At 44.3% G+C, this 444,218-nt stretch overlaps 4 protein-coding genes and 1 long non-coding RNA gene across 13 annotated transcripts; 2 read left to right on the forward strand and 3 right to left on the reverse strand.

The window, feature by feature from the left end:
• Positions 1-3,234: 3,234 nt before the first annotated feature.
• LOC142021380 (cyclin-dependent kinase-like 3) lies at positions 3,235-78,519 on the reverse strand. Its single transcript, XM_075010098.1, has 18 exons — positions 78,473-78,519; positions 76,285-76,470; positions 71,988-72,182; positions 71,132-71,310; positions 70,018-70,130; positions 67,618-67,757; positions 62,981-63,069; positions 57,243-57,396; positions 54,089-54,423; positions 52,887-52,980; positions 51,801-51,963; positions 50,744-50,841; positions 9,408-9,617; positions 8,370-8,543; positions 8,108-8,197; positions 7,507-7,668; positions 5,411-5,529; positions 3,235-3,839 (listed from the first exon to the last, which is right to left on the reverse strand). Exons 2-18 carry the CDS (start codon positions 76,447-76,449, stop codon positions 3,767-3,769), a joined length of 2,553 nt encoding a protein of 850 aa, XP_074866199.1. The 5' UTR covers positions 76,450-76,470; positions 78,473-78,519; the 3' UTR covers positions 3,235-3,766.
• A 142-nt stretch (positions 78,520-78,661) lies between these two features.
• On the forward strand, positions 78,662-97,714 carry UBE2B (ubiquitin conjugating enzyme E2 B). 3 transcript variants are annotated; one of them, XM_075009308.1, is made up of 7 exons: positions 78,662-78,973; positions 83,675-83,941; positions 88,397-88,477; positions 90,139-90,164; positions 93,411-93,500; positions 95,274-95,362; positions 97,274-97,714. In XM_075009308.1, the coding sequence occupies exons 2-7, from the start codon at positions 83,898-83,900 to the stop codon at positions 97,400-97,402; spliced, it is 459 nt and encodes a 152-aa protein (XP_074865409.1). In that variant the 5' UTR covers positions 78,662-78,973; positions 83,675-83,897; the 3' UTR covers positions 97,403-97,714. The 3 variants fall into 3 exon arrangements, with proteins under 3 accessions (XP_074865409.1, XP_074865410.1, XP_074865411.1); XM_075009309.1 differs by having other exon boundaries at positions 78,663-78,973; positions 83,675-83,843; XM_075009310.1 differs by lacking the exon at positions 83,675-83,941 and having other exon boundaries at positions 78,663-78,973.
• Positions 97,715-103,838: 6,124 nt separating this feature from the next.
• Positions 103,839-109,498, reverse strand: CDKN2AIPNL (CDKN2A interacting protein N-terminal like). The gene is made up of 3 exons (XM_075009311.1): positions 109,258-109,498; positions 107,422-107,521; positions 103,839-104,762 (listed from the first exon to the last, which is right to left on the reverse strand). The coding sequence occupies exons 1-3, from the start codon at positions 109,461-109,463 to the stop codon at positions 104,751-104,753; spliced, it is 318 nt and encodes a 105-aa protein (XP_074865412.1). The 5' UTR covers positions 109,464-109,498; the 3' UTR covers positions 103,839-104,750.
• A 23,186-nt stretch (positions 109,499-132,684) lies between these two features.
• Positions 132,685-201,807, reverse strand: LOC142020964 (uncharacterized). 4 transcript variants are annotated; one of them, XR_012647578.1, is made up of 6 exons: positions 201,669-201,807; positions 191,695-191,876; positions 148,524-148,602; positions 141,455-142,152; positions 139,279-139,356; positions 132,685-134,041 (listed from the first exon to the last, which is right to left on the reverse strand). It is a non-coding gene; the product is annotated as an uncharacterized LOC142020964 (long non-coding RNA). The 4 variants fall into 4 exon arrangements; XR_012647577.1 differs by lacking the exon at positions 132,685-134,041 and adding an exon at positions 198,583-198,632 and having other exon boundaries at positions 138,069-139,356; positions 201,669-201,751; XR_012647575.1 differs by lacking the exon at positions 132,685-134,041 and having other exon boundaries at positions 138,071-139,356.
• JADE2 (jade family PHD finger 2) lies at positions 200,361-377,532 on the forward strand. Of its 4 annotated transcripts, XM_075009276.1 has the most exons (12): positions 200,361-200,900; positions 218,226-218,283; positions 222,751-222,836; positions 250,000-250,157; positions 301,722-301,891; positions 325,749-325,960; positions 331,257-331,424; positions 332,938-333,054; positions 343,070-343,531; positions 362,211-362,328; positions 366,943-367,071; positions 371,956-377,532. In XM_075009276.1, the coding sequence occupies exons 2-12, from the start codon at positions 218,226-218,228 to the stop codon at positions 372,843-372,845; spliced, it is 2,568 nt and encodes an 855-aa protein (XP_074865377.1). In that variant the 5' UTR covers positions 200,361-200,900; the 3' UTR covers positions 372,846-377,532. The 4 variants fall into 4 exon arrangements, with proteins under 4 accessions (XP_074865377.1, XP_074865379.1, XP_074865380.1 ...); XM_075009278.1 differs by lacking the exons at positions 200,361-200,900; positions 218,226-218,283; positions 222,751-222,836 and adding an exon at positions 276,656-276,718 and having other exon boundaries at positions 250,028-250,157; XM_075009279.1 differs by lacking the exons at positions 200,361-200,900; positions 218,226-218,283; positions 222,751-222,836; positions 250,000-250,157 and adding exons at positions 299,202-299,640; positions 299,732-299,888.
• Positions 377,533-444,218: the final 66,686 nt, after the last annotated feature.

Below are 444,218 nucleotides of genomic sequence, written 5' to 3' on the forward strand. Positions count from 1 at the left end.
CAATGACTCTCCATACTGTCATTAAATGAATGAGTGGTCATCTGATGCTTCGTTTCTGATGTCAGACAAGTCTCCACTTTTCATTTGACATTAGGATGCTGATCAGAATTTCAGAGTATATTTTATTTGTACGTGGTCTGAGAATGCAACTTTGTACCATCAGCATGCAATTACTTGTGATATTGCTTTTTTATTGATTTTATTTACTTGTCTCTCTCAAGATTTGCTATTTGATTAAACTTCTGAAGCACTACACTATGAGGTAAACAACCATTTGTGTCTTAACAAAATTAACATAAGACCTGATGAGTTTGCTCAAGTTTGACTGTACATGACAAACATCACACTCACTATAACAAAGCTCTGGAGATCCAAACCATTTGTTCACTATACCAGGTTTGTTATGGCAAAAAAGGAGAGTTCAGAGCTCTGAGCTCCTGACTGCATTTGAGCTCTAATGTTGAACTGAAGTCAGTCTGCCAAATTTTTCCCTTCAATATTAGTGGTCTTTTTCACTGTTCGGGCTGGGACGGCCCGATCTTTCTTCTTGACTATGAACAGTACAAAAAAAAAAAAAAAAAAAAACACACTTAGAGGATTTTCACAAGAAGTCCTCAGGCTTGCTTAATTCCTCATCTAAGATGTTGTCTTCCACCATGATGCACTGAATTCCCGCTGGAGTTGAATTTTCAGCTCCTTAAGTCCTTGATACAAATCTTCTGTTAGAAAATTCCAAGTTTGCAAAAGATTGCTTGGTCTCTACTATTTTATGGAAAGTCTATGGAAATCAGAGTGCAGGTCACTTCCATCTGTTTTACTATTCCAGCCAATTTGCCTTGCAGCTGCATGTCCTAATCTGCCCTGTCACGTTGTAGTTGCTATTTCTACAGAAATCTCATCTCAGCCCTCAAGTCATCTGACCTTTTTTTCAGGGAAATTTCCAGGCTTGTTTTAGTTCATCCTCATTCTTCTTGAAAAGTCCCCAGCTCCCATTTTAAAACTCTGCTGAATGTTTATTTTTGAAAGCACTTCTAATTAGTTTGTTTCATCTTGATTCAATGACAATACTGTAACTCAACTTCTCTCCGTGGAAAAATCAAGCTCACTTTTCACAGTGTTGTCCCTTTTTGACTGAATGGCTACCCAAAAATGTGAGGATTGGGGCTGTTCTCCGTAAGAGCAGAGCCTGCTATCTTCTCTGATGTGATATTGTTCATATAAAAAGGAATGTATAAAACTCAAGTTCTCCAAGTGTTCTTAGTGCCTTCTGCCAAAGGAACAGTTAGCCCCAAGCTTCTTTAGCCAGATTCAAAAGATTTCTAGCTCTCCCCTGCACCCCGAAGGTCATTCTGTGTTCACAGGCTCTCCTGCCTTTCTGGCTTTAGTTCTCTGCTCTTGTAGCCTCATACTCATCTCCTCCCCACCAACCCCCTTCACACACAAACACAGAGATAAGCAGAACCCCTCTGCCCACTCAGTCCAAACTGACAGTTCACATTGCCACTTTTTCCCTAGGTAGGGCATATGATTAACATAACTATCAGAAAACATTAATTGAAGGCTGAGTTCACAGCATCAGTCTCGGTAAGGCTTTCACTCTATCCATAACATCATTTCATCCAGCTTGTAACAGCATGTTGAGCTCTAGACTATCTTCTCTTCACACAATTAGTAGCAGGAGAAAAAAGGAATGAGGTGCTAGAACAAGTCTGTGTGTGAAGCACTGTTAAAAGCTCCTGGAATGTTTAAAATGAAATCGTGACAGGTACAGCATTGTGTGTGTGCATTACTGCAGTGAACAAGTTTATTTCAGTGACAGAAGAGATTCTCCATTGCTCCACTAAGAAGGAAGTAGCTAGGCTGTGGGAAGAATTCTGTTGACCTACTGATCTCTGTTATCAGGCTTATGTTGGCTTTACAATATCTTAGTGGTGTGAATTTTTCACAGCTTAAATGGAATAGCTAGTTTGAACTAAATTCTGGTTGTAGGTCAGGGTTAAGACTTTTGTGCTCCTAGTGTCTTAAGTTACTAAAATGGAAAGTTAATGCATTAGAACACTTTACTCATGGGTGCGTTACAGAAGTCAAATCTTTAAGATTTCATGAAAGGAGAAACAAATATTAAGTTTGCTTGGCTCTGAAGGTTACTGCAACATGAGATATAATTCCTTACACTTTAAAAGTGGTGTGCAGTCCATTCTTCACCTTATTCTGATAGAATAAGTGACAGCTCGGCTTCTAAATTAGTCTTAAGTGTTTATGGGAACTGTAGATTGAAAAAACCAACTGGCCAATTGCTGCTGTTTGTCATCCTTGGAGGAAAGTAACTTAATAGCAACTTTTAAATTTTTAAAGAGAAAAAGCATTTTTTAATCCTTTGGGATCTTTCAAACACTTTTTAAAAATGATCAATGCTGTATGTAGCTCACCAATTTTCAATTAAGTTAACCTGCTCACAGAATCTTGAAGCATGCATTGAACCTTGGTTTTCAAAGTAATTAAAACCAGGACCGAGTAGGAAAACAAAGCCGATAAAGGTCTCCGAGCACTGCTTTTGTGTCCTGGCTGACAGAGCAGGTACTTTCAGGGACATTCTGCACAGGTTGCCTTGCCTCTTTGTAACAGAAAATCTAACATGCCAATTTACGTAATTAGAAAGGACTGGTGAGACAGCCAAGAATGAGGATGCCAGTTAAGATCAAGTAGCAAATTTACTTCACAGACCAGTGTTTCCAAAGGTGGGAAAAGAGCAGAAGCAATTCGGAGTACAAGATATTTCTAAAAATTACTGTTAAACTGCCAAGCAATAAATAAGAATACTGACACCGAATAGACATTGAACTAAAAACACAACACAAACCTCTTCTATGTATAGATTAAAAAGAACTGCAGAACAAGCTGCTATTTCGATGATGCTTCAAATTTTGAGGACTTAAGTAACTAGCAAATAGGGAAATCAGAACCTATTAGCACTATCACCTCGTGTTTAGATATTTATGCTGAATATTTCTATACAGGTTTATAAAATCCATTATGGTAATCAAACTTTTACTAAAACCAGCACAAAGTTGACCTGAGATACTTAGTTCACAAGTTTATTATGAAAAAAACTGCAGTACTTTCCTGCAGTAGCATCATTTTACAGGAAAAAAACAATTCTGTTCAAAATGACTCACTATGCTTGGACAATTACAAGGAAAATGAAGGAGGAAGAATGGGGAGGAAAAATGTGAGTGAGACGAAAATCAATGCAATTAAATTAAACAATATTCCCTGAAAAAAAAAAAAAAAAAAAAAAACCACACAGAACAGATTCAGAACACAAATAGGAGGTGGACTTGGTACTCATTTTAAAAATGTTCATTAAGCTTCATTGATTGTTTGCTGCTATCCTTATCTACAGTCATGCTGAATAAAGCTACAGCTAAATGGAAAGTTAAATGTATTCACGAGGTGTTAATGTCTACATCTTAATATTTGCAGTCTCTCAGAGAAAGCAAAAGTAACTACAAACAGTGCTATGCCAGAAACTGGTTTCTTGACCAACAAGGTTGCTTCAGCATGCAATGAACTGGTTCATTCTAAAGTGGTCACAGTTGTTGACAAGAGGCTGTGTATTTTAATATGGCACATCTTTTGGTCCATGTGAAAAAACAAAGTTTGAATGTTAAATATTTTCTGACACTTTGGAGTTACTGTTGCTCTTCCCATTTCCTTTAGGTCAACATATGGTTCATGGCAATACTGTACAAGTGTAAAATTTTTTTTACAGGAAGTAGTCTGGGGTGCGACGAGTAACATGTGGTTCACCTCTACGCGGTGCTGGATCAAACTGCAAGCTGAAAAAGAATATGTTTTTAATTCAAATTGCTATAGACTTTGTTCACTTGAATGCATACAATTACCAGAAATATCTGGATATAGGGGTATATCAGAGTGGGAAGGGACCTTGAGAAGTTGAATCCAGTCCCCTGCACTCACAATCACGCTAACAGATTTTTTTTAAACCCTTTTTGGCCCAGATCCCTAAATGTTCCCCTCAACGACTGAACTCACAACCCTGAGTTTAGCAGGCCAATGTTCAAACTAGTGAGCTATCCCTCCTGCCATGCATGCCGCTGATTAACTGCTCTCCTCATAAGAATTCTGGACTGGTAGAGTCTCAAAAAAATTGCTTATTTAACTTGTGAAGGTCTTTTGAAGTGCTTTTAAAGGAAAATTACATGCACTTTTCACTATTAAACTAGAGTTGGCACCCATAGCTCAAATCCCCACCCCAGATGTCAATATGACTTAAGACAAGTGAGGAGGGTGGGGGGAAATCAAGATCATCACTAAAATGTGTTCTCTGAAATACTCACAAGCCCAGGTGTGTTTAGGAAGTCAAGGAGGTATCCAGTACGAATGCTACAGAGGTAATTAAGTATGCCACATTTCTAGATTTCTTCCTCATCTTTCATATTCCAAGCATTCTTATAACTATACTTTTAAACCTTCTTTGACTTCTGGACCCTTTCATTTAGGTTCAAAATTCAAAAAATGGCCTACAGATCTCTACTATATACCTCTTAGTTGCCTGAACAGAATTCAACTGTAAATACAGCATAGGAAATGGTGATAACCTGTGGGCTTCTTTGATAAACAACCACTTCTGGATTTTGCCCCATCAATATATACTTTTGCTTGAGCAGGAAACACAAAAAACGCCTTTTCTGGGACCTGAATCTTATTTTTAGAGTCGCCTCTGGCAGAGCCTTTAAATATCCAGTCCATGGGCCCTGGTTCTAAAATCACTGTTGTAACTAAATGCTTCAAATGTGTGAGCCCAGTCAACAGAAATCAAGTGCATGAAAAAGCCTTGAAACCGCTGGTGTGGGCTAAACCTCAAAAGAAATATTTTCTGATTTCTGAACTCAGATCTGAGCTGAGCTTCAAATGACAGTTTTATTGGGAGAAGAGGGGAGAGAAATCACTAAAATTCTAAAAGCCAAGTAAGTTATGCAGTCATGTTATATATTTAGTTAGCTACTGCAATTTAGAATGTTAAATGCAGATTCCAGAAATTACATTTCAGACACGACCGAATTAAACACACTCTGCCACCTTCAAATTAATGTGTGACACTCACATAGCGCTCTCCATTTACACAGCTCTGTAGAACTACTCAAGTTTATTTTTAAGAGAGAGTTTAACTGCAGTTCTGAATTAATTCTACTCAATGTCCAGACCATTCACTATGCCCTTTTTAGATGCATCTGGCATTTAATATTAGCCTTAACAGTTACCACACTCCTTTCACCCAGAGCTGTATAAACTGATCTGTTTTTACAACTGTTTTCTTACCTGTATTGCTTAATGAGACTCTGATCTTTTAATAAATAAATAAATAAATAAATAAATAAATACTTACAAGGAATATTTTAGAGTATCATCAAGTTCCATGATTGCAGCCTGGTTGCCACAACGGTAACAATAGTTTGGAGCACTGAAAATTGTTACTACATTCCGATCATGGCACCAGTTGTAGCCCTAAAGAGGGAAAAAATACAAAATCAAGTGGTAGCATTCAAACATCCAACCCTTTCTCTTGTTGCATGCAGCTGTAAGAAAGTTTGTCAGTCACTCTCAAAGTATGGTTCATCAAACCCTTCTAGATAGTAAATCGAAGGATATTAATACTCCTGGGGGAATTCTGCACCAAAAGAGCAACATGCTGCAAATCTGTTTATTTTGTCTAAATAATGCAATATCATCATATGAGTATCACTTATTCTGTTAAAACAAAAAGCAGTCAAGTAGCACTTTAAAGACTAGAAAAAAAGTTTATTAGGTGAGCTTTCGTGGGACAGACCCACTTCTTCAGACAAGCAAATGATTTTTATTATTAAAATTATTATTTTGTTAATTCACTTAGATTACCATGCAGAAAAAAGTCTAACTTCAACATCTCCTAAATGTATGGAAGTCACAAGTACTTTGGAACCAAGACCCCAAATTCCACTCAATTCTGGATTTTTATATATATTACATTACTTTTTGGGCACATGTAGTGCTTGCATAAGGTTGTCATACACTTATCAATCACCATCCTGCATTTCTTTAAATGGATCAGTAGAATAGATCCTGATCTGTAATATAACCCTACCATGCATTTGTGGCACTGGAAAAAAAAAATGCAAGAAGGCACCTTTCTAGCGGAAGACAATGTCATTTACAGTAAATTCTTTTCATTACTCTGAAAACCTTAACTGAGTGAAATGGGAACAATTAATGAACATTAGTAGTTGTTGTGTTTCTACTCTGCCTCAAGGACAGAGAGCTCTTCACACAGCCCTACACCTTCAAGCCCAGTATGCCAGGTCTACATTATGGGGCAACAGTGATATACTTCAGCTATGCTATTTGCATCTTGCATGCAAGTAAGGTCAGCAGCAGCTGCTCTCCCATCACCACTGGCTACCCTTCTCCTTTTGGGAGCAAGCCTGGAGATCGACTTATGGAGTGTACATCAGACATAAGTTAACAGCTGGTGGGTTGATCACCATAACATCAATCCCCAGATAAGAATAGACACATAGTATCTCTCACTCATTCCCATGCCAGCAGGTGCCAAGTTCCCCCCCAACACCTCTTCCTTCTCCTGACAGCTGCTCCCAGCAGATGCACGAGGCTACTATGGCAGCTGGGTACATATTCCCCACAGATTTTTGTTCCCCATTTTTCCGGATGAGAGTCAAGAAATCTGCTCAAGGTTTGAATTGGGCATCCCACACTGGGTGCAGAATTAGAATGGGATATTGCCCACATTAGCTATCTTGATATTTCTCAGAACAGAGGAGAAATCTCTTCTTCACTATATAACCAGATATTTGTGATTTGAAGAATACAAGAGTTTCACCGATTAAGATCGGAGACTGTTAGCATTAAGTGTGATTATAACCTCAATGAATTTAATCTCAATTAAATAACTCCACTGAAATGAACAGTTATACTGGGTTTATATTGGTATAGCCAAGATCAGAGCCTTGATATAAAGAAGATTTACTGAAACCACTGAACGTTAAGTTTTTTTTGCTTTTGCATATCTCGTGTAACATATGAAACCTACACATATCAGTCTTAGAGTTGTATGGCAAATATTCAAGCACATTTACTAAATCAGTAACGATCGATAATCAGCAATAATATAATTGATATTGTGTGACATTACCCAAACCAGCTAAAAAAAAAAAAAAAATTTTGAAAACTACATCGAATTCTCTTAAGCAAGGCAGATAATTCATATCAGCGAAACATTTGACTTTAGGCAGGTTAACTATTGCACAAAGGCTTACTCATCTTCAGTTTCAGGATGGGGCTTCTAGGTGTCTTTACCTTCTCTTATCAGGTAAGGCAAAAATATTGCCATAGAAGCTTATTATGAAATAGAAGCACTAGGATAAGAAGGTATCTAGGTATGAAATGCTCAAATTAAAATAGCCGCAAAGCAAGCTGCACAAGATTTACCTCCATTACCAGCTGATGTGCTCTTGAAACCAATGTAAGACCATTGGCATGATTAAAAGTTTCTGAAATATCTTGCCCAAATGTATAACCAGCACCACGAGGAGAAATGCCCCAGCCACCACGATCATCTGGATCTGACCATAGCAAATCACACATTGGACCCTGTAACAAATTTTTAAAGCAATGAGTTTTCAACCATATACACCTGTGTGTGTGTGTGTGTCATATCTGACAACTTCAGATTTCATTTAAACTGCATAGCTAACACTTGGGAAATCCTGGCAACTGATGACACCAAATGAAGAGTCCTAATCAGAAATGGAATTGTTCTCAAACGGGACTGGAGAACACAGATTAAAACATTTTTAATCTCCTGCTCTTCAATTTGTTCTTCAAACACTGGGCAAGAGTAAAGTACGTGTACCACAACTTTCCTTTAGACAGTTTCTGGGAAAACTGAGATTGTCACAACACGAATATACACACATTTATAATTAATTTTGTTCTTGATCTATGTTTATATAGACAAGAATATAAAAATATGGTGAAATGGAAAGAGATGTCTCTAGATGCCCCAGTTTGATATTAGATTTATCAATACCTCATGGGGAACTTCTTGCAAGCGATCAAGTGCTCTGATGTGGTCGAGTGTATCTATGGATGGTGAGAGGCCACCATGTAGACAGAAAATCTGGAAGAAGTGTACATTTATTAGAATCAACTTAATTTGCAGGTATTTTCTATTAACAAGTATGCTAGTAAACTGCATAATAGGCAGCAAAACTGCAACAGAGAAATGAGCAATAAGAATAGTCATTCCACGTTTTAAAAGATTTTTAAATACCTGACTAATTTCAACATACCTGGCCATCCACCAGGGCAGTCAGAGGAAGATAGTCAAAAAGGTCTGTGAAGTATTTCCAAACATTTGCATTTCCATATTTCCTTAAACATTCATCATAGAAACCATATACTTGTGTGATCTGTCTGCTTTCGTGGTTCCCCCGAAGAATTGTGATGCGTTCACGGTAACGGACCTACAACATAAAGCATTTATCATCACTAACAAGCGTTAATTCTTCCCTTAAAAAGAATGATTTCAGTCTTCCCACAAGGAGAAGTCAGAACAAAATGGTCAACAGGGCTAGGTTATATTATTCATAAAATGCCCAATGGAAGAAAGTTATGTATACAAGTTCTATTTCTTAATATAAAAATAATCTTCAGAAAGTTAATAGTAAAACTATTTGAACAGAAGATGCATTTATACATACAAGAAAGGCTAGATCTGCCATAGCCTACTATTGACCGAAATTGTGAGCCGAGATAAACTTTGTGGCCCCTACTATTCATGGATTTCACCTAAGCTGTCTCCTATGAGCTGCCTTCTCTTAGTAGCATTCTGTAGTACACTATTATCAAAAGATTTATAACCGACCCTGACTCATTAAGCTTCAGAATATCTTTCAGGCACAACAAAAGGGAGAGAGTCTCAAGTTCTCCCTTCTACCTGTGGACGGACAGTCTCTCCAGCCCTCTTAATTCATCCCTTGGCCTTTTTGCCCAGCAATGCAAGACCCACAATCTTCAGAAAATTGACATTTATAAAACCAACTCTTTCAAAACAAATTACAAGTTGGTCTAGTTAATTAATACAGCATTGATTTGCAAGAAAATATTCTTAGAAATCATAACGTTTGCTGAGGCAGAATAGTCTAGCATGAGCAAAGAACTGGGAGTCAGGAGCTCTGCCCGGGACAAACTGTGGTTTTAAGAAAGTCATTCAGTCACATTATCAGTTGACAGACCTATAAAATAGAGGTAATTGAAGTATTAGCTGTAGATGGTACAAAAAAACTATTATAAAAGATATAGCAAAAAGTTGAGGGGTGGGGAATTACCTTAAGAGCTACAAGCAGTGTAACTGTTTCAACTGAGTAATATCCTCTGTCAACATAGTCCCCCATAAACAAGTAATTTGTATCTGGTGATTTGCCTCCAATTCTGAAGAGTTCCATGAGGTCATGAAATTGTCCGTGGACATCTCCACAGACTGTGACTGGACATCGCACTTCTTGTACATTGGATTCTTTTGTCAAGATTTCTTTAGCCTGGGAAAGAAAAGAAATGGTCTACAAACAGTCATGATATTAAAGCTCTGCTCTACTATTCCCAGTTCTTTTACTGTACGGAAAATCCTGACTTACGTGCAGGCTGCATGCCTGGACAACCATGCGTAAGTCAAATTTCACACAAGTTGGGGGGTTAGAATCCCCACGAGCTCCACCCCCCGCGACACCACCTAGCCAGGGAAAAAGCCTTGCAGCAAAACAGTTGTAAGCTAGCTAGTGGCTGCAGTGCTCTTGCTGGTCAGCTCCAGCCATGCAGTCCCCCAGCGCAGCGCAGCTGCTCCCTAAACTCCCCCAGCTGGGGGTGCCGGACTGGTGGAAGAGCACTGCACCATCTGACAGCCTTACAGCTACTTTGCTGCTGGAGATTCCTACCAGCCACAGTGGCTCCTTTGGTGCTGGAGCGGAGTGCTGCGCTCTGACCAGCTCCAAGCCCCCCCGTTGCTGCCGGGAATTCTCTCGGCCAGGTAGCTCCCTGGAGGGGGGTGGAGCTGCGCTCTGCCTAGCCCCCAATTCCTGTTGCTGCTGGGAACCCCAAAAGTGCATATTCGTGTATATATACAAAATGACGGACATCTAGGGTTTCCCTTTAACAGTCACTTGTTCATTTCAACTCATGTTAATCCAATAAACAGTTAAGTCAAAAAAAATCACAAATCGGAGTTTTACTGTATGCTACCTTCAATTACTCTTGCGCAGTCTTTTCAAGGCTGATCTGACTTACTTCCAGTATTTTGTTAAGTATGTTCTTGCCTTACTCTTTAGTTTAAAAAAAAAAAAAAAAGTCACTGAATTTTTTTTTTTGGGGGCGGGGCAGGAGAAAGGGTTTGAAAACAGACATTAAGCCTGTTACAGTGGACATCTAAAATGATTTGCCAGACTATACTACTGCACCATTTAAAAGCACCACAGTATTACTGCTGCTATTACTGGTCTAGTATCATTGAGTCTGTATTCTATACAACATGCAGTATCATTTAAAATAGGAGATGGCATTCTACCCTTGTTACTTTCAAGTTACTCAATACTGATGAGCTATTTTACAGTGCTAATGTCACTGGTGAATTAACTGATTCGTGTTCGTAACATACCTTAGCCTTCTTGGAATGCTTCAGCAATTTTCAAAATTAGGTTCATTTTAGTACTAACCTAAAAAAAGTGAGAAGGCTGATAGCCTCAAACATTCTTGCAGATTAGACACAACTTGCAAATTTTAAGGGGTTCTATCTTGGTAGCTTTCATTTGAGAAATTGATATGATACGCTTTTGAATCTACCATTTTACTTCTTGAGAAAGCTATCACAGAACTTAGAATAAATTCACTTAACACAAACTAATCATTTTAAAAATATTTAGTCAAAATGGTTCTGCTGTAGCCAAGATTTTCCACAGATCTTCCAATGAAATTAGAAATAATCTAGTTTAATTCCCTCCTATACACTTATGTTGAAGACAAAAATCAAATATTTGAAAAAAATGTGATTCAATTTTACAAATCAGAAAAATGGTTAGACAGACACCTTTCTAAACAAAACCAGGTAACAGTAAAACATTTTCTACTGATCAGCCATGAAATACCTTGTATTAAAATTTCTGATAGTCAGAAGTATCACATCTACATACCACCTATTTGTTTCAGAACTCCTGCATATTCAAGAACAGGTTTTTTTTTTGCACTTAGAAAGATTTCTAAAAAGTCACATAGTAGTCGTGTTAGTCTGTACCCTCACAAACCAAGAAAGGTTAAAAAAAAGCAGTCCTTTAGCATTTTAAAGACTAACAGTGTAATTTATTTAGGTGAAGAGCTTTCCGATTTCAGATTTTTCCAGCTCTGAAGTGGTCTGTCCCACAAAACCTCATCACTTAATAAATAATATTGTTAGTCTTTAAAGTGGTACAGGACTGCTTTTTTTTGTGCGTGCGCTTTGTTTTCTGACTACAAAATGCATTTTGAAGAACAATAGTTTTAAGAAAAAACTTGTGGAAAAAACTAGGATTTATGATAAGGGATTGATGAGGGAAGTTTGTATTTCTATCTGAATTTCCAACTTAAGTCTTGACCTCAAAAGATGATGAAAAGAGATTCCTTGTTATGCGATATCATTGGCTTCATCCCACTCAATCCAGCAAGTATATCACCACAACAATCAAAGAATAAGTTTTCAATTGTATACGTCAGCCTTAATATTTCACAGTAGTCAAGTGTGCCACTGATGGGCAACAGTGTCCATGGGCAGCCTAGAACATCCCACAGAAATGCTACTTATCTCAGTGGATTAGTGCTGATAAATATTGGAGATATACCTATGGCACAGAACTCGGAAGGGACCTTCTGAGGTCATCAGGTCCAGTCCTCTGCACTCACAGCAGGACCAATCACCACTCCTGATCTACCCCCCACCACCAAACTGAGCTATCCTTCCTCCCCCAAATTGTAAATATGTATTTGCCCCAGATCCCTTAACGGCCCCCTCAAGGATTGAGCTCACAACCCTGTGTTTAAGCTGATGAAGTGGGTCTGTCCCACAAAAGCTCATCACCGAATAAATCAGTCCTTAAAGTGCTGCATTTCTACTGCTTTGGTTTGTTGGAGTACAGGGTAAAACAGCGACCTCTCTGTTACTATTCAACCCTTGGTTTAGTAGGCCAATGCTCAAACCACTGAGTTATCTCCCCCCTCTCTAACTTATTAATGCAGTACTGTAGCTGTTGATAAATAATCATCAATGAAGTAACTGACAACAAACAATCTTATTAATCGCTGTTGGATGCTCTGGAAGACACTGAGGCAGCTACTTGGTGTTAATTGCAGTGTTTAGCAGACAAGCAATTTAAGTAAGAAGAGAAAATGCAATCCTTTGCCAATACCAAAACCAAAAATCACTGCCCAACTTTTCTGAGTACCAAAGAAAATAAATATCCTACTCCCTCCATTCAGTATTGTTTTAAATTTTGCAGAAATCCAAATAAATGAACACCCAGTGTTCTGAAACTTTTCAGCTCCCATTGCCAAAGCCTCCAGATTCAAGTGGCCATAAAGAGTCTAGTTATAGACTCTCTGCTTTATCATTTAGATCTAATGATGTGCTCCACAGGACAAAGATTCTTGGCTACAGATCTAACTTTTTTTTTTTTTTTATTAAAGATATGACCCAGAATTCTATTTCCTTCCTGGTTGCACGGGGGGGGGGGGGGGGGGGCAAACCATGTCTTTCCACTGTGGAGATTGCTTAAAAAGAAGTGCATTATTCTGATCTGTGAAGGGAAAAGGATGTTAAATAAAACAAATAAAGGCTTCCTTCCCGCCATCTTCTGTCTTCCCCCCATATTCGCCTTCCCACCACCAAAAATATTACTTGCACAGGAAATAGGAGGAACAGAATGCCATGTCAGTATCACAAGTATTAGGGCTAGCAGTTGTATATTTCATGGAAAATATCAATTCATATGAAAACAAGTAAAATAATCGCACAAAAAAATTAAAGCACTCTACTTGCAATTTTAATCAGATGATCTTGCTGCCAACTGTGATAGTTGTCCCCTTTATCAGTGTAGTATGCACTCCCCCTCCAAATTTAAACTTCTCAAAACCAAGGGGATGTGAACAATATAGAAAGGGGCACTGTTTACAAGCTTAATTAAAAAAATAAAAAAACCTCCCCGATATTTCATCTTAACTTCTGTAGTTCCTATATCTTTGTAATATTTTTTATTTAAGAAGTCAGCCGTCTAGATGCACCCCCTCCAACTAATCAGAAATGCAGTGCTATAATGAACAAAACTATATCTTGCTCTCTAGTTCTAAATATCCAGAAATAAATAGGCACCCAAGAAAAAAAGTCTAACCAGCCGTGCTAATCTACACATAAGCTCTGTTTCAACTCTGTTCATGGACTATTTAATACATAAAATGATCACATTAGTTTGTGCTTTAGTCTATAAACACAGAGCCAAAACCGACTGAGCCTGAAGTGGAGGTGAGCTATAATTTTCTTTTTAGGACCTAACAAAGCTGACAATCTGGACCCTCAGTGTCCAATACATTGGTCACTCGCCACATGTGAGGAATGGGACACCGCGGTGCAGAAAATAAGGTGAGCCACGCTCATGGCATGCCTACAACCTGCTCCACGTACACACACCTCAGCAATTGATGGGACAAATGCATGGCGGCAGCCCCAGCCATACGGATCCTGCAAGGCCAGTTAGTTGCCAGCACAGTGAGAGCATGGAGCGGGTGCCCAGCTCTGAGGGAGGAGGGCGGCCTGTAGTAAATATGCAAGGATGACAACCACAAGTGTGGCTATCCTTGAACTGGTATTGGACTCCACTGATCTAGACCCATGCACGAGCTTAGTTCTCTTTTTAGCATTTCAAAAACCTAACAAAGCTGACATTCTAGACCCACGCACCAACTTTGTCTTATAACAAAGAAGGCCTCTGAAAGCATAGTTAACACATACATTTAAAATTAAAGGAGTACTAGCATTTAAAGTTTAGGGCACCAGAAATATTTACTCGACAATCTTCACTTAATTTACTGTTTATATTAAAAAACAAACACTGATACAAAACATAGCCTCATACACAAAAGTATGTCTACTCTGGACATAGCTATTCGTGGCTCATGTGATTTTAGCTACGCCAACTGCATGGCTAAAATTGACTTTTCAGTCATGACTACATAGCTGTCTTCACAGAAGGTGGTCAATGGGAGCACTCTTCCTGTCCAGCTTCCTTAATCTTCATGGCTCATGAGGTTGATGTTTACCCCACAAAGCACCTTTTTGCACATGTGTGAAATGGTGCCCTGAAAGATCAACTCTGAACAGGTCAATCTTCTGAGGTAATGTAGACGTGGCCCAAGTTTCTGCATCATTTCATAAGTAAATAGCTGGATGGCGACAGATCTGAAGTGCTTCTGGATATTATCCACTCTAGGGGCCGTAGTAACAGAGGTTTAAACAAAGTGGACAAGAGAGGATTAAACTTTAACTAAACTATTAAAGAAACATTTAACTGATCAGACCTCACCTAAACCTGGAAAATAGTTTAATAAAAATGCAGGGTGACATTCCCCAGAATACATAATGCTCATTGAGGGACAGAATTCTCCTTGTCCTTAGAATATGACAAAGTGACATTACAGACTGGATTAATGTCGACATGCTAACATAAAGGAAACCTGGATCAGATGGTGGCATCTACCCATGCTCTGTCCAAGCCATATGGCTGGTGGTGACTACTTACCAGTAGGGTAACTGTAGGATGGAATTCTGGCTTAATTTGGTCATTATTTCAACACAGGACATGGGGGGCGGGGGGGAGAAGAGATGTTATTCAATATTTCAAAGATGCCAGGTGCTAAACATTGTTTTGGATAATATTTAACTCAGTTCTTTACTAGCAAATGTTTAATATTATAAGAAAAGCAGAAGAGGCTCACCTGACTTTTCCAAAGTGACTATACTCACCACACACACAAAAGTTAGGATTAGACTCAGAGAAATTGTCACAATTATAAATTTGAGTACTGAGAATAGAACTTGTTTATGAACAAGTAATATGTTACAATGAAAGAATCAGGTTAAAATGAGCATACTTCCATCAAATCTTGCTAATCTCAGTATCAAAAACATTATCACCATTACATTAAATATCCATTTTCCTGACTAAAGTTAACATAGTAAGGATAAAAAAGCATGAAGGGGTACAAATTTGTCACTAAGTATCTTTACAAATGACTTCAAGTGTAATAAAACATGAGCAATTCTATGCAAAAATAGCACAAATACTATATAAAGAACTTTTCATCCAAGATTAACACTTCAAAGTCACACACCCCTCTTTGTTTGTCCCCTATCTTAGGAGAGAAAAATCACTTTCAAATATTAAAAAAAATCATCCTTAGCCAGCTTTTAAATGACTCATTTGTTGACTCTGAAGAGCATGTATCCATCTTTAATTTCTGTTTTCCAGTTTCAAAGCCAGAGCACAGAGGCACAGATTTCAAGAACCTGAAAAGCATTAAAGATTAAGAGGAACACAGATTTTATGAAAATGTTATGCTGAAGAAAGTCATGTACAGAAGTACACTGCTATAGAAAATATTTGCAGCTTCACTTCTAAACAATTAAGGCAGAGGAATGCAAAATGCAATAGGTAATGCTGTTATTGGAGAACTCCACCCATTTTAATTGGCAGGGCAAGTCAAAAGCTCAAGACATAAGAAGCACTTATCAAATACACTTCAGATTAGTCACACTGACTAAGTTCACCTAAAATGGGCTTCTGTGTTGCCTGCTTGCCCAGCCAGTTTTCGCAAAAGCAATTTTTGACAATAAGCGTAAGAACCCTCAATGTACAAAGGAAAAGACTCATTAGTGGTTTAGTTAAAAATACCAATTTGGCTTCCAGTGTGCTTTAGTATTACAGGAAAATTTAAACATGCTATTTTTAAGGATTAATGCCATCTATGCAGTTTAATGTATTCTCAATAGCTAAGAAGTACTATTCTGTAGCTTTTATTTTGAATGCAGAACACTTTTGCAAAAACAATTTTAAATGACAGTTCAAATATCCTGTTAGACACCTTTTTAAAGGCATACAGCAAATTATGGGTCTACTAACCTTTAGTAATCATTATCAATGGTCTTTCTGGTTTTGAATATGGAACATGGGTCAACTGCACCTGTCACTGCTATTAAAAAGCAGGTATTTTCCACTTAGCTGAGTCACATTTATGCCCAACATTCTTTGGTGCATAAAATTTCCATTTGATGCAACAGAGATGGGTGGGGAAGGATCGTGTATATGAATACATACTGGTACACATTTCTTACAGCTCTCAGATTCTCAGATACAGCCTGGCCAAAGTCCAAAACATCCAGGAACCTCTCTAAAATACATAAGCTGGGGGCACAATGCATTCCAGCTTTGTTCCATTTCCCACCTTCCTATTTTGGGAACACGTGAGTTTAACATAGGTGTACACCAGCCTTACACCAATAAAGCTCCTCCCTATTTGCTGAAAATTTAATCTAGAATCTACTGCTCGAACCTTTTTGCACTTCTAGAACACTTCCATTACACTATTTTTAAAATCATTCCTGCACTTCCTTCTTTGGGTCCTTCCAGGGTTCTCCAGTCAGAAGTGTCAAGACAATGCATTTGATCATTCAGTGTGTGTATATTACTTCACATCAGCAGAAATGTTGCAGAAAAATCAGAATCCCTTCTCTGAGAAGCATAAGAACTAAATGCACAATGTTAATATGAAACAGAATAATGCAGGTACTCTCTTGAACGTTGTAGCATACCCAAACCTAACAATGCAATATAGCACAGTGTACATGACTAAGAACCCAGAGTTAACAAACACCAACTAGAAGCTTGTATGAAGTTTTTTAAATGAAATTTTACTTTCTAATACCTTATTCTGAATAGATCACACCTCTTTTATCAATACCAGACCTGATTTCAAATCAGCATGCATACCCAAACTTTACGCAGGCCTCAGATATTTATGCATACACAAATGCCAAATTGTATATATTAAGCTATCCCCTCTGTAGGCCTGTCTCACATGTAGCAGCATTGTAGCATGTGTGTCTTCTTTCTCCTTTCGGAGACTAAATCTTTGGACTGCTTTTCCTCCTATGGATGTCCCCAGCATGTTAAACTGGTATGCACTGCAAGATGGAGATAGACTTCAGAAGTGATACCCACCCCATAGTCTCTGTTTTCAGCCACTGGCAAAGAGGATGCTCTGACCAGCCTTAAAACACCAACTATTCCCTCAACTCCCTCACCTAGGTCAGGTACACAGGATGTGACTAAAGCTACAATGATCAGCTGAATGGAATGAAGCCTGGTCATGGCTCACCAGATCAGGTCCTAGTACAAGGCCACTCACATTTCTTTTTGCGCAAAGGTTCAGTGTTTTTATGTTTCAGTACCTTAGGAGGAGGAAGAAGGGTCAACAGTGATTTTAAAAGCTGATCTTTTGACTGATATTTAAGTTAGTAAAAAGAACTGCACTTCTATGAAATAATTCATGCCTGGCCCTTCAATACAAGTGCTATGGACACACACAGGTGTGGTCTACACTTCAAGTTTAGGTCAAGCTTAGCTGTATTTTCTTAACAATGAGTCCATACCAATCTGCCAATTCTGCTGACTATAAGGGCTGTTAAGGTCAATTCCGCAATTCCCGAGGTGTAATGCTAAATTGTACTTCACATGATTGACTTTATGGTAGTGGAGACACAGTGCTGTGAAAGTCTGCTTGTTCTTTGCCTCCTGGAGGTGTCCAAATGTGACCACTCTGACCAGTGCTTTCAACTTTGCCCTCAAGGTGCACAGTAAAAGGTCAATGAAAATTTCAATTTCATTTCCTGTTTGTTCAAGCATGGGGAGCAGAGCAGGCATCACACCTCAGCAGCATGTCCGACCATGAATGTCCAGTCACAGAGGAGCTCCAGCATGGAGTGTGCAGAAGATCATGGACCTAACTGAAGGAGATGTTGAGGCTCATGGGGCACCAAACACAGCTATATGATACGCATAGACACAGGAAAGGCCAAAGGAGCACAAAGTCCACCCCCTCCAGGCCACGCTGAACTACACGCCCTCCTCCACATGCAGGGGACGGAGCGGAGGTTATGGAGTCAAGGGCAGCCTTCCACTCAACTCCTAAGGGTGTTACCAGGAACAGGAGGCTGATACTCCCACTTCTAATTGCCGGTTGCCATTACTCATCCCAGAGCTCCTTCTGTCTCTGCTTCCTTGTGTTCCCCAAATAAAAACGCATGATTTCTCAACATGATCTTTATTGCTTTTGTAGCATCGGGTGTAGTGGTGGGGAGTTAGTTTATCTGCCAACTCATGACACAGAGGGCACCTCATTAGGAGAAGCATACAGAATGCATTTCACTGTCTGGTCATTCATAGAAGTTGTTTTCAAAGCCTTTCTGATTAACAGTATCCCTTAATGTGCTCTCCTTACTACCCTGTCTGATTGCTCATAATTAGTAACAATGGTAATGTTCCTTTCAGTGAGGTGTAACCGAGTCAATAACTCTGAAACCTTGCTTTAAAACAGTGGTTCTTAACATTTACTGCAGCCTTCACTCCTCTGGTTCTCAACATATGTTCTCGCATATCAAAAATTAAGTATGTTCTCACACCCCTTATCAAAAAACAAAAACGGAGACAGAAGGCCCTATGCAATTTTAAATCATTAAATATATGTAAAATAGTTTTATGTTATTACTCAACACAAATAGTACAGTAGGCATACAAACATATGCAAGTACTACCCAGAGATGTTGGGGAGTTTTCCTGTGGAAGTAAGCTGTAACTATAACAGACGCGCTAATAGTTAGAGACTAACTGACTTTAAACAAAGCCACTGCGCTGTCACATCATCTGTGCATGCGTCAAGAAATACCCCAAGAAATACACTGTATTTTGTAGCGAGATAATTTCACTACAATTAGCTTAAATACTGTAATATACAAACAAATTTATTTTCAAGTAACTTAAAAATATGTAACGTTAATACATCAGGTTAATAAAACAAAGTAGCTGTACTTATGTGCCTGTGTTTAATTTGTGTTTTCAACAAATTTACCTTCTAAAATAATCTAGTATGTCTCACCCCCAGAAAGGGCATCAGGCACCCCAGGTTAAGAACCATTGCCTTAAAATGTGCTTTTGGCCATTTAATCACTATTCTGCACTCACTAAATCAATATTTGAACTGCAGCTTACTGCAGTCCTGGCTACCTGTGTATTGTCATAAGCCGCAGACCAAGGATAACTATTGGCAGCTCCACATCTCCAATGGTCTGGTCTGGGACAAAAATTCTGCCCTGCAGCAGAGTTCCAAAAGATGTGCACCCTCAGTCTCTTTCCAAACCATTCCACATTGATGTTGGTGAAACAGTCCTTGTGATCTACTAGCAGGGAGCCATGCACTGACACATACACCTAGGGTCACAGGGACATGTCTGTTCCCTCTTCCAGGAGTGGCACAGAGCCAGGGCAGGTAGAAGTCTGTTGCAGTCCTGTTGCACCAGTAGACTTTTAGCTTGCAGAATGTGCTTGGGAGGGAAGAGGATGAGTTGTGGGTGACTCTCCAAGGGGTCCACAGACCTCAGTTTGAGAAATGCTGTCATGAGATAGTAGTCATTGAAAAGTATCAGAGTGTTAATCTGTGTTCGCAAAAACAACAAGAAGCCCTGAGGCACCATACAGACTAACATTTTTTGGAGCATAAGCTTTTGTGAGCAATGAACCAACTTGTAAGATGCATGCAAAAAAATGTGTTACTCTACAAGGTGCCACAGGACTTCATTGTCTTTTCAGTGACTATCAAGATTACAAAGAGCCCTCTAGCACAGTGGTTCTCAACGTGTAGTCTGCAGACCACTAGTGGTCTGCAACCATCCTGAAGATGGGTTGAAGGCTCTGGTCTTCCCCTCCTTCCCCCACAGAAGAAAGCCCACCCTGGCTCTCCCTCTCTGCACCCCGCACCCTTATGATACAGCTGTGTTTGTGTTTTTGTGCTCCACTAGACTAGTATGAATAAGTTAGTATTTCAGTTTAGAGATAAGCAAATTAATTTTGTCATCATGAGTGGTTGGCATGTGGCCAGTAGGCCAAAGTTTGAGAACCACTGCTCTAGACAGAAGCAGGTTCAAACTACAGTGACCCCAGACAATGCCAGATCAGCCTCTTCAATACTGATTAAAAAGTAAGAGTATTTACAGCTGGTGTACAACAGTGATGTCTCAAAGTCTACAACCTGAACTTTCTCAAGAACTCCACAAGTATTTTTGCCCACACTAAAATGATATGCACACCCCATCCCAAGCCATAAAAACTTTTGTTTTAAGTCAACATAATTTGATCCTTATTCAAAAGGAAAGATATATATGAAACATATTGGTATGGAAAGAGAAACTACTTTGCCTTTCACAAAAACAGTTTCTAATGTTTAGTTTCTGTTTCTAATGAGAATGCTTCATCATTCATTACTCCAAGTGATCTTAGGGTAATGCATGTTTCAGCTTCCCTAAAGAGTTACCAACCTGCACATGTATGAGATTTTAATGACAAATGTCAGAAAACCATTCGCATGCTGCACTGCAGTAGACTAGCTTCTGCTAGAGCAAATTATTTTGCTTTTTCTTAATTTTTTCACCTTCAGACATTAATGCACAACTTCAAAGGGAAATAAAATGCAAGAGATAATAAATAAGCTACAACAGCTTCAAAAACTGTCATGAAAATTACTTGTCTAACTACAGAATCTACTTAGCCACTCTTATTTTACTAGAATATCAAATAATTACTTATTCAGGCTAAATACTACATGGCTTTTCTAGACTCATGAAAACCACAAGCCTAGGAATGGACCCCTCTCCCCCCCAAAAAAAAACCAGATTGTAACATCCAAACCTCAAAAAACACATAACTCTACATGAAAAGTAACTTAATGTTATGTAACTGTATAAGTTAATTTGAAGTAAAATTTGGACATTCCACAAAGAGAAACCAATACCCCAAATTAACCCAATTCCCAGCTACACTCCCAATCACACCATAGAGTTAAAAATAAAAAATGAATTCAATGGTAGTCATAAAATCCCAAGTCTAAATTACTTTTATGGGGGAGTGGAAACAGTTACATTACCACCTCAAAATAAAATTTCCATTTCCCCTAATCCTTTCCATTTTGGTGGGCTGTTACAAGAAAAACAAACGTGCATTAACTGTGCCAAAGAGACTTGCATGTTGTTCCCAGGTCCTCCAAACACGGCAGCTATTACAGAATGGGTTTGAAACTAGTAGTGGCATTGTAAGGCAGCAGATACAAATTTGTGACCACAACACTCCCATAGAGGTAGGGTTCAAAGAACCGAACTATGCCAAAGCTCTTTCAAATCCTCTTTTCAGTGGGAAAGCCGAGCAGAGGCATTGAGAGGATAAGCGTGCGGACGACTTAGAAACCCGGTTTCGCCTCCGTCCCCCTACCACAGAGCCAGGGAAAGGACCGAGGCGTTGACACGGCGAGGACGGCTGATGCACACAAGGGTCTCTTCGGCCCGCACAGACCCTGAGAGAGGCGCCATTTTAGGAGGCAGCGAAAACCAGACGAAGGAGTTAGTCACCACGCGAAGCGACAGGGGGCGCGAAGCTGCCCGGGAGGAGGAGACCCCCGGCACGCCGCTGTAGGAGCCGCTATCCCCGAGGGGGCCGACAGCCGCAGTGGCGTTGGAGACAGTCAGGCCCGCCCGGAGAGATGCGGCCGCAGCCATCGCCGCTTCCCTGTCTCTGCCCTGCGCTGCTCTTTGGAAACCAGCATCGCCCCCCACCCCCAGGCGCTTCCCCGGCCGCCTCCTTCTCTTCACCACGGCAGAGGTGCCTCCACCCCCGTCTCTCATCCCCAGCCCGTACTCCCTCCCCCGCGTCCCAGCTCCCCGTACCTTCTCGCAGAGGCTCTTCACCTGCCCCTCGGACAGCTGCTTGCACTCGTTAAGCTGCTCTACCCACTGGTCGAGCTCCTTGGTGAAGACCTTCTCTTCCATGCCGGCCACCCGCCCGCTCACTCCTCCCCGGCTGCTGGTGCTACTGCCGCCGCCGCTGCTACCGCTCGGCTCTGTCGCACCACGCCACCCCCAGAACCCCTACGATCCACTCCAAGCAGCGACCGCGGCCCACTGCACACCCAGGGAAGCGCGGCGGCGGCGGCGGCGGCGGCGGCAGAAGCTCGCAGCTCCTCCGACGAGATTTCAGCTCTCGGCAGTGGCTCCAGCGCGCATTCGTTCTCCGCTCCCGTCCGTGTAATGGCCGCCGCGCCCCGACGTCACTGCCTCCGCTTCCCCTCAGAAGGGGGAAGGGTAATACAGCGCATGCACAGAAGCGGACGAGAGGGCAGCGTACACGTGACGCCTATGACGAGCAGAGAGGCAGCGCATGCGTAATGCTCGTCGGCAGAAGGAACTCGTTTACTTCGCGAACACCGTAGCGGTAAGGTTTCGCGCATGCGTAGTGATCACAGCGGACGAGGAAAGGGCGTATCAGCAGCGGACGGAGCGCAAGGAGGAGAAGACGGCCATCGACGCATGCGCAGCACAAATCACTAAGTAACGGGGGAAGGTGTCGCAAATGAGTGCCTGGAGCCGATCAGAGCATGCGCAATATGCGAGCGCGGGAGGGAGGGTCATATGTGTTCATCCTGGGACTCCAGACTACAGCAGCACTCGATGGAGGTGATTCCTGCTCTGTGTGTTAGTCCCGAGAGACGCCGTGTAGGCTGGGTCAGCCAGTCTCCTACAGCCACTGTAGAGAGCCTCTCCCTGAGCTCCGGACTGGGGCTGCCCCTCAGCCACACCCCTTAGTTCGGTATTCCCCCCTCAACCCCCAGGGATCCTGCCCCCCAGCGCCATTATCCCCCAGAGAACCCTGCCCCCAGGGTCGTCCTCTCCCCTCCCCACCCCACCCCACCCCGAGAGCCCTGCCCCCTATCGCCATCTTCCCTCCACGCCCCCAGAGAGCCCTACCACCAGCGCCATCCTCCCAACACCCTCCGTCCAGAGAGGCTTACCGCCACACATCTCTGTACAGCCTAGTCTCCCCGACACCATCCTCCCGCCCCCGGGCCCCCTCCCTAGAGCATTGGTGCGTAACACCATCTCCCCCCATGCCTCCTCCAGAGAGCCCAGATATGCACATCCAGCTCGCTGGATACTCTTTCCATGTCCGCTCTTGGGAGCCAGCTCTCCACAGGGAGGTGGGTTGATGTCTGCTCCTCATCTCATGGCAGTGAAGCCCTTGTAGGATGGCATTAGTAAGGAGGTTTTCCTGAGCATTATATATTTTATATCTGCTTTTGTAAGCAAGTAGGTCAGGGGTCAGCAACCTTTCCAAGGCAGAGTGCCAAAATTTGACCTTTTGACCTCTGTGTACAGTAACTCCTTACAACATCTTCATTAATAAATTAAGATGCAGAGCTTTACCATTTAGGTGATGGGGTTGGTAGCATTAGCTGGTCTTTTGTTAATCCACACTTGTCGTATGGCTTTGAACAAGCACTTGGCTTCATGGGGGAGGAAGGGTGAGGATGAGCTCCCATCTCATATGCCAATGAAAATCAATTCAAGTGCCACTCTTGGCACCCGTTCCAGGGATTGCCAACCCCTTAAGTAGCTTTTAAGTGAGGTGTAACTTGGGGTAAGTAAGCCAAATCAGACTCCTGAAAGGGGCAGAGTAGTCTTGAACAGCTGAGAGCCACTGAATTAGATTATTAGAACAACCTTTGTAGCTGAGGATGTATGAAATGTCCACAAAGGCTATGGCTGCCGTTTTAGACCTCTTAGGGGGTTGCAAGGTTATTGAGTGAGGGGTTCCAAGCTGTCAGCCTCCACCCCAAGCCCCATCTCACCTCCAGCATTTATAATAATACATGTGTGTCTGTATATATAAATGTTTTACATTTATCAGGTGGGCGTCATTCTCAGAGGCTTGCTGAGTGAAAGGGGTCCCCAGTACAAAAGTTTGAAAATGACTTCTTTAGAGTGATTTAAATGACTTCACAAGTTTCAGTACAAAAGATTGACTACTTCAGTATAGTATTTGAGTCAAACTGAGCCAACTGATTGCTGGACATAGCTTTGCTCAAACTCAGATCACCATTGCCATTAAGTATCAGAAACAGTCTTGTCTTGAAAGTCAAACTCACACTGTAAATATTGGTTGCTCTTCCATTCATATTGCCTAAGAAGAAAATTCAGGTTTTCTATGAAGCAGGCTGTTAGAGGGGTTTGTTTTCTTCATACTTGAACAAAATCAATAACGGGAAAATAAAATAAATGTAGCATTTAAAAGTTACCTGCTTCTCTACTGGGTGATGGCACCCATATTTCAACTTAATTAAACATGACCTATAGTAACACATCCAGGGCTTTAATATTAGAGTTAAGAAAGGCTGTTTCCATTAGTGGTATCAGAGGAATGCCCAAATGCATAACAATTAGTGTTACAAAAGGTATTGTGGTCACGAGTAACCAGCAAGGGTCTGCAAAATGTGAACCAATTGAGCCCATGAGGATAGCATCTTTGAAATCAACAGAAAAATGGATGAAAAAGGCAGCAAATTCTCACTAATGAGCATATTAAAAGGGACAGTATCGGTATGGTTCCCCTCATTATACATTCAAGGCTAAATTATTCCCTGGTAAAATGCCATCATAATCCTAGTTACAATTAAATTATTTTAGGCCTTAGGCCAACAGCTGTTGATAAAAGTAATTAATCTGCTACCACCAGATCCTTCCACAGAACAGTAAGTAGAAATAAGGTCCTACAAAGTATGAAGATTGCATGCAGGAAATGGGGAGCATTAAAGGAGATATTTGCCTTACTCTGAAGTATCAGGCATGGATTGTTATAAGAGGCAAGATTTGATCTGGCTGTTACATTCCTGTGTAAATCCTTTTGTGAGGAATTGAAACGCTTTATAAAGTCAGGCATCTGATGAAGTGGGTCTTGCCCATGAAAGCTTATGCTCCAAAATATCTGTTAGTCTATAGGTGCCACAGGTTATCTTGTTGCTTTTGAAAATACAGATTAACTCGGCTACCTCTCTGATATAAAAAGGAATTACTCTGAAAATAATATGTTTAGGAAACTTTAAAGATGAGCATTGCGATTAATCTGGCCAGAAGCCAAGGAGAAGGTGGCCCCATTCCTGGGTTTTTCAAAAATGTAACAAATGTTGTGCTTGTTTACATTTTTAAACATAAAGCTGAATAGAACAAAATCTAAACAACCCCTGAAACAGACCTCAACACACCCAGGCTGTAGGGTATTTTCTTTATTTTCACAGTTATCTCTATGTTGGCATTTTAGATTTCCTGTAGTTATTGTGTGGAATCCATGTTTGGAACCCTTCATCCTTTTTATGTTTGGTGCTTTTTTGTGTTAAAAGGTGGGAGAAGGCAGGTTATGTGGCTGGTAATCTGCCCAGTTAACAGGAAAGTATATAAACTTGGTTCTCCAGTCACACAAGGCCAAAGCCATTGACTGGATATGGCAAATAAGGGTGACCCCTCCGGGCATTGGCAAGCATGGTCAGTCCTGAAATATGTACCTGTCATTTCTGGCCCAGCTGCCTGTGCAGAGCAGGGTCACCATGGCTACGTCTACACGTGCCCCAAACTTCGAAATGGCCATGCAAATGGCCATTTCGAAGTTTACTAATGAAGCGCTGAAATGCATATTCAGCGCTTCATTAGCATGCGGGCGGCAGCGGCGCTTCGAAATTGATGCGCCTTGCCGCCGCGTGGCGAGTCCAGACGGGGCTCCTTTTCGAAAGGGCCCCGGCTACTTCGAAGTCCCCTTATTCCCATGAGCTCACGGGAATAAGGGGACTTCGAAGTAGGTGGCGTCCTTTCGAAAAGGAGCCCCATCTGGACGCGCCGCGCGGCGGCAAGGCACGTCAATTTCGAAGCGCCGCTGCTGCCCGCATGCTAATGAAGCGCTGAATATGCATTTCAGCACTTCATTAGTAAACTTCGAAATGGCCATTTGCATGGCCATTTCGAAGTTTGGGGCACGTGTAGACACAGCCCATGATGGCAGGGGCTCATTTATCTCAGGTTCTCCACCCCTCCAGGAAAGTCCTGCTTTCTGAGAAGCAGACAGGTACCAGAGTAGGGTTGCTGGGTTAGGATATATACCTGCATGCAAAGACACTCGTCTGTCTCCTGTTCTTTCATCTTCAGCATGCACACTTGGGAAGAATGGAATTGTAAGCCTTACTTGTCCTGAAATGTATCCCATTCTTCTGGCAGAAGCACAGAACCAACATTTTAAAATATAATTTTTGTGTCCTCAATATGAGAAACTGGGGGTCTGAGTTTCAGAAGCATGTAGAACCTACATGTCCAAACATAGTTAGTGCTTTCAACAAGAACTCTTTCAAATTACACACTTCTGTTATTCAGTGCTGCACTCCCTCATCCCCAGGTGTTTTTAGTTCCTCACAAGAAAACAAGGCATAATATGTTCAGTGTTTTCCGCTAATTATTTGCAGAACACTTTGCTGGGTCTGCATATAATAATCATAACATTTATTTTACACATTCAGTCTTCAAAACACTTTGCAAACATTCTCTCATTAATCTTGGAGCAACTCTGAAATGCTTACTTCCCTATGTTACAGGGGAGGAAATGCGTCACACCACTAATTCTCTCAACAAGTGCTTTCCTGGTGCCTGGTCATTTCCAGAAGCTTCTTTTAGACTCTTGGAACATGGGGATTATGGAGATAAACAGGCAGTTGTCATGGAAGTAATATATTACAGGTGTTTATTGCTAAGAACATACATTTGGCACTTCCCACATGCATTGTGCAGACATAAATCCCACAATCTTCCTTGTGCTTTAGGTGGAATCTCTCTCTGTTGTTCTTGCCCACACAACTGTTTCTGGTGCTGAAACAGCCAACTTCAGAAACACAAATGATGTAGGATTTAAATGTATCTAACATTGAGCTAAGTGGCTATGGTCTTCACTTTCTTTAAAGTCACCCTCAAACAAATGTAAAATCTAAATTCTGGCTAGCCCCACATGGGAGGAGAAAATGTCCCAGGAAATGTCCCTGACTAGGATTCCCCCCAGCCAAGATACCAGCCCCAGCACTGGGTGGCCAAAATCGTCCTAATGCCAGGAGGATAGGCAGTGTGGCAAAGCTCCCAGCCTGTCTCTGAGACCACAACAGCGGGCTGGGGGAGGGTGACAGGGGGACTCCAGTGGAGCATAGATGGGGCCAGTTGAGGCAGTTTGGGAAGGCAATGCCTTTCCCTACCTCTGATACCTGCTGCCTGAATCTATAACTGACTTCTTTTCTGTTTCTTGAACCCAAGCAAGGAATGGTAGTTTCCAATCTGAGAATGGTAAACTTTGCTGACTAGCTGAGTTGGTTATATATGACCAGCGGTTCTTTTCAGCCACCCCTTCTTCAGTTATCACCTCGCGTCACAAAACCCCTGTAATAAGGACCACCCCTCTTTGGCCAGATGAAGAATCCCAGCCCACCAAGTTACTCCTAGCTTAGCTAGGGAGCTCAAACCATATCAGGACACATGCATACTGCCTCCCCAGTGTACTCAGTACCCTGCAGCTTCAGAAGCAGGAGTACAGAGGATGGGAATCACACCCGTGTTATTCAGATAATAATGAAATAACCACACAGTCATTAAGCCAGTGTAACTGTTATGCTTTGATTACTCCCGATAATCCCAGGCTGGGGTAATGTTGATTTTGATTTGGAGATATTACAGCTAGGGAAAGAGAAGACCTGGAATTTTGCCCCTAGGCAGGTTCTCCCTTATTTATGTTCACATCCAAAATATAACTCCATTTATGTGCCATTTATCCAGTTCATTTTCTGCTCAGGGGTCTATTCTGCACTTGCAACTTCTATTGAGTAGATGGCAACTCTACACTTATAAAGAGGAAAATATCACTTTATTTTAACTCTAACCTATCTGTAGGGCAATGTAGTCAATTGCAGTTGTATTCATCCTCAAACGAAATAAATCTGATAAAATGAGAAAAGGCCTGTGAATATAACAGGCACAGCACAGAAAAACTATTCTTATATCAGTACTTTAACTTTGGTTTAATGTGGCTGATAAATGCATTAGACTATTACTTATCACCAGTTAGCACTAATAAGAAATCTCTTTTTTAAACAAATACTGAAAGCTGATTTCAGCACAATGAACAGATCCATTGTGTTACATTTTGTTTGTTAGGCATGACGATACTGAATTTCTGTGCTTCACATCTTAGCTGTTATAAATAGATGATGATGCAGTTAGGATAATTATTATGGTTCTGAATGTAGTTTAAATCCTTATATAACAGATTGTGCTAACCAAAATCCTTATTATGAGGGTGGAGTAAAAAAACATGCTGCAGCAACCTGAAATTATTGATGTATCACAGTTCACTTTATACCAGTACCTACAGTAAATATACCTTTTAGTTTTGAGGAAAGTTCAGAAATAAGTGTAATGCTTACGCAAGTGGGCTAACAGGACTGACTCAAGTCTGGCATCATGCCATCAGGTGCTGCACCTTAATCCTCACTTGCAACCACACCTGCTTAGGCACCATGGAAGCAGAGACTGCTTGTCATGCTGAGTTGCTGCCAGGCATAGCTTAAATAACTGTAATAATAAATCATCGAAAAATCAATTCTAAATGATGAGGCAGAAGAACATTCCCCTGGAGTGGAGCTAATTAAGGAGCTCACCAGCCAGAAGCAGGGCAAAAGCTGCAGCTCTGCTAGTTTCTGTTGTCCGCACATGTCTTAGATCTGAGGTAGCTAGGACATCCTTCCCCAGTTCATGTGGCTGTCCCATGGCCGGGGTCTCCACAGCTCAGGCTGCTGGTGGGGCTCTGTTCTCCAGTCGGATCCCCACCACAGAGCTGCCGGGGACCTCCTGCTCCCTGGCTGGGGTCACTGGGGATGCCGGCAGGGTCCCTCTCTTTCCCTGGCTGGGGGTCTGCGGCTGGGGCTGCCAAAGTGCCCGTACGCTATACTGGTACAAAAAGCACTGCATATTCTATAGTATATGCAGAAAGGGCTGTAACCTAAGCAATTTCAGTGGAATTGAAAGAGGAAATATTTCACTATCATCCTGTGGTCAGGACATGAGTCTGAAATTTCCATTCATTCTGTGTTCAAGTCCCTGCTCCACCACTGATTTCCTCTGTATACTCACATGAGCCATTCACACTGTGCCTTACTGTCTGATTTGTAAAATGGGTACAGTACCACTTCTGCACCACACAGATGTGGTGTAAGAATAAATAATACCAGTGCCTTTTTCTCAGCCATTTCCATGCCCCCCACCTGTAGCCAGTCCCATACCTGGGGCTGCTGAGGTGGTGGTAATCAGTACCAGCAAGTATCAACACAAAAAAAGCACTGAATAATACTGTGATACCTCACTCATGGGGGCCACATGAATACCTCAGAGAGCTCAATTCTGCATTGACTGAGATATATCTGCAAAATATAAAACTTCTTTAAAAAGAAAAATGTTTCTCTAATTATTAGGTGAACAAAGTTCTTTCCCTGCTTCAGGTTTGACAGAGAGTGACAGGATGACAATGACATTTTGGCCAAGTTTTCATTCCTCTGCTTGCTAATTTAAATGCTCTTTCCATGTCACCCCAGCCTTTGCCTAACTCATCACTCCTCACACCATTTGGTGTCCTTCACATCCAATAAATGGCCATAATGATGCCCAGTGGATAGGTATCTGGCATTGGAAAGAAGAGGAAGAGTCTGGACAGATGTTAGAGATGAGCCAGGAGTCCCCTCCAGTGTTTCCTGCGAAGTGAGTGCTTGGGCAGCTGCCCAAGTAAAAATTCATGCGCTGCCCAGTGGATTAGCAGAGTGCCCATAGCACCCAGAGCTTGCAGCATGTATTTCTACTGCTGGTGCACATCTGCACATGGCTCAGTGTACATAACAAAATTTATTCAGCATATGGATAGAAAAAAATGAAGGTGATGTTGCTGTGCTCCCACACGAATTTTAGTCAATTCTAAGGCTACATTTTAGGAACCAAATTACAGTTTCAGTTTGGTTGACCAATATTCAGACAAACCTGAATTTTCTGTTCAAGGTTCCTTTCTACGCATTCTTGCATTTTTAAGGAAAATACTGATGGTAGTTGGTTCACTGCTATGAACAAAATAAAAAGGTCATTATTTTTTGTAATTAAAGATGTGGTGTCCCATAAGGTCAGAGTCAACTAAAATTAAAAGTCAAACCAAACAAAACAAAATCATACTGCTAATTAAATCTAGGGAAAAGCAGGATCATTATTACTGGAGGAGGGTAGTTTGGAATGGAAAATACATACCAGATATGTTTGTGGCCTTTACTTATCACATTTGTGCATCATCTTTTGTCCAGACTGTTCCAAAGGCCCACTAAGGACTGCATTGCTAACCCTAAAAAGTAGCTGTCACACACACTCAGCACTGGAGAACACACTTTCTAGGTGAAGGAGTGACTACCTATTGTGGTGGAGTCAGGCTAGAGGACTCTGGCACAGTGGAATACTTGCAGCCCAAAAGGGAAAAAGGCCTGCTAAACACAAGCAGAGGGCAGCAGGGCCATGACAAGCAGTCGGGAGGAAACTGGCTCAGGCTGATTGGGGCCAGCTGACTTCAGTGCTGGCTTGATGAGGGCTTTTTAAAACCCTCTGCAGTCAGAAGATGGGGGAGAGAATGGGTGGATAGAAGGAGAAGTGTAGGAGAGACACAGAGAGCAAGTAGAGCAAAAGAGCAGAAGCCTGAAAGGGCATTGAGTCAACTCTAGCTCAGAAATGGCAAGGGAGGAAGTCCTAGGAGGAGTGGCTGGACTCTCTACCACATAGATGCTTTGCAAAACCACAGTTCCTTGGGTGAGGGGCAAGAGACTGATGGAGCAGTGGCTTGGCTAAGAGGGGCCCTTGCCACTTTATATAACAATTTGAAACTCCCAAGAAATATTCTTTTCAGTAGGGTGATAGATATAATTATGGCTTCTCATGCATTAGAACCATTTATTTAACAGATGTTTGCAGTCTGGAACATAAAACATACCTGTGTATCTAAATCACTTCTAGATTTTACGACACAATGGTGAATTGAGTATTTGTAATTGCAGTGAAACACATAGTGAAGACTTAATTTAAAGCATTGTGTCCATTCAATTAACCTGTGTTATGTTTCCAAATGAGTATAAGGGAGCTTTTACTGTAGTGAAACAGTACTGGAAAGAAATTAGACTTTGGGAGATGTTTACTTTATGAAGAACTTTGCAGTTAAAGTTACCATATTTCAGTATATCAGGCTCTGTATCACTGCTAAATACCAATCATCTGACCAATTTAGTATAAACATGGTGTTTCATGCCAATATATTTCATGTGTACATTTGCGCTAGCCTATATGTATCCAACTTCCTCTCTATATCTGTAGTTATCATGTAGAACAAAGCAATGTATTCTGAATGCATTTTAAAATAAATCAGGCAGATATTAACAAAACTGTTCTCATGTCTATTAATGAAGATAACTTTAAAAGACTCAGCCATAGTTGAGAATGTTCACATTTTAGTTAGACATACAAGAATTTGCCTTGATCAAAAGGATTTAGAAAGATGAAATCTCTTCCCAGGAGCAGAGTGGCCCATAGCTGAAACCATGAAATCACAGCACCCTGAAAAGATGGTATAGGGAAGATTGTTCACCAATAAGAAACAAAGAGGGCTTCTCTGTGTTCCCAGATGCTATCTTATGTTTAACTTATGTGTGTCTGAAATGCAAATAAGGTGGAGTTTTCTAGTTCCATTGCTAACAGAGGAGGACACATCTGAAAATAAAGCCATGAACTTCACAAGTAGCAGAGGAAATATGCTAGGTTCTTCTGGATGCCAGGTATTGTTTTTGATTACATGAGGAACTCGTCTGTGATATGTGTTTTGGGTTCGAGATGTGCGTCTTGAAAAATTCTTGAGGTAAAGTGATATTTCAGTAGATGTTTCACAGTATATTTCACCTATCTGTAGCTGGGGATGCCATGATGCTCATCTTCCAAGGAACTCACTTATAAGTAGTATAGTATTGGTCAGTAAAGTGTTCTACATTCAAAGAAAACTCCAATATACAGGCATTGAAGCAAGGGTGAAATCCTTATGAAAAATGGTATGACGTTGAACACAAGAGACCTACGGTGGGCCAAATTAATCCTTGCCACAACTATTATTCCAATGGAAGTTACACAACAAATTAATCTGGTCCAATGATTCAAGATAAAAAAAACTAAAGGGAATTCCACTATTAACTTAGTCTATAAAATTACTAATCCACAACCTCCCTAGGGAGTTTTGTCCAGTGCTTAACTCTCCTGAGAGGAAGTCTCTCCTACTATCCAGCCTAAACCTCCCTTACAGCAATTTAAGCCCGTTGCTTTGTCCCTCAGATTTTAAAAAGAACATATTTTAGTTTTCTTTCTCGTATCAAACTTTCATGAACTTGATCATTTTATCTCCCTTCACCTTCCCCTCCCCAGTCTGTTCAAGACTGAATGAATCCATTATTTTTCAATCTTTCCTATAGGTCATGGTTTTTATACCTTTAATCATTTTTGTTGCTCTCTTCTGTGCTTCCGCCAATTTATCTGCATATTTTCTTAAATGTGATGCTCAGAACTGGAAAATAATACTCTAGCCGAGTCCTTATGAGTGTGAAGCAGGACAGAAGAATTACTTCTCATGTTTAAATTTGGCCTTATATATTATGTATCCAAGGCTCTCAAAGCACTTTACAAACACAAATGAAAGATGCTTCCAAATACTCCTATAGTGAAAGGAAACTGAAACACAGGAAGGTTTTACAACTGTCAAAGTTCACACTGTACATCTGTGGCAGAGAAAGATATCACCAGTGTTAGAATACTGTTTAGTGCATTTGGACTTAAGGCTGGTGTTGGAAATAATTTATAAAGCAATCGGTTTAGTTCTGCTCTCTGCAATAATATACATTTAGAGATATTAACAATCAAGTGCATTTGTTCTTCCTTCCTGCTGAAAAACTCATGGAACTGCATCACGAGGAACAAAATCTCACACCTTTCAGAATCAGAACCCTAACTTTTTTCTTCGTCTTCCTCTGACAAATCATGATCTGTAACCCAGTGAGATGGAACATAAGTGTAGCTACAACAGTGAACACAACAAATACTCATAAATACTGTGGTTGCCTTCATATTACTCACATAAGCAGTTCTATTTCAGCTGTACATTTTTGCCTTGAGGGAAGTTCCTGTCTACAGCCATGACATTTGATAGCATTGTTGTTACGTTGGTTAATAGTCATCTGTTAGATGTTCTTCCTGGGGGAAGAATTTCTTAAGGCAAAGACTGGCAAATTGTTTGTTCCTTTTCAGGAGTTTATTTTACCACCCTGTCAAATTCTCTGTATAACAAGGATGGGCAAACACAAATATCAGCTCTCTTTGAGGAAACTGTTTTCAGTTTATCATAACTAGCTGTTATAACCTCTTTTAATCAGAGAGACTCATGGCAATTTACAAAGGGTGTCTGTGTCATTATCTCCTATTTACAAATGGGGAAACTGCAGCATAGCACAGCAAAGTGACTTGTCCCAGATTAGCTGACAGGCCTTTGATACAAATAGGAATAGAACCTATGTATCCTGAGTCCCAGTCCAGTCCTCTGTGCAGAGGCCACAATAACTGGAAAATCTTCAGTGGTTCTTGAAGCCTCCCATTTGCGCTGTCTTTGAGTCTCATATAGTAAACTCTTTCATGTCCAGCATTCTATCATCTGGAACTCTCAAAAATAATCTCTCTAATTCTGTCATCTGGAACTCTCTAAAATAATCGGCATTTTAACCATAAGTAAATTTCAGTTATGTTTTCCATCCGGAGATGGAGCCCCTAAGGCAGTTTGAGGTTGTGCTCAATCTCACTCTGGCATCTCCTGTGACGACATTGGTGCCAAGCTGTACTGGCTTTCGCCTTTCCCTTGGATTACATCAGTGGCGTGGAGAGGGGGAACCTGCTGCTGGGCATCAGCTGGTTCTTCAAACTTACTTGCCCAGGCCTGCGCCCTGGAGAGGACACTCCGGCATCGCTTTCTGAGCGGTGACACAACATGGGAAGCAGCAGATACCGGTATAAAGCTACTGCGCTCGATTGGCGTAGAGTGAGGCGCCAGGGGTTGCTTGCGATGGTGGAAGAGGTCTTTGGATCTCATTGGGCAGCTACTGCCCTCCTCAAGCTGGGCAGCCCCCAGCCAAGTAGGTGCTGCCTCGCCACGGTCCACTTGCTCCACTGGGTGTGTGGGGCTTAGGGAATCACCAACAGGTGGATCGCTAACCTTACACCAGGCAAAACAAACAAGCAATAAAATAATCCAGCCTTCAGGCTGGGCACATGGAATGTAAGGACCATGACTCCGGGCCTTACAGAAGACCTACAGAGCATTAGTAACCCCCGGAAGACAGCAATCATTAACAACGAGCTGAGAAGATTGCAGGTGGACATCGTGGCCCTCCAGGAAACAAAGCTATCATCCTCTGGCTGTCTCAGGGAGAAGAACTTTTCCTTTTTCTGGCATAGGAAGCCTCCAGAAGAGACCAGGGAACACGGTGTTGGCTTCGCAACCAGAAACAGCCTAGTTGGCTCAGTCATACCACCAAATGTGGGAACTGAGAGAATGCTGAAAATCCAGCTTCAGACACCAGTGGGCATGGTCAACATCTTCAGCGTCTATGCACCTACTTTAACGTCTGCCCAGGAAGTTAAGGACAAGTTCTGTGATGAACTTAGCATTGCCATCAGTGAGCTACCTTCTGTGGAAGTATAACATTGTATAAGTATAACGTTGTATAAGGGGACATGCTGGATACATTGTATATGAGAGGGCATGCCAAAACATGTTACAAAGTATCTGAGGGAGCACAGGTAGGGACAGTTAGCTTTTGAATGGAGAAGCAATTAAGATGGAGCCAGCACGTCTAAGAAGCAGGCATCAGAATGGAAGGTGTGAAGGGCAATCAGTTAAGTTAACTGGAAGCTGTTAAAGGAGATTGTTAAGGGTGGCAGGTAATTGAAGATACGTGACTGGTCTCAGGGATCTCGAAGGGTGGTGACTAAAATCTTTTTCTTCTTTTGTCTGTAACTTCTCTGTAACTTGTTCTCCAAAAAACTGTATAAATTAAGAGACACAAGCCCCACTCGGGGGGCTCACTTCTAAATGTATTAGCAGAGCGGCTTTGCTAATAAAACAGAGTGGTCTGATAAATTGTGAGTCTGAGTCAAACTTTGACACTTCCCATGAGCTGCTATTCATCCTTGGCGACTTCAACGCCAGAGTTGGCAACGACCACCACGGCTGGCCATCCTGTCTGGGACAGTTTGGAACAGGAAAGATGAATGAAAACGGACAGCGCCTCCTTGAACTCTGCTCCCAACGTGACCTCTGCATAACCAATACCTTCTTCAACGTCAAACCCCAGCACAAAGTTTCGTGGCGACACCCGAGATCGAAACATTGGCAACAGCTTGACCTCGTCCTCACCAAACGCAGCTGTTTAGGTAATGTCAAGGTGACACGTAGCTACCACAGTGCAGACTGTGACACTGACCATTTGCTCTTGTGTAGTAAGGTGCACATCCAGCCGCGAAGATTCTTTTGCTCCAAAAAGGAAGGGAGGCTGCACATTGACACTGGCAAGACTCGTGACCCTTCAAAAGTATGCGAGTTTGTCCAAGCACTTGAAGAGGCCTTGCCCCACCTGGACGACACTGATATCAGCAAGAGATGGGAACAACTACGGGATGTTATCTATAATACTGCGATATCTACCTTTGGGAAGAAGACAGTCAAGTCTGCTGATTGGTTTGAAGCCCACACTGAAGTGCTGACGCCCCTGATTGAGAAGAAGAGACAGGCACTGGCTGCATATAGGTCCTCTCTCAGTGAGGTGAACCTGCAGGTGCTCCGGTCTGCTCGGAGTCAAGTGCAGCAGGTTGCTCGGCGGTGTGCCAACAATTACTGGCTCCAACTCTGCTCCAAGATTCAGCAGGCCGCAGACACTGGTAACATGCGAGGAATGTACGATGGGATCAAGCAGGCCATCGGTCCATCACAAAGAAAGACTGCCCCACTGAAGTCGGCCACAGGTGAGGTCTTGAAGGACAGAACGAAGCAGATGGAACGCTAGGTGGAACACTACTCACAGTTGTACGCCAGAGAGACCGTAGTTACAGAGAGAGCCCTGAATGCCATCGAGCCTCTGCTCACCACGACTGAACTCGCTGCTGAGCCCACCTTGGAGGAACTCAGTGACGCACTAAAAGCACTCTCTTCTGGAAAAGCCCCAGGGAAAGACAGTATTCCTTCAGAAATCCTCAAATGCGCCAACGGTACCCTAGTTTCAGAGCTGCATGGAATACTTTGCCAATGCTGGAGAGAAGACAGTGTACCGCAAGATATGAGGGATGCTAACATCGTTACTGTCTACAAGAACAAGGGTGACAAAAGCGATTGTAACAACTATTGCAGCATCTCCCGTCTCAGTACCGTGGGGAAGCTATTTGCACGTGTTGTTCTGAAGAGGCTCAATGTTCTTGCGGAGAGAGTCTACCCTGAGTCTCAGTGTGGGTTCAGAGCTGAACGGTCCACCATAGACATGGTTTTCTCTGTTAGGCAACTACAAGAAAAGTGCAGGAAGCAGAACAAACCTCTGTATATTGCCTTCATCGACCTGACCAAGACATTTGACCTCGTCAGCAGAAAAGGTCTGTTCGCGATTCTGGCTAAGATTGGCTGTCCCCCAACTCTGCTCAGCATTATTAGGGCCTTCCATGAAGGCATGAAGGGGACCATCGTGTACGACGGATCCACATCCAAACCCTTTGAGATTCCCAGCGGAGTGAAGCACGGGTGTGTGCTGGCTCCAACGCTGTTCGGCATCTTCTTTGCAGTTTTACTCAAATATGCCTTCGGAACTGCTACAGAGGGCATCTCTCTCTCCGCATGAGAATGGACAGCAACCTCTTCAAACTGTTGAGGCTTAGAGCGAAGACCAGGGTGCTTACGAAGCATCTAAGGGAGTTCCTTTTTGCTGATGATGCAGCTATTGCTGCTCACACTCAGCAGGAACTGCAGCCACTCATAACTCGCTTTGCGGATGCATGTATGGAATTTGGCCTCACAGTCAGCTTAAAGAAGACCCAGGTGATGGGCCAAAATGTGGGTAACAAGCCATCTATCAACATGCTAGACTACGAACTGGAGTCGTCCATGAGTTCGTGTACCTATGCTCGATGATCTCGGACAGCTTGTCACTTGATAGCGAGATCAACAAGCACATTGGAAAAGCCACCACAACATTCTCCAGGCTGCCGAAGAGAGTATGGACTAACAATAAGCTCACTGTGCACACCAAAGTGCAGGTCTACACACCCTGTGTTCTGAGCACACTGCTGTACGCCAGTGAAACATGGACTTAGTGCTCAAAACAAGAGCAGTGGCTCAACACATTCCACATGCGCTGCCTTAGGCGCATACTCGGTATCTCATGGCGGGACAAGGTCCCCCAATAGCACAGTGCTTGAGAGGGCAGGCACTGCCTCCATGTTCACCCTTCTCAAACAGAGGCGTATGCGCTGGCTGGGCCATGTCTCACGCATGACGGATGGCCGAATACCGAAGGACCTCCTCTTCGGCGAACTAGCGTCTGGAAAGAGGCCAAAAGGGCGACCTAAATTGCGCTACAAGGACACGTGCAAGCATGACCTCAGCGCTCTCTCTATCAGTGTGAACACCTGGCATTCGCTCGCCTCAGACAGGCATGCCTGGAAACAGGGAGTGAAGGAAGCTCTTGTTATGTATGAAACTACCTTGGTGAAGGAAGTGGAAGACAGGAGAGCCCTCAGGAAGATCCGTGCCCGTGATACCAGAGCAACATCTGCCTACTGCTGCTCACCGTGTGGAAAAGACTGCCACTCCTGGATTGGATTGCACAGCCACAGAAGACGCTACTCGAATCAGTACAACTGGGGCGCAAACCCATGATCCCTCGGGATCGAAGGATGCCTACTACTACTTTCTATAAGTACAGTTTAGTGAAAGTAGATGCAAATACAGTATAAATTGTTGTTGGTAAATATAGTACTCTGTGTATATTTTTCTTTGTTTCTTCATATCTAATCTTTTTTCTTTCAGTAGTATTGTATACTAACTTATGCTGTATTTGATGTTTTTATTTGTATTTACTTTTACTATACTGTACTTATGGAAAACATAATTAAATTTTACGTATGATTAAAATGCTGGTTATCTGAGAGTTCCAGATGATAGAATGCCAGAGTTGAAAGATGTACTTGCCATTTAAACCTGTCAACACTTCAGAAAAGCAAGGGTGTCACTGCTGTATAACTGACTTAGTTAACTGCAAGACAAAACTGTATGGACATGATATATTTGCATATCTTTTTAATCTTGTGTGCCGAAGTCATTAAATAAAAAGAAATTTAACTATTCTCAAGTAAACTAATGTTGATTTTGTTTGATTGCTTTGCTACTATAAAATCTGCTTTTTAAAATCTTAGTATTTCAGGACTAGATTTTAATTGCTAGATTTAAACAGTCATGATGTTAAATAGCCATAAAGATTTCTTTAGATTTCTCTTAGCCCCAAATACCTAGCCTTGGGTTATGTTTAATTCTCCCTGTTTGGTTTCTTTTACTATAAAATTTTACATACTTTACTGCCAAGTATTTTTATTCCTTGTCTCTAAGGTTACATCTGCGTGAGAGGCTTTTCCTGGCAAAACTGGGCTTTTGTCAAGAAAAGCCACGGATTGTCCACACACAAAATGTGCTTTGTTGACAATTTGTTGACACAACCTGGCAAATCCATCGACAATGTAATAGCTGTAACATATAGTGCCTCTCTTGACAGTGTTCTGTCAACAAAACAGCGTGTAGACACTCCAGGGCCTTTTTGTCAACTGACAGAGCTTCTGGTTCACCAGGCAGCCCTGTTTCCAGACCTTCCAGTCAGCCGTTCTATTGAGAGAGGACTGCACAGTCTGTCGACAGAGCACATTATTCTTTCAATCTGCTTTTGTGTGTAGATGCAATCTGCCAACAAAAGTTTTAACAGGAACCCCCTTCCAACAGTGACTTCAGTCGGCAGAGGCTTCTTGTGTAGATGTAGCCTAAGGATAAAGACAAGAAGGAAGATGAGTCCTCATTATAAGGCTCTCCCGGCATCTTCTCCCTCTTTGCAGGGTGGAAGATACACTATAAACCGTTAGTGCAGTTAGCTAAATTATTGTTACAGTACTTAGAAACTTCAAACTTTGATGCAGTACCTCAGTATGGATAATATGAGGAAGCCGCAGCTCCTCTTGTTTATTTTGCTGTAACAGTTTGGGAAAAAGACAAAGCTGGGGGGTTGGGGGAAAGTCCTGCTTCATCCATTCAGTGATGACTTAACTTTTCTAGCTGCTCCAGTGACCTTCTGGAAAATAAAATAAATATAGTTAATAGAAAAGTTCAAATATGTTACAGTAAACATGAAAAATTACTGCAGGAAGAGCTGGACTGTGCTTCCTAATTCCTGACATGCCACCTATCCTTCCATCCTCTCTTCCTACAATCTACATTTATTTCATACAACTAGGCTGCGTCTACACTATAGCGATTTGTTGACAGCAGTCACTGGTGGGAGAAATCTTTCAACAGAACCCATCGACAGAATGTGTTTACAGCTAATAGAGGCCTGTTCTGTTGACACATTCTATCGACAGAGAGCATAACAGAGTAGGCCCCAGTGACGTGGAAGACAGGCTTGCATGGGTGCTACGCCCCACCAGGGGCAACAGCCCCGCACACCCTTAAAGGTCCTCCCCCAAGCCATGTACCCTACCCATGCTGAGGCTTGCATACTTCCTGGAGGGCCAGCAAAGCTAGTGCAGGGCTCCCAGGCTTTCTGTGAGAGAGTTTGTCCTTTCCAGTGAGCTATGCTGCTAGAGTAGCCCCCAGGCTTGCACTGGCTGCATGCATAGCTGCTGCAGCTTCTGCTGCATCTCATCCTGGCTGTCCTCCTCCTCCAGAGGGGCAAGCCATATACCTCCCATTAGGAGGATGCCTTCCTTGCTACCACACTGCTTCACCGGCACCCACACCTTCGGGTCACCGGGCATGTCTGGCGATACACCACCAGCTCAGACTGGTGGGACCTGTGGGATGGTGATGGGCAAGTGGGGTGACTAGAAGTAGCTCCAGAATTTTCACATGCAGAAGGACCCATTTCTGGAGCGCTCTGCCTGGCTTGCCCCTGCCCTCCAATGATGGGACACCTCCCTGCGGCCTGCCATCCCCCTGGAGAAGAGGGTCACCATCACCCTCTGGAAGCTGGCCACCCCTGACAGCTACCACTTCATGGGTAACCTGTTCAGCATGGGAAAGTCCGCTGCCAGCGCTGTCTTCATGCAGGTAAGGCACTCCCAGATCTCAGGCCCTGAACATGTGGGGCAGTAGGGTCCTGTCCAAGAGGGATCCTTGGGGAGCAGTGGTGGGGTTGTGAGTAGTGGGGATAGGGAGGAAGGGAAGCCCCATCCACAGGGGATTATGCCACCCCATCCACACACAGTCCTGCTGCAGGGGGGATGGCCTCCCAGGGGGGGGTCCTGAAGAGCTCAGGAAGGGGATGGCAGGGGACAGGGAACACTCCAGGGTCAACGGCTCAAAACCCCCAGTCCCTCACTTTTGTCCCGCCTCCTTCCCCCCATAGGTCATGAGGGCCATCAGCTCCCTCCTGCTCCAGAGGCTTGCCCGCCTGGCCAGTGCTGATGTGGTTGTGGTCAGATTCAACACCCTGGGGGTTCCCCAATTTCTTTGGTGCCATCAACAGGACCCATATCCCCCTCCAGGTCCTGGACCACAGTTCAGCACAGTTCATCAACAGCAAGGGGTACCACTCCATCGTGATGCAGGCCCTGGTCAACCACTGTGGACACTTTGTAGATGTGTATGTCGTGTGGGCAGGCCGAGCACAAGATGCAAAGGTGTTGTGCAACTCTGCCCTGTTCCAGAGGATGGAGGTAGGCATCTTCATCCTCTGCTGGGAGCTGGCCATCAGGAACACACACATGCCTTTGTGCATGGTGGGAGACGCCGTCTACCCCCTCATGAATTGGCCCATGAGACCCGATACTGGACACCTGGACCTTACCCAGGAACTCTTTAATGCCCACCTCAACCAGGCTCGCATGCAAGTGGAGTATGCCTTTGGACATCCTAAGGCTTGGTTTCACTGTCAACTGATGTGCCTGCATGTTGGGGAGGACAATGTACCCAAGTTATGAGGGCATGCTGCTCCCTTCACAATGGGAGGTCTTGCTCCGGCCAGGGAGGCCACCTGCCAGTGACACAAATGAAGGCCCATCAAGACAGGCTGTGGATCCAGGAAGCCCTGAGGGAGAGATTCTCCCATCGACCCCCTCAGGGCACCACTAGAGGGGTCTCAGGCCCGCTGCCCCACCCCATCCCCCCCAGGGCCCCTACCTTTGCCCACTCACCCCTCCACGGACCCTCCCCAATAAGAAGGGACACGGGGACAAATAAACTTTTACTTTTTAACAGGTGAACATGTGTGAGGGAAAAAAAATGTGTGAACAAAAACTATTTTCAAAGTGCAGTGGTGCTGAACTTTTTACATTACGGTTGGGGCTTGGAACAGAGGGTGGGGGGCATCCATAGTTGGCTGAGGGGGCATGGGACAGGGGGTGGCATGCTTCAGTCCAGGGAGGGCGTGGTGCAGGTTTGGGGGTCCCCAACGGGGCTGGGTTGGGCTTGGTGGCATGGGGAGGTATGGACAGGGAGGAACCACAGTGGAGTCAGGCTCTGCAGTGGGTCCTGGGGTAGGAGGGTTGGGCTCTGTGGAGGGAGCGGGGAACATGGATCCTGTCCTTGGCCACCTGCTCTGTCCCCCATCAGGCAAGGTCCAGGACAGCCAGTGAGACGTCTGGTGGGGGAAAGGCAGCGGGGGGCAGGGGGAAGCAGGGGCAGCAGGGGAAGGGGCAGTGGGGGGCCTGGGTGGCTGGGCCAGCTGGTCCCGCCAGACACCAGTGTCTAAGCAGGACATCAGCTGGTCCTGTGCCCATCTCTGCCACTCCCAGTTCCTTGGCAACTGCGCCTCATCAGCCTGCAGCTGTCCTGGTCCTCCTCACCCCGGCAACAGGCCCTCAGTCCACAGGCCTGCCCATGCCACAATGGGGCTCTGCTGCATCCTGTCACCAGTGGTCCTGCTGGCACACCTGACTCCGGCTCCAACTCCAGCTGTGTGTCTGGTTCCTCCTGGGGTGGGCTGGCCCTGGTGAAGAGGTGGGGCTGGCCTGGCCCTCTGATGGTCCAGAAGAAAGCGAGGCGAGGAGGAGAGATGGTGAGTCCTTCCTGCCACACAGCCTCCAGGGCCCTCCCACTCCCCACCTCCATATGCATGCAGCTTGAGGTGCTATCCACAGGTCTGGGTGCTGTTTGTGTCCTGCAGGCATGCCTGCAAGCAGAGGGCTGCAGTCCCCACTGGTGTGTCTGACATTGGGCCCTTGCCTGTGCAGCTGTCCTGCTCCCAGCTGTGTCAGGACAGGCAGGACCCCCTCCCTTCAGGCCTTGGAGCTCTTGCAGCCTCCCATGGGGCTGGCAGTGGGCCAGTGCCCATGCCCTGGGGCTGTGTGGTCAGACTGGGTGGAACATGGCGTCTTGCACACAAGTGCAAGTGCTGGGCTCGCAAGGTGGGATCCTGCCCAAGATTGCCCAGTGGGGATCATGGCATGCCCCACTTTCACCCGCCCCCTGCGCGCCGGGGTGTGTGCCCTGTAGGCTACTCACCAGCAGGTATCTCGAACAAGTCCAGCAAGGCCCTTAAGGTGCCATGGCTGGAGGAGGGGCCTCACTCCAGGCTGATCACCAGGGTCCCCTCATTGGTCTGGGATGCGGTGTTGCTTTCATCTTCCTCCTCACCCTGGGTCCTGGGCTGCTGCTGCTCTGGGTGTGACTCTGGCTCCTTGGGGGGCGGGAGACCTCCTCAGATGTGTCCAGGGTGCTCATGGTGCGGGGAGGTGTCCTCTGCCCAGAGGAGCTCACAGAGCTCTCGGTAATACAAGTAGCTTGGCTGTTGTGCCCCTGACTGGCAGGCAGCATCTCAAACCCAGGTATACCCCTCCTGCAGCTCTTTTATCTTCTCCTAGACCTGTTCCATTATCCTGGCAGAGTGTCCTCAGGGCCTCCAGAGCAGTGTTGACCCAGCTGTAGCCCAGGGTGTTCCAACAGTTGGCAGCCAGGTTCAGGAGCACCATCTCCTCTGTCCAGAAGCCAAGCAGGTCCCAGATTTCAGAATGGGGTCTGTCTCCTCTTGGCTAGGGATCAATCCTGGGGCTCCTCTCTCTGCTCCCTGGAGGAGGTGGGGATGTTGCTGGGTGGCTGGGAAGCCGCCATTTGCCTGGAGTGTCTGCAAGGGGTGGCTGGGCTGCTCAAACGCTGCCTACTTCCTGGTACAGGGTTTCCAGGGCTCCTGTACCTTTAAGGCTGGCTGGAGGAGCAGAGCATAGAGGTCTCATTGTGGTGGACAGGGTGTTTCCTGGCTCCAGCTGGCTGGCACCACAGAGGACTCCTCCGTTGACAGAAGCCCTCCCCACCCCGAGCATCTACACTATTTTTTGTTGACAGAATCTGTCGTCAGAGGAACTGTGCTGAGAAAACTGCTGCATTCTGTCAACTAATCTTGACAGAACCCATTTTAGGTGTGGACGCTCTATGACTTTTGTCAACAAAACCCAGTTCTTTCAACAAAACTCTAAAGTGTAGACGCAGCTCTAGTGAATAGCAAATCACTTAAATCTCACATTCACACATGACATGTAACTGTTTACACTGTTGTTGACTATGGCCTATGGTCAATAATAACAGGAGTAACATCATACAAAATAGCAATAAGAAATACAAAATCTCTGTTAATGAATTATCATCTTTCTCTGTTCTTTCAATATGCATCTTTTTTCCTGAAGTATATTTTCCTTTCCACGTATGCATGCTATTGTTTATTAAATGTATATTGACATGTAGGTTCCTCTTATGCATACTGATCCCTGTAATGTGTCATTAATTCATAAATGTGTTAATTAATTCAGACATGCAGACTAGAAAAACATGGTGGAAATATTACTTTAGTATCAGAAGCCTGATATATGCACACATCCTGCACACATAACTAGATCCATTGTTTCCAGTCAAGCCCTTAGGTACAATCGCATTTGCTCTGATCCAATTGACAAAGACCACAAACTACAAAATCTTTACCAAATATTCAACAGGCAAAGCCTGATATATGTTTGTTATCTTAATACCCCAAAAAGGCCAATTCATATTATGGATGGTCAGCTTGCAAAACATATTTAGCTCAATTAAAGATTCTGAAATGTATTTCAAAACACAAGAAGTTTATAAACTGAGCAAGCCTTTTTATTTCTAGGAATAACATACACGCTTAAACTATTTATTTTAAAATATTCCTTGCCTGAGCCAAGTTTCAGCAGAGTGAATTCTTATGGTTCACTTGAATAAAAAAATTAACAACAGATAACAGACAATTAACTTTCCCTGCAGATGCTGTAATACCACAGCTGAAACAAAAATTTGTTTCAGTCTGCATACATACCGGAAATATATTCCGTCTCACTTTTAACATTAACTTTACTGTTGTTATATGTTTCCCAGACCTTTTTATAAACAAACAACTGAGGGTGATATGAAACAGTGTGCTGTAGAAACCTATTGTTTAAAGTTTTCTTACCTATTCCAATGTTTTTATTTTGAGTGTATATAAGGAAAATGTTTTCCATACAGGAATTGGTTTAGTTTAAAATGATAAAATATTAAAAACTGAACTAAAAGGACCATCTTCACTGTTCCATTTCAGGAATTTTCCATGAGCCAAATAATTTTGATTAAGTGTTACATGAAGAGTAAGCTATCCTAACCACTGCATACTCCAAGAGCATGAATAATAAAATACAATAAAATAAAATAATAAACCAGAAAACACAAGGGACCAGGTTTCTAACCCTGACCACTGATTTTGTGTACCTAGTTTTGTACATACTGAAATGCACATATCTCAGCCTTGCATACACAAACAGGCTACAAACTGGGTAGCTTGCCATTAACATGCCCAATTTACATGTGCAAAATGTGTACACAATTACATATGTAGTCACCATATATTTGTTTATGAAAAAAAAGTGCTAAAATTAACACCAGAAAATTTTGCCCACGTTATTCTAAAACATCAGAACCCATTGAATGAGCCATTGCTATCTGGTACGCTATTAGAGAAGTCTTAGGTCATCATCTATCAGAGAAAAGAGTAACAGGCTCTTCCAGAAATGCCAAGCTAATCAATGACCTTCAGCTAATTTTAGATCAGCCAAACATCCTGTAGTGATAGGTATACAGATTTTATACATAAGTACTGGAAGAAACCTACTGTTGGTACTTAGCTGTCAAAAATAAGTTTTATGTGTTTCAGGTTTCATAAAAATGTAATGTAAGCTTCATATATATATATAAGCAATTTTAGGACTAATGCATTCTAAAGTAATGCCTCTAAGAAAAATCACATATTACATTGTCTATAACATTTTCCGAAGAATTATCCAAATATCTTCATTTATGAAAGCTAATAGAAAAGCACAGATTTTACTGTATTGGGATTATGTAGTCCCACAACTTTCATGCTGCTACACTTCTTATTCTACCTCGGGCAGATTAGTTGTATTTTCACTTTGTGTATTCCAGAATTCTAAAAAATAAATTGATCAGGAAGGCTAGTTCATTGACTATTTATTCTTACACATATTTACTTTTAAATAAACATTATTTCTCCATGTAATGCTTTAACATTTTTGTATCACAGCTCCAATGGCTAAAACTCTTCAGATTTGTGAATTGGTGGAAAATGATCCAGCCATTCCCCAGACTCCTCTTCACTAGTGAATAGCTAATAGAGACCTAAGACTGATGAAATAAAGCAGTATACTTTCTTAATTTCTCATTTCTTCCATCAGATCTCATCTGATGATGAAGATTACACCCTTTGACAAGATAATGGTGCCTTTTGTTTTCCACCCATCCAATCAGATTAGTTACTTGACAAATACTGGTGTCATGGGTAGTTACTGCCTCTGAAGTATTCAGCTGTCATCCTCATACATTTCACTCAGTTTCACTTTTTTTTTTTCAAATACAGTATGAGCTTTGTTTTCTGGCATACAGGAGGAATGGGGGTTGCTGGTTAATCAAATGTACTGGTTACTTGAACTTTTTCATCAAACACAAAAATGTTTAGAAATGAAATGACCTTATTTAACACTACAACTTTGAACACTATGACCGTATTCAATACTTTAATTGACTGCTCCTCTACTGCCTCAGGGGCATAAAACACGACTTCCCCAAGGGACAGAAAATGATGCTAGATAGCTATGCGAATATTTCCAGTTAACTGATGGAGGAACTGTATGGCTGTCTGTGGCAGATGCTGCTTAACCAAGTTTTCCAGATATTAAAATGCTGAATAACAAGGCTTGTACTGCATATGACATTATCCCATGACACACTATAATGTAAAAGCATATTGTTATGTTCAGCTGCCTGCTATTCTTGATTCTTGAAACCAGTGCTTTTTTTGTAAAAGAAAGTGGAGACGGTACTTAGCTGGCTCCTGGCCATGGGGCTGCCATGGTCCCCCCGGCCCTCAGATGGGGATCCCACAGCTGGAGCTGCCAAGGTGCCAGTATGCCATACCAGCACAAAAAAAGCACTGTTTGTAATAATGGTGCACAAAGCTGTTAGCACTCAGTTGTGCAATAGTTTCTTCACAGTGTACATCCACAGAAACCTAGATAATACTGAAGCTTTTTATATCATAGAAGTTGGATGGATTTTCCTTTCTAGCACAGGTCAGCTCTCACCATGTAAATATAATCTGAAAATTACAGAAAATACAATCAAAATAACAATGAGAGAAATCCTTACTCAATTCTTCTGTGAGCCCTTATGCAGGTGAATAGTCACTGGCTTCAGTGGGAGCTGAACTAAATAATGGAGTAAGAATCTCAGGATATGACTTACTTATAGACTCTCAGAACAGTAGAACTGGAAGAAACCTCGAGAGTTCCTCAAGTCCAGCCCCCTTCATTCCTGGCAGGACTATGCACCGTCTAGACCATCCCTGACAGGTGTTTGCCTAACCTGCTCCTAAAAATTGCCATTGAGGTAGATTCCACAACCTCCCTTGGCAATTTATTCCAGTTTTTCCACCACCATGATAGGTAGACAGTTTTTCCTTAATATGTAATATCTGTACAGCACTTTTCCTCAATAGAGTTCAAAACGTTTTATAAAGTTTATCCAGGGATGACCACCTCATTTTAAATATGAAGGAACTGTAGTACAGAGCATTTTTAGTTGTACCACAAAATATGCAGTACATTTAAGTATCATTTCTGCATAAACATATGCACTTTACAATGGACTACAAGTCTATTTTTTCAGTCTTTCTTATAGTAAAAATATTTCATATAATTTCATAGAGATGTAATCTAGCATGGTAAAGCTGGATAGGAGGAGTTTGGGATGCTATTATATTCACTGACATGCCCAGTGTTGAAACCCTTGTGCTTTCCCCTATTACTTTAAAGCCCAGGCTGTTGGTGAGAGTACACAGGAATTAATTGTCTAGCACAAGGGATGAACATAGTTCCTGGAGCTAAGGGTGCTGGGGGTGCAGGAGCAACCCCAGGCTTGAAGTGATCTCTAGCATATACTGGACTTCCAATTTGGTTCAATGTCTCTCAACACCTCTACTATAAAAAACTGTTCCAGCATGCTTGGAGATGCATAACAGCTGTTCTTTTTACAGGTGTAAGTTTGCATGATCTTGCTCTTCTATTCAATATTGTTATGCTATAGATTATTCATCATGGAACAAGGCATTATTCATCCCAAGCATTGTTACAGGCTGGGGACCAACTGGCTCAGCAGCAGTATGATGGAAAGGGACCTAGGGGTTATGGTGGATGAAAGGCTGGATATGAGTAAACAGTGTGCCCTTGTAGCCAAGAAGGCTAATGGCATACTGGGGTGCATTAGGAGGAGCATTTCAAGCAGATCTAGAGAAGTAGTTATTCCTCTTTATTCGGCACTGGTGAGGCCACATCTAGAATATTGTGTCCAGTTTTGGGCCCCCCAGTATAAAAAGGATGTGGATTTACTGGAGCAGGTTCAGTGAAGGGCAACAAAAATGATTAAGGGTCTGGAGCACAAGACCTATAAGGATAGGCTGAGGGATTTGGGCTTGTTTAGTTTACAGAAGAGAAGACTTAGAGGTAATTTAATAGCAGCCTTCAACTTCCTGAAGGGGAGCTCTAAAAAGGAGGGTGAAAAACTGTTCTCAGTGATGTCAGATGGCAGAACAAGGAGTAGTGGTATGAAGTTGAAGAGGCAAAGGTGTAGGTCAGATATTAGGAAAAACTACTTCACCAGGCGGGTGGTGAAGCATTGGAATGCGTTGCCTAGAGAGGTGGTGGATTCTCCATCCATCGAGGTTTTTAAGTCATGGCTGGACAAGGTCCTGGCTGGGATGACTTATTGGGGATTGATCCTGCTTGAAGCAGGGGCTGGACTAGATGACCTCCTGAGGTCCCTTCCAGCCCTGTTATTCTGTGATTCTGTGAGCTAGGAACTTCTGAACTGTAACCCCAGGCTCTAACACGGATTCAAAGTGATTCTTTGGGCAAGCTACCTGTTTTTATCTTCTCTTGATCTCAGTTTCCCCTTTGGAAAACAGAGAAAATTATATACTAGAAGCTTTATTATCGGGCATCAGTAGGGAATTGAGGGTTCTGGATAATGAAACATGTCAGATATTGGAGTGGGGCTACTGGTCCTGCTGTTGTCGGCCCCGGCCAGGCAGCCAGCTCCTGACCCCGTTGCCACTGGCACAGGCAGGGAAACTGCCCTCCCCGACCCCCAGCCATGCTGCAGCCAGTGCTGTCTGGGAAGCTGGGCCCATGGATGCTGGCCCCAGCCAGAAAGCCGGTCCCTGGCCAAGCTGCAGCTGGTGCTAGCTGGGAAGCCGTCTGTAGCTGGGAAGCTGGCCCCAGACCGCACTGGTCCTGCAGCAGACACTGGCTCCCACAGCCATGAAGCTGGTGGCCTGGCTTCTATGGCCCTAACCAGGACAGCCAGCTGCCCTGGCCCCCACAGCAGCTGGCCCCACTCTACCAGTCTCAGCTGTGAAGGAGCAGATGCCAGTTAACTGAATGCACTGGTTATCTGAATTTCAGACAACCCAGCTTTTACTGTACTTTGCTGTATCACAGAGGTACTCTGAAGTTTAATTAGTTAATATTTGTACAAAAATGAGAAGTCCTGTAGCACCTTATAAACTAACAGATATTTTGGAGCATAACCTTTCGTGGGCAAAGACCCACTTCATGTGATGCAATGTAGTGGAGTTTCCAGAGATCACAATTTCTCCAGTGTTTCAAAACTATAAACTGCTACAGATATGTTAAATATTACAATTGTGTGTAAATTCAGGCTGGGAAATAACTAAGGGACTTATTCTCTTTTTGGTAACTAGAATGCCATATTATGATGCATGTCTACATCCACCCATTTGTATAACTTTGGAGTGAATAATTACTATGTATTTGGGTGCAATGCAAATTTGGGGAAATCCCTTCCCTTTGCAGGCAGAAAAGATCTGGACTGATTTTTTTGTGCCCTACTTGAGTGCAGAAAAATCCTCAGACAATTGGCAGATCTGCTTCTAGGCCTTTCAAATAGCATTTAACTCTTACAGTTTTTGATTGCATTGTCAGAAAAAGGAAAGCAAGAAGTTTCAAGGGGATATAGTGAGCAAAATCATGCCCAGCTCAGTAAAGTCAATAAGTATCAAAGTCTATAAAGTGGCATCTAGTTACACTGAGTCTGACCTGGTTTATTGTGTATTAAATGCAACATATTCCCTACATTTGGGAATTCTGACAATATATCAATTATTTGCCAGTTGTAGTAATTTATTTTCATCTTAAGTACAGTTTCTATTCTTAATCAGATATTACACTCTGAAGCAGCAGAGTTATGTTTTCAGATACTTTGTTATAAATGTGGCTAATAACTGCTATTATTTAAAAATCTAATTATGCAATTTACTCCTTGTAAAATACTGAACAAGGAAAACTTAATTAGATACTGTATCTAGTTTTTAATTAAATCTTTATTTTAAGTTTTTATCCAATTTTGAACAAAGCTGACTAGGACACAAGCCTCAATGATTTTCTCTCATGTTCATATAGTCAGTCAACAGGCCAACTTGCAAGTTCCCTAATAAACAAATATACAATACACTATTAATTTACCTCTTGTTTTTCTTGATTCTGATTCACATTTAGTAAAGATGGTATTTTAGATACTTCTGATTTCTTCAACTCCCTTTTCAGTACTTTTACCTGTTTAACTTTTACAAATAGAGACTTCATTATTTCCACATATTAAATTTTTTTTCTTTCTACATGCTCTTTCAGTTTCATTGTCTATGTTTAAATGATTTTGGAAGTGTAGAACAAGAAAGCCAGGGTCATAATGAAATTTGGCTATGGAGATCACAGAAGACATCCAGTTATTGTATGCTGAAAAACTGAATATGAGATATAGGTCAATTTTAAATTCAGATTCTGATAATTTTATTTACAAATGCCAATTACAAGACAGACTGCTAAGTGTGTCCATTTGGCTACATATTTGCTGTTACGTGAACTGTGCTCTAGATGTCATTGTTTTCCATAAACAGACAACATAGGTGAGGTAATATCTTTTCTTGAACCAGCTTCTGTTGGTGAGAAAGACAAGTTTTGTAGCTTACACAGAGCTGTTGTCCTAAAGTAGAACTCTGTGTAAGCTTGAAAGCTTGTCTGTCTCACCAACAGAAGCTGGTCTAATAAAAGATATTACTCACCAGGCTTGTTTCTCAAATAACCTGGGACAAGCACAGCTACACTATAACTGGACATATTGATAAGTGTTAATACAACCCAACCAAATACAATAATGGAAGATATTGCTGTTTCCCTAGAAATCCACATTGAAGCTCATTTGTCTGGCATTTCACATACATGGAAATACAAATAAAATAAGCTGACAAAGAAATCCAAACTATATTTAAAGATTGTTTAATATGTTAAAAACAAATGCCCTCTTTAAAAGATGGTACTAACCTTGATTTGCAAATCAGGACGCTTGCCCAGTTCAAAGACTCAGACGAATGCATGGCAAAGATTTTGTCTGATTTGACACCTTTTTTTAACATCTTCCATCAAAACACATACTGGTATGTACGTCTTGGTTAGATTAACCCTTCTCTTCAACTGGCACATGATGCAGATTTGCAAACAGCAAAAGTTAATTATAATTTCATACCTTCCATTCCCTTCAGCTCCTTTTGTTGTGCTGTTACTGACAGTTCTGGGAAGTGGATGTCTTTCTTCTCGGATTTTGAAATACTGCGTTTCTTTCGGTTCATGTTAGTCATTTGATCAATCTGACCAGCTTGTTCATACAGTGTGACTTTTTCTGTTTGAGTCTAAATGGAAAATCCCAATATATTTAAAATTGTATCTTATATGGGTACGGCTGTGGCACATTTCAAGAGATTGCCACCAACTAAACAGAGTAAAATATATTAGTATATGTAAGTTCAAACATTACAGCATTTCAAAAGCCAAGGTCTTCAAATGATAGAGGAACTAACTGTGTATCTCCAGTTTTGAATCACCATTATGGGATAGGAGAACATTTAGAATTTTTATCTTTCCAAAAAAGGTCTATCATACTGTAATTCTTGCTCCTCTGCAGGTGATGTATTCACGGACATGGACACGTCCATCACCTTGTACAGTTAGCCACAATACCAATTTAAAAATAAAGAACAGAAGCACACAATTAATTTCCCATGCCGCCTTGCATGCGGCAATGGTCAGTTAACCTGAGACACACCAGAAAAAAAATGTATATGCTATTCTTTGGCCCCACCAGAGTTTTCACCAAAGAAAGATAGTAAGTGAGCTCTGAAGGAATATGATTGTATTTGTTAATACCAAAAAGTGGGACTGTGAAGAGGAAGACATGATTATGGTAGTTGGTCAAGAATTATCCTGCAGAAAACCCAACAACAGTGAAAAAAATGAAAGTGAAAGTGTGTAACTCGGATATACTGTAGAGGCAAAATCCTGGATCTACTGAAGTCAATGATGAAACACCCATTAACAGATCCATGATTTCATTCAGAGTCTGAATTTCTTTTACTCTAGTTTCTGGAACTTTTCCCTCATCAGCTGGAAGTTTCCAAGAACCCTAGCCCTGTCCTTATTTAAGAGTTTCACAAAGTGGAAGTCTTATTATGTGTCAACAAGAAAAGTATAAGCAGATGAGACAATAGGATGAAATACAGAATATGGAAGAGAGAAAAAAGGATTTATTTTTAAATTACTAGTTTTGTAAACATACTTGAGTCAGGGCCCCATCATCATGTCTGTTGTTTGGACCTATTTGTCCCACTGACTGCCAAGGGCTTCTCCTTTTCTTTGCTTTCTCAGGTAGCCTATTACAAATAAATATAACTATAATATGCCATATTGTCAGTTGTGATATATGCTCTCATCTGTAAATAAACATTCACATTCACAAATGTATTCTAAATTAGCTTTGATGGTGGTGGTGGTGGTGGTGTCTGGCATCTTGGAAGAGACATATCTCAACACAGCTTTGGAAGCTTCTATTTAATAGTAATACTAAGCAATTAAACATTATATTTCATGTTCAAGTTATTTTAACAATATCAACTAATTTATCTTACCACACTCTTCTAAGAGTGATAGGAAATACTATCCTCTGTAGGATGGGAAAGAGATTAAAAAAAAAAGCTAAAGTCTCTGATCTAAAATCATAGATTCACTATCAGGGCAAGGATTGATATGCAGGAGTTTCTGCCTTGAAACCTTTCCTCTGACCATGCTTCTGTCTCCATCAACTATAACATTCACAGATACCCATCACCATGCTGCAGCCATGTTTACAGTGCTCTCCCTCCTGCCAGAGGACCACTTTGCCAACCTGTCGAATGCTGAAAATCTATATCTTATTTGGAAAAAAGAAAAGCAGCAGATTACAGAGACCTTCTTCTTCAGACAGAGCAGCTGCTGTCATTTTATAGAGGTATGGCTTGTAGAAATGACTGATCTCAGTCTGTCCCATTTTTGACCTAAGAGACCTGGCTTAGTTCAAACCCTGACATGACGAGTAATCTCCAGGCTCCGTCTCTGTACTAAAGACAAAGCAGCCATGTGGACTGCACTGTGAAGTGTCACAGAAGTATCAGAGGGGTAGCTATATTTTCAAAAACAACAAGAGGTCCTGTGGCACCTTATAGACTAACAGATATTTTGGAGCATAAGCTTTCATGGGCAAAGACCTGCTTCATCAGATCTGACAAAATATGTTAGTCTATAAGGTGTCACTGGACTTCTTGTTGTCATAGAAGGTGGCTTTTAAATAGCCCTAAATTAACCAAATGAAAGAATCACTCATCTAACCGAACCATCATTCAATACATAAATGTGGTAAAACTGAATTAATTTAAAAAGATACTTTTATTAAAGAGCGTCTGTTAATTCAAACACTATCTTGCTATGTAAGCAATAGGCTCTAACCTTGTAGTGGATTGTGGGAAAGGTGAATTGAAATTTGCAGCAGTTATTTTCCCACAGTTTGGATTGATGGGTGGCATTGTTGTACAAGCTGCTATTAGTGAAGCATCTTCCTTCACGCGGTTTGGATCGTTGCTTGATGCTATGGTAGTGGTTGTATCAGTGACTGCAGGCTTACTCTCTTGAGGAAAACTGGCAGGATTCTGTGAGAAGGAAGCCCACTGACTAATTGCATCTTCTTGTTCACTCTTTTTTATCTCTGGAATCTCTGGTTTCCCTCCTTTCACTTTTGTACCTTTTACTTTTAAGTCCTTTATTTTTTTGTCCTTTTCAATATCCTGGAACAGACACTACATCAAAATATAGATACACTTTGAAACATAAAATGTCACTTAATTTAATCTGCTAAATGCTGGTCATATGAGGTGTTGAGTGTCTTTCAATTCCCTTTGAGTTTAGTGACAATGGAGAGTCCCTATTGCCTCATAGGACTGTACCTTACTATTGTTTATGCTTTGGAAGTCCTAATAATTTTTTCAGACCAGTAAAGGTCAATTTTTAATTCATTTTTTTCAAATTCAAGCATCATATGATGTCAAATGTACCAAGGCGGCAATATCATTTTAAAATAAATAAAAATAAATTATATTGCTCTCCCAGTAGAGGAAAACAAACTATTTCTATCAACAAGTTCGTTTCAAGGAGACTTTTTTCCATTTAATAACTTGAAAACTTCTAAAAACAAAGTGTTAATGAAAGGACTATTTGGCCTGACAGCTATATGTCAGAATAAAACGCCAGCTGTAGCTAAAAATAAATAACAAAAACAACAAAGTTTCGAGTCAGTAGTTTAATGTGAGATCTTATTTTCATTTTCCCAGCCCTGTTTCCTCAGGGGCTGAGGTTAGTCTGTTGATGGTGACTGGCCAGAGCAATTAGAAAACCTACAACTTTACTGGGACATTGCAACAACAGGTAAGTGACATTTCCCCCATCTCTTAAATGAAGGTCTAGCAAGTTAGTAGACTATGTTTTTCCCCATATTTCCCTTGGTTTGTCTCTTGCTCTGTGTCCTATAGGAGGACTACAGTCCTAGGATTATTTGGAGGGTAGCAGAACAAATGAATCAAGCATATTTAGGAAAAGTAGCTGATGACAGGCCAAATAACCATACCTATACATAGTGATGGAGAAGTGCCTTTATCTCTTGAAATGTTCTGGGTCTACTGCCAGAAGTCAGAGTCTTCTTGCACCTTCCTTCTCTGGATCAGCAATAGCCTGCTCCACTCACCAGCTAATCTCCTGTTCCCCAAATCTGTCTCTTACAGGTGGCATGTCAGCTGGTGAGGGAAGCATGCTGCCAACAGAAGAAAGAGCAGAACTGGAGCTACTCAAGATTAAAGAGAGAATCAGTGAGTGTGAATGTGTAGGCAGAAGTAGCTCCCTGCCCTGTCAGATGCTTCCTTCTTGTTGAGGACTCACTTGTGTTTTTGCCTTCTCACCCAAAAACTGATCCCTAGCACTGTGAGCTTCCTGTCTACTCTCGCTAGACCTAGAGAAGGGAAGGAGAGGGGAAAATATCACTTACCTAACATAGTAGTCAACTAGCTTCTGGTCAGGATGTCATCAGCAAAATAACCTTAATGCATGCCTTCATCCAGGAAACTGGATGTGGCCTGAGAAAAACAAAATGTGAACTAAATTTAGACTGCTGATTTGAATGTATTTTTCTAACACTCCAAGGGCTTCTCTACACTTGCCCTCAACTTTGAAAGGGTGATGGGAGATTACTAATGAAGTACTGCGGTGAATATGCAGCACTTCATTAGGCTACTTCTCCGCCGTGTCAAACTTTGGAGTGCCAGCAAAGTTTTGGGGAGTAAAGGCACTTCGAAGTGCCCACGGCTACATGCATGCCAACACTTCCAAGTTTGATGCTTTGAAGTTGCCACAGGGGAAAATTAGCCTGATGAAGTTCTGCATATTCACTGTAACACTTCATTAGTAATCTCCCATCACTCTGATTAACATGCCCCCTTTGAAGTTGGGGGCAAGTGTAGACAAGCCTCAAATAAAGTCTAGAATTTAAAGGACCCATCTTTCCTGTAAAGTGTAGCTAGGGGAAGAAAAGACTTTAGTAGGACACGCATTCGACAACAAAAATAATAATCACACTTTTGTCAGAGTATTGTTACAAGTAACAACCAGGATTACCTACTGTAACTGTACTGTAATCCTCTATTTTATTTTTATCATTTGACAGTACTTGGTGTACAGTCAATTCCTCTTTTTATAACCAACCAACCCCTTGTTTAGTTTGTGTGGGTCATTTGCACAAAAACAGAGAATAGGAAAAAAATTACAAATAGAGAAGTGTGATTATAAAACCACAACATTTGCCAAGTACTTTTGTGTTTTGAAATTGACCGGATTTTAGATTGATGGGGTCCCTTTAAGACAGTCTATTTGTTTCTTGAATATTGTGGTTCTCGTGCCTTTTCATCCTAGAGATCACTTCATAACAAAAAATAGCCTCTTATGGATCACCACACCTTTCAGCCCCTCACTGCTTGGTTCTCAAATTGTTCCAGACCCTAGCATCTCTATGCAGAACCAATATTGCTACTTTTATCTGATGGGTCTTTCTGAGCAACACTGAAATAATGGATTAATAGTTTTTTAACAGGCCAAATTTGTGCCTACTGTAACTACACTGATTTCAGAGCCACAATCCAGTCTATTACAGTAGAACCTCAGAATTATGAACATTAGTATTATGAACTGACCTATCAATTGCATTCTCATTTGGAACCAAAAATAGGCAAACCGGCAGCAGCAAAGACAAAAAGAAAAATGGGGAAAAAGCAAATATGGTACAGTATTCTGTTAAATGTAAACTACTAAATAAAAAAAAGGAAAAACAGCATTTTGCTTCTGAATCATAACGTTTCAAAACTTTATTAAGTCAATGTTCAGGCACGGATAGAACAACCATAGCATTTTGTTCAGAGTTATAAACCTTTCAAAGTTATGAACAGCCTCCATTCCCAAAGTTTTTGTAACTCTGAGGTTCTATTGAAACTCTGTGTTGTAATGACACAGTTTAAAGATGACAATTTAATTAAATAATAAATATTTTAAGAAAATTGTTTCTCACCTTCTCAACCACTGGACCATTCTGAGAGATATTAACATGAACAGTTCTCTTTTCATCTTTTATTTGTTTAATCTCTTTATTATTCTCTCTGAGTTTTGAAAGAGAATTTAACCTTGCTTCCTGTAATAATTTAGCCTTCAATTCTGGTAAAAATCTGATAAAGTGAAATGTTCTTTTTACTTTCATACATACATTTTTTTCTCTTAACGTTTTATGGCCAATACTTTACTTAACCCATTACTTGGCAAATTTCCCTACTCAGTATCTCATGAGCAGATCTATATATGATGCAATTATATTTACTATAAACTATATAATAAATAAAGGAAAATAAAGGACATCATATATTTTACAAATTTGATTTTGGCTCTTTAGAGAAAGGTTTTAAAAAGTGTTTGCTAATAAATACGTTATGATTCATATAAAGTCTTTTCCAAAAGGCAAAATTTATTCAAGTTTAGAGAGTTCAATTTTAGTGTTGACAAATTATGTACCAGTCTATTTATTGTTCTAATGTTTTAGAAAACTTCTTGGCCTTACACATTAACAAAATCCTTTGAGGTCTGACTGATTCAACAAATGTCTAGAAAGTTTTGCAATTTTTTTGATAAACGCTTTAGTACTTTTTTTGCTAAATACTTGGCATCAACATAATTAATCCCACAAAAGAAAATGTAACATGAATCTAGTTCACACACTATTGTTTTATATCAGGTCTGATTTAAATTCACTGTGGTAATTAGCAAATTAATTATACCTTTATATTAAAAAGTACAGTGTTATTCAAAATCATTAATTCAATTTAATGTTTTGTTTTGTTTTTTTCTGACTACTAGAAATCATTTTAGAGAAATATAGCCAATACTAGTTCTGGTCAAAACTACAACAGAGAAACTAAAACATTTAAATTATTTTACACAATTGGTACAATAGAGAGCTGGTCTACCAAACATTTAGGGCTGGTCTACACTATACATACATCTCTCAGGCTGTGGCTACACTAACCCGCCCTCCTTCGAAAGGGGGATGCTAATGAGCTACTTCGGCAGATGCTAATGAGGCGCTGCCATGCATACGCGGAGCCTCGTTAGCATAATGGCAGCCGTGCGCATTTCGAAAGTGCCACTTTTGAAACATACGCTGCTGGTGTAGACAGGGGCCTTTCGAAAGGACTCCCTGGATTTCGAAAGCCCCCTCTTCCTAAAACCAAATGGGAAGAGGGGGCTTTCGAAGTCTGGGGGTCCTTTCAAAAGGTCCCTGTCTACACCAGCAGCGTGCGTTTCAAAAGCGGCACTTTCTAAATGCGCATCGCTGCCATTATGCTAACGAGGTGCTGCATATGCATGGCAGTGCCTCATTAGCATCTGCCAAAGCAGCTCATTAGCATCCCCTTCTCAAAAGGGGGGGCTAGTGTAGCCACAGCCTCAAAGATGTGAAAAACACACATCACCGAGAGACACAGGTTTACCAGCCTAACCTGTAGTGTAGGCAGTGCTAGATTGATGAAAGAATTCTTCCATCAATCTAGCTGCTATTTTTCCAGAAGATGATTAATCTATAATGATGAGAAAAGCTCTCCCTTCAGCATAGCGAGTTTCTAATCTGGCCTAGTCTATGCTAAAAAATTAAGTCAGCATCACTATTTCACTCAAGGGTGTGAAAATTATGCCCTGGGTGTCATAATTAAGGTGACTTTAACACCGGAGTAGACAGCTGCAGTGTTTTAAGTGCAGACATACCCAGTAAAGCACTACAACAGTATAGCTGCAATGGCACAGTTGTGTTGCAATAGCTTCTTACGTGTAGACATTCTGCCTGTTTCTCTGAGGGTGTATGCACCAGGAAAAATCTGTATATTTTTTGCATGCAAATGGGATGCAAGCCCTCACTCATTACACATACTCACACTGGGTCTCACTGAGATAAACAGAAGCGTAGTTTCAGTAGCACAAGCCGTGGCAAGCAGCAGCACTGGCTAGCCACGATGAGTACAAGCCACTCCCTGAATATGTAGCAGCTCATTAGCATAATGGTGGCCATACACGCTTCAAAAGTGCTGTTTTCTAAATGCACGCAGCCCAGGTAGCCGGAGGCCTTTTGAAACGACCCCCTGATTTCAAAAGCCCCTTCTTCCCATTTGGTTTTCACAGGGGAAACCAATGTTTCTCATATTGGCCCTGACCCAAAGGGGAGTTATGGTGGGCAGGGGGGAGGGGCGTGTTACAAGGTTATTTTAGGGGGGTCATGGTATTGCCAGCCATACTTCTGCACTGCCTTAAGAGCTGAGCAGCCAGAAAGTGAGGGCTGTTGATTGGGTGCCTAGCTCTGAAGACAATACCCCACCAGCAGCAGTACAGAAGAAAGCGTGACAATATGATAGCTTGCCAGCTTTACTTCTGCACTGCTGCCTTTAGAACTGAGTAGCCGGAGAATGGCCCCTGCTGACTGAGGGCAAAGCTCTGAGGGCAGCAGCGCAGAAGTAAGGTTGGCCATACCATCCCACACCATCCTTACTTCTGTGCTGCTGTTGGCAGCAGTTTTGGCTTTATAACTAGGCTTCTGGCCAGCAACTGCTGTTCTCCAGCTGTCCAGCTCTGAAGATAGCACCACTGCCAGGACCAGCACAAAAGGATAGCTTTACTACAAACCTCTACAATAACCTTGTGACAACCCCCACTCCAACTTTTTTTTGAGTCAGGATGGCTATAATTAAAATACCATGAAATTTCAGATGTAAATAGCTGAAATCATGAAATTCATTATTTTTAAAATCCTATGACTGTGAAATTGACCAAAATGGATCACAAATTTGATAGGGCTCTACCCATGACCTTAGAAACCCAAGTCTGTGCCCAGAAGCTCAGATCTACTGTGTAGTCATAGCCTTATTGAAGTCAGTGGAAGATATCCAATCAACTTCAATGGGCATCAGGAGAGGTCCTGCAGGTAAAGCCAGCTAACACTCTAAGTATGGGATGGGATGATGTAATATAAAGTGGAATGTGGTACATCATAAATGTTCTGGAATTACTGATGAGTGATATTCTGGCTGAATTACTGATGAGTGATGAAACTAAGAGTGAATTATAAAGCTAGATTAAAAGACTGTTGATAAAACCATTATTTTACCCACACCATCCTATCTTCTGCACTTGTCAGAGGAAATCTATTTTTCAAAATGTGTCAGTAAGTTTTTAAAATGCTACTGGAATATATTTTGTCTTCATCCACCTGTAAATCCAGATGTCTTAGTTACTATGAGTTCAGCATGCAAAAGTTAGAGAGACCCCAAAAAGTATAAATGTGGCCTAAAACCACTTTTCTGTATGTGAAAGTGTCATGTTTTGAGGTCTTGCTATCAGCTAGGGTTACAAATAAAAGTCTCATCAGAAAGATGGTAATTTCCCCTTCCTAAGGTATAATGATTTTGTTTTAGCCCTAACACATGACAAGATATCTAACTGTGACCATTTGAATGCTAGCATGAAGCACAATCAGGTTTTTCATTCCTGTTTAATTAAAAAAAATCAAAAATCAAATGCAGCACCTCTTAAAGTAATTTTAGCCTAATTAAATTCAATAAACACAAGGAAATGTGAAATTTAAGATTTCAACAGCAATATTAAGTCAGCTGTGCGACACATATATTATGTTATGCACAAAAACTTCATGAATATAAAATTTTTAAAGTTGCAAAGTCAACTTCTAATAGGTTAGGAAATGCCAGAATTAAGGCAACCTTAATTTGGATACCTTGTGCATAAGTTTTATGATACAGTCTATAATAACATGATTACATTATCTTTTTTCCACAAGTTTCTCTCATCCCAGTCCTATTTTCTGCTTCTGGGCTTGCTTAGTACCAAACTCCCCTCGCCACTCCTAGTTTACTTCATTGCTTATACAGTCTTAATCTCCTTATCCAGTGTCCCTACACAACCTGCTCCAGTTTCCAGGCCCAGCCTTTTCTCCCTTCCCCTCCACTACTCCAGACTTTCCTCTCTCCCAGTATTCCCTTTCCCTAAATAACCAGTCCAATTTGCTTGCCCAGCCAGTCCCAGTTTCTCTCCCTCCTCTTCTAGCCTCACCAGACTTCTTGCCCTTTATTTTTTTCGCACCCCATAGTCCCGCTTCTGTCCCCACTGCATTTGAGGATGGCTTCCTCCTCCATGCTGCCTGGCTGCCAGGAACAAGAACATGGATCACTGAAGGCAATGAAGAGACAGGCTCTCTGCTCTTAGCACCAGTGCCTGGCCCATCTCAGACAAGAGCAAATGGGAGCCCTTACAGGGAAGGCCCCATTTTACCCTGAGCTTTGAGCAAGAGTAAACGTGCTCAGGCAGTCTGGAGCAGTGGAGCATGCAGAGTCTGGTCAGTGCTAGAAGCTCTGAATGGATGAGGTAGGCTTCATGAGGATGGAATTTTTGGAGATTTTAGCTACTAAAGTCAAAGAAGTTCTCAAGCACACATAAACTGCAATTTTGCAAAGGCTTGTAACCTGCTCAGACTTGGGTGAATGTTTACTGAGATAGGAAAAAATATATCCCTGAGATAAATTTCAAGTTCCTGTTCTCAAAGCATGGGTGTGACTGTGCTGTTCAAAGCAAAAGTTGTCTGAATTTTTTGACACAGGCAAAACAACATATTTTTCTTTGTTTTAGTCTCAAACAACTGAATCATTTTTGCTGAAATTTTTCAGAAAAAATCAGCCAGTAGTAGATGCATAGCATGTAAAATTTCAGCCCAGGCAGTTAACATTTAGCAACGTCATAAGCAACTGAAAACCGGCTCTTATCAGGACAAGTGTTGGGCAACCTTAATAGCAGACAGCACTGCCACCCCCATGTTTAATTATACAGTACTGTTTTTCTGGTTAGCTGTGTAGCTTCTTACATTACTATTCATGTTCTTGACAGTATTTTCTGTAATTATATCACTGCTTTGCATAGCAGGATTTCTTCCATTCAATTTGCTATTTTTACTCTTATAAAATATACCAACAGTGCAAATAAGCAAACAAAAATTACAGAGAAGTAACATGTCTCTTGTTTTTGTGTTATATAAAAAGGGCTCAAGAATATTCAATTATACCTCATACAGGGATTAAAATTCACTTTCTGTGACTTACCTAAAATTAGCAAAGATTTCTTTATGACAAACAAAGGACTGAATCCTCCAGTTGGTGTGAAGTCATGACAACACTATTAAAATCAACAAAGTCATGACTGACTTAACACATCTGAGGAGCCAGACCAGTGTGACAGGGATATGATCAGAATTCATGAAATCACCCCAGTATGAAAGCCTTCTGGGAGGACATAACAGTTAAGATGTGTCGATTTATCTTTCAGAGTTCTTTTCCTAAAACATCATGTTCAGTTTTGGGGACATAGCCATATTCTTACTCCCATCTCCAGTTTACCATTGGCAGGTAGAACAGATGTAATGGTACCCTCTCCTACTCTAGACCCAGAGTGGCTGCAAGTACTTAGTGAAGCACAACTTTCATCATGATCTACTCCCTATAAGGATGTTGAATTCTTTTAGTTCCTAGGGATAAAACAGTCATTGAATGGTCCTATAGCATCATAAAAATACATTTGCTCTAAATGATTACCTTTGTATGTTTGTATATCATGTATTTCCTTGTTTGCTGTAGCTGCTCCAAAAATCATACACATTATAAAAGAATCTGAAACAAGGGTGTTTGATGTTGTAGTGGCCAACAAAATACTTACTTCTCAATAAATCCATCTCTAGTAAAATAGTCATGCTGCAGCAGATTGGTAGATGAGATCCTATCAATGGGATCCATTTGTAAACAAGCCTGCAAAATGTTAGTGGGGTTATTTTAGAAGGATTTTTTAATCACATACATGAAGTGTAATGAAAGCAATGTTGTGTAACACTATGGCTACGTCTACACTAGCCCCAAACTTCGAAATGGCCATGCAAATGGCCATTTCGAAGTTTACTAATGAAGCGCTGAAATGCATATTCAGTGCTTCATTAGCATGCGGGCGGCCACGGCACTTCGAAATTGACACTCCTCGCCGCCACGTGGCTTGTCCCGACGGGGCTCCTTTTCGAAAGGACCCCGCCTACTTCGAAGTCGCCTTATTCCCATGAGCAGATGGGAATAAGGCGACTTCGAAGTAGGTGGGGTCCTTTCAAAAAGGAGCCCCGTCGGGACGAGCTGTGCGGCGGCGAGGCGTGTCAATTTCGAAGTGCCGCGGCCACCCGCATGCTAATGAAGCGCTGAATATGTATTTCAGCGCTTCATTAGTAAACTTCGAAATGGCCATTTGCATGGCCATTTCGAAGTTTGGGGCTAGTGTAGACACGGCCTATCTGTGATAATAGTATAATACCAGCTTGCAATTAACTGACTTTCTGAGGCTATTTGTACTCCCGCAATCTGAGATTTGTATCCATACAGATTCTATAGCATAGTCCTCTCCAGTTGGACATGACAGTTCAATAGTCTAAAGTTATCTGACTGACTTATCTTACTGCACTCTAATCTGTTCTTGCTCTACAGCTGAAAGTCATTTATAACATTATTCCATTGATTTTGTTTGTTTTTTGTCACTGCACCATGTTTCAGTATTGCCTGTTATGTCTAGGTTCCCTTCTACTGCTACACAATCTAATTCAATTATTTTTACTAAAGCTTTTAATGTTAGTACAGATATTTTAGGAACAGCAGTCCCACTGATGTGGGGGGGGCAAAGGGGGCAGTTGCTCCCAGACCCGATGTTATAAAGGGGCCGAGAGTTCTGGCTGCCACTGCTGCTACTTTGGCAGCAGCAGTGGCCAGAGCTCTAGGCCCCTTTGAAGTGGCAGCACTGCTATGGCTTTGCATGGCTTTGAAAGCATGAGGGTGGCAGTGGGGGAAATGCCACAGTCTTGGCAAAACTGACAGCTTTGGTCCTACCCCTTCTGCTCTTGGCCCTGCCCCTTCCGGGGCATGGAGCGTGGCCCTTCTCCCACCTTGCTCTACGGCCCATGGTGGCTGTCAGCACCACTAAGGAACAAATCTATAGCTGTAGCCAAATTGTGCTCACAGCTGGCAGGGTGGAAGATGGCTATAAGCCATCATTATGCCTTCCTGATCCAAGGGTTAGTCAAGGGCTACTCCAAGTTATACTTACTGCAATGGTACCCAATGGACTGTACTGCTGCCTAGGATTTGCACAGCATATCCCTCCTTTCCCCAACCAGGAAGGCTGGAGCAAAGAGTGACATAGAGCAGGCTTTGGCAACTTTACACCAACCAGGGATTCTTTCCCACCTGAAACAGCAACGAAGGGTCCTGTGGCACCTTATAGACTAACAGAAAAGTTCTGAGCATGAGCTTTCGTGAGCACAGACTCACTTCATCAGATGCTGGTCTTGGAAATCTGCAGGGACAGGTATAAATAAGCCAGAGCAAGGGTGGGGATAACAAGGTTAGCTCAGTCACCAAGGGTGAGGCTTACTACCAGCAGTTGATCTGGAGGTGTGAACACCAAGGGAGGAGAAGCTGCTTCTGTATTTAGCCAGCCATTCGCAGTCTTTGTTTAAGCCAGAGCTGAGGGCATTGAATTTGCAGATGAATTGTAGCTCAGAAATTTCTCTTTGGAGTCTGGTCCTGAAATTTCTTTGCTGTAGGATAGCTACTTTTAAGTCTGCTACTGTGTGGCCTGGGAGATTGACGTGCTCTCCTACAGGTTTTTGTATATTGCCATTTCTGATGTCTGATTTGTGTGCGTTTATTCTTTTACGTAGAGACTGTCCAGTTTGTCCGATGTATATAGCAGAGGGGCATTGCTGGCACATGATGGCATAAATTATATTGGTAGATGTGCAGCTGAATGAACCCACGATGGTGTGGCTGATCTGGTTAGGTCCTGTAATGGTGTTGCTGGTGTAGATATGTGGGCAGAGCTGGCAACGAGGTTTGTTGCATGGATGGGTCCCTGAGTTAGAGTGACTGTGCTGCGGTGTATAGTTGCTGGTTAGGATTTGCTTCAGGTTGGCAGGTTGTCTGTGGGCAAGGACTGGTCTGAAATGGCAATATACAAAAACCCGTAGGAGAGCACTTCAATCTCCCAGGCCACACAGTAGCAGACTTAAAAAGTAGCTATCCTACAGCAAAGAAATTTCAGGACCAGACTCCAAAGAGAAATTTCTGAGCTACAATTCATCTGCAAATTCAATGCCCTCAGCTCTGGCTTAAACAAAGACTGCGAATGGCTGGCTAAATACAGAAGCAGCTTCCCCTCCCTTGGTGTTCACACCTCCAGATCAACTGCTGGTAGTAAGCCTCACCCTTGGTGACTGAGCTAACCTTGTTATCCCCACCCTTGCTCTGGCTTATTTATACCTGTCCCTGCAGATTTCCAAGACGAGCATCTGATGAAGTGAGTCTGTGCTCACGAAAGCTCATGCTCAAAACTTTTCTGTTAGTCTGTAAGGTGCCACAGGACCCTTTGTCGCTGTTACAGATCCAGACTAACACAGCTACCCCTCCAATACTTTCCCACCTGAGTGGCACCTCTGCATTCTCTTTTGGGCAGTTTTCCTGTTATCAAGGAAGCCAAATTGGCCAAGCATCTGGCCCTTCCATTTCATTTTGGTTGTGTGCCTTTGTTCATAACTCCTTACTCTGACACCTTGTTGCTATTCTAGAAATGCCTAAGTAGTCTCATCATGAATGTATGTTCTATCTCAGTGGGATGCAGTTACCTTTTTATTACTGGCATCCTTTGATGTTTTCCAGATGTCTTTGTACAACCAGGTGCTCCTTGGCACCTATTAGTTTTCTCCCAGATCCTCATTTTAATAATATACCAAAAGAGTGGTAGCTTCCTTTGCCAGCTTTTAGGTCATAGTGAAGCCCATCATTTCTATATGGGTCTATCTTCCTCAGCAGTTCTAGTTGCCCAGTAAATGTAAATCCCTCTCCTTTACAGCTTATTTTCATATATGCACTGAGAGACTGAAGCTTCTTCTATCTTGCTGCCCAAGCATGGAGTGGGAAGCATTTCAGAACAAGGTTATCAATCTAAACATTTTTCATAGCTTTACCATGACCACAACCTCTGCTTCACCACTTACTTGACATTGTCTCTAGATGTCTTGGCAGATATAATACCTTTGAACCCCATAGAGATATTCTGAAATGGGTCCATTTGACAATATTCCTATATACTGCCTTTGTAAGAACACACTGGCCTTGTCTACACTAGCCCCCTCCTTCAAAGGTGGCATGCTAATCAGCCTGATCGGAGGAAGTTAATGAGGTGCCACGATGCATATGCAACACTTCATTAGCATCATGGCCACTGCGGGAACTTTGAAGTTGCTAACTTCAAAATGCTGACAGGCAGTGTAGCTGCAGGTGCTTCGAAGTACGCGCCAAACTTCAAAGTTTCCTTACTCCAAAATAAAATGAGTTTGGTGGTCACTACCTACTATATCAGTATCACAAATCCACCAAAATTGGCAATTTTTTCTCAAAATAGACTTTGTATTGGAATTCTTTAGGGTGTGGACAAGAGAAGAATTGAATAATCCTGCCACACAGTACTCAGTTAAGTTTGTGTAATCATTCCTTTTGTGAGTGCTATAATTCATCCACTTCTATAAAAACTGACTTATCATCCTTTCACTGAATAAATGAGATTCTTAATTTTCCTGAAAACAGCAGCATTTTCCAATGGCAAAGAAAGAACTGCTATTTTCCAACTAAATGTATTCATTTTTTCACTATTGCTCTCTGCAGTTGTATAATAGTGAACATAATGTAACCGAGAGGCAGTGAGACCATGTACCACAATGAGTGAAGTCTCTGCTTTACAGCCCTTGCTAAAAGCCAGCTGGCCTATAGCTCGTGTGGTAGAGCACAGGGCTTCAGTCCCTCTGGTCACAGGTTTAATCCCTTGGGCCAGCAATCTGGGTCTGCTGGTGTCACAATAGTCATCAACAATGAGCAGTCCTGTGGTACCTTATAGACTAACAGCTTTTTTGGAGCTTAAGCTTCATGGTCAAAGACCCACTTCATCAGATGTCACGACATGCATCTGACAAAGTGGGTCTTTGCCCACGAAAGCATATGCTCCAAAAACTTCTCATTGCTTTTGCAGATACAGACTAACATGGCTACCCTTCTGATATAGTAATTAAAATGACGTACATTTATAGCACTGGTTTGAGTCTTCTAGATCAACTAGTGACTTCAGAGCATAAATCCCACTGATTTTCAACACCTGCTCTAAAAAGGCCAACATGGATGAAGGCTTTTCTGGAAGAAACTTTGGCCTGTACATGATATTACAGCTACAAATAATAATCATCAGCAAATATGATACTCAGACCTCTTCTAACATACATGAACTATATCTGCCAGTAATGCACAAAGCCTGGGATACTTTTTCCTTGCATTTTTAGGATGCTGAACTTCTGGAAGGACCACACCTGAAAAAATTGGGCTCCTTACAAAAATACTCTGAAGATGAGGTGTCAAATTTCCTGAAAGAAAATATAGTTTTCAAAATTCATTGTGAGCAGCCAGTAAATCACTTTGTTTAAAATACACATAATTGAGTATATATGGATGGCTAAAATTAATTTAAAATCTCTCAACAAAAACACCATTAGTCTCCATAGTAAATCTGAAACCATTCACCAGCAATGCTAGCATGCTATATTTCCCTCCATACTTTCCTTCCAAAGAGGAAAGCTACATAAAAAGTAGATCCCTCCAGTAGAGAAAGGTTCAGCACTACAGATTATATTTCAATTTGATGCACAAAGTAGTTTACACATGCATAACTCTGCAGATTATGTCTTTACTCCCATCCTGGCAATCTGTATAATCAGAACAAATTACTATAGCAGCATGAATAAGGATATTGACTATAAAATTATCTTTATTCATCTTTACAATTAGAATTCTCCTTCCTATATTTTCAGAGTGTTCAGAGGATAAAATAAATAGGACTTCTGTTGCTAAAAGTCTGAGGCCATTTTGAAGATTACTCATGAAGTGCTGAAATACATATTCAGCGCCTCATTAGCATGTGGGCAGCCGCAGCACTTTGAAATTGACGCATGGCTCATCCAGACGGGGCTGCTTTTCAAAAGGACCTTGCTAACTTCGAAATCTCCTTATTCCTAACTGCTGATAGGAATAAGGGGATTTCAAAGTTACCGGGGTCCTTTCAAAAAGGAGTCCTGTCTGGACGAGCTACGCAGCAGCGAGCCATGGCAATTTAGAAGTGCCGTGGCCACCCACATGCTAATGAGGCGCTGAATATGTATTTCAGTGTTTAATTAGTAATCTTCAAAATGGCCATTTGCATGGCCATTTCAAAGTTTTGGGCTAGTGTAGACATAGCCTGAAACTCAGTGCAAATGAGAAAAAGACTAAACTCAAAGAGTAGTTATGAATGCTTTTCTTTCCAAATAAGAGGATGTATCTAGCAAGGTCATGCAGACAATTATATTCAGTATTTTTATAATTACTTGGATGTTATCATGAAGAGTATGCTTATAAATGAGTAAATTATACCAAGTTGGGAGGGGTTGCAATCATTTTGGAGGTCAGGATTAGAATTCAAAACAACCTTGAAGAAATAGAGAACTGGTCTGAATTCAACAAGATGAAAGGTGATAAAGATAAGTGTGAAGTAGTTTACTTAGAAAGGAAAAATCAGATCTACGACTACAAAATGGTGACTAACTGCTTAGGTAGTAAAACTGCCAAAAAGAAAGTGGATTTTACAGTGGAGCACAATTTGAATATAAATTACCAATGTGATGGAGTTGCTAAAAAGACTAAAATATTCCATAGTGTATTATCAAAAGTGTTGTATGTAAGACATGGGAGGTAATTGTCCTGCTCTACTTGGCACTGGTGAGGCCTAAAGTGGAATACAGAGTCCATTTCCAGGAGCCATGCTTTAACAAAGATCTGAACAAACTAGAAATAGTCCAGAGAAGAGCAGAAAAATTATAAAATCTTCAGAAAACCTCACTTGTGAGGATGGGTTTTTAAAAAGTGGGCTTGTTTAATTTTGAGAAAAGAAGACTGGGGGGGGACCTGATAACAGTCCTCAAATACATTAAGGCCTGTTATACAGAAGCCAGCAATCAATTGCTCTTCATGTCCACTGAAAGTAAAACAAAATTTAATGTGCTTAATCTGCAGCAAGGTAAAACCTTCTAAGTATAAGAGTAGTTAAGGTTGTGGAATCCCCCTCACTGGAGGTTTTTAAGAACAGGCTGTAAAAAATACCTGTCAGGAGTGGTCTACAACAGGGGTCAGCAACCCCTGGCACAGGTGCCAAGAGTGCCATTTGCACCGATTTTCATCAGCAGATGAGGCAGGAGTTCAGTTCCACCTCTCCTTCCCCATGCAGCTGGGAGCTTGCTCAAAGCCATGCTGCCTGTGAATTAAGACAAGACCACCTAATACTACCAACCACCACCTAACAGTAAAGCTCTGCATCCTAATTCATTTATTAATTAAACTGTTGTAAATAGGACTACTAGTGACTTTAAAAAGTATCATCAGCACTCGACCTGTACATAGAAGTCAAAAGGTCAAATTTCAGCTCTCCGCCTCAGAAAGGTTGCTGACCCCTTGTCTAGAAGGTTTACTTGTTGATGACTTCTCAAGATCCCTTCCACCCAACATTTTATGATTTATAGAATCATAAATCAAATGGATATAACATCTCAATGTTTTTCCTAAATATTGTCTGAATTAGACATCAGCAATACTCACCTACTTTTGTGACAATTTTATGGAGTAGGTCTAGGTCAGAGCTGCTGGGTAGAAAAGGATTTCCAGTGGCCATCTCAATGATCATGCAACCTAAAGCCCAGATGTCCACAGGTCTAAGATCAGGAAATGAATAAATTGCTCAACAAAACAGAAAACGATGCTAATATAAGGCATATTTAAAGAGAGTATATAATGAAAAAGAAGATTTCTAAAAGAATTAAAATATCTCTAAAATAACAGAATATTTGAAAATACAGCAGGATAAAATATAATTATCAACACTTTAAAATAGCTTCATAATTAATTTCAAAATAATATTGCATCATTTAGCTGCAAAATTCCTTTAGTTTGTGTAACTGTATATGAAGACCTATAATAAATATAGCTACAAAACTATAAGACATCTTTAAACTTGTGTAGTAGCATTAGGATATATTATGAGTAAATTTGGCATATAATTCTCCAAAACCATAATCAGCAGAACTTCAATTACCATATTCATATTAAATTTCCAAATATTTCTGTATCTTGTTTCATTTCATTTCTCTTAATCCTCTTTTTGAGACTCAGACAATACCCATAATCTGATTAATGATGTTCTTGGTGTAGTAACTCTCACAAAGATTACCATCTGTCTAGGAACTATATAACAATTTTTGAAAATCTGCATGTTTTACAAGATTAGAGTTTTCTATTTAATAGTAGACTGTGCACCATTGAAGAGAGTAAAAGCTTTGATATTAACTTCAGTCAGTACAAGATCAAGCCCGAAATGCAAATAAGTGAGTCCATACACGTGGATGTTTTGTTGGGTATTGGGAACGGATTTTGGTATTATTTTACAGTCCACTAACAAAGCAAGAGCCTTTAAAACATGTGAAAAAGCTCATCTAAGGTTTCTCTCCTATTTCCAGGCACTAGAGATTTGATTTGTCAAAGTGATTTTTAATCATTTTGTCAGTTTAACATGATTTTATAAGAATATTGTTTTACTCAGAAGTAAATTAATTTCTGGCTTTTGGTCAACACTACTATATCGCACCAAAAAGTATAAGTTCTTACAATGCTGCTCCATGCCAATGTAATAATAAGGTATGTAAATAAAAGTACATACTTCCCATATGTGGTGTCTTTTAATACCAGTTCTGGAGCTCTGTACCATCGTGTGGCCACGTAATCTGTATAAACATCACCAGGGGCAGCTAATGTCCGAGCAAAACCAAAATCACATAGTTTAGTAATTCCCATCTGTGATACTAAGATATTCTCAGGTTTGATATCACGATGTATGACCTGGATAAAAGGAGAGCATGTACTGAAAAAATACACAAATTTTGCCACTCACAATAAGTACAATGCCCTAAATTCTCAAATTTGTCAGCAGAGGGTGTAGATTGTTGGCTTTTACTGCTAAAAATGGCAACAGCCTGAAGCATGGAGGCTAGGAAAAAAGAGAACTGACAATGTACTCTAACCCATGCCTCAAAATAAAGAAAAAAACAAAACAAGCATTCTGAAGGCCAGGGAAGAAACCACAAAAAAGACAAATAGAGCTGGAGGTAGAAACCAATATGAGGTAAGTAAACTGCCCTGAAAATCTGAAACAGCAAGATACAATGGTGCAGTAGGTTAGTAAGAAAGCAATAATAGTCAGAAATGGACAAGAACCATAACCAAACCCCAAACATTTCAAAACCAAAGATCAGATCGGGACCCAAACAATGTGGACAAATGCCACCCTTTCAAATTACAGTACCTAATTATTTTATGTATTTCATCTTTTACTGCACAAGTATTTCAATTCTAAAAATTAAAGTTCAGTTGGTGGCATTTAAGTTATAATGAAACTGGAATTTCTTTTAATAAGGAGTTAACATTTTCAAACTCTGGAAGACAAAGTACTATATAAAATCAGGAAAAATAACACCACTTCTTTTTAGCCTTATTTGTAGCCTCTACAAAACACTTACATTGTTGCTGTGGAGATACTCAATTGCTCGAAGGATCTGGAAAAGGTATCTTCTAAGTCTTTTACTATCTAGTCCGTGAGAGTAAAGATGTAGCTCATCTAAAACTGTATGATCAATAAATTCAAACACCAAATGAATTTTCTTTTTCTGTCTAAATACTTCAATCAAGTTGACGAGATTTTCATGACGAAATTGCTGTTGGTGAGAGAAAATAAAAACATTCTACTGTAGCTTTTTGGGAGGTATTTCAATTAAGATAGTTTTTCTCCTTGACTAAGATTTTTTTGCAAAGGTAGACATGAAAGATTCTCATCCTTTTGCAAATATTCAACATTTCTTATTCCGCCTACTCCAGCCCACCCCCAATATTTAAAACAGTGCTCTTCAGCTATTTTGCCAAAACTAATCTGAATCTGAAATAATATATTTTAGTGAGTTATTAAAACTTTGTTGACAAACCTAATTAAGAAAAATATCTATGCTGCAAAGGCCCCAGAAAATCAGTTTCTTCTGTGCTACAAAAGCTAAAACTCCCGCCCCGTGCAATGTCTGAGCTCAAAACTGTTGTCAGTTACAGGGGTGTAAGCGAGGAATAACATAACTTATTTGACTGAGTAGAAGGTAAGAAAAATGATCTTGAATAATTTTGGGCTACCTTCTCAGATATAGAGGCATTGAGTCTGATTAATATTACTAAGGCATGTGGTAATTAGTTTAGATTTAAAGCTAGAGCCTTTATACCAATTGATTTCTGTGCAAGTTGAAGGATCAGGCCCTTAGCATAGACTCTAGTATATTATATTTTGCCAAATCTTAACTAAAATTTGATAAGAATCAAATGAAAAAGGTAAATGTCCTGTGAGGGCAATGAGTGGGATTAGTGTTGGGAGTCAGACTTCACGATCCAGTCATTCAACTGTGAACAATGAATTTAAATCTAAGGTTTTGAACTTGCTGAGTTGGCTGAGAGAAGAGGGCAAGCCAGTTGAAACAGGAATCTGCCCCAAATCATCTCTAATACAAAAACACACTGTATCAGTGTTAACTTTTTTCACAGGATTCTCCACATGCACTGCTTTGGCCTCTCATGAGGGTTCAGGCTAGGTAGGGGAGTAGGAAACCCCTTAACTGACCCCAGAAAAAAAAGATGCTGGGAAATCTCTGGGAGGGAAGTCAGAGATTCCTCCTTTGTTCCTAGGTGGCACAGAACCAGGATAATGACTACATCACATCCCTTGTGATGGTAAAGGAAATGTACTGGAGAAAGGACCTGGGGAAAGTGGTATCATCTGGGTACAGCTGTATCCTGGTCAGAAGCTTCCCAGAATGGGCCTCCTAGGGGCCTCCAGGCACAACTCAGATCTGCAAACCTGGAGTTGGACTGAAAGGTCACAAAAAAAAACAAAACACCACCTTGACATTACAGCCACTTTTGCTACCCAGTTGCCTGATGCAGCTGTTGCACTAGTCCCAAAGACAATCCACATGAATTTCCTGAAGACAAATGGTAAATCCATGACAGACTCAAGCATGGGAATCCATGGGCTTGTCTACACTACTTCCCTACTTCGAAGGGAGGATGGTAAGTAGGGTGATGGGAGTTTATTAATGAAGTGCTGAGGTGCATATGCAGCACTTCATTAAGCAATTCCCACCCTCCCACAGCAACTTCGAGACTCCCAAACCTGCACCATTTTTTGTGGAAAATGAAACTGGGGAACTGACCCAGATTGAAGTGTCATTAGAGTTGTTTTGGAACAAATAAATAAACTTAATGTTAACAAGTTACTGGGACCGGATGGCACTCATCCAAGGGTTCTGAAAGAACTCAAATGGGAAATTGCAGAACTATTAACACTAGTTTGTAACATTTCCTTTGGATCAGCTTCCGCACCGAATGATGGAAGATCGCTAATGTGACACCAATATTTAAAAAGGGCTCTAGAAGTGACCCTGGAAATTACAGACTGGTAAGTCTAACCTCAGTTCTGGGCAAATTAGTTGAAACAATAGTAAAGAATAAAATTGTCAGGCACATAGAAGAATGTAATTTGATAGGCAAAAATCAACATGGTTTCTGCAGAGGGAAATCATGTCTTACAAATCTGTTAGAGTTATTTGAAGGGGTTAACAAACATGCAGACAGGGAGATCCAGTGAATATAGTATACTTAGATTTCCAGAAAGCCTGTTACAACATACCTCATCAAAGGCTCTTATGTAAATTAAGTTGTCATGGGATAAGAGGGAAGGTCCTTTCATGGATTGAGAACTGGTTAAAAGACAGGAAACAAAGGGTACGCATAAATGGTAAATATTCTGAATGGAGAGGGGTAACTAGTGGTGTCCCCCAAGGATCAGTCCTAGGACCAATCCTGTTCAATTTATTTATAAATGATCTTGAGAAGTGGGTGAGCAGTGAGCAGTGAGCTGGCAAAGTTTGCAGACGACACTAAACTGTTCAAGATAGTCAAGACAAAGGCAGACTGTGAAAAATTTCAAAAAGATCTCACCAAACTGAGTGACTGGGCAACAAAATGGCAAATGAAATTTAATGTGGACAGTGTAAAGTAATGCACATTGGAAAAAATAACCCCAACTATATTTACAATATGATGCGGGCTAATTTAGCTATAATTAATCAGGAAAGAGATCTTGGAGTTATTGTGGATAGTTCCTTGAAAACATCCATGCAGTGTGCAGAGACAGTCAAAAAGACAAATAGGATGTTACATATTATTAAAAAAGGGATAGAAAATAAGACAAGGAGTGTCTTACTGCCCCTGTTTAAATCTATGGTATGCCCACATCTTGAAAACTGTGTACAGATGTGGTCTCCTCACCTAAAAAAAGACATCCTGGCACTGGAAAAGGTTTAGAAAAGGGCAACTAAAATTATTAGGGGCTTGGAACAGGTCCCATATGAGGAGAGGCTAAAAAGATTAGGACTTTTCAGTTTAGAAAAGACGGGACTGAGGAGGGACATGATAGAGGTATATAAAATTATGACAGGTGTGGAGGGTGAATAAGGAGAAGTTATTTATTTGTGCCCTTAATACAAGAACTAGAGGACACCAAATGAAATTAATGGGTAGCAGGTTTAAAACTAATAACAGAAAGGTCTTTTTCACTCAGTGCACAGTTAACCTGTAGAACTCCTTGCCAGAGGAGACTGTGAAGGCTAGGACTAGAACAGAATTTAAGAAAGAGCTAGATAAATTCATGAAGGTTAGGTCCATAAAAGGCTATTAGCCAAGGGTAGGAATGGTGTCCCTGGCCTCTGATTGTCAGAGGCTAGAGATGGCTGGCAGGAGACAAATCGCTTGATCATTGTCTTCAGTCCACCCCCTCTGGGGCACCTGGTACTGGCCACTGTCGGCAGACAGGCTACTGGGCTGGATGGACCTTTGGTCTGACCCAGTATGGCCATTCTTATGTTAAAATTCTAAGTGCTGGCTCGCATCTAGCCACGTCTAACCTGTGGGTACTTCGAAGTGCCTGGGGGTTATTCCTCAAAATTTTGCCCAAGCACTTCGAAGTACCACCGGGTTAACTGCAGCTAGACACGAGCTGGCACTTCAAAGTTTAACACTTCAAAGTTGCCACGGGGGTGGAATTTGCTTAATGAAGTGGTGCATATGCACCACAGCACTTCATTAATAAACTCCCAACACCCTACTTATCATCCTCCCTTCCAAGAAGGGAGGTAGTGTAGACACAGCCCATGACTTCTAATGCAATATTAAAAATGAGGAAGGTTTTGATTTTGTAACTCAACTATATATGCAAATTGGTAGTAACAGGTTAATGTAATCTTTCTCATACAGTTCAGACTTTTCAGCAAAGCTGCCATGTATTGTACCTTACTAAGACATAATTTGGGTGGGGGTGACAAAAAGTAAAGAAATTACACATATATCAATGCATCAAAAACTGACATCAGCAGAACTTCGGCAAGCGCAGACGTCTATTGGACTACGTATTGGATTAATGGTTTGCATAACTGCCAAGTTAAAACCCCATCAAAATTCAGATTCAGGTGAATGAGGTTAATATGTTAAATAACCATTGTTCTATTTATCAAGTTTCTTGTAAAACCTAAGCAACAAGTTTTATCATTATTTGAATTCACTTTATTTTTCAAAAAGTTTGGCAATAAAACAAATCAGGCAAACATGCACTTTCTTGATATATTTTGTGTGTTTAATAATAGCCCCTGAATGATAGGTATTTGCAAATTTGATTTCCAAACACTTTCCCTCTTGATTTAAAAAATGATTAAGGCAAAAGAGGCAAACCTTTAGAAACTTTATTTCTCTCATAGCAATTTTGTTGACAGATTTTTCTGGTTTCTCATAAAATATCTTAATGGCTACTATGTGTCCTGTTTCCTTGTGTTTGCACTTCATTACTGTTCCATAACTCCCCTCTCCCACTTTGCCAAGGGTCTCGTACATCTCCATCTTCCAATCTGATTTTTATTTCTTCATAGAAAGAGAAAATGTTAAAAATTATCTTGAGGCAAACACTGTTTAGTTTTCTTAAACATGTATTTGAAGAAAACACTAGCAAGGTACATTCATCCTACAGACAGCAATAACTCAATTGTACATATTAAATATTTGGTTCTAGAAACGTGTGAAATTTATGCCATTAACAACCGTAATAGTCTCATAGGGCCTTATTTTCTTGTCCTTTCTCAAAAGAACATTAGCACTTTAACCATGGATGAACTGCAGGATTGGACTCATACACAATATGTAGAAATTTCTTAAATAACATTTTATTTGAAACAATTTCTGTATTTAAATAATTAAAATTAAAGAAACAAACGATGAAACAGTATTGTTTCTGCAAAAGCTAGTGTGATAATATTCATATCATGACATAATTCTAAATAAGGTAAAGATAAGCCAAAAAATGACAAGAAGACTTTTGAACAACCTAAATAAAGTCCGATTTAATTTATTTTAGAAGGTTCACTACAACATTTGGAAAACGGTCCAAAATCAGTTCAGTGGAAACTCTTTAGTTTAGAAAGCAGGCTGTCCTTTATCGTCTTTGTTTGGAATTCCTGAATATCTCTACAAAATTTTAAATTAGCAATACTTCATGCTAAATTTATGTACCAGATTTAGTTATAAAAAAGTTTATCTTTCTTCATATTATAGGTGCATAAGATAGGGTTAACTTTTTGAACAACTATTACAAGAAATAGAGAGTTTAACCAGGGCAAGCAAAACTTGACCTCTACATAGTTTGCACCACTGATTACATGAACAGACAAAATTTGCTGTTACCTACATGAGAAAGGGGCATAAGAATAAGAAAAAATCACAGCCCCCTCACTGACCAAATTCACTTTGTTTATTGGGGTGTGGTCAAAGCAAGCCAGAATAACACTATGATTCACTCTCAAACTCTGTGATCTGGGGATGTTTAAGAAATAACCTACATCATGTTATGGCTGGCAGGTGCTTCTTGAGAATTCACACAGACCTTAGCTACCCTATGGGTCTCTGCCCAGAGTCCGTCACATGGGTGTCTCACCTGAAACTCTTCCCAGGAACCACCCACCCCAAGAATGCCTGAAAAAGAAAATGAATTCCTCCCTGAAACCCTGATCTAAGTGTTTAGGAATTTATATTGAGCTTCAACCACAGGAGAGTCCTGTGGCACCTTATAGACTAACAGAAAAGTTTAGCGCATGAGCTTTCGTGAGTTAACTCACTTCTTCAGATGCTAACTTCAGTTAACTCACGAAAGCTCATGCGCTAAACTTTTCTGTTAGTCTATAAGGTGCCACAGGACCCTTCGTTGCTGCTACAGATCCAGACTAACACGGCTACCCCTCTGATACCACAGGAGAGTGTGCAGGAGGAGGAGTGGCATGATTTCTCAGGAGTCCAAACCCTCCCTTTTTCCCAATCAATACCACTATAAATGCAGAGAGAATATTAACATTCTACATATTGCCAAGTTTATTACATGCCTGGGTAGGGTCCTGACTGAATGACGGATACCTCCAGAATCCCAGAGAGAGCATGGAAAAAATCATCACTTGAATCCTTACTCCTGATTCTCAAAAGCAACAACCCCCCGGTCTCCTCCCACCCTCCCTGACAACATCACCTAATGCCTGGACCAGCCCAAGCCCCCACCCAGAACATTCTTCCCCCAGGCTCACCTACCAGTCCAGGGAAGTCACATTCTGCCGCCCTGCCTCCCGCCCCCGGCCTCGCACAGCTTCTAGTCCCACTACCGGTTACCCATCCAATTCAACCTCCGGTCTACCACCAGCCCCTTCCCCCAGCCCTAGTTACCCACCCAGTTCAATGCCCTGGCTACCAGAGCCTTCCTTCCTTCCTTCCATCCATCCATCCATCCATCCATGGCAACCTCCCCCCCACCTGCCGCCACCACCTGAGGCGTCCGGCTCCCCTGCTAGCCCAGCGGCTTTCCACAGCCCAACTCCTCTGAGCTAACCTGACCGGCTCGTGCCCGCTTCCCATGCTGGGCCCGTCTGTTCCCGCGGGCCACCACTCTCACCTTACGTCCTATTGCCATAGCAACCAGCTACAGCAACGGCGCTCCCAGGCTCCGCCCACGGGTCGCGGGACTTCCGTGACCTCACCGCGTTTCACCCGGAAATGACGGCAGGGCGTGGAGCCCGAGGAGGTTGAGGCGGAGAAGGGGGAGTTGCTGGGGTGCTGATGTGGATGGAGGGGAGCCGGGGATGGGCTGAGCTTCAAGCGGGGAGGTAGGGTGCGAGTGCACAGCTGCCTGCTCCATCGCTGACGAGCCTTACCGAGTGTGGGCCGGCGCAGAATCCTGCCGGCCGCTTTCCTGCCCACGCGATGGACACGGACGCTCTATGCTGCCCCTGGCTTGGCTAAAGGACTCGTGTCAGGTCATCGTAGCCCTGTACGCGCAGCGTTGGGTGTCATCACACACACAGGGGTGAAAGTAACTTACAGCTTCTTACAGGTACTGTCCTATTGCAACCCAGCCCCCGCCAGCTCTTTAGAAGCTCCCTGCTGGCGTGATAATTGAGTGCTGAGTTTTAGCTTTGTAAAATGAGCTCTTCTCACAGGCATGGAAATATGGAGGAGGAAGTAGGAACTGGAGGGAACAGCGATCATGGTAACTCTTCACACCTGATGGCTGGTTGGACTTTTCTCAAGGTTTAATAAATACAAAAAATAAGACCTAACCCCAAATTAAAAACACTCTATAAAATCGAAATAAAAAATCCCTACAGTTCTTAGAGCAAACACGAAGTATGGAAAACTTCTTCAACCTAGAAGAAGAATGTTTGAGAATTATGATCACATTTTGAACTTGTAATAGAAACATGAAAGCTAGAGGCATGCATTAGAACAAGAGCTGGTTAGATAGATACTTATGGGGGATGGTGTAGACGGTGCTTGGTACTGCAGAGAGGGCAGGGAAGTGGACTCGATGACCTTTCAAGGTCCCTTCCAGTTCTAATGTTCTATGATTCTGTGATTTGTGGAGCTGTGCACCAGGGTGCACCCACTTAATTTCCCCTCTGCTCACACGGTAGGTAGGTTCAGAGCCCGAGGCAGTCAGGTGAATTACAGGCACTGTTTCTGCTAAGCTAGGTATGCAGCAAACAAACTAATGCTGAGCACCTGATCAGCTCCTGCAGTGACTATACATATGTGAACCAACCATAAGTTAGAGCTGAGTTCTTTCAGCTTGTTAAGAATTCCAGTTCTACAGTTATGCGATATATTGAGAGGCAGTATTTTGTATTTCTTTTTCTCAGCCTTTACTTGTTCCATATAAGTTATAGTGCATGATGAAGTGAAAGTAGTGTACTATAAAATGCCCTTCACAAAATACAATGGGGTAACTGCAATAACAGATTAAAGTCTATAAACAAATGTACTGCAGGAAAATGGTATCAGCAAGCATGTCTAAAATGAATGCTTCTTGCAGTGAATATTTTGTAAATACCAAAGATTTATTTGCTGAAGATCTGATAACTAAGATTTGGTAAATCTTCATAGCTAGGCAAAATTGTACGCATGTTAACAACTATTGCACTTGTGATTGAACTTAAAATACAACCCAGAACAAGTTTAATTAAAAAACACCTCCACATAATTCAGCTAAATAATAATGTTATTTATAACCTCCTGAAATAGAAGCTTTGTTTTTATTTTTCTGAGACAATAGATTAAAATGTTTTTAATCTCGAAATAAGATTAAATATCTCCTTAACTAGTTAAAATCAATACATATGATATGGTCACATCTGATTTTGGACAATGCATGTATAATATTGTCATGACCTAGCTCATGTGGATGAATGCTACTGTCCTCTACTAAATGAAATCACAACTGCTCAACTATTTATCATAAGCTGTACACTGCCAGTGTCTAATGTAGTGAAGGTCTCCTTCAAGAATGGTACTATGTTTGTTTTTGGCACAGGAGATCTGAATTGTATCACCACTGCCACCACAGAGTTCTCAGTAGCCACAGTATGCAGCATACAAATAACAGTGAATCCATAAGAACAGTCATATTAGGTCAGACCAAAGATTCATCTAGTGCAGTATCCTGTCTGCTTACAGTAGCCAATACCAGGTGCCCCCAAGGGAGTAAACCAAACAGGTAACTATCTCTCTCGTGCCATCCATTTCCTGCTTCTGACAGAGGCTAGGGACACCATTCCTTACCCATCCTGGCTAATAGATAAATTCATGGAGGTTAGGTCCATTAATGGCTATCTCTTTTTAAAACCCTGTTATAGTCCAAGCCTTTGCAGCCTCCTCTGGCAAGGAATTCCACATTTTGACTGTGCACTGTGTGAAGAAGAATTTCCTTTTATTTGTTTTAAACCTGCTGCCCACTAATTTAATTTGGTGTCCCCTAGCTTTTATATTATGGGAACAAGTAAATACATTTTCCTTGTTCACTCTCTCCACACCACTCATAATTTTATGTATATCTGTCTTATCCATTTATTTTGTTAAACTAACGTTGTTTGTTTATTATTTACTTGAAGATGTATGTGGTATTTCTTATGTCCTTAACTGGCTGCTGGGAGGAATGCAGAGCTAGGTAAGCCCCCACCCCATCTTGCTTTCGACCGAATTTCCACCCAGCTCTTGCGCTCGACCTCCCTGCCATAACCCTAGCCCATTCCTACATTCTACCTCCCACCCAGATGCTCCCACTCTCAGGAACTTCCTGCACCCTACCTCCTGCCCAGACACCCCATATCCAGCCTGCTCTTGTACCCAACCTCCCTGGCCTGGCTCCTACTCCCTGCCCAGAACTTGCACCCCTACCTGCATCCCACCACCACCCAGCCAGCACAGGTGAAAGCTTGAAATGTGATTCAAACGCACCTCAAGGCTCAAACAGTAGAAAACAAATAAAAATAACCTAACATTAGAAATGGTCATAACACTGAGATTTTTTTTCTGTTAAATATTTTGATTTTGTATCAAAAACGTCAACACTGAAACATTCTCACTGAAAACTATAAACTTTCCCTAGGAAACAGACACTGTAGATTGTTTGTTTGTTTTTTTTGGTGTTTGTTTTTTTTTGTCAAAAAACGAAGTTCCATCAAAACAGGCTTACCCAAAATGTCTGCTTTTTAAATGTGATGATTTATAAGCCTATTGTGAGTTTTTGGAGTCTTGATTCATAATATTTGAATGCTTAGGATTGGCACTATTGTAAAACAAGGGGGAAGGAACAGCTAAGTTACACATCCCATTGCTCCACATCCTTTGGGTGCCACAGAAATCCCTTCATAACATGTGGGAAGCTAGGGGCAGGCTTCCTTCATTTCAGTGGGCTGCAAGATTGTCATGGCCAAAACAGTCTCCTGACATAGGGTGGTTTGGCTAACTGTGCTTGCATATGTAAAATTTGCAGGGAGTACCAATTGAACTGTGGCAGCACTTTGATTGGTTGCACAGGAGCACAAGGCTCTTACAATGTCGTGTGCTATCACTATGCACTTCACTTCCTGTGCCCTTGTGTTTCGTGCATGTCACTTTTCTAATACTGGTAGGAAAAAAAAAGCTGTGGATGACAGCCAGCAGAATCTGGCAACCCTGGGTGTGGGCAGCAGCAAACAGTATCTTGTGGGCCATGCATTGAACTGTGATGGGCCACAGGTGGCCTAGGTCTGAGCTGCCCTGAAGCATGTTCTAAATTTAAAATTTAGGTTGACATAGCCACATCACTTAGTGTCTTGAAAAATCCATACTCCTGAGATGTAGCTATGCCAATCTAACCCTTAGTGTGAACACATCTGTGCCATTGGAAGAATGCTTTCTCTGACCTAATGCCTATCAGTCATGGAAATAATGTTTCTATACATCTGGAAAAATCCCTTCTGTCAACATAGGCTGCATAGGGTGACCATATCTCCCTGTCCCAAACAACAGAGAGCTGGGAAAGAGGCAGCAGCTACCGGCGCTCTCCAGGAGCCCAGGCAAGCAGCAGCTGTCATTCATTCCCCCAGAGTCCCAGGGAAGCGGCAGCCCCTGGTGATGCCTGAGAGCCTGGGGAAGCAGCAGCCACTGGCCCTTCCCTAGAACCCTGGGGAAGTGGCAGCTGCCTATGGTCCCCTGAGGCTCAAGGAAGTGACTCCAGCCATCAGCTGTGCCTGCGCAGCTGCTGGCAGAAAAGGTCGGGGGCAGGGGGCGACCCGAATATGGGACAATTTGTCCCTTTAAAAAAATAAGTCGGGACCACCTTTTTGGCATCCCAAATACAGGACTGTCCTGCCCAATACAGGACAGGTCGTCACCTTAAGGATGCATGTTCACTGGGGGTTATGTGAGGGCAATATAGCTAAACTGGAATATTCCCAGTAGCAGAGGCATGGCTTCAATAATATGTGCATTTTGGGGACTGTGCTGGAAGCAGCATTATCTGTCCTTAGCTGCTACTCCTAGGTCTGGTTTACACATGAATGTCATTTTGCAATGGGATGGGGTGTGAATTTGAAGTAGAATAGTTATTCTGGAATGGCTCCATGTTTGAATGGTCTTATTTTGGAACAAAGTTGTCTTTCTCTGGTTTAACTCAATCCACTCCCAAAGCATGAAAGGCAGGGTGGGTGGGCGAGAAGCTGCAGCCCTCTTTATCTTCTGCTCATCCTTTTCATGTCCCATCCCACACCTGCAAGGTGAGGACAGGCTAGGTGGGAATTTGCCAAGATGGCTGATGTGTTAGTTCTCTCCGTGCAGGGGTGCTGCAGTTAAGTCTCAGTGTGCAGTGAGGCTGGAACAATTCATATTGAGGGTGGCCCTGAGAGTCACGGAACTGAATTATAAACCTCGTATATGATGAAAGCCTCTTAAAGCAGGTGGTGTGGCGGCACCCCTAGTTCCAGCAGCACCTGCGTCTGGGTGTGTTGTACATTCATGTGCCACACAGGTGGGAACCAGTCAGGCGGGGTCTTAGTGGCGCCTTCAGAGCGTTCTCCTGCCGCAGGGCAGCTTCCCTACAAGCCGGGCTGGGGAAGGATTTGCTGACTGGGTAGCTCTGCTCTCCCCGCTTGACGCCTCCTACCTCAGGCGCAGTGGTACATTCTAAGGGCGGATTCTCGCTATCTCGCCCTTCTAGGCCGGCGCAATGGTACGTTCTAAGGGTGAAACTCTCACTGCATCTCTCTCCCCCCTCTAGGCAGGCGCAGTGGTACGTTCTGAAGGCGGACGCCCACTCTCCTCCTTCGGCAGAGACAGTGGTACGGTCGCCGAGGGGCCTGAGACTTTCCCTCCACCAGGCGGAGGGAGACGCCATTGCAGGGTTGTTTGTGCAGCCGCTGCAGGCTGGGGAGGGAGACCACCGCCCGGTAAGCGGTGCTGAGGCTCCAGGGGGAAGGGATTCTTTTTTCCCAGGGAGGATCATGTCCACTCCGGCCAGGCGGAGGCTCATGAGAGACTTTAAGAGGTGAGCGTCTCCCTTGGACCGAGGGCGCGTGCCGGATAGGGCCCCCTGGGGTGGGGGGGGGGAGCACAGGAGCTTCCCTTGTACCTCGTTGGTGTGTCTTACTGTCGCCTCGCGGGAGGAGGCGCAGGCAGGAGCCTCCCACGGGTACTACTCCAAGTTCCTGGGGCTGCCTTGCGTGCGGTGGGGAGAGGGGTAGGCGCCCCCTCAGATCCCCGCCCCAGGGCTGTGCCCTAGGGGCCTGCGGGAGGAGGGATGCAGGGCGGCTGTGGGGCACTCCATTTAGTAATTAAAATGTTGGCAGGGGCATAAGGGGTCAGTGCACCTCCGAGTGCTGCCAGGAGTCACCTCTGTCTTCCTGGACGGCTCGGGGTAGCCCCAGGGCGAGGGTGGGAGCAGCTGTGGGCGCTCTTCTCCCTGGCGTGGGGGCGGGGGCGGAGGCGGAGGCGGAGGCGAAGCGCAGGGGGTTCCCCGTTTCTCTTCCACCTAGATGCTGGGCTGGGGTCAGGGTTGTGCGCTGGGGGAGTGAAGCCCCGGCCGCTGCCCGGAGCCCGTCTAAGCCTATCACCGCTGCGGTGCCACATCAGAGCCATTGAGGTACCACATCGGAGCCACGAGGCCTCGTGTGGCCTGGCAGTCCGTGCGGGCGTTATCAAGGTGTAAAGTAGGGGGCTGGCAGACCCAGCAGGTGCTTGGGGTTTCTGCCTCAGGATCCACCTAGCCTGGTCTGATCTGTAGTTTAGTTGCTGGGCTTGGCTCTTGTACAGCAATATTTAGCTCCTGAGCTCTATATTGCTGTCTGTTTCACATGGGGGAAACAGAGGCCTGGAGAGGTGACTTGACTTGCCCAAAGTCAGTAACAAAGCTAGAAATAGAATCCACTCTGCTGACTTCCAGTCCAGAGCTATATTCACTGAACTACACTGAATCCCTTAATTCTCCAGTGCATCAAGTATGTACCCCAGTATAGGGGTTCTCCATGTTCAGGATGTAGTCTGTTTTATTTATCTTTATCCTGCTTCTCCTCCCCTGTGCAGGACTGTTCTTTGAAAGAGAGATTTAGTAACACAGAACTTTTTCACTTTCTGGATTGTGTCTACCCTCAAGAAAAGCAAAAAACCCTCAATGCTAGGAGAGGGCAAAATGCTGGTGTATCAAAGCTTGGTTACTGGTTACAGGACTAAAGCGCCAGGAGCCTTTTTATCCTGTATTCCTTGGAATAAGAGATGCTGAACAAACTTGCATTTGTATGATAAATACTGTTCCTACACCCCCCCCCCCCAAATGCACATATAGATAAGAAAGTTAAAATCTCCTGCCCCACTAAAGCAATTGTTGAAGCTGCTTATGTAGAAAAAGGGCTGCTTTTGTTTTTGTTTAGCGTTACTTCCTCCAAAGTTTTTTGCTACTTGCTATATACTGACACCTGGAGGTATCTTGAGATAACAGTTGGTGCTGATCTCTTAAAACAATGACCACACTCCTTTCTCTGGCAACAGCTTTCATGAGAAATGTTCAAAGAGCCTTTTCATTGTATTGGTTGTGGTTCAATTAGGAAGCCTCTATTGTTTCGAAAAGCCACTGTTTATAGACTAAACATGTACATATAACATTTAAAGTAGTACATTCTAATTCTATGAGAGAGTCCCTGGTGCAATACCTTTTTAATATAGGCGAATTAACTGTATGATATCAAACTTTGCTTCAGGCTGAAACTTGAGAGAGGAGGGAATTTTTAGCATGCAAATATTTATGTAGCTTTCCAATGCTTGTATATACTCATTATTCAAAGGCTTAATTTTTTTTTTAAAATATGTCTGGACATCAGGCATCAACATTCTCTTGTTGGTTTTAGTAACTTTTTTGTGGGGGAGGGGCTGGAAGTGAAATGCTTAGTGACTAACGCTAAAATTTTCAGACATCCCTCATTTTTGAGATGGCATCAGTTTTTGGTAACCTACCTTGAGGTACTTCGTTTGGTGGTCTTCTACCCTCTCTGCCCCATCCCCCCAATGTTTAAGATTCACAACTGCAGCTGAAGTAAATAGAAATGTCAGGTTCTTGGCACCTCTGAATGTAATCCTGTCTCAATTTGGGCACCTAGTTATGCACACTGAACTAGTGAACACTTTTGAATTCAGGTATATGCTAGTCTGGTTGATAATTTGTCACATATTGTCTAAAAATGTTTGTAAATGAGGACCTTTTTCTTTGAATTAGCATAAAACATAGTTACATTCTGTTTAAAAATGGGAGGTGCAGAACTAGAAAAGCCCTGGAACATCTGTTCCAGTTTGTCATTTAATTACATATGTTATATACCACATCTATTATGCATGTAGGAAAACTTTTTAAAGGATAATTTTTATGGGCTTTAAATTGTATGTTTTGTTTCAACATGGTACGGATTTACATGGCTGATGACTCATTTCCAATAATTTAACTTTGATAGTGTTCCTTTTTAGGTATATAGGGACTGCAATATTACATCTGTAAGCAATTGCCTATGATACTCATGTGACATTTGTTGCTTTACAGCCAACTGTCTAAAACAATATTAATAGCCTGATTTGAACATGCAAAGCTAGGAACCACTGAATTGAGGTTTAGATGCTACTTACCTCTCGCATTGCATTATTTGAGCATATTTCCTAGTTCCCGTTAAAATAGGATATTAAATCTTTTTTTGCTTGTAGAGGTTCATATAAATTATACAAATTAACATAATGGCGATACCAATGAAAAAGAACAGCTGTTGGAAGCAATGATTTTCTTGTTAAAATTGGAGGTGCAGGAGAGACTTTAAATTTGAAGAGAAAGCACATCTAAATAAATACATAAACAGGGAATGGACTCCATCAGACATGTAATCTGTCCATTGTATACTTGCAAACTAAGATCACACACCTTTAAAATATCAGTCTTAGCTTAAGCAAGGAGGAGGAGGGGTGTGTTGTTTTCTGTTTCTTTTAGGCTGAACTAGCTGGCAGTGAGGACCATCAGCTTATATATGTGGCTATGAATTCTGATTACTGTGTGAATGTAAACTTTGTATGGTGACCAACAAGGTGATGAGAGAGGAGTTTGACAAGATTGCATACCTGAATGCTGATTTTTTTTTTTTCCCTCCTTTGGTTCATTTAAATAAAATTACTGAGAAATATTAATTTAATTACAGCTTTTAGTTTGCTTGTAGAAAAGGAATGTGAATGCTATAAATACCATATTATTCCTAGCTCTTAAATATTTTTGGACTCTGTTCAAGCTAGTTAAGCTTCCAGTTCAGACCACAAATTCTCTGTAGTTGAAAAACTTCTCAGAGTGCCATGTGTGAAACTTTGTCCTGGTTTTAAATGCCAAAGCTACCTCTGAAGTACACTTACGCAGCTTAATGCTTAGGGCTTGGCATGCTGTATGGCTATAAGTTAGGAAGAAGTCACATTCCTCTTTTTCCTGGCCAAAATGGTAGATAGCTCATGTTGTTTATGTTTAGGTTGTCTGAACTGAGAACTCAAACAAGTTACTATACAAAATAGGCCTATGTGGCCTGACTAAATTGGTCAATGGTAGTGCTTTCTTTGTGCTGGTACTTTTGAGAGTCAGCTTATCTAGGCACTACAGGAAAAACCTAGGATCCAAAAAGAACGTACCATGTTCACAGTTGGTGATTTTTATGTAACAGCTTTAGTTGACTCTGCCAGTCAGGGCTTGGTTGAGTTGCTCAGCAGTGGCATCATAGAAGATATCATCCATCACTTGACAGCTCAGTCCAAGACAACTTGCCTCTACTAAGTACCAGCAACTTGGCAGCCCCAGCCATGGGATTGGCTGGGGGTAGGGGATGGGGAGCTGTCTGACTGGCACCTCCTTTTTTAAAACAAAGCATAAAAACAAGCTGATTTGTCTCCCCTTCTGCTAGGTACCAATGTGTGCTTCACACTAATGTAGTTGGTTGATTTCTACAATAGTTCCAGTTTAGAAGTGTCAGTTTGTGGTTATATGTCATTTTCTCTTCACTGGTGTAGCCAGAAGATATTGTTCTGAATGCTCATTTCATCATTTGTGATGTGGTGCTGCAAACCCAGATGTACAAGATGTTTCGTAACTACTACTCTTGTAGTCTTGATGTGCTCTATGTATGAGGAAACACATGCTTTGCTTATTTATGTAGTACCGATCTGTCTCATTATCTTAACATATTTGAAGAGAAAATCCTGATCTGCAGCCTTTGGTAGGCTTCTGTCCCTGGTATATTTATTGTACAGATAACACTGAAATATGTGGTCTGTGTCCCAAACTACATGATGAAGTCTCTAGGGCTGAAGGAAACAATGGTTGTGAACTCTGGATATGCTAACACCTTTCTGTCTAATTATTTTCTTGTTTTGCATGTGTGCGTGTGTATGTATAATGTTGAAACATACATCATTTTACAGTCATCATTTTTTAATTTGTCAGATTGCAAGAAGACCCTCCTGTGGGTGTCAGTGGTGCACCATCTGAGAATAACATTATGCAATGGAATGCAGTTATATTTGGGTAAGAGAAGATTTTTGCTCACTGTATAGAAGATAATACTAAAGGACAAAATATAAATTAGATTGGGGTGAGGAATGTATGGCCTGTGGCTTGACTGGATCCAGCCAACAAGACTCTGGGACTCAGCTTTCCCCTGCAGCAGGAAAGGGGCTGGCTTGGGCTGGCTCTCCCATGGGCCCCTGTGAGGTTGGGGTGCTAGCACTATCTCCTGACTGCAGTGGGGAGCTCCAAGCCTTGTGGGTTGGATTTAGGCGATAAAGGGCCTCTGAGGGAGGAAGTAGTGCATGTGCTGCCACTGTCCCTTGCCCTGGGCAGAGAAGTGGAAGTGCTGTCCAGAGGCTTTTCCACCCCCCCGCTGCTCTGATTGACCAGTCACGGTCAATGGCAGAAGTCGGGGGGCGGGGGGGGGGCAGTGCCTGAGAGAGGCAGAGGAGCAAACAGCCAGGTGTGCCTGTGGGGTGCTGCTCTAAGTAAATGCCCCCCCATTGCTCTCATCCACCTCCCCCTTCCCTTCTGCTCCTACATCCTTTTTCCTGTGCAGACCCCCACCCCTGGCCAGTTCTTGCCCCCTAACAATTGTCCAGATTACCCACCTGTACTCTTGAACCCTCTCTCCCACTCAGACTCCTCACTCTCAGCCTGTTCTTGCACCCTCCCTCGCCTCCAGGCTCCCTACCCTCAGTCTGCTCTTGTACCCACCTCTCTTGCCCAGATCCCACTCCCCTATCCTGTTCCCTGGCAGTCCCCTCTCGCACACTGAACCCCTCATTTTTGTTCCTGTCCAAGGCCCCCAGAAGAGTTAATCTGGCCTGGGGGAAGCCCTGCAACTCAGTCTTCCCTTCTCTCCCCCATGCGGATGGAGTTTGAGGGGAATGAGATGTCTTGGTCAGACGACACATCAGTGAGGGTTTTTTCCCCTCACTTTTGTGTGTCCCCTGACTGAATTTTCTGAAGATAAGCCTCTGACCGCTGAGTCTGATGATGGCTGATTCTGTGGACATGCTTGATACCATGTGCATGTACTAACTCAAAATCTTGAGTTTGAGACAAACTGGCAGAAATTAGTAAGTATATTTTCATGGGGAAATAGGTTTGTGTGGACCTGTAGCTTTGAATTTTCAAGGCACAGTAGAGCAGTCATAGAAAGCAGCTTCATTTTTGTTTTGGGTAGCCTGGTAATTGCTACATTTTCTGCATTACATTTTCTTTTAACATTTTTGTATCAATTCATCTTAATGCATGGGCAGTGTTATGTTGAAAATGGGGAAGGAAAACAAGAAAAAGCAGGATTCCCTCTCAGGAGCGCATAGGAATTCCTTGCACTCTGCAGACTAATCTAGATGTGTTAGCAGTGACCAGGTTGGTTTCTAACATTTCTATGGGCAGAACTAGTGTAGTTACATTTTGTTGGTTCTAGTCATCTTCATTTTACGAAATACAGTTATTGTCCTAGATCAATTTTATAAGAAATCCTCAATTTCTGGATTAAAAACTAAGTTTCCATTTCAGTAGGGGAATACTTTGAGTAATCTGGGAAAGATTGTGATCAATTATTTACTCTTTGTTTTTGCCTCTGTTTTAAATTTGAAGAATATGGGGAGTGTGGGTATGGGTGCCTGTGTAAAAATAGATATTATATTTATTTATTTTTTTATTTGTAGGCCAGAAGGTACCCCTTTTGAGGATGGTAGGTAGCTATTTTTAATCCCCTTTCTCTCTCATAAATGGTTCCAGCATTGCTTTTAGGATTTTTGTGTTTTCTGCAGGTGGTCCCTGACTTACAAACACATCGACTTACAACCAACTTCCAGTTCACCCCACTCCCAGCCACATGCCTGGGGCTCCCCTCCAACCCTCACACACCCGGCTCCAACCCCCATTCCCCCCCACCCCACGGTCCTTGACCTCCCCCACACGGCCCCAGCCCCCATGGACCCAGACCCAACCCCTGTATGGCTCCAGATCACAGCCCACCCCCGTGCCGCATAGCTGACTCAGCACGTGTGGGGCTCCAACCCCTCTCCACTCAACCACCCTGCCCTGGTGCATCCCCCCGCATTCAACCCCCCACCTGGCTCAACCCCTCCCTCCCATGGCCCCAGCTCAGCCCCCTCCCTGTGCTTGAGGCTCCGGCTGTCAGCTGCTGGTGGTGTGTGCAGGGGTTCTATCCCCCCTGCCAGCTCAACCAGCCCCCATCCCAGTTCACCCCGTTCAAACCCCCCGCCCAGCTCAACCCCCCATCCCTAGCGGATTCCCCCCCAGCATGTGCTTGGCTGTCAGCCACCAACGCACGTGGGGCTCCAGCTGTCAGCTGTTGCAGACACATGAGGCTTTGCCTCTCCCCTGCCCCCCTAACTCCCCCAGCCCTGATTCAACCCATTCAACCCCTCGAATTCCCCATGGCCACAGTTTACACTCCCTAGCATGCAGTGCTCTGGCTTCAACCTGTGCATGGGGCTCCAGCTCCAAGCCCCCTACCCACCAACCCCGCAGCCCTGGCTCCAACCCACCGGCCGGCCTCAACACTTGCTCCAACCCCCTGCTGCCTGGGTCCAACCCCCTGCAAGCCCCAGGTCAACTCTACCCTCCCACAGCCCCTGCTGCCCGAACTTACCCGAGGCTTAACCTCCCTGCCCCCTCCCAGGGCCCCAACCCAAGCCCTCCCCACCTTATACAAAATTTAAACTATGCGAGGGTTGCGTACCTTGAGGGATTACCGTATAAGGGTATTTCCGACTTACGGCCAAATCGAGTGTTTGGAATGTAACCTGTTCGTAAGTCAAGGACTATCTATATATATAATGCTGTGTTTTGGGGTATTTTTCATTAGAATGCACACACAACTTAATTTTGAACTAGAAAAACAAGCCAACAAACAAGGTGAGTGGGTAAAGGCTTTCTGTCAAACAGGCGAACATTTTGATCAAAATTCTTGCCAGTGCACTGGCTAACCTTACAGTGGTTGGTGGTTAACTGTAAACCTTTAAAGCAATGGCAATATCAAGAACTGTGTCTATACAGGGAGAGTGTAATGTTCAGTAGGAGATGCTAAAGGTTAATATAGGTTCACCCCCTCTAGTGTGGCACCCTCAGGACCTGACTAGTGCCTAACGAGAGAATTTGCCAGAGGTCAATACTGTTTAGACCATTATCACCATTTCTACTGCTTACTGGGCTCTTAGAAGACATTTAGGGGTAAATTAGAGCTAAATAGTGACACAGAATACTGAGAGCCAGGACTGGTGGCTGTCAACAAACTTTATGGGACCATGGGAAACTTGGCCACACCCATGATAAGTGGTCATCTAGCTTACTAAAATAATTCCGGATTATGGATGTTGCAGGACAAAAAAGTGCCGCACTAGAGAGGTTTAACCTGTACCATCGTACAGTTTCATATGTCTTATTCCTAACCACAAAGAATTTCACCTTCTCTGGCTACTTATGGCTTTGTCTTGAGCAAATGATTCTGAATCCCATTTTGTTGTTTTCATTTAAAGCAGGAGGTAAGTTTGAATTGATCTCTGTATAAAATTGACTTCAGGGAAAAAGATCAAATTGTAAATAAACACAAACAGTTTGCTTGTAGTACCCATGGTATATTCAGAAAGGGGTTTGTGTCAGTTAAAGAATTATTTTTCGGAAGCTCATAATGATCTTCAAGGAATGGTCATTAAAAAGGGGGGTGGGGGGGCTCTAATTTTCTTGCAAGTTTGAAAATGGCTTGGTGGGGGTGTTTTCTTGTATGTGGTGGGGGAAGATGGTGGAAATTGGTGATATGTGACATACATATTCACTGCTTCATAATAAATACTAATCAGTCTCAAGTTTGAAAGGTTGAAACCATTTCCTATAAAAATCAATCTTTTCATATACTGAGCTCAGCCAAAGGTCTATTCGTGGGTGAAACTCCCATAGATTTCAGTGACTAAGCACTGGAAGGTCAGGCCAAATGAAGAGACACTAAATGGCTAATGGGTGGTGATGGTGGTTATTTTTAAGTTGCTAATTAGTAGTTCTTCCTTCTCTTAGAAGTGTTTTGATCCAGACAGGAAAACTCTACCTTCTGATACCCGGGGTCCCCAAAACTGCCAAAACAGACACCATGTGGAAACTTTGGCTGCATAGAAGGGCAGATCACTGCTCAGGCACTCTTCTCTAGAGATTGCATACAGTTGTCCAAAACTTCCTGTTATCCAAAACCATTGGAACCTTCCCAGCATCTGGTAATAACATAAAAAATTCTCCAGGGGTCTGAACTAAGTGTCAGTTACAATTTTGCGATCATTGACGTTGCACTCTATCTAAATACAGTTAACTGTTGTTAAATTGCTATTTGGTTAACCAGCACACTCAAATAAGTAGCGTGATTAACAGCCAGGCAGATTTGGTCAGCTGACATCAGGCGGACGTGCGGAGAAGCGGTGTCAGGACTGCGGTTTGTGCACAGAGGGAGAGCAATGCCATGCACCACGGGGAGGTGGGGAGGGGAGCAGATCTCTGTGCTGTCTTGCATCCTTCTGTACTAAGTCTGAGAGCAGCTGGCAGGGCTTGGGTTTGTGTACAGAGAGAGAGCGCAACACCCCACGAGGGGCAGCCCTCTCGGGTCCCTCTATGCTGCATCACTAAGTGCAGCTGGCAGGACCCTCTGCTCTCCTACCCAGTGTGAGTACTCTTGATTATCCAGAATATTTGATTATCCAGCAACCTCGCAGTCCTGTGGATGCTGGGTAGCAAAGAGTTTACTGTAGTTATTTTTCTGTGTATTGAGTAGGCTTCCAAATTTTACAAAAGATGCTGCTGCTGTTTTTGTTCATCGCGATACATATCAGTTTTATTAGCATTTGCAATATAAATAGTAACATCAAGTATTCACAAAGATGTTTTGATACAGTTATAGTTACATGATGTTTGTTTGCTTTTTTTTGGACAGGTACTTTTAAACTAATAATAGAGTTTTCAGAAGAATATCCAAATAAGCCTCCAACTGTTAGGTTTTTATCAAAAATGTTTCATCCAAACGGTGAGTATTCTTACTTATTTAGCCAAACCAAATATTTAATATAATACTTTGAGGTGAGAGAGCCTGTGAAGTCCAGCAATGTTTAAAATGTTTTCAAGGTAGATACACAGTATATCAGATGTTTACTAAAAATTCCAATACCAGGCAAGTTATTTAGGTAGGAGCTACTTCTGTATTCTGTCATAAAATTGTGTAGTTTTGTTTACAGATGCAGATATTAACCAGTGAGGAAATGAAATACCTCAGAAGACTAGTGGTATCTTGATCTCTTATAGCCAGCGTAGATTGCTGTGAATTTTCCGTTTTAGCAAGAGACTTTATTTCAGTTTCTTGTCTCCTGATCTCATTAAAGTAAAACTTATCTTTTTCCTTTATTTTTCTTCTGCTGTTTCATGTTTTCTTTTTGTGGGGTGAGGATAGCTCAGTGGGTTGAGCATGGGCCTGCTAAACTCTGGGTTATGAGTTCAATCCTTGAGTGGGCCATTTAGGAGTCTGGGGCAAAATAGATTTTAAAAAAATATAAAAAAGGGGTGGTGTTTGGTCTTGCCAAGAGAGCAGAGGACTGGACTAGATTATGTCCCAAGGTCTCTTCCAGTTCTATGAAGTGTGTATTTCCATATATCTTTATCCTTTTAACTTCTTTGTTCCACTGCACCTACCTATCTTGAATAGTACCAGTCCTTCTGTTTGGCAGAGATGTTGGTGTATTGTTTTTTATGTACCAATCTTACCAGTGCAGGTCCTTTTAACCTGCTGGAATGATGATATAATCATGTTCCTAAAGACTGAATTAACTGGTTCTGAAGTACTTCTGGCCCAATCAACAAGGGACTGAATTTGGAATCTATTTGCTGTCACTAGCTACCTGAGTTGTGACCTCCTGTTGTGTGCATCTCTGCATAGCTCTTCATTCTTTTTCTCTGTTCTTTTTTCATTAATATTACACTAGGAGTAGGATTGCATCTTTAGTGCTTCTCCAGTCATGCTTCACAAGCGCGCGCGTGTGTGTGTGTATTGGGGGGTGGTGGTGTTGGGTTTAAATAAGTTCTCTAATTAGCAGCCAAGGAATGTATTTATACCTCTGCTGCTCTAGAATATTAGTACTCTTGTTTGGCAAATGCTGAATGAAGATCACTGGCATTACATCAGTTTGATTCAGCACAATCACAGATGTAGTACTGAGATGATTCTTCCATCACTTGGGCCATGAGTAATGTAGGCATGCCCTCCCCAAATTCAAATCTGCCTATTCATTTCGTTCTCCCCACTGTGAACAATGAAGAATTCCAGTATTTCTTTTAAAGGTGTTTTATATGACCTTATTCCCATAGTATCTGAGTTCCCCAAAACTCTTTTTAACATTATTACCCTCACTATACCTCTGTGAAATTGGAAAATACGGTGACCGCAGATTTGAAGATGGTAAACTGATTCATGGGGACTAAAGACTTAACCTAGGTCACACAAATGAAGAAGGGAGTTGAACCCAGAGCTAGAGCCCTGATGACTGGACCATCTTTACTCTTGTGTTATTTCTTGAAAGCAAACACGGTATTCATTTGCTAATCACAAGATATAAAATCAGCATCAGATTTGTAAAGGTGTCTCCTCAGAAGTACGCTTTATTTTTCTTTATCATGCTTCCTAAAATGTTTAGTAAAACAGAAACTAAATTTTCACATTCCAGGAAAATAGTGCATCCATTCATGCAGTGTTTAATCACTGCGACTAAAGATGGAAAGACTTTTAGTAATTCCTGTGTTCTGTTTACAGTTTATGCAGATGGTAGCATATGTTTAGACATCCTTCAGAATCGCTGGAGTCCAACATATGATGTTTCATCTATTTTAACTTCAATTCAGGTAAGCTAAGTATATGATGATTACCTTCCTTCACAAAACTGATGACACAGTCACATAGCGAGACAGCAACAGCATCAATGAACTGCACTCCAAAAAGCTGAAAAATAATCAACAGCTTTTAAGCTTATTTTAAAGACTAGTTAGTTGATGAACTGTGTGTTCATTATATTTCTAAGCAATAAAAATAATCCTGGCAGGGAATGCTGATAGGAGCTCATTTGTTTGGATTAGTTTTTCTGACCATTGTTGTTACAGATGTGACACTATGGCTGTGTCTACACTGGCACAAATCTTCGAAATAGCCATGCTAATGGCCATTTCGAAGATTACTAATGAGGCTCTGAATTGAATATTCAGCCTCTCATTAGCATGCTTCTGGCCACGGTGCTTCGAAAGCGCCGCTTTCAAACGTCCGTGGTTCAGTACTGCTACACGGGGGTCCTTTTGAAAAAGTCCCCCGTGTAGCCACACCAAGCCGCAGGGGTTTGAAAGTAGCGCTTTCAAAGCACTGTGTCTGGAAGCATGCTAATGCTAATGAGGTGCTGAATATTCAGTTCAGCTCCTTATTGGTAATCTTCAGAATGGCCATTAGCATGGCTGTTTCAAAGATTTGTACCAGTGTAGACACAGCCTATGTTATGGTAATGTTTGGGCTTGTCTACACTAGCACCTTCCTTCAATGGAAGGATGGTAATTGGGGTGTTGGGAGTTTACTAATGAAGTGCTGCCGTGCATAGGCAGCACTTCATTAAACAAATTGCCCCCTGCAGCAACTTTGAAGTACCGGCACGTGTTTAGCCATGGCTCAACCACCAGTACTTCGGAGTGCCGGGGCAACTTTGAAGTCTCCTTACTCCTCAAAATTTTGAGGAGTAAGGGGACTTTGAAGTTGTCTTGGCACTCCGAAGTACCGGCAGGTGAGCCACAGCTAGATGTGTGCCTGTACTTTGAAGTTCAAAACTTCAAAGTTGCTGCAGGGGGGGAATTTGCTTAATGAAGTGCTGCCTGTGCACGGCAGCACTTCATTAGTAAACTCCCAACACCCTAATTACCATCCTTCCTTCGAAGGAATGTGCTGGTGTAGACAAGCCCTTTGTGTATTTAAGGTAAGCTGTGTAAGAGAAATTTTAACTATTTTATTTTGAAACTTGTATTTGATTATACCTAGGAAGTCTTTAGGGAGCCAGTATTATTGGAATGCAGCTAGTTGGATTGCATTAATTTAGGAAGGCACTATTTCATAGGGCTTCTTCTGGGAGAATTCTGCACCAAAAAATTAAAAATTATGTGCACAATATTGGAAAATTCTGCAAAAATACACATTTATCAAAATAACACAATATCACTTCAGTTTCAATTATTTTGGTAACTCATTTGAAAATACCTGTCAATAATTATGTCAAGAGTACACACAACAACAATAGAGATTCTCCCAGGAGTTAAGCATTAAAGAAGTACTTACGACAAACTAGTTCAGGTTGTGGAATGGTGAAGGGGGCTGCATTGGGTTTCCAAAACCCAGATATCTGCACACCATCTCCACAGAGCCCAGCCCTGGGGCACCCTGACAGCCTACCTGTGAGACAACCCTTGTCCCAGACACCAGCATCCTTTACCCATTGGAGCACCTATGCAGGGCACCCCCAGAGCCTTTACTCTCCCAGCTTCTGTACTGTTCCCCCTGGGGACATGGTATGGTGCAGCCCTGCCCTTTCTCACCTTTTGTCAGACCTGAGTTTCCTAGGCCCTCTCCTGTCCCCAGTAGAATGAAGTGGGTGTGTTACTCTGAGCTGCATTGTGCAGTGGCACAGAAATTGTTCCCCATAGTGGTTGTGTTTTTTAAATAAAATTATCTATAACATAATGGTTCAAGTATCTTTTTTTTTTTTTCTTTCACTCATCCTCTCACAGTCTCTCCTTGATGAACCTAATCCAAACAGCCCTGCAAACAGTCAGGCAGCACAGCTTTATCAGGAAAACAAACGTGAATATGAGAAAAGAGTTTCAGCTATTGTTGAGCAAAGCTGGAATGATTCATAATAGATGACTTTGTTAATCTTCCTCATAATCATTGTGTACAATTTAACACTCAATAGAAAGGCTACCAGAAATTTTAAGTGCCACACAGGTTCTGAGGATTTGCATACAAACATGTTTGCAAAAAAATTAAGCCCTTCAGTTTAGAAACTTCAAAAGCTTGTGTACCTTGATTAATGTACTTTTTATTGCATGGAATGAACTAAGTTATTGCTACATAAATTTGTAATATATCCTGTTTGTATTTTTTTTTCCAAGTGTATAATGTTGATGTGGAGTTTTCATGAAAGAATATACACATTTTGTAAATCTGTACTTTTTCAAATATTGAATGCCTTATTTTTGAATTCTTTAGATTTTTAAATTGGAGAAAAGCACTTAAAGTTTTTATATATAAATATTACATGTAAAACTGTTAAATACATAACCTCAAAGTAAGACATTTGGTTACCTTCTTTTGTATCTCTTTTAAAGGGCTTAGTTTTAGTGTTGGATCTTTCTCTTGATAAATGCTAATCTTATGCACTTTACAAATATGAGGCAGACTTTGCTGTGATTTGTTACTCAGTCTTTGATGCAGACATGCCTACCCACATGAGAGCTTAATTTGGCCCTATAAGTTTTCCCACTTGTATGAGGTAGGGAAGTATCTGCCCCACTTAAGAGACGGGAAATGGGGCATCAATAAGTGATTAGTCCAAAGTCACTGAACAGTGTCACACCTGCAGTCAGAACCCCCATATCACCTGACTATCCTGTGTTGTGGCCCCCAAACCATCCTTTTTCTCGTTAATTTAAGTTTTATCAGTATCACTTTTTACATACAGTTTAAGACGCTTGTCATAGGCAGGGAAGGTGTAAATGACTTAACAGGTCTTCCACATCTCATATTAATATGATCTCTAACCACTTTAAACTGATTGATTCCTAAATAAGAGGTATTGTGTATTGTACAGGTTGATAACATAAAAGGATTTTAATAACAACAATATATTTATTCTTACTTGAGTTGTGTGTATGGGATTTTCTGAAGAGTATGAAACTGAAAAGTGTTATCTAAATGTATCATGTATCACTTTTAGTTACTGAGATGTATTTTTTGATTATTTTCTAATTGTAGCCAGTTAAACACTTGGAATCTCCTATGCATTCCACCTAGAAAACAAACAACTGCAAGACACAACAATTTCAAAAAACTGCATTTTAAATGTGACTGTGAAAGTGACATTGTCTAGTTCCGTGTCTCTTTCTCACAGATTCCACATTGCATTTGTTCAGTTTACAGTTAAAGTGAGGTGAGGGTTTTTCTAACAGCTACTTTAATAACATCTCCCTGTAATCTGAAAGTTAGATTGAGTCCCTGGAATATCGCCTCATCTATAATAAAGATTTTATAGGCTCTTTTTTGTCCCCAGTGACCCACACATGCAATCTTAGTTTTTAGGTTCCATCCTCCATTACCTGTGGACAACGAGACACAATGGGGCTCGCATAAGTATAAGGCATGGTAGAAACTGCATATGTTGTGTTAACAATTTTGCTGACGATACATGAGCCAGCACAAACTGATTTTTGTCATTAAACTAAGGATTGGTCTACAGCAGGAAAACAAGTGCAATCTAAGCTAGGGTCTGAATTTAAAGCACACTAGCTACTACCTACCAGCAACCCATGCGGACACTTACTGTGCATTGAATGCCAGTGGGTAATTTAGCTTAATGAACTTCCAAAGTGCAGTAATGTACTTTGCACAAAAATACTCTTAGTGTGCAGTAAGGGTGTCTACTGGGGACATTAGTGCAGAATAGCTAGTGTGCAGCAGCTGCTGTGGACTTATCCATGTAGACAAGCCCTTGGCATAGATTGAAAATATATGGGAAATCAATGAAACAAAGATACTGATGTCGGTCACTTTGCTGAACTATATTTTAAGGACTAATTTGTAAGACATTGTACGAATGAGCAGCAAAAAGTGAGCAATCTAAATATATGCCAGTATATTGCTGTATATTTATTTTTAAAAAACAGAAGTTTAATTAGGCCCCACCTAGGAACTAATACTCCCTGAAATGCTGGCAGATAAAAGCAAGCACTGCCTTTATTGGTGTACTGATGCAGTAAACAGTTGTATAATAGTTAAAAGTTGTTCATGAACTATTGATGTTACTTTTGCATGTATTGATATGACATGTAAGATTGGTCCTGAAACAATATATGCCCAACTGAGCAATACCATGCAGTCGAATGTCAGACCTCACTTTGCTCAGAGTAAAACCCCACCTCACTTTAGATAGATGGAATTGATTTGTTTAGGATAGTTGATGAAGTCCATCTCATCAGTCCTTCAAATTCTCTGCTGTAATGAATATAAATACTTGACAGTGTTTAGGCAGCTCGTTTGCTGTACTGCTGCTTATTGTACTGACCTGTGTTGTTTCAGTAGTACAGTAGAGCTCATGGCATCTGCTTATGGTCTGTCATCTAATGCTTAAATTGCAAACACTTCATTGCTGAAACTGCCGCTTTCTGTGTTTACAAGGGGGCTCAGATCTGTGACTGGAGTTCATAGGTGCTACTGTAATACAAATAACAGAACTATGGGATGTTGAGAAGGCTTATAGCTTATCATAGGTAAATTGAAACTATATTGTCACTTTGGGGGGGGGGGAAAACACTGTGAAATTATTGTTCCAAACAGCACAGCATCTCAAAATGATCGCCCGGGCAATAATAGGTGCTTTGAAACTATCAGCTCACAGGTAGGAAATAAACCAAAGGCAACTTCATTTTATGGGGAAATATTTATGCAGATAATAGTAGGGAGTGAAGTCACTGCCTCAAAAAGATACTAAAACAGGAGGAGGTGTTCCTGACTGTTGGTTATGTTTGAACTGAGAGGTAGCTGCTTTTATTCATTTTGAGATGCAAAATGAGCTGGAAAAGCTGCTTGTAGATGAAAGGATAGAGTGGACTGAGCTATAATACCTGTGGGGGTGGGGGAGAAATGACAGTGCTCTGCACAGTTGTTTTGGGAGAATTTGGTGTATAACAGGGATATTAGAAATTAAGCTCCAAAGACTCCTGTGGTAATTTTAAATCTTTTGAAGAACGTGTTCCATTGTGTTGCTGTAAGAGCTATTTAGATGAGTAATTTGTGACTTTTCTCTCTAGCCACAAGTTCAGACTAGTACTATTTCAAGCCATTCATAATGCTTTTATTTAAAACTGAGAAGCTTGGAGGAATGGGGATGTTTTGAAATTGCCATCCCCAGAAGCTCTTGATATAATCTGCTGGTTAAACAGATCTGTAAGCATTCTGTAATATGGGTGGCTGATAATCTCCAAGAAAGAAGAACATTCAGAAGTTGGATTTTCTGCTAGCCCAATGAAAATATGACAGTAGTTTTACCTTCCTTGACTACTCTCCAAACATGAGCTTTGTTGAGGTAAGGATAACATTAGATAACTGTAAACAGTACAGGTCGACCCTTTCTAGTCTGACACCTTTGGAGCCTGACTGGTACAAAATGAGAGAATTCGCCAGTCACAGGAAGGCAATAGTGTCTAGCAGCATTACCAATACTTCCACGGCCTACTGGGCTCTTAAAGACAGTTGGGTAAATCAGAGATGCATAACAGCACAAAACAGAGCCAGGCCTGGGGGCTGTAAACAAACTTCATGGGACCATGAGAAACTTGGTCACACCGATAAGTGGAAATCTAGCTAACTAAAATCATGCTGAACTACGGATGTTGCTGGATGGGAGAGGTTCAAAGTGTATTTTTAGAATGGGAATGGAAGTAGAAATGTCACTCTAAAAATTTTTATATGAACAGAAGTGCTGAATAAAGCCTGCTGAAACTACCATTGAAAGAAAGGTTTGCCATAGCAACCGCAGATCCTTAACCCTTAAGGAACTAGTCAGTTCCCAAGGAGATGCAATGTGGGCAATAGTTATTTGAAGAGCTGTTGGGCACCAGAATAGAGATGACTTGGGGTCTGTTGGAAAGAAGGGTTAGCCATGGCCTGCTGCCTGAAAGTACGCCCTCTCTTCTACTTCCCCTTCTTGGCGATACTCCATCTCCTCAGCCAACCTTTTCTATGACACCTTTCCTACCACCAAGGTAGCAGGGAAGAAAGTAGCACTGGTCTGCAGCAGACAGTGAGATGGGGATTGGACATTTCCTTACATGGAATCTGGATCACCTCTGGGAGGTAAAACCAGATGGTTGCTGAGAGCAGGTAGGTGCTGTTTGCAGGTGAGAGGAAGCTATTACTGTTCATAATGGACAAACATAACTCAATTTTCTTGAGAGAAGGGTGAATAGGGCTAAGGGCCTAAGACAAAATACAGTGTACTTGTTCTTATGGTACTGACTGGGGCCAGCAGCTTTTCCTGGCTTGGGTAATAGAGCTCATCACAGCTTTCCCTCTTTGGCTGGTGCAGTGGGAACCTCCCCATCTCCGTCTATTGATGTAAGAGTAGTTACTATTTCTCCGCAAGCTTAGCTAAGAGATCGTTGCTTGAAGTTGACATTTCTGAATTCTACAATGTACATTAGTACAGTGAAGGTTTTGTGTTTACATCTTCCCACATTTTGTTTTAAAGGAATGGTACTTTGAAAGGATGTAGAATAAAAATCTTTTAATTTCATCCTTCCCCTTCGAAGTCCTTACCTGTGCTTGTCTAAAAATCACTATTACTTTAGTACAGTAACAGCTTTTCAGCAGTAACTTTCTACATTGCTACTGAAGCATGAAAAAAGAACATATAATAAAGCACAATTTTTTTAAAAAGAATGTCAAACTGTTACTGCTGACCTTTTGTAGTGGAAAAGTTGTAAATATACTCACTTGCAGGTTTCCCTTCTGGTACGCCAGGTGCAAGAATGAGTAGGTTAGGCAGAATATTTTTGTAAAGCAGTTGTTCTGTCTAGGGCACATGCTATCAATGTAGTTCTGTGATTCAAAGGTAAGCAAACGCTAGTCACATATAAGAAAGCAAGTGCACACAATGAAACAAATTTAAAAATACCTATTTACAATGAGCTATATGTGGAAGATGGCTGCAGCTCCCTAATAAGAGGGCCTGGAAAATGCATATGAAGTAGCAAACTGTTGTAAGTCTCTTGGGGCCCAGTCCTACAATTGTTGTGAATATAGAGCTCCTACTGCTGGGAGTTGGACATGCAGAAAGATACCTCCAAAGGAATAACTTTAGTGGTCTAGGTATCGTGTACGTTAGAATAGATTCTCTGTATATAAGGTTCAAATGATAAGTGGATTTACACCCTTCATACTCCCAAAGTAGATAAAATCAGCAGTATGCTAGGTATGCATAGGGTGATGCATGTGATGTCATGCACTATTATCATATTTAAAGTTACTTGTGTGCTTCAGTGGTTACAGGATCAAAGCCACAGTTTGTAAATACGTAAAGATGATGGGGGTGTCAAATGTAAGATGATGGTCAGGTTATTTGCTATACATTTTTATCCTAACACTTACAACCCTGTAAAGGTAAGATTGGCATGAGGCGATGTTAGTTTGTTACTACTTATGACCTTCCCAGTCAGAGCTGGTTGTCATGGGCTATGTTTTTAATTTCAAAATGTTTATAAACAAAACTGCCAATGAAAAAAAATCTTCTGGGCTGCATCATCAACTATACACAACACAGGTCCCCAGAATGGGTTAAATTAGAATGCTGATGAAAACAAAAGGGGTACATAAATCTCACTGCTTCTAGAAACATGAAAGATACAGCTATCTGCTTACTGAAAACAAAGCTTTAAAAGAAGGCGATCTAAATTTAACAGTTAAATGTTGTTGGAGTAAGGGAACTTTGAAGTTGCACAGGTTCTTTGAATTGCCCACAGCTACACTGCTTGCGTGATGAGAATTATGCCAATGAGGTGGTGTATATGCAACATAGCACCTCATTACTATTCACTGATCAGGCTCATTTACATGACCAATCAATACTGTATTGATTAAATATAAAAATGAATACAATGCAATAAAATATTTATTCAGTATTAAATTTAAATAAAGCTAGTACAGGATGTGCCATCTGCTGAACCACAAAAGCCAGAGAGCTTGTACTGTATCAACTCAGAGTGCACAGGATCTGGCCCTCATTTATGAAACACCTACTGTAACACCATGGTGATTGGAAAGGGCTTTCGAGAAAGACAATGTATCAGTGGAGGCAGTGCTCTTAGTACCTGATCTGATTTGTGGTCTGGCACTTATGCTGTTTAAGCCTCTGTTCAGATGAAAGGTTCAGCATTTACTGACATTTGCCAGAGATTACAAGATGTGTGTGAAAAAAAAGTCTATGGCAAACCATTCTGATGCCTTGATTCCAGTGGGCCTTGGATCAGACCTTGACAGAAGTGCATATGTTTTATCTAAATAAAGCTTCAAGAGAAGGAATTCACTTTACATGAAAGGAACATAGTTTTATTGCTAAAATTCAAGACAGTTATCCAGATTTCACAACTGAAATTTTCATTCTAGTGACTAAATGAACACAGTTATTAGGCCTTCTAAAAACTTCAAAAGTGTGCCATAAAATACTTAAAGACTTTTAAAAGAGAGAATATTCTGCATTCCTTTTAGATTCTAGGGTTCCCCTGCAGTAGAGTGAAACTGGGGAAGAGTGGTACAGGCATGCAAATGGAAAAATAAGCTGTGTAGGACATTTATCATCACTACAGACCCATCCATCTAAGGTGCATATAGAAGAAGGGGAAGGGCAGGATAATGGCTGCTTTGTGCCCTGGGCCCTCCCTTTCCCCTGTTACACAGAATGAAACTGGGTAAAAACAGTATTAGTCAATATTCAAAACAGCATTATAACATCCCCTTACTTTCAACGAAGAGTGAAGTTTGAGCCCCTGCTTTCCTAAATGGATGCATGCTTTGAGGCAAGTAGTCCTATTACCTCATCCTACATTGGACTCACTGGTCATTACGCAGAATTGTAATCAAACAGAAGAGGGAATGCTGCAGCTCCTCTAGCTCCCCCACCTCTTTTCTGGGAGTTAAGCTTTCCTGCCTTCATATGAAAGGAGTAAGTATCATCCATCATATATTTTTCTTTATGAATCAGTGAGTTGCAAAATTGTTTAAAACCTTCATTCTCTCATTTTAAAAAGCTTGGAAAGTGGATATTCATCATCATAATGGCATGAATTTAAAAAAAAAAAAAATCCAGAAAAAATCCTTTCCTTGGGGTCCAGCATAGGAAATCCTTTTAGAAGTAGTATGTTCAATTAACCCTGGGTCCTCCACATAAACTTATCTGGTGTTATGACAAATATTTGGGACCTCTTCTCTCATGTACTAATGTCGATGCTAAAAATAAAGAGAAAACAAGTTACATATTTGTAATATGGAAATGTTCATGGCAGCAAAAGCAAATGATACTTGAATTTTAATTCCAGTGAAATATTAGATATGAATACTTGATATCTTGCAACAAAGTTCTATAGAATACTGCACAGTCTCTATTCACTAGCTAGGATCTATTTGTTGTTAACCACAAGGCACTGTGTATGTAGTTTACATTGGTTGGAAATCAAAGGCTGCGTCTACGCTGCCTCCCTACTTTGAAAGGAGGATGCCAAGTAGGGTGTTTATTAATGGAGTGTTGCAGTGCTTAATTTTGAGGAGTAAAGGGACTCTGAAGTACTCCGGGCACTTCGAAGTACTAGCGGGTTAGCTGCAGCTAGACGCGAGCTGGCACTTCGAAGTTTAACACTTCAGAGTTGCCGTGAGGGGGAATCTGCTTAATGAAGCACTGCATATGCACCGCAGCACTTCATTAATAAACTCCCAACATCTTCCCTTCGAAGTACAGAGGTAGTGTAGACAAGCCCAAAATGTTTTAAATAAAATCTTACTCCCAAAACAGCAATATTACTTGAATGGATTAGATTGCTCTAAATTAAAAATAGCAAAATGTATGGAGCAATTTTAGTGCTGAGTAATGTAGAAGTGGGATCTGAACTTTATGCATTTCTGAATGCAACAATCTCCCAACTGTAAAAAAATATGGCCTCCCAAAAAATAAAACAACCTACTCAGTATTCCTGAGCACTTTTTGAAAGCTGATACTGTTTTGACCAGCATGAAAAATGCATACTAGCTTTTATCTGTGTTATTTTTAGAGGATTTTCTTAGCATAATAGAGCACAAGATATACTTAAAACTTGTTTCATTATTTCCTAATGTAACTTGCTGTGGAGTTTTCAAGGTGTACTGTTATTTAATTCTCATTAAATAACAACAAAAGTGTATCAATGTGTGTGCATACAGTTTGCTCTTAAAATTTCAATTGATTTTGCAAGCAAATGGTTTAGATTTGCATTTTAAATTATATTTTAACTTCCTGTAAAGCTCAGAACCAATTTTCAGAGATGAAAGTCCAAGTATTTTAAGTTCGACCATACAAAAATATCACTTAATGAGATTTGGAATTCCTTCATCACCTCCTAATATATCCCTAAAGTGTCAGACAACTGACAGAACAAATCATATATAGCCATTATCTTTTAAAAGCCCAGTTACTGTGCAATAACTGTTCACTTAAAAGAACCCAGTGTTTGCTATCTTAGAACAAATTGATTAAAATACAGCATACGTCCACTAATTGTTACACCAAAAATGACCCCCCTTTTTAGAATATGACCATTTGGAACCATTTTATTAATTAAGACTTTTTTTTTTTTTTTGGTATTCTCACAGTGCCTCCATTTAGCATCTCCAGAAGTATTTAGAGTGATGGTATCGGTAGGCTTTGTGCACATAAAGATTCCAAAATCGACATGAAGGATAGCTGCAGATTCATGTAGGAACTCTAAGGCTGTGTCCACGCTACAAAAATAACTTTGAAGTTGCTTACTTTGAAGTACAACTTCGTAGTAAGCAACTTCTAAGCAGAGCATCTACACACAGCCTACTTCTAAGTTAAACTTTGCAGTAGGGCACTACTCCATTCCGAGAATGGAATAAGGACTTCGAAGTTGGCCTCGAAGTAAGGGAATGGAGTAAAGGACTGCGAAGTAACAGAAAATGTGTGGAGACCCTGCAGGCTACTTGGATGTAGTGCCTAACTTCTTCGAAGTTCCTAATGTAGGCGTACCCTAAATGTTGTCTAAAAGAGGAGAGATTTCAAATGCCTTCCAAAAAGGGAAAAGTTACCATTATCTGTCTTTTCCTTGCGGGGAAAAAAGATTAAATTATGTTTAATAAACCTGAGCCATAATTTAAATTCTGTGATTCAAACTCTGCCAGAAAACAATAAGCAGCACATCTAAGCCACAGAGTTTTATTACTTTGTTTTGGGATTTTAATGTTTGGTTCTCAAAATACTTCATTCATAGATCAACTTCTCATTTAGTTGTAAGGGAAACATACAAGCATTCCATTCTATGTAAACCCCAGCCAGATAAGATTATGCGTTCATCTTTCAAACACTAGCATATGTGCTAGTAGTTTCTGAAGTCAGTGAGATTATGTACATGCTTAAAGTTAATCATATGCATTAGTGTTTCAGGAATGGGGCTTTAGATTTTTGGGAGTTAAATTCTCACAACAGTACTGTTTGGAGAACATAGCACTTGCAAAGCTGGTGGTATAAGTCTTCCAGTAAAAGACATAAAAATGAAATTAGTGGTTTCTAATCAGCAGAACGGATTATAAAACTGCTTCTAATTTGTAGAGATAAATTTGAATAACGTTTCTTTAGTAACTAAAATTTATAAGCAAATACTCCACTGCCAATTTATAACTAATCAATGTGTTAACACACTTCTGGGATGTTATGAAGAATGCTGTAAAGGGGCACAAAAATTAGAGGAAAGAATTCTAGAGCAGTGAAGCAGAACTCTAAAAAAATATGCTTAGTACTTTATCCTGAATCTTACTGGGTATGTATATTGTACAAACCTGGAAATTTGAAATAGCATCATTCTCACAAAGCAAGTTCTAAAATTCCAAACCCAATAGTTACCTTTTTCATTATTTCATCGCGTGTAGTAAACTGTGGTGCATCTTCAACTTCAATCCCCTCAGCCATTTCTATTACCTTGTCTAAAAGGTCTTTGCTGTAACTGTATAATAAAGATAAATACCTGTGAAAAATTACCAATCCCACATTAAGACACTGTAGTGCACTGTATTATAAATTAATCTTCAGATGTCTCAATAAGGTAAGGAGGCATATTCCGCTTAATTACAAAGCTGAATGCAACATGAATCTCTCAAGCTGTGTGGCTCATCAAAATTTAAATGCATAGTTTTTGTGCACAGGCATTCCTGATTAATTCTGCATCAGCATACTGTTTAAACAAGTTATACAATTTAGTAACATAACCTTTTGCACTCTTCCACATACACACCCATGCTCTGATTGTGTGTTTTAGCTGAGATATAAATCAATTGCTTCTAACCAGGCTTCTGTCCACATTCACAAGTTCTAGCTTGAATTAAGGAGTGCTTTCAACTTGGAGATGGGTATTGAAGCTTGGATGCTAGTGACAGGGGAACTCATAATGCACCGCTGACTCATCTCTGTGCTAATCCAGTCACTCTGCTGCTAAGTGTCATTTTGCAGTGCTGACTGGACTAGGTTAACCCAAGATTTTTTAACTCAGTTTAACATTGCAAGGATCAAAAAACTGTTCTGTTGTTTTACTTGATGCTGACTAATGCATGTGAGCTTATCCCAAGGTAAACACGCGCTGAAAGTGCTTTAGTTCTACAGCACTCTCTCTAACTGGGATGGGTAGACCCTGCTGATCAAATCCTCCCCCTCCCTCCAGTCTTCTGCCTCTTAGGGCTAAGATAGGCTTCCTATCTGCCCTCATTCCATGGAGCCCCTGGAAGCAGCCAGCAGGTCCTCTGGCCCCTAGGCAGCTAGGGAATCTATGTTTTGCCCCCTTCTGAGTGCCAGCTCTGCAGCTCCCATTGGCTGGGAACCGCAACCAATGGAAGCTGTGGGTGCAGCTTTCACAGGCCTAGTGCCTACAGCCATCTGGTCACCACTTTCTAGAAGCCACAGTAAGTGCTGCTAGGACCTGCACTGCAAATTCTCTCCTGAACCCCAACACCCTGCCTCAGCCCAGAGTCTCCCTCTGCACTGAAACTTCTAGGGTCCTCCCTGCACACAAACCCCTTACCCAAGATTACTAGAGCCCAAACTCCCTACCCAGATCGCTTGCCCCAGCCTGGAGTTCCCTCCCATATCTTACACCCCTCAGTCACAACTTCACCCAAGAGCCCACACCCCCAACCAGCCCCCCAAGGTCCTGCCCTAGCCTGGTGAAAGTGAGGGTGGGGGTAGAGCAAGTGGGGGATCAGGGCCTTGGAGAAGGGGCAGGGATCACCCCCTCCCCTTTTTTTTTAAATCAAAACAGAAGTTCTCCGGTTGTTCAAGTTTGAGCACCGCTGATCCACAGCAAGCGAATCTCTCCCTCGCCTGGGGCGCCTCTCAGCAAGTTTGCCTTGTGCTAAAACTGGTAGTGTCCCCGCTGCGAGTTTGCCGCGCTCTGGCTCTCACACGTTAGTTACCCCCCACCGCCCCTTTTCAGTGCGAAGGGAGGGAAAGGCTGAGCCGTTCACCTCCAGGAGGCGCGCTGATGGCGGAAGAAGGGAGCTCACAGGGGAGCGGTCCCCCCTTAGCTCGGGGAAGGAGAAGGGAAAGGCAAAGGGGATCAACTGCCGCGGCCCCCAGCGGAACCCCCGGAGGGCGGGCAGGTGGCGGCTGTTGCCGCCAGCAGCAGGTTGCATCTGGGAGCGAAGTCTTCCCGCAGCTCGCTGCAGGAGGTGGCCGGGCCACTGCCCGCACCTGCAGCCCAGGAAGAGGTGGTTGGCCCACACCATGGAGAGCGAGAGCAACTGGTCGATGCAGCCGGCGGGCCATGGCGCTCCACCCGCCCAGCCCGGCGGCAGGTTCCGCAGGATGAACGCGCGGCGAGCCTGCCAGTGCCTCTCGTTCTCCGAGTAGGCGCGGAACCGCTCGGGGAACTCGGCCTCCTCTGCCTCCCCGACCATTCCGCCTCCCGGCCGCCACCGACCCACAAGGCAGCGCGAACCGGAAGCGGCTACCACCGATTCGTCAACCACATCGGGCTAGAGCGGCCCGTACCCCTCCGCTCTTCCTGGCGCACTCGACTGCGCTGGAAGATAGCGGCCCGCTCGAGAGGCGCTGCGCTTTACTGCTGCCGTCTCTGAGGAGCGGGGCGCCGGGCCCCTCGCGTGGTCGAGCTCGCGGGGAAACCGAGCCTCGCTGCTGAGGGCCCCCCTTGAGGGAAGGGGGATGACGCAGAAGCCATGGCCAAGTTACTCCCACACGCCGCTCGGCTTAGGCCGCCCCGGGCTTGGTTTCCTCAGCGCGGGCCGCCTCCCTGGTGGACACCCGCAGTGCGGGAACGGGAAAGGCCCAGCCCAGCGATGCCCGCCCCCGGCCTGGACCAGGTGCAGGGCGGAGCCGACGTAAACGCACGCCGCCAGCTGCCCTCCTGGGGGCGCCGCAGTAGCGCCAGGCGGCCCGGCCCTGTTCTTCCGGCGCTGTGAGAAGTCCGTAAGCGCACGGAAGTAGCCAGGGGCCTGTCTCCTGCTTGAGTGTGCGCGGAAATGAGCCCAGAGAGGGATAATAAATGGTCAGTGTGTAGTGCGGGCGCAGATCTGTGACCGGGAGCTCTCTGCTGGAAGCTCAGCAAGCGCGGAGATTCGATGAGAGGCGCCAAGTCAATGGGCGCTCCAGGGGTTAAAAAATATGAATGGGGGCTTAGTAGCCATCAGCAACCAGCACCTCCTGGCGGCCCTGCCAGTTAACTCCTCCCCGTCCCAGTGCTTCTTGCCAAGCATGCAGGGGGCTCGGGGATGGAGTGCGGGCTGGACCTACATTCAGTCATCCTGCCTGAGAGGGGGAAAGGTTTGAACAGGAGCACCTCCTACGTTTCAGGAAAGTGCTCCAAGAGCCCAGTTATAAAATACGTGGAGGTGTATTCCTCACTCTTATTGAAGCTAGCCACTCTGGATAAATAAAGAGTGAAGAAGCAGGGGCAGAGTGGGGAAATGAGCACAACCCCAGGCCTACAGGAAGCCAGGACCTATGGGTAGAACCCTTCACAGGCACAAAAGTTTCTGCATCTGTATCCATAAAAATGAGCTGTGGATATCTGCATTAACATCTGTAGATTTGGACACCTGCAGGTGTGTAAAGCTGATATCTGCAAATTTGCAGAGTTTCATATACAAAATCAGGCCCCACGAGGACTGCTCTTTCAAGAAAAAGGCCGTGGAGCATCTACACACATTTTCTTTTGAAAGTATCAGAGGGGTAGCCGTGTTAATCTGGATCTGTAGCAGCAACGAAGGGTCCTGTGGCACCTTATAGACTAACAGAGAAGTTTAGAGCATGAGCTTTCGTGAGTTAACTCACTTCTTCAGATGCTGATGCTTCTTTTGAAAGAAGCTTTTGAAAGGAGGCTTTCTTCCTGAAATGGCAAAGGAAGAGCGATTGCAAAAGAAGCACCACATTCTTTCAATTTACTTTTGGAAGAGCTCTTTTTTGTGTGTAGATGCTCTGCAGGTCTTTCGAAAGAGCCCCCTTCCAAAAAGTCTTTCTAATTAATTTGCTAGTGTAGACACAACCAATAAGTGGTATACAGACAGGGAAGTGTGTATTCTTATTTACTTTCTCATAATACAAGATCAAGGGGACATCCACTGAAACTGAAAAGCAAACAATTTTAAATAATATAAAAATGTACAGTAAACAGAGCTGCCTTAAAATTGTCTTGAGGAAGAAAAGCCCTCATCTGGTCTTCTTTAAAGCAATAAGTTATTGACACTGAATTCATTTTGCACTTACAAAAATGGATGTAGCAAGGTGGAATGTAATAAATCAAGATGGACTTTTACTAGTAGTGTATTAAAAGAAGTTAGTGATCAAGGTAGACTTTTATATCTTCTCTGGGATATTGGTTCATTAATAATAAAGAAGTTCACAACACTTTTCTTTTCTATTGACTTCCACAGAAAAGTCTTAAGTCAATTTAGAAACTTTAAATTAATCTTCTGAGCTTTCCAGTGATGTATATGTGTTCTTACCCCTATTTTACAGATGGGAAAGCTTGAGGCATGGAGTTTGAATGACTTGTTTGAGATTGGTAGACTTGTTAATGCAAATGCAAATCTACAAATATCTCCTGTCCTGACTTCTGATACTGGGCTTTGGCCATAAAATGGTTTTTTCTCCTAGATTCAGAATTTAGTCAAAGGAAGAAGTACCACATGTTTAATCACCAACACGCTTGCTATTTGTTTCCTAGAACTCTCATCTAAATGCAGACCTGACCAAAACTGAGGTCTTGATGCTGCAAACACAAATGTGCTCTGTTTTACTATTATTTCTCAGAGTCCACACTGGGACGACTAGTAAAGTTAAGCATGTGCATAAATCTTTGGAGGATCAAGTTCTTAAGCCTGACGTGGAACATCTGTGGCTTCTTTGTGGTAGCATGAGGTTTTTAAATAATAGTCACTGAGTTAAATATATTAAACAAATACATATTTAGACATTTGGCACAAGCTCCCTAATAAATATGACTTATCCATCAGAATAATACTTAGACAATCTGGTGGTGGCAATGTACAAATTTTTACTAGATACACAGATTTTGAAATATTTTTGCATTAAACCTGTGATAAAAGTCACTGAGGGTCAGAAAGTATAGTACTTGACAAATGTCCGGTAAGATGGAGCAGCACCCCCTCATGACTGCTCCACTGTAGATTAAATACTTAAATTGTTATTGAATTGGTTAGGATACTTGCCTGGGTGGTGGAAGACCCTACCACACTTTCCCTGCACCACTCATTATTTGTCCAGAGTGAAAATAAAAGTGATTGAAGAATACATATCAGAGTATTTTATAACTCAGTTCTTAGAGCACTTCCTTGAAAGGTGGGAGAGGCTTCTATTCAAATCCTTTCTACTTCAGTGTTCCTCTTGTACTTTGAATCTCTATCAAATCACAGATACCATGAGGAGAGAACAAATAACATGCTCCCCGCAACTCAGAATATCTGTCTTAACAGCTCCAATTAATATCAATATATTATGGAAATTGATATATTCTCTAGAGATTTTCCCTCATTCTTCTGTGTTTCTGCTGTACTAATAGATTTTAAAAAAAGGCTATCTTCTGTATTTAGAACTCTCCTGCCAATGCTTATTAATATTCTGGTTCCCTGAGTCTCTCAATCTGTTATTTATATTTGTGATATGTTTTTTCTAAGTTAGATTCTGTGAAAAATGTATCTTGTTAAAAAGTAAGAATAAGAGTCTTAAAACCAAATTATGCTCTTCTTTGTCCCAAATCTGGCAAATTGTTTCTTTTTCCTTCTGGTTGCTTTTCCAAGGCATGCAGCATACTTTTTGGCCAGTGAAAAGACCAGTAAAATAAATAACATACTTTTGTCAATTCCAGTATGGAGTTTTACAATTGGGAATTTGATAATGTATAATTAATTGAATCCCCATCAATCAGCATTGACAACTATACGTTAGAGGTCGTCCATGAGTTTGTTTACCTCGGGTCCACCATCACTGACACCCTGTCGTTGGACACTGAGCTAAATAGGAGGATTGGAAAAGCAGCCACAACTCTGTCCAGACTCAGCAAGAGAGTGTGGAATAACAACAAGCTGTACACTCACACCAAAATGCAAGTCTACAGAACCCGCATCCTCAGCACCCTCCTTTATGGCAGTGAGACTTGGACCCTGTATGCCCACCAGGAAAAGAGGCTGAACGTCTTCCACTTGCGCTGCCTCAGGCGCATCCTTGGAATATCATGGAAGGACAGAGTGACCAACACCACCGTCCTCGAGCAAGCTGGAATCCCAACCATGCACACCCTCTTCAGGCAGCATCGACTCCGCTGGCTTGGCCACGTCCGCAGGATGAATGATGGAAGGATTCCAAAAGACATCCTGTATGGTGAGCTAGCCTCTGGTAAAAGACCTCCTGGACGCCCCCAGTTGCGCTACAAAGATGTCTGCAAGAGAGACCTCAGAGGTAGACATCGAGCTGGACAACTGGGAAGAACTAGCAGATGACCACAGCAGATGGAGGCAGGGGTTGCACAGGGGCCTTCAGAAGGGCAAGATGAAGATCAGACAGCTAGCAGAGGAGAAGCGAGCGCACAGAAAGCACAATAAGGACTTGCCAGACACCCACTACATCTGCAAGAGATGCAGCAAGGACTGTCACTCTCGTGTGGGTCTTCATAGTCACAATAGACGCTGTAAATGAAGTCCTCAATTGAAACTTTAAAGGGCATGATCCATAGTCTATGCAGACTGAAGGATGCCTACTAATTAATTATTCCAGTCTAAAAACACAGCAATGTCAAGAAGAGCTATTGCATACAGGAGTTGGTGGATTGCAGTTCAGGATGCCTAGGTTCTAATTGTAATGTTGCCACATCTGTGATTTTGGATAAATCACATAACTACTCCATGCGTCAGTGTTTCCATCTGTAAATTGAAGGATGTTAAATGGGTATTAATGGTGTCTTCTCCAGCATAAGTAATTGTTACAGCTACCATCTTGGATGGCAACACTAGGGACCTAAAAGCATGAACTAATACAGCATGAGTTAAGGCCAGGCCCAACAATGGCGGATGGTTGAGATGATGGGGTAGGAAAATGGGGTGGTTGCCCCCAGGCCTAACATTTCAAAGTGGCCTGGAACTCCAGCTACTGCTAGTATTGAAGCAGCAGCTGCGGTAGCTGGAGCTCTGGCCCCCTTCGAAACTTTACAGAGCGTTGGGTCTCTTCTCCACACATGGCCCTGAAGGAGCTTGGTTGGTGCAAGGGCTGATGCAGTAAGCTCCATCCCTTCCTCCATTGACCCTGCCGCTTCCTGGGTGGGGACTTGGGGCTGCCTTCCCACCTTCCCCCACGGCCTGCCCCAGCTGTTGGCACCATGGGCTAGGGCTCAGCTAATGCTGTAATATGTTCTCATCTTCTGTGAATTGGGTACAGACGGGGGTTGTAAATACACACACCAGTGAATAATGTACTGCTTCCTCTGATTAAATAAAGCTCATGCTGAGCATCTGAATAGATCAAATCTTAAATGAAATGTGATGTCTTCTGTTTCGGTCAGTATGTTCACACAGCCTTTCAAAAGCTCTGTTAAGAGTTTTAGAAGTATGAAACTAGGTAATACATGCTTTATTGACTTAATATTTCTTTTGTTCTCATTCAGGTCTCATTGGGTACTGAGAGAAGACCATAAGGTTGGGGCTGCGGCCAGAATTCAGTCATTCAAGCAAATGTCTGGTAAATACTAAATATTATTATTTGATATTATGGCAAGAATAGAAGTTTAGACTTTGAAATATAGTTCTTCCATACATTTGGAGTGGCTGCTTTGGCTTTTATTATTAAACAAAAAAGAAAATAGAAATACCATTTGTTTTGAATTAATTATGAGTGACACAGCTCTTGCTATTATCTGTTTACCCCTTACTGCCCTTGTGATTGTTTTGGGGGGGAGCTTTTCTTTCATCATCTGTAGCTGTAAAATTATGTCCAATGATGCTTTAAAAGGCTGTTTGTTTTATTTGTTGAATGGGTCACTGCGTGGCCTACTAAAGTGTTTTATTGTACTAGTTTCCCTGAAGCCCATTAACTATTTTGTAAATGGAACATCTGATGCTTGTGAAAATTGCTTTACTGACATCCCGGGAGCCTGACACTTACTGTCTACAAAGAGCTTGAAAGTGACACTAAGTTTCAACCAGAGTTTATGGAATTCAGGGATTTGTAGTTAAATGCTATGGACCTGATGTTGTTTCTAAGTGAAATCTAAATTAGTTTGCCACTGGGAAATACAGTGAGAGTAAAAGCAGGACCTTTATTCACTGGGGAGGACTGGACTAAGTAAGTTTTATCTAGGCGAACTTGTTGCTGGCTTTTTGTTTTGCTTCTTTGTGTGTGGTGTTGCTGTTGTTTTGTTTTATTTATTTAGGGTTCGGCTTGTTCTGAAACTTACGTTAAGAGAACAGAAGAGATTGAAAGCCTTCAAATTAAGATGAATTTGCATGACACTTACTGCAGGCTAGTGTCCTGAAGGGACAAATGCAGAATCTTCTCTGTCTCATTAATGGCCATTGTCTTTCCCAGAAGTGTGTGTGTCATTTCATAAGGCTCCTGCACATCCCTTCTGGCTGTTAAAGGTCAGCAGTGATAAAGTCACTATCTCTTTCTGCAAGTTGGATGCCAGGTGCTCTGAAGCAGGGAAGATACCTAGCCAAGAAGTGAATCCATAATGATGGTGATTTCATCAACTAGCTTTCATCATCCTGGTTTTTGTATAGATAAGCAAGCAGGTATTGTTGAAGGGGAGATGGTAATCTCTATAGTTTTCAAACGCTCTCTGCTAAGCTACCACAGATTGGCTATGTCTACACTAGCCCCTACCTTTTGAATGGGGGATGCTAATGAGACACTTTGGCGGATGCTCATGAGGCACTGATATGAATATGCAGTGCCTCATTAGCATAATGCTGGACACAGCGATTCAAAAGTGCCACTTTCGAACCGCGTGCCGGATGCCCGTGTAGACGGGGGCCTTTTGAAAGGACCTCCCCCCCAGTCCTTGAAAGCCCCTTCTTCCCAAAACCAAATTGTAATAAGGGACTTTCAAAGACTGGGGGGTCCTATCGAAAGGCCCCCATCTGCATGGATGGTGCGTGATTAGAAAGCGGCATTTTCAAATTTCTGCAGCTGGCATTATGCTAATGAGGAGCTGCATATGCATAGCAGTGTCTCATTAGCATCACCCTTTCAAAAGGCAGGGGCTAGTGTAGACATAGCGATTGTGTTTTGTCCCATCTTGTGGTTCAATTCATATACAAAGCTGTGAGGGTGATTAGGAAGGGAAAATGAGATAAAGTACACTGGTCATGTGGATGACAGTTGTATAACTTCTTTGGAGAGGAATCAGTGTCTGCGGGAAATTAGGGCTTGGCTGAGGAGTGGTCCATATAAGAGATGTTAGTAGGTTGGGGAAGTCACAGAAAAAATGTATCCTCTCCGTTAGTGTTGATTGAAGCTGGTGTCTGTGAATCATGTTTAGAGTGTTGGGGATTTGGTAGACTCACTTCTGCTGCTGGATGTGGTGAAGTGCATTTTTCAGTCAGTTTGTACCCAGTAAGAACAATGTAACCTTTTGGTTTGGATTCGGCTAGTGATACACCTATTTGTGCATGTCAGTGGTTCGCATGCTGCTTTAAAGAAGGTGTTTTGGTGACTATTCTATTTTGACCTGCTTGTGCAGCCCTACAAACACAGGGTAAAAAAAGGAGGGTGCTTTCAAAATACTCCTAAAATTGTAATTTTTGTGTACATTTAACAGCTTCTCTGAACAGACATTACTGTTAATATGTTATATATCTAGCTCTGTCATCCTACAACCATAGTTCTTTCTTCACAATGACCAAAAAGTGAAAGTTCTCCTGTTACGTATGATGTTTGGGGGACCTTGCCTGCAGGTAATGGATTAGTTTTGGGATTTAAGCACCAATCCAATAGTTCTTGGGCAAGTAAAAACCCCAGTTAACTTTATTGGGACATCTAAGTATGGAAAATCAAGGCCTAAAAATTGTATCATATGATGCTTGTAGCAGGATCAACTGCCTCCTGAGACCTTTCTCACAGCTAGCAGTCACTCTGCAGCACTCTGTGTGTATTTTCCTCTTCATCGCCCCTTATTATCTCACTCAGTCCCAGGGTAATTAAAACATTCCCTTCTGGGATTCAAATTATTTAGTCCTTAAATATTGGCCCTTTTTATCCCAACTCCAGTTCAATGTCTCTCTCACCACTTAAGTAAGGAGTCCCCTCACTCTACATCATAGACCTGGGTCACAATTCAGTATCATTCTCAGGCTTCATGTGGTTTGAGTTAAGCCTCCTGGCTCGGACTTCTTAATTTCCCTATTGTTCAAATCTTCCTGGTAGAAGCCTGCCTCTTCTATTCTTTCCTGCTTTGTATAGGTGAATCAGTTATGATCCCCTAGGCCCAACCAAAGCTGTTCAAATGACACGGATGGGCTGGGGCAGTGCCTTCAGTAACCAGAGTCGGCTGGCTCCAAGCCTCTAGCTCTTAAGTGGAAAGCCACCCCATGCAATGCTAAACTTTGTTCTTCCATTTGAGACTAAAAGGTGAAATCATGACCCCACTGAAGTTAGTAGGGTCATTGCTGTTGAATGGGGCCAGGGTTTTGCCCAAAATGAAGTGCTTCCTTGTTGAGAACCACAGTGAGATTTCTCTTGTTCCTTTTATAGTGCTTTTTGACAGGCTTACTCCCTGAAGTAGACAATGTTTAAAACTTACAGTTTCATAATCAATTTTCAAATATTCTGCCTTTGAGGGCCTCTAACATGACTCCTGAAGGAAGTCCTTCATTTAGATTTTGCTATATATGTATACACAAATCTGAATGTCTTAGACTTTGTATATTCTAGATTGCTTGCCTTTTTCTTTGTAAATATGTATGAGTCTAGAGAGAGGACATCTTAATTTTAAAAGTAGCTAAATATTTCTCCCACAGAGGTCTTCTTGTCTACTTGGTATGACTGTCTCCCTCAACACATGTGCATTAGTAATATAAGGATCAAAGAGTTCTGATTATTGCACTTGTACAGCAGGTTGAAAGACAGTGTAAGACACTTGATTCCCTCCCTGCATGTTACATAGCTAGGTCAAGATCCTGTTCACATTTTGGTTTATTATTTTTATTTATTTTATTATTACCACAAAAGCACCTATGAGTTCCAGTCACGGACTAGACCCCATTGCATTGTGTGCTATATAGCCACAGAACAAAAAAGATGGTTTCTGCTACAAAAAGCTTACAATCTACATATAAGATGAGACACATTCAGATGGGGTTATGGGGGAATAAAAACAGAATGCTGGTCAGCATAACAGTGGTCTCATTAGGGACTTCTTTACTGTTAATTATCAGAGAGGTAGCTGAGTTAGTCTGTATCTTCCAAAAACAACAAAAAGTCCTGTGGCACCTTATAGACTAACAGATATTTTGGAGCATAAGCTTTTGTGGGCAAAGACCCGCTTCGTCAAATGCATTTGATGAAGTGGGTCTTTGCCCACAAAAGCTTATGCTCCAAAATATGTGTTAGTCTATAAGATGCCACAGGACTTCTTGTTGTTTTTACTGTTAATCTATTTTTACATGGAAAGTATTCAGAAACTACAGTGTTGGGCAACAGTATAAAGTCTTAATATAAATATTTATTCTGTCCATTTCTTTACTTTGAATTAAAAAATGAGGAAGTTAAGCACACATGAGCAAAAGACCAAATTGGCTCCAATACATGATCTCCAGGAACACGTGGACAAGAGTGGGGTTGTAGGAAGAGACCCATGGACAGCAGCCCTAGGGTATTCAGACTCTTTTGTCACTCTCATATGGTCTTGGATTGGAAGATCCAGGCTCCTCTCCCAAATACCTCTCTGTCAGTTGAAGGGCCTCAGCCGTGGTCACTCGGCAATGCTCCCAATTAGTGCATTGCAGTCTGCAAGAGTTGGAGAGCTATTAAAATGTTAAAAAAATGAGTCACCTTCAAAAAACAAAGCCTTCAGAAGATGCTGGTCATTGATTAGAAAGACTTCATCATCAGCAAAGGGATCTCAGAAATGACCAACCAGCACTCAGTTTCACCATCATCAGAAGGAGTTGCTGGACATGTTTGGAGCTTGTATACTGGATGCCAGCACAGCTTCCCACATGAAGCTGTCAGGGGAAACCAATGGGTGTGAGGAAACGAGGGCAGCCAAGAGAAACCTTAAGAAGACATTAGTAGGGAGGTTAGAATAGTCAATCTCAGCACTGCACAGCAAATGGAATAATCAGCAGAAGAGCCTGGTTTTCTTCCTGTGCACCAACATTGACAATGAAACGATGTTAGGAAAAAAAAAAGCAAGAAAGAAAATTAATACCTCTAGGAACAAAGAATGTGAGCATACTTAGAAGGGGGATGCTATCCTGGGATGCATTGACTTTGAAAAAGATTTGGGCATCATGGTTGATACTTAGCTGAACATGGGTTCCCAGTTTGATATAGAATCAAAAAGGTAGCCGTATTAGTCTGTATCTTCGAGAACAACAAGTCCTGTGACACCTTATAGATTAACAGATATTTTGGAGCATAAGCTTTCATGGGTAAAGACCCGCTTCGTCAGTTTGATATAGTAACCAAAAGAGCTAATGCAGTCCTTGAATATATAAACAAGGGACTGAAGGAGGAATAAAGAGATCTTACCTCTGTATTTGATGCTCGTGTGACCACTGCTGGATACTCTGACCAGTTTTGGTGTCCATTATTCAAAAAGGCTGTTGATAAATTGGAAAGGCTTCAAAGAAGACCTACAAAAATGACTAAAAGATTAGAAAACATGTTTTAAGCAGTTTGATCTATTTAACTTAACAAAAAGAAGTTTTAGGTGGTAACTTGATTAGATTGACATACCTGCCTGAGGAACAAATATTTAATAATGGGCTTTTCAGTCTAATAGAGAAGGATAGAACAATCCAAGGGCTAGAAATTGAAGCTAAGCCAACTCAGACTGGAAATAAGGTGTATATTTTTACAGTGAAGATAATTTACCATTGAAACAACGTATCCAGGGCTGTTGTGGATTCTCTGTCACTGACAATTTTGAAATTGTGACTGAATGTTTTTCTGAAAGATCTGCTCTCAAAATTATTTTGGGCAGGTTGTATGGTCTGTAATTTGGAACATGCTGATCACAGTGGTCCCTTCTGGCCTTGAAATCTATGTATCTATGAATTGCAAAGCACAGAGTGAGTCACTAGATTTCACTAGATCACCTTATTGAGCTGTACTCCTTGCTGACTGCACAATACAGATTATTTTTCCTCCCTTTTTAAAGAAGGATAAGAGCATTTCAATGGTACAAATGATCAAAAGAATATTTTACTATGTTCACTTTCAGAACTTGCAGGCTGTGGAACTTTCCTTCAAACAAATGAAATGTCAGGACCTGACAGATATTTTTAATCTCACATGTTAGCTGGAGGTTTCTCGTATAGTCTAGTGGTATGGTAGGTACATTATAAATACCATGATATAAATTTGATAGGACTCATGTTACTGCAACTGAAGGAATCATATAAAATCTTGAAAATTAACACTCCATTATTTGAGTGGGAGCTAGAGTAGAAGAATCTGCATTTTTTTAAGTGTTATTGTTTTAGTCTGTGTCCCAAGACCATTGAGTGTGTCACTTTTTGTTGTTAACCATATTCCTATGATTCATGGAACAAAGGAGAGAAATAAAAGTAATGTTTTTTTAAAATCAAAATCTTCAATTGCAGAGAATTGCACAAGAAGATAATAGATCCTGGGAATTCACCAGTTTTACACTATGCAGTCTTACCATTCTTCATTGTTTGTGTGTTTGCATTTTATTCCAATCTTTTTCACATTCTTTTGATTCTCAGTATATCTATTAAAATGATATAGATTCTTTCTTTCTGCTAAGTAAAGCAGTTAAGAGCTCTGAGACCTTAGACTATAATTACACTGCTTCAAATGTTAGGTTCTTCAAAAGCATATTATTTTTCATGATATAAACCTAAGCAGCTTAGGTGATATAAACCTAAGTAGCTTAATAGCTGCACAATGCCATATAATAGACTGGGAATGTCCCTACACACAGAATCTGACAGGAGAATTTGACTCATGGTGACAGCTTTAACAAACATAAGGACAGTGAAGTAAAGTGATGAGCTCAGAATAGGTGAGTTGATAATTTTCTATTTATAGACTCACTGAGACAGTGACAGAAACTCTAGACAGGGACACTGTTTTCTAGACTTGCATACAAAATAGAATTTATGATTCATGTGTAGGCTCTGTTTGGGGGAGGCAGGGAACAGTTCTGTCTATGAAGCACACAAGTTCCTCCCAAGCACCACTCTGAGAAGAGCCTGAAACCTAATAGATATCATTACTGTATTTTGTCTTTCTATTATTTAGCAACCCTGTTTTGTTGAAACAAAAAGAGATGCTGTGCCTTCTTCCATTTATCAGCAAACTGGGTCTTTGCATGCCATGGAGCCCCATTGCATTCTTACAAGGCCCAAAACAGGGAAGAATTTGGCTCATTTTATTTATTGGAAATCCCAGGCCAATGATCAAATTTGAAACCAGACTTACTGAAGAATCCAGACCCCAGAAGCTTTGCTTTCACTTCGTAATGGACTTCTGACCAGAGCAGCACCCTAGGACCCAGCAAACAGAGCTATATAGAGGTGAGTTTGAGTGGGAGCTCTTTTGGAGGAGACAGCAAGTCCATCCTCCTTAGGAGCAGTGAGTGAGTTTTTGTGTGTGGGGGACAGGGGAGTTTTGTTCAGTTTGCAGAGGCTGGTAGAGAGCAGTGAGCTGTGATAGAAGCAGAGCCATTACAAGGGGGTGGGGCTGGTCTGATTAGGAGTTCTGTAAATGCAGCTAGACAGCAGCACAGGAGCTGGCAAACAAGGGAGGCTGTAAGGGGAGTTTGGGAAAGGGGTGTATGTGGTCTTTGATTTTTGTTTTGTTTTTTGTAAATGTGTGTGGGAAGGCTGTGATAGATACAGGGGCAGCACTGGTAGTGACCTGAGGAATGGTAGAGACAATGAAGATGACTAAGGCCGTGTCTGCATAAGAGAATTTATGGTGGTACAGCTGCACCCATACCACTGCACCACTGTAAGATCTCCTGTGGTGCCACTCTGTGCTGACGAGCTTTCCTGTCAACATAATGAAACAACTGCCAGTGGCCAATGTCAGCTATGTTGACAGGAGCATGTCCCCCACCAACTTGGCACAGTCCACATTCAAACTTTTGCTGGTGTAACTTACATTGCTTGGGATGGGTATTTTTCTTTTCACACCCCGAGCAGCATAAGTTAGGCTGGCAGTAATAGTCATATAGACATAGCACAGATGTGGAAACTGCAGGATGTACATGATACCTGACATACAAAGTACCTAAAAAGTACTTCATTTGTATGAAGTGTTACCTAATGGAACGGATGGAAAAGACAATCTGAGCTTTGTTACTGCACATGGAAATTATGGTCAAGTTTTGAAGGGGATTTGACCAGATGGTGGAGGGAAGGCAACAGGAGGCTGAAGGAAAAACTGAAGACTTACAGATGCAAGCTGTAGTGAAGAACTCCAAGGGGAGACCGCTGGGTGAGGAAAGGAGCCATTGGAAGCATGTGACTACAAGAACCAGGCAAAGGAAAAGACCAACCAGTGGAGCTCAGGAATAGGTTTGCCAAGTTGGAAAATGAGGAAGGGGAACAGCAGGCAGTAAGTTAAGGGGGAGAGGAAAGGAAGAAGAGAAGTGTAGCTAGATCTATAGGGAGACTAAGTGGAGATACCCAAAGTTCAGAGCCCCAGGAGCATACAGTGACTTGCAGAAGATTGTGAGATTGTTCTTCTCTGAGATCCCACTACTCATCAATACCAAATCTAAAATGACATAATTTCTTGTTGGTTCAGCAACTATTTAGTGAAGAAGTCTGTCAGCTATCACATCCAGAAAAATCTGGACCCTACTATTATAAACAATACTTATCCTCCAACCAGGGAGTTAAAAGTCTCCCATGATCACAAAATTTCTAGTAGTATTTTTAGCTTTAAAAACATTAAAGAGATCTCTAGCTGTATCCATAGCAGATAGTGGAGGTTTGTAGCATACACCAAGCACTATCCCTGAAACCTCTAATGGCTTTTTTCCCCCAAAAGTGAATTTGGCACAGACTCTCTCTTACCCATTCCATCACTTCTAATTGTGTCATTTTAGATTTGGTATTGGTTCTCAGAGAAGAATGATTATAGTTGGTTTAAGTGATCACGAACAAATTCCATTTAAACTGCATCTGCAATGAGGGTTTTTGATTTAAAAAAGTCAAACTTTAAAAAAATTAGGGGAATTCATTAGGGAGGTGGTCTGGACTGAAGAACTCCAGGATCTTCGTGTGGAGGATGTTTTAGTGTGTCAAGGTTTCAGAGATTGAAGCCTACATTCCCCAAAAATTCATAGGGAAGGATTGCAGACCAAACTCAAAGAATGAGCATCTCCAGCAGGTGATTTAGAGAAAGCAGGAACCCTACAAGACATGGGAGATGGGATGGATTGGCAAAGAAGGCTACTTCTTGGAGGTCATAAAGTGTTGGGATAAAGGTGAGAACTGCCAAAAGCCAAGAAGATTTGAAACTTACAAAGGAAATTAAAATTAATAGTAAAAAAGTTCTATGGTCCTGAAATTGAAAAGAAAACACACATGTTGGCCCCAGCAGCCAGCTGCTTTGAGTGGCATGTGGGGGCACAGGAGGCAGGGAGCCTGCTGGAGGGTCTCACTGGGGTGCTGGCTAGGAGTTGCCTGTAGTAAGCTCCCTCCTGTGCTCATCTTCCATTCCAGACCCTGCCCCCTTTCATTAATATCATAGAAACTTGCAGTGCTTGACCACTTATCAAATTCTTGGACTGGCCTCCCATCAAAACTATTGCCCACCCTTAATTTATGCTAGCCTAAAGATGGCCAAGGGGAGATATTACCATTACTTTCTATAAATACATCAAAGAGATAAATACCAGGGAGGATGAGGAGTTATTCAAGTTATGTACCAATGTAGACCCAAGAACAGCAACCCCTATTGGCAGCCAACATCTCTGTAGCCCATTACTGGGGAGGGGGGAAGAGGAAATTCTGCATGTACAACAATAATTTCTACATTGCACAATGGTGCAGGATTCCCCCAGAAGTGTAAGTTTACTGAGGGGACGGTATGAGGAGACTGCCTACAGAGGCATGTAGTTGACTTGCTGCTGCTAGTGGCAAATATCCCCAACAGCTGGTGATGAGATCCTAGAAGGGAAGGTCTGTCCACATGCTCAGGGTCTGGTGGATCATCTTATTGGTTGTGAAAGAATTTCCCCTGGGTCAGATTGGCAGAGATCCTGGGCTTTTTTCCACTTTCCGATACCGCATGAGTCACTTGCAGGTTTAAGCTAGCGTAAATGGTGGATTCTATGTAATTTAAAGTCATGATTGGAAGACTTCAGTTACTCAGCCAGACATTAAGGGTTATTATCTGAGGTAGTTGGTGAAGTTCCGTGGCTTGCAATGTGCAGGAGGTCAGACTAGATGATTGTGATGGTCCTTCCTGGCCTTAAAGTTTGAGACTTTAATTTTTACAGAATCTAATTGCAGCTCAGGGCTCAGTTTAGGTTTCACTTCTTAGTTGCTAGATAGAAGCTTTCGACTTGTTTGGTGGCCTGTGTAGAATAAGTCAGTGGTCTCAATCTCTTTTTATTAGTGGAAAGGTGACCCAGTCACAAACTCATCCACTGTAATTGCTGCGGAAGTAGCATGGAGAGGTCAAGGATCAATTAGCCACAGAAAACATACAACTCATTAACTCCCGGAGGCTATTCCTCTAGTTCAGGGGAGGACAATATGCAGCCCACAGGCCACATGTGGTTTACCAGGGTTAGCCGCTGGTGGGCCTCTGGTGCTGTATTAGCTGTAGGTTCACAGGTATAGCTGCTCTCAGCTCCCGTTGGCTGTGGATCGCTGTTCTTGGCTAGCTGGCACTGCAGGAAGAGATGTCTTGGATCACACTATTTCATGCAGCTCCCACTGTCTGGGAACAACAGTCTGTGGTAATGGGAACTGTGAGTAGCTGTACGTATGAATGCACAGGTAAATAAAACACTGGCAGCTTGCCAGAGGCTAACTGCACAAACGGTGTCCAGTCTGTGGGCAGCTTACTGCCCACCCCTGCTCTAGGGCAATGTAGATCTATCTTCCTGCTTGACTGTGGAAGCTTGCATTGAGGTTGTGTGTTTTCTCAAACTGTTAGTTTATCACCTTCTGTGAGTATCACAGAGGGGAAAATTCAATTACAAAACCAAAAAAATCTTAGATGTTATTCTATGGCCAGATTAGAACCTTTGTCACCAAATGTTCCCTGTCTTTCTTTAAACCATAATAGAAAGCAAATTTGTATATCTGACATCAGTGCATCCAATTCTGCCTCTATTAAGGCCCAAATCCTGCTTCTATCAAAGGCCAAAGTCCCATTAACTTCAGGGGTGCAGGATCAGGCCCCTAGCGCCCAACCCTGAAGATAATGAGCACCTTAAGTTGAAGGGTGTTGAAGATAAAACAAAACAGCAGTGATGTAGCACTTTAAAGACTAATAAAATAATTTATTAGGTGATGAGCTTTTGTGGGACAGACCCACTTCTTTGAATCTATAGACTTTCCCATCCAGACACAGACATATAAGACAGAGGTCCAAAAACACTGCAATAAAAACTGACAAATCAAATACATGAACTGAAGGAGGTGGGTGAGGGGTGGGGGATGTTGTGTCTTGCCTGGGATAATTATGAACATCTGAGGAAGGGAAGCGGCCCTTGTAATGTGTGAGATAATTGCTGTCTTTGTTCATACCAAGTATTAATGTATCTAATTTGAATATGAAGCCCAGTTCACAAATCTCCCTTTGTAATCTGTTTTTAAAGTCTTTTTGTTTTAGGACACATATTCTCAAGTGTTGAAGATGCTCTACACCTTTCAGGATTGCACCTTTATTTTGCTCTTATTGAAGTCAGTATGAGTTGCATCCTTATAAGGGACTGATCCAGCTCCCACTGAAGTCCATGGGAGCTGGATTAGGCCCTCAATGATATTACACTGGACTTAGTGGATGTGTCTGCAGTTTACAAGATGTTATTTCTTGGCAGTGTAAAATTTAGACATCTTTCAGGTGTTTTTGCACAGCATGAAGCTAGCAAGCTGAACCATATTCATCTCCTTAATAATGAGACCAGTCACTAGTCTTGTAAGTGGCAGATGGGAAAAACTGTCACATTGAGAAATATTACCCCTCTTTATAGATTGATTTTTAAGCACACTGTCCAGCTCCGATTAACAAAAGCGAGAATTATGTCTCTAACGTTCTGTGCTGCATGCTTACAGTTATTTATGCCATGATGTGCAGGAAGAAAGGAGATGGGTACAATCGCTGTTCTTGTTAACAGGAATTGTGCACCTCATTCTCTGTGCATTGTATGGAAAATGAACCCATAAGTCGTGCTCTGAATCAGCAAAAAGATTACCCTATTCAGCTGGAATGAGAACATCCAAGCTATAAGCTGAGGAAAGAAAATCACTGGAAATGATTTTTTTCTAAAAGACAGAATCTGTTTTGGAGGTTTTTCCTAAAATGTGGCTGAGATGAAAATTCTGAATAATTTTTCTTCCATCTAGTTTGCTAACTTGTGTGCTGCATGCAATCAGCTGTAACCAGCACTATCAAGTGGCAGGTTTTCCATCTCTTTACTGGCTTATGGCTAAAACAGTCCTTGGATCAGTAATTTTTCAGTTACTTACTTTCCAGTGAAATTATTTTGTGCTGTCTTTCTCTCTTTTTCTCTCAGATATCCCTAATGCAATGGCTTCCTGCTGTGGCACCTCGATTAAGCCAGCCTCAGCATTCCTCTGCTTAGTGTACACTTCTTTACTACAGGTGCAAATTCAGGTGACAACCCCTCCATGAGGCAGCCTTTCAAGCTGCAGCAATTCCTTATCCCTAGCTCATATGTTTGTTGCACATGGATCACAGCTGAAACTTTACCAGCTCGTTACTCCGTTGTTACAGTAAACCCTTTTTTAACGGAATAATGGAGGGGAGGTGTCAGTTAAACCCAAAAGTCCATGAAATCGGAGGGTTTACTACCCACCCACCCCCACCAGGCTCCCCTATCCCCACTCCACCCCCCAAAAATGCCCGTGACGCACTGCCACCTGTGGAGGAGCTGCTGGAGCCTGCCACCACAGCTGGGGGCCCCACTGCGCAGCTGGAGCTGCCGGCATCACCACTGCGGCCTGGAGGAGCTGTTGCCAGAGCTGCCATGTGCTCCTGCCACAGTGTTGGGGTGCATATGTGAGTCCCATCTGCCCACATATACACTCCACCCCTGGTAGGAGGAGCACATGGTGGCATGGTCAAGGCCGCTGTGGAGGGTTCGGTTGCAGCGGATCATGGCAGCTGGAAGTGATGACCCCTCCAGCCACAGCAGTGACAGCTCCGGCAGCTCTGGTATGTCACCTTCCTGTTTTTGGTGGGGTGACGGTGGAATTTAGGATTTTACAGCTATGATTAAGTAGACTTCAGGAACAATGGGGGGCAGGGCTGTCGGGTGCCCATTGTTCCCGAAGTCCACTAAAGAGAGGTCTGTAAAATCATGGGGTTACTGTACACTAAACCCTCGAGTTACGCAGGGGTTGTGTTTCTGCAACCCCCGCATAACTCAAATTTTCGTGCAAGTCAAGGGGAGACGGGAACAAAGGCTGTAGCCTGGCTCCTGGCTCCCCTGGCCCTGGAGGAGCTGTGAAACTGACCAGCTCAGCAGGACTGATTTATTTCCTAGCTCCCAGAAGGGCAAAGAGCCAGGAACCAGGGGACAGGAAACTGATCCTGTCAGGAGTGCTTTCCCTGCTACTGTTAGGGACTGCAGCCTGACTAGCAGCTGCCGCTCCTGTCAGGGGCGGCAGTCACATTAACCTGAGACATGCGCAACTTGATTGCATGTATCTCAAAGGTTTACAGTAGTGGAAAATAACATATATCAACTTACACACTCTTAAGGATGAAGATACTTTATATTTCTCTGATAGGTTCTGTCTGATGGTTCCAAAGCACTTTGCAAACTCTTGGGAAAATGAGACTGCACCTTTCTTTTATGCCACAACATGTCAACCTCTCGAGCTCCTTCTTTTCAATGTTGGTCATTACCCTTTCTCTCTTGCTTGCAAGACTTGTAGAGGCGATGAACCTATATAAAGTTCTTATTTCTCTTTCAGTGGTGAGAGAAACATAAAAGAGCAACGTGGTGAATGCATGCCTTTCTCCTTCCATGTGCAGAATGCACAGCTATTGGAAGTACTGTAACATATGAAGAACAGCATATGAACTGTTCTAGCAATATTTGTGTCTCTTATGAGCACGCAAAACTAAAACATAATGTTCACTGGGATAGAAGTTGGAAGAGGGCAGGTGTGACATTCTTGGATTTTGAGATAACGTGCAAAACATTGTTGCAACCACTCTTGTGTGTCTGCACCAAATCTTGTGCAAAATTGGCCATGTGAGTTGATTATTGGGAGCTTATATTTCACTGACTCTGTTTTTCACTGCTCATATTCATGTGTCATCTTTATATTTGAAGTTATAAGTATTGGTTCTTTACTTGTATTTGAAATTTTAGTTTCTGGGAAACCTCAAGAGGAGGCTTGGCAACCTATTGTGAAAGGTTCCTAGTCAAGTGAAGCAGTACTTGATAGTAAAATAACATTAAAAGGTTTCAGTCCACACCTGAGGAACTTGTCTGTGAATTTGTAACCATGCAGAGAGGCAGTTGCCTAAAAAGGCATTGGATAGGTGACCTGCCCATGTGACACGCTTCATCTCAGACATGCTTCCAACCAGGTAGAATAATGGAATTTCCTCCTTATGGGCAATTGTATAAAGACGACCCTGAAAGCTCCTTCATTTGTCTTCATTCCAGTGCTCACTTCAGGAACACCTTTGCTATGAACTGAGTCTGGAAGGATTGATGACCAATCCTAACAAAGATGTATTCCAGAGAGTTTTCAGATAGCAGCCTACTCTGCCTCTGCTGCAAGCCTGCATTAAGAACTTTGTGGTTGGTGTGTGTAATTTGATTGCTTTAACAATTTTATTCTCAACCTTTTCTCTCATTAGTAATAAACCTTTAGATTTTAATTCTCAAGGATTAGCACACTGTGCTCTTTTGGGTAAGATCTGAGGTGTACCCTGGCTTGGGAATGTGGCTGGCCATTTGAGACTGGAAGAACCTGTTTGGATTTGGAGAGATTGGTTTTTCATAAACTCTTTTCTGTGTTAAGGAGGGGACTGGTTGTGGCACTAAAAAAGCTGCAGTGTTCAAGGGAATTTCTTATGTGACTTCTTTCTGGCCTGCATGGCAAAAGAAGTGCTCTGTGTGACTGTTTTGATGTGTCTTGTATTGGAGGACCCCGAGTCTTGGTCTTGTAAGGAGCCCTATTTTAAGCAATTTGCCCTGATTTGGCCCTCTCATTGGTGCCCAGAAAAACCTCCAATATTACAGTAGCTATAATTTTTGATGGGGGACCACTCCAATACTTCGATAAGTGGTTACGGGCTTTCCTTTTTTACTATATTAATGGAGAGGGTCTGGGGTAGAGGTTGGGTGCAGAAGGGAGCTTGGGATTGGGGATTAGGGTGCAGTAGAGGATTCTGATCTGGGGGTGCAGTGTCTGGGAGGGAATTTAGTTTCAGAAGGGTGTTGTGAACTGGGGGAGGAATGTAGGAGGAAGTGCAGAGGATTTAGGTAAGGAGAGAGTGTTGACCTGGGGCACAGGGTTGGAGTGTGAGACTCGCTGGGGTACTAAGTGTAGGCTCTGGCTGGGAGGCACTTAGCATAAGTGGTTCCTGTCCAGCAGCCCACTCACCACTTCCAATAGCACAGGATTCCTCTTGGGGGAGGGGGGCAGTGGGTCTCCATGTGCTGCACCCACATGCAAGCACTGTCCTTGTAGCTCCAATTGACTGGTTTCTGGTGAATAGGAGCTGCGAGTATTGTGCTGAGGACGGGAGCAGTGCAAAGACATCCTCCCACTCCCAAGGGGTTCACTGCACAGAGAAACATATGCTGGCCACAGCAGCTGGCTGCTTTGAGCGGTGCGGTGCTGCGGCAGGCACGGAGCCTGCCTGAGGGTCCCACGGGACCACAGTAGGCCAGATCCAAATGTTTGGTGGGCCGGATCTGGCCCTTGGGCCATATTTTGCCCTCCCCTGGGTTAGAAAGTCACCATATGAAAGCAAGGGATGAGCTGCTCTGCAGGAGATGCTTTCTGTGGATTCCTGCAGGGTTTTTAGTGCAGTACATAAAACTCTATAACTCTGCTTGGGATCCAGTACCTAGGACTGTGAAAGCAACTGAATAAACATATGTTGAAGTCTTCACTGAAAACCTTGACATAATTGGCAGTTTTACCTAAATAAAGGTTAAGTCTAAAGACTTCAGGATAATGATGGCATCACCAGGAGCATCCATTAACTGCCCAGCTCTCAGACCATCGCCCTGGAAGCATGAGGTTAGCAGTGTCTGAAGTTACTCTCTGTCCATGCGTTATTTACTATTTGTAAAGGGAGTTCCAAAAGAGGCTATCGGAAGAGTCACATCAGGGAGGTCAGCCAAGCAAAGCAGACATTCCAAGGGTCAGGTTTTCACAAGGAATGCGAGCCCCTTCCACTTCCTACTTGACAGCAAGGAAGGTGTTAGCATCACCAAATGATTTAAAAATGTGCTCCTTTCCAACCCAAGTTATGCTGAGTTCTACAGGAACTAGGCCATATAGCAATAGCTTCACATCTTTAAGGCTCTTCTTTGCCTTTTTCCTGACTTAATGAGAGACAAGCTGCCACAATTCCAAGTCATCTGCATTAGCTGTTTTGAGGTTCTTGTTCCTGATGAGATAAGTTTCCCAGATTAGGTGTGAGACTCAGGAGAGCAGGACACTGCTTTCTCCGTAGCTTTTGGGACTCCCACAAGAGAGGAGTAGAATGATTGTGAATTGTGGCATCTTCAAGACTGAAGGATGTCTCTTTGCTATAGCATTCCCACAAAATGAAATTAGAGAAAAAGTAAACCTTTTCCTCTCACCGGGAAGAGGTGAAAGAACCCAGTGCAGCTGTGATTAAACTGTATGGTGAAGCTATGTAATTCTGTATGGTGTTTGATACCATGGAGGTCTGTGTGCTATAAATGGTTAGCCTAGACTAAGTTCAGTAGTCATGCAGTATAAGAATAGAATTTCCTTGGTGCCCTGGGGTGTCTAGCAAACCACATCTACTCAGGAAGACTGAATTATGTTGGAGGACTACTGGGTTGTGTTTTTGGATCCCTTAACACAATCATGTAGCTGGGACTATTTTGTTGTAAGTTTCTTTGTTCTTGGCTTCCATATATGGGACTTTTCTTTTTCTTTTTTAGATTCTCTGTTCTTGACTTCCATGTAACATTCAATCTCTGAGGGAGCGTCTACACTTGCATTCGTCTTTCGAAAGAGGTATGCAAATGAGGCAAATGAGGTATAAATTTGCATCTTCAGTGCCTCGTTTGCATATTCTAATTTTGAAAGAGCTATTTTTGAAAGAAGAAAGCCAGTGTAGACGCTGCTTTTTTGAAAGTAAACCCCATCTTCGAAATAATCCTTCTTCCCATTAAATAAAGGAAAGAAGGATTCTTTCGAAGATAGGTTTACTTTCGAAAGAGCAGCAACTACACTGGCTTTCTTCTTTTGAAAGAAGCTCTTTTGAAATTAGAATGTGCAAATGAGGCACCAAATATGCAAATTTACACCTCATTTGCATTTTTGATTTGCCTCATTTGCGTACCTCTTTCAAAAGAGGAATGCAAGTGTAGACGCACCCTGAAAGTCATAATGCAAAGAGAATGTATTTACTGCAGTTACCTAGAAGCTGACATTTCAGTGTATTTACGTGTTCCATTTTGTAATATGAAAACAGATATTTGTGTGGTTGCTCAGCTGTATAGGAGATGCAGGACTCTCTTGGCTGAAATGATGCTACAATTATAATTTATCAGTAGTTACTAATGCAGATTAAGTATTTTTTATTTTAAAGTCTGAGTTCTTCAGAGGTGTCCCAGTCTATTATATTTACTTTTATATGGGCATGTTAAAGTATGATTTTTTGTGTGTATATTCATGTGTGTGGCTTGACGTATATTTTTGTTTTTAATTTGTAGTCTTAGTTTGCAAAACTTCCAGCCAGAAGCTTAGTGTAATTTTGTTTTTTAATATGCGCAGGGCTGAATTCTCAGCCACAACCTCCAGGTTTTCATAGAGCTTTTGCAAGTTTAATCAGCTAGGCATGCAAAAGTGGGAGCACAAAATGTGGAGGCTTAAGTTGAAGATGTGTACTTAATGTCAAAGCTTGTATCCAGATTCAACACCCAGGATCCCATAGTATAGTGGGAAATTAATAAGTCAACCCAGATCATGAAAGGTGGAATGCAGAGACTTTATTTAAGTGTGCCATTTGGAAACATATTAAATTAATTTCCTCGGGGTGAAAACAGTCAGTAACCACCTTCCCATAACCCAGAGATGGGTGCGGACATGAAGGAAAGGTACAGAGTCAACAGAATACAATGTAGATTTCATGATGATTCTGTTTTAGATGTGTGCAGAGAATGAAACTGCCATTTGCCCTGGAAGAGGCAGGTCTTGTAATGAATGTGGGTAACACAAAGGAAAATCTTTTTCCTCTTGGTAGAGTAGCATGAGATGGCAGATTGAGAAGTATGTATTCAAAGTTTACAGCAGGGTTGTCGTTTGGCTTGGAATTTCAATTAAATCTTTCTTAAGTGACACCTAAGACACCAGAAGAAGTCAGCTGCCTTATAAATTAAGTTTCTTACTAATTTTGGTTGACCAAAATTGCCCTAGAAACAGGGAGATGATTTAAAATGAGTGAAACACTACCTTTTCCTATAAGAAGAAAATTGCCATGGGAATCCAGACACTCCCAGAGTTTGATAAGGGAGGACTAAGGATTCAAAGCTGGGTCTGGATGTACATTTCATAGCTTCTGTGGCAACTCTGTCTTCAGATTAAACCAAAAGTCTGAAAGTGAAGGAATGTTGTGGAGAAGCTTGTATTGCTACCATGCAGGCTGTAGTAAGTTTGTAAAGAAACAACTGACCTCAGTCTCAAGGACTGTCAAAATGACACCTTTTATCCAGTGCAGAATGTACTTTGAGTGCTTACACCCAGAACATATGGGAAAATAATCATGAGAAGGTATTTTATCAATGTCTGTGGCTTGCAATTTATGATATATGCAGGTTAAAGCATGTACAAAAGTGTTTAATTATTGCAGTATCAAAAACATAGTTATGACTTGCAGATGCAGATCACTGAATTGAAGCCACATCTGGAGAACTTAAGTAGAGATGAATGGAAATCAAGATCTCTGATCTTTAAACTGGATGAAATTTACTGGTGACATGAAGCCCTGGAAAATTATGCATGAGAGGGCAAGTGACCATTCAGAAACTTGATGCAGAGGCAGTGAAAATAAAAGAAAAAACTCTAAGAATTGTAAATACATCATTAGGTCTCTAGTGCTGTATATAAATGGCAATCACCCAAGGCACCTAAAAACACCTCAGTCATATTTAAATAGATTTTATGTTCTAGCTAGCAGATCACTTTCAGCACATGAATATCCTCTTCACTTTGTAGAACCGGCAGAGGATGTCACTGGGGCAAATGAGACTCTGGTCCCAAGTAAGGCTGTTTCCACTGTTCTAGCAGCGTAAAGCAGACACAGTTGGCTTCCTGTGGTGAAACCTCAGGATATCCCAGAATCACCAACTCTGCTAGTCTTCTCAACAGTCCTGAGGAAGAAGTAAAAGAGAGACATCTGCAAGTTCCAACTGATCTTGGCTTCTGGAATGCCTTATAAGAACATAAGAATGGCCATACTGGGTCAGAACAAAAATCCATCTAGTCCAGTATCCTGTCTGCCAACAGTGGCCAATGCCAGGTGCCCCAGAGGGAGTGAACTGAAGAGGTAATGATCTCTCTCCTGCCATCCATCTCCAGCTTCTGACAAACAGAGGCTAGGGACACCATTCTTTACCCATTCTAGCTAATAGGCATTAATGGACCTAGCTTCCATGAATTTATCTAGCTTTTTTTTAAACCCTGTTATAGTCCGAGCCTTCAGAACCTTCTCCAGCAAAGAGTTCCACATTTTGACTGAGCACTATGTGAAGAAGAATTTGATTTTATTTGTTTTAAACCTGCTGCCCACAAATTTCATTTGGGCTACGTCTATGCTAGCCCCTTCCTTTTGGAAGGGGCATGGTAATGAGTGAGTTGGAAAGATGCTAATGAGGCACTGCCAGGAATATGCAGTGCCTCACTAGCGTAATGATGGCCGTGCATGATTTGAAAGTGCCACCCATGTAGACAGGGGCTTTTCGAAAGGACCCCTGGACTTTGAAAGCCCCTTCTTCCTATTTGGTTTTAGGAAGAAGGGGCTTTCGAAAGGCCCACGTCAACACAGGGGTGCATAATTTGAAAGCGGCGCTTTCAAATCGCGCATGGTTGCCATTATGCTAATTAGGTGCTGCATATTCATGGCAGCGCCTCATTAGCATCTTCTCAACTCACTTATTACCATGCCCTTTCCAAAAGGAGGGAGCTAGTGTAGATGCGGTCTTGGTGTCCCCTAGTTCTTATGTTATGGGAACACGTAAATCATGTTTCCTTGTTCACTTTCTCCATGTCACGCATAATTTTATGTACCTCTATCATATCCCCCCTTAGTCTCCTTTTTTTCTGAGCTGAAAGTCCTAGTCTCTTTAATCTCTCTTCATATGGGACCTATTCCAAACCCCTAATCATTTTAGTTGCCCTTTTCTTAACCTTTTCTAATGCCAATATATCTTTTTTGAGATGAGGTGACCACATCTGTATGCAGTATTCAAGAAGTGGGCGTATCATGGTTTTATATAAGAGCAATAAGCTATTCTCCATCATATTCTCTCTCCCTTTCTCAATGATTCCTAACATCATAGAGCTGATAGGCAGCTGGTTATAAGATCAGCTTCACACACTATGTGCAAACAACATGCCTGAAATTCAGTCATCTCTGGTCGGAGACAGCAGTCAACATATGTGCAATGCACTGCACAACAACTGGGGAAATGCTGTACTTACATGGGAAATGGTGCAAGATCCTTATCTTCAGCACAGAGCTGACAGGACCTTGGGTTTTAAGGTGTCTCCAGAAAGATCCCACATACATTGAGCACCTTGGAGCAAAGTTTACCTGCTTTGGTGGGACGATGGGCTGTGGTAATGATTCTGGGATTTCATAGTGTGTGTGGCTGTTTGTGTAGCCCACACAGCTATGGCCGTTTCTACACATGCTAATAAATGGCCTGAAAAATGCTAATGAGGTGCAGATGTAAATTTCTGGTGCCTCCTTAGCAAAGGGTCACATGATTTGGATTCCAGAAGAAGCTCTTACAGACCCCAAAACAGCATGTAGAGGCGTGGCCCATGGGGGATCTCCTGGAAGGAAGTCCTCCTTCCAGAAGCCCCTTCTTCCTGAAAATTTTCTGGAAGGAGGATTTCCTTCCAGGAGATCCTCCAGGGGCTGCACCTCTACACACTGTTTTGGGGTCCGGACGAGCTTCTTCCAGACTCCAAATCATGTGCCCCTATGCTAATGAGGTGCCAGAAATTTACATCTGCACCTCATTAGCATTTTTCGGGCCATTTATTAGCATGCCACTTCAGGTGGCATGTGTAGAAATGGCCTATGTGTGGCTGACTGGTCCATGTAGTGGCACCTAGACCACTTCACAGAGAATGAGTGTCCTCTATAGCCTAAGCTGAGAGCCATCTGGCCTCTAGCTCAAACTGTAGCGACTCCTGCACTAAGCTCCAGAGGTCCCAGGGTCAGGTCTGCCTGTGGGCGGTTACATATGGAAGCTAGAGATGTTACATTAGATAATTTAGCCATTCTCTGGCCACATTAAGAAAAAGAGAGTATGTTCACAAAGACTTTTTGAGTTAAAATATAATATTAACAAACTGCATTGAGATAGTTGGCCCGAATCAACACTGAGCAATGCATCCAGATACATTTGAGATCCTCTGTCTATAATAGTTTGATCGAAACAACCTGACCTTTGGGAAACTTTAGAGATGGAATTTCAGACACTGTAACAGCCATAAGAATTAGGCTGTCAAATTACATGCCTTCACTGCTCACAAAGCAGTTATGCTGAGCCTAACAATTTCTGCTTCAATAGGCATCTCAGCAATACCATACGATGCAACAGTTTTATTTTTTAAAACAGAACTGGTAAACTCCTACGTCATGTTGCGCTCACCATTAGCTGCACCTAGAGTCTTCCTTTCTGTTTTATGTCCTAAATATCACTTTACAGAGTGGGCCAGGTAATTCCTTTCTACTATTTGTTTTAAAGAGTTTGTCTGTTTGATCAAGAACTCTTCCTAAATGGTAAGAGCTAGGACCACCAAATTTGATATACGGCTTTCTATTATCATAACTTCAAGCAAGCAGAGGGTTTGGTTGTGCCAGGCAAATGGGAGGTGCCTGCAATGGGGTTGTTTCTCATAAAACCAAACAAAAAAGGAGACCGAATCACCAGTCAAATGAAGTCCTGAAAACTGACATAACTGAGTGAATGGTGAAGGGGATTGAATCAAGGTGACCCAGGAAAAAAAAGGGTGAAGCTGGGCTTCTCAATAAACCTTACAGAAAAGGGATAAAATGCAGAAATTTGCGGGTAGTGCTCTGGTTTGCCACAGCTGAATCAATACTTAAGGTTTGAAAACTAGAAGAAAATGTTACTGGATATCAAACTGATTATAGCCCCTTTTAGTTAAAACATAGCAAACGATAAGAGTTTATAGGGATGAAGTAACAAAATACACTTGATGAAATTCCTGTTTAAAAAAATTCCTAAAAATCTTAAATGGAAACGTTTTAGCAATCCCTTTTCTAAGAAATCCAAAACAAAAAATAACCTCATAAAAATGACCATGTCTTTTTGAAATATACAATCATTTAAATAAAGCATGTACATTTTCATTTTACTTTAAAAAAACCAAAACTTAATTGATGTAAGGGCCCAAACATTTCTGGGTAAATGTTGTAGATCTCAGCCTCCCTGAGTCTGTTTCAATTTGGTTCCACATTGAGACAACTTCCCGCCACAGTAAAGTTCTTCATTTTGACACCATTTCTCTTATTGAGATCATTGTAAAACACAAAGTTCCTTTGCTGAAAATTTCAAGTTTCCTCTGTTTTTATAGCCACTTCAGCCGTGCCAAAACACCTTCGGACTATATCGTTTTGAATTTGCTGAAACCAAAATACGAGACAACAGATGTGTTCAAAACTGGGATACAGTAGCACTGAGAGTCACTTGGGAGCTACATCATCGGAACATGCACATCATCTGAGTCAAGTGGAAGAAGCTGCAGTTTCTACAGACTAATTAATGTTGTCTTTGTTCCCTTGCACCACATTTCTGTGGCAATTGTTCTTTTTGGACCTTCAGAACAGTAACAAGAATGAAAAGCTATAGTGACCAAAACCTTGTTGTTTGAAAAAGTCAGTAAACAGTAAACTTAAAGGGTTGTTTTCCAGAACAAATTAAAATAACAAGTATCAGGCATGTAGCTTTTCTACTAGAAATAACATTTTTGCAGTGAAAAGCCATGAGAAACTCCTGCAAAAGTGCTCTTCTTCAGGCCCACTGACAGAAATGAGCGGGGGCGGGGGCGGGGAATCACATAGAGCCTGGCAATTCAAAGGAACTCAGAACTCCCAGCTAATGTTACTACATCACCAGTGGTAGCCAGAGCCTCAGGCCCATTTGAAATACAGTGAGAGAGCCACTCATTAGCTCCACCCAGCTCTGAGTGGGGGAGGGGTAGAGCCCCGTGCTGTGTTCTGGGTAGCACTAAGAGCTGACTGCCCTCTTCCCTGGCACTTCTGCCTGAGGCTCTGCCCTTCCTGCGGGCACGGAGCCAGCCCCTGTGGGCCCACTGCAGCTGTCAGCCCTGCTGCTTTTCCTACCCTCCCATTTTGCATCCAGAGATCAATTACCGCTTCAAGAATATATGTTGCACCTCCCCTCCAAAATTAATGCTTCTCCCTAGAGTGTATTTTGGGGAACAAAACATGAACAAGACGTGTGCTTATAGGAAACGCATCTCGCTAAGCAATGTTGCAAATATAATTTCCAGAGAAAAACCTTTGGTATGGTAAAGGTAAATTTATAATTACAGATTAATCAGAGATAAAAGGCAGAGCAGAAGAAGCCTGACATTCATAGAATGTTGTAGTTACTTTAGAAAAAGGTTTGAAAGCTAGAAAATTCTAAACATAAAGAGCTGGAACCTTAGCTCTATAAATCATTGTGGCTCCACTGAAGTCAAAGGATCTACACCAATTTACATCCACTGAGGATCTCAAAAATACTATTACTACAGTACTAATAAAAAAAATCAATTGCAGAGTGCCCACATCACATCACATAAATGCCTTAAGTGGCACCGTAGCAGATGGCAAAGAATGAATGGATTGTGGAAACTGACCCTTGCACCTTGAATGTGGTCCCTTCAAAACAGAATTGAAGCAGAAATATAGGTCAGCCTGCCATGAGAGATAATAGCACTTAAATACTGTTGGTGATGGGCACTATATGAGCACTCTATCCAGTATGGAGCACATCAGCCAAAACACATTTCTTAGCATTCTTCCAAGCAGCTAGTGATTTTATTGTTTACTTTGTAGGAGCAGCTTTGGGACATGCAATGATCCACCTTATATTGAATGGATGGGTTGCTTGGATCAAAATGTAACATGCATTCTGAGACCTGCATTAGAGATGAGTGGCCGCAATGCATTACATTTTATGAAGATTCAATATTGCTTTAGGCTCCTGGTCAGTTGACAGTATGATTCTGAGAAGAGCAAAGTTTGTGCACCCCCATTGTAGATAAGTACAGTAGACTCTTGGCACAATGTAATCAGCTCATGTAGTCTAGTGCTAACAGTTGCTGTCGTACTCTCCCATACCAGCTTCAGATTTCCTTGGTTGACTTTATGCAGCTCCTGAGCAGAAGGCTGAGTCATCGCATAGACCATTGGCTTTATCTGTAATAAAAAAGTTTATAGTCTGAAAAAGCCGCAGGCCCATATGGTTTCACATCTGATTTGTTTTAAGTCATTTAAGTAACAAGTTGAAACACTCTCCCTTTGACATATGTTTGGGCTGGGGTGAGGGTTTGTGTATGTATGGATTTCCTTACTAAAGACATCTTCTGCCAGCCTTTGAAGACAGTGATGCTGTCTTTGATCCATAAGCAAAGAAGGGGCCTACTCTCATGAAGGTAATATAACTGTATTTGTTTCACAATTACCTTGATTGTAGTATGTGATTTACAGTTTGTTTATGAGAATGGGGGAAGAGCCTTGCCATGCATTGCTAATGCTGATCCAGCAGAATTAATTGTAATTTGCAGTACAGTACTGTTTGTGTCCTTTTATTCATACATTTTACTTCTGCTTAAAGTGAGGAAGTCTTTTCATCTCAGTAGCTAGAAGAACTTCTAAGTCTTAATCCATTTGCTTTAAAGGGGAGCTTTGTGCGATGACTCATTATAAGGTTCCAAAGGATTTAGTAAAAATGAATCTCTCACAGGAACTTTTGGAGAGGAGAGGGCACTCTCTGGTGACCTCTTCTGGCCAGTGTTTGGAACAAGTTTGGAAGACAGGAGAAAGCCCCAGGCCTCTGGAACCAGGGCTTGTGTGTCAGTGTGATGTGGAGCCTTTGATTGTAAAAGGGCATTAAAGTGAACTGTAGGATGCTCAGATGAGCCCCAGTATGATACATAATGTGATGCTATCACTTGCTTGGCAGAGGAAGGTAATTATGTCTTTGAGCCAGTTATGAAGCCTCTTACAGAAAGGATAAAGTGACAGCCATGTATTGATGTGAATGGTTTTAACAACAATGCTTTCCACATAAGATACATATGTAACTCTTCAGCCAGGTTGAAGCAGCAGCCTCCCAGGGCAGGTTCAATATCTAGGGGTTCCTTACATCCACCCAACACAAAACTGGCTTGAGCCCCCACCCAGTAACCTGGGAAATTCACCCACCACTCCTGGGCACCTCCGAGAGACAATGCTGCCCCACTTGCAAGCAAAAAGTCTGAACATAGAAAAGAAACTTTTAATAAAAGGGAGGGAGGTAACTGGGTATGAATTTGGGAAAACACCACAGAGTTCATGAACAAAAACAATGTCCCATCCCACGTAGGTTGGGCAATGTCCTTTTCCCCCCAGATTCTTAAGTCCAGCACTCTAAGGCCATTTCTACACAGGCCGCTTCCTTCAGAAGAGGCATGCTAATACACGGAGTGAATGATGCTAATGAGGTGCGGATGCAAATTCCCTGTGCTTCATTAGCATAATGTCACGTGATTTGGAGTCCAGAAGACCGTTCTTCTGGACTCCAAAATGCTGTGTATAAGCGCGGCCCCGGGCCGGCTTCTGGAAGGAAGTCCTTCTTCCGGAGGCCCCTTCTTTCCAAAAATTTTTGGGAAGAAGGGGCCTCTGGAAGGAGGACTTCCTTCTGGAAGCCCCCCTGGGTCCATGTTTCTACACAGTGTTTTGGAGGCTGGAAGAACGGTCTTCTGGACTCCAAATCATGTGACATTATGCTAATGAGGCGCAGGGAATTTGCATCTGCACCTCATTGGCATCTTTCGCTCCATGTATTAGCATGCCACTTCCAAAGGAAGTGGCCTGTGTAGAAACGGCCTAAATGTCCTCTTCACATGCCCAGCCCTTCTTTGCACTGCACTCACAATTGCTGCCCTTGGTCAGGGCAGATCCTGAGTTCAGAGGTGCAGCCTTCGAGTTCACCTCCCATCCTGTGTGGGAGAGGTAAAGAGGCACCTTAGTCTTTTGGTCACTCACCAGCTGCCTGCTCACTGCTCTCTCCTGCCACCCTGCTAGCCATTCATGCTGCCACTTCCCCTCTGGTCTCTCATCACTCCAATGTGGGCAGTGTAGTCATGCTTTATTACTGAGAGAGAGCGCTCCCAGTGATAAAAATACCCCATCCCAAATGAGAAGGAGTAGCTCTATTACTGGGAGCCATGTTGTCTATACGGGTGTTTTCCAGTGTTAAAACTTTTGTCACTCAGGAGAGATGTGTAGTTTTTCATACCCCTGAACAACTAACCTTTTAGCACTGAAAGTGGCAGTGTAGACACAGCCTGAATCTGAGCTTTCTTACAGCACATCTTCACATTTTGTTGCTGACTATGGCCCTTTGGTGACAAAACAGTGAGAGTGTTCACACTGCAATGTGACTTCTGTTGGGAGAAACATGCAGTTTCAGCAACAAAAAATTTCTGCCCCTACAACAGACTTTTTTTTCTTTTCCTCTCCTTTTATTGTCAGCATTGAGCCACCACTGCTGTTTTGTGCACAGAACTGGCTTCCACCAGTATCCCACAATTCCTGTCCTGATGGCTCTGCTCAGTGTTTTGATCTCTGCTGCCCTGCAGGCACACCCTCCTCCCCACTTCAGTGCTCTGGGAGATATCTGACACCTGAATAAGCTGCTCCATTTGGGGAACCAAGAACAAATCATTGGATTGCTCCTCTTGTGCCCTGTAGCAAGAACACAGTGGCAGGCAGAGTGCTACTACAGGGGGAGGGGACAGATTGCTGTGCTGCTTTGACATTCTTCAGCAGGGAGAGATCACAGAGCTACTCATGATGCCACTCCCAGGAGCCAAGGATGCTGTGGCAGAATTCGGAGGGAATCCCAAGATGTACAGGCATCAGCTCTGCCTTCCCGTAACACTGGACTGTGAGATATATCCACAGCGCATGTCTCACTCTCAAAGATGGTGCCTCCATTGTGGACGTGACCTGTTGACAGGGGGAGCAACTGTGAACAAACATTTTCTGGCAATTTTTGTTTGGTCGATTTTTGGGCAGTGACATAATTTTTGTCAACCAAATATGGTAGTGCAGACCAGTGCTCAGCAACCTTTATCACCTCGTGGCACACACTTACAATTTCATGGTACGCCCAATATATATATAACCTAATCGCCTACCTTCCCACAGACCCAGGCACTTCCAGCACCCCATTATAATTCAATTCCCCACCCCTCCCCAAGATCCAGGCCCCCCAGCCCTTCCCCCCACTCTAACTCGATGCTGGCAACTTACCAGAGCTGCTGCTGCCATGTGCTTCTCCCTCAAGCAGTGGGGTGTATGTGCAGATCTATGGGTTGGCCACCCCAATTTATTCAATTAATCTTAATTTTTTTCCTCAAATTTGATGGCACACTAGTGTGCCACAGCACACTGGTTGAGGAGCACTGATGTAGACATACCCTTATTTTAAAAGAGATCATAGTCATGAGTTACGTTTGGTTTGCTGTTCCTATTATTGGGCTTAAATTCCATACTGAGTACAGGAATCTTTAGAAATGAGGGAGTCGATATAACATCCTTTGACTCATTCTTTCGTGTCTACAAGTTGCTGAATATAGCGTGTGCGTCTTAACATAGACAGACAGTTCTGTAGGAGAAGAGAACAGATTTGGTTTCAAAAGACTTGCCCAATGTTTGGGAGAGGATAATTTCTCCCTAAACAGAGGTCTCCTGATTTGGACATTAAAGAGATTTAGCAGCTCTTCAACTGGTCTTGGAATATGGATAACTCCTGCCCAACATTAAAGGCAGCCATAAATATTCATGTGTGTAGGAGGGGGCTAATGCATTTATGGCAATCATTGGGTTTGTTTGCCTGCTTCATGAGAAATATAAGCCTCATTAAGAGGAATGTTATTTAGAGGCTGCTCCGTCTATGACTTTCGTAGAGCTGACAGTAGTTTCTTCAATTCAGTTTTGCTAGACCGATACATTTTCCTTCTTGGCAAACGTCCAGTTTCAGCTCAAATCTTTTTCATGATGGACTGAGCCAACGCCTTGGATCAGAACACAGTAGGGGCTGCATTGAAGAAACTTAAATACTCCCATAGTTGAAGGCACTTGGTACAATTAGCTGAGCCTTAATTAAGGCACTTGGGAAGTCAGGACAATCAAATGTTTCTGTATTTCACTGAAGCTATAGCACCTTTTTCTTGCCAAGTATTTGTTTAAAATGGCCATTTGACAAGGCTGGACAGCCTACAATTAATCCGATCAGCTGTACTGTACTTCCCAGGTGTGCGCTTTATTCACTGCCCGCCCGTCCTTCTCTGCAGCTGTTTGTAAGCTGGCCAGAGTATAAAGATCCTGCCCTTGTAGAGGAGGATGCATGTACAGTTCAAACCTGTGCCTAATTAGAAAGGATTGTACTAGCAGAGTTGGGGCAGGATGACCTGAACTACTTATATCATCGGTACAGTTGTCATTGGTTGCACTGGGTTAGGTACTGTTGGGTGTCTGTACTCTTTGATAGCCTTCAGTTTGGTGATGCAGAACATTTTTTTTTAGGTTCAAGAGGAAAATTGTTAAAAGTAGAGTACAGTTGGCTGTTGTTTTGGCCTCTTCCTCAGGTGGATGCACTTATGTTAGTAACCTACACAAGATGAATTACAAATTGTAATAAAGGTGAGTCTAAAATCCTGCTGTTATTATTTTATTTAATGGAGCTATTGTGGTAGCAACTACAGGTTTATTGTACACTTTGAAATAGGCTTTGGGTGAATATATAAACTTAATGTAGCTCTCTGTTGTGGTGACTATTTTGGTTCTCTGGACAGCACTGAGCCTGTGTGTAGAGTGCCTGAGTAGTGTGTTAATATGAATAATAATAAAATAAGTTATGTTCACTGTCTTAAATCTTTTTTATACATCTTACAATTTTTAACTGTACCACTTCCTGTGCATGTTCCTAAATTGACTAACCACATGGTCATATGGCTATAACCCTCATCTTTCCTCTCTCCATCCTCTTCTTTCTGTTAGTCATGCCCATGGGTGGTGCATGAACTGCTGCTGGCTGGAGGAGGCTACCCTCCAGACCCACTCCTCCCACACAAGACCTCACCCCTTCCGTGCCCCCCAGCTCCCAGAGCCCCCCACACATTGCAGCATCCAGTCCTCACCTCAGATTGCAGCCTGTCCATTCCTGGGAATGCTGGCCATGTGGCCCTAGCTCCTGGAGCCCAGCAGCACAACCGAAGCCGGGACTGGGGTGGAAGTGTGGGCGTGGCCACATTTGGCTGCCCGGGGAGGCTCAGCCTCACATCTCTGTGGCTCATATCACTCTCATTTCATCCCATGTGCATTTTAGGTTTGGGGGAGAGTGTGTCTGTGACTTCTAGCAAATGTTTAAGACACTTTCCAATGCTGTAAAGTAATAATCATTAATAGTACTTTAGACATGCAAAGGCTGTTGTGGGGGAAGTCTTCCTGGAAAGCATCTTTGCAAGAGTTTCATCATGATGTTATTGGAGATTGGATGAAATAAATTCTAGTTCCAAGTACCTCCCATATTCAGTTTTAAGCAGAGCTGAGTGTGACTGAATGCACTCCTCTGTTTGCACCCGTCACAGTATTGTAATAATTTTGGCACAAATATGCCTTGAGATATCATTTGAGAACTAGTAACTCACTGGTCAATAATATGATGATGAAGAAACGTATATTAATATGTAAAGTTATAACATAAGCTGAAATGAGTTCACCAGACAACTGCAGGTAAACCAGTTTCTCAAAGACAAAGACATATCTAGCTGGATGAAATCCCAGTTGATGGGCCAACACCTATCTAGTGGCTATTTTTTTGACAAGGAAACGTGACAGGAACCAACTGAACTCTGCCTTAGAAAACAGCAGCAGGGGGTTCCTTTTCACCACCAGACTTTGTCTTCACTGCAGGAATTCACTTTATCTAGTGAAAACCATCCGGAAAATGCATTTCAAAAGGGGGACTGGACTATATATAAAGTGAGCGGCAAAAACACCACGGGGTATATCTCCGTATCCATCTCTTGCTCTTTTACTTAAGCAGCCAAAAGAAACCAGCCTATTGGATCTTGGAAGTAGATCTAGGCCTGAAAATGCAGTCAGCAGTGTTACTGGAACCATGTGGTAAGGGATTTCACCTTGCAACAAGTCTGGTTTGTTAAGTTTTACTTACGAGGAAGTGTTTTCTCTTTAGTTCTCTTTTAACCATTTCTAACATTAATGCCTCACATTTGTACTCACTTAAAGCCTCTCTGCTTGTAGTTAAACAAACTTGTTTTAGTCTTTAATCAAAACTAATCCAGAGTTGTGAATTGGGTGGGTAATGCCATTGAAGGTGGCAAATTGTTGTATACTGATCCTTCTAACACAGAGGTGCCCAAAGTGGGGGGTGGGGTCTCTCAAGGGGGCATGAAATTTCATAAGGGGGGCGCAGCACAGTCAGCTGCTGGGTCTCAGGCTCATTCATCTCATTAACAATGTTGAAATATGTTACTGTTTTTATATATGTGTATTCACATGTATATACCAATTAAAGTTTTTACATTCTATGCACTTATTTTTTACACATGCCAAAATGGTTCTTTTTTTTTATATGAACATAACTGAAATGTCTATTGGTTTGGATTACAATAGACAGTTTGCAGGGGGTCATGCTAACTGCAGGGATGAAAAGTAAGGTCCGACATGTTTGCTTACCCCTGTTCTAAGGGACAATAGACCTATTACATCTGCACTATCTAGAATATATGTTTTGGGGGGAATTCTGGAACTGGAAACAGGACTGTCCTGAGTGGGGTGTGGGGTCTCGGGCAACCTAAGGTGTGGGTCCTTGGAAACTGCTTCTCCCCCATGCTCCAGGCCCAGATCCTTTCCTGCTCCACCCCCTCCCTGCTCCCTGACGAGTCTGGCTGGGAATTACCTCAGGCAGGGTACAGGCAGAAGGGGCAGGCAGCAGCACCAGCAGGGGGTCACACCCCTCAGTTTCCCTCCCCTGCACTCAGCATGTAGCACAAGCAGAAGCTTGCTCTGCTGCACTGCACCCTCCCTGCCTGCTGAGCTCTGCTTCGCAGCAGAGGCTGCTTCTTGCTGCTGCAGAAAATCATGGCTCAGTGGGCCAGGAGGCCACAGCAGAGTGGAGTAGGCTGCTGCTTGCACTGCACAATGACTGCAGAGAGGTGGGAAGAGGGCAAGCAGTCCCCTGCTGCTGCCACTGCCTGCTCCCACCACCTGCATCTGTGGCCAGGTAGTCCTGCCCCTCTGTGCATAGGATGGCTGGGGTGGCCGCCGCAGGACTCCTCAAAAGTGCAGAGCCCGGGGCAGCTACCCCACCTCATCCTATTGATCGGATGGCGCTGACTGAGGCTTGTTCTACACTAGGCAATTAGGACAAATTTAGGTGACTTAGGTTGAATTCTAAGGAATCAGTTCACAATATAGGGCCCCTTCCATCGACTTTAAGGCCTCCTAAGGTCAGCTTTTGTACTCCTATTTTTCATGAGGAGTAACTCCAAATTTGACCTTACATGGTCAACCTTAGGGTAATACAGATGGGCATTGTGAAATTTGATGTTCTTGACCTCCTGGAGGTGTTCCATGTGCTTCAGTGTGACCACTCTGGGCACCACTTTCATCTCCACTGCTCTCAAGGGCTACGTCTACACGTGCAGCCAACATCGAAATAGCTTATTTCGATGTTGCGACATCGAAATAGTCTATTTCGATGAATAATGTCTACATGTCCTCCAGGGCCAGCAACGTTGATGTTCAACTTCGACGTTGCTCAGCCCAACATCGAAATAGGCGCAGCGAGGGAACGTCTACACGTCAAAGTAGCACACATCGAAATAGGGATGCCAGGCACAGCTGCAGACAGGATCACAGGGCGGACTCAACAGCAAGCCGCTCCCTTAAAGGGCCCCTCCCAGACACAGTTGCACTAAACAACACAAGATCCACAGAGCTGACAACTGGTTGCAGACCCTGTGCCTGCAGCATAGATCCCCAGCTGCCGCAGAAGCAGCCAGAAGCCCTGGGCTAAGGGCTGCTGCCCACGGTGACCATAGAGCCCCGCAGGGGCTGGAGAGAGAGCATCTCTCAACCCCTGAGCTGATGGCCGCCATGGAGGACCCGTCAATTTCGACGTTGCGGGACGCGGATCGTCTACACTGTCCCTACTTCGACGTTGAACGTCGAAGTAGGGCGCTATTCCTATCTCCTCATGAGGTTAGCGACTTCGACGTCTCGCCGCCTAACGTCGAAGTTAACTTCGAAATAGCGCCCGACGCGTGTAGACGCGACGGGCGCTATTTCGAAGTTGGTGCCGCTACTTCGAAGTAGCGTGCACGTGTAGACGCAGCCAAGGTGTTCAGGAAATGACCTAGGAAAATCTGAATTTCATTCCTTGTTTGGCCAATGTGGCAAGCAAAGTAGGCAGCACACCTCAGCAGTACATCACAGCAGCTCCTCTGGCCATGAATTCTCAGGGGCACAGATGAGCTCCAGCATGGAGCATGCAGGAAATCCAGGACCTCATTGCTGTGTCTGGGGATGAATCTGTGCTGGGAAAACTACAAAGCAGCAAAAGAAACACAAACATCTACATCAAGGTCTCACAGAGCATGGAGGAAAAAAGGATACACCAGGGATACCCAGCAGTGCCCTGTGAAAATAAAGGAGCTCAGGCAGGCATTTCAAAAGACAAAGGAAGCAAACAGACATTCTGGGTCATTGCTGCAAACATGCCACTTGTACAAGCAGCTGCACGGTACTCTAGGGAATGAGCCAGCTGTCCCCAAACTGTCTGTGACTACCTCAGAAGAGACTCCTCAGGAAGCCTCTGGCAACAGCAAGGAGCACATGGATGAGGAAAAGGAGGAGGGTGACAATGGTCAGCAGGCAAACAGAGCAGCTGATTTAACTGATAGCCAGGAAGTTTTTGTAGGGTTGGATCTCATCCCCCCTCCCAGGACATTTCACAGCTGGACACTGATGTCGGGGAGGACACCTCTGGTGAGTTCTCATTTTTATTCATGCTACAAGTTGGTAAAGGCAATTGGGTGTGATCTGTGGTGGGTGCTGCACTTACACAGCCCAAGGCCCTGGGACAACTTGTTAATGTGTCTGTGGATGGAGCACCAATTCTCCTTGCACAGCTCCATAAAGCTCTAAGACAGGTAGTCTTTAATTCTTCTCACAGAGTTTTTGGGGAGATCTGCCTTCCTCCAATCTCCACAGTATGACACCTTTCCATGCCAAACCCACCAAAAAATAATCTGGCATCATTGTACCACAGAGAAGTGCAGCATACTGACCAGTCTTGTGCTCACATTCAGTCAGCATCCATTCCTTATCAATGTTTGTTATTCCAAGGAGGCTCTCTCTTATTGCAGCCTAGAGGAAGCGGGAAAGGAGCATTAAGCTTCTCTGTAATAGCACAAGCTGCTCCACCATGCCTGGACCATCCCCCTCTTCTCCCTGGGTTGCTGGGGGAATGGAAAGTTTCACTGTCCCAGCCAAGAGGTCGGGCAGACCACAAGGCAACTGAGAGAGCCAGGCACACAGCCACAGGAAGGAAAGCACACACTCCTCTGCCATGCCTGGACCACTACCCACTATCCTGAGGTGCTTTGGGAAGGGAAATATTTACTGTTCCAGCAGAGCAGGGAGTAGAAGTGCATAGTGACTCTGAGAGACACAAAGCCCCAATAGCACAAGCTGCACTGCCATGCTTGCCCCCCTCCACCCACCTCCCTTCCTTTCCCTGGGCTCCTTGGGGAAGGAAAAGGCTCAATGCCTCAGCAAAGCAGGGAGAAGAAGCACATGGTGACCTCCATCACAACAGCCTCTAGGCCCCCTTCACACTGCATTTGCAGCATGCACAGCTGCAGAAAATGCTTTTGCAACCACAGGCTTGAAAGTATGTCCCCATTCTGTGCCTTACTATGGCTGGAAGGGAACAACGTCAAGCAGATCTCTTAAGATTTCTTTGTGGTACCTGCTTACAGAAGATACTTAAAAGCTAAAATTTGTGCTTTCACAGAATACATCCCTACTGTGTTCCACAGAGATTCTTTAATGACATTCCTTTTGTATGTTGTTATGTTTAGTGTAGGTAAGTTTATCTCCTTAATGTCTGGCATTCACTTACACTTTGTTGCAGTGTGCTTGACAGTGGGCTCTTTGACCACTACTCACCCCCTATCCCCAGCTGTTAGACTGTCACAGATTTGCGGAGAAATTGAACGTGGGAAGATATGTTCATAGAGCACATGGAAGCCACCTGCATGGACAGGACACAGTTAAATGCATGGAGGAGAACCACGCTGGAGGAGAGGTGGGCTGAAAGGAGAGTGCTCATAGAACATGGAGACCTGGGAGATGTTGCAGCTGATGAGGCAGCAAACATAGTTCCTGCGGTGCTTGGTACAGGAGCACAGAGCCCCACTGCGGCCCATCATGAACCACATGCCCTCCTCACCATGTTCCCTAACCTCCACCAATCAGCACCACAGAATGTGTGTGAGTGGGGCTGGGGGGGTCAAAAGCAGCCTTGCATTCCTCTCCCAAAGATGCTTTTGAGAGCAGAAGACTGACATTCACTTACCTGTGATGGGAAAATACCCTTGCTTACCCATCCGCCAAAGTCCCTGCCATGAACTCCTTTAGTGTCCCTTGAATAAAGAGATTAAGCTCACAAAAACAGTGTCTTTATTACTTGTGTTGCACTGGGAATTGGGTGTGGGGGTTACAACCTTTACAGGCAAGCACATATCTTTCAGAAGGGACTTCCTTCAGAGCAACAGACATGACTGTCATGTTGCTGTGTGGTCATTCATAAAGCTTTTTTTTAAATCCTCCCTGATTAGCAATGTCCCTCACTGAGCTCTCCTTATTGTCCTGGTGTCTGGCTGCTCATAACTACTGTCCTGAGCCGTGTCTACACGTGCACACTACTTCGAAGTAGCGGCACTAACTTCGAAATAGCGCCCGTCACGGCTACACGCGCCGGGCGCTATTTCGAAGTTAACTTCGGCGTTAGGCGGTGAGACGTCGAAGTCGCTAACCCCATGAGGGGATAGGAATAGCGCCCTACTTCGACGTTCAACGTCGAAGTAGGGACCGTGTAGTCATTGCGCATCCCGCAACTTCGAAATAGCGGGGTCCACCATGGCGACCATCAGCTGAGGGGTTGAGACACGCTCTCTCTCGAGCCCCTGCGGGGCTCTATGGTCACCGTGTGCAGCAGCCCTTAGCCCAGGGCTTCTGGCTGCTGCTGCGGCAGCTGGGGATCCATGCTGCAGGCACAGGGTCTGGAACCAGTTGTCAGCTCTGTGTATTTTGTGTTGTTTAGTGCAACTGTGTCTGGGAGGGGCCCTTTAAGGGAGCGGCTTGCTGTTGAGTCCGCCCTGTGACCCTGTGTGCAGCTGTGCCTGGGACCCTTATTTCGATGTGTGCTACTTTGGCATGTAGACGTTCCCTCGCAGCGCCTATTTCGATGTGGTGCCGCGCAACGTCGAAGTTGAACATCGACGTTGCCAGCCCTGGAGGACGTGTAGACGTTATTCATCGAAATAGCCTATTTCAATGTTGCTACATCAAAATAAGCTATTTTGATGTAGGCTTCACGTGAGCTGTGTCTACACGTGCACGCTACTTCGAAGTAGCGGCACCAACTTCAAAATAGCGCCCGTCGCGGCTACACGCGTCGGGCGCTATTTCGAAGTTAACTTCGACGTTAGGCGGCGAGACGTCGAAGTCGCTAACCTCATGAGGGGATCGGAATAGCGCCCTACTTCGACGTTGAACGTCGAAGTAGGGACAGTGTAGACGATCCGCGTCCCGCAACGTCGAAATTGCTGGGTCCTCCATGGCGGCCATCAGCTGGGGGGTTGAGAGATGCTCTCTCTCCAGCCCCTGCGGGGCTCTATGGTCACCGTGGGCAGCAGCCCTTAGCCCAGGGCTTCTGGCTGCTTCTGCGGCAGCTGGGGATCTATGCTGCACGCACAGGGTCTGCAACCAGTTGTCAGCTCTGTGGATCTTGTGTTGTTTAGTGCAACTGTGTCTGGGAGGGGCCCTTTAAGGGAGCGGCTTGCTGTTGAGTCCGCCCTGTGACCCTGTCTGCAGCTGTGCCTGGCACCCTTATTTCGATGTGTGCTACTTTGGCGTGTAGATGTACCCTCGCAGCGCCTATTTCGATGTGGTGCCGCGCAACGTCGAAGTTGAACATCGACGTTGCCAGCCCTGGAGGACGTGTAGACGTTATTCATCGAAATAGCCTATTTCGATGTTGCTACATCGAAATAGCCTATTTCGATGTTGTCTTCACGTGTAGACGTAGCCGTGTAGACGTAGCCCTGGTGATCTGCCTTGGCCCTCCAGCCTGGCATGAACATTTCCACCTTGTTCTCACATAAATTATGAACTGCCACCATGAGGGGACTGTTGACTTCAATGAGGCCTAACGAAGTCAGGAAGCCCCTGAACCTGGCTTTTAAATGGCCAAATGCACATTCTACTACCATTCTGCAGCCTGTAGTTGAACAGCTTTTTACTGCAAAGGAGCAAAGGATAAGCTGGATCAGCCAGAATCACTATTGGTATCTCCACATCTCCAATGGTAATTTTCTGTTTTGGGAAGAAAGTTCCATTCTGTAGCTTTCTGAACAAATCAGAGTACCAAAAGATGGGCATGTCATGTGCCTGTCCCAACCATCCAAGGTTAATTTCAGTGAAGCGGCTCTTGTGATCTACCAAGGCCTGAAACAACCTGGAGAAGTATCCCTTCAAGTTTATGTACTCAGTAGCAAGGTGTTCTGGTGCCATGATAGGGATGTGCATTCCATATATCACCTCACTGCAGTTAGGAAACGCTGTCATGGCAAAACAGTCCATGTCCTGCACATTTTCTAGAGTCGCTATCTTTCGTAGCATATGAGGGTACGCATTGCCTTGGCTACCTGGATGACAGCAGCCTCCTACTGTAGATTTGCCTTCTCCGAATTAGTTGCTGACTGATGTTGCAAGCTTCCAAAGAGCTAGTGCTACATGCTTCTGAATTGTCAGAAGCAGGTCTCATTTTGGTATTGCAGAGCTTCATGGCAAGGGAGAGCAACGCACAAAGTTCCATGAAAGTGGCCTTATGCATGCAGAAGTTTTGTAGTCACTGCTGATAATCCCATACCTGCAGAACAATGTGGTCCCACCAGTCTGAGCTTGTTTCATAACATCAGAACCAGTGCTCCATTGTGGACAAAGCATCAAGTGTAGCCAACAGCTCCCCGTTCCCCCTCTCCAGTATTTCACATACATGTATGTATGTGTCCTCCTCAGAGTTCTCATTGCTCTGAAGGCTGCTTAGGCTCTGTACGTACCAAAGCACAATGTGTGAGGTGCTCACACTACTTGCCACAACAGTTTGAAGCTATAAGGGTTCCATGCTAGCTTTGCAAAAACATTTGCAGAGATACCAAAAAAGGGTGCAAAAACAGTTTTTGCCATTGCTTTCGAAAGGGAAGGGGCGGGGACATGTGCATTATAAGATGCTAACAGCACACACCCAGAACCACCTGCACACAGCACATTTTTGTCCCATCAGACATTGGGATAGAAACCCACAATGCAACAGGGCAGCAGAAACTGTGGGATAGTTGTTCACAGTGCACTGCTGACAAATTCAAAGTTGGCAATCCTAATCAGCGTACACTCCGTCGACTTGATGTACCAGTGTGAACATGCACCCTAGACTTCACAAAATCGGGTGCTACTAAATCAACCTTAACAAATTTGACATAATTTCATAGTGTAGACGTACCCTGGGAGTGTTTTGGGGTCACCCAGCAAGTGGTAACCAATGCTTGAGGAAGCCAGAGTGTGACTAATGTGTGGCTGGTAGGCTGCAGCCATACACAGACATTCAGCCTGTTACCCACAGGTTGGAAGATTTTTTGTGAATGGCCCAGGAGGGAGCTGCAGAGTTGTCACTCACAGCCCCTCATTGGTCCAGATTGCACCCTGCAGGGTCATATTGAGCCAGAACCAACTACCTCATTTTATTTGCAATGTAAAGCTTGTGCTTGCTAGTTTAAGGAAAGCCGAAAGAACAAACATAAAATCTTCATCATATACAAAGCAGAGTGTGTGTCTCTCACACAATAAGACACCTCGATCTAAAATTGTCTAACAGCATACTACTCTCCCCAGGTGCCTGGCACAGAGACAGCTAGTTTAAATGAGGGTACGAATAAAATGCAATCATGGCATTGTTTCACAGTTACATAGCCATGTACATCACACCCAATCCAATGTTTTGTCTTTGGCCCTATCATGAATTTATGACCGACAGTTCTTTGTCATAACCTGGGCAGGGAGCTACTGAATGTGATATGGTCATTTGGGAAAGGTCTGTTTTCTGCCACTGAACTATCTGTTCTGAGTGGAATAATGGGCTCCAATGGAAAAGCTGATAAAAGCTTTAAATGCACAGCTGCTGATGCAAAGCTATAATGCCTGTGTAGCTTGCTATCGAATAGCATATAAAACGGTTGCTGTGTGTCCTTTGATCAATGTTTTTTTGGTATAAACTGAACCCGCTGATAAATTATGTCACCAGAAAGAAGTTCAGCTCTTTGATTAAATAAAAGGAAACATTTGAAAGTGAGAGTTTAAAGATGTATGTAAATAGAAGAGAATTTCGTTTTACCTAGCTTTCTTCATAGTCAGGGTATCTTAAGGGATCTGACAGTGTGATGGATTTGACAAGAGTGGAAGAGTGGCCTTTTCATGTAGGCTGATGCAGCATCCCTTATGTGTCTTTGGGGGAGGCAAGGTTTACATCAGTCCCCCAAGAACCCTGACATTGAAGAGCATTGGCTCCTGCCTCCCTCCTACCCAGGAGTGTGAGGTATGTAGGATACTATATTTATTTATGCATCTCTGTCTCTAATGTTTCTCTGACGTTCCCCACCACCACCATCTGTCCCCAGCCACACTGATTGAAAAGCTAGTACACTCTTCTCTCCCCTCCCTGTCCACACAGACACACACACAGGCTATTCTTTGCTCTGTTACCTAGGAATCTTCACTGTGGCTACGTCTACACTTACAAAAAACTTGGAAATGGCCATGCTAATGGCCAAATTGAAGAATACTAATGAGGCACTGAAATGAATATTCAGTGCCTCATTAGCACGCTGCTGGCCGCAGCACTTTGAAAGTGCCGCATTTCGATCATGCACGGCTCGTCTACATGGGGGTCCTTTTCAAAAAGACCCTGCAAATGTCAAAATCCCCTTATTCTTATCAGCTGACCCCTGTGTAGACGAGCTGCGTGTGACTGAAACATGGCACTTTCGAAGTGCTGTGGCCAGTGGCATGCTAATGAGGTACTGAATATTAATTTCAGTGCCTCATTAGTATTCAATTTGGCCATTAGCATGGCCATTTCGAAGTTTTCCGTAAGTGTAGACATGTCCTGTAAGAGCAACAAAGCTAAAGAATGAGCACCTGCTGGGATCTTTCCCTGTGCTTAAAAAACAAACATGCTGTCACACCACAAACATTGCTTGAATAACACTTAAAACGCTCCTATTTTTCCCAACTTTCCAATTTTGGGGGGACTGACAGTGCCCCAGGGGTGGGGCCTCTATTCTTCCATTTAGTTCACTTCCCACTTGTCTGAGAGTCTCTTTCCTTTACAGTGGGCTGGGTCAGATTACCAGGTAGAGCCCAGACTGTTACACACAGATGTTCATTCCTCAGCAGGGTAGCAAATACGCTTTTGAATTCTAAGGACTTTTCCCCAAAATACTTTTGCCCCTGGTTACTATGCAGAAACAACAAAGCCTTGCCTTAAACAGCCAGCCATTTTATAGCTGTGTGTCTTCTGTACTATCCTTCTCTTCCCACTGGTAAGTAATCTTAGCTCCTGTTTAAGTTTTAATATTTCAGAGAGTAGCAGAGTCTCTCAAACTTGAGTATCAGAGGGGTAGCTGTGTTAGTCTGGATCTGTAGCAGCAATGAAGGGTCCTGTGGCACCTTATAGACTAACAGAAAGGTTTAGAGCATACTCAAACTTGAGTATCTTCAATGAATGTCACGGAGGTGATGTTTCTACTCTCAAATCCTGAGAGAAACACTAGGATTGGAACCTCCTTCCAATCCTTTGTATTTATTCATAACCAGTGGTGAAACTAACACATTTCTTACAGGCAGTGTACTATTACAACCTATCCCTCCCTTAGGGGCCAGTGTGATAAAATAGAGCCTGTAAGAAATGTAAGTATTAGGTGGAGTGTGTGAGGTTCAGGGTAGAAGGAGGGTTTGGGGGTGTTGGGATGTGGGGCACTGTTCCCTCTAAGATTTTTCTTCCATGAGTGAAGTGAGTTTTGTCTTGTGCACCAATACTGAGGCTGTGTGCTTGTTCAGATGTGTGCCACCAGGGTATTGCACCCATCAGCTACTAATGGAGTTATTTTTAAAGCAGGCATGCACACACACACCCAGGGAGAATGGGAGAGCCCAGTCACTGGGGAGCCCAGCCACACACATACATGCAGACACTAGGGAATTGGGGAGCCCAACCGCTCACATGCTAGTGAGAGTCAAGAGGGGAAATTGACCCTGGGCCAGCCCTTCAAGGGCAGCTGAGATCTTCTGGGCTCTTTGAACTGCTGCATGGAATAGTTCACAGGGGCTGGAGTGTCCTTGTGCCACTCTGCCAGCTTGGGAGGGGGCCTGAGGGTTGACTGGCTTCAGACGTGCCCTGTCTGCTATCAGCTCCACCCCTCCCAGAAGCATGGAGATGGGCCTCGTTCCCCCTTGCCCTGGGGCCTGGCATTGCTGTCAGCTCTACTTCCCCCTCCCATAATAAAACCTGAAATTGTGCCCCTTAATGGCTCACCTATAGTCCCCCTTTGAGCGAGACTGGGATGCTAGCCAAATGACTAGGTTTTAGCCAGTCTTTTCAGTGAATGTCATTGCTTTTTAATATCTACCTGGGGCAGATGCCAGAGATAGAAGTGAATTTTTCATCAGAGGGGTGGCACTTCAAACAGTACTGCACCATAGTCTCAGCAGTGGGTACAGGGTGAGACTAGAACACAAGACCTTTGGATTAGAGCACTGACCTTTAATAATACAGTCTGAAAGCAAGAACATCTGATGGATTCATCTAAATTTAGCTGTGATTTTGGGGGGGTTAATTTTAACCTGAAACACAAAGTAAAATTCTGGGCCTGCAAACTGCTCTGCTCAGATTCTCCATAAAGGTTTTGCACAAGCCTTATTTAAATGAAGTCATGGAATTTCCCTCAGCTTTGCATTTTGCCCAAAACTGAGAGTGCTATCAAGTGCACTGAGCCATCATAAATAGTCCCAAAATGCAAAGTTTGGTTTCAGATTTGGATCACAACTTTTCCAAAGTGTGAGGCTGTTCAGATCCAGACTTTTCATTCAGGCCATTATGGAATGCGGGGACAGCCTTGGAGTTTGGATCAAGATCAGGGTTCCTCAGAGTTCAGGAATGTTTTGATCTGGAGCTTTGGATCCTTTTGAGTACTGCCATAAATGTCTCTGGAATCAGAACATATGAAAGAGAGTGGATCCCAAAACACAGCGAAGAGATTGAAAGATCTGCTTCTCTGTAGTAAACAGGAAGTGGCAGACTGGATCAGGTTCATGGTCGATCTCATCTTGTAACCTATTTCTGACATTCGTAAGCCTCAGGTGATTGTTCTCCATAATTGTTCTCATACTAATTCCAAATTGTTAGCAATTGGCTTAAACCATAAATCTGAAATTTTATACCCCTTCCAGGATATATTTTAGCATTATAGCATTTTTAGTATTATAGTGCTATACATTCATTTTATCTATATAAATTAATTCTCTTTGAATCTTTGCTAAATTCAGAGTTTCAACACTACCCTGTAGCAATGAGTTCCACATGCTAATAACAGTGTGTGAAAAAAATCTCTTTCCTGTTATGAATTTTAAATTTGTCACTAAATATCAGTGCACTAATTACGATCATCCTTCATTTGAATACATTATCCACTTTAATAGAAATTATGTTGAGGGATGTCTTGGTTAACCTAAGGGTACAGCTACGCTCCAGTTTAAGGTATATTTGCAGCTTGAGTAGATATACCCATGCAAGTTTTTACCATGTGAGCATAGCCGTGTAGATGTGGCATCATGGACTGTGAGAAAGGATGTTGGTTCTGGGCAGGCTTGTGCAGTCTGGACCAAAGCACAAGCTACCTGATCTACACGTACTATTTGTGCTTTTCTGTACAGAAATGGCATGTGTGCTTATAGACTGCCTATATGGATGACTATACCCCAAAAATTATATATTCACAAAATGGGGCTGGATTATGTATACATCCCTTTTGTGTCATCACAGTTTGATGAAAGCAAACAAAATAAATGGGGAAAAAAGCAGGATGTGTTCCTGGAAGGATTGATAACAGCTAAATAAAGAAACAGGAGAATTGGAATAGATTCCAAAGACTGAAAAGTGCCATAGTTGTAGACAAAATACCAGATGGAGAATCAAAATATTTCAGCTGGAGGACTGGGGACTAGATATGATTTGACAGGAGAGGCCTTCAATATATTGCTGAATGAGAATAATAATGTTTAGTACTCATACATGTTCAAAATCTTCAAGTACAAATTGATCTTTAGAATGTCCCTGGAGGGCTGGCATTTTATAGATAGTGGAACTGAAATGCAAGGAATTTGATTCTAACCTTACTTCCATGGCAAAAGAAAAACTCCATTAAAATCATTGAATGAACTGGTGAAAATGAAATCAGAATGAAATACAGAGATTATGTGATTTACTTAATATCACAAGCCAGATAAGAAGAATAGGGAAACAGAACTCAACTGTATAATCCCTGCCCCTCTCAAGGTTGTTCTCTAGTAATTATGCCTATGCAGTGGTTAGGTTACAAAGTAACTTCTGATTTAAAGAAAATACAACAACAAAAATTGCTACATAAAACCTTAGGAATAATTATTATGGAACAATTCAGAGTAAAAGCAAAGATGGGTCTAAAGGTTTGCGATACTGGGGTTTGGAAGGAATTTTTCCCCAGATCAGGTGGGCGGAGAGGCTGTTTTCTTTTCCCTTTACTTTGCAGTATGGAGCTACTTTGACTTGCAGGTTTTACCAAGATTTAAAGATGTATTCTCTGTAACCTGACATCTTTACATCAGAATTTTACGACTTCAGTAACTCAGACAGGGGTTCAGGGTCTATAACAGGAGTAAGGTGGATGAGGTTCTGTGAAGGTCAGACTAGATCACAGGTGTCCAACACATGGCCTGGCCCGTGAAGCCTTTTTATCCAGTCTGTGGAGCTTTTTCCCATGCAGCAGTGCCATTTTACACAAGCCAGCCAAAGTGCTTGTGGGGCGCAGGCTGGGACAGCAGTCAGCAACCTGTGGCTCCACAGTCGCATGCAGCTCTTTAAGAGAACCCTGCTACAGCTGAAATAATGGACCTAAATTTAATTGGTTTAATGGCCAGCAGGGTGGCAGGAGGGATCTGGTTTTGAAACCAATTAAATTTAGCTCCATTGTTTCAGCACAGCAGGGCAGGGAGCTGCCCACTTTGCAGGTGGGAGAAGTGAGCAGGAAAGCTGCGGGGAGAAACAGCTGAGTCTGCCCCTGCTGGAGCCAGGCAGCCTTGCGGAGAAGGGGGGAGACGGTGGCCAGGGAGAAGCAATGGCAGCACACAGAGCTCATTGTCTGAGGCAGTTTAATCCTGGGGATTCGGGGGGGCGGAGCAGGTTTGGGGCTGAAAGGGGTTAATCCTGGTGATGGGGCTGGGTAGGTTTGGGGCTGAGAGGGGTCAAGCCTAGCGATGGGGAGGTGGCTTTTGGTATGAGAGGGGTTAATCCTGGGGTTAGGGAGTCCAGTTTGGGGCAAAGAGGTGTTAAGCCTGAGAATGGGAAGGGCAGGCTTGGGGCTGTTTTATGTTCAGCTCCCAGAATATGTAAATCCATATCCGCTCGCATGCCAAGAGTGGCACACGTGGGGGGTTGCAGTCTCCTGGTGTAGACACTACTCTATGCCAACAGGATGGGTTCTCCCATTGCATAGCTGACCCACCTGCCTGAGAATTTGTAGCTAAACTGATGGATGAATTCTTCCACTGGCCTAGTGCTGTCTGTGCTGGGGTTAGATTGGCTTAGCTGTTTGCTCAGGGGACTGGATTTTTCACACCCCAGGGCAAAGTAGCCAGATCAACCTAACATTTTAGTATTGACCAGGCTTTGGCCCTGCTTTCTGTTGAACTTCAGAACTCAGTTCACAGAGTGATCCAACTCATCTCTTACAAACATTGCCTTCTGTGGGACTTGGGCAAAGCAGGTAACACAGAGCTGTCTTTTGCTAAAGACTAAACGTGACCAGATTCTACCACCACATATGCTGGTGTAAATCTGCAATAACTCATCTGAAATAAGCAATGTTCTTTTGGACTTATCCTGTTGTAAGAGAAAGTCTCTAACATACTTGCACTAATACAGACAGCCCTGCCCTGTTATCTAGCTACACTCTGCCCTCTAGCTTAAATGATTGACATGACAGAGCTTGTAAAACCACACCAGGCAGTAAGGTACCCTCTTCCACAAATAACAGTGCAGCTGCCCAATTCACTTAATCCCGCTGACTCTCACACTTGGGGCTCAATAAATAAGTTTGATCCAGGTTTTGATAAAGCTGCTGCAGTAGTGGGAACTTGAGAAGTCATTCACGCAAGCAATTTTAACCTGCATGAGTACCCAGCAAGAGGGTGCTGATTCCATTTCCTCTGAACACCACTGAATTAGAGGGAGGACATTTCTCAGCAGAAGCAAATGCCATTTGACCAGGTCAGCGCTAGCAACCATGATACTTTGTGGCCTGAGGCTTCCACCTTTTGCTGCCCTGGACTTGCCTCTTCATGTATTTGGTAGAACACATGGGGTGGTGATAATAATAGTAAAGTCACTCAGGTTGCCCCCCTCTCACAAAGGGGGCACAGGGAGAAGACCTCCAAAGGTTCTCCTCACTGAGTTTTCACTGAACTGTTCCACTTGGGATGAGGGGCTACCCTGGAAGAAAAAGGGGGTTAGCCCCCTGTCCAAGCCCTCTTGGTTCCCCGAGATCTACATGAACCATGGGAGTCCTCCAGAGGCACAGGTCCAGCTATGGGGAGGCCCTGTGCATCTGCTCTGCCTGCTGGCCTCCAGCCCTTCCCTTTATCTCCCTGGCACTGCAGCCTGGTTGACAGGGAGTCTCCAGCATCAGCTGCCTCTGGAATGGGAAGAGAGGTTCACCAGTGCAGCATCAAGCTGTACCTCACTTCCTTCCCACCGACTTCCAGGTCACCCCTCTCTGCTCCTTCCACACATGCATATTCTGGACCTTGCAGATGCCTCCTTAAATTTCAGAAAGGAGGGACTGGTGCTGTGCAGGCAGCAAAGCATCTTCTCTCCCAGTGCAGGTGGAATGAGAGACATGGCAGGTGAGTGATTGTTCCAAGAACAGGAAGCCTGATCTCACTTAGCTCTGCATCTTCACTCTTCTCTGGCATGGTGAAGGGGTCTTAGAGCGGTTTTCATGTAAATGAGAATCAGGCCAAGGAAAAGCATACTAAAAGGTGAGAAGCCACAGGGGAAAACTCTGTTAGGGTGTTTCTGCATGACAGAACTTTTAGGCTGCAGCCTTATCGCTAAAAGTCAGCTTGCATGAATGCTGTTTATTGACACTTTTGGCAACAAAACCCTTCCACCCCCAGCAACGGGATTTAACTTTGTCAACAGCAGAGCATTCCTGCCGACAAAGCAGCATTCACACTTTCACTTGCTATGGCAAAACTTTGTCATTCTTTTCTTTTTTAAGTACCCGTGAACAACGAAAGTTTTGTTGATGAAGTACAAGCGTAGATGCAGCCTTAATCATCTGCCTTTGATATTTCCAAACTGACCTAAGCTGAGCTCAAACCCACATTTTAAAATATAACATATTTACTGTCAATATGTTTACTGCTTGTGATCCAAGAAGCTCTTGATACCAACTGACAGATGACATAGGTGTACATAGGGATACAGAAATGCTTCGTGTTTACCAAAAAGAGTCATGTCAAGTCTTTAGTGAAAGGTTGATGGATGGATGTACAGAAAATATGTGAGAAGTTGTGTCTAAAAACTGTAACAAATATGTTCTCTATGTCTGAGTTAAAACATGTCACCAACAAGTAATCCACATAACCCTGGCAAATGGGTAGAAGAGATGCTTATCTTGCTTTGGCTGGTCATATGCAAATTGAGTATTGTATTGCTCACAATGGACACCTCTTTACAGTTTGAGGAAAAGGCTCATCAATAGATTGTGGGGGGCTGGTGGAAAAAAAAACCAGCTGGCAATATCCTGTTTAGGGATAAGATAATGAAGTTTAGGAAGTACAGATGTACTCCCAGTACTCCCAGATGTACTTGGCTCAGTCTAATTCTTGACCTTCCCCCCGCCACCCCTCCGCTCTCTGATTTGCTCACCTTGATTATCTTTTTCTGATTTGTCCTCCTTGCTTACTGTTTTTGTTCTCTGTGCCTTAAATATTGAGTCTGTTCTGGTCTGGCTATGCTCTGAAGAAGTGGGTCTGTCCTACGAAAGCTCACCTAATAAACTATTTTGCTAGTCTTTAAAGTGCTACTTGACTGCTTTTTGTTTTGATAATGTACTCCCAGGTATTCCTTCAGTCTGTGAAGACAAGCTGCCAATGGGCTTGATCTTGGGAGAGGGGACATTCTCAACCAAACTGGAAAAAGAACTTGGGGTGAGCTATCTAGTGTATTAGTTAAGTTTAGGCTCTAGAAAGCACACTATAATTTTGTTTTATTAGCCATTTATTTCCAATATTCTTACTCAATACCACTTTAATGATAACTTTATTCTTCACCCTGGCGGTTGGAAGATGGACAACTATTCTGGCCCAAGTGCATTTCCACCCCCTGCATTCCATTAAACTATGCACATTCTAACCAGGCATAGAACTTGGGGTACTTCAACTCCTAGTCTTGCTGTTGTGTGATGAGGGCTTGAAGCACCTCGTGCTCCCTGGTGGTCTAGATAAGGCATCGCTGAATGGTGATAGTGGTGGGTTCAGCTGGTACAGCTCGGGTCTTTAGTCTAGCAAAATGGTAGAGGAGTCTGAAAAGACAGAGAACCACCATCTCAGGTGTTCCCAAACCCTAGGAGGAAGAAGATCTGCAGGAGAGATGAAGTACCAAGGATGGAAGTAAAGAATATCAGGTTGCCAACCATGGGAGTTTTTATTGTATTGATTAGTTTCTAATGCTCTAAGTGTAGACATTAAATAGAACGTTAAAGTCCTCTGAAATGAAGCTTCAAGTATTAGCTCATTATACTTCATCTATGACTTTTCTAACATTAAAACTACTACATTGTCATTATTATTTTATATGTGGACATTTTTATTGGGCTTCCAAATGCTGTTGGAGCTTGATTCCTAGATGTTGCTCACTCATTGGCATTAATGTTGTATTGTGGATAAAAGAGATGTTCCTTTGGTGTTTTTAATAGCAGTTAATGCCTAGAAACAGTCATTGCCTTTGACAGATCATTGGAAGCTGGTGAAAGCTCCCTACTGAGGAATATTACATCTATTAAAATCTGACTTTTGAAACCCCTGCAAATGAAATCAAAGCCCCCTGCAAAAGGGATCAGTGAATGATTTCAGAGGACCAATTGCTGGGGGGATAAAATCCCCTTCAATTAGTTGGTTCAGATTTATGGTCACATAAAAAGCAACCTTTTGATTCAAGGCTCCTTTCACCATAAGAAAGGTTCTAGTTTTAGGGGGTTCATATGCCTGTGCAGTTGAGATTCAGGTTTGAGGAGAAGCACTCTGATTAACTGATGGAAATAATGAAAGATGTGGAAATAAGCATACTGTGGGGTATTCACAAAAAGGTAGCTCTGTTAGTCTGTATCTCCACAAAACAAAAAAGCAGTCCTGTAGCACTTTAAAGACTAACAAAATAATTTATTAGGTGATGAGCTTTTGTGGGAAAGTTTTTCTGTCCCACAAAAGCTTGTCACCTAATATTTTGTTAGTTTTAAAGTGCTACAGGACTGCTTTTTTGTTTCACACTATGGAGAAGATTCTAAATCTGATATGAGTAGTAGTCTTCAAAAAAATTCCTGTTGCATTTTGCACACACATGCCTAGTAGAGGGTCATTCCAGAGATGCCCCAATATGTGGCACTTGTCTGAAACTAGAATTCAGCTCTTTTAACATTTTCTTTGGATTCCCATTAAATAGAATAGCTGTGTGCATTGTTATTTTGGTGTCAGTTCTGCTTACCACATACAAGGACTATTGCTTGCTGAAATGGCATTACTCATGCTACTCTGAGTAAAGGTTGCAGTCTTGTCATTTTTAAACAAGATGGCTTCGTCTGAATTTTATATGCAGCTATGCAAAGCAAGGTTTATCAGTCAGATATTATTTGAACAGGTCAGTTACAAACCTGCTCCTTGCTGTTATTTACTGAGCAGTGACTGTGCTAGACTCTGTCCAAACATAGAAAAAGTTACTGTCCCTGTCCTTAATGTAGCAGTTACAGAGTTATATGTTGTTTGCCATCTTTCTGTACTGTTACCATTGTAAACTGTGCTGTACATACAATCCCTGATTCTTGCATCGCTGCAATCCATTTTCCCTACTGATGCACAACAGAGTATGGTATCAACATTTTCATTCCACTAGTATAACAGTAATCTGGGTTGCAGCTGTGTTTAAGAATCAGTTAAGGAAATGCCACCCTTCTGGTCTCCTTGAATCTCAAATAAGGTAGTAGTTCAAAGAGCATGTTAAGTAGTTTAGTCTTTAATTTTATTCACTTTAGACTGCAACCTTTTTAGGAAACTCATGGAAGAAAAATTATTGTTTGACATAGGCTGGTGGATAAAAAGTATCAAGAGTAAAAACTCCTAGACAGCCAAAGTATTTGAAAACAAAGATAGTCATTCTTTTCTGTTCTGCCTCAACTCCTTGGCTTATTGTGACATTTTTTATTACCTTTACTCATACAGTACTTGTTGGTGACTCACAGTGGAAGGTCTGCAATAATGTTTCATTCCTCTGAAGTCACCCCCTAACCACTATTCATTGTCCAATCTATCACCTTTATGGATATTTGGACCATAACCAGCAGTGAGCTAGAATCAGTGAAATTGTGTGTAACAGAATCTGAATCAAATAAAATTAGCAGCAGAAGAGTGTAATGAATCATGACGTACCAAGGGCTTATATCTTCTGTGTGGCAGAGCACAGACTGCATATGGCAAGAGCCTGATACTACTGAGGACCGAGAACATGGGCCTGCCCACATCTACAAGACCCCCCTTAGAAGGGGGGGTTCACTAAAAACACGGTCCCCAAATAAATTTGGGGGGAAAACTAAAAAGAAAGACAGGAACAGGTGTGGAGGTCATAAGGCTAGAATGAGGGAGCCAGAAGGGGATACTGAGCAGAGAGCCCCAGCAGCGCCCACTGCTCCTCAGAGACATTGGGGAGACAGTGGACGCTGTCTAGAGGAACTTTGCCCCAGTGCATGAACAGAGCAAGGAATGAAAGTAGCTCCACAGCTACAGTCCCCAAGTTCAGTCAGCCTGCTCTCCCTAGTTTTGTAAATGGCCACCTTGGCCATAGCCAGGAGGAGGCTGATGAGGAGGTCCCATGACTTTGTGGAGGCACAGATGGGGTGTGAGGGGATCAGGAGGTGTGGAGAGAAGTGCAGCCAGAACCTCACAAATTGTTTCTGGAGGAGCTGGAAGAGGGACTGTAGCCTGGTGCACTCAGGGTAGATGTGCTCCAGGGTCTCCCTCATGCCACAGAAAGAATAGGTGTGGTAAGAGCCTGATGGAGAGAGAACATTTTGGGTGTTGGATAAATGCCTTTTTCTGTTCCCCTCCTGGGCTCACAGGGGATGCAGCCCTACAGGCTGGATAAGCAGCTGAGGCTCATTCGGAGTGTGCCAGCAGCAGAACCTAATCAAGCACCCATGACCAGTTAAGTCCTTCAAGCTCCCTATAAAAGACTTCCCACTCCCTCTCAGGCAGCAGGGCAAGGAGTGGAGGTGCCCAGGGGGGACTGGCTAGAGGTTTGAGACCAGACCCGACCCGACCCAACCCAACCCAAGTTATGAGAGGGAAGTGGTGGGAGAAGCGACCCAGGGAAAAGGTCGCTGTGGCAGGGCAGGGGTAAAAGCCCCACAAGCGGCCTCTCCCCCAGGGTCCCTGGTTTGGAGTCCAGGTATTGGGTGAATCTGGACTCCCCCTTAACCCTTCCTCTGGAGAGTTGCCCTGCTGGGGAAAACACAAGCAGCCCCAGACCAGCAAAGGGGATCTGCTGTACCCCCACTTAGGACTTGCCTTAGATGAGAATGGCTCGGTAAGTGAAACTCTTGACTCTGGAAAGACCCAAACCAGCAAAGGGGCTTCTGTGAGCCTCTGAAGTATGCGAGAAACTGCCAGGAAACACAGGACCCTAACAGGGTAGACAAAGGACTTGCCATATCTGTACATGGTGTTACTGCGTATTGTGGTACATCACAAATAGTATGTGAAGAATCAGTGACATACTATGTCATGCAATAGTTGCATTAAAATAGATTTTCTTCTTCCTTCAGATCCTCAGAGTTTGCCCTCAGTTACATCTGTGCAGTCTTGTGTTACCATTCCCGATGACCTTTCACCTTCCATTTACCCTTGCATCACAATCTGACCTTCTGACACTTTTTTTTGTCTTGCCTATATTGGGAGAAAATATTACTTCATCCATATTTGCAAGGGAACATGTAAATAGCTTTTAATAACTATGGCCTCTGTTTTCCAAAGTACACAGCACTCATTAGGTCCTGTTGTCTCAGTGAGAGGCTTGAGGTACCGAGCACTTCTGAAAATTTGGCAGGTTACCTGAATGGAAGATGCTGGATGCTGCCCAATAATAAGGAGCCCAATCCTAATGGCTTTGCTCAGTCCTTACCCATTATAGGGGCATTCTGAATACAGTATTTGGGATATGACATTGATAGTAACCCCAGTAACTTTGGTCAAAATTAGGTTCCAGGTTTTTCATTAGAGCTGGCATTTAGTGAGCCTGCTGTTGGTTGCTCTCTTCCCAAGAGGAAACCTCTCTCATAGAAAAGGTTGGCACTGGACAACAAGGCAACAGAATATCTGGAGAACGAGTGCTGGCCTTGCAACATTACATAACCCCTTCCCAAATCACATCTATGTCTTAGTTGTTGCCTGCCTTAGCAAAATCATATTTATTTACTTGGCTGCATTGCTTTAATGAAAAAGCCACTTAAAACAAATGGAAGGACATTTGCAACCAATTATGTTATTGCTGATCAGTCAAATTGCATTGGAAATTACATGTTAAAGTTCATTTTAGGCAGCTGATAAATTAAGTAGTAGCCTGGCACCAGTATTCAGTATCAGATTAATAAATCAATTTAGTTTCAGTTGGAATGGCAGAGGGGAAATATGTGTACTCACTTACATGCCATACTACCCCACTGAAGCCAACAGAGTTGCCACAGTGGGTAAATCAGTGTTCAGTCTGATTAGTTATTCTGTAAATACACCATTGGACACATTTAAAATCATGGGGTTTGAGCCTTTATTTCTCTCAACCACAAGGGAAGTTAATACTCCAGCACCTATTTCAGGGTTGATCAGATTGCCAGCTAGCGTTATAGCGATTTGTTTGGAGAGAATGCTTGCTTTACACTCTGACTTCTGGAGAGGATTGTAGCAAAATTACTGCTTTCTCTTCCCTGGCAGATGCATTTTTTGGTGTTTTATGCATAGCTCTTTTTTCTTAATGAGTTCTGACATTTCAGCCTTCATGTTATATGCTTGTTTTAGAATAAAGGACTTAAACCAGTCTCTTCTGAAACAAAGTTTGATTTAAATTAATTTAAACTGGGACATTTCTAGCAACATGAAAATTATCATACAGGTCTAGAGCCAAGATTACAAAGCTTTTGAGGGCACTCACATCTCAAAATATCAACCATTTCTATTGCCTATGATCTCATATTTAATTCTTGTTAGAGTTTCTGTGCAGTATTAAACAGCTCATGTGCTAATTCAAAGGAGCCTGGGGCTCCTGGCTGCCTGCACTACTAGTGCAGCAGTAGTCGGAGCCCTGAGTCCTTTAAATTGGCACGCTCCAGAGCCCCAGGTGATGTGTTCTAGACTGTGCTCAGCGGGGTGGGGAGGGGAGGGAGAGGCAGCACATTCAGGTTGGTGCTGAGGGACAGCTGCCATGGCCCTGCCCCTTCAGGAGTGCAGAGCCTCCCCCACCCCTTGTCCAGGAGCCCAGCTTGATTGTTGGCTTGCCAGGTTATAAGACTTCATTAGCTAATGGAGTATGTCTCTTATCCAGTCTGAGGACATGCATGGAGGCCACTGGGGTTCCATACCTGAACTGAGAAAACTGTCTTACCATGTGAAAGGTGCCTTAAAATCCTCATAATAAAAGTGCTACATTATTGTGTAGTGTTACTGGGCCCAGTCCTACCATCCCTTGTCGGTCTTTACTCCCCATTATAAGGAGACTCTCTGCCTGGAAAGGCTTGCAGTCTAAAGACACAGTCAAGGGGGAAGAGATGGGGCCAGAGTACAGAAGCAGTGAGAAATTGATATAGTTTTGTTAGTTACATGTAGTTGTTCATTTGTGTGTGTGTGTGTTTTTTTGAGGGTTGAGGTTAATTATAAGAAAAGAAAAGAACCAGGAACAGAGACAGTCACAGATCATCACCTCAGCCATGCTCCAGGCTGGATTTTGAAGGCATCCCCTCAGAGGGGAGCATTAAGGATGGATTTGGAAGAGGATAATGCAGTGGCTGTGGGAATTTTAGCAAGGAGTTCTTCCCACGTAAGGGGCTGAGAGGAGGAGGGGAGGAAATATGTTTAAGTAAGAGTCGGCTGATGAGGTCTGGGGGACTAGCAAGTTTGTAGGCAAGGCCAGAGAAGAGGACGCTGTGAGAGTCTAGCTGTGATAGAGCGGGATGAGAGTTTTGGCTGTGTATACAGAGACAAAAGAGTGGGTTTTAGGGATGTTGTTCAAGAAAAAGTTGCAAGTTTCAATGACTAGCAGATATTTTAGAGCATAAGCTTTCATGGGCAAAGACCTGTTTCATCAGATGCATCTGACAAAGCGAATCTTTGCCCACAAAAGCTTATGCTCCAAAATATCTATTTTAGTCTACAAGGTGCCATTGGACTTCTTGCTTTTGAAGATACAGACTAACTCGGCTACCCCTCTGATAAGATTCAAAGAGGTGCTGGACAAGTGGATCCCGGGAGAGGACGGAGTCAAAGAGGACTCTTGATTGTGGTCCTGATACACTGGGAGGTGGGTAGAATTTTCAGACCTCATAGAGAAAAGGTGGAAAGAGGAGGATTTGTGGGGAAAGAGTAATAGCTCAGTTTTGGCCGTGCTCAATTCATGTGGGAATCTGTTGAGCTTCATATAGTGGAAATACATAGGCAATGGTCTCTGGCATAATGCCCTTTGCCTCCATGTGATTTGCAGGCCTGAAGGGAGTCTCTCAGTCCCTACTTTAGGTGCTCAAGCCATGCCAAGCCTTGACAGAAGAACTACAAGGTGAATCTCTCAGAATTTCTTTTTCTGTATATGTGAGACACTGGGTTCCTCTAGAACTCATTCTTTGCGGGTGGGAGGTTTGACCCCTTTGGAAGAGGCTAATATTCTAACTCCTAAATCCACAGATTGATCCATGACCCATGCAGTTCTCAGGGATGCCTCAGATGAAAAGTCCATCCACATAGTGAACTCTTATCTTTATTCTGCTGCTCATGTTCCTGACTCCTCTGTGAGCTGTGCTTTTAGGGATTCCTCTGACCACTGCTGCTCTGAGGACTCCAGTCTGGGACGGAAGGTGGTTTTCTATGATTTGGAGGAGGAATTGTGTCTGTGGTTTTGATTAGGGGGAATCCAGCATACATAGATTATAATTCTTTAGTAGGTACATTAGGGAGCTTTCAATTCCCCTTGCTAGTGTTCATTGTGTTTGACATTTCTGTTTGACTACTTTTTCCTGATGGTTTTCTGATGAAAGAAAATTAACTGTTTTGTCATTGTTTTTTTTTTTCTTGTATCTTGTTCTGTGTAATGAAATACGGGTTGAACCTCTCCACTCTGGAACGCTTTTGTCCAGCAACATCTGTAATCTGGCATGATTTTTGTTAGCCAGATGACCACTTATCATGGCTACGTTTCTTGTGGTCTCATAAAGTTTCTTTACAGCCACCAGACCTGGCTCTCAGTGTTCTGTGCTGTTATTTAGCTGTAATTTACGCCTAACTGCCTTCTAAGAGCTAAGGAAACAGTGGAAGTGTTGGTAATAACATAATGTGTTAAACAATATTGACCTACCCCGGTCCAGCAAATTCTCTCGTTCAGCACTGGTCAGGTCCCAGACTAGAGACATTCATGCTATAGTAACAAAAGTTGGTGGCAGTCAGGTTCAGAAAAAGAACCCAGCCTTCCAGGTGATCCAGTCTTTTACAGTTTGTAGATATGTGCAGAAATCTCACACAAACAAGCTTTATCTTGAGATTTCAAGTGCTTCATGCTACAGCTGTGGAAGAAGGAACAATGAAGAATGTTTTTCTTGTGGTGTTTTATCCCTTATGGTTCTGGTCAACATTCAAACCATGAAATGCTGGAGTCTGCAGAAAAAAATAATAGCTAACAATATATGTGCAGTAAAACATTACCAAGCTGCTGAAAAAAGCTCCATTGATCTTGCATTTTGGAGAAAGGCTGGTTCTTATTTTCAGGCTGCTTTGCCCATTCCTTTTGAAATACCCAATCTGGTGATCTCTTCCTAGGATGCTGCATGATGAATAGATTCAGAATTTAGATAGGGTTCTTCATCTATGTCCTGTTAACTGTGACAGATAATCAGCTGTTTGCACTCCTCCAAATCTTTACAACTAGAAATGGAAGAAAGTTCATTTGCTCCCCTTGATTAATTTCTTGGGGGTTTTTTTGTTTTAATTTTTTTTGTTTGTGTTTCTAGTCCAAGGAGATGGCAGAGAGGAAGAGAGAGCTTGTTTGTGTAACATTTCTGCATGGCTATGTCTACACCAGAGGCTGTTCCCCACAAAACTGGACTTTTGTCAGGAAAAGCCTCAGAGTGTCTACAAGCAAAATGCGCTTTGACAGTTTGTCAGCAAAACCTGGCACATCCATCAACAGCGTTTTGCCTCTCCCCATTCAGGTATAACACCTCTCTCGACAGTGTTCTGTCAACAAAACAGCCCTTCTGTCATCAGACAGGGCTTCTGGTTCACAGGGCAGCTCTGTTTGCAGAGCTTCTGGTCAGCCATTCTGTCAAGAGAGGGCCAGGCAGTCAGGCTGTGCTCTGTCGACAGAGTGGATTGCTCTTTTGATCTGATTTTATGTGTAGGTGCAATCTGTCAACAGAAGTTTTGCCAGGAAACCCCTTCTGACAGTGACTTCTGTTGACAGAGGCTTCTGGTGTAGACATAGCCCACATATTTACAGACTGTGAAAGAGATGTGTGTAGATATGGTGAGTGCTGCTGTAAGCACACACAGGCAGAGTCAAACCTAGGACCTCTGGAGCTCAGTGCAGGAGTTTACAATTTGAGCTATAAGCCAGATGGTTCTCAGCTAAGGCTGTAGATGAGACTCCTTTCTCTCTGAGTTGTCTAGGTGCAAGGGCATGGAACAGTTAACCCACCCCTACGTGTGCAGGTTACACTGCTCTATCTTCACATTATGTATATAAACCAAAACCATGGGTGAAATTCTGCCCCAGTTATAACAGGAGGCCTTGTAGCTTTTTGTAGTACAATGTGAAGAGAAGGTGAAATCCTGACATTGCTGAAATATATGGCAAAACGTTCACTGACTTCAGTGGACCAGGATTTCAGTCAGAATGTTTAAATTGCTATTGCACTCATCAGATACCTCCAGGAGCAAAGGCTGACTCCCATCAAAAATACATCATTGCCTTGTGATCTTCTCCAAAACTGCCAGCAAACATGTTTCTTACCAGCAGTGGTCTGGAGAGGGTCTTGAATGAATCTCAGCCGCAAGTTGTATGGCGTTCTGCATACACTTCCACGTAGGCATTCCCGAGCTCTGCTGGGCATGGTACTGCAGAACACTATCAGCGTTACCCCCCACTGCCAGCTACCTGCCCACTCAGTGCTTCAAAGATCCACCCCATGCAGTAGCCACCAGAAGGAGCCTAAGAAAGGAAGACAATGGTCACAAAGGCACCACTCCCCATTTCCTATGGACAGCAGGAAGTCTGCTTGTGGAGGTTGCCTTCCACATGAGGATTTTCTGGGACAATCTGACGGATGGTTAGTGCATGGAAAAACCGTGGCTGTGCCCACTGGAGAACTGTCTTCTGCTACCAATTCCATAGAAGACAGCTGTGTGGGTGGCTGAACAGCATCTTGAATCTGATGTCTTCTGATCAGTGAGGTTGTCCATTGTCAATACTTCGGGAGATGCATAAACTCAGAGAAGGAAGTTCTTTTCCTCTCAAATCATTGAATGGAGCTTCTGGTCACCACCAGTAAGCATACGATTAATGCCACTTGTCTTTTGCCACTGGGAGAGCTAAAAGCATTGTTAGAGTGATTTCAACTGAAGCCAATATTTGGGCCCAAAAGGCTTTTGTGATCAAATAAATCCATTAGACATGATATTGTGTTTTAGAATACTTGGCAATTGTATAATCCTTTTTCATGCCTAGATTTCAAGGTGCTTTGCAACGGTAACTACCTAGCAGTTCTCTTTCACTGTGAGTCATGGGTATTATCCTCATCTTACAGATGATGCAATTGAGATATAGAAGTGAAATGACATGCCCAACGTTACACAGTAACTGTGCCAGATCATGGAACCTTAGATTACTGTCCTGTCCATTGAAATACACAGTCTCCAATGTTAAAATATTGCAATTCAACTAAGAGTTCTGTCAGAAAGATGTTGCATGATGCAAGTGGCCAGATTGCCGAGCTTCAATGTGCGCTCATGAGATGACATATTTATACGAAAAGAGGTATCTCAAACAGCCTTTCATACAAAACTTCTCCTCTCCGTAATTCAGAAATACTGTATTTGTACAAAAGGCCAGCTGAGTGAGCAACACCTGCTTCTGCAGAGTGCAAGAAGCATTTTGTGGTCACCTGCTGCTGATCCTGGGCAGGGAAGATGCACCTTCCAGAGAAAGCTAACGATAAAAGCTTTTATGGTAACATCTGTTCTTTGAAAGTGACAAAGATAATCATCTGCACAAACAACTGTTCTGCTATCAGGCTGAGTGATCTTTCAAAACCAATTAACACTACAGCTTAAGAAAACCCTGCACCAACACAACTTAAATCTCTTTGTATAACTATTCTAGGTCAATGTCATCCCCATCAAACTATAACTGTTCATCATCATCATTATCCTTTGCACCTACTGGCATGGAGGGCAGCAACAAAGGCCCTCCATTCTGTCTGTCACAGGCCAGCCTCTCAATAGTGCCCAAGTGTGATTCATGCTCTCCATTTCTACTTCAGTAGTCCAAAGCCCTGTTGTCTTGGCTCAGCCCCATTTCTGCTTCTCTTCAGGAGTCCAGTGCACAGCATTCTTTGCAATGGAGCTTCCATCTTTTCTGAGCACATGCCTGATCCATCTCCAGCATCTTTTCATAATGATGGTGGCCATATCATCTTGCTTGCACCATGAAAGCAAGTCCTGATTTGGAAAAGCCTTTGACAGCGTTCATAGGGATAGTCTGTGGCACATTTTGAAAACTGTGATTGTTAAGAGCGAAATTTTTCTGGAGATTGGTAATGGGGTAAGGAGATTTTTACCTTCAAGTTGGTGATCTGAATCCAACCCAAGTGGGTGGTGATCAACAGTAATCAGCTGTTTAGTGACAGGGTAAATGGAGTTTGGCATACTGGCCCAATTCCTGGTGGGGTAGACAGATGTAAACATTACAAGAACATGGTAAGTGGCACTAAACTGGTGGTTTGTGATGTCATCTCAACAGTGCGGCTGAGGATGGATTAATATGGTACACTTCCCTGCATGTCAGACCTCCAGCTCAGGGTTAGGATACACTGAGTGAACAATATGCTTTCATCTGAGGAGATGGGTTTACTCACAAAAGCTCATGACCTAATAAATTTATTAGTCTCTATGGTGCGAGTATCCTGCTGTGTGGTTCTCGGGCATGGACTACCTACTGAAACCTGGAGAAAAAACTGAACAGCTTCCATCTTCACTGCCTCCACAGAATTATGAATATCAACTGGCAAGATAAAGTTTCAAATGCAGATGTCCTGTCAAGATCTGGCACACCCATCTCATAGCAATCCTCAACAGCAGAAGACAATGTTGGCTTGGTTACGTGAGAAGAATGGGTGACGAATGTCTTTCCAAAGAAGCCCTCTTTGGTGAACTGTCATGTGGGTTGAGAACAAGAGAATGACCAAAGCTAAGATTCAAGGATACATGCAAAAACGCCATGAAAAAATTCAACATTGATCCACAATCCTGGAAATCTAGATCATCAGACCGAAATACCTGACAAGGACTGCTGTGACAAGGCACATCATCCTTCGATAGTATACATGCAAGCCATGCAAAAGAACTTCGTCTTAGAATAAAAAGCTCTCAGACTCCAGAATTCGGAAATAGACTGACATGCGGTTACTGCAGTTGACCGTGCAAATCCAATATTGGATGATAGGCCACAAGAGAAGATGCAGACTCAAACACTGCTCATAGATCCTCACCACTGCTGCTAACCACTGTCTCTCAAGACAAAAAGGGGCCATATACATATAAAACTGTAAAATTGTAGGTCTTTAAGATGTAGTCTGAGTAAGTGGGTTGAAGCACTGAGTTAATACAGCTTATTTACTGTGAGAATCTGAACATCACACTCATTTTCACATCACTGAATATTAAAATCCAGGCGTTTGGATAAACTGGTAACATAATGCCCCAGGGATTTAATTACCACTCTTGTGTAATCAGAACTAAAATGTGGAGAAAGCTGTAGCTCTCAACTTCCGAAAGAAATGTCACCCTCTGCACAGAAGTGGGTAAAGAGAAGTTATACACAATATACTCAAATGTTGTGGTCCTTCCCATAGCCCGTGCCTTTTTTTCCCAGGAAAAAAGGTGGCAGAACTCAAGCCCCAAACCACACCCCCCCGAGGTGGTTTTAACCCCACCCCCTGCATGTGGCCCCAAACCACTCCCACCTGCAGCTTAACCTCCTGGTGCTGCCTCAAACTGCACCGAGGCTTAGTCCTCCCACCTCCACGTGGTCCTTTAACTCATTCTTCCCATGAGAAGTCCATTCAGTCATGTCCACATGATGTGGCTAAGCTGACTTTGCGTGTCCCATAGCACCAACTCCTGTAAATGCCATGGCTGCCAGATTTTTTCATAGGACAGGCCAGTGGTTAGGCCAGTAGCCTAGGATCCTAGCTTTAATGCCTTGTGCACCTATAGAATTCCTGTATGACCTTGGGCAAATCACTTAGACCCAGATCCTCAAAGGTATGCGGGCATCTGTAACTCCGGGCCTTAGCTCTGGGACTTAATCTCTGTGCCACACTATCTGATCACTAAAATGGCAATGCTAGTGCTTCCCTTCCTCACAGAGGTGTTGTTAGGATCAGTACACTAAAAGACTGTGAGTTGCTCTCAGGCTGCAATGATGCAATGATGGGGACAGATAAGTACTTAGATACTATAGTATAAGAGAACAATTTTTGGCAGTCTGTATTTGTTCAACCCTCATAGGAGAAGTGTTGATGTCACTTCAGAGCCCTCTCTCTATTTTACTTTGTTATTGCAATGTTCTCCTTTTAGCTCCGTTCACTCAAATGCCGTTTCACTGAGAAGGATAGAAAACTGCAGCCTTTCATGGCCAAAAATTTTCTCTTATTTCACCAGAAGGCACAAACCAGGTCCTTTAAATGCAGAAGCAAGCCCCAGAAAGGGACTTCACAAGCATGCACAATCCAAACCTGCAAAGTGTTTCCAGTTAAAGAGAATATTTGCTTACCACAGTGTCCCCTAGCAGCAGTAAACCAGTTTGAGCAAAAATTGTCTCACCTCGGATTCATTTGAGGTTGTGCCTATGCTAATGAGTGTGCAATGGCACAGCTGTATCAGTGCAGCTTAGCCCCCATCATCCTACCCCCCCAGTGTATTGCCCCAACCCACACCCAGGCTTAACTCCTCACCCCACTCCATGTGGCCCCAACCTGTGCCCTGGCTTAATCCCTCACTCCCCTCACCCCCCCACGCCCCAAAACTGGATTCACTAACTAGCTTGCCCAGGAATGCCACATGTTGCTGCTTCTTCTTGGCCAAGCCCTCTGGCAGCACAGCAGGGGCAGTTCCCAGCACCTTGCTGGGCTGAAAAACTAGCACTCAGTTTAATTGGTTTAATGGCCAGATCCCTCCTACCAGCCATTAAACCAACTAAATTGAATGCTAGTCTTTCAGTGCAGCGGGGGGGGGCAGGGATCCGAAAGCGTGAGCGGCAGGAGCCACAATGGCTCTTTAAAGAGCCACATGTGGTTGGGAGCCAACCCGCCCAGCTAGCTTCCATAATGGCGGCACCAGGAAAAAAGGTGGTGGAATGCAATTCCACTGCATTCCACTGGAACAAAAGCCCTGCCGATAGCCAAACTACTTCTCTCACTAACAATGTTTCAATGCTCGATTTTTTTCCTTAGCTGTTATCAGACTTCACAGCCTCTTGTCACCAGTGTTCCTTCTAATTTTGTCAATCCATGCGTGGACTAAATGTTATGTGCACCATGGCATGTCTGAATGTGCAATAGAAACACATGCTGTTGGCTGCGCATGGTGTTGCTCTGCTCATCATCTGGATAGCACCTGAATCTCCCTGTAGCAGCTGCCCAAGCACTCATCTTACTGAGAACACTGCTTGTCACTGTGTTTTAACTTTGCTCCGTTTATAATTTCAATCCCAACATGTCTCGGGGTGTAGAGGAGTTAGTCTGTAGCTTCACAAATAACCTATATCCCTCTGAGACTGTTTACCAGGGGAGGCCCTGCATTTAGGCATTTGGAGTGGAAATCCATCAATTACAAGTTGAACCGCTCTAATCTGGCACCCTTGGGAGCTGATTGGTGCTGGATGAGAGAATTTGCCAGACCATGGGAGGTCAATATTGTCTAACACATTACCAACACTTCCACTGCTTACTGGGCTCTTGGAAGACATTTAGGAGTAAATTACAGCAAAATAACAGAACACTGAGAGCCAGAAGAGCTGGCTGTAAACCAACTTTATGGGACCATAGGATACTTGGCCACACTCATGATAAGCAGTCATCTGGCTAACTAAAATCATGCTGAATTATAGAGGCTGCTGGATGAGAGAGTGCCGGATTAGAGAGGTTCAATCTGTATTTGAAGAAACTCCTATAGATACAGACTGGCATCTTCCTCTCCAAGTACAAACGTAATCTCAACATGTGTAGGATTGAATTAAAAGGTGCTTGCATCATTGGAAATGGAATTTCTGTTTTTCCAATAACAGCACACGCATTTGTCTGAACTTGTATAAATTGTCCCTGACGATTTAAGCTTGGGCTGGTGGCCTTGGTGAAAGAAGTGACAAATGGCTAAATCGTCTCCCTCCACAAGAAGGAGAACAAAGCTTGTAGGTCTTGGCTAATGTCATGTGACATTTTATTCTCTTTTTCTTGGGATGCTTTGGATGGTTGTCTATTAGAGTGCCTTACAGTCAGAACAATGTAGGTTTAAAGCAAAGGCCAACAGGGGGTTGATTAGTGCACCAGCATGGTGCCAATCCCTACTGAGCCTGCAGATATCCCTCACGTAATGCTTGAAGGAACATGAACTTGATTCTGTCCCATCCACAACCACAGGTGCTGTTCCTCACTGAGGAATGTGTTAGCTAGAGAGCTGGTGGACTCTCCATCCCTGGAAGTTTTTAAGTTCCAGCTTGACAAAGTTCTGGCTATGATGATATACTTGAGGTCAATCCTGCTTTGGGCAGGGGGCTGGACTTGATGACTTCCTGAGGTCCCTTCCAGCCTATGATTCTATGATTCAGTGAACTTGGGAGTATGCTATCAGGGACAGGGGACCAGTGGGGCAGCACAGAGGGGTCAACCCTTCATTTGCATTCTTTTGACTCCAAAATTGTAGTGTGTGTCTTCCCCATAGGGGCCACGAGAAAGAAGGTGCGGATCCAGTGTTCCAAAGGTATACTATAAAATCTCACTTACTTGTGGGAACAAAGGGTTACACACAATGCATCTTTTGGAGGGAGTTTCCTAGGCTCTTGATCCATTGTTGAAGATCTCTCTGTAAGTAGGGATGACTCAGCTGTAAATTCTTATGTCTTGTGGTTAGAATCAGAGAGATGACTTGGTTCATATATTTTTTCCTTGCCAAGTTTTTAAGCTAAGACAGAGAGAGACTTAGCTCCAATACTGTCAGCTCTGTCATTGCCAAAGAAAGGGTTAACTGGTTCCCAGTTTAAAAACAACCTAAGTTGCATCCCGCCCCTGTCTGCCAGAGGAAATAAGAGATGCCCTATTAGCAGGCCTTGTACAAACAAAGCATTGGTGTGGTTAGTGCCAGCTACTACCATCCAGAACCACTGTTTGTTTTTCCATGTGCTTTATCTTATAAACTGAAATGAGAGGGCTAAAAGGGACTTCCTGAATGTTGTGTAACATTCTGTATCTGACAAGGTGGAAGGCAAATAAACCTGACTTGGAACTTAGGAAAGTTTTCACAAGCTATGTTGACAGGTGTCTGCAGGAGTCTTTCCATGGGAGACTATGTGCTTTCTCCCTTAAGGACTGAACATTGCAGTGGACCTTCCCTGGTGGTCAGGCCCTTTCAGAAAGAGCCGAGGAAATATGAGATTTGGGTCTTCCTACATATGCTCAGTGTACTGGACAACCCCAGAAAAGAGCTGCAGCAGTTATAGGGGGTTGATCTCTCACCATGAAAAGAAGTCGGAGTCCTCCAGCTCATACCCAGAGAAAGGGACCTAGCTGGGCTCCCCAGAGATGAATTAAAAGCTCTAACAATTCTTATTTAGAATCGCCGAGCTTATGTCTTGCTCGCTGTTACAAATAGCTCCAAATGCAGAGAAAGGAGATGGCTTTAGAAACCTTCACTGAGAATCCCCCAAGAGTTTCAATTCTTAGCTGTCACAAAGGGTGTTTTCTCTGTGGGGAAGAGCACAGAGGCCAGACTTGGATTTCTCAGCAGCAGTTTGAGTCTTTACTAAGAACAAAATACAGCCAAAAGTCAGCAAACTCATTTCATGTAAGATACAGAGTCTGTGGCGATGAGCGCTAGTTAAATAGAACCTGGGGTAATTGAAGTTGCAAGCTGCTATGCTATTTAGCTGTCATATTCTCTCCAACAAGTCCCTTTGTTGGTCTCTTTTTATTTTCTTTCTCTCATATGTTTTTCTACACAGGTTATTAAATAGCTGGTGACAGTCCTGGCTCTAAATCACAATAAAACAAGCAACCTCCCTCTGGCCTTCATCTTTGGGGCACCAGGTGGACCCACATCCTAAGGAAATCTTGCAACTCAGGGGCTATCCTGGTTTCAAAAGAGGAAACAACTCATCCGCTGTGTCTACATGTGCATTCCTCTTTTGAAAGAGGCATGCAAATGAGGGAAACTGAAAATGCAGAATAGTAACAGAGAGGAAGCTGTGCTAGTCTGTACACTATCAAAACAAAAAGCAGTCAAGTAGCCCTTTAAAGACTAGCAAAATAGTTTATTAGGTGAGCTTTCGTGGGACAGACCCACTTCTTCAGACCATAGCCAGACCAGAACAGACTCAATATTTAAGGCACAGAGAGCTTACTGTTTTTGGTTCTCTGTGCCTTAAATATTGAGTCTGTTCTGGTCTGGCTATGGTCTGAAGAAGTGGGTCTGTCCCACGAAAGCTCACCTAATAAACTATTTTGCTAGTCTTTAAAGTGCTACTTGACTGCTTTTTGTTTTGAAAATGCAAAAGAGTTACAGATTTATATATCTGGCACCTTATTTACATATTCTTCTTTTGAAAGAAGAAAACCAGTGTAGACACAGCTCTTTTGAAGGTAACCCCAACTTCAAAAGACCCCTTCTTCCCTTTTTTATAACAAGAAGGATTCTTTCAAAGATGGGGTTTCCTTTTGAAAGAGCTGCTTCTACACTGCTTTTCTTCTTTCAAAAGAAGCTCTTTTGAACGAAGAATATGCAAATGAGATGCTGGATATGTAAAGCTGCACCTCATCTGCATTGTCAATTTCTCTCATTTGCATGCCTCTTTCGACAGAGGAATACTAGTGTAGACACAACGGCTGTTTTCTACACATGCCACTTTCCCCGCGGGGTCTTCTGGAAGGAAGTTCTCCTTCCTGAGGCCCCTTCTTCCCGAAAATTTCTGGAAGTCTCCCCAGGGGCTGCGCTTCTAGATGCTGGAGTCCGGAAGAGCATCTTCCAGACTCCAAATCATGTGACCGTATGCTAATGAGATGATGGGAATTTACATATGTGCCTCATTAGCATATTTTGGACCGTTTATTAGCATGCCACTTTTGGAGAAAGTGGCATGTGTAGAAACAGCCAACCAAAGTGAGACCTACTTTCCTCCTCCCCCACCACATCCACCACCAGCTGGCATGACCAGAGTCTCATTCTATCCTTGCACATGGTTGCACTTGCTTAAGCCCTCTTGCCAAGGGCACTACTTATCATAAGGCCAGCCTTGCCAGTGCAGCTCTATTCGGACTTGATTATCTATTCCATTTTGAACTTTTTGCTGCTTAGACTTGATTATTGTAAATCCCATAAATGTCTGATCATCAGGGCCCAGCCAGACCAGACACAGAGCATCTTCATGGATCCCTAGCACTTTCCTAACATAATGCACGTGTGAATAGAGAGTGAGAGAGCCTATTATGGAAGTGACAGCCTCTGCTCTCCACTGCGGTTGCAGCCCCAGAAAACAGAAACACTTTTCTATCCTGCTGGTGATTATCTGGCTTCAGGGGAGCTGACAGCCTCCATGGGCCCCTGAGCAAAGTGGGAGGGGGCCCTGGCTCCACACACTGGACGGGGTGGGGTGTTGGGTAGCAGGGGCAGAGCTGAGGGCAGTCAGCTCACCTTGCCTCCCCGAGTTTAGTGTGCCCCCTCAACCCTCATAGCCACATGAAGTGTGCGCTCCAGCACTCTGGTGACATTTTAAAGGGCTCAGGGCTAATGGCAGCAGTAGCAGGCAGGATTGCGAGGCCCCTTTGACTCTCCAGGCCGTGGAGCAACTGCCCTCCTTCCCTGCAGGCCTGACCGGCTGCTGCAGCCAACAGGAATATGAGGAGACTGGCACTAATAAAAGTTTGCAATCTTGCAATCTAACAGGATGTATCGGTAACTGGCACCCTGGTGTGCGCTCACCCCAGGCAAGCAGAGGAGGGTGCTCCTGGAAGCACAGCAGCCTGCAACTCATAAAGCCCCATTCTCTGCAGTACAGCCTTTGTGCAGGGCTGTACAGCACACCAGCCTGTTCAGCTTGCTGAGAATCTGTAGTGTAGCAAGACCCTTCAGGGCCTGATTTTGTTCCTACCCTTGGGGTCCCCATTGTTAGCTAAGGCTTCCCTTCTTCTTCTTCCCCTCTGCCCTTCAGCAGGAGGGGGAAACATCCAGCTGGTGTCACAGTCTTATCTGCTCTGTCTGTCTGGGTGTTAACAGTCTGTTTGCATTATCACATGTCACTATCACATGCCATGTTTCCTTTGTGTATTTGTTTTTCCCCTCAGCAGTTTGGCTTCAGGCACTCAGCCCTCCCTGGGGACCTTGTGCTGAGGCAGATGCCACCCCTCGGGGGCAGAGCAGGATAATATAGCTATACATACGTCCCTTTTAGGTCACCTTCCTCCCCATCCCATCACCATGTACACCCCAGGGGACCCTGCTGGAAATTAAATGTGCAACTCATAAGATTTAATTTTCTCCTGAATATAGAAATAAAATTAAAGTGAAATCTTCCTCCCACATCTTAGCAGCTGCCACCATTGCTTCCCTGCAGCTGAAGAGCATGCAGCCTTTGCTGGGAAGGTGAATCTAGTGTTTGTGACACAGGGATGGGGGTTAGGGCTCCTGCAACTGGCACTAGACTAGATGGATAGCCTGCTACCTCACTCTCCCCACAAACTGGAACAAACCCAGCCTCACGTAACTCAAGGAGGAGAGTCCCAAAGTCCCTCCTGAACCTCATTTCTTATGTGATGGCACAGAGCACTTATGGTTAGGCCACCAGGCTGTGATCCCATGAGTTCTTCACAGTAAATACACCATAGCTGCAGTTCTGGTCTAACTGATGGTGACCCTGGACTCACCTCTCAAGTTAACAGTGACACTCTCTTTTATTTGCTCATTAGGTCTGATTTTTTTTTCTCCGTAATACAAAATTCATTAACATTAAACGTTAGCTACCAGGTACAATTAAGTTGAAAATTTTAACCTCCATAAAATCTGCATGTACTGCAGATCCATTGTGTTAGAAGGTCAGACAAGTAAGAATTACCTCACTGATGGCTGTCTGTCTCTCATACCACACTAATCAGAAGACTTCCATCATGTATGTGCCCTTCACATATGCCTTGGACGGGAGTTGAGCAACATGAATGCTGTTCTGCTCTACTTCCAAAAAATCATCTCAGTTTAATGTCTGATGTGTATCAGGGCCTACACCCTGCTCTGGCAGGGGAATGGATTTGATGGCCTAACAGGTCCTTGCCATTTCCTCCTACAATGATATTTTACAAATATGGGACACAACCTACAAGTCCTCCATAGTTTTCATGCAGTCTTGACTCAGGCAAGCAGTCACTGACTTCATTTTTCTCTCATTCAGGAATTAGTGATAGCAAGATCTTTAGAATTTGGCCCAGATGTATTAACTCGTGAGGTTATATTCTACCTCACTGCTGGAGTGTCTATGTATATAAACCATCATCATATTTATCTACCTGCCAGGTTAGCAGAATAAGCACCACCATGCTGTTTATGCACAAATTCAGCAAAATAACAACTTTTTGCTGGTTATGACATTGTAATATGTTCATTGCAACGGAGACAGTATCTGGCGAAGCAGGAAGGTTTAGAAGAAAAGATAAGGAGTTCACTTTTGGCCATGGTTTGATTAAACTGCTGATGTGACATCCAGGACTGGACATGTTGGAGGCAGAGACTGAAATGTGAGTTTGGACAGAAGGAGATGAGTTGAGAATGAAAATACAGATATGCAGATACGAGGCACCAGTGTAAACATGGTAGTGGAAACTGTGCCAATAGATGAGACTGCCCAAAAGAGCTGGATAGAGTGAATGGGGCAGGTGGAAATATACTGAAAAGATGCTAAAGGAACAGCCAAAGCGCTAGGAGGAGGACCAGGAGAAGACAGCAGCATCAAAACCAAGGGAGTGCAAGACTTTGAGAAGAGCTTAACTGACTGTCAAAGCAGATGTCAAGGAGGATGGGGATGGAGCTGGAGCCCTGAGATTTGTTCCTAAAGAGGTTGTCCCTGCAGAGAGAAGTTGCAGTGGTGCGGACAAGTTGGAAGTCCAACTGGAGGGGATGCAAGATGAAGAGCTGCGGACACTGTATTCAGTAAGATCTGGGTAAAGAGGAAAAGAGAAATGGGGAAATACTTGTAGTAGGTGGGGTCCAGGGTAGTTTTTTGAGGAGGAGGAGCCAGCATGGTCATACTCTGAGGAGAAGGCACTGGGGAAAGTGAGACATTGAGGAGGAGGGTTAGACAAGGAGCTAGGGAGATCTGGAAAAGATGGTGGTGGAGAATGGACTAGATCTTAAAATATTTTCCAGAGATAGGTGTCATTGTCCCTATTGTATAGATGAACAAAGTGAGACAGGAAAGTGAAGTGTGGCCTATGATGACACACTGAGTTATCAGCAAATTTAGACATAGAACTGTCTTCACCCCCAAAACTATCCCCTCTGCCTTTAGGTGTTCTGCATCGCTCAAGCCTAAAAGTGGTATCTTTAATAATGGATGTTATTGCGTAGGAGCAAAGTTCAACTACAAGAGAGACTCAGAAGCATTTTTTCTTTCCATTGCACATGTAATCACATTCTGCTAAACTCTAATCTCATAAACAGAACTCTTTTTTAAAAAAAACTTCAAGCAGAATTTTTTTACTGTAAATACAATACCTGTTGATTTAAGAAAACCATCTTAAATTGTGGTTGTACTCTTACATGTTCAGATTAACCCCAAACAAAGAAACAGGACCTGTTCTTTTCTGTTTACTGTCACGAGTGCAAGTGAGATGGAACGTGGGAGAATTTAATTCCTTTGGACACGCCTCCTGAAAGTGTTACACTTGAATTTTCCTTCTTCCCAGCTATACCACTGTATATCCAGAGTACCAGAAATAAAACCAGTGGAGTTATTTCAAATTCATGCTATGTAAAGAAGATTAGCTCATATCCTTATTGTTAGTCCTATCCTAAAGTACTGTGCACTGCTGCTGTGCACTATTGAATTTCACGTTGGGATGATGGCATTTCTCTTATGAATGAAATGATCCCTGTCCATACGGTAACATTCCATACAAGCTCTGCATTCAGCCAGTTGGCACACTTTATTGGTATCACATGCACAACCTGAAACTGCAATGCAGGTAAGAGATACAGTGTAAATCAGATGATGATGATATCCACATGGTCATTTTGTGAGACATTTCATAGTCCCTTTATAGAGTGGCACTATGGGAATATTTCTGCTCCCGCTAACTTCAAAGGTAGAAAAGAAGACTGGAACCAGATCTGGATCAGAACTTCTTCAGGATTCAGAGGAGTGAGGGACAGTGAATTTGGACAAAGCATTTTGTTGTCAATCTCTAACAAAATATTACTTGTAGGACTGATTCTCCAATCTGCAAAAGACCCTTTGTGCCACATAAGTCTGCACATTAATGATTGATCCAGTCCCCAATTAAACCAATGGGAGCTGCAAGGTACACAGTTCCTAAAGTCATATATTTACATGACTAAATTTGGGAAATTCAAGATCGCAGGTTATAACTAAACTTTTGGACCAGCTCATCCAATTTTATTTATGTTCAAACATTTGTTATAATGGAAATACAGTAACTACAGAGACGCTTTTGGACAGGATAATGGTTTTCCACACTGAAAATAAATGTCTCTTCTTCATCATTATATTCTATAAATGCCTCTCATTTATGTTGCAACAAAAGAGGATTCAAGTGACATTATCTGATGAATATCATGTTAGACATCGGCAATTTACAATGCATATATTTTTAATGGTGCTTCTAACCTAAATTAAACCCTCTTACATATATGGTACTTACTGAAAACAGTTGTGTGTTCTAGCAATTTTATCGTTCAGGATACTCTGATTTAAAAAAAACAAAACAAAAAAACAGTAACATCTTTATCCTGTCATACAGTAAACTATGCACTTGCACTTTTGTAAATTTCCCCTTGGGAACTTATTCACTGAACTACAAATGTCTTTTTAACATGTTCATATCTCCAGAGAAATAGAGTGAAATTGGCTAACTTAAGTTAAATACTGCACATCTAGAGGGAATCCCTATAAAACATGGAATTCCATCAGTCTTAATGCCTGTATTGTTCATGTACCTCACACTCAAATGGTGCATTCATGGTGGCTTGGATTCTTAATCTTTAATGAAAGTAGGAAAGCAACTGTATTCTCTAAAAATACTGAACAAAGCTGGTTTTTACTCATCTACCACTGGCCTTCCCTCCCTCATGTTCAGGAAGCGATATCATACAGGAGGCGGGATAAAGCTTCATTTTGTCCGCACATGCTTTTGATGCATTTTGTATTTTGCTTTTATTCCCTTCCCTCTGGAAGTGCTAGCCTCCTTGTAAGTTAGACCCAGAAGGCAGGAGGTACTTTTGCAAATAAATGGTTCTATTAGATAATCCCAGGGAAGTTGAGGGCCCAGACCTGTATGATGTTCCCTTCCTGGAAGCTGACTCTGGGGGAGAAGAGGCTGCTACTTTCCTTTTGTCCAGCTCATTGGACTGAAATACCCTTTCTTTTGTCTTGATTTCTTTTTATTTATGTTTGAAACCATGTTGTTAAGAAGAGATGGGATGCCTTACAAAATAAATCCTTGTTTTCATGTTAATTATGATAGTTAACAGGACCTCTTATAATTCTTACTATGATTGTGTGAACTGCTCAGCTGCACCCAGCATTGCTCACTTTGGAGTCCACAAAACTTTCCTTCATTAGTCAAATGTTGTAAGTGTTGCACTCAGTTACATTTTAGGGGCTTCCCCCCCATTTCTGTATTTTAATTCTAGAAGCTTAAAATGTTTCCAAAAGGTGAACAGACGAATAAAAATGAGGTTTCAAGGAAAAGTACGTAACAGCAGAATCTGCTGTGATGCCTAAATATCCACACAAAGCGTAAGGAGATAGAATAGGTCCCCAATCATATCCACAGTTCTTAAAGCTATTCAGCTCTCTCACAATGCCTCTGATTTCCGTAAATGACTTCTACACCTGCGGTTTCTTTGAAAACTGTAACTCTTGTGTGACAGGTTGCATCATAGGGTTCCCCTTGGGGTTGTCACCCAGTGTACTGCTCAGACCACTGAGCCCTGTTTCCTGCCCTCTTGGACTCCCCACTACTCTGTCCCTCTGGTCTCCCTGCCAGCTATGGCACAGATTTGGGGTAACCACCCTCTCCAGCAGAGCAACATAGGCACTGAACGGTTCTGGAAGAGTTCAGCTATAGTGCCATTGGCAGCAACCAGGAACACTGCCCCACAAAAGGACCAAAACCTCAAATAAATCCATCTTACTTTGTGTGAAAGTTTTACACAGAGAAAGATCATAAGATCGGATAGGTACAGAGGTAGCACACGCACCTCCCCCCCCCGCCCAGGTAACAATTGTATACACTGGGTTTGATAATAAACAAAAGTGTTTTCTTAAGTATAAAAAGTAGGGTTTAAGTGATTGCAACTGAAAGCAGACAGATCAAAGTAAGGCTGTGTCTACACTACCAGGCTACGTCTACACGTGCACACTACATCGAAATAGCTTATTTCGATGTAGTGACATCGAAATAGTCTATTTCGATGAATAACGTCTATATGTCCTCCAGGGCTGGCAACATCGACGTTCAACTTCAACATTGGGCAGCACCACATCGAAATAGGCGCTGTGAGGGAACGTCTACACGCCAAAGTAGCACACATCGAAATAAGGGTGCCAGGAACAGCTGCAGACAGGGTCACAGGGCGGACTCAACAGCAAGCCGCTCCCTTAAAGGGCCTCTCCCAGACACAGTTGCACTAAACAACACAAGATCCACAGAGCCGACAACTGGTTGCAGACCCTGTGCCTGCAGCATGGATCCCCAGCTGCAGCAGCAGCAGCCAGAAGCCCTGGGCTAAGGGCTGCTGCCCACGGTGACCATAGAGCCCCGCAGGGGCTGGAGAGAGAGCGTCTCTCAACCCCTCAGCTGATGGCCGCCATGGCGGACCCCGCTATTTCGATGTTGCGGGACGCGGATCGTCTACACGTGCCCTACTTCGACGTTCAACTTTGAAGTAGGGCGCTATTCCCATCCCCTCATGGGGTTAGCGACTTCGACGTCTCGCTGCCTAACGTCGATTTCAACTTCGAAATAGTGCCCAACACGTGTAGCCGTGACGGGCGCTATTTCGAAGTTGGCGCCGCTACTTCGAAGTAGCATGCACGTGTAGACGTGGCCCCAGATAAATCTGATTTTGTTAAATTCAATTTTATAATGCTGGGTTTTATAAATTTGTTTGAGTATTCCCACTTCCCCACAAAGTCCACACAAAGTTGAGTTAGTGCTGCCACACTGAATGGCCAATCATCAACTGCTGCAGCAGTGCATTGTGGGCACCTATCGCACAGTTCCCTCAGCTCCAGAGTCTGTGCCCTCCCCCCAGACTTTGCTGCACCCCCACTGCTGCTGGCAGTGCTCACCCTGCTGCCTGATTCCTGTGTCCCCACAGCTTGGGGGAGCTGGGAAACTGACCAGCACTGCTGTGCCTGGCTCACCGGAGCCAGGAGCAGGGTGCATCAGGGAGCCAGGTGCAGAAGTGCCAGTCAGCTTCTGGAGGCTAATGAATTCAATTGAAATTCCACCAGCCTTCATTAAAACTTGTAAATTTGAATTTGACATGACACCCAGATGGTTTCAACAGTGTTATGATCTTGATATTTGTGCTCCCTGAATCGAGCTAATGGCATTCACAGTGAAGACCATCACTTGGTACAATCAAGCTAACTACCTTACATTCAAATTTATCTGGTAGTGTAGACATAGCCTAAGTTATTAAGTCCAAATACACTAAAAACGCCAGATAATCCTAATACAGTAATAAACTTCTTACATGCAAATTCTTACCCTAACATTTGTTCTAATTATCTCCTTCACAAGCTAGTCAGCCTCTTAACTTCGCCCTGATCCTTCCACCTGTTCAGTTTTAGATTTTTGCAGTAGACATCTTAGGTCGTCAGAGGGGGTTGCCTGGCATGTGGCCACTCCTCCAATTCTTTGGCTTACCAGCTTAAATCTCTTTTGCTGACGAAGGGCATTCTTTGTGCTCAGTTCAAATTTTTCTCACCTTGGCTACGTCTACACATGAAGCCAACATCGAAATAGCTTATTTCGATGTAGCAACATCGAAATAGGCTATTTCGATGAATAACGTCTACACGTCCTCCAGGGCTGGCAACGTCGATGTTCAACTTCGACGTTGCGCGGCACCACATCGAAATAGGCGCCGCGAGGGTACGTCTACACGCCAAAGTAGCACACATCGAAATAAGGGTGCCAGGCACAGCTGCAGACAGGGTCACAGGGCGGACTCAACAGCAAGCCGCTCCCTTAAAGGGCCCCTCCCAGACACAGTTGCACTAAACAACACAAGATACACAGAGCTGACAACTGGTTGCAGACCCTGTGCCTGCAGCATAGATCCCCAGCTGCCGCAGAAGCAGCCAGAAGCCCTGGGCTAAGGGCTGCTGCCCACGGTGACCATAGAGCCCCGCAGGGGCTGGAGAGAGAGCATCTCTTAACCCCCCAGCTGATGGCCGCCATGGAGGACCCGGCAATTTCGACGTTGCGGGACGCGGATCGTCTACACGGTCCCTACTTCGACGTTGAACGTCGAAGTAGGGCGCTATTCCGATCCCCTCATGAGGTTAGCGACTTCGACGTCTCGCCGCCTAACGTCGAAGTTAACTTCGAAATAGCGCCCGACGCGTGTAGCCGCGACGGGCGCTATTTCGAAGTTGGTGCCGCTACTTCGAAGTAGCGTGCACATGTAGACACAGCTCTTGAGTGGAAAAAGTACCAGATCCAAAATGGATTCTAGCATCAGGCGGCTGGGTCACATGTCATTGTAGGACCAATCACAGTTTGGGCTTACAGGAGAAACAAAACTATTTGCAGGGTGTTGACTTGATCACCCAGCCATCAAGCTCCTAAAGTATCAGTACTAGCTAGAGTATCTAAACGAATACAATTGGTTCCAACTTAATATTTCTAACTCCACATACAAGAAAGATACACGCACACATATAGAAAATGGAGTCAGCTGATCACAACTTTTAAAATGCATGTTGCATGACTCATTTTAAATAAAGTGTCTTCAATTTATGCATATTCATATTCATAAACCACTTTTCATAAAGCATGGTGTGTTTGGGGTAAATGAGACATCTTGCAATGCCAGAATTGACATAAAGGTATGCTGCATTTGCATCCAAATTAGATTCACTTTCTAACAGAATGGAACTGTTGGAGAACAGAGATGTCAAAGAACAGAATTTTGAAAAATTTCAGAAGAAACTCAGTGCATTGGAATGTGAACAGCTTCATATAAAATCCCTTATGACCGCATGAATGAAAGATTATTCCTTCCGATACACGAAGACTGACATTTCTGAAAACACTGTCAAACTACCAATGCTAGGATAGCCTTGAATTACTTGTGGTGGCGAGGAAATTCTTATTGAAGAGCTGATATTTTTTCTTACTTGATACCTTGTTTTCACCCAACTTTCTGGTAACTAAAGGTATTTGAGATTGCAAATAAAATCTCAATATCCCTTAATCTGCCAAAATAAGTTTTCCTCTACTATAATTGTACTTTGCCCCACCTCCAGACAAAGAATTAATCAACAAGAATGGGCAGGAAAAAAGATGCTTTTCTACAGTGGCAACTGGTGAGAAAACTCCAGGGGAGGCACTGGCCTCATGCCCCAACCCTGCACCCCATACCCCTCCCCTCCCATGCTCTGCCCCCCCCCTTCATCTGGAAGGGCAGTGCCACTTTCAGTGAGAATGAGGGCAGTCCTTTCCCGCCCCCTGTGCAGCACAGCCCACGAGCAGGTGAAGTGCTCTAGCTTATTCTGCTCTTGGGCCATGCCATTTTGTGGGGAGGGACGGGACCACCCTGCACTCACTGAATGGGGAAAGTGGGGGGAGCTCCCTAGGTGCTGGGGGGAGGGCACACAACTCTTGTGCACCCCCTGTGTGTAACCCCTGTTTTTATATAAAGAGTGTACAGTTCATCTCTTCTTAGATCTCTCTATAACAACCCGTGCTAGGACAGGAGTCAGCAACCTTTCCAAGGCAGAGTGCCAAAATTTTATCTTTTGACATCTATGTATGCTCCTAGTGCTGGTGATATTTTATAAGGTCACTAATAGTCCCACTTACAACAGCTTCATTACTACAGTAAGCCCTCGCTATAGCAGACCCTGTTTTACCGGACATCAGTAATAACAGACGTCTGCTAGTCTCCCTCTCCACGAGGAAGTACAGTGCTGTAAATGGCGACTCACCAGAGATACCACCAGCCCCGCTGCAGCTGAGACCATCACCGCAGTGGTGATCCCCACTGCGGGGGCTGGGTGGGAGGGGACACGGCAGTAGTGGTGGCTCAGAGCCAGAGGAGCCACTGCACTCAGGGCAGAGCGTGGGTGTCTGGGAGCTGGAGGAGCCGCCATGCTCAGCCAGAGCCAGGAGGAGCTGGGAAGGTCAGTGAGTAAATCCTCGGGATATAATGGACTTTCGGTTGTAACAGAGACCACTCCCCCTATTAGGCCATTATATCAGCGGTTTATCGTAAATAAATGAAAGTGCAGAGCTTTACCATTCAGATAGTGCTTGCTAGCATTAGCTGGTGTTTTGTTAATCCACAAGTGGCATGGCTTTGAGCAAGCTCCCAGCTGCATGGGAGAAGAATGCAGGGGCTGAGCTCCCACCTCACATGCAGCCATGCTGGGGGGTTGCTGACCCCTGTGCTGGAAGATGGAAATTATTATTATTGTAGAAGATATGTCATTATGAAGAGGATGTTAACAAATTGTTCTTTTTATCCACTCAGAATGGGATAATGAGCAATGGACTTCTATGGCAACAATGGAAATTTAGATTAAACATTTGGAAAAATTTCCTAACTGTCAGGGTAAAGAAGCACTGGAACAAATTACGTTGGGAGGTTATGGAATTCACATCATTGGAGTTTTTTAAGAACAGGTCAGATGAACAAATGTCAGGGATGGTCTTGATGAGTGGTCAGCAAGATTTTCACGAGGCAGGAGCTCAGCCCTGCCTTTTCTCCCCCAGGAAGCAGGGAGCTTGCTCAAAGCCATGCTACCTGTGAATTAACAAAAGACCAGCTAATGCTACCAACTGCCACCTAAATGGCAGAGCTCTGTGTCTTCATGTATTTATTAATGAAACTGTTGTAAATAGGACTATTAGCAACTTTTAAAAGTATGACCAGCACTCAGACCATACTAGAGGTCAAAAGGTCAAATTTCGGCACTCCACCTCAGAAGAGTTGCTAACCCCTGGTTTAGATAATACTTAGTCCTGTCTCTGCACAGTGGACTGGGCTAGATGGCCTGCTGAGGTCTCCTCCTATCCTATAGTTCTTTGTTTCTTGCTTTCTATTTTTCTGTATTTATTTATGATCCTGGAAACTTATACCTGTCTTAAAAATTAAAAGAAAAAATACATGGGCCCAAATCTTCAGCTGTAATCAAAGAATGGACATTGCAAATTGGGAGAGGAGTGCACAAGTGGCTTTAAGCCACTGTTGTGCTTCCCACTCCAGCTAACTATGTGGCAGCCTCGTTTCCTGATGGAATGTGGCGCAGTTTACAGGTGGTTCTAACTTGTGATGATTGCCAAAGGCCTCGTGAGGCAAGTACATCAGTCAGGAATCAGCAAGATCATATTGGCTCACCCAGCTAGAAGTTGTGTGGTGGTAGTGAAGTTGGCATGCCAGCTTTGCATCATCGAGAATCTTGCATTTTGACAGTCCTCCAAAGGTCAACAACCCAATGATGTGGAGAAAAGTGGACACACTGCAGCTCAGGATCAGAAACTTATTTGTTCATTGCAATGCATGTTAAGAGTTCTGGAGCTCTGAAAGAGTAATAAAGAGGTTATGTCTGAAGGTCTTGAAAGTGATCTGAAAGAGATTTCAGATGCTATATTGCAATTTCATATTCTGTGGAGCATGCAAGCTTACTTTTTTTGACCTGTTCTACTGTTGAGTCTGGAGTCAGTAGACACTGCAGATATAGAATCCGATCCACAAGTAGACAAAGTTTGTTTTGCATTTCCCTCCTATGCTATCTGTCTGCCCCAAGATTAGTGGTTTTAATCGTGGTGACAAGGGTTAGTATATATAATTGTCATGAGATAATTTAGATGCACTCTTTTATGTACTTTGATGCTGTTCTGAAATCATAAATACATGTTTACTGGATATAAACAGCCCAATCCCACACTGATGTCATTGGAGTTGCACTTGCTTATGAATGCAGTTAATTTGTTCCAAAGTGTATTAACAAGCACCACACACAAATAATGTAGATAGCAATTGCATGACACTTTTGAAGACCCATCTTTGGTTACTGAACATGGTTTTTCATGCAAATCACATCAAATATCTTAAAGCTAAGCTCTTCATGTAAAAATATCCTGTTAACTCTAAGTATGTGCTCCTGATCTAAGGGTTATCTTCTTTTAACATCTCATCTCTTCAAATATATAGGTTGTCCACAATTTTCTGCCATTTATTTTGGTGTAGTGCTGGTTCTTCCAAATTTCTGAGTGTCACATTGATGGACTCAGCTTTTTTCTCTGTTGCTCTATGTAGCGTTTCAATTGTCATCTTTTTCTCTTCCCAAATGATGTCCACAATACCACTAATCTGTCCATTGTCATCATCTTAACATTTCTGATTACTTAAATTGGTTTGCTCTATTTAGCATTTCTGATGTTTCAAGACATACTTTCCAGTGGACGCTGAAAGCATTTGCTTTGGGATCTTGTTGATCATCTTGTCAATTTTTGTAGATGTCTAAGACTGTGTTCTATAAAGGAAGACAGACACAGTGCTGTGGTTAAAAATTCTTATTTTTGTCAGTACAATCATGCTTCTTTTCCAAATCTTTTCAAGTTTATGAAAGTAATTTGCTGCTTTTCGTAGTTTTTGCTTGACATCTAGCATAATGTCTCCATCATTGCGCATCTAATGTGTTAGATAAGTAGAATGACCTTTTTCTTCTCGTGCTTCTTCATTCACTCTAATGGTTATGTTTGGGACAGTTTGTCTTCTCCTGGTTGATGAAAAAAGCCAATTATTTTGCTGCCCAAAAACTGTCTTTTTTTCCCCTTCCATTAAGCAGTGTGTTGAACTAAACAAGACAAGGTCATCAGCAAAAATTAGGTCATCCAATTTTGCTTTCTGATTTATCCAAAAAGACCTCAGTTTCCTTCTGTGGTTACTTTCCTTAGGATGTAGTCAATGGCCAGTGCAAACCATGGTGTGGAAATGATACACCCTTGATTTATTCATGTTTTAGCTGCCAACCATTAGCTGATGTTCTCACCATCTTGGACTGCAAATTTGACATCATCATACAGGTCCTTGATTATTCAAATTATTTTTGCTAGTATTCCAAAATATGCCATAATTTTCCAAAGACTATCTCTGTGTGCTGTCAGAAAAGAAATAAGTACTAACACTGTCTTGAAGAAAGAAAAATGTTGCTGGTTTCTTCCTCAAGAGATCATATTTCTTACTTGATGCAAAGGTGCTTATTTTAGCATCAATCATATTAGCATGTGCGGTGTGGACAACTCTGTTTTTTTAGACAATGTATGCTATGTTATTTCTTCTACAGTGTTTTTCTTTTTTATTATTAATTAATTTCTCTGATAAGCAAATACAAACCAACAACATTCTGTCAAAGATCTTCATAATTGTCGCATAAATGTCATGTCATATATATAGGATATTCTTTTGACGTAACATGACACATATTACACACAAAAACTATATTAAAAGAATATTATTAAGACTACAAAGTCAAGAACTCACAAGCTAGTAAATGCCACAATTCAAGTTGCTTGTGCAAACTTAATTCAGCTGTCTTGTGCACATAATCACAGGCTACGTCTAGATTGCTGAGAACTGTTGGCAAAATATATGCAAATTGTGCAATGTATTTGTGTATCTTTCACTGACAGTTGTGTCAGAAGAGGCTTTTCCAACATTTGGTCTGTCCACATGGGGCCAAACGTTGGAAAAAATCCCTCCATCAAGACATCTCTTCCTCGTGAAATGAATTGTACAGGAATGTCAAAAGAATGCTCCTGACTTGCATACATTTGCTGACAGATCTGCAGTCTGGATGCACACTGTTGACAAAACTTCTGTCAACTGAAGTTTTGTCAATGGAAGCCTGCAATGCAGCCCTAGCCATCAAAACGTAGGACTGGGAGGGACCACGGTAGGTTATATAGTCTAGTCCCTTGCATGAACGCAGGACCAGGGAGGGGCAAACTACGGCTTCTGGCTTGCATCCGGCCCACCAGACATTTTAATCCAGCCCTTAAGCTCCCACTGGGAAGCAGAGTCAGGGGCTTACCCTGCTCCGTGCATGCCATAGCTCCGTGCAGTTCCTGGAAGCAGTAGCATGTCCCCCTTGCAGCTGGCTCCTATGGGTAATTGCAGCCAGAGGGCTCCATGTGCTGCCCTCTCCCCCAGCTCCCACTGGCTGGGAGCCATGGCCAACAGAAGCTGCAGGGGCGATGCTTGTGGATGGGGGAGAGTGCACAGAAGTGCCTGCCTGCTCCTTCTCATAGGTTCTGTATGGAAGGCAGACATGCTATGGCTTCCAGGAGCAGCTTAAGGAGATAAGCACAGCCCAGTGCCTAAACCCCTTACCCTCCCCTGTGCATCAACCCCCCACCAAAACCCTAATACCCCTTCCATGCCCCAAACTCCTGGGTCCCAGTGCAGAACAACCTCCAGCACCCCAGCACCTTCATCCCCAGCTGCAGCCCTCAGCCCTCCTCTACCCCAACCCCCTGTCCACAGGCCCTTCAGTCCTCCAAACCCCTCGGTCCCAGACCAGAGTCCCCTTGTGCACTCCAAACCCTTCATCCCTGGCCCCAGCCCACAGCCCACACCACCAACTGGAGCATTCACCGCCCCCACCCCCTTGCACTCTAACCCTCTGCCCCATCCCAGAGCCAAGTCCTGCATACCGAACTCTTCATTTCTGGACCCCACCCCGCCCCTCCAGAAACTGCACCCCCATCCAGAACCCTCACCCCCTCCCAGATCCCAGACACAATGTTATGAATATTCATAGCTCTCCTTACAATTTCCGTATCTTGATAATGGCCAGAGCTGCTGGTGGGGGTGGAGGGCAAAGGGATCAGTTGCCAAAGTAGCAGTGGCAGCGGTTGGAGCTCTGGGCCCCCATGAACTGCACCGGCAGCACAGCTCTGTCTGTGCATGCATGGGAGGGAGTGGGACGGCAGCACTGGAGTCCCAGCAGTACAAAGGGCTGAATGCCTTAGGCCTTGCCCCTTCTGCCACTGATCCAGCCTCCTCCCCTGAACCTTGCCTCGGAGTCCATGGTGGCTCTCGGTGGCGCTGGAAGTGACCCTCAAGTCAAAAAGTTTGCCCGTGCCTGATCTAGGCATCATTGTTTAACCTGTTCTAAAAAACCCTCCAGTGGCAGATTCCACAACCAGCTTTGTTCCAGTGCTTAACTACCCTTGTAATCTGGAAGTTTTTCATAATGTTTTAGCTAAATCTCTCTTGTTGCATTTCACATCTGTTACATTCTGTCCTCTCCACAGTAGTTAAGGAGTTTCTAGTTTGTATTTTCTTAAGTTCCGTAAGTTTTTAGAACGTATTTCATGACAACTTGAAGACATGAAAGAGAGGGAAGATTGAAAGAACTGGGCTTGTTTAGTTTAGAAAAGAGAAGACTGAGAGGGGACATGATAGTGGTACCTACAAGGAGGAGGGAGAACAATTGTTCTCCTTGGCCCGTGAGGATAAACTGCAGTAAGGAAGTTTAGGTGGGACAATAGGAAAAACTTCCTAACTGTTAGGGTGGTTAAACACTGGAATATAGTGCCTAGGGAGGTTGTGGAATCTCCATTACTGGAGATATTTAGGAGCAGGTTAGATAGACATCTATTGGGGATGGTCTAGACAGTGCTTAGTCCTGCCATGAGGTCAGCGGACTGGACTTGATGACCTCTCAAGGTGCCTTCCAGTTCCAGTGTTCTATGATTCTATCTAACTTGTCTAAGGAATTCTTAACTTTTTTTCCCATATTTACCCTCAGCTCTTACCCCAATTACATGGCTATTCATTATGTTAGTTGTCCAATCACTGCTAACATTTTCTGTGAAACTGAAACAGAAAAGGCATTTAACACTTCGGCTATTGCTGCATTTTCTGTTATTGTCTTTCCCTCCTCATTAAATAATGGGTCCACCCTGTCTTTTATATACCTCTTGCCTCTCATATTTGTTGTGCTTTAAGGTGTCCAGATAATTTAATCTCATTTTGTGCCTGAGCCTTTTTACTTTTGTCATTATATGCTTATGGTGGTTTTTTTTATATCCATCTTTCTTAATTTGACCTGACTTCTGCTTTTGGTAGAATTCTTTTTTGAGTTTCAGGTCCTTGAAGATCTCCTGGTTAAATCAGCGTGGTGTCTTACCATATTTCTTATCTTCCCTGTGCACTGGGATAGGTTACTTTTGCGCTCTAAATAATGTCTCTTTAAAAAGACTTCCAAATACTCCTGAACTACTTTTGATACATGCATTATGATACAGGTTTTAATTACATGATCACATATCAGGTTTTTTTTCCACGTGACATAAGTCTCATTTGGTGCACAGGATGGACAATAATCAATTAATAAGCAACTTTTCAATATTTTTTATCCTCATTGTTCAATGTGTAGCCTCCGCATCATATACAGGCCACTGTTCAAACCCTGCTCTGAAAACAGAATTATTAAGTTCCTGATGGGCTTTATTATGATATTCTGTAGTATCCAAATGCATTGCAAATATTAATTAATGTAAAACCTCTGTGTGGTGAGGAGCTATAATTATCCCCACTGCACAGATAGGGAGTGGAGGCAATTAACCTAAGAAGTATCAAATTTTGGGTGCCCAATTTGAGATGCCTAAGCACTTAGCACACAACACTTAGTATTATATGGCACTTAATCTGTTCAAAGGAAAGCTTCCATTGACTTAATTTAAAAACTCTGAGTGGTCACCACTTCTGCAAATCATCTCCCAGGTTCTCAAGTCTGGCACTAGAAAATGAAAAACCACACAGATACTACCCGTGAAAAGTTAGGTTTAAGTGACTTACTTAATATCACCCAGGAATTCTGTGGCAGAAGCAGAGATATAATACAGTTCTCCAGAGCAGCATTCAGCTATGAGATTCCCCCCTTTGTCTTCCTGAAGTCCCCTGCCTCATTCACTACATACTTTCCAACTTCTGCTACAAATGAAGCAGGATCCTACAGAAAACACAGCCCAAGTCCACCCCCTTCTTCACAGCACACCCCAGTTCCATCCCTGTAGCAGGTGCATCCTGTGCACCAAAGAAGGCAGGTGTTTTGGAAAAAAATAGTGTTATCACATACTTTTAGACTGTACCATACTGCACACGTACAGGGCGAGCAAACAGGTTGCACAAGCAAACTTCAGTCCCTGTCTCACAAGATTCCTTGTACATGTCTACTCCTTTGTTTTCCTTCTGTTTTGGCTTTTGTCTTCTCTACATTTGAATCAAATGGCTTCTTCCTCTGCAATGCCTGGGTGCCAGCAAGAAGGGGCTCTTAAAAACACAAGAGAGACATGCTCCCTGCTCTTACTTCTGGTACCTGGGTGAACCCCCAGCTGGGAATAGTTATTACAAGGAAAGATACTTTGAGCCACCATTGCCCTGATCTGGAATATGCCAGTCTCTCTGTCGCTAGGCCACATGATTAGTTTAGCAATTTGCAGTAGGAGCTGTGAGAGCAGGAGGCAATGCTCAGTGAGGACAGACTGTTAGGAGATTTTAGAAGCTAATCTCCAAGAAGTTGCTACTGAGAATTTGCAAAGTGCAATTTTACATGTTTTAAACTGTGGATGGATTATCACAGGGATGGCAAAAAGCACATCCTAGACATAAAAGTTGTCCTGCGTTTGCCCCCCTCTCCTTAATTTCTAGTCCCCGCTCCAAAGAATGGGGGCATTTCAAAGAAAAGGTTTTAAGGTATTTTTAATTTGGGCAAAACAGTATCTTACTGTTTTCCCTAACATTGTTCTTGGATATTGCTGAACTGTATTGGCTGAGCTACAAAATAAAAATAAAGCAGACACTCAACATGGAACATTATATTACAAATTGTTAAAGTTTGACAAAATTATAAATAACTGAACCCAGGGCCTTATAACGGGAATGTTTTTAATGGAAGGTGCAACTAGCTCAGTGTGTAACTATATACATAGAATTCTTAAGGAAGCTAACAATTAATTACTAATACAGATTGAACCTCTCTACTCCACCACTCTCTTATCTGGCAACACCCCTAATTCATCATGATTTTAGTTAGCTGGACAACCAGTTATCATGGGTGTGGCCAAAGTTCCTGTGGTCCCATAGTTTGTTTACAGCCACTAGTCCCGGCTCTCAGTGTTCTGTGCTGTTATTTAGCTCTTATTTACCCCTAAATGTCTTCTTAGAACCCAGTGAATGGTGGAAATGTTGGTAAAGCTGCTAGACAATATTCACCTCCTGTGGTCCAGCAAATCCTCTTGTTCTGCACTGGTCAGGTGCTGAGGCTGCAAGGATAGAGAGGGTTGATCTGTGGACAGTTTTAGGTCTAATCAATTCAGCAGAACTCTGCCTGAGTATGTTTGAAGGGTGAAAGTAGACTATATGGTGAAATATACTACAGTACTCTGCAGCAAAGATGTAAAACTCCGCAGCTTAAGACAGAGCTATTGCAGTGGTATTTGACTGTTTCTGTAAAATACTGCAGTATATTTGAAGGGGAAAGTACATTTTACAACCTCTTCAATTTAATTCAGTCAGTGCAACTTTTTAGTTCCAACGCACCCCTTCCAGACTTTCATTGGGCATTTTTCAAAAAACTGCTCCTTTTAATTTTCATCCAGCCGTTTTGGAACTGTACAGCATATCTAAGTTATTTGACAGGATCTGTGAGCAACCCCAAACAAGAGGAAATAATGAGGGAGTAGCTCTTTGAGCAAACCTAAGCAAACTGCAGTGTCTATTTGAAAGGTCTCCATTAAAGGGGGAAAAAAGCATAAACTGGCTGAAACAACCAGGCTGTTTAGGAAGGTTGGGCACCTCCTCCCTCCTACTTCCTGCCCTCCACCCAAGATCCCTCACTGCATAGAAATAACTGTTCTTCCCACCGAGTAGGTGTCTAGTTTAAGCAGCCAGCGGTGGGTGTGGCCGGCGAGATATTGGCGCTAGGTCCTGCTGCTGCTGCCACCACCACCACCACCACAGAAAATAGGCAGAGCAGCAGCTGCTGCTACAAACCCTTCGAGAGCTCAGTCCCCGAGTGAAGTGCATTGTTGGTGCAGGACAAGGTCGCGCTGAGAACGGGAACGGGCAGCTGCCCCTTCCTGGGAAAGCGGTGCAAAGTTTGTTGCGTTTTTTAACCCTTTATGGTTTGGCGGGTGGGGGCGAAGGGCGGGAGACAAACAGCCCTCACAAACCATCCCCAACAGGAGGAGGATTTCCAAATCTCCCCTGCCCGCTGGGGTTGCTACCCTTCCCCCGCAGCCTCCCGCAGAAATGATCCAAATAACGGGGGGCGGGGGAACCCGTTTACTAAGGCGGGGAGGGTTCAGATACCCCCATGCCCCACCCACCTGCCCAGCGAAGTTTGTTCGCCTCGAGGCATAAGCCCTGGGTCGCATTTTTATGCTGATCGTACCGCCCTCCCCCCTTCCACTCGCAGCTTGCAGTTTCAAGCACTTCTGGGCACTGCACGCCCCCTCTTGCCCCTCCCGAGGGTCTCCCGCAGGATGTATTGGGGTCCCTTTTTCTGCCTTGCCCAGAGCCTTGTTATGTTGAAGAAACGGCTTTTTGACGCAGCAGAAATGGCAAATTTTAAGTACGTCATTAATATGGCGCCAAAAGATTTTTTTTAAGTATAAGCTTATTTTTTTAAGGTTGCAGCAGCAGCAGCCCAGTGTACGCCTGTGCACAGAGCGCGGGGAAGAAAGGGGGAGCGAAACGGGGAGGGGGAGAGCAAAGAAAGTGTGCGTCTTCCACGCTGTGAGTGTGCACTCCACGCCGTAAGTGTGCACGGCGGCTGGCGCGCGTGGTGTGTGCGAGTGTGAGGCTGGGGAGCATTGCGAAAGCGACCTGAGCAGACTTGTACAGTGTGTGTGAGCAACTCAACCAGCCTCTACCCAGAGCCAGAGAGATGGGGACCCAACGCAGCGGGGGGAGGTGAACGGTGGGGAGGGGGCTGGCCGGGGGAGGGGGAGGCAACCCGTGCACAAACACAACCAGAGATGGGACCCGCGTCTGCTGCACCTGGACCTGATGCTGCTCAGGAAGAAGCGAGAAACAAGAAAAAGAGAAATTGAAGACAGAATTGCGGGGGGCGGGGGGCTGGAATAATCGTTCTTGAGCCTCATAATTTAAAAAAGTCACTTCTCCGGCCCTCCTCGCCGCCCCCCGCCCCAAGTAAAAAGGCCAGCGGCAGAATCGGTGGTGGTTGCAAAGAGATCCTAAGGAAGTCTGGTTTAAAAAGAAACAGAAACACGCACATAGGGCTCGCGGGATCGTGCACACCGAGCGGCCATCTCGGCTGGAAGCGAGTCTTTTGGGTTTGCATCCATGGAGTTACTTTGTATCCACTCCTAAGAGGCGGGTGTCATCTTCGGATCCCGCGGGGGGGGTTATTTCCCCCCCCCCCGTCCTCCCCAGCAATGATACCAGATTGATCGTGCAAAGGGGGTTTCCTGATCGTCTCAATCGCTGGAGCATCCCCCGCCCCCCTCCACACTCCTCTTTTGTAACCTGAGGGACAGACTCAACTCTCTGGACACTCTCCCGCAAAGGTAAAGGGTGAAGGATGATTGCATTGTAGATGGCTTTCCTTTGCAGCTGAGCTTTATTTTGCATCTCTCGAGCTTCTCCCCCCACGCCCCCATGTCGCTGAGCTAGGAAGGTGCGGGGGAAAAATGTGCAGCATTTTACCGAGAGATTGCGCATGTTGGTCACTCATGTTTCAGAGAGTGAAGGGGGGAGCAGCAGGAATGTAAACAAGAACTTTTAAAGGGTCGGCGCAAAGGGGGGTTTGCGATTATTTTCCGAATTAATGACTGCGGCAGAGCTCACCCCACACCACCTCGGGGTCGGTTTCTTTTTGCAGCGGGCAGAGCACGGCACATCGGGGTCCAGCGAGATCCGGCTGGTTTGGGCCGGGCCCCGGGGAGGCAGGGAGGGCGGCGAATGGTGCCCCAGCCAGGGCAGCTCAGCCCGGGAGAGACATGAGTTTCATTTTGTGGATACGCAGCACGTTTGGGAGCCTGGCAGCTGGTGCACATGATCCTCACAGCTCCGCTCACGTGCTGGGGCTGCTAGGTCCCTGCCGACCCAAACAATGCACGGGGGGGGGCAGCTGTGGCCCCTCGGGGAGCGTGGGGGGGGGGGCGGCCTGGGTTCCCTGCGCGCCCCGGGGTTGCAGCCCTGCCGTAGTGGCGGGTGGGGGCGGGCCCGCGTGCGTCGCTGGGGACCCGGGGGGAATGGAAATGTACAGGCGGCCGCGGGAGCCCGGCTGCGCGGCGGACACAAGACTGTAGGGGGCATGGCTGTTGTTTACCTACTCAAACTCTCACGGCTCCCGGCGACTCCTCCGGGGGCGTCTCATCCTCGGCTCCCTCCCCGCCCCCTGCAGCCAGGCTCCGCTCCCTCGCTCCAGCCTGCCGCTGCGTCCCTCTGCCGCGCCCGGACCTCGGCTGCCCGCCGCGCGTTCCTGGGCTCGGCCTCTGCCCCGCCGCCCCCTGGCTCGCGGCCCCTTCTCTCGCCTGCCCCCGGCTCTCGCACGGCCCCTCCCGTGGCAGGTGCCTTTCTCTCGAGCGCACTCCCTGGCCGGCAGCCCCCGGCGGCTTGTTCTCTGCGCGGGTCACGGCTGTGCTTCCGCAGCGGCCGAGGGAAGGGCTTCAAGCGGAGATGGGGACAAGAAGTCCTGACATGGAGCAACAAAGACTCCCGCCCCTCCCGGGGCGGGGGGACGACCGTAGACATTCTCTACCCCGGCCTTCTCACTTGGGGACTTGGGTACATCCGTTAGCACAGCCTCTCCGCCTCCACCCTTCTCTGGGTCTCAGCAGCCCTTCTCTCCACTCTCCCACGCTCCAAGTCCTTCTGCACATCCATGCTCTCACCGGCTGGCCCTGTTTCCCACCCCCAACCTCTTACGGCCCCTCTCAGGGATGCACTCCATGCCTCGGCCTCTTTCACTGCCACTGAGAGCCACAGTCTCCCACTGGCCTGCTGATGCTTGCGCTTTCTGTCCCCGCCAGTATCTCACTGGCTCCCTGGTGTTTACCTGCTTCATTCTTTTACTGATCTCCTATCTTCCTCTTTCTGTTTCACTGATTTTTCTACTCCCCCAGCCGTTTCATGCTAGATTTTGCCGACTTCCTCTAGGGGGAAGCAAAACGCATCAGAGATAGCATATTCTGTAATGTTTATTTTGCAAAGCAAGTACCCTGCTTCCTTGTACACCATGTGCTCATAGTTTACAGAAAGATGTGTGAGCTCTAGATGTTTTTTTTCCCCTCTTGAATAACTGGACAAATTCCTGGAGGTCCCACCAGTGTCTCTGGGGAATCATTTAATGACATTTGCCTCCTAGTTCACACAGTTGTGACCGGTTTTTTTTACCGACTGGTATGTCTCTTTGGTGGAGCATCTAATGGAATTTTAATTTTAGGAAGTGGGCTTACATTTAATTTGGAGCTAACTGCCTTCCAAATAACAGCAAATCCATCTGCCAATTCCCCTCCTTGAAAGGTGCTATCTGAGTAAGAAAGTGTGGGAAGTTGGGAACTGCTTCTGAAGGGTGCCAACGCTACTGAATTTTCAGGCTCGGCTGCAACTGTGGAAAGACCCTTGTGTCCCGAAGTCTCATTGTGATTTTTGAACAGCAAGTGTAAATCTCAGACTACCTGGCAGGATGCTCTTTCCAAATGCCAAACCAATTTGTTTCCCCCTCACCGCCCCAATACCAGCTATCATTAAAAATACTGCAATTACTGTTTTAAATTTGGTTTCCCCCTTACCAGTAAGGTATTTGGAAATGAGGATTTGGCTCCATTTAAGGTGGAACTCAGCCTTTCTTGGGTAAAACATCTTGGTCTTAGGAACTATTTGACTTTCAACCATTTATTAGCTGTTAAGGTAATTGTGAGCTACAAGTAAAAATTGTTTGGAAAAGGTTAGGGGATTTATTGGTAGGAAAGTACAGGTGGGGTTTTTGAAAATCAAGGTTATGTCCAGATACTGGGGGATGTAACTGAGTTAAAGGTAGGAGCAATTAATATAGTACAAGGGTGATTCTGCTAATAAATCATTTGCACCAAGCTCTGAAAGTTGCCTGGCTGTTCCTCAAACAGCCAGTTCAATAAAGACTTCATCAGGTGGGATTTTGTACATGTTTGGGTGCCATTAACTCCTCTGGACTTCAGCTGGAGTCAAGGATGCTCAACAACATGCAGAATGGAGCCACTCATTCTGCGCACAGCATGCGGTGTCCATCATTACTCTTGTCTCTCTGTGCATAACGAACTTTCAGTGTGTGACATCCTCTTGGGCACAGGGTAACTTTCTTGATCACTCTGATGAGTTTAGACACGTGGAGAGAGCTGGTTAATGAGAGGATGAAAATAAAAGTCAGAAAAGGAAAGTAAAGTCATAAATGCGAGCAACAAAGAAAAAATTTCCCCTTGTAGATGTGGAAAAAATGCAAAGCAGAGGAAGTAAGCGGGAGTTGTTTTCTTTTAAATTTAAATGAGATTAAAATTTGCTGCAGGAAATGTGCTTAGTGCAGAGAAGAACAAAGATATTTGTCTCATACTGAGACACTTTAGATGCCCTTTGCATTAACACATTGGAACTGACTGCAACCCACACATAAGTTAATGGGTCAGGTTCACCACTCCGGATGCTGTGGGGAACCATCTGACACCACCCAGGCCTGTGGGGATGCTGCTGCAGAGGGTGCGTTCATCCCTGGAAAAGAGCAGCAATAAACTCCAGTTGAGGCTTCTCATTGGAAGTCTGCTCAGGAGAGCCAGCAAGCTGGGACCCATCCTGTCTCGTGCACGCTACACACATTTCTGCAACTGCTCTGGCCAACTTCAGGCTCTCTGCCAGAGCAGGGATTGTGGGTGGTTTGAAGACGTGGGAAGGTCTGGGAAGGACTGTGCAGGAGGGGACCAGAGGGCAATATTTTTTCCCTAATTAACATTGCAAAGTGTTTAAGCTGCAGTGAGGGTAGACCAGAAGTCAGCATATGGGGGACAGATCCTAATTTACGAAGTATGCAATAAACCTCTTTTTAACACATGCAGTGATCTGCTGGAATATTAGCAGGGATAGTCAATTGAACTGATCCCTGGCACCCCTTGGTGTCATCTCCCTTTCCCTGGCCAGCCTGGTCACATCCCCCAGACTCTCGCTGTCTCCCTCATGTTCTTGAGCACCAAGCTGGCCAGGACCCTGATCTCTCCCTTTCTCTGTCTCCTTCTTTCTCAGTCCTCTACATGGTAAAGGAAGATCCCCTCTGCCTCTCTGTCCCCTACCCAAAGCTGTATGCAGCAGGCTTTTTTTTCCTGTCTCCCAGGAATAATCTCCAGCAGTCTGAAATCTCTGCTTGCTTGCCCTGCTCCCTTTCCCGCACACCTTAGTTTATGAGGATCTGCCTGCCCTGCCAGACTTTACCACCAGGACCAGAAATGCAGAAGATTGACCAAGATCAACCTGGATACCAAAGCTTTCTCATTTCTCTAGACGTGAGACATTCCTTGGGTCACAAGGGTCAGGCTGCCCCCATAGGTGACAACCAGGGAATTAGTGCTTAGGCTGAGTGTGTTGATCAGACATCACGGTGCATAGCCAGTTCACTCCTGCCAGAAGCTAAGACCTTAATCAGACTGTGGCTCAGGGCTAAAAAGATAAACAGCTGAGGACTTCTCCAGACCTGAGTGTAGGGCTGGTGATAAGGGAGACCTGGTCTGCCATGCTCTACTGAATCCACCTCAGGGCTCTAGAAGCAACAGGTGTTCCTGCTACAGGGTTACCAGGGAAACATGGACTCACTTCCTTGTCTCCCAGCGGCAAAGCGGAGTAAACCCCTTTCCTTGGGCTGCTTCCTACAGACAGCTGGTGGGGCTGCTCTGTGACCTCATCTCCACATTGAGCAGCTCACCATCCACTTCCTCTCTAGGTTTCCCCAGCTCCTAGGGCCGTGGTTGACCTTCTCTCAGAGCAGCTGAAGGGGTTATCCTCTCCCATAACTGGTCAAGGGTTCTGCTGGCACTTACGCTGGTGCCTTCCATGGCCTGGCCCCAACTGAGTTGAAGGACCTGTCTTTTATTCTTTCTTCCTCACGCCTTTACATCCAGGCTGGGTCCACACGTGCCCCTTCCTTTCGAAAGGGGCATGTTAATGAGTGGGTTCGAAAGATGCTGATGAGGCGCTGCAATGGATATGCAGCACCTCATTAGCATGATGGCGGCCGCAACGATTCAAAAGTGCGCCTTTTCGAATCGCGCGCCGCCCGTGGAGACGGGACCTTCCGAAAGGACCCTCCCTAATTTTCGAAAGCCCTTCTTCCTATCTGGTGATCGGGAGAAGGGCTTTCGAAAGCTGGGGGGGTCCTTTCGGAAGGTCTCGTCTCCACGGGCGGCGCGCGATTCGAAAAGCTGCACGTTCGAATTGCTGTGGCCGCCATTATGCTAATGAGGCGCTGCATATTCATTGCAATGCCTCATTAGCATATTTCGAACCTGCTCATTAACATGCCCTTTTCGAAAGGAAGGGGCACGTGTGGACCCAGCCACAGTGAGTGGGGGGTGAAGCTGGGTCAGGTGAGCTCCCAAATTGGATTAACTCCCTCTGACCTGCGGTGAGGCCACATTCCTGGATTATTTACCAGCAGAATCAGGGAACTGGGGAAGGAGGAATTAGGACCAGTGTGTGCATTTGCTTACCAGGCTTTAGTAATGCTCCATAGAGGTTTGTTAATGTGGTGAAGCTAATTCAGTAATTGGGAAGCAGTGCGACATCCACTGAAACCTTGGGAGCTGCACCCCTAACCGCAGGAGGGATGAATTTGACCCGTGGCCTTTTTTGCACAGCAACTCTGCCCCTTAACTTACCTGAATAGTTTGTTCTGTTGTTATCCAAGAGCCATCTAATATACCACATGTAAAAGCCCCACTGGAGTGCATAAGAGTTTTGTTTGAATAATGACAGAGATCTGCAGGATTAGGCTCCAAAAGTGTAAAGGTAAAATTTATGTCACAGCCCAAAGTAGATGAATCACCCTGTGACTGTATAACATCTAAAATCTCTGCATTTCTTTCTCTGTGTGTTGTACCTGTCTAATTGTCTATCATATAAACCTCAAGACAAGGCAAAGGGAAAACACAATGAGCTGTCCCATTCTTTTAATTCACAAATATGAAATGGCAGTAAGCAGGAGTTGTTGTAGGAAGCGTTACAGATTTAGAAAAAAGTTTCTGAAGTTGTCACTGGGGACACTGCTTTCCATTTGTATTTCTGTTTCCTCATCTTAGTACCAAACAGGGAAGTGGTTTCTCACAGCTCCCACTGCAGTTTAGGAAGAAAACACAGGATTCAGTGTAATTTTCACAATCACCAGTAAACAAGACATCATTGGAGAGGGGAAGTTAAGAGCATAAGGGAAGGTCTCAGGATACACATATACCCCAACCCTCCAAAACAAACCATGAATATTTGATCACCAAATAATTTTTATTGTAATTTTCTTTCCAGAGAACCTATTTATATTAATTAGAGTTTAATATAGTGTCTCCAGTCATGTGCCAAATCAGTTTAGGAATTTGTGAATAGAGGTTCTGGTATAAGCCTATCTTTAATGTTAAAGAATGCCTCCATGGGAGACACCTTTGCAGTCTAAATTATATTAGCATGTTATTTTGTTCATGCTCTTTAGTGACCTGCTGTAAAAGTGGTCTCAGGAATCGCCTGCTTGGAATGCATATTTGGAGAAAGTACAAGAAACCCCCAGCTTACAAATAGGTTGTGTTCCAAAAGTTTGTAAGTTGGTTGTTTGGAACTGGGAACACATTTTCCCATAGAAACAATGTTATATATGGTTGGTAGGTTGAAGTCAATGGAGAACTGCTGGAAAACGTGGAGCACTTCCCATTCCTTGGAAGTCATCTTTCTGCTAAAGTCAACATTGATGCGGAAATCCAGCATTGTCTGAGCCCTAGAATTGTAGAACAAAAGAGCTGGAAGAGACCTAAAAAAGCCATCGAGTCCAGCCCCCTGCTCTAAGCAGGACCAAACCCATGAGATCAGCCCCGCCAGGGTTTTGTCGAGGTGGGACTTAAACACCTCCAGGGATGGAGACTCCACTACTTCCCTGGGTAGACCATTCCAGTGCTTCATCACCCTCCTAGTGAAAAAGTTTTTCCTAGTGTTCAATCTGGACCTTTCCAACCGCAACTTGAGACCATGGTTCTGTGTTCTGCTATCCGTGACCCCTGTGAACAGCCTCTCTCCAGCCTCCTTGCAGCCTCCTTTCAGTAAGTTGAAAGCTGTTATCAAGTCCCCCCTCAGTCTTCTTTTGTGCAGACAAAACAGTCCCAATTCCCTCAACCTTTCTTCATAAGTCATATGCTCCAGCCCCCTAATTATTTTGGTCACCCTCCGCTGGCCCCTCTCCACTGTATCCACGTCCTTCCTATAATTGGGGGCCCAGAACTGGACACAGGACTCCAGATGTGGCCTCACCAAAGCCAAATAAAGAGGAATAATCACTTCTCTGGATCTACTGGCAGCGCTCCTCTTGATGCAACCGAATGTACCATTAGCTTTCTTGGCTACAACGGCACACTGTTGACTCATGTTCAGTTTCTCGTCCACTACAACTCCCAGATCCTTTTCTGCAAAACTACTACCAAGCCAGTTGGACCCCAGCCTGTAACAATGCTTGGGATTCTTCTGACCCAAGTGCAGGACTCTGCACTTACCCTTATTGAACCTCATCAGATTTCTTGCAGCCCAGTCTTCCACTTTGTCTAAGTCAGTCTGGACCCTATCCCTACCCTCCAGCGTATCTACCTCTCCCCCTAGCTTAGTGTCATCTGCAAACTTGCTGAGGGTGCAATCCAACCCTTCATCCAGGTTGTTGATAAATATGTTGAACAGAACAGAGCAGGACCCAGAACCGAACCTTGGGGCACTCCACTAGAAACCAACCGCCATCCCAACATCAAGCCGTTGATCACTGCCCTCTGGGCCCGACCTTGTAGCCAGCTTTCTATCCATCTTACCGTCCATTTATCCAATCCACATTCCTTTAACTTTCCAACAAGAATATTATGGGAGACCATATCAAAAGCTTTGATAAAGTCCAGATAAATCACATCCATTGATTTTCCCCTGTCCACAGAGCCAGTTATCTCATTGTAGAAACTAATCAGATTAGTCAGGCATGACTTGCCCTTCATGAATCCATGCTGACTATTCCTGATCACTTTCCCCTCCTCCAAGTGCCTCAAAATGACTTCTTGAGGAGCCCCTCCATGATTTTTCCAGGGACTGATGTAAGACTGACCATCCTATAGTTCCCTGGATCATCTTTCTTCCCTTTTTTAAAGATGGGCACTACATTTGCCTTTTTCCAATCATTCGGGATCTGTCCCGATCTCCACAACTTTTCAAAGGTAACAGCCAAGGGCTCGTCAACAACATACGCCAACTCTCTCAGAACCCTAGGATGAATTAGGTCTGGGACTATCGATTTATGTACATTTAGCTTTTTTCGATAGCTCCTAACCCGTTCTTTCCCCACCAAAGGCTGTCCACCTTCATCCCACAATGCATCACTTATCGCATTAGTCCGGGAGCTGTCCTTGTCCGTGAAAACAGAGGCAAAGAAAGCATTAAGTACTTCAGCTTTCCTTACATCATCTGTCACTGGGTTACCACCTTCATCCAGTAGGGGCCCCACGCCCTCTTTGATCACCTTCTTCTTGGTAACATGCCTGTAGAAACTTTTCTTGTTATCCTTCACATTCCTTGCAAGTCACAATTCCAGTTGCGCTTTCGCCTTCTTGATAACTGCCCTACATTCTCAAGCTATACGTTTATACCCCTCCCTAGACATCTGTCCCAGTTTCCACTTTTTGTAAGCTCCCTTTTTGTGCCTTGCAAACTCTAGTTTTGCCCACCTGAGACAAAGGGTCTTTGAGAACCAGGACATCTGTCCCCAGACAGAGCCCTTTGTATACCATGCAGTGGTTGTTCCAACACTGCTATATGCAAGTGAAACCTGGACAACATGCAAGCGTCATTTGAAGGCACTTGAACAATATCATCAACACTGCCTCGAGAACCCTAAATATCTCTTGGAAGCATAGGCGCACAAACATTAGTGTCCTGTAAGAGTTGAATATGACCAGCATTGAATCCATTATCATTCATCAACAACTTTGTTGGACTGGTCACAAGGTTTGGATGTCTGATCAGCACCTCCCAAAAGAGATTCTGTTTTCCAAATTGGAGGAAGGACAGAGGAGCGTTGGGAGCCAGCAGAAGCAAGATAAGGACATGCTGACGGCACACATGAATAAGTGCAGCGTCAGTGTTGACACTTGGGAGAACCTTGCCCAAGACTGTCGCTAGTGGAGAATGGTAATCTGTGAGGGGATGGCACAATTTGAGAGGTCCTGCTGTAGTGAAGACAGGAGCAAGTGGAGAAGAAGAAAAGACCATCAAAAACTGCCTTGTGTCCCTCCACCAGCTACTAACACCTGCCTTTTCTGTAGTAAGACCTGCAGTTCCAGATTGGGCTGATCAGCCATCAGCAGACTCACAAGTCAGATGGTGACATGAAGATGTCCTACTTGTTATTGAGTGACTGCCGAGAGACAGAGAGAGAGATTGAACCCATAAAGCAGCTGTGTATTTGCAATGAAAAATAGTAGGGGTTTTCTTTATTAACTTTGAATGCTGGTGCTTGAAGAAAGTCAGGTTTAATTAGAGGAGGACGAGAAGGTAGTTGGATATTCTGAAAGGGTTTCTGGGCATCCCCGGTCACCACCTCTCTCCCTCCATGGGCTGCACCCAGTCCCTGCTCACCGTGGCTACGTCTACATGTGCCCCAAACTTCGAAATGGCCACGCAAATGGCCATTTCGAAGTTTATTAATGAAGCGCTGAAATGCATATTCAGCGCTTCATTAGCATGCGGGCGGCTGCGGCACTTCAAAATTGACGCGCCTCACCGCCGCACGTCTCATCCAGACAGGACTCCTTTTCGAAAGGATGCTGCCCACTTCGAAGTCCCCTTATTCCCATGAGCTGATGGGAATAAGGGGACTTTGAAGTAGGCGGGGTCCTTTCGAAAAGGAGCCCCATCTGGACGAGACGCGCCACGGCGAGGCGCGTCAATTTTGAAGTGCCGCAGCCGCCCGCGTGCTAATGAAGCGCTGAATATGCATTTCAGCGCTTCATTAGTAAACTTCGAAATGGCCATTTGCGTGGCCATTTCGAAGTTTGGGGCACGTGTAGACACGGCTCAGGAGACAGAAGAAGGACATGGGCCAGAGAATTCTGGAGGTGCAGGATACAGACATAAAGTCAGCAGTTGGAGAGAAGTGATGGTTTCCCCTTCAAAGGCTGTTTCTCTCCACCCACTGGCTGCATGACCATCCCCTGCTTCTCCAAAGTCTTCTGACCATCCAAAAATTTGGTGCACCGCGAGGTCTTAATGTCTATTCATCTCTTCCTATCCCTGTTCTGTGGCTGTGCTTCCTACCAAGAGGATCCTGTTAGCTTACAAGTGGAAAAGCCTGACAGACCTGTGAAAACCATTCAAGTAGTAATGAAGTCATTTAACAGGAATTTGCCAGGCAGGGTATATAGCTTCAGTTTCTGAATTTATTGTGTTAGTTGACAGGAGCTTAGTGTAAAATTTACTTTAAAAAGATTTCATTAGTGTGTTGGTGAAGCTTATAAAACCACATCTCGAAAAAACTGTCGTCCCCCTACCCTAGGCTGCTGTTAGGTCTAGGGGTACCAGTTTAATAGTACTATGTAGGGCCCAAGGACATCCCTGCCTAAGGCTGCAGGTGAGCTTTTGTTTGTATGTGCAGATGTTTGTAAGCCAGATGTTTATAACTCGGAGAGTGCCTGTAACTGTGTTTTGTACTGGGGCATTGTTAGACTATGGTTCCGTACTTGACTATGAACTGTAAAGATGAAACCAGAGGGGAATTCAGGTAGAATTTTGTGCTGTGGTGCCCATGCTCTTTGGACCTACTCATCAGAGACATGTGAGGTCATCTAGCACTCCTAGCTTCACCTTCACTATCCCAGAATCCTTTATTCTAGCACATCACAGATACCAAATGTTTCACTGAAGTCCTGGGTACCTGTGTTGCCACAAAGCGAAAGTGCATTTTGGAGATTAGATGCATTTGTTGTGCCAGAGCAGAATCTCTGCCTGGGAATTTCCAGAGAGCTGAGACATGCTGGTGGATTTCCCAGAGCATGTGAAGGGTTAGTCAAAAAGTCTTTCATTTCTGAATGTCCCCCAAAGCCTGTTTTAGGGCTAGACTGAGCTTTTAGGCTTAGCCAGGGGTATGGAAAGGCACCACCCAGGAGATGCCTCCCAGGAAGGAATGTTGCTCAGAGCTGTCTCTGTTGTGCACAGTTCTTCTGAGCTCCTCATTTTTGGTGGTGGTGTAGTAGATGCATATATACCTCTCGCACAATCTCCACCTCTTAGCCAGGGCAGAGACATGGCTTCTGTTAAATCCCCCCACCACATCCGTCCCCAGTGGATACAGGGGGAGTAATGGGTGTTTAGACTTCTTATTCCTTCATCCCCCTCTATGTGGACACAATCTTCAGTTTTCCTGAGGGTATTGCAATTTAGTTTTGCTGCAAATCTGGGACTAATGTGTCTGATTATTTTAATTGACTTTGGGCTAATGGTGGAATGCCAGGTTCATTCATTTAGCATTTATGCACAGTTCCCAGCCTGAACCCTGACTGTACTGTACATTTGACAGTTGCACTTTTTATGTAGTCCAACTGCAACCACTTTTGTGTTCAGAAGTTCAGGTACCAAGACAGTGCTGCAATGTTAGAGTTGCAACCACTTCTGGGGAATGTTTATTTGTGGGTAAAAGAAACCCATATCTGTTTCTATATGAATTTTTTGACAGGCATGTATAGACTGTCTGTCTAATGGTCTTTCCTTCTGTAAAACCTAAGTTCTGGGCTAAATTTGACCTGCCTGTGGCCTTTAAGAGCATTACTTTTTTTTCCTGTTTGTGACTTTGAAAAAGATCCTCTCTGTGGAAAAGGTTGATTAAAGGTGAAATGAAATTAAAACATGAATCACGATTATTTTTTAAGTGTCAAAGACGTGTGTGGATTAAAAAAATTACGGAGTATGTTTTCAAACCAAATATGCTGCAAGAACTTCTTATTTCATAAACCGGGCAAGGCATAGTCCAGGATTTATAGGTCTGTGTTTTCTCTGCCGGCGGTGATGACATAACTAAAGGAATGTGAGGAATTTAGCTCTCTGAATTGTTACATAGCATGCCAGAGGGGTGGCTTAGTGATCTAATCAGCAGGTTAAGACTACTTGACTCTCTGGAATCACATGTTCAAATTCTGGTAGAGTTGACTCAGCTATTTTATTCCTCCAAGACTAGTGAGCTGACTGCCATGTACTTCATTGCGTAGGGGCTTTCAGGCAAGACATGTGGAAAGCATTCTTTCTGTTCTGCATGGAAATTAAAGGCCCTGCAACATTTTTCCTCAGAGCTGTGAGTGGTTCAATGCCCTTGGCCAAAACATCCTCTCCCTTCACTTAGGAGAGTGCTTCAATCTCCCAGGCCACACAGTAGCAGACTTAAAAGTAGCTGTCCTACAGCAAAGAAATTTCAGGACCAGACTCCAAAGAGAAATTTCTGAGCTACAATTCATCTGCAAATTTGACGCCCTCAGCTCTGGCTTAAACAAAGACTGCGAGTGGCTGGCTAAATACAGAAGCAGCTTCCCCTCCCTTGGTGCTCACACCTCCAGATCAACTGCTGGTAGTAACCCTCACCCTTGGTGACTGAGCTAACCTTGTTATCCCCACCCTTGCTCTGGCTTATTTATACCTGGCCCTGCAGATTTGCAAGACCAGCATCTGATGAAGTGAGTCTGTGCTCACGAAAGCTCATGCTCAAAACTTTTCTGTTAGTCTATAAGGTGCCACAGGACCCTTCGTTGCTGTTACAGACCCAGACTAACACGGCTACCCCTCCAATACACTCCCTTCACTTGTGCAGTATATTAGGCATTGGTTGGCTGTCTTCATTAACCCCAGATCCGAGGCATTTCTGTAGTGCTCTATGTCAGCATGGTCAGATTCTGCTTAAATCAGTGGAGATAATCCATATTTATGACAGAATTATGTAGAGCAGAATTTGTTTTAGAGGAGACACTCATGACTCTACTCAAGTGAGTGGCAAACCAATTGATACTTATGTAGAGCCAGACATTTACCATCCTGTGCAAATCGCTTTGGAATGAAAGATGCTGTGTAAATGTAAAATGGTATTATGTACAGATCCTGGTATCTTTATTTAGAATTCACATGGACCTTGATGGAAGAGAAGTATGGAATGCCTGCCGTATTTCCTTATCACAATAATGTTTGCCCTTCTATAATAGCTTCCAGCACAGGATCTCAAAGTACTTTACAGACAACAATTAAATTTATCCTCCTCTCTCCTGAGGGCAGGAAAATCTGAGCCTTATTTACTAGTAAGGAAAACGAATAGAGAAGTTGAGTGTCTTGTCTAATGCTACTCAGGAATCTGTACTATAGCTGGGAACAGGACTGAGGGGCCAAATTCAGGCAAGGTGAAATTAGTGGAGTTTCAGCAGAGTACATCAGAGCAGAAATTAATCACAGAACACTAGAACTGGAAGGGACCTCAAGAGGTCATCACAGCAGGACCAAGCACCATCTAGACCATCCCTGATAGGTGTCTATCCAGCCTGCTCTTAAATATCTCTAGTGATAGAGATTCCACAACCTCCCTGGGCACTTTATTCCAGTGTTTAACCCCCCCGACAGAAAGCTTTTCCTAACATTGGCTCTGGCCTTGATCTCATAACCATCCTTTTTTCCTTGGTGAAGGCCTTAGCAGTCAATGGTACTATCATGTCCTAAAGTGTTTCCAATCTCAGCATCTCTTGCTGCAATTTAAGCCTAGTGTTTCTTGTCTTAGCTCACTCTCAGACCTGTGTCTTGGCCCTGGGGCAACCCTCTGCCCCACTGAAGACCCCCAGTGTCTCTGCTCCACCCCATTCCCATTCACCCCTTCACTGATGCCATTCCCTACCCTGTCCCTTTCTGCCTCCTTGCTGAAGCTCTCTCCCCTCAAGTGACATGTGCCAGGGGGTTACCTGGGGGCCTAACATGGGGCAGCAGCCCTGCCTTACACTGCCTCACTACAGCGGTGGGAAGCTGGAGTGGCCCAGCAACTTGCTCTGCCCCACTGCCCAATTCCCACCCACTGTGCTCTGCTTCTCTGCTGTGGCAGGAAGCTTAATGCCCTGGGGCCGAGGAGCTCTGCTTCCTGCTGCCACAGTGAAGCCCAGACCAGTGGTCCAGGAGAGGATGGCTTGGTGTGGTGGAGTGGAACAGGCTGCTAAGTCACTGCAGTGAAGGGGGGTGGGGGGCTGACCCCTGCTGCTGCCCCACCAGGCCCCTAGAAAAATCACCTGGGCTGCCCCTTGTAAGACAATTAAGGCAAGTGTCTCAGGGCCCCCCAAAGTGTGGGGCCTGGGGTGGCTGCCCTGAATCATCCTATGGATGGAACAGCTCTGGTCTTGATCTCATAACCATCCATCTTTCCTTTGAGAAGGCCTTAGCAGTCAATGGTACCATCATGTCTTCCAGAAGAATCTTCGATGATTGATGTGTGCCCTACTGGAGATACCACTGGGCACTGCTAGGCCGTGTCTACACGTGCCCCAAACTTCGAAATGGCCACGCAAATGGCCATTTCGAAGTTTACTAATGAAGGGCTGAAATGCATATTCAGTGCTTCATTAGCATGCGGGCGGCAGCAGCGCTTCGAAATTGACGCTCCTTGCCGCCGTGCGGCGCGTCCAGACGGGGCTCCTTTTCGAAAGGACACCGCCTACTTCGAAGTCCCCTTATTCCCATGACTTCAAAGTAGGCGGCGTCCTTTCGAAAAGGAGCCCCGTCTGGACATGCCGTGCGGCGGCAAGGAGCGTCAATTTCGAAGCGCCGCTGCCGCCCACATGCTAATGAAGCACTGAATATGCATTTCAGCGCTTCATTAGTAAACTTCGAAATGGCCATTTGCGTGGCCATTTCGAAGTTTGGGGCACGTGTAGACATAGCCCTAGAATCCTTTGGTTTCCATGGCTCTCTGTTTCTTTCTGCTAGTCTATATCTGTTTCTGTTGTGTGAAGAATAGCTTCAAGAGTCAATCAGAAGCCCAATTATTGTTCTTCAAAATCCTGTGTATCCATTGGAACCAATAATAACCAGTTGAACATGTCCAACTGAAATTTCTAATAAGGGATAAGTAAACTGCTGTTAAATACATCTTCAGTATCTTTTTCCCCAAGCAAAATCTAATGGTTAGTAAGTACCAGGCTAGTTTAATAACATCTGCTTCCTCTTGAATCACTCCAAATATTGATATTGCCATACTCTCAAGGAACATTTTTAATAATGTTATGACAGTACAATGTTTTACCACAACACTGATAGTTAAATGTTGATGTTACTTTGTAATATTATCCCTTATAATGGTGTGATAAAGCATTGCACATGTACTGAGAAGTAAAGACATTGCTCAGGTTGTATATGGTTAGGCATTTGTGGGTATGCTCATATTCTCCAAGGGAAAATGGCATTTCAGGGCCTGCTATCAAGTGTGGTTTGTTGCTTATAGCTATTCTCATTAAACCATACGCACAAAATGCATACAAAAGTTGTATTCTTTTTTTCTTCCTAAGGCTTAAGGGAAAAGGTGAATAAATGCAATGCAAGACCCCTTTAGCTTTCTTAGGGAAAACAAATTACTGGGGGGACTGCTATGAGTGTGTGTATGTGTGTGTGTAAAATGTGTGCCAGCTTAGTCTGTGTGTGTGTGTGTGTGTGTAATGTCTGCCAACTTATACCACTTTTCCTCTGTGTCTACACGTGCCCCTTCCTTTCGAAAGGGGCATGTTAATGATTGGGTTCGAAAGATGCTAATGAGGCGCTGCAATGAATATGCAGCACCTCATTAACATGATGGCGGTCGCAGCAATTCGAAAGTGCGCCTTTTCAAATCGTGCACCGCCCGTGAAGACGGGACCTTCCGAAAGGACCCCCCCTGATTTTCAAAAGCCCTTCATCCTATCTGGTGATCAGAAGAAGGGTTTTTGAAAACTGGGGGGGGGGTCCTTTCAGAAGGTCCCATCTCCACAGGCGGCGTGCAATTCAAAAAGCCGCACTTTCGAATCGCCACAGCCGCCATTATGCTAATGAGGCGCTGCATATTCATCACAGCGCCTCATTAGCATCTTTCGAACCCACTCATTAACATGCCCCTTTCAAAAGGAAGGGGCACGTGTAGACCCAGCCTTCTTGCGTAGCTCTCCAAGCTCAGCCCACAAGTGGGAAAGGACCATTACCCACATTTTGTAGATTAGGAAATTGAGGCACAAAGAAGTTAATTGTTTTTAAAGGGTCTCTTAATTTGGATGCTTCAGTTGTTGTATGTCCAAAATTAAACTCATATGATCTGATTGTCGGGCCTTCTCCCTCAGCACTCACTGCTCCCATTGGCTTCAGCTAATTCTGTAAGTCGTCATAGGTCACAAAGCAAGTCAGAAGCGGAAGAGGGAATGTGCCTAGGGTACTGGTGACATCCAGAGATTGGATTGTCAAACTGGGCTGAACAGGAGGCCACCTCCTCAGATCCTGTGGGAAATTCCAGGTAGCGGAGAGTGTGGCAGCACATCTGAGTACCCAGTTCTGGGCCCTACACCGTGGTTTGTTAGGTGTTGTTTTTCAGGTAGACAGCACATTACGTCTGTGCTCCTTATCTCCTCCTCCTTCCATTTGATTCCCGGGTAAACTGTATTGGCTTGGCTCCTGTCAGGTCATGTGATTTCTCAGCAGTCCTGATGTAGCACAATTAACAAACCTGGGTGAGAAGAGCATTGTTGGGGAAGGGTTCAGGTCTCCTGAACAGGCTTCCACCTTGATTTGGTAGAGACTGGATTTTGTCACCTGTGTGATGTGATTTGAGACTCTTGTGTTCTCGCAGGCTGTGCTGGGATGGGTGGAGGCTGAGAGGGAGGCCATGATGAAGGTTACGCTGGTGTTTGGGAAGTTCAGTAGGAGGTCTGTGTTGTGAGAAGTATATTTCAGGTTTGGATGGAATGCATCTAGAATTTGATGGGCACACGTGAAGTTTAATTTAAATGGCTATTGTCTGAATGGGCAAGTGGGACCCTGAGCCTCAGGGTGACTCCTTGGTCCCTTCAAAGTCAATTACAAAACTCCCATTGAGGTCAGTGGAGGCCAGACCATCCAGAGACTCTATTAAAAGTGCATAGATAATTTTCTTAAAACTATTCTCTTCTTCAAACTGTAGCTCAGTCCTGTAGTGCACTGGCTATCCATTGCCATAGTCAACAAGTGACTGCTGTTTGAGTCACTGGTTTTGTGTTCCAGTCCATAAGTGCATCATTCCAGGTGTTCTCTGTGTTGTAATGGTGAGCATTCTTCACTAGTGCATTTTGTTTCCAGACCTGAATGGATATTAGGCAAATTTCCATGCAGAGCAGAGTTAACAGAAATGCAATCACACCTTTGCCTGCTAGCAGCAGAGAAACTTGGGAGAGAAATTTTGCCACCCTTATAGTTTTGTAAAGCAGGGAGTCAGTGCTGTTCTATATTCTTTACCCTCGAATCTTCTCTGTCATTAAGGTGAGTATTTGCTAGTGTGGCTGGGTTAATGTTGATGCGTGGATATTCAGAGATAACAGTGATTTGGTACGGTGATGAGTTTCCTGAACAGTAAGTGTAACATTCAATTTCTTTTGTTACAGATGGAAGAAAAACGACGAAAGTACTCAATCAGCAGTGATAACTCAGACACCACTGACAGTAAGACCTTTAATTCAAGGCTTTGAACAAGATAACTAAGCGATTCACCTCCAGCAGGGAAACCATTTGAATAATTACTTTGCAAAGAGTTAGGAAAGCTGCATTTTCTGGATAGTCTCAGTACAATAAATTGTGCACTGGGACCCATTTTCAAAAATACATTACTGATGTACAATGAGTTGATACCAATTTAAATGCCTGGCTGTGGGCGTTCTTATCTGATAAAGTGTCCTCCTCCAGTGAGCGGTTTGGGTGAGAGAGCTACCAAGCAGCCCTGATTGCAGAACTTCAGCTAAAACAAAGCACTTATTAGACAGCATGCTGCAAACTGTGTTCTCACCTTCATCACACCAAGTGTGCATTCAACATCAGATGAAATCATGTCAATGGAAAATCGATTGCCTACAGAGAAACTGTACATTGAGCACTACTTGTGGTCTCTGTGGAAATGGATCACCTTGATTCCCCATCATGAGAGGCAGAGTAGATTGGGGAAAAGGCATTGAGGCCTCAGTTCAGCAATTGTACTAAATTATAAACGTGTGTTTCATGTAATTCCCTATTCAGCAACACATTAGAGCGCGTGCTTATGCGCTGTGCTGAACTGGGGCCTCCAGAAACAGCCTTGTGAATTGCAGAAGGCCCTTCACTTCTACCTGCTTTACTGCTTTTGCCAGCTATTGGAGAACTAGAGATTCTCTTGTAACCCGCTGCTGCTCTGTACAGATTTCTGTTGGTTTCAGTCACAGGACTAGTACAGAAACAAATAAATATACCGGGGCTTTATTGAGAGCTAGGCACCTTGAGGGATCAGACCACTAGAATGCTGAAGACTAGGAGAGTCTCAGGTGCTACCATTAAAGTCATGGCCTGTTTGATGGTTGCAGTTCCCACAGCTGTAGCCAGAGTAAGTGCCCTCCATGATCATGGCGGGAATCCCAGAAGGCAGCATCAGTGGGGGAGATTGCAATGTTAAAAGCAATAAGGGCTATCCACCCGGGTAGCCATAGGGCCCCTCTTTTTGCAGTCAGTACCTTCTGTTAACAGTGGGGTTACTGTGCAATGAGTCCATATGCAAAAAGCCACAATAATCTGGGCTCCCTGAACAGGGCTCTGCTGGCATCCTGTGCAGTACCGTGGTAATATTTATACTGCAAGAACAATAGTAGTACAGGGTGAGTGGTGTATCCCTGGACATGGTTCCTGGAGGCAGTAGGGTTGAAAGGACGAGAGATTATTAAGAATGGGATGGGAGTTTTAGAGCCTTACTCCCACAGTCTAGCTCAAAGTAGGGTAAGAATTCTTAAGCCCAGTCATATGATGTGCCATGGGCCCCTTGCAAGGTCCCTGTTGCTGGTAGCAGCTTTTGATTGCAGGGCTTGTTGAAGGTACTCAGGAGATTCCAGGAGCTGCTGAGTGGCTGTGCTCCAGATCTCAGGATTCGAGGGTTATGTCACTCATTTAATTAAAGCCCCAGAAAGGAATGTACCATCAGACTGTGCTTAGGTTTAGTGTTCTGGATGGCTCATGCATTATCAGTGGAGTACAAACTGTTCCCCCATAGGTTGCTTGTTTAGGTGTGATACAGCCCAGGGTAGGGATGGCTCTACAGTGTTTTACTTGAAACTGAGTTTGGTAGTATGAGTCTGTGTACTAGGAGACAAGTGTCCACACCTGGACATGATTCCCTTTTCCTGTCTCAGCCAAAAACAGTCTAAACTATATTTCATGGAGTTTGTTTGTGCTCCCAAGGAAGGTCCTTGGCGGAAGGTGACACTTGCTCTGCTGCTCCTGCCCTTGCTGCACATGTTCTTAGGATATCAGGTCTGTCCAACTCCTGTTAGAGTCCTTGGAAGTTGGATTGGGTTCACATAGAACACTTCAGGCTCTAGGGCTGCTCCTGTCACCAGCGTGGACGTCGCAGAAAATGAAAAAGCTAGGGATGCTAATCTCTGACTCTGGGCTTTCCTTTCCTTCAGAGGCTAAATTCCTCTCATCTCCTGAGACGCAGAGGCTTACTAAGCCCAGTAGCATTAACTAACTTTTATGGGTTTCTTGGGGGTGAGGCATATTTGATCATGGTATTAAGCAGCACAGACTTATCTCTGTTGGACTTTGGTATTTATGCAGCAGGTAATATCTCAGCTGTTGACAAATACTCTCCTGCTGTGTAATTGTAAACAAAACTATGACCTTTTATATGTCTTTCCAGAAAGAGATAGACATCTGGAGAATTAGCCTTAGTTCACATGGTTTTAATGCCACGTTGTAATTTGCTTTGAGGCAGGTAAAGTGTGAATTATTGATTTGATTTCTTAGTGCAAACTATGGGCCTGATCCTGTAACTTCTACACATTGAGTCAGGTCCATTCTTGTGATTAATAACTGCAGATTCAGGCCTTATGCTCTGTACTGTAGCCACATGTTCCCTTATTACACCCATGGAACTCAGAATCGGTTACATTTATATTGAACCTACCATTGTGACAGCTAGCCTTACATTACAGCAGTGAAAATGATCACCTCTTGCCAACAATTGTCAGTCAAACCTAGTCCAACTTACACCTCCTGCAAAAGAGATACAAGCATTTAAAAGACACAAGACAAACTAACATCTATTTTCTTGCATCCTAAAAACCAACACACCTGAGATTTAGCCAGTCATGCAAAGGAGTTGATTTCAAACTCAGAATGATTTGGGCAGAGACAGCAGAAGGGGCACCTATTGACAGCAGCTGCCACAGGGAGGTATGTAAGAGCAGGTTTCTCTGAGACAGGATAGTGAGAATTTGCAAGTGTCAAGAATAAAAACTTGCTGTTGTTACAGCATCTGTTTTATTACATTCTTAACAAATGACCTGTTATTCTGGGGAGACTTGGGACACATATTCCTTGCATTATTTAGTGCAGTAGGGTCTTGCTGTCCCATTGTTCTTTCACGCTTTGATGGAACTCTTAGCTCCACAGGATGCAGATAATTGTAATTTTTTTTAACTCAGGGCTAGCTTGTCTTCTGGTGTAAATCAGCATTGCTCCATGGACTTCAGTAATTTATAATGAAGGATTGAATTGGCTGATTGACACCAGCCTTTGCTCTCTATTTTTATTTTTAAAGCTTTGTGTTATGCTGGGTATTGGCCAACTTCTTGCATGAGTTGGTTTTGTTCATATACAATGTAGAGTTGTCCCTGCCTGTGCCCATTCAACCATTGGCTTACGCTGTTAATAGCATTTAATTGTTACTAAGTATAAATGATATATACCCTAGACCCAGGTATAAAAGATCTATTCATATTGGTAGATGTAGGGACATGGCTGTAGGCAAGATTGAGTTCTCACTCTCATGATTATTATTAATAACTTATTTATTATTTACCTAAAATGTATAAGATTTATTATTATTTTTCTTATGCTTGTGCTGCACAAGACTCCAAAAAAGAGAGTCCTTGAATAATAACGTGATCCCAAGGTAATGACAGTTTACGCCTGAAATGTGATAGGAATGTTGTGTTTAGCTCATCAGTACAATGTTGCATTAGGTGCAGCTGTGGGCTTGTGGAGTATCTCTAGGCTTGACCCTGAAGCGACTTGTGTGTTTCATTATATGATTATCTGGACATCAGTTTTACCAATATTTTCAGCCTTGGCAGCTGAAGTCTAAGTAGAGATTTGGGTGTGACTTTAGGCACCCATATTTGAAAACTTTAGCTCTAAATTCTTATTTTGTCTCCTAAAAGTTGTCTGAGAACAGAGGTGCTGAGCCAGGAGTGCTATCAAGCCCCTCCTATTTAGGTGCATAAATAAGTACTTGAGTGTCTCCCTTTAGGCCCTACGAGTTTCAAAATCCTGGTCTGAACTATTGCGTGCCTCTGGTTCTTTGTCTCTGGGGGGATAATAGTGCTTACCCTATGCATTTTGGGATCTACAGATGAAAAGTGCTAGGTAAGAACTATATTTTGAATTGGTGTCAGTCCAAATTCGCTCCTGCTCCATGCACATCTGCCATTCTTGGCGTCAGCTGTTTGCATCAGGAATGCCAAATAATGGGACTGAGACTGGATGGACAGGAAGTTACAGGTCATTTCTAGCTTTGTGCTCTGCTAGTTTTTTGTGTTTATTGTTTTTGATCTTTTGTGGTAGAAAGTGGACTTTGAATTCTCATCAGCTGTAGATTGACAGCCCTGGAGCTGGAGATCTCTGAGTATCTACAGAGGAGAGGCTGCACAGACAACATTAGTGTTAGGTTTTCCCATGCTGTTCCACTCCCAGGCTTCCACCCTCTAGTAGGGGATCAGTGAAGAGGGTGAAAAAATAGATCATTCACCATGGCTCTCATTCATTCCTTGGTCTCCCAGCTGAGGGTCCAGCAAGAGGGGGCCCCGTTGTGATGGTGGGTTTTGGAGGGATACCATAAAAGCTGTGGTCAGTTTCTTCTGCAGGTAACTCTTGCCTTGTGTCTCATTTAAGGTCATACAACATCCGTGTCAAGATGTTCCAAAATTCCAAATACAAAATCCAACTGGTCAAGACAGACGGAGAAGAAGCCCTCAGAGGTTGGTTGCGTCTCTTGTTTCTAAGCAGCCCTTTCTTCCGTAATTTCGGTGTTTGGCCGGGTGTAACGGAAACCAGCGTATCCAAGGCTGGTGGTAGGCGGAGGTGCTAGATCCATTTCACACTGAGAAGCCCCATACCTCTGTCAGCATGCGTTCAGCAACAGAAGCATATTGCTCCTCTACCTCCACATTAGCCCACTACAGTTGTGGCTTGCCAGGGGTTACTCCCATCTCACGACTAACGAGAATCTTTCATAAGGCATGAAGTGGTGGGTAGTCAGGAGGTAGCAGGTTGGAGGAGCTGGATAGGGCCCTGTATATTACTTCCCTCAGGACCCAAAAAAGAAGAGTTTGCTTTGATTAGATCAGCCAGGAAGCTGTCCTGATAATGGCCTCCAAGTATCTCCAGTGTTCCCTGTGAGCTTGGCCAGCTACCCAGGAGAGATTCATATGGCACCCAGCTGATAGGCAGAGTGCCCACAGCTGCCCACAGACAGCACATGTGTTTCTCTTGGTGGTGCACATCCCCACATGCCTTGATGCACATAACAAAATTTATTCTGCCTTTAGATTGAAAAAAATTAGAGGGAAGGTTATGATCCTGCTCTGCTGGTAAAGTGTCCACTGACTTTTCTGTAAGTGGGACTGGGTTTTATTCCAGTGTTTGAATTTGCCCAATGGCTGAGGATTCCCAGTGGTTAGCTGCCTGGACAATTAGCCAGAGCCCTTGGAAATAGAGGTGTATCTTGCAGAAGGAGGCATATCCATCATCAAATATTTATATTCCTGTCATGTAATTAGCTGCCTCAGCAGACCACAGAACCTGACAAAGTAAAGTTTGAGTTCTTTGTTTACAAGGGTCGTAGGTATTAGAACTCTCTGAGGTCAGAGATCCTCAGTTTAATATGGAGACTCCCCTCTTTTGGATAATTAGTGTGTATTGGGACGATGAGATAGCAGCCAATACAGTGGATGTGGTGTTTAACCCAGAGGAAGAAATAAAGTTTCATTCTTTTCCTTCTAATTCCACGGTGGGGCATACATGGCTAGGACGAAGCAGTTGGCATATGGTCTTTTGCAGTGCCATTCCCTTGGTCTACTAGCAGGGGATAAAAGGCACTGTCCATGTTGTGGCTGAAATTGCACAAGCTGTAACACTTGCTGCTGGCAGGCTTTCAGCGCAGCTTCTCTGAGCCGGTTGGAAAGGAGCTAGGTTTGGGCTTTTTTTGAGAACCATGCTGTGATTGTGTTTTAATGCCATCCTGCAGCATGGAATGATGCTGTATCATGTTTTGCCTTGCGTGGTCCTCAGATGTAATTCCTGTGGGCATGGAAACTACACCATGCAATTGTGTTGTAGCAACAGCAAGGTTTAAAGCTAGTCACTGCCATCTTGGTTTCATCTGTAGTGTGGACAGAGCTTAAAAGCGGTGCCAGTCTCCCTCTCCTTTGGACATGGATCCAGATCGAGAGTTGCCTCTGAGTCTAGAGGGAAGCTACATTCATGGAACTGAAACTGTCTTGCTCTTTCCCCCAGATGGATGTTACTCCAATTTGGAGTGTCTCTAGATTCTTTTAGAAATCCTTAACCCCCATGTGTCTTACAGCCCCCAGCATAACACATTATCTCTGTATTTGGCCCATTGAGTGTATGACCCTCCATAACAGCCAGAGTGATGTGTGGGAGTGTACAGAGGGGCATACGCACCTCCAGCATTGCCCCCTTACACTCACGATCAGTATTGTGCTGCTTCTGGGGTGTGCAAGAGCAGTACCACCCCCTCCGTGGAGTGGCACTGCCTGAGAGCAGTGCAGCACTTCCACAGGAAGAGGTGGGTAGGGGTGGAGCAGGGAGGAGGAATGGGGAGGGGGTGGGGCAAGGGCAGAGCAGGGGTGGGAGGGGCATGGGCAGAACATGGGCTGTGAGGGGTGGAGCTTAGGTCAGGTGGGGGCGTGACAGGGGCACATGGCCAGTGCCCTCTCAGAATCCCCACATTAGTGGTGTCTGAAAACAGCTGCAGTTTGCATCAGGCTGGGTCAATAGTGGTGGGTGATTCTTAAGGTCTTACATTCACTCACTCGCCACACCAGCAGCACTGTTCCCCTCCTCACGGGGCAGAGCTAAAAAAATGAGCTCACCTAGGTCTCTGTAGCCTGAGTTCTTTAGGCCCTGGCTATCTGAGAGAGGCTCTTCCCAAGAGCTGCTGCGGCAGTTGAGGTCAGTGCAGGGACCTTTCAGATAAATAAAAATCTGGGGCTGGTGGCTGGGCAGCCTGAGAGAAGGGCTTTTCTCTTTCCCTAATTCAGGCTCCTCACAGCCCGTGAGTTTGGTGATCTTTTAAACCCATTGCAAGACCTTTCTCAGCTGGCAGAGCAGGCTGATAAAATAGGTTTTCTATTATGTACGTGGCCCTTGAGCGGTAGGTGACTCAGGACAAAAAACAAAACAAACAGCCGCAAAACAATAAAGAAGCTAAAAATAGGAAACTTACAGCCTTTTCTCCTCTCTCTGCACAGTAACTGCATCCTGTAGAGCAGGAGTGGGGAACCTTTTTTGAGTCAGGGCCATTGACTCACAGAAAAATCAGTCAGGGGCCATAAACAAGTGAGATGGAAGTAAAATAAGCAATCTTCACTGACATGGTCCTCAAGTGAGAAGGGGAAAATATGCCTCACAGATACGGCCCCTAACTGGGAAGCAGGGAAAAAGAGACATTCACCACACTCCCCAGCGTCAGGGAGAGGGGAAAACAGCCAATGGGAGCTACCTGGGCTGTGCTTGTGGTGCAGGTAGAGTGCCAAGTGCCCTTCCCCCGCTCAAGGAGTGTAAGGCATGCAGAGAGCACATGACCTCCTCAGCCAGCCACTTCCAGTGGCATGAGGGGTGCAGCAAGCCAGGAGCATCCTGAGGGACCTGCTGAACTGCTGGCCAGGACCTGCCTGAGGTAACTTTCTTACAGCCAGAGCCTGCACCTGGCGTCCCACTCCCTCTGGCCCTCAACTCTGTACCCCACCGCCTGCCCGAGGCCAGAACCCACATCCTCTCTCCGGTTCTATCCTGTCGCTGCTACCCCTCCCGTTGCCTGTACCATACTACCTCATGGACCCTGTACCCCAGCCTTCTGCTACAGGTCACAACCCAAACCCCTGCACCCCTTCTGCATCCCTGTCCCAGGCCAGAACCCACATCCCCTGTCCTGTCCCTTGCCCACTGTCCCTTCCATGCCTGCACCCATACCACCTCACAGACCTTGCACCCCGACCCCCTGCCCCAGGTCAAATCTGCAGGTCACAACCCAAACCCCTGCACCCCAGTCCCCTGCCCCAGGTCACAACTCCCCCAGACACTGCACCCCCTCCCAACACCCATCTGGGTCAGAATCCTCTCCTGAGCCACGAGCTGCTCCTGGACCCACTCCTGCCCCAGGTCACATCCCCCTCTTTCATCCAGCTCTGAGTACCAAAGCACTGTGGGAAAATTCAGATCTGGAGCGATATCCAACTCTTCAGTTCAGGCTCCTCAGTCGGCACAAATGTTTTATGGCAGCTCTCATCCCCCGCGGTGCTGCTTTATGGGGAGCCGCACACAGGGGTCCATTCTCAAAGCAGTGAAACGCAGTCAGCTTGGGCGGGAGTGAATGTTTTAACAGTGCACTGCAGCGCTCTCCATCTACTCGATGACCTCCTTATGTCTTTTCCAGCCTTAGGAGTCTATGATTGTTGTTAAGGCAAAAAGTGAAGGAGAGTGTCACATCTAAACTGAAACTACAGTGGGGATTTTGGGAGACACAGAGCAATTACCCATGTGGGAATTTGACCACTTGACACTTGAGGTAACAATCCAGCTCTTACAAAAAGTGTCTTCACAGAATCACAGGGCTGGAAGGGACCTCAGGAGGTCATCTAGTCCAGCCCCCTGCTTCAAGCAGGATCAACCCCCACTAAGTCATCCCAGCCAGGACCTTGTCCAGCCGGGACTTAAAAACCTCAAGGGATGGAGAATCCACCACCTCTCTAGGCAGCACATTCCAGTGCTTCACCACCCGCCTGGTGAAGAAGTTTTTCCTGATATCTAACCTACACCTTTCCCTCTTCAACTTCTGACCATTACTCCTTGTTCTGCCATCTGACACCACTGAGAACAATTTCTCACCCTCCTGTTTAGAGCTCCCCTTCAGGAAGTTGAAGGTTGTTATTAAATCACCTTTAAGTCTTCTCTTCTGTAAACTAAACAAGCCCAAATCCCTCAGCCTATCCTCATAGGTCTTGTGCTTCAGACCCTTAATCATTTTTGTTGCCCTTCGCTGAACCTGCTCTAGCAAATCCACATCCTTTTTATAGTGGGGGGCCCAAAACTGGACGCAATATTCCAGATGTGGCCTCACCAGTGCCGAATAACGAGGAATAACTACTTCTCTAGATCTGCTCGAAATGCTCCTCCTAATGCACCCCAGTATGCCGTTAGCTTTCTTGGCTACAAGGGCACTGTTTACTCATATCCAGCCTTTCATCCACCATCACCCCTAGGTCCCTTTCCATCGTACTGCTGCTGAGCCAGTCGGTCCCCAGCCTGTAACAATGTTTGGGATTCTTCCGCCCCAGGTGCAGGACTCTACACTTCTCCTTATTGAACCGCATCAGATTTCTTTTGGCCCAATCCTCCAATTTATCCAGGTCCCTCTGGATTGTCTCTCCACCCTCCAACGTATCTACCTCTCCCCCTAGTTTTGTGTCATCTGCAGACTTGCTGAGGGTGCAACCCAGTCCCTCATCCAGGTCATTAATAAAGATATTGAATAACACCGGCCCCAGAACCGAGCCTTGCGGCACTCCGCTTGAAACAGGTCACCATCCAGATATTGAGCCATTGACCGCTACCCGTTAGGCCCGCCCATCAAGCCAGCTTTCTATCCATCTTATAGTCCAAGGATCCTATCCATATTTCCTTAATTTATGGACAAAAATGTTGTGGGAGACCATATCAAAAGCCTTGCTGAAGTCAAGGTATATCACATCCACTGACTTCCGCATGTCCACAGAGCTTGTTACGTCGTCATAGAAGCTGATCAGATTGGTGAGGCAGGACTTGCCCCTGGTGAATCCATGTTGGCTACTTTTGATCACTTTCCCCTCTTCCAAGTGCTTCAAAATGGATTCCTTGAGGATTCCCTCCATTATTTTCCCAGGGATTGAGGTAAGGCTGATGGGTCTATAGTTCCCTGGATTGTCCTTCTTTCCTTTTTTAAAGATGGGCACTACGTTTGCCTTCTTCCAGTCATCCGGAATCTCCCCCGATTTCCAAGAGTCTTCAAGGATAATGGCCAAAAGTTCAGCAATGACCTCTGCCAATTCCCTCAGTACCCTGGGGTGCATTAAATCCAGACCCATGAACTTGTGCACATCTAGTTTTTCTAGATAGCTCAGAACTTGTTCCTTCCCCACAGATGGCTGCCCTCCACCTTCCCGTACTGCATCATCTAGGACCATCATTGGGAAGTTGACTTTGTCTGTGAAGACTGAGGCAAAAAAAGCATTGAGTACTTCAGCTTTTCCTGCATCATCTGTCACTAGGTTACCTCCCTCATCCAGTAATGGCCCCACACCTTCTCTGATAACCCGTTTATTGTCTTGGGAACTCTAACAGCCATTAATAGTCAAGATCTAAGATATACATTTCTCATCCAGTATCCCCAGTAGCCCAGTCCAGTCCACACTCAGCTGGGGCACTAATTCTGTATGGATTCTGAGCCTGCACTAAGCTGAATAGCTTGACAGATCCATCATGATTACAGTGCAGAGTGAAGACGATGCATGGAATGTGCACAGGGGGTAACATGCAACCACCCCCCCAACTGTCAGCCTCGCCTCCCACACTCATCGTCAGAGCCATGCTACTTTCAATGGGCACGGGGCAGTCCTGCCTCTCCCTCAGAGCGACGCAGCCTGCCAACTCTTGGACCATGCACCCCTCTGTGTGCCTGCCTGCCCCCACACTCACTGGAAGTGGTGCACTGCTTCTGCAGGAAGAGGCTTGTGGGGGCAGAGCAGGGGGAGGGAGAGGGTGGGGGGATGGGTGAAGGGGCAGGGCAGGGGCACGTAGCCGTGTACCCCTGGAATCCCCACACTAGTTGCCTCCTGTGGTGTTGTGTTTGTGAAGGGCTTAGTGCTCATTTCCAGGATTTTAAGCACAGACCAAATGAAGTGTAAGTGTAGACGGGTGGATTCAGAGAAAGGATAGGGTGATCACCTGTCCCATTTTCACTAGGACAGTCCTCTGTTTTGGGCAAGTGTCCCACCTTTTTTTAACAAAAAAGCGAATTGTTCCATATATTCACCCCCCTGCTGAGCTGCCCTTTCCCCACGTCGCTGCAGCTGCTGGTAAAATCAGTCAGGAGCTGGTTGGACGTCATGGGCAGCACGTACTGGCCGGTCAGTACCAGGAGGAGAGGGGCCCTGCCGTAGAGGTAAGGCAGGGTACGTTGGGGGTAGGGTAGTGTGTTTTGTTCCCTCCCTAAGATTTTAAGGGGGACTTGGAATCCCAGCAGTGGTGGACAGCCCCTTTGTGGGGCAGCTGCCCCTGCAGCCTGTGGGGACCACTGTAGGGAGGTAGCCCAATCCCTGTCACAGGACAGCCTCCCATGTAGCTGCCTGCCAGCCCCCAGCGGGGCAGCCACCTCCACAGCTAGGGAACTCTCCCACAGAGCAACAGCACCCTTGCCAGCACATCAAGGCATGGGGCAGCTATGGCGTGCTCCTGTGGGGCGGTGGCCCCATTCCTGGCACCCGGATGAGTGGGACAGCCCCTGCAGCCAGGGAGCTTCCCCCCCACCACAGGGCAGAAGCCACCACTGGAGCCGGGGAGGATCCCTGCTGCACTCCCAGAGCCTGGTGGCATGGGACAGCTGACAGACTGCCCCCCCTTCCACAGGGCAACTGGTTCTGCAACCGTGGAGCTCCCCTGTGGTGCGGCAGCCCTGTTCCAGCACCCTGTGGCATGGGGCAGCCAGGGAGCTGCACTCGCTTGGCAGCCACAGCTAAGGAACTGCACCTCCTCCTGGGTGTCCTGTATTTGGCTTAGGGAAATATGATCACCCTAGGAAAGGATAGCATGAAAGGGAGGTAGAAAAAGCGTGATGAGGCTGTTAACTAAATCTGCAGACACCTCTCCTGCTCCACCAAGCAGTCCAGTCCATGCTGGAGAGGCAGGTGTAGGTTGAGCCCCTCTCTTGCTGTTAATCTTTATGGCTTTGAGGGAACCCCTGCTGTTGGGCAAACTACCCTGAAGAGATCCTGGAAACCAGTGTATTTGGCTAGTCTCAGACCTCTTTCCACGTCTCTCTGGAAGCTGTGTTCCTGCTTTGTTCAGGCTAGGCTGGGGGCTGAGGTGCCATCTGCATTTCCTATGACAACAAAGGGCGTTAGTTTTGCATAGTTATTAGCTAGGTCAGGGGTGATGTTGGTTATGAAAGACTTTGTGACGAGGGATTAGCCAGACACATTATAAACCCTGATGCGAGGCAACTGGAAAAACAAGCTTCTTAGCATGGAAAAATATTGAGCTGTTTGTGTACATCTGTGGCTATTGCGAGAGAGAGCACTCATATTAATCAGTGCACGTTACAGAGTCCTGCCTGGGCTCTTCTTTGACATGAGACAGACCCTGGGCCCGAGTCTCTGTTCCCCTGCACCTTGTACAGCCATTTACATCAGGGCAAAGGTTAGAGTCACCTTCTCCTCTAGAACAGCTGAGCCACCACTCCCAGTGAATTGAGCAGCTGCACCCAGTGAACTGAAGAAGCCTTGCTAAGGGCGAGATTGAGCGGCTCCATGGGGCAGCCCTTCCCTTGATTTGTTCATGCACAGCCCACTGCTTGCTGCTACGTGTAAGATGCTGTGCCACCTGGGTTTCACACTGTGGGTGCACACTTCTCCCCAATGCAGCCTGTGCACTTAGAGCAGAGCCCCCATGCAGTGTGATTAACATCCTCTTCCCTTGCCCTGTTATGGGTTGTATAACCTTGATTAGAGCTCAAGCTTCTTTGAACTCAGCACTAGCTTGAGTTAAAGTCAAGTTGTCCTGCCCAGTCCTGAGAATGATTTGTGGGTCCCCTAGCAAGCAGAGGCTCCTCAAAAGCTGAGGCCCATTAGCAAATGTGGAGATTTGTCCCTCTCTGCTCTTGCATCTTGCAGGACCTGGATGGTCAGGGGGTGCCTGCTGGATGTAGTAGAAAGCTCTCTCTCTCTGGACTGAGAGCTGGAGTGCATCTGGACCACAGGCGTCCAAGCTGTAGCATCTGTTGTCTGTGCACAAAGCCCATCTTGCCTTCAGCTGATGGATCTATGGGCCATTGTGAGATGGGCTTAGTTACTGGGAATTCCACACCATAAGAAAGACTTCTAGGAAATTGGCCCAGCCAAGTAAGAAAGGCCGTATTTGCTGAGCCTGGTTAGGAAACGCAAAAGCCTCGCTGTGAAGTTTGTAAATGGAATCCAACGTCTTTGTCAATCTTCCCAAACTAGTGTGGTGACAACAAATTAATGCCATTGTCTTTTGATCAGCTGAGAAGAACAAAACAATGATGCCTTCTGTTCCCACTTTAATTTTTGTTGTTCACGCAAACCCTGGCATCCAACAATTTGAAAAGTAATGAAGAATAGATTAAGGGATACCAGATTGGCTTCCAGAGGAGCAGATTAAGTATCTTTTTTTTCCCAACAGACAGATAATATGAGTGCTTACAGGTATGCAACAGGCCTTACTACATTTCTGAGCACTGCTGCTGAATATTGCCACCACATCTCAACTCAGAGAGAACTAGAAAAATATGCCATAATGCAGTCAGAAAAGGAGAACGCTGGCTGGAGCAGTGACGGCAGAAGTGAAGCTGAAACGGACAAGGAAGGCCATTAACTCTTTGGGTTCTAGCTGGATGCTGAGGCAAAGGGAACGTGTACAAAGAAAAATCATCTTTAGCGCTTCCATCGCAGAAATGGCAGCACTGGATTCTCTTTTTCCGAAAGCATTTGTGCTTGGGAAAGTGAGGGGCCAGTAGCATGGGGTCCAGCCCAATATAAAAGCCTGCAAAACACAACAGGTCGGACAGGTTATGTGGTCGTGTTTGGTTTTACCAAGGCTATGGGGATGTTGGGTCTCGGGCGGCCCTCCCCACAGTACGCTAAGTACAGGGCCCAAGGCAATCCCCTGCAGCATAGGTCTCATCCCTCCCCCGCTCCACCCCTTTTTCCCTTTTTCTCCACATGCGATGGAGTACTGGGGATGCCTGGGGCCAAGGGCTGGCCAGTGGGAGCAGCAGGGGTCTACGTGCCTACCCTTAAGTGAGACAGATCAGCCTGCCAAAGGGAGATGTATTTCTCACTAAACTAGAAGAATATCAGTCAGGTTTGCATTTGGGTAGCCATTGCTCTCCATGCATTGGCTGTTTGTTGTGTCTTGCGTAACATTAGCTGAGGTGGCAGTCAGAAAGAACAGGATGTTGTACCCTGTGCTCCTTGTAAGCTGAGCTCTTGAGCGGCCGCCCAGGAGATATTCAGGTGCCTTGACCCAAGAGGAGACACCCTTGGCCATCTGACAACTACAGGATCTTTGAGAGCCAAGAGGGCCTCGCTGTTACCTACCTGAACATAGGTAGGGTTGATAGAATAAGGTTAACTCATCCCTCTCCCACACTCCCTGCCAGCTAGAAATGCTGGGGTGGAGGCCAGTGTTCCCTGTAAGCTGAATTCTTAGGTAGCTGCCCAGGAGAGATTAAGGTGCCATCCACCTGATTAGCAGAACACCCAAAGCTGCCCACTGCGGGCAGCCTGTGTTTCTATTGGTGGTGCACATCTTGGTGCCTTGGTGCACATAATAACATTTATGCTGCCCGTGGATGGAAAACATTGGTGGGAACACTGTGGAGGCCTATGTATATAATGTTCCACTTTTGGGTTAAGTAAACTAGACCCCTGAAGGGACACTTTTCAATCTATCTAACGCTGACTTTTCTTACTGAAGCCCACCAGGGAAACTAAGGCATAAACATTGTTGTGTTGGTGCAGAGAAGTGCCAGGAGGCACTCCAGAATTGATGGCCCCCATTCAGGGGAAAGGGAAGTCTTACTATTTAGTTCTCAAGCATGTGCTTGTAACACTCCGTTGTCAGCAAATTAACAAGACCTCTTACAAGGAAATAAGGTTTTCGTTTCATTCCAAATGGCCCTAGGTCGAGGTGTGAGATCTCAGTTTCCATTCCTGACTCTGCTGGGCTTCCCGAGCACCTTAGAATGAGTCACTTAACTGTTCAGTGTCAGTTTCCTCACCTGCCTGAGGATATGTATCCTAAGCTGGTGTGGGTCAGCAAAGCTTTGTGGACATTAATGGAGCTACGCTGGTTTACATGTGCTGAGAATCTGGCCCAGTTCTGGTGAAGCGCATGGACAGCGTGTGATGGAAGGTACCAGATACAGTAAACTCTTTCATATCCGGCAGCCCCGGGACCGGGAGGCTGCTGGATATTCAGATATTGTGGATAATAGAGAGGTATGTCTACCAATGCATAACACTAAAGAAAAACAAGATTAGATGCTAAGAAACAAACAAAAAATGTACATAGAGTACTTTATTTACCAACAGCAATAGTATGGTACACGGTAAACTTATATTGTGTTTGCTGTATTTATTTGTATTTACTTTCACTATACTGTGCTTATGGGAAAGGTAACTAAAATTTACTTATGGTTAAAATGCTGGTTACTTGAGGGTTCCAAATGATAGAATGCTGTCTATGAAAGAGTTTACTGTAAGTGCAAACAGTTCTTTTTGTAAGCACAGATTTACTGCAAGCAGCGTGATTACATTGTAATGACCTGGGCCTTTTGTTCCATTTCACTACAGGTGGAGTTTCTTTACATCTGAGTTCCCTGAAAGCAAGTTCCCCTGAGGTCTTCTAACACCCATTTCAAACACAACAAGAAGTCCTGTGGCACTTGATAGACTAGCAGATATTTTGGAGCATAAGCTTTTGTGGGCAAAGACCCACTTCGTCAGATGCTTATGCTCCAAAATATCTGTTAGTCTGTAAGGTGCCACAGGACGTCTTGTTATTTTTGAAGATACAAACTAACTCAGCTACATCTCTGATACATTTCAAACACAAAGAGCCTCAGTGTCAGACTGGCCTCTGATTGTCCTTTGGCAAGCTCCTCTTTTTCTCTACCGCTGGGACATCCTTTTATCACCTTTGAAACACAGCAAAACAAGCAAGACCTTGGGATGATGGTCAGTGGTTTTGTCACATCTGCACTTGACTGGTCCAATTCGATACTTACAGGAATCCCATAGACTTCAGTTAGTGCAAAACACTTCTGGCTCCATTTCTTACCACTTCACATTTTTCTTGGCCGTATCCCCTTTTTCAAGTCTCTTCACTCGCTTTCTACAAAATTTCAGTATTGATTTTGAGTAGCTTTGCTCACTTACAGCGCTCAAATACAGTGGCCTAATCAGTCTTGCTGACACATAGCTCCTACATTAAATCAATAGTTGAGGACCCAGGTTTTAAAACTACTCTACGGTGGGGACGAAGCTGCCAATTACCTGGTTACTCGCAGATATCAATTTAAAATATTGGCTCCAGATCTTTTAGCAGCTAGTCTCCACTTGTGTGAAATCAGCTTCTGGCTGAAATCCAAGAAGCTGAATCTGTTTTGGTCCTTAAATCTAAACGAAAGAAACACACGTCTGGCACGGGTATTAATTAGCCTTTAAAACTGCAGTTGAGTCCAGGGACTATTGGAAGCGCGCACAGTATCAGTAGGTCTTTTCCATCTCTTAACGGCTACAGTTCTCCAAGAGTTATTATTTTATACCTCCAGGGATATGTGATCTATTTCCCCCACTATTTATCCTCCACTGTTACTAGTAATCAGCAGATACAAACGCAGCACTTCCCTGTTCTCTTCTGAACACAGTTGGCGTGTTCTAGGTTCTCAGCAGCCCAAAGTAAAGCACACACAGTTAAATGGAAATGGGGAGCTATGGGACGCATTCCAGGACCCTTTCTCGGTGAAAAACATGCACTGAATTATCTCATTGGATGTTCTCAGGATCTCAGAGCACTGGGCCCTCTAACTCAGAAACAGACCCTGAAATCTAGTTACCTGAAACACCAGTACCAGAACCTGGTTTCCCAGCATTTGGGCATCACTGTCCACAAACCCTGCAAATTCTTGGTTTTCAATTTGCCTCTCTCTGGCTACGTCTACACTAGCCCCAAACTTCAAAATGGCCATGCAAATGGCCATTTCGAAGTTTACTAATGAAGCGCTGAAATGCGTATTCAGCGCTTCATTAGCATGCGGGCGGCCGCGGCGCTTCGAAATTGATGCGCCTCGCCGCCGCGTGGCTCGTCCCAACGGGGCTCCTTTTCGAAGGGATCCCGCCTACTTCAAAGTCCCCTTATTCCCATCTGCTCATGGCAAGAAGGGGACTTCGAAGTAGGCGGGGTCCTTTCGAAAAGGAGCCCCCTTGGGACGAGCCACGCGGCGGCGAGGTGCGTCAATTTCGAAGTGCCGCGGCTGCCCACATACTAATGAAGTGCTGAATATGCATTTCAGCGCTTCATTAGTAAACTTCGAAATGGCCATTTGTGTGGCCATTTTGAAGTTTGGGGCTAATGTAGACACGGCCTCTGAGTAATAAGCTGTGTCTTATGCCTGTGGGAGTGATCCAGCATCCTGCAGTAGGCAGCAGCAAGACTTCCATTCATGTCACTGGACTCAGGATTGGGCTCACACTGAAATACATTTATCATTTCCTTCCTTTGCCAGCTGCTGTTCTAAAGCAGAAATCCAGCCTCTTGACAAACGTCCTGTCCAGAAATCAGCCATGGAAAAGGCAGAACATACAGGAAACTCACAATTCACTCAATAAAATGGAAAGTGACTCCTATCAGGCCAAACCCAGAAGTCCAGCTCAATAGTTCTGCCTGAGCGTGGATTTGTATTCCTAATCCTGCCCCTTTGGTAACCCTCACGTGGTACCATTGTCTTCAGCTCCCATAACCAAGAGCTGAATAATGAGGCCCTACATGAAATTTTTAGCACGCTGTAAGCTACTGCTTCAGAATTGTCAGGAGGAAGCAACAGCACCTAACACTCATTCCTTGTTTATAAAGAGAAATTCTTTGTCTAAAAAGTTTCAGCAAAAATAAATCAAAGCCACTCCAAAGTCCTTTGTACTGCAAAGCACTGCCAGGAAACTCAAGTGAAACTATATTTGTCATTTAAAGTCAAATGCTTGCAGCAAACCAGAATACACTAGCTAGTGAGATAGAGTACAGTACAGGCAGAAATACAAGGGTTGTTACAGCTTTTGAAATCTCATGTTTGAATCTCTTCCCCTTTGTAGACATGATAATTTGGAACTTCTCATTGATGTCATTCTGTCTACCATTGTAATAAAGATATACTGAAGACAGTTTCTCCACAGTTCACGTATTCCATTTAGCTGTATGTACATCACTAAGAATGATGGCTATGTGATTTTGGAGCAATGGTGCAAAGCAGGAAGGACGGGGGATGCTTTTTGGTTTTGGAAATCAATCTATTAGGTTTTCTTTTGGTTGTTAGGTACAACCAGTGTTCCCTCTAATTTTTTCCATCCATGGATGGAATAAATTTTGCTATGTGCACCAAATCGTGTGGATGTGCACCACCAAAAGAAGCACATGCTGCCCTCAGAGGGCGTTTGTGGGTGCTTTGCTAATCAGCAGGACGGCACCTGACTTTCTTCTGGGTGGCCGCCCACGTGCTCAGCTTTCTCCCTCTTCAGTGGTGGTGCTGGTACACCAAATGCTGTCTTACTAGATATTTCTCTGACTGATGATGGATCACTTCATGCTGCTTCATCCTCCTACACCTGAGCTGTGGACAGAATTGGGTGCCAGCAAATTTGTTTTGAAATGTAAACTGTGGTTATGCCACAGACCTTTCTGTTTCCTTTTTCTTTTTGCTTTTTGGGCTGTGCTGGGACACCTCTGAGATACTCGAGTAAGTTGAATTGAAATGTGAAAGCTTCATTTTTGATGGTCCAAATTGTTTAACCTCTTGGAGAGCAATACACGATAAGCCTTTTTACATTATTGTTCAGAAACGTGGGGAAGTAACTTCGAATCAGCTAAGGAAGCGCTATTGGTGCCAGAATATATGTTGCAGCTCTCAAGGCCTAACGCTACACTGCAGCTGTTGAAGAGGGACCAATGGAAAGTTTCTCAATGTAGCAAGACAGCAGAGGCTGCCTGAAACCATATACAGTGGGAAAACGCCAAGTGACTGAGAGCAAGCTCGAAGAGCCTTACAGATCATAAAGGGCAGCATGTTTCCCTGGGCAGATGGCCAGCCTGTGCTCTTTTTGTGTGATGCAGGGAGTGAAGCAGGGACCTCTAGGGTTAAAAGCACCTGCTGCTACAACGTGAGTTAAATATTTAGCCGGGGTTCCCAGGGTGGGCCTCTAGCAGACGCACAGCCTTGCACTGGGTACTGAGAGGGGACCCTGTAACACACCCATCATTGGATTGTGTGTGCATCACTTAAGCTCTGTTTTGAAGACTTTCAGGACTTGTGTTGGCCTTCTGAAGAGAGACTAAGATGTTTTGGGGATTGAGTCGCAGGCCATCAGTGGAGGAAAAGAAATGTGGGGGGAGGAAAGAACAGTGACACAATGACTAATATTTCCTGCTTTACCTCTTTTAAGCGCATAAGTGGTGGTGAGTAATTGCTGGGCTGGTAGCTCTGGAGACTGAAATCCTCTGAAGAGGGATGGTGACGGATGAGATTGGTAGAGACCAGGGGAGACAAAGGGAAGTCACCTTACTCTGCAGCAGGGGCATGGGTCACTTGTTGGTTTGAATTCAGTGGTAGGTCCCCTATAACCAGATGTCTTTAAATCAAAATCTGAGGATTTTAGTCCCTCAGCCAGAGTTTAAGGGTCTATAACAGGAGTGGGTAGGTGAGCCTCTGTGGGCAGTGACATCTCAGAGGGCCAGCAAGATGACCATGATGGTTCGTTTTGGTATTAAAGTCTGTCTATGTAAGAGTCTCTGAGCGTGGGCAGGGCAGTGACAGTTTCCCTATACTGCTCCACAGCGTGCCCAGGCCTGCAGGGATCACCTCTCAGGGATGAGAGGAGCGTCAGCCCCCAGGGCCCTCGTCAGTCTGATCATTTTAGTTCTTATTGTAAGAAGATGTGACATTATCTGGCTTCTGGGCCTGTGAGATCTGTGAGGTACTTGTTGCTGCTGGAGCGGAGCTGACAGTTGAAACATAATGGAGAGGCAGGTTGCAATTCACCCGAGCGCAGAAGGTGAACACTATCTAAGGCCCAAGTTGGAAGAGGTGGAGTAAGTGAGGCACAAGGCCAATGCTAGCTCTCAGAACCAAGGTGAATTTTTCCTGCTGTGTTTCTCAGGTCTTGGTCCATTAATTGCTTTATTCCTTTTTTTCTTTCTTTTCCATCTGATTAGTTGTTCTCCTTTGGCATGGTGAGTGATTGGCTTATTGAGTGTACAAAGCCATAAGAAAACATTCCAATTTTGCTGATGTATTGTCCTAACACCTGCCGCGAATGCTCCTCCCTCGGATTTCCTTTTGAGTCTGCGTATTCTTCAGATGTGTTTAAAATGTTGTCTACCACTTTTCCTGAATAGGCAGTAAGTAAGAGCGTTGCAAGTGGTATCTTGAAAATACACAATGATTTGATTCTGGCTCTACCTCTCTGGATCACAGAGCCATGGGAGTGCCATACATTTTCATTGGGCTGATATTTACTGATGGCATTTATCATATTAAATGAAGTGTCTAGGCAGGACCAATAATGCAGGGGAAAAAAAGAAGAAAGATGCTTGCCTGCTGTAGCACTGCTGAAGATTGCCAGCCCAAGCTGCCAGAAATGGTGCAGACTGTGGCAATGACGCATCTCTTGGCGTAGCTGCGTTTGGAGAAAGAATGTTGGTCCAGGTGTATGAGCTGCATGCTAGAGGTGTGAGGCATTTGGGTGTCTTTTCTGGGAGAGATGTAGCATTCAGAGGTGGTTGCAAGGGAACAGGTAGGCAGAGGGGCACATGCCTTTCATTAGTTCGTAACAGAACCTGCTGCGGTCCAGGTGTACCCACCAGATATTGAATGTAGGTATCGAAGAAGAGAAAGTTTGGAAAGGGCGAACTCAAGTCCTGAGTTCCTCCTCCTCTGCTCCTTTGGTTAGAGGGAGTTAGAAGGTCTGGCAAAGAGGGTTTTTCTGCTTCTCCAGAACCACTGACGGATGGGTCAGCCAGGAAGTACAGAGCTTGCACGGGATGTGGGGCCACCAAAAGTGTTGGGCCTCAAGTAGACTCTTGGTTTGCTTATGCTGGAGGCCAGCCCTAAATACAATCGCCTGGGATCAGATTTTCAAACACATTTATGTGCCCAAATGTGCAGATAGGCATCAGGTGGGATTTCCAAAAACATTTAAGCAGGTTAAGCATCCTAAGTTGAATCTGCTGAGGTAGTCTGGAAAATCCCACCAAGTGTCTATCTGCAACTTTAGACACCTGAACACTTTTGAAATTGTGGCCATTGGGCCTTGTTCCCTTACAGGTAGACAAAATTCTCCATAAATTGAGCTCTTGATTGTGCCACCTCCCCGTTCAGAGGAGTGTGATAGGGAGCGAACTATCACATCCGGTGCCTTACTGAAGTCACTACATTGCTGTCACGGTCACCATAGGTTGTCTCATGGCTCATATGGGTGATTAAATTAAAGTTGTAGCTCTTTAAACAGTTGTTCACATTGTTTGAAGAAGCAATTAACATCTTCCAAGCAGATCAGCAGAACCCAGTGTTGCTAAGCAGCAGACCTTTAAAGATGATTTGTCAATTTCTGTAGAGGGGAGGATATAGTAAATAGTCCTATTGAGAGAAGATTGCTTGTTTTCTAGTACACAACTTTTCCTGCACAACCAGGTCCTCAGTTCATCAGTGCCCAATTTATCCTTTATTTCATTTTCATAAATAATTCAGAAGAGATTGAGTGGAATAATTGAGTCTTTCCCTACCCTAATCCCAGACAATTCAAAACAAAAAGACATTTAGATTACAATTTGAACATATTAGCTGCTGGTAGATTTCCAGACAACTGATCTGCCTTCCTTTAGAATTTCTGTGGTGTTCTATCAGTTCTGAAGTGTTCTGCTTTGATAGTTAGTAATTTATGCATTTCCAGTTCTCCATGAAAGAAACAGAGGCATCATCGTGATAGAGTGTTGACACACTTGCTGCCTTTAAATAGGGGGGCTTATCTGCCTTCGAAGAAGGACTGAATAAGCAAAAGCAGTAATATTGCAAATCCAGCCTGCAGTGTGCCTTATCATCTTTGGGAAACAGATAAAATCATGCTTATTTGCTTGAGAATTAGAACTAATCTGTCCCAATGTGGGTTAAAAAGCCAGAAGGGACAAGTTTGGGAGAAGATTTAGTGCAGGAAAAGATAGGCCTTTGATTTCTGCAATACGTTGATGAGCAGTTGTGCAGAACACTGATTTATTACTCCTTTTTCAGTTGTAAGGACTGTTCTGTAGCATTGAAGGAGCTCTTGCACTCACAACTTTGCATGTCACTTCAGTTCTGAAGGCTCTTGTGAACCATTTACAAAGCTGGTTCTACTTTACTCAGTCTAGCGACCAAAGGCAGGTAAGCTACAGGGCACAGCCTTGCAATGGAGATGCTAGCAACCATGCAGGCATAATTAAGTATATAACTGCAAGTAACAGCTATAAACGAAGCAGGATGTGTTGATCCTAGTCTGCATAGTGAAGAACTGAGTGCCCACACACAATACAGAGCCTATCCACACAGCACACATCAGGGTAAAATGAGTCCACTTTCTGCTGCGAGAGGAGCAATCGATTTGTAATGCTTTTTATAGTTGCCCTAGTGCTCCTATGCCACAGAAGTCTTCCTGCAGACAGGGAACAGAGAGGAGCAACGTGGCACTGCCTAATAGTAAGCAAAACTGATCACCAGTTTTAGGATGACTTCCCCACTCAGAGCCTCTTTTCAGTCCATTGTCTGCAGAACGCCTCCAGATGGCAATGGGTGGGGTTTTATTTATTGAAACAATGGCGGATTACATAGCCAAGCTTGACTTTGATGACATTTGGTCCATGAAAGAAGCTCACCTTTGGGGGAATGTATTTGACAAGTGCTGAGGCGGGATGATGATATGGCCATAGAAGCAGGGAGACCCACTGATTAGATAGATTATCAGCTTTATTGTCTGAACACTTCCTACAGCCCTTACATACAATTGGCAAATCCATCAATGCTGTTTTATATGTGGGCTCCAAAGCTTCTGCAGTTTCTAGAAGTAACATGACCTACGAAGTAAATCCAATATTTAGTTCACTGTACTGCACACTTACATACATCCATCAAATCTGGAGCAAGACCTGATGCTCTTCTCATCCCTTCTAGAGATGTGTGTGACTGGACCAGTCACTCCGTATCTCTGTACCTCTTTTTCTTCAATTTGTAGAGTGAAGGTAATGGACCAAATTGAAGGCTGGTGTAAATCACCTTTGCATACCTCTCCCTCTCATCCTGTGCCAAGACCAGAGGATCCATCCCACTTGCTTTTACACTCTCCTTCATCTGATCACAGCTTTGCAAATAAGAATGAAGATCCCTAGCTAGGTTACTCTTCTAAAACAAGGGCTCTGTGGCTGCGAAACTCATCTTTGCAGGGGAGAGTGGAAGAATCCTTAGTTTTCTAAATTGATGAGGGAGAGTAAAGTTAGGAGACCGAAGAACCACTAGTTAAATCATGGTGTTCTCTCTTACACAGTGTAAATCCAAAGCAACTCTCTGACGTCAATGCAGTTAGTACCTCGGGGTAGAATTTTGTGATATGATCAGCCCCTTAGTCTTCACTCTGTGATTATATTCTTAATTTTATACTTGTATTTTTTATTTTTAAAACTGTAAATATTCCTTATAACTAAGCCTACTCTTTTTAAATCATACTGATAACTAATAATAATCAACACAGCACAGTAAAATCCTTGATTTCAACACTAAATATCAGATGATTGGTAACTTTTTTACTGACAGTGGAGGTAATTATTTGGTAAAGTTTCTCTGTAGGGGTATGTTCTCTCGTGAAAGCATGATGAGATATGGAACCTTTTGGCTTTAGGTCACCAGTTTAAATCAAGGTTTGATCAGGAGTGACCATAATTGCCATCAGGTGTCTGTTCTCTGGCCTATGTGCTGAGATTGGTGGAGTTGGACTAGTTCATATCCTAATGTCACAGTCGCAGCTGGCATTCTTTTTGGCAGTCTCCAGTTCCCTTTCTGCAGCAATCCTCAATAAATCCCATAACCCTGAGTTCCAGTGCTGTCAGTTACAGACAGAAAAAAAAGTAGGAACAGTTTCCTAAGAGAAAACTAAAAGCCACAGGTGATGCTGCAGACATTATTGGAAGCTGGGGTACTGTTAGTTCTGCTTTCTTGACAGGGTAGTGTAATTGCACAATAATTCTGCAATAAAAAAATAGTTGGGAGGGAGAAAATATTCTTGAATCCACATGATCTGTGTTTTTCTCACCAGTCTTTTGCTGCTGTGCCAGCATTTCATTCCTGAGACAGAAAATTCCAAGGCAAATTCTCATTCTTTGGACATCAGAAAGTAGTAAGCACCGCTTTCGAATGTTCGCAGCTCCACGGGGGTCCTTTTCGAAAGGACCCCACACCTTTCTAAATCCCCTTATTCCCCTCCACTGAGAGGAATAAGGGGATTTTGAAAGGTGCAGGGTCCTTTTGAAAAGGACTCCCATGGAGCTGTGCCAAGCCATGAGCATTTGAAAGCATTGGTTTCAAAGCGCCGCGGCTGGAAGCGTCCTAATGCTAATGAGGTGCTGAATATTCAGATATTCAGATTATTAGTAATCTTTGAAATGGCTATTTGCATGACCATTTTGAAGTTTTGGCCAAGTGTGGCCACAGCCATTTTGATTATTTATACAAGTAAGTCCTTAGAAAAAAAAACAACTTGGAGTCCTGTGGCACCTTAAAGACTAACAGATGCATTTGGGCATAAGCTTCCATGGTCAAATGCAGGACTTTGTCCATGTTTTATACTGCCATCGGAGTCCTCCTTGTTTCTGCAGATACAGACTAACACAGCTACCCTGCTTAGATAAGTCTTTGTAGTCAGTATCATCACCAGATAGCTGATGTGAGTGGATAAAGCACCAGGAGGAAGAGTCTGAAAGTACGGAGTTGACAGGATCAAGTACCTGAATGCACTTCAGGGATCCTACAAAGATCTCAAAAGCAGGCAGTGCCTCTGAGACAGACTTCAGACAAACTTATGAACTGTTTCAAAGAGAAAAACTTGGTTTTGCCTGGCTCTTGCTGTTGTCCTGCTTGGTTGTCCAGTAGCACTTGACGCTTCCCCTGAGGTTCTCAAAGGATGAAATTGCTGAAGGCCAGCATAGGATTATGAATTCAATTTAGGCCCTTTCAACTGAGTCTAAGTGGGACCTGCTGTTTGGACCTCATGCAGGAGGGTAAGTTTTGCCCATCAGTAGTTTAAGTCTCTGTTGCCCCGGTCATCATTATCCCTGGTTTATAGATGGGGAAGCTAAAGCAAAGATTTGTTACACTAAAGCCGCGTCTACACATGCCAGCTACTTCGAAGTAGCCGCGCCAACTTCGAAATAGCGCCCACCACATCTACACGTGGTGAGCACTATTTCGAAGTTGAAATCGACATAAGGCGGCGAGACGTCGAAGTCGCTATCCTCATGAGGAGATGGGAATAGCGCCCTACTTCAACGTTGAACGTCGAAGTAGGGCACGTGTAGCTGATCCACGTCCCGCAACATCGAAATAGCAGGGTCCGCCATGGCGGCCATCAGCTGAGGGGTTGAGAAACACTTTCTCCAGCCCCTGCGGGGCTCTATGGTCAGCGTGTGCAGCAGCCCTTAGCCCAGGGCTTCTGGCTGCTGCTGCTGCAGCTGGGGATCCATGCTGCATGCACAGGGTCTGCAACCAGTTGTCGGCTCTGTGGATCTTGTTCTGTTTAGTGCAAGTGTGTCTGGGAGGGGCCCTTTAAGGGAGCGGCTTGCTGTTGAGTCCGCCCTGTGACCCTGTCTGCAGCTGTTCCTGGCACCCTTATTTCGATGTGGGCCGCTTTGGTGTGTAGACGCTCCCCTGCAATGCCTACTTCGATGTAGTGCTGCCCAACATCGACGTTGAACGTCGGCAGCACCAGCCCTGGAGGACGTGTAGATGTTATTCATCGAAATAGCTTATTTCGATGTAGCATTCACGTGTAGACGTAGCTTAAATGTTCAGAAATGTTTCCTTGTTTTGGGTACCTAACCTCGACATTTTGTTGCTGGCCTTGGACCTAGTGTCGGAGGTACTGGGAACCTGCAGCTTTCCTTCACTTCACGTGGAGTTATGGCTGTTGAGCACCTTTGAAAATATGTCGCTGAGGGTCTGTGGTTGGGCATCCAAAAACAGAGAAACCCCAAAATGAGTAAGTTTTTACTAAAAATGTTGACTGTCAGGGTTCGTGACTGGAACACGTTAGAGACACTGCAGTGTTTTAACCCCATTGAATTTGCAGGTAGAGAAATATTAGGAATCTAATTGGCTCTCATATCCTGTTATTTAAAGATGTACAGTTCAGAGAGGAGAGATCTTCATGGCCACTGAAGCAGAATAATTCCTCACCCTAATGGGTTAGCCACCTGATGAAAACTCAGTGCAAGGTAAAAGGTGTCAGGTTGACACCGACTTTTGTTGGATTTGTATCCTTGGGTGATAATCACTTGATGATGCTGAGTAACTGAAACATCCTTTAGGGCCGAATGGTGCCATTGGAGGCTATAATCTACCACTAAAAGGGCATACATATACATACTGTATATGTTAGAAAGTGTTTTAGAGCAGCATTGGGTTCATTTGTTTTTGGTTAACTTCTGTATTGCTTGATATTCAGAGGTGGAAAACTAAGTATTGTGACGTCTTTTTCACCTTACTTCTGTTTCTTTAGCATTTATCTCAATCTTATTTTACTTTTTCAGACTAGCAGCTTCATAAAATGTTACTCTTACCCATTAATTTGTATTGGCACATAGAGACTTCAAGGAACTTGACCTTTCTCAAACCCAGCTGAGCTCTGACTATACCATGTAGGCTGTTAATTATGTTTTTATTGGATGATGCAACCAGACTGTGTCTGGGCAGTTCAGTTTAGCTCTGTAAAGTGTGTTCAAAAGTGTCTCCAAACAAATGCAGCAGGAGAAGGGCATTATCACTGTTCAAAGAGGTAGCAATGTAGATAAAGCTTGTTTATGTATTTGTACTTAGCTCTAATTGGGTTATCAGCTGCGGCTCTGAGGATTAAATGAACTGACCTAAATACTAGGTCTCAGTGAGGGGTTAATGTCTATTTTCCTATATAGTATCCGATTTGTCTTCCAAAATACCCTCCAGGGCATTTGAGCTTTGTACTGAAAGTGTGAAGCCATCCTGCAATCATTCATTACATTTCATGCCAAGCAATAGTTAGTTTGAGAATAAGCACTGAAAACAGATTAAACAGCATCTGAAGAAAACACCTGATTCATCCCAGCCTCACATAAGGTAATGCATAAGTAGCCTGAGACAGACTGATTAGGGTGAGCTGGTGTCTGGGTATTATTGCTGGTATTGTGGGTTATTATTTCAGATAATAGCAGATGGCGGAGAAAAGGAGAAATCATCCATTTTCATTTACAAATGTTTTTTTATTCTCCAAGAGACAGGGTAGTACTAGTTAAATCGTTGCTGTCAGGCGATCCCCTGGAAGAGTAAACCTTATTTACCATGATCTATTTTATGGAATTATTTTTTTCCCCTGCAGTGTATATCAAGGAAACTTCAGTATGGCCAGAAGCAAACTGGGAAGGGAAGATGAGCAAAATAACTGTCCCAGGGCTGGAGAATTCTCTGAGAGGAGGGGCCCAGTTGAGCAGTTTAATGGGTCAGTGGGAATCAGAGTGTGTTCGGCTGCAGGCTCTGGCCATGTAGGCAGGCATGTATACCACCATTTAGTTTGATTTTTTTCCTGTTCACTAAACAAGAAAAAACAAGCTATTTTTTCTCCAAGACTTAAAACAATATCCATCCCTTTGGGAAGCCACACAGAATATAGAAGTGTGAAATAGCTTTACAACCTAGGAATTCCTTTGCATCTCCTGTTAGTGAGCCCCAAAATATGCCAGATATTATTCTTAACATCTGGGTCATCCAAGAACCATTATCACTTAAGACCTACAATTACTACCTTAGAGGGTAGACATGTTAGTCTGTAGCTTTATGAAAAAACAAAAACAAAAAAAAAACCCAATCAAACAAAAAACCAAAAAATAACAAACAGTCCTGTAGCACCTTAAAGGCAATACATTAGATTTGTTAAGTAATAAATAAAATTGTTAGTTTTTAAGGAATTACAGCCCTGCGAATTTCAGAAGCATTGCTGATACCTCACAGAAAACCTTAAGAGACAGTAAGAGCCAAATTCTCATCTGTATGGGAGGTAAGTTCCTTCTCTGCAGAAGAGTAACCCCAGATTTGAGCTAGTGGAATACAGTTGAATCTGGCCTCCATTCAGAAATGATTCTGCAAATAGTTTTCTGTTCTCTTCCTTCACTTTTTGTTACTAGAGATACTAAACACAGTTGGCCAGAGCCCTAGCTAGTGTAAATCTCATACCTGCGCTCAGTGTTCTCTCCAGTATTTTTCAACCATGTGTGGATTTTTTTATCCATGTGCAGAATAATTTGCACCACCAGTAGAAACAAAAAAAAAACAACCTAGTTCGGGGTGCTCTGTTTATCAGCTGGGCAGCATTTGAATCTCTCCTGAGTGGCCACACAAGTGCACAGCTTATAGGGAACAATGGCCTGTGTTCAAGCTACACTGATTCACATCAGCTGAAGAGCTGAGTCGTCTTCGTTTGTCCTTTTGGTATCTCTGAACAGTAACACCACAGAGTGTTTGAGATACACTGACTACAGCATCTGAGGCTTTGTCAGGCAGATCCTGGTCTCAATTACAGAAGTTTAAACCCAGCATATCTCTTTTGGCGCAAGTGGAGTTGCTCTAGGTTTACTATAGTGCAGATGGGAATAGGTACAGCCCTGTGATGTACTCATGAATGTCTTTCTGTCTTGATACCCTTTAATTTGCTGAAAAATAAAAAGTTAGACCCTCTAAACTAAAAGGAAGACAGCCACACTTCTGAGCATTATGCAGATGGAGGGTTGAGGGATAAGAGGTTTGTTTGCAGTGAAGAATGGTGAGGGGTGTTCCAGGTGGCAGGGAGGGGGACTGGCCAAATGCCCTGCCCCCTTCTCCACCCCTTTCTGCCCCTGCTCTGCACATGCCCCATACCTCCCCCGCCCCTGCACAGCCAGTGCCATGCTCCTTCCTTATCCCTGCTCTGCCCTTCCTGGTGCTCTGCCCCCTTACACCTCTTCCTCTGGAAGCACCACAGCATTTCTGTTGAGGGCATGGGCGTTCCTGCCCCTCCCCCACAGTGGCACAGCTTGAGAGCAGTGTGATGGAGGGAGCTGTCATTACTCTGGCCCCACCATTCCTGGGGAGGAGTAGGAACACCCCACACTCACCAGAAGCCTCACGGCCCTGATGGTGTGTGGGGTGGGGGATGGATGCTGGAGGGATGCGTGTGTTTGTTAGGTGGAGTCATCCCTCTACCTGACGAGGAGAGAGAAGGCTGCTGGTGGCCACCGTCCACAGCCATGTCATATTCAGATAGCGATTCAGCTTATTGGTGGTTTTTCCCAGCAACCCTGGCTTCTTCAATGGGGGGGGGGTGTCAAAATTGGGACAGGAAGACAAGCATCTTCCTCCGGGAGAGCATGAGGACACCATCCACCTTCTCAAATGCCTAATGTCCCCTTTTTGATATCAGATAGAAACCTAGAATCCTAGTGCTGGAAGGGACCTTAGGAGGTCATCAAGTCCAGCCCCCTGCCTGAAGCAGGGTCAACGCTAACTAAATCATCCCACCCAGGATCATATCAAGCTGAGACTTAAAAACCTTTAAGGATGCAGATTCCACCACCTCTCTCGGTAACGCATTCCAGTGCTTCACCACCCTCTAGATGAAATAGTTTCCTAATATCTAACCTACTCCTCCCCTTCTGTAACTTCAGACCTTTGCTCCTTGTTCTGTCATCTGTCACTACTGAGAGCAGCGTCTCCCCACCCTCTTTAGAACTCCCCCTTCAGGAAGTTGAAGGCTGCTATCAAATCACCTCTCTCTCTTCTATTCTGAGAACTAACTAAGCTATAGGGCTGGAATGGTTGGAGGTAGAAAGTTGTTCCTTTAAGGGCTTACACAACAGGTGTTGTCTTCTGGGACTGAAATTGGTAATCACCTCTGAATGGTTCCTTACGCCTTTCCTCTCCTCTGCTCCTTCCCTTCCCACAAGTACCCACAGGGGCCAACTCTTCCTCCCTTCAGAAAATATTTGTTTTGCTCATTCAGGTTTATAATTAACACAGGAGTTTTCCTTTAAGGATGCAGAATGTAGCTCAGCCCATTGTTTTTCAGCATGTCCCTGAATCACTGTGTTGCAGAGATCAGGAATTCACTGTCAATGCTCTGTTTACTTCTGAAAAGGGGGCAAGGTTAGTGTCAAAGGATCTGACTGTTTTTAAGTACCTCTGTCTTTGCGAGCACTGCTCTGACTATGTTTTAACAATGGTAAGTTTTAGAAAAAATGACCCCGAGTACATGGTATGAGAATTGTGTTGTGACCTAAAAGGAGCAGTTTCCAAAGGTGAGTTTTGCTGATTTCCTTGCATCTGTAACTGCATGGGAATCAGGTGACTGTGTACATACACTACAGCCTTATCTGTATCATCCATTCAAGAAGAAAGAGAGGATCAACATGCCCTAAGAGCTCTGAATACTGTGAAAAAATGGAATTGTACTTTGTGCTGAGTTCAAAGTAGACGTTTGCATGAATATGTTAAATCCACATGTTGCTTGAGGAAAATTATGCATCTTTTAGTTTTCCTGTCTTTATGTTATTTATCTCTGTCAGCACTGATTGAAATATAAAGCCCGAATCTCACATGCACCACCCAGCCAACAATGACATAAAGTGGAGATATTCTTGATTTACACCAGACTAAGTGAGATGAGAATGAGGATATTTGCTGCTTGTCTTTTTATCTCATTTGACAACAGTGAGATTCCCCAGTTATATAGGCTGGAGGTGCTGGTCATCAGGGTTGGCTTTTAGGTGCATGCAGACCTATCTGGAAGTTACCTGCATCTCCCAGGCTGACCATTTCTCCCACTCGTGGATAGAAAGCTGAGAATATTCAGTGGTTTGTTCTGTTCCCTCCCCAACGTCATGGGGAGAGAAGCCTGCATTCTCTTCTGATTGCTGTGGCCCATGTTCATACAGGCCAGATCTCAACCTGTTCAGGGACATGGAGGCCTCCCAGTGGTAAGGTGAGAATTCCCTGGAACAGTTCTGTTTCTGTCTTTAAGCAGGAATGACTCAGCAATCAGTTGCCATCAGCGATGTCTTCCCCTCCTTAGGACTGTAAATAACAGAAAAGTAAAATCATGTGAGAGAATTGGGAAGGAAAGAGATACTCTGCGGGGGTGGTGGGGTTCAGTCCATTTCTTTGAGCAGCCACCCCAAGAGCTACTCCACCTGAACACATCAAAGAGCAGCAGAAGCTGAGCTGAAGACAGGAAATTTGCATTATAATACCAAGGATCCTCCCTCCAGGAACTTGCGTGGGATTCGGGGTAGGTTCCCTTGAATATAAATGTATTTGAGGGAAAACAGAAGGCCTGACAATATATATCCTAGTATGTGAACAGGAGTTCTCCATCCTTCACATTTACTTCCACTGCTCCAGGCCGGTCCCTCCCTTTTCTTAGGCCTGCAATGACTGTCCCGCCAGGAAATCCCTGAGGAGAACAGAAACCCAAACACCAGCATACAAGGGCACTGCTGATGCCCCAGTGCAATGTCTCATCTCTGCTGCATCACTTCAGACTGTCTCCTTGCTTCTTGCTGCAGGTTTTTCGTACTGATCTGATAACAGCCATGAAGATCCCCGACTCGCATCAGTTGAGTCCTGATGAGTACTACATACTGGCCGATCCCTGGAGGCAGGAGTGGGAGAAAGGAGTGCAGGTGCCAGCAGGAGCAGAGGCGATACCTGAACCAGTGATTAGGTAAGTGAGTATACATGGTACTGATCAGGCTGCTAGAGGCATGTGGTCTCTTTTCCTGTCCTTGGATGGGCACTTATTGACTTGGCATTTTTGTGCCGTCTGTTTGCTTGTGGAGCTTCCAAAACAGTTTGGGTTTATGCTGCTATCTAAATTGCAATGGAGAGTAAATAAACCAGGCAGGCCTGGAACTTGAGTGAGGTGGAAGTCAGCCCTAAACTGTTAAAAAAGCGTCAGTCCCAGGATTCAGATGCAGGGGGTGGAGGCAATGATCCAGTTCTGTGGAACCAAATGACACTTCTGGGGTTGAGGCTTCTGTGAGGACAGCCAAGACATAGGGAAAATGTGCACAAGGTCAGAATCACTTAGTAAGCAAGTATCTGGACAGGCAGAAATGTGGTTTTATGGGATGTCCAGACCCACCCTCCTTGTCCAGCTCAGAATCATCAACCGGGAGAGGTCAGTGGTCTAGTCCTCTGTCCTCACAGCAGGACCTATAATCATCCCTGACGTAAATCTAACCTGCCCAGACCCCTGAAAGGCCCCTCAAGGGCTGGGCTTATAACCCTGGGTTTACAAGGCCAATGCACTAACCACTGACCTATTCCTTCCCCTTGGGGCCCTGCACTGTACTAGCTTAGAAGCACACCAGTGGCCATCTACACACATGGCTTAGTTTGGACCCAGGTAGAAATCAGTTCCGTGATGGGTGATAGATTTGATGCTGTGTGACCCAGTATTTCAGTGTTCAGAGTCAATTTAGTGCTTCAAACGAATCCTTCAGTGTGACCTGGGAGTGTGCAGACAGAGGGGCGAGGTATTAGCATGGAGCTGGGGGATACCAACTCAGGCGCTTCCCCTCCCTGCCCTAAGTTGTTGAGACCAAGAGGTAAGTACTCTCCCTTGAAAGTCCTTGCTCTTCCTTGGATTTGCTGCGCCTGAGTGAGAGAAGCCCTCTCGGGGATACCGCTCTGCGCTGGCCCAGATTGGTGGCATTTTGAAATGATCCAGGAGTTTGTAGAGAGTAAACCAATCATAAAAATCCACATGCAAACAGTGATTTGTGCGCACGCAGTGTCAATTGGGAAATGTAGGGCCTGTGCTGGAGGCCCACTGAAATTGACTGGGAGCTGGGCTTTGCCAGGGGCTTTAAGAATTGTCTGTCTGACTTTAACCTGCTGTCTTTTAGTGCAGTCTAGTTGGACACACTGAGCACAGGAGAGGGAAGCAAGACACTGGGCAGGAGCATGCTCAACCCCTGTGATGAGATTACATAATCCTTGCTGAACTGCAGGACAAGGGGATTGTGATGTCGGGCTGGGAGTGTCCAAAAGCCCCGGAATGTGGGTCAGAAGTCTCTTAGTACGTCACACAGCTGCTCCCTTGGGATTCCGTTGGGACGTGTAGTATCCTGTGAAGGGTAATAAACATGGCCAAAGGTTCTGTTGCAGTGCAAGACAAGCAGGGGGAACAAAGCAGTGTCTCCGTCTGGCTTGCAAGGGTCAGAGAAATATTAGTAATAGGAAGCCCACAGACAACATCAAGAAAAGTATCTGACTAGGTTTTTCATGACCTCTGACTACAGTTCAGACCAAGTTAAGCAAATTGTACTAATGATTTGGGGCTGGATCAGGTAAGTGGCAGAACATGGACACTGTGCCCACATTCCACTGGCTTTATTACTGAAGGCCGAGCTTTACTTTTTCTATTAAAATTGGCTTCAGTTCTTCTCTTTGGCATATGATGACACCCAGCTGTTCATGTAACTCCACCAAAACTTTGGCTAGGTTATCTGCTGTATTCCAGTGGGCTGCTATTAGCAGTGTGTCCACCCCCTAAGCTGTTTTCCTTTTCTGTTTTTCTTCCTGTTAAGTTGTGTGAATCATTTGGATAAGAATATCAAGAATTTTTGGGTTCCCGGCCTTTAAAATGGTACGAGTCCCTCTGGAGCCCCTGTGTGTTATTAATCTTTAAAAATCAATTTAAAAAATGCTTCCATGGAATTCAGTAGGGGGAGATGACTTCAGCATCTATGCAGGAAATTCTGTTTTGCTCCTCAAATGATGGAGGAATTTCAGTAAAGTCAATAACCGTTTGAAGCCCAGTTTGTCCCTTGGTGACAGCTGCTATTGCAGCTGCTGGTCAAAAGTTATAAAGTGAAGTTTTGTGTGCACATACCCCCCTCTTCCTGAGAGAAAATGTAGCAAGAAATTTAATGTGGGTAAGTGTAAGGTAATGCATGTTGGAAAAAATAACCCAAATTACACGTACTACATGATGGGGTCAAATTTAGCTACGACAGATCAGGAAAGGGATCTTGGAGTTATAGTGGATAGTTCTCTGAAGATATCCACGCAGTGTGCAGCGGCAGTTAGTAAGGCAAATAGGATGTTAGGAATTATTAAAAAAGGGATCGATAATAAGACAAAAGATATCATACTTCCCCTATATAAAACTATGGTACGCCCACATCTCGAGTACTGCGTGCAGATGTGGTCTCCTCACCTCAAAAAAGATATATTGGCATTAGAAAAGGTTCAGAAAAGGGCGACTAAGATGATTAGGGGCTTGGAAAGGGTCCCATATGGGGAGAGGCTAGAGAGACTGGGACTTTTCAGTTTGGAAAAGAGGCGATTGAGGGGCGATATGATAGAGGTATATAAAATCATGAATGGTGTGGAGAAAGTGAATATAGAAAAATTATTTACCTTTTCCCATAATACAAGAACTAGGGGACACCAAATGAAATTGATGGGTAGTAGGTTCAAAACTAATAAAAGGAAATTTTTCTTCACACAGCGCACAGTCAACCTGTGGAACTCCTTGCCCGAGGAGGCTGTGAAGGCCAGGACTCTATTAGGGTTTAAAAAAGAGCTTGATAAATTTTTGCAGGTCAGGTCCATAAATGGCTATTAGCCAGGGATAAAGTATGGTGCCCTAGCCTTCATAACAAGGGCAGGAGATGGATGGCAGGAGATAAATCACTTGTCTTCTGTTCTCCTTCTCTGGGGCACCTGGCATTGGCCACCGTCGGCAGATGGGATGCTGGGCTTGATGGACCTTTGGTCTGACCCAGTATGGCCATTCTTATGTTCTTATGTTCTTAAGAAGTGAAACTTTAATGAGAGGTCTGGACACATCAAAAGGGAAGTTGAAAAAGGGACTGTTGAGTTGACTTACTCACTCCCTGAAAAACACCTGTGTATAGAATATCTTTTTTCATCATCTTCGAATAGCGAACAACATTCGGAACTCGCAAATATCCAGCTCTTGGACTGAAAGCTGGTTCTGGTTTTATTTTAAGATGAAAAGTGATAGCTTGGCATTGCCTGTGCAGTAAGTGCCCATCTAAAACCAGCCTGAGCTGCTACACTGGGAATTCACGTATTTGCAGAAGGCATTTTTTTTCCTAGGCATCTTGTTGGACCGTGTTTTGTTTCGTATCTCTGAGGCAAATCTTCCTCCTCGGGGAAGGGCCAGGGAAAGCTTGTGTAGTACTCAGAGGCACTGAGACCTCATCCTAGGGTGAGTGAAGTCTCTGCTCTACGGCCTTGGCTGAGAGCCAGCTGGCCTTTAGCTCTTGCAGTAGAGCGCAGTTGCTTTCGTCTCTGTGATTGCAGGTTCTGTGCCTCATGCCAACAACCTGGGTCTGTTGGCATTACACTTGGATTGCAGTAGAACCTGCCCAGGTGTGCTGCACAGATAGGGAGATTACAGAGAGACCCTGTGCGTGACTGTGCCCTGGCAAGGACAGTTGCCACAGGGCTCTACGCTGGGCCCGAGGACTGGGTTGGGGCAGATGTGTTGCAGACTCTGGCCATTGTGACCATAACCACCCAGAGCCACCACCCTAACCTGCCTCCAGGGGCTGTGGGAGCCCATGCACTGTGTCCCTGTGTTGTGGTTAGGATCCCAGTACCGCAACTGTCCATACAGTTCCCCTGCACACAAATAACTTGCTCTAGCTGTACAGAGGGACCAGGATTTTGCCTTGAGTCATTAAGTGAAAATGCAAACCACTGTTTCCTGTATCGCTAAAGTATAAAGCAGATGCAGCCATGCTGGCCAATGCAGTGCATGGTATTTCAGCAGGGCAGCTTGCAACACCCTTCCTCTTCAGTCCTACAGGAGCAAATAAAAACAGTCCTCCCTTCTCCCTCTCCTTCCCCCTCAAATTCTTCACATTGAAAACTGCCCAGGAGAGTTCACTTCTACGGACCCAGTCCACTTTTCCCTGTTCACCAATGCAAAGTGAGTGGCATAAAGTGTCTTCCTTGGGGTGTGGCAGCACTGTGCACCCACTGTGCACTGCCTTTACCTAGGGTAAGCCATTCTGCCTGGTGCAGGGCTGTGGTCAGGCCCTCCAATACAGAGTGACAAAGGGGGCAATTGCCCCCCAGGACCAGCATTTCAAGGAGGCTGGAGCTCTGGCCGAAGCTCAGGGCCCTTTTGAAACACCGCGAAGTGCTGTGTGCCTCTCCACAGGAGGCTCAGAGGAAACGTGTAGTGAGGTGCAGGGCTGACTGCCCCAAACCCCTCCCCTTCCACTTCTGGCAAGGCCCCTTCTATAGTGGAGAGCCACCCTACCCCCAGCTTGTCCCCGGGCCAGTGGTGCCTCTCGCCTCTGCTGGCTGTGGTGAATTGGGCCCACAGAAGATAAAGGGTGTCAGGGTCAGATTTTCATTTTAAAATCCCATAAGCATCTTTCATCACACAAAACAGGAAGCATAGTCAATGCAGGTCCATGTCCTTCCTCCCCAGAGCTCCCTGCTTCGTCCAGTCATTGGTCCAGATGATTTCCATTTTTTGGTGCTGATGCAATCATCACAGGGATGAGGTGTGGGTTTGAGTAGCTGAGTATGGATCTGAATAGGATCCTGGCCACCTCCTGGCTTAGAGTAGCATAAGGAAGGAATATGGCCTCTCTGAAAACATGTCCTCTTTGGGGGCTGGAGGTGAAACAAGCACTCTTCACATTGCTAACTGCATTGTAGAGGACTGAAAAGAATAATATTATCAGGACTCACAGTTTGACTTTTCCCGTTTTTCTCTGTTCATTCCCTTCAGGGGTTGTTAATGTAAAAATGAAATTGCACTCAGCTCTCCCCCATGAAATATTTTAATTGTGCTGATCTTACCTCAGTTCTGCGCATGGGAACAGTGTGCATTTGTCACGGCATGAATGCACAGCTCTGTTTTCGTTAGGCCCTACAGTAAATTTGTGCTTTTGTTGCCTGAATATATTTTTTTCCATTTGAATGAATGGCTTAAAAAGAAATAACTATCATCTCTCAGGTGACTTGGGGAATCATGAAGTTGTACCTGTTAAGGGAGAAAGTCCAAACTCAGTTACAGTAAGTGATCTTTGGAGCCTAGTTGACACTCTTCTGGCTTTTTGAAAACCTGTGCCCAAGTATACAACATAGAGAGCCCAGTTCTCATTTATAAGGCCGTGTAACTGCTGTAGCAGTGTAAAGAGACCTGAGAGACGACAGTGTAAAGAGACACTGTCAGAGAAGAAAGAAGTGGTCGTTGTACAGAGGCGAATTAGGGCCATAGGTTGTGGCCAACAAGAAAATGAATGTTTTGTGTTAATTCACTTGTGCTAATGCTGTCACTTTGACAGTGATTTGTATGTGAAGTTCCTAGAGGGGAGGAGAAGCCACTCAGAGATCTGGGAGCTGCGGACTGAGGCAAATGGTGCGTCATAATATATTTAGCAAATCGTATTGCAACCCACAGGAAAACAGCTTCCATCTCAAGGGAGCTAGGGAGCATTTAGACAGTGAGCAGACAGATATTTTATAGAAAGGGGTGGGGGAGGGTTACTTCCTACACATCAAGTCCATCTCTGGCTCCCAAAGGGATTTTATACCCAGCTTCTGCCATTCTTTTCATCTCTCAGCTGGGATTTGAGAAATAAACTCTTCCGACTTGTGCGATGCCTCCAGGTCTCGCAGATCCAAAGCTGAAAATTAGATTTGGAAACATTTTATTTTCTGGAGCTCTGAAATGTCAAAGCTGTGACTGAAGCGGAGAGGAACGGATTTATTTTAAGGAACACTTACCCCAGAGAACAACCATCTGAAATTACTATAACCAAGAGCCACCTTAAAACAAATGGGCTGTTGCAGGTGAGCTCTGTTGCGTGGCAGGTGATGGAGGGGATCCAGATACTGAGTTGAGCACCATGTTTGGGAGGTGCTGAAACTCATCTTTGGGCTGTGGGGCATGTTGGCTTGGCCCTTTCAGCCGTCCTCTGCATTATTTAGTGCATAAATCTGCTTAATTCCATTGAATGTTTCATTGTCTGACTGTCCAGGAGATCACCTGGCCAGTAGTACTTAGCAAGGGTGTTTCATCTAACTAGCCGCTAGAGTTTACCAGTACCGGATAACAGTGTTCCCTGTAAGCTGAGGGCTTGGCTGGCCACCCAGGAGAGATTCAGATACCACCCAGCTGATTAGCAGAGCACCCACAGTTGGAAGAATATGTTTCTACTGGTGGTGTTCATCCCCACATGTCTTGGTATACATAACAAAATTTATTTCACCCAGAGATGGAAAAAATCAGAGGGAACCCTGTCGGATAGGGTTTTATTTTGCATAGGTTTGTCCTTTGAATTGCCCAGAGTTTAAATAGGCCCAGCGCAGGCATATGATGCCATTTGAAGCTGCATAAAAAGAGGGGAAATGAGCTCTTAAAAGCCAATTTGTTTATTGGTTGGCACTGGGACAACAGGCTGACATGCTTTGCTTACTCAGCTCGTGCTAGCATTAGCCCAGAGCTCCACACCTACAAGAATTTGCTAATACTGCCAATACTTCACCTTTCTTGGGTGCCCATGGTCCAAGGATCTCACAGTGCTTTACAGAGCTGGCATTAAACCTCGCCACTCCTGTGTGATGTAAGGGTTTACTTTACCAGGGTGGGGGGAGGGAGTAAACTGAGGCACAGAGGCTAAGTGGCTTGCACAGTGAGTTAGTGGCAGAGCCTGGAATACATTTCAGGAGCTCCAACCTGCAGTGCACTGTGGCATAAGATTTCCTCCCTGTAGCTGATGAAGTGAATGTTCAGGCCATGGCTCTCCTGAACACACTCTGTCATTCTGTTGGTAAGCAGAGTTTGTTCTTGTTCAGTGAATACAAGATTTGACCATCCTGACGTTGTTGGAATATAGGCGCTGAGCAAGAATAAAATAACAGAATATCTGGAGGGGCAACAAAATTAATGGGAATTGCCCACAGTCACACAACGAGCAAGTCAGAGGCAGAATTGAGAACAGAGCTCCTGACTCCTAGTGCTCTACTCTAAATACCAGTTCCAGCCAATGAGCGTGGTGGGGGGGGGGGGCAGGAGTCCAGATGGGAGAAAAGCAGCCGTCTGGGAAGCCTGCTCTGAGGCTTCCTACCGCTGCTCTGATTGTCCAGAATTCTGGCCAATCAAAGCAGTGGAGGGTGGTCTCTGGGAGCAAGGGGAGGGGATGCAGAGCCACGTGCATGTGGGGGTGCTGCAAAAGTAAGCCCCTTTGGCCCCCGTTGCCCAGACTCAGTGCCCCAGACAGCTGTGCCTCCCTCCCATCCAGATCCCCAACTCCCACCCCCACCCTTCCAGACTCTGCACCTGAAGCCCTTCGCCCCCTCCCACGTAGACCCCAGACCCCCATCCTGAAACCCCTAGCTCCAGGACCCCTCACCCCTACCCTGACCCCTTCCTTCCAGACCCACACCCCTCCCTCCTGCACCCTTCCTCTCACCTAGATCCACAACCCCAGTCCACTCCTGTCCCCTCCCTCCTGGCCAGAGCCCCCCAATTCCGAGCCTGCTCCTGCACCCTCCCACCCAGACCCCATAGGTCTGGCCCCTGTACAGTCAGGCCACCCCAGGTCTAGATGATAGTTTAGTCCTACCTCTAGTGCAGGATATTGCATTAGAAGACCTCTCAAAGTCTTCTCCAGTCCTACAATTCTGTGAATCTGTAATAGTTCCTCACAGGACTGTTGTGAAGATAAATTAATTAGCTTATAGTGGGTGCTTAGCACCCTGGAAGTGGAGTAGAGGGTCATGAGGTCTTACATAGAAACTGTGTAGAACTGCAAAAGGGTATTAGAGCTTTGCCTTTGCACATTGCACTGAAGAACATCTGTGAAAACCAGACAAGCATGTGGTGCTTCAGAGAAGCATTTTAAAATTAGTGAAAGGCAGGTTGGTTCCCCTAGAAGGGTATTTTCTCTGGATTGACTGTGAGCTGTCCTGAACTGACTCGGCAGGGAACTCCCTCCCGTGCGTTGCCTTGTTGCAGAGTCAAAACCATGCTCCTGGATTTCAAGGTTTAGGATGAATGAGACAGATCATGAGTGTAATTCAGAAATGGTGTTCTTAAAACAGACATCTTTGTGTGCTACTTCATGCTCCCCTGCCCTCAAGAAGGTTTTTATCTGGTTTCAATACTTGGGCCAGTCCATCCTTGCAACAGAGGAAAGCTACCCATATTTGAGGGTAATGTAACATTTATACCAAGGTAGAGCTTTGCCTGTGCAGCTTCATTAAAACTTTTATAGATGATATTTGGCTAATTTCTGACCGGCTGCAGGATCCCAGTCAAATGCTCTGAAGCCCATAGTATTGGCCAATGTATGCCTAGTGCTTGTCAGTTTCAAAACCTTTCCCCCTTGTCCTTTAATAGACAAATGCAAATGCATGTCTATCTGTTTGTGGTTTTGAAATAATTCTGGAAACATTATCTGGCTTAGGTAATTAATTCCAGATGCTTTAATGTTAACAGCTTGGCTCCAGCTGTATGGAGAGACAACCTTTTTTTCCTTTTTATATCAAGAAAACATACGTTCCAACATCTTTGGTTTTACTAGTCACAGTTCCAAAATATAAATTGCTTCATTAAATTGAAATCAGCACGTTAGCAACTTGCTTCCTCTGTTTTTAAGAGACTTGGCATACAGTTTTGCTCTCCAGACATTCACCTGACAACTTGACAGCATATTCAGGGAAGCCCAATGTAGAGGTAATGTGGTATAGCAGATACGGCGTTCATCAGAAGAGGCAGGAGGAGACCTGTGATCTCTACCACTGACCTGCTGTGTGTTCGTATGCCCTTCCTCCCTTTGTCTGTCTTGTCTATGGTAAACTGGGTCAGCACCATTGTGGTTGTACAAGTTATAGGGCTTCAATCTCAGCTGGAGCTGTGAGGAGTTACCTCTGTATTTTTAAAAAGAAAACAATGTTTTTTACAGATGGCCTGCTGGCTGGTGCCGAAAGCTGGTAGGATATAGGTAGAAGTGACATGTTTAATACAAATAGGACAGGGCTTGGCTTGCTCCCAGGGCAGTTTTCTGAATGCAGCTGTTAGAAGGGTTTTTTGTTTTGTTTTGTTTTTTTGAGGACTAAGAAATAGAAGTTCTTATAGAAGTTCTTTGAGCAAATTCCCACTTGGACCAACTGAACAACATGGGGTTTTGTTCAGTTACCACATTTCAGTTCTGCCATTCGCAAACCAAACAAAGAGATCTAGAAAGCACCTTAGGGTGGTGAGACGTGTTTACAATAAAGTGTTCAAGGGAGAGTTTGGAGACTCATTACTAGCACCTAGTAAAAAATGGCTTAAATATGCAACTGGCACACATCAGAAAGGGAAGATAGTTTGAAGGATAACTAACGAGTGGGTCAAAGAGCTCATGTCCCCGGAAATAGAGAGACTTCAGCACCTATATTTACTAGGTCCCATGTTTTAGGAATTCTGCTAAAATGAAATGGTTGTTATTATTATTATTAGGCAGCTGAATAGAGAACTGATCCAAGGAGACTGTCTTAACTGTATTTTATGCAGGTTCATCAACATCATCGTCATCATCAACAACAACCATCGTGTCTGATGCTTCCCTCACTGTTTCCCTCCATTATTCCCTGTCCAGTACGGAGTGGCTTAATTTCTGTAGACTAGCTCCACACCAATCTACTATATCATCTGCCCATTCTCTGCAGGGTCTGCCTCTCCAATTTGAACCATCCATTATGCTGAATACCAGAGTCTCGATTTTTTTGGTCGTCATTCATTCTGTAGATATTCCTAAACAGCTGTAACTTCTGTTGTATAACCTTCTGCAGTAGGTTCTCTTTTGGCTATATGTTCCTGTAGATTTCCTCATTTATGACCTTCTGCATCCCTCGTATTCTCAAGATCTTTCTGTAACAACTCCTCTTGAAGGCCAATATCCTTCTCTTTGAATCTTTCGTTATCACCCATGTCTCACATCTGTACAACATGCTGCTGAATACACATGTTTTCAAGATGCTCAGCTTTGTTCCTAAGATAATCACTTTGATTTTCCAGATCTTATCCATCACCTTCAAAGTTGCAGTTGCTTTCTCTGTTCTAGTTGCTATTCCCTTCTTACAATCTAGGTCATACATCATGTTGCTCTCCAAATACATGAACTTCTCTATGTTCTCTAGTTCAATCCGTCTACACTGATCTTCCTTCCTATTTCCTTATCTCCAAATACCGTTGTCTTCATTTTATCAATGTTCATAATCGGTCTGCGCCACTTCCCTTCCTCATTTAACTCGGGCACTGTTCTCGCTTCTCTTCATCTTCCCCAAAGATAACTATATGTTCCATGAACCTCAAGTACTTAATTCTCATCCTGTGCACTGATATCCCTTCTACTTCTTCCTTTATACATGTTGAACTTTTGTAATCTGGAACTCTCTCATCCAGCATACTCTGTAATCTGGCATGATTTTAGTTAGTTGGACAACTACTTGTCGTGGGTGTGTCCAAGTTTCCCATGGTCCCATAAAGTGTGTTTATGGCTACCAGTCCTTGCTCTCAATTCTATGCAGTTATTTAGCTGTTATTTACCCCTAAATGTCTTCTAAGATCCCAGTAAGCAGTGGAAGTGTTAGTAATGTGGTAGACAATATTGACCTCCTGTCATCTGGCAAATTCTCTTGTCCGGCACCAGTTGGGTCCCAAGGGTGCTAGACGAGAAGTTCAACCTGTATTATTTTTCTATTTGTCCGCCATATAATCAACACTTACAGTAAATCACAAACTTTGCCATGTCACTTTATGGGTCTTTCTGTATCAACTCACTGCACAAGTTCTTGCTGGGATACTGGTGTTTTTAAAGGACTTGCAGAATAGACAGCCCAAAAGGTTTTGTTGTGATCTTTAGAGCCTTTCAAGGTTTAAGTCTGTCCCAGATCAGCACCAAAAGCTTTTGTTATCTTCTGTTTGTTTGGATGGAGGGCTGTGTACCAAGGCACTGAAGCCTTAATTAATTTCCTCCAACAACAGGTTGTCATGTGGGGTTTTATCGGCTCAACAAATGAAGGTAGCTTTTGGCTGCTGTTATCTTACAGGTCAAGGAAAAAGAGAAGTGAGGACTCTGCTATACAGCACTTCTCATCTAGTCATTCACAAGATACATGGAATTGCCCATTCACGAAAGATGGGTTTAGTGAAACACCTGGCTGTGGCTGTTGTTGGAGGGTGGGGTAGATGGACCTTTGGTCTGATCCAGTATGTCTGTGCTTGTGTTCAGAATGTGTTCCGTTAAGTTAGTGTGAGTTTGTTGTGGATTGTTGGAAACAGGCTGCAAGAGGTCCTTTCACACAATCTCAGGGTACTGCATACAAGATATTTAGCTCTTAGCAGACATTATCTTTGTCCGGGAAAATCCATGTCCTATTGGTCAAACCAGTCCTTGTAATCTATATTTGTTCACATGGTAACTGTTTTCCTTGAGACTGCTTGGTATCAGACCTGAGTGCTTGTTTTCCAGATCTCTTTTTTGATCTAGATGGTAGTTATTTTTTGGTTATTGAATAAGGGTTGAGACTTAAATAATGCATTTGTCCAGCTAATCTCACTCATAGTTAGCCTGAGGTATAAATGTGAAAGAGACATGAACATCAACACTGTGAACTTGATCTAGTCTGCTGAGTATTAGTCTTTCTTATATAATGATAAACCACTCAGAAACAAAATTGGAAAAGCCATCTGGATTTAACAAGGTGACTGTTTAGGGCCTCCTGTTCACTTGTTTTTGTTTTTTTAATGCATCAGAGAAGAGTGAATCAGTTTCCACTTAGAGAGGTAGATTGTTCCAAAGGCCTGGAAGGACCCATGCCGGTTACAGATTGTTCACTAAAAGATATTATAGAGGCAGAAGGGGAAAAGGGAGCATTTCTTTATTGTACCTGTTCATTGGGATTTGGAGATTCAGCTCTATTTTCATAAGTGGAACAGTTCTGAAATGCACATCAATCAACAACCTGTGCAGGTATTTGAGGAAGTCCTCGTGTGCAGTCTTTAATGCCTAATAAAGAAATCCGGGGGAGGGGGGTTTGGTAGGGATTTGGAAACCTAAATTCCAAGTTCCTTCAGAGTGTCACAAATCCACAAAGAAATGAAGGAAGCAAAGAAGGGTCAAAACACCAGCTGCAATCAGAGGGACACATTTTGTTGCCCTTAATGAAATCAGTGAGAGTTTTGCTCAATTAAAGATCATGGAATTCTTGTACAGAGCTAAAAGGAGAAGAAACCTGTCTTCCCAAATGGGGGGAAAGTAAGGCATTGCTGCAAACGAGTGTTCCCAGTAAGCTGGGTGCTTGTGCGGCCACTCAGGAGAGACTCAAATGCCAGCCTGCTAATTAGCAGAGTGCTCACAGCTAGGATTTTTGTTTCTACTGGTGGTGCAAATTCACACATATCTTTGTGCACATCAAAATTTATTCTGCACGTCGATGGAAAAAATTAGAGGGAACACTGGTGCAAACCCTCTTTCACATGAGTAATAATAAATAGTGCCAGTGGCTTCATTGGGACTGCTTGTGTGAGTAAGGGTTACTCATGTGAATAAGGACTGGTAGGTCTGGGGCAGTGTTCCCTGTAATATAAGTGTTTAGGCAGCTGCCCAGGAGAGATTCAGATGCTGCCCATCTGATTGGCAGAGTGCCACAGCTGACTGCATGTGTTTCTGTTGGTCATGCACATCCACATATGCCTTGGTGCACATAACAAAAATGTATTCCACCCATGGATGGAAAAAAAATTAGAAGGAACACTGGTCTGGGGCCTTCTATTGTGCCGGAAATCTACCAGCCTTTCCCTTGCCTTCTAGAACCATGTTTGGTATAGTCTGTAACATAAATATACACCAAAAGAACCAGCCATTCAGACCAGTTGTCAGACTGAAACTGTTGAATCTGCAGACTAGCTTTCATGTACTTCACCTTTGATCCTCTAGCCTGGATTGTTGCCGTTAGCAACATTTGCCATTTGTGGACTGAGTGAGTATGACGTTCTGTGGATGGGCTAAGACGCTTTCTAGAAGTTTGGTGTTTTGTTCATTTTCTCAAACAGCCAATCAGGAAATACTACAAATTCTTATTTTTCTGAATTAAATAGTCCCAGGGAGGCCAGCTGAATATGTTGTTTTGACTGATTTTCTTTGTAAATAAACAGTTTTCATGCCAGGACATACTGCACCATTGTTTTCTTCCTTAGGATCAGCGTCACCAAAATCTTCACGAGTGCATCAAAAATGTACTTATCTGCATTCATTGAGTATTGCTCAGTCGTTCACTTGCCTCAAGGAATGCTACTTGTACCTTTTAAAAGCAGTTTAGCTGAGATTTTGCTGTTAGTCACTCCTGTTACAATTTTCCTACCAATTACTTCCTTACTACAGGATGAACCTCTTTACTCTGGTACTCTCTGGTCTAGCAATATCCATGGTCTGGCATGACCTTAGTTAACTGGATGTCCACTTCTCGTGGGTGTGGCCAAGTTTTCTGAAATCCCATAAGGTTTGTTTCCAGCCGCCAGTCCTGGCTGTCAGTGTTCTGTGCTGTTATTTAACGGTAATTTACCTCCAAATGTGTTCCTGGAGCACAATAGGCAGTGGAAGTGTTGGTAATGCTGCTAGACTATATTGACCTACCATGGTTTGGTAAATTTTCTGGTTCGGCATCAGTCAAGTCCCAAAGGTGCCGGACTAGTGAAGTTCAGCCTATAAAAGATAAATCAGAGCCTCCAGGGGGGCCATACATACCTCATAGACTGTTAAACTAGCCCAGTGCAAAATATCTTTGGTTGACGGCAGATAAAAATATTAATGTATGCAATCCATTAGTAATCTGAAACTGGGCTGCTGCACATGGTTATAGGCTATTGATGCCCCTAGCCCAGCTGACTTAAGTACCCATTTACATTCAAACCACTATTAGCTATTTTAAAATATCTTCTTGGGATCTGTTTCCTTATTTGAGCTGTGAATGCACCTGTAGCCTTGGGAGTGTAGCTGTGTGACTGAGGGTTTTACAGCCCTGAATAGCAGCTACAGATAGTATCATATCCAGGTCTGAAGAACTGCACCAATCACCATGGTGTGTATGCACAAACAGATTAAGGGTCATGCCATCGCTGAGTGCTACTGCACTTGTTAGTATTTATACCATTTCACCCTTGTGTGTGATTCCATCATTTTCCCTTATGTTACCTGGCCTCTATTCAAACACCTTAAAATCTGTCATAAGACACAGGAGAGTGTAATAAATCTGTTATCTTAAATTCACAAGAAGATTGGGCATCTGTTCTGAGTGGCCTACCAGATTCTATTTTAGTAAACAGATACAGCCCTAAGAAAATGAAAATCATCTCTTTAAATTGCTGAATGCTTTTTTAAGTTCTTGTGTGCTGCAGAAGAATTCCCCTGTGAACAAAGCTGGCAGTAATAACAATATCAGCATCCACTGAAGGCTGCTGGCAGAATTATCTTTCCACTGACTTTCCTAAGCTGATTTATTTATGGGCTCTGGACAAGACTAATTTAGTCTGGAATGTAGGTAAAGAGATGAAGACTGACGAAAGCCTTCGCTGTAATAAAATTAAGCATTTGCATAAGAGAAGCACTCTGCAGGATAATTTATCATTTCTATCTAACATATTAAAGGGAAACATTCTGAATATAAAAATAAAATAAAATGCATCAGCTCTTCGGCTGGGTAAAGCATTCAGGTTTTGGAGATGAACAGCCATGGGAACTCGCTGAGTATTTTTTATTAATCTGTAGTACCCTCCTGGTCCTCAGCAGTGGTGGAGCCCATGTAGTGCTCCTTCAGAAGTGTCTCTGAGGCCTAACTTATGACTAATGGATCCTTTGCTGCTTGGATGGATCACAGTTCTCAGCTCTTAGTTTAACTGGACTCCTTGATTGACACCAGATTTTTTAAATTTCATGCTTGCATCTAATAGCTGGGTTAAAAAAAAAAGGAATAAATGCAGCTCTTGGGGAAACAGAGTTCTGGGAAGGAGTAAACAGTTGCAAAGAGCTCTTGATATATTGCCATAAAATGGGATCAGATGGCAAAATATCAAAGGGGGAGTGCAGATGGAAATAAAAGGTAAAAGAAAAAGGCCTATGCATCCAGGAGAAATGGATGAGCAACCTCACAACAGTGCTCAGTCAACACCACTTCCACCAGGGAATCCCATCTGCTTTACTAAAGTAAAGAAACATAATCAGAGACCCCTGAAGCAAAGTGGGTTCAGCCCTCAAGTGTCCCTGCTTGATTCTGTGTGGCCAGTGCTCCTTGAGCCTGAAGTATTACGGATTGATTTAAAGAAGAGAAGCTGTGTGTTGGGAGGGTATCTCTACATTACCTGGAAGATAAACCCTCTTAGGGTCCATGTTCCAGGGTTCAATTTTTCACATCCTGGTAGAGACACACAAAATAGAACTATCTGGGGTCTACAGTCAACCCCTGTACTCCTCAGTATCAATATTGTGAGGATTAAGGGAGGTTGACAGGAGAAACTCTCTTGTCAACCTCCCTCAGTGAGGACAGCCAACTGAATCAGTTGCAGGTAAGTTGATTCTCGCTATGCAATTGCTGGAGCTAGAATTGCATATCTGCAGTCGACTTACCTGGCTAATGTAGACCAAGCCTGAGACTGGGTTCACCCAGGGGTAGAACCCTCCAGGCTGTGGAGCACTAGGGCTGGCAGATTGCCACTTCTTTTTTCCTGGTGTATCTGATTTGTGACTGCCAAGGGATATGGAAGCTTGTGGCTCCCTTCTCTAGCCAAATCGCTGTAGCAGGGAGTAGCCTTTCCTTGCTGACTCCTTGAAGGCAGCTAGCCTGGGGCGTATGCTGGTGTGCATCTCTAGTGACTCAGATCAGCTGGGATTCTTTCCTTCAGCTCAGCCCAGACTCAAAGTGTCTGCTCCCGCTGTTGGGAAATGAATCACTTTCCTTCCCTCAAAATGTGCTTATCAGGTCTGCATGCTGCCCCAGGCACAGACATGTTTTCCTGGGCTTGTGGATCATTGTCGTGGCTGACCTGCTTCTCACATTGACGGGTTGCTATTTGGTGACAGACACCTGTGACAGGCCATCTTGTGAGGTTCTAGGGAACCTTTCAGTCCCTGGTACCTCTTTATAAGCTCCTTGCACCAGGTAGCCAGTCATCTTCCAAGTTGCAGCCTCTGGGCTATTGTGGGAGCTGCTACTTAAAGCCTCACAATGATGTTGGTGGTCAGGCTTCCCACGCACACCCCATAAACTGGCTGGAGCCCAACTCAAGGTCGAGAGTTGAATAGTGATTGGTGAGTCATCTCTGTATTGTGCCTCACTGCACATCCAGCCCTCCATAAGATTCAGTGACTGAGCTGGCAGGGGTATATTAACCTCTCACCTGTGGAGACAGCAGCCCATGTCAGCCAGGGCTATGAACTGCAACAAGGTGATAAAGGAACGATCAGAGGCCAATACCTGCTGCCCCTGTCGCTGGTCCTTAGCTAAAAGGCATATTTCAGCTCCCAGTTATTTAACCTGGTGTCGCGGTCATTGCTTCATCCTGCTGACTTCTCCGTTCTTCCTCCATAAGAACAGTCTTTGTATGTGATAAGGAGTTACCACAATAGCATGTCAGGGCATATGAAAAATCAGCTTGGCCTCAGGATGTAAGGAGTATTGGTCAGTCATCAAGTATAAGCATCGGTGACCTAACTGTTGGAGCAGTAGGCCCAGAGATGTGGATTCTTTTCTGACCATGCCACTGGTTCACCACATGGACAAGTCACTTCACATCTCTGTGCTTCTCACGTTCCATGTGAAAAACAGCAGCAATGATTCTGCCCCATGCTCGTAATATTCGGAGCAAAGACTTGTATAAGAATGAATTATAATTACTACCATCACCTACCATCTGTGTTGGCTCCAGTGTTGCATCTAACAGGTATGGCTTTTGTGTGTGGTTTGTGATAAATATAACTGCAAACAAGAGAAAGAGAGAGAGAGAGAAAGTTTGACTTTGAACTGTGACTGAACTTGACCAGCTTGGGTCTCACTCACTGAACCGTCAAGCAGTCACTTTCTCACCTGTTTCCTTTGTCCTCCCATTAGTCCCCCGGTAGACGAGACAGGTTTCTCCCCTCTTTCAACACAGGATTATTGACAATATAAAAACACAATTTTTAAGATGCAATCCCTAGATTCACCAGTCTGTGTGTATAGGAGGTAGGCACGTAGGTATTTCTAACTCTAGTCCTTTGAGGGAGTTTGGCCAGAGTCAACGGGAAGATATAATAGGCCTGGTGCACCACACCCTGAGCAGAACCCTCAGAGGTTTCCTGTTCTAACATCACTTATTAACATCTCTCTGAGATGACTCATCTCAGTCTGTCATCCGTCATGTCACTACAACTGCAGGCACAGACTCACTGCTTTAAATGGAAAAAATGTATCAGCCCACTATGAAGCATATTAGTCCGCAACCATAATTTACTGTGTGATCTGCTGGCCATGTGATTCCCTAAGCACACATACTGTACATGTGGATTTGCAGAGCCAGCTACTAACTGTTTTCCTTCTCATGGTTACACTAGAAATGGAAGTAATGACTAACCCCATAGCTGCTCTGGGTCCAGTGTATCTGCCTATGTTAACGAAAGATCAGTGGCTCAGGACTGTGGTTGGGATAGCTGGTGAGCTACCCTCCCTTGTTCTCCCCCAGCAACCCACTTTTCTCTTGTCCCCAGAATGCTAAGGATGTGTCTGGGAGTAGGGCTTCCTGTGGGTCATTTTGGGGACTGAAAGGAGGCAACTGGAGGCTGGCTGCATAATTTTGGTTCAGGTGAAGTGAACCAATCAGATCTGTGTTTCTGAATCTCTCCATGAATGAGTGGATGCTCTAATTTCCAGTTCCATATGATGACCCCTTCTGTTCACTCCTGAGACCCTCTTCTGGATTGAAAGAGGTAGTGTTCTTTTAGGAAAGAATGCCCATTTTAAATATTGCCATGTTCTCAGAAGACCAAATTCAAAGCCCTGGGAATCAAAGTCCTCTCTGTTCATGCCTGATCCCTAGCCTTGGAAATGTACCTGTCAGGTCAGAGAGGATTTCAGCATCTATGGCACATTCAGCTCTTAGCCTCTCTCCTCAGACCACTAATAGCAGAGACAGCTGTATGAGAGGTTTTGTGATGTGTGTATGAGACCCACCACCATCTCATTTCACATAAGTGACCATCAGAGTTTGTCTGATGGTTACAACGGGCTGAATTTGAACCTGTCACCTGGAACATAAAAGCTCTGTAACCCTCAAGGTGTAATCAGAGGTATCCAGTTCCCAGCATGCCATGTTGGAAGCTTTCTCTTGTCACGTGCAGAGTGCTTTGGCACAAACCTTGATACTAGGGTTTGTCTCTGTGTGCATAATTTTCAGTAGACAGTATCACAGTGCAACATGGAAGAAGAGTAACTTTGCATGACAATGACCAGTTAGATATTTGAGATGACATTTTGCCAGATATTCACCTACTTGGCATTTCCTGTTCACACAGTCACTGCAATTGGGCCTGTGAGATATGCACACATACTTCAGAATGTCATGCCGTAGAGGGTGGGACAGCTTTTTCAGGAAATCCTTTCCTCCTTACTCAGTTCTCGGGAAAAGCCTCCCATGAAAGTGAGAGGATTTTACCCAAATAAGAACTGCAAGATCTAGCCATCACAGCAGTGGGCAGTAATTTTTGATGGGGTGGGGGTGTGACCATTTGACCACTTCCCATAATGTGGGAAATGGTCAAGGGCAACACTCTTCCATAATATTAATGGAAGAGGTGAAAGGTCTGTGATGGAGCTTGGGTGCAGAAAGTACCTTGGGGTAAGGGACTAGGTTCAGGAGGACATGTGGGATGCGGGGGGGTGGGGGGTGAGTTTGGATGAAACGGGGGCTTGTGGCCTGGGGCGGGAGACTTGGATGGAGATGGGGGTGCAGGGCCCAGTGGGGCCTGTGCATGAGGATTCTGACCTGGAGGAGGAGTGCAGGATCTCAGAGGGGCTTGTGCCATGGGACAGGAGTACAGGAGGTGTTGCAGGGATCTGGACTGTGACCGGGGTATAGGACTGGGGTATAAGGTCTGGGAGCAGGGTGTGACCTGGAGGAGGAATATAGGATGGGATGGAGGTTCTGCGAGGGGATTGTGACCTGAGTTAGCAGTCTGGGGGCCGGGGGAGGGGCAGATTCTGGGAGAGATTATAAGTGCAGGAGGGGGAAGATGATTAGGGGGAGGGGCTGGGGTCCCAGAGGTAGGCTCTGGCTGGGAGTCACTCACCTTGCTGGCTCCTGGCCAGCAGCCCAGCAGGTTCCTCAGCCAGGCTCCCTGCCTTCCATGGCCCCATACACCTCCAGAAGTGGCCAGCTGCAGGGGCCAAGTTGAGCTCTGAACACTGTGAGTCCAGAGGGGGAGAGGAACTTTTGTGTGCTGCCTGTCCTGCAAACAGGCAGCTCCCACTGGACAGAAACCAGCCAATGGGATCTGCAAGATTGTGCTGGAGGCCAGGGCAGCACACAAAGCCTCTCTCTCCTCCCCTGGGCTCCCAGCATTCAGAGAGCGGCTCAGAGGGGCAGGGCAGGGCAGGGAAGCAGGCAGCCTAGCTGATACTCCCACTGGGCCATGGGCCGGATCTGGCTGCTTGGCAGGCTGGATTCAGACTGCAGGGCATATTTTGCCCACTCCTGAGCCACCAGGTTTCATCTCTCTCTCTCTCTCTCTCTCTCATCCATGTAAAATAATCACAACAATCAGGTTGTTTTCATGGAGTAATGATTTTTTAATGCACCGTATTTTACGTAGTCACTTTTAGACCTTCTCATTTACTTCTTTATTGTTTTCATTTTCCTTTCTGGTATTTTTTACCCACTGCTCACCCTCCTATTTTGATCCATTTTTAAATGATTCCTCTCCTGGGGTATAACTCACCCAGTCCTTGTGACATTTTCCAGCCCTCCCAAGGGTTGTGATCGATCCTTTCTCTTCCTTTACAGTCCCATTCCCCTCACACAGAGCTTTAACTGTGTTATATGTTGCTTTGTTTTCCCACTCTTCCCTATGTTAAGCATCAGGAGGCTCAATTCTGGGCTTTCAAACACATGACTGCTGCATCCTGCTGACATCCTCCTTGCTTGTTTAGTCATTAAACCCTGTACTAGGGACAGGGCAAAGGTGCCTCAGTTCAATGAGAGCTCATGGGCACCGTGCCTCAGGTGGGCATGGCCTCCACGGGTTGTGGGAAACGCAGTCTGGTGCCATCGTGGAAGAGGAAAGGTCTGGCTGGTCTAAATGGGGGGGTGGAGTCATAAGTAGTGTTTCCTAGCAACTACCCAGGAGAGATTCAAATGCTTCCCAGCTGATTAGCAGGGCACCCACAGCCTGCAATGTGGGTCTCTACTGGTGGTGAACATCCGCTTATGTCTCAGTGCACATAACAAAATTTATTCCACATGCAGATGGAAAAAATTAGAGGGACCATTGGGTATGACTCCAGCCTGTTTGCAGAAGGTGTTGCCAGCAGCAGTGCTTGGCCTGATGAGCTCTCTGGGCTAGGACTGCCTAGTCCCTGCACAGAGAGAGGGTCTTTTCTCTCTGTTTTGGGCGTGGGGTGGGGGATAAATTCAGTGATGTCCTGGGAGCCCTACTGACACCAGCAAGGGTTTGCACAGGAGCACAAACTGGGCCTCTAGCACAGACTTTGCTGGGAAGCAGTAGTGCTTTATTCTCTGTTACTGAGGTAATAGGGCATAGCAGTTTGTCACAGTGGTCCAGCCAGTCCAGCGTGACCAGTATTAATGAAGCCTGGAACTAAATAATGGCTCCCCATCATAGCAGCTCTGAACCCACTATGTTAAAGTCCGGGGGGGGGGGAGTTAGGGACCAAAATAGGAAGTTCCGGAAAACCTCTGGGAGGCAGGAAAAGTCCAGACCCCTCATGACACTCCTGCTGTGCTGCAGAACCAGGGTTTTGGAAAGTTGCTTTTTTAGCATCCAACTCTTCTGCTATTTGCATTAAAGAAACCTTTTCAAGCTGCAAGTCAGTGCCAAGAAGCTGCATCTATTAGCTGTCTGCTCCAGAAGTGGCACCGTAATGAACTCACAGCCTTGAGTTTAATGTTTACCTGACTACTTCTGTTTAAACAGAAAAGGTTAAACTCTCTAAACAAGCCAATAGAAACTCTTCAATACAGATAAAAAGAAACAGCGACACAAGCAATTAAAGTAGTTAAGCGCTTGGCCTTTGCTTTCTGGTTCAAAGCAAAATCAGTGGCAGGCTAGGTCTAGCAGACTGCGTGCCCTAGGCAGACAGCTAGTGTGGAGTTCTTCCCAAGCCAGGATAGGTGTAAGGGCATAGAAAAGCAGCCGTCTCACTTCTGCCCACTGGCCCACTTTCCTTGGCAAGATGAATGGGCGTTTTGCCAACCTCTGGAGAGCTGGCTCCCTAGGTGTCATCTGTCCAAAATACCAGCTGCAAATCGGTCCTCCCTCCTCGAAAACACCTCTCAATCCATAGTGTGACACCAGACCATACATCTCTCTTTCTTTGGGAGCAGTATTGACATAATAATGGTTGTGCCAACCCCAGGCATTCAGGAGTCATGAGTCAGACCCCAGGAATTACTTTTGAGCGTCTTTTGAATTTCCTCCTGGTTTCTGAGCTATTAGGGTTTGCATATTCAGGGTCTTCTCTGCAGCCATGAGACCTAGAAACTTTCTCTTTGGCTTTTAAAACTGATGCTGATATTCTTGCTTAATCATTGGATTCCAGGAGCTGGGGCTTGTAGAAAAAGAATGAATGTTGTGGAATTCACAGTAAAATTATGATATTGGTCACACACGAAACACACATCCTCATTTGCATTTTTTAAGCTCCAGTACCATTCAGGAATGCACTGTGTATTTAGCTCTTTCTTGTACCTGAAAGTAAAGCCTTAATCAAAGGCACATGAAGCAGAATGTCTCTTGCCAGTGGTGGTTGTGCAGCTATAACAAGGAGGGATTATTAGATAAAGAAAGGGACCTTTCCTACTTCTCTGGTCTGCATGTTCACATGTCTTTTGTAACAGTGTTGCTTAATTTGCTAATGGATTTGTAAAATCAAACTGGCAGGAGCTGACTTTGTAGCAGTATGAAACACACCAGGCTAATAAGGATGGCCTCTGTGATTTTTGTTCTTTCTAGAAAACACAGATGCTTTTCCACTGCAATGTGTTTGAGCAGCATAAAATCACTTCCCAAGTGACACAAGGTTATGGCCTGGTGCCAGCAAAACCTCCGCCTGCCTGGGCAGATCGTCCAGGTTTATAAGTAAGTCAGTAGAAATGTGAATGAAGCCGGGTGGCGGCAGTCTGAATCATTTGCCTGATTAATAGTACTGCAAAGTACTATTAGGGCCACCGGCAAGGGAAGTTCATTGGCTTTGGGATCGGTCCCCAAATGGACACATTTAACACAACAGAGATAACCATGGCAACATGTCTGGCATTTATGTGCAGGCAGCTTGGGCATCTGAATCAGAGACGTATAAGACAAAATGGCTGCTTGGTAAAAGTCCGCAAATATTTTTAGGAAGCTGTTTGTCTCTTGTGTTCTGTTCCCTCTCTCCTTCAAGAAACAAGCGTCAGAACTGCAGCAGGGACAGTCATGGGGAGGGATTTTTCAGAAGGAAGAGAGTTTGTGGAGTACAAAGAAATATTGTTTGTGAAGGACCAGGCAGGACTTAAAAGGAGAGCTCTTCTGACTGCTTGCAGGAATTTAAGCACTCCAAGGGAGGGTTATTTTTTTAATTTGAATGTGTGTTATTGTACACTAAGGCATTATCCCTCCTGCATATGTCTGGAAAATTTATTCTGTGATGTTGGAGAATGGTCCATCATCTTGATAGGCAAACTTTGGCAATTGAAATTAACTCTTCAGTTTCTAATTCTATGAGCACATCTACCTTTTTCATTTGATGTATGGCTTTCAGATCATCAGTTACCCTTTAGTTTAGAGTAGAAGGGGGCCTGAATTGCTGGGGTTTTTCACATTGTTGTAAGTGAAGAATGCAGATTTTTCTAAAGGGTCACATTATTAAGTTGTAAACTTTCTTCCTTCCATTGCACTCCCACCCTAGTCAATGTCTTTGCAGTACCTTATCCCATGCATGTGTCCTACAAAGCTCTGTGGGTGCGTATGTGTGTGTTTATGTGTGTCAGAGGGGTGTGATAACTTTTAGGAATACTGTTTTACACCACTGCGAGTGAATCCAGCCTGTGAAGCCACATGGCTTGGGAACCCACTGTGTAGCTTATCCAAGAACATTCTTCCAAGAGTGTCTTTTTGTACCCCTGTGCTCCAAGGTTTGACAGGCTGTCCCAGTCTCCTTGCCTGAATGAACTAAACCCTCTCGGTCGGGGGTCAGCAACCTTTCCAAGGTGGAGGGCCGAAATATGACCCTTTGATCCCTGTGTACGGGGTCACTAATAGTCCTATTTACAACTGCTTCATTAATGAAGATATAAAGATGCAGAGCTTGACCGTTTAATTGGTGGTTTGGTAGCATTAGCTGGTCTTTTGTTAATCCACAGGTGGCATGGCTTTGAGCCGTGGGACAAAAGGGGCAGGGCTCAGCTCCTGCCTCACATGTCAGTGAAAATCGGCTCATATGCCACTCTTGGCACCTGTGCCAGGGATTGCTGACCCATGCACTAGGTAAAGAACAAAGGAACTGTGTTAGCCGACACAGTTTAAAGGTGCAGCTGTCATTTCCCTGGCCATTAGAGAGCCACGTTTGAGTAAGTGTTGGAGATTAATGAAGGAGCTGATTTAGATCAAACTTCTGCACGTGGTTTTCAAAGAGTCGTTCTGAATGCAAATGAGCCTGGCAAGCAGCACCTAAACTGTGTGATCTGTTTAAACTTGATTTATTAAAGCCAGTTCTCCCAGTGCAGACAAGTGGAATGAGGTTTCAGCCCTGAGCTCATTTTCTCCAAGAAATATTATTTCAGAAACCCGCAACTTAATTCAATATATTTGACAGCCCCTGTTTAGGAGAAACCTAGGACTAAGGCCATGTGTACACCTTCCTGCCTGTTACTGCTAGCAAGGGTGGTCACCCTGTATTCAGGGTACAGTGAGTGGTGGGACACAGTGGGTGCATGGATTGTTATTTGGCCTCCAGGCACCCAGGGCATTTCAGGATCCAGTTCTGTCAGGGTACATCAGCGTGATTGTAAGAGGAGCTGTTGGTGCAGGACATAGCACAACCAACTTTAGCATTTATCTGGGAAGCAACGCAACATTTTCTTCACAAAATGCCATGTAACAGGAGAAGGTGTTTAATTCATCACCTGGAGCTCTCCCTCACACAAGTACAAAGTGCTGATTTATATTCTGATTTAGCAGCATTTTGTAATCATTCTGCACAGCTACTCCAGAAGGTCCTGAACAGGGATGATCATGGCCCTTAGTACATTATTGTCCCAGAGAATCTAAAACTTACTTCCAGTAAACGTGAGCAAAGCTTTCAGCCGTCTATCACTGAATCTGTTCTTCCTTGGTACCAGACTAGAGGAGTAGATTTCTGCTTAAGTCTCACAGAAATGTTATTGTTACTGCTGATTGGAACATGTGCTGCATCCTTTTTTTGCATCGTCTCATCTAGTGATTGTAATTCAAGTGGGAACTTTGAGTGTGTTCCCATGCAGATAACCCAGCATGAGGGCTTTTTGCTTCCCAAGTCTGAGGCAGGGAGGTGCAATGCCAGACAAAGAAGATCCAGGCTTGGGATGGATTCTGAGCTCATACCAATGCAAATTAGCTGTAATGGCACAGAGGTCAGAAGAGTTATACTGGCATAAAATCAGCATCAGTGAAATTAGATTCAGGCCCTCTGTTTTTCCCTTGTTCCTACACGTATCAGAGCAGGAAACAACTCTACTGCTAAAATAGACATTAAGTCCTGGGTGAGCTCAGCTAACAATTAATGAATTGGTTTAATCTCACTGGAAACTCTCGGTAGCAGAGTTTGTCTTCATGAGAATAATAGGAACAACTTCACACCAATTACCTGGGGGCTGCCAAATACTGCATGCTCCAGGACGCTTCATTGGAAATGTAACAGACTTTCCTTTTGCATAGCTCTGGCTGCCTCAGAATCGATTTACTCCTCTGACAGCCAGGTTTTTAAAAAATCTCAACATCCAACTGCTCTCAGTGTCCTCAGTGGGAGCTGACGGCTCCTGAACACTTTTGAAAATCCTGGCCTTACTGTGTGTAATGTCAGTTAGGGAATCACAGAAGAGTAGGGACCTCAACTGATCATCTGATTCAGTTCCCTGCATTCAAGGCATAACGAAGGCTATGTCTACACTACTCTGGAAGATCAGCCCACTCAGGGTCGATTTTCAGGATTCGATTTTACATGTCTAGTATGGATGCATGAAATCAACCTTTCAGGGGTTGTGGTCAACGATGCAAGGATTAAGGGAGGTCAACAAGAGAAACTGTCCCATCAGCCGTCTCCAGTAGGGACAGCCAAGTTAGGCAAGTGCAGATACATCTAATCTAGCTACACAGTTGCTGTAGCTAAAATTGCGTATCTGCAGTTAACTTACTTTGTCTAGTGTTGATGTAGGCTAACTGTTATCTGGATGAGGTATGACCAAACTTACTGGCCTCCAAACTGCATGCAACAATCATGCAAGGCAGATGCCCTGAGCTTCTTCCCCAGAATTCTCCACGAGCTACCCCTCATCTAGTCCATCCATGTATTTATTTAATCTGTGTTAAAAATCTCCAAAGATGGAGAACCCGCAACCTTTCTAGGCAGTGTATTCCAATGCTTAACCACCCTGACAATTAGGAAATTAAGGAAGTTTTCCTAATGTCCAACTTAAATTGCACTTGTTGTAACTTAAGTTCATTGCTTCATGTCATATTATCAGAGGTTGATGAGAACTGTTTTTCATCCTTTTTCTTAACAACCTTTTGTGTACTTGAAAACTGTTATGTCCCATCGGTCTGGACACAGTACTTCAGATGTGCATGCATCAGCATGGAGTAGAGCAAAAGAATTGCTTACATTCCTGCTGCTACATCTTAGAATGATGTTTGGGTTTTTTCTTTTGTTTTTGTTTTCATTTTTGTTCTGCAGCGGTGTTACACTCTTGTGATCCAGTATGATGCCCAGATCCTTTTTGCCAGTACTCCTTCATAGGTAATCATTTTCCATCTCATATCTGAGCAATTGATTGTGTCTTCCTAAGTGGAGTACTTTGCCCTCAGAGAGAAGGCTTTGCATGTTAGCAGCTGTTATTCCTGACTTTGCCACTTGAATGACCTTGGTTCAGTTATTTAACTTCTCCATGCCTCAGTTTGTCCCTCTAAAAATGGGCAGGATGTTGCTTGCCTATTTCAGAGGGGAGTAGTGAAGCTTAATTAATAACCATTTGGAGAACCCTTTTGGAATTGTAAGACTATAATTGCTATCTATAGTAGGAATAAAGAATGTTAGAGTCCTGCCCAATAAGGGGAAATTCCAAAATTATATAAAGTTTAGGGGTTCTTTTTACAAGAGACACTTTGTATTAATAAGTATTTCTTACAGTATTCTTAATAATAGTGAGTAAACTGCATTTGAATAGGCACCATGGAAACAATATAATACTGTAATAAGCAAATGCAGTAATGCTTGTAGAAGTCTAAATAAGGTGGGTGTACTAGAGTGCCTTGTATTAAAGGAGGATATTGTTATAATAGGCATCACAGAAACTTGGTGGAATGAGGGCAATCAATGGGATACATTCATACCAGGGTACAAAATATATCGGAAGGACAGAACAGGTTATGCTGGTGAGGGAGTGCCACTATACATAAAAGAAAATGTAGAATCAAATGAAGTAAAAATTTTAAATGAACCAAAATGTTCCATGGAATCTCTGTGTATAGTAATTTCGTGCTCTAATAATAAGAATGTATCAGTAGGGATGTATTACAGACCACCTGACCAGGATAGTGATAGTGACTATGAAATGCTAAGGGAGATTAGAGAGGCTACCAAAATGAAAAACTCAATAATAATAGGGGATTTCAACTATCTGCATATGGACTGGGTACACGTCACCTTGGGATGGGATGCAAAGATCAAATTTCTTGGCACCTTTAATGACTGTTTCTTGGAGCAGCCAGTTCTGGAACCCACAAGGGAGACACAGTTCTTGATTTAGTTCCAAGTGGGTAGTACTGGATTTGGTCCAAGATGTAGATATAACTGGACCACTTGGAAATAGTGACCATGATATAGTAAAATTTAACATCCCTGTGGCGGATGAAACACCTCAACAATCCAACACCATGACATTTTATTTCAGAAAGTGGAACTATACAAAACTGAGGAAGTTAGTTGGACAGAAATTAAAAGGTACAGTGCCAAAAGTGAAATCCCTGCAAGCTGTATGGAAACTTTTCAAAGATACCATGACAGAGACCCAGTTTAAATGTGTATCCCAAATTAAAAAATGCAGGAAGAATACCAAAAAAAGTGCCACCATGGCTTAACACCCAGGTAAAAGAAGCAGTGAAAGATAAAAAGACATAATTTAAAAAGTGGAATTTAAATTCCAGTGAGGAAAATAGAAAGGGGCATAAACTCTCTGCAGGTAAGTGTAAAGACATAATAAGTAAAGCCAAAAAGGAGTTTGAAGAACAACTAGCAAAAAAATCAAAGAAAAATAGCAAAACGTTTTTTAAGTACATCTGAAGTAGGAAGCTATGGCTAAACAGCCAGTGGGGCCACTGGATAATCAAGATGCTAAGATAGCGCTCAAAGATGATAAGGCCATTGAGGAGAAACGAGAAGAATTCTTTGCTTCGGTCTTCACCAGTGAGGATGTTAGGGAGATTCCCAAACCTGACCCATTCTTTTTAGGTGACACATCTGAGGAATTGTCCGAGGGTAAGGTGTCATTCGAGGAGGTTTTGGAACAAATTGATACACTTAATTGTAGCTAGTCACTGGGACTAGATGGCATTCACCGAAGAGTTCTGAAAGAACTCAGATATGATATTGTGGAGCTATTAACTGTGGTTTGTAATTTATCCTTTAAGTCGGCTTCTGTGCCTATTGACTGGAAGGTAGCTAATGTGATAGCTAATGTGACTCCAATATTTAAAAAGGGCTCTAGAAGTGATCCTGGCAATTTCAGAGCAGTAAGTCTAACATCAGTACTGGGAAGACTATAGTAAAGAAGAAAATTGTCCAACCCGTAGACCAACATACCTTGTTGGGGAAAAGTCAGCATGGTTTCCTTATTAATCTACTAGAGTTCTTTGAGGTGGTCAATAAACATGTGGACAAGGAGGATCCAATGGACATAGTGTATTAGATTTCCAGAAAGCTTTTGATAAGGTCCTTCATCAAAGGCTCTTAAGTAAAATACGCTGTCATAGGATAAGAGGGAAGGTCCTCTCATGGATTGAAAACTGATTAAAAGACAGCAAACAAAGGGTAGGAGTAAATGGTAGGTTTTCAGAATGGAAAGAGGTAACTATTAGTGTCCTCTGAGTCTGTACTAGGACCGGTCCTATTCAGACTATTGATAGATGATCTGGGAAAAGGGGTAAACAGTGAGGTGGCAAAATTTACTGATGATTCTAAACTGTTCGGAATAGTTAAGCACAGAGTAGACTGTGAGGAGCTTCAAAAAGATCTCACAAAGCTATGTGATTGGGCAAAAAAATGGCAAATGAATTTTGATGTTGATAAATTTAAGTAATATACATAGGAAAAATAATCCCAGCTATACAAACAAATTGATAGGGACTAATTTAACTATAACCACTTGAGAGATCTTGGAATCATTGTGGATAGTTCTCTGAAAACATCCACTGAGCGTGCTGCAATAGTCAAACAGGCAAATAGAATACTAGGAATCATTTAAAAGGGATACAACGTTACAATGTTAGCGTCACGCATATCCTGTGGAACCTCACCCTCTTTCCAGCACAGGCACAGTAGCTCATGCAGGGGTTCCAGGAGTGTGTCCGCGGCACATTTGATTACCTCTGGTGGTATACCATCCTGACCAGGGGCCTTTCCTGCTGCAATGCTGTCGATGGCTGTCTTCAGTTCATCCGCAGTCGGTTCTTGATCCAGTTCGTCCATTACTGGTAGGAGCTCGACAGCATCGAGGGCTGCATCAACCACAACGTTCTCACGTGAGTACAGCTCGGAGTAGTGCTCAACCCAGCGCTCCATCTGTTTGGCTTTGTCAGCGATGACTTCACCAGATTTGGATTTCAGAGGTGCCATCTTGTTCTGCATGGGTCCTAATGCCTTCTTCATACCCTCGTACATTCCTCTGAGATTACCAAAGTCAGCACAGGTCTGGATGCTGCTGCATAGCTGGAGCCAGTGGTTGTTGGCACAGCGCCTGGCTGTCTGCTGTACTGTTCTTCTGGCCTCTCTAAGTGCTTGCTGTGTTTCTAGCTCTTCTTCCAAACACCGACAAGGCCGCCAGGAAAAGAGGCTGAATGTCTTCCACTTGCGCTGCCTCAGGTGCATCCTCGGAATATCATGGAAGGACAGAGTTACCAACACTGCCGTCCTTGAGCAAGCTGGAATCCCAACCATGCACACCCTCCTCAGGCAGCGTCGACTCCGCTGGCTTGGCCACGTCCACAGGATGAACGATGGAAGGATTCCAAAAGACATCCTGTATGGTGAGCTAGCCTCTGGCAAAAGACCTCCCGGACGCCCCCAGTTGCATTACAAAGATGTCTGCAAGAGAGACCTCAGAGGTAGACATCGAGCTGAACAACTGGGAAGAACTAGCAGACAACCGCAGCAGATGGAGGCAGGGGTTACACAAGGGCCTTCAGAAGGGCGAGTTGAAGATCAGACAGCTAGCAGAGGAGAAGCGAGCACACAGAAAGCACGATAAGGACTTGCCAGACACCCACTACATCTGCAAGAGATGCAGCAAGGACTGTTACTCTCGTGTGGGTCTTTATAGTCACAATAGACGCTGTAAATGAAGTCCTCAATTGAAACTTTAAAGGGCACGATCCATAGTCTATGCAGACTGAAGGATGCCTACTATTTAAAAGGGATAGAGAATAAGACAAAGAATATCTTATTGCCTCTATATAAATCCATGGTACACCCACATCTTGAATATTGTGTACGGATGGGGTCACCTCATCTCCAAATAGATATCTTGGCATTGGAAAAGGTTCAGAAAAGGGCAACAAAAATGATTAGGGCTTTGGAACAGGTGCTATAAGAAGAAAGATTAAGAAGACTGGGACTTTTCAGTTTAGAAAAAAGAAGATTATGGGGGGATATGATAAAGGTCTATAAAATAATGAGTGGTGTGAGAAAAAGTGAGTATGGAAAAGTTATTTCTTCCTCGAGTGTCCCCGTGGGTGCTCCATGATAGGTGTCGGGCTCGCCCCGGCGCTGCAGATCGGATCTTTCCAGCAGTTTCTGCTGGACCGCGCATGCGCCGGCGCACGCCGCTCCCTTGCGCGCTCCCGGCCACGTGCGCGATCCGGTCCCCGCCATTTCCTTCCTAACCGCCATCGGCTGCAGACGGAATCCGCTCAGGCTGCGGCCAGAGTCAGCGTATTTAATGTTTTAAGTGTTTTTAGAGTTTCTTTTCAGTCTTTTAGTCTTTAAGTTAGCTTGTTATTTTTCTTATTGCAAAAAAAAAAGAAAAAAAAAAAGTATATAAAAGCCTTAGTAACAAGAGGAGCAGCGGAGGCCCGGGGACGTAAGGCCATTAGGCCTCCTGCCGCGGCAGGCTGGGTCCGAGAGGGGAACACGCACAGAGAAGGTGCTAAGTACCCTATTAACAACTCAAAGACTCACCGCAATGTCCTCTTCAGGATTCAAGAAGTGTGAGTCATGCCGCGAAGTGATGCCAGCCTCCGATGGGCACAGTCAGTGTATTAGGTGCCTGGGGGAATCTCATGTCACCCAAAAATGCTCCTTCTGCGCAAAGCTCACGGCTAGAGCAAGGAAGGACAGAGAAATACGGCTAAAAATGCTGCTCTTTGACAAGGCCCTCCAGCCAGACGTGCCGGAGCGGCCCCAACAAGAGGGACCCGCCAGGGCCCATAAAAGGAAGGCAGCTTCCCTGACCCCATCAGTACAGAAACGGAGGGAACTCTCGCCAACCCAATCCCTGCCGGCAGCCACAGCGAGCGGGACGGGTGCAGCACATAGCCCCCAGCCGCAATCACAGATGAGCGGCAGCGGCGCGGAAGTGCACGTGGCAGAGGCTGAGCCTCCAATAATCAAACAGCCGGCCCGCACCGCGGGCAGAGCAGCAGCCAGGCAAGCGCCAGAACCGGCGGCACTGCAGCTAGCAGCACAGACACCCGGGGCACTGACGGTGCAGAGCTCGAAGGCACGCGGCCTGCAGGCGCCGGGGGAGACCACCCGCATGGCACCGCAGCAAAGCGTGCCGAGCGCAGCGCCGACAGTGGGGCCATGATCCCCGGCGCGGAAAGGGGCGGAGTCAGCCCCACAGGGGAAGGGAAAGGCAGCAGAGAAAACCCGGCACTGCAGCCCTTCTCCAGACAGGGCTGCAGGGCTGCTCTCTCTAAGCCCTCCCCTTATGCTGCGAACTTCAACAAGGAGGCAGGGGTCTCCCCCAGTCTACCCTGAGCCTCCCTCCCCGTTCCTCCAGCCAGCCTCACCATGGCTCGGGCCACCCTCGCCTTTTCTGGGATTTGACCCCCTGGAGTACTATCACAAATCAGTCTCACCATTGTCTCAATCACCCAGGCGATCTCGCTCCCCCAGACACCGGGGGTATGCACCTCGAGAGTGGTCCAGGTCTCCATCCCAGGAACCGTGCCTGTGTTGCCATGGTCGCCCCTATCATGTGGGGCATAGACACCATAGGCATACCCCCAGGGACAGGTCCCCTCAGACGGATCACTATCCCCGAGGGCAATCGCGGACGGGGACGAAAACTCAAATATCTCAGGGGGAGTTGATTCTGGAACCCCGAGATTTTCCCTCGCAAGCCTCCAGCGAGAAGATGTATCACCGTCAACAGGACCCAGAGGGATCCACAGAGGCTTACCCTAGTGGTTCCTCTCTATCCTCCCTCGACGAGGCTACGGCACCAGGGGACGTCCACCCCCCGGACGATCTCAAACAGTTCCAAGAGCTGTTTAAAAGGGTGGCCTTTACGCAAGGCATCCAAACAGCAGAGGTGCAGGAGAAGCACCATAAGTTCCTCAAAAACCTGAGACCTCCAGCCTCTTCCAAAATAGCTATTCCGCTCGACGAAGCAATTATGGAGTCTGCTACTACGATATGGCAGACCCCTGTGTCCGCTCCGCCTGTAAACAAGAGAGCGGATAAGAAATACTTTGTCCCGGCGAAGGGCATGGAGTTCCTGTTCAGTCACCCACAACCAAATTCTCTGGTGGTGGAATCGTCTCAACAGAGGTCGAAAACTCTTCTCAGTACAAGACGGGGAATGGACAAAGATGCCAAGAAGCTAGAGTTATTCGGCAGAAAGGTCTACTCCTCCTCTACCCTACTGCTGAGAATGGCAAATTATGCAGCACATCTAGCGAACCATAACTTTGACAATTACTCCAGGCTGACTTCCCTCATGGACTCGCTTCCAGAGGATAAGAAGCCGGTGCTGAAGGCCATCGTGCAGGAAGGCTACGCAGCCTCGAGGACAGGAGTGCAGATCGCCCTGGACGTAGCAGATACGGCGGCGTGCTCAACGGCTACGGCAGTGGTCATGCGCAGGGAATCCTGGCTTCAGACATCGGGTATCCCGAGGGATCTGCAGGCGAAGATTGTTGATCTCCCCTTTGACACACAGAAGTTGTTTGCTGAATCAACTGATTCGGTCCTTCATTCCAGTAAGGACTCAAGGGCTACTCTCAGAACCTTGGGGATTTATACCCCTCCATACAGGAAGAAAAAGTATTACCCTCAGCAAAGACGATACCCGTATCAACCCCAGCATGCTCACTACCAAAGGGGCTACGAGCAAGGGCAGCATCAACAGCACCAACAGTACAGAACTCCCAGGCGACGTTCCCAACAGAGCCGTGCCTCCTCAGGGCAGGGCCAAAGGCAACAAGTTTGATGGACAGATCGAGAGCTGCACTATCACTACCATCGCGCAATGTCATCCAAAGCTAATGTTCCATCATCGCCACCAACCATTCTACGCCCAGTGGCAAAAGATCACCACAGACAAATGGGTACTGGAGATCATAGCCACGGGTTACGCGATCCCCTTCCAGTCGCTCCCACCGCCACGACCTCCACCCAGGCCCCATCTAAAGGACGCCTCCCACGAAGCGAGACTCAAGCAGGAGGTGGACCATCTTATGCTTATAGGGGCAGTGGAACAAGTGCTGGAGCAACTCGAAGGGAAAGGGTTCTATTCAAGATACTTCCTTACAGAGAAGAAAACAGGAGGCTGGAGGCCCATCCTAGATCTTCGAGGCCCCAATCGGTACTTGCACAAACAACACTTTCGGATGAGCACAGTCGCCTCTATACTTACGGCACTGGACGATGGAGATTAGTTCACAGCCCTCGACTTACAAGACGTGTATTTCCATATGACAATCCACCCGGCTCACAGACGTTTTCTCCGGTTTATGGTCGGCAAAGAACATTTCCAATACAAGGTTCTGCCATTCAGCTTCTCCTGGGCCCCCAGAGTATTTACCAAGACCCTGGCAGTGGTGTCAGCCTACCTGCACCGGCAGGGGGTGTTTATATTCCCATATCTGGACGACTGCCTACTGAAAGGGGCCTCGAGGGAAGAGGTACTACGCATGATACGCGTTACAGCAGGCATGTTCTCTTCGCTGCGCCTGGTCATCAACCTGGCGAAGTCAAAGATCGACCCCACACAGGACATAGAGTTCACAGGGGCATGCATAAACTCCATCATAGCAAGGGTTTATCTACCAGATGCCCGCTTTCGCACCATTGGTTCCCTCGTACAAGTCATCACCTTCAGCCCCACGGTGCCGGTTCTAACGTGCTTACAGCTGCTAGGCCATATGGCAGCAGCAACGTTTGTAGTACAGAACGCCAGATTGCATATGCACAGCATGCAGCACTGGCTGGCGAGCGTCTACAAACCGGCAGCACACACCGTCCGCAGGGTGGTGTCGCCCACGACGGAGGTGCGCAGATCCCTGCAATGGTGGGTGAACCCCAAGAACATACTAACAGGGGTACCCTTTCATCAACCACAAATATCTATCTTTCTCACCACTGACGCCTCCCACATAGGGTGGGGAGCACACATGGGCGAAAAGGTGACGCAGGGACTGTGGTCCCCTACGGAACAGTCGCTGCACATAAATATACTGGAGCTCAGAGCAGTGTTCAACGCCTGCAAACACTTTCGAGACCATATACAAGGCAAAGTAGTCAGGATCAATACAGACAATACCTCCACCATGTTTTATATAAATTGACAAGGAGGAGCTCAGTCCCGTGCCTGATGTGCGGAAGCAGTCCGCCTGTGGAACTGGTGCATCGCCAACAATATAATCTTGAAAGCCTCGTACTTACCAGGTGCTCACAATGTGAAGGCAGACCAGCTGAGCAGGCGTTTCGCACTCACGCACGAGTGGCAGATCCGTCCCGATCTGCTACGACTGATTTTTCACGCATGGGGCTTTCCCCAGATAGACCTGTTTGCCACTCAACACAACAAGAAGTGCCCACGATTCTGCTCCAGGGCAGGACTGGGACAGGGGTCCCTGGGGGACGCATTCGCGATCTCTTGGAGGGGCCCCCTGCTTTACGCTTTTCCTCCCACAGTGCTGATCCACAAAGTCTTGCAGAAAGCCAGGAGGGAAGGAGCCCGAATGATCCTGATAGTCCCAATGTGGGATCGACAGCAATGGTTCCCCCTACTCCTGTGCATGTCGGACCGTCCACCGATGCCCCTTCCGGTGGCGCCGGATCTGCTCACGCAAGCCCAGGGGTCCGTAGTACATCCGCACCCCCAAGGCCTGTGACTACAAGCGTCGTTAATCCATGGCTCAGCTCCCTAGAGAGCACATGTACGGAGGAAGTGCAACAAGTCCTAGAAAGTAGCAGGAGGACTTCCACCAGGAAGACCTACAAGCAGAAATGGACTCGCTTCGCGGCATGGTGTTCTACCAAACAGCTAGCCCCTCTTTCAGTGCCTATACCTGTAATATTAGAGTATTTACTGGACCTCAAGAGAGGAGGACTCTCACTATCCTCGTTAAAGGTCCACCTTGCCGCCATTTCGGCGTTTAGACGCGAAGAGGAAGGGCACACGGTGTTCGCCCATCCCATGGTTACCAGGTTCCTCAAAGGGTTGGTAAACCTGTACCCCCCTCGGAAACCGCTTCCACCTGCATGGAACTTGGACCTGGTGCTTAATGTGCTTATGGGACCACCGTTCGAGCCTTTGGCCACGGTTTCCCTCCGCCTCCTTACGATAAAGACTACCTTTCTTCTCCCAATCACGTCAGCTCGCAGGGTGAGCGAGCTTGCGGCAGTTATGGCAACGCCACCCTGCACTGTTTTTTCCAAGGAGGCGGTAACCATACGGCTGCATCCAGCCTTTGTTCCTAAAGTTTCTTCTGAGTTTCACATTAACGAACCTATTGTTTTACCCTTATTTTATCCAAAGCCTCATAACTCTAACAAAGAGGCGCGCCTACACCTCCTGGACGTGAGGAGGGCGCTAGCCTTCTATATAGACAGGACCAAGTCCTTCCGGAAAACGGATAGACTCCTAGTCTCTCTCGCTCCCAAATCGAAAGGAGAAGGTCTCTCTTCGCAGAGAATCTCGAAGCACATCGTATCCTGCATAAAAATGTGCTACGAACTCAAAAAGACTCCTTTACTGGCCACGCCCAGGGCTCATTCCACTAGGGCGGTGGCGGCATCAACAGCCTTTTTCAAGGGCGTTGCGCTAAAAGACATTTGCAGAGCGGCGACCTGGTCATCCTATGACACCTTCGCCAAACATTACGCCCTTCACAGGGTATTCCAAGAGGATACCTGTCTCTCGACAGCGGTCCTCTCGGGGACAAGCTGCACATAATCCGATTACCCACCTCCTTTCTTGGGTTACTGCTGGGTAGTCACCTAATGTGGAGCACCCACGGGGACACTCGAAGAAGAAAGAAAGGTTACTCACCGTAGTAACGGTGGTTCTTTGAGATGTGTCCCCGGGGGTGCTCCACTACCCGCCCATCCTCCCCGCTTTGGATCTCTGTTTAGTGTTTTGCAGGAGCATCCGAGGCGGTTGGTCAAGGAACTGGCAGGGACCGGATTGCGCACGTGGCCGGGAGCGGCGCGCACCGGCGCATGCGCAGTCCGGCATAAACTGCTTGGAAGATCCGATCCGCGGCGCCGGGCGAGCCCGACACCTAATGTGGAGCACCCACGGGGACACATCTCGAAGAACCACCGTTACTATGGTGAGTAACCTTTCTTTGGTTAATGTTTGTGTCCTGGTTTTTACTTTTGGGGCTGAGATTTCCCAAGTAATCTCTCTCTGGTTTCCTCATTATTACTTGGGTGGTGGCAGCGAATTTTATCCCCAAAATCTAAGGTTTTTAGGATTTTTGGGAGGAAGTTTATACCAAAACCTGGTAGATAAGGTTTTGGAGGTACTTTTGCTGGCCCCCACTTCTGCATGTATCTTGCTAGAGTGGGGAAGGAGCTATGACAAGGAGCAGCACTGCGCACCCTCAGATGAATCAGGGGACTAGAAAAGATGTCTCAAAAATTACTTGTCTCAACCAAACTGGCCAGCATGCCACAGCTGACAGTTTTACCCTCACAGCGGTCAAAAAAATGTGAAAATAAAGATGATGTTTGGAGCATGGAATGTTTGCACCCTCTTGGACAGGGAGAACACTATGAGGCCTGAGAGAAGAACGTCTCTCATAGCAAGAGAACTGGCACGCTATAACATTGACATAGCTGCCCTGAGTGAGACCAGACTTGCAGAGGAAGGATCCATCTGCAAACCAAAAGGAGCTTACACCTTCTTCTGGAGAGGCAGACCAGAAAACAAAGACAGAATCTATCGGAAAGTGAATCCATGGGTGGAATGACGTCAAGCAGGGGTGCGTGCTGCCCCAGTGTTATTCAGCCTTTTTTCATGTGCATCTTCAGCCACACAGTTATGGACCTGGGCCACGGAGTCTACACAAAATACAGGCTTGATGGGTCACTTTTCGACCTCTGTCGTTTGAATACTGAAACCAAGACGCTTGAGCGGCTCATCCTTGAAGCCCTTTCTGCTGACGACTGGTGACTTATGGCACACAAGGAATCTGATTTGCAGCTTATCGTCAACAAGTTTGCTGAAGCCACTTGCCTCTTTGGTTTGACCATCAGCCTTGGAAAGAGCGAGGTGCTGTTTCAGCCTGCTCCAGGATCTGCTGCTCTCCCCACTTCAATCTTTATTGAAGGAACAGAGTTAAAAACAGTAGACAAGTTTAAGTACCTCGTCAGCGTGATAGCCAGTGATGGCTCCCTTGACAAAGAAATCAATGCCAAGATCTGCCAGGCCAACAAGGCGCTAGGACATCTGAGAGCACAAGTGTTGAATCAGCACAATATCCAACAGTCCACTAAACTGAAAGTGTACAAGGCTGTAGTCCTGACCGGTCTCCTGTATGGCTGTGAAACCTGGACCTTGTAAAGAAAACAAGTGAAACTGCTGGAGCACTTCCACACATGCAGCCTGAGGTCAGTACTGCACATTAGATGGCAGGACAGAGTCATGAACCTGGAAGTCCTTGACAGAGTAGGAACCACATGCATTGAAACCATGATTCTGAAAGCCCAGCTTTGCTCGACCGTGCACATCGTGTGAATGGAGAAGTCAGGAATCCCTAAGCAACTCCTCTGTGGTGAACTCTCCCAGGGCAAAAGGAATCAAGATAGGCCTTGCAAGAGGTATAAAGACTGTGTGAAGGCCAACATTGCTGATGCTGGATTAAAGCCAAGGCAGCTAGAACAGTATACAGAAGACTGAACAGGCTGGCGTGCTCTCCTATGATACCCATATGACAACTTCAAAGAGCACCAATGCATACACCTGATTGATGCTTGTGAGAGGAGGAAAGCAACAGCAGCAGCTGCACCAACAGAGCCAGGACAATTCCCTGGCCCCTACTGTGAATGCCCATGCCGTTCCAGGCTTGGATTTCTCAGCCACATGTGAGTCCCCAACCAATGAGCCTGTGCAAGCTCATGACGTTATCGTCAGACACAACAGACTACCAAGATTTATTGAGGATTAATAACAATGCCGATGCTCGATATTGGTTATGTCTTTCACATTAATAAAGGCTATTTTAATGATCAGTTAGTGCATAAGGAGCAAACAGTGGCTCTTCCATAAAATCCAATTGGTTTTGAAATTAAGAAAATTAACTCCAGTGTTTGTGTTGAAGTGTTAGAGAAACCTTAATTTAGGGTTCTTCTGTTGATAGTGACATTGGCAACCATAGACTCCTACTTGCTCCTTGGATCTTCTGGGGATCTCAAAGCCAAAAATTAAACACAGTCTTGCATTTTCAGGTTCTCTGTGTGTAGCTAACAGTTGATTGTACAATTAGGCAAAGGCTTATTTCTTTCCAGTATCTCAACAATGGTGTTAGTAATGCTGTAATTCAGATCCCTTTATGCAGAGGAGTACCTTTCATAATGATATTCAGGGCCTAGGCATATCAGTGCTCTGTTAACAAACCAGGGTTTGTGCATGCCGAATTCCCCACAGAGTACCAGCATTTTGAATTTCTAACCCCAGATATCACAGGGCAGTATCATATTTACTGATAATACATAAAGGATTCTCCCAGCCACCATCAGTTTCCATGTGCATCTCTATCAAACTTAGCTTGTTCTAATGGCTGTCAATACATTAGATTGCCTCTGCATGCTGTCCCTTTTGATAGTCACACAGGGCATTAATCTTTCACGTTGATGCCAGGCTAAAAACAAACTCTCCTCTCTGCTGAGGCTCAAAGACCAACATTTGGCGCATCACTAACTGGGCAAGTGTCTGAGAATCATCTGTTGCATCTGGCAGTTCAGTGAGCAAGTTGCATAACAAGGACTAGTGAAGGCTGACAGCCTGATTGTGCAAGTTCCCTGTATCTGTTCAGACATCCCTTTGCACCAGTAAAACAGGAATGTTCATTGCAGATCAGTTTCCCATTTCCTAAGGGCCACTGTGCTGAGCCTCCCTGGTGACTTATTGCAGACCTGCTGCTTTGCATTGCTACCCAGAAAGCTAGGAGGATCCTCACTAACAGCCACAGTCTATACCCCAGGAATACCAGTCCTGGAACCTTTCCTTGCAACAAAGCCCGCTGCCAGCTTTGTCCACATATCTTCTCTGGAAATACCATCACCGGACCTAAACAGGTTACTCACAGAATCAGGGGCACTTTCTCATGCTCCTCTACTAACATCATATAAGCCATCATGTGCCAACAATGCGCAGATGCTTTGTATATTGGACAGACTTCTAACTCCCTTAGGCAAAGGGTTAATGGGCACAAAACAGACATCAAAACACTCCAGATCACAAACCAGTTAGTCAACATTTTAATGGAATGGGGCATTCTCTTAATGACCTAAGGGTATGTGCGTTGCTGAAAAAGAACTTTCTCACTGTTCTTCAAAGAGAAACAGCCAAAGCTGGCTTTTATATTCAAATTCGGCACATTAACATGTGGTTTAAACCGGGACGGGAACTTTCTGAGTCACCATAGGGGCTCGTCTGCATACTTGGCTTAATCTAATTCTTGACCTCCCCCCCACCCCTCCACTCTCTGATTTGCTCACCTTGATTATCTTTTTCTGATTTGTCCTCCTTGCTTACTGTTTTGGGTTCTCTGTGCCTTAAATATTGAGTCTGTTCTGGTCTGGCTATGGTCTGAAGAAGTGGGTCTGTCCCACGAAAGCTCACCTAATAAACTATTTTGCTTTAAAGTCTTTAAAGTGCTACTTGACTGCTTTTTGTTCAGAAAGCTAGGTTAATGGATAAGTCAGTGTCAGTTCTGACACCTGATTAAGTTGTGTTGGTGGCTTCTATGTTCCATGTGACCAGGTGCCCCTTAACTCAAAACAGTGAGACTTGTCATTAAATCTCATAAGTCTGAGCTTTATTGCTCATGCCTGCATTGTATACAGAATTTACTGTCATCACTTTACTTTACCTTTCATCCCTTTACTTTCCATCATTTACTAAAGACCTGAAGACCTGTCCTGGAGTGCATTGGGCTCAGTGTAAAACCTAGGAGGGAATCTCTGACGGCCAGTTTCTTCTTTGTTTAGTTTCCCAACTCCTGGCCACAAATCTGGAGCCGCTACCTCCAGGTTATTACAGTGATATCTTTTATTGGCTGACAGACAGTGGTTATATTTCACAGTGCATTGCTCCTTGAAGTCACCCTTTGCATTTTCTTGGAACTTGGCCTGCATTTTGCTCCAGTAGCACATAAGGATACTGTGTAAAAGTGGAGCACTCCTCATACGTAGCTCTCAAAGTGTTTTACACGGAAGCTTACAGGTCTCTATTCTCAGTTCACAAATGGGGAAACCAAGGCAGGGAGAGGTTAGGTGGCTTGCACAAGGTCATGCAGTAAGTCCATGGACAAGACAAAGAACCCAGGTGTCTTGACTCCAATGCTATTACTCTGTTTGCTGAGCCACAAAGCCTCATCTCTTACTCCTGAAGCTGAAGTGTCCTGGTGGCCAGCAGTGTCTTTTTTCCCACATTCAAAGAGTTGCCTGATGGAAGTGGTTAGGATGCGAGCTTGAGACTTGAGAGAGTTAGGGTCACTTTCTTGCCCTGCCACAGACTTTCTTATGACTTGAGCTCAGTTCACCATCTGTATAATGGGTATAACAGCACTCCTGAATAGAGCTGCTGATACAGTAAATTTATGAAAGGGTTTGAGACTTTCACATGTTATGGTAGCAGAGGATATGTCACCTCAGAGTGATGAGTTTTAGTAATGTTTATTTTTCTGCTATTTTCTACTAAAAATGTTTTTATTTTCTACCAAAATATTTTTCTGCTCTTTTCTACTGAACATCTAGTAATGTTTAGTTTTCTAACCCCTCTTTGAATATAAAGAAACTAGCGGATATACTCAGCATTTCTTGGATTAGTAATTCAGGAATTCCATCAAATGTATTTTGTTTCTTCATCCCAAAAAAACTCTTTAACATTTGCTGTGTTTTAACAAAAAAGGACTGTAGTCAGTTTGGTTTCCAGTAACATTTTCTTCTGGTTTTCAAACCTTAAGTATTGATTTAGCTGTGCCAAAACAGAGCACTACTCCAAATTTGCTCCGTTTTACTTTATTTCTGTAAAGTTTATTGAGAAGGAATCCTAGTCCAAGTTCATCCTATTTTTCTGGTTCATCTTTGTCCAGTCTCTTTCAACTTTGCTCAGTTATGTCAGTTCTGAGGTCTGTACTTAGATTGGTGATTCTGTCTCTTTTCTGTTTGTTTTAATGAGAGCATTCTCATTCCAGGCACGTCCTGTTTTCCTGGCACAACCAAATGCTTACTTTCCTTGAAGTCATGATAAGAGGAAGCTGTATGCCGAATTTGGTGCCCTAGCTCTTACCGCTTAGGAGGAGTTCTTGATCAAACAGACAGACAAACTCTCTAAAATATATAGTCAGTCATTTCCTGTTTCAGTGCCCCTGCCTTCCACTCACACTCTCTCAGAAGACAACCCCTTTCTGCACATGTTAACTCCTCCCTGTGCATGAACTGGCATGGAATCATATAAATCTAGGACTGGAAGAGACCTGAGGAGGTCCTAAATCATTTGCAGCCCAGGATTTTGTCAAGCCAAGACTTTAAAACCTATAGGGATGGAGATTCTACCACCTCTCTAAGTAACCCATACAGATTGGAGACTATGCTGGCCTCTTATTCCATCAGCCCCACTCCTGTCTAAGAAGTGTGCCTATCCTATGAAGAATTATTTGGCAGCCCCATTTTAAAACCAGTTGTAAGCACAGATAGCAGGTTTGATTGTCCTCTCATTACATGAGTGTAACTTCCTGGCTTATGTGAAGCTGTTCCCAATTCACGGGGTATGTAAGACAGAGAAGAATCAGGCCCTCAGGTTTGGCATGATCAGAAATATCCCAAGCACAGATGCTTTTTTGGAAGGCTGTAATACAATAAAGTCTGTTGCTATGTGCTTGTTTGTTTCCTTGCAGCATGTTTGTATATTGACATTTGTGTCATGATGTGATATTTCAAGGAGGAAATGTGATCTGTGCAAATATTGCTGCAAGCTTCAGCTACTGAGTTTGCAGAGGGCTGTCAGAGCTGGCACTGCACTTTGCTTTTCAGTTACAGCTCTTCCTGCAATTGCGTGTCATTATGTGTGACACTGTTGTCATCTACATGGCAAGTGTGACATGTGACGTTATCAAGTTGCTAAAGCATGCAGGAAAATTGACAGCAAGTGCCTGTTCATTTCCCATCCAAGATGTTAATAGCAGATGCAGCAGCTTCTCATCTCCTCTCTTCATCCTGGTTCTTACTACACAGTGTCCAGAACCTGTCTGGAAGTGTGATATGTGACTCAGTTCATTGCAAAGCATCCCAAAGTGCCCCCTACTCTATATATCAGGGCAACCCCGTTCTGCAGTATTACCTACAAATATTCTTGTGCAATCAGCATCGTAGATAGCTTGGTCACAGCGCGTTACAAGCAGCGTGTCACATGGATGAGAGGACGTTTCGGACAGGACGGTCCTCTTACAAACAGTGTTCTGCAAGCTTGAACATCTACACAGTCCAGACAGGACCTTAGTTTAGTGTCTTATCCAAGAGCAAAATCTGATATTTTTTGCAGTGCTATAAATTAGAAGTAACTCTCTCTGATGCTAGTGACATTATAATCACAGTCAGAATCTGGCCCACAGCAAACACATTATACTCAACAGGCCTGATTCTCTTTGTACTTACTGTGATGTTACACAAATCTTCACTGACGTCAAAAGAATTCTGCTGTATTTAGGAGAGAATTGGGGACAGATTGTTTAGCTGAGAAGGAAGAAGAAGTGAAATGACCTTTTTAAGAATGTGGTTCTATACTTTCGAAGAGTTTCAGGTTCACATTTTGATTTGATTTGACGCCAGGAATACCAGAATAACTCCACTGGAGTAGCTGAGGTGTATGTAGATGCAGGACTGGATGGAAATCAGCCTATGCTGATTTAAATCAATGCAAGATGTAGCCTGTATTCTGACCATTTCGGGTGCGTCTACACTAGCTGGTTACTTCGAAGTAGCTAACACAACGTTGAAATGGCACGTGTCGCGTCTACATACACCGTGTGCTATTTCGACGTTGAGATCGACGTTAGGTGGCGAGACATTGAAATCGCTATTCCCATCCGAAGATGGGAATAGCGCCCTACTTCAACGTTCAACGTCGAAGTAGGGCGTGTGTAGATGATCCGCATCCTGCTACTTCAAAATAGCAGGGTCCTCCATGGCGGCCATCAGCTGAGGGGTTGAGAGACTCTCTGTCCAGCTCCTGTGGGGCTCTGTGGTCACCATGTGCGGCAGTCCTTAGCCCAGGGCTTCTGGCTGCTGCTGCTGCTGCTGCTGCTGCAGCTGGGGGTCCATGCTAAATGCACAGGGTCTGCAACTGGTTGTCGGCTCTGTGGCTCTCGTGCTGTGCAGGCTGAGTGTGTCTGGGAGGGGCCCTTTAAGGGAGTGGCTTGGGTCTTTGCTGGCCCCTTATTTTGTTGGGGAGCACTTGTGTATGTGGACGCTCCGCATTTCCTTCCGGGGCAGCTCCTTTCGATGTTCTCCATTGCTACTTTGACGTTGAATGTTGATGGCACCAGCCCCGGAGGACATGTAGATGATACGTGTCAATGTAGCCTATTTTGATGTTCTTACGTCGAAATAGGCTACTTCGATGTAGTGTGCTAGTGTAGACGTAGCCTTCATGTTTCCAGTCACATGCTCAAGAACTCAGTCCAAGGTCCATCAAAGTCTGTAGGAGTCTTTCCCTGAACTTTATTGTGAGAGTTTGTGTATAGACTAGGCCTAACAAACAGGAAGAAAAATCTTCATGTGCTGACACTAGATGTAGTCTAAACAAACTCCAGGGTCCCTGTTCATGTAGCAGTTGCTACAAAAATGAGAAGGGCAGTGAATGTTCAGCCCTGAGGCAAACGCTCATGTGTTTTACCCCTGACTTTACAGACACTCTTGAGACAGAATATGCCTTTGGAGTGAAAACTTGTACTATGTAGGCACCATGGGAAATGCAACCTTTTTTACAACACTTTAGCAGACTTACATTCAGTGATGTAAACCAGGGGTCAGCAACTTTTCCAAGGCGGAGTGTTGAAATCTGACCTTTGACCTCTATGTACAGTCCAAGTGCCAGTGATATTTTTTAAAGTCACCAATAGTTCTACTTACAACAGCTTCATTAATAAATAAATTAAGATGCAGAGCTTTACTGTTTAGGTGCTGGCTGGTAGCATTAGCTGGTCCTCTGTTAATCCACGAGCGGCCTGGCTTTGAGCAAGCTCCTGACTGCATGGGAGAGGGGGCAGGGCTGAGCTCTCATCTCACCTGTCGATGAAAATTGGCTCACATGCCACTGTTGGCACCTGTGCTGGGGACTGCTGAACCCTGGTGTAGACACTGGTTTATCATTGTATAAGGAGTCTTGGTTGCATTCCACTAAACAGAACATGCATCATGGGAGACCCCAAGAGAGGCTGGCTATTTCGACAGGATGCTAAACCTTTTTAGTTATGTATCAACCTTTACTGATTCTTGCCATTGTTGGTGTTGTTTCTGAATGATGTATTCACATGAGCAGTGATTAACGCAGAAGAATATGGGCCTGCATCTTTATAGGTATGTTCCATGAGATGTAACATAACAAAAAGGGCACTAATTGTCTTCCCTTCTATATACCTTGGTATTGCCTCTAACTGAGAAGCAGAGGGTAGACAAGACAGCCCAAAGAGAGGTAAAAAACAAACAAACAAACAAACAAACAAAACCCCACCAGTGAGCAATTACACATCACTAATTTTCACTTCCTTGAAATAAAAAGGAATACAGACCCTCAAGTAAAACAACTCAACTGCTTAAAGTAGTAGGTTCAGGAAGGCGTTGAAAGAGTCAGACGCTGCTGCTACTGCTGAAAAATATTATGCATTGCTTGCAAGCTGGGTGGGGTGGCTGTTGTCATATGAGACAGAGAAGGATGTGCCAGGGTAAACAGGACACAGCACCAAGACAAACCACTTTTTGGGAGGGTGGGTGCAATGCATTTGATACATTTCAAAAGAAAAATAATGTTAAAAAAATGTCCATATTCATCTTTGCTGTTTGGTTTTTAGGTACCGTAGAAGCTGTCCTTTTCAGCATGTACAGTACAGCACTACCCACAAGAGTGATGCATTGCCTAATGGGCACAGTGAAGCACTAGGATTCAGGAGGTCTGGGCTGCATTTCTGGTTCTGCTGCTAACTTGCAGAGTGAGCCTGGGCATGTCTCTTACCCCCTCTGTCTTTCTGCATGAGAAGGGGCATAAGCTCCACTAGCGTAAGCACATGTATACTGTTATAGCTGCATTCACAGCATGAGAGCCAGCTGTACACCACACTCACCTGCATGCCCAGAGTGCTGCTGCATTAGCATTCACAGCAGCCACTAAAAATGCTGGGATCATCCGGGGACTTTGCTTTTCACAACAGCACTTTCCTTTCCAAGAAAGCCTGCCAACAGAGGACTGGATCCTGCCTTCTTGTGCCTGCTATGCTTTTAGAATTCCCCCTCTGCAAATGTCTTATTGAGTCATTATGCTCCCTACATCCTGGAATTTTGTATGCAGAAAACTGCTAAACAGGCATCTCCCCAAACAACAACAATTTCCAGCTCTGCAGAGCTTTTCCTTTAGGAATCCCCAAGTGTTTTACAATCATGGACAAAGGGAACCTCACAGCATCCCTGGTTTACAGATCATGGAACAGGATGATCCGTCCAAACCTGTCCACACAGTGAGGCAGTGAAAAACCTGTGAATGGAACCCAGAAGTCCTGATTCTGAATGAATCTCTCCACACTACTGTAAAATCAGTCGATCTTCCCTCTCCCTTTTTAACAATGCCCCCAATCACCTAGTTCTGCAAAGGAAGGCTACCACGATGCTATTACTCACTGGACATATCCCTGCACACAACTATCTATGTACACAAAGGATGTAACACTGACAGCCATTCCAGATGTACATCTCTCAGACATCACTCTGCATCACTTTAGCCTGAGAAGAACGTATTATAGGCTTGTACCATGCCCCAAATGGGCAATGTTTTGATTTGCAAGTTTGATCCTGAGATGATCTGAATTAGCACAAACGTACAGGGAGCACAACTCAGGTCACAGCTCTCCTTATTCTTCTGCCCCAACTTGGGCGGGTCTGCATTACAGTGGAATCTACGAAGCATGCAACCAAATCTGCGCAGCCTGGGATGTGAGAAAAACCACTCAGTGCACTGAGCTGTGTTAGGCCAGCTACCAGGCTTCTCCTTAACTCTACAAGGGGCGGGGGCAGCACCACCAGTCTTTCATTTATTTTTACTGCTCCCTTAAGGAAATCCCTTGGCAATATGATAAGGATGCAAGAGAGAGACGCTGTCAAGTCCTCGAGACACGGAATGCGTTTTCCCCACACAGCATGAGTTTGCTGGCTTACACCCCTCTGCCACCATGTCTAACAGCATGGAGCAGCTGCATTTGTTTTAGAAAGCAGCTCAACAGTCTGAACACAAGCCCAGGAGTCAGAAACTCCTGAGTTCCAAGCCCGGCTCTTCTATTTGCTGTCTCTGGGTGTGTCTACACGATTCTGACATAACTTTGCAAGCATCTGTGCACCAAAACAGCTATCCTGAAATAGCAGATGGCTTATTTCTAATTCTGTAAACCTCATTCAACAAGGAATAGCACCTATTCCGAAACAGATCTTTCCAAAATGGATATTTCAGAACAGGGGCTGTATAAGCAGGGAATAGGGGCTATTTTGAAATAAGCTATTCCAGAATATCTTTTATTCCAAAATAATGTTGCTGTGGAGACACAGCCTCAGAGTGCTTCCTGTGGCTCTAATCTGACATAAGCTCTACTGTACGTGGATGCACTATTTTGAAATAAGTTTTGCTTATTCCAGGGCTTCCCTGCAATGTGGACACATTATTTTGAAATAGCTTCTTTTGGAGGTTAGAGCATTGGCCTCGTAAACCCAGGGTTGGGAGTTCAATCCTTGAAGGGGCCTTTCAAGAGTCTGGGGTAGGTTTGATATAAAAAAAACATTCTGTCACTGATGGTGATTGGCCCTGCTGTGAGTGCAGGGCACTGGACTTGATGACCTCTCAAGGTCTCTTCCCATTCTATGTGATATGTGTATCTCCGTGGTGGTGGTAGAATAATAACTACCGAATCAGCTATTCCGGAATAACTCTCTAGTGTAGACATACCCTCTGTGGCCTAAACCACTGTCTGCCTTCTATTAAAGCAGCTTCATAATATTTCTGGCTTCAGGAATAACGAATATGCTGTCATATGCAATTTTTAAATGTCTCCTTTTTCAAAATAGATGATCATTAAAAATAAAAATTCATCTGTTCCTCTCACAGTCTACACTCATCCCTCGCTATACGAGCACAATTGGTTCCCAAACTTCTGCTCGTAGGCGAAAACTCATAAGAGGGACACTAAATTACCATTAAAATACATGCAAAAGTTTGTGATTGGTTCGTAGTGCTCCCAATTTGGCAAAGAGGTGGCAGCATGTGGTGCTGCTTTTGAAAGGTAAGTGAACCTTGGGTGAGAAGGGGGTTGGAGAAGGTTAAAGGCTGGGGGCAGTTTGGAGTCATGAGCGGGAGGGAGGGTTAACACCTGATCGCGGGGTTGGGTCTGTGGGGCAGACAGGCAGGAAGGTTCAGGCTGCGGCTGGCTGGGGCCATGGAGCCTGCGGTGGGGAGGGGGGTGTCAGTCTGCAGCAGTTTCAATGTGCAGAGCCGGTTGGGGGGAGGGGGTGGTCAGGCTGCAACAGTTTGTGTGTACGGGGCTGGCAGGGAGGTCAGGCTGAGGCAGTTTCAGTGTGCAGAGCTGGCGGGGGGTGGTGTCAGGCCACAGCGGTTTGGGTGCACGAAGCCAGCGAGGGGGGAGGGGGTCAGGCTGTGGCAGTTTGGGTGTGCAGCGCCAGCGGGGGGGATGTCAGGCTGTGGCAGGTTGGGTGTGTGGGGCTGGCGGGGAGGTCCAGCGATGGTGGATTGGGTGCGCAAAGCCAGCAGGGGGAGGGGGCCAGGCTGCAGCCGTCTGGGTGTGTGGGGCTGGCAAGGGGGTCAGGCTGTGGCAGTTTGGGTGTGCGGGGCCAGCGGGGGGCAGTGTCAGGCTGTGGTGGGTTGGAGCAGTGGGGAGGCGGGGTAAGGCTCGTATTAGCGGAGGGAGTTCACTTGTCTAGTGAACAAAGGTAGGTATATGCGTCCTTTGTTTTAGCAAGTACTCGTAAGTAAAGTACTCGTTTAATGAGGGATGAGTGTATTCTTCCTTATTTCCCTTACATTCAGCAGAATCCAAGACTTCAAGAAAGCCACGAGGAACAACCAATACAAATGCTTTGGGCCTAGGTTACTGAGAGAACAATCTATCTTTTGAGGAATTAAATACTTTCCTCTCACACCAGGAAGGATTAAGCTATTTTTTCTCTTCATGTGGTGCCTTTATTTCTTCCTGTCTTGTGAGTATTACTACACATCTGCAGGCAGCAGCCTTGCACGTTTTGATTCCAAAGTCAAACAAATAACCCGACCTCTGGCTAAATCCATCTGCATCAATCTCCTCACATTGGTCTCTGAGATATCAAAGGGGTTTTCCCCCTCGAAGCTCACAGGGGGATCAGTGAGAATAATCATGTGGACAAAGTGCCGCTTCAGGAGAGAAATCGCTAGCCTGGATTTTTATACGTACTGCTCCGTACAGAAATCTCATGTGAAATAGCACAAGTGAAAAGTAGGCTACTCCAGCCTCCACTGAGATGTGGTAAGCCAAGCTATGACAGCTATTACAGTCATTTACTTTGAGGGCTATCAGACGGGGGACAAGGAGCTAATGAAACTCTTGTTATTCTTAGACTGCAAAGCCAGCAGCAGAAAAACGTGGTTGTTAAGGATATAGCTGCTTTTTCAAGGAGCTCAGGAATCAAGTCTCTCTCACTGAGGTTCGGTTTCCATAATAATGAGCTGATGCTGACCTACGCCAGCCAGAAAGGAGAGCCTGTGCCCAGGAAGGTTAGCACCTACCCAGATGAACAGACAGCAGAGTTGGCAACTGACTGGAACTATTCAGGGAGGTTTTTTTCCCCAGCATGATATAATGCCATTTTCTTAAAAGAGCCTATTAAAATCTCCACAATTGATTTCAACAGTCACTAGGAGGCTCCAGGGCAGGCCTGGAGGGTTGGCAACATTGTTAATGCTAATTTTTTCCCATTTATCTGCAGAATAAATTTTTATTATGTGCACCGAGGTATGTGACGATGTGCACCACCAGTAGAAACACAGGCTGCCAGCTGTGGGCACTCTGCTAATCAGCTGGGTGGCATTTGAATCTCTCCTTGGCATCCACCCAAGTGTACAATTTACAGGGAACTTTGTTTGCAACCCCACTAGGCAAACAGGGCTTTAAACCTCAAAGGGACCTCTGCACGTTCCAAGTCACTCTTACCCCACCAGCCACAGTACCCCCAACAGGCCAGGAAAGTGGGGAGAACAATCAAGGGAGTGATGGGGCCAATGTACAGGGGGTCCTCTGCAAAAGTAAAGCAATGATCATTTGTGATCATATCATCCCCATGCTCCCCGTGTGATCATACCATCCCCGTGTGTGTGCAGTTCAACAACTGACCTAGCAACTCATGTACGTGCACTCCACGGATCCACTCCTTGCTAGCAGAAGGCATGGAATGGACAAGCCTTTTCTGAAGGATTGCCAGACCACAATACTGAATGGGACATGAAAATCCCACATTACGAAATACTGACAGCCAGACACCCACCTCATTTACACCAAATAATCCCATCTGTGGCATTCTGAAGCTGTTCCTCCTGGGGGAGAATTAAAGGACGGAGCTCATGTCTCACCTTCTGAATGCACGTGAGGTTAATACTTTGTCTTAGATGAGATGAACTTGGAAACATCAGCTCAGCCCACAGACACTGAACTCCCTCGTCCCAAACACAGTGTCCCAGGATTGCCCATCACAAGAAGAAGCCTTTGCTCAAGTCTGATATCTCCCAGGCCTCCAAGAAGTCCAGGTAGCCCTCTCTCCTAGTGTAGGATATCTATGGGTTTAATGCTTCCACTCTCTAGAAATACTGAGTAGTCCCCTACTTCACACCAGTTCCACTGAACCTACATAAACTCTACACGGGCACTAAAACTGTCAATAAGATGAGTGATCTTTTACCATTTCATTGAGCTAGTTCTCTTGGTAGAACCCCTAGTGTGAATGCAGCTATAACAATATATATGTTGTACATTTATTTCCATTCTCATGCAAAAATGCACTATACGCATATATGGACTTTGATACCGTTATAACTGCATCCATGTAAATTAGGGCTCACCTCCCTAACTTAATCAATGTAGTTAAAGTGGTACAAATTTTGTGTGTAGGCTGGACCTGTGACTTTTAAAATGTATTTTGTTAGTGTCAGAAAAATCATGATTTCATAAGCAATTTTTGATTTCAGGGGGCCTCGGTTTTCAGGGCCGAACTTGAGACACCAGATTTTCACACGGTAGTTGCTCAGCGCTGCCTGCATGTCTCATGTCAGGCCTCCACATCTGAAGCACCCCAAATCACTCGTCAGTTTTGAAAATGTAGTTATGTGTGCGGGAGCTTTGATCCTGCAAAACACATACACACGTGCTTAACTTTAAGCGTGTGAGTAGCCCCATTCACTTTGATGGGACTGCTCGTGATGGGATTGCTTAAAGGTAGGCATACGCATAAGTGTTGGCAGGATTAAGGTGTTAGTAACAAGCAGTTTGTGATCAGGTTTCTAATGATAAATTCTGTACCTACTGCAGCTCTTTCTCATGATCTCCTTTTCTTCTAGGATTATGCCCCTGCTAGAGCAGTCTCCTCCACAGGTTTCCCCAAGCAGACTGTCTGTCTCTGAGATTTCGGAGGTCAACAGGACATGGTCACAGGGAGTGAGCCGCTACGACCTGGATGAGATTGATGTTTGCTGGTTGGAACTTGTGAACATGGAGTTCAGGGAGATGGGTAGGTGTTACTGTTATTTCTTTGCTTGCCGGGGAGCACCCAGAGTTAGTATTATGCCTTATTAATGATGAAAGCAAAAAAGGCTGAGACCTTCAGTGATGCTTTTGCCGAGTAGAGAAGGGGTGATGGTTTATTAGCTTCAGTGGATCAACAGGGTGGTTACATGGGAGTTGTGAGCTGTCAGCACCCATGATTGCCAATACAAAAAGGCTGAGAACCACTGCAGTGGAATAAGGTTGTTGTTTTACAAAATAGATAATAGAATCCAGACTCCTGGCTCCCACTGCTGCCCTTTAACTCTATGTCCATCTCCAACTTCATCTCTGGAGCATGAACCGAAGGAGGTGCCCCTTGGCCAGGTGGGGCAAAGGGAACGTACTGCACCAACATCTACTCCTCTTCCCTTGACTCTCACGAAGGCCCTGCTCAGTTGTCTTCCTGCCAGACTGACAGATGCTACCGGAGGAAAGAAACGGCTTTATTTCAGTCAAAATGTACACATTTCAGGAATACTGGGCACGGGGCGTCTGTCATATTCCAGTTGTCTGTATGTGGCACAGCATGGTATTACTAGCAAAACTAGCTTTGTACTTTGTAGCACGCACATCGTAGTCCATTTCAGTTATACAGAAGTGGGACTGGGAGTTAGTCCATTTGTGTTTATGATGTTCAGCTGGGCAAATTTATTGGCACTGACAGTGGGCTCTATAGTCATCAGGACTGGGGAGAACAGGCGGAGTTGCTATGGAGGAACTTTCCCACCCTGTTTGAGTAAAGGTTACTGTGTTGTGATTAAAACCACTAAGCTAAGAATGATGAACTACTAATAATTTAAGTATAAACATTCAGCTTTTCACAACAGTGATTGGAATTTAATGACTTAAAATGCTACTCCCAGTGACCATGGGAGGGATGTAAAAACCCTTAAAAATAGAATCATACATTGCTTATTAGGAAAGACATGTTCAGATGTGCAGTTGATGAGATAAATTCTGCACTGACCCATATCCTGTGAGAGCCTCTTTACTGCAGAGGGATCCCTCAGCATGTAAATCAGCACAGAATTTGACCCCAAATATTTGTTGATCTTCTGTTTTCAATGAGACTCTGCTCCTTTCACTGACTAATGTTTTACTAATGTTTTATCATTATGTTATCACCATATTCATAGAAGAATTTTAGAAGTGCTCTTGGAACCTCGTTAACTCTGTTAAACATTCATTGCCTCTCCTGTAGCCTCATTAGTGAATCGCAGACAGCCTAGCCCATGTTAGCAGCTTCAGCCCTATAGGTATTGCACCCTGGTTTTGCCACAGGTTTTGAAACATCCATGATTTAGTCCAAGTCTTTGCACTCAGTAAGCAACACAACGATAGGAATCATACCAGTCAGCACCACTTTGAAACACTGCTCTTTGTCTTCCAAAGAATCAAGCTTTCTGTTACTCCACAAATGAGGTTTCTGTTTCTGAGAAATCACACCGTACCTCCTTTCTGAGTCTGCTGGATATTGTCACTGTTGTCACTCTTCACACCCTGTCTCAAGTGCAATTGCTTTGTAAAAGTACTGCTTGGTGCCAATGAGATAGTTGTAGTTCTGTTTCCTATTCTTTTTTGTAAGTGTTTCAAGGGGCCATAAGTAGTAAAGGGTAAAGATTTGTCTATTGCAGGAATCACTTCGGTTGAGTTAAAACTGATCTGGCTGCTCCGATAGTTTGGTTGAGTCAAAATTCTCTTTACTGTTTCTTTAAAACATCAGGTTATACAAACACAGTGTCTTAAAGGATTTGCAGATGTGGAGCTGTCACATTAATTGTTAACTTGCAAGACAGAGATGAGAACACTGGCATCAGAGATAGGGGAGGTAAGGGGACGAGCTAGCACAGCACCACAAGCAAACAGGGTCACTTGCTTGACCAGAAATTGCATGTTGTTGTTATTATGCTTGAATTTTCCAAATTTTAATATTTTAGGTTGTTTTACAAATAAAAATGAAACAAGATATATCTTTAATTTGAAAGAAGGAGATTAGAAAGGGGAGCTGCTTGTTGCAATAGTGCATGGGGCAGATATAATACAGGTATCAGCAACCTTTCCGAGGCAGTGACGAAATTTGACATTTTGACTTCTGTGTATGGTCCGAGAGCCAGTGACGCTTTTTAAAATCACCAATAGTCCTACTTACAATAGCTTCATAAATAAATAAATACAGATGCAGAGCTTTAACATGTAGGTGGTGGTGGTTAGTAGCATTAGCTGGTCTTCTGTTAATCCACAGGCAGCATGGCTTTGAGCAAGCTCCCGGCTGCATTGGGGAGGAGGGCGGGGCCAAGATCCAACCTCACGTGCCGATGAAAAGTGGCTTGCGTGCCATATTTGGCACTCATGCCGGCGGCTGCTGACCCCTGCTATAGTATCTTACTGTTATTACTAAAGGGGCCTGGAGTGGATCCTTTTCAGAGATCACAGCCCAAACCTTCATCATTGTAGGGGTTTCTATAGACACCATGATGTAACCCCGCCCCTTCATCCCTATGGAGTGAGCCTATTGCCTCAGTCATGCCTCCAGTCCCTGATGAACCAGACAGCAAGAGAACTGGACTGGCTTGCATAGAGAAGAGTGCTCCAGAGCAGCAGTGATGTGGGAGTCAGGAGATTGATTCTGCCATTATTGACTGTCTCTATGACCTTGGGCAAGCTGCTTCACTTGTCTGTGCTTCTTTGTGCCCTCTCACCCTGTGTCTGTCCTGTTTATTCAGATAGTAAGCGCCTTGAGGCGAGGACTCTCTCTTACTGTGTGTTGGCACCCTGGTATCACACTGGGCCTCTAAGCACTGCTGTAGTACCAGTGATAAACAGTAATACTGAATCCATAGATTGTCAGTCACTGTAGTGCAAAGAAACTCATAGCCCATCGGTTAAAATTAGCAAGACAGTGACTCCTGCCTTAGCCGTTAATATTCCAGGGATGGTCAGGGATTTGCAAGTAGCATCCAGTTTGCATATATGATTTCCATAAGATCCATAGCTCCAGGATAAGGATTCTGCTCTCTCTCCCCCTTTGCTCCAGGTCTTCATTAGCTCAGTGGTTTGAGTGTTGGCCTGCTAAGCCTAGGGTTGTAAGCCCAGCCCTTGAGGGGCCATTTAGGGATGTAGGGCAAACAGACTGAAAAAAAAAATCTATCAGGGATGAGGAGAGGCCCTGCTGAGAGGGCAGGGGACTGGAGTCAGTGACCTCTGAAGGTCCCTTCCAGCTCTATGAGAGAGTGTGGTATATCTCCATGAGTAAACATAGCAGAGATTAATAATGCATCCTCCAACACTGGGCATAAAGGTCTAGCAAGTAAAGAGTGTTGTCATGAGGTTAATGCTCAGGAGCAGTTTTGCCAGCTCTGCTACTGAGTTACTGTGTGACCATGGTGATATCACTAAATCTCTATATGTTTGAGTTTCCCAATCTGTAAAGTGGGGATGGTAGTGCTTACCTCCTTGAAGAAGTATGCCAGTGAAATATGTAACTGCTTTGCATTCCTCATCTCAAGGGCACCACAGAGGTGCAAAATATTATCATCAGCATAAGGTGACGGGATTTATATGCTCATGAACTACAACAGAGTGAAACCATTGAAATAAACATCTTCAAACTTCTATAACAAATTTACAGATTCAGAACAACAGTAACACTTTGCATTTGTACAGCATTTTTCCAGCCATTGGTACCAAAGGGAGGTAAACAATTTTATCTCCTTTTTACAGATGCATCAGGTTACTCAGCTACTCAGTGGCAGAGTATAATTGAACTCACATCCCTTTGCCTCCCAGTTCTGTGCCTAGTCTAAAAGATAACAGTATGCAGGCTTGCCTGTGGCCAGTCTGTCTTTGAGATCTGATGTGTTAATAGTTCCAGTGGTTCAGTACATATTGTGATTTCCAGACACTCTTTGTTAAACCTCCAAACTGCCAGCTCAGTCTTCCTGGAGAGTCATAGCCTGTCCTCAATTTCTGAGAGCGTGTCTGTAGTCAGAAGATGTCCTTCCATGTACAGAGACCGCAAAAGTTTAAAACTGCACCTAGACTTGCAGCTAAATTTCCGTCACTGAAATGTTGTTCGGCTGCGCACAGGATGTGTCACGTACAAAGATCCGAAATTGAATCTTGGGGTATCACAGAAGGTAGAGGTAGTAAATACCTATTTGATGATCTAGCCCAGGGGAGTCTAACATGGACTGTGGGTCAGAATCCGGCCTATGGAGCCTTTTCATCCAGCCCTCGGTGCCAGCAGTGGCACCATTTTGAAAGCCAGCTATGGGACATGGGGTCAGCAACCCGTGGTTCCGAGCCACATGTGGCTCTTTAAGGAGCCATTTGCGGCTCAGGATGCTGCTGCTGCTGACTCCCCAGTGAGGTGGTGCAAGAATGAACCAGCTGGGGCCAGTGGACTGTGGCTCCTGCTGGGGGCTAACAACTAGCATGTGGGCTGTGGGTCACCAGTGCCTCCCCACTGCCGTGCACCAAGGAGGGACCACAAGTGCCACACACAGCTGCCCAGGGCCAGCCCTTCTCAGGGCTCCGAAAGCTGCAGCTGGTCCCACTCCACCCACCAGAATTTGGCTTCCTCCAAGAGATAGGAGCACCCAGGGCCCAGCCCCCGTCCTGACTCGGGTCCTCCGTGGCATCCTCCCTGCGGAGTGAGAACCACCCTAGCAGCGCCCCTTGCTCCCCGTGGAGCTTCCTGGGCCATTCCAAGCTGTTCCCCAAGCTCACTGCCACTGGCAGGAGCCGCAGCCCCACCCTAACCCACCAGCTGCAATTTCTCCGGTCCTGAGACATGTGGCCAGGCATCGTGGGGCAGCAGTTCTCCCTTGTGCTGGCTCTACCGTGCTGCACAGACCAGGAGAAGGCATGGGAGTTGGTGAGGGGTTGGGGGAACTCAAGCAACTCTCTCTGTGTGTGATGGGGAGTGACAGGTGCCCAGCTTTGGGGACTGATGACTGGGTGCCCCTGGCTTGCCCTATCCCAGGAGGAGAACTCAGCCTTTTTTCGTAGTCTGTAGAACACATTCATGGCCTTACATACATTTACTAATAATAATTCACTTTCAGCAAAACCAAGGATTAAATAGGTATCTGATGGCGTGGGACTGCGAGGAGGGGGTTTAAGTCTGGGGGTGGCTTGGGGCTGCATGTGGGGGGTCTAAAGCTGGTGGTGGTGCGAACGGTTTGGGGCTGCATGGGATTTAAGCTGGGGGGAGGGGTGGTTTGGGGCTATTTTGTGTTTGGCTCCTGGAATATGTAAAAAATTGCCCTGTGGCCCCTGATAAAAAAAAGGTTGGATACTGCTGGTCTAATCTGGTCCTTTGCCTGTGCAGTATTGTTCCACATATTATATTCCATAATGCCTTTTCCAGTCCTGTTTTAGATGACCCTAGGTATGAGGCTTGATCACTGAGATCAAATCAACCTTCCCAACAGCAAACAGCTATAACCTAACCTGAACGTTTCAAGACAAGTAAGCAGCATTACTGAGAAACAAAAGATTATCAGTCTAAGTGTAATGTCAAATAATCGATCACATAAAAAACCTGAAGTCAGTTAAAAAACCTTCTGTTCTTATGAACACATGCCAGTAGCCAGCTACTGTACCCTGTAGACATGCACTGTTTAAAGTGCTTGTATCTGAAAAAGATGAGCTCGACATTTAAGTGTACCTGAACGATTTATTTGTTGCTGCTGCTGCAATGTGAAATGAGAAAGAAAGTGGATCTGAGGTAATTTGGATTAGACACTGGACCTGATTTATAAATATAGGACATAATAGATATCACAAAACCTTTCCTTTTACGGAGAAGCCCTGGTGTAAGTCTTTGTTTTGTTTTATTTTAAGATTTCATGCTGCTTGTTGTGATGTCCTTTAAATTCAGGGCTATTGTAGGATGGTGGCCAGATAGATTTCAAAGAGCAAGGGCCTTGTAAATCCAGGGTTGTCGGTTCAATCCTTGAAGGGGCTTTTCAAGGGCTGGGGACAGGTTAGATTTAAAAAAAAATTCTGTCAGGGATGGTGATAGGTCCTGCTGTGACTTTGAGTGCAGGCACCTGGACATGATGACCTCTCAAGGTCCCTTCCCATTCTGTGAGATATAGTAGATCACCAACTTATGTTCTCGCAACTCCACATAAGTAAAATTTCCCGCACAATGTGGGGGAGGTAGGAAACTGATGAGGGCACGAGCACTGGTCAGTTTCCTGGCTCCTGCCAGCAGCAGGGAGCCAGGAACCAGGCTGCCTCTTGGTTCGCAGCTCGCTACAGCTCTGGGAGGCAGGTGTGGCTTCTCTCCGGCTTCCCCCAGCTGTGGGAGCCGGGCAGACAGATAGCTGCAGAGCAGCTTCAAGTTGTACTTAACTCGCTTTAATGCAAGTTAAGCGCAACTCAGAGTCATGCATTTTGGGCATTTACTGTGTGACTCAGACTGGAAAGTCCCTTTTCTGTGATAGGCCCCTAATGCACAAAATTCTAGAGAAATTGCTAAAAATGTCGATGCCTGAATCAGTTTTGTTGAAAGCGGAGTGAACGTTTCAAAGAATTCCTTGACTTAATCCATGCAATATATGCTGCTTATATATGTTCATTCTGGGCTCTAGACCCACACCATGGATTGTACCGTATGAACTTGTGTTCTTTTTATTGTGTAGGGAGAGCAAGAAGCACCTGGGTCAGATTTACTCCTGGTGTAGACTGCCGTGGGGAGGGGTTCATCGTAATGTATGTAAGGTATATCAGTGTGATAACAGAGCACCTCAGGTCAGTAAAGGTGAAGTCCTTTGTAAGTAGATATTGCTAGAACAAACTAAGGTTCGTGGAATTACATTGGGGTGAACTCTGTCCAGCTGGTGAAATTCTACAGTTCAGTATGAGAATGTGCATCTCCCGTTGATTGTGCAGAATTGATGCATGGGGGAAGTGGCTCTACTCTGGATGTTCAGATACCACCCCAGGAACCCACTCTGCATTTGCTTGTTCTCATACTAGAACCTGGGAAGCAGCAGCCTGTGTCAGCCCTGAGACTTGCAACCTGCGTCTCTCCCCATGCACAAGCAAGCCTGTTGGTATATAGCAGAGGGACTGAAGGCAGGACATTTTCCATGAGAGGTTGATGTTAGAACCAAGTCACTTTGTTCCTTCAGGAGTTGCCCATGACAGTAGCAACACCTGGCATTACAACTAGAGCTGTGCGAACATTTTGCTACGAAAAGACTCATAGTTTTCAGTCACTTCTAAGCTGAGTTGTAGTCAAGCCGGTGGCCTGGCAGTAAAAGGCACCATGGCCAATTACCTCTCCCATAAGCCACCCAGTCCCTTATGAGCCTCCTGTTTTCAAAATAATATGCATACCTGTAGTATCATTGGCTTTCATGAGCTACCTTGGTTTAAACTCAGCCAACCTTTAAGTGTATTGACTCTGACAAACCTCAGTCCGCTGGTCCACAGCCCAAACTCAGCTCATAACTTCTCTCAGCTGATTGCCAGTATGTTGCACAATCTCCATTATGGATTCATTAACCATTATTTATCCTTTTGGAATGGACATGAGCAATTCAATTGAGTGGGAGCTACTAAGCTACAAGTCTGCTGTCTACAAGTGGTCTGATTTCCTTGATCTACTTGTACAAACAGCGACAGCTGATTAGAGGCACTACCGATAACGTCCTCACGTTAGGCCAACACCTTTTCCCTTGGAAATAGAAACTATCGCATGGCAGATGGAACAGAAGACAAGGCTTTAAAAAACATGTCCCAGATACACGTACAAGGTAGGTGTATGACAGACGGCAATCAATCTTGATCAGTCAGAATGTATTCACTGGACTTCACTGCTGCACTGAAATGAAATGAGTCTGCTACCTCATTTTTATGCCTCTATAGGTATGATTTTAATCATTGGCATTTTTAAATAACGTACTAATTGCTTTTTAGGAGCTAAATCTAATTTTTGCAGATCCACAAAGGAATATACCAGGTGTGACCCAGGAGTCTTTTATAGTTAAGTGCTGCTCACGGAGGTACCTGTGGCAGGGTCTCTTGCCCCACCTTGCTCCTGAGGGCTTCTACATTGCCCTTGGGCTCCACAGCCCAGTCAGGCCTCAGTGGCTGAGTCCCTGTACATGGGTCTCACAGCCCAGTCAGGCCTCGGCAGCCTGATCCCTATACATGGGCCTCGCAGCCCAGTCAGGCCTCGGTGGCCTGGGTTCTGCCTGCCTTAGGCTCACAGGGAGATGGGGGTAGGGGAGTTTGGACCGTCACACTCCACCAAGCTCCAGCCCATGGCCCTGTTGGTGGTGAGTAGGTGACCCCAGCTGCTAGCTCTTCAGGGATCCTCACTGCAGCACACTGAGCTCACTGGAAACCTTCCTGGTTCCCCCACCCCAGGCTACTTCCTACCCCATTCCTGTTGCAGTCCACCACCTCAGCTCTGGTCGTGCTTCCTCCAGCCGCTCCTGCTGGTGACTGCTCCTCCAGCAGTGGCTGCCACCACCGCTGCTGCTGCTGGTCCTTGGGAGGCTGTGGCTGCTGTTGCTGCAGCTGCTCCAGCGGTTGCTGTGGCTGCTCCTTGGGCAGCTCTGGCGGCCATTGCTACTGCTGCTCCACCACTGCCACCACCGCTGCTGTTGCTTCTCAGGTAGCTCTGGCTCCCAGGCTCCCATGGGAGCTCCTTCCCCCCGCTGGCCAACCCCAACTGCCAGGTTTCCCCAGCCTTTATACCTGGTCTACAGCTGGAGCATGCCCAGTAGGGCCTTGGCAGTGGGGCCTTTTCTGTCCAATAGGCCTGTCTCTCACCCCCTTGCTCAGTACGGCGTTGGTATACTCTGTCACCCCCCTGCTCAGGGCAGGGTTGGTACACCCTGTCACAGTATCCTGCCCCATTCCCATCCATCATCCACCTCCTAGACTGGGGAGGATGGCTCAGGGCTTCTGCCCTACAGCAAGGTGGTGGGGGTAAGAGCTTCTGCCCAATGGAAAGTGAAGTCTAGGGGCTTCAGCCCGAGGGGAGACTCCCAGTGGGGCTTCAGCTCTGCTCTTTGACTGAAGTTCCCTAGCCACACCACCCTGCCATATGGCAGAAGCCCTGAGCCCTGGCAGATGCATGTAGCTCTCAAACCTCTGATGGTCATTGTATGCAGCTATGAGGGTCAGTAAGTTTGACCACCCATGGGATGTACAGTAGACAGTCTCACTCTCCTAAGGACTTGTCTCCATTATGCAGTGGTTCCATGCATCACCAGTCTATTTACCAGCCACTGATTTATCATGTCTGTGGTAGACATGATAAATGGATTTCCGAGCTCACTCCTATTGACACCAGTACCCCACTAAGATGAGACAAGTCGACCTTTCCTTATGCAGAGTACTTCAGTAAGCATGTCAACTTCAGTGGTGCTATTTGTGTAGCTGAATTAGATCAGCTGTGTAGGTGAGTGTAGACAAGGCCTTAGATAGAGCAATACTGCTCTATTTTTGAACCCTAACAGTATGGAAGTCAGATTAGCCACCTCAGAAAGAAAAGAAGTTAACCTGATTTTTGTAAGTTTGAACTTGTGATTCTAGGGAGCTCAAGTATTACCTGAAGCTTGAACCACTAATCCACATGCTGCTGTAGGTGAAAGTCACAGCTTGTGGGTTGCTAGCTATGCGTTACAGCTCATTAAAAGTCCATTGTTCCCTGATCACCACTACCTCATAGGTGGTCCAAAAATCAATTAGCAGGCGAGTAGTTAATTCTCATGCACATCAGGCCTTTCATCCGGTGTCTCACAGCCTTTTACAAACCTTAGGACTGAGTCTCCACTCACAGGAGTAAAGTACATTGACTTCAATGGAGCTACACTGGTGTGAGGGAATGGAAAATCAATCCCAATGGGTCTTAGAACAGCCCTGTGAAATAGCTGTGGTCTATTTTCCCCAGAGGGTATGTCATCCTGGGATAGTGGTAGAATCATCAGCTGTCTCCTGGGCCTTTTTGAGGCTTTGCTCACTCTGTTTCTACAGTGGCATACCTTGATTGACTTTTCTGGCTTTAATCCTGATTTACACTAGTATCAAGATCTTTTTTCCCCATACCATTTGGAAGTAGGATTCTTCTGCCTCTGTAGCATGAAGATGCTGAGGGGCTTTCTGTCCCTGCAATGAAATATGTGTCACATGCACTACTCCCAATATGATGTGTGGAGCCCTGTCCTTTTGTAGTGAGTGCCATTTCCTTTAAATGACAGGCTGACTTCCCCCTTTTAATGGCCTTCCCACTATCCTGGTACCATAAGAGATTGTTAATGTACAAAGGCTCTGACTGGAATCTTCTGCTAGTCATCTACTGTTAATGGCCATAATGGACTATTTACCCCTGTGTAATCCATATGCAGAGCACCCACATTGTGTGGTTTCACAAAGATGTTCAGCTCTGCAGCTGAACTCAGGCTTGCGGTAGTTACTGTTAATCAGTGGAAAGAGCTCATTTTCATTAATAATTCAGGCTCTGTTTGTTTGGATTTTTGTTTTAGAGCAGACTTGCCAGTTTGGGACTGTTTTCGAACATATTTGTAATGTTGCCCACAAAACACATTCATAGGTACTGTGTGCCCAACTGAGAACATAAGCTCATTGCTCAGTCAGTTTAAGGGTGGGTTTGTTTGATGCTAATAGAAAAAACAAGTTCTCCACTTCTCATTGTATTAACAATTTTCAAGTGAAGAACATTTAGGCTACGTCTACACGTGAAGCCAACATCGAAATAGGCTATTTCGATGAATAACGTCTACACGTCCTCCAGGGCTGGCAACGTCGATGTTCAACTTCGACGTTGCGCGGCACCACATCGAAATAGGCGCTGCGAGGGTACGTCTACACGCCAAAGTAGCACACATCGAAATAAGGGTGCCAGGCACAGCTGCAGACAGGGTCACAGGGCGGACTCAACAGCAAGCCGCTCCCTTAAAAGGCCCCTCCCAGACACACTTGCACTAAACAACACAAGATACACAGAGCTGACAACTGGTTGCAGACCCTGTGCCTGCAGCATAGATCCCCAGCTGCCGCAGAAGCAGCCAGAAGCCCTGGGCTAAGGGCTGCTGCCCACGGTGACCATAGAGCCCCGCAGGGGCTGGAGAGAGAGCATCTCTCAACCCCCCAGCTGATGGCCGCCATGGAGGACCCAGCAATTTCGACGTTGCGGGATGCGGATCGTCTACACAGTCCCTACTTCGACGTTGAACGTCGAAGTAGGGCGCTATTCCGATCCCCTCATGAGGTTAGCGACTTCGACGTCTCGCTGCCTAACGTTGAAGTTAACTTCGAAATAGCGCCCGACGCGTGTAGCCGCGACGGGCGCTATTTCGAAGTTGGTGCCACTACTTCGAAGTAGCGTGCACGTGTAGACACAGCTTTAATGTGCAGAGAGGGCAAACACCTACAGTGTGAAAAATAGGCATGGGAGCTTGGGGTGCAGGGGGCTGCTGCCAGCACCCCAAATGTTTTGTGCATGTGCCATCTGCCACCCCATGCCCAAGGCCCTGACTCTGCTTTCCCAGCACCCAGGGTTACATTCTGTCACTGCTCCTGCAATCCCAGCAGCAGCATCCAAGCCTGAGAATCTGCCCTGACCCTGCCCCGCAGCTTACCAGCCCTGCACACAGAACCCTCAGCTTGCTCCAGCTTTGCCCCAGGGCTCTGTACATGCCGTCCCATCTGTGGCCAGTCCCATACCCAGGACTCAGCTCCTGGCTGCTGTCACTCCTGTGCCCAGGGCTCTGTTCACAGCCTGCACCTGGAGTCCACAAACTTGGTCCAGGCCACTGCTTTGCTTTCGGCTCCAAACCGGGGATCCCAGCCTTGGCCCCATTTGCTTTGGCCCCATTTCCCACAATTCTGCCTAGAGCCACAGTCCAGCTCCTGGTTCCAGCTCTGGAGACTGAGGGGGAGAGACAGACCACAGTCTTTCTGCACCTCTGCTGTATAAAATGTTCCAGTCCCAGTGGTATGGAAGTAACTTAAGAATGGATATAGGGCCAGATGCTGCTCTTAGTTACATCAGTCTTAGCCTAGATTAGCTCCACTGATGTAAATGAAAACAGAATCATCAATGATGAGCTCTGCTGGCTCCAAATTAAAACAAAGTGTATCTCTTTGTCACTTGGTTGGCCAGCAGAGCACATGCCACTTTGCAAGTGGATTTGACTTTTTCATTTCAGTCGTTGGAATGGAGTATTAATGATGATGCTCAACACCTCTTACTGAGTTTGAGGCCCCATTGTGCTAGACCGGGGGGGCCATCCCGCAGCTCTCAAGCTGCATGCAGCTCTTTGAGCAATGAAATTCGGTTCCCACTCGCAGCCGTGCGCTGGGAGTGCTGTCCTACGCTCTGTACTCACTCCCCAGTGCTTGGAGGAAGAAGTGTGTGGTGGCAGCAGCTCAGGTGGAGAGGGCTGGGGGTGCCTGGCTTGAGGAGGGGTGTGGGATAGGATTAGAACAGGGGCTGGGCAGGGGGTGCTGGCTCTAGGGGAGGGGAGAGCATTGAGCCAGGTACTTATGTACATAATATGTACTTATATTTGTATATCTATACATCTAATATGTGGCTCTTTGCACTCTATCCACAGCTGTTTTGGTTCTTAGTATCTAACTGTTTGGCAACTTCTGTGGTAGGCCCTGTACAGGCCAAAGAGCTTGCAGTCTAGAATATACAAAATAGGCAAAATGCGGGAGTGGAAACACGGAGGGAGAGAGATGAGGGAAATAAATGACTTACTGAAGAACAGCAGAATCAATCAGAGTCCAAGTGGCCTCATTCCATTCCCCCATTCTCTAATCAATGCTGTTTCCTCTCGCACCTTTCCACCCAGCTCCAATAGATCAATAAAGATCTGTGTGAGCTTATCTGAGAGCAGAAATAGGCCCATGGACCATTATTAGTCTGATTGTTTTATTTACAGACTGTCCGTTAAAAAAGTTAGAAGGAGGAGTCTGAGTGTCTGATTCTGAAGCCATTCTTCCAGTTCAGGATCATCTTACTTCCTCAGTAGTCTCATTAGCTTCAGATGGATTACTCAGAGAGTAATGTACAACTGCATGTGAGTGAGGGTCTCAGAGTCAGTCCCAGAAATGGCAAAGTTAGGCAGCGTGTCTCAAGGGAAGAAAAAGAAAGATACTTAAAATAGTAATCCAAACTAATTCTGTGTGAAAATACCTTGGCCCTTAAGCATCTCACCAAAGCTTGTTGGGGAATCCAGATGTATTTGCAGGAAGCTGTTCCATAAGCCATTGGCAGAGGTGAAGCACAATGATCCTCCCATGAAAATGAAAGCATTCAGTGATTTAACTCAGGGGGTGGCCTAACTTTTTATGTCATGACCCATTTTTCTTCCTTGCAGTTAGCAGGACACCCCCTACCCCAATCCTGTCTAATGTAATTCAAACCAATGGAAATTTCAGTTATGTTCATATGAAAAAAAACCAACCTTTCAGCATGTTTAAGAAAACAAGTACATAGAATGTAAAAACTTTATTAGTCGGTATATAAATGTGAATACACAGACATAAAAACAGTAACATATTTAAACATTTTTCATGGGAGGGATGAGCCTGACACTCACCAGCCAATCGTGCTGCTCCCCCGTTACAAACTTCACACCTCCCCCTGAGGGGGCCTGCCCCCCACTTCATGTACTTCTGATTTAACTCCTTATGAAGACAAAGGCTGCAGGAGCAGCCCTCTCCTGTTACTTTAGCAAGTAGGTTAATAAGCTCTGCAGTCAGCAGTGGAAATGTAGGTTGTAGTTGTCTTGGTTTTATTAGTTTTCAGCATGATCAGTTTTTCTGTATGGTTGTTTATTATTTACATAAACTCTAAAATAATTGCATCAGTTTCAAACGATTTTCAGAGTCTTGCTGCTGCAAGGGAGGAAGTAACTTTAATCAGAAGTGCCCCAGGACAGCTCTGCAAGTGAGAAGCATTATTGTAAAAAGACAGTGGATTATTAAGTGGCTTCTAAAACACTTTGACATCATCTGAAATTTAAGCAATAATTGATGTCAGTGGGTGGCATAAAGGGTGATAATTAGTTCCCATAAATCTTTTAAGTGCATTAGCAGGATATGATTATAACAAAATACCTAGAACTTTTGCTGCATGAGTTTTGTTCATATGCAGATTGTATGCTTGTTATTTATTTTATTGGTCACATTGTATATTAAAATTCCATTTATACAGTGTTAACATATGGTGACTAGATATCATAAGCATGTTGTAGAACATGGGTAGTTTGCGTCGTAGATAGTTATAAACACGTCAGAGGAAAAACGTATTAACTGTTATAAGACATAGTTATAACCAATCTGTTCGCCTGATGGAGTCTATGATAGTCCATAACAGAGGTCAGCAACTTTTCTGAGACAGAGTGCTGATTTTTGACCTTTTGACTTTGATGTACAGTCCTGGTGCCAGCGATACTTTTTAAAGTCACGAATAGTCCAGCTTAACACCAGCTTCATTAATACATAAATTAAGATGCAGAGCTCGACCATTTAGGTAGTTGTTGGTAGCATTATCTGGCCTTCCATTAATCCACAGGCTTTGACCAAGCTCCCAGCTGCAAGGGGGTGGAGGCGCAGAGTTGAGCTCCTGCCTTGTGTGCCAATAAAAATCAACTCATGTGCCACTCTTGGCACCCATGCTGTGGGTTGTTGACCTCTGGTCTATAACGATTAATTGGAGATTCAAACATATATTAATAATGAACTCATTATAAATGGTACTTCAGTGTAAAATGTGAGCACTTTATTTGGTAGTGTTTCTGTTCCGGTGTCCAAGCACTTCTCAGCATCCCTGGAAGGGACGGTTTCCAGTTCTGTGGGTGAACACGCTCCTGGCTGTCTTGTAAAAAAGTGTATGCTTTTCTGTTTCTAATTTGCAAGAGATTATAATTAACTCAAGAGCAACAAGTGACTTTAAACTGTTCCGCAACACACTTGTGAAGAAAACATGGGGTTGGACAATGGTGTGTTTATATATAGAGAGAGAGTGTGTAAGGGAGAGAGAGAGCGGCTAAGGTTTCTTGTTTGGGAATCAACTCTTGTCTTGGGCTACATGTACACTGCCAGCATCTATCAACAAAACTGGGCTTTTGTCAACAAAACTCGTGGAGTGTCTACATGGTTAAAGCACTCTGAGATTGTCAGCAAAACTCAGCTGTTCAGCCAGCAGCATTATACCTCTCTCGGCTCAGGTGTAACACCTTTGTCAATAGTGTTTTGTCCCCAGAGTGCCTATGTAGACACTTTGTCAGACAGAGAGGGCTTCCGGTGCCCCAGGCAGTTCTGTTTCCAGAGCTTCCGGTCAGCCGTTCTGTCAAGAGAGGGCAGGGCAGTCCAGCTGCTCTCTGTCTACAGAGGTACTGCCGAGGTTTCTCTGTTGACAGTGACGTCTGTCGACAGAGGCTGCCTGTGTAGACATAGCCTTGAAGATTAAAAACATAACAATGTCCATACTGGGTCAAACTAGTGGTTCATCAAGCTCCTGAGGTCTTTCAGTAGTGGCTGGTGTCAGATGTTTCAGAAGGAATGAACAAAAGAGGGTGATTTATTGACTGATCCGTCCCCTCTTTCCCAGTCCTAGCTTCAAGCGATTAGAGGTTTAGGAAGAACATAAAGAGCATGGACTTGTGTCCCTGACCATCTTGGCTAATAGTCATTGATGGACCTATCCTCCATGAATTCATCTAATTCTTTTTTGAACCCAGTTATATTTTCGCCTTGACAGGATCCCCGGCAACAAACTCCATGGGTTGATTGCATTGTGTGAAGAAGTAATGCCTCACATCAGTTTTAAACGTGCAGCCTGTTGATTTCACTGCATGATCCCTGATTCATGTATTATGTGAAGGGATAAACACTTCCTTCTTCACTTTCTCCACACCGTGCATGATTTTAGAGCTCTCTCTCATATACCCCTTTAATTACCTCTTTTACAAGTTGATCACACTCAGTCTTTTTAGTCTCTCCAATTTATTTTGGTACCCTTCTCACTACATTTCCAGTTCTCAGACATATTTTCAGAGACAGGGCAACCAGCACTGCACACGTTACTGAAATGTGGGCATACTATGGATGAGTATAGTGTCATTATGATATTTTCTGCTTTATTAGCAATCCCTTTCCTAATGGTTCCCAACATTGTTGGCTTTTTGATTGCTTCTTTGTTCATAGCTGTTTTATCTCCAGATATACTCCATAGAGTAAAAGGATTATTTTTTACATAAAATTGATTTTAGTGGAGTTAAGTTTTGAAAAAGGCTATTTCACTTGCTAATTTTTTTTGCCCTAAATAAATTTAAACAAGAATACAAAAACATATAGAACATATTAGTAAAAGAACATCACTCCTCCACATGCTTTGTATGAGGGAATGTGTCCAGTAGCTAAATCCTTGTCTGAGTAGCCTCAAATTCTGAGTTTTCTTTCACCCTAAACTTCATTGGATGTGTTACTTTGCCTTTTTATACTCAATTCCCTTATCTGTACAACTGAGCAAATCATATTTGTCTACTCTTTGGGCACACCCTTAATTAATGTATGTAAAACACTGTGAGAACTTCAGCTGAAAGGTGCTGCATCCCTGTAGGTACAAAGTATTGTTATGCCATGGTTTGTGGTGGCTGTTTTGAGTGGGCACTCATAGGGATCTCACTTCATAAGCCGTGGAGTATCTCTCTGACTTCTGTCAGAATCTGACAAGGAGACTATGGCTGATTTCACAGCGAAGCAGGAGAGTCAATGCTACTTGTGGCTTGGCCTTTAGGAGTTGTATGAGAACTGAGCCTCTGGTCTCTCCACAGAAACTGGCTGTGTCATCTGAGTCAGAAGTGTGGTAACCCACAGCAGTGAGGCCTCTAGGACTTGATGGGATTGACACAAGAGGTTAATTCAAGTAAAGGAACGTGGTGTGATTCTTAGGGAATTTTCCAGTGCCATAGATGACCCCACAGTTGTGTGGGTAGGGGGAAAATGAGGCTTTATAGCATAGCTCCCTGTCACATGACCAGAAGACTCATATACAAAAATAGCCTCTTCTTAGGAGCCAGCTCCCAATAACTGGTATGTATTGTCCTTTCTTAATCATATCCAGAGACCTCCTAGAGTGTGTTATAGTCCGCCTCTTCCATTCCCCTCTCTGGAAGCTTAGTTTGGTTGGGTACGTGATACCTGCTTTCTGTCCCTGGCCTGAGTAGTGGTGTCCCAGTCTGGTAAGGGAGTCGGTCAGCTTTACCTTTGATCATGCTGGACTGACATACGAGACATGTACTCTTCAATGTGTGTAGCTTCTGCAGCATCATCCTATCAGGAGGGTAAGGCTTCTGTCACCACAGAGAGGGAAGCCTCTAGAGGCCATTGTTCGTCTAATAGAAGCATTGAGTGCTCCCCAGGATTCTGGGAATCTTTCTGCAGGCTAATCCATGCATATACCAAAGGAGAACAGAATGTCTTGCCAATGCCAAGAATGGGCTGGAAATTGAAGTGATGGGACCATGTAGGCATAGTAGGGTCTGTATTGGCTGGGAGTATGACATAGGGCAGCACTGGGGCTCTCATGTAAGACGGTACTGATGGGGCCAGGCTTGGGGATTTTGAGGGGGAAGATGGTGCCCCCCACTGAATCCCTCAGAGCCCCAAATCCAGGAAGTCCCTGTAAAGGGAAAAATGGTGCTTAGCTTCATCATCTGTTACTTCCACACATGCAGCACGTTCTGGCCATTTATGCAGCTTCTCTCCTGTCCATATGTGTATTTTAATTGTATGACTTGCCCCAGTATCTCTGACACCCATTCAGTTAATGGCAAGGAATGGGTGACCTTGAAAAACTTTGGAGGTTGCTTTTGTTCACATCCACATCCAGAAATTCTACTTGCTTATATGAAAAGTGCAGCATTTACTTGGTGTACAAATGGGCCTAGACAGACATTCCATGAAGGCACCCATCAGAAATGGCCAACACCAGCATACTTAGCATTACAATACTTGAGAAGGAGATCTGGACAGCCTCATGGAAAGGGTAATGGACATGAAGCATTTTACTTTGTGGCTAATGCTTTGAATATGATCCCAGCCTGACAATGGTTGCATGGGAATGGAGATTAAACATTCACCTCCAGCCATGCTCCTTCTGAATCAGGGTCCAGGACCCTTGTCAGAACAGTTTGGGTTCTGACGATAGATCTTAACTAAATAAAAGCCTGTTTCTCTTGAGCTGTGTTTAGAGTCTGTAAACCTGATTGTAATCTCAGTAATTATGTGTGTAAATATAGAATAACTCCATGGATTCATTGGACTTATTCATTCTTACCAAGTTCAGAAACTGTCTCTTTTTTCATCGTTCCATATTGAAAATAACACTATTAACATTGTATATACAGCAGAATACTTCAGTTATGTGTTTTTGGGGGGTTTTGCTAGACATTCAGTACAGATAGCAACTTTCCTCAACAAAAAAAGACAATTTTATGGCGTTCAATAATGACAACCTTAAACAGTGCAGGAGATGATAGATGGGACATAAATGGCAAAAGAACTTCTCCCTCAGGCCCCAATGTTTAGTGGTTCATTAATGGCCTTGTACATATGAAGTATAATTGTCACTTCAATAGACTCCACTTCAGTAGCTATTCTGAATAGAGTTTAGCAAACTGATTCCTCATTTAAAGACATCTGTTCAGTACGTAGGTTTGTGTGGGCATGATTCATCAATACGCAGCATAAAAGTAAAAAATTTTACAAAGTGATCAAGTGCTTATTGGTTGCAGGTGTTGATTGTAAATTTCAAATGCTGTTCAGAGGCTGAAATCTGCTCCTGAGGGCAGGTCCAAGGCTCCCTTTCAAGGCTAAGTAGGACGTTTGGTTTTTAAGCAGTGAGATGGGAGAGGTTTGACATCGACATGACCTTTCCTGTGGGTTGGGCTGGCAGTGAAAGGGGATCACCATCAATTAAAAATGTACAACCTCACATAGAGAAGTGGCCTTTAACAGGTGGGGGAGGGATATTCAGTTGCAGGTATGAGAACTTTGTTTCCACTTGGAGTGTAATGGGTGCCAGGTGCCAATGTGACCCCGACTCCCCAAGTTTGGGTCAGTTTTCAGTTTCCTATGGAAAGCCACCTTCCCTCTTTCTCCTACTTCATGAATAACAAACACGGAACCACACTTTTCATAGCGATTGCTTAGCTGCTCTGAGGGCACACTTGACACAAGCCCAGTCAGCCGGGGATCAGAAAGCTCTGAGTCTTCTGTGCCCAAGGAAGATAAATGGGCAGTCATATCAACTTTCATTTCCGAACGGGTGAAAAGCAGAGACTGAAATATGTGCTGCAAAACCAAAGTTGTTCAAATGGGATGTGCCTAAAGGGACTCGACCAAAGTAAAATTAAGGGGCAGCTTTTCATACAACCTACTCCCCGCACTGGTGGGGTTGGCTGTACCATACTCAAGGATGTCAGATTCCTTTCTGGAATTGCCCTACATTGTTGCAACTCCCAACCTGAGCCAGTACCTAAGTTTACGCTCCGAAGCATGAGGAGTCTTTAAACAGATTGTCAGCGAAGGGTGGTTGGAATGGTTAAATGATTGCAACTTGCTAAATGCCTGGGAGGCACCATGTGCCAGGTTTGGGCTTTGAAACAATCAGGCATCCATCCGTTGGGCTTGCTAACAATAAAACAAGTAGCATCAGGCTTCTTTGCATGTTGTGGCGTAACAGCTCAAGTGCTTGCAAGGCCCTGACAGAGAATGGGGTTGACTGGCTTTGGCTGTAGCTCAGATTGACACAGACATGTAAAGTACCAATCCAGGTATTTGCATCAACTTGTCAAGCCACAGTAAACTGTGCCAATGGAAGAGTGTGGTAGAAGAAATTAAAAAACAGACAATGGTCTGTTCGTTTGTCTGCTTCTTTCTGCATGTGCACTCTATGCCTGAAGGTTTGGATTTTTTTTTCTCAGCATCTCTTTGGGTCATTAGGACATTGTGCCAAAGGAACACATCCTTCCAGCTTTATCAGAAAGCTAAATACAAGTCAACAGTGTGACACTGTTGCAAAAAAACCAAAACAAAACATCATTCTGAAATGCATTAACAGGAGTGTTGAAAGAAAGACAAGAGAATTAATACTTCTGCTGTATACTGTGCTGATTAGACCTCAACTGGACTATTGTGTCCAGTTCTGAGAGTCACGTTTCAGAAAAGAGGTGGAGAAATTGGAGAAGGTCCAAAGAAGAGCAACAAAAATGATTAAAGAGCTAGAATACATGCCCTATGAGGGAAGATTGAAATAATTGTGTTTGTCTAGTCTGGAAAGAGAAGACTGAGAAGGGACATGATAATAGTTTTCAAGAAGCTAAAAGATGTTACAAGAGGAAGGAGAAAAAATGTTCTTGTTAAACTCTGAGGACAGGACAAGAAGCAAGGGGATCAAATTGTAGTAAGTGAGTTTTAGGTTGGACATTAGAAAAAAATTCCTAACTGTCAGGGTGGTTAGCTGCTGGAATAAATCCTAGGGAGGTTGTGGAATCTCCATCATTAGATATTTTAAAGAGCAGGTTAGACAAATACCCATCAGGGAGTAGATGGTACGTGGTCCTGCTATTAGTGCCGGAGACTGGACTTGGAGTCTTGAGGTTCCTTACAACTCTAGTGTTCTCTGATTGTATGAAAACTCCCATGGAAGCCATTGAGAATTTTGCCTGAGGTTGTGGGGCTGAAACATGATCCTGTTGATATTCCTGTAAGCTTTGCCATTGGCTTCCCTGAACTCAGAATTTGGCTTAGTATTAGTCCAGCTCACAAAACCTGTGCGCCATATAGTCACTTCATTTTTAACTCAAATTTATCTTCAAGTCTCTTTCCCTTCACTCTTTAGAAATCAAGGATTATTCTCCTGCTGCCCAGCAGCATGGAAAGTAGAACAGTTCTGTAACAAGTACTCTGTAGTAATCTACAGTAATGGTCCAGCCCACCAGCTCCTCTGATGTAAACGGCAGTGGCTTGTTACTAAAATTGCAGTGTTTTGTTTTGGTTTGTTAAGTAAAAGAACTCCGGTATATGGAAACTTTGCAAGTCAAGTTTCTCTGCTGCCTTTGTAAAAGAGGACAGGGCCCCATCTGATCATTATTATAGATGAAATAATCCACCCCACTGAAGTTCAAAGCTTAAATTGATAGTGTAGATCTTCAGTCTTTAGTTGGAAATCACCTTTTCCCGGACTGTAACAAATATTTCTGACCTGTCCATGTTGGTTTTGTTAAAATTCTGCATTTTCACAATTCTTGGCAAACGTCACATAGACTGTGGATTTTTTTTTTTAATTTTGCTTTTTCTTCTTTCCTTCATTACCTGAAGTGACCAAATGCTGTTTGTATTATCCTAGTTGTTAAGGAAATAGCTGTAATCTTACAAATAGGCCAGGGGAGAAACAACAGGGGAAGATGAATTCCTAAGCAAATAAAATCTACGTTTCATGGAAATACCCTTAGTATTTATAGAGGAGCAGCAGGCTTGTTTGCAAATCCAGTGTTTTTCAGAAACAAGAGATTCCCTTATGTTCGCAGTGGTGAAGGTGAACCACAGTTACTGTGTAGCTAGACTTCCCTTGAAGATCAAGGGCCACGTCCTGCCATTGATCAGCAAGCTGAACTTTATTGACTTCAGTGCAAAGGCAGGAACTGGCTTTTAAAGAAGCAAGTGAAGTGGAAGATGGTGAGAGACTGAGTTCAAGGGAACACTGTTCAGCAGTGGCAGCATTTCATTGTCAGTAAGCTATTGGGGCAGCATCCCTGGGGTAGCAGTAGCTGGTGTTATGGAAAATGGGATCTTTTCCATAGTAGGGGTTGTCACAGAGGATAAGCCTCTGGTGCTTCCAAACTCAGCACTCGGAATGACTACAGATGCTGGTACAGGTTGCACTGCAGGTCAGTTTGCTGGACCAGGGGAGGTCAGGTCTCTGGGCTGGGGCAGGCACCAGTCTCCTGTCCCCAGCCACTGGGCTCTGCTGCCGCCAGCCTTGCTGCCATCCATCCCCTGGGTTCCAGCTGCTGCACTGCTGCCAGCCCTCCTGTCCCCCCAGGCTGCGCTGCCCTAGTGGCCCCATGACTCCACTGCCAGCTCGCTGAACTGGCTCTGGTGCCAGCCACAGGCAACCGCTGCTGCTGGGGCCCTCTGGATCAGGGCCTCTCTAGTCCAGCAGCATCCATAGTTTTGCTGGACCAGAGAGGTACAGCGTGCACAATGAGAATAAAAAGTGAGACAACACGTACAAGCCCAAACCTCTTCCTGTCACTGTCCTTTTGGCGGTGTTTGTAGTGACCGGAAACAAAAAACGACTTTATTCTCAATTTCAGCCTTCAGCGCCAAGTTTACTATTCTGTTTAATTAGCCTTTAAAGGGTCATTTTTCACAGTCTGAACAAATAACACATTGTCTTGGCATTGCCAAAGCTTGTCTTAGCCCTTCCTGCAGCAAGCATCTTTGCAAGGCTTGTCTTCTTGAACATTTAAACTGTCAGACCTAATTATCTGCCTTGGTTCAGCTGAATGGAGTGTTCTTTCTCCCCTCTGCATGCAGCAACATTTTGTTACATTTTCAGAAACATATACTGTATCCACAGTGAGAAACAGCGGTTTTCTGAATCACACGTCTTACCATCGTCACGAATTTGCCTCTTCAGTTAAACCCTGAAGTGTGTCCTTTGTGAAATAGGCCTTTGTAGAAAGATTCTCCAGCGAGAGGGCTCAGCGTGCTTCACTCTAGCGGGCAAAATATCCTAAAGCAGTGGTTCCCAACCTTTTCAGTAGTGCTGCCCCCCCAGTCGCCCCCCTCAAACAGTTTGCAGGGCCCCAGTCGCCCCCCAGACTGTCCGTGGATCCTCATAAGCCAATTTTAGCCACTGTGTACACTTCATCAAATGAAAAAGGAAGCCACAACATAGATTTTCAGACAGCAATTAATAACATTGTTGGGAGATATGTAATTTAAAAATAATAAGAGATTTTAACATCACAATTTATTTAAAACTTATTTCCATGATCATTTTATGTATTTATTTTATTTATTTAGGTTCAGAGAGAAGGCAACAAAAATTATGAGAGGTTTGGAACAGGTGCTATGTGAAGAAAAATTAAGAAGACTTGGGCTTTTCAGTTTAGGAAAAAGGAGACTGAGAGTGGATATGATAGAGGTCTATAAAATCATGACTGGTGTGGAAAAAAGTTATTTACTGGTTCCCATAACAAAAGAACTAGGGGTCACCAAGTGAAATTAATGGGGAGCAGATTTAAAACTAACAAAAGTAAGGTTTTCTTCCCACAGCGCATAGGAAGCCTGTGGAACTCCTTGCCAGAGGAGGTTGTGAAGACCAAGACCTTAAGAGGGTTCAAAAAAGAACTAGATAAATTCATGGAAGTTAGGTCCATCAGTGGCTGTGAGCCAGGATAGATGGAATGGTGTTCCTGGCCTCTGCTTGTCAGAGGCTGGAAATGGATGTCAGGAGAGGGATTGCTTTCGTGATTACTTTTTCTGTTCACTCCGTCTGGGGCATCAGACACTGGAAGACAGGATACTGGGTTAGGTCAACCTTTGGTCTGACCCATTGTTACCGTTCTTATGTTCTTATTTTTTATTTTTTTCACAGGTCCCCTGCAATGTCCTGGGTCTGTGGATCCCAGGTTGGGACCACTGTGGACCTGGGGACAGCAGGGCTGGTGGCCCTTTGTTTTTCGATCACTTTCTTTGTTTGGTGTAGCGCTGGTGTCATTACTGTTCCTCTTGCCTTTCAGAAAAGCCCCAGCTGGACGAGATCACCTTGGAGAGAGTGCTGGAGGAGCTGGAGACTATGTGTTCCGAGAACATGAACGTTGCCATTGAGACGGAGGAGGGCCTGGGCATCGAGTATGACGAGGACGTGGTGTGCGATGTGTGCCGCTCCCCGGAGGGAGAGGACGGCAATGAGATGGTTTTCTGTGACAAGTGCAATGTCTGCGTGCACCAGGTGATTGATGCTTTGTCATCCACAGGCCAGTGCAGTCAATGCCATTCAGCCTGCCGGGTGTTCCTGGCCTTGGTTAGCTAGAACAGACACCAGCGTGGTACAGAAACTGCAATAACGAAGTGTGGTACTGGCTTGAGCTCCCTCTGACATTCCTACTGGGACCTGAGTGCTTTGCCCCATCTCCGCAGTGCTGATAAACTTGCAGGGGTCCTCTGGAGATCTGCTGCCTTCTCTTAAATGATTGGTTCTTACTTTGGTTAGATTTTTCAGCCCAGCACAGGGGAACTAAACAGCTGCACCACCAGAGCCATCCTTATGACTTCGGATGCCCTATACAGCCTGAGCACCAGCACCTCCCTTCCTCCACCAGGGAGCTGGGCAGCAAATCTGCAAAGAAGGGGCAGTGGGGGCAGGAGTGGAGGGGCAGGGGATTGGGCCGTGGAGCCGGGAGATGGAGCAGTGGGTCAGGGGATTGGACCAGGAGATGGATCAGAGAGCAGGAGACGGGCTGCTTGAGGCAGCGCTGTTCTCTGGCAGCACTAGACGTACATGGGACTAGCGAGGTCAGAACTTAATTTGTGGCAATGTAGTGCCCCCAGTGTAGTGGTGCCCCACACAGCTGTGTACTCTGCATATGCTTAGGGACAGCCCTGTGCACCTGCCCAGAGGACATGCCCAAAAGGTGTTTGCCTTTATGAGAATGGAGAGCACAAAGCAACAAGCAGGGGTGGGCCCGGATGCTGTTGCTTCCATAGGGCAGTGGTTCCCAGTCTGGTACGCATGCCCTTGTGGGGACGCAGAGAACTTCCAGGGATACATCAGCTTATCTAGATGTTTGCCAAGTTTTACAACCAGCTACGTAAGAACCACTAGGGAAGCCTGTGCAAGCTAAAGTTTCATAGAGAGAGTGACTTATTTATACTGCTGAATCTATAATACTGTGGTTTCTTGATCGTGGGATGGTGCCCTGGGCAGGAAAGTTAGAACGATGGGTTTTGATTTGTTACAAATGCAGGGCCAGCATTATGGGGTAGCAGGCAGTGGCCCTACAAAGCTGATAGCAGACTCCTGGGAAAGGCTGAGAATGGTGGTGGGGTGGATGGCTTGAAGCCTCAAACCCAACGGGCTGTATCAGGCTGGTCTGGCCGCGGGCTGTGCTGGGGGCTGAGGCTAGCAGGGCAGAAAGCAGCTCTAGGCTCTGCTGCCAGTCGTTGCTGTTCCCCCAACTGATTTGTCTATGAGTCAGTGGCCTTCGACCTGAAAAATTTCCCCCCACAGTGTATATGCTCACGTGCTCCAGAGAGGCAAATTTTGCTATTTAAAAAAAAAAACAAATTGAGTCAAATTTTGAAAGCACCTAAGTGACTTAACAACCTAAATCCCATTTCTAAGGCACTTGGCACTCGAGTCACATGGGTACTTTGGAAAATTTTACCTACTGACACTTGGTGGAAAAGAAAACGAGTGAGGTCCACAAATACCAGGTCAGCCATCAGATATAGATACTGATTAGCTAATGCAGCACATCTGTTGATTCCTACACGTACAGTATTTGAAGTTCTCTCTCTTTAAAGGCTTCTGATGCTGTTCTTCACTGGCAGCGTTTGTATTAGAGCTTCCGGGAAGTGGGGGAGCTTTCGCGATATTTGTTGTCAACGTAGGCGGATGTTTTGGATGGTTTTCATCCGTGATTGAGATTCTGCCGAATATCAAGATGATTCAGAATTTTCATTATAAACTTCTGGTGGAAACTCCAGGCCTGGAGATACTATCCGTTCCCCATGCAGCACAGATGTGGAGACAGAGCTCCTTCCCCACGTAACATGGCATGGAGACAGCATGACTTCCCTGTGCAACAAAGGCGTGCTTTTTCCTTGCAGCACAGAGGCGCAGACAGCATACCTTCTCTGTGCAACACGTGTGCCGATAGTGTGCCATCCCAGTGCAACACGGGAGTGGAGACAGCTCACTTTTCCCATGCAGCACACACGTGGAGACAGCATGCCTTCCTTGTGCAACACGTGTGCAGATCGCTTATTGTCCCAGTGCAACACATGTGGAAACAAGGCACCTTCTCCCTGCAAGTCAGGCATGGAGGCAGGATGAGGGAGGATTTTGCTCTTCAGTCCATGTATCCACTGCCACCTGAAAGCAGAATGTGGCATCCGAATAGCACTTATGCATGTGAGTAGCCATAGGGGCTTGCTAGGGTCCAGTGAGTCTGCTCACACAAGGGAGAGCTTCTTTCACGAATAGGGGCCAGGGTTCCCTCTAACAATTGCCATCCATGTTCAGAATAAATTCTGTTATGTGCACCGAGGTATAGGGGATGTGCACCACTAGTAGAAACATACACTTCTGGCTGTGGGTGCTGTGGGCATTCTGCTAATCAGCTGGGCGGCACCTGACTCTCTACTGGGAGGCTGCCAGAGTGGTGGGCTTACAGGGAATGCTGGTAGGAGCTGCAGAGTTAGACACTAACAGCCTGAACCCATGCCACTGAAATCAATTTCCGTCTGTCCCTTGACTGCAGCGGGCCTGGCATATGGGTTTTAAATGATCATTTAAGTCGCCTGCCACTGTAACACTAACTGTGTGGCCTGATTCACACCTCAGGCAACAACATTACAGAGTGTGTACATCAAGATAGTAGGGCAGTGAATCTGTTCTTTGCTTAATCCCGTCCCTCTGCATCCTCCCTCATGCATTCTAACCTCCGAATTCTCACACAGTGCTAACAGGACATGATTTCCCCACTCCCATGAGAGAACACAATTAGCAACACACACACTGCTGCATCCCCAACAGCAAAGGAGCTCTCATGTTGGGTTGGCTGTTTCCCCCGGAAAGAGCATTATCTGGTTCTGGCAAGAAGGCCTGTCACATCAGGCAGGCCTGCTGAGCAGATAGCTTGTCTCACCTCGTGTATCTTACCTGATCCTCCTCACAAAGCAGGTCACCCTGTTTTTCTGTGAACTGTCCAATTGTGTGAACCCTCTAAAAAGGAGAGACAGAGGCTTTGATAAGACATGAAGCTAGAAGGAGCTGCTCTTGGTCTGTGCACCCCAGAGCGCGTTTGTACATTTACCAATCCGGCTGATCTCAGGTGGAGATTTTGCAGACGTGCTGACCTCCGCTTTTCAAGGAAAATATATTTGCATGTAAAGATCTTTGCAATTAGCTCCTTTTTCATACCTCCGTGCAAGAGGCAGTGTATGGCTCCAAACTGGCACACATCGTGCTGTGATGTTGCTGCTGGGCTGTTTACGGAAATGGGATTGTCAGGCGAATGGACATTAAAGGCAGTTGTCTGGGAATTTCTCTTTCTTTAAGAGTTTGGTTTTCTTACTGCACCTCTATCCAGTTCAATGCAGGCTCTTCTAATGCTGTGCTTCCTAGATGAATGAGCATGAAAGTGAGAAAGAGGATATTGGATTTTCTTTAAAAGCACTGATGTAATTGGAATGACTGACATACTAACCTACAATCTGACTATATCTCTCAACCCACCAGAAGGGAATACACAGGATCTAGGACACCTTGTGAATTCTGATGCTGCTCAGTTTAGAATTTGGCTCTGTCTTTCTCTAAAGTATATGCAGCTCAGTGAGTGGCCGAGGGTCAGGTGGAGGACCTGCAAAAGCCACGTTCTGGCTCAGTGGTTTCCAACCTTTTCACTAATGCAGACCCCCCAGACACCCCTGCAAAACTGTTTGCGAACCCATCACAGCCAAGTCTAGCCACTATGTCCACTTACATTAACTGAAAAAGGAAACCAGAACATAGATTTTCAGGCAGCAGTTAATAACATTCTTAGAAGATATTTAATTTAAAAATAGTTGATTGTAACTCTTCAATGTATTTAAAACTTATTTTCTATGATCATTTTAATGTATCTTTTCTTTTCTTCATGGATCCCCGTTTGGGAACCACTGTTCCAACTTACCTGAGGGGGAGGGGTTAGCACAGCATCAACTGCTGTGCCGGGGCTGATCAGTGAACTGAATGCTGCCAGTCCTAGCATAGCTGGATTAATATTAGCTTTAAATGTTCCAACATCTTATGCAGGGGACCGCAAATGAGCTGGAGAACATTCCACCTCTAGGTCACAGATCAGAATAGGACCCAAACTTGGAATGGTTGAAAGTTATTGCTCTCCTGGGAGCTGTTTGGTAACCTGTGTGAAATGAGCCCATGGCCTCGGTCTAGTGCCGGCTGGACAGATGTCTTAATTTCAGAGTCTGTCTCACTTGCCACCACCATGGACGATAGCAGCTTAGAAATCAAGAGCAAGTATCTTGAGGACATGTGGAAGGGCCTGTTAACAGAGCAGCAGTGAGGAGTCTGCACTGCTGCTACCTGGCAGGATGCAAACATGCCTGGGTAGTCAGGCCTTTAATTAAGCTACTCTAGGAATGGAGCAACAGTACAAACCAGGGAGCTAGACCAGTGGTTTTCAGCCAGCGTGCCGCAGCACACTGGTGTGCTGTAAGACCTCTCCAAGTGTGCCTTGAAATTTCATCAGTTTCCCCTCGCGGTGGCTCTTTGCAGAACCACTGGGAAGTGGGGATTGATGAATCCTGCAGGCTTGATGAATCCAGATGGTGCAGGGTTCGTCAGTCCCCTCCCCACCTCCCCGCAGTGGTTCTTTGCAGAGCCATTGTGAGGGGAAATGCTGACCTTGCAGGAGCCCATTCGTGTTGGGAGGCAGCTAAAATGCTGCTTCCCAGCCCAAATGGGCTGGCAGGGAGCCCACACCTTCTCTCTGCTATGGCAAAGGGGGAGGGAGGAAGCCTGTTGGAGCTGGGATGCAGTTTAAATACCACATCCCAGCTCCAACAGGCTGGCAGGAAGGGGAACCTGCTCTCTGGACCCACCTCCAGCCCGGCGAGTAATTGAACATTTCAGAGCTTACTCGACATCCCATTTGATCCTTGTTTAGCTGCTTGTATTTACTTCTGTGTTGCAAAGCTCACTAAGACCATCAGCATAGTAAATGTAAGTACATGTGATATTTATGAGCCGAAAACAGTGGGTGTGCTGTGGAACTGTTTGTCCTGTTGAAGTGTTCCAAGTTGCTGAAAAGGTTGGGAACCACTGAGATAGACAGCCACCGGTTGTATCTGAGGGATTTTTGTCTGCTTGTAATTGTTTTGAGACTAGCCAGATGCCATGGCCTTACACTACCTGTATAAGAATATGCAAGTTAAAGAATAAATCCAGGAGTGTATTGTTAGGAGGCACTTCCAGAGCAGCGTGTCATAGAACTAACGCAGCGTCTCTTGTGTTTGTGCAGGCTTGCTACGGAATCCTCAAAGTTCCTGTTGGGAACTGGCTTTGTCGAACCTGTGCCCTTGGAGTTCAGCCAAAGTGTCTGCTTTGCCCGAAGAGAGGGGGAGCTTTGAAGCCCACCCGGAGCGGGACAAAATGGGTCCATGTTAGCTGTGCCTTATGGATCCCAGAAGTAAGACTGTTCAGCCTGTTTTCTAGATGTGGGTGGGATAAGCTAGGATATGGATTATAGTTGGTCTTAGCATGCCCAGTTATCAGCTAGGCACTATTATTGCTTGTTTCAGATATTCAGTGGTAAGGGACAGGTAACTTGGGCTGGCGTTGTCAAAGGGGCCAAATCGAATTAGGCTCCCAAATTCCTTTGGAACTACCTAAACCTACATAAACGTAAACCTTTGTATATCATAGTGCTGGTGATTTCCTATACTGACCTCAGAATGTTCACTCATGTACTGTGCAGTTGTTCCAAGCTGTGCTCTTAAAGATTGGGCGACATAAGAGCAAAGGCGCCAAGGCATGGGACAGTGAACCAACAGCAGCAGGCAGACTGAAATTGCAGGTCCCCACCATCCTGCTCTCTGCGCCTACCCTTTCTGCTCGCATCCCCTGGGGAGTGTCATTTTTGTTTATATCACTGTTGTAATGTTAATCTCTCTTTGCTGCTGAGCAGTCCTTTACCAGGAGGATTATCTTGTTGGGTTTTTTTATTACAGTGCACTGATACTGAACATAAACCTACCTAGATGACTTAGATATACATACAGTGCACATATGACACCCTGCACTCTGCCTGCCTGCAAGGGGTGTGCTTTGGAGGGTGTGTTTTCAACCAGTGCTGTAAGTGGTATTTCATAGTCCTTTGGCTTGGCCTGCCAACAGTGCTGCATGGAGGCAGATGTGTCCAGTGTACACAGTTAATAGAGTAATATGGAGTAAGAGTGCAGTGTAGGTGGATACGTGAAGAACAACACAGAAGTCGGTAAGTGGAATTCTTCAAAGAAGAGTTTTGGCTAAATCTCTTTGGGCTCAGCTGTAAGCCCTTTCACGTGGCCATCCAGGGACGCATGGGTGCGTAAAGTGCTCCCTCACTCGTCTGTGTGGCTCACTCACATGTCAGCATATGGGGAAAGGGTACCTACTGCGCAGGTGGGTGGGGAGTGGGTGGTCTAGGGCGGAGAATAGAGCACGTAGCAGATTCACATGCACCTGGCTGAGGTCCAGGAGCCAGTGCAGGGGGGAGCCAGCTGCATTTCCCTGCTGGAGCAAGGGAGCAGTAACAGACTGTGATGCTCAGGATCACAGTTATGCACCTCCCCTGCTCCTAGGGCAGCTCAAGTAAGGCTGGCTTGTGAGGGGACCTTTCAAACATATTGCACCCTGCCAGGGAGAACAGACATGCCCACCTCTACCTGGATGGAGACACCCAAAGCGCACATGCCCTTTCACCATCTGTAACAGTGCACCACAGAGGATTTAGCTTAGAGGAGGTAGAATTCAGCCTTACCTTCCATGTTCCTGCCCTTGCATTCATCTTCATAGCTGAGATTTTTTTCAAATTATTGGTGATGGCATTTAGAAAACCCTTCTCTCATTCTCACCACCTCAGGGAATCACGCTTTGCATTATTCCGGGGAAGATTCGTGATGGCAAATGGTACCAACCTGTGTGCTCTATGTTGTGATTAGGTTAGCATCGGATGCCCTGAAAAAATGGAACCCATTACAAAGATCTCGCATATCCCAGCAAGCAGATGGGCTTTGTCCTGCAGCCTCTGCAAGGAGTGCACTGGAACCTGTATTCAGGTACGTAATGTTGATGAATGAAGCCAAGCGCCAGGTTTTGCTCTTGAGAGCCCCTGTCACCCTGGGGATGAGCTAGAGGGCAAGTTTTGGCTGTTAGTTGGGGAACAAGTTTTCTTCGTCGCTGACAGGTAATAACAGTAACAGCTGGGAACATGGGGGCCCATCAGTGGGCACCAGTTGTTCGTAATGTTTTCACAGATGAAAAGCTGCAAGTCTAAATAAACTTTGTTTACCAGGATGATGATGCCATGGTGACATAGTTACAGGGATTGAGAGAGACACAGCTCCAAAGTCAGAAGACTGCTGTATTAAATCCTGGTCAGTGTTCCCCATAAACGTAGCATTTAAACTGCCACTGAGGATAGAGTCAGGTACCACCCAGCTCATTAGCTGTGCACCCAGAGTGGATAGCAGGTGTTTCCATTGGTGGTACACATCTGCACATGCCTCAGTGCACACACCAAAATTTATTCCACCCATGGATGGAAAAAATTAGAGGGACCTTGAATTGGAAAGTCCCAATATTTCATATGTCCATGGGGTTAGGAGTGAATCCTTTCTACCACTAGAAAGATAGAAAGCTCAGCTTTCCAGTGTTACAAAGAACTGCACTTGATTTGAACCCTACTAGCTTGTGAAATGGAATACTTAGAATACGTACACTTCCATTTTGTACCTCTTCTATAACTCCTCAGTGTATCACAGCAAATATTCTGCTCCCTGCTCTTCCTGCAGCAGTGCTCTATGGAATTGACTACATGCTTTCACTTGTTCTGTGGAAAAACACCGCTATTAAAATGCCTTGCATGGGGACAAGTATCAGAGGGGTAGCCGAGTGAGTCTGTATCTTCAGAAACAAGCAGAAGTCCTGTGGCACCTTAGAGATGAACTGATACTTTGGAGCATAAGCTTTGGTGGGCAAAGATTCACTTCATCAGATGCATTTGATGAGCGGGTCTTTGCCCACCAAAGCTTATGCGCCGAAGTATCTGTTAGTCTGTAAGGTGCCATAGGACTCCCGTTGCTAGTAAAACGCTGTTCTAGGTGAGGGTGCTGAGTAGGGGAGGTCCTGCCTGGACTGTAGTGATGAATCTTTCCTCAGAGAGCTCTGACTGCAGCAGAACAGATGTGGTTCTCCTGGGCATTGCCTGAGATCAGGGTTTGTACAGCCTTCCCCAGGGGAGGGCACCACTACAGCCCTCAGAGCCCAGTCCCACGTGGTTCCCTCTGCTGGACCTTTGTCAGGATCGGGGAGGGTGGTATGAGGTCAGACAGGGCAAGCAGAAGGGCTGATGGATTTGCTGCAGCTCAGCACCGCTAGCTGACACTTCCCCCACCAAGCTAAAGTGCAACCTCAGAACAGCTCTCGAGCTCCATGAACTTGGGAAAAATTCCTTCCTCGGCATGTCCCTGCGCCAAGTCTAACTACACCAGCCTGGTGCTGAGGTGGGATTTGGCCCTTAAACATCATCCAGAGCAGTGATCTGTAAGTGACTGAGAGTAACTAGCTGGTTGAGGAGTTATGTCGTATGAGTTGAAAGAGCTGCCAGCCTCTGTGGCATTTATGCACTGCAATGGTTTTAGCCCTTTAAAGGGAGCTATTTAAAAGCAATCCTTTTAGCGTGAAATGAGAGCTCACCATATTTCCTTAAATCACCAGCATTGACTCACTTCTGTTTGATGGCTCTGGGTGGATCTGCTTATCCACCCTGCCAGATGGAGAGACTGTGTCATAATGGCAACTGCTTTCAAAGAACGGAAGGGGCAGGGAAACAAGTCAAATAGACTTGGCAGCGTCAGATTCTCTGGGACTTCATCCTCTTAGCACAGGCCTCACATGTGAGCTGTGAGAACCTTTGGACTGAACAGATTTGAAGGAAAGGTCACCCGAAATGGAACACAGAGTTTTATTGTCTCGGGTGCTGACGACTCACAGTTTATAAGTCTTCATAGGATTGCCACTGGAATGTGTCTCGGTGCCACCATAGCTCTTGCGGAACAGCTTCAACTGAAAGACAAAGCAGTATGAACGACAGTGCCTTTATGGGAGGATTTAAGGGATGAATAAGCCACTGATTCACATGTAGCAGTGAATAAGCCTTGTAGCCTCTGCATTCATCTGGAGGAACAAAGGCCTATGTTTGCATTCCCTGATGTTTAGGGAACATATTTACCATCTTTGTCACCACGATCATTTTGTGACAACTCGAAAGAGAAAAAATCTGTTTGTTGTAGTACTTAGGCCCAGGGCTTCTAAAGTATATAGGTACCTCGCTCCCATTGATTGTAATGAGGGTCTGGACCTTCACGGTAACTCCTGGGGATAGGAATGAGATCGTTAAGGTGTGCACATGTCAGTTACAGATGGAGCATTAGAAGAAGCTAATCTCAGAGGCTTCTGGTGTTAGTTTTTCTTAGTGGCCCCTTCAACTAGTTTTCACTGACCTGGCAGAATAAGATTCTGGAAGATGAACCTGGATTCTGTTTTTCCACTCCAAATCCATCCGATTAAGTGAGCTTTACCCACAACAGCTTATTACAGAATACATTTATTAGGGGCTAAGATGCCACAGGACTACTTGTTATTTGTGCAAGAACTCCTTTGTCTTGGATAAACAAGGGGGAAGTCCTGTCAGTTTCATTGCTTTTCTCTCCTGAGGCATGGAAACAGGATCACACGTTAATAAATGGAGACTTCTTATCCACAAATGCATATATAGTTACTGCAGTTGCTTGTGCAAATGGAGCAAACATCCTTCCAGATTATAAGCTACTCACCTAACTAGTAATGTGTGCCCTTGCCTGTGGAATTTGCATGTGCCCCCAGACTCCATTCATCTAGAGAATTTGCTCGCCATAAGATGGCAGCTGTAGCAGCAGCATAGTCAAAACAAAAAGCAGTCAAGTAGCACTTTAAAGACTAGCAAAATAGTTTATTAGGTGAGCTTTTGTGGGACAGACCCACTTCTTCAGACCATAGCCAGACCAGAACAGACTCAATATTTTAAGACACAGAGAACCAAAAACAGTAAGCAAGGAGGACAAATCAGAAAAAGATAGTCAAGGTGATTTGCTCACTTTCTGAGTCACTATAGGGGCTTGTCTGCATACTTGGCTCAGTCTAATTCTTGACCTTCCCCCCCCACCCCTCCACTCTCTGATTTGCTCACCTTAGCTGTGTCTACACGTGCACGCGACTTCGAAGTAGCAGCACTAACTTCAAAATAGCGCCCGTCGCAGCTACACGCGTTGGGCGCTATTTCGAAGTTAACTTCGATGTTAGGCGGCGAGATGTCGAAGTCGCTAACCTCATGAGGGGATCGGAATAGCACCCTACTTCGACGTTCAACGTCGAAGTAGGGACCGTGTAGATGATCCGCGTCCCGCAACGTCGAAATTGCCGGGTCCTCCATGGCGGCCATCAGCTGGGGGGTTGAGAGATGCTCTCTCTCCAGCCCCTGCGGGGCTCTATGGTCACCGTGGGCAGCAGCCCTTAGGCCAGGGCTTCTGGCTGCTGCTGCGGCAGCTGGGGATCCATGCTGCAGGCACAGGGTCTGCAGCCAGTTGTCGGCTCTGTGTATCTTGTGTTGTTTAGTGCAAGTGTGTCTGGGAGGGGCCCTTTAAGGGAGCGGCTTGCTGTTGAGTCTGCCCTGTGACCCTGTCTGCAGCTGTGCCTGGCACCCTTATTTCAATGTGTGCTACTGTGGCGTGTAGACGTACCCTCGCAGCGCCTATTTCGATGTGGTGCCGCGCAACGTCGAAGTTGAACATTGACGTTGCCAGCCCTGGAGGACGTGTAGACGTTATTCATCGAAATAGCCTATTTTGATGTTGCTACATCGAAATAAGCTATTTCGATGTTGGCTTCACGTGTAGACGTAGCCCCAGACTATCTTTTTCTGATTTGTCCTCCTTGCTTACTGTTTTTGGTTCTCTGTGTCTTAAATATTGAGTCTGTTCCGGTCTGGCTATGGTCTGAAGAAGTGGGTCTGTCCCACAAAAGCTCACCTAATAAACTATTTTGCTAGTCTTTAAAGTGCTACTTAACTGCTTTTTGTTTTGATAGTTATAGACTAACACGGCTTCCTCTCTGTCACTATTCAGCAGCATAGTGTTAGACAACAAAGGGGATGATTTGGGAGGAACTTCCCCCTGGCTGATATCGCTTCATGCACATCATTGTGTTTACTTTTAAAAAATTGTGGGCAAGATCAAATCAGCATAGCTCCATAAAGCCAATGTCTGTTATACTAGCTGAGGATACAGCCCTGTCTGAGCAGTTTTCCAACCTTCTGTTCTGGGGAAATTATGACTTCATCGTGGTTCTTGTGGCTAGACATGAGAACGTGCCAAAACTAGTGCTGTATCCTCTTGGCATTTTCTTGTTTATATTGCTGAACTAAAGAACAAAGTGTAAGGAAATGTACTGCAAGCCCTGAGAACGCTGTGCACTTTAACCTGTAAGACAGGCTCAAGCCCCCATGGGAGGTGAAAGCAAGGTGGGTGACCCTTATTTGCAGAGATAGTTAGTGCCCTCTGCAAGAGAGCCAGGTACCAGTTTTCCTTAAATTGGCAGCAGTATTGGCCTTCTGAAAACATCACCTCTTGACACTATGGTCCTTTAACTTTCCTTCTTTGGGCAAGTGATTTTGAAGGTTCCAGGAAGGCAGCTGTGGTGTCGTCTGCTATTTCGGTAGCTCCTCAACTCTTTTCAGTTTGGTCTTGGTTTGGATATAGAATAAAAATCTCATTGGTGTCATTAGTAAGTGGTAGTCGCTTGGCAGTGGATGAAAATCAGGTGCCAAGGGACAGACGTGCTGCATTGGTAAGAAGCCAGTGTCTTTGCAGATTCTGCTCTAAGCCAAATAAAGAATGCTAGGGAAAAATGAAGACCATCTGATCACTAAAGGTTAACATTCGTTTACTGGAGAACCACAGCTAGATGTAGAAATGTGCTTCTGAAAGTCTGCAGCAGCTAGTCAGTTAGTCCTGCGTCTGGTCAAATAAGGAACCATGCAGTGTTGAAAACTTACAAAAAAATTTTGGGGGAAATGCAAGTGAGGCCCATGTGAATTCTCCGTGATCATCTTCTCTCTGCATCAGTACTGAACCACTACCCCAACATGGGGCTTGAGCAATTGAGATGTTGGAGTTGCCCTCTTCTAGATGAGAACTAAAGCCGAGATCCAGACTGACGATTCCCTGGAGCTTTTTGTAAGACCCCAACCTTGTCAATACTGGTGCCCTGGCTGTGTTTTATTTTGGTAATTACATTCTGTCTCCCCCACCTGCACAAGTTCTCTTGGATACTTTACATTTTCATCACTTTCTGCCCTAACTGTTCTGCAGCATTGCTGTGAGCTGTTAAACAGCTGTGGCATTCTACAGCTGGGGGCAGCTGGATTGGTGAATGAAATATTCCCTGCCAGTCTACTCCACAAGAATGATCTGAGGACATAATAACAGATCAGATTTGTCTCAAGTGCAACTCTTTTGGCTTCACTGGACTCACATCAAGGGATGGACTTGGCCCATTGTCTCCAAAGTACCTGGAGACATCGTATATATTATTTTTGCTTTGTCCATCCGTCTGTCTGTCCATGCCCTGCCCAGCCTGGCCCAGCCCACCAATGGACCCCCCCCGCCACCATGCCAGCCCTAGCCCCTCCCCTGACCAGCATGGGGCCCAGCCCATTTCCACCAGGGCTCCCCCACTGCACAATACCAGCCTCTCCCCCACCCAGCATGAGGCTTGGTCCAGCCCCCCAGCAGAGCCCTCCCCCACCCCGTACCAGCCCCAGTCCCTTTCCTAGCCAGTGTGGGGCCCAGCCTAGCCCCCCTGCCCAACAGAGCATGCACACACACGTGCACACACCATGCCAGCCACTCCCCCGACCAGTGCAGGACCTGGCCAAGCTCCCAACAGAGCACCTCCCTCAGCCAGAATGGGGCCCATACAACCTGTTTCTATCTAGAACTTATTTTCAACCCAACTTCTGCTTGCAAGTAGAACTGTAACAGGGCCTCTTATTTGGATGAAAGGTGCTAGACTGGGAAGGGAGTCAAACTTACTGATCACCCTCCCCGCCACTGAGCCACATAGGATAATCTTCAGCAGTTCGAGAGCTGGGCACACCTGCCAGGACCTGGGGCTTCTTCCCTGTGGCAGGATCGTGTGGGTTATGGCCTTCTGCTCTGTGGGAAGCATCTGCCTGGGACCCAGAAAGGTCCTCTCATGGGGCTGAAGCCCCTGCCGCTACTCCCTATTGGGCAGAAGCCCCAACCCCCATACACCCCTTGCAGGGTGGAAGCCCAGACTTGCTCACTTCCCACCCCTGTCTGGCAGGTAGGGAATGTCAGAGAGCTGCAGTTTGGCTGCACCTGTGCTTTACAGTAGCTTATTTTCACGATGCAGTATCCAGTGTGCTGCCCTGGCCTCCAGTGCCTCAGCTCATTCAGCTTGTCGGACTGCGGCCCTCCCCAAGCAGCACTCATCCCATTGGCATTCCGAGCTCATGAATGATTTGATGGATCAATATGTTTTTATTGTCAGTTTATGCAAGGTCCCTCGGTCTCTGCTGTTGAACAGGTACCTTTTATTGTTGCCTTGTCAGCTGAGCTTGCTAATTATTTTCCATTTGCATTTGGCGCACAGTTGCCGAGAACTGCTGCTTGCCATCTGTCAAAGGAGAAATGGAGGCCGAGCATCATTTTGTTTGTTTTATTTCTCAGAAAGTGCAGGTAATCTTTTCTGTGTAAAGGGCGCTCTGTGGGCTGTTGTTTTGGCAAAAGCCACAGACATTGTAACAACAATATTAATACTGGTAGTGATGTAAATAGGCAGGAGGGAAGGCAACATTGAGGAGCTATTTTATTAGTTTGAATGGTTCACTGGAGCCAGTTATGGGTGTCCACTTTTGTTACAGCGCAGTAGCTATTTATGTACATAATAACACAAAGGATCTTCCTAGCGATTTGTTTTAAAGTACCCCCAGATGTTAGTCCATTATAGATACGATTGACTAGACTGGTAGCTAGATAGCTCCATGCAGTAAAGGAACCGTTTTGGCAATGAAACAAGAAAACTCAATCAAGGTAAATTGGCAAAGGTGTCCAACCTTAAAGTTCCATTAGAGTCAAGAAAGTGACTCCATCGAATGGCATTATGTCACTTTGTGGTGTTTATTCTGTTTCAGTAACTTTCCCAGCAAGCATACAGGCCCCGACTATACTGTGGTTGCTATTTCGGGATACATTTGTACCTATAATGTACCTACATTTGTACCTATATAGAGAAACAACACCAGTACATCAGATACATCTGTGTGGTATCCATTGGTAAATGATAATGTTTCAATGGCTGCCACTGTTAATATTGCAGAGTGAGCTTTTCAGGGCTATTTCGAGCATAGTGTTACATTTCTGCTATCCTTCATCGTGAGAGGAGTAGTGGAAACTTCAAAATAGCCACTTTTTTCAATGGCACCAAGTTCAGAGTAAGTTAACTCGAAATAACTTACGCATTGTGCAGATTACATAAGTTATTTCAAGTTATCACTACAATGTAGTCGTAGCCACTCAGCTTAAGAGCCACAGGATGATATGCTGTCTGTACTTGCATTATCTGTCTGATAATCAAGCTGGTATCTCTGTGTTGCTCACAACATCAGCAGAAGAAGTGGGTCTGACTCACAAAAGCCCATGACCTAATAAATTTGTTAAACTCTAAGGTGCTAGAGGACTACTTGTTATTTGTGAATCTACAGACTAAAATGGCTACCCCTTGAGACCATCAACAGAAATAAAGACACTATATTCAAACCTTGCTGACACTTCAGTCAGTGTATTAGGCAACCAAGGGTGCAGTTCATTCTGCAGTAACAGCAGTGGTAGCCGTTGAAACATCATCATTTACCAATGGCTGCCACACAGTTGTATCTGATGCACTGGTGTGGTTTCTCAGTATAGGTATAGGAAAATACCATGCTGTTCTAGTAGGCAGTTCTGTGTGGTAAATGTGGGCAAATATGCCCTTTTCATAGAATTTGCTGATTTTGATACACAATTAGAAATCAGGTTATCAGTCCATATAGTTTTTAAACCTGTTAGGATGGGAGGACATGGATTCAAAAATATTTTGGATTATGGTTCAAATGGTCCCAGTAATCTCAGTCTAATCCTTAGTGGTCCCATGATGTCCAAACTCAGAGCTAGGTAAATTCCTTTGTCTCTTTCCATGCTGAATGTGACCACAGGTACTGTGGCATAACTAGGAATCCCTCTTCACCTGAGATGTGTGCATAGAATTCATAACAGGAGTGCTAAAGCTCAGGATGGAGGTGATCCAAAGCCAAATAAAGTCATTGCAACACTTTTTATTGATTTTAAAGGACACTGGGAGAGTTGTGTGAGAGGTTAACTTGGACACCACTTGCCTGCTCTATGCCTGGTTCTAGTTAGTCTCTTGCTTTCATAAGCACCAGCATATTTATAAACAAAGTCATGGGGAAATATCTAAAAACAGCCATGTTGAACCCCCACATGTTGTTTAACTTAATAACAGGGCAGGAATTCAAGAGCGACAAGACAAAGATAAAAAAAATAGCGTTTTTGCAGTTTAAGTACAACTGTAATTTTTATTTTTGAAATTTAAAACTTGCCCTCATCCAGAAATGTGCAGCATCCCTGTCATTTTTGTCATCAGCCTTTAGGAAATATCATACCTTTTAGTGTGGCCACTCATGCCGGAACACCTCGCTGTACCCCTTCACTTGCCTCAAAAAATGTTATCTAAACTGCTAAATGTGGTGTCTACAATAATAAGCCCCTCAGAATGGGTTGTTATTGCTGTTTAACTGGTCATTAGCAGCTGAAATAGACTGATTTCATATGGAGCATGGTCTAAATAATTACCTGACACACTGAGCCATTAAAAAAGAGTTAATGAAGAGAGGAGGTTTGGGGAGGAGAATGTGCAGCCCACATGTTAGCTGGCAAATGGGCCTGCTTCAATAGGAACTCTTAGTTTAGGTTTTGCTGCCTGAGGAATCCAGCCAGTGTAATTTAACTGTGAGGGAATTAAGCAAAATTCTAATTTAAAACAATTCTGGACAGCAGGTTAACCTCTGTGCCTATTTTATTTTTATTTTTCACGTCTCTTCGAAGTAAGCTAGATCTACATTTTCTTTATTTCTTTTTTTCCCCCTTCTTTTTTAATAAAGCTAATTAGAAGGAGTGGAATTTCAATAGGAACTGCTTACTTATTGATGAAGGCACTGTGCTTCATGAACATTAGAAGCTCTTGAGATTCCTATTGTACTTCTGGACTGTGACCCCTGCTGTATATGATCAGATAAAATTAGCAAGGGAGTTTTTAGAGTTGAAGAAAAGGAAGCTAAGGTAATTTAGAGAGAGAAGTTACAATAAGAAATGTATTAATTCTCTATCAGGAGAGGCTCACTTACCTAGCTACCATCATTTATCCATAATATCAGACCATTGTATTGACAAGAACTGTATTGACTATTTTATTGGATGAACCATGAGCATCTTATTTTTCTAATTGGTAAGAAAGAGGTTGGGTTTATGTGTGGGACACAAGGAGCGTAGCGATGAGAAGGAAAGGAACCAAGGGAAGGTAGCAGTTTACTGAAGATTCTTCTACTCTAAGTTATGGTGACTAACCAGAAACATGTGAGAGTTGGGAAATAGACTCATCCCTCAGCATGGGTGTCTGCTCTTTGTGAAGTGTCAAGTTCTTATTGTTTTTTTCTATCAAGCAGCTGAGTGCCCTGGAGTAATATGCCAAGTCACTTATTGCATTACATATTGCAGAATGATCCTTTTTCTAGGCAGGCCAGGCTCATGCACCTTGTCATCCTGTTGCAATGGCCAGGCAGTGTAGCCAGTGATGTCTTCTGTACAGTGATTTAGCAGGAGTGAGCCTGTTTCTTCAGGGTGCCAGGACAGGAGTTGAGTGAAATAACCAGAGTTCACTGCTTTGTCTTCCCTCCAGTGTTCCATGCCTTCCTGCATCACCGCATTCCATGTCACCTGTGCTTTCGATCACAATCTCGACATGCGGACTATTTTAGCAGAGAATGATGAAGTGAAGTTCAAATCCTTCTGCCTTGAGCACAGCAGCGGGGCCACCAAACCTCCAGACGAGACACGAGCTGAGCCAGACCAAGCCCGGCTGGACTTGGAAAAGGTCACGCTGCGGAAGCAGAAGCTCCAGCAGTTGGAAGAGGACTTCTATGAACTTGTCAAGCCCTCTGAGGTAGCTGAGAACCTCGATCTGACTGAGTCACTGGTGGATTTCGTTTATCAGTACTGGAAGCTGAAGAGGAAGGCGAATTGCAACAAGCCACTGCTGACACCAAAAACAGATGAAGTGGACAACTTGGCTCAGCAAGAGCAGGATGTGTTGTACCGACGTTTAAAGCTCTTCACACATCTCAGACAAGACCTAGAGAGGGTAAGTATGACTTTTGGTTTAAGGACCTGCTCTATTGTTCTTCTTTAATATGGACATGTGTCTGGTGGAAAGAGCTGTGTTCATGTCTGTTGACCTAGTTAGACTTCCTTTGCAACCACTCCCTACCACAGTTTGGCTGGCTCTTCTACACTATAGAGTTATTTTGAAACAGCTATTTTGAAGTATCTTATTTCAAAATAACACAGCTGCACACAAAACATATTTCAGAATAGGACCCAGCTGTTTTGAAATAGCATTTCCATACACATAGTGCTATTTCAAAATAGTTTCATTGAACACCTTTATGGCATATTTTGAAATAGCGCTATTCCATGTCAACAGCATCTATTCTGAAATAGCTATTTCAAAATAGGCGCTATTCCTCTTGCAGTGAGGTTTAGCAACTTTGAAATAACTCACTCACTATTTCAAATTTATTTTGAAATAGCATGTGCATAGTGTAGATGCTAGCAAAGTTATTTCAAAATAACAGTGTACTGTAGAAGTCTGTAGTGTAGAAGTGCCCTTTATGTCCATGAAAAAGACCTCAATCAATTAAACTGCTCTGACCTTCCTGTTTGTTCGCAGTAGTGTTCCTGCTAGGCTGAGCGCTTGAGGGGGGGACATGCAGGAGAGATTCAGATGCCTCTAAGCTAATAGCAGCGCTCCCACCGCTAGCAATATGTGTTTCTATTGGTGTTTCACATCCACACATGCCTTGGTGCACATAACAAAATATATTCCACACAAAAAGTTAAAGGGAACAGTGGTTATCAGTTACCAGAGTGCGGCATAATGCAGCTCCTTAGCTGCAACGAGCTCTTTGGTCATCCCACTTCTTATGTTTAAGTGTAGGTTTTCTTTTTGAAATATGAACAAAAGTTGCATGTAATTCCTGACCCAGTCTATTTTTATAAATTCATCACAAACCCAGCAGCCCAGTTGGATCAGTTCTTGGCAGTTTTGGCAGAGAGCGCAAAGACTGAATGTGCACAGAATCCAAACTTGCCTCTCTCCTTCAGAGGGTGTTCCGCCAAAACAGTCAAGAGATATGCTGGTGGTACAGTGCAGCCAAAAACCAACACAGCTGCTATGCGTTTGATGGATGAAAGTCCCAGTCCCGTTGTCTTCGAACTCCAGGGGCACAGAATTTGACCTAAAATAGGGGATTGGCCAGTGTTGGCAATTCAGCAGCTTCCACAAACATGGCAGTCACATTAAAAACAGAAACGTAATTGATGTACTTTCTAAAAACAAAACAATAAAGGACAGATAAAGTGGTAGAGGTGAACTACAAGGCCGGTGGGACTGAGTCTTTCATGGCTTGGTGTAGTTGCCTATATAGAGGAAATGGGCCACCTACTCTGGGAAATTTGTGAGTGGACAGAGCATTATGGCACATGTCACCTGGGGCGTATCACATCAAACTCCACTAAGGCAGGTTCAGTGCATCGCATGCCATCCCACATAGTCTTTGCAGGCTGGTGGGCCCATTGTTTGACCTACAAGTTCTGTGTCTGATGTGAGTCTGCGGAGAAGGAAAACACTGAGGGCTTCTGCCTGTTGGCTTTTTAAGGAAGAATCAATGTCAGCTAAGTTACAGTAACAAACTATTGTGACTGAGCTCTCACACTTAACGCTGTCTGCTGTCCCCTGGTGTGTCTGCTGCTGGCTCAGCTTGTTTGTGCAGGCAGCAAAAGGAAATTTATAAGAGACCTGCTTTCTGAAACACCAGGCTGCCAGCAGTCTTAGATTCTTGTAAATTTCACTTTAATGACTGCACACAGGCATGGAGCTGACAGGAATAACAAGGACTGCGAGACAAGATGAGCAGGGGGCTAGGTGCTGGGACAGAGCAGATGAAAATAGGGAGGGGAAGAAAAAGTACAATGTGTGTCGTGAAATGACACAGAATTGCCAGGGGAGAGAAAGAGGGATGCCAAAGCACTGAGTGGCCAGTGCAAACCATTGTAGCAAGGAAAAGTAGCGCACAGGAAATAGGGACACAGCGGGATGGGAAAGGCTTGTTAAAGCAAGGGTTCCATGCCCTGAAAGGGCAGAAACAGACCTTCCTGGAGGACTTCTTACATGTTATGCAGCCTATGCAGCTGTGTCCTTAAATGGGTGATCTCCATGGAAATTCTAGGGTGCAGCAGAAGGTGGTGTTTGTTATTTGGTAGGTGATGCAACTTGGAGTGGGGGGACCGTGATTGGGAGTGACTCTTCCTTGTACATCTCTTTACCTGCCTCACAAGGCTGTTGTGAGACTCAGCACTGGTTTAGTGCAGGGGTCAGCAACCCCCACGATGGGTGCCAAGAGTGTTACGCGAGCTGATTTTCATTGGCATGCAAAGCTGGCGCTCAGCCTTGCCTCTCCTCTCCCATGCATCCAGGAGCCTGCTCAAAGCCATGCTGCCTATGGATTAAAAAAAGACCAGCTAATTCTACCAACCACCATCTAAATGGTAAAGCTGTGCATCTTAATTTATTAATGAAGCTGATGTAAGTAGGACTGTTTGTGACTTTAAAAAGAATCACCTGCACTCTGACTGCACAGAGAGGTCAAAAGGTCAGATTTTGGCACTCCGCTTCAGAAAGATTGCTGACCTCTGGCTTAGTGCTTTGTACTCCTCAAAGAAAGGGCCAATAGAAAAGCAAATCATTATTATTTTTAGGAGTAGGGAATGTGCCAGACTTAAACTAACTGTGTTTCCATTGCATCCATTATGGTGTTTTGTGTCAGGTGTAGTTGTTCTGCTGCAAAGGAGATTTTAAATCAGACACATACAAAACGACTTCTGTGCTCTTCTGACATTATTGCTTTCCAGGAACCTTGGGCCCACCGATAAATCTTTGCCTAGTTGATGTGAAAGTCAGTCATCCACTAACGGATGACCACTGAATGCAGCCTAAACTGAGCCGCTTGCGTAGGAGATTTATACACCAGCTTTGGTCACCCTGGTCTTTCTCTGTGCCTCTGTGTGACCTCTGTATAGACCCTTCCCAGGCAGAAGTCCTGCAGGATGCTGAGCCATCATTTGAATCAAGTGACTTTTTTAAAGTAATAGCCATTCTTCTGTCTCCGTGGCTACGTCTACACTAGCACACTACGTTGAAGTAGCCTATTTCGAAGTAAGGACATCAAAATAGACTACTTGGACGCGTATCGTCTACACATCGTCCAGGGCTGGTGCCATCGACGTTCAACGTTGAACTAGCAACGGCGAACATCGAAAGGAGCCGCCCCGGAAGGAAACGCGGAGCGTCCACACACACAAGTGCTTCCTGTCAAAATAAGGGGCCAGCAAAGACCCAAGCCGCTCCCTTAAAGGGCCCCTGCCAGACACACTCGGCCTGCACATCACGAGATCCACAGAGCCGACAACCGGTTGCAGACCCTGTGCATGCAGCATGGACCCCCAGCTGCAGCAGCAGCAGCAGCAGCCAGAAGCCCTGGGCTAAGGGCTGCTGCACGCGGTGACCATACAGCCCCACAGGCTGGAAAGAGCGTCTCTCAACCCCTCAGCTGATGGCCACCATGGAGGACCCCGCTATTTCGAAGTAGCGGATGCAGATCATCAACACACACCCTACTTCGACATTGAATGTCAAAGTAGGGCGCTATTCCCATCTTTGGATGGGAATAGCGATTCTTCTTCGAGTGGTCCCCCTGGGTGCTCCACAATAGGTGTCGGGCTCGCCCGGCACCGCAGATCGGAAATCTTCCAGCAGTTTCTCCTGGATCGCGCATGCGCCGGCGCGCACCGCCCCCCTGCACGCCCCTGGCCGCATGCACGATCCGGTCCCCGCCAGTTCCTTCTCAACCTCCATCGGCTGCAGACGGAATCCACTCAGGCTAAGGCCAGAGTCAGATTACTTAGTGGTTTTTTTCCACGTGTAATTTGTTGTTTTCGGTTATTAAACAAAAAAAAAAGGAGCGAAAGCAAAGACAAAGAGAATATCATCAAAAAAAAAAAAAAAGGGAAAAAGAGAGGAGCGGGGAAGAGAAGAGCGGACGTGAAGTCCATTTAGGCTGCCCGCTGCCACAGGCCGGTGATCACTGTTTGGGGTGGAAAGGCACAGATTAAGTGCGAAGTACCGTGTTAACAATAAAGGACTCACCGCAGTGGCCTCTTCAGGTTTTACAAAGCAGGAGTCATGCCGTGAAGCTATGCCGGCCTCCGTGGGGCATAGCGAAGGCATCCGATGCCTGGGGGAATTCCAGGCTACCTTGCCGGAGAAGCCTCACCCAGAACGGCCCGCTGGGTTGCGTAAGAGGAGGGCAGTTTTTTCTCTGACTCCCTCAGTGCAGAAACGGAGGAAACTCTCCCTGGCTCGATCCTTGCCATGCGTTTGCAGTGAGCAGGATGAGCAGAGCACACAGCCACCAGCCGCATACTCAGGCAAGCGGCAGCGCACGTGGCAGAGGCTGAGCCTCCGGTTATACAACAGCCGGCACGCGCGGCGCCTGGAGCGTCAGCCAGGCAAGCGCCGGAACCGGCGGCACCACCACAGGTGGCACAGACCCCCGTGGCACCAGTGGTGCAGGGACGCCAGGCACCGGAGGGGGATACCCGCGCGGCACCGCAGCTGACAGTGCTGAGCGCGGCGCTGACAGCAGGGCCGAGATCCCCAGCACAGGAGGGGGTGGTGCCGGCCCCGCAGCAGAGGGGCAAGGCAACATCAAAAACCCGGCACCGCAGTCCATCTCTGGACAGGGCTGCGCTGCTGTTAGCACCAAGCCCTCCCCCTGTGATACACACGCCGCACCGAAGGCCTGTGTCTCCACCGGCCCATCCGGAAAAAAGAAACAAAAACAAAAAAAAACCTCCTTCTCCGTTCCTCCAACCAATGTCACCATGGCTTGGGCCACCTTCACCATTTCTGGGATTGGATCCCCTGGAGTACTATCACAAGCCAGTTTCACCTCTATCTGTGTTGTCGCGGAGGTCTCGCTCTCCCAGACATCGGGGGTACACACCCCGTGAGTGGTCCAGGTCTCCATCCCCAGACCCTTGCCCATGCTGCCATGGTCGTCCTTATCATGCTGGACACAGACAAACCACAGGCCTACACCCAGGGGCAGGTCCCCCCACCCCTGGCCGCTCAGTACCCCCGTGGGCACTCCCAGTCGGGGATGGAAATACAGTTGTCTCAAGGAGAGTTAATTTTAGAACCCCGAGACTTTCCTTCACAATCCTCCAGCAAGCAAGTGTATCATCAACCGCAGGAACCCGAGGGTTCGAGGGAGGTTTACCTTAGTGGTTCCTCCTCATCCTCCCCAGATGAGGCCGTGGCCCCCAGGGATGTCTCTCCCCCGGCTGACCTTAAACAGTTTTCAGGAGCTGTTTAAAAGGGTGGCTTTCACACAAGACATTCAAATGGCAGAGGTGCAGGAGAAACATCACAAACTCCTGAAAAATCTGAGACCCCCGGCTTCATCCAAAATTGCTATTCCGCTGGACGAAGCCATTCTGGAGTCAGCCACTACTATATGGCAGACTCTGGCCCCTGTTCCGCCTACGAACAAGAGAGTGGATAAGAAATACTTCGTCCCGGCAAAGGGCATGGAGTTCCTCTTCAGTCACCCACAACCAAATTCTTTGGTGGTCGAGTCGTCCCAGCAGAGGTCAAAGGCTTCTCAGTACAAATCGGGGGATCGGACAAAGATGCTAAGAAGCTAGAGCTGTTTGGCAGGAAGGTATATTCCTCTCCTATCCTGCTATTGAGGATGGCAAATTATGGGCACGCCTAGCAAACCATAATTTTGATCATTACTCTGGGCTTACTCCCTTCATGGATCCATTTCCGGAAGATAAAAAGCCGGTGTTAAAGGCGATTGTTCAACAGGGCTGCGCAGCATCGCGGACAGGAGTCCAGATTGCCCTGGACGTGGCGGACACGGCAACACATTCAACGGCTACAGCAGTGGTCATGCGTAGAGAATCCTGGCCCCAGACGTCGGGTATCTCGAGGGAACTACAGGCGAAGATCACGGACCTTCCCTTTAATACACAAAAGTTGTTTGCAGACTCAACCGACTCAGTCCCTCACTCCAGTAAGGACTCGAGAGCTACACTTAGAACCTCGGGCATTTATACCCCCCCATACAGGAGGGAAAAATTTTATCCTCAGCAAAGACGCTACGCTTACAACCACAGCGTGCTCAATGTCAACGGGGCTACGGCCAAGGGTGCTATCAATAGCGGCAACAGTACAGAACTCCTAGGCGACATTCTCAACAAAGCCGTACGCCATCAGGTCAGGCCCAAAGGCAACAAGTTTGATGGGTATGTCGGGGGCTGCACTATCAATACCCTCGCTCAATGCCACTCCCATCTCATGTTCCATCATCGCCTCAGACCGTTCCACTCCCAATGGCAAAAGATCACCACAGACATATGGGTGCTGGAGATCATAGCCACGGGTTACGCGATCCCCTCCCAGTCGCTTCCACCGACGAAGCCTCCCACCAGGCCTCACCTCACGGACGCTGCCATGAGGCGAGGCTCAAGCAGAAGGTGACTCACCTTATGTTCATAAGGGCGGTGGAAAGAGTGCTGGAATAATTCCAGGGGTAGGTTTCTATTCACGCTACTTCCTACCAGGGAAGAAAACAGGACACCGGAGGCCCATCTTAGATCTTTGGGGCCTCAACCGTTACGTGCGCAAGCAACGGTTTCGGATGATCACAGTTGCCTTGATACTCACGGCACTGGGCGATGGAGACTGGGTTGCAGCACTCGACTTACGAGATGCTTACTTTCATGTAACAATCCACCCGGCACACAGATGCTTCCTCCGCTTCACGGTCGGCCAGGAGCGCTTCCAGCACAGGGTTCTTCCGTTTGGCCTCTCCTCGGCCCCCAGAGTCTTTACCAAAACCCTGGCAGTGGTGTCAGCCTACCTGCACAGACATGGGGTATTTATTTTTCCCATATCTGGGCGACTGCCTGCTAAAAGGGACCTCGCAGGCAGAGGTCTCACGCATGATACGCGTCACAGTGGACACGTTTCTTTGCTGGGCCTGGTTATCAACCTCGCAAAGTCAAAGTCCGAACCCACACAACATACAGAGTTCATAGGGGCACACATACACTCTATCACAGCAAGGGTGTACCCACCCAACGCCCGCTTCCGCGCCATCAGTTCACTGGTGCAAGTCATTACATACAGCCCCACGGTGCCGGTCTTAACGTGCCTACGGCTGCTGGGCCACATGGCAGCAGCGACGTTTGTGGTACAGAATGCCAGGTTGCACATGTCAAGCCTGTAGCATTGGCTGGCGAGCGTTTACAAACCGGCATCCCACACTGTCCACAGGGTGGTGTCGCCCACAACAGAGGTGCGCAGATCCCTGCCGTGGTGGGAAAACCCCAAGAATCTGCTAGTGGGGGTGCCTTTTCACCAACCACAAATTTCTATTTTTCTTACTACCAACGCCTCCCACATGGGATGGGGAGCGCACATCGGCGACAAGGTAACGCAAGGGCTATGGTCCCCTGCGGAACAGGCATTGCACATATCCATATTGGAGCTCAGAGCAACGTTCAACGCCTGCAAACATTTTTGAGATTACCTACATGGCAAAGTAGTTGGGATTCAATACCGACGATACCTCCACTATGTCTCTACATCAGAGCACGATCCCATGCCCTATGTACGGAAGCACTTCCGATTATGGAATCGGTGCATCGCCAATAACATAACGTTGAAAGCCTCGTACTTGCTGGGCGCTCACAACGTGAATGCAGATCAGCTGAGCAGGCACTTCGCAATCACACACGAATGGCAGATCCGCTCCGATCTGCTACAGCGCATTCTTCATACATGGGGGTTTTCCCCAGATCGATCTGTTTGCCACCCAGTATAACAAAAAAAAAAAAAAAAAGTGTCCCCAGTACTGCTCCAGGGCAGGAGTGGGGCGGGGGTCCCTGGTCATGTTTTCATGGAAGGGCTCCCTACTTTACGCGTTTCCCCTGCAGCGCTTATCCGCAAGGTCTTGCACAAAGCCAGAAGGGAGAGAGCTCGCATGATACTCATAGTCCCGCTTGGGATCGGCAGCAATGGTTTCCCTTGCTTCCGCGCATGTCGGACCGCCCACCGCTCCCTCTACCGGCGGCACCGGGCTTACTCACGCGGGCTCAAGGGTCCATAGTGCACCCACACCCTCAGGGTCTGCACCTACAAGCATGGCTAATCCATGGCTCAGCTCCTTAAAGAGCACATGTACGGAAGGAGCACAACAAGTCCTGGAATGTAGCCGAAGGACCTCCACCAGGAGGACTTACAAGCAGAAATGGACTCGATTCACAGCCTGGCGTTCCACCAAGCAGTTAGCTCCCTTAACATTCCTATACCTGTAATACTAGAATACTTATTGGACCTCAAGAGAGGCGGGCTTTCTCTATCCTCGCTAAAGGCCCACCTCGCCACTATATCAGCCTTTCGGCGTACAGAAGAAGGGCCCATGGTATTCGCCCATCCTATCGTTACCAGGTTCTTGAAGGGGCTGGTAAACCTGTACCCTCCCTCGGAAACCGCTTCCACTATCGTGGAATTTGGACTTGGTGCTCAGCACGCTATCGGGTCCACCTTTTTTGACCCATTAGCCACAGTTCCCGTACGTCTCCTTACGATAAAAACAACCTTCCTCTTTGCAACTACGTCAGCCCACAGGGTGAGTGAGCTCGCGGCAGTGATGGCAATGCCGCACTGCACAGTATTCTCAAAGGAGGCGGTAACCTTAAGGCTGCGCCCAGCCTTTGTTCCAAAAGTCTCTTCGGAGTCCAATCTTAACGAGCCAATAGTTTTACCCTCGTTTTACCCGAAGCCTCACAGCTCCGGCAAGGAGGCACGCCTGCATCTCCTAGATGTGAGGAGGGCGTTGGCCTTCTACACAGACAGAACTAAGTCCTTCCGGAAAACAGACAGGCTTCTAGTCTCTCTTGCGCCCGGGTCAAAAGGAGAAGGTCTCTCTTCCCGGAGAATCTCAAAGCACATTGTGTCCTGTATAAAAATGTGCTTCGAACTTCGAAAGACTCCTTTGCTGGCCCTGCCCAGGGCTCACTCCACCAGGGCGGTGGCGGCGTCAACAGCCTTCTTCAAGGGCATCGCATTAAAAGACATCTGTAGAGCGGCGACCTGGTCATCCTATGACACCTTCGCCAAGCATTACGTCCTGCCTCGGGTATTCTAAGAGGATACCCGTCTGTCGACAGCAGTCCTCTCGGGGGCAAGCTGCACATAAACCAATTACCCACCTCCTTACTTGGGTTACTGCTGGGTAGTCACCTATCGTGGAGCACCCACGGGGACCACTTGAAGAAGAAAGAGAAGTTACTCACCTGTAGTAACGATGGTTCTTCGAGATGTGTCCCCGTGGGTGCTCCACCACCCGCCCGTCCTCCCCACTTCGGATCTCTGTCTAGTGTTTTTCAGGAGCATCTGAGGCGGTTGGTCAAGGAACTGGCGGGGACCGGATCGTGCACACTGCCGGGGGCGCGCAGGGGGGTGGCGCATGCCGGCACATGCACGACCCAGGAGAAACTGCTGGAAGATTTCCGATCTGCGGCGCCGGGCGAGCCCGACACATATTGTGGAGCACCCACGGGGACACATCTCGAAGAACCATCGTTACTACAGGTGAGTAACTTCTCTTTTCAACGTCTCGCCGCCTAACATCTATTTCAACGTCGAAATAGCACACGGCGCGTGTAGACACGACGCGTGCTATTTCTATGTTGTGCCGGCTATTTCGAAGTGTAGATGCACCCCTTACAAATACTCCCAAAGAACATTTTCACCTACACTGTCTGCTCCTCCCTCTGTTGTTAAACTGCCCCAATGTTTAGATCAGTGTAACCCATTCTTCCGGGGTCCCCGTATACACCATGGACAGGAAGTGGCTGGTGCAAAATCCTGCTGCTGAGGCTCAGACTGGCATGAGACAGGACAAAATTGGGTGCCATTCGGAGGCCTTAAGATCATAGTAGGGCAGGTGGTCCTAATGTAACTGAGCTGGAGGTGAGATGTCTGTTTAACCTCTGGTTTCTCTACATGCTGGAAATGACACGTGGCTATGTAGACTGTCTTGAAAATTGCAATGCCTCTTCAGGCTCAGGGGTAGGTTTTGTGGTGCAAATTTGGACTCACTAGATCTTGGGGTTTCTGAGATGCAGAGGTCCTAAAGAAAAGACCCAGGGAATAACATTTTCTGTGTCTCATAATGGTTTTTGCACACAGCTGTGGCTCAAATGATAGTATTGGTCTGCCCCAGACTGATCCCAGCCCATCTTAGCTGGTGCCCAACACCCTCTGCTGCTTCAGAAAATTGAGATTTAAAGAGCTACTGGGGTCCAAAGCAGCTTTGCTGCAGCCCTGGAACTGTGCTACGGAGGGTGCATGTGCCACACTTCTGCTGTGGTGAGCAGTGCTGTACACAGGCACGCAGGAATTCAGAATGGTAGCGATGTTCTTATGGGTGGGGTCAGGCTCACCAGCGGGGGAGGGGAGGCAAAGAGGGCACTTGCCACGGGGCCCAGCAGTTTAATGGGGCCTGAGGCTCTGGCTGCTGTTGCTGCAGTGACAGTCCCCTTAAATAGCCACCAGAGACCCACACTCTGCACAGCTGTGGGGGCTGGGGTGGACCTGCACTGCAGTCCAGGTAGCACTGAGGGCTGGCTGCCTCGGCTCCACCCCTTCTACCTGAAACCCCACCCCTTTGCGGCGGCTCAAAGCTGGGCCACCACACATCTTACCCAGCGGCCTGCAGGAGCTGTCATCCTCCTCAGTGAGACTGTTAGGCCATGTCTTCTTTTGTATTAGTGATCCATGCAGAAAGACAGGGAGATAGACAAGACTAGGAAGAGCATGCTGGAGAGCCTTGGGATGTGGACTACATGACCTAAAAGATATTTGCCATAATTTCACTTCTCGGAGGGGTAGCCGTGTTAGTCTGGGTCTGTAACAGCAAGGAAGGGTCCTGTGGCACCTTATAGACTAACAGAAAAGTTTTGAGCATGAGCTTTCATGAGCACAGACTCACTTCATCAGATGCTGATGAAGTGAGTCTGTGCTCACGAAAGCTCATGCTCAAAACTTTTCTGTTAGTCTATAAGGTGTCACAGGACCATTCGTTGCAATTTCACTTCTGTGATTCTAACCATTTAAAATTTTCTCTTCAGCAAATTTCCTCTGCTGAAATGCGCACTTCTCTCTAATAAGACCTTTCTTTTTTTTAGACATCTAACCTACTCCTAGTATTTGTTTGCTTAAATCAGTTTTAACAAAAGTTTTACGCTTCCGAGGAGGTCAGCATCAGAAATGGGCTGGCAGAAGCGGGGAGGTTTGTTGTTTCATAGTGTAAACAGCAATTTCCATTATCAAATCTCAAATAATGTTTTCTTTCCAAACTACAAAATCAGAGAGGAAGGTACCTGCCAAACACTTTGAAACACAGGTTGCCAGAGGCAGTTGTTTCTCTTGTAAAGAAATTTCAGTTTGATGTGTGCTTTGGTACAGAATAAAAAGAAGGGTCTATATTAAAATATACAGTATATAAATCAGTTCTTTCTATTTGCACCTAGGGTATTAAATAAAAGAAGAGCTTTCTCTCCAGCACAGTAAGTTCTTCCCAGTTGTCCTGAAGTAACTCCAAGGTCCCTAGATGTTTAGATAACCACTGACAGTAAAGCCCACACATCTCAATACCAGGAGGATATAGCCTGGGAGGGCAGATGAGAACCACGGAATTGATCAAACAGCTGATAAAAGAGCTATGTGTAGCATGGCTAAGCAGTGCAGAAAGGAGAAAACTTGAGGCCCACCTGCAATTTGGGCAGGACACAAATACGTTGGGGGAGGGGATAATTATTTTGAAGGCTGCTATGGGCACCTCACTAACAATAACAGAATCCATTTGTGAAAGAGAAGAGTCTGAATATCGGGAAAACTTCCTGATATGGGAGATTAATTGATGAATAATGTCCCCAAGAGAAATAATGGCTGCCTTGCTGACTAGGACAAAGTGTTAGAAAATGAACTGTGGCAAGAGGATGGACTAGATAATTGAATAGGTCTTCTCCATTTCTGTGGTTATAATCTCCCCCTCTCTGTATTTAACAATTTATTTTTAATATTGAAAAAAAAATCATGCCATTAGCAAATGGTCATGATTGTCCTCCAGCATTCAAAGCCTTTGAAAAGCATAATAATTGTTTGAGAGCAGGGCCTCTAGCTCACTTACACGCAGTTGTTTTGTGTGTGTAGGCTGTTATTGACAATTCAGATCTTGGAAGCTCACTATTAGTGTGAAAACTCGTAGACACTAATTCATTGCTGAAGAGTGAGCAAATGCAAAGGGCAAATGTAAATACATAATGTCTCCATTAGGATGGGCAATTAAGTTTTCAGAAAAAACCTGTGACACACAATTTTGCTGTTTATAATTTTAGTAGCCACATTGAGGAAGGTGGGGTGTGAGGGAGGTCAGGTTTGATGCGTCATGAGTAGAGATACAAGGACTCCTGAGAAACATGTACAGTGTGGGCAATCTGACTACACAAACCTGATGCAGTTCTGCAGAGATCTGGAAGCCTACTTTCACCATCTCCAACTCAAGGAATACTTCCAACACGACACTGAACAGCGCACAGACCCACAGGTACCCTGCCACCTACAGTACAAGAAAAAGAATTCTTTGTGGACCTCCCCCGATGGTCGAAATGACAGACTGGACCTATACATAGAATGCTTCCGCTGACATGCACAGGCAGAAATTGTGCAAAAGTGGCATCACTTACCCCATAACCTCAGCCGTGCAGAACGCAACGCCATCAACAGCCTCAGAAACAACTCTGACATTGTCATCCAAGAGGCTGACAAAGGAGGTGCTGTTGTCATCATGAATGGGACAGACTACCAAAAGGAAGCTGCCAGGGAACTCTCCAGTACCACATTCTACAAGCCACTGTCCCAGGATCCCACTGAGGAGTACACAAAAACACTATAACATCTGCTCAAGATCCTCCCTATAAAAGGACAGGAACAAATCTACACAGACAAACCCCTAGAACCCCAACCAGGTTTATTATACTACCACCCAAGATTCATAAACCTGGGAATCCCAGACGCCTCATCTTCTCAGGTACTGGCACTCTCACTACAGGATTGTCTGGATATGTGGACTCTCTACTCAGACCCTACACTACTAGCACGCCCAGCTTTCTTTGAGATACTACGAGCTTCCTTAGGAAACTACAATTCATTGGTGACCTTCCTGAAAACACCATCCTGTCCCCCATGGATATAGATTGGCCCTTTGCACCAATATCCCACATGAAGATGGACTTCAAGCTGTTAGAACATTATCCCTGATGAGATCGAGACACAGATGGTGATGGAGCTTTGTGACTTGGTCCTCACTCACAACTATTTCAGATTTGAGGACAAATTATACCTTCAAATCAGTGGCACTGCTATGGGCAACCTCATGGCCCCACAGTGTGCCAACATTTTTATGGCTGACCTGAAACAATACTTCCTCAACTCTCATCCCCTAGCTTCCCTCCTCTACTTGCACTACACTGATGACATTTTTATCATCTGGACCCATGGGAAAGTGGCTCTTGAAGAGTTCCACTGTGATTTCAACAGATTCCACCCTACCATCAACCTCAGCCTGGACCAGTCCAGACAAGAGATCCACTTCCTGGACAATACTGTGTAAATAAGTGATGGTCACATAAATACCACCCTATACCGAAAACCCGCGGACCGCTATGCTTATCTACACGCCTCCAGCTTCCATCAAGGGCACACTACATGATCCATTGTATACAGCCAGACGCTAAGATACAACCGCGTTTGCTCCAATCCCTCAGACAGAGACAAACATCTACAAGACCTTTACCAAGCTTTCCTGAAACTACAATACCCACCTACGGAAGTGAAGAAACAGATTGACAGAGCCAGACGTACCCAGAAGCCACCTGCTACAACACGGGCCCAACAAGGAAAACAAGAGAACACCACTGGCCATCGCATATAGCCCCCAGCTCAAGCCTCTCCAGCGCATCATCAGTGACCTACCACCCATACTGGACAACAATCCTTCACTCTCACAGACCTTGGGAGGCAGGTCTGTCCTTGCGTACACACAGCCTGCCAACCTTAAACTAATTCTCACCAGCAACTGTAGACCACAACACAGTGGCTGTGTCTACACTAGCCCAAAACTTCGAAATTGCCATGCAAATGCCCATTTTGAAGTTTACTAAGGAAGCGCTGAAATACATATTCAGCACCTCATTAGCATGCGGGCGGCTGCGGCACTTCGAAATTGACGCGGCTCGCCACCATGCAGCTTGTCCAGACGGGGCTCCTTTTTGAAAGGACCCTGGCTACTTCGAAGTCACCTTATTCCTATGAGCACATTTGCATGGCCATTTCGAAGTTTTGGGCTAGTGTAGACACAGCCCGTAACTCTAAACCTGGAACAAATCCCTGCCACAAACCTCGCTGCCAACTCTGCTCGCATACCTACACTGGCAGTAACATGACACATCAACCACAGTAGCAGGGGCTCTTTCACCTGCACATCTACTGATGTAATATATGCCATCATATGCCAACGATGCTCCATTGCAATTTACATTGGCCACACTGGATAGTCTCTACATAAAAGAATAAATGGACATAAAGCTGACATCAGGAATGGTAACATACAGCAACCTGTCGGAGAACACTCCAGTCTCCCTGGACACTCAGTAACAGATTTAAAAGTAGCCGTCCTACAACAAAAAAAACTTCAAAACTAAACTCCAAAAAGAGACTTCAGAGGTGCGATTCATTTGTAAATTTGACTCCATCAACCAAGGATTGAACAGAGACTGGGAGTGGCTGGCCCCATTACAAAAGCAGTGGAAGGAAGGATGGGGTGACCATCCATCCCATGTTTACCAGGACAGTCCCTTCATTACTTAAGCTATCTCATAGGCATCCTGATTTGTTTAAGAAAGTGGGCAAATTGTCCCATATTTTGAAGGGCTCCTGTTTCCTGGCACCCTACTTCTCAGGGCAGCTTCCCCATTCCTTGGTGCCCCATGCCATGGGGCAGAAGCTCCTGTTGCAGGAGAGCTCCTCTGCAGGCCAGCTGCCCCAGTCTCCAGCACGGCAGCCACCCCCCTGGCAGGTAGGCCCTCCATGGAGTGGCTGTCGCACCCCCCCAGCCCCCTGCACCTCAGGGCAGCAGCCTGTTCCCTTGTGCCCTGCACCAGCCAGCTGTGGAGCCCCCATCCCCAGCACTCCCCCTTTAGGAGGCTGCAGAGCCCCCATGCCCAGAGGGCCAGGTGTCCCATATTTGGCATAGGGAAATGTGGTCACTGAAAGGAGGGAGGGAGGGTGTGTATTTATTGGCATGTCAACACAAATTGTTGAGTATTTCTTCATTGCCAGTTCACTTCAATGTCAGTTCTTGGGAAGAACTTTTGACTCCTAGTTTATTGCCTGCAGCTATGCTCTGGAGCATCCATCTAGCTGTGGCTTTTGGAAAGTCAGGTGGCTGAGTAAACACCGTCCAATCAGATCTGATTCCATTAGCATTTTCTGTTTTACAGCAGAGACAGTATATTTCTTCTAAAAAATACTGGCCCTCCTGTCCAAGATGCAGCCATGGAGACAGCATCACACTGTCACTCCAACCGCAGATACTTCCGGTTGACAAAACCTGCAGTGCTTACACTGTGCACAAGACAAACGTTAGCTGGTATCTCTTGGCAACTGCACCATCTTTCCAGGCTATCAAGGGAATTTCGATCAGTAACCTTTGCGTGTGCATTTAACCAACAATGCAGCAGTTCAGATGAGCAGCTTACACATTGAGGACCAAATCCGCCCCTCACCAGCAGACCAGTGGAAAACAGAGAGGAAGGCTGCTGCCTTTTTTGCTCGAGGGATGCTGCTGGTCAGGGCTGGATGAGAAGTGTCCTTTGCTGAGCAGGAGTAGCTCTTGCACCCATTGTTTCCCAGTCAGGGGCTTGCAGAGGATGGCAGCTTGTATAGGGTAAGTCTGTCACCTGACTCCCAGACCCATCCCCCGGGGGGGGGGCGGACCTGAGCTGTGGAGCAGTGTCTTAAGCAGGGGTGGGCACTGGGCAATAATTTTTGAGCGGGAGGGAGGGTGCTCCAAGAATTTGGTAAGTGGTCAAGGGCTGTCCTCTTCCATGCTATTACTGGAGGATGTGGGGGGGCCTTTGATGGAGATTGGGTGCAGAAGGGCACTCGGGGAGGAGAGTGGGCTGCAGGAGGGTGTATGGGGCTGGGAGGGAGTTTGGGTGAAGGAAGGGGTTATGACTTGTGGCAGGGGGTTGGGGTACAGGAGAGGGTGCAGGATATGAGAGGGGATGGGTGCAGGAAAGGATTCTGATCTGGAGCTAGGAGGGGGTGCAGGGTCTGCAAGGAGATGGTGACCTGAGGCAGGGGTGCAGGGGTTTGGGTTCTGGTCTGCGACAGGGAGTTGTGGTGCGGGTTCTGGGAAGGGGTATGGGTATTGGAGTGGGGGAGCAGAGGATTAGGGTTGTGAGCTGGGGCAGGGATTCAGGAGGAGGAGTAGAGATTTGAGGGGAGGGAGGGGCTAGGGTGCCAGGTGCAGGCACTGGCTGGGAGGTGCTTACGTCAGTGGCTCCCAGCCAGCAGCCCAGCAGACCCTCAGGCAGGGTACCTGTCTTCTACACCCTGGCATGCCACTGAAAGCAGCTGGCTGCGTGGGCCATGTGCTCGCTCAGCACTGCAAGCCCCTGGAAGTGGGGGAACAGCAAGCGTTGTGTGTTGCCTGCACCGCAAGCACAGACCAGGCAGCTCTCATCGGCCAGTTTCCAGCCAATGGGAGCTGCAAGATTGTGCTGGGGGTGGCAGCATTGCACAAAGCCCTCCCCGCCCCCAGGGCTCATGGCACACAGAACACATTACCTCTGCAGCCAGCTTTGAGCAGTGTGCAGGGCTGCCGCAGGCAGGGAGTCTGTGCAAGGCTCCCACTGGGCTGCATGACAGCGGTGGTGGGCCAGATCCAGCAGTTTGGCAGGCCAGATGTGGGCCATATTTTGCCCATCCCTTGTCTGATTTGTGTTCAGTTTCTGTGTCTCTGATCACCCCAGCAGCAGAGGGCAGGAGTGAACCTGGCACTGTTACAGATGTCAGAGCAAATTCTCCTTTGAGTTCCCCACATGCACATCCATTGAGCTCATCCATTGTAAATGGATAGGTCTTGAGTGGGCTGAGAGAACATTAAGGAGAGCAGAGCTTGGCTCCTTCAGTGCCTGGACGAATCAGGAAATCATGTGGGCTCAGGACAGAAGCAGAGATGCATTTGTGTTTACCGTACTGTGTCACTACAGTGCACTCAAAAGGCTGGAGCCATAAACAAAATCTGGCTGGAGGAGAACAGTTATTTTTCATCCTGCACTGAACTGGAAGATCGAACCAATGAGGGCTGCTGAGTTCTTCCGTCTGAGGTTTGATCCTGAATTCAGGGATCAGAACTTATCTGCCCTTTGCCCCGGTGGGATGGCTGCAAGGAAGTAACTCGACACTTCTGCTACTTGTCCATAAGCCATAGTGCAGTTCTGAGCAGGTAGCACATCTGCACAGGTTTTGAAATGCCTGATGTCTACAGCATTCCACGTTTCTCTCAAGAGGAGCGAGGAGGTTGCAATAATGGGGAGTTTGAACCTTTTAACAGCTGGGCTTATTTCTGAAGCTTTGTCACTTGCACACGGAAAATTGCTCTTGTTTGAACAAAGTTCTCCATGTTGGACAAAATAAACTAGTAATTAAAGGCAAATATTTGAATCCTATGAATAAATAGGATGGTGCAAAGGGCAAGAGGCTTATATTGGCATAACTCTATCAAAGTCAGTGGAACTAAGCCAATATTTTAAAAAATAACAAGAAGTCCTGTGACATCTTCTAGACTAACAGATATTTTGGAGCATAAGCTTTTGTGGGCAAAGGGTGTTTGCCCATGAAAGCTTATGTTCCAAAATATCTGTTAGTCTATAAGGTGCCACAGGACTTCCTGTTGATTTTGAAGATATAGACTAACTCGGCTACCCCTCCGGTACTAAGCAAGTACTACCAGTATCAGTTCACTGCCTCTGTGCATTTCATATGTCATGTCCTTCGGTCTGATTTCTAGTAATGGTTAATTTTGTGAGGAGTCCCTGATCAATCAGTATCTTAGGTGTGCAAATAGTTTACATCAGTGTTTTTCAACCTGGGGTACGTGTACCCTTGGGGGTACACTGAGGTCTTCCAGGGGGTGCATCAACTCACCTACATATTTGCCTACTTTTACAACAGGCTACATTAAAAACTCCAGTAAAGTCAGTATAATCTAAAAGTTCATTCAGACAGTTGACTTGTTTCTAGTGCTTCATATGCCTTACACTGAAATGTAAGTACAGTAGTTCTATTGCTATGTCCCTAGTTCAGGTTCTTAGGTAGTGTGGCAAAACAAATAATAATAATAATAATAATACTTGTAATTTCCTATGAGCAAGATAGAAGAGCAACATCTAGAGACCACCCCAGTCAGCTGAATATTCAGTACAACTGATGAGCACCTGGGGCTTCTCTCAGAGTCTACACACAAAGTGGAAACTTTTTCCTGTGGTTTCTGCAGGTTAGAAATCTCTGCTACATGGTGACAAGAAGGGAGAAAATGAAACACTCCATTTGCAAACTTCAAGAGCAGATCTTCCATCTCCAAATGCAGCTTATCAAGAAGGATCTTTATCCAGGTAGGTACTTCTGCTAGTGGCTTGGGAGTGCTTATCACAGATGCTTTCTGTTCCGCCCTGTAGTAGGAAACATGCATATTCAACCCTGCACAGGGGAGAACAAAAGCATCACCACATTGGGTCTTTTCTTCTTTTTTATGATGATAAACATGTGGGTGACATTACTTGTGGAAAATGACTTGTGATCTTACGTCCTGCTCAAGGCAGAATTGCAACAGGACTAAATTCAAGCCTCATTTCCCCCGCAGACTCACTGTGCCACTGTGAACAAGTCCTTTAGGCCTGAGTTCTGCCCTCTTGTAAAAGCTGGTAAGAGTTCCACCAACCTTGTAGTGAGGGCAGAGCTGTGTACTAAAAACAGTGTAGTTGTTGCAGCATGAGCAGCAGTAGTAGGGCAACTGTATCTCCCTGTCCCAAATACAGGACAAGGAGATACGTGGGGAGGGGCAGCATCTCCCAGCTCCTCCAAGACCTGGGGAGCCAAGAAGGAGGCAGCAGCCTCCCACTCTACCCAAGCCCCAGGCCGCAGCAGCCCCCTGTGCTACTGGGAGCCCCGAGAAAGCTGCATGGATGGGGTAGCCACGGCACTTCTCCCCCGCCCACCGCACTTCCCCGAGCAAGCTGCAGGGATGGGGTAGCCACGGCACTTCCCCTCCGCACTTCCCCGAGCAAGCTGCAGGGATGGGGCAGGCGCTTCTGCCAGCGGAAAATATGGGACAATTAGTCCCTATCCCAAATACAGGACCGGCCTGCCAAAAATGGTACGGATGGTCACCCTGAGCAGGAGGGGACTGACCATCCTGAGTATGAGCCCACCTGTGACCATAGGCTGGTGCTGAGGGAAGTGAACCCTTCCCGCCACTCTCTGCTTCTGTTTTTACCATGCTAACTTGCTCAGAGAGAGCTGCTCAAACTGGCATTTACACTTATACATGTCCCCAGTTTCCCCAACTGCAAAATGGGGGAGGCATTTGATACCTCCTCCTCCTGCCTCATGTGCTTCGAGATGGACAGGTGATCAAGCACTGTGCATGTGGAGTAGTCTGATTATTACTGATTCGTTAATTCAAGGGGTGTGTACGTTTCTTGTGGAGGCTCAGCTGAGAGCCTCTGATGGTGGCTTTCTCTGACCCTGTACAAAGCAGATGTATATCACCTCTGGATTGTAAATATTAATCAGTTTGCTGACAAGTTAAATTAAGACATCAGTCTGGCCTCAGTGAGATGCTGCAGCTGGAGCACGTTGTTCCTTTCCACTGCCTCATCATCCTGTTTGGAGGATGATTATAAATCGTGTTCACAAAACTAGAGAGGCTGGTATTTTCAGCTGTGCTTTTGGTTCGTTGGCTCATTTGAGTAGCAGTTGCATTGGTTTATTTACAGTTGCCTCTGGCTCTGTTAAGACTCAAAGGTTAAGCTACTGATAGACTGTGTTTTGCTCCTAGATGCCATCTTCTTTAAACACAAATTGTCTATAATTCACTCAACTATGTGTATCTGTTAGCAGAGAACATCATGCAGACAGTACAGGAAGCATTTCACAGCATTTTATTTAATGGAGAATATAGAATTAATTTCTTTTTTTCCCCCTCTGATTTTTTAAACATTCAGTGGTTGAGCCCACATCTCATAAATTCTTCTTCCTTTTTTCAATGGCAGCGTCAGACTCAAAAATCAAGGCTGCATAACAGTTTTTCCAGAAACAGCATCTGGCTCTTTGGCAGACTCCTCTGCCAGTTGTGTTTGTGGCTTTGGAGTTGTTTCTGAAGCCAATATGTGTTTGGGGTTTCTTTGGAGCTCTCTGGACTGTGCTTTCCCTTACAAAAGTTTCCTTTGACTCAAATTTTGAGTCTGAGGGCTGTTGAAAAGTTTGTGACTTTGTGTGAATTCTTGGTAGCATGACCCAGGCCGAAATTGCAAAAAGTTTTATATGGTTGATATCAGCCAGTATCTTTGGGGTATGTTTCAGGTGTTCAGCACTTCTCAGAATAGGAGCTGCCCTTTGGATCCATATCAAAACTATCCACACGTGTGGGGATCTTGTGGCCTGTCTTTGATTGGCACTTACGTTGCACAGAGGGCCTGGTTTGTAGAGGTGCTGACTGTTGAGCACTTGTTGACCCTGCTGGGCAGACTCTGACAACCTTTTCTGATACTGAAAAATACCTTACTCCACACGTATAATATTGCAGTTAGTGGCACTACTTGTTGCTGTTGTGAATAAGGGTAGAAGAATCATAGAATCATAAGGTTAGAAGGAACCACCAGGGTCATCCAGTCTAACCCCCTGGTGAACCCGTAGGGAGTATTATTTTCGATTTGATGAATTGACATTTAGACATTCATTTAGACAGGATGTTCTGATTAAAACTGTAGGGAATTGCTGATGGAAAACTGCCCCTTGTCTATCTCATGAATGTCTAGCATTAAATGTGAGGTCGTCACCTGATTTTGAAATGTGGCTGTTATTTTGACAGGCTCCCTTTGAAAAGGTAACATTCATATTTCTATTGAGAACCATAGGTTGTAAATCAGTTGAAAAATGTGTCAGTTTGGAACTGCCCCTGTCTTCTGGAGTTACTTGGCAGGAATGTAGTGTATATCCAGTTTCTTTTTTCTTTCTTTCAGTGAGTCCGTTGCTCATGAAAAGTCCTGGACTGGCAATCCTGGAAATGTAAATCTTCTCTTAATCTAGACCCACAGATACTCTCAGGCATCTATGATGCAAATCCCACTGCTACATTTCAACCTAGGGAGAAAGGACCGTTCAGCCTCCATGGCCCACCTAGCCTCTCTGCTAAAGCTGCTAACAATTCTGTTGGTGGATCATATGAAGGTGATACCTTCCACTTGTCACAGCTTTGACCCCGTAGAAATATTGCTCAGTTGTCATTTTACAGCCATTGCATGGTAGCAACTTTTGGACAGCGCCAACTTGGGTCAGCATCAAGTTAACGATCAGATTATGGAAAAGTATAAATCAAATTTCTAATTCCTTCAGCCACCTAGGCACCTCCATTTGCCTACTGTTGCCCCTCTAAAGGTAGTAGGGTATTTAGCATGAGCTTCTGCAGGAAAATATTTGGGCCCTAAATAAATATGTAAAACGCTTTGAAGATCTCACCTAGCAGTAATGCAAGTTGTTCCTTTCAGAGAGCACATCTTAATCCTTTTCACCCAAGAGAAATAAATCCAATACATATGCAAAACCATTTAGTAAAGATTGATTGCTAGTTGAATGTCCAAATAGCTCTGATTTATATTCCTGGGATTCAATAGGCAGTTTGCAGTTGCCAAGTGTCTGTTACTCCATTTAGTTAGATTTCATGCAGTGTTTAGGTGTTTTGTTTTTTCATTATTATACCATGTAAGCAAGAGTTATTATAGCCAAAAGATCAAATGAAGACAGGCCTGCTTAAAAATGTTATCAATATGATCTTTGTCAATCTTGTTTTGCAACTTTATCCCAGCAGTGGGAGGATAGTTGATATGTACTTTGCATTTGCCTCTAGTATATGTTGCAGATTTGCATTATACAACAAGCTGTAAAGTTTGGAACTGCCTCAGGTTTTGAGGTTTTTATATGCAGGGGTTTGATTTATGAGCACTCCATTCTCAGGACTTAGATCTTGGTGGCCAGCAGCAAGCATGTGCTTGATTTTAAGTAAGTGAGCAGACTAGTGATGTCATTGGAACCACTTCTGTTTAAAGCTCAGTTTGTGCTTTAATGCTTAACTGGATCAAAGCCCAAGCTTCTCTCTACAGCAGGCGTGTCCAACCTGTGGCCCGTGGGCCGCATGCAGCCCTGGACAGCTAGTAATGCGGCCCCACAAGATCGTAAACTTTTAACATTACTATGTGATTTATATACATTAACTATATTATGTATTTTATATGCGGCCCAAGACAATTTCTCTTCACTCAGTGCAGCCCAGACAAGCCAAAAGTTTGGACACCCATGCTCTACAGACTCTGGAGCTGAAAACCTTTCCTTAATCTAGGGTGTCTTAATGTCCACCAGCAGGGCCAACAGCCAGCATGGGCCTGGGTACAAAGTGGGAAGGAGTCCTGCTCCCCACCCCCAGAAATGGTGGGACCAAGGGCAGAAAGGGAGGGGCTTCGGACAGTCAGCCCTGGACCCTCCACCATAGTCCCTCAGAGCTGCATGTGGAGTGTTAACATAGCACTGCCGTGGAATTTCTGAGGGACCCAAAGCAGCAGAGGTGGCTGCCAGGAATCTGGGACCCTTTGAAATGCTGGGCCCTGGTGCAACTGCCCCCGTTACACACACTCCCTCTGTCAGCGGGCCTGATGTCTCCTTCCCCAGAATGGCAACACACCAGTCTCCAGTGAAACTCTTTACCCAGATTTGCACTGAGTTGCCAACTCTCCCAGCTGACCAGACGACACACCATTTGCACCAATGGCATCCAGTCCAGGAGAGATGGTAACATGAGTTTGCCCCATATACTGCTGTGGTTTCACCTCAGGTGACTGGCAAGGTTTCTTCCAGTCCTTAATATGCTCCTAAAATCAGTAGTCCTGAACGATCCAGTGTTCATCGTCAAGTTCCCTGGCACGTGGGCTCACGTTTCCTTTTTTTTTTTTAAACAGAACAAACTGGGAAGAGAGCAAAGGGGAAGAAAAGTGACCCCAAAAGAAAAGGAAGAGATGGTAGAAAAAGTAGTCCAGAGAAGAAAGAAAAAAGGAAATCGGGGAACGAATCAGTCTTGGGACAGCTGGGTAAGTCTAACTGAGAATACAGCATCGAAATAGTCTGAGTACAGAGGCCAGAGGTACAGAGTTAATTTCAAAGGCTTCACTTATTCTGGGGAATCGGAGGAGGGGTAAAGTGTAGTGCTTAGTGCAGGTATAGACAGGATCTTGCCTGCAGGACAGATCTGACCTGCCAAGATTTTTAATACAGCCTGCCCCCATGCAGGGAGCAGTGCCACTCAAAGCAGCCGGCTGCTCTCCGTGGCTCTCTGCACTGTGGATGGGGGAGAACTTTGCATGCTGCCCCACCCGCACCAAAATCTCTTAGTTCCTATTGGTGAGAAGCTGGCCAATGGGAACTGAAAGATTTTACTGGGGGCATAATTTCTCAGCTCCCATTGGCCAGTTTTTGGCCAACAGGAACTGAGAGATGTTGGTGTGTGTGGGGCATCATGCAAAGCTCTCCACTCTGTGCATGGAGCCACATGGAAAAAACAGTGGGCTGGGGCTGCTGGCAGGCTGGGAATCCTGCCTGAGAGTGCTGCTGGCTGAGAGCTGCTTAGGTAAGTTCCTCCCAGACAGAGCCTGCTTCAGACAGCGCACCCCAGCCCTGTCCCAGACTCAGCACCCCCATCCTACACCCTTTCCCTAGGCCACAATCTCACCGGCACTCATACCCCCCCAGACCCTGCACCCCAGTCCCCTGCCCCAGGTCACAACCCCCTTCTTCAACTGAACTGCCTCTCAGACCCCACACACTTTCCTCCACCCCAGTCTCCTACCCCAAACTCCCTTCTGCACGCATCCTCCATCCCAGACCAGTGTTCCCTGTAAGCTGAGCACTTGGATGGCCACCCAGCTGATAGTAGAGTGCCGACAGCCGCACAGACTCGTCAGCATGTGTTTCAGTTGGTGCTGCACGTCCACGCATGCCCCAGTGCATATAACAAAATTTATTCCACCCATCGATGGAAAAAATTAGAGGGAACTCTGTCCCAGACCCCACATCACATCCATGAAAAGTGCAGCCCTTGACCACTTTCCAAAATCTGGGATGCCCCCACCTCCACTTCATCAGATATTATTACCTATCCCAGTTTAGTGCCATTCGGTTCACCTCCTCTGGGGCAGCAGGCATTGGCTACTGTCGGCAGACAGGATACTGGGCTAGATGGACCTTTGGTCTGACCCAGTATGGCCATTCTTATGTTCTTGTGGTAGCTCTAGCCACTGGGCTCTCTTGCTTATCCAGTGGAGTTACATCACACACAGGCATTGGCTGTGTGAGCTTCCTTACATTGCTTCTGCCCTGTGCTGTAGGGACCAGAGTACACTTATGCCTACCCTATAGATGAAGCCTGTTGTCTGCAGACTGTCAGCTAATGGCACAAATGCTTATGAAGTATTCAGCTGTCAGACTGAAGGGGTGAACTGCAGCGGGCAGAATGCATTAGAATATTGCAATGAGAAATAGTGATTTTACTTTCTGGCAATGGAGTCTGACTTCTCCGCTCTGGTGTTGTGTTCATTCCCTGCATAGTCAGCAACATGCATCCTGCTACTCTTTTTGTGAGTAAACTTCCTGAGCCATGTGTTTTAGTTCAGTGTCTGCTGCTCTGTTCCTGCCTGTGCCCTGCATCACAGGAATTAGTTAGTATGAGTGGGTGCTGCTGGCAGTCCCAGAACAGCTCGGAGATGGATGCAAAATGACACTGCCTTCTCAGCACTGTTTCCCATCTCTTTCCATGACAAGCATAAAATGCCTGCCTTGGTCCCATTATTGTGAGTCTGTGCATTATACTGATATGTAACACACCACCAAGCCCTTCATCAACTATAACCCTCAGCTGCATAGCATGGGAAAAGACCTAAAGGAAAGGCTTTTCCCACAATTCCTTTGCAATCACAAAGGATTTTTTTCTTTCTGATGTTGATTCACAGAATGAAAAAGCAGTCAAGTAGCACTTTAAAGACTAACAAAATAATTTATTAGGTGATGAACTTTCATGGGGCAGACCCCCTTCCCCAGATCTGGAATGTTGATTGACATTTTTAATTCCCTCCCCCCTTATGTCAGGTTACAGTGGGAAGCTGCAGAAACTTGGCTGGCCCACCTGCAAGGGGTTAGTTCTTTATTCAGCTCTAACACAGGTGTAATGGTGTGGCATTGGGACTGACAGCGCAATCAGCAACTCAGAGGTGAGCCAGGGAACACTATAAAAACAACTCCCTGAGCCTGCAACACAAAATGCTTCTGGAGGAGGGCTGGGCTGGGCTGGGCTGGGCTAGGCTAGAATAGAATAGAATAGAATAGAATAGAATAGAATAGAATAGAATCATATCATATCATATATCATATCACATCACAATCTTCTCTTCCTTTTTCTGTTAATCTAAAATCCTGTTTGTTTTTCTTACACCTTTTTTACTCAAACTAATGTTTTAATGGAAGAATCTTTCTTATGAAGAGAACTTTCTGTTACTATTTAGATCAGTTTTCCCATTCTGCTATCTCAGAAGGACCCCCCAGCCTTCCCTTGCAACAGCTCACAGGGTGCCTTGACAAGCTGTGGAAAGCCCCCCTGTGAACTTCAGTTATTAAAACTCATCATCCCCTCTGAGGCATATCCTACACCCACAGCAGCAAGTGATTTAAACTAAAAGAGTTAATTTTCTACTTGGCAGAAATGTCTTCTTATTCCTTGTGAAAGAGAAGTAGTGGGCCATGTGTCCTGTCATCATTTTTTAGAAAAAGAAAGTGTTGAAATTTTTTCAACAATAAATGACACACAAGTGTAACAACCTATAGACATGAATCACTTCCTGCACAACACCCCCTGAGTGACCTCTTTGGAGCCCATCTGTGGTTTCCTTTTAAAAAGAAGGAAAACATGATTTCTATAAAAAATCTCCCCCTTTTTAAGAAATAGGAGCAATGTTTTTATTTTTTACTCTTTATTGAGAGAGTTTTAGGAAGCTTACAGATCCCTGCCGTGTAAATATCAGAAACCAAACAGTCATTACAATGGTGCGCTTTTCTTAGGAACTTTATGCAGGATTCTCGTCATCAGAGCTCTGTTACTGTATTACACTCTGAGCATCACAACTGCTGATGTGAATGAGACAGCTTTTTAATGTAGAATCCCATTGGGCTTCAGAGAGAGAAATAGAACAGGGACAAACTGTGCTATTAAGATATTTTTCCCCCCTCTGCCAGTGCAGAAGCATCTCCCCCATACATTTTAAAGGCATTTCTCCCTCTCTACTTTAAAAAGTTCTAAGTAGCGGCGACGTCCCCCACTTCCTTGCGAGACTGTTCCATACTCAGACAGACCTCAATACTAGGAAGTTTGACAATCAAGTTCTTCCCTCTATTACTCCTGGTTCAGCTTCTGTGTGCAACAACAAATAATTCCTCCCCAGTATTTACAGCTGTCAAGTGCACATATATGATTCTAAGCCCTGCACTCTTCTGTCATCATTTAATCAGAATCATCCAGCTGTTCTGAAATATTCCTCATAAGTCAGTTCCTCCAACCCACTGATCATTCTTGCTCCTGTTTTGCTAGTCTCCTATGTACAGATTGAATACAGTAATCCTAAGTGTCCAGAGGCAAAGTGCATCTAAGGAATGAGTGGAAGGATACGACTCAAGGCAAAAGAACTCTGTAGTATGGACTTTATCAGGTGCGATTTGGAAATTCAGAGGGTCTACATTGCATAGACTTCCTATTTTACAGCACAGACCGCTATCACATTTCCATTTTGTCTCAGAAATTAAATGGTATAATCCAGTAACTGTGCCCAGTTGCAATTCTTGTTCCCTTTAAGGATTTACCAAATTCTTATGCTCAGATCAAATTAGTTCAGTTTGTTAATGTAATATCAAAAGTAACAACTTAAGACCAGGAATGGCAGCAGTGTTATCTGAAAGTAGTTGGGAACGGGTTAAAAGTGCTCTCTGTTGAATGACATCCTGTATGGTATAGATGCTTTTAGCACTGCCGGGCTTTAGAAATTGTCCCAACTCATATGTAAATACTCATCACAACAGCAGACCAAACCCTGAGGTTTTCATGCAGTCCTTTGCCCAATTGTCCACTGACTGCCATGAGTTTAGCCCAAATGAGGTTTCGGCGTTCAGCCCAGTATTTGAAATCTGAAAGCCAGTGTGAAATGCTGTCAGCGCGGTGCCTCTTTTCTTGTGGCTATACAACTGCATGTTAGAGTCAGTCAGCTTTTTTTAAATTTGAAGGTTTTCTGTACTAATACTTGCTTAGTCCAAGCTCAGACAGTATCTGTGCAGAGCAGCTGAACGACAGGTAGCCAAAATGAGTGATTCAAGGTTGATACTTATTTGCGGAGGCTAATACTGTATCCAGTGTAGAGCAGTTGGCATACTGTACGTTAAATCTTCAGTCTTATCTTATGGCTTAAGGGTTGCTTATGAGCATGACCTTCCTTTAAGCCTGTATACTTTATAGTTGGTCCTTTCATTATATTCTGCCCTATAGCAAGAGAATAAAGGGAATGCTCAAGAAAATGAATACTAAATACATCTACAATATGTAAAGACAACCTTTCTTTACACAATATATAATCAAATTTCAAAATCTGCTGTAACAGGCAGGAGTGATGCAACCCATTTTGAAAAGGGGACTCTCATTTTTCTGGCCATCAATTAGCCATTATTACCTGAAGTGAAGAAGGCTTCCCGTTTACTCACATATTACATGATGTATGGTGCATTGCAATAGACACTGGAGCCCCTCCATGTTCGCAGAATAGTAAAGAATCGTTTTGGGTTCCTTGTTGCCATTTATAGTGTTGACACTGCATTGGTGCCTCTTGCCCTCAGAGTACAAACTGAATGATCCTGACTTCTAAGACTTGTCTTTTTTATTTTTGCAGGTTTGTCAACTTCCTTTCCGATAGATGGGACCTTCTTCAATAGCTGGTTGGCCCAGTCAGTTCAGATTACCACTGAGAACATGACAATGAGTGAGTGGTCATTGAACAATGGCCATCACGAAGACAATACTCCAGGCCTTTCAGAGGAGCTTTTGCAAGATGAAGAGACCTTGTTAAGTTTTATGATGGATCATTCTCTGAAGTCCCCATTCAAACACAGTGATGGAACAAAGAAAGTTAAAAACAAAATGAGAATGAACACTAAAAAAAAACTGACCAGAAATGACTTGAACACAATCTTCAAGAATCACCAAGAGGAGGATTCCAATCAGTGGACTAACAACAACATGAATAACTTGTCAGATGACACCACGAAGTCTTTGGCCCACGATTCAAGACCTAGCAAATCAGAGAAAGGAATGGTGAAACTTCACATGGACCGCAAAGGGGCCACTGAAATAAAAAAGACAGCTAAGAAGGGATCTTCGCATCCACTCCCAAAAGCAAATGATTCTCATGCCTCATTGTGTCTGAGAAGCTCCTTAAGCAATGATGAGGAGACAGTGAATGGTACTCAGTGTGAGTCCAGTTCTCTGACTAAAGTGCCTGACTCAGTCGGTAGTCCTAAAACGGTAGTGAGGTTCAAATTACCAAAGGAGAGCAGAGGGACTAGGAGGTCACAGATCCAGAAGCCTGACACCATTAACGGGCAGCCAGTCAGTGAAAGGTCAAAGGTCATCTTGCATCATTTTGACAATGAGACTGATGGTTACTTTTCTGATGCAGAAATGAGCGACTCCGACGCGGAATCCAGTAGTGGCAGAATGCAACATAGCCAGTTAGATTCAGGAAATGAGGATATCGTCAGAATGAGTATTTTAGCATCGTAACTCCTCCAGATTTACCAACTGTGACAGCTCGATGAGGCCTAAACCCAGTTACAACTGCCATGTTCAATTTCTGCCTGGTATCATAACAAAGGGTTTTTTTTAATATGTATATATAGTTTAAAATTCAGCACTGTTGTCTTTCTTTTCTCTATATGCCTGAGATACAGCTTAAGCCTCACCAACATAGATTACTGTAACAGTAGTTGTCCCTTCTTAGTTAACTTGCATATCCCAGTTAAAAGAAATGCAAGCATGCGCATTAAGGGACTTGTGCTTGCAGGCAATGAGCAAGACATGCTAGATTCTTAATAAAGAGGTTTGATTTGCCAGTATCCGTCATTTCTGCAGGGATGACAGTCTTATGGGCATTATTTAAAGACAGACAGATTTCATGCTCTGCCTGGGATTATTGCCCCCATATGTCAGGGTATTGGGGGTACTATGATAGCCACCTACACACACAACTTACTGAAAAAGTCAGAGTCTGCTTGGGCATGTGTGTGCAGCTGCACACAAGGAAGTAAAATAAGCGATACTAAAATAATGTTTTTTTAAAAAGCACAAAAAGCTTATTTGAAGAAAGCACTTACGGGTGGAAGAGAGCAACGTTCTGTTTATTACATCCTTTATTTTTTTTCTCACCTTTTCCAATTTGATCAGAATCCGTCCAGGGGCCAAAACCAAGATTTAGCCCGGCAGATACATCTGTCAGAGAGAGTCGGAAGCAGTGTAAACAGTCGTCAAAGGCTTTCAGTAGATACACGTATCTGTGTCAGAGCTGCAGCGCCCTCTACAGATATTCCTCCTGAGTAGCTATGGGTATTAAATGAGATAATGTAAATCTCAAAGGTCCTTTGAACCCGTTGAGATCGTTTGAAGATGTTTAGTGATTTCCTCCAGTTAATTGACTAGAATTTACCAAAATGTTTGGGCAAGATGAAGAAGGGGAAAATTTCTTCCAAAACAGGAGGGTTGTAAAATATTATGTGTTTTGCAAAAGACCACGTGCCGGCACTTCATCTTTAATGGCTGAGACTGCGTTCAGCTATGCTGGGAGCTGTACATTAGAGCCCAACCTGGGACTATTCTTTGTCATGCCTTGCCACATACTCTCCCAAATACTTCCACAATTATGGCAGTGGGACCCACAGAATCCTGGTCCCACTGCAGTCTCTGATAGTCCCACACTGGGCTCTACTGTTCATGGAAACTCACCATGCACAACAGTGGACAATTGGCCCTCAGTCTCAATGCATGGTCATTTAGGGGCAATTCAGTGGTTTGCCTTTCTTATTGCGTACTACTAAATACTGTTACTAAAATGATACATCTCTATCCCCATCCTGTTTTGTTCTCTGAAGCCTAGTAACAAGCTGTTGACTTGATGTAGGAGGGTGATTCAGAAAAGCTGACATTATAAATATTATAATAATTTAATGCATAAAATGTCCCCTGTAAGCCTTAAACGTTGTTTAAAAGCCCATGTTACCTATGAGTCAGGCAAATCTCCATGTTTGCACTTAATTACACCATTATTTCAGTTTTGGCTTCAAAGGTCACAGTTGAGTCGTGCTACATGTTTTATTGGTGGAGTGACCCCAGTGTGAGCTCAGGGAACAAAAAAAAACAAAAAAAAAATGGAATTCACTGAAATTTCTTTCCGTTTTGTTTTGTTTTGTTTTTTTAAATAAAAAAAAACCTGGGACACTTCTGCAACTGGTACAACCCATCACTTTAAACAAACAAACAAACAAACAAAAACAGATGAATCAATCAAATAATCTTGTTTATGCCAAAGAATATGTTGACAATAAAGCAGCACAGCCAGAAACCGGAAACCTGTCATTTGGAAAAATTAGAACTTATTACTAATTTAGCGACTAAGGACTAGAAAGACATTCATGACACAAAACTGAGGTGTTAGCTTCCAAGCTTGCTGACGGGGGTGCTTCTGTCACTGAAGCTGCACCCTGCTTTTTTGATTTCTGATGCTTTTTGCTCATTTGACTCTGAGCTTTCTTTTAAATTCTGTGACTCCGAAAATTCATTCTCTTAGCATTTTAAGGAAAATCATCGTTGCCAGCCTTCAAAAGTCCTTTTAACCAATTATTATCAAAGTATTATTAGAGTGCAGGAAATTAATAAAATATTGGCTAATCCCAAGAAATCAACCCTAAAAAGCAAACATGCCTGGGGGTTTTCCTTATTTGATAAATTTTATACAAATTATCATTAAAAAAGGAACCACCTTAAAACTTCTTTATAAATTAGCATAAGCCACTGAGGTTGGAAACTAAAGTCTGCTCATTAATTAAGGCTCAGTAAGTTCAGATAATGTTAAATACAGTAAATAGGACTTAGTTTATCTTATCAGGCTTGCTAGCTTTAGCTACCGTATCCTAGTATAAGAGTCATAACAATAATCAATATGCTGCCTTTTAATGAATCTTGCTTCCGTGTGCTTCACTTCAATGACAGTAAAGAAACAGACACAAATCTCACTGTACACAGCTTCTCTCATTAGCTTCTGCATTCCTTGCTTGCTCGGTACAGGAGCGCAAAAGGGGATAGACTTTAAAGAACAACCAAACAAAAGTGACACCATGTTTCTGTTGATTCCTATGCAGCACTGTGATCCACTCCATTGTTACTGTGATCAGGAGGTAGTTCAAAACCAAAAGAAAAAAAAACACTCCCAAGAACAGCTGAGAACAGGCATGACAGGTTAGAGGATTGTGATTTGTGATCAAGGAAGAAAATTACACAGAGAGGGCCAAATGTGGCCCATTTATAGGTAAGAACAAGCAAATGAGAGGAAGTGAGCAGAGAAGGGCTTATCAGAATTCCTTGAAGAGAAGACTCCAGAAGAGTATTTACCAGGCAGTGGTAGAACATATGCACACCCTCTGTGAGAGCGTGCAGTAATGCTTTCAGGTGCTGAACCCCTTGTCTTTTGGCTTGGTTTATCAATTCATTTGTTGCATAAATGCTGTGGGATTCATTTGCATGGAGTCTTTGATTAGAACCAGTAAAAATAATCCCCTGGGTGTCTTGGTTTAAGAGAAGGGCCCTGTAGATAAATCAGAGGCAGGGCATGTTCCCAGCTGGGCCCATACTGCACTATTAGCATCCATGGAGTTGTGCGAGTGCCCATCCTCTACTCTATAAATGTAATGAGCTTCACAATAAAATAGACTTGCAGAGGGCGTTTTGCTCAAGATGGCAAGGAACTCTCCAGACCTCCACTGGCCTCCTGCTACTGCATCCTAAGACATTAGGGCTGACTGCAGACTGGGTGACTAGCAATGGAAGCAGTGACCAGGGTAGGAAAGGGGCGTTCCCTGCAGGCAGGAAGCCAGCTCCAATGAGGACCTGACCAAGGCCATTTCACAGTCACTCCGGTGGTCTCACCAAAGCCCTGAAAACTCAGCTACTCTTCAGTCATTAGGCCTGTGGTTCCTAAGGAACACTCCACATGCCCTTTGCTCCTATGTCCCAGCCACCTACTTATTTCATAACGGAAATGTTTATCATTAAGGAAAGAAAAATGTACAAAGAAAATATTTTTGATGTATTGTAGATGTATTTTGAAATGAACAGAAAGAAAAAGTATAATGGTTTATTTTATTAAACAAATGTTTGTCTTTAAGATATGTAACTGCAGGAGTTGACATTTGCACTGTAAAAGGGACCTGTTTCCTGGGAAAAGCACCACCACACTTGTGAGTTCATGGAACAATGTACACTACTCCGATCAACGCACACTTCCAGTTCATAGAGAACAACCCAAATTAGTGTTTAAACATTGATGCTCAGTGGAGTTTCCTGAAGACAATTCTGTGAGCACCCATTTATTTTTCACTTCATATAGTTTTGCTCTTCTGGACTAGCTGTGTTTGGGATATTTTGCACCTTTATTTATTTTTAAATGTCTAATATGTGGAAAACACAGTCCCTCAAAGCACAATAGTGAATTAGCCATTTCAACACAAGGCAGCGAGAACAAAAGATTTCTCGCACATTTTGTACAGTTAGTATTTTCATGAACCCATCATTGTATTAGCCCCATCAGCTTAAGGACTAGCAGCTGGGCAGAAAGGAACTTCTCTGTTTGTCGCCAGGGCACTGTGTTAATTTTGGTTGTTCTTTAAGGAAATTCCCATGTACTTTGCTCCATTCCACACACAAAACAGACCCGCTTCACATCAGTTACAGGAAACGATATGAATGTCACAGGAGGAGAAATCCTTCTGTTTTCTTTGTTTCAAAGAACGTGATGTGCCATTTGTTAATATAAAAGAGAAATATTGAAATATATTGAAAAGAGCAATTTTAAATTATTTTTGGCTTATGTTGCAATATTTATTTTCTTGTATTAGAAATTCCTTTGTAGAGAAAAAATGTATTTTTCATTAATGCAAAAACCTATTTCTCCTTTTTGTACATTTTCCATGTTAGTTAATCCTTAAAGCAATATAATGTATCAAACTTGTTCTGTGTGAGACTGTATTATGCATGCTGTTTGTGTTGCCTTGCATCAGCTCTGTCTGCCATTATTTTCATCATGTTTAGATTTAGTGTATGCTTAAATACACCTTGGGACCATGGTCCATTGCTTATGGAAAAAAAACTTTGCATTCTTCAATGTGTTGGCAAATGCAGTCAATAAAGCAGTGTTTTATGTGTACATTTTTGTTTTTGAGTATTGTGTAGGCAACAGATTCAAGAGGTGTAGCAAATTCACCTTGGTATCAAAGGGCCCATATCTTCTGAGTGGCCCCTCTGTCGTAGTAAAGAAAAGGATTTGGTTTGCATTACGTATATGACATACATTTGTTTTGAAATTAGTTAACTGTTAATTCCCTAATAGCATGGCTCTTACAAAGAGCAGTAGATTTCCCTCACCCCACATAAGTTAACCATTACAGGGCTCGTTCAAATGGCGTATTTGTCCGCTATGTTATTTATTACTCTGCAGGAGAGGGTGGAAAAAGGCTTTCTCAATGTTTGAAGGTAGTGTAGGATCTGTTTATATTCATTGTGAATGAACTTTCTTTACTATAGTGTCTCGCTGACAAGCATATCCCAAAATGCTTTGCAGATTTAGTAACAAGAGACAGTACTGAAAGGCTTGTTCTACGCCTTTTTTCCCCTCAAACCCCCAAAGCGTTCACACAGCCAAGCAGGATAATTCAAGCTAAGAGGGCCTGCCCCTCAAAATAATTATGCCAGCTCTGAGAATGACTTTTGATGGCCCCACCCCCTTTCAAGGTTGAAAATGAATGTGTATAGAAAAAACACAGCTATTATCCACTCACATGAAGGTTCCTTTTGCAATGTTGTGGCTGTGAACTGTGGCTGTAAATGAGAACACTCCCTTTCACAATCCTGTGGCTGTGTGAATGCAATTTTCCAACATTACTTATTTAGACATTAGAACATCGAAATAAGTAACACTGAAAAAAACCTGCAGTGTAGACATAGCTTAAGAGACGGTAGAGAAGAAATGTCAGTGAAGGTTTGAGAAGAGGCAGAATAGTGAGATGGAGGCATATGAGGAAACAGTTCTGAACTAGAGGAGGTGCAGAGAAGAAGGTTCTCAAATCAACAATAATCTCACACTCAGGGAACAATATAATACTCCATGTACTATTTATAACAATAAAACCCAAGAGAATGTATAAAACAAAGATTTTTTCTCTTGCATCCCATTTGGGTTGTAAATGATGGATTCATTTTCAAACAAATGAGCCTATACTAAGCTTACAGAGAAATGGCTTCAGTGAGGATGAGAAAATAACTGGTAGTGAAAGAATTATTTTCCATATACTTATTTTCATTTCTAAAAAAATGCTGCATCTCTCATGAGGCATGTACGTGATGCAGAAATCATGGCAAACAAAAACTTACGTCCAAACCAGCGCTCTGTCCATCACGGCCCCTATTCAGCACCTACCTACTTACCTCAGCACAGTCTGTAAATGTGCTAGCAGCTACCCCTAGTATGCCCTATAAGCTGTAGCTTAGCCATGGAATTGCAATAATGTAGTCTACAGCCCACAGATAACTGACCTGACTGCTGTGGATAACTAACCTGGTGGTACATCCTGAAGAAGAAATATAACCTACATTCCAAATACAGGAGGATAAAGACATGCCCTGCCAAAGCCTGGGCTCAGGGAATATCTCCACAGTGCAAAATATGGACCTGGTTGGGCAAATCCACATAAGCGGAGGGACGGGCAGACACCACTGCCCGTCAGATTCAGGTCACAGTGACGGCCTGTACAACTCTTGCACAGGGAGATGATACTTAGGAATTGCCGTGCTGATGACTGATGATTAAAAATGATTGTAATGTTCTGCCAGACAGCAGTGTGGAGGGACCAGATAGTGGTACACCGATATCCTGAACTCTGCCTGGGCAGATTAATGACAATGGACTTGTATCTTTTGTTTCAAGATAGTTATTTGACCCACTGCGTGACTCAGAAGCAAGGACCTTGTAAGCTCTTGCAAGCAAAAGTAATGTTAAAAAAAAAAAAAAACCATCAGATAGCTTTGTACGGTGGTCTGAAATAGCACTACCAAGGATTCAGATGACTCAGTTGGGATTACATGGTACTATAAAAGCAGTTCTGGTAAGTGTTGCAAAGTGGCCTTTCATCAACATAAAAATTCACATCCCAGCAGGGACTTGAAAAATGCCTGCCTGTGCTTCTACAGGCCGCTGGGATGCAAGAGTTCTGGTCTGCAACTCTGATTTTAAAGGTGGAAACCAGGCGTGTCCAACCCTCAGCCCGCGGGCCGCATGCAGCCCTGGACAGCTAGTAATGCGGCCCCACAAGATCGTAAACTTTTAACATTATTATATCATTTATATACATTAACTATATTATATATTTTATATGCGGCCCAAGACAATTCCTCTTCACTCAATGCGGCCCAGGCAAGCCAAAAGGTTGGACACCCATGGTGTAAACCAAAGAGCAGCAAGGAATTGTACTGGACAGCAAAAGAGGAGTGGAGATGGGAGGGGCCACAAGCAGTAATAGGACCAAATTGGGTGATGCGTAGGAATTTGACTAGCATCCTACTATATAGTACATGAGCCCTCATGACTTCTATTTTGTAGGCCAAGAGCAGTAATGCATACATGCAGCTAGGCCTTGCATGTGATATATGTCTAGTAAACAGGTACAAGTTACACCTCTCTAGCCCAGCACCCTCAGGACCTGACTGGTGCCAAATGAAAAAATTTGCAGGACTATGGGAGGTCAATATTATCTAGCAGCATTACCCCTGCTCCACTGCTACTAGGCTCTTAGAAGACATTCAGAGGTAAATGGCAGCTAAATAACAGCACAGAACATCAAGAGCCAAGACTGACGACTGTAAACAAACTTTATGGGATCATGGGAAACTTGGCTGCCCCCATCGTAAGTGGTCATCCACCTAACTAAAATCATGCCAGATTGTGGATGTTTCTGAACTAGAGAGGCTGACCCCTGCATTTGCACCCTCTTGCACTTGCTTGTTTTTTTTTCATATAACTTATCTAGTGTAAAGAACAGAAAACACAAGCTCAGCAAAGCAAAATACAAGCTGAGAGTCAGCAGATGATCCAAATGGTGAGACCTATTCAACTGCCAGTCTACCAAGAGCCACTTGGGCCACTGAAAATTAAATTCAACAAAACATTCAATAATGTACGGCGCATTCAGGCCCTGAGCACAGGAAGGACACATCATTTAACAGGTGTTCTCCAGCCCTGTCTTGTATGATCCTTTGGGCATTAGTTCCCACACAATGTCAATACCATTTCTAGCACACATGTAACTACTACCATCTTTACGTTGAATGCATACCAGGTATAAACCACTATTTTTTTAATGCTAAAGTGTGTTAGCAAACTCTCTTCTGGGAAGAGGCTATATTTACTTAAATATTTTAAACTAACTTTACCATTTATCTGAAAATATGTCAGTGGGAATAAAGGGAGAGTTCCAAATTGAGCTAATGGATTTATTTACATCTAAGTTACTGATCTAAACATTGTAAGTCAACGTGGCAAGATGCCAGGACCGTCCCTGTTAGAAGCCTAGACTCTGTTCTCTTCTGCCTATTGAACACTGTCTGTCGGTTATTCATCACAGCTTTCTTAACCCCATGTGAATTTCATACACAATTCTGCATTTAAAAAATTAACTGTTTCAGTGTTACCAGAACTATCTTACAGATGACTTAATTAACTTGTTTTGCTCACTTTATTATCAATGTGAATGAGTAAACCAATGTCAATTTTTTGCCTGTGCTTTCATTAACTAATGGCGTGTGATCATGAGCAGAGGAGGCTGTAATGCATAAAACTGTTGACCCAAATGTGGATCTTTTTTGTCTGTTATGAAAATATGGAGGAGGAGGCAGGAGTCAGACTCTAAAATAGAGGTTGAACCACTCTCATCTGACACCCTTGCTACCTCACTGATGCCAGACAAGAGAATTTGCTAGACCATGGGAGGTCAATATCGTCTACCAGCATTATCAACACTTCCACTGCTTCCTGGGCTCTTAGAAGACATTTAGGGATAAATTAGAGGGAAGTAAAAGCCCAGAATACTGAGAGCCAGGATTGGTGGCTGTAAATAAACTTAATGGGACCGTGGGAAACTTGACCACACCCATGATAAATCCAGCTAACTAAAATCACGCTGAATTACAGCTGTTGTGAGAAAGAGCTGGAGTAGAGAGGTTCAGCCTGTACCACCTTATTGTATTTTGTTAGAAATGAAAGAGCTGGTTATTGCAAACTAAGGGTTTTATTAGTTTACTGGTTTGTTGCTCACCATTGCCTGAGGCAGCTCTGTTATGAACTTTCAAACTCTATTGACTTTACACCAAGCCAATTGACATGTCATTACAACACACTCTGCTAGCATCTACCAGCAGTCCCTGGGTCCTTTTAGACTTATTGCTCTTTAATGAGTTCATCAGCTGTTCTGTACAGGGGAATATTAAAGAATTGGATTGCATAACAACAGATTCAAGCTCCAAATGTTGGGTAACCACCTGTAAATATTTTCTTTCCTTCTGTTCGCAAGACATGCAGCGATGACCCCGTAACTCCATGTAACAGATGTGCTAATTTGGCCAGAAGCAGTGTTTGCTGTTCATTGACACAGGCCTTCCTGAAAGCGGGTAAGGAAATATTGCCATTGTATGGACAAGCCTCTCACTTGGCACCAGTATGGGAGTTTGAAACACATTCTGTGAAAATTCAGTGGATATAATCTTTCTATTGTCTAGCAAGAATTCACTTTGACCAGATAAACTATATCTTGGTTCTAAATGTATAATGCAGGTTTCCCAGCCTACACAAAAATCACTGCCAGCCACAAATAATCTGCTGGGTTAATCCACTTCCTGGGAAGTGAAAATAGCTTTCTGAGGGCCATGTGAAAACAGAGGAGTCCCGTAGCACCTTAAAGACTAACCGATTTATCTGGCCATAAACTTTTGTGGTCAAAGACCGGTGTTTCCTGTAAGCTGAGCAAGTAAGCCAATGCTCAAGAGAAAATCAGGTGCCACCCAGCTGATTAGCAGAGCACCAAGAGCTGTCCATTCATCGACAAACCAGTCCTTCATTTGAAATCTATTTCTGCAGTTGCAAATAGCTTTGCATCTCAGTCCCTCTTTCTTAAAGACCTCTGCCATACGCTATTCAGATCCAATGTAAAATGGACCAGATCTTCCATGGGAGTGAACTGCCTTTGCTTGGTTGGTTTGGGTTGGTTCCTTGACAAGATGGTTTCTGGATCACTGAAATCGCTCCACCTTGTTTGCCATTGATTTCTGAGGGGGAAACATCAAGACTTCAACCTTTTGCACAACCAGGTTTACTAGATGTGAATTGGCATCTTGGTAAGTTATTTCAGTTTCCTGTATTGGGAGATTCTAGTTCCCTTCTCTCCTAGCATCTATCTCCTAATTAGGTATAACTCACTGATTTCTCTAGCCACTCCATGATGTAGGGTAGAATAGCAATGATACTGTGAACAAAGCATTTGCTGAATGCTCATCAGAGACATACCTATGCTTTTATCCAAAAGACAGAGGCACTTTCCATTCTGCCCCCTGACATAACTACAGTCCAGAGTTGTCTTCTTACCAGACGCCAGTCTGAAGCCCTCAAACACCTTCAGAACTATTCTTGACAGTTTTCCACACACAGTCAGTATCGACCAGTGGTAGTAAACATTGGGACTAAACCCCCAGGAATAAGGCCACACCATGCTGGAACTTCTGAGAGTCTTTGGCAGGAATGACTGCAAAAATGGAAGGCATCATTGATGTGATACCACTGAAGTCTGAAAATTCTGATGGTTTCATCTGCCTTTTCTAAACAGCCACAAGGAAAAAAAATCTCCTGTGGCTATTGAAAAGGATATACCTCCACTCTGGAAACCACAGACGGAAAGATGATTAGAGGTAATTGACCCAAACACTGCAACAGCCCTGGAAGAGTGACTGCATTTAGCATACTATTAAAGATGGCTCAAGATGGTTGAACTTTTGGACTCCCTTCACTCCAGCCATAAAGGCTGGCTATTCCTGCATCTGTGTGGGGCTGAAAGGCCAATAAAATGTCAAAACCCTGAAGGCCCAAGTGAGGCAACTGCAAGAACATTTCTTCTGAACTCAAACGCACCAGGAGATGAGTCTAACGTGCAAAGTACACAACCAGCTCACAACGTGTCCAGTCCAACCTATCACTGCCTTTCACTGTTTACTCAGGATTTCTAAGCCTTCTGTTGTTTTTATTGCTCTCTTCTGTATTCACTCCAGTTTGGCCACGTCTTTAATAAAATGCAACACCTCACCCTCCCAGCGCTTCTGGAGTGCCACCAATTGGCTGATTTACTCTCCATCCTCACATCTCCCCCTCTCTCCCACAATTTGAACAGCCGCAAGCAGCTGATTCACAGCATTTCAGCCCTGGGGGTGGGTGGGGGGAGGAATGGGGACAGAGTGCAAATCAGGCGATTTGTGGCACTCCGGAATATGGGGAGGGAGGGTGGGAGAGGGAGTAGAAAGTGCAGGACTACAGTGCCCAGGTAGAACCCTAGTGGGCTGCATGCAGCCCAGAGGCTACAGGTTGCTCACCACTGCTATAAAGGCATCTCTTCTATTCAATTGTTAACTTGACAAAACACAGAAGGGTGAATTATTACACTGGAATGTAGCAACACACACAATGCTCGATGTGTCATCTTTCAGATAAGCTCAAGTGCTTGTAGACAAGGCTCAGCACCCAAACATTTCCATTTGGAGAGACACTGAGAAGTAATGTCTTTGGTTTTAACCCCAGAAACTGTCTTCCTTATCATGGAAAATATGTAAATCTCCAGCCTCCCTTTGAGGGAGCTCATAACTAAAAACACAAAGAAACCAGTTCACTTCATGAGCTGCATCCCCAATCACACTGGAAAGGGAAACAAACTCAAATGAGATGGCAAAGCTCAGTTAGGTTAAATGTTCCCATGAGAAATCAATGCAAAGTAAAGCACTACATGTAAATCAGCAAAATTATGACTCCACGATTCCAGTTCTTTTCTTGCATCCCACTACAAGTGACACCCACCAGAACCAATATGTTGATGCATAAAAATGTATTAAATAATATGTAAGAGGTAAAAATGTTACTCAGTTCTGTGCTCATAGACTTTGCATTAGACTCTGTAATTGCAGAAGTGGGGGACTATTGACTTTCACCTCTAAAAATATAGGACCCTAGCATTTTGGACAGCAAACGTTGCCCTTGGGGGTAAATAATAGGACATATCTCCTCTTTTAGACACTAGACCAGAGGGTTAACAGCATCAAATCACTTGAGCGGGTCTGACTTCTTTTATCAGAGAACAATGTTGCATATGCACGTTACACCCTGACCTCAATGTCAGGTGACACAAGATCTGAAAGTGAAGCAAGAAGTACAACTGTCTTTCAAGTTGGCTAGGCTCTTGCTCCCAACTCATTAAGTCTTGTCAGTTGAAAGAAATCCCATCCAAAACATATGGGAAGATTTAGGATGTATCCTAGTCACTTTTCAACCTGATATTCTATTCAAATCCTGAATAAGCACTGAAACAGCAGGAACTCTTTTTAGGAAGTGATATGTGAGATGGGGATGGACACCAAGCTGGTGACTATCCAGCACAAAGTGAAGAAGAGAGGGAATTTAAGGGAGGATAGTGAGGATGTTTAATGAGAGCAAGCCCATACCTGAGACAACAGAAAGTGTAACCAAGCAGAAATGCCTCAGTTCTTTATTTCTGGGTCCCTTTCCTGAAGCCACATACTGGTTTAAAATAAAAAATAAAAAAAGGCACCTTCTAAAGTAAACATTCTGCTGCATCTAATGTTCACATGCAAATCAAACAGCTGAAGAGCCTCTCACAATTTGAGTTGGTTGGGGGGCCAATGGAAATAACAATAAAATTGCACTTTGTCAGCCTGGGATAAAATGTTGGGTATTCCTGTTTTAAACACGAGTAATGGTCCTAGGACAACCGCCATGCTGCTGGAATGTTGCTTTTTTGTTCAGTGATAAGTGGCCAGCAAGCAGCAATTCTATGGTACCACCAGCAGCCAGAATCCAACCTCACACATGCAAAAGATAATCAGCCACCCCCTCCATTAATATCTAATGTTCAATCAGATCTCAGGAAAATAAGCTGAATGTGAGGCCTGTGGCTATCTGAGAAAAAATCCTACTTGTCATTCTCCTCAGTTCACATCAGGTGAAAGTCCCCTTAAATATGGCCCAAGGAAACCAAAGTGATTTAGATAGCTGTTATGTGTGTAGAACCCCAGCAGGCCCACCAAATGGCCACTACAATTGCTGTTTGACACATTTGCTGAGGTAGACAAACATTAAAGTGTCCTTAAAAATCTTCAAAGCCTGTCCTGTTTTCTCTCCTCCCCGCTGAAGCTCATGACCTAATACATTTGTTAGTCTCTAAGCTGTCACAGGACTGCTTATGGGCTTTGAAGACTAACATAGCTACCTCTCTAAATCAGTGTTACTGCTCTGTGAGAATGGCCATTTTACCCCTAAGCCCTGACAGAAAGAGCAGGGTCCTGACATATTTTGTGACACGGGAGGTAATAAATACATGAAGTAGAACTAATAGTTTCAGATTAGTTTTAAGGGCAAACTCATGAAGATGACATATAAAAGACAGAGGCAAGTTGGCCATTCTGGCAAATGATTCTCCCTTTTGTCATCCCCACACATCATTCATAGCATCATCACTATTGTTGGGCTGAGGGCTTCCTAATGTGTACTGTTATCAAAATACTTTATATGTCAAGCAATATTCTGGAGAAGCTCTTCTTCTGTTAAAAACAACACTCCAAGCAGGAAGCATTGCCACACTGTTCGATAACTGAGAATTTGTCTGTGGCCAGTAACCCAGTAGATTTTGTAAAACACTGTGCGGAATTGCACTAATCACTTTTGAACAGGAAAGGCAGTTTAGTTCAGTACTTTAGTGCAATTGCAAAATGAATGTTAGCCTATCTCTGTATGTTTCGCATAAGAATTGTGAGTGCCAGCATAAATACTAATGGAGCAAATACAGCCATGTGTCAGTAAATCACCAGTGATGGCTATGAAGATGAATTAATTTAGCTGTGACTTATCTTGAAGAAGTGCAGTAAGATCTCTTTTTACTGTGTTTGATTAAATACTAATGGCATAATTTAATTTTCTCTAGCTATTAAAAACTGGTGGTACAGTACTTCTGCATAAATGCCTCTAATTTGATGAGTGCATATTTAATATTTAGTCATCCCAGGCTAATATATTTAGGGGAGCTATTTCATCTACTAAAAATAGTTTCTTTCTCCTGGATTTCCATGTAGCACTGTGAAATTATGTATGTGTCTGCTGTAGTTGCAACAGATGAATGCAAAACAAACAAACCCCCAAACAAGTGGAAAAAAAACCTTTTCCAGACAAAGAGAAGACCCTGACTGAAGCAGATGTGTTTCATAAGCGGTCTTGCTTTAATCCAGCTAATTCCACGAGTAGCAGCTGGAAGAAATATTGTTGTGAAATACATGGTAGTGTTTAATGGTACCTCAGAATGGAACCTCTTGCCAAGGCTTTTAATTGCCTCTCACCAAACTTGTTCTCTATCACTGAAATACAGAGATTAAATACAGACCTCACATGTGCAAATGAGGACAATTAAATTACACACATCAGGCATTTACCAGGAAAAAAATAGTGAGGATACAGGAACAAATTTTGGAAGCAGCTCACATTATTTGTGGGCAATGCCTTTCATTCCATAACAACACCTCCTTATAACATGGGTTATCCACAGACCTGGAGACTGGGTCAGGGAAACCTGCCAGTGCCTATGTTTGGCAATGTCATCATCTTCAGATGGAAAACAGCATCCTTTGCTTTTCACTGCTATGTGTTCAAAGTGGTTTGGCAAATTCACTCTGGTCAGTTATGCTGCTCACCTGCAAGAAGGCCTGCAGAGATCTCTCAGGAGGAATTAGCCTTGGATTTTATTCACCAAGTGGGGAGAGGAAACATGTAAATGGCAAACAATTAAAGATGGATTAAAAGAAAATGGCATCCAGGAGTACAAGGCATCCCATCAGTGGTTTAATTATTTGACAGAGCTAACGCATTGCAAAGAAGACAACACAACTGACAATTGAAAGTGCCAAGTATCCAGATGCCTCTACTAGTGAAATAACTTCTCTGACTTGGCAGCTGGGTCCTATGATTGCCATCCAATCAGGAGGAAAAGGAGGGGCCCAATATATTTAGCAGCTTCATACCACTTTTGTCTGTTGGTTGAATAACAGTAGTGTATGGCCAAAATATTGAGTGAAATAGGCAGTAACTCAGAGGCACACAGAGGCAGATGCTGATCTCTGGGCTTGTCTTCACTATGTACTGAATCACACTGTAGCAATTGATCCATCAGTGGTCTATTTATCATGTCTGCTTCAACATCATGAATCTGTCTCTGAATGCTCTCCCATCCACTTTGGTATGCCACCAGGATGAGAAGAGAAGCGGGAGTCAATGGGAGAGCAGCCCCCACTGACCTTACTGCACAGAAGACACCTCAGTAAGTACATCAACATCAGCTATGCTATTTGCATAGCTGATTTTGGAATAGTTTAGGTCAATGAAGGGTGCAGGGTGTTAGTGTGGACAAGGCCTTGATTACACTTCTTCAGTTCAGGAGTAACCCCACTGGCTTCACAACATAAACTGCTGAAGCAACAATATCTTGGATAAGCACTTGTGATAATAATGCTATTACAACAAGATGGTTCAAATTAAAAAGCAAGACTGCTATACCATATTTCCTCATGCAGAGTCCTGAGCAAATAACAAGAAGCAACTGTCTGACGTTCACTTCTCCTTTGGGGTCTGAAGGAACATATACATCAATAAGCTTCTGCAGCCTTAGCCTACTCCCTCACAGATATCAGAGCGGTGGCATGTTCTCTGCACTGATGTTGGTTGCATAAATGAGTAGATAGCCCAGGTGGTTGGTTTGCCTTTAACAAATACACAAAAGCTGACTGCCCCAACCACTTTTTTCAAGAGACATGAAATATTTTCTAGCACTTTACCTGCATATCTGGGGCTGAGGTTACTGTGATGCAGTATATAGCTGTGAAACCGATACTTATTCCTCTTCCTTTCTATTTTGAAGAATTCTCTGAGTGCAGATGTCGAGAGCTATTTAATCCTAAGGTTGCCTCTTGGTTTTTTTTACAGAGAGTAAGCCATGTTAGTCTATACACTATCAAAACAAAAAGCAGTCAAGTAGCACTTTAAAGACTAGCAAAATAGTTTATTAGGTGAGCTTTTGTGGGACAGACCCACTTCTTCAGACCATAGCCAGACTAGAACAGACTCAATATTTAAGGCACAGAGAACCAAAAACAGTAAGCAAGGAGGACAAATCAGAAAAAGATAATCAAGGTGAGCAAATCAGAGAGTGGAGGAGTGGGGGGGAAGGTCAAGAATTAGACTGAGCCAAGTATGCAGACGAGCCCCCTATAGTGACTCAGAAAGTTCCCATCATGATTTAAACCATGTGTTCATGTGCCAAATTTGAATATAAAAGTCAGCTCATCCACTTCTCTTTCCAAAACGGTGCGATAATTCCTCTTCAGTAACACACATACCTTTAGGTCATTGACAGAATGCCCCATTCTATTAAAATGTTGACTAACTGGTCTGTGGATTTGGAGTGTTTTGATGTCTGTTTTGTGCCCGTTGACCCTTTGTCTAAGGGAGTTAGAAGTCTGTCCAATACGCAAAGCATCTGGGCATTGTTGGCACATGATGGCATATATGATGTTAGTAGAGGAGCATGAGAAAGTGCCCGTGATTCTGTGAGTAACCTGGTTAGGTCCAGTGATGGTATTTCCAGAGAAGATATGTGGACAAAGCTGGCAGCGGGCTTTGTTGCAGGGAAAGGTTCCAGGACTGGTGTTACTGGGGTATAGACTGTGGCTGTTAGTCAGGATCCTCATGAGGCTGGGAGGTTGTCTGTAGGAGAGAACAGGAATGTCACCCAGGGCCTTCTGGAGTGTAGCATCCTGATTAAGAATAGGTTGTAGGTCTTTAATAATTCGTTGCAGTGGTCTGAGTTGGGGGCTGTAGGTGATGACCAGTGGTGTTCTGTTCTTGGCTTTTTTGGGCCGATCTTGGAGTAGCTGGTCTCTGCGTATTCGTCTGGCCCTGTTGATTTGTATTTTTACTTCTCCTGGTGGGTAATTCAGGTTTATGAATATTTGGTAAAGTTCTTGTCGTTTTTGGTCTCTGTCAGTTGGATCAGAGCAAATGCGATTGTACCTAAGAGTTTGACTGTAAACAATGGATCTAGTCACGTGTGCAGGATGGAAACTAGAAGGGTGTAGATAAGTATAGCGATCACTAGGTTTTCAGTACAGTGTGGTACTGATCAGGCCATCCTTGATTAGTACTGTAGTGTCCAGGAAATGTATTTATTGCATGTTGTAATCGAGGCATAAGTTGATGGTGGGGTGTAGATTGTTAAAGTCTCTGTGGAATTCTTCTAGAGCCTCTGTACCACCTTGATTATATTTTTCTGATTTGTCCTCCTTGCTTACTGTTTTTGGTTCTCTGTGTCTTAAATATTGAGTCTGTTCTGGTCTGGCTATGGTCTGAAGAAGTGGGTCTGTCCCATGAAAGCTCACCTAATAAACTATTTTGCTAGTCTTTAAAGTGCTATTTGACTGCTTTTTGGTTTTATTTTTTTACATGTACAAAGTGTTCTCTCATTGAGACTTTACTTTTGTTCTTTCTTGTTAATTTCCTTGGTCTCAAGTTACAAAAGGAGCCCAACAACAAGAAATGCAAATCACTTTAGACTGAAAAAACAGGCTTGCATATGGAAGTATGTCACCTAATTACCCATTTGGGTACACAGATGCTATTTGCACAGAAGGACTAACCATGTGAATAAGGGTGGTAAGGCTGGATCCATGGTAGGTATTTCAACTCAGGAGCATCTCTGCTTATTAGAAAATCTAATAGAATGAGGACAATCAATGGGACACAATCAGACCGTGATACAAAAAATATTGCAAGGACAGAACAGGTCATGCAGGTTGGGGGTAGCACTATATGGCCGTGTCTACACTTAGAGAAAACTTAGAAATGGCCATGCTAATGGCCATTTCAAAGAATACTGATTAGGTGCTGAAATGCATATTCAGAGCCTCATTAACATGCCGCTGGCCGCTATTCTCTCCTGCGCAGCTCGTCCAAACGGCGGTCCTTTTCGAAAGGACCCGCCAACTTCGAAATCCCCATATTCCTATCAGCAGAGGCATTGAGAAACTGTGCGTATTTACAGGTATTAATCTTCAAAATCTACCACCATAGGGAGAAAAAGTTTTTCTTCCAGTTAGGAGGGAAGATGGTTAGCTCCCTGCCTCTGATGTGAATTACGGGTGGTGAACTCAACACTTAGGAAGTCCTATTTGCATGTAAGTCAACAAGAAAAGCCAGATTCTTGCAGGGGCGTGAAATCAGCAGGAGAGACCAAGACCACAAGGGTTGGTTTGTCTCTGGGGATCAAAACAATGAGCTTTAGGGAACTATAAAGAAAAAAAAAGTTTCCTCCATTCATCAAGACAACCCCTTGTAGGGGACCATGAAAATTTGGTTCCACGATGACTGAATGCAAACAAGTACTACAGGAAATGTTTTCAGTAAGAACCACTTTTAGATAAGCTTAACTTGTGAGGGTTAACTTCTAGCCTTGTAGACAAATGGTACCTTTTTGTTTTGCTGGTAATCATTTTCTGTTGCTGTTGTCTTTGCTTAACATGATTTAAATCTCTGTTCTTTATCAGTAAACTTATTTTGCTTCTTCCCAGTGTTGTAATGGTAAAGTGTGAGTCCTCACTAATATAGCAGGTAGAGGTGGAGTAGTACTGGGAGACAGAAGCTGTGACTGGAATCCTAGGGGAAGAGGCAGCCGAGATTACTCAAGTAGGGGCAAACTGCAGTGAGTGGGGGAGACACTCCCCAAAGCTGGTTGCTATTCCAATGCATAGATGTACCAAGTCAGCCCAGCACAACCTCTGTGATACCTTATTGGTTACCCAGGAGCCAGTGATACAATCCCCCTGAAACAACCCAGCATTCGGCCATTACGCAGAAAGCTAAGTCAAATGTGATGAGGATCACTGAAGATCTTATTTGTCATATGAGAAAGTCAGGGCCATGTCTGGAATAGCGGAGAGCTGGGGCAACCCTCCAGTGTCCCAGGGCAAGGCCACCCCCGACTAAAGGACTCACCCCACCATCCAAACTCAACCCACGCACTCTCTTCCCCTGCCGGACCCTGCCCTGCTCCCTTGCCAAAGCCCCCAGCCCCAAGCAATGCAAACAGGGAGATTACTGGGTGGAGGGCCTGGCATGGGATGGCAGCAGGGGTTGTTTGCCCCTGCTGCACTCACAGCAGCAGCAGGAATTGGTGCAACCCAGCAGCCTGCTCCACTCCACACTGGAGCTGAGGTGCTCCGCTTTCTGAGGCGGCGGTGAAGTGCAGCACAGCGGGCTGGGAGAGGGAGTAGAGTCATCTGCTGAGTGGCTCTGGCTCCCGCTGCTGCAGTGAGTGAGGTGGGGTGACCCCTGCTGCTGCTCTGTGCCAGGCCTGCACTCCCAGGTAATCCCCTGGGCTGCCATAGGACTCGACTCATACATAGGAACGGGGTCTTTTCTGTAAAAAAAAAAAAAAAAATAGGTGCCTGTACTCATTTGGTTCCCTGCCCCCCAACTCCTCAGCCAATCCCATGGCTGGGGCTGCTGAGGTGCTGGTACTCGGAACCAGCAAATACCAGTACAAAACAGGCAGAGCATCCACCAGAGGTCCCGTCTGCAAAATGCAGTGCCTGGTGTGGCTGCCCTGAACCAGCCTATGGACAGGCTGGCTCTGAAGACAGTTCCACCAATCCCAAAGGATCAGACACGTTATGCTCCAGGTTAATGAATATTTCAGATCTTACCCCAAACAGATGCTCATAGCCAGTTTTTAATGACTAAACTAATAGTTATTGAACAAGTAGGAAAAGAGAGTATTGGTTAAAAGATCGGTATCAGAGCTCTCGTGAATATGGTTCTAAGGTCAGATTTCATAGCAGAGTAGTTGAGCTTTAAGTTATAGTTGCAAATACAGTAGGGTCCCCACCTTTGTGACTAAGTTTCACGAAGTCAATTATTTGTGAGCAGCCACATCCTCGGGGCCACAGGGTGGGGAGCACCAGCAGCTGCCGCCTCACCAGGGTTATGGGCAGTAGCCCCGGCAGCCAGGCTCCAGGTGCGGAGTGCTGGCGGCTGTCATATTCACGAAATTCAATATTCATGAGGGTTCAAAGGAGGGAGGAGGGGCCTGGGTGGTTTGAATGGGAACTGAGCTGATGAGTGGGACAGGCTTGTCTGGCTGGAGATGGACAAAGAAGGAAGGAGGCCAGGAGCCCAGACTGGGGGCTCCTTCTGGGTCCCCTCTCCCCAAAATGGATGGCACTGACGGCTTCTGGTTTCTGTGCTGACAAGTCTGTTCTACAACGTGTCTCTGTCAACTAATAAACCTTCTATTCTCCCTGCTGAATGAGAGTCATATCTGACTGCGGGTGGGATGCAGGGCCTGCGGACCCCACACTCTGTGGCGCCCCCTACACACCAACCACCAGCCATAATGAGCAGTCATCTGACACTGTCCCTTTAAAACAGAGAGATGCTGAAGTAAGAAGGTCAAGTAAGGGTCAAGGGAATTTTCTTGTATCCTTGTGTCTGTGTTTATCAGCGCAGGGAGGAAGTGGCTGAAATTTGCTGAGCTTTAAAGAGTTCTGTTACTCCTCTGAGTTCGATCTAGTATGGATTTTACCAGCCCTCCCTGTGTCTGTTTGACTACAACTGGGAACACCGCTTATATAAATACACCATCAAGAGGAAGCCTTGGGAATAGCTGAGCTTAAAAAGTGCAAGCCTATAACAAAACACAAAAGCAGTCATGTAGCACTTGAAAGACTAACAAAGTAATTTATTAGGTGATGAGCTTTTGTGGGGCAGACCCACTTCTTCAGATCTGTGGGGCAGACCCCCTTCTTCACTTTCAAGTGCTACATGACTGCTTTTGTTTTTTGTGAAGGTACACACTAACACGGCTACCTCTCTAAACCTATAACAAGAGACAGCAACTTCATGACTAGCTCTGGCAGTGGTGGGAAGCCAAGAATGACAGAAAGCAGGGGCATGTATACATCCAGATAAGTAAATGCCTTATCAGCTTCAGCATCCAGTGAACCACAATGATATCTGATCTTACAAGAATATGTAATGTTTTCCTCCTAAACATCTACAAATGCTTTGCAAAAATTAATAACAACCTCTGCTCCCTGTGATGTGAGGAAATATTATGGCACTTTCACCATTATTTTCTTAATTTACAACGTGCAATTTTGGTTCTGAAATTTGACAAAATTAGTTTTCCCATCGTTCCTACAAATGTTCAGTATGGGGAATGACAGAAGCCAAGATTTCAAAAGTTACTAGTGATTTTGGAAACGTGAGATCTTGAATAGGCCTGATTTTCAGATTTGCTGGCATCTTTATGGTGTAGCAAATTGGGAACCCCAGCCAGATTCACAAGTCATCTTTGAAAATCTTAGGCAATGTGTTTAGATGGTCTAAAACTGAACTTCCATTTCACGTGAAACACTTTTCCAGCATCAGCACCTGTTCAACTTGCCAGTTGCATATACAAAGTGAGGTATGGATTAAGGCTGTCTGAGAAACCGGCCCTGGAAGTCTATCTGTACGATATTCTCAAGCACTAACAGCAGTTTCAAATGTACGGGCGAAGCTTTGCTTTATTTATATCACATGGGAAGAGAATATGCAGACTGAGTAACTCAGTGCGCATGCTAATTTCTAACTTCCACATACACACACATCTATTATATACGCCGCACAGAGTAGCTGGGTTTTAAATTTGCACAATCAGCCCTTTCTTGTAATGCATCTGAGAATGAAATCAAATTAATCATTTGAAACAAAATGTGCCAAAATAGAGCGCTGGCTCCTGCCTTCCTGATCTGCCACAGCTCAAAACTCAGCACGGCAGCCCCACAGAGGCATCCATGCGGCTGGGCGCATGGCAGCTATTCAACTCCACAGAAGCTGATCCAGCAGTCTCTCATTTCCCTCTTGCCATGAGTCAAGAGGAACAGAGGCAAGGTGGGGCGAAGTAGCTAATAACAAATACCTTTTTGTCAAAATCCATGTTGAATTTGAATGGCGAGGGGTCGGGGAGGGGGTTGCAAAGACTTAGCCCCTGACTCTGGGTAGCATGGGCAATTTACAAGGGAGAGCAGCAGTTCTGGGTATTTGTGTCCCAGCATCTCAGTCTGGAATGAATGTGCAACCCATGAGCCAAAAAAGTTTGGCCATTCATGATTAAAGGATATTGTAATCCTTCTCTGCTTGCTTTCCAGGAGCCTAGTTAACACTCGATGGATATTTTCTAGATTGACTAATGCCAGATCCCAAATAATCTCTAGGCTAGTAGTGGAGCTTTGTCTTGTGTCTTTTATCAGTGTTCTCCTCAGAGAATGCAGAATTAATCTGGAATTCCTAGTGATGCAGTGTATTCTGTTGTGTGCGCCTCATTTTGTCATATTGGGGTCATATTTACTCACATGGCAACACGCATGTGTTAGTCATTTGCTTTCCTTTGTTGACTTTAGTTTACTACAGTGTAAGAATGGTTCTGGTCTGTAGCTTTTATATGGGTAATGGTTTACTGTGTCATGAACAATACTTGCTTACCAAATCTGAACAAGAATTGTAAAATTCCATTGTTGCAGGGCAGAATGGCGTCCAGGATTATGTTAGTTTATTACAGATTTGTGGAGTTTTGTTGGGTATTTATACAGTTGGGCCAACCAAAAGCTCAGAATACTCCCAAACTTTGGGGGAAGTTTGTATCCAAATCCAGAGGAGAATTTCTCGGCCGTCCCTGTAATGGGGCGAACTGAAACTTCTGATCAAAACAGTGCCAGTCTTTAGGAACGTGCAGGGTCCAGCCTTCATAGCTTGTTTCTAAAAAGGCTGAATGGAACTGCTCAGTCAAAATGGCCCATATATGATTCTAGATCCAAACATCACAGCCTGGCCACGTCTTGCCACCCATGTTCAAACTCTAAGACAACTGTGATTTAAATCATCTCATACTGAAAGTAGCCTGGGGAGAGTACATCGTGTCTATGCTAAAAAATTTAAAGCAGAAACTATCCCCGTTTTCACCTGGATGAGTGATGAGAGTGGTGGTGTTCTTTCTGCCAGGGGGACTTAACTCAGCATTTGGTTCAGTTTGGCTGAAGTCCTACATGCATTATTTGTGATTCTTGGAATTTACCAGGCAGTTTCCATTCCTGTTGAACTTCACTGGTCTCTTCTTGACACAAATCTTCTCTTCTCCCCTGAAGAGGAATTGTAGCTATACCGGGTCTGTGGCAATAAATGAGAATCAGAACAAAACTACCATTGGGGTTCTTTTTTTGGTGGGGGAGAGGGGAGGGTGGCAGGGAGGGTGACAGAAATGAACCCCCAGAGACAGTGTGCTATTTTGGTGGAGGTTTCCAAAGATGTTTTGTTTTGATTTATATCAGTGTTTCTCAACCAGGAGTACAAGTACTCTTGGGGGTATACAGAAGTTTTCCAGGGAGTACATCAACTCATCTAGATGTTTGCCTCGTTTTACAACACGCTACATAAAAAAATAAATACTAATAAAGTCAATGTAATCTAAAAGTTCATGCAGACAATGACTTGTTTCTACTGCTGCATATGACATGCTGAAATGTAGGTATAGTGTTTCTATTCCAATAAATTTATTTGATAATGAGATGGTAGAAAGTCAGCAAATTTTCAGCACAGTAAACCCTCCAGAAGCATGATTTTGATTAGCACTTAACTCGCATTAATGCGAGTTAAGCGCAAATTGAAACACACGCCGCTCCAGCTCCCCCAGCTGGGGGAGCCCAGCAGGCACACAGCTGCTTGCAGCATGGTTTCTCCTAGCCGAGATAAACATGGCACATGCAGCTGTGCGCCCCCCAGCTGGGAGAAGCCATGGGCCATGTGGCTGCCCCCCATAAAGTTCCCCTATCTGCCTGCTTCCCCAGCCAACCCCCCCCATTTATGCAAAATTTGATTTACGCAGAGGTTGCCCAGGACGCAACCTCCACATAAATCGAAGGATTACTATAGTAGCTTTCTGTGATATTTTTGTAAGCAGTTTTTACGTGAGATGTAACTTGGTGGTATGCAAAACAAATCTGACTCCTGAGAAGGTTACACTGATCTGGAAAGGGTGAATGGCACTTGTTTCAAGATTTCAGATTACATTAGGACCATGTTTCTCAACTGGAGGTACATGTACCCTTATGGGTATGCGAGAGAAATCTGGGGGGTAGTTATAATGTTTTAAAAAAAGGAGTATTTTATAAAAAAAAGATTGAGAAAACACTGATTTATATGATGAAGCATCTGTGTATAAACCTCCTACACAAAACTGAGACCCTGACCAATTGTGTTATTAATTAAAAATGCCTTAGATGGCACTTCTCTAAAAAGTCTTTATTAGCCTCAATGTTCCAATCCAATTCCTATGCAGTTATTTATTTTTTACTCAGTACAAATGTTCCTTGTGGCTTCTACTGGATTCTATGTGTACAGCTGTATTTCAGTTATACCCCTAACAGCCCTGGAAAAAGGGATTTCCTTGTGTGAGGACTTTAGGCTTTGGTGTCATTATAATCACAGGAAGCTCAGCAAAATTATGTATCCCTAAATGACAGGGGAGTGAGATAAAACCAGTATACTATGAGCAACCCAACAATAACAAACCAATGAGCAGAGCTCCTCAACTGATGATCAACACGCAGTTAAATATTGATGAGCAGCCCTGAAACTTCGAACCAAATGTGCACAATTCCCACTCTTACAATCAACCCTACGATGACAAATGAGTGACTACAGTCTAAGCTGCTGGCCTGGCCATTCTGCTCCCATGGGAACTGCACCACTGGCTTCAATAGGAGAAGAGTTAGAGAAGCTCTGAGGGCTTTTGAAAATCCCCACTAGACACACTGTGCAAAGCCCTACAATTATGTGTATTGGTGCACAAATAAACCTGATAGTCAGCCTTACACTAACAAACCAACATGCACAGCCTAAATTTCACAAGGCATCTGACAATCAAATATATTGTATGGTCTATACTTTAAGTAATCCTAAAGTTACAAGCCACTATCCATCTCTCAGGAAAACAAATTGGGGTGGAAAGAGGTTTCATTTTCAAACTTTCTAGGGGGCAATTTCCTTTTTGTACTTACTAGTTGGGCTTTAAGCCTTTGACATGGGGCTCTGGCTCAAATATACTGATACAATAAGATTAAACAATACATTTTTGTTTAAAATAAGCTTAAATTGTTTTATGTAGTTCATGTAAAGTTGTGCAAAGGTAATAGAGATGTGAAATGCAAATTTACTATCCTGTGTTTTAAGTAGAAGACATTTGTAATTGCACTTTTTATTGTCACTTACCTAATATTTATATGTTGAATAAGTCCTTATTTAATCACACAAGCTTATCTTTGATATACAACTCTACAGATGTGACATGGCAGGATTACTGCCTTTGAAGCATCTGTAGCAACAGAAGGATGAAAGATGACAACATGACGATGGGATTCACCCAAGACAAATACGCACTGAGTGCTCAGCATTGTTTTAAGCAGAAAAAAATTGATTGACTCCCATCTGAAGAGCATGTCTAACATCTGCAAGGAAAAAAAAGTAGCCTCTTTACCTATTGCACTGGGGTTCACATTGCTGGGCTTCTATAGATTACAGAAATAACACAAACAGATCTGGAGGGATTTGAACCATAGGCAGAAAATAACAGTGAAATTCAACTAGGATAGGTGTCTGCAACCAAAATAGCGAGAAGAGCCATATTTTCAAATTCAGTGACAAAAATCACTGCTTCAAGAGCCGCAATGCATGCAATGACATGAGATAGATCTTAACAAATAATGTCAAACCCTACTGTTTGTCACCCGTATTTTAAGAACAGCACACACACGATTTGTACCCATTACAAAGTTGTTACCTCCACTTCCATGCTTCACCCGCCTCACCCCCAAATCCGCCAACCTATCTCCAAGCTTTCCCCCTGCCCACCCCCAGGCTCAATTGTAGAGGGGCAAGTTCTATAGTTAATAATATATACCCCATTTTGTAAGAGTCCAAACAACAACAGGGTCTCCATCTTGATGCCCCTCCTCCCCTCAGGGCATTTTCCCACTCTTTTGGTTTTGGTGGGAAAACAGGTAGACATGTGACCTAGGTTCTGCTCAGCAACAGCGATTTATTCAAGGGCTGCCGCTGGAGTTCCAGGGGGCTGCCCATCTGAGTGGCAGAGTCTGGAGTTGCTTGGAGGGTGTGCCAGCACCACGCTAGTAGCTTTTGGTGGTGGGAGGGTGAACCTACCTGCACGCAAGGGGTGAGCGACAAGCTGCCACCCCTCAACAACAAGGACACACGCACCCCATGACAGCGCAGGGAGGGGAATGGGCTGACCATTGCCAGAGCCAACCTGACAGGCTGATCGCTCGTGCAGGAATCACATCTGAATCTGGAGCTGTCTCATGGCTGCGAGGACCAGAAACTGCAGGAAATGGTAACTGGGTTTATAATCCTTTGTTTCCTTACCTGAGGCCCATCCTGGGGGGAGGGAATTCACCTCACGTGGCAGTCATGCACCACCTTATGTGAGCTCCGTTTTAGTTGTGGGGTCCTAGCACAGTTATATTATTCACCTGGTTTTGCTTGAACTGTTAAATAAAATCCTGTTTGTGAGCACCCACATTTCAGTCAATTTATTTTTCTTAAGGGGCTGGGACAAACCCCAATGACAGAGGTGGGTAGGGAGACGTTCCTTTAGGCTGATTGTACTTTTTGCCAGGCATACCAGTCAACATAACCCCTCTCAGTCCCAAACCACCCCCTATCCCCAGGTTTAACCCCTCTCAGCCCTAAACCGCGCCCCCCCCAACCTTCAGGCTTAACTTTTCTTAGCCCCAAACCTTCCCCACATCTCTAGGCTTTACCTGTCTCAGCTCTCAATCCCCAAGTCCACACCCCGCTCCCCTGCATCCCCAGGATTAACCTGCCTCAGCTGATCAGCTGCTCCTCCGCAGCCGCTGCCTTCTCCCCCGCTGTTCCTCCTCCTCTCCGCTGCCTCCTCAGCAGGGCCGCACAGCTCCAGCAGGGTCAGACTCAACTGCCCCTCCCCACAGTTCTCCTGCTCACTTCCTCCACCTGCAGCGCTGGTAGCTCCCTGTCCTGCCATGCTGAAATAATGGAATTAAATTTGATTGGTTTAATGGCTGGATCCCTATTGCTGCCCTGACGGCCATTAAACCAATGAAATTTAGTTCCATTATTTCAGCTGCAAGAAGAGTCAGCAGCGGCAGCATCCAGAGCCACCAGTCACTCTTTAAAGAGCCCATGTGATGCCGGAGCTGCTGACCGCTGAACTAGGAGAACACAAGACAAGATAAACCTCTCTAGTCCAGCACCCTCAAGTCCTGATCAGTGCCAAACCAGAGAATTCAATGAACCATGGGAAGTCAATATTGTCTAGCATGTTACCAGCACTTCCACTGCTTACTGGGCTCTTAGAAGACATTTATGGGTAAATTACAGCTAAATAACAGCAAAGTACACTGAGAGCCAGGATTGTTGGCTGGAAATAAACTTTATGGGACCATGGGAATCTTGGCCACATCTATGGTAAGGGGTCATCAGGCTAATTACAATCATGCCAGACCACAGATATTGCTAGGCCATAGACTGCCAGACCAGAGAGGTTCATCTGGTATAATATACCTCAGGATTGAAATACATGTATGTTACTGGGAAGGAGATATGCTGACTAAGACCTAGACATGACGATGGTCAGCAAATAAGTGTTGAATTTGCAACAAAGCTTTAACAAAGGTAAATTAAATACTGGGCTGAATACACAAAAGGTATAAAATAAGGAGCAAGTCCATCGCTACACGTTTCAAGTACACCTACACCTGGAAGGCTGAATTTGGTTCTGGATACTACCAGAAAGTTATTGGCCGGGGTCAGCAGCCAAAATAGAAAGAAGAGCCATTTTTTTTCAAGTTTGGTTAAAAAGTCAATAATTCAAGAGCTGTAATTGCATGTGAATATGAGATGGTCCTTAATAAATAGTGTCAAACCATACTTTTTGTAGCAGCTGATATAGTAGATTGGTGCGGAGCTAGTCTACAGAAAGCAAGCCACTCTGCACTGGACAGGAAAAGATGGAAGGAAATAGTGAGGGAGGCATTGGACACCAATGGGCTCTGCGCCCATCGTTGTTGATGACGATACTTTATGTAACCCCCTATTGTAAGAATAGCAAACGAACACACAATGATTTGTAATGCGATATATCTTTACTGCAGGATATTCACAGATATTTTATGCATTCTATTTCTTCATGTTTTACATGTGTGTTTGTACCACTATCTTCCTGACTTTCACTCCTGAACCCACTTTAATTGTACCAATTTTACTTTATGTTTAATTTCAGATTTCTTTCCTAAAATGCATGTTCCCTTCACAGCAGGAATGCTGCAATCTTCCTTTTCCTTTTCAAAATCAAGACTTTGGTAGCAAAATGATCAAAGCATAGATACAGTATCATGTCCTACAATGTACTGCACATATTAAAGGAGGAATTATCCAAGGTTTCAAGATCACATCATTTACTATTTAGATATGAGATGTTAATTTTTGGGCTTTTTGACATTCACTGTTTATCAAATAATCAGGAGGGATATATTTTACTTTGCAATTATAGCATTGAGAATCACAAAGATATCCTTAAAGTGCTGAATGCGGCTCCAGAGCTGTAAGTTACAGACCCTTGTTATTGGCAAATCGGAGAGAGTTCAGAGAAAACCAGCATGAAAGATTGGGATAGCCTCAAAAAAATGTAAAGTTTTAAATATACAGTTTGGCTAAGAGATGCCCAAGGGGAGCATGATGGATCATGAGCAGACAAATAGTTGCAAGGTGTAAACACCATTACGAAGAGGAATTCTTTAGAGTGGTACAGTACACAGAGTAGCGGAAAAACTTCCAGTAGCAGCACAGCCAGCTGCAGAACCCATCTGTCAAGGGCCAGAGTAAATGATCCATTATTTGGCTTATTTAAAAAGAGGACTGGACAAAAAACCTAAAAATGGCACCATCCTGCCTTTACAGGAAGATGGAGTGGATGAGCTAGCATCTCCCTACTTCTGGGGCATTTGTCAGCAAAGTGGTAGTTTTTCTTCTGCATGTACAGACTGAAGAGGCTTAATATAAACAAAAAGGAAACTGAGTCAACCTTTTGCACTGTTTAGTTTCACTCTGCTCTGGCTGACCCGACCACAGGAATGATCTCTTCTCCCTCCTTTCCTTCCCACCTTAGGCTCTGTGGAGCCCAGCATGTGTGTGAATGTTCTCCATTTGTTGGAAAGAGTGCAGACATTGTCCGAGGGAAGCCAGGCTGCCATTTTATAGTTCAAGCTCTGTATAAATCCAGAGGGTGGCTAAGTTAGTCTGTATCTTCAAAAGCAACAAGAAATCCTGTGGCACCTTATAGACTAAAAGATATTTTGGAGCATAAGCTTTCATGGGCTTCATCTGACGAAGCAGGTCTTTGCCCACGAAAGCTTATACTCCAAAATATGTTAGTCTATAAGATGCCACAGGACTTCCTGTTATTTGCATATAAATCCAGTCATTCTTCTCCAAGACCATGTGTATTTTTCAATCAACAGAGGGCCTGATCCTCAGCTATTAGTAATGGAGTTACACTAATTTACACCATCTGAGGATCTGACCCCAAGTCTTGTATTCACCAGTGAAACCTGGGAATGGGGAAGAGAGTGTAGCTGAGATAGACAAAGAGTGTAGCTGAGATAGCTTTTCGCTCCTCGCAAGTGCGCTCCTGTTCTGCCTCACACCAAGAGTCAGTAAGGACCTTGAAGAAACTATGGCTGTGTCTACACTTCCATTCCTCTTTTGAAAGAGCAATGCAAATGAGGGAAATTGAAAATGCAAATGATGAATTGATTTACATATCTTGTGCTTCATTTGCATAATCTCTTTTTGGAGGAGCTTCTTTCAAAAGAAAAAAAAAGCAGTGTGGACAGGGCTCTTTTGAAAATAAACCCCATCTTTGAAAGACCTATTCATATTTTGTTTCAGGAAGAAGAGTTCTTTCAAAGATGGCGTTTATTTTCAAATGAGCCCTGTCCACACTGCTTTTTTTTTCTTTTGAAAGAAGCTCGCTCTTCCAAAAAGAGATTATGCAAATGAAGCACAATATGTAAATCAGTGCCTCATTTTCATTTTCACTTTCCCTCATTTGCATTCCTCTTTCAAAAGAGGGCCTACAAAAAATTTAAGACCTACATAAATTTAATAATTGACTCATAAATAAAACTGCTAAAGCACACTTAAAATTGGCTATTTTTATTAGAATACATCCATAAATTTTGAAGATCAATTAAATGCAGGTGAATTAAATCTTTAGCCAAACAAAATACAGGTATAACACAATTAAATATTTACTTTGTAACTCTTTTTCTTAGCAAAATTACAGATTACATCATCAAATGTCGTTTTTCTCAAAAGCTCTCTTTCAATTGCCTGCTTTTAATATTTCTATCTCTTCAAAAACAGCCCTTTCCAGATACTATTTTATCACTTTATTACCAGATCTAAATAAACAACCTCTCGCTACATAACTACAAAGCTGGGCAGCAACTGTGCCCTCAAAGCTGCTTAATGAACCCTATGCAGGGGCAGCTTCACAGGGACTTGCCTTACTGGAGAAGGGATAATTCTCCCACAGCTGCAGCAGCAGCACCAGTAGTAGTAATTCCATGCTGGAGACAGAGTTGGCCTGTTTCAGCTGGTAGGAACAGGACATAAGTGGGGTCGGGGAAGAGTTTGGGGCATCCTGGTTGGGCGGGGAGAGGAGAGGGTTGGTGTGATTACAGCAGCTGAGTTTGGCTGCAGTTTCACATGAGAAACCAAGCACTGAGGGGAGAGGAGAAGCCTGGGGAAGGTAGGTGGGTGAAAGAGGTGCTGGTGTGTGTGTGGGGAATGGGGGGGGGTTGTTGGGTGCCCTGACTTGCTCCTGGCTGGGCTGTAACTGTTGGTGCAAGGGAAAGCTATAGGACTCCCTCCTGAAATAGGGGAGTGCAGCTGCATGTGTGTGTGAGGTACACTGATGTTCTGGGATATGGGGGGTATGTAGTATACGGGAAGTGGAGATACTGCTGTGGAAAATTCATTGCTTTACTGATCAGAGGGAGCTTAATCAAATATATCTTCCCTTTTCTTGTTGAGGCTGGGCTGAGGAGGGATTGGTATTAATTACCAGCTGACTGGGGACATCATTACAAGATCTTAAATATGCCAGGAAAATATGACCTGGGAAAGAATAATGCAGCACCCACTGTGAGACTGGTAGAGCAAACACAAAACAGTGTGACTCCTCAGCAGTTCCAGACTGAAATATTTTTCACCTAGTATCAGGAGGGAAAGATAAGGAGCTGGCTGTTGGACATGTTGGGTTTGATAGCAGGAGCAATCTGCCTGTAGATGTTAACCTGAGCTAAAAATTAGTTTGGAGGGAGACTGATCCAGAGCAGGCAGTGAGTGGAAAGATTCTGCATTAACATATCTTAATGCAGTATCTGACTTCCCTTGGTGTTTTTCTATTGTAAAACAACACAGAGGTAGCTGTGTTAGTCTGTATTCTAACAAAGCAATCCAGCAGTCATGCAGCACTTTAAATACTAACAAAATAATTTATTAGGTGAGGAGCTTTGGGGATTTTTTTTTTTTTGGGCCTCTGTGCTGTCAGTCTGTACTGGAAATGCTATTGATCTCAAGAAGTAGGTCTGTCCCAAGAAAGCTCATCAGCTAATAAATACTTTTTATTAGTCTTTAAAGTGCTACATGACTGCTGGTTTGTTTTATTGTAAACCAGTTAGATAACGATTAGGTGGATAGGCCTAGCTCATGACATTTCTGTGACATTTGCGTGATTACATTTCAAAGAACGTTTACATAGGTGTTAGTGGCTTAAGGTATGGAAAGAAAAAGGTTCTTTTAACAGATTTTTTGGAGTGTTGTAGACAGCTGAAGACACTGATCTTTATTTTTTCTTTAAATACCGTGTGCTACTAATTAATATGGGGTAAAATGTTAAAACTGGAAGAATTTTGCCATGGAATCTATTTATTTGTTTGGTCTTTCATGTAGCGTTGGACTCCAGACAAGTGATTTCTATTAAATTTTAGCATTTGTTTCGGGAGGGTATTAAAGCCAGATCTTTTCAATATGGTATAGCTCTGCCTCTTGAGAGTCAATGGGCATGCTAGGTGTTTTGTAGGATGAAGACTATTTGTATGGGTCTGTTTACAAACTCTGAAGCCCTGTGTTAAAGTGCTGCTCTGCCGCTTCTACTCTTTGAGTTGGTACACAATATGAAAGTTTCAAACATCATAATGGAGAGAAGTTCTTTAGAGTGATACAGTAAATGGAGTAGTGAGAGAACTTCCCCATAGCAGAACACTTCTACCTGTTTACAGGTCTCTGTTTCACTTCCATAGTGACTCTAAGGGCTTGTCTACACTTGCCCCCAACTTTGAAGGGGGCATGGTAGTCAGGGTGACAGGAGATTACTAATCAAGTGCTGTGGTGAATAAGCAGCACTTCATTAGGCTATTTCTCCCCTGCGGCAACTTTGAAGTGTCAAACTTCAAAGTGCTGGCATGCTTATAGCCATGGACACTTCAAAGTGCCCGTGCTACTTTGAAGCCCCTTTAATTCTCAAAATTTTGTAGGGGCAGATGTGTACTTGGCCCTAAAGCAGAAGGGGACTCAGCAGAAGAGCCAAAAGGGCCATGATAATCTTCAAGGCGAAATGCCATTTCAGTCAATAAAAGTCCATGGGGAAGGCTTTCAAAAGTACAGCAGTAACATTTACAAGTATGGGATTTGGGAGCGGATCTCAGTGTCAGAGGCTGGCTTCTCAGCTTTAGTTGTCACCACCTGAGGTGTAGAAACTGGTCTTTGAATCTCTTTAATTTTAGGAAGATTTAGACGCTTGTGCATGTGGCAATCCATCAACAGTTCATCATGCCACCATTCATGCTCAGGCCCTGTACTGGCTATTGCACCCATAGGCCAGAAGAGACTATAAATGGAGCAGCCTGAGGTTAGCCCCATCCCCTGGAGGGAGGAGGCGTGACACACTGTTTCCTCTACTGATCGCTGTGGTTTGATGGTTTGGGCCTACACCTAAATCTTTGGTCAACCTAGCTCTGCTGTTCAGAGTTGTGAGAAATTCACACCCCCGAGAAATGTGATAGGTTAGTTGATCTAAGCGCCCATGTGAACCTTGCAAGATCAATAGAAGAATTCTTTGGGTAACCTAGCTACCACCTCTCAAGGGGCTGAATTTACTACAGCAACGGGAAACTCCTTCCATTTCTGCACCAAGCATCTGTAGCACGGCAGAAGCGTAGCAGCTGTACTGCATTGGCACTTGCCGTGTACCCATACAATGGAGATACATTCAGCCCTCTTCCACTGCAGGGAGAGCAGCTGAGTCAAAGATTCTGCTCGAATTTGTGGTGCTGTAGATCAGGAGTGAGCAAACTTTTTATGCTGGGCCCCATTTCTCATCTCTGCAATTAGCCACACATGCATGCTGTCCAACCAGGCAAAAGTAAACCAAATGAACAGAATTTTGGTTATTTTCCTACGGGGGGGAAAAGCCCCTTTTGGCATGTGTAAGGAAATAAGTATGAGGGGGTAGCCATGTAAGTCTGTATCGGGGGGGAAAAACAATAAGTCCCATGGCACCATATAGACTAACAGATTTTTTTGGAGCATCAACTTTTGTCAGCAAAGACATGCCTCTGATGAAGCGGGTCTTTGCCCACAAAAGCTTATGCTCCAAAAAATCTGTTAGTCTTTAAGGTACCACAGGACTTCTCATTGTTTTTTGTGAAATAAGTAAGCAGACCGTAAAAACTTTATTAATTGGTATGCAAATGTGAATACACATACATAAAAACAGTAACATACTTCAACATTTTAATAAGAGGGATGCGCCTCAGACCAAGCAGCCAATCAAGTTGTGCTCCCTTAGGAAATGTTATGCCCTCCTCCGCACTTTACACACACCTGCTGTAGGTTGCAGTTAAGTGTACTGTCTTCAGTAGAGATGAGATCAGAATCTGGTCTAGTGCCTTTGGCCTCTATGACAGGGTGTGGTCAGAGAAGACCCCCTGGGATGTTCCCTAGTGCGCTGATCATGTCACCAGCACCCACCTTTTGCTCCCTAGTGCTCCAGAGCAACCTACCCTCCTCTGTCTCTATGCCAATGTGTAGAATTGGGGTTACCATCCCCTGTAAAGCAATGCAGACACTGATTAACCACAACTCTGAGAGGATGAAGTTTTAGGTACTAACACCTAGGAGACCAATCCCCAAAACGGAATAAAAACCTGAAGTAAATCTTTCTGTGCAAAATGTTTCTTCAGGTAAGCCCCTTTTATCGGTGAAAGGGAGATAGGCACAGTGTTAGCCCTTTCAAGGTCATAATTACTAACACTAGGCTTGAATATAAAGAAAACCGTTTTATTGAGCGAAAACAGAAGTATTTGAATGGTTATATGAAAAACAGACAACTCAAAGTGAGTTATAAAATTTAAAATAAGGGGAAAATGCATAGCTAGTTCTATTCCACAAGAATCTAGTTATAAGTAAGTTCTCGCCCTAAACAGCTGTTCTGATAGCAGGAGAAAGCTTTAAGATAACAAGATAAGAAACGATAACAAGAAGTCCTGTGGCACCATATAGACTAACAGATATTTTGGAGCATAAGTTTTATTTATAGGCTCTTGAAAAGGAAGGAGTCCCAGTCAAGACGAGGGACAGAGCTGACAAGGTCAGTTCAGTCATGGAGGACCTGGCCCATTATCAGCGGCTAATGTGGAGATGTGAACATCAAGAGAGGAGAAACTGCTTTTGTCCTTGGCCATCCATGCCCAGTCTCTGTTCAATCCTTGGTTGGTGGTGTCAAATTTGCAAATCAATTGCGGCTCTGCAGTTTCTCTTTGTAGTCTGTTTTTTGAAGTTGTTTTGTCACAAGGTGGCTACTTTGAAATATCTTACTGGATGTCCAGGGAGACTGAAGGTTTTTGTATGTTACCATTCCTGATGTCTGATTTGTGTCCATTTATTCTTTTATGTAGAGACTGTCCAGTTTGGCCAACATGTATTGGAGTGGGGCATTGCTGGCACATGATGGCATATATTATATTAGTAGATGTGCAGGTGAGAGTGTCCCTGATGCTGTGGTTGATGTGGTTCAGTCCTGTGATGATGATGCTGGTGTAGATATGTGAGCAGAGTTGGCACCGAGGTTTGTTGCAGGTATTGGTTCCAGGTTTAGAGTTACTGTGGTGTGGTCTATAGTGGCTGGTGAGAATTTGTTTCAGGTCGATGGGCTGTTCATAGGCCAGGACTGGCCTGCTAGGGGCTGTATATGATAGCCAGTGGAACAAAACCTCTCCAGCACGTCATCAGTGATCTACAACTCATCCTGGACGTGATCCTTCACCCTCACAGACCTTGGGAGGCAGGCAAATAAAATATCAGGAATGGTAACATACAAAAAAACCTGTTACCATTGTTAAAATTCCCGCTGACCATGAAGGTGTCACTGTGAGAACAAACTGTTTCATAGCTCAGCGGTACTATTAATAGTGATAACTGAGTGTCGTAATATATGTTAAACTAATAACACTGAAAGCACAAACAGTTTAGTACCATGATAGTGCACAGTGCTTCCTTTCCAATTTGCCATCTTGACCTAAATTATAATTAACAGCCATGACTATTGTTTTAAAATGGCCCCTTGTATTTCACTTACATTTTGCTTTCCTAGGAAATTGAATTACCATGAAAGGATCCTAGTGGCACTGATGCATCTCCATTAGTACACAGTGTAGAACTGTATAGTAATGGGGGAAAGTGCAACTAGATATTTATATTTATCTAAGCTTAATTGCAATTCACTTGCTTTGGAACATTTTTTTTATTAATTTCACTTATGCTATTCCTCTGGGCCCTTCAGTCTTTTTGACATTGCTACCTTAAAAGCTAAAATTTTAGAAATGACCTGCTGAGAGAGAAAATTGGACTGGAAAAACAAGTTTCTCGCAGCTTCTGTCTGTTAGTTTCTGTCCATGAGTCAGCAGCAAATGGCTATATAAACATTGCTACTCTGCTGATACTCTCTCTCCCCTCCAGCTCCAGACCCTCCTCACCACTGCCAAGAAGGTTAATGCACAGAGGTAATTCCTGGGCAGCAAAAAAACACTGTCAGTCAGCGAACTGGGGACAATCTTGTCTTCTGGCTAACTTGCCCCAAGTTTTCCAGCCACAGGAAAGTTGGTAGCCACTATTAAATCCAAGTGGCTGCACTGGCAAATAGCCTCCTAAATTAAAAGGCATTTTGTGGAAGGATTTTTCTCAGGCTGTCTGAAATGGGCCAGATAGCATATCCATTGTTGAATTAGAAAAATTTAGAACTTAAAGGTACAGAAGAAGTGAGTGAACATTTACTGATGCCTTTCCACCGAGATGCTAAAGTTTTAAAGGTGACCTGCGGTGGGGTAAATGGCCGATTGATGCCCTTTGTGGTGTCCTTAGGGTGAATTAGGAAGGTCTAACCTTTTCTTTAAAAATATTTTCCCACTTGTTTTTGCATTAGAAATTTTAAGACCTGTCTAGCCTACAAAATTCCATGGTGGCTGGAGAATGGGTGAAACTATCACCCCTCAGAAGGTAGGAGAATGAAAGCTGAGAAACTGAGAAGGGAAAAGACTTTTAGTCAGGCTGTCTAAAATATTTTGTTTGTGGTTTTTTTTTGTTTTGTTTTGTTTTGTTTTTTGTAAAATCCCCTTTCACCTCTATGATTAAGGAACATTCCGGAGAAAGCACGTGTTTGCTGATGAGTCAAGGGCCCCTCTTATCGGACAAAGGTGTTGGAGTGCATAATAACCTCCAAGAAATTCTCCAGCAAAACTAGGGAAGATTAGACTCATGGTCCCTTATTCTCTAAAGTGAAAAACAAACAGAAAGAAACCTCTTGTTTAAACAAGAAAACAGTGCTCTGCGGCTGCCTTTGTGCTTAAAAAGAACAACCCCACCCCCCAGCCCTCCTGGCCAAAAAAAAAAGCCAGGAGCAGTTTGAGTCCTTTGCATTCTGTCAAGGCACCTTTAGTGGGATGCAAAAACAAGCCTTCAGTGATCATATGGATTTTTTTTTCTTTTCCTAATTTCTGGCTGAAAAACAAAGTTTTGATAAGCACATCGACACATTCATCCTGGGTTTCTCTCTGTTAGCTCCAGGTAGCTTTGTTACAGACTATAAGTGCTCAGGTATAAATGCAATTCTTTTTCCCCGGAGAAAAAAAATTGATACCTTTCATTTCCATGCACAAGTTCCCAACATCCAGTTAATATTTTTGGAGTTTCATTCTGAGCTGAGTATGACTATAGCTAGAAATTGCATTTTGGATCAGATCTGGTCTATTATATCTTCTTTGAAAGTAGCCAGTGCCAGTTACTTCAGAGACAGGCCCAAAAAACCCCTGGCAGACAATTATGAAATACGTTCCTGAAAGGGGATGTTTCCTCCTAGCCGTCATCAGTTAGTGTTTGGTCATGGTCTGAAGTATCAGAGTTCAAATCCTTAATTTTTATCAGTGTCTCCACTGGCTAGAGATACGAGAGAACATTCACACATAATGGCAACATGTACACTAGAGAGTTTAGTACACAAAACTGGAGTTTTGTTGACAAATCTCATGGAGCATCTACACACCATGCATTATGTTGACAGAAACTGTTGATATGTGCTTCTAGTGTAGACATAGCCAATATGTTGTGGCACACAGGGGCTAGATGGCACTTTATCTTGAATTAGTGTTGTTCTCGATGGTGAAAGATGTTTTATCTGGATTGAAACTACTGTGTTGACCAGCATCTTGCCTTTGAAACCTTTCCTGCATTTAATCAAAGTCAATATTTTAAGGAAACCAAGTGAGTGCTTTGTGATCCTTCCATATTCAACACAGCTTTAGTTATGTGAGATTTGAGGATACTAGGTTAGATGGACTTTGGTCTGACCCCAGATGGCTGCTCTTATGTCTGAGGTGGGCCTCAGCAGTGTAGGACCTGGGATAAGGGTATGACACACAGGAGTGCTGGTAAGAGACAGATTTTTGTTCCTGGCTCCAGACATCCCAGCATGATCAGGGTGACAAAAGATTCTTCCCGTGGCAAGGGCCAGTGTCCAGTGGCTCCTGTTAAAACCAGTAACTTGATGACATGGAGCTAAGGTAGCTTACAGGCTGTTAACAGCAGCACTTCAACATTTGCATGAGAATTCCTGGCTTTGCCCATTAGTTTCAAAATCATAACTGCAGCAATTACCTCACTGTGCTTCATTTTAGGGAGTGTCATCACCTCAGAGAAAAGGGAGCAGCCAAGAAGGGAAGGGTGTGGTCTCATTCACCCTCTCATAGTGTGAGACCCAAACCTTACTATTTCCCTGATGCTCCCAAACGAAGAGGTTTGCACTAGCTGCACCCTAACAAGGACAGAAGGATGAGCAGCAGATGCTGGAGAATCCTTTCCACAGAATGGATCTACCCCGCTAGCCTTACAACCTCATTTAAAAGGCAAACGGTACATCTATACTACCCAGTAGGTTAACCCAGTCAAGGTCAATCTTCAGGAGTTCAGTTTCAGGTACCTAGTGGGGACTCGTGAAATGGAACTATCGGGGGTTGACAGTTGACCCCTCTATTCCTCATTCTCATGAGCATTAAGGGAGGTCTATGGGAGAGCTGCTCTCATCAACCTCCCTCAGTGAGGATGGTCAGATAAGTCAGTCGTAGGTAAGTTGTTTCCAGCTAAGCAATTACCGTAGCTAGAATGGCGTTTCTACAATCGACTTTAAAGTCTAGTGTAGCGCTGGCCAAAGAATTGGACTCCTTACAGCCTTGGAAAATGTCTGGCTGGTATTTCATCTATGATCTGTTCTGGCAAGCAAAAGAATCATGCAACCATAGATGGTCACAAGATACCCTCTGAGAAACCGTTCTCCAAAATGAGTCCCTATATATACCGATCTAAGTTGTACTAGCTAGTAATGGTCCCCCAATGTCTTACTATTCCAGCCAGTGATCAGAGGAATTCAGCAGCCTGTGAGTTACACTGCATCTCCCAGGCATACCTCTTAACGTGTTCCTCTATGAGAGGCTGTAAGGTAGTGGCATACAGCCAATCTAGCCAGCTTTATGCTAGCTGGGGATATTCCCCCATGCTGGGAGAATCCTCAGCTGACCAGCTGGGGTTACTTTATAGTCTCAGCCATTACAGCACTAGAAAGGAGCCATAGCATTGGGCAAGTGCATTGGCCTCTGAAATCCATGCTGCTTCCCTTTTGTCCCATCAGACTGAAACAGAAAAATGTGCATGCTTGCAAATGTAGGTATCAGTCCATCTGTCTGCTCCATATGTAAGATTAGTGATTCAGGCCCTAGGTTAGAATTGCAATAGTTACTTGTGCAAATGGAGACATTTTCCTCATCAGCTAAGGGCATGAACCAACACTCGAGCTCTGCACTGGGAGAAATTTGGATCTGAATCTCATGCTAGATCTTGACAGAGCAATGGCTTATATCTGCAATGAGCCAAGCCAAGACACCGGTGTGAGCCCTCCTCTAGAGCTGTAGGGCAATTAGATATATAGGGTCTGAATATGTCCTCACAGGCCCATCTCTGCTCCTTGCAGACTTGTCTGTTCATCTGCAGACTGTAAACTAATCTGTTTGATGCTAAAGGCCTGAGCCTCCAGCACATGAAGTTGCATCCTCTTCTGCCGTGTACCTAGGCAAGGAGTCGGCAAACAAAATAGCAAGAAGAGCCTTTTTTTTATTTGGTAAAAAAATCAATAATTCAGAAGCTGCAATGCATGTGAATACAAGGAGGTCTTTAATAAATAACGTCAAACCATGCTTTTTGTAACCCCTAATTTAAACACAGTGCGCACACAATGATTAGTGATATATGTTTACTGCGGGACATTCACAAACTTTTTACATATTCTATTTCCTCGCACTTTGTGTGTGTTTGTACCACTATTTTCCTGACTTCCACTCCCAAATCCACTTTAGTTATGCCAATTTTACTTCACGTTTAACTTCAGATTTCTTTCTTAAAGTGCATGTAGCCCTTCACACCAGGAATGCCTCAAGTTTCCTTTTCCGTTTCAAAATCAAGACTTTATTAGCAACACTCAAAACACAGATACAGTATCATATCCCACAGTGCACATATTAAAGGGGGAGTTATCCAACATTTCAAGATCACATATCATTTGCTATTTATATATGAGTTGTTCATTGTTGGGCTTTAAGATGCTCACCGTTTATTGAAAATAATCAGGAGGGGATTTTTTTTTTTTTATTTTGCAATTATAGTCAAAAGCCACAAAAGTCCTTAAAGAGCCACATGTGGCTCTGGAACTGCAGGTTGCTGACCCCTGACCTAGGCCATCTTGGCAAAGAAGACTTTACCCACCCGCAAATCCCCCCTACATAGAAGATATCTTCCAAAAGCCAAATCCCACATAATTAGGGCTACTTTGTGCCAGGGTACTGCATAGACAGGCTGGGTATTACCAAGATCATGGAGTAAAACCTCCTCTTCTTCCAGACTGTTTTTAATTTTTAAATGTTGTTATTTAAAGAAAATGTTAGTCTTTAAGGTGCTACAGGACTCCACGTTGTTTTTTGCTGAAACAGACTCGCAAGGCTGCCCCTCTGAAACAATTAAAGAAAATATTGCTGGAACAGTAGTAGAGCCCATCCCCAAGCAGGCTGGGGTCTCAGACTAGAGAACAGAACTCAGCATCCTGCTCACACTGCCATGACTATTTGTTTCCTCTTGTGAGTTTATTGATGACAGTGCTGGGCCAATATCAGCTGTCTTTCCTTCCACCCGCAGAGCCTCATCCAGGGAGTTCTGAAGGCTGTGCAGTCTGCCTGACAGACGGGAGCTCATCAACAGTTTGTTTTTTGTAGCAGACATATGAGCCCACGGTGGACTCCAATAACAGAAACAACGTTCACTCAGCCCCTAGTGGGCGGCTCACCCAGGGAGTGAGAACCACAGCTGCAGATCCTGGGGCTGAGTCAGCGCTACACCCTAAGAGGTTTATAGCTCCGTAGGTAGGGCTCCCTCTTTCTCTTTCACGCCCAGTGCAATTTTCAATTCTGTGTTTGGTAGGCGCCCCAAAGAGTTTTTGGGCACCTGGGTGGTGATCTGGCCACCTAGTGAGGAATGGAAGACACAACTTTTGGTGTCCATGTTTGACCATCAGGATCCTGGAGTAAATAATACCATAAGTGACTGGTTATGGAAACCTCTATCTGCCTCTTGAACTACCCTCCAGTACATATACTATATATGTTGCACGTTTCATCAGTAGGGCTTTACAAGCACCGACAAATTGAGTCTTGCAACATCCCCATGAAAAGTGAAGAACGATTATTATTATTCCCATTACAATAATTAGAAGTTAATTGATTTGCCCAAGAACACATAGTGAGCCAGTGACAAAACTCAAGCTCCCAGTCATAGCCACTGGACTACATTTGCTTCCTGGTAGACATTCACATTCTGACTGGTAGATACCCAACAGAAATTAGGTTTTGTCACACTCAGCGGTATGGCCTCCAGCAGGTTGATGCAGGCCAAACTCTTACTTAACTGAATAGGTGATTTTTTTTTTTTTTTTTTTTTTTTTTTGCTCTCAGAGGGCCTAAGAGTAGGTTCTGTGTCTGGAAATACTACTTGGGAAATTATTGTATTTCCAACATTCATGCTATTCTGATTGGTGCCATCAGTCTCTCTGGTGGTGAATGAGGTAGTTCGTAGGCTGTTTGGGGGTTTTGTTAGAAACCTGATGCTCAGCTCAGGCTCCCCTGAACTGTGCAAAGCTTTTGAGCCATCTTGGCCAATTGTCATCATGAAAGCAATAGATTTCAAGTGGAAAGCAGTGGACAAAGTCCATTAGCGCAGGGCCTGGTCCTTAAAGCATGGATGTGTTTGATGCTCTGCAATTTTGGTTGGGATTTGGACATAATGGCCTAGCAAAGGGTGGATCAGTATCTAAACATCCCTAAAACTCTGGCACTATTTGGATATGGAGGACTGCTTGGATCCATAATAGAGAGAGATGAAGTTTGAATACAGGTCCCTACCCTCTTCATATTAAAATCACTACAGGTTAAACCTCTCTTATCTGTAAGTCTCTCATCCGTCAACATCCATAATCCAGCGTGATTTTAGTTAGCCAAATGACCATTTATAATGGCTGTGACCAAGGTTCCCAGGGTCCCATAAAGTTTGTTTACAGCCGCCAATCTTGGCTGTCAGTGTTCTGTGCTGGTATTTAGCTCTAATTTACCTCTAAATGTCTTCTAAGAGTCCAGTAAACAGTGGAAGTGTTGCTAATGCTGCTAGACTATTTTGACCTCCTGTGGATCAGCAAATTCTCTTGTTCAGCACCAGTCAGGTTCCGAGGGTGCCAGACTAGAGAGGTTAGATCTGTACTGAATATGCCTATTCTGAGACCAACGGGACATTAAATGACTGTGAAAGGCAAGGGTGGGGGAGGGGCATTTCAGGGAGAGATTATATAGCAAATGTAATGTAAAAACAACTATATTATCAAGATGTGGCTTACCAACCCCTTAACCACTTTGTGTGCTGTACCCGCTTTTTTGCTTGATCCTCTTTTTTTCAGACCAAGGAGCTGAGGCATTTAAACCCCAGCTCAGGGAGGCATCCTTACTTAGGAAATAATCAGACACATGAGCCTAGTTAGTCTCCCATCTTTAAAAGAGGCCCCCGCTGAATAGAACTCTAATTTGTTCCCCAGTGGGATGGGGCACTCCATATGCTTATGCTATGAATGTACTGTAACTCAGACATGTTTGATGCAAAATGGCTCATATAACATATCATTGAAAAGGTTGTAATTTACTATGATTATCCCATTTGTGTGCATGTATCATCAGGCATGCCAAACTCAAGCTTATTGAAGGCTGCACAGATAGCTTTCAGGGCCACCAGAGAAAATATATTTCTATCAGAAAGGCATAATTATTTATTATTATTAGATTATTTTAGATATATTTTATAACATTTTAATTTTAATTGAGAATTTAATTCTTAATATGAATTTTATTTTATAATTAATAGTTCATAAAATTTGGTGTAAAATTTATATTCTCAACTTTTTTTTATTTACATATAAATTTAAGGTACTCTGTGCCCCACCTGGCTCCCAACCCCAGTACTGCTGAGGTTCTCCTGGCCTGGTAGGGTCCCTGGGGATAGAGCTGCTGTCCCAAGAGGGGCACAAGGCCTGAGGCAACCCCCACCCACTGCAGGCCCTGCCCTGCCCCCAAATCCTATGCCCACCTCTTTACCCGCTCCCCTGAACAACTTGGCCTGGGGGGATTTTGGGTGCCTGGTACGGTGGCAGCAGAGTTCTCCTCTCCTGCTCTGCCCAGTTTCTCTGCGGGTGGTAGGAACAGGAGAACCCTGGGGCAGGGTGCTTCCTCTGCTTCTACAGTCTGGTGGCTTCAGCTCCACCTTTTGAGGTCTGATTTTTTTGGCCTGTACAGCAATGTTCTGTGACAGCTGAGTTTAAGCTAAAGGAAAACCCCAAATTGAAACAGTTTCCAACTTGGGCTCAGTCCAGAATCTGAATCCAGCTTCTGCTTTCACAGCTAGCCCCACTTCTATAACGAGCAAGTCCAAAAGCCTCCGATCCTCTGTGACAACCTCTTGATTTTTGGGCTCCCCTACCTACTACCATACAGCTATGGAAATGGGCTCAGTTCATCTTTAATCCTTGGTACAGCTCTGGATTTCAGAGGGAATGAGAGGAGAAAGAGGAGGGACACCCCTTCTGAACTTGACTGCTGAGCCCTGAGCAATGGGCACTCACCCTCCCTGATCCAGGAAGGATTCCAGATAAGGGCACAGTTAAAATGCAGCCTACAGCAGAGCAATGCAGCTCTGTCTGGGGACAGACTCTAACTCTCCTAACCTGACAACTCTCAGGGGGACATACAGCAAAAAGAGGGAAGAGGTTTTTTTTGAGAGCTTCATTTTAAGGGGAACCTTTTAATTGGGCTGGGGCATCTGGCACAGGACCACTTCCTCTGCTGACGGCATCTCAGAATCCCTGGAGACGCAGAAGAAGCTTCTGGCTAAATCCGTTGGGGAAGCAGGTAGTGGGGCGGTTGTTATACTGGCACACATCCCTCCTCTTAGCTCATTACCTCTTTGACACACATTCTAACCACTTTGGCCCAGGGCCCGGCAGCCCAAGTAATTTTCCAAACCCAGCCCTCTGAATTAGCAATGCAGAGAACACTGCATTTTCTTCTTAACCAAGATTAGCGTCAATTAGAGCACCCTGCTTTAACCATGTGCTTAGGAATGCTCCTCCAATCCTTATTCCCGCCCCCCACCCCCCCGCCAGGCCGCACTAATGGCATGTTCACCTGGGGGTGGGGCAGAGGAGAAGGAGGGGAGAGCTTAATTCTCCCTGCGAGCAGATAGCATCATCTTCCCTGTTGAGCAGAATGACTCATCTCTGCAACTCAGCAGCCAATGTCAGCATGAAACACAGGATCCCGTTTCTCTGCCTACATGCACTCTGAAAGGAGCCAGCCCAACCGTGCATGTTTAATTTAAGGTCAGCTCCACAGCATGGCCTCCTCCCCACCCCCACCCCCACTTCTATTTGTGACCAGCAGCTTTGCTTACAAACAGAGGCTTTTGCGTAACACTGCTGCAGTGATCAGGGCTGGATGGTTAGGGACGAGTGTGCCTGTGTGTGCTGTGAGTTGCCTGTGCTACGCCAGAAAGAATGACACTCAGGACAAAACCTGGCTTGTTTTGTAACACAAAAAACGCGGGTTGTGGAGAAGAGGGGGATGGACCCGACTGTTTACTGCATGCACCAAGCTTGTGCTGTATTGGCTGAAGCTGCTTCTCAAAGACAAGGCAAATGGATATTGTATTCCTGGAGGGGGAGGGGGAGAGTGAATCATATTCCACTTAACAACCCCCGCCCCGGTGTTCAGTCACCCCCATGCAAGCAGACCTGGGAGGATGAGTCAGCGTACTAAAGGGAAACAGCTATTGCAACTACAGTTTTCACTGAGTAGCTGGGCACAGGGTTGTTAGTTTTAGCATCTCCAAACAAGATGGTCAAGATAAAAACAAGATAAAAACATCTCATGATGTTCAAGCTGGCCCCAACTGGCTGACCCAGAAAATAAATCACCCCATGACGGTGGGCGCTGGAAGGGCCAAACCTGCCACCCCTGCCTGCTCCAGGCAGTACCAGTAGATGTGGCTTGTGACGCTTCAGGCACTGGCATGATATTTGCAGTGAGAGGCAGTGGAGCAAGGTGCCCATCAGCAGGCACATGCAGGGATGATTTCCCCGCAGGAGGTGTCATCTGGAAGATTGTTCAGAGACAACCTGGAAACGTTGTGGCTCATAAGGAACTGGTGATAACCTCACACTTCCACACTTTGCAGGGTCAGCGAATGTTGGAGAGGCACGAGAAAGTTCTGTGTGTCCATATAGAACCACTCCCTTCCTGTCCCTCCTCGTCACCCTGGCTGCTCTGAGCAGGATCAGCCCCAACTAAATCATCCCAGCCAGGGCTTTGTCAAGCTGAGACTTAAAAACATCTAGGATGGAGATTCCACCACCTCTCTAGGTAATGTGTTCTAGTGCTTCCCATCCTTCTGCTGAAATAAAAGCAAACAGTCCTGTAGCACTTTAAAGACTAAATATTATTTATTAGGTAATGAGCTCTTGTGGGAAAGACCCACTTCTTCAGATTCTGTAGCAGAACTGAGAGAAAACTGAGGAATCAGCTGAATATAAAAATCAAAGTAATGGGGGCGGGGGAGAGGAAGGAGGTGGGAGAAGAAGAGAAACCTCTGGGTAGTGTAAATTAAGTGGGATGTCCCCCACTGTAACTTGAGACTATTGCTGCTGCTTCTGCCATCCATTACTTTTGAGAACAGCCTCTCTCCCTTCTCTTTAGAATCCCTCTTCAGGGAGGAAGTTGAAGGCTGCTGTCAAATTACCCCTCACACTTCTCTTCTGCAAACTAAATAAGCCCAAATCCCTCAACCTCACCTTGTAGGTCATGCCACACTGGGAATGCCTTGTGTTCCTGCACTGCCTGAAACATGCTCTGAGCTGGAAGTGTGGAGCAGTCAGACACCATCCCTATGCCACAGCAAGCACAGAGGAGAGAGACGGACAGAGATTGGCACAACAGCTCAGAGACCTACAAAATCATGGTGGCACAACCTCCCTGCCCCAGTGCTCCAAGTACAGAGCCCCAGGCAAACCCACCCCCTGCACCACAGGCCCTGCCCCTTCTTGGCCTCAACTCTTCCTGGCCCTGGCCCCCCTCCCCAACCAGCCTGGCTGGGGATTATCTGAGGTAGGGTGTGGGTGGCAGACATCAGTAAAAGGTTGTGTGTGTCTTCCCCTCCCTCCCCCCATTTCTCCATGGGCAGCTGGGAATGGAAGCATCCCAGCCACCAGTGAAGAAGCAGGGATCAGCGAGCTAGGAGGGCGTACCACAGTGGCATAGAGCAGGCTGCCATTCATGTTGCGTGTGTTACTTGCATCAAGTTCCCTGTCACTCCCACAGTCTAGAGACACACAAGCCCCTTTGCAAGTTCCCCAGGTTCAAGGTGTAACCCTGTTAAATACCAACTTCCTGGGGTTCCGGGTGTAACTTCCTGCAGGTTTGCAGGACCTTTGACCAGTGAAAAAGCCTTATACAGTAATATTCTTCCTCTCTATTTATTAACAATTGCCAAGCAAGCAAAATATACTTGCCAAGCACAGTGCCATGCTCACCAAGCCTGATCAAGGCAGGCAAACTTCCCCTGTGGGCCAGGCAAAGTCAGTCTTGTCTGGATTCTAGTGGCAGCACATCACAGTTGTTCAGAGAAATCTTGGCAACTCTGATCTTAACCTTTGTCTTGGAGGAGAGTTCTTCTTTCTGGTCTTTCTTTCTTTCCTTCCCTGCCTTCCCCCTCCCCACTCTTGGACCCCAGTTTATACAGTGAAACTTGAGCCCTGCTTAGCTATAACTTAACCAATTATTTTACAAGGTTTTGCTAATCAATCCTCTAACGTACCATAAGGCTGTGTCTACACTTACCAAAAACTTTCAAATGGCCATGCTAATGGCCAGATCAAAGAATACTAATGAGGCTCTGAAATGCATATTTGAAATTGCTGCATTTCGCTCTCATGTGGCTCGTCTACACAGGGGTCCTTTTCAAAAGGACCCTGCCAACATCATAATCCCCTTATTCCTATGAACTCATAGGAATAAGGGGATTTTGATGTTGGCAGGGTCCTTTTCAAAAGGACCCCTCTGTAGCCCAGCTGCATGCCATCAAAAGCAGCACTTTTGAAGTGCTGTGGCCAGCAGCATGCTAATGAGGTGCTGAATATTCATTTCAGTGCCTCATTAGTATCCTCCAATTTGGCCATTAGCGTGACCATTTCAAAATTATGGCCAAGTGTGGCCACAGCCTAACAATTACCTAACCAATCATACCTCACCATTGTCATTGACTTATACCTAGCACAATTAATTATACAGCAGATGGAAACAACTAAAAACCCAACAGAAATGATACAAACAAACAGTAGGAAAGTGAGGACCATAATGATAGAATGAGGATTCCACAACCCCAACTACTGATGAGGAGTTCCTTGCCAGATGAAAAGCTGTTAAACTAAGTTTTCTTGAACTGTTTCGAGATCTATTTCATTATCTCACGATAGTGAGGGCATTAGGACCGGGCCTTCTTCTTAACCTCTTGGTTTACACTATTTTAATTCAGTTCAGATGGAATGTGAAGATGTGACTTCCTGCTTTACAGCTGATGGCTGCTACTCTTGCAGTCTGGCTGCAGGGGAAGGCCTTTGGCCTTCCAGTCTGGCTACGGAAAAAAGGCTGTATCCTTACATGTGGTAAATGTGCTGGGGAGAAGCCAAGGGTAGAGGACCTCCTGCTGCTGCCACGGCTTGCCCCTGCCACCCCCATCCTGTCCGAGGTAACTCGCCTCCTGTCCGCAGGATGGCGGGGGTGGCTGTTGCAGAGGCTCAAATAGTTCAGGGCCAGGGGCAGCCATCCCACCTCATACTATAGACGGGACAGCTCTGTAGTATAATAACCTTCAACTTTTGAGCCCTGGGCTCGCACCAGTGTGTGAAGGTCTTCTACTGTTTAAGTGTTGCAACACCATATGACTTAGCAATGATTTCACCTCTCATTGTGGCTCATTTGATGGCATGTTGCGGGGTGCATGAAAGATGCTCTATGGTAGTAAGCTATGATCTATTCACAAATTCACACACTCCTATTGCTCAGACTTGATTTTGTTTTGTGCAGTTTAGCAAAATATATGTCACCCGTCCAAAGCTGCATCTCTCACAGAGCCATGGGAACCACTGTCCCTGAGGATGTTATGGTAACCCATCCAGGCACAGAGTGTCATTTCTCCCAGCACAACCATCCTGATACCACTACCTTGCCCTATGGGCATCTCTAAACTCAGAGTGCGTATGTCAGTTCTCACTTGGCGAATCCCCACCCCTTCATCCCAGCCACCACATGAGGAGACCCTTCCACACTTCTCACCCCAGCCACCATAAGGGGAGACTCCACTCACTCATCCCAGCCACCACACAGAGAGACCCCTCTACCATCCTCACCCCTGCCACCACAAGGACACAACCCAGCCACCACACAGAGACACCCCTCCTCCCACTCAGCCCCTGCCACTACATGGATAGACTCCATCCCTTCTCCCCAGCCACCACGTGGCAGAGCTCCTGCCCCCTTTCCAGGCATCACATGGGAAAGCTACCAGCTCCACCTTCTTTTCCTTGACTATCCCAGAGAAAGGCCAGCTCATCTCAGCTATCAAAGAGAGGAACTCTACTCCCTGGGCCCCTATCTCCTGTGATCACAGAAGAAGAAACTACCAGCTCTCCCCAGGTACCACAGGAAACACCTGCCATCCACTCCCTATCTCCAGTGACCTGTGATCCCAGCCTGTGACCTTGCACATACCCTAAAATGCACATATCACAAGGACTGTGATGTATGTCCTTTTAATCAGTAACAAGAAAAAATCTTTCATGGACCACCATCCAAACTAAATGTCTTTAGCTGCAGCCAACAATCCAGCCCTGGCCCTACTACAACCAGCCGCACCTTCTGGGTATCTTACCGCTCCATCTGGAGGGGAAGGGAGATTCACAGAACCGAAGGCCTGGGGGGAAGAGGACTGGAGTGAAGCCAGCTGGAGGAGAAGCAGCAGATGCTGTTCACGGGAGAGCTGTTTTCAGAGCAGCAACCCTTGAGAATAGCTTCCTGCTTTAAAATGTTAGGTCCTGATCCAGCTTCCAGCAAAGCTCCCCTGACATCAGTGGTTAGGTGATTAGCCTCAGCCGTATTATACCTTGGTATCACATAGTTGCAGATCATTTGCTGGGAAGCCAGGTGCACAGAGGTTTATTTAATACCCAGCAGAAGAGCTTTTATTTTTTAATGATCATTTCAACTGGCTCTAGAGGAAACACTGAGAGCCTTAGGATAAGCAATCAGCCTGGATAGGATCACTGGGTGACTGGGGGAATTACTGATTAAACCTTCACATGAGCTTAATTCCTAGGAAACTCACAAAGCACTTATGTGGAATTTTGGGATAATTTAATTGGGAAATATGTGAAATTCCTGTTTTGCATAACACAATAAATAGGATTTGCTCTCTCACCTCCTCTCCCTCCCGCCACACAAACCTTCATGGCACTGGTTCAAATCCGGCACAGGCTAATACAGTTGGCTCGTTGCAAAAAGCATTAAGTGGTCTCAGACCACCTCTTCCATTTCCCGTAAGAGGGCAGAGAGTGGTTACAGCCCTGCTACCTGTGGTGATCCACCTCAGAATTAGGGGCCATCTCATGCATAGAGTAAAGCACTGAAGTCACAATTATGAGACTTGGGTTCTGTGCATTGTTCTACCATTGATTCATCCTGTGTCTTTGGGCAAAGCACTTAAGTGCTCCCAACCTCAGTTTTGCCACCTCTAATTAGGAATTATGGTACCTCTCTTTGCATTATTTTTCCCTGAGGGTGCTCCACAGGCCCTTCCCCTACTCTGCCTGGGTGTCTAGCCCCCACTGCATCAATGGGGACCTGACCACAAGACACTGTGACTCAGTTCACTTTCATCTCCTCAGCTGGATCAGGGCCGGCTTTACCTGGACTATTTTCCAGTTCTCCCTGTGGGCACACCTGGCATGGCACTAGCCCCTCTAGGTCTTCAGGGAACGAAGTCTCCAGCAGGGGTTCCTATAGCTCTAGGTCTGGGATCTGCAGTGGTCCTGGAGGTCCCGGCCAGTCTCCCACCTCAGGAGCTCAGGAAAGGCATCTGGCTCTTTTAGTAGCTGGAGCTCAACTGAGGACTTAACCCCAGCCTTTAAACTTCTGGCCCCATCCCTCTGCTTCCTGGCCCACCAAGGTAACTTGGAGAGTTCTGCTTCTGGGTCAGAGGGAAGCCACCCTGCCTCACTACACTGACCAGCTGCAGTAAAGTGGAAAGGAATCATATTACTTTCAGTGCCTGGGAAAATCATGCGCAATGTCCTCCTGGAACATATCAAGAAATAAACAACTCTCCAGTTTATAGAGGTACAGCACGTTTTAAACCACTAAGGTCACATGCTGAAACCTAGCTGTGGTTTTTAGACATATAGAACAATGTGTGGAGTGGTAAACGCTTCTTGCAATAGATTTTGTAGACCTCCATAAGGCTTTTTATAATGTACATAGATGCAGTCTTTGAAAATTATGGCATATTATGGAGTACCAGGAAAAACAATTAGAGTATCCCAGGAACTATATGATAATGTTGAATGAGCAGTCAGAGAGAGTCTTAACATCAGCCAATGGTTTGCTGTGACAGCTGGAGAAAGGGAAGAGAAGATTATGTTCCCATTATTGTTTGCCCTGTTCATTGACTATGTGGTGAGACCAGCAACAGCAGAAGGCAGCCAAGGAATTTTATGGCTCCAGCACAATTGGATGACCTGTTTTATGCTGATGACATTGTCCTATTTAGTTCAACACTTTGCATAACAGAAGTCACAGTCTGTCAGGTATGGGAAAAGAAACTGATTTGTTTGTAAACCAGGGGAAGACAAAATATATCCCAAACTCAAGAATCAGAGTTGAAGGAGAAACACTAAAAGAACTCAGTCATGCTACCTAGACCTGCTGTCAGAATTATTCTGGGGTAGTTCTGTGGTTTGTGTTATGCAGGAAGTCAGGCTAGATGATCACAATGGTCTAATCTGTGAATCTAAGAACTTATCTAAGGAGTGAGATCACACCATGCTAGATGTCAAGCAGTGACTATCAAAAGCAGCAAATGGTTTTCATAGCCATGAAAAGATCTGGGAAAATAGTTTGAGTGGCACTGCTACAATACTACTGATTTTAAACACTTGCACCATGTCTGTCCTTCTGCATGGAGCAGAGAGAGAGTTATTTACAACTTCACATAGCACACTCACAAGGAGTTACCCAATGAAAGTATGAGTCAGCAAACTTAAAGCAAACGTAAGAAAGTGCTTCTTTACACAACGCACATTCAGCCTGGGTATTTTGTTACCAAGGGATGCTGTGAAGTCCAAAGGTAGAACATGGTTCAAAAAAGAATTAGAAAAATTCATGGTGGATAGGTCCATCAATGGCTGTTAATCAAGATGGCCGGGGACACAACCCCATGCTTTGAATGTTCCTAGAGCACTGACTGCTAGAAGCTGGGACTGGAGAACACTGGATCACCTGATAAGTTACTCGGTTTTGTCCTCCACTCTGAGACATCTGGCACTGGGCACTGTTGGAAGAGATGGGTTAAATGGCTCATTAGTTTGAGTGAATATGGCTATTCTTGTGCTTTTATGGACATATTTAGCACATGCGATAAGGATGTCCCCAACATGTCCTCCCCATCAAGTGCTAATATGCACGCTACTTGGGAAGAGAAAAAGGAGGGACAAGGGAAACTATACAGAATGAAGCAAAATCCTTCAACATAACACACTGAAGTCTGAACAGACCAGTATAAGACAAAAAGTGGAAACCAGTGATGCCCTATGCATCTGAGAGCGTGGCAGGAATAAAGACATATTAACATTATCAATTGTTAGTTTACAGACAAACAGCACAGCCCTACATTGTAACTGTCCCACCTTAATCTAGCAGTTTGTATAAGTTAAACATTCATGGATTTTAGATTTCTTTGTCCATGCCTATTTAAAAAATAACAATCTCAGGGAAATGAAAGGAAGCAGCTAGAGAAGATCAGTTATCAGCAAAGTCCAGATCAGGGCACAGTACTTCACACAGATAATGCACTGAAGCTTTATCCCTATAAGTACAGCTTGCAAAGCTGTTTTTAATATGTCGGTGTAATACTTACTGAGCTGTTATCTTGGAGTTATGGGAATTTAAGTATTCAGTGTCCTCCTGTTGGCCATGTAAATCATGTGCTACATTAACCATGTGGTCGCTTGACTATCTAAAGAGACTGCCACCTTAGCCTTTCTTTTAGAATAGATCCACTGACCGCTGCCGGCCTAGTCCACATATCTTCTCTGGAAATACCATCACTGGACCTAACCAGGTTACTCACAGAATCACGGGCACTTTCTCATGCTCCTCTACTAACATCATATATGCCATCATGTGCCAACAATGCCCAGATGCTTTGTATATTGGACAGACTTCTAACTCCCTTAGACAAAGGGTCAATGGGCACAAAACAGACATCAAAACACTCCAGATCCACAAACCAGTTAGTCAACATTTTAATGGAATGGGGCATTCTGTCAATGACCTAAAGGTATGTATGTTACTGAAGAAGAATTATCGCACCGTTCTGGAAAGGGAAACAGCAGAGCTGGCTTTTATAGTCAAATTCGGCACATTAACACATGGTTTAAATCGTGATGGGAACTTTCTGAGTCACTATAGCTGTGTCTACACGTGCACACTACTTCGAAGTAGCGGCACTAACTTCGAAATAGCGCCCGTTGCAGCTACACGCGTCGGGCGCTATTTCGAAGTTAACTTCGACGTTAGGCAGCGAGACATCGAAGTTGCTAACCTCATGAGGGGATCGGAATAGCGCCCTACTTCGACGTTCAACATCGAAGTAGGGACCGTGTAGACGATCCGCGTCCCGCAACATCGAAATTGCCGGGTCCTCCATGGTGGCCATCAGCTGAGGGGTTGAGAGACGCTCTCTCTCCAGCCCCTGCGGGGCTCTATGGTCACCGTGGGCAGCAGCCCTTAGCCCAGGGCTTCTGGCTGCTGCTGCAGCAGCTGGGGATCCATGCTGCAGGCACAGGGTCTGCAACCAGTTGTCGGCTCTGTGTATCTTGTGTTGTTTAGTGCAACTGTGTCTGGGAGGGGCCCTTTAAGGGAGCGGCTGGCTGTTGAGTCCGCCCTGTGACCCTGTCTGCAGCTGTGCCTGGCACCCTTATTTCGATGTGTGCTACTTTGGAGTGTAGACGTACCCTCGCAGCGCCTATTTGAATGTGGTGCCGTGCAACGTCGAAGTTGAACATCGACGTTGCCAGCCCTGGAGGACGTGTAGACGTTATTCATCGAAATAGCCTATTTCGATGTTGCTACATCGAAATAAGCTATTTCGATGTTGGCTTCACGTGTAGACGTAGCCTATAGGGGCTCGTCTGCATACTTGGCTCAATCTAATTCTTGACCTTCCCCCCAACCCCTCCACTCTCTGATTTGCTCACTTTTTATCTTTTTCTGATTTGTCCTCCTTGCTTACTGTTTTTGGTTCTCTGTGCCTTAAATATTGAGTCTGTTCTGGTATAGCTATGGTCTGAAGAAGTGGGTCTGCCCCACGAAAGCTCACCTAATAAACTATTTTGCTAGTCTTTAAAGTGCTACTTGACTGCTTTTTGTTTTGATGAGTTAAAGGAGGAGGGAATGTTTGTCAAGTCATTAGCCTCATGTGACTTAGCTCCATGTCTTGTCTTTGTTGTTCTTAACCCAGGGGAATTTAGAATGCACCCTGGTAGCCAGGGGAATGTATCTTTTAATCTATGCAATTTTCCACTCCACTTTGACTGCAGTGCACAACTTGTGTGCTAAGATGCCATCTTCTGGAGGCTGACAGTTGCAAATCAATAACCAGTCTCAGCGGGGAAATCACAGGAGGAGGATGACCAAAAATTCTGCAAACTGATTGAGCTTGCAGGAAGTAAATGGATTACCCAGGAGTTACCATATTTGACCTTGCAAACAAGATGACACCCCGAAGAAGGAGTGTATCTGGATCAGTGACAGAGAGATAGCTGTGTTAGTCTGTATTCTAGCAAAACAAAAAAGCAGTCAAGTAGCAGTATCTACCAACTCATGTTATATTAATGTACTATAACACATTAATACAATGTGAGTTGGTAGAAACTGACACAGATACACTTCCTCTCAGGGTTGTACTCTATGTGGTAACCCTAGTACCCTCCAACCCCAAGGAAGACATCTATTTTATTCTCTTTACACGTTCTAGGATGGTTAGTGCGATGAGCTTAGTGTATCAGGGACCAGCTAATGAAGACATCAATTAAGAAGCAAAAGGTGTTTATGTAAAATGAGTTGGAAGTACAACCCCCAGTTCCCAGTGGGCAAATGTCAACGTTACGAAACCCAGCACCAAAACTGATCTATTGCTGGCAGTGTGAGAGGAGATGCTAAGGACTATAGGTTGCAGATACTGAATTCTGATCACAATCCGAGAGGTGTTTTCTCCAGGGCATGGTTGTGGAAAGCTGGCATGGCAGTATAAACACTTGAAGAGCCACTGCCCAGGTTGTGCCTGTACTGTGGATAAAGGCGGGATGTCTGCCTGAGAATCAAAGGCCTCTCACCAGCTGTAAAGCCCACGGAAAGATAAATGAAAGTAGGTTCTAGGAACTGGAAGATGGGGGAGGATCTAATAAGGAATTTATCCTCAGCTGCTTAAATGCTGGAACTAGCGGTGCTGATGCAGGACCCCTTGGCTTGAAGTGGTTTCTGTTATATACTGAGTTTAGTTCAATGGCTCTCGGTGCCCCCAACTATACGTGTTGTCCCAGCACCCCTGTTCACCTGAACCTGAATTGCAACTCTTTTGAAATTCAAACAAGTCAGGCTGGGCTGGGTGTGTGGGGGAGGGAGCAGCAGCATGTGCAGCACTTCCTTCCCCAGGCAGTCAGAGCCCGAGGGCTGCCCTGTCCTGCATAGGGCCCCGGAGGCTTGGAGCTCCCCTCCCATGGTGGACAGCCAAGGTTAGTGCTCCTGCCTCATGGGAGATGGGGGGTGGGGGTGGGGTTGGAGCACCAGCCTGCATTCTCCATGGCAAGGGGAGCAGGGGCTGAATCCCGAAATTTGTGGGCTGGATCCAGACAAGCCATGGGCCATAGATTCCTTGCCCCTGATCTAGCCCAATGTCTCTAAGGACCCTGTCAATTCTGTGGTATATGTACTCGGGAAGGGGATATGCTGTCTGGATTTGTTTTCCCTTTCAATAGCATGAAGTTCAAAATTCCCACTAACTCAGTCTCCCCACCCAGCAGGCAGGTTCCGCCAGTGCAATCTGTCTCTGTAAAAGATACTACTTTATATTTGCATGATTTCACTTTGCAAATCACTTTTTATAAGGAACTCCCATCCAGCCAAATTGCATTAGCAAGCCACAAGGGCCTGCAAATTTAAACGACATCCTTCTCAAATGGCTGGCTGTTCAGCTTGTTGCAATAATGGTTAATGGCAATGTGCATAAAAACCTGGGTGAAATGTGGCCCTTGATAAAATTCACAAAGTTGCAAATTGTCACCAAGTGGCAACTCCACATACCTATTATAAACGGTGGCTGAGGATGTTTCAGTGGCTCTGATGTTGTGAAGGGAAGAAAGTGTTTTTTGACAAAGAAATGTCTAATAAGGGGAATTTTACTGAGATGCTATATCAACAACATCAACATGCAAAAGGTGACATATAAATTAAGACTAAATCCAGTGTTGATTTTGTGGTCATGCTACCACAGGGTAAGGTTGAGAAATAAGAACATGATAAGGAACAGTTTTATACCTTATGTCTTGCAAAAGGCATGGTCAGAGAGATAAATGCATTGTGAGATGTGACATACTGTCTATCTTAAGATTCAGCATTGCCATTTATCACTGGAGCACCTGAATTCCCCCATATTAATTAGACTGCAATAGCAAAGTTCTCAGTAGTTGTCAGGAAGTCTATTTCCCTTTTGGGGAGTCATAGAAAGGCCAGTTTGCAGGCATTTTTGGATGTGGTAGTGGAGCAGAGGTGGGTAAACACTGGAGAAATTGCCTAGGGATGTTGTGGAATCTCCATCACTGGAGATTTTTAAGAGGAGGTTTAACAAACCCACATCAGGGATGACCTAGATGGTGGTTGGTCCTCCCTTGAGTGCAGGGGATGGACGAGATGACCTGCTGAGATTCCTTCCAGGTCTAGTATTCTCTGATTCCATTCTGGCTAATGTGGAAAAGTTTTATCAAAAAGGAAGGCTCTGCCGTATTTCATCAAAGTGGGTATGGATTCCAGATTGGTTCAGCTTCCTGTGTTGATTTTTTTTCAAAGTCCAATCATCTCAGTTACAGTCTCTTGATTACGAGTCACCTTGGCCCCAGCTTTCACACATCAGTCAGGCCTTTGTGATGTGCATTGGACCAAAAAAGCATAGTTGACTTGGAGTCTCTAAAGCTGCTTGGATCTAATTCATTAATGTTATTGCTTAATGCCCAGTGCTAGGCTCAGGAAAACTTGGGTCTCCTGCTGTCTCTGCCATGAACTTCCAGGGAAATTACTTCACCACCTTGTGTCTCAGGTTTCCCAGCCAGGACACTGGCTATTGGGAAGCTTAATTCGCTAACGTTTTGAGCTGCGTTTAAATCCTAGATGGAAGGCGCTGCAGGAGGGCAAAGTGTAATAATTGGTAAGATTAAATATACTGTATACATCAAGATCAACTAGCCATTTACAGGGTTAAAGGGCACCAGAGCAGAGTAGCACTTATGTACGATCAGCTTGTCACATCTAGTGCAGATGAACTTCAGCATGTTCATAGGCCTACTTGACCACAGAAGCCTAAAATGTGCCTATTTAAGAGCCTGCCAAGGCCTTGTTTGTCTGCATCTATCTGCCCCCAGCTGGGGGACATGCACCCCTCTTCCGACTGTGCTGCTGCAGCTGCATCAGCCACAGACAGGTGCTTCTCACTTGACCTCAAGGGGCTGCAGTGACAGAGAGCTGGAACTGGCCTCTTTCCCCAGGGCAGCTTCCCTACTCAGCCCCTCATCTCTAGCTAAGGACCAGAGCAACGCTGGGTAAATTTTCTAGTAAAATAGCTAAAAAAAAAAATACCAAAAAAATGAAATAACAGGAAAAGCCGAGAATTCATGAGTCTGTGATGTGCTTGGTGAACTCAGGGTTCTCCTACATGCGCATTCGCACAAGTATGGTTATCTAGATCTCTGCTTATCTAGATCTCTGCTTGTCTAGATCTACCCCCTGTTTCCCAGGGGCTTGACAATCCTGACAACACACATTCAGCCCTAGCTGCCCCACACCCTTGTAAGACTACTTGTAATATTCCTTTTGATTTCAGTGGGATCTGACCCTGACAGAGCTGTCAGGTTTCTCGTTCCTTAATTCAAGGCGAGTCAGTCTAGATCTTATCCGTGCATACTCTAAATGAAGTGAAGCTATCACTGTGGGGCTCAACCAATATTCCTAAAATTATATATTTTAATATTGTTGTTTTTAAAAAATTCTAACACTCCCAAAGGTCATGTACTTTCCTCACTGAATCATAGAAATTAAAGATGGGGGAAAGTAATTGATTTGGTTGCAGCTAAACCAACATTTGGTTGGAAGAGGATAGTTCCAAAAATATAAGTGGCAGTGCTTTATCCTGTCTAGCTTTAAAAGTCCCATTAACGGCGCATTTGTCACTTGTCTTGGAAGATCCCTGCACCATGACATTTTTCATCCTCTTAGGAAATTGTTGTCTTGTCTTGCCTTAGTCATCACTTAGCCAGGCTGCCACTATTGGTTCAGCTCTGCTCTGTTAGGCTGCTGTCAGTTGATTTACACCAAATTTAAACTGATGTAATTGAAAGCAGAATCTAATTCAGCTCCCATTTTGAAGTAATCAGTTTAAATCTCACTCATTACTCTGGTGCAAGATCAAGCCCATAATTTTTAACTCTGTTTCCTGGCTCCTGGATAACCTTTGGTGCTAGTCTCCAGATCTTGCAGTTTGTTAAAATCAGTGGTTATCAAAGTGTGGTCCTTGGACCACCTGCAAGATGGTCCATGGGCTTGGGACTTCCCCCTACAGCTGGGAGCCCCCTTGGCTCTCCTGACCCCCCCCCCTTATGTTATAGCTGCATATCTATGGTTTTACGCTCTAGCAGACTAATATGAATAATATAGTATTTAAGGTATTTAGACAAAATGTGTTCATTTATCTCTTTGTGGGTCATTGGCTGGTGGTCTGTGGAAAGGTTTGCATTGAGATGGGTGTGGTGTGGGCCAAAAAGTTTGGGAACCACTGTGTTAAATCCTTTGGTAATGTGATAACCAGAACTTGGGGGAGGGAGAGAGTAGTTTTCCACAAACAGACAGTCACACAAAGTGTGAGTATTGCAGTACCTACCTACTCCAAAATGGGATACATTGGTGTATGCTGCCAGTTATTGCATTTGCTCTTGTTCTGCTACCAGATCACACTAATGCCTCACTCTGCTGTTTTCCTCCCAGCCCTACGGTAACTTTAATTAATACTGATTTATGGCATTCTCCATCTCATTGTGCACATGAGTTTCAGATATTTTTCCTCCACTGTACTGAATGTACTGCAGCACATTTGCTGGCATTGCTGAGCGCCAGAGTATATTTGTGCATTGTACACAAAATAACTACATTAAAAAACAAAAAAGGCTACAAAGTTCTCTGAAAATTTAGATACGACGAAATGAAGGTTTCTTTTACATCCTGTTTTTGCATGCTTCCCTGCCTCATTCACTGATGGACTGGTCAAGGATAGGTTAATAAGCAGCTATTCAATACTTTGTTTTCTCCTTATTGTTATGTGCATGATCTCTGGCTTTTCTTATTGATCCTTATTCAAACCCCACTGTAAGTACAGTGACTTTTTCTATAGTGCTTTTCATTATAATTAGACCAAATCTAGTGAAGATATTTAGGCATTGGTCTGCTTGGGCAGGAAATAGTAAGTCCTATTTGTTCAAAAGTGACTTAGGAAGGACTGCCACATTTGCCTTTCAAAAAAGAGGACACCCATGGAATGGGCTGTAACTGTATCAGTATCTACCAACTCACATTGTATTAATGCACTAGATATACTACAGCACAGGGGTCAGCAACCTGAGGCCCCAGAGCCACATGCAGCTCTTTAGTGAGCCACTTGCGGCTCTGAGTTCTGCTGCTGCTGGTCTACTCCTCTTGTGGCTCTGCAGGCAGCCACCGTTAAACGGAATTTAGGGGGGTTTTTTTGTTTCAGTGGTGGAAGCCTCCAGAGCCACTGAGCAGTCAGCTGTGGCAGGGGGAAAGCCAGCAGGGCAGGGAGCCGCTCCACGTAGGCGGAAGTCAGCTCGCAAGAGAGCTGGGGGGAGGGATGGCTGAGCCTGTGCAGCTGGAGCTGCGCGCAGTAGGCAGCAGGGGGGAGCAGCAGAGGGAAGGTGGGGGTCCACAGAGGAGTAGTGGGAGCACATGGAGCTCATTGGCGGAGGCAGGCAAATACTGAGGCTGAAGGCGTTAAACCTGGGGTTGCGGGGCAGTTTGTGGGATGTGGGGGTAAAGCTTGGGGATAGGGAAGTGGATTTGGGGGTTGAGGCAGGCAGAGCCTGGCGAGGGGGGTAACTTAACTTTTTCACCAGTACAAATCAATGCGTGTGTGCTGCTCTTAAAATAGGGGGGGTGCCAAAATTTACGTTTTGAGGTTATTTATTAAGGACTGTCTCGTATTCACAAGCATTGCGGCTCTTGAAGTATTGATTTTGTAACTGAATTTGAAAAAACGTCTCTTCCCGTTGTTTTGGTTGCGGATCCCTGCTCTAGCAGAATAAGACAAACTGCGTTGGTAGATACAGATACACCCTCTTGCAGGGGTATTCTCTTTTTTACGTGGTAACCTTAACTGATGCACTTGGGAACCTACATCCTAGCAACTTAGGGGAGTGGAGTTGGGACAGCTTTGCCTGGAGGAGCCAGCCCAGCTCCTGGGCAATACAGTGACAATGGACAACTAGCCACCGGTCCCTCCATTTCTTCTCTCCCTCCCCCTCCAGCCTCAGCTCTGCCAGTGCCTGCATACTGTGGTCACCACACCACCAGTCCCAATGCTTTGGGTGGGATGGCTGGAGCTAGCAGCGTATTGTCTAACAGAATAAACTCTGTTGAAATACACTATTCATAATGCAAAGTCAAGCGCTCAAATGTTCAGAGAGGCCAGAATTAAGGCTGCTGTTGATTCTTGGACTTCAGCAGCTAGATTTTGTGCCCCCTAGACAACATGCCCAGCACTCTGGGCAGTGTGGTTGGGTTGGGAGCAGGTGTGGTTAGCTGCAGGGAGGGGTTTCCTGGGGAGGTAGACATGGGGTGCGGAGTTGGGGTGGTTCAATAGGGGATGAGGGCAGAGCCACACCTGGCGGTGTGGGGATACACAGGCTCCTTCAGCCGTCCCTGTCTAGCCCTCCATACAATTTCAGTACCCAACAGGGCCCTCAGGCCAAAAAAGTTTGTCCACCCTTTCTCTGTGGAGTAACCATAGCAATAGTAGGCTGATGTCCTCTATGTAGACCAGCACTAGATGGGGATGTAACATACATTTCACCTGTGGGTTTCAGAGCTATTTGCTGATAGCAGAGGATGAGGAGGAGCATTTTGTCAAGTTGGTAAAAATCTAGCTGCTAAAAGCTAAGCATGTTGCAATTTGTCTAATACTTATAACTTGGGCAAGTACAGGTGGGTTTTCACAGGCACAGCAATACATAATGAGGACTACTGGGGTTGACTGCTAACTCCAGAGGGATCTATTTCCCATGTTTTTACCAAAGGTGCAAAATCGACTGCTGGAAGATTGGAAGGTCGAATTTTGCAGAAGTGAATACAAGCTCTCTGTCAGGGCAGAGCTGGTGTATGGTTTTGTGCTGAGAGTTTGGGCTGCAGTAAACCACACCTCCTATTATGCGGGACAGGGAGGGAATTTGTAATGTGCCCCTGGTTAGAGGCACAGGAGGCAGGAGAGAGATCCTGCTTGCCCAAGAGACTCAAATATTTATCACAACAAAGCTCAGTCAGCATGTAGCAGTTCATACTCCACATGGGGCTGCAACATAAGCAGTCAACATCACACTGATATTTCAATCTGTCCCCATGACTCTGAGGTCTCCTGCAGCTGCACAGTCTGAGGCAACCCTAGATAGGAGATGGAGATTAATGCAGAGGGAAGCGGGGTGGGGTTCTGCAAGTCCCCAAAGTCTGCCAGAGACACACACAAAATGCAAAGACTATTTGAGCAAATCAACTCAAATTCATAGCATAAACATAGACTTTTGTGGTTAAATGCTCTTGCTGAGGAAACAAATAATACTAAAAATGTTTTTGGAGAACAACTTTCCTCAGATAAACTTTGCAAAAGAATCTCTGAGCCTTTCTGAAAGGGGTCTTGGATCAAACAGGGGTGTTGCTGTTGCCTGTTAATCCATGTGTCCTGACTTTTTATTAACATCTTATGAAAAGTGTTGTGTACATGAGCAGAGAAGGCTTTTGCTCACAGAAAATACGCTTGAAAGCCATTTAAAATTATTTTCAGCACTTTGATTTTCGGCTGAAGTAAAGCTCAGCCAGAGTCAGGGGAAAGTCCCTCATTAGAGCAGCACTTAGCAGAAAAATGTGAAGAGCTTGTTAGTTTTTAAAGACTGCTGCCACCTATAGATGAGAAGTAACAGGAACAGCCAGAGTTCTCTAGATAGGTGAGGAACCAGAGTGTTAAACAAGAGACCTTCTGCCTTAGAAAATATACAACAAAATGCCCAAGCTTCAGAGTTCACATCCAGTTTTTTCTCTTGCTCCATGGCAGTTGGTAACTGAGATTTTGGTTCCACCCATTATAAAAGAAGAGGTCAGTTGGGACTCTCAGAGCCTGATTCTCTTCTCAAATACAATGGAAAGCTAGTTTTTTTCCAGGACTCTGTCCAGACAGGTTGTCCAAACTTTTTGCACAGGACAGGGCAAGTGTGAGACAGAATCAGGCAAAGAGGTTTCATTCAGCTCGGATTTCAGGGAAGAAAACCTGCACAATCTGCAGAGCCTGTTTGTGTGTCTTTTTGTACTGTAGAATATGATTTTAATTCTCTCTCTTTCAGGAGTGGAGGGAGCAGAATGAGCGGCGAGGGTGGGGCGTGGATTCTGTTGTGATAGAGCCTATTGTTGTTGAATTTGTTTTCACAGCCTACACAGGTTCTGACCTGTGTTGTAACAGTGCATGTATTTCAGTTTATTATAATAGGTGGATTTAAAAATGAACAAACATGCACCTATGGGCATCTTCCAATGGCTGAAATTAAACCTTTTATTTACTTTCATCAATAGTGCTTAGTGGCCCTCTTCTAGGTTTGGTCCTGTTCCTCCTGCAGAAAACCCTAGAGGGCCATGGGGGTTGAGGGAATATATTTGCAAGGGCACCTTTTAGGTTCTAGAGATCTGACTTTGTGGGGCCTTGGAAGTTGAGTGGTAAGTAAATTTCTGACCTTAGGTCTGAGCTTCCATCCTGAATGACTGTTGACCCTTACTGGGATATATGGTAGCTAGGTTCACAGTTTCGTTCCCTGTTAGTGTGCTGGTGTGTGGCTGCTCAGGAGAAATTCAAATGCTGCCCAGCTGATTACCAGAGCAGCCACAGCTAGACTTATGTTTCTAGTGGTGGTGCACGTTAACACATGCCTTGATGCACAAAACCCAATTTCTTCCGTGCATGGGTGCAGAAGATTAGAGGGAACATTGCTTCAGAGACCTCTGGTTTCATTTTATTTCTATAGTCCTTTTTCAGAATGCCTTGCACACACAACATGTTGGAGGTTTGCGATGGTTAAAATGTCAGCATTTATGAAAGAAGTCAAGAGAGAAAAAATACTTGGAAAAAGAAACAGCCTCACAGTGCGGCATGGTCATTGCCCATCTCTTTCCAAAACACATTTTTCTTTGGATTGGTTGAGTTTTTAGGATGCATCTGATTGCCTGACCTGCCAGGTTCTTTGGGGCCACTAATTCTGACTGAGGTCCTAGCTGCTCCCTCTGCTCCCTAGCTTGATTTTATTAACCCCTTGAGATCTAACTTCTGGTTTGTAGTCAGGATGCCACATGGGTAATCAATCTGCTGTAAAATCCAGTGGATTATACCCATAGGCTCATATGGGCTACAGGTTCCATTACACAGGCCACAGATCTGGACCTTCAAGCAAGGCCTACATCACTGAGAAGCTACATCATTTTCAGAATATCCTCCTTCCTAAGGGCTACCAGGGCTCCTGTGTATTTCTGAAACAGAGAAAAGGAAGAGGTCAGCTTGTATTGACCGCAGAACTCGTCGCACATTTAGTCTGATCATTGTAGCGCCCAGCGATACAAGGTGCCTTACAGACCAAAAGCCAGTTCCTGTTCCATGGAGCTTAAAAAGTGTCCAGAACCTGGCATGGGAGCCAAGGGTTTTAAGCGCCTTAAATTTTTAGGTTAGTTATGATGTGGGGAGGACAAACAAAGGGGGTGAGGTGTGTGGGAAGGACCTTGTGTGAGTTCTAGACATGGGCACAGTCCTATTTTATTTTAGTGTGTTATTACACCCACCCAGTGTGAAGGATCAGAATAGTAGGCATCTGTGGTCTGTTCAAAGGGCTAAAAGTGGATGTTGCTGCGACAAGGGAACAGGCGAGGATAGTATTGTCTCTCACACTATAATGTCACAGGCTTTGCATTATTGAAAAACCTGTTTATCTTCTACCTACAGTCATTTCCCAGGAAGAAATTATATTGTTCTAAAATGCTAATTGTCATTTTGTATTGAGAGCTTCTGAGCCCTCTGGCTGACTGTAAGGTCAGAAGTTACCAGAAATTGCTGACCTGTTACTCACCACTGTATGTGCACTTGGTGTGATTCAGTGGTATTTAAGTGTCTGTTCCTTTGATCAACACAGGTCAAACCCTGTGGAATTTCTCTGTTTGCAAGCATAACCTTCCTTTTACAAATGGCATTCCCAAGAAAAGGATAGGAATGAAAATGACTCTTTAACAATGAATGCAGCATCAAAAGGGAGAGAGAGGTTGCCAAGTAGTACCGCTGAAAGAGGTAGAATTATCTGATTCCCAGCTATGAGGTGTCTGCTGGGTACAGGAATCAAAATGCTAAAAGAAGGCCTAATTTCTTAGCCATTTGTGTTTAAGTCAAATTAAATCATCTTATATTTCAAATCCATCATTGACAGCAGCTGCTCTCAGACTGGTTTGAACCAAACTCCTATTAGCAGCTGGGCTTCCCTCAGAGATGTGGATGAAAGGGGCTTAGGTCAGGAACCAGGGCTATGTCACCTACTGTACTGGGACCACAGTGCCTTTATCCCGTATTAGTTAAACATCTCGGTGCATCAGGATAAAAATTGAAAGCTTCATTGAGCAGCCCTTGTGCACCCAAAAGTCAGTAAATGGCCTTGCACACCGGTAGTACTGAACAAACATTAGTATGTAGGGTCCCACAAAACTCACACTCCATTGTGGTCAGTTTCATGACTACAGCTGTTTAGAAATTGTAAATGTCATGATTTCAGCTATTGAAATCAGAAAAGTCATGGTGTTGTAGTGCAGAGTTCCGGACCCAAAAATGGAGCTGGGGGAGTGGGGGTTGCAAGGTTATCATAGGGCAGGTTGCAGTGTTGCTACTCTTACTTCTGTGTTACTGCAGCAGCACGGAAGTAAGGATGCCATGGTATGGTATTGCTGCCCTTCCTTCTGCACTGCTGCGCCCTCATTTAATAGTCGCCACTCTGTGGTGGGCCAGCTGTGAATGAAGGTGGCAGCACAAAAGTAAGGGTGGCTTGGTATGGTATCATCATGCTTACTTCTGTGATGCTGCCTTCAGAGCTGGGTGCCCAACCAAGAGCCACCACTTGCTGACCATCCAGCTCTGAACAGATGGCACACAAGGGTGGGAATACTGCAAGCCCCTTGAAATAATCTCGTGACCCAGCTGCAGCTCCCTTTTGGGTCAGGACCCCCCCTCAGTTTGAGAAACTCTGATCTCCCTGTGTCATCTGTATAGTACAGGTTAAAAAACAAACAAAAAACTAGATTTCATGTCGAGACTAGATCCCATGGTCTGTGATGCATTTTTCAAGGCTGAGAATTTGGTAGGCCATACTAATATGACGCCAAAGCTATCAAAGGGGCAATTCTGCAGAATTAAGGGCCTGCTGTGGCAAGACACTGAGTACCCCCAACTCCCATCATTGTTGCTGAAACAGACAGAGATGTGGAAGATCACACACAGCACTAAATTCAGCCATTTCCCATTGGTGCAGACTAAACTATAAACCAGCCTTCAAGTCCTCCTTGTGCAGAATACCTGGTGAAGTCAGTGGGAGCTTGTTGCAAGATGAAACAATGTACCTGAGACTACAAACAACTGACCCATGCGCTTTCCAGTATTCAGTGACATTGAGTTTCAACCCATGTGTAGAGAGATCACAAGGGTGCTATGAACTCCTGTGCCCTGACACAAAGTCAGAGGAAGAAAAGAGAACATATACAGTACATGGAAATGGAGGGGAAGTAGAGACATTGGCAATAATGTTAATGATGGTGGGTTTTGGAAGCTATGCCACAGTCTGGGCAGCTTTCCATTATGGGCTTAAAGTGAGGCATAACTTTCTGATTTGCTCCAACTGTAGGCAGTCTAGTGGGTAAAATGTTACACAAGGATAATTTTTATGCCTTTTGACTTCTGTCATTTTTATTTGGTTTTTCTTTATATAATTAATAGGCAAGCCTTTGAAATTAGACAAGTATCAATTAATGAACTATTGGTGACTGCCAATGATAAATTTCAGCCACAGCCTATTTATGCAATATTTTATAAACAGGCACAATCTTGATGAGCTGTGGTACAACTTACTCGTTTAAAAATATCCAACTGGATTTTGGGTAATTTTTTTAGCTGTTATTCTTGGCTGAATGTTCATGCACCAATATTTGCCAATGACTACAATCTTCTCATCATCAGCTCCACTCCGTCCAATTGAACACTGTGCTATTGAAGTTTTATGTATAGCAGCTCCCAACCTAACGTTTCACCTCCACGCTTGACCATGAAAAAAAAATTAATATTCACAAACGTCTCCATTGTGAAGTAGTTAAGGGGGTTACTATACACATCCGACCTGATGCACAACCACAAAAATAAGGAAATGAAACATTGTCAGTTTGTACTGCATGTCTTCTTCCCCACACAACATCTTTCATCATTATGCCAAAGACCATAACTCACAGATTACACACCTTAACCTTAATTCTGCCCCGCTGAGGACGCTCCCTTTATCAAACTCTCTCTTTCCAACACAAGACACCAAATATCCATATATACTACTGTTTAGCACGGGTAATTTGAGAAAGGACTGTGTGCAGAAGAGCAAGTTGAGAGGGAAAGAATTAAAGTTGCAATTTGTGGTCTATGGATTACAGCCAAGGTGTAACGTTAGGGATGGTTAGGCCAGGGTATGAAGGAATAGAAGGTATACTGGTATGTGGGTGAACTTTTAATTGTTTCACTTTTGTGGGCTTGTGGCAGGCGTTCTGTGTCAGTATGAACACTAACTGCTTCATGACAAAACTTGTAAAATAATTTGCATTTACTAGTTTTCAGCTATGCAACTGAGCTAGATCATGGTTTATGCCTAGTTCTCATTTTCGACAGGTCGGTAATGATTAATGAACCCTTAAGAGGGTTCAGAAACTCCCAAACTTTCCTTCCAGATTTTTCCTCTACGCTTACCTTCCTGGGCAAACTTCCCTCCCTGTTCCCATGATTGACTTCTGTATAAGTCTGACTCTGCCATCCGTCATCTTCCTGTCAAGTGTAACAGGACTGTTTGCTTGCCCCAGCAGGCTTCTGACTTCTATAGTTCAGGTACTTGCTACACCACAACCTATTCCTTTGAGTCTCACTTGCAGCTATTTACAGGCACACTTGGGCAACAGAAACTGTATTGCCAAGCCAAAGATTCTGCCTTGACCTGCCCTGGCAACAGTGTTCGCTGATGGCGAAAGAGAGTCTAATTGCCCTCAGGTCAGCAGAGTTGGCTATGCTCAAGTCAGTGGTGAATTTGGTCTAATGAATTAAAGAAAGCCGCTTTCATAGCATCAGTTTTTTATTTCTTCCAAATTTCAAACTAAAAACAAACACAAATTCCCAAGATACAGCGAAGTTGAGTTTAAAGGTTATTTGGCAAAAGGCTCCAAGGTATCAAAGGCAGAGTGGGAGTGTGATTAATTTTAGTGATATAAAGAAAATTTCATTGTTAAAAGAACCTGAAAAAAGTAAGTAAGTGTTTAATCAATACTCTAGGATGCTGTTCTTGTAAGAAACAGTCATATACTTAACTATGTCTGTGTCAGGATCTATGTGCAAGGCATGAACCTTTAAGATCATTCATGTTGTCTTTTATAAAATAAATTGCAAAACATTTTTCACTATTATGGGTTCTACAGTTACATAAAGGATGCATTGTGAAGGCTGATGGGTGTAAACACGGGTGTGATTTTCACTTGTAAGTACATTTCTCTCTCTCTTTTTTTTTTTTTTTTTTGAAAAGGGAGAGCAAGTTTCATGCTGCACTGAGAGGCCCTAATAATGACCAAACCTGGCCATTATGTGTAGTGGACTGTGCTTAGATTTTTCTTTTAGCATCACTCTTTATCCATTAAAACAGGTATCTCTTGTTAAAAGAGTAACTTTTATACACACTGACTCTCAATTGGTAAATGGTAAAATAAAAACCATTGCTTTAAAATTGTTTTTCCAAGCTTCAATATAGTGATTCATATGAAAGCGGGAAGATATAAATCCAAGCATCAAGAAATACAGAAAGGAACTGAATTGTCCACGTGTTGTGAGAGGTTTAATGGATTTAAATCTAAATCTTGGCAAACACTGAGGCCTTTCTAGAAAAGAAGGGTTTTCAACAGCTTTTAGCATCCAGCAATATGTTCAAATGAACTCTTTTTACCCCCTGAGACTTGTAAGACAATCTAGTAGATAACACAGGTCAAGCAAGGACTTCAGTATCATCTCCATGGAGTTTAACTCGTGATTTCATATTTACAGTGTCAGAAATAGAAAAGTTGCTGTGATCACATGGATGAGGATCTGTTACACATTCTTAATGTAACAGAAGTAGCCAAACAACTTTTTAGCAGGGAACTTTAATTAGTCGCACTGACTACAAATGTTATTTTCCCCCAAAGTAGTCGCAATCGGCATGTGGAAACCCTGTGCTTTATCCTGTATTGATTCTGTCAGAGCACCTGTCACAAGTACTTCCTCACCATGACTTTGAATGTGAGACTCATTAAAAAGAAAAATCTCCCCAAACAGCCTGATAATCACATCACTGGAAACGGGGGAATCCAGTGATCCAAGTACCTGTTAGTGCCTTTTCATTTTGTAAGGTTTAGGAAATGAAGACTAGACAGAAAGATGTGTATATTTGCAGCTGTCAAAGTACCAATTGTCTAAACTGAGGGAGGTGGCATAGCTCTGTGGTTTGAGCATAGGCCTGCTAAACCCTGGGTTGTGAGTTCAGCCCTTGAAGGGCCATTTAGGGATCTGGGGCAAATAGATTTGGGGGAGGGGGGAAGGAGGATGGTGTTTGGTCCTGCCAAAAGGTCAGGGGACTGGACTCAATGACCTCCTGAGGTCCATCTCAGTTCTGAGATGTGTATCTCCATATTTATTTTATTTTTATAGTGCACTTGTGGCCTTGTTTGTATCCCTTATGTTTTGTCAGAGTTCATTTGTCCTAACAGCTGCAAGTGGTCATACAGGGTAGAGCACCAGGGTTGGAATAGCGATAGGTGTCTTGGAAACAGATAGGAAGCAGCTCAGAAATAAAGTTCCTTTAAAACTTAATTGCCAAATATGTTTTGCAGTGCTTCTTCTATACTAAATGAAGAAATCCAAATTCATTACTAAAATATTTGTAAAGCTAGCACATAATTTTTTCATTCTTTGATTTCTAATCATTCAACAAGAAATGTGACATTTTAAAACTACAGTTCTTCAAAGTTCATGTCAGAATTTTATTTTAGTGTTCCTGGCTTTTAAATTTAAAGCACGTGATGGGATAACAGAATAGTGATAAAAAACAGCACATTAAACACTTAAGAACATTTTCATCTATAACTATCCTTCTGCAGAAATACATAAACTGAAAGTTCACTGTATAAATAAGGCATTTAAACATTTACAGCACTCATGTTCCAGAACAGAAAAGGTTAATTCTACACTAAGATACTAGTGCAAAAAGTGGTTTGTGTAAGTGCAAATAAGTTGGTAAGAAGTTGTCTTCTCCTGGTGAGCCAGTGGACTTGTCATTTTTATGCAGCTCTATGAGTCTTTGGGGACTTATATTTACTAAATCTAAGCAAGTGGTACTTTGTGGAAACATTGGGCTCCAGAGTGTACCAACCAAATCCTTTCTGAATGTACAATAATATGAGGTTAGAGTATTTCCCACTACATGCACATCTGCAAATTCACTTGGGTTGAAGACACAGCACCTTATATTTTGCTGAGCTGGCTCAAGAGGTAAATAAGTAAACAAAATCTTATGTTAATCTCTGATCATTAAAATACAATATGGCAAATATATTAGAACTAACAAACATGCAGGTATATTCCATTGGATGCCATATATTATCTTTGGCACATCACGGACAATACCTGAATACTGAATATAACACTAGACGACATACTTAAGGGAACAATAATGCACTGGAAAGAGAACAAACTAGATGACTTAATAGACTTTTGCCATCTGTAATTTCTGATGCAACTAAGTAGTTGCGCTAAAAATAATTTAGCAGGCCAGGATATAGATACCATTACACCTCAAATCTTGAGGTTACACAGTGTATCCTAAAATGAAAGGATAAGCACAACCTGGGTAAAATAAATGTTAAGCAATTCACAAATGGAAATATTAAGTGACTGCAATGCTCACGTCGTTATCTCAGCCACATTTACTGAAATATATGGAATCTGTGTTCACATACCATAAGAAATTGTTGCAGTATAAAAAATAGGTTGGAGACACTTCATAAATACACCTTTAGTAAAGACTAGCTTTGTTTTTTCAGCACATTCTTTACGTTACTGTAATATTTAAACTGAAGGCTGCGTAGCTGGATACTCGAGTGAAAGAATTTTCACAAAAGCCAAACCTAGACAACAAAATCCACTCCCACAGAACGTACAAATGACCACAGATGAACCACTTTAGAAACTAGTCACCTCCAGAAATGAATTTCAAACTAATTTCAGTAACTTAACTTTCCCTCAGTAATTTCTTCACACAGACACATAATACATTGACTCACATACACAATCAAAATGAAATAAACCCTATATATTAATCAAGGTATTTCTCCTACCAGCTGGAAAGCAAGAGAGAGAAATTATTTTGTTCTTTAAGTATTTGAGAGATGCTCAGTTATTACCACAACGGGGGCCATGAAAGTAGCTAGCTGCACCAATATTAATTTTTGCATGCCCTTGTTATGGCCAGATTTTAAACCAGCATCTTCTACTCTCAAGCATAAAATCTGCATAATTTCCAAAATACTAAAAATTCCTCTCAATACACACTTTTAAAAATTATCATGTCCATTTTTATTCTTAATGCTACCATCACATTCCTTGCTCTCATTATCACACTGTCACTGGTTGCTTGGAATACAGTACCAGCTGAAGAGCACAAAACATTTTTCATTGTCCATCCTAACCAGTCAGTCAGCAGAAGAGAACTGCAAGCATGACCTATTCTGAGGAAAAAGAAAAAAGTCATCTCCATTCCCAGTTTCATTTCTCTAAGCACAGAAAACAAAAATTCCAAGACTCCCATATCAATGTTGTGCCACCTAGCTGCAAGAATTATTTTTAATATTTACAGTACCAGTTGACAATTATTCTCAGCATTCTAACCATCA

Source organism: Carettochelys insculpta, chromosome 15, assembly GCF_033958435.1.
Source record: "Carettochelys insculpta isolate YL-2023 chromosome 15, ASM3395843v1, whole genome shotgun sequence".
In the NCBI taxonomy this organism is placed as follows: domain Eukaryota; kingdom Metazoa; phylum Chordata; order Testudines; family Carettochelyidae; genus Carettochelys; species Carettochelys insculpta.

Coding starts and splice junctions, on each gene's coding strand:
- UBE2B (XM_075009308.1), top strand. CDS start 83,898: ATGTCCACTCCGGCCAGGCGGAGGCTCATGAGAGACTTTAAGAG. Junction 93,501..95,273: donor AAAAATGTTTCATCCAAACG/GTGAGTATTCTT, acceptor TTCTGTTTACAG/TTTATGCAGATGGTAGCATA. Junction 95,363..97,273: donor CTATTTTAACTTCAATTCAG/GTAAGCTAAGTA, acceptor ATCCTCTCACAG/TCTCTCCTTGATGAACCTAA.
- LOC142021380 (XM_075010098.1), bottom strand. CDS start 76,449: ATGGAGATGTACGAGACCCTTGGCAAAGTGGGAGAGGGGAGTTATGGA. Junction 52,981..54,088: donor TTCCCACAATCCACTACAAG/GTTAGAGCCTAT, acceptor TATTTGTAATAG/GCTACCTGAGAAAGCAAAGA. Junction 3,840..5,410: donor GATACTCTAAAATATTCCTT/GTAAGTATTTAT, acceptor ATTCTTTTTCAG/CTTGCAGTTTGATCCAGCAC.
- JADE2 (XM_075009276.1), top strand. CDS start 218,226: ATGGAAGAAAAACGACGAAAGTACTCAATCAGCAGTGATAACTCAGAC. Junction 301,892..325,748: donor CATGGAGTTCAGGGAGATGG/GTAGGTGTTACT, acceptor CTTGCCTTTCAG/AAAAGCCCCAGCTGGACGAG. Junction 325,961..331,256: donor GCAATGTCTGCGTGCACCAG/GTGATTGATGCT, acceptor GTGTTTGTGCAG/GCTTGCTACGGAATCCTCAA.
- CDKN2AIPNL (XM_075009311.1), bottom strand. CDS start 109,463: ATGGTCGGGGAGGCAGAGGAGGCCGAGTTCCCCGAGCGGTTCCGCGCC. Junction 107,522..109,257: donor CACCTCTTCCTGGGCTGCAG/GTGCGGGCAGTG, acceptor TTTATTATACAG/TTACAGCAAAGACCTTTTAG.